Source organism: Pleurodeles waltl, chromosome 11 (assembly GCF_031143425.1).
Source record: "Pleurodeles waltl isolate 20211129_DDA chromosome 11, aPleWal1.hap1.20221129, whole genome shotgun sequence".
NCBI lineage: Eukaryota > Metazoa > Chordata > Amphibia > Caudata > Salamandridae > Pleurodeles > Pleurodeles waltl.
In genome coordinates this window covers 322,321,852-322,898,567 of record NC_090450.1, presented here as the reverse complement: position 1 = coordinate 322,898,567, position 576,716 = coordinate 322,321,852, and the positions used below count along the sequence as shown (strand labels likewise).

Below are 576,716 nucleotides of genomic sequence, written 5' to 3'. Positions count from 1 at the left end.
AGCGCAGTTACATCATATCCCCTTGACCCACCTTACAGGTCAGGCAGCCGCTGTTTCAGGGGGCCACATGGCATTAATTTTTACTGCGTCACACATATCTAGGCCTTGCATGAACACTAATGCAGGCATATATCGATTTACAAAAATTATGGAATAAAGTTGTGTTTACGTACCTCAGTGTTGGTTGACTCTCTGCTCGCTGTTCTCCTCCATAGAGCACATCCGCTGGGGCAGGTGAGGAGAAGGTGGCATCCTCCGGTGTGCATACCACTGGTGGACCTGTCGACAATGGAGGAGCGACATTGTAATTGTCACATACAGACTTGATCGTACCACAATCCTGGAACTGTGTACCCAGTTGGAGCCAGACCTGATGTCAGCTATCCGCCATCCCACAGGAATCCCCCCTCTAGTGCAGGTCCTGTCAGTACTCCATTTCCTGGCAGGTGGTTCCTTTCAAACAACCGTGGCCATTGCATCAGGGATGTCCCAGCCTATGTTCTCCAACGTGTTGTCCAGAGTGTTGTCTGCCCTGCTGAAACACATGCGCAGCTACATCGTGTTCCCTCAGGTGGAGGATTTGCCTACAGTGAAAGGTGACTTCTATGCCCTGGGACATATCCCCAACATCATAGGTGCCATTGATGGGACACATGTGGCATTGGTCCCCCCGCAGGAGTGAACAGGTGTACAGAAACCGGAAGAGTTACCATTCTATGAATGTGCAGATGGCGTGTTTGGCCGACTAGTACATCTCCCATGTGAACGCCAAGTTTCCTGGCTCAGTGCATGACGCTTACATTCTGCGGAATAGCAGCATCCCTTTTGTGATGGGGCAACTCCAGAGGCACCGTGTGTGGCTATTAGGTGAGGACATGGACCCAATACAGTGTGACTAGGTGTCTGGGCCTGGGGATGTCCCTAAGAGTTAGTGTGTGTCTAACAGTTGTCCCTCGACATTTGCAGGTGACTCTGGCTACCCCAACCTGTCATGGCTACTGACCCCAGTGAGGAATCCCAGGACAAGGGCAGAGGAACGCTACAATGAGGCCCATGGGCAAACTCGGAGGATTATAGAAAGGACCTTCGGCCTCCTGAAGGCCAGGTTCAGGTGCCTCCATATGACAGGTGGTTCCCTATTCTACTCACCAAAGAAGGTGTGCCAGATCATCGTGGCCTGCTTTATGCTTCACAACTTGGCTTTGCGATGACAGGTGCCTTTTCTGCAGGAGGATGGTCCAGATGGAGGTGTTGTGGCAGCTGTGGAGCCTGTGGACAGTGAAGAGGAGGAAGCAGAAAAAGAGGACATAGACAACAGGAACATGGTGATTCATCAATACTTCCAGTGAGACACTGGTAAGAAGACAACACTGCCTGCTACATCTTATTTAATTCTTCTACCTCTCATCTGTCTGTCACTTTCACCCAGTGTATGGACCCTGATTTGTCACTTTCCCTTTCAGTTTCACAGATGTGGGTCCCACTGTGTGACATTTGCTTTTTTTCCACATGGACCAGAGATGTGTGACATAGGTATGTTGACAATACATTGGATATGGCATTTTTCCACAGTTATTGCAAATACACATTTTCAAAAGCACAGACTGACTCCAGATTGTTTTGTGATTTAAGGGTGTTTATTTAAGGGCAAAATAGTGGAGGGGGTTGTAAATTGGTGAGGGGTGATGGTGGAGGAATGTCCATGGCAGAGTCCAGTTTATTAGTCTCACAGGTGCATTGTCCAAAGGGGCATAGGAAGTGGAGCTAGGGTAGTTTGAGTATGGACAGGGTGACAAAGTGGGACAGAAGGATGACATTCAGGGTGGTCTCATTTCTTGGCGGGGGTCTTGGCATTGTTCTCTGTCTTTGTCCTGGATCTCAGGAACCGTTTGCGGGGTGGTTCTCCATCTGCAGGGGGTGAGGTGCTGGTGTCGTAGTCCTGTGGCGGTGCCTCCTGTCCACTAGCGCCGGCGGAGGTGGTGGGCAGTTCATCGTCCAGGCTAGTGTCAGGGGCCCCTTGTTGTGCCACAGTGTCCCTCCAGGTGTTGACGAGTTCCTTCAGCACCCCTACAATGGTGCCCAGGGCGGTGTTGATGGATTTTAGTTCCTCCTTGAACCCCAAATACTATTCCTCCTGCAGCCGCTGGGTCTTGTGAAACTTGGCCAGTACCGTTGCCATTGTCTACCACCATGTTGGAGAGGGCCTTGTGGAGAGTGTGTTCCCTGGGCCTGTCCTCCCCCTGTCGCACAGCACCCTTCCCCTGTGTTCCTGGGCCTCTGTCCCCTGAACTGTGTGCCCACTACCACTGCCCCCAGGTCCCTGGTGTTGTTGGGGTGATGGGTTAGCCTAGGTTCCCTGTAGTGGTGGACACACTGCTGCTTGATGTGTCCTGGGGACAGAGGTATGGGCCCGCTGGGTGGGTGCTGTGCTGGTGTTTCCAGAGGGGGGAAGCTCTGTAGTGGCCTGTGCCAGTGTGAGGGGAACCGACTGTCCCCAGGTCCCAGATGGGCCGGGCAGGTCATCTAGATCCAGTTGGACAGAGCTGCTGTCATCACTGTGGCCCTCTTCTGTGGGTGGAGTGGACATTTCTGGACCCTCCTGTCCAGTGACGTTGGGTAGGGGTCCTGCAGGGGTGTAAAGGCATGATTATTGCATCTGTATGTGCCATGGGGTGCAATGGGTGGGTGACCCTGTACCCCAGTGCTTGCATTCTTGTGTGGGACCTTGTGTGATAATGGTTTAGAGGGGTGTATGGGTATGTGCAGTGACCATGCCTTGGTGATGGCTGTCCATGCTTTGGTGTTGCATGCAGGGCTTGGGTTTGGGATGTGTGGTATGTGATAGTGAGACATGTGTGAGGAGTTGGGGTGATGGGGGTGAGGGCGAGGGTGGGGGTATGTGATAGCATGCAGGTAGGGTGGGGGATGAAGTAGTTAAGATTTGTCTTACCAGAGTCCATTCCTCCAGCTACTTCTGCAAGGCCCTCAGGATGCAGTATAGCGAAGACTTGCTCCTCCCATGTTGTTAGTTCTGCGGGAGGAGGTGGGGGTCCGCCGCCAGTCCTCTAAACTGCAATCTGGTGTCTTGAGACCACGGAACGCACCTTCCCCTGTAGGTCGCTCCACCTCTTCCTGATGTCATCTCATGTTCTTGGGTGCTGTCCCACTGCGTTGACCCTGTCCATGATTCTGCGCCATAGCTCCATCTTCCTAGCTATGGTGGTGTGCTGCAACTGTGGCTCTACCCAGATGATTTCCTCCACCATGACCCTAAGCTCCTCCTCAGAAAACCTGGGTTGTCTTTGCAGTGCCATGGGGTGGTGTGGGTGATGTGTGGGGTGGTGTGTGTTGTGATGTGTGGGGTGATATTTAGGGGTGTGTTGTGTGAGGTGCGTGGATGTTGTGTGAGTGATGGTGTTGAGTGCCTGTGGATGCTAGTTTTGTTTCTGGTGGTGTCTCTCTCTGGCCTTCTTTCTCAATTTTTGTCATAGGGGTTTGTGGGTGATGTGGGTGTGTGTTTTATATTGTATTGAGTGTGTGGGAGTGGTGTGTCTATGTGTACCAGGTGTGTGTATTTCGATTTGTCCAATGTGGATGTGTTTTGTAAGAGTGTGTGTACTTTGAGCGTGGCGGTGTGTACCGCCAATGGAATACCACGGTTGAAAGACCACCGGGTGGATTCGTGGGTAGTGATAGTGTGGGCGTATTCCTGTTGGCGTGACGGTGGAGGTTTTGTTATCGCCAGTTTATCACTGACCTTTGGTGTGGCGGACTTGTGTGGGTGTTTAAATTTTGGCGGATTCCGAGCTGTGGGTCATAATAGCTGTGGCGGAATTCCGCGGCCACGGCGGTGTGTTGGCAGTCTTCTGAATGGCGGTAAGCGGCATTTACTGCCAATGTTGTAATGACCCCCTTAATCTCTACAAGTAGGACTCCTTGTGCGACGAAAATCGATGCACAGTGTGCCAGAAACGACGCACAGCCTGCACTGCGGTGAAAAAAGTCACTGCATGCCGAACCGGAATGACACAGCTCGACTTTGCAACAAGAAGATCAACGGAGCGCCAGCGTAACTACCGGAAATTTAACGCACGGCCCACTGGATCGACATACAGCCAAGCCGGAATGACGCAGCCTGACTTCCAGAGAGGAATCGATGTAATGCCTGCCGGGCGGTGGTAATTTCCATGCAACGCCCACCAAATCGAAGCAGACCCTGTGACTTTTGTCCTGTCCGTGCCAGAAATCCACGCATCATCTGTGGGCCATCTGAAAACTCCGCAACCCAAAGAGGATCCACGACCGAGCGCCGGAAATCGATACAAAGCCGTCTCTGCTTGAAAACTAAATGACGAATCGCCGTGTGCGGACCGAGAAATCGACGCACACCTCCTTGTTTTCCACGCATCTCCTCCTCTGCGGTTCTTTGCAGAGATTTTGAACGCAAACCAGGTACTTTGTGCTTGAAAGAGAAATGCAATGCTTTTAAAAGACTAAAGACACTTTATATCAGTTTTACAGTGATATTTCAACATATACTTATTGCATCTTAATCATTTTGACCTGCATTTTATCAGATAAATATTATTTATTTTTCTAAACACTGTGTGGTGTATTTTTTGTGGTGCTATACTGTGTTATTGCATGATTTATTGCACAAATACTTTACACATTGCCTTCTAAGTTAAGCCTGACTACTCAGTGCCAAGTTACCAGAGGGAGGGCACAGGATAATTTGGATTGTGTGTGACTTACCCTGACTAGTGTGAGGGTCCTTGCTTGGACAAGGGGTAACCTGACTGCCAACCAAAGACCCTATTTCTAACACATATCATCTCTAACATTTAAAATTGCAGTCATAGGCACAGATGGAAGTTTCATGGCTCTGCCCAGAAGAATTTCATGTTGGCCCAGTCCTGTCCTACAATCTGAGATACATCTCAGACTCAGCAGCCCCAGTGGAAGAGCATCTGGCGGTTTCAGGAATGGGACCTATATACTGTAACAAGACGGGATTTCAGCATCCTTTTTATCAGTTCCACAATGCCTGAAGCCTTAGTTCTGTAACTACAGAGGAACCTCTGATCTACCTGCAGATCTGCACCTAAATGTTTCCTCACCTCATCGTTGAAGTGACTGCCATGATCTGATTAAAAAGAAACCAAGATCACAAAACGGGGGATCAACTCTCTTTGTAACTTTATGGCTAAAGTAAGAGTGCCATTTGTCCTCGTGGGGTATGCCTCCACCATTGGGAAAAGTGACATACCACTACTAAAGTGTATCGGAGCCCATTACAAACAAGCATCTCAACAGAGTTGAGTTTTATGCAGTTAATGGCACTCCCTTATCTCTCGATGTGGCTAGTAAGGAATGGAGGTATCCTTCCCACATTGACTGTTGGCATGTGGCACATCAGTGACATATGTCAGCTGCAACTACAAAGAACCTAGGGTTAAAACAATATTTGCACAAGTGATAAACCATAGAATCTTGGTCTGCACAAATAGCACCATAAAAATATTGTGCTAGTGGGGGCCACATTGACTCAGGCATTACAGGAAGACCATATATAGTGACCTAAACTTCCTCCTTGTTCTAAGTACACCCTGTCTTGACCCTGCTCACATTCTGGCACCTCTTCCTGTAATCTCTTCATCTCTTTCCTCTATCAGCAAGAATCAGCAAAGGTCTCATAGACGTGTAACGCTCAGGTTTATTAGAACATTCTCCATTGAATGTGCAGGACCCAAGAGTGCAATCGCTTGCAAATGGATCAGCATATCTATTGCCATCTGTCACAAAATTGTTTTCACCCTAGGCTCCAGGTCTTTTCTCACTCTTTGTGACCAACCTGCTGCCTTAGCCAGGAGGGCCTTCCTCTCTCTCATTATTTCCCACACAGGGGGGCTGATATACCGAACTGAATTAGACAGCTTCGAGAGACACAGAAAGAGAGTAAGCATAGGACAAGATATTATATTGTCACCATGTGCTTTCCCGTCCTAGCTTTAAGTGGTAACCAGGATCTCTTCGCCTTAGTGACCCCCCTTGCCGTGTCCATTCTAAGTGCAAATACCGATTGGTCCAGCCACTCTATATAAGAAGGAGGTACATTGCCTACCCATTTCCTACAAATTTCTTACCTAGCCAACAATATGTTATAAAACAACAATTTCTGTGAGTCGCTTTTAAGATTTCCTGCATGCTCCAATCTACCAAAGATAACTAAAAGAAGGCTAATTTTAATATCAACTCCCAGAGCATTTAAAATCATTATCTTCACTGCCTCCCAAAAAGGTTATATTTCCAGGTATTCCATAAACATATGAACATCTGTAGCCTTTTCCATTCTGCACTTTCCACATTTTTCCACCCCTCCCTTCCCCATTTTTGACAGTTTACAGGGTGACACATATGCCCTATGCATTGAATACAGATGGTTTCTTCAAATTGGCCGGTTTGACCAGAGTACAAGGTACACATAGATGCCTGCCACACATCCTGCAACTGTACTCCCAGGAAGAAATGTCCCCACAGATCATTGGCTAACTTAAATTCACCATCCACCACATCAATCATCTCCTAATACCAAATGGCCACATCTTTTTTGGGGGGGAGAGTCTCCCATTATCTTTTCGTCTAACTGATGCTTCATACCAAAACTCTTACACCCCTTCTGTGCTGAACATTTCAGTTGGAGGTACTTTAATCTTGACAAATCCCCACCTGTCTCTACCCAAATTTCCTCCCATGGGAGTAAGCTGCCTTCCTTGACTAAATCACCCCAGTTTTTAAACCCTGCATTCTTGATTGGGGTAGCCAAAATGTCCTTGAGGCACTCTGGCACGCCTGGTGAATCCCAAATAGGTGCCCAGTAACTATAGTATGCTACCTTGCACATGCACCTTACACTATACCATTACCACTATGTGCTGCATCTTTCAACACTTTTAGTTTCATTTTTTGAAAAATTTGCGTTCCCCGAATTTAAACAAGAAATGGTTTGGACTCCCTTTCAATTCCCCTACCATAGCCTTAAACGTGCATCCTACATCTGTCGTATCAGGGCAGAAAAGAGCATCCTTACAATTTTAATTTGGAAGGCCCAACCGTACAGGTGCAAATCTGGAAAAGCTCGTCCTCCTTTCTCCCTTCTTATTTGTAGCTTCTTCCATGAAATTCTTACTCCCTTCTGTGCCCATATAAATGAGTTAGGGCCAGATGTATCAAAGCTTTTTGCATTCGCAAACGGTGCGAATGCCCGTTTGCGAATGCAAAAAGCTATTTCAGAATGTATCAAAGGCATTCTGAATGCAATTTTAAGGAATAGCAAAAATAGTGATTCCTTAAAATTGCGACCCTGTTTAGAGAGTCGCAAATCCTTATTTGCGATTTATAAAGCACATGTATGAAGCAATTCCTTAATGCAAATTGGGCATTAAGGAATCGCTATTACCACCAAGTTGAACTTGGTGGTAACCATGTGCAAATTTAAAAAATGCGTTTAAAATGCATTTTTAAAATTCACATGTAAAGCGCACATGCCCTTTTTGCATGTGTGCACCTTACATGTTGTTAGAAAATGTTTTGGGGTGCAGCAGAGGGGGCCTTAGGCCCCCAGCACCCTGGACTTTGCATTTCCCAAAATTGCGAATTCCAGTTAGGGATTCGCAATTTGGGACATGCAAAATATTCGCAAATATGGGCCGACAGGCCCATAGATGCGAATGGGGGCTGTATCGCAATTTGCGATTCGGTAATAGCATTTGCGATTTTTAAGAAATCGCTATTACCGAATCGCAAATATGATACATTGCATTTTGCGAATCAGAAATAGCGATTTCTTAAAAATCGCTCTTTCCGATTCGCAAAGGGCCTTTTTCATACATTTGGCTCTTGATGTCCTGTTGGATCTTAGCTACCAGCTTCTTATCAAATTGCAACAGGATTGAATTAAATACAAAAACTGACCTTAGGTAGAATTACCATCTTTATCAAATTCACTCTTGGAGGACCTACTACAGATGAGGTTAAAAAAAACAGATGGGATGCCAGCAAATTAGCCCATTTAGAATATGGGGAAATTGTTAGCATGGAGAGCTAAGATAGAAATGACCAAAAATAATATGAGAGAGATTTCCGACCGAACGGGAGTGAGATGGACAAATAGTAATGATATAAGGAAGGCCTTCCAGCGGTTCTTCTCAGAGTTATATATGGAAGATATAGGGGTAACGAGGGAAGGGGGTAAGAAGTTCCCAAAATTACAGCCAAAGAGAAGGACTCTATGAATAATAAAGTACTCTGGGAGAGATCAGGGCTGCTCTCAGTCTAGCCCAGATGGTATCCCAGTAGAACTGTATAAAGAATTGGGGGAAGCAATGGTGCCAGTTATGTCAGCTCTGTTAGAAGAGATTTATGATAAAGGGGGGAGACATCCTGAATCTTGGAATGATGCAACAAAAACTTTTGAGGCCAGGCAAAAACCAGTCTAGATGTGAGTCATATAGACCAATTTTGCTGTTGAATGCAGATTATAAGATCTTTGCTAGGGTGCTGGTGGAGAGGTTGAATAGTGTGGTAGGTGGTCTTCATAAGGATCAGAAGGGCTTCACAAAGGGCAGGCATCTTCATGAGTTAACATCCAGCTTAATAGGGGCTATCGATTTGGCAACCACGTTTATTCTCCCTTTAGCAGTTGTTACATTGGATGCCTCGAAAGCTTTTGATAGAGTGAATTGGATCTATTTAGCTAGTATCTTATAGGAGTATGGATTTGGGGATAAATTCTGTTGGATGATTGGCTAAATCTTCTTGAACCACTCAGCTAGGGTGCTGGTAAACAGGAGTTTGACTTCCTCTTTTAAAATAACCAGCGGTACGAGACAGGGCTGTCCACTCTCTCCGATACTGTTTAACTTGTATATTGAACATTTGGCCAGAAGAATAAGGCAGGACCAAAGGATTTTACCTTTCTTATACAGTACAGTGGATGGGAGAAAAAAGTCTCTCTAAATGCCAATGATCTGCTTCTGTGTACACCAGTCCTACGTACAGTTTTGCCAGCAGTTTTTGATATAGTTGAGGAGTTTGGAAAAGTGTCTGGTTATCATGTTAATAAGGAGAAGACAGAAATAATGGTGTGGAAAAAAGTGTGTATAGAATGTTGCAACTTGATGAAAGGATGGATGTATTTACCTCTGTCAATTTTGGGTAAAATTGTTCCTACTCTTGTGTGCTGCACACTTTACAACAACCACTTCAGCCAGTACTTGCAATATATCAAGAAGATCCATAACATAGGGGCCATTCCTGATAGGAGAGCCAGACGAGGTCACAAACCTCCTCATGGATACAACTGTCCAAAATCGTGGACCATGCCAAGCCCATACTGGCTATCAGTATAGCTGGTGACTCTTCAATTGTCAGAGATACAGCCGGCTCTAGTAAGAGTAATCAGCTCAGTAATCTGTGCACAGGTTACATTACACAAACAGAAGACTCACTACACCTTCTGAGGTGCAAATGGCATATGCTGCTTTCAAAATCCCTTGTTCATCTCTTAAAAAAGAGCCATACACAAACAACATATAATCAGGCACCAGAGGGACCTATCGAATAATGAGTCTTGGCCTGGTACACATTTTGGTCACATCAAGGCAGTCATAGTCCACCACATCATCATTCCCATCATTAACAGGTAATGACATCTCAGTAGCAGAGTTAAGGCGAGGATATGTCTTCAATCTAAAGTTTTCAACAGCAAGAATAGCATGGTCATACTTTGTAAGTGGACTCTCGGTCATGTGTTAAGTCCAAATGCGGGTAAGATCTCTACTGAATGGGGAACCAAGACTGTGAGAGGATTGCCCATGGCTATTCCCTGGGATTGCTGTGTGGTGACACCAACTGCAGCCATCACCTTTAGGCAACCTGGTAACACTGCAGCTACTGGGTCAAGTGTGGCTGAAACATAGGAAAAATATGTTTTGGAGTTTCCATGGGTTTGAGTTAGCATTGATACGGAGCACCCTTGCCTCTCAGAGCAGTACAGAATGAAAGGGTTTGTATAGTCTGGTATTCCTAGAGCTGAGGTGCAGCAGAAACGTTCTTGCAGCTCAAGGAATCGTTGTCCCATGGTAGAGGATCTGCTTAATCTTTGTGTAGGAGCCTCTGTAGAGTCTTGGCCACTAGGGACCAATTGGGAGTCCACTGATGACAGTTACCCACCATTCCCAGGCACATTCTGACTTCTCTCTTTGTTTTGGGGGGTTCATCTGCAATATGCCAGCGATTCTCTCTTGAGACACTGCCCCTGCTCCTTTCTCAATGTGATGCCCTAGGTACAGAATGTATACAGAACTTCTTTCTGACAGTACTGCAATTTGACTCGGGACACTTTGGCCCTCATTACAACCCTGGCGGTAAAAGCCGCCTACCACCATGCTGATGGCCACCAACATACCGTGACCGCTGCAGTATTCCGCTACGGGTATTATGACCCACACATAGAATACCACCACTATACAGACACCCACACAAGTCCGCCACACCAAAGGTCCTTGATAAACTGGCGATAGCAAAACCCACACCGTCACACCAACAGGAATACGCCCACAGTATTACTACCCACGAATCAACAGAGTGGTCTTTCAACCGTGGTAAACCATTGGCGGTACACACCGCCACACTCAAAACACACACACATTTACAAAACACCACCACATTGGACAATTCAAACTACACATACACACACCACACACATACCACTATAAAACACACACCCACAATACCCACAAACCCTTACAACGAAAAAAAAGATAGCTAACTGAGAGAGACAAGGCAGGAGCACCCACACAATCAGAGGCACAGAACACCATCACCCATACACCATTCACGCACATTACAGCATACACAACAACACATCACCCCACACATCACCCCACACATCCTCACACATATCACTCACACCACATCCATGGCACCCCAAAGACACCCCAGGTTTTCAGAGGAGGAGCTAAGGGTAATGGTGGAGGAAGTCATCCGTGTAGAGCCACAGTTATTCTGATCACAGGTGCAGCAGACGTCCATTGCAAGGAAGATGGAGCTATGGCGAAGGATCGTGGACAGGGCCAATACCGTGGGACAGCACCCAAGAATCAGGGATGACATCTGGAAGAGGTGAAACGAACTTCGGGGGAAGGTGCGTTCCATGGTATCAAGATACCAGATTGCTGTACAGAGGACTGGCGGTGGACCCCCACCTCCTCCCCCACAACTAACAACATGGGAGGAGCAAGTCTTGTTGATCATGCATCCTGAGGGCCTAGCAGGAGTAGCAGGAGGACTGGACTCTGGTAAGTAAAATCTTAACTACATTATCCCCCTACCCTACCTGCATGCCTTCACAAACTCATACCCCTACCCTCACCCCATCACTCCAACACCTCACATATACCTCACTAGCACAACCCACCCATCCCAATACCAAGAACTGCATGCATCAACAATGCATGGATATCACTCACAGACCTGCATGAACAGCCATCACCCCAGCATGCCCAATAGAGAGACTCACCCAGTCCACAAAATCACCACTCACACAAGGCCAAGCCGACAGGGAAATCACAATCATCCTGGACAGTCAGTTACCCTGCCACAGTCCCAACCCACCACAGAGCCTCCCCCCTTCAGAAACATCAGCATAGCACCCACCCAGCGAGCCCATGCCACTGTCCCCAGGACACGCCAATCAGCAGTGTGTCCACCACTACAGGGACCCCAGGCTCGGGCTCCATGGCGTTCTGGTTCTTCGTTTCTTGTCGAGAGATGAGTGGATTCCCTTCAAAGTCCTGTTTCCGCTGAGCTTTTAATGTTGTTGGTACCAACCCAGAAAATCTGGTGGATTGGCGGGTTGTGATAGGGTGGGCGGCACATTGTCTTCATCTGTCTGTTGGCGGTGGCCGCCGCGGTTTTTGTTGCTACCCCTGTGGCGGTCGGAGTGTTAAAGTGGCTGTCTATGTTGGCGGGTTCCGCCATGGTCGTGATTCCATTTTTTTTACCGCCAGCCTGTTGGCGGTAGTACCGCTGCTTTAACACTGACCGCCAGGGTTGTAATGAGGGCCTTTATGTACTTTTTCAGCTAAATGAGTTAACAGGTCTAAGGTGTCTTGCCTGCATGACTCTTGTGCTATTAACTTTACCACTAGGTCATTGTTATATTGAATCAAAACTGAGTTCTCTTGCAGCTTTAGGATCCCAAGATTTGGTTGAAGCATTCTCTGTAGACCCTTGAGGAACATGGCACCTAACCAGAACTTTATTTTAGAACTGGAACCCAAAGAGAAACTGGCTGTCTTCATACAATGCGATAGAAAAGAACTCATCACACAGGTCGATGACTGTGAACCACTCTGAGTCACAAGGAATCTGGAACAGTATCACAGCTGGATTTGGTACCACAAGACAACATGGGACAAGAATATTATTAATCTTTTGTAGGTCTTGTATGGCTTGCCACTTTTTGTTTTTTCCTTTATCCCCATAATTGGAGAACTACAGGCATTTCCTAGAATCTCCTTTAAAATGCCTTGCTCTAACATGGATTTAATCACAGGGGTAATTCCAGCCACCACCTCTGGTGAGAACTTATATAATATTGTGGCGTTTGGGAAAATTCAGAGTCTTGTTTCATTGTGATTATTACAGGCTTAACACCTTTGATCAGACCAATCTCATTATCAGAGTAATCAATTAGTTCCTCATTTACAAAGCCCTGTAAGTCAAGTGGTAAGTCTTCTTTGATCAAAACAGTGAATAGCCCGACAACGGGTTTCTTAATATAAACTTGGCATCCTCATCATGTGTTTGAAGCTCGACACTGTCCGGTGTACAATCAATTATACGGTTAAGTTTGCCTAAAAGATCTCTTCCTCTCAGACTTACTGGACTAGAATCACATATCACAAACTGATGTCCCTTTTCAAAGGAAACTGTTTTCACTGGACTTTAACAGAAACAGGATCCACTGTCTGTTTCTTTGCAATACGAACAATTTCAACTTATTTTCTGCGGTTTGTAAGTTTGGAACTTACACTGTCCTTACAGTAGAATGGTTAGCACTGGTGATGATTAAAAAGGACTCAACTGGTGTTGATTAAAAAAAAAGCCACTTCTAGTTATGGGCCACCATGGTCTATATCCACGACTGTGCTAAGCACGCAATCTTTCTCTCCTCCTAGGCACTATCATTGTGATTGGGCAGACTCTTGATCTCCAATAGTGTTGAAAACTGGGAACCGTTGGAACGTTTCTGAGCTCTGGAAAAGGTACTTGCATTGAACCTCAAAGTGTTCAGATTATGATGCATTAAGAAGGACTGGGGCATGTTGGGATTAGAAGGGTAACATTCACGTTAGGCCCTCAGCTATCAAACTGCATTCAATTTGGATTCAAATGGCACTCGCACATCCAGTGGCCCAACTTATTAGGATAATGACACAGCGTTGTTTTTTCAACCTCCATTCCCAAATTCAGGTCAATAGGCATTCCTCATCATCTACCAAATGGGATACCATTCCTGCCTTTCATCATCTGACCGCCACCTTCATATCCAACTCCCTGCACTACATTATCACAGTTAGAAGTATAGCCAGAATTCACCGGGTATGGACTACTCTGAAATCCATTCTGGGCAAACTTCATCTCAGCAAACATGAATTTCTTCATAATTCTCTTTTGTCTGGCTTCCAAATCATCAATGCAATACTTTGCATATCTCAAGATTTCATCTAAAGGCTGGGACTGCCAGCAAATCGTGTTCTGCTGGTTGAGTGAGCTGATCTCTGGATGTAACCCAAGAAGAAACTGTGCCTCAACATTACTGATATCTGTCTTGGGATTTCTGAGGCCACTATACTGATGAACGACCTGTGTTAGTCTCACATTAAACATGCACTGAATCTTTAGACACTTACGTGGGCCTTGAGATCTGCAACTAATCAACCTCTGTATGGGGAAAATTAGTTTTCCAAAAGCTAACCACCTGATGATACTTCTCCATGACCACAACAAATGGTAAATTAGTCAGGACATCCTTTAGTGGCTCTGCAGTTGGCCATTGTACAGTCACTTTACACTTACACTTAGCCCACAAATCATTGAGAACAAAGTCAAAGAAAGTGTTCAGATCTTCCCATTTTTACAAATCTGTCAACTTGAGTATACTACTGTTTAAGGCATTCTCTCAACTTTGGATATTATTTTTTAAATGTGAAAAGATCACCATGACTCCAAGGCACAGGCACATAAGCTCTTCCATGCACTTTCCTTAGTGGCAAACCTTTGACCTCGGAGTCACTCCTACTCTCAGCCCCTTCTGTCTCCCTTTTGTCATTTCTTTTTCTTCTGAGCCCACCTACTCTAAATTTCTGGGTATTGCTGCACAACTGAAAATCATTGATTAGTTTCGTTAGTTGCATTTTTAATCCAGGAGTTTTTGTGTTCTTGAGTGCGTCTTCAATCATGAACATTGTAAAATTTTCCTGTAATGTCATACTTTTGGAAAGATCAATCCCAAATTCTGGGTCTATCCCTCAAAAGCCTCATGTGTCACACGAGCACTCTTTGCAAAGATACAGAGGCTCCTTCTTTCATCCATCTATGAATCCCAACTCAGGAGTTCCCTTAATGATTTATTCAATTCTACCTTTGCCTTTGACACATCTACCATTCATAAAAGGGTGTCAGTCTCTGGTGACCTCGACTCGAGTGTATGAATTTCTGTAGTAGGCAAACTCATAACAGGAGTTGCTCCTATTTGGGATCTTGCTCCAATCAATGCAAACAGATCAATCCCAGACACAGCAGTGATAGTGGTAATTATAGGTGTGACAAGTCTAACAACAACAGTAACATTATCCTGGGATATTGTCGGTGGAGGTGATAAAGAAATCAGTGGGATGACCTGGGAATCTGGAAGTGGAATCAGGGGTATTTTCTGTGGAGCTGGAAGAGAATAGGCACTAATTTGGGAGTAGATCAGGTGTCAGTTGTGGAGGTGAAAGGGTTCCAGACTGTCTCCATTTGAGGAGGCTCTGTTCGACAGGCACACCCGCACATGTATGTGTCAGGAGTCCCATAGATAGAAGTCCCCAGCTTATTGGACCATGTTGTAGAGGGGCTGGAAGGAAAGACAATAAATCATTCAAAAAGTCATAATTGGAATCACTACACTCCCTTCGTGATTCTTTATTTCTGTCTCACCCTGCTCTCGTACTTTCTTTCTTCCAGTCTTTCCATTATTTAAGACATCCTAATTCCCTCAATCATTACTTCCCTCCAGGCCTACTGTCGTGCATCCCACTTCCCTTCTATCCAACCCTTATCTGTCTTTTTGACATCATGCTATTGTACCTTCTCTCTCACATGTGCCACACACTTCCATGCATTAAAGGCTTAATTTTGGGCTGCATATGTGGGTCTTCATTTCATATAGCACTGTCCTCAAATTCTAATTATTCTCAAGTTAAAATTACCATGGGGACGGAACTACAAGGATCTTTCATCCATTGTGATCTTATTCCACTGTTTAAACCAAATACACATGTGCAAACTGATATTAGTTGTCATGTAATGAGATGGCGTGCCCTCAGGAGGGGCCTCCTCACTTTCATAGACAGGTATTTTCACATCCTCACTAAAGAGCTTAATTTAAAAAAAGTCATATTTTCTCTATTGATAACACAGTATAAATTCAAATAATGAAAATCAAAATATTCAGCAGCTTTCAGCAAATCAAAAATCTACATGCAACAACAATGAATTATAATCTCAATGTGACACCACAAAAAAATTCAATCACAGCGCAGCACTCTCTGACGTAATGACCAATCCCAGTGCAGCACACACACACCGACCGACTAATACCAGTGCTGCACCCTATTATGCAACCCGCAGGCCCACACAACAGTTTTTACTCAACAGTGATCAGCTTTGCAATATCAGTTATTAAACAAAATAAAAATCCTTGCCTGTTTCACTAAAGAAAATTTAGAGTACACAATCACTCTACAGGAATAAGTCCAGGATGTGTTATCAGACAAACAAAGTTAAATCTCGTCCTGTGAGCAATCACCCTGACTAGTGCGCTCTACTCTTCTGAGCAAAAGGATTAACCTAACACCAACCTCGATTAGTACACTCTCACAAAACAAATTTGATAAGTCCCTATTTTAATGTTCAGCTGATAATGCTTAATGATCGGACACCAATAACCTTAACAGACAACTTACAACATAATATACTCATTATCTATCCTCTGATCTTAAACTTCAACAAGCCCTATAACAAAAACTTCAACTTTTTATGGCAAGTGCATTGATCTTCATTAGCACAAGTGAAATACATGAGGAAATAGTACAGATCTCACAACACTGCGTATCCCAAGTAAACTCAAAATGGACACCACACTGCGCAGACGCAGCACATTAACTCGTCAAAACCTACAATTACAGCAAAGCTTGACAACACAATCAAAGACGCAAAACCCTACTATACTCACACTCCTAAGACACTGCAACCACTCAGGAACACCAGAAAGCTGCCAATTCTCCAAACTCCACCATCAGAACCTCAGGGATGTGAATGAGTCTAGGCAGATTTTGACAGATTATGGGGCACATTCTATCTACCTATCCCTATGTTAGAACTGTCTGTGGCTAACATCTTGATAGAGGGATAGATAAGGATGATAGTCACACTGTGAAAACTTGGAGCAAACTTAGAACTGTGCTATGTCCAGTAGGATGGACCGTTATCTTGACCTAAGGATGAAATCACAAATTCAATATTATATCAATGACAGTGAAGCAGATTTTAGCCCATTTCGAAAGAAAGGAGTCAGTTTGCAAACCATGAAGATTCATCAACAAATTAGTAAAGTTGCATTGTGAAACTGAATCAATTAAGTATAAACCAATAGTCACCTAAATCCAGTTTATATTAATATAATTCAGGCAATTCAATAGAGCAAATGCAAGTACGTTATTGAAGAGAGCATACACTAAATAAAGTAAAATTCCTTTCTCATCAAGGGAAACTCCCTAATGCTAAGCTAAGATTGTGGGTAAGTTGGAAATATTTCCTAAGCAGCAGATAGCAGCAAATATAGCGTAGAAGGAGAACCAAATGAAGGTTCCAATTAGAATAAGAAGAAATGTGTTTGCTATTGATAATAACTCTGAGAGCAGAAAACTAAGGAGCATTAGATGGGAGGGGTAGACTGCCTGCCAAGGTGGACAGAGGCAAATCCTACCTAACTAATCAGCTTCACAAAGTTAAAACACACTATTTCATCCAAGTGATAGATTCTACTGGTTCTTACTGAGCAGGAACGAGCAAAAACACAGTGTTCCCACTTTACTTGGTATTGGCCTCCTTCTCACGAATAATACAATACCACTTTCTTACATCATCTTGGCCTTCATATTATCACACAAAGAAGTATTCACGTCTTCTCTCTCTCATCCTCTGCAGGTGTTGAGAAACATTGTCCAGTTAATCAGTTGTAGCAAATATGGCTGTGACAGTGAGCTAACGAAAAACAATTTTAAATGAGAGAACAGTGAGTTACGTACAGAAATCGCAAATGCAACATTTATTTTCCAAGATGAATTTGAGCACCTAGGACCACTCATGTCATGTTAAAATTCATATACCCTATCTACAGATAACAAACCTGTGCATCAGCTTTTTCACAAAAATCTAAGTGTAAAATGGCGTGTGCACATGCAAGTAATGGTTATGCACGCTATATGTTACATTTCGCTAAGCACAAATATATAATGGTTGTTAGAAATGGGGTCTTTGGTTGACAGTCAGGTTACCCCCTGTTCAAGCAAGGACCCTCACTCTAGTCAGGGTAATAGAGAATCACCCTCAGCTAACCCCTGCTTACCCCCTTGGTAGCTTGGCAGAGCAGTAGGCTTAACTTCAGAGCACTAGGTGTAAAGTATTTGTACCAACACACACAGTAACTTAATGAAAACACTACAAAATGACACAACACCGGTTTATAAAAATAGGAAATATTTATCTACCCAAAACAAGACCAAAACGACAAAAATCCGACATACGCAAGTCAAGTTATGAATTTTTAAAGATTAAACTCAAAAATAGCGCTTAGAAACAAAAATGCTTCGATGAGATGTTAACACGGCGTCGTGACAGAGTCGTTCCCAACAAGCCGACACCAGCGGCGCCGGACACGGAGTCGTGTAGACCCCCAAGTACAGTACCTTTGGTGAAGAGTGCAACCAAGCCGATGCGCGAAGTCGGGAGTCGCAGCGTCTGTGCGAAATGTTGAATCCGTGCACTTTGAGCGGCGTCGGTCACGACGTGGTGCGGCGACTTCCACGGAGTCGCAGACTTCAGCGGGGCTGCTGCGGCATCGGGCCTGCGTAGAGCATCGCGTTCCAGCGAAGGTCACGGCGTCAGGTGCAGGCGGCGTTACCGGATTCAGCAGCGGCGGCGGTCCGGAGTCGTCCGAAGTCGATTTCTTTGGATTTCCACCAGCTTTCCTTTCAAGGGCCCAGGGACTGGATAGGGCACCACTTGTCGGGGTAGGAGTCTCTCCAGAGACTCCAGGTGCTGGCAGAGAGAAGTCTTTGCTGTCCCTGAGACTTCAAACAACAGGAGGCAAGCTCTAACTCAAGCCCTTGGAGATTTCTTCACAAGATGGAAGGCACACAAAGTCCAGTCTTTGCCCTCTTACTCTGGCAGAAGCAGCACTGCAGGAAAACTCCACAAAGCACAGTCATAGGCAGGGCAGCACTTCTTCCTCAGCTATCAGCTCTTCTCCAGGCAGAGGTTCCTCTTGGTTCCAGAAGTGTTTCTAAAGTCTGTAGATTTGGGTGCCCTTCTTATGCCCATTTTAGTCTTTGAAGTCACCTTTCTTCAAAGGGGACTCACACCTACTTGTGAAATCCTGCCTTGCCCAGGCAAGGCCTCAGACACACACCAGGGGGTTGGAGCCGGCATTGTCAGAGGCAGGCACAGTCCTTTCAGATGAGAGTGACCACTCCACCCCTCCCTCCTAGCAGAGATGGCTAATCAGGAAATGCAGGTTACACCCCAGCCCCCTTTGTGTCACTGTCTAGTGCGAGGTGAAAAACAACCCAACTGTCAAACTGATCCAGACAGGGAATCCATAAACAAAGCAGAGTCACAGAATGGTTTAAGCAAGAAAATGCTCACTTTCTAAAAGTGGCATTTTCAAACGCACAATCTTAAAATCAACTTTACTAAAAGATGTATTTTTTAATTGTGAGTTCAGGGACCCCAAACTCCACATGTCCATCTACTCTCTAGGGGAATCTACACTTTAATCATATTTAAAGGTAGCCCCCATATTATCCTATGAGAGAGACAGGCCTTGCGACAGTGAAAAACGAAATTGGCAGTATTTCACTGTCAGGACATATAAACCACATTACTATATGTCCTACCTTATCCATACACTGCACCCTGCCCTTGGGGCTACCTAGGGCCTACCTTAGGGGTGCCTTACATGTAAGAAAAGGGAAGGTTTAGGCCTGGCAAGTGGGTACACTTGCCAAGTCGAATTTACAGTGTAAAAATACACTTACAGACACTGCAGTGGCAGGTCTGAGACATGATTACAGGGTTACTTGTGTGGGTGGCACAACCAGTGCTGCAGGCCCACTAGTAACATTTGATTTACAGGCCCTGGGCACCTCTAGTGCACTTTACTAGGGACTTAACAGTAAAACAAATATGCCAATCATGGAGAACCAATTAGGTACACATTTTAAACAGGAGCACTTGCACTTTAGCACTGGTTAGCAGTGGTAAAGTGCCCAGAGTAACAAAAACAGTAAAATCAGAGTCCAGCACACATCAACAACCTGGGGAACAGAGGCAAAAAGTTAAGGGAGACCATGCCAAGGATGAAAAGTCTAACACGTGTCCCCCCCAGCTAAAAGTGGGGAGCAACTACCCAACCTCATGGGAGTTCTCATCACTAAGGCGGAAGAACCTGGTCAGACCATCAGCATTGGCGTGCTCTGTACCAGGACGATGTTCCACAGTAAAGTCCATCCCCTGTAGGGAAATGGACCACCTCAACAGTTTTGGATTCTCACTCCTCATCTGCATTAACCATCTGAGGGGCCTGTGGTCGGTCTGAACTCGGAAGTGAGTCCCAAACAAGTAGGGTCTTAGCTTCTTCAGTGCCCAGACCACAGCAAACGCTTCGTGTTCTATGGCACTCCACCTACGTTCCCTGGGTAGTAACCTCCTGCAAATGAAGGCTATGGGTTGATCTAGGCCCTCTTCATTAAGCTGTGAGAGTACTGCTCCAATACCATGCTCTGAGGCGTCTGTTTGCACAACAAACTCCTTGGAGTAGTCAAGTGCCTGCAGCACAGGTGCTGTGCACATGGCAGCCTTCAGGGCATTAAAAGCGTTCTGGCAAGCCTCTGTCCAGATCACTTTCTTGGGTTGCTTCTTAGAAGTCAACTCAGATAAGGGGGTAACAATGGTACCATATCCTTTAACAAACCTCTGGTAATATCCTGTGAGACCTAAAAAGGCTCTCACTTCAGTCTGGGTTTTGGGAGGCTCCCAAGCCAGAATCGTGTCAATCTTAGGCTGTAGGGGTGCCACCTGGCCACTCCCCACCTGGTGTCCTAAGTACACCACAGAACCCTGCCCTATTTGGCACTTGCTCGCCTTAATAGTGAGGCCTGCCTTCTGCAGCGCCTCTAACACTCTCCAGAGGTGTTGCAGGTGTTCCTCCCAGGTGGAACTAAACACAGCAATGTCATCCAGGTAGGCGGCACTGAACTCATCCAGTCCTGCCAACACCTGGTTGACCAACCTCTGAAAGGTGGCAGGGGCATTCTTCATCCCAAAGGGCATCACATTGAAGTGGAAGTGCCCATCTGGGGTAGAGAATGCTGACCTCTCCTTTGCCCCCTCAGTTAGGGCAATCTGCCAGTACCCAGATGTTAAATCAAACGTACTGAGGTACTTGGCAGCTCCTAACCGATCAATGAGCTCATCAGCTTGGGGGATGGGGTGTGCGTCAGTCTTGCTGACCGCATTGAGACCCCGGTAGTCCACACAGAACCTAAGTTCTGGAGTGGCACCAGGAGCAGCAGCCTTTGGGACCAAGACCACTGGGCTGGCCCAAGGACTGCTGGAGTGCTCAATAACCCCTAGGGTTAACATTTTGGAGACTTCCTCCTTAATGCAAGCCCTGACCCTGTCAGTCACCCTGTAAACCTTATGTTTAACAGGTGTACTGTCCCCAGTGTCCACATCATGTGTGCACAGGTGTGTGACTCCTGGGATCAGGGAAAACAGCGAGGCGAACTGTCCCAGCACGTGGCGACAGTCCCTCTGCTGTTCCTCAGTCAGGGAGGGGGAGAGGCTCACTCCCTCCACAGACCCATCTTTCTCTCCTGCAGACAGGAGGTCAGGAAGAGGCTCACTCTCTTCCTCCATCCCGTCATCTGTCGCTAGGAGCATGGATAGCTCAGTTCGCTCAAAGTGTGGTTTGAGGCGGTTGACATGTATGACCCTCAAAGGGTTCCTGGGGGATTGCAAGTCTACCAGATAGGTGACCTCGCTCTTTCTTTCCACCACCTCAAAAGGCCCAGTCCACTTATCTTGGAGAGCCCTATGCTCCACTGGTGCCATGACCCACACTTTTTGTCCAAGCTGAAACTCAACCAGAGTGGCATTCTGGTCGTACCACCGTTTCATATCCTCCTGGCTTGCTTCCAGGTTCTCCTGAGCGAGACTCCTGAAGCGGGCAGTTTGGTTTCTTAGTGCCAGCATGTAGCTAAATACATCCTGGGGTGGTTTACTAGGAGCTCTCTCCAAAGCCTCCTTCACCAGACTGAGCGGTCCCCTCACAGGGTGGCCATAGATGAGCTCAAAGGGGCTAAAGCCAAGTCCCTTTTGAGGCAACTCCCTGTAAGCGAACAGAAGGTATGGCAAGAGGACGTCCCACTTATGCCTCAAGGGCTCTGACAGGCCCTGAATCATGCCTTTCAAGGTGCGGTTGAATCTCTCAACCAGACCATTACTTTGGGGGTGGTAAGGGGTGGTGAACTTGTAGGTTACCCCACACACCTTCCACAGAGACTTCATATAAGTGGATATGAAGTTTGTACCTCTATCAGATACCACCTCCTTGGGGAACCCCCATGCGGGTAGAAACTCCCATCAAGGCACGTCCCACCACGGGGGCAGTGACCATCCTTAGAGGAATGGCTTCTGGGTATCGTGTGGCATGGTCCATCAAGACCAGGATGAACCTGTTGCCCATGGCTGTCTTTGGGTCCAGAGGCCCCACAATGTCAATTCCTACCCGTTCAAAGGGAGTACTGACTACAGGTAAATGTTGGAGGGGAGCTTTGCATTTCCCTCCATTCTTGCCACTTGCCTGACAAGTCTGACAAGACCTACAATAAGCAACTGACTGCTTGTGCATCAAGGGCCTTTAAAAGTGTGAGACAAGCCTCTTATAGGTCTTGTCCTGCCCTAGATGTCCTGCCAAAGGCACATCAGGAGCCAAACCCAGTAGGAAGGCCCTGAAGCACTGGGGTACCACCAGCATACGAGCTGACCCAGGCTCAGGAACCCTAGGCTCACTATACAGGAGGCCATCCTCCCAATAAATCAGGTGAGTACCTGGCGCCTCGCCATCCGCATGGGCTGCAGCCTGCTGCCGTAGCCCCTCAAGAATAGGGCACTGTACAGAATGCTTCCCTGGTGGGTCCCCCTTCCTGCTGCCACTGCGACAGCTCAGGGACCTCCCCCAGTTCAGCCACCTGTTCCCCTGTAGGCTCCGGGGCATCACCCCCAGGCTCTGCCTCCTCCCGGACCGTGGGAACTTCTGGGGCCGGTTTCCCGCGCCCCCTACCCTTCCTCTTCTTGGAGGTCCCCTGGGCCACTGTTTCAGGCTCCAGGGGCTCTTGACTACCCTGATTGGCTGCCATAGACCGGGTGGATACGCGTACCCACCCAGGCAGACCCAACATCTTCAAGTGAGACCTGTGTTCCACCTCCTTCCAAGGGGAATCCTGCAGGTCGTTACCTAGCAAACAATCAACAGGCAAGGTTGGACTCACAGCTACTTTCCAGGAACCTGAGACCCCCCCCATTCAAAGGGAACCTGCGCCACTCTGCAGAGGCGCTCAGAGTTGTCTACCGCAACTACCCGGGGATCAATCTGCTCTTCAGACACCAGGTGACTCCTCACTGTAGTCACACTGGCTCCTGTGTCTCTCTGAGACTCCCCCCTCTGTCCATTGATGGTCACCCATTGCCTGTATTTCTTAGTGTTATCAGGCACTAGGTTTCTCTGGACCATCTCACTGTCCCCTAGTGAGACAAGGGTAATTTCTGCTGGTTCCCACCCACCTGAAACCAACTCCTCCCCAAGCGCTACACTGGCCAAACCCTGGGACGCTGCACCAGTGGGTGCCGGTGTACTTTTGGGGCATTTGGGGTCCCCCCTCACATGACCCACCTGGTCACATGCATAGCACTTACGTCGGGGACCACCTGCCACTGGCTTCCCTTTGGACAACCATGGCTTCTTTTCACTGGGGGGTTGGGAATCCTTAGCCTGGGAATCAGTTTGGGGCCCTTTAGAGAACTCCCCCTGTTTGCCCTTACCCCCCCTTTCTTCTGAGAGGGACCCTGCCCACCCTTGGCGTGGTCTCCCCCATACCTCTTTTGGACCCTGGTGCTCTCCCAGCGGTCCGCTTCCTGCGCAAGCTTCCTGGGGTCAGTCAGCTTGCTGTCAATGAGGTGCTGGCGCAGCTCTGGAAAACATAAACTGTACAAGTGCTCCCAAGCAATTAAATTGTAAAGCCCCTCATACGTGTTTACCTTACTGCCCTTCACCCAACCATCCAGTGACCTGCAAAAAGAATCAACACATTCCAACCATGTTTGGGATTCCTTTCTCTTGTAGGATCTAAACTTCTCCTTGTACTGCTCAGGGGTGAGACCATATCTGGTGAGTAAGGCCTCCTTCATGACAGGGTAGGTGAGACTCTGAGCATCCCCTAAGGCCGTCAGTGTGTCCCTCCCCTCTGCCTCAAAATGCTTCCACAGGGCTGCCCCCCAATGAGCTTCAGGGACCAGGTTCATGTGGAGAGCTGACTCATAACCCTTGAACCACAAGTAGATATCATCCTCCCTCTTATAATCCCTCACAAGGTCTTTTGGGATGTGTACCCTTCTCTCCGGCTGCGCTGTAGGATTGCTGCCACCATCCCTACTGGACTGGCTCCTCTGATCTAACTCCTTTAAGTTAAGCTCATGAGCCACCTGCATCTTCCTTTCCTCAAGGACTGCTCTTCTCTCATCTCTTTCTTTCTCCAGATTGAGCTTCTGCAGCTCCAATTGGTATGCCCTCTCTGCCTGTCTGTCCTGCAACTCCTCAGGTGTCAGACCCTTGGATGAGACACTGCTACGTGCCCTGGAGACCTTCTCCCTGGACATAACAGGCCCACCCACAATACCATTGTGTACTGAACACTCTTCCTCATCCTCCTCATCTCCCTCATCCTCTGTGTGCCCTTCAGTGCTCTTGGCTGTCACCCAGGCCCTCAGCGCCTTTTGCAGCTCCTCCTTCCTGGATGAGCTCTTAATGGGACAGTCAAAACTTTTACAGAACTGCTTCAACTGAGCTTTGGTATAACTCTCCAATTTCTCAAGGTCAAAGTAAGCTCCAACTGATGCATCTCCAAGTAGAGACATGATGAAAGGTAAAAAGAGTGCAAAGTTCCAAATGCAGAAACAAGTTCCCAAATGAAGTTCAAAGTCAATCAAGGATCAGCGAAAAAAACAAAGTGGACGTAGGGAAAAATCCACAAAAAGAGAAAAAGCAAAAATCTCAAGACAAGCAGTATGTGGTCACGTAGTGGTCTGAACTCAAACAGTAGTGTACACTTAATTACTGTATGTCAAGTACAAATACAAGTCCAAATCCCAAACGCTGATCACCAATGTTAGAAATGGGGTCTTTGGTTGACAGTCAGGTTACCCCCTGTTCAATCAAGGACCCTCACTTTAGTCAGGGTAAAAGAGAATCACCCTCAGCTAACCCCTGCTTACTCCCTTGGTAGCTTGGCAGAGCAGTAGGCTTAACTTCAGAGCGCTAGGTGTAAAGTATTTGTACCAACACACACAGTAACTTAATGAAAACACTACAAAATGACACAACACCGGTTTAGAAAAATAGGAAATATTTATCTAAACAAAACAAGACCAAAACGACAAAAATCCGACATACACAAGTCAAGTTATGAATTTTTAAAGATTAAACTCAAAAATAGCGCTTAGAAACAAAAATGCTTCGATGAGATGTTAACACGGCGTCGTGACGGAGTCGTTCCCAACAAGCCGACACCAGCTGCGCCGGACACGGAGTCGTGTAGACCCCCAAGTACAGTACCTTTGGTGAAGAGTGAAACCAAGCTGATGCGCGAAGTTGGGAGTTGCAGCGTCTGTGCGAAACGTTGAATCCGTGCACTTCGAGCGGCGTCGGTCACGACGTGGTGCGGCGACTTCCATGGAGTCGCGGACTTCAGCGGGGATGCTGCGGCGTCGGGCCTGCGAAGAGCGTCGCGTTCCAGCGAAGGTCACGGCGTCAGGTGCAGGCGGCGTTACCAGATTCAGCAGCGGCATCGGTCCGGAGTCGTCCGAAGTCGATTTCTTTGGATTTCCACCAGCTTTCCTTTCAAGGGCCCAGGGACTGGATAGGGCACCACTTGTTGGGGTAGGAGTCTCTCCAGAGACTCCAGCTGTTGGCAGAGAGAAGTCTTTGCTGTCCCTGAGACTTCAAACAACAGGTGGCAAGCGCTAACTCAAGCCCTTGGAGATTTCTTCACAAGATGGAAGGCACACAAAGTCCAGTCTTTGCCCTCTTACTCTGGCAGAAGCAGCACTGCAGGAAAGCTCCACAAAGCACAGTCACAGGCAGGGCAGCACTTCTTCCTCAGCTATCAGCTCTTCTCCAGGCAGAGGTTCCTCTTGGTTCCAGAAGTGTTTCTAAAGTCTGTAGATTTGGGTGCCCTTCTTATACCCATTTTAGTCTTTGAAGTCACCTTTCTTCAAAGGGGACTCACACCTACTTGTGAAATCCTGCCTTGCCCAGGCAAGGCCTCAGACACACACCAGGGGGTTGGAGCCGGCATTGTCAGAGGCAGGCACAGTCCTTTCAGATGAGAGTGACCATTCCACCCCTCCCTCCTAGCAGAGATGGCTAATCAGGAAATTCAGGTTACACCCCAGCCCCCTTTGTGTCACTGTCTAGTGCGAGGTGAAAAACAACCCAACTGTCAAACTGACCCAGACAGGAAATCCTCAAACAAGGCAGAGTCACAGAATGGTTTAAGCAAGAAAATGCTCACTTTCTAAAAGTGGCATTTTCAAACGCACAATCTTAAAATCAACTTTACTAAAAGATGTATTTTTTAATTGTGAGTTCAGGGACCCCAAACTCCACATGTCCATCTACTCTCTAGGGGAATCTACACTTTAATTATATTTAAAGGTAGCCCCCATATTATCCTATAAGAGAGACAGGCCTTGCAACAGTGAAAAACGAAATTGGCAGTATTTCACTGTCAGGACATATAAACCACATTACTATATGTACTACCTTATCCATACACTGCACCCTGCCCTAGGGGCTACCTAGGGCCTACCTTAGGGGTGCCTTACATGTAAGAAAAGGGAAGGTTTAAGCCTGGCAAGTGGGTACACTTGCCAAGTCGAATTTACAGTGTAAAAATACACTTACAGACACTGCAGTGGCAGGTCTGAGACATGATTACAGGGTTACTTGTGTGGGTGGCACAACCAGTGCTGCAGGCCCACTAGTAACATTTGATTTTCAGGCCCTGGGCACCTCTAGTGCACTTTACTAGGGACTTAACAGTAAAACAAATATGCCAATCATGGAGAACCAATTACGTACACATTTTAAACAGGAGCACTTGCACTTTAGCACTGGTTAGCAGTGGTAAAGTGCCCAGAGTAACAAAAACAGTTAAATCAGAGTCCAGCACACATCAACAACCTGGGGAACAGAGGCAAAAAGTTAACGGAGACCACGCCAAGGATGAAAAGTCTAACAATGGTAATACTGCATCACCAGTAGCCAGATATAGCATGCGTGCTACTCCTCACAAAGTTCCTGCTGGAGTTTTCCCTAGCCTGCCATATCTTAATGTGTTACAGTTACAGTGCTCTACTGTAATGGTTCTACCCTGGTTCAAAACACTCATCGCCCCAGTGCATATATTTTCAGAGACACTGAAAATCAGCCATGCCATACTATACATGTAAGAAACCTGGGCCCTCATTTACAGGTATTTGGCGTAGGGCAGCGCAGCAAGTCACTGTGCTACTCTTTCCTATGCCAAAGTGAGAGGGCAGGAATGCACCATATTTATGCAGTATGATGCGTTTCTCTTCTTTCCCTTTGGGCTGGATCCATTTCTGCAGTCTAGCACCAACTCAGGCACCCTTGCACCATGGTGCAAGGATATCTGTGTTGTTGGCAGAATTGTTTTTGTGCAGGATGGGGCACCTTCCTGCACAAAAAAAGAATCCTGAGATGCTTTTTTCTCATCCCATTAGTACTGCAGAATGTAGCACATATAAAAGAGAAAAAAACGAGGCAAGATAAAGTTATTTCTCCTCGGTATGCCTCTCCTCCTCAGGAGGCATGAGGTTTGGAGCATATTCCCAGGTTTACATGGTTTTGTAAATCTGTGGAACCATCAAAAAACCTGCGTGTTTCATGGGAACACCCATGTAATGCACAGGAATGCCTCCTGAGCGCAGTGTAAGGCAGTACACTGATTTGCCCTGCTTTGCCTTACTCCAAATCTATGAGGCCTTTCCAAGCCATGCAAAGTTGTTTCCGTAGCCTCATAGATATGATTTTGTAGGATGTGCTACCAGAGCTCCGGCAGTGCAAGCGGCTCATAAATATGCTCTCTGATGTTTTCTTCCACAGCAAGCCCAGGAATGCAGAGTTGAACTGTCCTCATAAAAAGTGAACATTTTCAATGTAATTCTTTACCAAGCTGCAGCGCTTTTATGAAGACCTGATCGTGTCATTCTGCCATTTCCTTTCCCTCACCTCTCATGAATAGTATGACACCAACCTTATGCTTCTTACCAGAAATGGAATGCCAACGACAATTATGTAAAGGTAGATTGATCCTTTGTAAAGTAATGATTACTGCACAAACTTTTATTACCCCGGGCCCATCTGATACATCACATTGGGCACACACAAAGTGGCCAGACTGTGGACACATACAACGAGATGGATGAGGACTAAACAGCAGAAGAAGCTTGTTCTCTTTCTGTCCCACCCATTCCATTTTCTCCACTCATATTTTTTGCTTGTCCCCCTTTTAGTGATAGTAGCAAGTGAGTGAGAGAGTGCTGGATCAAAGTCACTCCTTTAGCACCAATGACAGCATCATATGGCTTAATCCTGTAATCCTTGGACACTGCTGATTTCTGTATTACCAGTTTGTCTGATCTTGCAATCCTACAGGAAAAAGCATCTGAGAGCAGGGAAGTATTTCTGAGAAAGCATGGGTATCTCCTGCATCAGCCAAAACTGTGGAGGTGATAGGGTGGTAAAATATTGCCTCCCTGAGCGCTATTGCTTGATCTTGCTTTTTGTATCATGTCTTGAACATTATGGGCCACATGTACGTACCATTTTGCACATTGCAAATGGCGAATCGGGCTGTCACAAAAAACAAAACGGCGTTATTTAAAAGCAGTCACAGACATGGTGGTCTGCTGTCTCCTGCAGGACACCATCCCTGTGAGGGCAGTCATTCCCAAGGGGGTCGCAAATTGCGACCTACCTCATGAATAGTCATGAGGTAGGCATTTGCGACCCCCTTGCGAGTCGCAAATAGTGTCATTGACACTATAAAACATGCGGTTTTGCAGCTTGCAATTTGCGAGTCGCAAAACCAAAGGTTGATACATGTAGCCCTTAATCATGTATTGAGCATTTATGCAAAAACAGAATGATAATTGCTGCTAACGCTCATTGATTTGTTCCTCATTTGCCTACTATGTCTCAATAGTACTTGCACACTGTCAAGTATAAAATGTGGGTAAAGGAGTCAAAACTTCCATAGCAGCCCAACCTGCATCAGGGCTCATTTTGTGCTACTTCAAATGGGCTTCATTCAGTTGCTCTAATGGTGCTCCTGAGAGAGCGTAGCTTATATAATCTATATTAATATGAAATGTTTATGAACTAATGAGTAATAATGCCGCATAGAAAATGTATTAACATGTTTTGCTAAAACGTGCACTTGAAATGTGCCCACGGGGAGTGGCCGCCAATGTATACGGGGACTAATGAAACTGACTAATAATGGTGAAATGTTTTATTAAAATGTGATTTTGCACTAATGTTGAAAGGTTAAATGTTAGACTTCTGCTAATAAATCAATAGGCCTTAGTTAGCATGATTCGAGGCCTAGCTGCCTGACTCTCATATTAAATGTATTTTCCTAACGTGCAGTGTGCTGACTTGCTAAAGGACATGAACTCTTGTTTTTTCCAAAAGTTAGAAGCTGAATGTAACTGTAGTAGATCCGTTCTCATTAAGTTCATCCTGCTTGTAGAAATATTTTAGCTAAATGCAACAGTATAGATTAATGTTAGGTACAAGGTCGCCTAAACCGGTACGGACAATGGAGCCACTGACCGAAGATGCGCAAAGGACCACAAGACGATGAAATCGTACCTGACATTCCACCCGCTGAAGACGTCAATCATAAGGACCAATAAAATGCATGAGAACTGTTTTGGGGTGACAAATTCGATCAGGTAATTTGATGTTAATTGGTTAAAGATAGTGGGGTGCAACCCCTTGTCCAATTGGGTTCTAGGGGAATGTGCAACGAAAATGGGATAAAAACCCTTGACACCAGGAAGTAGTTTAGAATTGAGAATAGGAGAGATAGGAGTTAGTTAGGCAGATGCTGATGTGACTTGCTATGATCCAGAGACTTTGTCACTTTGATTAGTGACTTGCTAATTTTAGTTAGAATCATCCTTGTCCTTAGATTGCCCATTTACACTTTACCTCCTTATGAGGGAAGTGCCCCTTTTGCCCTTCCTGCCTTAGCTGAGTTCCTAGCTGATGGCGAATCAACTGATGTCCTGAAGACGAAGACAGAACCTGAGTGCTGACCAAACTTGGAGGGTAACTATATGACAATGAAATTGTGATTGTCTGTTTGCTTTTCCTTTCTAGGCACCAACTGCTTCTCTTTTGACAGAGACCATAGTTAGATGTTTTTCCAAATTGGTGTTACCAAATTGTTTTGCATGAAGCCCAACATGCCAATGCTAATTCGAGGTTAGGTGAGGGGATCACTAAAACTGACGCAAATAGACAAATGACTGAATCTATGCTTTGTTGAATGATGCGCTAATGTTACTCTGCTGGGAATAACCTATGTTTATGCCGTGTTATGTTCTAATATTCGTGATTCTTGCTTTGATGAAATCTTATCAGAGTTATCATATTGTGACTATGCTAATAAGCCTCTTGGTTTTGAGATTAAGAAACCTGCTAGTAGAATTGTAATCAATAGGGAATAAATATCACTAAATTCATACTAAACTGGTGTGGTTATTCATGACTGCAAGGTCATGGTGGTTTCAGAGTTTATTATATGTCATTGACTAAAGTAAAGTGCATTGTTATAATAAATATTGATGACGTTATTGACATATTGATTGACATGTTGATTAGCTATCTCGTCCTAAGGTGTCTTCAATCAGGGTCAAAAGATTCATTGGCCTAAAATGAGTCCCAAAGTGAGTAAATTAATTATAAAGGGACGCGTTAGCACTCCTATAAATATGCGTAGGTCATAGTTTGCATATTTTTAGGAATGTTGAGCTGTGTGGGAATGAAAAAGTCACATTGCATATTCCTTATTTTAAGGACTTTGCAAGGCCTGCTGTACCTAATACCATTTCCACTTTGCTTACTACCCCAAATCCTCAGGCATGGTTGAGCATAATGGCACCTAACTATTGTATCACATCTGTGTGCAGAAACTGGACTGAGGTGACCTGACAGCTTGCCCTGAGCCCTAACGTCAATGAGCGGCATCCTTAATCAAAGTGCTATGGGCCATATTTAGAGTTTGGAAGACAGGGTAGTCCATCGCAATGGAGTACCCTGCCCGTCAAACCCTCAAACTGCCCATTTCTTTTAGAGACATATGGACCGAATAGGGGCAGTCAGAGGAAGGTAACTAGAACACTCATCTTATTTAGGGTGGACAGCATCATGTCATATTTCTGGTTGTAACAGCCGGTAAGAACCTGGTGGCAAGGGAGAGAAAAAATATTATTGACCCCCACACACTGCAAGAGAGCTCCTTGAGAGTGAGGGGTTCAATATTTTTTGTCTTTCAAAAACAAACTCCTATTTTAAGAGTTTGTTTTTGAAAAAAAAGAATTGAAAAAGTTTGATGAATGGCTGTCAACAATTAACGACAGCTGTCCACCAAACTTTTTTTTACATTGAAAGGATATCGGTGCCTTTTAATGCACCAATATGACTGTGGGGGATCATCATCTCTACCTTAAAAAAAAGCAAAAGGAAACAGTGACTTTATTAACATCATTAATTGATGGGATTCACTACTGTCAGATCCAGGGGAGAGAGGGCCGGGTTCACTGAGAGGCTCTGGACCTGGATCTAACTGTACTTTATAAAAATGAAAAAGTCTGTGAAATCAATACATACTTCTGGCCTTGATACACACAAGTAAAGCACTTACAGTATATATTGCTTCTGAAACTTGGAAACTCCATTTCAGGAATACATAATCAAATGTCGTGCGAAATTGAGACTTTGCAAAACAAATTTTGAGGAAAATATACGTTTTGCTTTCCTTGGAACTAAGATGTACTTATGAAAGGGAATAAGCCTTGAGAAAGTCCTGGAATGGGACGAAACACGTGTCGGCTGAAGTCTACACTTATTGGCTGAGAATTCACAAAGGTTGAATACCTAAGATCTGCAACTATTGAAACTCTATGTGAACTGTAATTTGTTTCCCTTATTGTTTAAAATTTTGTACATGTATGAGATCTTATGAATTATGAATGTGAATATTTATAAGTACTTTTTGTAAATGGAATTAGTAAAGATAACAAGAATTGAAACGATATACACCCACATTTCTATGTATTGATTTTTATCCTTTGGTAATCCCTTTATTTATTCTGTGTACTTAATGCAAGTATTTATGTGGCTACAACAAATACGATTCTAACAGCTTGATGCCAATATTAGCCAACGCTCTGGCAAATGGAGGACTGTCTGTTAATTCAAAATTTGCGTGTTACTGACTAACCATGAACAGTTAATAACAAGGGCCGCCATTCTTCCCTCCACTCCTCCAGTGTCTTCAGGTTTGCTAAATATACACCAGTCTGACGATGTTTTGAGAAAATATTGTTAGAAACTGATCTGATGTGTCTACAGCTTCGGTCTTCAGGTTGAAGAAGCTCTGCCAACAACTCCAAAAGAAGCCTGCCATGGTATGCAGTCTACAGCCTAGCTACTTGTTAAAGTTCATCAGTGCAAGTCATTGCTTCAGTATAGGTTACAGGGTCCCTTTCAAGTCCTGCTCGTCACTAGCACCTAAGGAGAAACACACTGACCTTGCTACAAATCCACAATGAAGTGAAAATGTTGCTTCCTCTCTTCTTGCCAATTAATACAACCTGTTAACCTGGTAGAAGGTGACACCTTGCCTATTTGTTTCCTCAGTGAGTCTATGCGGTTCTCTTTGAAGCAGGTTTGATTGACTGTTTCATCATATAAATATACTCTAAAGGTTTGGCTTATAGTTGTCGTGGGGATTACAAAGAGCGATGCTAGCCACCCTCTCCCCCCTCTCCAGAGGTATATAGTCGGTCTCTCTAGAAAACGTGTTCCTGCAGGTCTTGATCTATACAAAAGAGACCTTATCTAACCACCTGCTGGCTTAGTTCTCATGTTCGCATGAATTGGAACGGAAACGTGCTGATGTTTCTGATTCCATTTGATTGCCCGTTTTATCACAGAATGTGAAAAGAACACATCTTGTAGCAATCTGAGAGATCTGGAATTGCTAATTCTAGGATGACATAGTGCTCCAACATTCATCTAACTGCTATTGTCCAAGGGCTGGTTTTGTAGAAAAACATGTGAGTATGTGCGTTCACCTGGCTGTAACCACACAGTTAGCTAGTGCAATGCCCTTCCTGATTTATTCCCAAGTAAACTTTCGAAGGACTACCATAGTAGTAGGAAGGGATACCTTTAATCACCATATTAAAAGTGACAGTTGTCCCGCCCCGGAAATGACGTCATATCCGGTGGCTGGGACTTCCGGTGTCCCAGAAAGCCCTCCCCGGAAGTGACGTGCATGGGGGTGTCACGTGGTTTGTGAACACGTGGTGTCACGTGTTAGCCCTGTGTCTGGGTCCTAGCCCCTGGGTTTTGGCCTATGAGCTGTGTAAAAAAGTATGACTTAGTGTTGTGCAAGTGGTTTCAGAGCCTGAGAGGGACAGGTCTGGACATGTCAGACATTCATGCCCAAGTGCCAGTTAGGGGGCCTCTGCACAGGGCTGCAAAGTGGGCGGTCTGGTCAAACCTCCACACTGTTGGCTAATCCAAAAAATAAATAAAGTGGGAATGGTCAAATGCTGCTTATGTTAGAGCCAGCCTATCAATGTAGAGAGGTAAATCTAAAACAGAGGTGGGCCTGCATTCTTTCATGGGTTCCCAGATGGTTTAAATTAGAAACTGACCCTGTAATTAAAAGTTTGAAACACCCCAGAGGTTGTTGTGGCATGGCTAATCTAAAACAGAGATGTGCCTGCATTCTTTCAGGGGGTCACAGATGGTTTAAATTAGAAAACTGACCATGTAATTAAAAGTTTGAAACACCCCAGAGTTTGTTGTGACATGGCTAATCTAAAACAGATATGTGCCTGCATTCTTTCAGGGGGTCCCAGAACTGACCCTGTAATTAAAAGTTTGAAACACCACAGAGGTTGTTGTGGCATGGCTAATCTAAAACAGAGATGTGCCTGCATTCTTTCCAGGGGTGACAGAGGTGGGGTTAAATTAGAAACTGACACGGTAATTAAAAGTTTGAAACACAACAGAGGTTGAGGGGCATGGCTGATCTAAAACAGAGATGGGCCTACATTCTTTCCAGGGGTGACAGAGGTGGGGTTAAATTAGAAACTGACCCTGTAATTAAAAGTTTGAAACACAACAGAGGTTGTTGTGGCATGGCTAATCTAAAACAGAGATGGGCTTACATTCTTTCCAGGGGTGACAGAGGTGGGGTTAAATTATAAAACAGACCCAGTAATTAAAAGTTGAAACACAACAAAGGACAAGTATTGCTAACCTATAACAGATGCCTATTTTCAAGTCCCACCAATCACAGAGCCCAGGCATAATTACCACTGTGATCCTAGTATAAGAACCCCCCAACTTCACAGGCCTCTTTTTTTCTGAACTACATACTGACATTTGTGGCAAGCAGGGACGCATCAGGACATCATGGATGGAAATATGAAGGGCAGAGTTCAGACTGGTGATGCTGAACATCTTCTACTTAAGGTCTGTAACAGTGTGGTGTGTGTATGTGTTTTACTAAAGTTTAACAATGACATTAGCACCAACCTGTTTAACTATACATAGAGATGTAAAATGCCTGCTTTTAAAAAATAAATAAAAAATAAAAATGTAAAAGCTATTAGTGTATTTTTGAGATACTGTAATTACTTTGTGGGGTGATTTTGTTTAAATGGTACTAGTAGGGTCTTGTGCTATGTATTTGTCTGTATTTTTATGGGGGCGCAATTATTTTGGGGATTGTATTGGTACTGCTTGATTTGTACCTGCTGGTTCTGGGGTTGTGTATCTGTAGGTATTTTTTAAAGTCTGCACTTGTTTTGTGGGATGGTGTTCTTTTAATGTGTACTTGTGGGGGTTATGTGCTATGCATAGGCATGTATTTCAGCGCGAGCGCACTTGCAGTGTGGGGTGTATTGGGACTGCTTAATATGTACATGGTGGTTCTGGGGCTATGTATGGACATGTATTTTTGAGGGTATGCACTTATTTTGGGGGCTGATGGCCATGCTTAATTTGTACTTATGGGTTCTGGGGTTATGCATTTGTATGTAGTTTTGAAGGGCTGCACTTGTTTTGTGGAGTGGTGCCATGGTTTAAATTGTACTTGAAGTTTCAGGGGCTGTGTATCTGTAGGTATTTTTTAAAGTCTGCACTTGTTTTGTGGGGCGGGGTTGTTTAAGTGGTACTTGGGGGGTAATGTGCCATGTATAGGCATGTATTTCAGCGCGAGCGCACTTACGCTATGGGGTGTATTGGGCATGCTTAATTTGTACATGTTGGTTCTGGGACTATGTAGGGACATGTATTTTTTAAAGTCTGCACTTATTATGTGTGATGGTCTTGTTTAAGTGTTTACTTGTGGGGTCATGTGCTATGTATATGGTGGGACTGTGTTTAATTTGTAAAGGTCTGCTGTGGGGAGTAGTATGTATATTTTTTTCCTTAAGTGCATTTTATTTTAAGGCCATAGTAATATGGGGCCACACATTTAATTCTGGCAGGCGTTTGTTTAAATGGCCTGCTCTAGGGTGCCCTGATATTAATTTTAGAGCGCCGCTCACCATGATGTGGAGAGCGGCGTTCTAAAATTAATAAATGGGCACCCCAGAGCTCGGGAATGCTCTGGGGAGCCCCATTATTAACATTTCAGCACGGTTTTCAGAGCCCCCGGGGGACTCTGAAAACCGCTCTGAAATGCTGATAATAGGTCTAACCAGAGCGCGGGAATGTTCTGGGGAGACCTATTATCAACTTTACAGCGTGGTTTTCAGAGTCCCCCGGGGGGCTCTGAAAACCGCGCTGCGATGCTAATAATAGGTCTCCCCAGAGCTCGGGAATGCTCTGGGGAGACCTATTATCAACTTTACAGCGCGGTTTTCAGAGCCCCGCAGGGGCTCTGAAAACCGCTCTGAAATGCTGAAAATAGGTCTCCCCAGAGCGCGGGAATGCTCTGGGGAGCCCCGCGATCAACTTTTCAGCGCGGTTTTCAGAGTCCCTCAGGGGCTCTGAAAACCGATCTGAAAAGTCGATAGTAGGGCTCCGGACGGCTGTAGCCGCCCGGTGCCCGCGTGTTTTGGGAGTTTTTGAGGCGGTTCTCAGAAGTCGCTGGGGAATACCCCAGCGGCTTGTGAGAATCGCCTTGAAGGTTTAATTACTGAGAATGCCGCATGTGTTTCAGCGGCATTCTCTTTAATTAAACCTTCTTCCGACCGGCTCACCGAGGCCACGGGGAGCTCCCGTGGCCTTGTTGAGTCGGTGCTAGCCGCCGTAGTGCGGCGTTTGTTTTTTAAAAAAAAATAATAAAAACAAAAGGAGTAATGGCGCGTGGCCAGGGCTTGTGGGGCCCTGACCTCGCGCGCTAGGGCCCTAGGGCCCATACACATATAAAAAATAAATAGCGTTTTGGGGGCCTTGGGATTGGGGCCCCCAAGGCCCCATAGGGCAGCATTTTAAAAAAAAACAAATACAAATACAAATATGAGGGCCCTGAGCACAGGGCTCAGAGACCCCCAGGCCGCCATGTGGCAGCCTTTTAAAAAAAAAAAATATATATATATATATATATATATATATATTTATTTATTTATATATATATATATATATATATATATATATATATATATATGTGTGTGTTTGTGTGGCACGTGTGGACAGGGGTTTAGGGTCCTACAAGGTCGTTTTTTTTAAAAGCATATAAATAAAAAAAAAATATTGAAATAAATTAAAATAATAATGATTAAAAAATAACTATCCCTGCTAAAAGCTTTTCAGACCCCTCAAGTACCCCAGCCCACTCACCTTAGTTCAGGATGGCATTGGATCTGATTTTGTTGCCTTGAAAAAACCCAGGACCTCACACATGTTGCATCCACATCCGGCCATTTTCTTTTTCTTTTAAAACAAAGACTGTGTGGTGTTGGAATTGGCTCAGCTAGGAGTTTAGACTGAGCTCCGCCCCCACACATGGTTCACAGCCTTGTTCAGCTAAGGTGAAAACCAGGCCTGGATCCTAGGATCCACTTTCCAGTCTATGTCTTATAGAGACAGTCCTAGAGGTAGTATTATGCAAGAGCGCCACCATGTGGAATTTGTTTATTAAACCGTGTATAGTTTTTGAGAAAAGTTTTACAGTTGTCAATATGTATTTATACTTACAGAACATAGGGATTCAACAATTTGAATCTTGACATATATATATTTTTAATTTTTTTTTTTTTTTTTAAATTTATTTGTTTTAATTATTATTATTTTTTTTTTTAGTCCAACCCATGTTGTGCTTTTATGAAGGGTTCGGACGTAGAAGATGAATTGTGGTATGTTTAAAGGCAAATCTGTCTCTCTTGTACACAGGACTGTCAAGAGTCTGGGGAACCCCCTGTGCAGATGGAGACCGTGTGAGAATCACTTCGCCGTGACGGTTAAAGTTCTATACCATGCCGGTTCTTGGAAGTACTTCACTACCAATGAAAGTGTGAAAAACAAGACCGTGTATGTGCTACACCATGAAAACCACTTTTACGGTGTCTTGAACCTGAAGGGTTTTCTAGGGGCCAAGTATGTGTGTGAGCATTGCGATCACATATACAACAACCGGACCAAACACCAGTGTGAATTACACTGTAAAATGTGTCAGAGGGACGGTTGTGTCAATGACAATGCTCTGAAAGTGAACTGTCCAACGTGCAAGCTGTTTTGTCGGTCGCAAGACTGCTTAAACACGCACATAGGCCTCGCCCAATGTGTTCTTAAAGCCGACTGTGGGACTTGCGGCCGTTATAAACCTGTCGATCACAAATGTGAAGGTATGCAGTGCCCTAGGTGTACAGCTCCTTTTATAGCCGGAACAACCCATGAGTGTTACATGCTCAGAAGTCACTACCAGAAAAAAACAGAAGACTATATCGTATTTGACATAGAGTGTACGCAAGAGACGGGGGTGCACCAACCAAACTATATTTACGCCCACCATCTAACCGGTGATGGGAGCTGGGAGTTTGAAGGTCGGGCTTGCGTGAATGATTTCCTCCTCACATTTATGCAACCCCGATACCAGGATTATACATTTCTGGCTCACAACTCCAAAGCATATGATTCTTTTTTCATTATCAGGGACCTGATACATGAAAAGCTTCCCGTTAGTCTCATAACCCAAGGTTCCAAACTAATGCTGCTTAAGGTTGTGCCTTTTGACATTAGGTTCATAGACACCTTGAATTTTCTGCCCATGAAGTTGAGCAAACTGCCAAAAGCCTTTGGGTTTGAAGGCTGTAAAGGTTATTTCCCACACTTTTTTAACACATGGGCTAATCAGAATTACTTCGGGCCTATGCCTCCGCCCGACAGTTATGGTTGCGATTATATGATGCCCTCTGAAAAAGAGAGTTTTCTACAGTGGTACGATGAAAACCGTGAAAAACGGTTTCATTTCCAAACTGAATTGAGAGCATACTGTCAGGCGGACGTTATGATATTGCGAAAAGCATGCAACCTATTCAGAGATGTTGTGGTGGCGATGACGAAGCGGGTCGTGTTTATTGAAACAGATCCGTGCGAGCGTGAAAAAAAAATAACTGTATACCTGGACCCATTTCAAAACATTACTCTGGCTTCAATGTGCATGTCTATTTATAAACACATGTTTTTAATGTCTGAAACTATCGCCTTAATACCACCTGACCTCTATAACGGCAAGCAGAAACGTTACTCCACACCTTCTATTCAGTGGCTCATGTACGTCTCTGCGAATGAGAGCATCTTCATTCAGCACGCTTTGCAGGGCGGCGAATACCGTCTAGGCCGCTACTATCTAGACGGGTATGCATTAATTAACGGTGTTCCAACGGCCTTTGAGTTCAACGGGTGTTTTTACCATGGTTGCCCTCAGTGTTACAAACCCCATGAATTTAATAGACTGCAGGGCACCACGTTTGAACATCTGTACCGCCGGACTCTGGCAAAGGCGCAGTATATTGAGAGTTGTGGGTTTGTTCTGAGAACTCTCTGGGAACATGATTGGGTAACTGAGCTATCGAAAGATGGCGCACTGAGCACTTTTATTAAGAGCCAGCAGCTACCTTCACCGCTGGAGCCCCGTGACGCCTTATTCGGCGGCCGTACAAACGCCATTCAATTGTACCGTGTAGCTGGCCCTGGTGAGAAAATACATTACTACGACTTCACTAGTCTGTATCCATTTGTGAACAAGGTGAAGTTGTACCCTGTGGGTCACCCTACAATTGTATACAGGAACTTTAAACCTCTCAAAGAGTACTTTGGAATCATTAAGTGTCAGATTCACCCTCCGCGGAAACTTTACTTTCCGGTGCTCCCTTATAGAGTCGACGGTAAGCTAATGTTCCCCCTATGCCGTACCTGCGCTGAAAGTAAACAGCTTAGCGAATGTCGGCATAGTGATGAGCAGAGGCTGCTGGAAGGGACTTGGTGTACCATTGAGGTGCAGACGGCCCTAGAGAAAGGGTATCGTCTTGGTAAAATCCTGGAAGTCTGGCACTTTCCAAATACAACAACACAGCTCTTTTCTGAGTACATAAACTTGTTTCTCAGAGACAAGCAGGAGGCCTCGGGGTATCCAGAATGGTGTGTCGATGAGCCCTCAAAGAAAAAGTATATCGCTGATTACAAAGCTCGCGAGGGTATTAAACTGAGACCTGCGTTCATTAAGGTTAACCCCGCCCGCCGGCAGTTAGCTAAGCTCTGTCTCAACTCCTTGTGGGGAAAGTTCGCACAGCGGACCAATTTGTCAAACACATCCATCGTCACAGATCCGGAAGAGCTTTTTAAGTATATATTCACACCTGTTTATGACGTATCCAGTTGTGAATTTATTGACGACGAGACGGCCGTTCTATGCTGGAAATACGCCAAAGAGTACCCCACAGCGTGTAACAATATAAACATCTTTATAGCATGCTTCACAACCGCTCACGCCAGGTTAGAGCTTTACAGGTTGTTGGACCAGCTTCAGGAACGGTGTTTGTACCATGACACTGACTCTGTTATCTTTGTGAGTAAAGAGGGTGATGAAGATCCTCCGCTGGGTGATTATCTAGGGGATTTGACCAGCGAGCTCGAAAAGGGGGAGTATATACAGGAATTTACCTCATCAGGCCCTAAGACGTACAGTTATAAGACCTCAAGCAACAAGGTTTGCATGAAAGTCAAAGGTATCACTTTAAACGTCAACAATACGATTAAAATAAACTTTGACAGTCTGAAGGGACTGGTGCACGAATACTCTGCATCGAGCGATCACAAAAATAGCAAAGCCATTGTTGTAAACCATCCGAGCATAGTCAGGTCCAAGAAAAAATGGGAAATTACAACACAGCCTATGTTTAAAACCTTAAGAGTAGTGTTTGACAAACGGGTCCTCACAAAGGACTACAAAACACTGCCTTACGGTTACTAAAAGCCATTAGAGGTTTGAACATCACCCAGATATGGACACCAGACTGCAGCACCCATTCTCCTGCGTTTTAGCGGGGCCCTCCAATAGCGGTAAAAGTTTTTTTATAAAGAAACTGTTAGAAAACGCTCCCGGTGTTTTATCTCAGACCCCTAACAACATCGTGTGGCTTTATTCATGCTGGCAGGATCTTTACACTGAGCTCACCCTAAAATTTCCCCACATTCGATTTATAGAGGGTATCCCCGATAATCTCAACGACGATGACTTGCTACCAAAACACCTTGTAAACATTGTCGTGGTGGATGACCTCATGCGTGAAGGAGGGGACCACCCCGAGCTTGAGCGGGCTTTTACGCAATATTCACACCACCGCAATCTGAGCATATGCTATATAGTGCAGAACCTGTTTTACAAGGGCAAGAGCAGCCGGTCCATAACTCTCAACGCCTCATACCTGGTCTTATTTAAAAACCCTAGAGACAAACTTCAAATCTCAATTATAGCTAAACAAATGTACCCCGGCAACACCCAGTTTTTCATGGATGCCTTTAACGATGCTACAGCAAAACCCCACGGCTACTTACTGGTGGATTTGAAACCCAACACTTTTGAAGACTACAGACTACGAGCCGGCATAATACCCCCGGACTTCCCAGTCGCCTACACGCCTAAAACAGTGTCCAAAAACTATAAAAAGAACAAGTAAAAAGCTGCTTATAACATTTACACTCTAAACCTTGTAATATAAGGTCCCCACAATGTCTGCGCGGTTACGACGCAATTTAGGACTTCTAAAAATGTTGATCACGGCCAGCCCCGCGAGAAGAAAAGCCATCCTCTGCGCTGCCACGGATGATTTAGTGGCCGCCATTTCAGAAATAGCCCTAAACACCCTTAAAGGTAATGTCCCTATATCAACGCGCCAGTTCCGGGTTCTGAAGAAGAAACGCCACATTATTAAGAAGCTCAGCAATAAGAGGGCTTCACTCCTTTCCAAAAGAAAACTGTTCAAACAGTCAGGAGGCTTTATAGGGTCGTTGTTAGGTATAGCTATACCCCTAATCACAGGGCTACTGTCGCGATCCTGATGGAGCACGCCCACAAAATGTACCTCGTGCCCCGGCAACAGGTGGAACATCTGGCCCCTTCTAACACGGATGTCTGGGACATACGCAAAAACGAAACACATCGTCTCGATGCGGAAATCAAAGCCATTTTGAACCGGACTGATTTAAAACCCCACGACAAGGCAGGGCTTTACTCAGGAGCCCTTCAAAACTTTCTACAATACTACAAGCAACTCACCTCTGAAAAAACCAAACTGACGCTGTACACCCCAGATGCTGAACAGCCGCCTGGACCCTCTACGCAGGCTCATGACATAGGTCCCACACCCACAACTGATGCCTTTGTCTTAGACCTTTTAAAAAATATCAGTCAGAAATATAGAGGGGCTGCGCAAATGTTACTCAGTAAAATGAGTACTACTAAAGATTTGACCACTTGGAACTCCCGGGGTGAATTCGTTTACAAAGGGCAGCCGGTTGTTGGTTCCCATATGTATGATCTGGTCCGGGGTCTCACACACGGTAAAACCCTAACAACACGAGAAGCTCCTAGAGGCTGGGAACAGTTCCTAAATGCAGCTGCGGAACTCAACATTCCCTCCACGATCATCGGAAATGCCGAGAATCGCCGTAAGCTTGAAAGTTTAAAAGACCCGGCCCCCGCTATTTTTACAAGGAGCCCCGCTATATCGACATCGCCTTTCTTTCCACAACTAACACCCGCTCGGGACCGTGCTGATCTTCCTATGGGGCCTAAAAAGAGACTATTCAAAATGAACACATGGCTACCGATCTAATTTTGCACACATGTACAGTTTTTTTTGTTAAAAGTTTTTACGGTTCGAAAAAATGTGCTTCATTTTATATGTTTAACCATGTAAATGTTCGTGTTGAAACATGCTTGTAATAAACACTTTTAAATTTTCAGCCGGAGTATGCCATCTTTTTATTTATGAATGGTTTGAAAATGTACACAGTACGGATTAAAAAAAAAAAATGCCTAGGATGAAAGCTTGTTTAAGATGTTTTTTATTTTAGACACTCACAAGTACAAATAACAGCTTTACAAGACCTTACACTTTTGACAGAGACCAGAGTCTGTTTTAACAACGTGTGACATTGTCCTGTAGTTTTCATTCACATATTTCATAACAACACCGTCGTTGTTTACTAAATCATCTGAGTATAGATTTAAAAAATTTCTAAACGTTATACCTTCAGACATTTTACTAATAAAGTATATACAGTGTTCCCCACATGTGATGGCAAAAGGATCCTGTACCCGTAGTTTATTATACACAACCGTGGGTGATGCTTTTTTTACATATTTGAATATCGGCTTTGTATAAATACTATGCTTAGGGAATTCAGCTAAACTATCAAACACTATAACCTTGTCCACATCCAGAAACAGTGCCGCCCAATGTGCCCCACCCTTGTAATGGGGATCGGTGTTAAAGACGAGGGTACGTGGCCTTTCCGGACCTATCTTTTCAGGTAGTCCATCGCTAGGGTATACCCCTAGAAAGTATTTCTTAGCATATTTATGTCTACTTAAGAAGTCACGTATCTCAGTAGTGTCCATTTTATATATTTTTTTTAAAAAATAAAAAAAAAAAATTTTTTAATTTTTATTTTACACTTTTTCAATGGTAGTCAAACATAAGCTGACGGGCGTGGTTGATCTGAATAACACTGTCGAATACAGAGAACACAACCATGTTCACATTGGCCGCCAGTGCCTGTGTAAAACGTATTTCCGCTTTTAGATTTCCGTTTTTGATCAGGTTGTAATGGTCGCCATCTTCCATGTCCGGCGTCAGGTCGAACGCAAACAGCGTGTAGCCTGCAGCATACCCTTCCCTTGAAACAACTACTCCTGAGTCCCGCAGCTGTTTCCCCGTTATCGAGACCAGTCCTAGATATTCCCGGACAAAATTTGATGTTCCAAAATTCGGCGTGAAAGGTTTTGCGGGGATCACAGCACCCTCGTGAACCAGAGCGGCATAGTTGATATCATAGTGTTTGAAGTTGAAAGGGTTTGAGTTGTAGGCGCCACTAAAAGCGGTATTGTCCACAAACCCTATGATGATGAGTTTCGGTAACTGCCCCAGAAATAGATTCTGCTGCTGCGTTAATCGGGTTCCGGCGGGGATGCTGAATATCTTCAGAGCAACTCTTTCAATGGCATACTTGGCGTTCGATAATTGTAAAGCTTCAGCATGGGCCAGTCTGACACTTGGGGACACTTTCACTCTCTTTACAAACAGGCTCGCTGACAATATAACCAGTTTATACTGCTCTGCATCACCGCTGATGAGACAGAAAGAGTCCTTGTTACGATTGAGTTTGATCTTAAGATCAATACCGTTGACTAACAGTTTGTCTTGGAAGAAAAGGTCTGAATGTACGCGCCCCAGGAGGTCAAACTGCCTACTGCCGGCGACGAAGCTGGCTCTTTTTTTAAAACCCTTGTTGTCTCCGTCCAAAGCTGTGTTCTCCAAATGCGCTTCGGTATCTCGGTAGAAGAGCCCCGCTGAAAGATGTGTGTCCAGCGCATCACGACTATAATTTAGAATACTCTCTATGTAGGCCCTGTAGGCATACATGTTATCACTCTGTGTGACGAGGCGATCGCCTAGGTTAATGTCCACTTGATTAAACATTGTTGCGATGGGATAGGCTATAGGGGCCACTCTAGCATCATCCTCGATGTTGTCACCGTTCGCTTTGGTTATTTTACAGACGAAGTGCAGGAGAGTGTTGTTGAGATCAAGGTACATATCCGTGGACCCCGACACATAAAACTCTATCGGTGCAAGGGGTGTCAGAGCGGCCATCGGCGACACTTCCATGAAAAAACTGTTTTCAATGCTAGTCTGTGTGGGTTTGAGAGAAAACAGATCTAACTCAGATTTGGCGCATTCACCCGATGCACAGTGTACGAAGGCCATGATCGATGTTTTAAAAAATATTCGCACTAGAACGAGTTCTCTTCTTCTTGGTTGATCTCTTCCGTCTTATGACTCTTCTTTTGTGAGGGCCTTTTGAAGTAGTCCGGCGCTTCTTATAGGGCCTTGGCGGCCCCCTACGCAGCGATGCCCTTCGCTTCCTTTTAACAAAACCATGCGCTTTATACAGCAACCCCGCTCCTTCTTGGGGCTGTCTATTCATGCGCTCTGCTACCGCAGACGTTACACTGCCCACAACGTCCTGGGCTATGTTTGTAGCTGCCGCTTTAACATGAGGTTTTGCAATTTCGAACCCTCTTCTCAAAAAGGGCATGGCACGCCTAAACATGCTCCGGAAGAAACCCCCCAATCCCGCCCCATACATAACCGGAGCCCCTTGAAAGTAGGGTTGGGGGCCTCCATACCCTGCCTGAACTCTATAATAGTCCCTGTACATCGAGGGATCCCCGTAGGTTTTCATGGTGACCATTGCAGCTGTCTAATAGTCACCTTCGCGCCGTGGCCTTAAATGAAGCTTAACAATAACTTTCCCGTATTTAAAGGCGACCGGCTCCGACTGATCGTTGTACACCATGATGGTTATAGTGTCAAAATGGTTTTTAGAAATTGCAACATAGTCGAGTTTGTGATGTTGTATATTAACCATTGCGTTATTTTCACCCTGCACCGGGACCCACCTCAACAAAGGGGAATAACTATCCCCGACCCTCTGCGGCTCTACAATGTCGCTATAAACGTAGAGTGTATAAAAACCGCCGTTAATATCGGGGCATGTAGGGTCTGGATCCATCTGCCTTTGGTGATGCTGTACGGTCCCTAAAACCCTTTGTAATTTACCACTACATTTAAACACTGTACTGAACTCTGGGGCTTTAAGAACCACCTTTCTTCTAACGTGATCCAATACCAGATATATATTCGCATACGCTTCAGTGCTGGCTATAGACTTGTTGATGGCATCGACCACCGTTGCGACGGTAGGGTAATAGCCGTGCGGGAAAGACAAGTTATAGGTCAGTGCATCCTGAGGTCGCTTTATATGAAATTTAACATCGGCCTTTGTAAAGGTATTCCAAGTTCTAGGGTACTGTATTTCCGTTAGTGCCACCTCCCACGGGCCTTTCAAATCCACTGGCTTTGCAAGTTTCACTGTATAACTCGAAATCTGATTGTCTGGGAACATGTCCTTCGAAGCGTTGGATGGCAGCGTGATATAAAAAGGGGAGTTCTCCATCATAGCGTTTACAGCTATACCTCACACACCGTACAACGAGCTGGCCAGAACCCAACTGTTAAATTTCTCGGGCCACCCGCGCCATTTGACCAACGCCTGTCGCCGGGCTCCGCTCCCTTTTCTTTTCAGAACCTTTTCAACCCTGTACACCCTGTTCGGGTCGTAGGGCACCTCTTGTAACTCTTCTGTATAAAAGACACCCGATACCTCTTCCCCAGCGTAGTCCTTTAACCTGTAAATATATACCCCTTCTTTAAACTGCACACTTTCCACTATGAATATCTCATCGCTGAATGTTTGCTGGTAGCCTTTGGTGAAGACACCCTTCAACTTTGAAACCCTGACATGAGCCCCTTCTTTTAAATCCGGTTTCTTGACCTTCTGTGTGAGACGCCCACCGTACACCGTTCTCCACACCGTTAACGAATTATCCCTTGTAACCTTAACAGGGGCCATTTTGATTGTCCGATGGTAGGTGGCGTTATAAACATCTATAAAAGCCTTTAGAACATCCACGTATCTGTAGGTGTTGTTGGCGGTGAAGTATCGCCACATCTTCGACTTTAAAGTACGGTTAAAACGCTCTACAACAGCGGCCTTTACCTCGGTGTGCGTTACAAAATGTTGAACAGCGTTCTGGTCTAATAATTTTTGGAAATGTTTGTTTAAAAATTCCTTTCCGGCGTCTGTTTGTAGTTTCTGGGGCACGCGCCCGCTAGCGAAGATGTCTTTAAAAGCAGCTGTAACGCTGGTACCACTTTTATCGTTTAACGCCGCTGCATATGCGTACTTGGACAAGACGTCTATGACGGTTAATATATACATGGCACCATCGTTATGTTGTGCCAGATCTTGAAGACTGATTATGTCGGCCTGCCACTGATAATCGAGCTGTGCGTTAACAACTGTGGACCGCCTCTTAAAGCGTCTCCTGACAGGTTTGTGTAGCGAATAAGCCTCTTCCCCAGCTAACCATGTCTTCACACTGGCACGTTTTACAGATTCATTTTCAGCTCGAGCCCTTCTAAATAGAGCTTCGGAGCCTCCGAAACTTCCAACCCCCTGTTTATCGTAATAAAGCTTCCTTAAATCAGCATCCGTCATGCTGTCTCACATCAACACCCCGAAATGAAAGACACCTGGTTTGTGTAAGGTCATTTTATTAAACATAAAAAACATACATGTGCGGCTGGGGTATACAACCAGCGTGTATTTGACATTTTGTGCTACATAGCTTATAAATGTCAAAACACGGATCCAATGTGGCCTTTTTTACAAACGTATACATAGTACAACATCCACTACACATGTTACTCAGAGCATGTTCCTTTACAAACCCTAAGCGACACAAACATTGATATTTTTATAGCTATACTCTCAATAGCTCTAGACATGACTTCCCGTTCCCCACGTCTATAACTCTGAACGCTCAGGATACTGATATAATTCAACAGTTCATACATTTCTAGATAGGACAATGCAGAACCTTTATTTGTGAGATAATCTACAGTCATGTTCTCCAAAGCCTCATGCACCCCTGTCTCAGGTGAAAGTCTTAACTTGCGCTTGTGGTCTTTGTCCAAGGCCCAGCATTTAACAGATGCGTTTAGCCGGCCATTGATACACCACTTGGCGATACACTCATGGCAGTTACATTGCAACAAGGCCGAAGGTTCCGAAATGTTCAGACATCGCAGAGTCACAGGCTGTATTTCAGCTATTCTTTCTTTAACCAGCACAAAAATCAATCTCCCGATACAGATGTAGCCCGGTTGTAACTCATAGACATCTTGCACCTCGATACCCGGAATCCCCTCCTAAAAGTGAGTAAGTATGGAGCGTTAAGTAACATATTTATGGTCTACTTTTTTTTTATTTATTTTTTTTTATTTTTTTATTTATTTCTTTATTTATTTCTTTAAAACAGTTTTCGAGGGGCTAAAGACAACATTCTTCTGTTTTTATAATAAATGTCACACATTCGTCTTTCTATAACCCGTTCTACCATACGTTTGTCAAAGGGGGGACACATCCCGTGCATGCGGTCGAGTTTTGAGCATGGCTCTGCAGCGTATCGGATCTCAAGGACAGCCGCAGCCAAGACCTTCATCATGTCACAGTGGACACTTTTCTTCACAGCAGACAGCCCATACACAACCCTTAACAGCTTATATACCCGATAAGTGTCTATCCGGTTACAAACGTGACGAATTGTTCTTGCAGTGTATGCATCGTATAGACATTCGTGAGCCTCCTGTTGAGGGTCATTAATTTTATGCCCGTAGCAAAGGTCATAATAATCCCTTTTAACACATGCGTTCACAACGGCAGCTGCAAAGCCTTTAACCGGCCATATGGTGTCACAGGGTACGCCCGGAGCTTCCTTTTCAAGATCGTGGCTAGTGTAGGTGCAAACACATTTCTTACGAGGCTCTTTGTTCTGGCTTGTAATACTTTCAGACTGTCTGGAACAGCATAAGCAGAAAAAATTTACGGTGTTAACCTTTGGAGCTGACCCTTCTAGAGGCTCTCTTTCTTCTGTTATGTTCTAGGGTTCAAACAGAAAGCACAAGACACATTATTAGTTAAAAGTATGACATTAGAGTATACAGGCATAAAAAAATAAAATAAAAAATGTCTTTACTAACCTCAGCATTCGCTTCACACTCAGAGGCTCCTCTGAAATCTTGGGAGTCGCAGAGGTCCATTGGGGCAGAAACAGCGCCTGAACTTACACCTGATGGTTGTAAAATAACGGCCTCTGCCTCGGGGTCCTCCTGGAAGCCCATGTCTTCATAGATGGGCGAATTCGGGGGTGGTACACATTCTTCAACTTCAATGTCTACGACGTTAGATGCCCCGCTTAATCCATCTTTCGAGACATCGCTGTCACTGCCGGCCCCCTTAATAGGGGATATCAAGGGCGACACATCCTTGAGGTCAAGCTTTTCAAGCCGATGGCAAAGTTCCTCTTGAAAACCTGTAACATCGGTATCCCGGGTGTCTGGGACACCCTGTTGTGCATTCTCATCCATCGTACGAGGGGCGAGGGTCCGGTAATATCTACCAATAGTGTTCAGGGCCCCTGAGGAGACGGCTTTTCTGGCGATCGGATTGTATCTCTTCATAGCGCCTTGGCAAACTGATTCAGCCCTGGTTTGCGGTTTGACAGCCGGTTCTAACCAGCTCCTTATATGCAGCATTTCAAAAAAAAAAAAAAAAAAAAAAAAAAGGGTGGCTCTACCAGCCAACAACACGTGTTCACAAACCACGTGACACCCCCATGCACGTCACTTCCGGGGCGGGCTTTCTGGGACACCGGAAGTCCCAGCCACCGGATATGACGTCATTTCCAGGGCGGGACAACTGTCACTTTTAATATGGTGATTAAAGGTATCCCTTCCTACTACTTACCATTCCTAAAATGTTGTTTCCCTTTACAACGAACTACTATCATATCTAGAAGTCACTTTATCTGCAGAAAGGAAGCATAAGCACCGTTGTCTAATGAATTGCCTGGTTTGTGCTGTCCTGGCTATGTCATACCTTCAGATAGGACCTTTGTGTCTTTTCCCAGTAAATTTCAAGAGACAGGTAAAAGCCAAAGAGAGATGTCATGAATTGCCGAGTTATTTGTAATACTGCTTCCCAACTTTGGGATTTGCCTCTAAATACCAAAATGAGGGGTGGATAACATTCTACTGGTAGCCCTAAACTTTATACAAGCAGCAAAGATGTTGTCTGTTCTAATGTTGGAACTGAAAGCTGTTTGGATATCATGACAGTCCTTAAGCTATTCATCAGCAAGTTGAAAGTGTTCGTAACCAGGTGTCAAGAAGTGGGTTTAGAGGCACTGCTTGCCACTTGTTACTGGATCAGCATGCTGGAAAGAAAATCCAAACTCTACTTTCGCTGCGTTTCTTTCAGAAAAGGAAACACTACCAGTCTTTACTGAGTGTCGGTACAGTCTTGATTGAGGTGATGAGCACATATAATACACGCTCCACTGCAACATTCCAACTATGAACTACAATTCACAGTAGGCCATGAACTATTCTGGAAAAACAAAGGTCCTCTTTGATATCTGGATACCACATTCCTCATGGTCAACAGCGTCTTTGCTGGGCAACCGTGATACAATGTTGCTGCATTTAAGACATTGATGCACGAATCTCGGATTTCCTTGCCAAGATAAATTGCTTTCTAAGGATTTGTATTGCAAAACATTGTAAAATAGAGAAGGATTAGGAAAGTGGTGTTGTTTATGAAAATGAACTTTGAATCATTCTTTAAATATTTATATAAACTCTTCTAAATCTGGGCGTTATAACAGTTAATGAGGGTTATTGTGTGACAGAGCATGAAGAATTGTTAGACTACACTATGTTCCAATTAATTATGAATGTCAAGGACAATGTATTAGAGATCTAGCACGTACCTACAAATGGCCAAAATAAGGGATCAACAGAATAGTAACATTGTTGATTACCTTGTAGGAATCAAGTAGAAACTAAAGCACATCATCCAAAGAGAATGCATAGTGATGAAGCTTGAGGTGGTTATCAAGTCATAGTGAACATATGTGCGAGGAACTCATTCTCTGTTTGTTTAGTTTTTATTAAATTACAAATTCCATCAAAGAGTAGAGATTTGGTTACACAGAAACACGCTGCTGCGCCAGCTTCCTTCATGGCCACCAAACGCTTTCTATCCACCGTTCTGGATGAGGTTGAACATGGGCGAGTTGGATGCAGAGATCCTTTTGCACAGCATGAGGAGATGTGGAGCAGCATCAGCGAAGTACAGCTTGGCAGAATGTCACTTACTGGGAAGCCTGACAGCCCGAAGATGCAGTCTTCTTTCCATAGCCTTCTCTTCCCTGGATGGTCTCTCCCCAGCCAGGCTTCCTGCGTCACAGGTCTGGTCAGCCTTCTCCTTCCCAGACTTCCACAGGAATTGCATCTGGGAAGGAGTTATTAATCCCAGGTCAAGATGATTGCACTCTCAAAACTTCCCAAGGGATGTTCCCTATCCAGGATGGTGGGTTAAGAATTCTGGGATTATTTCCTGTTATTCTCACATATAAAAGGAGGAGCCTTTAAATCCTTCCCTTTTTCACAAACATTTCTGGAAGTTATGCCATTGTGCCCTTTACTCCTGGCAGCTTCTTCTAGTTACAGTCTATTTCCTGGCCTCCTACTCCTTTGCCTGATTCATTCAGGTGCTTCTATCTCCATCTACTTCCTGGTCTTCATCTTTTCTTCAAGACTCTTGGCTCAGTTTGACTCTATCTTCTTCGGGCCTTGAAGTCAACTATCTGGAGATTTTTTTCCCGATTAGCATTTTTCTCCTTGGGGCTCCTTCCATAAGGTGCTCCATGCTAGGCACTACCCTGTGTCAATGGCACCTTGGCCACTAAAAGGAGTCGACTTTACTTCAGGTAGATCAAGTCTCAAAAGTTGAGACCAGATACATGTCATATCCTGGAAATATTCATTCACATTTACAGTTAAACTCAGAGCCTTTTCTGGCAAGTTACTGGAGACGTCTCTTTGTCTGTAGATATTGACTACATCCTGCAGTTATCCGTCATTGATGGATCAGGGAGGAGTAGGAGTAATTGAGTCTAGTGTCTCTGTTTTCCCTATTATCCCATTACCATTCCACTTTCCACTCCAGTTGGCTTTCAAGCACAGAGTCTAGTGCACCGTGTCACCAGGTTAAAGAACTACATACCACTGTTGATAATTCAGTATGATGCAACCTTTGGTCTGATTTAGCAAATTTCTTTGATAATTGGGGAGGGATGTTATTGAAACTTAATTTAATGATTCTTGTTATGCACCGTTTCCTTTGATTCTTTACCAGGTTGTATGGCTCTTGATAAAAGGTGTTATCCCTAAAAGAGACCAGTGTGCTCCCTCGTTATAAATTTTGTACTCTTCAAAGGATGAAGCCATGAATTTATGCACTTATTTAAATGAAGCAGAACAAGGTGAAAAACAATTGTTATTGATATGATGAATATTGAACATATGAATTGTTAAGGGTGGAGTACAGTATAAAAGGGGTGGAATGTTGACATTATTTTGTTGCTAACACTTAGCCATGTAAAGGTCTGGTCATCTGTCAATTAGATACTATTGTTGCATTAACTGGAACCTCTAAACTTGCAGGGAATTAGAGTTTGCACCCGGAACTAGAAGCATGATCATAAAAATTTGGCCATGTATGTAAAATTAAGAGGCACCAAACTCTGGGTTTAGATACTAGTAAAAGACATTGACTCTCTTTTGGGCTTCTTATTAAAAGGTCTTTTGTTAGCTTCAGACTTCTTTTTAATTGGGGTTGCTTGCTTTGGATTTCAAACCTGGCAAAACATCAGCAGTCGAAAAGCAGAACCAAACAGGGAATGCAGACAGATAGGTGGTATCTGGGTCCCAGAAGTAGGGACATATTCAGTAGGCAATTACGGTAAAATAACATCTGCTGAAACAAGCATGTGATAGGGAGGGCGTAAATGGAGACATATTCCATCTACTCTGAGTAAACACATCAAACAAAGAAAGGTAATTTGGTAACATCGCCACACGGCTAGACCTCTATGAAGTCTTGCTCCAGTAACCAGAGTCAAGTAGGAGTATTTCAAATTTGTAGAATGTACTTAGCTCTTCCCAGTTTTATAAATTTATGTTATTTATATGTTTCAGTGTACTAACATGGTTATGTCAAAAGTTATGTTGGAGGATTACTTTTATGGTTTTAATTAACTAATAAAATAAACATTCATTCAGTAGGCAATTGGTGCTTGGGGCACAGTGGTTTGGGGTAATTCACAAGAGTAGTTTATTCGGCTGCCTGTGAGTAAACACACTTTTTCATACATGGGTTTCAGGAATCCATGCTTATTGGACCCAGGTCACGAGTGCCCTCTTCAGCCACACTGACATTTTAGTCACCTGTTCAATGTATCTTGGGAATTTTGAACATGCTAAGCTCCTGTCCTTGACTGTCCTTGACAGTGCTGCTTCAGCAAAAGAAATCAGGAAGCATGCTTGGAGGCTATACCTGAATAAAGTAATTGTGAAGGGAGTTGGGGAATAAAGGAGCAGGACCAGTAGGAGGATGATGTTAATGACTAGGAGAATAAGGGCCTGGAGTTGGACCACCAGGAGGGCTAGGATGACCAGAGCCACATGGACCAGGACAAGAAGAACCTGGCTCAGGGAGACCTAATCTATGAGGAGTGGGGTGTGGTCTAGCATCATGAATGACTGCATGTCTTGAGCTTGGCTTGGGCGATCTCCTTACCGTTATCTGGCATAATGCTGTGTAAATTAGACTGGTAGGTCCAATACTGCTCTGTACCTGAAACGCAGCCACTGCTGAGCACCAATCTGTGATGGAAATATTGGGGTAACTGCTAGAATCGTTGATAGTTGTGTCCCAGGGCCAGCATTGGGCACATGGGCAAGATGGCGGCCCTATTTCCTACTTCAGAGACAGGGTGCCATTGCCCCTAAGCATTCACCCTAGACCGCTGCAAGCCCCTGGACAAGGCCCTATATTGCTATGAATGGGGTGGAGTGCAAAGCTGAGCTTGGCTCCCTCCCACCTCTGGAAGAATACCATGACTGTGGGGCCAGAGCTGCAGCATATGGTGTGGCCTGCTCAGACTGCCTGGGCCTGATGAAGTTAGAGAATAGCCTTGTGGGGCATGCAGCCAGTACATACCGGAAAGGCTTTCGGTAAAATAGAGGTGACAAAGCGTGGAGGGGTATGTTTGTGGCCTTACTGCCTGGTGGCTGGAGAAGCTGTCAGATAACACTAGGATGGCGTCCGAGGTGGGGAGGGTAGTGCTGTGAGAGCATATTGTGGCTCACTGAACCGGCCTTCTGACTAGCTCTAAAATTGCAGGAAGTGAGCAAGTATGGAGGGTCTGTAGTTACATTGTGGTCTTGGCAACCTACCCAGCAGTGGCCCATTTTGAAGGAGGAGAGTGCTACTTCCTATTGTTGCACATGGTGGTGAGCGTAAGCAGCATCTGAGAGTTAAAGCGGGTGAAGTGGTTAGCTGCAGACTAAGGTGGATTGCCGGCTATGGGGCTCACTACAACCCCGGCGGTAAAAAACACATACCGCCGCAGCGACGGCCACCAAAAGACTGTCGCCGCTGCTACCAACCGTCAGCCGGATTTTGACCAAAGCTGGATTTCCACCAGAAGGATGGCGGAAATCCAGCTGTGGCCATGCCGGCGGGTGGTGGTAAGGTGGCGCTGCTGCCAGCAGTAGCGCCATGCCAGTAGACCGCTGCAGACCGTATCATGACCCTTGATACGGCCTGGCGGTGTTCTGGTGGCAGATGCTGCTGCTGGCAGCAGCCCCGTCTCCTGCCGGAGGACACCCTGACATCAAGTAAGTTTGGTGCTCCAACAGTGGAGAGGGGTGGGGGGTGCTTTGTGTGTGTGTGTGTATGTCTGTGCATGCGTGTATGCAGGTGTGTGATGCATGTTGTATGTGTGTGCATGTTTGGATGTGTGAGTGCGTGTATGTTGTGTGAATGCGTGTGTGCTTGTATTTATGCCAGTGTGTGGATGTGTGTGTGTGAATGGATGCATGTATGTGTGGATGCATGTATGTGTGGATGAATGTGGGTATGAGTGTGTATGCGTTTGTTTGTGTGTGAATGAAGGTGCGTGTATGTAGTGGGGGTTCTGGGAAGAAGGGGGGGAGGGAATCTGAGGAGGGCAAGGTGGCCGGGGTCATAATGACCCCCTATGTCTACCAGGTATCCCCTAGCTGAGGAGCTGGGGTTGCTAGCATACTGTTCCCTGATGACTGGACTGGCAACTGTTTAGAGGTGGAGGCCTACGCTCTTGGTGTACTCTTCTTTTCACTTGGCAGGTCTTATTCTGGATCCTGTGTTTCTCTAATCCGCCCTCTCTGCTAGTAGATACCTCAGTTCCCTTACATTGGATTTATCGTTCTGTAGTACTGGCACACTTTTGATTAGGGTTGTACAGTTGTGTATCGTGAACTCTGTGATGCCCTATAGATCATGGGCTAAAATGGACCTTGGACCCTTCTGCTGTTATCTACAGGAAGAGGGCCCTGAAACTCTGTGTACTCTGGAGGAGGACGCTAAGTTAATGATTTCATAGATCTGTTCTTCTCTAGGTAGAGCTTCGTCTCTTGAATCTGGCTTTAGAAAACTGCATATTGGCTCCTTTGTGTAATGGTGCACTGCTGCTGCTCAAGAAAACGTGCAAGCAGTTAGAACAAACTTGGCATAAGCAGTATTGTCAAAAGGCTAAAACACATTTAAAAAAGATTCTAAGAAATACTCCAGAGGATGTTGTGTGGTGCGGGCCACCCACTATCCAGATAAAATCACAAGTACAAATAATTTATCTAAATAGCATTTTAAGATTGATAAGCCCCTTTTTTTTAGACCGGCAAGCATCTCCACCTTTTAGACCTGACACCCTTAGGGTGGTCACCCTCAACTTTTTGCCTGCCTCCCTCCACTTTTTGACAATGTTTTTTCTGGTTTTATGACTGCACACTTTACCACTGCTAGCCAGTGCTAAAGTGCATATGCTCTCTCCCTTAAAACATGGCTACATTGGCTCATACCCAGTTGGCTTATTTAATTTACTTATAAGTCCCTAGTAAAGTACACTACATGTGCCAGGGCCTGTAGATTAAATGATACTAGTGGGCCTGCAGCAGTGATTGTGCCACCCACATCAGTAGTCCGTTAACCATGCCTGAGCCTGCCATTGCTTTGGCATTTAAAAGTACTTGCCAAGCCTTAAACTCCCCTTTTTCTACATATAAGTCACCCCTAAGGTAGGCCCTAGGTAACCCATAGGGTAGGTTGCTGTGTAAGTAAGAGGCAGGACATGAACGTATGTGTTCTTTGTGTCCTGGTAGTGTAAAATTCCTAAATTTGTTTTACACTGCTGTGAGGCCTGCTCCTTTCATAGGCTAGCACAAAGGCTACCCTCATAAACTGTTAGAGTGTTATATTCGGATTAGAGAGTGGTAAACAGGTCATATTTAGTATGGCCAGAATGGTAATACAAAATCCTGCTGACTGGTGAAGTTGGATTTTATATTACTATTTTAGAAATGCCACTTTTAGAAAGTGAGCATTTCCCTGCACTTAAAACCTTCTGTGCCTTACAATCCATGTCTGGGCTGGGCTGGTTGACAGCCCCCTTGTGCATTTCACCCAGACAGCCACAAACACAGGATGCTCAGTCACACCTGAACAGATCTGCATACTGTATGGGTCTTCCTGAGCTGGAAGGGTGGAGTGCCTGGCCCTTACATTTCAAAGGTCAGAGGCCTGTCCTCACACAATGGACTGCCAAACCCCCTACTGGTACCCTGTCAGACAGGATTGTACTGAAAGGGGACCTTGTGCATTTCTAAGCCACTCCTTGAAGCCTCCCCCACTTCAAAGTCACATTTGGGTATTTAAACTGGGTCCCTGACCTTCCCAACTCAGACACTTCTTGACAAGATACCTCCTGGGAAAGAAACTCTGAACCAGAACCTGCAACCTACCAAGAGAAGCTGTCTGGCTGCTCAAAGGACTCACCTGGACTGCTTTGCTGTGAAGGACTGCTGCCTTGCTGTTGCCCTGCTGCCTTGCTGCCCTCTGGCTGTGCTGAGAAGTGCTCTCCAAGGGATTGGATTGAGCTTGCCTCCTGTTTACTGAAATCTCAGGGCCAAAAAGACTTTATCTCTGCAAAGAACTCCTTGTGTGATGAAAATTGACGCAGAGCCTGCCAGAATCGACGCACAGCCTTCCCTGCGGTGAGGAAATCACTGCATCGCTGAACCAGAACGATGCACCCCGGCTCCCCGAGTGAAAATAGACGCAGCACCAGAGTTGCAAACGGAACTTCGATGCACAGCCCACCGGATTGACGCATCGCTGAACCGGAACAACTCAGCCTGACTTCCTGCAAGAGGAATCAACGCAGCGCCTGCCTTGCATCAGAGTATTCCCCGCATCGCCCACTGGATCGACGCTCTAGTGACTTCATCCTGCACGCCGAGGATTTCTCTGCATCGTCCCTGGGGCGTCTCAATACCCCACAACCTGAAGAGGATCCAAGTCTATGTGCAGGAAATCGACGCAAAGCCCTTGCTGCATGGAGAAGCATCAACACATCGTCTGTGTGCACCTGGAGAAACCGGCGCACACTTCCCCGATTTCCACGCATCTCCTCCTCTGCGGTCTCGTGCAGATAATTTAGACACAAACCAGGTACATTGCGCTTGCAAGAGACACTTGTTGCTTTTTAAGAACTTAAACCTCATCTTATCATTACCAAAGTGAGATCTCAACTTGTACTTATCAAATCTTGATCGTTTTGACCTTAATCTACTCAGATAAATATTCTATATTTTTCTAAACCTGTGTGGTGTATTTTTGAGGTGCTTATTCTGCGTTAGGGCATGATTTATTGCACAAATACTTAACACATTGCCTTCTAAGTTAAGCCTGACTGCTCAGTGCCAAGCTAACAGAGGATGGGCACAGGATAATTTGGATTGTGTGTGACTTACCCTGACTAGAATGAGGGTACTTGCTTGGACAGGGGGTAACCTGACTGCCAACCAAAGACCCCATTTCTAACACCACCTATTTCCCTTTCACAGCAAAACTGTAATGATATAGTTAGCTTATTTTATAATAAGATTGCTGACATTTACACCTCTCTTGCCACCCAGAGAATACCAAATACTTTAGTGGAATTTTGTCTATTTGAATCTATCAAGCCTGGCTCTCCTTGCAATCCTGTACTGCCTGATATGATGAGTAAGATTAAGCCGGTGTTGTTTCTTCACCTCTGTAATCTGTTTAACTCCTCACTGTTGGAAGGGTGAGTCCCCACGGTCTAGAAGCGTGCTATGGTGGTTCTACAGCTCAAGAACTCTACTCTGGATGCTACTTTCTGGCCCAACTACAGACTTGTTTCTCTATTGCAGATCTGTGCTAAGATCATGGAAAATCATGTACATTGTCAGCTTTGCATATTTGTAGTATCACAGCTTATTACAGTTTTCTCAGTTATGTTTTTATCTTTGGTTTTCTCACAGAAACAGCTCTTCTTGGTGCGGTTGAACATCTTAGAAGGCAGCTGGATAGCGGTGGTACTGCTGCGCTTATTTTATTAGATCTCTGTGCAGCATTTGACACTGTATCCCTCTCCTTTCTGTGTCAAAGATTAGCAGTAATCAGCAATCAGGACTCAGCCTTGTCCTGGTTTGCCTCCTTTTTATAAGATCAGATATTCCAGGTTTTTTTAAAGCCTCATAGGTCTTTGGTTTGACATCTTTTGTGTGGAGGGCCTCAGGGGGTCCTCCTTGAGCCCTACTTTGTTTAACATTTATGTTCTGCCTTTGGCCGACTCAGTATCGGCTCATGGTCTGTCCCTATTCATATATGCTGATACTCAGATTGCTGTGTCGCTGAGTCATCAAGATAATTTGAGATCATCTAACTTTAGCATCTGACTCACTGAGGTGGTGGGGTGGATGAGGAAAAACTAACTCAAACTGAATGGTGAGAAGACCAAGGTGCCAGTGGTGGGTGATCAATCACAGCTCTGGGGCCCTCAATCATAGCCAGTTGATCTCAATCCACTATCCACTCCAAGTAAGGTGGTTAAGAACTTGGGGGTCAGGATGGATACTGGGCTCTGTATTGATCATCAAATAAATATGATTGAGGCCTGCTGCTTTGGGATACTGAAAAGGAAACTTTTTTCACTTCCTCTCTCCACACAATGAAGTGTTGTATAGTCTTTGAGTATCTCCAGACTAGACAACGGAAATGTGTCATATTTAGGTGACCCAACAAAACGTTTGAAGAGACTTCAGACTGTACAAAATTCTGCTGCACATCTCCTCTTTCTCGTACCAAGGTCTTCATCTGTTTCCTCTCATCTACGTTCTCTTTATTAGTTACCAGTTGAGAAACATATTGATTTTAAATGTTTGTACTACATGCACAAGCATAGGGTCCTACTTATCTCATTGCATTTGTTTACTTTTACTTTCCAAAACATAAACTTTGTTCTAGAAGCCAAAGTCTTGTCAAAATACCTTGGTTTAAATTGTCAAGGCTTAAATTGGTAAGTCTTTTGCTAGTCTGGGCCCCACCCTGTGGAATTTCCTTCCTCAAAAAATCTGTGTCTGCACTTCTGATTGGGAATTTTGTAAGCTGTTAAACACATGGCTATTTTAGGGTGATTTTTCTTCAACTATCTCTATAAATCCCTAGATAGATAGATAGATAGATAGATAGATAGATAGATAGATAGATAGATAGATAGATAGATAGATAGATAGATAGATAGATAGATAGATAGATAGATACATAGATACATTAGCAATTAAAAAGTATCCCTGTGTGCTGTGATCTCTGGCCTACCCTATCTAGATGCCCAGTACTCATCTATAACCACTTTGGCATCTAGTACTTTCGAGGATGTGACATTCACTGCAAGGAGCTCCTGAGTTCTGACCTGGGTATCCTGGCCACAACAATGGAGTCATTCATCTGCTCTCCAAACCAGTTGAAGCAAGGGCCATTCCTTGCCAGGAGACATGGGAAGGGATAAGCATCATTCTCCCACACAGCAGACCCACATTGATCAATACACTGGGGGCACCAGGTTCAAAATAATGAGAACTGCTGCAGAGGGTGGCTTGGGACACCGGAACTTACAGCAGCACAGATCCTGGTGGATATAGAGAAATCTAAACACAAGCTGGAAATTAAATTGATATGATTGCACTGGAGATTGATCTGGTGAGAGCTGACCTGGGCAAAGTCAATGACCGCTTGCTGGAAATAGAAAATGAGATGCAGTGCCTGACAGCCAAAGTTGCTGACCAAATGCCGATGGCTCACTCCACCGGGAACTGTGTCCTTCACCTTGAAACAAGCCTGAACACATGCATGGCCGATAGGGGCCCTCTGTCTTTATTCGATTTCCAGAACGAGCAGAGGTAACTGCCCCCAATTTTTTTTTGGAATGATGGATACAGGATGTATTATTGCCAGGTGAACTATCCCCTGTGTTTGTGATTGAGCAAGCTCTCAGGGCCCCGGCCTTGATTCCACCTCCGACACTCCCCTACAGGCCTTGATTGCTAAAACTTTGAACTACAGGGAGATGGTCACATGAACGGTTCACATCAAAGGTGATCCCCGTTAGAAAGACAACATTATACAAATCTGACTATACATAGAAGGTGTAAAGCAAAAATGTAAATCTTAGAACTTAAAGTATATGTTGCAGGAGCACCCCCACGAAAACCCTGGCGTAAAGACTACCGGTGACAGGAAATGTATTTCCTGTCATCGGCAGACAGTTCCCCCAACACCCCATGCAATCCTAATACCTCCTCTCCCCTTCCAGTCCAACCCCCCACCCTCTCTTCCATACTACTACCATACACCCCCCTCTCCGCATAGACACACATGCACACACACCCACATGCAACCCACATACACTCATTCACCAACACATACATTCACTCGCACGCATCCATGCACACACACATTCACTCACAATGATCCATGCACGCATTCACTCACACGCATCCATACATGCATTCACGCACACGCATCTGTACACGCATTCACAGAAACATTCCAACACGCACTCACTTCAACAATCATGCATGCATTCAAACACCCATCCACACACGCATACAGATACACATTTAAACATGCAAACACCCATACACGCATGCATACACACTTACATTCACACACACAGACAACACCCACTCACACACGCACACACAACACCCCCTGTCCTCCCACCCCCTCCCCTGTCGGACGATCGACTTACCTTGTCTGGAGAGGAGGTTGTCAGGCAGGGAGGGGGAACAGGTGCTTCCTCCGCCCGCAACTCCCCACCATCAGGACAATGCCAGGCCATATAACAAGTCGTAAAACAGCTGGTGGAGTCCTTTTGGTGGGAAGGGGCTGGGGGTGGAACTGCCCCTGTGCCTCTGACCGCCAGTACGACTACTGGAGGATTTCCACCCAAATTGTAGCTGAAATCCTTAGTACTCGTAATATGGTGGTCAGAAGACCGCCAGCACTTGCGGTCTTCTGGTGCCCGTTGCTTCGGCGGTCTTCTGAAAAGACCACCGAAGTCATAATGAGGGCCACAGTCATAATAAATATATAATTTACTTTCTTGTAAGCTTTACTCTGTCACCCCATCACCCTATGTCTCAATAAATCTACCCTCCATCCCCACTCTGACTCATCCCAAGCTCATTCTACTACGTTGATCTAAATTAACCCTGCCTAAGCTCTTCTCTTCTCTACCACATCTAGCTCACCCCAAAACTCAGTTTACTACTATAATCTCCCAAACAACCCCACTAAATTCTACCTCATTTATCTCACCTTTGACTCACCCAAAATCCCTTCTGCTACTATGATCTCCCTAACCCTTTTCCACAGACTCTTCCCTCCTCCATCTCTACTTTACTCATCCCAAGCCTCATCCTATTACTATAAACTCCCAATTAACACTTCTGAATTCTTCCTTTCACTCTCCCTCTATTACTCTAGTCAATCCAACTAACAAACTCACATATCCTACGCTCAGATTAACTCATACTAACACTGTACTCATATTTTCTATACTAATCCACCACTAATTCTTCTGGGGTTCCGGAGTAGCGTGCTACTTGCCTAAAAGTGCTTCAACGCCTCATCAGGGGTAGTAAGCACTATATATAAATAAGAATGCAATTACAATAATGTAGTGCAAAGGGTTACAAAGCGGCACAATGCATGCATTGCGCCACTTTGTAAATTAGTGCGGTGATTTTGGCCTCGTTGTGCCACATTAGCGTAAAAAAATGACGATAACATGGAACAAGGAGGCGCAAGAGGCTCTTAAATCAGCCCCTTAATTTTTTTACATCACCAGAGGTGGTTTGGGAATGGAGCTGGACAGCTGAACAGGGGTTGAGACGGCAGCAGGATGAGCGTGACAATACCGTGGAAGTGGGTATCGTGGATGCTGAGGATGATGCAGAGATTCCTCCTGTTTGCCTTCCCTCCACTTAAATGGCATAAGCAGGGAATGAGGCTCCTAGTGTATAGGGTTCCCAGAGGAACCCGTCTGTTGTAGACAACCGCACAGAGCAGCTAATGTGAGGCTGCAACTAAGGAGTGAACTTATTACCCAGTATGTATTGCAGGCTAAAAATGCCTGAGTGAATTGGCGGGAAATAGATGTGTGCGGTGGTGGGGTCAAAGTGAACGGACAAAGTAATGTTGGATGTGCTTAACTATCCAATGTCACTTTCTGTGCTGTCACTTTTGGTTAGCTGCCAAGTAGAAGGAAGGACATGCCCCTGAAGAGTTTCCTATTTCTGAGTAGAAAGATAACAGGAACTTGTAGTATGCTTGTGGGGTACCCTTGCCGTATGATCACACAGGAAATTTTAAAGCCCTAGTCTGTGGACGAGTGGCTGGGTTATATTGACCTTTGTGCCGCTGGGGTAATCAAGTCCTTCCATACAGTACACTACACTGAGCTCATCTTAGGAGTGATGTTAGACCTGTCAGCCTTAGGATGGTCTTCCCCCAACTTTTGCCTTCCTCCTCCATTTTTCTGATTTAGTTTTTGATGGCATTAGAATTCTGCGCCCTCTACCACTGCTAACGCCAACTAGTACTAAAGTGCATGTACTCGCTCAATAAGCATGGTAATATTGTTTTATCCCCAACTGGCATATTTAATTTACATATAAGTTCCTGGTAAAGTGGTACTACATGTTCCCAGGGCCTGTAAATTAATGGCTACTAGTGGCCCTGCAGCACAGATTGTGCCACCCACATAAGTAGTCCTTAGAACATGCCTCAGGTCTGCTGTTGCAGAGTCTGTGTGTGAAGTTTTAAACTGCCATTTCGATTTGGCAAAAATCTTTTGCTGGGCCCAAACCTTCCCTTCTATTACATATGAGTCACAACTAGAGTAGGCCCTACACATCCCAGAGGGCAGTAGAACATGTGCCTTTAGGTTTTGTAGTGAAAAACTCTTACATTTGTTTTTCCCTACTGCAAAGCCTATCTCCCCAATAGGATAACATTGGAGTTGCTGTATTACATTTTATAAGTGTGACATCCAAATGGGAAGAGATGACCAGCTCATGTTTGGTGTATCTGGCATCACAATGTGAAATCCTAACTTATGGTGAAGCTGAATTGTAAATTGCAACTCTGAAAGTACCACTGTTAGAAATTTGGTATTCCCTTGCCTTACCCATTTAGTGCCTGTAGCTTGTCCCTGGTCACATAACTAGGTGTAGCTGGCAGTTGAGCTTTGTATATTCCTCCTAGACAGTAACACACAATAGAGAGCTTGGGTGTGCCTGGATGGGGCATCGCTGGCAGAATGGGAGGGCACAGCCTCACTTGCACCAGAATTTTTCTGTGTCCTACTTCCATGCAAAGGGCTGCATACCTCCTGTACTAGAACCAGGACAGGGAAGGCCAGATGCCTGGGGACCACAAAGGGAAATCTCTAGAACATCCCCCACTTCAAAGGCACAACATGTCTAAATACTGGACTCTTCAGTACACTTCTGAACCTGTCGATACTCTGCCAGGAAGAAGGACTGCTGTGCTGCTACAAGGACTGCTACTATGCTTGACTGCTGCTCTACATGATCTGCTGCCTTCCTGTACTGAATTGCTGCCTGCTGCCCTCTTGCCCGGCAAAGAAGAACTGCACCTGCAACTTCATCTAGAAGCCAGGACCCCAGAGTGACTCCAAGGGCTAGTCCGCTGGCATCCTGATCTGAGCTTCAGGGACACAAAAGGCTGCACAGCCAGCTTCTAGCCCCAGCTGCAGCAAATTCCTGACCCCCCAAGTGGTGCCTCGGAGGTCCTGGACCCTTGGTGTGGCTCATCGGCTCATAAATCAAGCTTTTTAGCTCCTCGCAACTGCAAATGGGCCTGTTTGCACCAACACTGTGACACTTGCATGAAATCCAGGGTGAGCAACCACCAGCCCATCTTTTCGCATAGTGACATTTCAAATCAACAGGGGACCGCCAACTTGAAACTCCAGTCTGTACGTCCACAAGTCCTGGCCACCTCTCTGTGCCATGCTGACAACCACCCACAACACTCTTCTTGTTCCCCCAACCTTCTTTAACGCAAAGGAACAGTTGGCAGAAAACTTGAAAAGGTAAAACATCAGCAGGCCTAATCTGGGACTGTATATGACCCACCCTTCAGTGAGATCAGCCTGAACTTTTGACATTGACTCGGTGGAGCGCAACCATATAGACGAAGTACACACTATATACTTTTAGGTGCTATTTTTCAGTTTAGTCTTTAAAAAATCCTAACTCCAGTTCTACTAATTGGAGTTTTGTAATTTTGGTCTTTTTTATTTTTTAACTCGTGCTCTATTTTTCTAATTTGGTGTGGGATTTTTTTTGTGGTGTTGTCACTGTTTTACTATTTAAGTGTTGCTCAAATACTTTAACCGTTTCCTCTAGTTAAGCTTGACTGCTTTGTGCGAAGATACCCGGGACTTTAACACAGGTTATTTTGGAGTTTGCTTGTGCCTTATTCTGACAAGGACTGTGGTTGCTGTTTGACCAGGGCTTACACCCAAGTTCACAAACAACCCAGTTTCTTACAAGGTAGTTAACACCAGTTAGCATTTTTCAGTACTACACAACCATAGATTAACTCAATTGGTTGGTAGGGTGTTTACCCAGGGGATGGGTAGAAATATTACTTAGTTTACATGTTCACTGGATACCATAAGGTCATCAAATAGGCTCTAGTCAGGTTGCATTGCACAATACCACATATAGTTGACCATCGCACACACCATGGCACTTGGGTAGCGACTGTGTCTATGCCTGAGATGTATAACCTGATTTGTAAATGTCTGTAACTGGTAAAACATTGCAGATAGCCACATGGAATCTTTGCAGGCTAAATGCTTACACAAAATGATACCATACACAAATACAACACAGGGGACATGGCACGGGGATTGACATGCTTCAGGAAACACATCTGATGGATGGGGGGGGGTAAAATGAAAAAGAAATGACAAGGGCAAATGTTCTCCTCCACGTGCTTATCGTGTATGACAGGCATCACAATATGGGTTGCACAGGGATGCCCCTTCAGCCCAGACACTCATGAGCTGATGTAGATGGCCTATATCTGCTATAATGTGGACTATTAGATGGGGTTGAGGTCTGTATGTTGAACACATATGCCCTCAATACAGATGATAGGGCTTTATTTGAGACACTGTATCGATTTGTTATCTGGTAAATAGATATGCCAATAAACCAAGGGTGACTGCTACATTCACTGAGGTCATGGGAAAACTAGGTTGCACTGATATTTTTAGTCATGCACAGTATGAGCAGACAGCACTCATGTCATTCGCTGACACACAACGCTCATAGGAAACTTGATCGCATCTTGTTGTCAAGGAAGTTAAGCCCCCAGGTGCGAGAAGTTCAGTACTTAAACAGGTTTCTATCTGACCACAGCCAATTGATGTTAAACTATGACAGGAAGGGATGCCTGGGATGAGCACTAAACTGGCAACTGAATCCATACGCCCTCACTGGCACAGTGTGCCGATTGGAGATCAGGGCTTTCTTAGAAGGGTACCTGGAGACCAATTTAGAATATACTGATGCCCGTGCAATGGAATGGCAGGCTCAGAAAATGGCGCTCAGGGGCGTGGGCATGTTGAAAACATCTAGTATCAAGCAGCACCCACAGCACACTCTAACACAGCAGGAGACCAGGTTGACATGCTTCAGATGCTTGAAATCACTGATTCCAGCAAGGCGCAATCCAGACTGGAACTCAGCTGTGATATACTGGATACATGGAAAAAACTGGATAAACATACCCTTAGGGATTATAGGCAAATGCTACACTGGGAAGGCGACACATCAGGAAGACAGCTCCTGTGGCTTCTAAAAGGAGAATCCCCTACCGCGCTGATACTGACATTAAATAAGCCTGATGGGACTACAGCAGTGACCCAGACTTGCATTAACAAACCCTTATCAGCATGTCTAGCCCACTTCTGTGAAAGCCCAGGACTGCCGAATCCGAGGTGACTCAAGACATTTCTCAAACCCTCTTAGATTCCCAAAGTTGCCCAAGGAGGATGCAAAAGCCCTGTACCTAAAAATTATTATTGAGGACGTGATCACTGCTGTCCATGCTCTCTACACAGATAAGGTACCTGGACAGGATGGATTCCCCTCCGTGCTCTATTGAGCAGATGCTAACCTTGTGGCAGAAAAGCTACTTGAAGTGTACCTAAAGGTGAACCAGAGAAAATGATTACCAGATATCATGAGAGAGGCTTTGTTTTTGATGGTACCCAAGCCTGACAAAAACCCAGCGGAGTTTAGCTCATACCGACTTTTATCTAGGTTGAATGTAGATATGAAAATTCTCTATAAGATATTAGCTAATAGGTTACTTCCTAGGGTGGTGGCCCTGGTCTATGAGGACATATGTGGTGTTATCCCAAGCTGCAGCACACTCATAAACATTAGACTCCTTAATCATGTTATGGCCCTAAGATAGGCGTGCCAATTAGAATACAATATAATGGTGTTAAATAGTTAAAAGGCGTTTGGCTGCCTCAGCTGACGGTATATGTTTGAGGTCCTTTGTGAGATGGGATTTTGAGGGAAATTTCTGAAGTGAGTGGAGCGCCTATATAAGCATCCAGTCCAGAGTTAGATCGGTTGTAAGACACTGAGTTGGAGGGTGGAGAAGAGGACCAGACAGGGGTGTCCACTACCATCTCTATTACTGACAATAGCAATAGAACCACTGGCAATTAGGCTATGACAGGAAATGCAGCTACGGGAAGTGCTGGTGGGAAAGCTGGTGCATGTGTTGCCATATGCACAGATGACACCTTGTGGTACTTGGCCCGGCCCAAGAGTCTGTCCATATTGTTCTGCAGGGGTTGGATGAGTTTGCAGCACTCTCAAGGTTATAAATTTAACTAATAAAAGACACTGATATACCCCTTAGCATGTGTTGGAGAAACATTACAACCAAAATTGCCTGACCTAGGATTGCGATGGGAACGGACAATGTTCTGACAACTGGGAATATGGGTGACTTGCAGTGCTGTCTTTTATCATGCATATAATCTGGGAAGGGTCTCGATGGGGTACAGAGACATTATACATTTTTGGAAATCTCTTATGCTCTCCATCTTGGGCAAAGGAACCACTAGGAAAAATAGTACTGCTTATATCTGGTGCAAAATACCATGTACCCTGTCTTGAAGCTTGTTTTTCGATTAATGGCTAGTCTGTTTGTCCCCCAGGCATAGGCAAGGAAAAAGAAACAGGATGTGTTGGGTCGTCTTGAAAATGGACAAAGCACGTTGAGGAAGGGCCTCCCGCACCTGAAACTCCACTATGTCACTGCACAACTACAGAATGCAGTGAAGTGGTGCACTGAGGGACTGAACTGTGTAGCCAGAATCCTGTGGGGGGGGGGCAGTTTTTGAGGGGACACAGCCAGTTTGCTCCATGAGGGGAGCACACCAATTCCCAGAAACCCCACAGGTGGTCCGTCATGTGACCACTTCCTGGGAAATAGAGGTGAAACGAGTACTTAGGCAATCACCATTAAACAGATCTGTCGATTAAGTGGCTACAGCCATTCTCCTGTATACAAGAGACAATGTCGCTAGCCGCATGAAGAGAAGGCGAGTGCGTCAATGTGGTTGACATAAACACAGGGGGACACGTTCATGATGTTTGAGGAGGCCCAAGAGACCTTTGGACTTGGATCTGGGCAATTTCTCCACTTCGCCACATGGCTCACTCAACTATGGAGTCCTGGACCTTCAGTCACAATGAAAGCCAGACAGGCCTGGGATGGTGACCTACCGACTGCTTTGACAGATGAAGACTGGGCAAAAGCTTGCAGGAAATTGCAAGTAATATGCAATTCAAGTTGACACACTTCAATTGCCTTCAATGCACTTATTTTACACCATTAAACCATTCAGAATATACCCCAACCATGCCTCACTGTGTCCAAAATGTGATGAGACATGTGCCAAGTTCCTGCCTATGAAATGCGTATGTAGGATATTGTTGGAGTACTGGGGAGAGGTAGTGTCACAAGTTCAACCAGTGGTGCATCTTAGGCTTGAAGTAGCAATACATTACTGCCTGTTGACATACCAATACCCCATCAAGGTAAAATGTGAAAAAAATTGCAACCAATGCCTGCCTCAATCTAAGCATTGCGTAGAAATCCACTGCCTATCCAGCAGTGGCCCCAAAGTCCCGAAGTAGAGCAAATACATGGCAGAATGGGCTGTAGTGGACGAGGTACAACTGAAAAGAATTAGAATAAATGAGAGGGCAGAGATGAATCTGAGAGAGTGGGATGAAATGATATGGGATCTACTGTACCAGCAGGAGAGGGTGGATGAATGAGGTTTGTCTTGCTGAGGACTGTGCCTAGATGCTAAGAGAAGCTGGGGCAGGTGATACCAGGCGCTCATCCCACAGTACACACAATTGTGAAATGGCAGAGAAGTACGGACTATTAATGACTGCACTAAGAGCCGTGGAGAACACTATATGAATAGGGGAGGAGGTGTGAACCTGAAATGTGGGTATGCACAAAGTCGAAGCAGGGGTGTAGTTCTAGGGGCGTGCTAAGGGAGTGACACCCCCCTAATAAATGGATTCTGGTGTGTGTATTTGGGTTCAGGGGCCTCCAGCCGAGCTAGCTGTGTCTGTAGTCAGGTACTCATTTGAATTAGGAGCCCTCATAGCACAGACACACATCTCTATGAAACTTTGCAGATCTTATATACACCCACCCCTCTTCTTCCCTCTAACACAAAACAAGACTGGATGGACGGAGAGAAGCCTTTTCAATTTAATGCAACATTCATCCATTTTGATATTTCAATGGCACTGATGGTTGGGAAATCTGTGTTCCACCCTCCAAATCTAACTGACTAAGCTAACACCCCTGAATCCAAGCACAGCTCTATGTTAATGCCAATGGTTCTGAAAATTATTTATTTGTAGGAATATGAGCATATATTTTTAATTATGTTGCTGTCCTGTTTTATGGCAGAAAATCTAAATAAAGGTGCTAAGGAATCCACCAGGACCAAGGTTACTCATACCAGAGGGGACCAGGAACAAATAGACACTGACGAGCAGAACAAGTAAAAACATTAGTAGAGGTACCAGAACCAGGGTGAGAAGGACAAGGATAGCCAGAAGGAAGTAAAAACAGGGTAGTATGAACCCAGTAGAAAAGGGCCGAAGGAATAAAAGGACCAGGGGTAGAAGGAACAAAATAATGACAAGGTTTGCTAGGAGACCCTGAGTGCACTGACCACAACCAGAGGGAAGAGGAGGACCAGGTCCAAGAGTGGCAGACTCAGGTAGAGAGCCCAAACAGGACGAGTACCAGGAGACCAATGGAAAGAATGACCAGAGCTAGGAGGACCAAGATGTGAGAAGCTGGCCTGGTCTGTAGTGGGTACCAGAGGTATTTACACCTTATACCAGGTCCAGTGATCCACCTTAGTAAAATGTAGGCAGTGTCTAGCAGCTTAGGCTGTCTAAGGGTAGCTTTAGCAGAGCAACCAAGGCTGAACTAGGAGATATGCAAAGCTCTTGCTATACCACTATAGTCACACAGTACTGATACACAAGAAAAACAAGACTCAGTGTTACCAAAAATAAAAGTACTTTATTTTAGTGACACAAGGCCAAAAATATCTTAGAAGCAATACTCCTACTGGAGGTAAGTATTATGTACAATATATACACTAGTAACCAAAATCAGGTAAGTAAACAGTCAAAGAATAGTGCAAACAGAGAAAAACACAATAGGTTGCAATGGGCCTAAAATAGTGGAATGTGAATGTCAGTTTCCCCCCTAGGCAAGTCAGTATTTCCCCCTCCTATGCCTGTAAAACCTATTTATAGTGGGAGAGATTGTAACACCCCTCTCCTAATGAAAACACATTGTTCTGCCTTCCTGGGATTGAGCTGCTCAATCCCCAGGAGGGCAGAAACCTGCCTGTGAGGTGGCAACAGCTGGGGCTGCAGTGGAAACCTCAGAGAGCTGGTTTGGCAGTACTGGGGTCCATGGTGGAGTCCTCATGGTGCATGGAAATTGCACCCCATACCAGAATTGGGTTGTGGGTTAAATTTCTCAATCTTAGACACCTCACATGGCCATATTCGGAGTTACCATTGTGAAGCTACATATATGTATATATATATATATATATATATATATATATATATATTTAGTGCACGCTTATAATGGTGTCCCTGCACTAACGAAGTCTAGGAAATCGGTCCTGGACAACATGGGAGCACCTTTTCCTAGTGCAAGGGTGCCCTCACACACAGCAACTTTGCACCTAGCCTTCAGTAACTGTAGGTTAGACATATGGGTGATATACAAGTTACCTGGTGCACTGAAAAAAGGCTGTGAAATAGTGTGTGCACTATTTCACTCAGGCTGCAGTGGCAGTCCTGAAGAAGTGTTTGTATGAGCTCCTAATGGGTGGCAAAATTAATGCAGCCCATAAGGATCTCCTGGAACCCCAGTGCCCTGGGTACATAGGTACCATATACTAGGGACTTATAAGGGGGGTCAAGTGTGCCAATCTGAATTGGAATATGGAGTCACTACACTAAGTGACAGGTTTGTTAACAGAGAGAGCATAAGCACTGGAGTTCTGGTTAGCAGAACTCCAGTAACTCAGTCAAGCATGACAACACATATAGGCCACAAAGTACGAGCACTGGAGTCCTGACTAGCAGGATCCTAGTGAGACAGTAAAAACACACTGATCAACAGGTAGAAATTGGGGGTAACATGCCAAGAAGGTTGGTTCTTTCCTACACAACCCACCCAAACGAGGGACAATAAGGCTGACCTTGCCCAGATGAGTCTTCATTGTCTATCTGGAAATATCTGGAGAGTCCATCTGCATTGGAGTGGTTACTCCCAGTTCTATGTTCCACTGTAAAGTCTGAACTATTAAGTGAGTCCAATATAAGTATATACTCAATGTCTTCTGGACCCAGACCACAGCAAAGGCCTCCCTCTCTATATCTGATCAACGCTTTTCTCTAGGGGTCAACCTCCTATAATTTGATCTGCCAATACCCTGCAGTCAAATCAAAGGTGCTTAAATACTTGGCAGATACCAGTGTATCTATTAGCTCATCTGCCCTGTGTATAGGGTGAGCATCCTTTTTTTTGTAAATGTATTGAGCCCTCTATAGTCTACACAAAACCTAATTTCCCTTTTTCCATTTTGACTATGAGATTTGGGGACAAGCACCACAGGGCTGGCCCAGGGGCTGTCTGAGTGCTCAATAACTCCTAGGTCCAACGTCTTCTGAACCTCAGATTTAATACAGTCTCTGACATGGCCAGGCTGTCTCTAAATCTTACTTTTGACAGGCAAACTGTCTCCAGTATCGATAGTATGTTCACACCAAGCAGTCTGACCAGGTGTGAGTGAAAAGAGTTCAGATAATTGGCCTAGGAGGTTCTTGCAGTTCTTTTTTGGTCTGCAGTAAGGCATTCTGCAAAGACAACCCCCTCCACTGAGTCATCAGCTGCAGTGTTGGAGAAGAAGTCAGGGAGAGGGTCACTCTCTTCCTCCTGGCCCTTATCTGTGGCCATGAGTAGGGTCAAATCTTCCCTATCATAGTAGGGTTTAAGGCGGTTGACATGAAGTACCCTGAAGGGACTTGTGAGAGTGCCAAGGTATACCAAATAGGTGACCTCACCATTCGTTTCCACAATTAGATGTGGTCCACTCCATTTGTCTTTGAGTGCACTTGGGGCCATATTTATACTTTTTGACGCAAAACTACTCCTGCCCAGTTTTGCGTCAAAAATATATACTGCCGGCTAACGCCATTTTGGTGCGCCGTGCGGGCGTCAAATTTATACTTTGAAGCACGGCGGCGCAAACCACAGGTGGGAGTCATTATTTTTTACGCACACCGCAGAGTCAAGTCGTAAAGCAAAACAACGTTAACGCAGCAGAAATGAAAATGACTGTGGGTTGATTTACGACCCCGCAAACCGGATATGCGCCGTTTTTTGACGCAATAGCGTAAAAAAAAACAGCAAACACTACCATTTCACCAGAGGAGAGCGAAAATGGATCCCAGATGCCACTACAAACCCCAGGAAGATGACATCAGACCAGGAACCAGCCAGGATGACCCACACAAGAACCAGGACACTTTTAAGAAGAAAAGAAAGTGTTGCTTCAGTGCAGAGGAGCAGGAAATTTTGGTTAAAGAGGTGACGGAACACCAGCACCAACTGTTTGTCACCTCAAAGTTGCCAATCAGTAGGAGAGAGGCTATATGGCAACAAATTGTCAACAAGATTAACAGTGTGGCTGAAGTACGCAGAACAGTCATCGAGTGCAAGAAACGCTGGCCTGACTGCAAGCACAGGACCAAGGAAAAGATGGCCAGGGACAGGAAGGCAGCACTGCAGACTGGAGGTGGGAGACCAGCACACCAGGAGGCCCTGGACCACATGGAGGACATGGTCGCAGCCGTCATCCCTAAGGAGATCGTCACAGGGATTCAAGGACAGGTCAGCGCAGACTACCAGGAGTCAACACACATGCAGGGTAAGTCGCATGGGGAATTATAATGCAATCATGTCAACTGGAAGCAGGGGGGATACCGACCACAAAATGCATGGAAGTCATCTTATACATGGAGTGGCATGGGTAAAGGGGCACAGCAGGGGGGCATGGCCTGGGGCACACCATTACACAACACCAACAACAGTCCCATGGGGGCATGCTGTTATGCAAAAGATGGAGCAAAGGGAAAGCCACGCCTGGAGGGAAGGCCACAACGTCAAACTGACATCCCAGCACATGTCAGCCACCATACCCCCTACATTAACTAGGGCCCTATTAACAACCTCTAGCCATACCGACAACTTGTCACTACCACCTCCGCTCTGTGTGCAGCTCAAGTAGCCAATGGCAGTCACATCCCCATGGATCATACACACCTAAATTAGGGGGTGAGGATGACTACTTCAACAATCCCCAGAAACAAGACAAAGGCCCCAGTACTGTCAAATGTCAATGCCCATAGTTGTCGCAAACATCAGCCAATGTAAACAACAATAGGAGCTACACAGCACTAAGGACACACCCATGGCTGCATATGTCAGGGTCCATCCTGTGCCTGGGTAACAATGCAACATCCCAAATGTCGTACTGCTCAGACAACAGCATTGAGGGCGGGACACATGTAACTGGTCACTGAAATACACCTGCACAGTCAGAGGAGGAAATAGGACACTGATACGATTATCAGGGCAATCCAATGTAACACACATTCCCTAACATCAGCAGTACACATTACCAATGTCAACATCCATATCGGATCATAACATTGCTATGAATAGGATATGCCACATGTCAAATACATTTAAGTGGATGTGAAAGATCAGAGATTGGGGCAGGTCCAGATTGTTAAGTGTGCTGCCAGGGCCATCAGAAACCCACAGCCAGTGAAAGGTCTCACCATGAGAATGGATGTAGAAGGAGGCTTGAGTAGGACAAGAAGGTGGCAAATCTCTATTTGGCCTAAACCAACACCTAGAGGCGATGATGCTGACAAGTCTAATAACTCAATAACATACATGTGACATGCAGGTGGGCCATAGGCCTGGAAGAATGCCCATCTGAAGGACTGGAGCAATTAACACGAAACAAGATCACAAATTGAATTAATCAAAAGGCAGGCACGTCACATCAAAATTGCCACAACACAGACACACTAATTGTACCCTGTTTCTTTGCAGAGGAAGATGGATCTCCTGTGGATATGCCTGTCCCAGATTACCCTGATGACATGGATGATGAGCCGATACACATTCCCCAGGAGACTATCCAAAAGGTCCTTGAAACCCTCCAGACCCCACCTTCAGTCACAAGGATGAGCACAGAACAAGCAGCCATCACAGAGGATCCACCCATCACCCCAATTGTAAGACCTGCCAGCTCCAATACAGCTGAGGACTCTGACGACACTGGCACCAGCTTTGAGAGAACTGTAGTTGGAGTACAGCGGGAGCTGGCCAAGGAGGTGCGGGTGGGGATGCAAAATATGGCAGCCAGCCTTGAGGGGATGCGTTCGTGCATGATGTCATCTGCAGATCAGGCAGCAGCTATGCAAGCCCTAACATCTAACTTGCAGGAACTGCAGAAAACCCAGAAGGAAATCAGCACAGCTGTAATAAAGTTGACCCAACACCTAGAACAGCAATCCTGTCACCGCGTGCACAAATGCAACATTGAACCCCTCAGGGCCGACCTGTCTGCCTACCATCGTGATGTGGCTGCTATTCTCAAGAACCAGCAGATACTCCTTGCTGCAGTACTGCCCTTAAGACCTTCACAGGGAGCAGCGACCGGGATGTCTGACTCCACGTCTTCTAACACTGAGGTGTGTGTTGCCCCTTCACAACCAACAACAACAAGGACAGAGGAGGCAACACACACATCAGAAGAAGAAGACATGGAACAGATCACATTCACAAGTAAGGAAAATGACCTGGAAGCATTAGTCCCTGCCACATGGGCAACAATTACCAAGGTCCTGTGCTTTGTAACTTGCCAGTCTTGCAACAACTGTACTCAAGCACTGTTCTGCAAACCACTGTATATCTTGTCACCCAGCCCAGTGATTGTCTCTCTCCTACTCATTGGCAAATTATGTACCTCTGCACTGTCTGAAACAGCAACCCCAGCATGTCAAAAGCATTTTGGTAAACCCTTGTGTTGGATCACAATGTAAGATGTCACTATAATGGACTCACAATCATGGACAATGTAAAGATAGTACTACAGCACTTTTCAATAAATAGCACTTACACAACAAATCTGTCTCTGGGTAATGTGACATATCAACTGTGCAGTAGATAACTGAAATGTGCCTACTGTCAAATTACGTAGCTTGTCAATACAACTGTCCTGATATTACTTAGTCAGAGAAATCTGCACAGTGCCCATTATTGCATCATACTCTGCCCATCCTGAGGGACATATCTGATGAAGTGAGAAACCATACACCATCATGCTGTGTTGGACAGAAGAATGCTTCCTCAGGGGATATCTAAGTCATCAAATAGTGGCCGCAAAATGTTGTCTACATGAAAAAATAAGACATATAACAGTGCACACTAATACTAAGCAAACACTACAAAAACTGCATAAATGAAGGTGTCTGAGTTTACATACAAATAGGTAATCATGCTGAACTGTGTCACAAATGATGTATGAGAGTCATGAAGACAAGAATACAAGAGTGCCAATGAGAACTCATCTTATAAGGGTGTCCTTGATCATCACACTGCAGTCAGACCTAAAACTGTTTCCCCAATACCAAGTCAGGAAGCACTGTTTGTGACTTTGAAAACACACTTATCAACAGAAACACATTGTCGTCCATATTAACTGTGATTTGTGGTTGCAACGAAGGGTCGACACTTTGCAAGGTAGCTCTGGGCTAGCTGCCAATCGTACAGCTCAATTGGGATTTGTTTGAAGCAAAAGACACAAATGTAATGGTACAGAATTTATGTACACTGAATCCAAACCCACGATCAAGTACCATTCAACACATACTATTAAGGGTTAACCAAATATTTATTAAATGCTAATCACAGAAGAGGAAACTGAGGGAAAAATCTTACCTACCCTAATCTACCCTGACTACTCATTACCCACAACTGTCCCTAACTAACCTAAGCTACACTTACTTATCACATGTAATGAAATGTTCTAAACATCTCCCCCCCACCCCCCTTATGAGACGGGACACGTGGAGGACAACACATACTAACCTAAACATATACTATCCTAAACAAATATATATATATATATATATATATATATATATATATATATATATATATATATATATATATATATATATATATATATGTATATATATATTTTTTTTAAAACACACAAGTATGTATATATATATTTTTTTTAAAACACACAAGAACCCCAACATAGCCCCCCACCCACCCACCCACACACTTAATAAGTAAAAATATAAAGAATCTGGACCCCCCACGCACTAACACTAACTAAACTAACAGCCTATACTAACCTAACACTAAGCCCCCTAAGCCCACTAAGCCCACTAACTATAAGAACAAGGAAAGAGGAGGGAGGGGAGGGAATCATGTCCATCAAAAAATGTCTAGAGATTGGCCCTCCGGAGGGTCCTCTTGATAGACTTAACACGCCGGTTAATGTGGCGCACATCCCGGCTCAGGTGGCTCAACTTGCGCAGCACACGGTCCATCTTACGTTCCATGTTGTGGAAGACTGCAGGGTCAACAGATGGAGCTGTGGCAGTCTGGGTACCGGTGGAAGAGGTCTGTGTGTGTGTGTGGTGCCAGGCCCAGTGGGCTGTCCTGCACCGGTAGCAATGCTGGGGCCTGGAAGTCCAGCAGATGTAGGACCAACAGTCCCAGCTGTGGGTGGGGCCACCTGGCTTGAATTGGTGGTTGTGCTGGTGGTGGCTGTGGTGGGCAAAGTAGGGCCACCCTGTGGGAAGGCTCTCCATTCCCCGGAGGCCCATTCATGGCGATATCGCCGGGCCATCCTCCTGAACCCCGACTCCACCAGCAGGATGTGCTGGTATCTCATGGCTCAGCGCTGGAATTCACGGACCTGGTCTGGAGTCATGTTTGCAGCTGTGAAGACAAATGCCGATATTCTACATTAGTAACTGCATTGTGTGAAATGGCACAAGAAGTTAATCAGACAATACATCTACTGTAATTGTAACAGCTCATATCACAATACAGATCATTGAATGTCCCTGAGGAACTACATGGCAGGCCAGCCTACAAAGGTCACATCACGCATAGCACATCCATAACCTACAAGATGGGTAACAACTGGCTTTGACTTGCAATATGAGTTCTGCCAGTTATCAGCTAAGAATCATGCTGCATATACTCCGCCAAGACCTGGGCTACAAATGTCAGTGTACGGAAAGCAAAACTAAAGCCACATGGTCTGCAAGTTGTAACTGGACTTGCCAGTATAGTACCAAGTGCCAAACCTGAGTGTGTATACTAGGTTCCAACCAAACAGTCACTTATTCACATGTATGTGTAACATACTGGTAGCATCAGTACTAGGTACCCCATTCACAAACCCATGCCTGTGTTTGAGGGTGGGGGGTGGATAAACAACTATCAATTTCCAACAACATGTACACCGAGGAGTGTATAGAAAACTCCACAAGTGTTTGGCTCTACACACGCACCACAGGTAAGGTCTATCAACAATTAGGAGTCAGCAAATCCTAGAGCAATCATAGGGCCACACATGTCAGGAAATGCAGAACTTGGTACACAACATATACTTCCAGTAAGGCCTGACTTACATCAGACACATAGTTGCAAGAACACCCATGATCATGAATTGCATGCACACCTAGGCCATTGCACTCAAGTTCCACATACTTGTAGCACTACATGTGGAAGTACATGCTGCTAGGAGGTTCTACCTACTGTTTCATAATTACGTTGGTAAATAGGGAAGCAGATGTCTATTGGAAAGCAATTTGTTGTACCAATCTTGGAGAATGTGGGTCTGACAGGCTGACTAAATCGGAGCTGACTTCCAGTGCAACTCTTATTGATACAAGTGTCATCTACATGACTAACCCCTGTACTCACAGTGGGGCCTACAGGAATGGCCTACAATCCCTACATAATACCATTGGATACTCATTGGCCAACTCAAAACATGTGAGAAACTGAATTCCCACTCATGGAACAAGAGAAATGATTGTCCAACGCATCACACCTTGCTATGCGTTCAACACACACGAGTCCATAACCAGCAAACACAACACATAACAGACATATCAACACTTACTGGAGTGGTCGAGGTCCTCAAATGTCGCTACCTCTCCCACAGTGTAGGGTGCCGGTCCACCTGTAAGGTATGGAAGGAAGAAATGTGCTCAAAATCTGTGCACAGCGCAACAGTTTCATAAACATATACAATGTGAAGGCTGAATAAGGAAATGGCAGCCATTCAGACATGATGGTACTGCATCTGATATATCACGGCCAACTTGTATATAGCATGGGTCTCCTGTGACAGTTACACACATATCTGCACACATACATTGGCCCTAACTATCATGTGGTTGCAAACATGCCCCGTAATTGGTGAGCAGAAAAAGATATGGAGTGTAATCGTCTCATCATGTGCATCCAAGAGAGACATCCAAAGCCTGGTTACTTGAGGACTGCATTACCAGTCAAACATGCCTTGTGGCCATGACACATTAATGACACATAGGTACAATATACAGAGGGAGGGGCAGGTACTTTTGTAAGCCCCCCTGTTGTTACATTTGATTCAATTGATGTGGCCCAGCTATGGTGATTTGCACCAACCATGGAGATGTGAAGCCATGTGCATACACTTGGACTGCCATCCATATTTGGAATGTGGCACAACTAACTCCAACAAACATTCTAAGATGTTAGCTGAGGGCACCTTACAACTTTTCACGATGTTTTCAAATCCAGATCTGACATGTATCCAAAAAGATCAAGGAACACAATAATCCCAAACATTCATAGTACTTCCGTGAACGCTTTCCTTCCACACTCACTAGACTCACATGAGACATATGCCTGAGCCACTTTGCTATTATCAATTGACGTGAAGGCAGCACTCATTTTCAGCATCATGTAGTGATTCTAAAGTCAGTCTAGCTATTGCTTCAACAAAGTTAGCCAATATGTTGGTACATCTTTAATTCTCTGTCAATAGTACCCTATAGAGACGTGAATGGCTCCTATTTTGTTTGGTTGTCTTACAAAAAGGCCGCACCAATTTACTTCCTGGAAAAGTATCCTGTACGTTTGCTGAGCACGTGCTACCTGACAGCTAGCAATTGTGATCCTGGCCATAGTGCATCAATTATCCCTGTATGTTTCCCCAGCATTACAAACAGTCAGCAATTTAACTGGCAGACATAGTACAAATCCTCTTATGTCACCACAGAGCATTTAATCGTGCACATTTACATGATTAGTACTCACCAACAGTGCCACCAATCACAATTCCCAGGTGGTCCAAGAGATCCTGCTCCCTGGTATTGAGGTCAGCCCACCGGTGCTTCAGCTGGTGGTCACTCCTCTGGCTGGCATACACACGCTGCAGGTGATGCAGCACCTTTCCCCACCGGATTCTGCGCACCTCTGTTGGATACCCCTGTATCACCCTGCCCCCTGCCTGGATCATGAGTGGCAAGAAATGGCACACAAGCCATATGAACCCCCCCAAACTCCTCTTCATCCATCCTGCCAAGACGTGGCCTACCAGACATACTGGAAAAGTGAAAGGGAATAGGGGTAAAAGAAATAGAGAGGGGAAAAGGGGGAAAGTAGGGGTACAAATACAGATGAAAAGCAAACTTAACCACTAAAAGAGCCCAACTATCCCCAAACTAACACTACCCACAACAGACTCCCACAAACAACAAAAACACAAGATAAATGGACAAATGTAGACAAAACACAGTAGTACAGTATACACCAACAATATTTATTTCAGAAATGGACTTTACAGATAGCACACAGGACAAAAAAGCACAAAATCTCAGGACACCACTCTCTATACAGCCACACAGTCTAGAAGGATCATAGACTGCAAAGTGAAAGCGAAAGTACACCCACTGTACATGATCTGTAAACGGGATGTCCTATTAGATCACTTCCTGTATGAAATGTCCCACCTTTTTCGCGTTGTGCGTTATTTTTTGTCTACCAAAACTGTATTTGCGTCATTTTATTTTGACGCACAGGAGTGAAAATTAGCCCGCATCCACATAATAGTACATGGCCTGTACAAATATCTGGATGCGGGCTAATTTTCACTCCTGTGTGTCAAAAAAATGACACAAATACAGTTTTGGTAGACAAAAAATGACGCATGACGCTAGGAACGTCAAAATTTCAGTGCATTAACTGGTTTTGGGCAATTTTCCTGTTTTTTTGTTATGTTACATTTGGGACACATCAGAGAAAGGCTGATTGAAGACACTATGGTGTTGATGGTGTATGTTCACATGTATGACATCATACTGCAGCGGACCATGATCCGCTACTCCCTTCACAGTATTTTTATGGTTGGCTGACGCAATAGTTGGTTATAAGTGTGGCCTACATATATGTGTTGCACAAATTGTGCATGTTTGGCATAAGGAGAGGATAGCAATGTGTTGCACATATGTACAATACCTAAATGCCTTTGGCTCAAAGTGTGTGATTTGGCAACTAATGTATTTGTTGACCAAGTGCGTGTGTATCACATGAAGCATAATTGCACATATGCTTGCATGAATGTGACGTCCATGTGTCCAATCCTTAGATGCAAGTGATCACCGGGGCTCCAGCATGGACCCTGGGTTCTGCCAAACCAGCTCTCTGGGGTTTTCACTGCAGCTACCGCTGCTACCAACCGACAGACAGGCTTCTGCCCTCCCGGGGTCTGGCCAGCCCAGTCCCAGGAAGGCAGAACAAAGGATTCCCTCTGAGAGAGGGTGCTACACCCTCTCCCTTTGAAAATATGTGTTAAGGGCTGGGGAGCAGTAGCCTCCCCCAGCGTCTCGAAATGCTTTGAAGGGCACAGATGGGGTCCTCCTTGCCTAAGCCAGTCTACACTGGTTCAGGGATCCCCCAGCCTTCTTTTTCTTGAACCCGTGTTCAAGCACTTCTGCGGGTGCTGTCTTCTTCTGCGTGGGATCTCTGTGTTGTTGAGCATCCCCTCTATCTCCTCTTCCAAGGGGCAACCTCCTGGTCCTTCCTGGGCCCGGGCAGCACCCATTTTCTTCAACTGTGACCTGTGCAGCTAACAAGGCTTGTTTGCGGTCTTTATGCGTGGAACTAACTCTGCATCCTCTAGCACGCTGTGGGACATCTTCTGTGCAAAGGAGAAGTTCCTGGCATCTTCTGTTGTTGCAGAATCTTCAGCTTCTTCCACCAGAGGCAGCCATTTTGCGTCTTCATCTGGGGTTCTTCATCTGGGGTTTAGAGGGCTCCTGCTGCCCCCCCCGCCCCCGGACACTTTTGTGACTCTTGGACTTGGTCCCCTTCCTTTTCAGGTCCTCAGATCCAGGAATCTGTCTTCAGTGCTTTGCAGTCAGTTGTGGTCTTTGCAGAATCTCCTATCACGACTTTAGTGTGTTTCTGGTGAAGTGGGGTCACTTTACTCCTACTTCTCAGGGTCTTGGGGTGGGGTATCTTGGACACCCTAAGTGTTTTCTTACACTCCCAGCAACCCTCTACACACTACCCTAGGCCTGGGGTCCCTAAGTGGTTCGCATTCCACTTTCTTAGTATATGGTTTGTGTTGCCCCTAGGCCTATTGCATCCTATTGTATTCTACAGTGTTTACACTACCTTTCTAACTGTTTACTTACCTGATTTTGGTTTGTGTGTATATTTTGTGTATTTTACTTACCTCCTAAGGGAGTATATCCTCTGAGGTATGTTTGGCACATTGTCGCTAAAATAAAGTACCTTTATTTTTAGTAACTCTGAGCATTGTGATTCTTATGATATAGTGCTGTATGATATAAGTGGTACAGTAGGAGCTTTGCATGTCTCCTAGTTCAGCCTAAGCTGCTCTGCTATAGCTACCTCTATCAGCCTAAGCTGCTAGAACACTACTAATCTACTAATAAGGGATAACTGGACTTGGCACAAGGTGTAAGTACCATCAGGTACCCACTATAAGCTAGACCAGCCTCCTACACCTATCCCTCTTTGACAAGTGCAAGTGGACCCCTAACAGGGTGACCAAATAGGAGTTCAAAGGGGCTGTAGCCCACTCCTTTCTAAGGTACGTCACTGTAGGCAAAAATGAGGCATGGCAGGTGGACATCCCATCTCCTTCTGAGTTTTTCAGCGAGTCCCTTGATCATGCCTTTGAGAGTTTTGTTAAATCTCTCAACCAGTCTATTTCTTCGTGGTTGATAGGGTGTATTTAATTTATAGGTTACACCACAGTCCTTCCACATTGCTTTTAAGTATGCAGACATGAAGTTACTACCTCTGTCTGATACTACCTCTTTAGGAAAGCCCCCCCGCTGGAAAATATTCACAGGAGGTACTTTCCCACTCCAGGAGCTGTAGTAGTCCTTAAGGGGATTGCTTCTGGGTACCTTGTGGCATGATCCACTACCACTAAGATGAATCTGTTTCCAGAAGCATTTGGAGGGTCAAGGGGGCCAACAATATCAATGCCTACCCTTTTTAAAGGGCACCCCAACCGCAGGCAGAGGGTTTGAGGGGTCCTTTGGGGTGCCACCAGTTTTGCCACTGGTCTGGCAAGTGACACAAGAGTGACAGAACTCTTTTGCATCTTCTGACATGTGAGGCCAGTGAAAGTGAGGGACAAGTCTGTCCCCGGCCTTACTTTGCCCCAGATGTCCAGCCAAGGGAATATCATGTGCAAGAGTTAGGAGGAATTCCCTATACTGCAAGGGAATGACCAGTCTCCTGATAGCACCAGGTTTTGGTCCCTTGCCTCAGTGTAAAGGAAATTGTTCTCTCAATAAACTCTATGTGAGTCACTGATATCTCCAGATTGCTGCTTGACAGCTTGCTGTCTTAGACCGTCTAGTGTGGGACAGGTCTGCTGTGCTACACTCATTTCCTTCCTGGCAGGCCCCCCTGTATCCAAGAGTTCAGCTGTGTCAGCCTGAAGCCCCTCTGGTGTAGGTTATGCACAAGGAGTTGATTCCTTCTCATCTAAAGGAGAATCTTCTGGAGAGGGAGGGGTAATGGACAAGGGTTTGCCCATTCTACCCCTGGTTTTTGTGAGCACTGGGTCCATTGTTCCAGGAATCAAGATTCTCTGTCCTCTTTGCTTTTTGGCCTGAGCCCTGGTAAGAGCAAAGATGTGCCCTGGAATGCCCAGCATGGCTGCATGGGTCTCCAACTCCACTTGAGCCCAAGCTGAAGTTTCCAAATCATTGCCCAATAGACACTCTACAGGTAAATCAGTGGATACCACAACCTTTTTAGGACCAGTAAACCCCCACCCCAGTTGAGATTCAAAACAGCCATGGGGTGGCTAACAATATTGTTATGGGCGTAGCAACTTGGTAGTGATGATCAAGTATGTGTTGCCCAGGGGCAACAAGTTTCTCCATCACCATAGTGACACTGGAACCTGTGTCCCTGTAGGCCTCAACCTGAACACCATTTATTAGGGGTAGTTGCGTGTACTTATCCATATTAAGGGGACAATCAACTAAGATGGCAAGGTCAATGACACCATCAGTGAGTAAAACAGCATCAGTGGTCTCCCTAACTAGACCAACCCCCACTACGTTACCTGAAGTGAGTCCAGCTACACCATTTGTTTGGCTATTTGTAGAGCTTTTACCACCACCACTGCTTTACTAGGAGCACTAGTGGAAGCAGTGGGGTTGTGTTGGTGGGAGGTTTGGTGTTTCTTTTAGGACAAGTGAGATCACTTGCCCAATGTCCTTTGATTTTAAACAAATAACACCAAGGCTTTTTTCTGATGGTTAGAAGGGGATTTGGGCCCACCACCCCCAGAGGATTTTTGTGGGCCTGATGAAGACTCTGACTTTTTATCTTTGTCCCCACCCTTGTCATGTTACTTACCATCCATCTTCTTGTTGTCTTGTCACCCTGTGTATCAGGTTTTCCGCTCACCCTTGTTCTGACCCGTATGCCTGCCTTGTTTCCCAATTCTTGGCGAAAGGTCAGATCTGAGTCCACAAGATACTGGTGTAACAAATCAGACACACAATTGTTAAGAATATGGTATCTCATTATTGGATTATATAAACTTTCATAATCCGACACCTGTCTGCCATGCAACAAACCTTCTAAGGCCTTCACTGAACAGTCCACAAAGTCTATCCAATCTTGTGAAGACTCTTTTCTGGTTTCTCCTTCACTTAATCCTATATTGTTCAGTGGTTAAGCCAAATCCACCCAAGAGTGAGCCTCAGAACATTGTAATTATCTGAATCATCTTCCCTAACCGTGAGTAGTCTATCTCTCCCCTTGCCAGAGAAGGACAACCAGGTAATAGCAGCCCACAGTACTTGAGGGACGCTCTGAACTTTGCAGGCCCTCTCGAGTGCAGCAAACCACTTTTGGATGTCATCCCCCTCCTTGTAAGGAGGAACAATCATATGCAGGTTTCTAGAATCTAATGTATGTTCTTTGAAACTTCTAAAACTGCTGTTGCTGCTGCCACCATGGGGAACTAACCCCAACGCCTGTCTTTCCCTTTCCACAGCTAGGGTTTCCCTATCTAAGGCCAACTGTAGCTTCTGTAGCCTCAGTCTGTCCTCCTCCAACCTCAGCTTTCTGAGTTCCCTATCTAGGGACTGGTCCTCAGGGTTGGATGTTTGGGACACTTCTGACACAGAAGTGATATGGGAATCAATCAATCAATCAATCAATCATATTTATACAGCGCGCTACTCACCCATGAGGGTCTCAAGGCGCTAGGGGGGGGGGTCACTGCTGCTCGAAGAGCCAGGTCTTGAGACGCCTCCGGAAGGCGAGGTGGTCCTGGGTGGTCCTGAGGTGGGCGGGGAGGGAATTCCACGTCTTGGCTGCCAGGTATGAGAAGGATTTCCCTCCTGCAGTGGTTCGGCGGGTGCGAGGGACGGCGGCGAGAGTGAGGCTGGTGGAGCGAAGTTGACGGGTGGGCGTGTAGAAGGTGAGGCGACGGTTGAGGTATTCGGGGCCCTTGTTGTGGAGGGCTTTGTGTGCATGGGTGAGGAGCCTGAAGGTGATCCTTTTGTTGACGGGTAGCCAGTGCAGGTGTCTCAGGTGGGCGGAGACGTGGCTGTGGCAGGGTACGTCGAGGATGAGGCGTGCAGAGGCGTTTTGTATGCGCTGAAGACGTTTCTGAAGTTTTGCGGTGGTTCCTGCGTATAGGGTGTTTCCGTAGTCCAGGCGGCTTGTGACGAGGGCGTGGGTCACAGTTTTTCTGGTGTCGGCAGGGATCCAGCGGAAGATCTTTCGGAGCATGCGAAGTGTGAGGAAGCAAGAAGACGAGACGGCGTTGACTTGCTTGGTCATGGTGAGAAGGGGGTCCAGGATGAATCCGAGGTTGCGTGCATGGTCTGAGGGAGTCGGTGCGGTGCCCAGGGCCGTGGGCCAACAGGAGTCATCCGAGGCGGACGGGGAGTTTCCGAGGATGAGGGCTTCCGTTTTGTCTGAGTTCAGCTTCGGACGGCTGAGTTTCATCCATTCTGCGACGTCTTTCATTCCATCCTGCAGGTTGGTTTTGGCGGTGGTTGGGTCTTTGGTGAGGGAGAGTATCAGCTGGGTGTCGTCGGCGTAGGAGATGATGTTGATGTTGTGTTTGCGTGCGATGTCGGCGAGGGGGCTCTTGTAGACATTGAAGAGAGTAGGGCTGAGCGAGGAGCCCTGTGGGACGCCTCAGATGATCTTGGTGGGATCCGAGAGGAAAGGCGGGAGGTAGACTCTTTGGGAGCGGTCAGAGAGAAAAGAGACGATCCAGTCCAGGGCCTGTCGTTGGATACCGGTGGAGCGGAGGCGGGTTATTAGGGTGTGGTGGCAGACGGTGTCGAAGGCAGCCGAGAGGTCAAGGAGGATGAGGGCGGCTGTTTCTCCGTTGTCCAGCAGGGTTCGGCTGTCGTCTGTGACTGCGATGAGGGCGGTTTCCGTGCTGTGGTTGGCCCGAAATCCGGACTGGGAGGGGTCGCGCAGGTTGTTGTCTTCGAGGAAGTTGGTCAGTTGCTTTTTTTTTATTTATTTATTTATTTTTATTAAAGGTAAAAACAGTACAAATATATATAGTGAATATTTTCACAATTTTTCCTTTTTCACATTAAATATTTCTGTAATGGGTACATACACGAATGCAATCTAACGACAATTTCTAGCCCAGTAGATGTGACATCATATGCACATTCGGGATGGTAGTCTTGCAGCAAAGGAGCGATGAATAGGGGTGTCTTATGGTTTAAGAGTGGTGGAAGATAAAGAGAAAAGGGGGAGAAAGGGGGGGATTAGGAGGGTTAGGGGAGGGAGAGGGGTTGCTGAGTGTGAGGACTATTAGATGTATAGGGGAGGGTGGTTTATTGTCCCCGTGTCAGCCGTTATTCTCCGTCTGTCGTGATTTCTCCCTCGAGGACGATCGGTTTTAAGGTTTGAGCCCCCTTTTTTTGATATGGGATGACATGAGGGTGAGGGTTCCTGCCTCTATTGGGGATTGGTGTTGAGAAGAGACTGCATAGGAGAGGGGGTGGTGAGGCCGTCCGTAGCGGGTTGTTTATTATTACAAAGTCTTATTTTAAGTTGTACGTTCTTCTTGCGTATTTTGGTATCCTGGGATAGGTTATATGGGGGGACCGGGAGAAGATGTTTGCTTGCTCAATCCTGAGTCTAATGTAGTTATCTAAATGGGACAACTGGGAAGTGAAAAAAAAGAGAGGAGAGAGAGTGGGGTGAACAGTCATATAGGAGAGGGGAAGAATAGAGGAGGGAGGTGTGAGGAAGTAAACGATATGGGTTATAAGTGGGATCATTATTTCTCTCAAACCTTTAGTCATTGGTCCTCCGCCAGCTGTTTTATGACTTTGTCAAAAATGGATGCCAGACTTCCTCAAATTGTTCTGTTTGGTCCTGTAAGTTATAGATCACTCGTTCATGGGTGGCTGTTTGATACATGGCAGTCATCCATTCTGTCGGCGTGGGGGCAGTGCTAGCCCTCCAGTGCCGGAGTACACATATTTTGGCCGTGGCAAATGCAGTGTGCAGTAACCTTTTTTGGGCTCGTGTTAGAGAGGGGAATAGGCGTATGTCATGTAGGAGAATAAGTGATGGAGGAGTCGGGTTTGGGATCTGGATAATATCCAGCAGGGTATGACGTACTGCATCCCATAAGGGCTGAATCGTCAGACAGTGACATAGGATGTGGAGTAAGTCGCAATGGGGTTCTATACATCTCCAGCACTTTGCATGTGTTAGCAATCCAGCCCTAAAAAGTTTGACGGGGTCCAGTACCAATCTTGTAGAACTTTAAATAGGCAGAATTTGAGTCGGGCTTCGCGTACTCCCCTATCGAGGGCTTCTAGTATCTCTGACCAGTCTTCTTCTGTGTAGGTTAACCCAAGTCTATCCTGCCATTTTAACCGTAAACGTTCAAGGAGGGGTTGCGAGTAGAGATGATTTGTTAGTTCGGCGTAAAGGCCCGCCATAACGCCTTTGTGTCGGCCCCATTTCTGAAGGTAAGTAACAATGGGTGAGGTTTTACACGTCCATGGGGGAGCCCCTAGTGAGCTGAGCATACAATGTTTAAGCTGCAGGTATCTCCAGTCTTGATTACTATGGATGCCGAACTCTTCCTGGAGAGAGGCGAAAGTTCGTAAGTTACTTCCGTCTATTATATGTGATATGTTATGGATTCCTGCCTCAGTCCATTGGGGCCACGAGAGGGGTCTCCCTCCTATTTTTATGTTTTTATTCCCCGCTATAGGGGCCTGGGCGTGTAGAGAGGGATGTATGTCCAGCAGGCGATGGGCTCTGCGCCATGCTGTGTCGGTTGCTTTGAGGATGGGGTTAGGCGGGGAGGGATGGTCCCTCCCATCGTATGCTGCCCTCTTAGGAGTCTCTCTGTGACCACCCATTGTGGTGGATCCGGTGTATCCGGGAGAGTGTATGCTAGCTGTGACAGTTGTAAAGCTAGTGAGTATTGTTCTATTGAGGGTAGGCCTAAACCTCCATAGGGACGTCGGGCCAGGATAATTGCCGGCTTCAGTCTCGGGCGGAGGGAGCCCCACGCAAAGGCCCTCATAGATGCGTCAATCGAAAGAAGAATCGGCAGGGGTACCTGTAGGGGGAGCATGCCCAAGACGTATGTAAAGCGTGGTAATGTAGTCATTCTAACTGCTTGAGTCCTTCCCCACATCGACAGACCCAGTAGTGACCATTTAGCAAAATCCAGTTTCATTTTTGATATAAGGGGATCTAGGTTATCTCTAACTATGGCGGTCATTCTGACCGCGGCGGGCGGCGGTCGCCGCCCGCCATGCGGTTACCGCGAATGACCACCCCGCGGTCAAAAGACCGCGGCGGCCATTCCAACTTTCCCGCTGGGCCGGCCGGCGACCGCCAAAAGGCAGCCCGCCGGCCCAGCGGGAAAGCCCCTGCAACGAGGAAGCCGGCTCCGAATGGAGCCGGCGAAGTTGCAGGGGTGCGACGGGTGCAGTGGCACCCGTCGCGATTTTCACTGTCTGCAAGGCAGACAGTGAAAATCTGTATGGGGCCCTGTGAGGGGGCCCCTGCACTGCCCATGCCAGTGGCATGGGCAGTGCAGGGGCTGCCAGGGGCCCCACGACACCCGTTCGCGCCATCCTGGTTCTGGCGGTGAAAACCGCCAGAAACAGGCTGGCTGGAAGGGGGTCAGAATCCCCATGGCGGCGCTGCAAGCAACGTCGCCATGGAGGATTCCCTGGGCCAGGGGAAAACCGGCGGGAAACCGCCGGTTCCCCTTTTCTGACCGCGGCTTTACCGCCGCGGTCAGAATAGCCCAGGAAGCACCGCCAGCCTGTTGGCGGTGCTTCCGTGGTCCCCGGCCCTGGCGGTCATGGACCGCCAGGGTCGGAATTACCCTCTATATGTTCCAGGCCTCGGTTGATATACGTTCCTAGATATTTAAGGCGAGTCGGCGTCCATTGGAATGGCAGACCATGCACTGCTGCTCTCGTTGTCATGCGGGATAGAGGCAGTGCTTCACTTTTGTCCCAGTTTACCCAGTATCCAGATATAGGCGCAAATTCCTCTATGGTGGAAAGCAGTGTAGGTAAGGATGTGTCTAGCTCTGTCAGGGTTAGTAGGATGTCGTCTGCGTAGAGATAGATTTTAGATAAGCCCCCGGTTTTTTGAATACCTTTTATCTGTTGAGAGTTCTGTATAGTAGCTGCCAAGGGTTCCATGGCTAGTAGGAATAGGAGTGGTGTCAGGGGGCAGCCCTGACGAGTGCCTCTTCCAATGGGGTAGGTGTCTGATAAGAAACCTCCACAATTAACCTATGCTGAAGGGTGGTCATATAATAAGCGGACTTTGGAGATGAATTGTTCTCCTAGGCCAAAGTGTTTCATGGTGGCGAATAAATAGGGCCATTCGATGCAGTCGAATGCTTTCTCTGCGTCTAGGGATAATGCAAGGGCTTCATGGGCATATTTAGAGCTTCCAGTAGTGTATGATAGAGAGTGCGCATGTGGTTTCTGGAGGAGCGGCCAGGTACAAACCCCACTTGGGTGTTATGGATCAAAGATGGTATCACTTTACGCAGGCGTGCTGCTAGAATGCTAGCTAGGAGTTTGACGTCTCCATTCAAGAGGGAGATGGGGCGATAGCTGCCACAGAGAAGGGGGTCTTTCCCTGGTTTAGGTAGAACGACAATTGTGGCCCTGTTGGATAAGGCTCCTAGGGAGCCTTCCTGGCATGCTTCGGTTAGTGCTCCATGGACTGCGTTGATTGCCTCTTCTCCGGCCCACTTATAGAATTCCGCAGGGAATCGTCCTCTCCTGGAGATTTATGATAGGGGAGGTTTGTTACAACTTGTGTTATCTCCTCTCTGCTTATATCACCGTCTAAGAGGGTTCTGCCTGCTTCCGACAAGCGGGGTAGATTGGCCGTCCTAAGAAATGTCTCTATCTGTGTCTGATCGGACGACGTTTCCGGCGTGTAAAGGTGCCGGTAGTATTTAGCAAATTCGTTCACGATATCTTGTGGGCGAGTTAGCACTGCCCCCGATGGGGATGTTATGGCCGAAATGGCGGAGGCTGCCTCTCTTTGTCGGAGCTGGGCTGCTAGGAGGCGTCCTGCTTTCTCTCCTTGTTCGTAATGACTGTCTCGCAGTTTTTGTAGTGCGAATTCTGCCTGGGACGTGAAGAGTTCATTGTGTGCTATTCTGGCTTGTTCTAAGGAGCGGCATAGTCTAGGGGACGGTTGGGTAGTGTACTGTTTAGTGAGATTCTGGATTGTGGACTCTAAGATGTTTTGACAGGCAATTCTGTCTTTGTTGGCCAATGCTGCGTCTCGCATCATATTGCCTCTCAGTGTCGCCTTTGCAGCTGCCCATAAGATCCTTTTGGAGGTCACTGTATCTTTGTTCTCTGTCATATATGTAGATACGTGTGCTCTTAATTGTTCATTCCCTTGGGGGGAGCGATATCTGCGCACGGCCAGGCGCCATGGTTTTCGGCCCGGAGGGGACAAGCCTATCTGAATCAGAGTTAGTACTGGGGAGTGGTCTGAAAGGCCACTGTCTAAAATACTGGAATCCAGCACTCTGGGGAATTACAGTGTGTGACACCAGAAAATAGTCCAGGCGTGATTGGGTGCCGTGGACGGCCGATAAAAAAGTGTATTCTTTGTCTTTCGGGTGTTGTATTCTCCAACAGTCCACTAAGCTGACGTCCGTCGTTATGTCTGTCAGGAGAGCTCTATCATGGTTGTTGCCTATATCAATGGGACCTGTCCTGTCCAGTATTGTGTCTTGGGCTAGGTTCCAGTCTCCCCCGATTATATACCGGGCTGTCCCGATTTCTGTGAAGATGCGATTTAGTTGTAGGAAGAATGTGCGTTTTGAACCGGTTGGTGCATAGACGGAGCCCACGCACAAGAAAGTGTTCCCTATTTTTAGTTGAACGAATGAGTATCTTCCTTCTGTATCACTCCATGTTTTAATGATTGTAATTGGGAGAGATTTTCGTATTAATATCGCCACCCCGCACTTGCGAGGTGTACTGCTCCTAGGTTCTTGGTTCGCCTGGCAGCAGCTATGAACGACCCTCCCTACCCAGTCCCATCTAAGCTTGTCGGATTCTAAAGTATCAAGGTGGGTCTCCTGTATTAGGGCAATGTCTGCTTTTTTGGATTGAAGGTAAGATAATATTTTTTTCCGTTTAACATAGCTCGTCATGCCATGTACATTCCATGAGAGGATACGTAGTGGCCGTATCCCTTGGACAGTTCTTCTCGACATCTTTGAACAGGTGTACCGGGTCACGCTTGTTTCAGTGTCAACCCTAGCTGGGGAGGTGGGGGAAGTGTCACTTAGATCTTTTGTTCAAATAAGAGTTGTGTTTGTTATGATACAATGGGTTATGGAAGGAGGGGGTGTAGCTGGCGGGGGTCGGAAATGCACTCTATGGAAGAGAAAATGAGAGAAAAGGTAGAGGTTGGAGAGGGGGGGAAGAGGCGAAATATGTAGGAGTAGAGGGAAATAGAAAGAAAGGGAAGAGAGAAGAAATGAAAAGAGAAAAGAAAGGGAGGAAAGGCTGGAGGACCTGCCTCCTTAGCTAGTTCTGTAGACGGCGGGTCCGGTTCCTCTCGGGGCTCACGCGTCAACGGGATGGTCCCTGTCGGGGGTGGGGGGGAGCGCTGGGAGGGGAAGGGCAGTTGACAGTCGGTTATCCGCATGTTAATGACAATGAGGTGCGAAGGGATCTTAGCTGTGTATTGAGGGTCAGGAGGCAAGTCTAACGCATGTTGCCGTTGGGTTGTAATGGTTGTCATGTTATGTTTGATCATTAATATGGCTAGGATATGTGGTAATGGGGGCAGGGAGGGTGGAAGGGTAGTAAGTTATCTTGTGGCTAGGTAGTATAGCCGTAGGTTACGGTTATCTGTTTGTGAGAGGTGGTAGCCGACTGGAGGATTTCTGGTGTTTCTGGAAATAGGGGGAGGTGAGGGTGTATATGAATGGTGTAATGGGGGGGAGGGGTCCTGCGGTGGTATTGTCAGACGAGGATAGGGTTTACAGAGAGGAGAGGGTATTCAATTGGGAAGATTGGGGCGGGGAGGGAGTGGGAGCAGCAAGGGGGGGGCGGGCGGAGTTATATAGCGTTAGTACCTTTGTGGATAGAGGTGCATAGAGTTTCAGGTACACAGTATACCCCGGGTCCCTCTCCCTCGCCCCGACATCACATTTTTATCTGCTTCAACATTTTTATAACCTATTGATTCTTATTAACATTACACACACCCTTGTGGCTGTTATTACTTTGTTATGTTATGAGCTGTGGATCTGGGTATCGGTCTATGTGTCGTGCGGTGGGCAGTGAATGCAGCATAGTTCCGTGGCGTGCGAGAGCATTGTGTGGCCTGCCTTCTTGCTGATGTCCTATCAGGTATTATTACTTCATAATACTGTTATGGGGTGTATGATAAACGGGTGCCGACCGTTTAGTAGTGTGGTGCTTATCACCCTTATAGTCGTTCTTTCTAGAAGGAGTTTGCAGGCGTTCGTGGTGAATGATCTGTGAGAGATTGAGTACATCCCGGATGGGGGGTATGTACCTTATATGTGTTGCGATACCTTGATGCATAGGGTCCAGTGTAGTTGTACTATGCTATTTTGCATCTTTTTGTTGTGTGGGTTTGGTGTGTGGTGCTAACAGGTCTATTGATATTCTATGGGTCGTATTATGTTATATGTGTCTCGAGGACTAAATTAGAATATCCTTTTATATCCCAGTCGCGGTCCTGTAGGTCCTGGTCTAGGCTCTTATGGAGTCCGAGAGAAGGGGAGGGAGTCTAGTCCTTATGTAGGTATGTGTGTTCTGTCATACATCCAGGGCGGGTAACAGTTTTTTCACATTGTAAGACCTTATACCGGGTTACAGTGTATGTGTGCTTTTGGAATGTAGAGAGTAGACGACTATATTAACAATCGTAAGCAATTATAAACAATTATAAAGAAGGCACGTATTTGTATGAACTAATTGGGTACTCATCCGTCTCCAAGTTCAAGAGCTTCTACGATTGTCTTGGTTTAGGCAAATGTCTTTGTGTGTGGGATCATGTCTTCTTCTCAGAGGGACATAGTCGTTGGTTTAAATGGAGAGCGAGATTTGTCCCTTTCCGACAGCTGGGTGTGAGTTACCACTGCGTGCAATACTTGGCCCCTGTCATCATGAGATCTGACCATTCCCTCTATGTCTCTGCCTCTTTGTCCGACTCCAGTGTCACATTGGGCTGTGTCCGTCTTTTCCTGTCCTGGGGGTAGGTTTCCTTCATTGTCGCCTCCGTTGTCATGTGAGCCGCTTATGCTGGTAGAGTCCATTGATTGGGGTTGGAAGGAGTCTAGGAATAGTTGCAGTTCTTCGGGGTTGTAGAAATCCTTAGACACTCTGGTGGTCATTCTGACCTCGGCGGTAAAAGGCGCCTACCGCCGGTCAGAAATCCTCCATAATCCCGCCGCGGTCGCGGAAACCCGCCACGGTCATTCTGACCCGCAGAAGGCAAACCTCCGAAAATCCGACCGCCACAACAGACCGCCAGACCAGCGGTCGGCGGAAAGGTGGAAGTGACAAAACCTCCACCGTCACGCCAACAGAAATACGCCCATGCCATTACGACCCACGAATCCACGCGGCGGTCATTCAAACGCGGTATTCCATTGGCGGGACACACCGCCGCGGTCAGAATACACACAAACGAACAAAACTCAGCCACATTGGACGATTTGAATCCCACACACCTGATACACATACACACACCACTCCCACACACACAATACAATATAAAACACCCACCCACATCACCCACAAACCCCTACGCTAAAAAATTCGTAAAGAAGGCAAGAGCGAGACACCAGCATCCAAAAAATAACAGCCACAGCCACTCAACACCATCACCCACACACTATCCACACACAAAACAACACACACCACCACACTCAACTCACTTAAATACACATACTCCACCCCACACATCATACACACCACCCCATGGCACCCCAAAGACAACCCCGCTTCACAGACGAAGAACTCAGGGTCATGGTGGAGGAAATCGTTCGGGTAGAGCCCCAGCTGTTCGGCACACAGATACAATACACCAGCATTGCCCGGAGGACGGAGCTATGGCAGAGGATTGTCGACAGGGTGAACGCAGTGAGACAGCACCCCAGAAATCGGGAAGACATCAGGAAGCGATGGAACGACCTACGGGGGAAGGTGCGTTCCATGGTATCCAGGCACAACATCGCCGTGCAGAAGACTGGCGGAGGACCCCCACCTCAACCCCCACAATTCACATCATGGGAGGAGGAAGTCTTGAACATCCTGCATCCTGACGGCCTCGCAGGAGTCGGCGGAGGAATGGATACTGGTAAGTTGAAGCTTCAATACTGCTTCCTCCCCACCTGCATGCCAAATCAGACCCCAACCCTCACCCCCATCCTCGAACCCCACCCTCACCCCCACCCCCATCCTCACCCCCACCCTCACCCCCACCACCATCCTCACCCCCACCACCATCCTCACCCCCACCACCATCCTCACCCCCACCCCCAGCACACCTATTCCCCGCCAATGTCTCACCATCACAACCCACACATCCCAAAACCTAGGCCTGCATGCGTCCACTAAGCATGGACACCCATCACCAAAGCATGCCCAATGCATATACACATCCCCCCCACAAGCCACCCTCACCAAAGCCCCCACACACGAATGCCAGCACTTGGGGACACGAGAACCCACAGATACACCCATATGCCACACATTGAAACTATAACCATACCTCTATACCCCTGCAGGACCCGACCGTCAACACACCGCGGCGGAGGGGCCAGAATTCTCCACACCCCCCACCCAAGAGGCCGTCAGCGATGACAGCAGCTCTGTCGACCTGGACACCGATTACCAGCCCGGACCATCGGGGACCTCTGGACAGTCGGTTCCCCTCACACAGGCCCAGGCCACTACAGACCCAAACCCCTCTGGGAACACCAGCACAGCTCCCACCCAGCGGGCCCATGCCTCTGTCTCCAGGGCGCGTCAATCTGCGGTGTGTCTACCACTACAGGGCACCCAGGATAACCCACCACCCCAACAACAACAGGGACCTGGGGGCAGTGGTAGTGGGCACACCGGCCAGGGGGCAGAGGCCCAGGGAAACAGGGGAACTCGGAGGGCAGCTGTGCGACAGGGGGGGGAGGAGAGGCCCAGGGAACCCACTCTCCACGAGGTCCTCACCACCATCATGGGAGCATACAACCGCTCCCAGGAGACGATGGCGACGGTACTGGCCCGGTTCCAGGAGATCCAGGTACTGCAGGAGGAACACTATCGGGGGTACAGGGAGGACATCAGAGCCATCAACACCACCCTGGTTACTATGGTAGGGCTGCTGCAGGACCTCGTCAACAACAGGGCGGACACTCAACAACACCCAAGGGCCCCTGCCACTAGCCTGGACCAAGAACAGCCAACCACCTCCGCCGGCGCTAGTGGACAGGAGGCCCCCGCACAGCAGCAGCCCACCAGACCCCCACCTCCTGCAGGAGAAGAACCACCCCGCAAGAGGGCCCTGAGATCTCGCAAGAAGACAGAGTAGGATGTCAAGACCCCCGCCAGCAATGGATACCACCTGATGTCATCCCACTGTCCCACATTGTCACCCTGTCCATCCTTGAACTGCCCATGCTCCATCTCTCCACAGGCCTCTGGACAATGCACCTGTGTGACTGTTACTCTGGACTCTGCCATGGACATTCCTTCACCATAGCCCCCACCCACTTGAAACCACCCATCCCATTTTGAGCACTTCAATAAACACCTATTTTGCACCAAAATATCTGGAGTCTGGCTGTGATTTCAATAGATTGTAATTGACATGACAGTGCAAATATGTCCTTGTACATGGTGAAGTCAACAAACAGCTGCCACAAAGCTGTAGTCCATGGGGAAACGAAGCACAGGACTCGTAGTGGGGACCCCAGATCTGAAATAGGGAGGGAAAAGCCAAAACTCAGTCATCATACACTGGGGCAAATAGACAGGCAGCAGAGATGCAGGAGAGTAGTTAACATTTACTAAATTATCTTTGAAATGTTACCTGTGTCCTATTGGAAGTACTGTGCAATGATTCTGTCCCTGTTGTCTGTTTCAGCCCCGTCGTCTTCCTCCTCGTCACTCTCCTCAGGTTCCACCGCTGCCACAACACCACCGTCTCGACCATCCTCCTGCAGGAAAGGCACCTGGCGATGCAAAGCCAGGTTGTGAAGCATGCAGCAGGCCACGATGATGTGACACACCTTCTTAGGTGAGTACATTAGGGATCCACCTGTCATATGCAGGCACCGAAACCTGGCCTTTAGGAGGCCAAAGGTGCGTTCGATCACCCTCCTAGTACGCCCATGGGCCTCATTGTACCGTTCCTCTGCCCTGGTCCGGGGATTCCTTACTGGGGTCAGTAGCCACGACAGGTTGGGGTACCCAGAGTCCCCCACTAGCCATACACGGTGTCTCTGTAGCTGTTCCATCACGTAAGGGATGCTGCTATTCCTGAGGATGTAGGCGTCATGCACTGACCCTGGGAATTTGGCATTTACATGCGAGATGTACTGGTCAGCCAAACACACCACCTGGATGTTCATTGAATGGTAATTTTTTCTGTTCCTGTACACCTGCTCCCTGTCTCTTGGGGGAACCAAAGCCACATGGGTCCCATCAATGGCACCAATTACGTTGGGAATATGTCCAAGGGCGTAGAAATCACCCTTCACTGTAGCCAATTCGCCCACCTCAGGGAAAATGATGTAGCTCCTCACGGATTTCATCAGGGCAGACAACACTCTGGATAACACCTTCGAAAACATGGGCTGAGACATCCCAGAAGCAATTCCCACGGTTGTCTGAAATGACCCACTTGCCAAGAAATGGAGTACTGACATGACCTGCACCAGAGGGGGAATCCCTGTGGGTTGGCGGATGGGGGACATCAGGTCGGGCTCCAGCTGGGCACACAGTTCATGGATAGTGGCACGGTTAAGACGGTAGGTCAGGATAATGTGGCGTTCTTCCATTGTCGACAGGTCCACCAGCGGTCGGTACACGGGAGGATTCATCCGTCTCCTCGCCCAACCCAGCGGACGGTGCCTAGGAAGGACAACATGGAGCACACAGTCAAGCAACCCACAGGTATGTACTCACAGCTAGCACAGTAAACTATTCTCTATGCAGTGAATGGCGTGTCTGAGTGGCTATGCAAGGCCTAGGCCTGTGTGACGCAGTTGAAATTGAGCCATGTGGGCCCTGGAAATGGCGGCTGCCTGACCTGTGAAGTGTAACAATGGGATGTGAGGTCAATGCGCTGGCGTGGCACACCGCGGCGGGCGGCGGGCCAAGACCGCGGCGCCAAGCCGCATTGGTTAACATTGAAGCCTATGGGTTTCAGGAGCCAATGGCGAAGGGCGCCGGCGGTGGCGGGACGCACCGCCGCGGTACGCACCGCCGCGGACGTGACCGCCATTTTCTATCTACTTATCCACTTGCGACTTGAACTTTCACAGGAGAGGACCTATACTGCAAGTGTTGCTGTGACCTCGGTCTGGAAGGGACAATGGCTGCTGCACCTGGGGAAAGGGCCCCTGCCTTCACTGGAGAGGAGTTGGAGAAACTTGTGGATGGGGTCCTCCCCCAGTATGCGCTACTCTACGGTCCTCCAGACCAACAAGTGAGTTTAATTCTATCTGGATTTGGGGCCACTGGCTGGCTTGGGGGCATGGCGGGGGGCCTGGCGGGGATGGGGGGCATGTTGGGCCTGGCGGGGGGCATGGCGGGGGGCCTGGCGGGGGGCCTGGCGGGGATGGGGGGCATGTTGGGCCTGGCGGGGGGCATGGCGGGGGGCCTGGCGGGGATGGGGGGCATGTTGGGCCTGGCGGGGGGCATGGCGGGGGGCCTGGCGGGGATGGGGGGCATGTTGGGCCTGGCGGGGGGCATGGCGGGGGGCCTGGCGGGGATGGGGGGCATGTTGGGCCTGGCAGGGGGCATGGCGGGGGGCCTGGCGGGGATGGGGGGCATGTTGGGCCTGGCGGGGGGCCTGGCGGGGATGGGGGGCATGTTGGGCCACTGGCAAGGAAAATGCTGACAAACTTGAACGTGGTATTTCTCCCTCCCTGTACGTGTCACATAGGTCCGCGCCCATGAGAAGATCGGGATTTGGCGTGCCATCGCCAAGGAAGTCCGGACCCTGGGGGTCCACCATCGACGGGGCACCCACTGCCGCAAGAGGTGGGAGGACATCCGCCGCGGGACCAAGAAGACCGCCGAGTCTCTGCTGGGGATGGCCTCCCAACGTAGGCGGGGTGCCTGCCGTCAACTGAGCCCCCTGATGTTCCGGATCCTGGCGGTGGCCTACCCTGATTTGGATGGGCGCGTGAGGGCAGCACAGCAGACACAAGGGGGTGAGTACAAGCATTATCTACTCTGTTGTCGCGCAGTGGAGGTGTCTGGTTGGGGGAGGATGGCTGGGGGTCCCCCTAGGCCAGGGCGATATCTGTAGGCTGGGCACCCCCGTAAGCCCCTGTGTCCCCAGCCACCACCCTCAGTAGTTTGTCAGTACAGCCATCCCTGGGCCGTGTCATCCATGGGTGCAGTTGTCAACTCTAGGCGTGTAGGGCATGTTCCACGGAATGCGTAGCGGACCCCAAGTGCGCAACTTAGTGCAGGGGGCATCTGTGTCTGTCATGTCCGCTAACTGTACCGGAGATCCATGTACTCAATATCCCTTTATTTCTCTCTCCCCCCCCTTTTTGTTTGTCTTTCTGTGCTTGTGTGCATCAGCATCATCAGGCGGAGGAGAAGTGGCATCGGGGCAGGAGGGAGCTGCATCTCACATGCACCGCTGAACAGGGCCATGCCACAGAGTCAGACTGGACCAGTGAGACGGAGGGCGAGGGGAGCTCCACGACGGGGACGACTGGAGCCTGCAGCGACACGGACACGTCCTCGGAAGGGGGCTCCCTTGCGGGGGTGGCACCATCCGTGCCCCCGCCATTACAGGTACAGCCACCACCCAGCGCACCATCTCCGCCCTCCCAGCAGCCCCTCAGCGTTCGCCCCGTGCCCGCTCTGCCAGGAAGCCGGGCATCTCCTTCGCCCCAGGCACCTCAGGCCCTGCCCCTGTTACCCCCGCTGCCCTCAGTGAGGAGGTCATTGACCTCCTCCGAACGCTCATTGTTGGGCAGACTACCCTTTTGAATGCCATCCAGGGGGTGGAGAGGGAGGTTCATCGCAGCAATGCGTACCTGGAGGGCATTCATTCGGGTCAGGCTGCCCATCAGCGATCGTTCCAGGCTCTGGCCTCAGCACTGACGGCAGCCATTGTCCCTGTCTCCTGCCTGCCTCTACTAACTCCCTCCTCCCAGTCTCCTGTTCCTCTGCCTGTCCCACCCACACCATCAGACCAGCCTGCACACACCTCAACACCCAAGAGAAGCTCATCCAAACATAAGCACCACAGATCACGCAGACATTCACACACGCAACATTCCGATGCAGACATGCCAACAGTCACTACCACCTCTGTGACCCCCACCTCCTCGTCTCCCTCCTCCCTCCCTGTGACGTCTACACTCACACCTCCATTCACCTCACCATCAGCCAGTGTTTCCATCACCAGCACACCCTCCACTCCAGTCCGCACACGTGCAGTCACCACCCCCACTGCCATTTACACGTCCCCTGTGTCCTCTCCCACTGTGTCTGTCACCCCCTCTTCCACACCACACAAACGCAGCCACCCACCCACCCAACAGCCATCCACCTCACGACAGCCTATCCCTCCTGCACCTGCACCCAAAGACAGCAAACGTGACTCACCTACAACCACATCCTCTCCCTCCACTCCCATTCCCACTGTACCTACCACTCTCCATTGTCCCAAGAAGCTCTTCCTCGCCACTACTAACTTCTTTCCTGACCCTGAGCCCCCCCCTCCTTCTCGTCGGGGTAAGAAGAGCACCTCAGCCACCACCAGCCCTGCAGCCCCCTTGACAAGGGTGCAGGGGTATTGGAGCCCGCCAGCCCGCATGTCTGGATCTTCGCCCAGCAGCAAGGGGACAGCCAGCCCACCCCCTGGGAAGAGGAGCAGAAGGCGGAAGGGGCGCCGCAGGAGCCCGCCTTCTACATCCCCCCCGGACACCACCCAGAGACAGTCACCAGCCACAGCTCCAAAGGGAGGCAAGGGCCACAGGCCCACGACTAAGGAGGGCAAGGGCAGCAAGTCGGAGAGGTCAGGCAGCAGGCCTGCTGCCCAGGAGGAGCCCACAACCCCCATAGCCGCTGTCCCGGGAGGAACCGGCACAGCTGCCCCGGGAGAGCCCACCACCCCCATAGCCGCTGCCCAGGGAGGACCCAGCCCAGCTGGCCAGGAGGGCCCCACCACCCACAGCCCAGGTGGGCAGTGAAGGAGCACCATCCCCGCTGCCCAGGAGGGCACCACCAGGCAATTAGCAGTTGGCCATAGACCGTCCGCCGTCTCAAGAACCGCTGAACTGGGCCCCGCCGTCTCAAGCACCGCTCCGCTGGGCCCCGCCGTCTCAAGCACCGCTGAACTGGGCCCTTCAAGGCAAGGAGCGCTGAACTGGGCCCCGCCGTCTCAAGAACCGCTGAACTGGGCCCCGCCGTCTCAAGAACCGCTGAACTGGGCCCTTCAGGGCAAGGACCGCTGAACTGGGCCCCGCCGTCTCAAGCACCGCTGAACTGGGCCCTTCAAGGCAAGGAGCGCTGAACTGGGCCCCGCCGTCTCAAGAACCGCTGAACTGGGCCCCGCCGTCTCAAGCACCGCTGAACTGGGCCCTTCAAGGCAAGGAGCGCTGAACTGGGCCCCGCCGTCTCAAGCACCGCTCCGCTGGGCCCCGCCGTCTCAAGCACCGCTGAACTGGGCCCTTCAAGGCAAGGAGCGCTGAACTGGGCCCCGCCGTCTCAAGAACCGCTGAACTGGGCCCCGCCGTCTCAAGAACCGCTGAACTGGGCCCTTCAAGGCAAGGAGCGCTGAACTGGGCCCCGCCGTCTCAAGAACCGCTGAACTGGGCCCCGCCGTCTCAAGAACCGCTGAACTGGGCCCTTCAGGGCAAGGACCGCTGAACTGGGCCCCGCCGTCTCAAGCACCGCTGAACTGGGCCCTTCAAGGCAAGGAGCGCTGAACTGGGCCCCGCCGTCTCAAGAACCGCTGAACTGGGCCCCGCCATCTCAAGCACCGCTGAACTGGGCCCTTCAAGGCAAGGAGCGCTGAACTGGGCCCCGCCGTCTCAAGCACCGCTCCGCTGGGCCCCGCCGTCTCAAGCACCGCTGAACTGGGCCCTTCAAGGCAAGGAGCGCTGAACTGGGCCCCGCCGTCTCAAGAACCGCTGAACTGGGCCCCGCCGTCTCAAGCACCGCTGAACTGGGCCCTTCAAGGCAAGGAGCGCTGAACTGGGCCCCGCCGTCTCAAGAACCGCTGAACTGGGCCCCGCCGTCTCAAGCACCGCTGAACTGGGCCCTTCAAGGCAAGGAGCGCTGAACTGGGCCCCGCCGTCTCAAGCACCGCTCCGCTGGGCCCCGCCGTCTCAAGCACCGCTGAACTGGGCCCTTCAAGGCAAGGAGCGCTGAACTGGGCCCTTCAAGGCAAGGAGCGCTGAACTGGGCCCCGCCGTCTCAAGAACCGCTGAACTGGGCCCCGCCGTCTCAAGCACCGCTGAACTGGGCCCTTCAAGGCAAGGAGCGCTGAACTGGGCCCCGCCGTCTCAAGCACCGCTCCGCTGGGCCCCGCCGTCTCAAGCACCGCTGAACTGGGCCCTTCAAGGCAAGGAGCGCTGAACTGGGCCCCGCCGTCTCAAGAACCGCTGAACTGGGCCCCGCCGTCTCAAGCACCGCTGAACTGGGCCCTTCAAGGCAAGGAGCGCTGAACTGGGCCCCGCCGTCTCAAGAACCGCTGAACTGGGCCCCGCCGTCTCAAGCACCGCTCCGCTGGGCCCCGCCGTCTCAAGAACCGCTGAACTGGGCCCTTCAGGGCAAGGACCGCTGGCCCTTTGGCAGACGTGGCAGGGCAGGATCTATCTCGGGCAGGGCTGCAGGATGTCCTCTGGCCAACTTGCCTCCTCCAGTGGCAGTGGGGTCTGTTATGGACTGTTTGGACTGTGGCTTTGCTCTCCCCAGGATGGCCCAGTGGGCAGGCCACCCACTGTATGGACTGTATGGACTGTGGCTTTGCTCTCCCCAGGATGGCCCAGTGGGCAGGCCACCCACTGTATGGACTGTATGGACTGTATGGACTGTGGCTTTGCTCTCCCCAGGATGGCCCAGTGGGCAGGCCACCCACTGTATGGACTGTTTGGACTGTGGCTTTCCTCTCCCCAGGATGGGCCAGTGGGCAGGCCACCCACTGTATGGACTGTTTGGACTGTGGCTTTGCTCTCCCCAGGATGGGCCAGTGGGCAGGCCACCCACTGTATGGACTGTATGGACTGTGGCTTTGCTCTCCCCAGGATGGCCCAGTGGGCAGGTCACCCACTGTATGGACTGTATGGACTGTGGCTTTGCTCTCCCCAGGATGGCCCAGTGGGCAGGCCACCCACTGTATGGACTGTTTGGACTGTGGCTTTGCTCTCCCCAGGATGGGCCAGTGGGCAGGCCACCCACTGTATGGACTGTTTGGACTGTGGCTTTGCTCTCCCCAGGATGGGCCAGTGGGCAGGCCACCCACTGTATGGACTGTATGGACTGTGGCTTTGCTCTCCCCAGGATGGCCCAGTGGGCAGGCCACCCACTGTATGGACTGTATGGACTGTGGCTTTGCTCTCCCCAGGATGGCCCAGTGGGCAGGCCACCCACTGTATGGACTGTATGGACTGTATGGACTGTATGGACTGTGGCTTTGCTCTCCCCAGGATGGCCCAGTGGGCAGGCCACCCACTGTATGGACTGTTTGGACTGTGGCTTTGCTCTCCCCAGGATGGGCCAGTGGGCAGGCCACCCACTGTATGGACTGTATGGACTGTGGCTTTGCTCTCCCCAGGATGGCCCAGTGGGCAGGCCACCCACTGTATGGACTGTATGGACTGTGGCTTTGCTCTCCCCAGGATGGCCCAGTGGGCAGGCCACCCACTGTATGGACTGTTTGGACTGTGGCTTTGCTCTCCCCAGGATGGGCCAGTGGGCAGGCCACCCACTGTATGGACTGTTTGGACTGTGGCTTTGCTCTCCCCAGGATGGGCCAGTGGGCAGGCCACCCACTGTATGGACTGTTTGGACTGTGGCTTTGCTCTCCCCAGGATGGGCCAGTGGTCATGGAGTCCCCTCGTGGATCTGGCGTCGTGTACTCAAGTGGCTGAGGTGCCCCCCCTCCCTTCCCCCTGAGGTGCCTGTCCTATTTTCTTTCTGATGCCCCTGCAGTGTTCTCTCCGTGGAGTTCTTGTCGTGGGACTGGGCCTTGCCCCTTTGCACAGGACCCCTGTGATCCACGGACAGTGGTTGGACTACATTTAGTAGCTGTATATATTTTGTACATAGTTTATTTATTTATTGGGATTACTGGTGTCCATATTTCAATATATCTGGCCGTTTATGATCTCTTCTTTTGGTCTTTGCATTATTTCGGAGGGGGGTGGTTTGTGGGTTGTGACAGTGATCTGTGGGAATGCATTGATGTGTGTGTTGTAGTGGGTGTGGGTGGGTGGGTGTGTGCCGGTAATCTTTTCCCTCCCCTGTGTCGTAGGTGCAGTACTCACCAATGTCTTCCGCGCCACCGGGCGTGCTCCTGGTATATGAGCAGGAATAGGAGTGCGGGGATGACCTGCAACTCTGGTTCCATACTGCCGGAATCTCGCGTGGAGTGCGTAGAGGTGAGCGTTTTCCCGTTCGTAGTCTGTTTCCGCCGTGTTCTTATCGGCGGTGCTCCCGCCCCGGAAAAGGTGGCAGATTGGTGGGTCGTAATAGGGTGGGCGGTACATTGTCTGCCGCCTGGCTGTTGGCGGGAACCGCCGCGCTGTTTGTTTGTACCGCTGTGGCGGTCGGAGTGTTAAGTTGGCGGGCTGTGTTGGCTGTTCCCGCCAGGGTCAGAATTGCATATTTTAGACCGCCGGCCTGTTGGCGGCTTGGCCGCCGCTTTATCACCGACCGCCAGGGTCAGAATGAGGGCCTCTGTTTTTTGTGACCCACATTCTTGCGGGATCGAAGAGGCCGTATTTTATCTCCAATTGGCGCAGTCGGGTCGTAGAGCTAGGAAGGCCTTTCTGCGGTCATTTGTTTCCTTAGAGTAGTCGGCGGTTATGCGGATGTCATACTGATCCATTTGGAAGGGTCCGTGTTTGCGTGCCGCTTGAAGTATTTGACGAGTCTGGTTGTGCCATAGTAAGCACGCAATGATTGGTCGAGGTCTTGAGGAGTTGCCGGGGTGCTTTGGTCCTACTCAGTGCGCCCGTTGGAATTCTATCGGTGGGTCAAAGTCCAGTGAGGTCAGTTTTGGAAGGATAGATCTCAGGAAGAATTGCACGTCTACGCCTTCCTCATTTTCAGGTATCCCATGTAGACGTATGTTATCTCTCCGGCTCCTATCTTCCATGTCCGTTAGCTTACTCCTCAGATAGAGGAGGTCTTGGTCTCGGTCCCGAGACATGGTAGTCTGTGCCTCTACCAATCCCATGCGTTGTTCCAGTCCAGTCACTCTGGATTGGAAGCCTGCAATTTCAGCTTGCATGGATTTAGTCCCTAGCATTAGTGAAGTTATAGAGGCGTCCATCCCCTCTATGCGGCGACTGACAGTGGTGATTTCCTGTAATATCCTATCCATTGTTGTGGAGTGGCTCTTTTCTGCCATTGTGGTTGATTCAGTTGGAGGTGATGATGTTTGGGGGTTGGTTTTGGTAGAGGCTAAACGTTTGTGTTGGAGTGCTTCCGAGAATAATAACTGTTGTGCGGGTTTGCTGGTGGGTTTTTGCTTCAGTTTGTTACCGGGCATCGCCTCGATAGTATGCCCGAGTCTTCTGCTTAGTGTACTGTTCTCCCTCCTCTAAGTCCAGTTGGGGCATGGGCTTTTCTTTGGCTGTTGATTCTTACTTCTATTCTATCCCTTCCTTTTTTTTTCCCCTTTTTTCCCCCCGTCTCCTTGCCCTCCTCTGAGCGGTTTCTTTATTCGTGGTTCTTCGTTTTCTTCCGTTGCCTTTTTCCCCTTTAACTGCTATGCCAAAGTTCAGCGACCTCACTGTTTTCGGTTACATCCTTGTCGGTTCCGCTATGGTAAAGTAGAACTGGTGTGGGGATTGTCACAGCCCAGAGTATTTATGGGGGTTTGGTCGCTTTCCCCTGTACCTGACTCTTTTGTGGTTGTTGTTACGTGCAGGGAGCGATGGGGGAGTGTGGCCTCCTCTGAGCCCTTCGCCTGTCATCTGGGCTGGTCGAAGTTGCACGTGGCTGCGTTCCTGTGGGGAGAGGGTTGAATGCGGTATATTTGCTTGTCGTCGCCTCTCTGCTCCTCGTCTGTTTCTCTGCCCCTTTTTTTCTCCACTTTACACTTTCATTTCGTTTCCACCGTGCCCCCTCTTTTTGTCTCTCCACCTCATCCTGTTCGTCCCCATTTATTCCCCTCTTCCCCTCTAGTGTCTCCTCTGTCCTCTCTCATTCCTTCAATGGTTATGGGGGGGAAGAGGAGAGGTGATTGCGCTTGATATCTCCGTGGGGGGGTGGGTGTTCCGATCTTCCGATGGTTTTCGGTTTATGGAGAGCGGGGGGGAAGGGTGACGATGGAGGTGGTAGAGAGATCGTACCTCCGTCTCCGCTGGTTTGCGCTTTTTCGGTCGTCCCGGCTCTTCTGCTGGACCGTCGTGTAGAATGCGGGTCTTCGACGCCTCGGCGGTTCTCCTCGGGAGATCTAAGTATCTCGTGTAGACTACTCCTCACAGTCCTGTGGCTCGTCAGTCTGTTCCACGGCCGCACCGTGTGCTGCTCTCCTTTTACGCGGCTCCGCCCCTCCAGCCAGGCCCTCTCAGTCGGGAAGGAAGGGGCTTGGGCAGGTCGCGAGGTCTTGGCTCCCCGGTCGCCCTCACGGTGTCTCCAGGCATCGGGCCGGGGCACAATGGTTGTCGGAGCAGGTGTCGCCGTGCACAGTATGTTTTCTTGCCATCTCAGTGCCCCTGCCGCCCCCCGTGTTCGCGCGACGCGGAGCTCTCATATTAGGCGGCCATCTTTCTTCGTGGCCCGGCCACGACCCCGGTCAGTTGCTTGTTGACGGCCTTCTTGATGACTTTGGCCGGGAAGGGGAGGAGCGAGATGGGGCGTAAGTTCTTCAGGTCGCTGGGGTCCGCCATAGGTTTCTTCAGGAGAGCGTTTCCAGCTCTCGGGGAAGGTGGCAGATGCAAGTGAGCTGTTAATGATGGTCTGGAGATAGGGGGCGATGCTGGCGTCGGCTTTGTTGAAGATGTAATGTGGGCAAGGGTACGAGGGGGCACCGGAGTGGATGGTGTTCATGGTAGTTTTGGTCTCTTCGGCGCTGATGGGTGTCCAGGCGTTGAGGGTGACGGCTGGGGCTGTGGGTTCCGTGGTGGTCGGCGGGATCTGTGGACCGAAGCTGTTGTGTAGGTCGGTGATCTTTCGATGGAAGAAGGTAGTGAGGGAGTTGCAGAGTTCTTTGCTGTTGTGGGTGTTCTTGTCCAGTCTCTCTTTGAAGGATGCTCTTTTGGTGGCGCGGATCAGCTGGTGGTGTTTGCGGGTGTCGATTTTGAGGGCTGACATGTTTTCTGCGGTGTGTTCTTTGCGCCAGGTTTTCTCAAGGGTACAGCAGGTTTTCTTGGATTCTTTGAGGGCGTCTGTGAACCATTGAGGTTTCCTGGTGTTGGTCTGTCTTGGGAGGCGTCTGAGGGGGGCGAGGTTGTCAGCACAGTTGGTGATCCACTGTGTGAGGCTGAGGGATGCGTTGTTGGTGTCGGAGGTGATGGTAGGTTGGTTGTGATTGAGAGTGGCGAGTAGCTGTTCTGTGGAGATTTTGTTCCAAGGTCTGCGGGTGATAGGTTGTGTGCGAAGGTGGAGAGTCTTGCGTCTGAAGGAGAAGTGTACACATCTGTGGTCGGTCCAGTGTATTTTGGAGGAGTGGCTGAAGGATACGTGGTTGCTGGCGGAGAAGATGGGGTCGAGCGTGTGTCCAGCGATGTGGGTGGGGGTGTTCACCAGTTGCTTGAGGTCGAGGTTGGTGAGGTTGTCAAGCAAGGTGGTGGTGTTGGTGTTGTTGTTCTGCTCCAGGTGGAAGTTCAGGTCTCCGAGGAGGATGTAGTCTGGCGAGGCTAGGGCGTGTGGGGAGATGAAGTCTGTGATGGATTCGCTGAATTGGGCGCGTGGTCCAGGGGGCCTGTAGACGAGAGTTCCTCTGAGGGTGTTCCTGGGGTCGGTGTGGATCTGGAAGTGCATGTGTTCGGTGGCGAGGAGGGTGTCTTCGGTGGAGGTAGTGACGTTGATGGAGCTCTTGTATATGATGGCGATTCCTCCTCCGACTTGGTTGGTGCGGTCTTTCCTGGCGATCTTGTAGCCGTCGGGGATGACTATGGCGATGTCGGGGGCCGATGAAGCGTTCATCCAGGTCTCAGTGATGAAGGCGCCGTCCGGTGCGGTAGAGTCCAGGAGGTCCCATAGTTCAATAGCGTGCTTGTGGACGGAGCGTGCGTTGATGAGGATGCACTTGAGGTGGTTGTTGGCGCATGGGCTGGTGGACGGGATGTAGTCGCGGTGGAAGGTATGCTTGCAGGTTTGACAGGCGAAGGGTCCATGAGTGCGTTTCGGGCTGGCTAGGTGGTAGTACGTCCCGGGTAGAGTGCGTGGAGGGAGGCGGCGTCGTAGCAGTGCTGGGGGTTTTGGCAGTGCTGGGGGCCAGGGGTTCTGGCGCTGGGCGCGGTCCAGTCGCGGGTCGGCGCAGACGGGCTTGCCTTTGGTGTGCCAGTGGCGCGCCCGCGCAGCGGCCGCCATAAGAGGGAGGGGGGGAGGAGGGGTCAGCTGGGGGCGGGAGGCAGGGGGGTGACGAATGAGAGCGGGGGGGCGGGGCCGCACGGGTGGCAGCGGCGGGAACACAGAGAGCGGGAGGCGGGAGGCCGAAAAAGAGAAAAAGTGGGACGAAAGGGGAAAATCACAGGATAAGGGCGAAGATGGCAGGAAAAATCCAAAAGTAGAAAGAGTCAGGGGGGTACAGAAAGCGCAGGAATGGACAAAGCGAGAGTACAGAGGAGAGGAGAAAAGACGAGGAGAGGAGAAAAGACGAGGAGAGGAGAAAAGACGAGCTGGACAAAGCGAGAGCACAGAGGAGAGGAGAAAAGACGAGGAGAGGAGAAAAGACGAGCTGGACAAAGCGAGAGCACAGAGGAGAGGAGAAAAACGGGAAACTGGACAGGGGAGAGCCAAGAGAAGAGGAAAAGAGCGAAGAGCTGAACAGGAGAGCGCGCAAAGGAGCACTTACGGTTTGCTGGAGGTGGCAGGGGCCTGGGCAGGAGGAGCTGCAGCGGCGGGGGAAGCGACCTACCCTAGGGTTGATGTTTCCCTAACTTGTGTAACCCTAGTGACCTGGCCTCTAGTTGTGAAGGATGCCCTACTTGTGTGTGACCCTTTCCCACTACCAGCCACACTAGGTGTTTTTTAAGAGAAAGATCTGTGGAAGGACCCTCTCCTGCATCTTCAGGACCCTCTCCTGAATCTGCCTGGTCAGGTTCCTCCTCTATCTCCCCCTCTGGCTGTACATGACCTACAGGATGCTCCTGGTCATCTTGCAAGAGGAGATTCAATAGGAAATCCTTATTGGGGTTCTTCCCAATCCCTAAGCTTCTTTCTAAACAGAGCCCCCTCATACTTTTGAAATTAAGATTCTCATTGGTTGTTTTGACAACCCTGGGGGTAGCCTCAATGGAGACATAGGGCCTCATTACAACCCTGGCAGTCAAAGACCGCCAGGGCTGTTCTGGAGTTTGTACCGCCAACAGGATGGCGGTACAAACTTGGGAATCCGCCGCGTCGCACCGCCGGGACCGGCGGTTTCCCACCACATTGGTCCCGGCGGTTGTAATGCCCAGGGGATTACGAGTCCCCCTCCCGCCAGCCTTTTCATGGTGGTAGGAACCGCCATGAAAAGGCTGGCGGAAAGAGGAGTCACGGGGCCCCTGGGCATGGGCAGGGCAGTGCAGGGGCCCCCTGCCACGGCCCCATGGAACTTATTACTGTCTGCATAGCAGACAGAGAGAAGCGCAATGGTAGCAACTGTACCCGTTGCACCGCCACAACACCGCCGGCTCCATTTGGAGCTGGCTCCCGTGTTGCGGCTGACATCCGCGCTGGGCCGGCGGGGATGTTGAAATGGCCACTGCGGGAGTGCGGCCACATTGGGTGCCGCACGGCGGATACAACTTGTACTGAGGGCCATAGTGATAGAAAATTTAGGAAAAAGAGTAATAAGTAAGCCCAACTATTTCACCTAACTTTTTAGAGAGGAAAATTGTTTAAAAAAAAAAAAAAAATCTTCAGAGTGAGATTGAGACTGCTAGGTACAATTGTATGTAACTCTAAGTATTAGAGTATACTTTTTTTGTGAAAAGCACCAGTGACAAAGTGATAAGGCAATTGCAAGTACTTATCCCACCGCTTCCACCAATGTGAGAAGCTGGCCTGGTTTGTAGTGGGTAACAGAGGTAGTTACACCTTATAACAGGTCCAGTGATCCACCTAAGTGAAATGTAGGCAGTGTCTAGCAACTTAGGCTGTCTAGGGGTAGCTGTAGCAGAGTAGCCAAGGCTGAACTAGGAGACATGCAAAGCTCTTGCAATACCACTATAGTCAAAAAGTACATATACACAAGAAAGACAATACTCAGTGTTACCAAAAGTAAAGGTACTTTATTTTAGTGACACAAGGCCAGAAATATCTTAGAGGCAGTACTCCTACTGAAGGTAAGTATTATACACAATATTTACACTAGTAACCAAAATCAGGTAAGTAAACAGTCACAGAATAGTGCAAACAGGGAAAAACACAATAGGTTGCAATGGGCCTAGGTGCAACAAAACCATATACCAAAATAGTGGAATGCGAATGTCAGTTTCTTCCATAAGCAAATACAGTGTGTAGAGGGGTGCTGGGAGTGTAAGAAAACACCAAAGGTAAGTAAATTACCCCACCTCAGAGCCCAGGAAAACAGGAGTAAAGTACAGCAAGTTTCCTCAGAACACACTAGGAGTCATGGTAAAGGTTTACGGGAAAACCAAGCAATACTGCAAGACACCAATGATGGATTCCTGGACCTGAAGACCTGTGAAGAGAGGAGACCAAGTCCAGAAGTCGATGAAGAGTCCAAGAAGAACAGGAGCCCCTGATAACCCGGATGAAGTTACAAAAGTGGATTCTCTGGTTAGAAGAAAAGAGCAGAAATGCACCAAAGAAGACAGCTGCGGGTTCCTGCTTGATGGAAGAGATGTCCCACGTCGAGTCATTGGACGCAGGCTGATTTCCGTCGTTGGATTCCGCCAACAAACCTTGGCTCATGCAAATGTCGTGATTGGCGGTAGAAGGCGCTACCTGGGTCCAGGAGGGACCTGGGTACCTCAACTCAGACTGAGGAGGCATAGGGGGCTCTCAGCACTTTAGAGAGCCCTCAGAAGACCAGTCAGTACCCACAGGAGTCCCAGAACATGGGGACAAAGGAGTTGCAGAATGCAGTCATCGCAGAACTACAAAAAGGGATCCCATGCCACTGGAGAACAACTCAGGGAGCTGAGCATTGCAGGATAGAGTACTGGGGACCTGGGCTATGCTGTGTACAAAGAACATTTGGAAGAAGTACACAGAAACCCAAGGAACCGCAGAAGACACAGCACACAGGCATACGGTCTAGCACAGGGAGGCAAGCCCTTACCTCCACCAAATTTGGACAGCTGGACCTTTGGACAGTCAGGATCACTTCGGTCCACCACCTGTATTCCAGCAATCATGCTCATTGACAGGAGAGGAGTCCCAGAGCACCGGTTGTCATTGCAGAGAGGTGCCTGCTGAAGCAGGGAATTGACTCCATCACTCCACTGGAGATTCCTTCGGTCCTTCTGGTGCACAATGAAGACAAGCAGTCCTCAGAGCGTGCACAACCTATAAACTGTTGCAGTTGCTGGCTGGAGCTGAGGTTGCAGGGTCACAGTATCCTTGGATACTTTGTTTCAGTTACCGCGGTCCTGAAGCAGTCTGAACCTGATCCGATGGTCAGAAGCTGAAGCAGAGGATGCAGAGGAGTCATGGTGGAGTCTTGCAAACGGAATCTGAGGAAACACCCAGAGGAGAGACCCTAAATAGCCCTGTGAGGGCAATTGGCTACCTAACCAGGTATGCATCTATCAGGAGGGGTCTCTGACGTCACCTGCTGGCACTGGCCACTCAGATGCTGCCAGAGGGTCCCCACACCTTGGAATCCAAGATGGCTGATGCCAGGGACACTCTGGAGGAGCTCTGGGCACCACCCCTGGGGTGGAGATGGACAGGGGAGTGGTCAGCCCCCTTTCCATTGTCCAGTTTCGCCAGAGCAGGGACTGGGGGTCCCTGAACCGGTGTAGACTGGATTATGCAAGGAGGGCACCATTTGTGACAAACAGGTAGAAATTGGGGGTAACATGCCAAGAAGGATGGTACTTTCCTACGCAAGACCACAGAGATCAGATCAAGGAGGACCAAGTTGCCATAAACAAATGGATGAGGACTGGGAAGACCACAACTATAAAGTACCAGGGCTAGTAGGACCTAGAGTCCCTAGATTACAATGACCATGGGAATATAAAGCACCAGAAAGTCTAGGCCTAGTTGGGCCAGGATCAGAAGGACCATGAGGTTCAAACTTAAGAGGATTCTAAACCAGGGTGACAAGAACTATATGAACCCGGGAGATCATCAACATAGGGTCCTCCTGACCAGACCCAGGAGCACCATTACTAGGAGGACCATGATAGAGGGGACCAAGGTCAGATGGACAAGAACCAGTAAACCAGGAGGACTAGTGGAACTAGGATGGGGTAGGAGGACTGGGGACTAGGAGAGCTAGGGAAACCAAGGGCAGTGGGGCTAGCACCAGAAAATCCAATACATGAGTTCCAGACAAAGGAGTACCAGAAGTAAGCCCATGACTAGAGGGACCAGGAGAACCAGGAGCAAAAAGGATTAGGAATAGGCAAATCAGGTATAGAAAAACCCAGCAAACAAAACCAGGAGGACTAATGGGTGAAAATTAGAGTGAGGGGGATAAAAAGGTCCAGGATCGGGAGCCTATGAAACAGGAGACCTAGGATACAGAGGACCAAGTGCAGGAATTCATGACAATGACACCCATGCACACCAGAAAGTACATGGCCAGAAAATTATATGGTTGCCATGAACCAAGGAACTTCAGAACTAGGGAAGGTTTGGATGATCTATGGTGGACCGGGACAAGTTATTGCAGAACCATGAGGGCAAGAAGACTAGAGCTAGAGGATCATGTCCAGATTGAAGATGACTACAAATACCAGGGCCTGATGGGCAATGTCCAGTAGTACCAGAACCAGCAGGACGGGGACTAAGATAACCAAGGGGACCAGTACCAAGGGCAGACAGAAGACGAGATAGGGAGGACTAGGTGAACTAAAATGATCATGAATATCAGGACCAGGGTGATCAGGGAAAAGAGGATCAGGACCCTGAGTTCCAGGACTGTAAGGAAAAGGTGAGGACCAGAAGGACAAGGTGAGGAGGAAAAGAGGAATCAGAGTAATCAGGACTCGGATGACCACACCCTGGAGGTCCAGGCCACAGGGTTTGGAACGAGATGGCCAATTAGACAAGGAAGAGGATTACCAGGTTGAGGATGACCGCAGCAAGGAGGACCATGATCAGTTGGTGTAGATGCATGTGGACAAGGAGAAGGAGGATCAGTGCCAAATGCAGGAAGACTAGGAAAATTGGAAGCATGAGAATATTGCCAATAGTACCAGGGGACCACAATAAGCAATAATTATGAGTGGTCCTGTACTAGGGTACCAGTAGAGTAAGAGCCAGGTGGACCAGAGCAAGGACGATTAGAAGGATCAGCCCTAAGAGGGCCAATACTAGGCATAGGTGTGCCAGGGGAGTATGACCAGAGGATCGGGGCCCAAACTACCACACAGAGAAAAAAGATCAGGACCTGGGATAGAAGGACCAGGGTGAGGAAGATCAGGGGGAACCAGAACAGTTAGAGCAAGGAAGAATAAGGGGACTGGTACTCGATGTCCAGGAGGACTAGGATCAAAATGATGAGTCTTAGAAGAACTCAGACAAAGAGAACAATGACCAAGAGGTCCCAGGCAATAGGTTCAGTGCAAAAATTACCAGTAGGGCAAGGTACAGGGCTAGGAGGACCAAGTTGATCTAAACCAGAAAGTCAAGGGCTAAGACAGCAAGGCTTATAGGACCAGGCCACAAGAAGGACCATTAGGACAAGGCACAGGGCCGGGAGGACCAGCATGATCCCAGCCAGAAAGTTAAGGGGTAAGAGAGCAAGGCTTATAGGACCAGGACACAAGATGCCAGGTGGACCAAGAGGACCAGGAACTGATGTACTTGGAATTGGATGAGCAGGGTCAGAAGGACCAGAATGAACAGTTCAAGGGGCCTAGGTTTAACAGGATCAGGAAGGAAGAGGAAGATCTAGGAGAGGGGTGATGGAAGGGCCAAGATACTCAGGAGATCCAGAACCAAGAGGATGAGGTGTATAGGTTTACAAAGACCCAAAGCAGGGAGGAACAGAAACACAACAATCAAGTCTAGTGGGCATAACACCAGGAATAGAACACAAACTGTGAGAACCAGGAATAGGAAGACCTGTGCTAGGCAAAACAGACTGAAAGTGAGAAAGACTAGGAGAGCAGGACCTGAAGAATCGGGAAACCAGTATTAAGGTGACCGGAACTAATTGGACCAGGGCCAGAATGAGAATCGGGAAGATAAAAACAACCCAGAAAAGAAGCACTTAGATTAGGACCAGGAGGAAGACCAACACTAAAAGAAACAGAAAGACCTAAAGGAAAACAGAAAAGACCAAGAGCAGGAGGACACCAATGTGATTTTATACCACATGTTTTAGGATATCCCTTTTGTTAGACCTGTCATCCTGAGTGTAGTCTTCCCCCACACGTTTTGCCATCAGACCTCCTGTTTTCTGAATTTTATGTTTGTTGTCATTAGGTCTCTGTGCACTTTACCACTGCTAACCAATGCTAAAATGCTTGGGCTCACTCCCTAAACATGGCGCATTTGGCTTACATCTGAATGGCATATTTAATTTACTTATACGTCTCTAATATTGGGTCCTACCTGTACCCATGGCTTGTAAATTAAATGATACTAGAGGGTCTGGAGCACTCATTGTGCCACCCACCTGTCACTGCAGCCCACATTGCCGTTTTAAAAACCCTAAAGTAGGCCCTAAACATCCCATATGCAAAAATAACAGATGGATGGAATGCAGAGCAAATCAAACATTCACCCCCAGTCACAGATCTGGGTGTAATCCATCAGTTTGTTTTTTTGTTGTTTGTTTTTTGCTTGCCCATAGGCAGGGTGCATTGTATTTAAAAGGTAGGACATGTGTTTTTAAGTTTTACACGTCCAGGTAGTGAAAAACCCCTAAATCTGTTTTTTGCTACTGTAATTACATGTCCTGGTAGTGAAAAACTCCTAAACCTGTACGGTAAGGCCTCTCGCTCCCATTATATAATATTGGGTTACATTTTTAAGTGCTAACATTTAATTGGAAACAGATAGGGATTGTTTGGACTCACCTTAATTGTATCTTAAAATAATCTTTAACTGTAAAGTCAGATTTTAAGTTAAAATTCTGAAAATGCCACTTTTGGAAAGTTGGCATTTTCTTGTCCTAATCATTTAGTGCCTGCTGTCTGGGTCTTAGATCACATGACTGCGAATAGCTTGGCAGTTGACCTTTGTGTGTTCTTCCCAGACGGAAGGCAAAGGGTGACTAGTAGGGTTTGGCAGGATGGGTGATCCTGCTAAGATGGGTGGGGCAAAGCTGTTCCCTGCCCCACTTAAAATTCAAAGGGCTGCCTCCAGCACATACACAAAAGAACCTGTTATCAGTCTTGTATCACCCCAGACTATGTGGAGCATTGGAAGGGGAAAGGAAGAGCTTTCCAGAACCAGATGTGGGTATAGACAGGCTTTCACCCTCACTTCAAAGGCTGGCACCAGGTATAAATATTGGACCTCCACAACCACCTCTTCAGTATGCTACTGGACCTATAGACTTCAGAAGGACTGCCTTGTTCCCCAGGGGAGTACCCTGCTGCTTAAGGCCTTTCTTGACCTCCAGAGGATTGCACTGCTGCTTGAAGTTTGTCGTGCTCTCTGAGAAGGATGACTGGACCTGCTCCATTGATCCATGGTTACCAGAGTGCCGCCAAAGGTCAATTGGCTGACCTCTCATTCTGAGCTATAGGGACACAACAAGCTCCAGAAGCCTCCCTGAAACTACTAAGTTGACGCTGCAACTGGACCTGCCTGGAACTGCAACTGGACCTGCCCTAGCTCCACTGGGTTCCCTGATCCCCAAGAGGTGCCTCACCAGGCCCTGGACCCTTGACTGGCATCAGAATGCACCACTCTGAGAAGAAAGTAGAAATTTTGTAGTTTCGGTCTCTTTGAAACCGCAAACAGGCCAGTTTAAGCCAAGACTCTGCCTTCAGCACGACTGTCACCACGAAACTCTGGTAAACCAGACTCTTCGTGCTACAGTAAGTGCCAGCGGTGACCCGCAAGGTGAAATCTGCACTTTGTGCAACATCAACAAGAGACCATGGTGACCGTCAGTGCACAGCTCTCGCAACAACCGTCTGCGTTACCTGACCAGATCTTCACACTCCAGCAATGACCATCCTCTATGCCATGCCTGCCTTTCACTGTAACTTTTTAAGCTGTATTAACCTGGATTCTAAATCCAGCCCGGGCTCCATCACAGCTGGCCTGAACTTGTGACTTTTCCCTGGTCTAGTGCAACTACATGACTGTGAGTGACACTGCTTTTCGGCGCTTGAGTGACACTGTGCTTTTCGGCGCTATCTTTTTCTGAAACTTTGAAATTGCATCTCTCAAATTCTACTGATTGGAGTTTTGTTGGTCTGGTATCTTTTATGAAAATGTACCCTATTTTGGTAATTGGTTTGGGATTTTTCTTGTGTTGTGTTTTCCTGTTTTCCTGTTTGTGGCCTGTTACACTCTGAGTAATAGCAAATGCTGTTTGATGCTGGTACAGTAGTCTGAAGGTTGATCTGGTGGCAGAGGGACTGAAATTTGCCAGAGGGGTTTAGCTCTAATGACTAGATGAAAAGTAGTGGAAATATATATGTGGCTGAAGTGTTTGGAAGAGCACCAAAGAGGCAATGAGTGTCAAGACCGGTTAGTAGTCTGTGTGATGCTTAGACCTTTGAGTTGACATTCCATATGCGTATGTGTGGTGAATATGTCACAAGACTGCATTTGTGGTGAAAGTCTATGTGCATGCACCAGTGGGATTCATTTGCATGACATGATGGGGAGTAGAACAACTTCCCTAGACAAAGGAAGTGCATTGGCTGCATCTTTGCGCCTGTAGGGTGGAGACCCAGACTTTGAAGTTAGGCGGGATGAATGAAAAGCCCTCCACAGAAATGCTGTGAGGTCCTTGTTAGAGAATGGCTGCTGATTAGTTCTTCTTGAATAACAATATAGTGTAGATGTTAGAAGTAGGCTTCATTGTGTCCTTATTCTGGATACTCTTGCATGGTGCTAGCATTATTGCTACTTCTGCGGAAGCCATCACCTTTCACAAAGGCTGTGTTTCAGCGACAGGCAGAAAAAGTCATTTAAAATGAAACCATCCAAAAGCAGTATGCAAACTTTAACAGTGGATCCACATCCCCTTTCTGTATAGGTTTGAAAAGCAGTCATAGGATGGTGTTTTTGTTGTCCCTTATAGGTCACCATCCCTGTGATTACAACCATTCACAAAGAGTCGCAAATGGGCACCTGCCTAATGAATGTTAATAAAGCAGCCATATCACAATAGGTATGGTACACAAAAACTTTACAGACCATTGCCCAGAATGGGTTAACAGACCAAAGACCCAAGTTGTGATATAACAGAAATAGTGGTCTTGAACACAAGGGAAGCTTTTCCTCATGCAAGAGGAAGCTTCACACACTTATTTGTGTCATCCTTCATCATCCGCGACCCCTCCCCACCCAGATAGGACAGTGCCACAGGGGCGGACTCAACCACCTGATGAAGTCAGACAGGCGTAAGTTCTTAGATAAAAGCTATTGGGCAGAAAGTAGATCCAGTTACACAAAAATACCTTGAGGACTACCAGTGTATTTAACTTTAATGATGGTGTCCACAGGTATGACTAAAAACAGAGTGTGATGGTACTGCTGAGAATAATATAATAACTCAGCCCATCTCAAATAGACGACATGATTCTGCTCCAACAAACAGCCTATCCAGGTCTAGGGCATTCCTAAGGGCTTAGGATCCCCATCTGGAATGGCATACTATTGCCAAAATCTAATTTATCAACTATTGAACCACTCAAGTCCTACCTAAGTGATGATGCTGGTGCAGTAACCTATTTATAAAGACAAAATTGAAAATTAAATTGTTACTTAACCCATATACTGTATTATTTCCCTCTTTTTTCCAGTGTTCCTAGATCACACACAAACGTGAATATGTAGATGAAAAAATCACTGCAACTCACTGCAAACCAAGTGAAACGTGTCTGCTTGTGCCAGAGACATGCATTATTGTCTATAAAGATTCATATTGCTGCGGTACTACATTATTTAGGTGAAGGTGTAACATTTACAACACCCCATCAGTGCATTTAATATCTCTATTAGGTAAGTGGTGCAGAAACAAGTAAAGCAACGAATAAGACTAGTACTTACTCTAGATTATAGTTAGATTATATTATAGATCATTTGTTAATTGAGCATGTCATTCTGTAACCCCCTGCGATTAAGGGCCAGATGTAGCAAAGTTTTGCGAGTCGCAAATGGCCCGAATCGCTATTTGCGACTGTGCAAAATCAGAAATGGGATGCAAAAACCCCATTTCCGACTCACAAAAAGCGATGCGAGCCGTTACCGACTCGCAAAATGTGCGACCCCATTTTGCGACCCGCAAGTAGCAAGTCGCAATTTGCGAGTCGCAAACCATATGCAATAGCAACTCGCAAATTGCGACTAGTCGCAAAAAGCCCAGTTTGCATGTCCCATTTACCACTAACTCAGAGCAGGTGGTAACCATTACCAAAGTATAAAAGGAGACCCAGAACATCTGGGTTACTCAAGATGGCGGAGATATACCTGATAGCAGTGAGGAGGAGAGTCCACACAGCCCAGCAGAGGAGGAGGAGGAGCCAGAGACAGGAGAAGATTTATAGAACAAGGCAGACTCTGTTCCAGCAAACTGAGGAAGAGATATACGATAAATACCGCCTTAGCAGCGCAGCCATACTAGAATTAATTGAATTACTAAAACCACAGCTAGAACACCAGACTCTGCGCGGCTGTGCCATCCCTACGCATGTGCAAGTGCTATGCTCACTGCACCTCTTGGCCTCAGGGAGATATCAGGGGGTCATTGCTGTGGCAGGTGGGGTATCTCAAAGTGCAGTGTCAAGGTTCCTCAGGGCCTTCCTAGATGCCATACTCACACACATGTCTCACTTCATATACCTACCCAGGAATGAGGCAGAAATTAACAGCACCAAGCTGGACTTTTACCGGATTGCCAACTTTCCCCATGTCATAGGATGTGTATATGGAACACATATTCAAATATGCCCCCCTGCAAACCTGGAACATCTGTTCCGCAACAGAAAGTGTACCCACTCACTCAATTTTCAGGGTGTTTGTGACACCCATTATGTCATCACTGACATTGTTGCAAAATTTCCAGGCAGTACCCATAACTCCTACTCCTACGCCTGGAACGTGGGGAGTTTGGAGACGGATACCTCCTAGGTAGAGCTGCATGCACCTTGTGGACGTACACACAGATCAATGTGCACACCAACCAGGACTTTCTAACAGTGTACTGTTTGTGCCCAACAGGTGACACTGCATATGCTCTACGGCCATGGATAATGACTCCGTTCTTAACACCCAGCAATGAATGTGAGAGGCGATACAACAGTGCACATAAGAGGACCAGAAACCTTATTGAACGCACCTTTGGATTACTGAAAGCAAGATTCAGATGCCTCCACCGCAGTGGAGGTGCCCTCCAGTATACCCCCATTACAGCATTCAAAATTGTTGTCGCATGCACCATCCTGCACAATATTGCCACCCGACGTGGGCTACCTCTCACCCCTGCAGACCCAGATCCTGAGGATGAAGAGCAAGAGCAACCACATCGCCATCATGGGGATCGGAGTATAGCTAATCAAGGCAGACTGAGACGGGAACACATCGCAAACCAATACTTTGGAAGGTACGTGTCAACTCCAACCATACTCACCTACTGACCAAAAACTCCATATGTTAAGTGGAACAAAAAAACTATTTAACATGTGCAGAAATACAACTATTTACAATTACTAACTGTTCATGGTCATCTAAATGCAAACCATGCATGGGGCACATTGCTGTCATGTGCCATATCATTAGGGACAGGGTTATGTCTATGTCCTACGGCTGCCCCTGCCAGCCTGGCTGGTCCCTGGTGGTTCTGCAGTGCTCTGCCTGGTACTCCCACTCCGGAGCACCCTAGTGTCACTGGCAGAGACACTGCTCACTGTAGAGCCCTCCTCGCTGTCCTGGGGTGTGTCCCCTGTGCCCCTGGACAGATGCCGTGCCTCCATTAAGTCAATCACATGTGTGATCCGGCCCAGGCCCCTAGCCACATCTCCTGCAAAATGGCCCATTTCGACTTGGAGGCCAACTGTCCTTCTCGACAGGCCAGTGGTGTTCACAGCCAGTCTGCCAATTGATGTGGCCATCCTGTCAAGCATCTGTAGCAGCTGACGGTCCCTGCGCCGCCCACCCTCGCCCAGTGCCAGTAGTCCTGCCACCAGATCCCTCATGGACAGGGCTAGGTCCCCAGTGTTTGTGGCAATAACGTCTATTCAGGAATTTAGCTGCTGCATGCTGGCCTCGTTGTTTCTGACAAAGCGGTGTAGCACACCACTAATCCGCCCTAATATATTGTTTTGCAGGCGCTGACCACGGAGCAGCTGTGCCTCACTGTTGGTGGTAGATGGACGGCCGAACGCAGCCTGCAGCCCTGCTCTCCTGTACCTGCGTCGCCTGTGCAGCGGTGGCTGACCTGTGTGCTCTACTGTGCCACTCCTGCCTGTTGCTGGCGCAGCCTCCTGAAACACAGTTGCAGCAGTTGTGGACATCACAGGGATGGTGTTGGTCGTGCAGGTAGGAGTGGTGGCAGCTCCTGTGCTGTCCTCATGGGGCTGGCTGCTGTGGGTTGTGGTGGTGTCTTGTGGGAGACCTGTGGGACATGGGGAACAGACTGTCAGTGTCTACTATCTGTTGCACACTTCCTAATAAACAATTGCCTATGAACTGCCTACTTGACTACATTTCCCATAATGCATCATTCTGGTGTTTGCTACCCTGAAATGGAGCTATCTTGGTTGAGCATGCCCTTGTGTACATGGTGGGTGGGGGTATGGCATTGATAGGGGTACAGGCATATCACATGGTACTCACCGGTTGATGTAGTGGGCTCAGAGGTGTCTAGATCTCCAAATCCTGACACTGCCTACTGCTCCAGGGTCTCCTCCACACTTTCTTCCAGGGGTGTGGGTGGTGGTACAGATGATGGTCCCCCTCCTGTGCCTCTCATCTCCCGGAGCCTTTCAGCCACCCTCTCCTTGGTCCTGGGAGCGGAGGTCATACCACCGTTTTTTTTATCTCTTCCACACTCTTGTGGCTCACCCCCAGGGAGTTAATTTTTTCTTGGATCTCCTGCCAGAGTTGTTTTTTGGTGGCTTCTGGCACATTGAGGGCTGCCTTTCCGAATAGTTCATCATAGTGCTGACAGCATTCGTCTGTCAGCACCTCCAGCTCCTTCTCTGAGAATTTTAGTTTTCTTTTTCTAGGAGTTTCTTCCATTGTAGCTGCTGTTCCTCCTGTTTGCAGTTCAGCAGTTTAAAATGGGTATGGTCCTCCCTCCTTCCAGGTGTATTTGTAAACTTCCTGGCTGTGATGTCATCATCATGTGCCAGGAAGTGTTTCCAGAGTGTTCTGGGGTGGTTTCTGGAGTGTTCTGCAGCACCTGCAATCAATTTACATGGTACTCGCAATTAGCGACACCCACTCGCAAATTGCGAGTTTGTTTTTTGCGCGGTCGCAAAAAGCGACGTCACAATCAGCGGACTCGCTATATGCGTTGCGACTCCGGGTGCGAGTCGCAAATTGTACACTGACATTGTACCTGCATTTCTATTAGTGACACGCAATTTGCGAGTCGCACATACTCGCAAATTGCGAGTCGCTAATTTTTTTGTACCTACATCTGGCCCAAAATTTCGCCAGTGAAATCCATCATCCATTTTAATCCCAGGAGTGTATTAGTTAAAAGGGCACACCATCCCACTCTGCATTGGGTACAGCCTCATTTGGAAACATGAAATTGCACTTTCACTTAGAAGAGACCAGCATTAATAACATCAGTAACATTTCAGAAACAGACAGTCTGTCTTTAAATGCAGAGTTCCTGACAAGACTTGAATGGAGGGGCAGGGCTCTCCCATAGACGGGAGTCCCAAGCACTCCGATCCCCCTCTGTTCTGTATGATGCCCACACAGAACGCACAGTATGCTATTTTCAATGTGGCTTATAGTCAGTGCATTTTGTGACAGCCTATTTGCCATATAACATGTGCACATAAGTTTCCTCATTTGCATGGGGTCACATTTCCATGCACATTTGCATGGGGCTGTGTCCCTGTACAAACAAATAGCAGCTCCTTGGGACTCATGCATTTACAAAATGAATACCAGCCAATGGTTGAAGTGGGGGATTGAAGGGGCACAACACCCCATACTTTTTTTTATTTATGAAGAGCCATTCCCCTACTTTCTATGAAAAGGCAACCGTCCCAGGACGGTAAATTTCGATAGTACGAATGCATCAGCAGATGATTCATTTACGGAGTCTCCTGTGCTGTGAAACTGAGGGAGTGACAGGCAGCTTAACAATAAACAGGCTCTCAGCAACTCAGAGAGCCCTCAGAAGACCAGACAATGCGCACAGGAGTCCCGCAGCCCGGGTACCAAATGAGGTGCAAATGGGGGCCCATGCAGCACAACACAATGGATTCCCACGCCGCCGGAGTACCACTCAAGAAGCTGTGAGTCACAGGATGGAGTGCTAGGGGCCTAAGCTGTGCTGTGCACAAAGAACATCTTGGAAGATCGCACATAAGCCTTGGCAACTGCAAGACATGCCAGGCACGGGGGTACTGTCTTGGATGGGGAGGCAAGCTCTTACCTCCACCAAAGTTGTACAGCTGGGCATTGGGACTGTCGGAGTCACTTTAGTCCACCACCTGTGTTGCTGTATCAATGCCTTTTGTCTGGAGAGGAGACTCAAGCCACTGGTTGTCACTGCAGAGAGGTGCCTGCTGAAGCAGGGACGTGATGCCGTCACTCCACAGAAGATTCCTTCGGTTCTTCTGGTGCAGGCTGAAGACAGGCAGTCCTCAGAGGATGCATGACCTGGAAATTGTTGCAGTTGCTGGTAGGAGCTGAAGATACAATGTTGCAGAAGTCGTCTTAGCTTCTTTCTTGCAGTTTTGTTGAGTTCCTGGAGCAGTCAGCGGTTGATCCGTTGGTAGAAGATGAAGTAAAGGATGGAGAGGATTCCTGCTGGAGTCTTGAAAGCCAAATCTGAAGAAACACTCAGAGGAGGACCCTAAATAGCTCTGAGAGAGGGATTGGTCACCTACCCAGATAAGCACCGATCAGGAGGGGTCTTTGACATCACCTGCTGCACTGGCCATTCAGATGCTCCCAGAGTGCCCCACCACCTTGGAATCCAAGATGGCAAACCCAGGGACACTCTGGAGGAGCTCTGGGCACTACCTTTGGGGTGGTGATGGACAGCGGAGTGATCACTCCCCTTTCCTTTGTCCAGTTTCACGCCAGAGCAGGGACTGGGGGTCCCTGAACTGGTGTAGACTGGATTATGCAAGAAGGGCACCATCTGTGCCCTTCAAAGCATTTCCAGAGGCTCTGGGAGGATACCCTTTCCATGCCTGTAACACCTATTTCCAAGGGGATAGGGTGTAACACCCTTCTCCCAAAGGAAATGCTTTGTTCTGCCTTCCTGGAATTGAGCTGCTCAAGCTCCAGGAGGGCAGACGCCTGTCTGTGAGGTGGCAGCAGCTGGGGCTGCTTGGAAAACCTCAGAAGACTTATATGGCAATACTGGTAGTCGACTGTGGAGCCCCCAGAGTGCATGGGATTGTGCAACCAATTTGGGTAAAATACCCAGTTGTTAGACACCTTACTTGGCCATATTCAGAGATACCATTGTGAAGATGTACATGGGTATTTACCTATGTCCAGTGCACTCTTAAAATGGCGTCTCCGCACTCACTCATTCCGGGGGAATGGTCCTGGATGACATTGGGGCACCTCTGCTAGTGCAGGGGTGCTCACACACACAGGTACTTTGCACCCAGCCTTCAGGTTTGGAAGACCTGATATCTAGGTGACTTATAAGTGACCTGGTGCAGTGCAAATGGCTTTGAAATAGTGCATGCACTATTTCACACAGGCTGCAATGGCAGTCGTGTAGATCCCTTTGCATGGGCCCTCTATGGGTGGCAAAAGGAATGCTGCAGCCCATAGGGATCCCCTGGATCTCCAATGCCCTGGGTACCTAGGTAGCATATTCCAGGGGCTAATAAGGAGGGGGGCCAGTATGCCAATTTGGAGTGAAATACTGAGTTACCAGTATGCAATGACAAATTTAGAAACAGAGATAGCATGAGTACTGGGGTCCTGATTAGGAGGGTTCATGTGACAATTTAGAAAACAGTGAAACAGCAGGCCATAAACCATAAGCACTGAAGTCCTGACTAGCAGGACCCCAGTGACACAGTCAAAAACACACTGACATCAGGAAGAAATTGGGGGTAACATGCCAAAAATAGGGTACGTTCCTACAATAGTGCAGGTGAGTTACCAGCTGAGGTGTGAAGTGTTAGCTTTTCAAGACAGTTATATCAAAGTAAATTATGTGCAGTCTGGGTATTACTAAAATCTATAGTTGGAAGCACCATTCTATCTGAAACCTTTTTGCACATTTAGTAACAGTATATCTTATACTGTGTGTAATGTAAGTTTAACATAATAACTTACATGTTCTCAGTGCTTTCTGTCACAGACTGGGAGCCCTTAGCACTAACAATACCCAAGCCAATATTCTCCACCACACCAACCAAGATTTTATTCTGTGGCTTTCCGGACACACTCAGACTTCTGCAGTGCATTAATTGAGGTTTCATAATGTACAATAGTGCACTTGTCACTGATTAACAACTTTTTCAACATTTTAAAAATTATTTTTCATTTGAGTTGTGAGTTATTTTAAATATTGCTACCTGAATGTGAAAGACCAAAAAATCTTACAGAATATATATTTTTTTCGCTACACCGTTGACGCCGCCCCTGCGTTTATTGACCCTGCCCCTATTGCATGCAGCATCACAGTTCCCATACTTTTTTAATGTACTTCGACCACTGATGCCTGCGCAGTATGTTTCAGAGAAGTATTTTGTAACATGGAAATGCTCAGGGAGCAAGTTGTGACCTCAATGTCTGATCTTTCTTGTTGGCAAACACATAGTCCAAAAGCAATAAAAACATTTACAACTTTTATTCAAAAACAGTTTATATTTCAGTAAAACCTTTAAAAATGCGTATACTTCAAAACTGTATCCTTAGCGTTTACATATAATGGTGAATATCTGCTTCGTGAATGCCCTGACGTTCTACAGAATAAGGAAAGGCGGGAGTGTCTTGAGTGGTGAATAGGAAAAGGGAGATCAGAAGCAGGAACAAGAAGCAGTAAGGGAGATATGACATTATTCAGGTAAGAAAAAGGAGAGGAACCAATAAATAAAGAGAGAAAGTAAGGGTGGGGCTGAGAAGGAAACGGGAAATCGTGAAGAAAAGGAGTTTAAGGACAGGACTTTGGAGAAATAAAAGGTTAAACCTTTTCCAAATCTACTTCAGGGTCCAGTTCTCACTGAAATGAAAACTGCCAACTGTGCACAATGCTCAGCAATGACCCTGTCACATCTGACATCAAAAACTGACTTCCTCAATTCTGTAGAGTAGCGTTCACGTTGAGACCAGAGCTAAGCTGGCCAGAGGTAGAGAAGACATCCTCGGTGCTTTACACTAACATGGGTACTTTCATAACAGCTTGTTGAAAATTAACATCGGATACATTTATAATGGAACGGGGTGTATGGCTTTTTAGTGATCTTACAGGAAGCAGAAAATGTGTATTTTGTTAGCAATGTTGATACCACTTGACCCAATTCTCCGTCTGCGATTTGCTACCTTCAACATGGCTCACATGCGCAGTCCATCTACTTTAGCATCCATCTTAAATATAATAAGGTATATTTTAGATATTTGTGTAAAACATATATAATATATATAATATATATGTAACATTGTTTCACTTTGAAAATTCCCCCAAACTCACTTGTTTTATTTTCCCAACAGTTTCAACGATGTGTATGCACTTCGATAGTTTGATTCCCTTCACTAGTGTTTAACATCAGACCATTTTAATACATATGTCTCTCTCTCATTCTCTCCTTGTCTCTGTTCATTCTTTAAATGCATTCACATATTTCTATCTATCTAAATAATCTTGCTCTGAGAATCCATCCATCATCCATCCATCCATGTCTGTTAGTCTGTCGATTTGTTTGCTATGCTTCTTCCCTTCTCTTGTCCACTCTTTTTCTCTCACTTTCTCTCTGTCCCTCTCAATTTATTTCTCTTGTTCTCTCTATCTTGTTCTGTTCAGATGTGCCTTATCAGGTTTATATCACTGTCACTACCTGCCAGATCCTCTACCCGTGCAACCACAACACACTAGGGATGCCTGTTTTACAGTGCAATATTATTCTATTTACTATTTTTTGCTGCCAATATGTGCATGAAGCCCATGCAAGCAGGTTAAGTCTCCTTTCACAAAACTTCTTTTTTTAGCCTGAAATGCCATTCCCTACTAATAAAGTAGAAGTTATCTGAGATTATATTCTAGAAGGGAAGGAGGATACCACTCTATGTAAACTAGAAAGAGCAAGGGTTTCTGAGGTCTAAGAAAATTACTGAGCTTGCATAAAGGGGTGTTTGTCTGCCAATGCTTCTTACATTAGGAAAGATCATCATTTTTAAAAACTCATATGGGATATTGTGACATTTTATATGGGTTGGAATGGCTTTTGGAATGTCACTGTACTTTGCCAGTATTTGCTAAGAGTCACAAGTTTTTCAGTAGATAAGCAGTCTTCAATTGTGAGCAGATAACACTGTGATGGCTGGTCGTCCTTCCTCCTCAATGCAGTCTTATAGAGCAGTCAAAACTCAATGCCTTGTGTCATCAATATACCGAGAGAGTCCATGAAATAACGACAGAACAAGGATGCGGGCCTCATCAACACGTATTAAATCCATGGACGTCAATTCCCCGAAATTCTAGGGTTAGCGTAAGTGACATCACACGCCCTTTCACCTTCACTTTCACTCACACACACACATACATACACACAAATGCACACTTACTTACATACACACTGTCTCAAATAAACACACACAACATACATTTTAAAGCATTTTTTACTTACCTTAGCTGCCATGGAAGGGCATTTTCCAGCTAAGTGTACTCTATTTTTATTATACTATTAATGAATAATACATTATTATTCACAATTGGTGTAATAATTGGGCAGAAAAAAGAGAGTGAAGCCCCATCTGACGTCCATAAGGAACACCTGCCACTGTGTTCCTGGCACTGAATTCGCTATCCCTGAGGCCAGATGTCACAAAGGCAGTGCCAGGGGTCGCAAAGAACAAGGCAGGGGTCACTATGTGTATACAGGAATATAGGAATATAGGAATGATATGAAGATGAACAGGTTGGTGGTGAATAGGAGAATGAGGGTAAGAAAAGATGATTGGCAGGTGGATATGACGACTGGGAATTGGATGACTGAAGATTTGAGGGGTGTGTATTGCGTCTACTTGTGACAGGAGACTTTAATGAGCGGGCTTCAATAAAAGACAGTGTTATTTGGTAGATTCATAATTGGGTGGCGGTGTCAAATGATTTTTATTCTCACAGGATTTTTGTTTCTTTTCCAATAGTGGATAAATGGGTGCCTGGGGTGGGGCCACTAATGGGTGACTAACTGAATGAATGAATACAATGATTATACAGAGCAATCAACAGACCAATCCGGCTTGTGGAGGTGGGGAACGGAGGATAGACTTACAAATGCATGAACAATAGGATACATTGATGGAATGGCACATGAACGAATGATTGGACTGAATAGCTCTTTCCCCTCAAATCAGAGGCTGTTCTACATCCACGCAATTCTAACTCAGATTACATTGACCAACTCATTCCATGTCAGTACTGACAGTCTTTCCAGTCCTAGGCTGTTCACTTTCAAATAATTGTAACCTTTAAATAATTGTAAACAGGTGTGTTAGTCTAATTAGGTCAATGGATACAAACTAGACTATATTATCTACTATGTATTTGATTTTCATTTAAAGGTCCAGTACAGAAACAGCGTCCCTAATGACATGGAGTGTGGTGGTCACCCTAATGCAAATCTTAAATTTAAAGTCCCTGCTGAACATTAAATCCCTCTGAAATGACCAATGACTCAAAGACATGCGGTCCCATTTGGTGACCTGGCTTCTGTGCTTCTTTACAAAGAGCCGAAAAGATGCTGCGTCTGCTCAAAAGAACAGGCACAATAGAATAAACATAACTGAGACTTATTTTATCTCGCGCCAAGAAACAGATGGACGTAAGTCTCTACAAATTATTATACATATAATTGTGTGCTTGGGTTTGTTTGTACAACACTGGTTAGCTAGACTTGAGGTAACATGCTCCTTAGCTATGTGCAGGCTACAGACCATTAACGTATCTCATGCCGTCCTCTGTCCATTGTCGGTGTCCGCCTCTTAAAGGGCAACAAGGAAATGGATTTAAATAAGTTGTATTTGAGATTGTCAAAAAAGGTGGATAAAGCCATACACGAGAAGGGCTGGAAGGCCGAATCTTCAGATATATATTAAAGCTTGGAAGAGGCAGCAGGCCGTCACATAACAAGGCGGTGTGAAAGTCTGGATCACGTGGCAGAGAAGGACTAATCAGATGAGTCCTGCCACTTTCTGCTGCACATTGTACTCTTTGCTCTGCTTCACCTTCCAGCCAATAAGAACCAGTAGAAACATTCCTAAAACTTTGTAGCCAATCTGAAGACCCAGGTACCTGGCAAGATAAGAGACAAAGGGACAAAGTAGGAAGAGTTATACATTAGCAAACGTTTTAATGTCGAAAGAGAGACACAACGACAATCACTAACAGGTGACAGCTACAACAAAATAATTTGTTAATTTACATCCGACAAAAATAGATAACCTCTGGACATTTATGTCCTATCACCAAATATCCCTCAGTTCGAACTGCACTCACTTGAGACTCATTCATGGTAAACAATACATTTAAAACAATTTATTTCAGGTTATTTCAACCAATAAAGTGCATTTTCAGATACAGTTACAAGCAGAGAAGGTGAGAAAAAAGTGCAGCATATTACTGTGTCCGAAAATTAATCATCTATTAAGAATTTAAGAGGAAGTTAAAGGAACATGTTTATTCCAAAAAAATCAACTCCTTTCCATCCAAATAAATTCTCTGTAAAATGCTATGAATCGAACCCTCCTGATTCCAACTAAACTGGAATGGTTGTTGACCCTCTTTCATTCAGCTCATTGATCTCCTTTTCACTAGCACTTTTGTAACTCCGGGTTACAACCCCAAAAGCCAGATGATTGCAGACTCCTGTTTTTAAAAGACAGAACTATCCATGCAATTCTATGAGCACGGTAAGCAGGGCAAAATAATACGAGATTAATTTCAGATTTTGTAGTTCCATCACAGTAAAAAAATTATTTGATCGCATCTACCTGTGACTATTTGTAGGACAATGTGGTTAGAGGTAATATCCCTAATCTGAACATGAGATATATAAATTTCACTACTTGGGTCTCTATGTTATCTAGTGATTTTTAAAGTGCATAGAGCAAGATGAAGAAAGCCTCCATCCGACCATTCTGTAGGGTTTCAATCCTCCACTTATGATTAGCATAGTTGCAGTAGCCTGGTTTTAGGAGTTGTTTACAGCCTGGCGAAATAACTGCAGGATTATTCCCAAAAAGTGTTAAACCCAATAATTCCAATGTAGCCCATTTGTGATAAAACCAAAGCAGATTTTGTGAGTTCTTCATTCAAAGGATTATAGTTTTCTTATTGGGACCTGAGGCATCATTAGTCCAAAACAGAACCCAAATTTGAAGTGGTCTAACGGAATGGTTCTCAATCTTTTGTCTTCTATGGACCCCCATTTTATCATTAGTGGAATCCAGGAACCCCCACTGAATAATTATAGGAATTTGGAGACCCCCCACTGAGTCATAACTAAAAGCTGGGGACCTACTCTGTTAATATTGTTTAAATTTCTAAGCAGTTGCGGAACCCCTGAGGAGGCTTTGTGGACCCCCAGGGGTCCCCTGACCACAGGTTGGAAACCAATGGCCTAACAGACATTGAAAATGCGGGGGCAGATTTACTACGTTTTTATGTCAGGGTTGCTTTACTTTTATGGTGAAGGCCCAGCGCAAAATCCTTTTTGGCATTTACTAAGCCACGCAAAGCCACTTGTGTGTCTTTGCATGGTTCGGTAAATACAAAATAAAGCAAAACAGTGCGTAGTGTTGCCTTGCGTTACTTTGCATCAGGGAGGCATTCCATGGGTGGAGCATGGGCGCTCCCATGCACCCACCCATGGTTTTTGCCACATTTCCAGATTTATAAAGATTTGTAAACCTGTGAATGTGTCAAAAAGCTATGCCTCCCTGAAGCAGGCAGAACGAGGAAAAATATTTGTATTTCTCCTTGTTATTTCCTTTTTCTGTGTGTGCTGCATTTTGCAGGATGCATAAAAAGAGAAAAATACCTTGAAGGATTGTTTTTGTGCACAAGAGCAATCCTGCCTGTAATGTAGGCACCCTTTCATTATAGTGCAAGGGTGCCTGCATTGGCGCTAGGCAGCCACAAATCCACCTGTGCAGGGGGAGACCATAAGAGTGCCATATCTTAATAGATATGGAGATTTTCAGCTCTCTACCATTAACGCAACACAATTCAGCTACTGGTCTTGCTACACTGTATTGACTGAATTGTAAATCTGCCCCCAATGTTCTTGGCTGCTAACTCTAGGCTCAAATGGATGGATGGTGGTATTTCACAAACATTTCAGTGACTGCCAAATTTGTCATATTAGAATATCCCCAAATCTGTGACCCATACAGAGCAGCAGTTAGAGCCAGAGCTTGATACAACTATAAGATACATGAGGTTGTACATAGGCCTAGTCTTTCAGCAAAGCTTACAGTAACATTGACTCTATGAACAACATGTAAATTACTCAATCTATGAAGACCAAGGTAAATTGGCCACCAATCTAATCCCCAAATAGACAAATAAAATTATCCTTTTGAAGGGAACTCCCTCAAATTTGTTACCTCAATTATAGCTGAGGGTTTGAAACCCTTGTTCTTTGTCTTTCATGCAATAATGACAAGGCTCTGTTCACGACAAAAGGTGTAAACCTAAAGTGAATTGATTTTCAGAAGAGACTTGCTTCATTATGTGTATGTGATTTTTACAAGACACTTACTGTGATGTGTTCAGATAGTGCGCAGTTGTTTACAGAAACCTCAGCTAATATCCTTCAACTCTCACTTGCTAAGCTGGATAATTGTATCCACTGAGCCCTGAAGAAGTGCCACAGTGTTTTAGTAAATTGGGTAGCTGTAGTCGAAAATTAGATAACTAAAAGAAATGAATTCAACTGAAAAAGTAGTTCCAGGAATATTTGGGCAGCATCATTAATAAACACCTTAGATGTATCACATGAATTTTTAAAATAACCAAAGATTTAGTGGACACCGAAGACACTCATACACACAAGGAAATGGAATAGGCGTATAATTGAATAAGGAGAATTTCAGAACTTTTAGTACTATAGAGATTTACTGCTTGCTAACTTGCTTGGCACCAAAATGGACTAATGGATTATTATACTTTAGAAAGTAGGGCTATATAATGTGTTATACTAAAAATATTAACAAATTAAAATTAGTGAAAAAATACATAAAACAGCAGATTAATAGTGTTTTGCTCTACGCAAAGTAGGCATTTCTCTGATGAATGTTATATATTTGAAAACATCTTTTTGTATTGTTGGGACATAATTCACATTGATATTGTTAATCTCTCTTACGTTTTCTTTTCCCTAATCCTTATAGTAACAGTTTAACTATTTAGAAGCAGCTGCAGCCCCATTGAAGTTTTAGATCTCATAAGAGTAGCTTCTGAAAAAATCAAGGCACATAGATTTCTCCAACTAGATTTAGAGCAACATTCATACAACTAGTAAGATTTTCTATTGCACCATTGATATAGAGGGTGAAAACTGTGGCCACCAAAACCCACCCAAGGAGCACATCTTGATCAGCAGTATTCCCAATGAGTCCTGATCAAACCTTGGCATAGTTGTTACAGTAGATGGTAAAAATTACCAGGTACATCCATGCCTGAATGTTTTCCACAATAGGGGCCGAGGGCCTGTATCAAAGAAAATTTTCAAGTAGAAGTATAGTATTTACTCCTCAGCACCACCATTTTCCTCATCAAAAGTTCGATACTAAATACTTGTGAACATATTTAGCCCTTGGCAGGCTGTTCTTTGTTAGGAAAGGGCAGTGGAGGGATGTACTTTCCTGCCCCGGTGGACTACAGTCCCTGTCCCTTCAGAGGGCCACTGCCACATTGGCTGATCTAAAGGCAATTAAGCTTAGAAATGTGGGTATCATGTTTAGGGTACACACAAAGCAAGTTTTTTTTTGTTTTTAAAAGCACAGGGGGTAATTTATGTTTGGCGGGCTGTACTCTGTTCCATCAGGGCAGCGGTGGCATGTACTCTTGGTGGTCCCAAAAAGGCAAAAAAGTTAGGGAAAGAGGTCTAAGGTACTTAAATTGACAACCTCATGGGGCTGTTAATCTGTGATTTTTGCTAGTAGAGCCAGCCAGAGCTCCTGTGGCGGATATATGGTGGTTTGCCAGATTCTAAATAAAGCGGGCAAACCATCATTTTGGCAATCTGTGTATCTGCAAAGTTTGTGGCAAAGTACTCTGTCAGCCAAACTCTAAATAAGGCCTTTGATCAATAGTACTGACTTTTGTTTTACAACTCTCTTATAAGTGAGAGAAGTGTTTTCATATTTTATCAATGAGACTTATTGAACAATAGTTGCCTAGGTCACAGGGTGCACCTTTTTTATGGGGACCGGGATAATTCACACACTTAGCCAGGTGTTAGGGATAAGGATTCCTTTTGCTATAGAATTGGAAATCATTTGTAGATATGGGTCCTATACACTTGGCTCACACCTAAATAGGTTGGAAGGTATTTTATCTAAGTCATGTGCTTTGCTGGCTTTCTGATTAGTATGTGTTGGACCTGGCCCTTTTACAGGGTCATGCCCCACACTTTTTGCTTTTTGCCTCCTTATTGTTTTGAACTTTGTTGGCTGACGTTTTGACTCTGAGCACTTTTTCACTGCTAACCAGTGCTAAACTGCATGTGCTCTCTCTTACAAATTTGGTATGATTGGATTATACCTGATTGGCATATTTAATTTACCTATAAGTCCCTTGTAAAGTGGTATCCCTATACCCAGGGCCTGTAAATTAAATGCTACTAGTGGGCCTGCAGTGCTGCTTGCGCCACCCACTGAAGTAGCCTGTCAAACCTATCTAAGGCCTGCTAGTGCAGAGCCTGTGTGCGCAGTTTTCTGCCACAAGGACCTGGCATCGAAATTTACTTTCCAGGCCCAGAAATCCCCTTTTACTACATGTAAGTCACCCCAAAGGTACGCCCTAGCTAGCCCTTTGGGCAGGGTGCCATGTATGTAAAAGGCAGGACATGTGCCATTTTCTGTGGCCTGTCCTGGAAGTGACAAACAGCCTAACTTGGTGTCTCACTGCTGTGAGTGCTGCCTCCTCATAGGATTGCATTGGAAATGCCCTGCCTTATGTGTAAGGGGTATTGTCTGATTTTTGAGGGGTAGTGTAGGCATGTTTGGTATGGTTGTGATAGTGGTGAGAAATGCTGCTTACTGGTGTAGGTGTATTTTTTATTACTATCACAGAAATGCCGCTTCTAGAAAGTGTGCATTTATCTGTGCCTATGACTTTGGGATTTTGTAGCATGTCTCCAATCCACGTCTGGGCAGACTGGTAGTTGGGGCTTTGTGCATACTTCTCAGACAGCCTGAACACAGGGAGGGTGGAGGTGACACAGAGGTGCATCTACATATTGTAAAGCCTTCCTGGGCAGAGAGAAGGGAGAGGCGGGGCACACCTGCATTTGTAAAGACAGTGCCCTGGCCTCACACAATAGGATCGTTAACCCCCCACTGATGTTTGGAGCCTGTGCTGAAAGCAGAGAGGGGGCACTACCAGAACCAGTTGTAACTGGCTGGAACCTCCTCTCCCTGCCATTGTAAGACACACTGTAACCCTAGTATAAGTACAGGGGAATTTTCCCCACAATTTGAACTCTCTTGGAACTTGAAACTGGACACAGAATGCTGATGAATGGACTCACCAGGAAACCACCTTGGATTGCTGCTGCTGTGCTGACCTGTGACCTGCCTGGTCACTAGGAGGAACTGCCGCCATCTGCATCCCTAGTGCTGGCCTGTAGCTGGGTCCACCAGCCCTGTACCTTTTCTTGCTTTATCGTTCCCAGGGGCAGGGTGCTGTGGCCCCTGACCCCTGCCACGATCTCCACAGCTGGGTCTGTAGCGCTTGGGAACAGCGCTCTTTCTGGACCTACGGCAGAAAAGATCACCGCCGCAGCCCAGGCTTTAACTTTGCCCTAGCGCTCTGAAAAGCGCTCCCCTGCTGCCAAGTTTCACCGCCGCAGCCGGGTTTTCGAATTCTTTCAGAGCGAGAGGATCGCGCTCATCTCAGTGTCTCCGGGTCACACAAACAAAGGAACCGGAGCACGCGTGCTCCTCTCGGCGCCCCCGAGGCACGTCACGCTTCTGGGAGCGCCCCCCGGGCACCAGCCACCTCCAGTTCTTCAAACAGCCTCCCGGCGGCCCGGGAGCATCTTCTCACACTTGCGCACCACATCGGGTGCGGGCGAGTGTTTCCTCGGGCCCCTGGAGGGGTCCGAGTTTCCTCCCACATCGAGGCAGGACTCGAGGAAGACGCAGGGAGCGCCCCCCTTCCCCGGTCGCTGCGCTAGGAGCAGGACGCTCCTGTTCTTTTTCCTCCGCCGGAATCGGGAAGGGAGACCTCGACGGAGGTCCCTTCCTGCCTTTACCCCATAATTGTTGTTGGGCCACGCCTGGCCCCCACCCCATGGACAGGGTGTGAGGAGGCCGAGGCAGGCCCCCAGCCAGAACGCAGGCCCCCAGAGGGGCCCGTTCACAAGGAGAGGGTGCCGACCGCCCGTCTTTCCCCCCAAAACACTGCGTGGCCCCCGTTTTGCATTCAGGAGTGCCAGGGCCCCCCCCCTATGCTCATCTTTAGGCACTGGGAGTGCCTCTTCAACTGGAAACAGGTACATTTTAGGGAATCTGGGCTCTAGGAGCCCACTACAGATGTTTGGATGTTTTAGATTTCCTACCTGTTTACTGTTCCTACATATATGTGCTAATGTTCCTTTTTATGGGCATGTCTAGCTGATATGTATTTATATGACTTGGGAGATATTCTCTAATGTTCCTTTTATGGGTATTTTGGAATAGTTCATGAAAAGTGCATATATCTTTTACTGTAATTCCTGACTACTGCTTGTGTTGCAGAATCCTGAGTACTTATGTGTTCTAATGTGACAACTGCATATTCTTGCAGAGTATTAGTAACTTGTGTAACATTCTGACAATTGCTAAGGTAGCAAGGTATTACTTACGTGTAATGTTGGTCTAATTATGTTTTGTGCAATACAGATTATTTTTACATAGCTCAGCGTTGTGTTTACTTTGTGGTGTACATTTTGCGTCACATGTGTTGTGTGTGTTGTGCAAACGCTTTACACATTGCCTCTGGGATAGGCCTGACTGCTCGTGCCAAGGTACCAAGGGGGTGAGCAGGGGTTATCTTGGACGTGTAACTCCCTAGCCCTGACTAGAGTGGGTAGGTTCTGCCTGGCTGGGGTGCATACCCTAGCCAACCAGAAACCCCATTTCTAACAGTATGGAAATGTGCCAGTCAGCTAAAGAGAATTAATCAAACCACTGTTGTTATTCCCGTGACCCCTTTCTTAATTTCACAATGTGTTCATAAGATTTCCGTGCAACTCATATTTCTGTTTTTTTATTTCTAAGTGCAGATAGAATATTTCGGTAGGCTTGTTTATACACTGGATTTTGTTTGATGGCTATGCCACCTTTGCTTTTCACTCGATCGTAAATCACAGAGCAGTGGAGTGAAACAGGTCTGTGGATCGTTAATAAGACATGACAGTCACTGATTACAAGTGAAGCGGTTTCAAGATAAGGTACAAATGTAGATACAAGATAAAACTTCTAGAGTCGATTATCAAGACCCATTTCCCCTACCTACGATTGTTTGCTGAGGAAATTGGTAGTATGGTGTGTCACAAACCTGAGATTGATTTAGATGTTGGGCCCCTTTGCTGTTGATATAAAGGATTCTCGGTTGCTCTCTGGGCTTTCTGGAATGTCTATATATTGTATGTTGTAAATTGTGCACTTGGAGCAATATGTTATCAATGTTACTGGTCCAATATCCCTTGTTATATGTAGGGTGTCCATGTGCATTGGTACCCACTCATTCACACATACTAGACACACCTCGCCTATAACTTGCATCTAAAACATTTGGAGACGTTTAATCATCACTGTAAAGCATCTCTCACTCTCAGTTGAACTCACTTATACTGTACACACCCACTGAGCACTCTAATACTCTTTCACAGTTATGAGGAACCCCTCATCTCCTGTGCCATTTACTCTTTCTCACATATCTCCACCTGTGCCTTGCCAACAGGTATAACCACCTAAAGCTTTAAATGCCTCTCATTTTCAGTTATGCTCATTCATTCATCTTCACCAAGTGCCCTACATCTGCTGTGGAATGTGCTTATTGAGTCTTACATCGAGTTGCTCAGGTTCTGGGACATCCACTAAAATATTTGAGTCAACCCGTCTTCTAGATAGTTACACAATCAAGCACAACCACCAAAGCCCTCATTACGAGTCATCCAGTAATGAGTCTTGTAAATCTCGCCACCAGAGGTACAGTTACTGGATAGAAAGGTATTTCTTGGGTTGAAAAACTGCACCTTATAAGTTGGACACTGAGGATGGTAAGAGGAATAACCAGGGTATTCTGATACCTCATCATATTCCACTGGTTATTCTGCCTTTGTACCCATATTTCCAACCAGAGACTTCGCTTGCTTTGAGTTGCCAGAGTCCCTGGGGAAAAATGTCCAGGCCTGAGGTTGTTCCACACTACTTGCATTCCTGATGGGCCTCATAATTCTCTTTACCGGATCCATTTGAGATTATGGGTTGCTCATAATGAAGACCCAAGTCTACCACATCTACCATGACACTACTTCATCCATAATATGTATCTTGAAGAGCCATTTCCCAGGTACTGAGCCACATACCTGTTTCGTAACAAATCGTTGTCATAGTACCAACAGGCTCCTTTCTTCTCAGTGCAAGTTGGTTTCCACCAGAGGCACGTGGAGTCGATGACAAAGCCAAATAGTGCTGGGGCTGGCAGCCAAGCTGTATGCGTGTAGAGGAGTCCAGGTGAGGCAGATGAAAAGTAAAGAAGAAATATCAGGAAGGGCTGGGGAAGATGTTTCAAAATGTGATGCAAGAAAAATAATCGTAATCATGAAATTGAAAATGAGTATACACCAAAGGTTGAGACTCCTGCTGCATGTTGCCTGTAAACTTGTGGGTTCCACATCCTCCACCAAGCTACAGCTCTCAGACTTTTCATCTATTTATGGATTAAAACCCTTACTTGCATTTGAGCCCACCCATCTAGCACTGTCTCTGAGTCTTCCCATTTGGCCAGTGCTTTGCGTCCCATCTCCAATGCATCCCTTGTGGATATGTTTATGAGGTCTCGTTAGTACTTAATTTTGAGCCGGTGATTTACGGTGCAGGGCACCAGCACTTATTTGTGAGGGACGGTACTTATTTTTCTGCCTCAAGCATTTTCTGTGAACAAAAGACACATATGAGAAAGACGGAGGAAGAGAAAAACAAAAAATCGTCACAAAGGGAGAAAGCAGAAAACCGCAGGAGTGAGCTGATGGGCCAGGGAGTTCTGTAAATGGACTAAAGGGGCCCGAGATGGCTTCAGGATAACGCTCCTTCAGTATTCTGTGCTTGCACATTTAACTGTAGCAGCCACGTGTTTCAGAGGAGAGCTTTGGGCACTGGCACATTTTTATTTACAAATTAACCACTGGGTCTCATGCAGCACTGGCTGCAGAGGCCACACTTTTATTTACCAGATTTGATCAATATATAATTGAAATATCACATGTGTGCAATCCTGGTAGCAAAATATTCACTTTATGTTATGCATTGTGGGACTGGCCTCTGCAATAGTAACTCACATGCACACATTTGGTTCCTTCAAATAGATCATAGAATGCCTTAGCCAGATATACCACAGCAAACGCCTAATATAAGAAAGGCACCGCATAACATCTCGTAACTTATCTTAGCAGCACCAGACAACCTTAATCTAGTGAATATTTTTTATAAATATTTTTGTGACACTATAGCTGCCTGTGTTTCTGTAACAATCTTCTAGAGGCATGCATTGCAACATGTTGCATTATGGCATGGAATAATACTGACCTTCATCACTCAAGCGTCAGGATTGTGAGCCAGGACAGAAGAACAAGTTACCTTTCGTAACACACTTTCTGGTGCATATTCCATCAAACTTATGATGTATTTTCTTAAAGGTTTGACACAGGTTTCGTCTCAAACCATTTGTGATGCCACAGTGGGATCTCAATTTGGTCCTGACATGTCTCATGTGTATTGCTTTCGAGCCAATGCACAGCTGTTCATTGGGTCTTCTGACCCTAGAGGCTGTCTGTTTCATCACAATTACTTCAGCTCAAAAGAGTGAGCTCCAGGCTCTCTCTGTGCAATCGCCCTCCACCACCTTTTTTCTAGACATACTTGTGATGAGTAATAGGGAGGCCTTTTTGCCAGAAGTCTAGATTTGTTTTCATACTGAGCTATCCATCTCCCTCCAAATGTTCTGTGCCCTACTTCACCCCCTCAACAGAAGAGGAGAGACTGCATCGGGTGAACACCAAAAGAGCTTTAAGCTTTTACATCGATCACACCTAGGACCATCAGGTGTACAATCAGCTTTTTATGAGGTTCCCTGAGCAAACAAGCTGAGTCAGTGCAGAAAAAGACTCTGTTAAAGTTGAAAGTCCTTTGCAATATCTGCTATGCATAGGCCAAAAATCACCCTCTGAAAGAACTTAGGTTAATTTCCACTAGGGACAAAACTGCCACTACTATGTTAACAATTGGAGTGCTGTCCTTGATGTCTGTCAGATTGCGACATGGGCACCAGTGTATACGTTCATGATATCCAGATCAAACGGAAAGGTATTTCATCCATTCAGTGGTGCAGGACTTTTTGGTTTAAGTCCACTCTACAGACCCTCCACCTTGGGAGGTACTGTTTTGGTATTGATTCTAAAGGTGAGGAATCTGTGGTTAGAAGTATCCATCAGAAATAAAGTTACTTAACTTCCATAATGCTCTTTCTGGGGATAACCTGTCTAACAGCAGATTTCTCCCTTTTAAGGCTTCAAACCATAGACTAGAGAGAGAGTGTGTGTGTGTATTTTTGTAAGTGTGAGCATGTAAAACTCCCAGGTGCAATCCGACAGACACTTCACCATAGCAGACTGAAAGAACTTGTACCCAACTATTTACAACAGAATATTTTTTTAGCCAGGGTGTAACACCCCAAACACATCCCAAAGCTACACCCTTCCCCTCACCTATCCTTTACTAGTGCACATACGACCCCACCCAGTCCATCACCAGCCTCTGTTGCCTGGGTACCAGAAAAGGTGCTCCTTAGCCACATGCCTGGGTTTGTAGACATTGTCCTGCTGAACAGACATCCAGCATACAGCTGACAACCACGGTCACCCAGCTCATAATGACTGAAGAAGCCTTGTGTGGTCCTGGTGTGTTTCTCCTGTGCCTCTAGATCCAGACTCTGGCTCCCACTAAGGTTTGGACCCCTCAAAGTCCCCAGTCAGAACCCAGATCAATCCTCCCTGCATATGAAGGCATTGCATTGAGCTGGTATCACTAACATTTTTTGGTCATGAGATATCCAAATGTCAAGGGCAGGTACTAACAAAACCTTACTCTAAACAAGGAGAAAAAATAGGTTGTGTTGATCCTTCAACTATCGTAATCACTGAGACACTTATTTTTACCATGCCAGAATCGTGTTTCATTTACCCACGCGTTCACAGTGTGTTCTCTCTAATGTTCCTAATGCTCAGATCAACAGTGTTTTAAGAGATACTATTTAGATAAGAATACTGTGATCAGTGCTGAAGTTGTAAAAAACATAAAAGGCCAAAGCCCCACGATTCTCTTAATAAGTGGTCCTCAGGGCTTCTGATTACTTGCGTTATCATTGCTATCACTGTCTCCACCCCTATCGCTCTTTCCTTTTCCCAAAGTTCCTGTGGCAATCCTAATGCAATTTTCAGGTCTGGAATCGTGGAGCGAGAACAATTATTTTTAAAACAGATGTTATAAGGATAGTCATCCTTAAGTCCTCTCAGATCTGAAAAGTCGGAGAGAAACTTGGACGAAATAAAAAAATTAAAAAAACAATAACATGGAAACGTAAAGGCCCCAACCAACAAGGAATATCTGTATATATGGGCATGAGGTAACGGATTAGGACTTGAGGCTGTAGTAAAGTAGTCATGAGGCAGTTTGTTTTAATATTGTGGAGCACTGGTATTTTGTTTTTTTACAAAAACCTTTTTCTATTAAGCCTTTAGTATAACATACTTAATCAGATAAAATGATTTCAGACTCAGTGTTGTTTTTTAGTCAAATTTTTTGTTGTCATAACTCATTAAAACTCATTAATCTAATGCAGGATGACTACACAGGCCAGACACGAGGATGGCTCATTTAAACAAAATGGCTGTGATATGGAAGGTTATAATTTTCCCACTGAAAAATATAATTTTACACCATACTTACCTAAAACCCTCATTAGTAAGAATTGCACTCCAATGGCAAACGACTTCTCATCTTGACTCACCACCCTGTCAAGTAAAATGTGAGAAACAATAGCTAGATTAGAATAAAATGGTCCTAAAAATGCAGGTATTCTCGAACCGTCTGGGTCAATGCTTGGCCCAGGTCGCCTTGAGCAGTGGAACTAAGCAGTGAGAGGCAGGCCTGGATTAAGGATCATAGGGGCAGATTTAAGAAAAGTGGTGCTGCACCCAGTGCAGCGCCACTTTCCTTGCGCCCCCCTACCGCCACCATGTGTGCGTCATATTTAAAATACGGCACACCCTGGCGCAGGGTAGGGGCGCAATAGCGTTGTTTTTTTTTACACTATTGATGTACTCTGCAGGAGTAGCTCCAAAATATTGCCGCTACTCCTGCAGAGAACATAGGAGCCCATTCTAAATAACAGTATGCCCCCTTTTAACGCCTTCTTTGAGCAGGCGTTAAAAGTGCTGAAATATATGGTGCAAGGAAATCTCTTAGATTTCGTGCGCCATTTTTTGACCCCCCCCCTAATGGGGGAATGCCCCTCTTGCATAGATGATGTCTGGTGCAGGCATAATGTGGCGCAAGGGTTTACAAAGTGGTGCAATGCATGCATTGCGCCACTTTGTGAATATGGCTTGGGGATAATGGCACTTTAGCGCCTCGTTAGCATTAAAAAAAAAAATGACACTATGGTGGAGCTAAGGTGGCACTAGGGGCTCCTAAATATGCCCGTAGTCTTTTACAATTAACCTCATTTAGAATCAGTTATCTGCACGTGTCTTTGTCATATTCAAGCACCTGCGTGTGACCTGAATTGAATGAGGGTTAATACATACAGGGCTGAACGCACTGTGTAACCAAGGACTAGCAGTGTACCTTAACCACCCCTATGTAACCAAGTCTTGGGTATGTTACACAACCAAACACCAGATTTGAAATCTTGCTCAGGTTAGACTCAAGATGCCTAAAAAGTTCAAAAGTGTAGGTCAGTCATAGGAGTCAGACACTAACATCTTCATGTATTTGCGCGAACTCCAAAATGCCCACGATAGTGCTTTAGTACACATAAATAATCCCAAATCGCTAATGCTCGACGCTAGTGCTCGGTTGTATTTTCACAAGAGTCACAGAATTAAGAAAAGCTGTCCTGAAAGTCTTTTGGAAGTCGGATATACCAGGTTGCTGGATTGGAACTGACCTACCCTTCACAACCAAAGCCCAGACACAGAGATCTGTTTTGACAGATATCAAGGAGGCATGTATAGATCTCCGCCATCAGCAGGTATCCTAGCACTGAACATAAACTCCGTTAGGATCAAGGCAAAAGATTCTTCCCATCACATGACTACGTGTTTAAAAATGGATATGTGAGGATAGTGTAATGCTATATTTGGACCAACCGTTTTTTTCTTTACTTTATTTCTCCCAGGGCCTGTTTAAGCACTGGTGGTGCCCAGTGCAACAAATCTATTTGGCGCCCCCCAATGACCTCTTTCTCAACAGATTCCCTCACTACCACCCTCCAACAGTTCCCGTCATCTCTCCAAAGCACCCAATTCACAGGTATTTCATTTGTTTTAAAGGGCTATTCATACCAGTGAAAGGCGTCACAACAAATGACAGAAGGTCCGTCCACAGGATAATAATGAATCCCTTTATTACCTAAACGGGCAGAGAAAATGGCATACCGGGAGACACAGAGCAGGTGAAAGAAGGAAGCATAAGGAGATACATAAAACAATACATATGTAAGAGAGGGAGAAAAGAGGTTGGGAAGATAACAAGATCAAATGAGACAGGAAGAGATAGGGAGAAATAAGTTACAAGTGGAAAAAGAACAGATTTAAACGAGACTGTCAGAGAAATATGTAAATGTGTAACTGTAGGAACGGTGGAGTAAGGAAGAAGGCGCTGGTAAGAAGGAAAGAAAGGGGAAAGGAAGGTGAAAGTGATAGAGAAACAATACCAGGCAATGTTGCTGGAAACGTAGCAAGAAATCTATGGGGGCTAGACAGGGTCTGCCTTATGTTCATCATGTGACTGCCTAAGACCTCCCGGCATCTTCCAAACCCCAGTCTGTGAGAATCCTTCTGGTTTCCCACTTGGGTACTCGGCTTCTGAATGGAAAGGATGCCGCATGGGCATCATTGGTTGACTCTTGAGACCCTTGGTACTTTCTTTGTAAACCCTGGACTTAGTGGTGCAAAGGCAATGCCAAGGACAGAGGGTACACAGTCCTCTAATGAGCACTTGTTCCTTTCTGCAGCTCCCACTGCGACCAGGGACGTGAAACTTAGGGTCATATGTACGAACACATTTTCCCATAGACACAAAATGGGTAAAACCCTTTGCTACATCTGACCCTTAGTTATGTAAAGCACATACATTCAGCAACGCAATGCAAACCTTCTGAATAAGTTAAAACATGAAATAAATAAGGGAAAACGTATTTATAAAAATATTGCTTATTTCCATTATTGTGAAACCTCGGAAAAGTATGTGTTTGAATAAAAACGTCACATCTGTACTTTGCATGTGCCTGCCTTACAGGTAACCATTATCAAAATGTGTTAACAGTAATAATAATAGGAATACGTTAAGTTAGTAACAGTGTTCACAGTCAATATAAGAGCTGCGCGATATAGTACAAGTGGACAAAACCTCTATTTTTATAAAAATATATATTTTCTGTGCATATCCCTGAAATTTACCAGTGCATTTTATTATTTGGATTTACACTAGTGCACCCATGAAAGCATCAGAGTTTGGTGTATAAAGAATTTAGGTTCTTGGTTTCCTCAGTGTTTGCAGCACTGTATTCTCCTCTTCAAACAGACAGATAATTTGTCAAACAGTAAAAACACAAAAGTGCAAAGTTCCTATCATGTCAGCATCCTATTTAAAATCTAGCTGAATATACAATAGACACTTATCTGTGTTAGTAACTGTTGTGTTCTCACATATTTGTACGCTTAAGGGGCTGCCAAATTGTGCAACATCAATTATTTTGATGCCATCGGGATCAAGGTCATGTGACACCACTTTCTGTTAGGATTCAGTGTCAACATTCATATAATGTCACAACCTGTGGTCTCATTGGGTACAAGAATGGGTATGTGATGTTACTAGCTCTAGCCCAGGCATTTTGGTGATTGACGTCCATGGGATGCAGTAGAGAAAGGAGGATGAGGTGAAGAAATGATTGAATGTTGTGGAAGAAGATTATGGGTTCAAAGAAGGTAGAGAATTTAAGGGAGAGAAGAGTGAGGGAAAAGCTGGGTGGTAGACGGAGATAAGGGCTATTGTTTTCTGCACAGTGCACCTGTCTCACCGTAGGACCATCATGTACAACGGGTTATGAGAAAGGCAGGCAATCATTCCAGCAAAGGAAATGAGGAACATCACAGGCAGGAGGTAGTGGGAGCAGCTGACAAGGCAAGATCCTGTCCTAGCGGTGTTCTGATCCGATCCGATACAGAAGCAATTTGTATAGATCTGTGAGCAAAAGACAGTGAAAGCAGCAGAATTAGCAATATGAAACACAACAAATGACATACAGGAAAATATCGAACTGAACGTGGGCAAAGGATTTTCTGCAACAGGAATAGTGCATTGTGAGTAACCGGCCTGACTGGCAACGGCCCACCGTCCAGTCCTCAAAGATAAACAGCTTATATGAGAATTATGGTTGCTTAATTTTGGCAACTGTGACATCGCAAACCTCAGAAAAGGGTATGTGGGTAATGTAAAAAACAAACCAACAATTCATCACCACTTTGGAAATAAAAAATGATAAAGTCTAACAATTGTTAAATATAATAGAAAAACATAAGAAGAACATAGGTTCTAACAGTGGCCGATTTGCTTGCATTATTTTTATTCCAACTATCTTAAAGGGGTCAGGTTTAAGCTCATTCAAGTTCAAGCACCTCGCAGAACGTGGCCCGTTTAGTATAACCTCTTCAGTGTTTTACCTGTTATTAGAACATTGGAACGTTGGCAGCTCCATTGAAAACAATGGAGTGCTGCGGCTTTTACTGGCCGGTAAAAGCCCGCAGCGCCAACATTCCAATGTTCGCTTTGTTCACAGCAAGAGCTGAGACCAAAGCCTCACAGAGCCCGAGGGGATTTTAATACCCTCAGGCTTCGTGAGGAATTTGTTTTATCTAATAGAACATTCTGCCGTGAGTGGCAGAATGTTCTAATAGCCTTAGAACCCGCTGTAGCGGGCTCTACCGGCTATTAAAGGCCCTCTCCCTTGTTAAATGCCCTCGCCTTCGGCTCGGGCATTTAACGTGGGAGCGGGCCTTTAATAGCCGGTAGAGCCCGCTACGGCGGGTTCTAAGGCTATATTAGAACATCGGAATGGTGAGAGCTCCATTGAAGACAATGGGGTAACTCCGGGCTTATAAAGGCTGGTATAAGCCCGGAGCTCCATCATTCCAATGTTTGTTTTCATGTTTCTCCCTTTTTAATTTTGGAACATTCTACTCCTAGTGGGTGGAATTTCTAATAGCCTTATAGCCCTTATGCCTCAGACTATACCAGTTGCTAAAGGCCCTCTCTATCATTATAGGCCCGAGCCGCTCCGGTTCAGAACCTTCAGCAACCGGTATAACCCTGGGCAGCAGCCAATAAGACTATATGCACTTCATTGTGGGGAAATCCTTTTTTGCTGAGGTTTTCAGTGATGTCTCTCCCTCATCTAGGTACAGCAAAGATTAACATTTATTTGTACGGTTGGCATAATCTGCACAATTTCAGATTTCCAGCAACTATATGCACTCCTCAAGCACAGTTTTTATAAATAACCGCAAATAAGGGATCACTTTAATAAAATCAGAATATATAACATCCCTCTGAAGAGAGAAGAAAAGAATAGCACTTTTGGATATACTACATACTCAGTCAGTTTCAGCTTTATTCGATTTTCATAAAAACTGTAAAAGCGCACAATACAAATAAAAAGTGCACATCCAAATACATAATTACAATAAAATCAGTGAAATAATTAAAAGCACTCAAAGACATATAATTACTGAACAGCCACTGTTTTCCTTATATGTATTACAGAGCATAGAAAACTGCACATCCTTCAACAGATCGCAGCAGAAGACAGTTCTTGTAAAAACAGTAGGGCATGGAGACATTAATTAAAATTTAGGGGCATATTTATACTCTGTTTGCACCGAATTAGTGTCATTTTTTTTTACTCTAATTCAGTGCAAAACTAACTCCATATTTATACTTTGGTGCTAGACCCCTCTAGCACCAAATTTATGGAGGTAAAGTCATTTTTTGAAAGTGGAGACCTACTTTGCCTTAATGAGATGCAAGGTAGGCGTTCCCGTGCAAAAAATGACTCTATGGCCTTAACGCCATATTTAGGGGCATATTTATACTCTGCGGCATATTTATACTCTGTTTGCACCGAATTAGTGTCATTTTTTTTTACTCTAATTCGGTGCAAAACTAACTCCATATTTATACTTTGGTGCTAGACCCATCTAGCACCAAGTCCCTGATTTGAACTTTTTTTGCACCGCATTAACGTCATTTTATGACACAAAAGTGGTGCAAACTTACAAAATATTGGCCCTTATTGATACTTTTTGCTGCAAAACTCCACTAACACAGTTTTGCACCAAAAAGTTTAGCACCGGCTTGCACCATTTCTGTGCACCAGCCGGGCACCATATTTATGGAATGGTGCAAGCCGGTGCAAAGGGTAGGCTAGAGTTTCAAAAAATGACTTTAGTCGGGTGGGGCTGGCAGTATGGAAGAAGAGGGTTTAGCACCAAAAAATGGCTCTAACCAGATTAGCGTCATTTTATGGTGCTAAACCTACCATGCCACATGACTCCTGCATTAGAAAAGGCAGGAGTCATGCCCACCACCCCAGTGGCCAGCACAGAGGACAGGGTTCCCCTGGGCATGGCCATTGCACCCGGTGCCATGTATGGGGGCCCATTTCAGGGCCCCCTATGGCACTTTAAAAAATAAAATGCACTTACCTGTACTTACCTGGGATGGGGTCCCCCATCCTCGCAGTCCCTCTAGTGTGGGTGGGGGTGCCCCTTGGGCCTAGGGAGGGCACCTCTGGGCTTATTCCATGGTGTTCCACCATGGAAATAGGGCCACAGGTCCCCTAACACCTGCCCTGACCCAGGTCTTAAAAAATGGGGCAAAGCAAGCTTTGCCCCATTTTTTGACCCCTCCTCCCTCCCTTGCACCACTTTTACATGGGAGTATAAATATGGTGTTAAGGCCATAGAGTCATTTTTTTGCACGGGAACGCCTACCTTGCATCTCATTAAGGCAAGGTAGGTTTCCACTTCCAAAAAATGACTTTAACTCCATAAATTTGGTGCTAGACAGGTCTAGCACCAAAGTATAAATATGGAGTTAGTTTTGCACTGAATTAGAGTAAAAAAAAATGACGCTAATTCAGTGCAAACAGAGTATAAATATGCCCCTTAGCGTCAAAAAATGATGTTAATCTGGTCAGAATCATTTATTTTGACTCAAAACTGCCTAACGTCATTTTTTTTAAGCTAGCCTACCCTTTGCACCGGCTTGCACCATTCCATAAATATGGTGCCCAGCTGGTGCTAAAAAATGGTGCAAGCCGGTGCAAAACTTTTTGGGGCAAAACTGCCTTAGTGCAGTTTTGCACCAAAAAGTATAAATAAGGCCCTTAGTTCACAAAGGATAGGCTATCTAAAATGTGTCCGAAGGGCGTCATTAAATTTACAGAAGAAAATGATGTGCAAAGTGTGTTGACTAGATATATTATCACAGGGGCAATTAATCAAAACATCTGGCCAGTCATTAATTGCCAGAATGCTAACTAGACAATGGAAGATGTCTAATCTAAAACGGGTTAGGACAGACCTGTGCTGGCAGTTCTGCACAAGGATAAGATAAGGTTGCACACCATTAGTTACAAGAAGCAACTGGTTTTTGATAACACTGGGTTTCATCATTTTCTTTAAATAAGAGTAAAAAAAAATTCTTTAGGTAATTTCTACTGACATTGTGTAATACTTCGAAGCGGCAAAATCTCTACATGGCCAATGTCTGATAAAAACTGCTTAACAAATTTAAACCAGGGTATAAAATGCTAATCGGTCAGCTTACACCAGTCGTTAATAAGCGATTGATTTGAAACAATGGACTCGGAAATCCATACCTTGTGTCACAGTAGAACTGGCTGAATTTTGATCAGATAAAAACGTAGCCCCCAGTTCAGAATGCCGTATAAATGTGGAACAGCTTTCAGGAGCAGACAAGAAGTTTCTTGAAAAAAGGCTCTCTCAGCCGTCTGAAGATGAGTAATATTAGAATAGCCCCAAATGCCGGCCCCTATAGAGCAACAAAAACGCATTCTGCTTTACATATTGTAAGTGCCTTTCTCACGGTGGTTTGTTGCCTAGTTTGATAGCAAAGTTTAAAATAGCGGTCTCAGATTTGTTACCGATGTGTTGAAATGCAGTTTCCTGTTATTCACAGCTCAGGACCATGTACTGTGTTCATCGAATAAAATACTCAAACAGGTGACTGTGGGGGTAAAACCTACCTTTGTGTCACCGACCATAAAATTCTGTCTCTTCCTAGTTTTTCTCCCATATTTCATGGCAAAGGTCTTACTTTTGTTAACAATCAAACCAAGCTGAAACATGTCAACAAAACAGGTGAGTAACCTCTGTAAGCCCAGGGGTATCCCTGACATAAGGACAGCACCAACAGTGTAAAGTAGAGAAGGGATGGTTCTATGGCCGTTTTGAGGGAGATCTTTACAATTTTTGCTTAATATAGAGTCTAAGCTGTTAAAGTACTAGCTAAACAAACAACCATTTGCAAGGCAATAGGTCTCGCATTTGCTTGAGTTAGAGCTATTGGTGTTGTAAATTCATAACTGGACTTTTCTTGCCGCATAAATTGGTCTATCCTGCCTCATAATTTTGTCTTTTCCTGACACGTAATTCTAGGGGCCCTGCATATAATTAAAGCACTTTCATTTATCTTATTCCTCTATCTGAAGCCAAAAATTCAAATGTTGCCATTTAGCATCCTAATTTAAATCTGCCATGCTAATTGCAAAAGAATACCGCTTTCACCAACCCACCATCAGAGTTGCTGGCTGTTCCCCCAAAAAAAGACACCAGACAGCCACGGAGGAGTAACAAGAGAAATAAACTACAAGGGTCACCCAAACACATCAAGAACAGTTGACACAAGCGAGCCAATTCAAAGCGTCACGGCCGCTGTGAGCGTGAAGGAGAGACACAAAAGAAAAAGAAGTTTGCTCGCAGTCAAATGTTTCGGCAAATGTGCAATTATCTATTTGATAGGGTCGATGTCCAAGGCCGTAACATAATCATTCCAAGGAGGATTTTTAAAAGGCAAGTCCATGAATGAGTGATAGTGATGGGTGTGCGGTGGGAGTGGTTAAAAGCCCACCAATAGATTACAAGACGTCAGAGCACTTTTGAGCTCGACATAAAAATGACAATGAAATAATACCATCACAAAATGTGCTGCATTATGCCGCATAATTTGAATTTTCCTGCCACTTAATTTCGTCAGACCTGCTGCATAATCTATCCCTCTCCTGTTACATAATTCCAGTGGCGCTGATACAAACACACACACAGATGCTCAACTGTAATATTCTATTTATTAACATTGTTGAGAGTGAGAGGGGCCATGACTCATGAAAGGAAGAGCCTTGAGTGAGTCATGAAGCCCCCCCACTTCCTCAAGAATGCTATTAAAGAGCCCTCTGCGTAGCTGCAAGTTTGGTTTATGCCATGCTGTTTTGTTAGTGTGCAGCAGTTATAAACAATGACATGCAACCTTATCCACAAGAGGGTAAATTCATGCAGAGACTTAAAATCACAATAAATAATGAAGCTTTGTTTGTAAGTCCCCAGCTGTTTTCTGTTGTAGTTGATTATAGATCGTAATCTGTGAGACAATCACCATTGTTTTCTTAAATGAGTCATACCGTACTCTGACAAGAATGAGAAATGAACGAATGAACGAATGAACTAATGAATGAATGAATGAGATTGAGAGGCCAACAGTGTCCCGGGGCTGTAGAAGACAAATGGAAACCAGTACTAAAACCTAAAATGAACAAGTGGAAAAGAAACAATTTTTTTCTGAATTTTTTAGAAAGCACTTGATCGTGTGTGGTGCGTAAACTCAACTGGAGAAGGTTCAATGCTTTGGCTGCCAGAATTGAGAAGTGGCGTCCTCCTTTCCTGGAGTGTCTACACCTTAGAATGCAAACCAGTAGTTATCAGAACAGCTTAATTTACTGACTGTCAGGTAATGAAGGAAATGTTCTAGAGTAGGATCTCCCATGTGACTTTTGCACTTTATTGATAACTGAGTGAGGTGTGTGTATTAGTACACTTGTTCCAAATAACATGTTTTATTTGGACACATTTATTTTCACTGGCATGGAATGTATACATATAAATAGATCTAACATCCATAATTATTTTCAGTGCAACCTCTTACCTAACCATGCAATTATTTTGGCTTTGTTTGCTTTTTTGTTACGTTAAAATGTATATTGCCATTTTCATGAAAGGTTATTGAAGCGATAACAAGCTGTGTAATGTGGTCTACAAATGTGGCCTTTTACAGTGCATTGACTTGAATGTTCATCATTCTGAAGCCCTATGATTTAGCCAATATAACTAATGTAAATAAGTATACATTTAGCAAAATGTTTTATAATACGCTATAACCCCCAAACTCTAGTTCTCAGTAGCAACAGGTTAGATAAACATATGAAGACCAGGTATCGCTGCCAAAGATCTAGCAACGTCACATCCTGGTACATCACTGATGTCTAAGGGTAAGTGATGAAACTTCTGATTTAACTATTGTTTTAATAAAATAATTGAATTGCCTTAGTTACTTGAGGAGGAACACAGAGGAGGGGCTGAAATGGGAAGGCACCACAATAAAACAGAGTTAATGTGGGTTACTCAGAGTGACAATTCTGTGTGGACCTGTTTATCTTAAAAAAGGTATTTTTATCATGATGGTGTATTCTATTCTAAAATAAATGCCTAATATTTCCAGGAACGCTATAATTGCTGACTGCAGCTGCTTCTGAAGAAACAAAAACCTCGCACGTGGTTCACAGATAAACGGTTCCGTCTACAGTAGCAAACTGATTGATGTCCTGTGGGAAAAAAAGTTAGTTAATTTTATATGTTTTCTCCTAAGAATTTTCAGTGTAACCTCGAAGGTTTGAAAGAAGAACTATAGTAAAATCTAAAGCATGTGTTAATTGAATGGGAATATGGACCCGAACTATAAATAAGTCTTTCAGAATTAGAAACAAGGCTGTAAAATGTTTGACTATGGCCTCGAGACTTGCATGTGATTTATGAGGAAGTATTTATGTCATGAAAAAAATACCAACTTTACCCCGAAATAGCTCTTCGAACAGACAGCTTTATAGGTATGCATCGTGCCTGCAGGGCATCGAAGGGAACAACCCTTGAAATCATATTGTTGCCTACTTTAAACAAGTAAATCGTCGCTTAATCGGGCAGAGTTCGCGCTACTTAAAATTACAGAACAAAAATAACCTCAATCGCAGAGAGAGGGGCGGAGGGAGACTAATTAAATTAATCTATACTTGGGTGATGCTCCACACAGTAACCAGGAAGTGACGGCATGCCACGGACTGCCGAAAGACAGCAGCAAACAGGATTAGTAATGGTGCTAGCAAATTGTAAGTGATGGGCGGGCTAAAAGCCCCTTTTTGTAGAGTTTTTTTTTCTAAGATACAATAGATTGTCGCAATAGTGACAGCGCATGCGCGCTGCCTGCAGGCTCGACCTAAAAAGGCACTAAAACGTAGCCCTGTCTGACCCCTCTTTCAAGATTAAAAGCACCAGTTTAGTCACCCCTATGGCCAAAGCGCACCTTAAGCTTTCCCTTGGAGTAAATTTCTCTAGTAAGGGCAATTATCTGTAAGTCCACCCCAAACTCAGATAAAATTGCCCACAGCTGGCAGTGAATGACACAGCCAAAAACACTCGACAAGTCGACAAAAATGAGATATAGCTGACCCATATTAGTATGTTTTTATCAATATTCAAATTGAGATTAAGCAACAGTTATTTCCAGCCCTCTACGAAAACCATACTGCATGTCTGAAAGAATATTGGTGGCTTTCTCCCATTCTCCAAGTTGGTTCAATACAATTTTCTCTATAACTTTTAGCAGTGAGTCAAGTAAGGATATAGGGCGGTAACAAACAGGGTTAGAGCGATCCCCTTTTTTGAAGATGGGAATGATAACAGACTAGGAATTCAGTATGCCAGAACAACAGCGGGCCCCTAAGACCCTGGACAAAACTGAACCCCACAAGGATAAGTTGGCCTCAACCAGGTTAATAGGAATACCATCTGGGCCTGGGGCTTTACTCACCTTACTGCCCATTAATGCAGAGGTGATTTCATCAAGGGTAAACGATAAATTGCTAAAGCCAACATGTATCACTAAGTTTTAGCCCTAGATATGTGTGCTAGGAATAGAGTAAATCTCAGAGAAATGGGAGATGCCGTCAGACTCATTAATGGCCAACTCTAATTTGGCGGCGCTGCCATCTTTTACTAAGGGGCCATTGATTACATGCCAGAAAGTTACCTTATCCTTAGCCAGACTGCCTTGAACCAAGGATTCCCATGCCAAACATTTTAACTCCTTCTTACTCATCATCATCTCTAACCTATTCTCATGCCTGCGCCTACTCACGTAGGGAAGTGCAGTGCCTTATGGAGGGCTTTCAGTAGGAGCTTTTGGGCTAGCATTTGTTTACTATTAAACCATAGAGGAGTTATGCAGGAGCAGGATTTTAGGATTTTAGTTAAATATTGTTTAATTCCGCCAGAAATGTTGAGAAAAGTCATCTTAACCTCCTCATCATTGGTAGAGTCATCTAAACAGATGTCAAAGGCACCCACGTAAGTAGTGATAACTTTTTCAAGGACCGTATCTGGATTAACCCCTGACCAGCATAACAAAGTGCCATTTTGGGTGTTAACAAAGAGTTATAAAGAGAGCATAGCACATGATTATTTTTTCAATGCTATGCCTGGTTAACATTTAGGCTTTGAGGAAAGTGGTCACTTATATCAATAGAATGTGTAGTAACATCACATAATAGTTTTTCAAGGTTATGTGAGTCAAGAATGCAGTCAATAACAGTTGTCACAGCTGCTGAATTTTGGGTTAAAGGGACTAGAGGGGTACACAATTTGTTGGAAAAAGGGAGGTCAAACTTGATCAATAGGTCAGTGAGTTTTGTTCAATGTACGCTCTGACTAAAGTGAATTTAGTTGTTATCGTTAATGTCCACCATGCCACAAACCCTTTTTTAGGGGGAAAGTGGCACAAGCTGTGTTAAAATCACCTCCTCAGTAAAAATCATTCCTTCCCTTCAATACAACTCAAATTATCCAAATCATGTTCAAGTTGAACTAGCAGAGTGTTGAAATCAGATGACAGTGCATTACGGTATAAGTTAACAATTGTTAAGCTAAGGTTTTTCAGGATTTTCCAAACAATAGTCAAATAGTAGGTGAGTTAGACTCTGTTTTAAATGCAGGATGAGGCAATGTGTTTGAAACAAAGATAGCCAACCCACCCTTGCCTCTACAAACATTAGCTAGAACAGCAGGTTGATGGAATGTCTTGACTCAGTTGATTTGGATAGGTTCTATGGCCCAGGTCTCCTGAACCAAAGAAAATAAATTCCTGTATAAACTCAGTCCAGGGGGTGAGGAACAGCTTGGAACATAGGCCTGCCATGTTCCAGAATAAAAACTTGCAGAGAGGGAAGGGTACCTGGTTTTCAGGCAAAGGGCCTGGTTGGGCATGACAAGCCACACTTGGAAAGAAAGAGGCTAAAAAAGAAGAATCAGGCACAGCTAGGGAATCCATCAATGTGAAGAAGGGTGGCTCAGGAATCATGGGCATAAAATCAACTAGGGACAGAATCTTCATCCTACTGGTTGACTGTCAATGTTGTTCAGCTCCGCCAAGGGGGAGAAACGATTATAAATGACAAGCGGTGGGTGAAGGGCAGAGGACGAGACAGGGCCAGCATTGATGACTGAACCTGGTGCCTCCATTAGGTCCAAAGGATGGTAGAAGTAACCCAAAAAAGAAAATCGCTTGATGGATGGGATTAGATGGTAACCTGGAACTGGTTCTGTGCAAGACTAACTCAAACAAGTATGGTGATTTTAAGGACATAATTACACAGTCACCTGGAAATGATTTAGTTCCCTTCCCTTCCCAATCCAACCAACCCTACTTACCATTTTTAGTCCTCAGTCGGCTTTGGTTAAGCCAGTTTTACTACCCACCCAATGAATGATTTTGTTCTTTAGAGTTTCCAGGAAACAGATGCAGAGTGGGAAATAACAACGTATGGTGTAGTATCAGATGGAAGGTCCAGGACTGGGGGCAGGCCTCCTGTGGTAGGTGCAGTGGAAATTGTTGTGGGGTTAATAGGTTGCACAATTGATGAGGGAGTTTGAAGGGACAGGCCTCCTGTGTTAGGTGCAATGGAAAGTGTTGTGTAGTTATTAGGTTGCATAATTGAAGAGGGAGTTGGCAGAGCTAGATCAGTGACTGGGACAGTAGCTGAGACAGTAACTGTTCCAGACTCAGGCAACAAAGGGCTGGACTGATTGTTAGTGGGCAATGTATGAATATGAGGAGGAGCAACAGAAGAACAAACTATATTTATAATTGGAGCAGAATGTGGGGTAGATTTAACATTAGATTGCAGGATTTCTAAACAACCAGCCAAAGTGTTTTCAACAACTGTTAGTCTGGAATACTGTTAGAAATGGGGTCTCCAGTTGGCAGAGGTAGTCACGTTGTCCAAATTGGGATCACAATCCTAGTCAGGGTAAATCACACACAGTCCAAATAATCGTGTGCCCACGCTCTGGTAGCTTGGCACTGAGCAGTCAGGCTTAACTTACAAGGCAATGTGTAAAGTATTTGTGCAATAAAGCATGTAATAACACAGTAAAAAACACCACAAAAATACACCACACAGGTTTAGAAAAATATAAGATAGTTATCTGATTAAATGAAGGTCAAAACGATCAAGATTCAATTAGCACAAGTTGAGATATCACTTTAGCAAATTTAACAAGAGTCTTAGATCCTAAAAATTAACAGTTGCTTTTTCCGGCGCGCAGTCTTGGATCCTCGTTGGGTTTTTTTGCCGCCCAGGGATGGTGCAGGGAAAAATCCTTGCCGTGTGGGAAGAAGTTACAGGCGTTGCATCGATCTTCGCTCGGGAACTCGGGCTGCGTTGTTCCAGTTCGGCGAGCCAGAAATGTTCTCGTTGCAGGGCAAGCTGTGCGTTGTTTCCGGCAGGCTGTGCGTCGATTTTTGGTGCACAAGGAGTTTCCTTGAAGAGATGAAGTCTTTTTGGCCCGCAGACTTCAGAAAGCAGAAGGCACACTCGATCCAAGCACTTGGAGAGCACTTCTCGGCAAAGCCAGAGGCCAGCAGGGCAGCAGGGAAACAACAGAGAAACAACAGAGCAGCAGGCCTCCAGGTGAGTCTTTTGGGCAGCCAGGCAGTTCCTCTTGATAGGTTGCAAGATCTGGTCCACAAGTGTCTGATTTGGTGGGGTCAGGGACCCAGTTTATATACCCCAAAAATGCCTTTGAAGTGGGGAGACTTCAAAGAGTGGTTTTGAAGTACACAAGGTCCCCTTTCACTACAGGTCTATCTGCCAGGGTCCCACTAGGAGGCTTGGCAGTCGGTGTGTGAGGGCAGGCCACTAGCCTTTGAAATGCAAGTTTCAGGCCCCTCCACCCTTCCAGCCCAGCAATACCCATTCAGTATACAGGTGAGTGCAGGTGTGACTGAGTACCCTGTGCTTGTGGTTTTCTGGGTAAAATGCACAAGGGAGCAGTCAACTAGCCAGACCTGGATTGGAGACAGGCTGTAAGTCACAGATGGATTTTAAGTGCAGAGCAATGCTCAGTTTCTAAAAGTGGCATTTCTAAAATAGTAATATAAAATCCAACCTCACCAATAAGCAGGATTTTCTATTACAATTCTTGCCATACTAAACATAACCTGTTTGCCCCTTTCTGATCAGAATCTACCACTCAAACAGTATATGAGGGTAGCCCTAATGTTAGCCTATGAAAGGAGCAGGCCTCACCGTAGTGGAAAATGAATTTAGATGTTTTCCATTACCAAGACATATAAAACACACAGGCATGTGTTCTGCCTTTAACCTACATAGCACCCTGCCCTGTGGGTTACCTAGGGCCTACCTTAGGGGTGACTTATATGTAGAAAAAAGGGAGTTTAAGGCTTGGCAGGTACTTTTAAATGCCAAGCCGAAGTTGCAGTGAAATTGCACACACAGGTCTTTGGAATGCCAGGCCTGAGACATGGTTAAGGAGCTACATGCAGTGCACTTTACTAGGGACCTACAAGTAAATCAAATATGCCATTTGGGAATGAACCAGCGTTACCATGTTTAAGGGAGAGAGCATACTCACTCTAGAACTGATTAGCAGTCGTAAAGTGTGCAGAGTCCTAAAACCAGCAGAAACAGTGTCAGAAAAGTGGAGGTAGGCAGGCAGACAAAAAGTTGGGGGATGATCACCCTAAGGCTGTCAGGTCTAACAAAGACAAATAGTCTAGAGGTGGTTTCATTAGATCTCCCATAGATTTTACAGATGTAAATATACGATTAATGTCCTCGGAGTTTGCTGTGGAGGAAAGTATGCCCTTTTTATTAGAGGGCTTACTAGGCTTCACAGCAAACCTTGTTTCAACCTGAGCATTGTTAAACAGTGCTTCCGTAGAGGAGGCTGGCAATTTATTGCACTTCACAGGAGGGTGAGAAAATTAATGGGGGAGGGCGTCAGAAATAATCTCAATCTCATTGGTTGCCATGCCCTTCGTCGTACCCTTAGAGCTCCCTTCACTTTTTATCAAAGCAGGCGGAGGTAAAACACTTACAATGACCACTGACAGGAGGTTCATTATTGTTGTAGTAAGTAGGCTTGCCCTGGGTCTTGGGAGTGGGAAAGTTTCTTGTAACCATGATAAAACAATGCTAAAATTAAAAGACGAGACAGTGGGCCCAGCTCAGCCTTGTCCATGCTTGGATGGATGCAGACAGACTCGCTCATGGCCTGGTCTTCTCCCAGACATGTGCCAGGGCGCATCCAATGCGCGACCTGCACTGTGGGGAAAGTCAAGGTACTTTTAAGCACTGCAGCGTTGTTTGTGGATGGCCCCTCCTCCTCATCACCAAAGTGAGGAGGGCTGGGGGACGTAGTCCCACCCCAGCTGAGAGGAATGTGGTGCAAAAACAAGCAGAGGGTCCCACGCCGCGGAAAAGTCAAGGTCTTTTTTTTAGAGCTGCGCCATTGTTTGCGGGTGACCTCTCCTCCTCACCACCGAAGCAAAGAGGGCTGGGGCATGTAGTCCCACCCCAGCTGAGAGGAAAGTGGTGCAAAACAAGCAGCAGGTCAAAATGATAGCTCTATGATAAAATCTCCCTGTTGCTTATTTATGAACTTCGAGGTTAACAACTATTACCTCAAAATGGTCAGATGAGTTGGGTAGGAATGTAAGCATACAAGGCTATGTTCAAGACAAATAAAACGTGACAGGTATTCAAATGTGACAACTTGAAGCTACAACATTGCCAGGTGTTTAGCTGGTTGTATTACATCCACTTAAATTGTTCAAATGTACATATTTAACACATTCTAAGCGCCCCCGATGTTGCTATGCACCTGTCAATGATAGACATATGTTCACGGACTGCCACACCAAGATATATTATAATCGCAAATTAATAGAAGGGTTTATGCATTTCTTCAAAATCAATTATTACTAACTACCCGTTGTAATATGTCAGGTACAGATGCAAATATACCATGGAATTTTGTAATATTTGTGTTTGTATCTAAAATTGTTGCTTGATTTTACAAAGCTCAGAATTAGATCGAAAGAAAGCTTCCTGAATTTGACACTTGGTGGGGTCAACTGTGGCATTTTTATGAATTGGAAGCTGCTATTTTTCGAGCTAAAGGACTTTTTTGGTTTTCCAGACATATAACTCCTGTGACCCTGCATATAACAAAAGCACTTCAATTTACCTTTTTCCTCTGGCTGCATAAAAAAATGAAAATGTTGCCATTTAGCATCCTAATTTGAATCTGCCATGCTAATACCAATAGAATACCACTTTCACCACCCCACCACCAGCGTTACAGGCTGGCAAACACAATTCCCAAAAAAAGACACAAGACAGCCACGGAGGAGTAACAAGAGAAATAAACTGGAAGGGTCACCCAATCATATCAAGAGTATGCAAACAGTCATAGTGTAATAAGGATGTTAAATTGGTCTGAATTATGGTCATAATTATAATAAGAAGAGATTACTAAAACATATACAATTATCATTTAAACCTTTATCAGAAAGAAAAGTTTGGCATTAAACTGTAATGCTCAAAACAGCCCATAGAGAGCACCATAACAAAAATATAATTTGTATAAATCATGGTAATGTAACCATATTGTTAGCCCCTAGAGGGCGTGACCTCATGAAAAAAATGAGAAAATAATGCAGCATTACCATATACTTACCCCTAGAGGATGCCTTAGGGCTAGCAGGCCTATTGCAATGATATTACAAACAAGGCCTTTAAAACAAAACTTCTCCTAGATATAAAACATAAAGTCTAGTCTAGGAGGGGTTATTATTTTGGAGTCCCCACTAACATTGTCTGGGGACCAAGAGATGAGGTATACAGAAAGAGCACGTCGTGGTCAGTGTTTTGAAGGTGGTCCCATTGGCCTAGGACCACCACAGGCTGAGTTATGAGCAAAGATTTTTGTAAACGTAATGCCCTGCAAAGCGAAAAGGGGCAAGTTTCCATGCTACACATATTTTAATATGTTGAAATGACTGTAATGCTTATAACAGCCCCTAGAGAATACCACAATGAAAATAGCATTTGTAAGAAACACGGTCATGTCACTATATAGTTAGCCCCTAGAGGGCATAACCAATAAATTACGTATTTTCAGGGGTAACAAGCCTATAGCAATTACATTACAAACAAGGCCCTTAAAACACAAACTATTCCCAAGAAAACAAAAGTCCCAGCAATGAAAATGATCAAAAACAGACTGAATGGTGGGATGGGTTATTATTTTGGGGTCCCCACTAACATGGAGTGGGGGGACCCAAAGAATGCTTGCAAAGCATTATGGGTCGAGTTTTCCCGAATGCAGTGAGTATTGTAGTATCAGCTCTCCCGCTGTGTCGATAAAACTGCTTTTACTTTGAGGATTTCTGTTTTACTGTAAAGCATTTACCAATTTCAAGTATTTTAAGGGGAGAGCCACAAGAAATGACTCTGATTATGTATCTTTGAACATTGTGACCAGCTCTCCAATACCGCTGATCGAGTTCACGCTGTTGTGCCTGTTCGCGCCATGAGCACCATGACTGCCATGCAGCACGAAAGGGAGAGACAAAAGAAAAAAATAGTTTACCCAAGCTGAAGTATATCGACAATCGTGCAATAATCCATGTAACAGGGGCAGTCTGCAAGGCGGGACAAATGTAAAAGAATTATGAATGGTATCAAGTGATTTTTGAAAGGCAAGCTCATGAACAAGTGAAAGTGATGGGCGTGAGGTGGGAGTGGTTAAAAGCCCACAATACTTACAACAGGTCAAATTGCTTGCACGCTCGATGTAAAATTGAATCAAAAAACTTAATTAGTTAAAAAATTAGGTAAAAAATAAAACTGTTTATAAAAATAGACCACCAGAAAATAGTTAATCAGCGGGACATAGTTGTCCAGTTCCTGCACTCTCAGTGCCTGGTGGTGCCATTATTCCTGCTGCACCGGTGCGGGAAGGAGCCGTGCCCCTAGCACTTATAGTGCCATCACAAGCCCCGCTACATGGGACACAGTTGTTTTTGGTGAGGGGGCTACCTGTCCCAGCACTTTCTGCCCCTGGAAGAGCTGTCATTCCTGCTACACCTGTGAGGGGAGGAACTTGCCCCTAGCACTTATAGTGCCATCACCAGTCACACTGTGCAGGGCACAGTTGTTTTTGGTTAAGGGGGCTACCTGTCCCATCACTGTCAGCGCCTGGAGGTGCTGTCATTCTTGCTGCACGTGTGAGGGGAAGAGGTTTGCCACTAGTGCTTATAGCACCATCACCAGCCCTGCTGCACAGGGCACATTTGTTTTTGGTGAATGGGGGCTGCCAGTCCTAGCACACTCAGTGCCTCGAGGTGCCGTCATTCCTGCTGCACCTGTGAGGTGAGGAGTTTTGCCCCTAGCACTTATAGCACCATCACCAGCCCGGGCCAAGCCCAAAGCCTGGGCATAGGATGGGCCCGTCCTGCATTCTTCAGAATCAAGAAGAGGCAGAGCCACCTCCTTGGCTCTGTTCATGACATTGGTTGGTCTTTTGCCCGGAAGGCTCTATCTCCCCACACAAGATTTGCCTTTACTTTCCATGGCCTTGGTTTACCTGACTGTCTGATTGTCTGTTTGACGTTGTGTGACTTGACTTTGCCATTGTTTAGTATCTGTGCTCTTTCCAAGTGCCATGGGCAAACGTAAAGCGTCCAATAATCCTTTGAGTACTGGGAAGGAGCCCAAATCTGCTAGGTGCCACGCAGCAGATAACTGTGCTCCTCAAGTAATATATGAACTAATTGTTAAACTCGAGGACATGCTTAGTGGTGGGAGACCCATCCCTGCCATGCCTGAACCCTGGAGATTGAAAACTGAGATCACTCAGTTCTATAAGTTGAAGGACAATGCCTCGGGTGGTTGCCCATGTGACAAAGTCTCTTCTGAAACTGCCATTAACCTGGAAAAAGAGCCCGTTCCTTCGGGCACTGTCACTGTGCCTATTTCCTCTTCACCTACCATCGCCATTGGTGCTTTGTCAGACATAGCAGTGTCTCCTAGGCTACATCACTACCCCCACTCTCTCATACATCTGTCCCCACTGACCCAGCCAGTCCTAGAGCCCAGTAGAATGCTGGATCGGACCCTGTTATTGTTGATACGGATTGTCCAGATCATAATGAGAGTCTGGTTGTAAATCATAGAGCTGAAACTAAGATTGTAAAAGTTGTCATCCTTTCCTTAAACACAAGGGTGTTGGATCTTATTGGAATTAATGTTTTTTGGCAAAGCTTAGGGAAAGGGAGCCTTGTTTTAACCACCCGTATGCTAATGAACCACTCTTCCACAACTGGCTCTTATGTGCTGGGGCCTTAGTGTTGGATGTCCATGCCAATGGGGACCAGCTGCTCCCTCCCACTAATGTGGCTCTAATATCCACACAGGTGGCTGCCACAGGTCTTGCCCCCGCACCTATGCCCATAAGACAAGGGGGTCCCCAACTAGGCAGGAACATCAACTCCAATAAAACATACTTGGGCAGTTCTAATGCCTCATCTCATCTCACCCTGTGACATTTAGACATGCCACCACTAGGGACACCTAATTTAGGGCTCATGCTGGGGCTCACTCCATACCCCCATGGAGAGCAGTCCTGAGGGCTTTCCCCATGGGGCAACATTCTAATTCTTCTGCCGGATTGCAGTCCCTCTGTGGTTGCCCAGTGGATGTGCCCCCAATTAAATCAAACACTTACAAGGGGTTTTCACAGCTCAAGTATTAGGTGTACCACTGGCTGTCAATGATAAGGATGTATGCTAGCATCCACACAAAAATAAATATGGTGCCTAGAGTGAGGTGGGTTGGCCGAGAATCAATTTTGTTAAAATGTGATTACACTGGTGAATTTTAGTAACAGTTGAGCTGCCACCACAATTATGGCTTCCTCCCAGGGTAAAAAGGGATCAGGAATTGGGCTGCACTAGCTGGGGTTTTCTATAGCCAGGGAATGGTTCTGAGTTGATTGGCCTCCACCACTCCTGGGTGCCTCAACCCCTTGAGCTACACATAGTAAGTCTACTTGGGAGCAGTCTCTCTGTTTTGCTTCCCCTGGCCCAGGGGTGAGGAGTCTCCATCATTCTGGGGCACCCAAGGACCTCTAGTGTCTTACTGTGACCTCTCAGGGAGAACCTTGCCCCTTTCACCTCTTGTAGATTTGATATCCTCAGTTCTCTTGAGGGTGTAGATTGACTACCTAGTATCGAGTCTGAGGTTGAGATGAGACCATCAGAAGAAGAGGCGGGGGAACGGTCCCTTAGCGCATTGCACTAGTGGTTAGCTGGGGTTCCTTTCCTGTAACATAACTATGTTAGAAGCTAAGCTCAGCGATTCAAACTGGTTAGATTCTATTACATCTTTTCACGTTGTAGCATTTCAAGAAACATGGTACCTTAAAACCACCCCTTTTTTAGACAATTTTTCCCAATTTTTCCAGCCAGCAATATCTTCCCCCTCTGGGTGTGCCAAGACTGGGTTGTGTGCTTTAACCTTGTTAACATTAAATTGTGCAGCGACTGAGGTGGAGACAAACTGTCCATATGTAGGGGTGGTTCTATTCACTTTTTCAGACAACTCCTTGATGTTATTTAGGAATATTTACAAGCATAATGGTCACTCTTCCCACTCTGATGCCATTCTTAAGATAGGCTCTGTGTTAGAGAAATTTAAGAACTCCTTAGTCTTCCAGGGTGGTGATCCAGCTGAGAAAATCTTGATGGTGGTCATGGGTGATTTTAACATCCACCCCCGCTCAGGACCCTGTGTTGTTTTTCAGGATCACCTGGTTGAGGATGAGTCCCCACTTGCCCATTTTGAACACACTACCCAAAGGGAACAGTTGAACTTCCGGATTCATACACAGAATATGGTTATACCCAGTGCCCAGGTAGCTCCCACTTATGTAGGTAGAGGGGCAGAATCAATTTCTGATTTATATGTCACTCTCCAGTTACATGGTTGATTATCAGACTAAATGGGCAAGGTGGAGTGATCATAACCCTTTGTTGTTAGTTTTCAAATATCAGTGCCAGCATCTTCCATCATCGATCTCTTCACTGCAATATTTGAGTTCCTCAGATCAGGGTAGACGTTTGAGGTAGTCCAAAATTACCCCAGAGTAATTTTGTGGAACTCTATTTAGGCAGTTAAGCCCTGAGGTAAAACATTGTCTCATCCCTCACTATGGGGGTCATTACAACCCTGGCGGACGGTGTTAAAGGTGCGGTAATACCGCAAACAGGCTGGCGGACAAAAAAAGGGAATCATGACCGTGACAGAAACCGCCAACCTAGACAGCCACTTTAACACTCCGCCTGCCAGGGCGGTACAGACAAGCAGCGCGGCGGTCACCGCCGACAGACAGGCGGCAGACAATGTACCGCCCACAGTATCACAACCCGCCAATCCGCCCCCTTTTCCGGGGCGGATTCACCGTGGATAAAAACACAGCGGAAACAGCTTTTGCAATGGGAAAACGCTCACCTTCTACACATCCCACGAGGAAGGGGGACACCATGGAGCAGGAATTACAAATCCTACCTGCCCTTGTCTTCCTGCTCATTTACGAACACCAGCAAAGTAGGCGCTGAAGACAACGGTGAGTACTGCACCTACGACATAGGGAAGGGGGGAAGCAAAAGTCAGGGGGACAAAACGAAACACCCCCACTACCACCCTCACCCTCGCACATAATAACACACACACCAATGCATGTCAAAACATCATAGTAACAACCCACAACTCCCCTGGAAGAATGCAAAGACCAAAGGAAATCAGTCCAAAAATTGTAATGTATCAAAATACAGTTACCAAATATATACAGATATATATATACACATTCAAAAGTATATACATTACGAGAAGCAGTGCAGGTATGTACATATCAATGTCCGTGCACCACTGGTCCAAAAATGCATGGGCGAGGCCCACAATAGAATACTGTCCACTAACGGAGAGAACACTGCTGGGTCATCAGATCGAAATACACAGGCACTTCAGGGGGAAGGGAATGGGGGGGCACCTCAGCCGGATTACAGCACCACGCCAGATCCACGAGGGGGCTCCATGCCCATTGATGTATCCTGGGGAGTGCAAAGCCACAGTCTCACAAGTCTCTACAGTGGGTGGTTTGCACACTGTTCCATCCTGGGGAGTGCAAAGCCACAGTCTCTCAAGTCTCTACAGTGGGAGGTTTGCCCACTGTGCCATCCTGGGGAGTGCAAAGCCACAGTCTCTCAAGTCTCTACAGTGGGTGGTTTGCCCACTGTGCCATCCTGTGGAGAGCAAAGCCACAGTCTCTCAAGTTTCTACAGTGGGTGGTTTGCCCACTGTGCCATCCTGGGGAGTGCAAAGCCACAGTCTCTCAAGTCTCTACAGTGGGTGGTTTGCCCACTGTGCCATCCTGGGGAGTGCAAAGCCACAGTCTCTCAAGTCTCTACAGTGGGTGGTTTGCCCACTGTGCCATCCTGGGGAGTGCAAAGCCACAGTCTCTCAAGTGGATAACAGTCTCCACTGGTTCTGGAGGGGGAATGGTGCCCATACTGCATTAGGCTCCCCGTGACGGTTCGTGTTCCGTCACAGTCCCAGCTGTACATGGGATAACGATGCTTGATGTGGTGGTGTTCCCTTGTTCAGCGGTGCTTTGCCATGGCGGTCTCTGATCTGTTCAGCGGTTCTCTGCCCTGTTCAGCGGTGCTTTTCCCTGTTCAGCGGTCTTCACCATGGCGGTGATTCCCTTGTTGAGCGGTTCTATGCCCTGTTCAGCGGTGCTTTGCCCTGTTCAGCGGTCTTCACCATGGCGGTGATTCCCTTGTTGAGCGGTTCTATGCCCTGTTTAGCGGTGCTTTGCCCTGTTCAGCGGTCTTCACCATGGCAGTGATTCCCTTGTTCAGTGGTGCTTTGCCATGGCGGTCTCTGACCTGTGCATTGGTGTGTAACATGACGGTCCCTCATTGCCCAGGGGGGTGGGGCAGCCGGGGCCCTCCTGGGCACTGACTCCGGCGGTGGTCTCCTGACCAGTGACAATACTCCTGCCCTCCTGGGCAATGACTCCGGCGGTGGTCTCCTGACCAGAGACGAAAATCCTGCCCTCCTGGCGACCTTCTCCGCCGTGCTGCTCTCACCAGACTGTGCAGACTTCTCCTGGCCCTTCACCACCTTTGGAGGAGTCACAGCTGACTCTGCAATCCCCCTGGGACCCTTGTGAGCAGTTTTGCCGCCAAGAGTCTTCACCCTGTCCCGTCGGCCACTTTCCAACTTGAGATGCTTTACAGGGGGTTGACTGGCAGTACATTGGCTCCGTGTCACACTGCCTGCCCTGTTGGCCAGTGCACTCCACACACCTGTAACACGCACCACTGGTACTGAAGTCTTTTTGGCTGAGGCGCTACCACAGGACTTATGAATTGGAGGGGTGGGGATGGGGGCAAAGAGGTCAACGTTGCTGAGGGAGAGTTTATGACGAACACTGGGATGGGTAGCTGGAGGGGGTCTGGGAGTGGAGGAAGAGGAGGTGGTTATAGGAGGTGTCACTTTAGGTGTTTTGGGTGCAGGTGCAGGTACTGGAGGCTGTCATGAGGTGGATGGATGTTGAGTGTGTGGGTGCCCGCGTTTGTGTACTTTGGGATGGGGCGTCACAGACACACTGGGAGAGGACACAGGGGACGTGTAAATGGAAGGGGGGCGGTGAGTGCAGGTGAGCGGGGTGTGGTGCTGGGTGTTCTGGTGCGAGTCCTATTGCCTGTAGATGTAGTGCATGCAGGTGAGAGTGTAGACGACACTGGGAGGGAGGAGGGAGATGATGAGGAGGGGGACACAGTGGAGGCAGTGGATGTTGCTGTGTCTGTATGTGGGTGATGCTTGTGTGAGTGCCTGTGGGATGTGTGGTGTCTATGTTTGCCTGAGCTACTTTTGTGTGTTGAGGTGTGTGCATGCTTGTCTGATGGTGTGCTTGGGATGGGTTGGGGTACAGGGGATTGGGTCTGGGTGGAGGAAGTTGGAGGGGGGAGGCTAGAGACAGGGACAATGGCTGCCATCAGTGCTGAGGCCAAAGATTGCAGGGTTCGATGAAGGGCAGCCTGACCAGAATGAATGCCCTCCAGGAATGCATTACCGTGTTGCAACTCCCTTTCTACACTCTGGATGGCATTCACAATGGTAGACTGCCCAACAGTGAGTGACCTGAGGAGATCAATGGCCTCCTCACTGAGGGCAGCAGGGGAGACAGTGGCAGGGGCTGAGGTGCCTGGGGCGAAGGTGATGCCCACCCTCCTGGGTGAGCGGGCACGGGGCGAAGGCTGAGGGGCTGCTGGGAGGGCGCTGCTGGTAGGGGAGGTGGCGGCTGTACCTGTAGAAGTGTGGGGCACAGATGGTGCCGCCACCACAAGGGAGCTCCCATCGGCGGACAAGTCCGTGTCGCTGGTTGGTGATCCGGTGCCCGACGTGAAGCTCCCGTCGCCCTCCGTCCCACTGGTGCATTCTGAGTCTGTGGTGTGGCCCTCCATGGCCAAGTGGGATGCAGCTCCCTCGTGCTCTGGTGCCACTGTACCTCACCTGATGATGCTGATGCACAAAAGAACAGGGAGAGCAGAGAAAGGGGGGGGGGACGACAGAAGAAAGACAGGTTGAGTGCATGGCTTACAGCTACCGTTGGCGGACAATACAGACACAGCAGCCCCCTGCACTGCGCTGTGCTCCTGGCCTCTACAGATGCAATTCCTGGGATATGGCCTACATCGCTATGGTGGACATCTGCACACATGGATGCCACAGGGGCATGTATACCTGTACTTGGCACTCTACTGCGGTGGGGTGGAGTGCCACATGGCCTGCATTACGGCGGGGCCTAGCCTATGGAAGTCGCCCTGGCCTAGGGAAACCCACAGCCCTCCTCCCACACCCAGACCCCTCAACTGTGCGCAAAGTCCCCAGAATGAGGGTGTACTCACCCCCTTGTGTCTGCTGTGATGCCCTCAAGCGCCCATCCAACTCAGGGTAGGCCACCGCCAGGATCCGGAACATCAGGGGGGTCATGGGGCGACGGTCACCCCTCCCACGTTGGGAGGCCATCCCCAGCTGAGCCTCCGCAGTCTTCTTGCTCCAGCGGTGAATGTCCTCCCATCTTTTACAGCAGTGGGTGCCCCTTCTCTGGTGGACCCCCAGGGTCCAGACGTCCTTGGCGATGGCACGCCAAATGTCCTTCTTCTGGTGGGCGCTGACCTACATGACATGCACAGGGGAAGAAGAGAAGTCATTAGCAAGAGCACCATCGAAGTGAGTGGCCCACATCCCTGCCCTTGCCATGTGGCACATGTATTCACAGTCCTTCATGTTCACTACACTCTGCCCCCTTCCCTCTTACAGCCAGCCCTCTCTACCCAGGCATAGCCCATACAACGTGCTCCCTGTGTACTTACCTGTTGGTCTGGAGGACCGTAGAGTAGCGTGTACTGGGGGAGGACCCCATCCACGAGCTTCTCCAACTCCTGAGCAGTGAAGGCAGGGGCCCTTTCCCCAGGCGCAGCAGCCATTGTCTCTTCCAGACCAAGGTCACAGCATCACTTGCAGTGTAGGTCCTCTCCTGTCGAAGATCAGGTATCAAGTGATTGAACAGAGAGAAAATGGCGGTCATGTCCACGGCGGTGACGTCCGCGGCGGTGCGTATCATCACCGCCGGTGCACTTCATCATTGACTCCTGGCACCCATAGGGTCCAATGTTAACCAATGTAGCTTTGCGCCGCGATCTTCGACCGCCTACCGCGACGGTGTACAACGCCAGCGCAGTTACCTCACATCCCATTGTCCCACTTTAGAGGTCAGGCAGCCGCCATGTCAGGGGCCCACATGGCTTAATTTGCAACTGCGTCACACATACCTAGGCCTACACTCGACACACATACAGGAAGATTTTTGTCTTTTCTGTCGTGTTCTGTGTATCTGTGGGTACATACCTGGGATTTTGTTGACTCTGTGGTTGCTGTTGTCCTTCCTAGGCACCGTCAGCTTGGACATTTGAGAAGATGGCGGAATCCTCCGGTGTACTGTTGACAATGGAGGAGCGACATTTACTCATCACCTACAGGTTTGACCGTGCCACTATCCAGGAACTATGTACCCAGTTGGAGCCTGCCCTGATGTCACCAATCCGCCATCCCACAGGAATCCCCATTCAAGTGCAGGTGCTGTCAGTGCTCCATTTTCTTGCAAGTGGATTGTTTCAGACAACAGTGGCCATGGCATCAGGGATGTCAAAGCCTATGTTTTCCAATGTGTTGTCCAGAGTGTTGTCTGCCCTGCTGAAACACGTAAGGAGCTACATCGTTTTCCCTCAGGTGGAGGATTTGGCTACAGTGAAAGGTGACTTCTATGCCCTTGGACATATCCCCAACATCATAGGTGCTATTGATGGGACCCATGTAGCTCTGGTCCCCCCCCACAGGAGTGAACAGGTGTACAGGAACCAGAAGAGTTATCATTCCATGAATGTACAGATGGTATGTTTGGCAGACCAGTACATCTCCCAGGTAAATGCTATGTTCCCTGGCTCAGTGCATGACGCCTACATCCTGCGCAATAGCAGCATCCCTTATATGATGGGTCAACTCCAGAGGCACCGGGTGTGGTTATTGGGGGACTCTGGTTACCCCAACCTGTCCTGGCTATTGACCCCAGTGAGGAATCCCAGGACCAGGGCAGAGGAACGCTACAATGAGGCCCCTGGGCGGACTAGGAGGGTGATCTAACGCACCTTCGGCCTCCTACAGGCCAGGTTCAGGTGTCTGCATATGACAGGTGGTTCCCTATTGTGCTCACCGAAGAAGGTGTGCCAGATCATCATCGCCTGCTCGATGCGTCACAATCTTGCTTTGGATGCCAGGTGCCTTTTCTGCAGGAGGATGGTCCAGATGGCGGTGTTGTGGCAGCTATGGAGCCTGTGGAGCCTGTGGACAGTGATGAGGAGGACGCTGAGGAAGAAGACATAGACAACAGGGAGTCAGTCATACAGCAATATTTCCAGTGACACACAGGTGAGAGCAGTTTTCTTTTTACCATTACATTCACTTTCACACTTCTACCTCTATCCTGTCTGTCAGTTCATAGCAGTATTTGGTCACGGAGTTGTATCTTTCCATTACGGTTTCACAGGTGTGGTTAGCAACGTGTGTCATCTGCTTGCATCCTTCAAGGACTTGTGATGTGTGACATAGGTATGTTGGCTTTACAATTGGAAACGCATGTTGACACTGTCATTGATTATACATATTTACCAAATCACAGACTGACTCCAGATTGTTTTGTGGTTCAAGGGTGTTTATTTCAGTGCTCAAAAACTGAGGGGGTAGTGATATGGTGATGGGGGACGGTGGAGGAATGTCCATGGCAGAGTCCAGTCCATTAGTCACACAGGTGCAATGCCCATATGGGCATAGGATATGGAGATGGGGCAGTTCCAATCGGGACAGGGTAACAAAGTGAGACAGTGGGAGGACAATCAGGGTGGTCTCATTTCCTGGTGGGGGTCTTGCCATCTTGCTCTGTCCTGTTCCTGGATCTCAGGGACCGCTTGCTGGGTGGTTGTCCATCTGCAGGGGGTGGGGTGCTGGTGTGGTGGTCCTGTGGCGGGGCGTCCTGTCCACTAGTGCCGGCGGTGGTGGTGGGCAGTTCATCGTCCATTCTAGTGTCAGGAGCCCCTTGGAGTGCCACGGTGGCCCTCATGGTCTTTTGTATGTCCTTCAGCACCCCTACGATGGTGCCCAGGGCGGAGCTGATGATTCTGAGCTCCTCCCTGAACCCCAAATGCAGTTCGTCCTGCAGGCGCTGGGTCTCCTGAAACTTTGCCAGGACCGTCACCATTGTCTCCTGGGAGTGGTGGTATGCTCCCATGATAGAGGAGAGGGCCTCGTGGAGGGTGGGTTCCCTTGGTCTATCCGCCCCCTGTTGCACAGCAGCCCTCCCAGTTCCCCTATGTTCCTGTGCCTCCGTCCCCTGGACCGTGTGCCCACTACCACTGCCCCAGATCCCTGTTGTTGTTGGGGTGGTGGGTTATCCTGGGTTCCCTGTAGTGGTGGACACACCGCTGATTGACGTGTCCTGGGTACGGAGGTATGGGCCCGCTGGGTGGGTGCTGTGCTGGTGTTACCAGAGGGTGGAAGGTCAGTGTTGGGCTGTGCTTGTGCAAGGGGAACCGACTGTCCCAAGGCCCACGATGGTCCGGGCTGGTCATCAGGATCCAGTAGGGCAGAGCTGCTGTCGTCACTGTGGGCCTCTTCTGTGGGTTGAGTGGAGTTGTCTGGACCCTCCTGTGTGGTGACGTTCCGTAGTGGTCCTGCAGGGATATAAGAGCATGATTATTGCATGTGTGTGTGTGTAATGGTGTGCAATGGGTGGGTGTTTGTGTACCCCAGTGCAAGCATTCCTGTGTGTGGGTTTGTGTGATGATGGTTAGGGGGTTGTAATGGGTATGTGCAGTGAGCATGCTTTGGTGAGGAGTGACCATGCTTTGTTTTTGCATGCAGGGCTTGGTGTTGGGATGGGTGGTTTGTGTTATGAGTACATTAGTGAGGAGTTGTAGTGATAGGGGAGGGGGTGAGGGTGGGGGTGTGTGATGGCATGCAGGTAGGGTGGGGGATATGAGAGTTGAGATTTAACTTACCAGTGTCCATTCCTCCACCAACTCCTCCGAGGCCCTCTGGATGCATGATGGTCAAGACTTGCTCCTCCCATTTTGTTAGTTGTGGGGGAGGAGGTGGGGGTCCGACGCCAGTTCATTGTACCGCGATATTGTGCCTGGAGACCACAGAACGCACCTTCCCCCGTAGGTCGTTCCACCTCTTCCTGATGTCCTCCCGATTTCTTGGATGCTGTCCCACAGCGTTGACCCAGTCCACGATTCTTTGCCATAGCTCCATCTTCCTGGCTATGGATGTGTGCTGCACCTGTGAGCCAAATAGCTGTGGCTCTACCCGTAGGATTTCCTCCACCATGACCCTGAGCTCCTCCTCGGAAAACCGGGGGTGTCTTTGGCGTGACATGAGGTGGTGTGGGTGATGTGTGGGGTGGTGTAAGTGTTGATGTGTGTGGTGATGTGTAGTGGTGTGTGGTGTTTTGTGCGTGTAATGTTGTATGGGTGATGGTGTTGTGTGCCTCTGTGTGGTGGGGTTCTCAGTTGCTGTGCTCTCTGTCTATCTGGCCTTCGTTCGTGAATTATGGTCGTAGGGGTTTGTGGGTGATGTGGGTGTGTGTTTTATATTGTGTTGGGTGTGTGGGAGTGGTGTTTGTATGTGTATCAGGTGTGTGTATTTTGAATTGTCCAATGTGGCGGTGTTTTGGAGAAGTGTGTGTATTTTGAGCGCGGCGGTGTGTACCGCCAATGGAATAACGCGGTCGAAAGACCGCCGCGTGGATTCATGGGTCGTGATAGCATGGGCGTGTTTCTGTTGGCGTGACGGTGGAGGTTTTGTTTTCGCCAGTTTATCACTGACCTTTGGTGTGGCGGTCTTGTGTGCGTGTCTGAATTTCGGCGGATTCCGAGATGTGTGTCATAATAGCTGTGGCGAAATTCCGCGACCGCGGCTGTGTTTTGGCGGTCTTCTGCACGGCGGTAAGCGCCTTTTACCGCCAATGTTGTAATGAGGGCCTATGTCCTCAGGATGTTCTATACGCTTTCTCAGTACTTTGTGCGGGAGGTGAGACGTGCCCTTACTGCCCCTAGTTGAGGTTCTTCTGTTTCTAGTAGACCTCGTTGGTTTAATGAGGTATGTTCTAAAGCCCACTGAGCCATTAAAATTGCTCTTAAAATGTTGTCCTGGAAATAGGGAGGAGGACAGAGCCTAAAAACCCATTATAGGAAGTGCTGAAGGAGAGGAAAGAATTCCTTAAGGATGATGTCTGGGATCAGCTAGTTCATACTGGTGAATCTAATGATTGTGCAACATCCTGGAGAGTATTAAATCACCTTTTCTTCGGTGAGGATACCATATCCAATCTGGCCACTGTAATACAGGAAGATAATTGGTATGACCATTTTCCCAAATGTATTCCTTCAAAGATAGGAGGGTGTTAGCTACCTTAAACACTTGTATGAAGGCCATTAGGTCTTCTTTTCTTTCCTTTTCTATCTTGGAATTTACTTCCGTTATAAGACGCCTGGCCTCTAATAAGTCCCCCGGGCCAGATGTTGTGCTGAATTACCTTTTAAAGAGTGAAGTAGTCATATGGGCACCCTCGCTGACAAATATTTTAAACGCTATCGTGTCAACTGGCCTCTTAAGATTCTGGTCTCAATCCATCATAGTTCCAGTATTTAAAAAGGGTGACCAGATGGATTCAAAATGCTATTGGCCAATTTCGCTCCTCGGTCAAGATTCTGCGTCAGGTGGTCCTAAAAAGGCGGTCTAGCTGGGCCGAAGAGAACATCATTGTTGACGCTCTGAATGGGTTTAGGCCTGGTTTAGGTACCATTGATCAATGTTTGATCCTACACCTCCTGATTCAGAAATATACGATGGCCAAAAGGGACACTCTTTTTAGGATTCATGGATCTCTCTTTGGCCTTTGAATTGGTGAATCACTCAAAGTTGTGGTCACTGTTGCTGTCTTTATGTGTTGATCAAGCCCTGATTTCCTAGCAATCATCCATATGGATATGTCCACTTCTGTTAGATTCAGGGAGGATGACACCTGCACCAAAATATTTCCCATCACTAGAGGAATTACTCAGGTGTGCATTCTGGCCCCTTCCTATTAACCATCTATATCAATGGCCTAGTGGCTGCATTGTTGGATGCACAAGGTGAAACCCCCCAGTGGCTTCTTGGTCATTTCCAGTCCTCCTACATGCAGATGATGCCATCCTTATGCCAAGGTCAGCACTAGACCTTCAAAGGATTCTTGATTCTTACGTGCAGTTTATGGAGGGCCTTGACATCTCCTTGATCACTTCGACATCCTTTGTGATGACTGCAGGGTTAAGACCGCCAAAACTAAAAGCCATTTCTGCCTCAACACTATGATCACTCAAGCCTGTTCCTTCACCTATCTGGGTATTCTGGTTGATGGCAAGACCTCTTCGCCCCACCCTCACCTTTCCAATCAAAAAAGCTCACTCTAGTCAGATTATGGAGCATGGTTTTGGACTTTAGTTTAGGGGTGGGTAGGAAACCCATAAACGCACTAATTCATTTTTATTAAGCCAAGTGTGTCTCTGCAACCTGCTACAGTTGTGATGTTTGGGTGTACCTTGATTGTGTCCCCTTCAGTTACAAGAAAATGAGTCTATTAAGTGGGGTGCCATGGGTGCCCCAAAGTTCACCAACATTTGCTGTGAACGAGGCACTTGGTGGCATATTTATACTCTGCACCGAATGAGTGTCACTTGTTTTTACTCTAATTCAGTGCAAAACTAACTCCATATTTATACTTTGGTGCTGGACCCGTCTAGCGCCAAATTTATGGAGTTAAAGTCATTTTTTGGAAGTGGAAACCTACTTTGCCTTAATGAGATGCAAGGTAGGCGTTCCCGTGCAAAAAATGACTCTATGGCCTTAACACCATATTTATACTCCCATGCAAAAATGGTGCACGGGAGGGGCCAAAAAATGGTGCAAAGCTAACTTTGCCCCGTTTTTTAACTCCTGGGTTAGGGCAGGCGTTGGGGGACCTGTGGGCCTATTTCCATGGTGGGACACCATGGAATAGGCCACAGGTGCCCTCCCCAGGCCCCAGGGGTATCCCACCCACACCAGAGGAACTGCAGAGGATGGGGGATCCCATCCCAGGTAAGTACAGATAAGTACATGTAAGTATTGCATTTTATTTTTTTAAGTGCCATAGGGGGCCCTGAAATGGGCCCCCATACATGGCACAGGGTGCAATGACCATGCCCAGGGGAACCTTGTCCCCTGTGCTTGTCATTGGGGTGGTGGGCATGACTCCTGCCTTTTTTACGGCAGGAGTCATGTGACATTGTAGGTTTAGCACCATAAAATGATGCTAATCTAGTTAGAGTCATTTGTTTTTACTCTAACCTACCTAAACTCATTTTTTGGTGCTAAACCCCCTTCTTCTTTACCTCCAGCCCCACCCGACTAAAGTCATTTTTTTAACTCTAGCCTACCCTTTGCACCGGCTTGCACCATTCCATAAATATGGTGCCCGGCTGGTGCACAGAAATGGTGCAAGACGGTGCTAAACCTTTTGGTGCAAAACTGAGTTAGTGCAGTTTTGCACCAAAAAGTATAAATGAGGGCCTTGGTCTTAGATACATTTCAGACGTTGTTAAACTTTTTTTTTTTTCTATAGGCGGATTTATTTTCTTCCCTGTCTTCCTGTAGGCTTGATTGTTTACAGGCCTCGTTAAAAAAGACCTCTCATTTATGGGGTTGTTGTAAGTAGGACTGGACTTACTTTAGGCTTTGGTTCTTTCCTCATCTTTCTTTTCCCTAATAATGGCCCACCATACATTTTTCATGTTTAGCTTGTTGCTCTGCTCAAATGTATTGTTTTTCTCTTAATGATGACCCTGGACTAGCTGGGGTCAAAGCGCCGTCAACGCATCTGGCATTCGTGAAGGGATTTAGACCCTTGGTTCTAATTGGATTTGGACTTATTGACTGTTTCAAAATACTATCCAAATGCCTTTGTTTGCTTGTTTTTAACACACTATGGCCCACATTTATACCTTTTTGGGCCACATTTGCGTCATTTTTTTACGAAAATCGGCGCATATTTACAAAATACAATTATATTCTGTAAATTTGCGCTGCTTTTGCATCAAAAAATTATGCAAATGTGGCCAAAAAAAGGATATATATGGGCCTTTATTTTATTCAATTTGTCTTTGTTATGAAACAATTTGAGTGCTAAGTATGCGAGTATTCCTACTTTAAAGTCTGTTTTTATCTCTGATTGTTTGCACTAATAATTTACTATGCTTTCTTACACTATTGTATGGGCACTTCATTATTTTATTTACATCTTGTTGATTTTCGTGCACTTTTCAGTGGTTGATTTAATAATTGGTTTTCCCTATCTGGAACCACTGTTGTTCACACAACCTTTATTGCCCCAGGTTCTAGGTTCTTTGGACCACCGCTGTTGTGGTTATTCTGTTTAATCAGAAAGCCAATTTTGTCACCCAACTCCTCCCAAGCGTGCCGAGAAATTGTTAAAATGCGTCTTTGTCCCTGAGGATGATCGATGCATCTTCGCGCTACTGGCCTTAGCCCTTAACCTACCCTGCTTTAGCTTCTAATGTAGAGATGTCTTAATCAGTTTGTCTGTCTGTTACGGCACGTGTGTAGAGTCCAGCTGGACTCGTTCTAGTGTTTCTGCCAGCCACTCTGCTGAGGGCTGGTCATAAGATGTAACCCACACCCACCCAACACAGGCGTCACCAGTCAGGTGACCCTGCCAATAAAAGAGGCCAGGCGCACGTGCCTGAGGCCAGTTCAGTACCACCCTACCACCGTGTCTGCGTCCCTTCCTTTACTAGCATGAGGGCCTAGGGCCCCACATTACAACGTGCAATCAGCAGTCATATACACTTGTTCTTATTCCGTACTTTTACTTTCACATGTAACGTGAAACAGCTTTAAGCCAACATAAATGAAATAAACAAATTCATGGATCCTTCTCAAGCAGAACAGTTGTTCAGGCCAGAATTCATCAGAGCCCCGGGTTCATCTCAACTGCGCCACCTCATTAAGACAGATATCAATTTACATGGAACTATACTGCCCACTAGTGAACAGGATGCGAAACTACATTTCTGTCGCATCACACGTTGTCCTTACGATGCGTCTGGGCCACAAATGAGCCAAAGCACCCGCACACTATGGAAAAAATACTTTAAAGACCTGTGCAGTCTTTATAGCATTTCACACCGTATAAATTGATAAAAAAAATACACAAACACTGTCATCATAGTTAATCTTTTTTTCATTTTACACATGAAAAACCTTAAAGGTACACAATAAAAACAGCACAGCTAATTTATTATCAGCACATTTAAAACAGAGAACATAATAAAAACAGCACAGATGATTCTTTAACAATACATTAAAAACAGAATCACATGTCTCAGTAGCCTCTCCCAACGGCTAAACACAAAAGTTTGAAAGTAGCAGCCCAGGCAGTCTAGACCTAAAAACAAAAACTTACCTAATGGTCCACCGTGTTAATGGTTATGATGACCTGGTACTACCCTTACATATAACTAATTCCAGAACATATCAATGGTACAATGAGAGGAAATACATGCAAAAGCTGCCAATTCTGTATAGATCTAGCAAGAAAGACCAAAATGATTCGTGCTCTTTCCCCACCAAGGACACGCTCGCAAGTGCGTGTCATAGAACCACAGTGGCAAATGGGGACGGATGTGCTAATGAGGATTTTGGGCCTGATTTAGATCTTGACGGTATCACCGCCTTCCTGCTGCAGTGGCGGGCCCAAGTACTCCATCAAGTAGATGGAGTTCTGACCGCTGTATTTATATGAATTGTGGCTGAGGCGCCAGCCACCTCGCCAGAGTGCTCTCTGGCCCATCAGGCTGAGGGGTTCCTGTCTACCACAGATGTTACAATTCTACAGGCATTGTACTGGTGGTGGATTTCTGACGGCGGGAGCCAATGTACATTGTACTATGGCAGTGTACATGGAAAATATGCATGTAACACACACCCTGCAATTTATCCACCTGCATAATACACTACACAACACAACACACTACTTGCACACTGTGATCCTTTGCCATTACACCATACACAACATGTACATGAATAAAATTTGCAATGCCACACATCCCATACACAATATACACACACTATTAATACCACATTCACATACAACACAACCACAACAACCAACACAACAAGACACTTATCTACACAATCACACTGACGCAAAAGCACAACTACACACATTACAACAATGATCACAGCAAAACAACACTCACCTGAATATTGCACACAGCAACACAAGACATCCAAACATACACAACAATCATCAGACCCACATGTAAGTGGCACACATACAAACAGAACCATATCACACACTCCAGCTCCCTGTACCTCACCCAGCCGATCTACTAACAACCATCCCAAATAAAAGCCTCGAGGTGCATGATATGTGCTAACAATTCATTGTATCATTGGAATGGAATTGTTCCAGTGACATACATGTACTGACTCACATATCCAATTGGAAGCACTATGTTACTCTTACAGGTCCCATTGCAAAGGACACACATGGACATAGTTTACAATTGTAATGTTATTTTTATTTTGGTTCAAGTATTCATTTGGTAATGAGTCCTTACGTCAAAGTAAAAATTGTGTATGTCATTGATTTGTGGAATATACAGGTCTGTCCAGATTAATGTCTGACACAGATGTTTTACAGCCATATGCATGTCACAAGATTTTTTTTAGATATTACTGTGACATGTATGTGTTGGAAAATGGGTTATTGGTAAGGGCAGGTAAGTACCTACACTTAGCAATAGGCCACTAACCTCCACTTAGGTCCAGTCAGGTCTCAGTAAATTAAACCTAGCTCAACTCTTGGTAGCTTGGCAATGAGCAGCAAGGCTTAACTTAGGAGACAAAGTGTAAAGCATTCAAATATCACAAAACAGTAATTAAATAAAACACAGGAAACAGTTTAAAAATCTACAATCAATTTATAAAAATAGATTATATTTTTATCTTTAAAATGACACCAAAACGAATAAAATCGAATAAGGTGAACCAGAGATATGAATTTTTAAAGAATTAATGCTTTCTAGTGCATAGAAGCAACTAGCGCTCAAAGGGTTAAAAAAGGTCACACTGGAAAGGAACAAAGTCCAGAGTTCAGGCCGCCCACGAGGTAACACTGTCACACTTTATTATAACAATTAATTTGTTACCAAACTCTTGGTATCTGTTACTTTAGGGGACTTTTAAAATAAAGTCTCCCCGTTCTAGCCTATGGAGGCCATTCACTACAATGAGGGAAAAATTAATTTGGCTGTTTTACCTCACCAGGGCTTACAAAACTATTTTTATAGTTAGATGGCACCCAGCCCTAGGGGCACATAGAGCACAACTTAAGGGTGACTTATATGTAAAAATAAGGTCATTTAAGACTTTGGAACTACTTTTAATTCCAAAGTCAGATTTGCATATAACTTTAATTTAAAAGCAGCCAGCAAGACAGGCCTGCCTTTAAAATGGCACTGGGCACCTCAGCAGTGCACCTATGGGTGCACTACCTAGCTGGGGTCCCTAAACCTACATGCCCTACCATATACTAGGGACTTATAGGTAGGTTGACTTAGCCAATTATAATGAGCCTAATTTGCATACTGATTTTACACAGAGCACAGGCCCTGGGACTGGTTAGCAGTACCCAGGGCACCATCAGAGTCAGGAAAACACCAGCAAAAAGTGGAAAATGGGGGCAAAAAGTTAGGGGGCCTCTGCAATCAGCCCTGTTCTCTCACAGTATGTTACTGCAGTGTTCCCCGAGCTCATGTGAAGTGACCAAACAACGTGCACAGAAATCTGGATTGCTTACCTTCAAGTCCGGCAACAACAGGGTTGTGTGTCCGCTGTGGTCCAGTGGCAGCAGCAACGGCAGGTCTTGTCCAGTTAGGTGCAATTGAAAACAAAAGTGGAAATGGGTGAAAAGGTGAGTTTTCACCTCTTTTCCCTTCCAATCCACAAACTCAGACGAGGGTGTAACACCGCCACAGTTGGCTTGGCAGTAAGGCACATCATGATTGGCTTGGCGGGAACAGTGGCTAGAGTCCAGCTGCCAGACGTTATTTCCAGTGACGCCGTCGACATGGGTGTAGATTCCTGGTGGAATCTGAGGGACTCAGGCAGTCTTTTGCCTATGGTCCCGCCAATATCCAAATAGAGTGGGCTGACTGCCAAAGGGGTGGACGGGTTTTTAGATGGGACCATTATCGCCAAGATCTAAATCAGGCCCTCAGGGGGTGATTCTGACCCCGGCGGTCTTAGACCGCCGGGGCCAGGGTCGGCGGGAGCACCGCCGACAGGCCGGCGGTGCCCCGCAGGGCATTCTGACCGCGGTGCTTTGGCCGCGGTCAGTGCAGGAAAACCGGCGGTCACCCGCCGGTTTTCCGCTGCCCCTAAGAATCCTCCAAGGCGGCGCAGCTCGCTGCGCCGCCGAGGGGATTCTGACCCCCCCTACCGCCATCCTGTTCATGGCGGGAAAGCCGCCATGAACAGGATGGCGGTAGGGGGGGTCGCGGGGCCCCTGGGGGCCCCGCAAAGTATTTCAGTGTCTGCCTTGCAGACACTGAAATACGCGACGGGTGCCACTGCACCCGTCGCACCTTCCCACTCCGCCGGCTCTCTTTTGGAGACCGCCCGCCAGCCCAGGGAAAAACTCATAATACCCTCCGCGGTCTTCTGACCGCGGAGCGGTATAACGGAGGGCGGAATTCTGGCGGGCGGCGGAGGCCGCCCGCCAGAATCAGAATCACCCCCTTAATCTTTTTTAAAGATAAGAAGGGTGGCATGAACATTGGACGTTAGCAGCTTTGGAGAGTGTTCATGTCACATCCACTGTATTGTGGCCTGCTCCCTCAATATGAGGATTGCCTTCAATAGGTCAACGCTACAACACACCAAATTTTGACAGGTTCTTACAAACATTGTATTACGACCTACAGACTCAGAGGTGCTCCATGCTGGATTCTCCATAAAACAAAGTACTTGATTTTACCTGGAAATACAGCACCATCACGACTATTTCTAGGCAATCAGAAACCATCAGTCATTCATTCAAGGAAGGACAACCAAAGGAAAATGTCCCTTCTTGGACCAAAACACTGGTACTGCTTTCGTTACTTCTCTTCTTACGTGAAGTAGGAAGAGTTCCTTCTTTTTTTGACCGTGACCTTGATAAGGGTGAAAGTGAAAGGCGGCTTTGTGAGATAAGCCGCTTCGCTTGAATCATGTCTCCAGCTTGAATGCGGGGCGGGTACCTTGTCTTCAATTGCACAGCCCTTCACACGTTTCTTTTGCCGACCGTTGTTTTCCTTCATAACATTTTGTTGTTACTGAGATGTGCAGAAAGTGATAGTCCAGTCTGAATAACCTAAGCAGAAATATGGTCGGAAAGGTCTGTATTAGTAATGATGTGGGGAACATTTCAGCAGAATTTTAACAGTCGTGAAAGTATGACAGAGAGTTTGTGAAAGTGAATTCTTCGGAATCTGAGCTATCTGAATCGCCCAAGCGTTCATTATCCCCATTGGCTTGTGGCCAAAGGACCGTGATCGTTGGATGCCTGAACTTTTAATCCGCTGAAGATATCTTCCTCCAAAGAGCTGTCCATTGTTAAACTTTACAGTTTTGGAATCCATGATTTAAAAATATTTTGCCTAGAGCAGGACTCATGCCATGTGGTGGATGTTATACGCATATCCGGCTACTGTTGCTACTGGTCACCCACTATCAGTAATTGTTATCCTGATTCTAAGAGTCCAAGGAAAATAATGACAAGTTCCGCTCATCCGTTGATTGGCAGAAACGACATCAGTCGTAGCTCAGATTGTCCAGTTTTACAGACGGTTTAAAATAAATGATGTCACCGCGTGCCAAGTTAAGGAAAACACTGCTACTGCAACATGTTCTCGTCTGTTATCACATCCCTATGACTTTTGTCTGTGACATCAACACACTCCAAATTATTCCATTCACACTCAGGCATAATGCAGGCAGCAATTCTTTGAAGGTTTTTAGTTCAGGTGTTTCAGTGTTCTTCGCATCAAGAATGGCACTGGAAAGGTGTCGCCTGCTGGATCGTAACTAGTAGGGCCCTGAGAGTGTGGTCTTACAGAGTGACAGTGAAAATGGCATTCAGATCCACATGTTTATATTAGTACTTTTAGGTATGTGAAGGAAACGTCTTCAATGGTTCATGCAATGTTTAGCGCAGCAGAGGTGGAAGATATCCTGTAAGGTTGTCACTCCTTCCAGGTCTGTGAATGTCCTCGAATCGAAGACCCTACTTCACAATCCCAAAAGGCAATTTGGCCAGGGTCACGAGGGTCAGATACAACGATATAATAGCTCAGACGACTGGATGTCTCCATTTCTTGGATTTAGAGTGTACTTTTGCTGTGTCAGTGAGATTGCGACTTACACAGGTGATGATCTGATTTTTCTTGATGCATCGCACCCCAGCGCATGTTGAGCAAGCACTGCACTAAGGGCCAGATTTACAAGGCCCTAGTGCCTCTTAATGGCACACGAGAGTCATTTTATTTTTACACTAATGTACCATATTTGCAAAGTGGCTCAATGCTTGCAATGTATGCTAGGGGGGGCATTCCCCTGTTTAGGAGGCCCATAAAAATGGCCCAGTGAAATTTACTACATTTAACTGTGGCATTTTTAGTGCCATTTTTAATGCCTGCTCTGGCCATTACTTTCAAAGGGTCTCTCTTTACTTTTCAGGATTAGCGCCACAATTTATGGCACTAATCCTGCAAAGTACCACAATAGCATCATCAATTCTGACACTATTGTCCTAACGTGCGCCACGGTGCACTCATGGTAGGGGGGGAGCTAGAAAAGCTGATGCACCACTTCCTTATAAATCTGGACCTAAGACTCACTGGGATGGTATTAATGTCAGCTTACTATGCAACAAAAGGGCATGTTTACAAGCCCCTAGCGCCACCTTAGCATCATTTTGTTTTACACTAAGGTGGCACTAACCAGCCCCCCACCCTACGACATATTTACAAAGTGGCGCACTGCAAGCATTGCACCTCTTTGCAACCCCTTGCACCACATTATACCTGCGCTAGGTATATTGTATGCAAGGGGGGTGCTCCTCCACAGGGAGGCCCAAAAAAATAGTGCAGTGAAATCTACAAGATTTCACTGCTCGATTCTAGCATCATTTTTTATTGCCTGCCCAGGACAGGCATTAAAGTGACACTAGTGCATTCGCCTATAGGGCTCCCTGGGCTTTTCTAGACTAGTGCCGATTTTTTTTGGGCGCTGGTCCAGCAAAACAGCACAATAGCATCAAAAACCTTTTAACGCTATTGTCTTAACATGCACCATGGTGCACTGTATTATAAATACAGCACCTCACACTGGTTCACCACTGTTCTTTTTAAAGTTGCCACTGCATATTTGCTCAACTGATGTTTAGTGCTTAATTTGAAAAAGAATAAGTGCTGGGGCTCAAACCTCAAAATTTGATCAGAAGCCCGCAGCCGGTGCTGTAGAAGACCAGTATGCTGATTACCAAGGATGTGACTCTTTAATCCACCAGCAGACATCTCTCTATCTTGCCGTTGAAGGTTTCTGCTTTCTTCCTTTGTCACAATTGTTTCTTTTTTTCTCTACCTCTCACTTCCCCATAGTGTGTTTTTGTCTCTCTTGCTCTGGATCAAAGTCTGCGAGGAAAAATAAGTGCTGGTCCACAATGATGAGTGCAAGTAGTTCCCATCTGCAATTGGCTCACATTAAGCAATGTCGATTTTGAAGCCACAGAGGCTCAGTTGGCAGAATGTTTACCATAGCAGAAGCTATAAATATGGTGGTTCTGTTGCTGGAGGTGCAGACAGGGTTCCACTGTTTTTGATGGAATTGTCTCTAGAGTCCTCCTCTAAATCAGCCTGTAATTATAGCTGCTCATATGCACAAGTGTGACAAAAGTGATGATGCCCTTAAAGAACTAGCATTGGCTAATCCAATAGGTCTGGTGTTTTCCGCTAGAATGTTGGTTTTGACAATTCTTGTTTCTTTCAACATTGCTTTGTACAACTTGCCTGTTCCTGGAGGTGCTTGTCCCTCACCAAGGTAAAACAAGAATGCTCATGCTTGTTTTGGTCTCAAAAACGCACACATTTCCATAATGCCTTCTGGCATTATGAGAATTACTTTGCTTGTTAAAGAGCAGAATGCTGTTACTCACAGTGAAGTTGGGCAATGGATGAAGTTGGTTGACCAACTGTCCCATCTTCTATCCCGTATTTGGTGGAAAAAAAATGTAAATGACACAACAAATCAAGCAATGAAGAAAGCAGGCTGAAATCCCATTTATGTAACTGTATTAATGTAAAATTCAGTGAAATCAAAAGGACTTGGATAATACTAAATTTAAGACAGAGAAACTGCAGGTTATTTAAAATGCTACAAAAAAGTTTGGTGATAATTCTTCAATTGGATACATTACTCTGGTTCTTATGAAACTTCACTGTCTTTCAGTCCAAACTAAAATTCAGTCTAATGCTGTCACATGGATTCATTTTTTTATGGGGTGTCCCCTGAAAATCCAAGAATATGCTTTTGCTGTTTCCACGACAAGAGCCGCCTGGCTATTCCTTGGGTACAACGATTACTCATGGAAGGCTATCCAGTGCTATGGGTCCTTCTACCTAGGGAAATGATATTGCACTGTATATCTTGGTTCTGTTATCTCCCTCTTAGGCTCAGCTGAGGAAAAATATACAGAGTTTTCTATTTTAGGTCCTTTCCTCCTTATTGTTTCAATGATAAGCTTTTGTCTTTTAGCGCATGAATACCAATTTGGGGTTTGTATGCACTTTACAAACCTCTGCTAATGATGATGATGATGCTATCCGATCTCAGTATGAATGGATGTGAGGGTGCCTCAGCATGCACAATGATTGATGCACCCTTTGACAATAAACACATGAAGAGGTACCTGTCAACCGCTCTGATAGAAGATGCTCAAATTAGGACCCTATTTTGGGGATGCTGGCTGATCTGCTATTTCTACAATCTTTATATTATTTTATGGGATGTGGCCTCAAGGTGTTCATTTTTGGAAAGTATGACCTCTAGTATCTTCTTAATTATCAGAATTTTCTGCAGTAGCATCATCCTCAGCTTGGAGAACTGTCTCTGTGCCCTGACCAGCCTTTCATGCATATGGCTCATGTATGAGGTCAAGGTGTCTATGACTTTCAAACTTTTCTTCATGTTCAACAGCAGCTCTTTTATATCCATTTCCATTGTGAGTTTAGCCTGGGGTGGGGGTTCACAGCACTAACTGGAGTCTTGCTCTGCTTCCCTTGCCAAGGAAGATAGTCACAGCTTGGAAAATGGGGAAATGCTGAGTGTCACGCGGGCAATGGAAACCTATAATACGGAAACTGCCTCAAAATATGAATAGACAGAAAAATACCTTAAAGAGAATACAGCTAACACTTCCCTACAAGTGACTCAGCTACCCTAAGAATTGACAACACTAATCTTCTATCAGTTAATACTTTTAATAACTTCTCGGTAAAACAATTTTACAACATTTTCACTGTAACAGACTGTCAGGATCAGCTTCAGATCCAGGACCGCTAATAGTCTTCAAAAATATAATTCTCACAAACTTGCAGGTGGGGTAGCTAGAAGTTTACTCAACAAGTCAGTGGAACAATGTTTTTGACTATATCTGTTAAATACCATCTACATTAGTTCACTCCTCAAGAAAAAAGTTCTTGACTGATCTAATCCACCAAGCTTTATGCGGGTAAAATATTTAAGACTGCAGCTTTTTGTTCACGTTTCCTGATTTATTGAAAAAAATCACTTGATCACAACACACAAAAAGATTGATGAATCAGTACTAGTTTCTACCTTCTAAAACCATCTCACATCTTTTCAATATAATGTCCTCAAACACTTACAGTTCCATGCTTCATCATTAGTCATACCACGACACCTAACACATTAGTAAGTGTGATGGTGTCTCATAGAGACTTAAGATATATACACCTGGGATATCAGAAACTGGTTAAAACTGCCTAGAAAAGATACCCAACCTGATACATTTATTTGTGGGTTCCCTCTTTTAGGATTAAAATTACAAGGATGTAGATGTTCTTCAAGCACCTATCACCCTAGTATCATAATGTCAACACGTTTTGGCCTCCAATTTAATGCCCTATTGGGTTGACAGTCTTCTTCAGGACAACAATCCCTATCCTGTCACTGTTTTGGTGTCAGTTGTCACAATCTTCACAAGTTGTGAACCACACAAAATAAGAAATTATTTTGTATACTTGGAGTATATGCAATCCTAGAGTTTTTTTTCTCTTGTGAAATTGTAGGCATAAAGTATAGTAGAAGGTTCTTGGAAACCCTACATACAACACTAGATGAATAAAACTAAATTTCATGTTAGTCACAGGAATGAAAACAAGGGTGCAGCACACGTGAAACACAGCACAAAACTGGAGAAAGTAAAATGTGCAATGGTGGTGAGTCTTAGCCAGATTGCAACTAAAAGGTAAATTGTCACAAATGTTGCTCTTACCCAGTTATAAGGTTAAGAGTTCTTAACCCGAGGTAGGCATGGGAGCATCACTCCATGGTCTCTCACTATGTGGAAAATAAGCACAATGGGTTAGCATCCTGAGAGTCATTAGAGGTATAGTTTAAATATTACTGCTCTCACTATTACTTAGTTAGGAGCACCTCCGCATGTTTGGCATATGTGGTTCTTGGATAGAGATACTATCCTGTGCCCTGGAAATTCAATGTAACACCCTTCTGCCATACAGAAATAAAGAATGGCCTCTGGTACGATGCCACAGAAAACATAGTATCTCTCCCGTTGACCCCGTTGAGCAATGTCTGTCCTCAAATAGTAATTAGTCGGGACAATTTTAGAGGTGCATTCCCTGGAGTGGTCAGTGCATAACTTTGAATCTGACATTGTGTGTACAGAATGGTATTTCCAACTGTATACAAGGCACATCTCTACTGTCAGACAAACAGGCAGAGGCACAGAGTCAGTCCTTGTAGCAATATGGGATTACCTAAAACTCACTGTGGAAAAGAACAGAGTGGCCACCCTACTGCTTCTGGACCTAACTGCAGCATTTGTCACTGTCCATCATTGAACAATACTACAAAGACTCCATCATCTCAGAATAAGTTAACAAAATGCTCTGAAAAGGATTGAATCATACATCAAATACAGACAAAAATAACTGTAGCTACCACCTTTCACATTAGCACCTCGCACTCAACAAAATATGCGTTTCTTAAGTGTCCATCATATCTCCTCTCATATTTAACATCAACCTAACCTGTTTAGATAATTCAACCTCATCTTTTACATCAGTGCAGATGATATTCAAATGATTCTATAAATGGATGGCCTTGAAGGCCACTACAAGTCAATAATTGACTACTGCCACCATAACTTAAGTGAATGGCTTATGAGTAATACAAAAATCTCAAAACTGCAAGGACGGAAATCATGACCTGTGGCAATGGCACAAAAAACAGCCTACCCCCATATGGCCCAAGGAATTGAATGTCCCAGCAACTACATCAAGAGAGGTAAGAAACATAGGGATAATAATGGAGTCAGACCTATCCTTGATACCAAATGTCTTCAAAGTAACAAAGAGCAAAGAGAAAGGAGACATTCCGTTATACAAGTGAAAAATGATTTTGTGACCCTCTCTACTTTGTAACATTTAAACTATAAGCCCTATCTGTGTCAAATGTGGCAACATGCTAGATACCATCCTAATTATGTTTCTTTAAGTTTGGCACAGAATGATCCGTATGTTTGTCTCTAGCACACTGCGAAGTTTCCTACAGGATTTAAAATAGGAAGCACTCCTTTTTTGTCCTCCACACATTGGTCCTTTCTCTCACAATGAATCTGCATGAAACTTTACATGCTCAAACTAAGAAAATTGGTAACAAAGCCACAAGCAAAGCCAAATATAATAAAACAAAAAAAAAAACACTTTCAATGGAAGCTCAGTCCTAACTATATTTAGATTCGCTATGGTTTTCTTAATAACATTTTATTTTGTAAACCATGGGGAAAGAAAGAGGAAGTTTTAGGTAAAAATGTTACTTCAAACCTAATGATTTAAACTAACAAATCTACTGAAATTCACCAGTTATTGTTATCTCAAGTACCTACCCTATAGTAATTATGATTCACACCCCGCCATGCAGAGTGTTATCAAGGATGTCATTTCAGATGTCATTAGGCATGTTGTTAATGCAGTCATTGAACATGTGATAAGTGATGTAACATATGAAGGTTCAAGCAGTGAATGGCGAGGGCACGAATGCAGGAGGTTCCAAGGATCGTCCTTAGTGGATCTGCAGAGTGAAGTATACATAAAAACTACTGAACAGGGTTACACCAAATTAAGATTGAGGTTTCTGCCAAAGTTGGTGCAATTCCATTTTGGCTGTAGCTGTGTCTAATTTTCATATGGAAAACTGCGTGGGAAAAACACGTTTTGATACCTGACACCCCACCTTTCTCTCATCCCCCAGTTGACAGATTAACCCAAAACATTTGAGGAGAAGCAGAGTGTAGGAAGTTGGCTCTGTATATACTATCTCAAAGTAAGAGATAGTGTTCACAGAGTCCAAGGGTTCCCCTTAGAGGCAAGATAGTGCCAAAATTAGTTAATTCTAATGCTCTATTTTGTGGCAGTGTGGTCAAGCAGTAGGCTTATCAGGGTAGTGTTAAGCATTTGTTGTACACACACAGGCAATAAATGAGGAACACACACTCAACGACTTACTCCAGGCCAATAGGTTTTTATATAGAAAAATGTATTTTCTTAGTTTATTTTAAGAACCACAGGTCAGGTTCAAGATTTGAGTAAACACATAAAATGCAAGGTACTTCACACAGGTAATTTAGGAACTTTGAATAAAAGCAATATCATATACAGTCTTTGTTAAAATGGCAATAAGCTATTTTCAAAGTGGACACAGTGCAACAATCAACAGTTTATGGGGGAGGTATGTAAAGATTAGTTTGTGAGGTAAGTAAGACACTTACAAGTCTCAGTTCCTTGGCATAGGCAGCCCACCGTTTGGGGTTCAACGCAACCCCAAAGTTACCACACCAGCAGGTTAGGGCCGGTCAGGTGCAGAGGTCAAAGAGGTGCCCAAAACACATAGGCGCCTATTGAGAACAGGGGTGCTCCAGTTCCAGTCTGCCAGCTGGTAAGTACCCACGTCCTTGGAGGGCAGACCAGGGGGGGGTTTGTAGAGCACTGGGGGGGACACAAGTAGGCACACAAAACACACCCTCAGTGGCACAGGGGCGGCCGGGTGCAGTGTGCAAAGCAGGCGTCGGGTTTCAGATAGGAAACAATGGAGGGACCCGGGGGTCACTCTAGCGGTGCAGGCAGGCACAGGGTGGGCTTCTCAGGACAGCCACCACCTGGGCTAGGCAGAGGGTAGCCTGGGGGTCACTCCTGCACTGAGGTTCGGTTCCTTCAGGTCCTGGGGGTTGCTGTTGCAGTGGTGGTTCCAGGCATCAGGACCCTTGTTACAGGCAGTCGTGGTCACGGGTAGCCTCTGGATTCTCTCTGCAGGCTTCGCTGTGGGGGTTCAGGGGGGGTCGTCTCTGGCTACTCACGGGCTCGCAGTCGCCAGGGAATCCTCCCTGTGGTGTTTGTTCTCTGGATCTCGAGCTGGGGGCGTCGGGTACAGAGTGTGAAGTCTCACGCTTCTGGCGGGAAACGTGCAGTCTTTAAAAATTGCTTCTTTGTTGCAAAGAAGTTGCTGGTTTTGAGCAGAGCTGCTGCTCGTGGGAGTTTCTTGGTCCTTTAGTTCAGGGCAGTCCTCTGAGGCTTCAGAGGTCACTGGTCCCTGTCGGATGCGTCGCTGGTTGCAGGTTTTCGAAGTTGGAGACAGGCCGGTAGGGCTGGGGCCAAAGCAGTTGTCGTCATACGTCTTCTCTGCAGGCTTGTATGTCAGCAGTCCTTCTTGTTTCTTCAGGTTGCAGGAATCTGTTTTCCTGGGATCTGGGGTGCCCCTAAATACTAAATTTAGGGCTGTGTTTAGGTCTGGAAGGGCAGTAGCCAATGGATACTGTCCTTGAGGGTGGCTACACCTTCTTTGTACCTCCTCCCTGTGGGGAGAGGGGCACATCCATAATCCTATTGGGGGAATCCTCCAAAACTAGGATGGAGAATTTCTAAAGGCAGGGGTCTCCTCAGCTCAGGACACCTTAGGGGCTTTCCTGACTGGTGGGTGACTACTCCTTGTTTTTCTCATTATCTCCTCCAGCCTTGCCACCAAAAGTGGGGGCAGAGGCCGGAGGGGCGGGCATCTCCACTAGCTTTGAGGCTGCCTTTGAAGCTCACCGCCAGGTGTTACAGTTCCTGCAGGGGGAGGTGTGAAGCACCTCCACCCTGTACAGGCTTTGTTCCTGGCCACAGAGTGACAAAGGCACTCTCCCTATGTGGCCAGCAACATGTCTGGTGTGTGGCAGGCCCGCAGAAACTGGTCAGCCTACATTAGAAGTCGGATTGGTATTCAGGGGGCATCTCTAAGGTGCCTTCTGGGTGTATGTTACCATAAATTGCACACTGGCATCAGTGTGCATTTATTGTGCTGAGAAGCTTGATACCAAACTTCCCAGTTTTCAGTGTGGCCATTATGGAACTGTGGAGTTCGTGTTTGACAAAATCCCAGACCATATACTCTTATGGCTACCCTGCACTTACAATGTCTAAGGTTTTGCTTAGACACTGTAGGGGCATAGTGCTCTTGCACATATGCCCTCACCTGTGGTATAGTGCACCCTCCCTTAGGGCTGTAAGGTCTGCTAGAGGGGTGACTTACCTATGCCACAGACTGTGTGAGGTTGGCATGGCACTCTGAGGGAAGTGCCATGTCGACTTAGTCTTTTTCTCCCCACCAGCACACACAAGCTGAGAGGCAGTGTGCATGTGCTGAGTGAGGGGTTCCCAGGGTGGCATAAGACATGCTGCAGCCTTAGAGACCTTCCCTGGAATCGGGGCCCTTGGTACCAGGGGTACCAGTTACAAGGGACTTACTGAGTGCCAGGGATGTGCCAATTGTGGAAACAAAGGTACAGTTTAGGGAAAGAACACTGGTGTTGGGGCATGGTTAGCAGGGTCCCAGCACACTTTCATTCAAAACTTAGCATCAGCAAAGGCAAAAAGTTAGGGGGTAACCATGCCAAGGAGGCATTTCTTTACACAGAGGTAGATGAGGCTTTCTTTTTGGAAAGATTAGTAAGAATTCGTGAAATGGCACAAAAGTTATCAGCAAACCAAAAAAATCAATTTCCTATTGGTTCCTTTATATAACCTACTGGCGATCGCCAGTAGGTAGTTATAGTTAGGACCATGTTTCCATAGAAAAAGTATTTTTTGACTTGACTTTATCTTTAGCACCATTTAACAAATCTTCCAGACATTTTCCTAAAACAAGTGTTGCAGTGATTCTTGTTGCGCACAGAAGATTTTGGGGTGATCCGTGAAGTGGGGGCTGAGAAAAAGGGGGGGGGGGGGGTTGTCTTTCCCATGTTAATTCCCATAGAACCTTTAGACACGTCTACAGCCCGAACCACTGGACTCAATTACACCAAATTTGGCAGAAGCTGGCTTTCGGTATGCAGATTGATCTATTGCTTATTTGGTGTAAATCAGTTCAGTAGTTTAGGAGATATTTAAGGGCATATAAATTTGTATATCTCTGGCTCTGAATAATTCCCAAAATGTGCAAATTTTCACAAATACACATGCAAAAAAGAAGCGTCATGATTAGCTGACCGCAACCTGACTAGAAAGTTGCGACTGCCATTTTATTTCACGGGACAAGGTCCCCGGGGGTGAAAATTCAAGTTGAAAGTGACATAAGGGATCAGGGTGAAGGTACCCTGCCCCCAGTGGTGTGATATAGGTCGATTTTAAGGGCAAATTATAGGTTTAATATAATTTTGCATCACAGAGTGCAATTTTTCATGAATTTCCGCAAGTTATTCACAAAATATTAACAATTATGGAAAACCACAGAATCATTCATACACTATTTCAATCACTCATGCATGCACTCAGAGTCTCAGGCAGCCATTCACACACCCACTCAGACATTCATGCACCCACTCAGACCCACTCATAGACTCACACACCCACTTATTTTCAGACCCACTTAGACACTCACGCACCCACTCACACAACCACTGACAGTGACAGGCCCTGTGGCCAACCTGCGCTGTGCACGGCCAAAGGCCATGCGTGGTGGGGGTTGGGTGGTTATAAGGGTTTGGCCCCAAACCTGTCTGCAAGGCCAGTAACGTACAGTAATTAAAATTACTTTATGTAAAAAAAAAAACATAGATATTCACTGAAAAACAAAAGATTACATGAACGTTATAGTTAGGTTCTAAATTTACTTGTACAAAACCATGGAAATTCAGCAGTTATAGTTAGAGTTCTTTCAACTAACTATAACTCGTGCGCTAAGGTAACCACAACTCGTGCCTTGGTCATGCACAGCTAATTACTCCACATATTATGTCATTGATGAGATCTTGCATGCCATTTTTGATATCACCGCAACGTTTGCAATAACAATACTGATAAGAATACTGTGCAGGACTAGGGCACGAGTTATAGTCACCTTAGTGCGTGAGGTATAGTTGCTTGAAAGAACTCTAACTGCTGAATTTCTATGGTTTTGTATCAGTAAATTCAGAACCTAACTATAACTTCCCTGTAACCTTTGTTTTTTTCAGTAAATATATATATATATATATATATATATATATATATATATATGTCCAAGAAAGTACTGACTTAGGCAGATGGACTCACCAAAGAGCAAAAATATATTTCCACTATAACGTTTCAGCTTCCACCTTTCTCAGGTAGTACAGGATGGCTGCACAGCTATGTATATGTGCATGTGTGTGTATTTGGAGAAAACACTCCACTCTGCTCCCACATGAAACAAGAGTTTAAGACTGCAGGCCTAACACTGGTGTAGATAGTGCTTTTATTTCAATCTTCTTGAAAAGGACATCACGTTTTCACTTGTTTCCCTGAGTGTTGTTCACAGATGGGTGCCATTTTCAAACGACAGCATTTAATGAGAATGTGCTTCAGTGTTGAGTGTTGACATAGAAGACATATATACATTTTACAAAGTCTTTCTTCTCACATGCCATATTTAATTGTACCACATCAATTCCAGAATCACTTCTATGGAATTTACAATGTAATTACATTTTTATCTTATTATCATGACAAATTCATTATCCACTCAATCTTACTATTTCCATCATTTACACATATGTTATCTTGAATGGAAATTAAATGGCTCCTAAATGGAACAATATATTGATTTTCCTTTCACGCTATCTATACAGCGATATACAGTGTTCAAAAGTGAAGATGCATGACTCATAAATCTTCAGCCAATAGATGAGGGAGTTTTCTCTTTGAAATGAAATAGGAACTGAAGGTTTTTAGCTAACTTTTTAATGAGAGCCTCTTTTCTTTTTTGTCTAGCTTCTCACATGATTGTTGTCTTTTCTGGAATAGGTAAAGAATGTTATTATGTTATATATGTTTGATGCAATAGTTTGCTTTTTATCTTAGTATGAACATTTGCCCGCTGGGGCATACTATATAGTAGGAGCCCAACTGTTAATTACTATAATTCTGGAAAGAGACATGATTTTATCCTAAAGAAATGATATGCATCTTGTGTAGCACTGCAAACATGTATGCCCACATTAAGGTGTCAAGCACCATTGTGTCGTTTAATGACATTGCCAGTGCTATATCACAGACGCTCCACATAAATCTCAAGCAACCATACAATCCTCCGAAGATGTTGTTTTTTCACTTTTTTCCTGATTTTAACTCTTTAAAGGTTGTAGTTATGTCCTCAGCATCTGTATTGGCTTCCAGGGTAGGGGCCTGATTTTGAGTTTGGTGAAGGGGTTACTCAGTCACAACAGTGACGGATATCCAGTCCGCTGAAATATAAATCCAATTATATCCTATGGAATTAATATGTCGGCTGATGGAATATCTGTCACAGGTGTGACTGAGTAACCCCTCCGCCATATTCTAAATCAGGCCCTAAGTCAGGCCTCATTCGAAGGAGCTGAATGTCTGTAAAAAATCTGTAATGTCCTTTTGCATCATTTGAATAGTAGATGTACAGATCTGTCAGTAATAACTGGCCATAAAATGCAATTCAATTCAATATGTATATATAGAGGTCTGTCCTCAACATGTTTCTTATGTTTGCTGTCCCTTTATATAGAAGTTACCAGTGTTTACTGTTGTCTTTTGGAACTGGTGGGGCAGAAAACTTCTTTCCAGTGCTCACATTGTGACCGATCAGAGTGAGTCCAACAGCCACAAGGACCCAAGGTCGGAATTGTGGAGAAAACAACTTCCCAAAGTAGACCAAAGTGAGTGATTGTAGGAAGTTGGCTCTGTATATACTATTTCAAAGTAAGAAATAGTGTGCACAGAGTCCAAGGGTTCCCCTTAGAGGTAAGATAGTGGCAAAAAGAGATAATTCTAATGCTCTATATTGTGGTAGTGTGGTCGAGCAGTAGACTTATCAGAGGGTTGTGTTAAGCATTTGTTGTACACACACAGGCAATAAAGGAGGAACACACACTCAAAGACTGATTCCAGGCCAATAGGTTTTTATATAGAAAAATATATTTTCTTAGTTTATTTTAAGAACCACAGGTTCAAGATTTACAAGTAATACTTCAAATGAAAGGTATTTCACTCAGGTAATCTAGGAACTTTGAATAGTCACAATACCTTGTACAGTTTTGACAAAAATGGCAATAAGCTATTTTAAAAGTGGACACAGTGTAAAAATCAACAGTTCCTGGGGGAGGTAAGTAATTATTTAGTTCACAGGTAAGTAAAACACTTACAGGGTTCAAAGTTGGGTCCAGGGTAGCCCACCGTTGGGGGTTCAAGGCAACCCCAAAGTTACCACACCAGCAGCTCAGGGCCGGTCAGGTGCAGAGGTCAAAGTGGTGCCCAAAACACATAGGCTTCAAAGGAAATAGGGGTGCCCCGGTTCCAGTCTGCCAGCAGGTAAGTACCAGTGTCCTCGGAGGGCAGACCAGGGGGATTTTGTAGGGCACCGGGGGGGACACAAGCAGGCACAGAAAGTACACCCTCAGCGGCACAGGGGCGGCTGGGTGCAGAGTGCAAGCAGGCGTCGGGTTTCAGATAGGAATCAATGGGGAGACCCGGGGGTCTCTTCAACGATGCAGGCAGGCACAGGGGGGGCTCCTCGGGGTAACCACCACCTGGGCTAGGCAGAGGGTCACCTGGGGGTCGCTCCTGCACTGGAGTTTGGTTCCTTCAGGTCCTGGGGGCTGCGGGTGCAGTGCTGGTTCCAGGCGTCGGGTTCCTTGTTACAGGCAGTCGCGGTCAGGGGGAGCCTCTGGATTTCCTCTGCAGGCGTCGCTGTGGGGGTTCAGGGAGGTCAACTCTGGCTACTCACGGGCTCGCAGTCACTGGGGAGTCCTCCCTGTAGTGTTAGTTTTCCGCAGGTCATGCCGGGGGCTTCGGTGCAGAGAGGAAAGTCTCACACTTCCGGCGGGAAACGTGTGGTCTTTAAATGTTGCTTCTTTGTTGCAGAAAGTTGCAATTTCTTGAACAGGGCCGCTGTCCTCGGGAGCTTCTTGGTCCTTCAGATGCAGGGTAGTCCTCTGAGGCTCCAGAGGTCGCTGGACCCTGTTGGATGCGTCGCTGTTGCAGTTTTCTTCGAAGTAGGGAGACAGGCTGGAGGGGCTGGGGCCAAATCAGTTGTCGTCTCCGTCTTCACTGCAGGGCTTCAGGTCAGCAGTCCTTCTTCTTCTTTAGGTTGCAGGAATCATCTTCCTCGGTTCTGGGAGCCCCTAAATACTGAATTTAGGGGTGTGTATAGGTCTGGGAGGGCAGTAGCCAATAGCTACTGTCCTTGAGGGTGGCTACACCCTCTTTGTGCCTCCTCCCTGTGGGGAGGGGGGCACATCCCTAATCCTATTGGGGGAATCTTCCTTCTACAAGATGGAGGATTTCTAAAAGTAAGAGTCACCTCAGCTCAGGACACCTTAGGGGCTGTCCTGACTGGGGGGTGACTCCTCCTTGTTTTCCTCATTATCTCCTCCAGCCTTGCCGCCAAAAGTGGGGGCAGTGGCCGGAAGGGCGGGCATCTCCACTAGCTGGGATGCCCTATGGCGCTGTAACAAAGGAGGTGAGCCTTTGAGGCTCACCGCCAGGTGTTACAGTTCCTGCAGGGGGAGGTGTGAAGCAACTCCACCCAGAACAGGCTTTGTTCCTGGCCACAGAGTGACAAAGGCACTCTCCCCATGTGGCCAGCAACATGTCTGGTGTGTGGCAGGCTGGCAAAAACTAGTCAGCCCACACTGGAAGGCTGGTATGTTTTCAGGGGGCATCTCTTAGATGCCCTCTGGGTGTATTTTACAATAAAGTGCACACTGGCATCAGTGTGCATTTATTGTGCTGAGAAGTTTGATACCAAACTTCCCAGTTTGTTTTCAGTGTAGCCATTATGGTGCTGTGGAGTTCGTGTTTGACAGACTCCCAGACCATATACTCTTATGGCCACCCTGCACTTACAATGTCTAAGGTTTTGCTTAGACACTATAGGGCATAGTGCTCATGAACATATGCCCTCACCTGTGGTATAGTGCACCCTGCCTTAGGGCTGTAAGTCCTGCTAGAGGGGTGACTTACCTATGCCACAGGCAGTGTGAGGTTGGCATGGCACTTTGAGGGGAGTGCCATGTCGACTTAGTCATTTTCTCCCCACCAGCACACACAAGCTGGCAAGCAGTGTGTATGTGCTGAGTGAGGGGTCCCTAGGGTGGCATAAGACATGCTGCAGCCCTTAGAGACCTTCCCTGGCATCAGGGCCCTTGGTACCAGGAGTAGACATTACAAGGGTCTTACCTGAGTGCCAGGGTTGTGCCAATTGTGGAGACAAAGGTACAGTTTAGGGAAAGAACACTGGTGCTGGGGCCTGGTTAGCAGGGTCCCTGCACACTTTCAAATCATAACTTAGCATCAGCAAAGGCAAAAAGTCAGGGGATAACCATGCCAAGGAGGCATTTCCTTACAGTGATCCTAGGCAAATATTTGGTTCACCAAGTCTCGTTTTTCTTCATTATCACATATTATAAAACCTTGAAATACAGGAATTCAGGATGTGCACTTAAAAACACTTCTTGGATTTGATTCAATCCAATCTACAATTTCTTCATTTTTAATATAAACCTAGGCCGCATATACAGTGGATATGACAACTGACTTACCTCTTCACAAATGACATTGTTGCCACGGTTGGGGCAGGAACATTAACTCTTCCACAAGTTACAAAAAAAAAAATTCTGAATTTTTAAGAGACTTTAACATATTTTAATATTGTGTCTGCAGCATGTCTTACACACGAAACATTTTCATTCAGCAGATTGTGCAGCAGTTCTTAGAGCCAAGAAGGACCATTAGCTAAGGTCTCCCAGTTAATTTGTTGGTTAACTTGCTATTACTAGGGCCGTTTCTCTACAGTACCTCCTGTCAAACACAAGTACTTTGTCACACACATGTCAGACACAGTCATGCCCATCTGCGCCACACACAAGTGCAAGGTTAGAGGCGACACTGTTCTGTTAACCATTTCAAGTAACAGAGGAGTGTCACCTCTGCCATTGCACCCCATGTAGCAGTCAGTTAGAGGGAAGAGGGCATGCCTTAAAATAGCTTGTTCAAAGTCACCTTATTCAAAGTGTTCCGTGAACCCTATACCAAAGGTTGAAAAAAAGAGCAGACACCTCACAAAAAAACAAAACACTCAGCAGCAGCACATGAGCATCCGCCAGTCAAACGCTTAATTTATCTCACCACACATGCACCACAGCAATTCCAGAAGGAGAGAGCTGCAAGGAGTCTTCCCAAACCCACTGAAGATACAACCGGTCAAATACACAGTGATGGGAGGCTTCACCAAATGCCTGACCCAATTATCTATACTCTCAAGTGCTCTGCATGAATATGTACTGAGGACTGTAGGAGCCAGCGCCTGATGGCACACAAAATAAGTAACACTGAAAAATAGACCACACCCTGCACCTGTCATAATTGCCCTGACTTGGGTATCCAGGGTGTGGGGACCTCTCACCCATGCATGTGAGTTACACCAACTCCAAGTAAAAGTCTGGAGCAAATATGCTGACTATCCAGCCTTTTCCTGGGCATCTCCTATGTTTCCACCCTTCTTCTTCTCCTCTCTTCCCACTACAGACTGAGCTTCTGCTTCCAGCATCCAGAGGTCTAATTAACATCACTGGAGGCATTTAGAACAGAGCTGAAGAGGAAGACCTCGCCTCCAGTATATTAACGTATGATGATAAAGCACCTCCAAACAGATGCAGAACATTTGCCTGTGTCACTTAGGGAACTCAATTTATTAAAATGCCATGTAAGGTTGTGTGCTACTTTGGGATTGGACTCTTCATTTTTTGTCGAACCATCAAGACCTGTTGTATACAGTCTGTGGGCTTAAATCTTGCCCATTGCCTTTTATTTGCTCCTTGGATTGTCCATCCAAAATGCTTGCTTTTAAGTGGTGAATCATTCCTCTTTGTCCCTCCTTTTTGTCTGTTATTTCCTCCCGCAGAGCACGGCCCTAGTACTGTATGTTTACGCTTTGGTTCTTTATGTGTTTGTTATGTTGAGTCTATTTTTTCCTTTGTTTTCTTGGGACTACTTTTTCCTTTGTTTCCTGTTCATGTTTCGGTGGGTGTGCCCATAGCTGCTTGCATTTTATTGCAGCATTCATCCTTTTCACCTCCACCCATGTCACTGACATTTTTTGCACTGATCCCACTACTGTCCTTGTCTCCCTGTGACTCCTCAAACAGCTGCTTTCCTATTGAACCCTAACAAAAAGCAGCTCTCAGTCTAAGCTTGGAAAGGAGGGAAATTGCATTACGTGTTGTGGCTTTAACTCTGCCCTCTTTAATTTCTTTGTCAGCCATAGCTGGAAAAGACCAACTGTTGTGCTCTACTCAAAGTTGCTGCAACATGGCGGCTGTGCTGCTCGGTGAATGCAGACATGTTCTCTCGTCGATCCCACTCTGGAAAGAGTAGGGGCCATGGGAACCCAGGGGAGTTTGGCTGCACAAACACTGTGTGAGCAGCAACAAGGCTGGAGCATAGCAGTGCTGACACACAGGGCTCAAACTGGGAGGCTGCGGCCTCAACATTAGTTGAATACAATTGGAGAGAGGTAGGCATATTCTAGCATTGAAAGCATATTGTAGATTTCAGGCTTGTTATGGCAAATACTATAGCAGATTGTTATGGATGCCTTAATGTACTTTACAAACTGTCACATGGGGTCTGTGCACATTTTGGCACAGAAGTACACCCTTTGTCTAGCTAGCCTTTCAGCAGTAATCACTTATATCTTTTCTCATGACAACTTTTGTTTGTGTCTAATTGTATTTTCTTTCTCCTGCAAAATATTTCACACTTCCCTGGCAAATGGTGTGTACATCACATCTCCAATTTTACCTTGCTGAAGCTCTCCCACATTAGTCGTATAACTTTTTTTATTTGGCGCTCAACTGTAGATGTAGCACATGAGCACTGACTTGAATTTGTTTTTCCTTTGGACAATCTGCTCACATACTGCACTAAGGCAGCAACACTTGGGCGATTAAAATGCTGCCTTTAATCAAATGCTTCAGCTGAAGCATAATGCAGTGAGTTTCATGTGCTGTGAAACCGAAGCTGGGTAGACAACTAAATAATCCTTTCTGCCAGGATATTCACTGCCTGAAAGAAATGCTAATGTGCGTAACAAGTTAATCTGCAAATGTTTAGGGTGATATGAATATATAAAGGGCGAGCCAGTGCAAGCTTTAATTGGTCGAATCACTCAAAGCTTTGTGATTTCAAAGATTTAATCTCTTTCAGTCGTAGCACAAAGAGTTGACAAGTGAGCTGTGAAGTGTGTGCTTTCAATTGAAATTGTATTTATATAGCGCTTACTATCCGTGACTAGGTGATGAAGGGACATTATGTAAAAAAATGCATTATGTACAGTCCGGGTATTACTCAAATCTATGTTTTAGAAGCACCATTTTATCTTAAACATTTTGTGCATTTTGTAGCAGCCTATTTTATACTGTGTGTAATACAAGGGTTAAATAATACCTTACAGATTCACACAGGCTCTGCCTTGTAGCACGTAAAATACACAACTCACTATTGTCCACTGTACCATCCAAGGTTTAATTATTTTTCCTGAGGCAAGCATGTATTCTTGAATCAGACTGCATGACTCAGTGTGTAGTCATTGCATAGCTCTTCAATCCCTGAAGGCACAGCTCCCAGGGTAATATGCTTCATGGCTAAACACTTATAAGGTCTCTTAAGGTGAGTCCTATTGGCTATGCCAATGGTTGTTGCAGTGTTGGGCTGATTAATATTTGATTGGTCCTACCTTGTTATGGAAAAATCTAGTTAAAACCAAGCACCATGAAAAGCAATATAATAAATATTTTTATACAGGCAAGCTTCTGTGTGTATAGTATGCAGATTTGTTTTATGTATAGTTATGGAGAGGAAGTTTGACTGTCACTGTAAGTTGTAGATGTGCTGCAATGTGGTGATAGTAATGTAAGGTTCATTGGAAGGGTAGTGTTAGGGGTCCCAGTTTTGTGGTGGGGCTTGATAAACTGGGGATGTTGGCTGCTAGTGCAGTGTTATGGGGTTAGCACTGAAATGGTTTGAGGTTGACATAGGGCAATGCACCTGTATATATATTGATGAGATACTGTTGGGAAGGAACGACGCTTTGGTGTAGTAGTGCACTGCATTGCTTGTGGGTGATAATAAGGTTCTGGGGTGGTATTGCAGTGCTGAAGGGTGGTAGTGTAGTGGTGATGGGTATAGTGTGGCTCTTGAAAGGGCTGTTGTGGGTTGATGTATGATATACTGTAGATTGTATTGCAGTGCTAGTGTTACACTATGAAGCTAGTAGAACTGTATTGGTAAGTTGTAGCTGGAGCTGATGGTGTTGTACAATGGTGCTGAGAGTAGTAGTGCTAAGCAGTGAAAGATAGTGCTGTGTAGTGCTATGCCAGATGGCAGTAGTGTGATGGTGGAGTCCGGGTGTGTGGTTCTGGATGTGATGGTACATTTTTTGGGGTGGATGTGCGCTGTGAAGTGACAATACAGTCCTAACTTGTGGCAGTGTAGTAGACGAGGATGGAGTGTACTGGTGGAAGCGAGTGGTGTGGTACCCTGGGATGAAGTTTAATTGTAGAATTAGTAGAAGGTGGTAGAGACAAAATATTCTAACAGAAAAGGTAAAGTGGAAAACAAGAATGAACAGCTGGGTGCCTGCAGTCTGCTAGCAATATCTGAATGAGAGGGACATGTTGTTGAAGATAGTATGAAACTTTTTAGTGAAAGTGGGATGGTCGACAATGTGTTTGATCCAGATAACACTAGACCTATAGATTCAGTCCCTTAACTCCTTTAGCATTGGGCAAACACTTCCATTTTCAAGTGGGTGAATTTAGACGTTTTCATGTTTGGGGTGACAAGAAGATATTCTGGTGTTAGACAGAAGCTATTGCTGACAGGAGATAGTGATGCCTGTCCATTTTACCTGTGATGTTGGTGTCTTACATATGTACTAACTAAAAATGTCTGCTGTATTGCATCCCTGTACCAGGCCAAAATACCTAACAAAAGACAGGGCAAACCAGTATACTCTCGGAAAACCTGGAAACACAGTTCATAAAAAAAACATCTTCTCCATTGAGACATTTGCTGTTTACTCAGTTGTGAAGTATTACCTATTATTTCTTACTGATCAGTGATGTTATGAAATATCATTGCTTTGGCTACAACATTTTGGGGGTCATTCCAACCCTGGTGGTCGGTGTTAAAGCGGCGGCCAACCCGCCAACAGGCAGGCGGTAAAAAAAATGGAATTCTGACCCTGGCGGGAACCGCCAACAGAGACCGCCACTTTAACACTCCGACCGCCACGGCAGGACAAACAAACAGCGCGGCGGTCACCGCCAACAGACAGGCGGGAGACAATGTACCGCCCACCCTATCACAACTCACCAATCCGCCACCTTTTCCGGGGCGGGAGCGCTGCCGATAAAAACACGGCGGAAACAGACATTACGAACGGAAAACACTCACCTCTACACACTCCACGAGGAATCTGGACAGCATGGAACCAGAACTACACATCCTACCAGCTATTGTCTTCCTGCTCCTCTACCAGGAGCACGAACGCCGGCGCAGAAGACAACGGTGAGTACTGCACCTACGACACAGGGGAGGGGGGAGGCAAAAAATTACGGGCACACACATACGCCACACACCCACCCTCACCCTCACCCACAACTACATACATGTCAATGCAGAGCAACAACTCAGAGTGACACCCCCAAACCCCCCGGAAGAATGCAAAGACAAAAGGAAATGATTATGAAATTCAAATATATTGTACGGCTAAGTAAAAAATTAATTCGAACATCTATAACTATATATATATGTAAATTGTCCTGTCCAAATTGGGTTTCAGCCATTGTACGTGGGCCAATGGGCCTAAACACATGGGCAAAGCCCACACAGGAGACCCGAATCCATTGGAGAGAACACTGCAGGGGCATCAGATAGCAAAACTACAGGCACCTCAGGGGGAAGGAAAGGGGGGGCACCTCAGCCACATGAGTCCACGACGCCAGATCCACGAGGGGCCTCCATGCCCACTGTCCCATCCTGGGGAGTGCAAAGCCACAGTCTCTCAAGTCTCTACAGTGGGTGGGTTGCCCACTGTGCCATCCTGGGGAGTGCAAAGCCACAGTCTCTCAAGTCTATACAGTGGGTGGGTTGCCCACTGTCCCATCCTGGGGAGTGCAAAGCCACAGTCTCTCAAGTCTCTACAGTGGGTGGGTTGCCCACTGTGCCATCCTGGGGAGTGCAAAGCCACAGTCTCTCAAGTCTATACAGTGGGTGGGTTGCCCACTGTGCCATCCTGGGGAGTGCAAAGCCACAGTCTCTCAAGTGGGTGGGTTGCCCACTGGACCATCCTGGGGAGTGCAAAGCCACAGTCTCTCAAGTCTCACAAGTGGGTGGGTTGCCCACTGGACCATCCTGGGGAGTGCAAAGCCACAGTCTCTCAAGTGGATTACAGACTCCACTGGTACTGGAGGAGGCATGGTGCCCAGAGTGCATCGTGCAGCCCTGGCGGACGCAGATCCGGGCCTGCCCCTTCTGCCAATGGGCCAGCGGTGCTTGAGATGATGGGCCCAGCGGAGCGGTGCTTGAGATGAAGGGCCCAGCGGAGCGGTGCTTGGGATGAAGGGCCCAGCAGAGCGGTGCTTGAGATGAAGGGCCCAGCGGAGCGGTGCTTGAGATGAAGGGCCCAGCAGAGCGGTGCAGAGACGGCGGTGCCCAGCGGAGCGGTGCTTGAGATGAAGGGCCCAGCGGAGCGGTGCTTGACTTGAAGGGCCCTGTTCAGCGGTGCTTGACTTGAAGGGCCCTGTTCAGCGGTGCTTGACTAGAAGGGTCCTGTTCAGCGGTTCTTGAGACGGCGGTGCCCTGTTCAGCGGTGCTGGACTTGAAGGGCCCTGTTCAGCGGTTCTTGAGACGGCGGTGCCCTGTTCAGCGGTTCTTGAGACGGCGGTGCCCTGTTCAGCGGTGCTTGACTTGAAGGGCCCTGTTCAGAGGTTCTTGAGACGGCGGTGCCCTGTTCAGCGGTTCCTGAGACGGCGGTGCCCTGTTCAGCGGTGCTTGACTTGAAGGGCCCTGTTCAGCGGTTCTTGAGACGGCGGTGCCCTGTTCAGCGGTTCTTGAGACGGCGGTGCCCTGTTCAGCGGTGCTTGACTTGAAGGGCCCTGTTCAGCGGTTCTTGAGACGGCGGTGCCCTGTTCAGCGGTTCTTGAGACGGCGATGCCCTGTTCAGCGGTGCTTGACTTGAAGGGCCCTGTTCAGCGGTTCTTGAGACGGCGGTGCCCTGTTCAGCGGTTCTTGAGATGGCGGTGCCCTGTTCAGCGGTGCTTGACTTGAAGGGCCCTGTTCAGCGGTTCTTGAGACGGCGGTGCCCTGTTCAGCGGTGCTTGACTTGAAGGGCCCTGTTCAGCGGTGCTTGACTTGAAGGGCCCTGTTCAGCGGTTCTTGAGACGGCGGTGCCCTGTTCAGCGGTGCTTGACTTGAAGGGCCCTGTTCAGCGGTTCTTGAGACGGCGGTGCCCTGTTCAGCGGTGCTTGACTTGAAGGGCCCTGTTCAGCGGTTCTTGAGATGGCGGTGCCCTGTTCAGCGGTTCTTGAGACGGCGGTGCCCTGTTCAGCGGTGCTTGACTTGAAGGGCCCTGTTCAGCGGTTCTTGAGACGGCAGTGCCCTGTTCAGCGGTTCTTGAGACGGCGGTGCCCTGTTCAGCGTGCTTGACTTGAAGGGCCCTGTTCAGCTGTTCTTGAGACGGCAGTGCCCTGTTCAGCGGTTCTTGAGACGGCGGTGCCCTGTTCAGCAGTGCTTGACTTGAAGGGCCCTGTTCAGCGGTTCTTGAGACGGCGGTGCCCTGTTCAGCGGTTCTTGAGAGGGCGGTGCCCTGTTCAGCGGTTCTTGAGACAGCGGTGCCCTGTTCAGTGGTGCTTGACTTGAAGGGCCCTGTTCAGCGGTGCTTGACTTGAAGGGCCCTGTTCAGCGGTTCTTGACATGTGACTCCAGGGCACCATATCCGGCCATTATATGGAGTTCACTTGCCACCCGACATGTGGCTGCCGGGCCCTTCGTGCACATCTGTCTTCTCGCTTGCGGGGCCCTCCTGTGCTGATGTCCTTCACCCCTGGAATGGGGCTGGTGGGGCCCTCCTGGGCAGCTCGCCTGCTGCCGGACTTGTCGGGCGTGCTGCCCTTGCCATCCTTCCCTGCTCCTCTGTGGCCCTTGCCTCCCTTTGTCGATGTGCCAGGTGGCACCCCACTTCCTGACGGTGCCAGGGTAGTGCCTTTGGAGGTTGCCGTCTCTGGCCTCTCGCGCCGGGCCTTGCCTTTCTTTGATTTTTTCCCAGGGGGTGGGCTGGCTGTCCCTTTACAGCTAGCAGAAGTAGCTGCCCTTGAAGGTGGTGGACTCCAATATCCTTGGACTATGGTCCTTGTAGGTCCAGGGGTTGTGGTGGCTGAGGTGCTGATTGGACTCTTACGAGATGGAGGGGGTGGGTCAGGTGATGGAAAGAGGTTAATTTTGGACAGGAAAAACTTTTTAGGAGCAGTGGGAAGGGTAGGTGTAGTGGGTATGGGAGTGGAGGAAGAGGATGTGGTTGTAGGAGAGTCAAGTCTGGTGTCTTTGGATGCAGGTGCTTGGAGGCTGTCGTGAGGTGGATGGCTGTTGGGTGGGTGGCTGCCTGCGTTTGTGTGGTTTGGAAGAGGGGGTGACAGACACACTGGGAGAGGACACAGGGGACGTGTAAATGGCAGTGGGGGTGGTGACTGCACGTGTGCGGAGTGTTCTGGTGGGTGTGCTGGTGATGGACGTAGTGGCTGAAGATGTTGTGCATGCAAGTGTGAGTGGAGACGTCACAGGGAGGGAGGAGGGAGATGAGGAGGTGGGGGACACAGAGGTGGTAGTAACTGTTGGCATGTCTGCATCTGGATGTTGCCTGGGTGAATGCTTGTGGGATCTGTGGTGCTTATGTCTGGATGAGCTGCTCTTGGGTGTTGAGGTGTGTGCAGGCTAGTCTGTAGGTGTATCTGGGATAGGCAGAGAAACAGGGGAGTGGGACTGGGTTGAGGAAGTTGGAGGAGGGAGGCAGGAGACAGGGACAATGGCTGCCGTCAGTGCTGAGGCCAGAGCGTTGAACGATCGTTGATGGGCAGCCTGACCCGAATGAATGCCCTCCAGGTATGCATTGCTCCGGTGCACCTCCCTTTCTACACCCTGAATGGCATTCAAAAGGGTAGACTGCCCAACAATGAGTGTCCTGAGGAGGTCAATGACCTCCTCACTGAGGGCAGCAGGGGTAATTGGGGCAGGGCCTGAGGTGCCTGGGGCGAAGGAGACGCCCACCTGCCTGTGTGAGCGGGCACGGGGTGAACGCTGAGGGGCTGCTGGGAGGGCGGAGCTGGTGCGCTGGGTGGCAGCTGTACCTGTTGTTGGGTGGGCACGAATGTTGCTGCCACCACAAGGGAGCTCCCTTCCGAGGACGTGTCTGTGTCGCTGGTGTCTCCACGTGTCCCCGTTGTGGAGCTCCCCTCGCCCTCCGTCTCACTGGTGAACTCCGAGTCGGTTGCATGGCCCTCCAGGGCCATGTGAGATGCAGCTCCCTCGTGCTCCGATGCCACTTCTTCTCCGCCTGATGATGCTAATGCACACATGAACAGGAAGACCAACAAAAAAGGGGGGGGTGGAAAATAAAGACATGTTGAGTGCATGCATTGGCGACACAGTTGGTGGAGAGGACAGACACAGAAGCCCCCTGCACTACGCTGCGCACTTGGGGTACACTACTCAATCAGTGGGACATGGCCTACAAGCCTATGGACGACAACTGCACACGTAGGTGACACAGGCCCATGAATAGCTGTCCTTGGCACCCTACTGCGGTGGGGGGTGGGGGCACAGGGCCATGCCTTACGGAGGGGACTAGCCTACAGAAATCGCCCTGGCCTAGGGATGCCAACAGCCCTCCTCCCCCACCCAGACACCTCCACTGCGCGCTAAGATAGCTGAATGTGCTTGTACTCACCCCCTTGTGTCTGCTGTATTGTCCTCACGCGCCCATCCAAATCGGGGAAGGCCACCGCCAGGATCCGGGACATCAGGGGGGTCAATTGACGAGTGGCACCCCTCCTACGTTGGGAGGCCATCCCCAGCAGAGCCTCCGCGGTCTTCCTGCTCCCGCGGCGGATGTCCTCCCACCTCTTGCGGCAGTGGGTGCCCCGTCTGTTGTGGACCCCCAGGGTCCGGACGTCCTTGGCGATGGCACGCCAAATGTCGATTTTCTGATGGGCGCTGACCTATGTGACATGTACAGGGGGAGAAAATAGGATAACATAATTTTCTGCATGCTCGATGTGAGTGGCCCCCCATCCCCACCCTTGCCATGTGGCACATGCTCTCATCTGTCGTTTGATGCATGCCTCATTCGCTCCCCTCCCCACCATCGTTCATTCACCCCACTCAACCCAGGCATTGGCCACAAAGCATGGTCCCAGTGTACTTACCTGTTGGTCTGGAGGACCGTAGAGTAGCGCATACTGGGGGAGGACCCCATCCACGAGTTTCTCCAATTCTTCAGAAGTGAAGGCAGGGGCCCTTTCCCCAGTCGCAGCAGCCAGTGTCTCTTCCAGACCGAGGTCACAGCAGCACTTGCAGTATAGGTCCTCTCCTGTGGATGATCAGGTCTCAAGTGATTAAGCAGATAGAAAATGGCAGTCACGCCCGCAGCGGTGCGTACCGCGGCGGTGCGTACCGCGACCGCCGGCGCACATCGTCATTGGCTCCTAAAACCCATAGGGTTCAATGTTAACCAATGCGGCTTTGCACCACGGTCTTCGACCGCCTACCGCCATGGTGTGCCACGCCAGCGCATTGACCTCACATCCCATTGTCGCACTTCACAGGTCAGGCAGCCGCCATTTCAAGGGCCCACATGGCTTAATTTCTACTGCGTCACACATGCCTAGGCTTTGCATCGACACTCATACAAGCCATTCACTGCATAGAGAATCGTATACTGTGTAAGCTGTGGGAACGTACCTGTGGGTTGATTGACTCTGTACTCGCTGTTGTCCTTCCTAGGCACCGTCCGCTGGGACTTGCGAGGAGATGGAGGAATCTTCCTGTGTACAGACCGCTGGTGGACCTGTCGACAATGGAAGAAAGACATGTCATATTGACATACAGGCTTGACCGAGCCACTATACAGGAACTGTGTGCCCAGCTGAAGCCAGACCTGATGTCACCCATCCGCCAACCCACAGGGATTCCCCCTCTAGTGCAGGTTCTGTCAGTACTCCATTTTTTGGCAAGTGGGTCATTTCAATCAACAGTGGCCATGTCATCAGGGATGTCTCAGCCTATGTTTTCAAAGGTGTTGTCCAGAGTGTTGTCTGCCCTGATGAAATACATGCAGAGCTACATTGTTTTCCCTGAGGTGGGCGATTTGGCTACAGTGAAGGGTGATTTCTATGCCCTTGGACATATTCCCAACATCATTGGTGCCATTGATGGGACACATGTGGCTTTGGTACCCCCCAGCAGGAGTGAACAGGTGTACAGGAACAGAAAAAGTTATCATTCAATGAATGTCCAGGTGGTCTGTTTGGCTGACCAGTACATCTCCCATGTAAATGCCAAGTTCCCTGGGTCAGTGCATGACGCGTACATCATGCGAAATAGCAGCATCCCTTATGTGATGGAACAACTACAGAGACACCGTGTGTGGCTAATTGGTGACTCTGGTTACCCCAACCTGTCATGGCTACTGACCCCAGTGAGGAATCCCAGGACAAGGGCAGAGGAACGCTACAATGAGGCCCATGGGCGGACTAGGAGGGTGATCGAATGCACCTTCGGCCTCCTGAAGGCCAGGTTTAGGTGCCTGCATATGGCAGGTGGGTCCCTAATGTACTCACCAAAGAAGGTGTGCCAGATCATCGTGGCCTGCTGTATGCTTCACAACCTGGCTTTGCGACGCCAGGTGCCTTTCCTGCAGGAGGATGGTCCAGATGGTGGTGTTGTGGCAGCTGTGGAGCCTGTGGAGAGTGAAGAGGAGGAAGACGACGAGGACGACACAGACAACAGGGACACAGTGATACAGCAGTATTTTCAATGACACACAGGTAAGAATCAACACCGGCATTTTACATTTACTTACAGTCTCCTGCCTCTCTACTGTCTGAGTTTCCCCCCAGTGTATGTTAACTGAGTTGTGACTTTCCCTTCCAATTTCAGAGATGTGGGCCCCACTCCGTGACCTCTGCTTTGTTTGCCCATGGACTACAGCTGTGTGACAGTGGTATGTTGTCATCACAATGTAACTAGACATTTTGGCACGTTTATGTCTAATACATTTGTTCAAAATACAGGCAGACTCCAGATTATTTTTGTGCAATAAGTGTTTTTATTAAAGTGCTCAATTTAGGGACATGGTTGAAAATCGGGGATGGGTGATGGTGGAGGAATGTCCATGGCAGAGTCCAGAATTTCAGTCTCACAGGTGCATTGTCCATATGCCTGTGGAAGGATGGAGCAGGGGCAATTTAAGGTTGGACAGGGTGACAATGTGGGACAGTGGGATGACTGTGGCCTGTGGCTGTGTGAGGGGAACCGACTGTCCCGAGGTCCCCGATGGGCCGGGCTGGTCATCTGGGTCCAGGGAGACAGAGCTGCTGTCATCACTGTGGGTCTCTTCTGGGGGTGGGATGGACATATCTGGACCCTCCTGGGCAGTGTGGTGGCGTTCGGGTCCTGCAGGGGTATAAGAGTATGATTATTGCTTCTGTGTGTGCCATATCGTGCAATGGTTGGGTGCCCGTGTACCCCAGTGCTGGCATTCCCTTTTGGGGGCTGTTGTGACAGTGGCTTGTGGGGAAGATGGGTATGTGCAGTGGGCATGCTTTGGTGATGGGTGTCCATGCTTTGTGGACGCATGCAGGGCTAGGTGTTGGGATGGGTGGGTTGTGATGGTGAGACATTTGCAAGGAGTAGGTGTGATGGGGGTGGGGGTGAGGGTGGGGGTATGAGTTGGCATGCAGGTGGGGTGGGGGGGATGAAGTAGTGAAGATGGAACTTACCAGAGTCCATTCCTCCAGCTACTCCTGCAAGGCCCTCAGGATGCAGGATGTTCAAGACTTGCTCCTCCCATGGTGTAAATTCTGGGGGAGTAGGTGGGGGTCCGCCGCCAGTCTTCTGCACCGCGATGTTATGCCTTGATACCATGGAACGCACCTTACCCCGTAGGTCGTTCCACTGCTTCCTGATGTCGTCCCGATTTCGTGGATGCTGTCCCACAGCGTTGACCCTGTCCACTATTCTTTGCCATAGCTCCATCTTCCTGGCAATGCTGGTGTGCTGCACCTGTGTCCCGAAGAGCTGGGGCTCTACCCGAACTATTTCCTCAACCATGACCCTGAGTTCGGGGTCTGAAAACCTGGGGTGTCTTTGGGGTGCCATGGGGTGGTGTGAATGAGGTGTGGGGTGGTGTATGTGTTGATGAGTGTGGTGAGTGTGGTGGTGTGTGGTGTTTTGTGTGTGGATATTGTGTGGGGGATGGTGTAGTGTGCCTCTGTGTGATGGTGTTCTCTATCCTGTGCTGTCTCTCTCTGGGCTTCGTCTATGATTTGTGGTCGTAGGGGTTTGTGGGTGATGTGGGTGTGTGTTTTATAGTGTATTGGGTGTGTGGGAGTGTTGTGTGTATGTGTCTCAGGTGTGTGTATTTCAAATTGTCCAATGTGGTTGTGTTTTGTAAAGGTGTGTGTATTTTGAGCGCGGCGGTGTGTACCACCAATGGAATACCGTTGTTGAAAGACCGCCGCGTTGATTCGTGGGTCGGAATGGCATGGGCGTATTTCTGTTGGCGTGACGGTGGAGGTTTGGTTATCGACAGTTTTTCGCTGGCCGTTGGTGTGGCGGACGTTTGTGGATGTCGGGTTTTTGGCGTTTGCCAGTTGCGGGTCAGAATGACCGTGGCGGTTTACCGCGATCGCAGCGGTGTTAAGGCGGTCTTCTGACCGGCGGTAAGCGCCTTTTACCGCCGAGGTTGGAATGACCCCCTTTGTATTGTAACACCTATATACTTTTAATGTATGTTTATAGTGAGAAGACCATGTTGTGTTTTTGACTAAAAGTTTGAAACATCAAGACTCAATAATAACAAGAAATAAAGATGAAAGTAAAATATTTGTATGCAGTTATGCTTAGTTAACTCACTCTAGGAGCATAGCACATGCTATGAGGTCAATACGCAGTGCACCATTTGCATTATCTTGGCACCAATTTTATCGCCCTCATGGATGTGCAACTCTTTGAAGTAAGTTGACTTGTACACACCAAATGTACTCCTGACACCCTCTACAGCTTCCAGCTCATCTACACAATGGCTCTTACTACCTATTAGTGATGTTCTTTCACAGTAAAAAATATTAAGCCAAAATGCTTGGTACCAATGACATGGCCTTTTAAGGCTAATGTAGATCGACAAGTAGCAAGAGTGAAATAAAGTTCACTTGAGCTAGACCCAATGATGATATACTGCTCAGAGGACAAGATATGGTTTAATTAAGAAATGAATACTTAATCACTCCCACCAGCCTTTCGATATTTACTCTAAAATGCCTGTGCGTCTCAAACAGCCTAGTGCTAAATAGCAACACCATCAAGATTATGCGTTTCTCTCCCTCTTTCTAGTAATCTCCATCACCACTTACCTCAGGTCTTCTCCCATCAGCTGTTGTGTTAAAGCTTGTACAACCCGCGCTGCAAGGTGAGATGTATTCTGTGCCATCTGCACCGCATACCGGGTGAAAGGCTGACACTGGACAGGCACAATCGTTTCTGCACTGCTCACTTTTTCCAGAGCTTTAAGCATTATAAAAGAAAATGATAAAAGAAGACAAATTATAAAAGAAAACCAATAATAATACATCTTGCAGTTTCTTTATTGGTCTTTCTCCCCATCAAAGTGTGTGTCTGTCCTCATTGAACAACGTTTAGTAATCATATTTTGAACAGCACTCAATACTGAATTGTGCATTCAGAAGAAAGCATTACTCAAAGTACAGTATTCAAATCCTGGAGCTATCCAAGATCTTGAGTTGGCATTGCAAATTGCAAGACTGGACCACATCATGAGAAACTCTGAGAATGTACCACTAACAATGGCCACATCAGATTAGGGGACTGTTTCTACAATACGATTCCATATGTCTGTTTTTTCCTGTTTTGATATTTTCATACCAACACACCTGTGATGTCAGATTCCTGGTTCCAACAATGTGTGCAGTTTCTATATCTAATCTCAAGATATGTGGTGCTAACTCTGTGTGGAAATATTCAGGATCAACTCGTAATATCAGACGTTTGTGTATGTTCTACATATTAAGATAGTAAAACTTCCAGGGACTGATCCAGTGAGACCTAGGGTGTTTTTTGCAGGCAACAAGGGAAATCTGCAGGGTGTGGGCCTGAAAATTGTTAGATCTTGAGAACCAGGCATGCAAGTCTCAATTATATTGGGTGATGTAGAGGAGGGGAGTAATGGGACAGTCTCCCCCATAAGTGGCAGGCGTTCTAGTTTCCCTCTTTGTAGTTCCTCACTTCTTTTAAAGGTGGAAGAACGAAACTGTTTCTGACAGGGAAGCCTCAGATGGTTCTGCCATCAAAAACATCTTGTCAATGGGCCAGCTGCTGCATGTTTGCTATCTATATGAGTTCCAGATGGTTTGCCAGATTAGGACAGGGCTTCTGATGCGGTTGTTTCTTTTCCAGTACTGCCATACATAGTTCCCCAATCACTGACAGAAAACCTACGGAGCATCCAACACTGATTTTTTGTGGTCCAAAAACAAGCACTGCTTTACGATCTTGTCTTTGGAAAAAAGCTGACCAGTCTGGGATGTCACCATGGAATTGTAGGATGACTGACATTGTGAATTATTCCTGGAAAAGATCATGGCGTGTTGTCGGTATCCCTTTTTGTGAAAAAGCCAACCACAATAGTGGCAAACTCTAGATTTGGCAGAAACGCTGTAGCTGGCACACCAGAGGTGGTGCCCTGACATCCCAATGTTTGGGCAGTACACCTGCCAGACCCTAAATACCCCAACTATCTCTTCTGCCAACTGCTTTCTCCTAACTATGATATCTGAAAAGTTGTACCCCCTCTCAGTCTTTGTACTCAATAATTGGGCCCCTCGATCCTCACTCTCTCCCTTGACAGGATTTCTGGTTCAAACCACGAGACACTTTTCAAGATCCCCAAACATCTTACCTGTTCACCCCTGCCACGGGCTGTGTTGGACATCCCATGAAAAAAAGTGGTAGGCAGCAGAGGACAGAGACCAAGAGCACTGACAGAGCAAAGCGTGGGGTGGCACGGAGCGAGAAGCAGTAGCGCTTCATAACAATGCCTCCCAGGAGCATGCCCAAGGCAGCTGCTGGCAAATTTACTGCTCCTGTTAGGGGAGAAAGGAAAGAAAGAATATTAAAAACATAAAAGTTAGTTCAAAAACACAATAGCACTATTTCCAAGGGCTCTTTAGTTTAGCTTCAATGTCCTCTATACTGAGTGTTCAGTAAACGTGACCGAGGGACATGGCGAAATGCTTTGTTCCAGAACCCACTTAGCAGACATCCTTGCCAGGTAACTAAATCTTGTTGTGTGGTTACTTTTACCCTCTTGGATCTTCCAAGGGTGGTTAATCTCAGGCTTTGTTGGCCATGCTCCAAGGAAAGCTAGAGGAAGCATAACGTAAGGCTGGCTCATCTATAAGGAAATCTGGAGATTTCTAAGAACCATGTGTAGGTGACAAATTGTAGTCATGGTGCAAAGTTAGTTACAAGTCATACCAAAGTAAAACTTGATTTTAAATGAGTGAGCATATATTCAGCAGATTGGAGTGAGTTCAACATCTGAACCCTGCACAGATGTAGATAGATCAGCTTTATACACTTTACTCATTTACCCCTGACCCCGCGATTGGATACTTCAGTAAATATATTGGTAAGTGTGTGACACCATGAATGTGGGCATGAAGGATTAAGTAATTTTTGGAATTACTTGATAATAGAATGCACCAGTTTAGGAGTCAAGGTGTCATGTGCATATGCGCAATGGCTAGCCACAACTTTGAGGAGCCTGTCACTCTTTTCTGTTCTCCGTGTGCAAGATATGTTGTTCAAAAGGATGAGGCTTTCAGATTGAATTCCTTGGAAGGATACTAGAAAGAAAGGGTCTCAAACCAGGGTCCCTTTTTTTCACTTTCGCATCTCTGAATAAGTTCCAAAGTGTCCAGTGTAGTCTCAGCTTGTGCCTTGGGTATTTTCAGATGATGTCTTGACTGGGTATTTTGTGGCAAGTCCCTGTGTACCCTACACAAGTTATCTGAATATTCTGATTTGGTCCGTTGGGCTTTTTAATCATGTTGTCTGAGCATTAGCATGTAGTCCCTGTATATTTTCAGCTCGGTCCCCGTAGGTTCTCTTTTGAGTCTCTGGGTATTTTTGCTTTGGGCCAGATGTATAAAACAATTATGCGATCGTCCGCTTGCGATCACAAAAATGCATTTTGGTATGTATCAAATCCAATTTGCGATTCGGTAACTTGTTACTGAATCGCAAATTGGATTTGCGACTACATACCGATTTGGTATTAGGAAGGGACGCCCTTGACACGCCCCTTCCTAATACCAAATCGGTATGTAGTCGCAAATCCATAACGCAGAAGTATGTATGATTGTTTTGTGACCGTGAATACGGTTGCACAACAATCGCAGTTATCACCAATTTCAAATTGGTGGTAACCCATTGGCAAAGGGGAATGGGTCCCAAAGGGACCCCTTTTCCTTTGTGAATGCATGCAAAAACATTTTCTAAGAGCAGGTAGTGGTCCCACGGACCACTGACTACTCTTAAAAAATTTAAAGAAAACTTTTCATTCTTCTTTTTTAAATTCATCCCGTTTTCTTTTAAGGAAAACAGTCTGGATTTTTTTAAATAAAATTGCTTTATTTAAAATCAATCACAGACATGGGCCAGCGGTCCACCTTGTCCTGTGATTGTAGCCATTCGTAAGGGGTCGCAAATTGAAACCTACCTCATGAATATTAATGAGGTAGGTCCATTTGCGAGCCCTTGCTAATCGCTATATGAATCTCCTGGACTTTCATACATTCCAATAGTGATTACCTAATTGTGATTTGCAAAAAATCCCAATTTGGTAATCGCTATTGGTAATAAAGATACATCTGGGCCTGTGTCCCTAGCTATTCCCAGTAGTTCTTTAAATATATTCTTAGCTGATTCTTTATGCATTCTCAGAGGGGCTGTGACTGTTCTCATCTGATTTACTGGATAATGTTAGCAGTTTCCTTTGGTGTATTCTGATAGGTCGTTACCTATTCTCATCTGATTTCCATCATTTACTGATTAGGTCTAAACAGCCTCAGGTGGACCTCTGTTTAATATCTGGCGTTTTTGTAGATTCTCGTATCTGACTTCCTGGATATTCTAAGCTGGTTAGTATGGCTGTCAAAGAGTGCAAGAGCTCTTTTGTTTATGGTTAGTTTTTCTAAAATTATTTATTCTCTGCGCATCCAAAAATACAATGGGACAGAATAATAAATATTTTGATGTGATTCACTCGAGGAGTGTTCCTGTTGAATATGGGAAAGGCGGATTAACAGGACGTCTGAGCATTATATAAATGCCCCTGGTTGCAGTTAATCTGAGTTAGTTCTGTCGTGCATTTTACTGTCTTTTCTGGTTTCACCTGCAGTTCCTCGTTCATTTAAATTAAATAGGATTTTATTCTATGAGATTCATACATGGTCTGCCAATTAAAAAATTATGGGAGTCCCTTTATTTGACTAAGAAATTGATTTCTTGACGTGTTCAATTGCCTTTTACAGAATGCCGCAGTAATTTGCCTAGCCAGTATCCGTCTTACACTTTTTAATGGGTTATAAGGCTTTTTTGGTGAACATTTGAAAGTCACCATATGTATAGGAAATGTATTCGTATTCTCTATTTTCTCAAGCGTTCGTGGTTCTTTTGCAGTTTATCTGTGTTTCTGTTTTCAGTCTATCTTAGTGCAGGTGACTGGGTAGTCCATGTGTACAATGTGTCAGTAACATTACTCCACTGGCAATTCTCAGATGATTTCCTTCCTTCCTGTAGTGATCAGGTCAGAGTACTCTCAGACTGATCCCTGCCTAGCAGCAGCTGTTTTGTTGTCACTGATTTCTGGCTTCCTGGATATTGTAAACTGCTTTGTCCGGCTGCCCCACAGTGCAAGAGCTTTTGCATTAATGGTGAGTGTTTCTCAAATTATTCTGGAATTATTTATTCTCTTGACAGCCAAAGAACAAAATGGGCTCGATTCACAAAGATCTAGGTGTGCCTTATTCTTTCTGGTATTCCAGGCACACACCATAAATTTAGGAGTAAGTCAAGAGTACTCCAAGAACAATTCACACCACTCACAGCAAAATCTGTATTACTCAAGCCTGATGAGTTACTCGCCCTTTAAATTGGCAACTACACTTTGCTGTTTCAGCCACTGTTTCCAGTCCTGGGCGTTTCACGTGAAAATAATTGCTGTTAGGTTTTATTAGTGTGATTAGGTTCATAGGCACAAACCAAAACAACAATAATCATGATTTCTTAGGGTGTCCCACAAAAGGCCAGAACTAGATACAGAGTTGGTAATGCCACTACCTATACCCTTTCAACAAAGGGTTTTCCCACACATCGTTATGCATAACAGTCTATTTTTCTATAGTTCTGTTTGAAAACGTTCTAGAAGCCATGCAGTAGTTCTACATGAAAAAGATCTACAAATCAGGAATATTTTTGGACTAATAAATGGTGCTTCATAATTGTTTTGGCTAAGTAACACAGAGGGTCATATCAGATATTGTATAGAAAATAGCTACACTTTCCCAACAATCGATTATATAGTTCTGTCAATTTTCTTTTGTTTAAGAAGTGTAGTGAAACAAATATGCTGAAACAGAATGCTAAAAAAACATTTCTCAATCAACCAACCAAACAGTTACAAAATGTGTTTTGCCCGTTTCACTCGGTGCATAGTGAGTGACATTTAAACAATAGCCTTGTTGGCAACATGGTCAATTATAACACAATTAAGGAAGTTGACAAAATCCTCCTAGTCAATCACGCTCTTTCCGATCAGTCGCCTGTTACAGGAGGTGTCACCCAAGGTTCCAGTCTCTTTCTGACTCTGTTCAACCTGTACATGGAGCCCCTGACTGAAATCCTTAAACTCTTCCACATCTCTAAACACATGTATGCAGATGATACTCATCTGTACATGAAAATTACCTCACCTGGGCCCATATGTACCAACGCATTTTCCCATAGCCACAGAATGGGTAAAACCCTTTGATACATCTGGTCCCTGATGACATCAGCACCCTTAAATACACCTTGACAAAAATGCATCATTGGCTGACTTGTAACCACCTCAAACTCAATGCCCTCAAAACAGAATTCCTTTTGATCTCACCACCCACCATAGCCCCTATTTCAAAGACTGGCTTCCACATCTTACTGCCTTGGACTGTACCACCTACATCATTGACTCAGCTAAATCCTGAGAATAATCTTGGGCAATAATCTGTTGATGTAAACACACTTCAGTACCACCACCAGAGGAGCTAACCATCAATTATATGTACTAAGGAAACAAAAACCTTTCCTTCCCATGGCAGATCTCAAAACAGTGGTCTAAACACATGTGATATGGAAATTTGAACATGCAGTGCTAACCTTGTCGGCTTCCTGAAAAGAAAAATCACTCCATTGACCCATAAAGTGTTGCATCACAACTCCCCTTCATACCTGTTCCAGACGTTGACCCTATCTTGTAGAAACAGAACCTCTAAAAGAACAAATTCGTTACTACTTAAGCTACAAAAATAATGAAGAAGAATACCTACAATCAATCCTTTTCCAGAATGTTCCCTAAAATTTTGAACTCTCTTCCTCCGGAGACCAGCTGCAACCCCTCCTTCTCCATCTTCAAGAAAGTAAAGTAAAACTCCTACTAGCCAACAGATTTCTCTCACATTGAAGCCATTCCTACCTCTCCTCAAGTGCGACACTTACTTGGAGGTAATTGAGGCTGCATTTATCATGCCCGACCAAATCCCCAAGATCCACACAGTTTGTCCGGTGCCCACCAACTACACACTGTCTCAACACCTATCGGACTCTGCCCATGCCAGCATTTCGAATGACTATGGGCCTGATTACGACCCTGGGGGTAAAAACCGCCAGGGCCGTGGTCCGCGGGAGCACCGCCAACAGGCTGGCGGTGCTCCTTTGGGCATTCTGACCGCGGCGGTACAGCCGCGGCCAGACACGGAATGTCGGCGGTGTACCGCCGGCTTTCCGCTGCCCAGGGGAACTGCGCCGCCATGGGGATTCCGACCCCCATACCGCCATCCTGTTCCTGGCGGTTTCGGACGCCAGGATCAGGATGGCGGTATGGGGTGTCGTGGGGCCCCTGGGGGCCCCAATGGCATGGGCACTGCAGGGTCCCCCGTAAGAGGGCCCCACTTAGAATTTCAGTGTCTGCTTAGCAGACACTGAAATTCGCGACGGGTGCTACTGCACCCGTCGCACCCCTTCCACTCCGCCGGCTCCATTCGGAGCCGGCTTCCTCGTGGAAGGGTGTTTCCCGCTGGGCTGGCGGGCGGCCTTTTGGCGGTCGCCCGCCAGCCCAGTGGGAAACCCAGAATGACCGCCGGTCTTCTGGCGGTTCCCGCTTGGCGGGCGGCTCCCGCCACCCGCCAAGCTTGGAATCACCCCCTATGTGTGCCACATTTGTTGTTCTTATTATTCTGACTTTATTATTTGCTTATGTAACTTATTTTTTTGCAGCATGACCTACTCCACTTATTTGTACATAGCATTTCGTTTGATTCATAACTTCCTTTCATTATTTCTGACACCCGAAAGGGCTTTGTTTGCACTTTATAAAACTCTTTAATTAAAAATAAAATAAAACTCAGCAATATTTGTGTTTGGATTACAAACATTTTTAAAAGGCAGGGAATTAGAGGTTTAGGGCCACATATACATAGCTTTTTTTTTGGTTTCAAATGGCCATACTCGCAGAATCGCATGTTAAGGTTGTCGCTTCCGAGTAGCAACTCGCAATCCTATATACAAATGTTTTGTGGCTGGAATGTGGTCGCAAAACATTCACTTTTTATCACCAATTTCAACTTGGTGCAAACACATTCGCAAACAGGAAGGGTCTCCAAAAGGCACCCTCGCCTTTGTGAATGCATGCAAAAACATTTTTTAAGTGCAGGCAGTGGTCTCATGAACCACTTCCTACTCTTAAAAAATGAAACTGAAATGTTTCCTTTTTTTCTTATTAAACGCATCCCATTTTCCTTTGCATTTAAAAGCAACCACAGACATGGTGGTCTGATGACCCTAGCAGGTCACCATCCCTGTGATTTTTGCGATTCCTAGTGGGTCGAAATTGTGACCTACTTCATTAATATTAATGAGGTAGGCCTATTTGCGACCCACTGGGAATCACAAAAAAAACTCAATAGAGTTACGTATATTTGAATTGCACTTTCCTAATTGTGATTCATATGGAATCTCAGTTAGGAAATTGCAATTCCTAAAATACGTACATGTGGTCAATAGCTTGTATTGAGCAATGGTGTGAGCTGAAAATTCAGTCAGCTTTTGAGGAACTACGACAGCTATTTGTCAAGAAATGAGTATGGGTAGTAGGTGAGAAGCATGGAATAAGTTAGACTTCAAGACTCATGCAATTTATGGTATTTATTCATGGGATTTATATGACCCTAACCATTAATGCGAATGATTTATGTATGGTATTTCTGAATGCTTTTTGGAATCCAATAAGAAACAAAATCGTAATGATTTTGTATTATATTGGTGATTGATATTTGGAATCCCAAAAAAATGAAAATAGATTTTAGTTTATCTATTAGTGATCAGATTGTGTGAGATGTGGGAGCAGAGACTGTGCTAAACTGCATAATTTCCCTCTCTGCCGGCTCTGTAATGCATGCCATGCATATATTTTCACTTCCGCTCAACTTGTACTACTACTCAAACCTACAGCATTTATCTAGTTTAATTGGAGTGTGCCCCCACCAATCTGTGATTGACAGAAGCAGAGCTGCAGCAGATTGGTCAATCCTCATTTGGCTTTTTGTAAATTGCAAGTTGATTAGCGAGTGTGCTGCAGTTACGTTTCTCTCAAGGACTTAAATCACTTGCAACATAAAGCATAATTTGCTGCATAATTTGCAGATTCGAACAAAATAACATTTCTAAATGTATTTAAAAGTTATTAAATACACTGCATATATGGGATGCATATAAGGTGCGACACCTGTGAGATACTTTGCTAAAGTTAACTCTCCATGTTTTGCCAAGGCGGCGGTAGCATCCTCCACGGGTGGACTAAAGCACGCCTTGTGTCTGCAGCACTAATGAAAACGCCAAATGTGTTTCATAAAGAGTCGAAAGAATGATTCCTACTTTGTCTTGAAAACTTTTTGCTCAGTGTCCAGGCACATTAGTTTACTTGGTAAACAATTATCAAAACAGCTGCTATTTTAAACATTTATCTTTCTATATAAGTCACATGATGTAGTGTGATGTAATGTTGTAGTGTAACTTTTATAATCAATATTAACATGAAAAGCTTGCAAAATAATGTATAATGGAGCTGCATAGAAAATGTATTAATACAGTACTAATGCACGTGTTTAAAATGTGCCCACGGGGAGTGGCCACCACTGTACAGTATACGTTGATTAATGAAACTGACTAATGATGAATTAAAAATGTACTAATGTGTGACTTTATATTAGCTATATGAGTTATGTATTACGGTTTTGCTAAATTAATCACTAGGCCTTAGTTAGCAAGGGTCTGGGCCTACCTGCCTGGTCTCATATTTAATGTGTTTTTCTAACGTGCAATGTGCTGCTTTCCTGAAGGACACGACGCTGCACTTTCCCAGAAGCTAGAGATATGTGTGTAACCGTAGTAAATTCTTTCTCATGGGACCCGACTTGCTCAAGGAGACATTCTTGCCAAATGCAACAGTGTAATTCGCAACAGGTGCAAGGTCACCTAGACTAAGAGAAGACAATGGAACTACTAATTGGAGCGACAAGTGTAACTTTTCTTACCTGACATTCTACCCGTTGAAGACGTCAATCACAGGAACCAATAAACTAAGTGAGAACTGTTTTAGGTGAAAATTCGAGTAAGGTGTGTGATGGATCATTGGACAGAGATAATGATGCACCAAATATTGCCCAATTGGAAATTAGAGACTTGTTCAACAGATTTGATATAACACCGTGACACAAGGAGAAATCAGCCATAACGTGCCTTTACCCTGCCAATCTTGAATCCATTATTCTTCCTTGCCAACCCTAGCTACTCTGAGAGACTTTGGGGGTCATTCCGACCCCGACGGGCGGCGGGCGCCACCGGGCGGAAACCTCCAAAAGACCGCTCCGCGGTCAAATGACCGCGGGGGTCATTACAACTTTCCCGCTGGGCCGGCGGGCGATCTCCAAAAGATCGCCCGCCGACCCAGCGGGAAAGCCCCTGCAAAGAGGAAGCCGGCTCCGAATGGAGCCGGCGGATTTGCAGGGGTGCGACGGGTGCAGTGGCACCCGTCGCGATTTTCAGTGTCTGCAAAGAAGACACTGAAAATCTTTGTGGGGCCCTGTTAGGGGGCCCCTGCACTGCCCATGCCAGTGGCATGGGCAGTGCAGGGGCCCCCAGGGGCCCCATGACACCCGTTCCCGCCAGCCACACCGCCAGGAACAGGCTGGCGGGAAGGGGGTCGGAATCCCATGGAGGATTCCCTGGGCCAGGGGAAAACCGGCGGGAAACCGCCGGATCCCCTTTTCTGACCGAGGCTTTACCGCCGCGGTCAGAATGGCACGGAAAGCACCGCCAGCCTGTTGGCGGTGCTTCCTCTGCCCTCCACCCTGGCGGTTTGAAACCGCCAGGGTCGGAATGAGGGCCTTTGTCTTTAGCTGTTTGATACTTTAAAACCATCCTCACCTTCTTCCTTGCCCGATACTTACTTCTCCTCCTTATGAGGGAAGAGCCCTATTCTTGCTAGTAAGGTAAATTATCAAAGTTGGGACGCGTTATCAGTTCTGGTAGCAGAGGATGGTTTAGGCCCTTTGGGGCTGTAGGACGAGGGACCATTGTTTTAGAATTGTTTTTGAGATAATGCAAATTAGAGAGATGATGTGTCCCTAAGCCCCAAATGACTTTCCCGGAATCTCTGAGCTTGCCTCAGTGAGTTGGGTATGTTCTCGGCGTTCTAGTGATAGTATGAGTGACGTAGGGTTTGCGCTTGCACAGCTTATGCATACCGCAGGTGAATTGTGAGATTTGTGAGAATTTTTAGGCCAGGTGATGTTTTAGTAGGAGTGTGCGTACACCGCAGTATGAGAGTAGGGAAGTCCGCGAACTTCATGTGAGTGTGGCACTTTGTGCTAAAAAAAATGTCCATGTGGTTGTTGATGATATACGGACCCTGCATGGTCTTAGACTCTGGAGTATATTGATAAGTGTATGAGACACTTGGTTTATGTTGTAATTTGCGTGGTTTAATAGGTCAATCGGGCGTGGTTGATGAGTCGAGTTTGAGTCAATGTGAGTGAATGAAAACTTCTATGGAGATTTGGTGGGTTCTAAAGTGCACTAATACAAACCATTGACAAGTCGAGAGTAGAAGTTGCGGGTCAAATTTTGCTAGCGAGTGCGGGATCTGAGAAGGAGAGAGTAGCGGCCGAGGCTTAAAGTGAAATCTCTGTAAAGTTCTGAAGCGATTGTGTTAGCCTCCCTGTAGTAAACCGGCAAATTTGAGTTTTTGTTGTGCTCCCAATATATTGCATTAGTTTTGTGTGAATAGAGAGTGAGGAAGACAAGCCGTAAGACTTTGTTAGCCGCAGTGTGTGTGAGTGTGACATCATTGGAGCCGCGCTGGGATAGGTCGGTTAGTGAGAAGGGTCGCTCACGGATTGGCAGCCGTCCGTGAGAGGCAATTGGTTGAGAAGGTGGGTGAAGAGAGTTCTGCGAATTAAAGTCACCTCCTGATTCGATCACAATAAAATAAATGACATAAAGATTAAGTTTTTCAAGGCTTTAAGGAGCGCTTTGAGAGGAGATGTGTACATTACCGCGAGTGTGGGGGAGCCTACACCGCCTGAGGATACACAGGCTTATGCCGTAATGGAGGAGACGGGAGTCGCGCCATGTCTTTGGCTAAAGCAGTGGTGCAAAATGACAGAGAAAGATGGGTGTTTAGCTTTTCCGGAGCACGGATCGTTCAATATAATGATTTTAGAGAATTTGCGGAAGGCATTAAATGAACAAAAGCCACCTCCGGGGCCAGCACAGTTTGAGGTTTTAGCAATTTGGGAACTGATGGCCATACAACAATGGAAACAAAAGTTTGAGAGGAGAATGAGGAAAGCAGAAAAGACGCTAGCGGAGGCTAGGTGGGATAGTGAGCACAGGATGTGGAGAAGGGAAATAATAGATGGAGTTAGAATGTTTCCAGCAATAACTCAAGAAGGTGAAGCACAAGGGGGGAAAGCCACTTGTTAGACAGATAAGGGCTCTAGAAAAGCAAAGTAGACAAAGAAGTCCTGGGCAGATGGAGATGACTCGGATGATGATGAGTTCCTTAATCAGTTGTTACATGATCGACCACCACCATATGCCATAGATGACAATAGACCAAGTACTAGTGCAGGTCCTGTAAATTTTATGCAAAACCAGGGAACAACAAACCAGGTACAGGTAAACACTGTTGCGACACCAGCTCTGTTACAGAATAGTGTCAGTGTGTCTACCGCTCCAGAAATACAGACACAGTTGCAGCCACCACCAGTTCAGAGGCTCTACCCTGATGTCCCAATTTTAGAGACAACTACAAGCTTGATGGTGCCGTCTGATCTGGCATATACGAGACCAAAGCTGATACAAATTGAGCCAACTCCACTTTTACTGCCTCAGGCACAGCAACAATTGTTACCGAATTGCACTTCAGTCACAGGACCGCAGTCAGCCACAGCACCCGTAATGAATCAGAATATGGGAGTTAATGCTCTACAGGGTTTGGGAACCGGCAGGCAGGCGCCAGCCGCCATATCCTTACCTATTACAGTTGGTCCACCAGTACCATTGTGTGCACATGCAAAGCCTAGTGTATGTGATCAGGGAATAATGACCCAAGAGATGACAAGAGGAGGGTTCGTAGGAAGCTCTCAAGGTATGACTCCAGTGGAACAAACCGTAGAGAGATCTAGGTCCCTGTTAGACTTCAGTCCGATTGGGGTTCCTCTAGATACCATGAGACAAGCAAGTTTGGGACTGCTGACTCCATAGATTCCAAGTGCGAATGTGCCACAAACACCAATGATGTAGGCTGGAAATATCTTGTTGCAAGGGTTGACTGCACAACAATTGAATGAATGGCTAGATAAGTTAAACTCATCACAGACTACTCCTGCGACAGCAGAGCGGTCAGAAAGAGAAGAGTACCTGAATTTTGTGAGATTGGGTATGGAGGCAGCTGAGCTAGTTGAAGGGAGCATGGGAGTGAACAGGCTAGAATCATATACTTGAGGTATCTGTGCCCGAAGATAACCAAAGAGGTGAGCAAGGTGCACCAGAGGTTAGTGAACCTGGCAGATAAATACGACATAGACTTAGACAACACAAAACATCTGAAGAGGAATTACAGGTTAGACTTTGAGCCTAAGGATTTTGATCACATGAGGTCTACTGGGATGAAGGCACACCTTAAAGAAATACTGCAGAGTGCACAAGTTTGGGGAACACTAGAAAAGTGGGAAGACAATTGGGCAAAGAAAAGAGATAAAAGGAAAAGTGACTGCTCAGAACAGCAGCAGGTGAAAGCCGTGCCAGATATGGGTACAATAAAGATGTTACCAATGAGAGAGACAGCTGGAGGGGTTCTTGTCCATGTGCCATGGTCTAGAGGTGACATTTTGTCTTTCACAAATGACTTTCCCAGGCTGAGGGAGAAGCCGATGGAGTGGTATCTGCAAACAGACAGGTTTGTGAAGCTTGCGAAGTGTCTTTGGGAAGACTTGAATACGTTGTTTGAGATTATAGTCTCAGCTGATTTGTTGCTCGAGTGCAAGAGGAGAGTGGACTGGCCTACAGTAGAACCGGCAAGGGACAGAGCCACAGGAGCACCGTCTCCTGAGGTGATGAGGTATTACTATAAGGTGATTGAGTTTTTGAAGCAGAAAGGTTCGCCGCAAAATACTGATTGGCAAAAGATTGAGGCCAAAGAGTCGATACATGCCTACTATGAGAGGCTGTTGAAGGCGTTCAAGCATTACAGTGGTACAGAGGTTATAGAGCCGAAGGACATGAATCACCTAGTGTTCAGGTTTGTTGATGGGCTGAGACCTGAGATTAGTCAGATGATTAAGAATCATTTGATCTGTTGGCAAGCGAAGCCAATTGATGAGGTGTTGCAGTATGCAAAATACTGTAGGGACGAGATTGAGTTGAAGCAGAAAAAGTTAAAGGAGAAAGTGATGGTGATGCAAATTAAGGCAGCACAAGCAGGGATGCATGGAAATGGTTTACAGCAGATGGTGCAACAGCCGCAAGGAAATGGAATGCTGCAGGCGCAAGTGAGAGGCAGGTGTCGAGGAGGTTTTGTGAACCGTGGTCCAGATTTGAATACTGTAGTTGTTCAAAATGATGTGCAGGGGATGAAGAAGGTGTTACCCTGTCATGCTTGCGGGGGCGTTGGACACTGGAAGCGGGAATGTCCGATGATGGTGCAGGAGGGTGTTGTTCAACAAAGCAATGACATTAATGCATTCCATAATGTTAAAGGACCAAGAATGAGGGGTCCAAATACGAACTTCCAAAAATAACATGGTTCAGATGCAGGGTCTTCAACCCATGCAACAAGTGCAGATGCCACGTTTACAACCAGTACAGATGAAGCAAGTGCAACAGAAGATTCCAGTGGTACCTAGACAGCAAATGCAGTTGCCCTTAGCACCAATGGGACAGCAACAGGTGATGCTTCCTCAACAGGTCACAGGTCAAGGAATGAGTCAAAATAATGCAGTGCAACAGTTCCCATTGCATGGTGAAAATGGAATTAACGATGAATAGTCTGATGAGAGCTCAGATAGCGAGGAGTGCAGGCTTGTAGCGTCCTTAGAAGTAGATCAGAGAGGATCCTACGTGCAAGGGAAAGTGATTGGTCACAAGGTCTCATTCTTGGTTGACACAGGAGCTACACGCTCTACAGTCAGAAGTGCAGAGGTTCCGAAGTTGCCTCTTTCGGGGCGTACAATAAAGATAGTAGGAGTGGCAAACCAGCTCCTGACTAACCCAATCACAGATCCGGTCCAGGTTGAGATTGGTTCCTTCCAAGGATTGCACAGATTTGTAGACTGTGATTCAAGTCCTGTGTCCCTACTTGGAAGAGACTTACTGTGCAAGACGAGGTGTTCAATCACCTGTTCCAATGATGGAATTGAGGTACAGGCAAACAGTGACGATGAAGGGGAAGATGAACAGATCTCAGAGCCTGAGACAGAGACAGCAGATGAGGAGTACCCCCTGATAAACTTCTTCCCAATGTTCACAGTGACTGATCTGCCAGCAGATTTGCAGGGCACAGTAAAGGAGAAAGTGTGGGACTTGACAGGAAAGGAAGTGGGCCTGATAAAAGTAGTAGATCCAGTCAAAGTCAGTGTGAAGCCTAATGCTGTCTTTCCCCAAGTACCGCAGTACCATATGACACTAGATGTCCTTATACAGGTAACGCAGATAATTGGAAACTTTGAGAAGCAAGGGGTCCTGAAAGAAGTGATGAGCAGTCCATGTAATTCACCTATAACGGGACTGAGAAAGCCTTGTGGGAAGGTTTGAATTGTCCAAGACTTGAGAAAGATTAATGACATAGTGGTGAAATGTTGCCCAGTGGTGCCAAATCCAGCTGTAATATTGTTCCAGGTCCTATGTGACGCAGAATGGTTCACAGTTGTGGATTTGTCTCAAGCATCCTTTTCTGTACCTCTTCATGAGGACAGCCAATTTCTCTTCAGTTTCCAATTTTTTGGACAAAGTTAACAGTTGGTGTTGAATTCCTCAAGGGTTTTCGGAATCACCTTCTATCTTCAATCAGATATTAAAGACAGATTTGGAGTCATTGGAATTGCCTTTTAATTCGACTCTAGTGCAGTACATTGATGATTTGTTGATTGCATCCAAAATGAGAGATGACTGCAAATATGATACGATTGCCTTACTGAACCACTTGGGAAAGAATGGGCATAAAGTGTCCCCAAAGAAGCTGCAATACTGTCAGAAAGAGGTGAAATACCTAGGTCATCTAATTGAGAAGGGGTCGAGGAAAATATCCAAGGAAAGAGTGACTGTCATATTGCAGAAGAATCTCCCGACATCTCGGAGAGACGTTAGGATGTTTCTAGGAATGGTGGGCTACTGTCGTCAGTGGATCCCGAATTTCTCAGTTATCTCCAAGCCATTAGTGAGACTGACTGTTAAGGAGGTTAAAGATGGGCCAGATGGCATAACCTTGTTCAAGAAAGAAATGAAGGCATCTATTGAGTTGAGAGAGTGTATGTGCAGGGCTCCAGCTTTAGATATGCCTGATTACACAAAGCCTTTTGTCCTGTTTTGTCATGAACGTGATGCTTGTTCCTTGTCTGTCCTGACACAGGTCCATGAAGGTGCAAACTGACCTGTAGCATATTTTTCAGCTACTTTGGACCCTGTTGCAGCAGCCTTACCGGGTTGTCTGCATGCAGTAGCAGCAGTTGGTCCAAGCCTCACACAGTGGGAAGGCATAGTGTTGGGACATCCTTTGACAGTAATGGTCCCACACTCAGTTGAGATTTTGTTAACCTGTACCAAGACTCAGCACATGACAAATGCAAGACTGATGAAATATGAAACTATTATATTGGGGTCACCAAATGTAACTTTGAAAAGATGTACAGTGCTGAACCCGGCAACTTTGCTTCCAAATGAGAATACAGAAGCTGAGGATGCTGAGGAGGTAGAACATGACTGTCTTGAGGTAACAGAAATGTGCACCAAACTGAGACCTGGTATTAAAGATACCCAATTGGAAGAAAATGATTACATTATCTTTGTTGATGGCTCATGTTTGAGAGACTCAGTAGGAGTACTGAGAGCCGGATACGTTGTGTGTTCAATCACTGGTATCCTAGAAGCACCTTGGCTTGAAAGAATATACTCTGCTCAAGTGGCTGAATTGGTTGCTCTTACCAGGGCATGTCATGCCGCTGACAAACTGAAGGTTAACTATCTATACTGACAGCAGGTACGGATTTGGAATTGTCCATGATTTTGGCCAGCTATGGTCCCAGAGGGGTTTCCTGACCTCTTTCGGTTCTCCAGTGAAAAATGGTGAAAGAATTAAGGAGTTGTTGCACGCGATTCAGTTACCTCATGAAATTGCCGTGGTAAAATGCAGTGCTCATGTGAAATCACAAGACTTTGTTTTAATGGGAAATGGATTTGTGGATCAAGTCGCAAAGTTTTGCGCATTAAACTGTATATCGTTTTAAGCACAGTGGGAATTGTTACCAGAAACAGAAAATGAGACTTGCACAGGTTACGCATTAAGGGTGGTTGACACGTTGGAAGAACTGAAATTGATGCAGGGACGTGCCAGCAAAGATGAGAAATGCTCTTGGCTTAAGATGCAATGTGTACAAAGACCAGATGATTTGTGGGTGTCAGACGAGGGGGAAATGGTTTTGCTGAACAGTCTTCTGTCACAGTTTGTAAGGTTTTACCATGGGCAAGCACATATTGGGAGAGATGCCATGATCAGGTTGTTCAAAATTGACTGGTTTAACCCGAAATTCAGGCAAGCTGCAGAAGTGATTTGTCACAGGTGCATCGTCTGTCAGCAGATGAATGCGGGGAAAGGGACAGTGGTAAATTTGAGCCACATTGGGAGAGCAGGAGGTCCATTGAGCAGAATGCAATTGGATTTTATCAAGATGCCTGTGTGTGGAGGTTTGAGATACGTGTGGGTGATTGTGTGTATCTTTAGTCACTGGATTGAAGCTTACCCTACACGTAGAAATGACAGCCTCACAGTAGCGAAGCTGCTGCTTAGGGAATTGATACCACGTTTCGGGTTTCCGATCTCTTTAGAATCAGATAGAGGAAGTCACTTCAACAATGAGGTGGTTAAGCTATTGTGCGCAGCCTTAAACATTGAACAGAAGCTGCATTGTAGTTACCGCCCTGAAGCCTTAGGATTAGTGGAGCAGATGAATGGTACTCTGAAGTTGAGAATGGCAAAAATGTGTGCTGCTACAAATTTGAAATGGTGTGATGCATTGCCCTTAGTGCTAATGTCAATGAGAAATACACCCAACAAGAAAACAGGACTGTCTCCTCATGAAATTCTCATGGGTCGACCCATGAGACTGCCCGCAGTGACTGTAAATGTTCTTGTGAGTATCACGGATGATATGGTGTTAGACCACTTCAAGGGTCTGGCTGACGTAGTCCGCTTTTTCTCTCACCAGGTGGAAGCAACCACACTGCCACCGATAAATGATCCAGGTCACAACCTGAAAGCTGGTGACTGGGTTGTTGTCAAGAAACATGTGAGGAAGTCGTGTTTGGAGCCACGTTGGAAGGGGCCATATCAAGTAATATTGACGACTACTACTGCTGTGAAGTGTGCGGGAATTCCAAAATGGATCCATGCCAGTCACACAAAGAAGATGAAGTGTCCAACTGATGAGGAAATTGAGTTGTCGAAAGTAACAACAACAGAAAAGGAAGTCTCAGGGCCGGAGAGTAATCAAAGGGGAACTGAGACAGAAGGAGTACCCGTTGAGGACGGCTTGGTCACTTAAACAACAAACGAGACCCAGAGGGGTGACGGTGAGCTTATCTAAACTGAGGTGCCAGGAGGTCCTACCCAGAGAGAGGTCTTCCCAGAAGCAGACAGGTGTGGTATTGAAGTTGAGCCCCTGACAGACCCAGAAGGTGAAGGAGTTGAGACAGAAGAGAGTCAGAGTGTCCGGACTCCTCCTGAGCCAATTGCAGGTCCATCAAGAGAAAACACCATAGAGACAGAGGAGGGCAACGAGTTGCCACAAGGAAGGCCAAAGTCTAGAGAAACACTGAAAGGAGATAAGTGGCCAGAATCGCAAGTGACAAAAGGAAAGGTGGTTGTTTACAATACAATAGAGGAAGACGTTGATACCACAAGGAAAGAAGACCTGAGCGAAGGGGAATTGCAAGGTGACCGCAAGTTGAAAAGAAAGAGAGTAGCAAACAGAAGATACGCAGGTCCTGAATGGGCATATGCAACTTCAGCTGAGTGACAACAAGAGTTTTTGGCGTTCTGTTTTGATCGAGAAGTCCCAGGTCAGTACTTTGGCACTTGAGTCTGGCCAGGGGAAAAGACTGTACAGATAAGAAAATTTGTAGTCAAAGAAACTTGAGAAATGAGGCTGATAAATTACCGGATGTGACACTGGTTAACCTGAATTGACTTTTGAGAACCGATTTTGACAAGCTGCTAACCTGAATTAACAAGGATCCTGGGAGTGAATGAGAAAACTGTAAATAGTTGCTAAAGAAAGACTGCTTAGCTTTGCTGAAAAGAAACATCATAATAAGTTCTAACCATCCTCTGTTAGTTGTTGTTTGGACTAATAATACTTCACTTTCTGATTCTTTACAGATCATGGCTAACACTAGAGATGATAATAGGGGAAGTAGGCGTTGTAAATGTTTGGGTGTTGTTTTAGGTATTGTATGTGTGATATTCATCATAGTTGTGATTGTGGGAATGCCATTGGTGGATAAGAGTGAGACTAACAATGCTACAATTCCTGAGACCGCTGCTACACTAACAGCTTGGGAGAGGTTTGAGCAAGATACAAAATATTTGCATGAGGGAACTAACACAAAAGGGGAACTATCTACTAATGTTTTCTCTCGCTTGCTGAGTGAGTATTTTGATACTATGGATGCGAAAGCTTGTTATGTGTGTACACAGATTCCTGTTTCGGTACAAGAGGGAGTTACCTATCATAGTTTGCCTCTAACCTATGGGATAAGCTGTAGTCTGTTACTAACACATTTCTATAACCAGGAAGAGATTCAATACTTTTATTCTAATCACGACCGTGTGTTTTCTTATGTGTCTATCACAGAGGATTTGAATAGTGTAGCTAAATACTATAGCATAAAACTAGTTAAGGGGTTCTTTGAAGCAACACTGACAATTAGTACATCATATGCACACCGCAATAGCTTAACATGTTTGCTTACACCTGTAGAGAAAAACTTTCTAGATCACATGGAAGACAGAAGAAGGGCTTTGAAGGGGAAATTGGAAAAGGGCTTGCAGCAGCGTTCGTTTATTAGTAGTGGGAGTTATAGTGCAGTTAGGGAGCAGGGGAAATTAGCTTTAGATGCACTACACATAGGTAAGCTTTGCATAACGCGACCAAAGTCATATTATGACAATGTGTTTGTGGGAACGAGTGAATGTAAGCATGTGTTTTCATTTCAGAGTAAGTGGACGTTCATGTTAAATGGACAGGATCCAGCGATCCCTGGGATCTATTATATTTGTGGACTTAATGCTTATTACCGTCTTCCGAAAGGATTGTATGGGACATGTTATTTGGGGATAGTTTTCCCAAAGATATATCAGTTAGAGGACTTGAAGAAGTTTCCGAAATTGTCTGAATTACATCGTACTAGACAAAGGAAAGAGACTGCTGCTGGTTTAGTAGGAGACATATTTGGGGCGATAATTTCTTCAGTGGGAGTTATCTTGAATTCGATAAAGATTCAAAAGTTGTCTACTATTGTGGATAACATGCTGACAAACTTCACAGGGGCTATACTCCTGATGAATACTGAACTTGCTGCGGAGAGGGCTATGACTCTTCAAAACAGGCTTGCTTCAGACATTCTTTTAGCGAAAAATGGCAGAGTTTGTAAGCTGCTTAATGAGCGACATTGTTGCGCTTACATATCTGACAATAGTAATGAGATTAGAAGTATGCTTACTAACCTAAAAAGAGATAGTACAGATTTGAAGGAACTGAAAGAACCAGGTGTTTGGGAAAAGGTTGGAAAGGGACTTGCTAAAGTGGGAAGCTGGTTTAGTAATATTTGGCATGGGACATTGACAAAAATAATACAGGGAATATTGATTGTCCTAGCTTGCTTATTTGGGTTATGGTTATCATGTAAAATTAATAAAATAATTAAATTGAAAAGGGGTAAAAATAATCAGAGGAGGGAAGAAAAGAAAAGGGAGAAATTGTTCAGAGAAAAATTAGACGCAACAAAAATGGGGGAAGAAATCGAGATGAGGGAATTCAGAAGATGAATAAATTGTGAAGGAAAGATTTGTGTGATGACAAGAGTCATCAGAGGAGGGATTGTTGGAGTGTAACTTTTAGAATCAATATTAACATGAAAAGCTTGCAAAATAATGTATAATGGAGCCGCATAGAAAATGTATTAATACAGTACTAATGCACACATTTGAAATGTGCCCACGAGGAGTGGCCACCACTGTATACGTTGATTAATGAAACTGACTAATGATGAATTAAAAATGTACTAATGTGTGACTTTATATTAGCAATATGAGTTATATATTACGGTTTTGCTAAATTAATCACTAGGCCTTAGTTAGCAAGGGTCTGGGCCTAGCTGCCTGGTCTCATATTTAATGTGTTTTTCTAACGTGCAATGTGCTGCTTTCCTGAAGGACACGAAGCTGTACTTTTCCAGAAGCTAGAAATATGTGTGTAACCGTAGTAAATTCTTTCTCATGGGACCCGACTTGCTCAAGGAGACATTCTTGCCAAATGCAACAGTGCAATTCGCAACAGGTGCAAGGTCGTCTAGACTAGGAGAAGACAATGGAACTACTGATTGGAGCGACAAGTATAGCTTTTCTTACCTGACATTCTACCCGTTGAAGACATCAATCACAGGAACCAATAAACTACGTGAGAACTGTCTTAGGTGAAAATTCTAGTAAGGTATGTGATGAATCATTGGACAGAGATAACGATGCACCAAATATTGCCCAATTGGAAATTAGAGACTTGTTCGACAGATTTGATATAACACTGTGACACAAGGAGAAATCAGCCATTACGCGCCTTTACCCTGCCACTCTTGAATCTATTATTCTTCCTTGCCACCCCTAGCTACTCTGAGAGACTTTGGCCCTCATTCTGACCCTGGCGGTCGGCGGAGAGACGGCGGTCGGACCGCGAACAGACCGGCGGTATTAAAAATGGCATTCTGACCGCGGCGGTCCCCGCCGCGACCGACCGCTACTTCTCCACTCCGACCGCCACGGCGGTCATGACCGCGGGGCTGGAGTTTGCGCACTCCGGCCCGGCGGTCGTCCCAAGACCGCCAAGGGTATTATGACCCTGCCTACCGCCGCGGTTTCTTGCGGGCGGGAACCGCCGTGCGAACCATGGCGGTAAGCACTATCGGGGCCAGGGAATTCCTTCCCTGGCACTGATAGGGGTCTCCCCCACCCCCCACTACCCACCCGAGTCCTCCCCCCACACCCTCCACCCCCCTGCTACCCCCCAGAGGTGGTACGAACCCCCTCCCCACCCCCACCCCGACATGCACATACATGTACCCCGACATGCACACACCCCCAACATGCACATATACACACCCCCTACACACACATACACAACGGGGACACATACCCGCACACATACATGCCGACATGCGCACCTGCCGAACAGCACACATTACCCATAGACACAGCAGCACCCCCCGCCCGCATACACGCACTCACACACCCCCTCTACACACTCACACGCACACCCCCATGCACGCCCACATCACACAACACCCCCCCACCCCCTCCCCTCACGGACGATCAACTTACCTTGTGCGTTGGTCCTCCGGGAGGCGACGGGAGCCATAGGGACGTGACCGCCAACAGAAGACCGCCAACAGAAGACCGCCACACAGAAATGTGGGTCGTAATTCTGTGGGCGGTGTTCTGCTGGCGTGGCGGTGGAGGTTGACCAGTCTCCACTTTCCCGCCGACCGCCAGTGTGGCTGCTGGCGGTTTTCCGGCGGAACGCTCCCAGCGGTCAGAATGCGCACAGCGGCACACCGCCGCGGTCGGCGGTCTTCACCGCGGCGGTAACTCAGCGGTCTTGCGAAAAGACCGCCAAGGTCAGAATGAGGGCCTTTGTCTTTAGCTGTTTGATACTTTAAAACCATCCTCACCTTCTTCCTTGCCCGATACTTACTTCTCCTCCTTATGAGGGAAGAGCCCTATTCTAGCTATACCTTGCTGAGACTTAGCTGTTCTATCCTGGCTGATGGCGAATCGACTGATGTCCTGAGGACGAAGACTGACGCTGTATGCTGACCCATTCGGAGGGGTAACTTTATGATGATATATTGTAATTGTCTGTTTGCCTTTTCTTTCTAGGTACCAACTGCTCTTTTGATAGAGGCCATAGTTAGATGTTTTTTCTAAATTTATTTTGCTAAATTGTTTTGCATGAAGCCCAACATGCGGATGCTAATTTGAGGTTAGCTGAGGAGTCTACTAAAATCAGATGCAAATAGACAAATGACTGAATTCTTGATCTGTTGAATAACTTGTTGATGATACTCTGCTAAAGTTGATTCATGCTAACGTCGTGCTTTGTGTTAATGTTCATGATCTATGCTCTGCTAAAATCTTATTCAAGTTGCCATATTGTGATGGTTTTGATGTGCTTACTGATATTGAGACTAATAAATATGCTAGTAGATTGCAATTAATAGGGAATAATTACCTTAACTCTTACTAGATTGGTGTGGTTATTCATGGCTGAAAGGTCATGGTGTGTTTTATTCTTATTAAATGTTATTGATTAGTTTGATTGATTAGTTAGTGTGAATACTGATGAAGTTATTGATCTATAAATTGAGATGTTAGATATCTCATTCTGAGGAGTCTCCAATCAGGGTCAAAAGGTTGATTGGCCTAAAACGAATCCCTGAGTAAGTTAAATTATCAAAGTTGGGACGCGTTATCATTTCTGCAGAATATTATTTTGCTGAGCTGTTTCTCGATACAAAAGTGTGCTTCCATAGAGACACTATAGTGTGGATATAAGGAAATCTCACGTTTTAAAGATAACTGAGATGAATAAATAAGAGGGACACATTTGATTACAGTAAGTTGTACAAGGGGAACTTTATCTGCTTAGTGCAATACTCTGCATTCCTTATAAAAATATTTTAGTCTCCGAGGTAGAAATGACATCAGTCAAAATCCCCAAAAGCTTTCCTTGCTGCGGTACTTTTAATCACATAACATGCTGCACAATGTGTATTTCCTTGACACAAATTTTTACTTTCGTTTGCTGCACAATTTCGTCAAATCTGTAGAATCCCATTGTTCCTTACTGCTGCATAATCTAGACCCCGTCTATTTTGTATATATTGTATATGTATTGCTATTTATTTTTGTACCACTAAACAACAAATAAAAAATAAAAAAGACCAATGTCTTTGGCGTTGTCAATATCTTTTTTCATTGTTTGTTTTTGAAGAAGCAGAGGCAGGAGAACACGGGGCTCTTGAAAATATTGTGTTCTATGTATATTTTATTTAAATCTCAAAGGAGAGCTTGCTGACATAATCAACCCTTTGTTCTCTAAATATTCCTAGCTTGTTTGCCTTACTGTTCCTAGGTGGATCCCTGGTTATTCACAGTTGGTTGGATGGTTAGGTTTATTGGATGGTTATTTTTATTGGGTGTTTGGGTTTCTTGTGGTTTCTCAGATGATTCCTGGACATTCCCAGTTTCTTCCTAAAGTTTTCACTCACATACTAATTGAGATACTGACCGATAAGTAAGTTGGCGTAGGAGGCTGTTGTGCCGTACTGCTTCTCCAAGTACTTGTTGAGGAATGTGGAGAGGGCAGCAATGACGGAAGAGAAGCTGCACTGTGAAAGGACCACCAGGATGAAAAGTGGGTTCAGGAGTAGATGTATAAAGATTCTGGGAAATTCTGAAAGAAAACAGATGAGAACTGATTGAGCCACAACCTCTAAGTGTTAAAAAGTCCAGCGTGGAAGAAAGAAGCAAATGGTTACAAGTCACTAATGCACCTCAATTCCCAGTTGCAGAAGTACTGCCATTCAAGCATTGAGCCTCATCACATCATTGCATGTCACCTGAGAAATACACTCATCTTGGCTTTGGGGTACTCTAACTCCCACTGTTATCCCTACCATGACAGTTACAGTGACTTTTACATTCACTCAAATCTTAATACCATAACTAACACACTGTTAAGAAAGAACATTTAATCCCTGGCCTTTACCCCTCTGTTTTGAAACTACGATCAACAAAACAATTTCCTATTGGACAGCAGTACAGATTAGTGGTTCCAACTGATAGGACTAACAACACTGTTTTTGTGACTTTTACACAGCCCTTGCAGTCTTATCTTTTTATCTTCAATCTAAAGCAGTGTTGTCCAACCTTTTTATCGCCGCGGACCGGTAAATGTTTGATCATTTTTCCGTGGCCTGCTTGTCCCATTGTGTGACAAGCGGGCCACGGAAAAATTATCAAACATTTACCGCCCGCCACAGTGGGGCGGCCCGGTGCCGATTGATCCACGGACCGGCACCGGTCCGCGGCCCGGGGGTTGGGGAACACTGATCTAAAGGACATGTGCTTTGCCATAACAATAATGTCCCTATCTGTGTGTTCTATTCAGCAAGATCCAAGCATTGCCATCAATGCATCATATGGCAATTTACATCATAGACACTTGCTAGCTAGTAAGAATACAACTAAGCTCTAAGGACACTGACAGGAATCATTGACATTGCACTAGTGACTCGTATGATAATGCCTTGCTACTTCCCTAAAAAGATCTATTGGAATTGTTAGTCTGGATGAATGAACTTGGAAAAGTGAATGGGTCTGAAATTTGCTAACATTTTTACCGTGTGAGTGTACTTTAATAGATCAAGTTGTAAACATCAACTGTACATATGAACTGTAAGAGAGTTTCTATCTTCATACTTTTCAGCATTCCCCTGCTCTGTATATACTATTTTTTGCTTTATTCAAGAAGTTTGCATTTCCTAATCAAATTAAAATGTGTCTGCTGATGCATATTAATTGAACAATGGTGTTGACATAAGAACCAGATTTATGAAAAGTTTGCATTGCCGTTGTGTCACAAAGGGCGACGCAAGGCAATACAAGTCCTTAAGTCAGATTGACTATTCCATGCAGAGCCACCTAGCACAGCACTGCATGGCATAGTAAATTTAGGGTAAGTTGTTGCTCTGTGTTACTCTGCATTGGAAAGGTGTTCCATGAATGGGGTGTAGGTGTCCCCATGCATCCACTTATGGCTTTTGTTGCATACCCAGATTTACTAAGATTAGTAAACCTAGGAATGCATCAAAATGCTGCGCCTTTGAAGGTGAGGTGTAAACTGGAGAAATATCTTTATTTTACCTCTTTATTTCGCCTTTCTACATGTCCTGCATTATACAGCACACTTAGGAAGAGGAAAATGCCTCTTAATATTGTTTTTTGTGCAGGAAGGTGTCCATTTCTGCACAAAAACAATCCTGCCTGTATTGCACCATAGCACAAGGGTGCCTGTGTTGGCTCTTGGCAGCCACAAATGTGCCAGTGCATAGCAAGAGCAGAAATGTGCCATACGTTAGTAATTATGTCACATTCCTGCTCTCCATTTGATGCAGTGCAGCAAGTTATCTTGGTCTGCTGGGCTTCGTCAAATCTTAGTAAATTTGGACCTAGTTGTCCACTAGGTCTTTGTATGATAGATTTTGTTCTTCAAGTTTCCCTTAAAAGTGCTACATGACAGTACTACTAGCAGCAGTGCACTGTACAAAAGACAATAATAACAACAATACAGCTAACTATTCTGACGGCATAGCAAGTGAGGCAGTCAAGAATTAAAGTTCTTACTCTTTGTGAAGTCTATCAAGGAGAGCTCTGTGGCCTTGTCGTTGCCCAAATTCTGCTTAATATCGACTTCGGTTATTGTTTCCTGTAGAGAGAGTGAGGACAAAGAGAGAGAAATAGAGTGGAAAGAGAGACAGAGGGAGACAGAGAGAGAGAGAGACAGAAAGATAGAGAGATAGAGAGAGAGAGAGAGAGAGAGAGAGAGAGAGAGAGAGAGAGAGAGAGAGAGAGAGAGAGAGAGAGAGAGAGAGAGAGAGAGAGAGCTTGATGAGTATAGAACCTAGTGTAGGACGGGTGACCAACTTGGAGCTTAGGTAAAGAATGCACAACGCACATACAGGTGTAAGCCTTGTAATTGAAAACACCAGGACCAGTTGTCAAGAGTGTGGAAAAGGACTCACTTAGAATTTTTACCTGGCACTGATTTGGAAAGTAATTTTATTCTAGACATTAATGCCCCAATTATAAATTTAGGATTATGGGCCACTTGTGCGCATTTTAGAAACTGCAATTTCCTAATTGCGACTCCATGTGAATCCCGGTTAGGAAATTGCAATTTCAAATGTACGAAACTCCATTGAATTTCTTTTGCGATTTTCAGTGGGTCGCAAATGTGGTCTGCTGGGGTCATTCAGCAGACCGCCATATTTGTGATTGCTTTTAAATAAAGCAATCTTTTGTTTTTATAGACGCAGCCCATTTCCCGAAAGGTTGCAAATAGCCCTACCTCAAGAATATTAATAAGGTATGTCGCAATTTGTGACCCATTGGGAATCGCAAAAATCACTAGGATGGTGGCCTGCTGGGGTCAGCAGACCGCCATGTCTGTGATTGCTTTTGAATAAAGGAATTTTTATTTTTAAACGCAGCCCTTTTTCCTTAAAGGAAAATGGGATGTGTTTAAATAGAAGAAAAATGAAACATTTAAGTCTGTGGGACCATTTCCTGCCTTTAAAAAATATTTACCCAACCATTCAAAAAGGGGAAGGAGTCCCAGGGGACCTCTTCCCATTTGTAAATGGGTTACCAATAACTTTTCATTGGAGGTAAACTGCAAATGTTTTGCGACTGCATTTCGGTCACAAAGCATTCGTACATAACTTTCCTGTTCAGTATTAGGAGGGTCACCCTGAGCACGTCCCTTTCTAATACCGAATCCCAAACCTAAATTTGGTATCAAGTTACTGAATAGCACTTTGAACTTAGTACATCTCAAATTGCATTTTTCCAGTCACAACCCAGCCAATTCTGCTAATTGGCCCCTTTGCGACTGAAAAAAAGCTTCATACATGTGACCCTATATTTTGATACCTGCACAAACAGCCGCTCTACGGGGATCAAAACCGATATTTTATGATAATTAATGTACCCAGCTATTTTACCCAGACAGATTAAGCAGGTGAAACCTGCCGAAATTAGTCTGCTGCAAAGACACATAAACACTCCTTCTATATGTTAAGCATCATTTTAAAGTGAAAATCTTTGTACCCCTAAATACCTCACCGGGGTAATGGTATTTATTGAGTGATGTAAATGCCTCACCCTATTTTGACCCACTCGGAATCGAAGCCCAAGAGGTGAATGGGGTTCCAGGCATGGTAAAGGACAAACAATGTCAGACACTGGAAGGAAATCCACAGAGGTTTGCAAGCACTGGAACAGAAGCAAGGGAATATAAGGCATTAGAAGAGGCAGGCACAAGAGATGTGGAAAAACAAACTGTGTAAAAGGTTGCAGTTCTGTCTGAGGGCAGGAGCGGTGGGTTGTAGAGCTGTTAGAAGCACATTCGTTGAGTGACATTGTTGGTCAACTGTCCAGAGTAATTGTAATTTTGGAAAAACATGAGACAGGCAAAATTGATCAAAACTTCGTTGCATGCAATGATTAATATGCAGGGGATTTGAGATCCCTGACCCAAGGTTTTTGTGTAAGATTTGCCCAATAACATTGGTTAAAACTTAGTTCCACTTGCATGCTACTTTACGGTTTGGAGGGGGTGGCGCGGTGGCTAATTGCTTACAGCACGCCATTGTAGTTTTTAAAATGTTCCCAATGGCATGCTCCAGAGCCCAGATCCTCGGCCACTAAATATACGTTTTAAGTGTTGAAGGAAGGGACACTTTACGAGTTACGTCAGCAAATAAAACTACTCTATGTGTAATGCTTATTCAGGTGCAGCAAGTAGCAATGTACATGCATTTTGGAAGAACAGACATGAAAAGGTCCTAGAAGGCAACATCAGTGATTTACAGCTCTTAAAGAAACAGATGCGGGATTTGAGGCATCTAAAATGACTGGTACAAATCCTGGGCGATGAAACAGACAGACAGAGGGATGTTTGTGTCCAAAGATTCAAAAGGGAACATTGAATATTTAAGGTTTCACATAAAATCATGGAAGATTGGAGACATTGACGGTTGACGGTGGCACACGTCTTTTTCCCTTCAAAACTGACAAACATATAAGAGATTAAAGGAAGCAGGTGCTGAATTGAAGGACATTTAACAAGACTGGCAAATCATTTAAGGCGAGGAAAGAGACAGATAAAGGATTTATGTCACAGAAAGAAATAGACACAGGGTTTAAAGTATTGAGTACCATTGTTACAGTATTCACAACTAATTGGACAGTTAGGATATAGGACCTCTAATGTGACTGAAAAAGAATCTAAGGCACTGACAAAGACAAAAGAATAGTATTTAAATGCTGAACTAGACTGAGAAACACTTTAAATATTGAAAAGAATATGCTCTAGTTTTAAGAAATCAACTATATCCCCATCGTGCACAAAAACACCTACACGACACATATGTTCTAAACATTTGCTACTTCAGTAGCACAACCATCTCCTCTGAGCAGTCAACACTGAACCACCCATAATAAGCCTATTTAACTATACCACATCCTCATGCACAAAACCTTGCATTAAAGCCACTTGGTCAACAAAGATGTCTAAAACCAGCCATCCTAAGCTGAGCAGAACGATACTAATGCCAGAGGTCATCAACACACATCCAACCAGATCCATAACTGCATTGAGCTGGCCACCACTAAAAGTACATTATTTAATTCTAATCTTGCTGACCCCATCAAATAAGTCTTAACTTTTAACAATAAGATACACAAGTAAATATAATGTCAACAAACCACTTTGATTCTGTTCAAAGTGTACTACAGAGTGGTAACCCATTCTTGAAAGCTTTGTGAGATTGCTCAAATAGTGGAAACAGAATATACAGATGCATTTAACATAACTGAAGAGAAGGTCATTAGATCTAAGAGCTGAAAGACATAAATATTTCTGATAATGACAGAAGCAGATACAGGATTTGAGAAAATGAAAGAGAAAGTACATTTTGTAAGGCACTGAAACTGAATGAAAGATCACATATTTATATTTAAAGCAATTTAAGAGACAGGCACAGGATTTAGGCTACTGACAGATACAGACATGAGATTTATTGATTCAAAGAGACAGACATCATGTTAGCTGTAAAAAGGAGATAGGTACTTAAATTGTCACTCTTGGGAAGCAGGTACAGAAATTAAGATGCTGAAGACACGGGCATAGGGTGTTGGATCAATAGCAGGAGAAAAAGAGTAACCGTTTCTCTCTAATTGGTGTCTTTCATAGATCCAAGCATGTGAATCTATAAAACATTCAGTGCTGGAGAAACATTATTGACCTATTGAAAATACCAACACACATGGGTAACATATGCATTTTGAGAGAAATTGGATTTAAGGCACAAAAACATAAGATTTAAGATCTCAGAATAGGCAGATACAAACTCTATGAAATTGAAAGAGAGACACTTTTAAGACCCTCAAAGAGACAGACAGATGCCTTAAGGCACTGAAAGCCACAGGGAAAGCATTTAAGGCACTCAAATGACAGAGTCACATGACTTAAGATGGAGATATAAAAACAGCATTTACACATTACAAGAGAGAGATACAGGTGATTTTGCAGAATCAAAATAGCCAGGCAGGTGAACTATGAAATGAACAGACAGATACAACCTAAATGCTCAGAATTAGAAAGACACAGTTCAGTCCACATAAAGTATGGATACACATTCCTGAAAGTGAAAGGAACAGAACCTCATTTTAGAAAGTGAATGGATCACATACATTAGCCCAGGAAGGGCGAGAAACAGTCACATCAATATGAGCCTTAAGACGGAAGATTAACTATACCTTACAGGGGTTGGAGATCTTTTTCCTATTTTTTTTAATAAATACTTTTGCGACCAATGTGAAGATATCTGACCTTGCAGAATATCCTACGAAGATCCATGTCCTTTCTCTAAGTTTCTCATGGACAATAAACACTTTCAGGCAGAAATGTATGAGAACCCTCCATGTAACCATTTCATACAGGGGATGTCTCCTTACCTCTCTTTTTGACATGTGGCGAGGGAAGAAGAAATAGGGAAGTGAGGTGAGTGTCAAGCATCCGGAGGAGATGAGCAGCCCCAGCCACCAAGCTCCAATCCAGCGTGGGTCACCTGGCTTTATGTCCATGTTCTCTAGAAATGCAAGTTGGGAAATATAATTTTGTCATCAGAGGCCAGGCATATGTTAAAACAGGTGCAAAACACCTCTACTGTCCTCTCCTATACTGCCTCATGGTGTAGAAGTGCCATTCATAAAACATCTCAAAAACGTTCGCTAGGTATTGTTGAGAGGGAAGGCATGGAAAAGTAAAACACACTAGTAAAAATCAATTGAGAGACAATTCTAGACTCTCTGGTGCCTAGATTTAAAAACAGATAATACAGCTCACACAGGGAGTCACAAAACTCATTACAACACTCTAAGAAAAATATCAAAGACAATACAAGAAAACTGTGCAATACAAAGAGAGAGAAACAGCCACCCACTTGGAGTCATACAAATGAAAAAATCATCAACTGGGAGTCAGTGAAATAAAATACACACACTTGGAGTAAAGATTAACAAACTCCATCCAACGAGGATAAAACAAAGACAATAGCGCATGAAATAGGAGACCATTTAGCACATCCATTGGAAGTCCCACTCTGAGCAACACTACAGGCAGAACTCCTAGGTTGTGAACGAAAGTGCTGACAACACCCACTGAGAGAAAGAAGAATCACCAGACTGTGTTCAAGTATACAGAAGTAAATATTATAAACACTATGGCATAAATGTATTATCCTTCATGCAATGAATATTTACAGCAAGCATTTGCAATGCAATAGGTATCACATTTTCTTGAGTTAGAACTATTAGCATTGTAAATTCATACCTGGACTTTTCTTGCCACATAAATTGGTCAACCCTGCTTCATAATTTAATTTTTACCTGCAATATAATTCCAGTGGCCCAGCTTTTAACTAAAGCACTTCCTCTATCCTTCTTCCTCTATCTTAAAACATATACAATTATCATATAAACCTTTATCAGAAATACACTTTTGGCATTAGAGTGTAATGCTCAAAACACCATAACAAAAATATAATTAGTAACTGACTGGAGGGTGAAACGAAAGAAGGAATCAGGAGTAAAGATGGAGAGGATAAGTAACGTAGTAACGGTGTCATGGGTCCTGGAGTAAGAAAGGAAAATGGTTGAGTGGAATTTCAGTAGGAAAATACAGCAATAATTAGAGTTGAGTGAGGCCCGTAGGTCTCTGGTCCCTGGTGCCACTGCACCTATTGCTCCATTGATAACTAGGCCTCAGGAGAGAAAGCAGATGGGGCAGAAAAAGAGAAGTGAAAGGAGTACAACAGACAAAAGGAAGAAAGAGAAGGGTACACAAAGAAATAAAAGAAAGAAGGGAAAGAAAGAACAAGAAAATGAAAACACAACTAAGAGTGGAAAGAGAGCAAATGTGTGAGACAAAAGAAAAAAGGGAAGGAAGCTAGCGAACAAAAGATAAAGAGGTAAAGAGGAAACAATTATGAAAGAAGTGTGAAAGAGAAAAATGAACATTAGAGAAAAAAGAGAGATGGTGATAGAAACAAGCAGCAAAAGAGCCAAGGCATGTATGTACTGAAACATTTCCCACATATATAGAATGGGAAAACCACTTTGACACTTCAGGTCCTGACAAGTAACTTGTGGCTTCCACATACAGATGGGAAAAAGAGTGATTTATAGGAAAATGTGAATTGACAGATAAAGATAAACAAAAAAACAGAGGATGGAAGACCGATCTAACAAAAGTGAAAAGACGCTTACCGAGTCAAAGGAAAGAGCAAATTAAAAAGACAAAGAAATAATGAAGGGAAGAGAAACAAATAGTGAAAGGGCAAATGCCTGCTGAAGAAAAAAGAGAGGAATGAAACAAGGATAGAAATAACCACGTTTTTGCAAGGTTGAAAGAGGAGGTAGCAAGAGGAAGAGGGAAATGAAAAAAGGAGAGGAGTAGAAATAAATAGTTGATAGAAAGAGCAAAACTATTAACGTATGGATTTTAAGAGCTGGAAAGAGAAATGTGGGACGTAAAGATAGGTGAAACAGACCCTCCCAAACAAAGATGCCAGCTCAGAATAGATTTAATTGGCTCTCCCATATCCTGAAACAGAAGTCAGCATGTGGAACAGCAGGGGGCACTGCAGAACAGCAGGAGGTGCATCAGCAGAGTTGTATGTGAACCCAAGTACAGCAATATTGGGGTGCTTCAAATCAGGATTGGGGTTACAGACAGAGCTGTCTTCTGGCCCAGTGCTAGAATAGCAGAAAGGCAGCGGGTGAGGACTGAGAAACAGAATGCCGTGTAATTCCTAGTATTCGAATAATGGGGGCTGCAGGTTAAGGTTGAGGTGCACTGACAGAGTTGTATTTGGGATGCAGTACTGGAATAGTAACAGGCACACAAAGTCAGAAGTGAGGTATGTTAATGGAGCTATGTGTGGATCCTAGTATAGGCGTGCCAGTGTTGCTGAGTGCTAGCCTGGAGGCGCCCTGGTGAAGCGGTGAGTGGGGCCCAGCATGGAAGTGACATTGCCTCTGAACCACAGAAACAAGGAGTCCTAAAGGGCGTTTGTGTAAGCCTTAGTACTGAGAAGAAATGTGCACTGAATGTTAGTATTGATGGATGCTGGCAAAGCGGTGGTGGTTTCCATCAATAGTGCTGTTGGATGTTAGAATTGAGGTGCACTGGCTTAGATGTGTTTTGCTCTTTTGAGTCCAGTATTGGCTTGGCAGTGGGACTGAATATTAGAATTGAACTGCTGTAATGGAACTGTATGTGAGTGGGTTACCAGTATAGGAAAGAAAGTGACTTCACCGGGGTAGAGCTGGGGTGTACTGATGGAGCTCTGCCAGAGATCCCAGTACTGGAACAGCATAGTACTGGCTGCAAAAACGTGCGTGGGGTTCCTGGCACAGCTGAGGGCTTGAAGTGTGCGAACTGAGGTGTACTGATGGCGCTGCACCCGAGGTCCCAGTGCTGGAGCAGCAGAGTGTACTGACTCCAAGAACTTAGGTGTTCTGGTAGACAGCGCGCGTGGGTTTCCTGGAACTGGCACGGCTGAGGGCTTGAAGCGTTTGACACGAGGTGCACTGATGGAGTTGCGCCTGAGGTCCCAGTATTGGAGCATCAGAGTGTACTGACTGCAAGAAATGAGGTGCTCTGGCAGTCAGCATGCATGGGGTTCCTGGCACTAGAAAGCCTGAGGGCTTGGAGCATGTGAACAGAGGTGTACTGATAGAGATGTGCCCAAGGTCCCAGTACTGGAGCAGCAGAGTGTACTGAGTGCAAGAACTGAGGTGCTCTGGCAGACAGTATGCATGGGGTTCCTGGCACTGGCACGGCTGAGGGCTTGGATTGTGTGAACTGAGGTGCACTGCTTGAGCTGCGCCTGAGGTCCCAGTACTGGAGTAGCAGAGTGTACCGACTGCAAGAACTGAGGTGCTCTTGCAGACACCGTGACTGGGGTTCCTGGAACTAGCACAGGAGAGGGTTTGGAGCATGTGGACTGAGGTGCACTGATGGAGCTGAGTCCGAGGTCCCAGTACTGGAGCAGCAGAGTGTACTGAATGCAAGAACTGAGGTGCTCTGGCAGACAGGTTGTGTGGGGTTCTAGCACTGGCACATATAAGGGCTTGGAGTGTGTCAACTGATGTGCACTGATGGAGCTGGGAGTGGGAATCCCAGTATTAAGCAGAAGTGGGCACTCTCTCCAAGGATTGTGGAGCGCTGGTAGAGCTGGGTGCCCAGGCTATAAGCAATTACAAGTGAACCATCCAGGCAGGCACAGTTGGTAAAACAAATCCAAGCCAAGGAAGGGTGGGAAACAGCCAGCTGAGAGAAGGTGCAGAGAGCCCATAAAGACCAAATGTGACCAAGATAACAGCCTGATTTATAGCCATGTTTACAGCTAAGCTCAGAGCAAGAATGCTCTGCGGATGAAAAGGGAAGCTTCCCTGGACAGGATCAGGAAACAAAGTGAAAAAAAGTCCCTACAGACCAGATAAAGAGGACAAAGCGTAATTATAGAGTAGTTGGTCCCTGCTCCCACACAGAAGAAGCAGGGACAAAGAGGCATTACTTGACCACTAACAAGCAATGATTTTGAAATGACACTGAATCTAACAAATGAAATAGCTGGAAGCCCCAGAAGAAGTATACTTAAAAGTATACAAGAGGTCGTAAGCTTACGCTTGACCTAAAAAAATGGCCTAGTGCCGTGTCTGAAAAGCAAGACTGCACTGTCTTGCACTGGCCTTCTACCAAAGGTAAAGCTCCCACTGCAAATTTCTTACATATAAAGACTGTTAAAGGGTCAAACGTGTGGGAAGTGTGCGTTGTGGCCAGCAGACATGCTGCATGTTACATAAATGACATGTAAGATCGCTCGTTGACAATTTGCGATGGTTTTAAGTGGCGTTAGATTTTGATGCACAGCCAGCTCAGGCTATTTTAATCTTACAGTCTGGCTTTGTGGGAAAACCTAAGGATGTGTGCACTGCTCTTTCCCATAAGCATCCCTTTTGTATTTATTACAGTAGTCTGGCCCTTCGTGGCGCAATGCAGTTTTTGCTACACGAAGACCACAAAAATCCTTCAGCTAGAAAGTTGACTGAGGCTGCTTTTGCACTGATTTGTGATGCTTTGCCTTGTACGAGTGCCCATACCAATATTTAATAAATTAGGGCCTGGAATTACAAGATGTCCAAGAAGGGTAATCCACCAACTCTTGAAAGTCAAAGGTACACATTTATTTATTTAACTACTGGGTACAGCGAAAGAACAACACCATGGGGGTCATTCTGACCCTGGCGGTCGGTGATAAAGCGGCGGCCAACCCGCAAACAGGGCGGCGGTCAAAAAAATGGAATTCTAAGCCTGGCGGGAACCGCCATCACAGGCCGCCACTTTAACACTCCGACCGCCACGGCGGGACCGACTAACAGCGCGGCGGTCACCGCCAACAGGCAGGCGGCAGACAATGTACCGCCCACCCTATCACGACTCACCAATCCGCCACCTTTTCCAGGGCGGGAGCCCCGCCGATAAAAACACGGCGGAAACAGACTACGAACGGGAAAACGCTCACCTATACACACTCCACGAGGAAGGAAGACAGCATGGAGCCCGAATTACATATCCTACCAGCTATTGTCTACCTGCTCATCTACCAGGAGTACGAACGCTGGCGCAGACGACAACGGTGAGTACTGCACCTACGACACAGGCGAGGGGGGAGGAGGAAAGCTTACGGGCACACACATGCGCCATACACCCACCCCCCCACCACAAATACCTACACCCCAATGCCGAGCAACAGGTCAGAGTGACACCACACAAACCCCCCGGAATAATGCAAAGACACAATTTAAATGATCTATAAAATATATGTATAAATAGCTCCATTTAAGGAATGGCAAATATGCCATATAAAAGATACAAAAATAGGGAATGAACATAGTCCACAATATATCCATAGGCAAAAAGTCCTGCACATTCCGTCAAAGTTCCATAGTCCGTGGGCCAATGTGCACAAACACATGGGCAAAGCCCACACAGGAGACCAGATACCATTGGAGAGAACACTGCAGGGGCATCAGATGATAAAACTACAGGCACCTCAGGGGGAAGGGAAGGGGGGGCACCTCAGCCACATGAGTCCACAATGCCAGATCCACGAGGGGCCTCCATGCCCACTGTCCCATCCTTGGGAGTGCAAAGCCACAGTCTCACAAGTCCCTACAGTGGGTGGCTTGTCCACTGTCCCATCCTGGGGAGTGCAAAGCCACAGTCTCACAAGTCCCTACAGTGGGTGGCTTGCCCACTGTCCCATCCTGGGGAGTGCAAAGCCACAGTCTCTCAAGTCTCTACAGTGGGTGGCTTGCCCACTGGACCATCCTGGGAAGTGCCAAGCCACAGTCCATCAGAAGGATTACCGACTCCACTGTTATTGGAGGAGGCATGGTGCCCAGAGTGCTTCCAGAAGCCCTGCTCGACACAGAACCGGCACTGACAATGGGCCAGCGGTGCTTGAGATGAAGGGCCCAGCGTAGCGGTGCTTGAGATGAAGGGCCCAGCGGAGTGGTGCTTGAGACGGCGGGGCCCAGCGGAGCGGTGCTTGAGACGGCGGTGCCCAGCGGAGCGGTGCTTGAGATGAAGGGCCCAGCGTAGCGGTGCTTGAGATGAAGGGCCCAGCGGAGTGGTGCTTGAGACGGCGGGGCCCAGCGGAGCGGTGCTTGAGACGGCGGTGCCCAGCGGAGCGGTGCTTGAGATGAAGGGCCCAGCGGAGCGGTGCTTGACAGGAAGGGCCCAGTGGAGCGGTGCTTGAGACGGCGGGGCCCAGCGGAGCGGTGCTTGAGATGAAGGGCCCAGCGGAGCGGTGCTTGAGATGAAGGGCCCAGCGGAGCGGTGCTTGACAGGAAGGGCCCAGAGGAGTGGTGCTTGAGATGAAGGGCCCAGCGGAGCGGTGCTTGAGATGAAGGGCCCGGCGGAGCGGTGCTTGAGATGAAGGGCCCAGCGGAGAGGTGCTTGAGATGAAGGGCCCAGCGGAGCGGTGCTTGAGACGGCGGTGCCCAGCGGAGCGGTGCTTGAGATGAAGGGCCCAGCGGAGCGGTGCTTGACAGGAAGGGCCCAGCGGAGCAGTGCTTGAGACGGCAGGGCCCAGCGGAGCGGTGCTTGAGATGAAGGGCCCAGCGGAGCGGTGCTTGACAGGAAGGGCCCAGCGGAGCGGTGCTTGAGATGAAGGGCCCAGCGGAGCGGTGCTTGACAGGAAGGGCCCAGCGGAGCGGTGCTTGAGATGAAGGGCCCAGCGGAGCGGTGCTTGAGACGGCGGGGCCCAGCGGAGCGGTGCTTGAGATGAAGGGCCCAGCGGTGCGGTTCTTGTCCAGGCGGGGCCCGTTCAGCGGTTCTTGTCCCGGCGGGGCCCTGTTCAGCGGTGCTCCTCCCGGCGGAGCCCTGTTCAGCGGTGCTCCTCCCGGCGGAGCCCGTTCAGCGGTTCTTGTCCCGGCGGGGCCCTGTTCAGCGGTGCTCCTCCCGGCGGGGCCCTGTTCAGCGGTGCTCCTCCTGGCGGGGCCCGTTCAGCAGTTCTTGTCCCAGAGGGGCCCTGTTCAGCGGTGCTCCTCCCGGCGGGGCCCTGTTCAGCAGTTCTTGTCCCGGCAGGGCCCTGTTCAGCGGTGCTCCTCCCGGCGGGGCCCTGTTCAGCGGTGCTCCTCCCGGCGGGGCCCTGTTCAGCGGTGCTCCTCCCGGCGGGGCCCTGTTCAGCGGTGCTTGTCCTGTGTGTCTAGGGAGCCAGACCTGGGCAAGACTTCCCGCTCATTCACCATCCGAACTTGCGGTCGCGGCGCCCTCCTGTGATGGAGTCCTGGGCCCGTGGGTGTCGTCCGGCACACCCGGAATGGGGCTGGTGGGGCCCTCCTGGGCAGCTCGCCTGCTGCCTGACTTCTCCGCCCTGCTGCCCTTGCCCTCCTTCGCTGGAGCTCTGTGGCCCTTGCCTCCCTTGGATGATGTGGCAGGTGACGGGGCAAGGCTACTGTCCTTGGTGCAGCCGTGTCAGGCTTGTCACGCCGGGCCTTTTTCTTTTTTGTCCTCTTCCCAGGGGGGGGGGCTGGCTGTCCCCTTGCTGCTGGCCGATGTTCCTGCCCTAGGATCTGGTGGACTCCAATAGCCCTGCACTATGGTCACAGAAGATGCAGGGCTGGTGGTGCTGAGGTGCTTTTTTTTGTCTTACCAGATGGAGGGGGTGGGTCAGTGATTGGAACGAGCTCAAGGTTGGAAAGGAAAAGGACTTTGGAAGGACAGGGACGGGTAGGTGTAGTGGGTTTGGGAGTGGAGGAAGAGGATGTGGTTGTAGGAGAGTCAAGTGTGCTGTCTTTGGGTGCAGGTGCTTGTGACGGAGGCTGTTGTGAGGTGGATGGCTGTTGGGTGGGTGGCTGCCTGCGTTTGTGTGCTTTGGAAGAGGGGGTGACAGACACACTGGGAGAGGACACAGGGGACGTGTAAATGGCAGTGGGGGTGGTGACTGCACGTGTGCGGACTGTAATGGAGGGTGTGCTGGTGATGAAAGTACTGGCTGATGGTGGTGTGCATGCAGGTGTGAGTGGAGACGTCACAGGGAGGGAGGAGGGAGATGAGGAGGTGGGGGACACAGAGGTGGTAGTGACTGTTGGCATGTCTGCATCTGGATGTTGCTTGGGTGAATGCTTGTGGGATCTGTGGTGCTTATGTCTGGATGAGCTGCCCTTGGGTGTAGAGGTGTGTGCAGGCTGGTCTGATGGTGTGGATGGGATAGACAGAGGAACAGGAGACTGGGACTGGGTGGAGGGAGTCAGAAGAGGGAGGCTGGAGACAGGGACAATGGCTGCCGTCAGTGCTGAGGCCAGAGCGTTGAACGATCGCTGATGGGCAGCCTGACCCGAATGAATGCCCTCCAGGTATGCATTGCTCCGATGCACCTCCCTTTCTACACCCTGGATGGCATTCAAAAGGGTAGACTGCCCAACAATGAGTGTCCTGAGGAGGTCAATGACCTCCTCACTGAGGGCAGCAGGGGTAACTGGGACAGGGCCTGAGGTGCCTGGGGCGAAGGAGATGCCCACCTTCCTGGGTGAGCGGGCACGGAGCGAAGGCTGAGGGGCTGCTGGGAGGGCGGGGCTGGTGCGCTGGGTGGCTAGGGAGCTCCCTTCCGAGGATGTGTCGGTGTCGCTGACGTCTCCACGGGTCCCCGTTGTGGAGCTCCACTCGCCCTCCGTCTCACTGGTGTACTCGGAGTCTGTTGTATGGCCCTCCGGGGCCATGTGAGATGCAGCTCCCTCGTGTGCCGATGCCACTTCTCCTCCGCCTGATGATGCTAATGCACACATGAACAGGAAGACAAAGAAAATGGGGGGGGGAGAAATGAAGACAGGTTTAGTGCATGCATTGGCAACACCATTGTCGGAGAGGACAGACACAGAAGCCCCCTGAACTAGGCCGTGCAATGGGGGTACACTACTCAGTTATTGTGACTAGGCCTACGGGTCTATGGACGACAAATGCACACATGGGTGAGGCCGTACCATGGATAGCTGTACTTGGCACCCTACAGAGGTGGGGGGCGGGGGCACAGGGCCGTGTCTAACGGAGGGGCCTAGCCTACAGAATGCGCCCTGGCCTGGAGATAGCCACAGCCCTCCTCCCTCACCCAGACACCTTCACTGCGCGCAAAGATAGCAGAATGTGCTGATACTCACCCCCTTGTGTCTGCTGTGATGTCCTCACGCGCCCATCAAAATCGGGGTAGGCCACCACAAGGATCCGGGACATCAGGGGGGTCAATTGGCGGCTGGCACCCCTCCTACGTTGGGAGGCCATCCCCAGCAGAGACTCGGCGGTCTTTCTGGTCCCGCAGCGTTTGTCCTCCCACCTCTTTCGGCAGTGGGTGCCCCATCTGTTGTGGACCCCCAGGGCCCGGACGTCCTTGGCGATGGCACGCCAAATGTCGATCTTCTGATGGGCGCTGACCTATGTGACATGTACAGGGTGGTAAAGGACATTGCATCAGTTTCCTGCCTGGTCAATGTGAGTGCCCCCCCCCCTCCCCAACCTTGCCATGTGGCACATGCTCTCATCTTTCGTGCATTGCACTCCTCATTCGCTCCCCTCCCCACCATCTTACATACACCCCACTCAACACAGGCATAGCCCATTCAACGTGCACACTGTGTACTAACCTGTTGGTCTGGAGGACCGTAGAGTAGCGCATACTGGGGGAGGACCCCATCAACAAGTTTCTCCAATTCTTCAGCAGTGAAGGCAGGGGCCCTTTCCCCAGTCGCAGCAGCCATTGTATCTCCCAGACCGAGGTCACAGCAGCACTTGCAGTATAGGTCCTCTCCTGTGGATGATCAGGTCTCGAGTGATTAATCAGATAGAAAATGGCGGTCACGCCCGCGGCGGTGCGTACCGCGACCGCCGGCGCACATCGTCATTGGCTCCTGAGACCCATAGGGTTCAATGTTAACCAATGCTGCTTTGCGCCGCGGTCTTCGACCACCTACCGCCACGGTGTGCCACGCCAGCGCAGTGACCTCACATCCCACTGTCACACTGCACAGGTCAGGCAGCCGCCATTTCAAGGGCCCACATGGCATGATTTCTACTGCGTCACACAGGCCTAGGCCTTGCATTGCCACTCATACAAGCCTTTCAATGCATAGCAGTTCGTGTACTGTGCAAGCGGTGTGAACTAACCTGTGGGTTGCTTGACTCTGTGCTCCATGTTGTCCTTCCTAGGCACCGTCCGCTGGGACTTGCGAGGAGAAGGATGAATCCTCCCGCGTACCGACCGCTGGTGGACCTGTCGACAATGGAAGAACGACATATCATACTTACATACCGGCTTGACAGAGCAACTATACATGAACTATGTGCCCAGCTGGAGCCAGACCTGATGTCCCCCATCCGCCAACCCACGGGGATTCCCCCTCTGGTGCAGGTTCTGTCAGTACTCCATTTTTTGGCAAGTGGGTCTTTTCAGACAACAGTGGCCTTATCATCTGGGATGTCTCAGCCTATGTTTTCTAAGGTTTTGTCCAGAGTGTTGTCTGCCCTGATGAAATACATGCGGAGCTACATTATTTTCCCTGAGGTGGGCGAATTGGCTACAGTGAAGGGTGATTTCTATGCTCTTGGACATATCCCCAACATCATTGGTGCCATTGATGGGACCCATGTGGCTTTGGTTCCCCCCAAAGAAAGTGAGCAGGTGTACAGAAACAGAAAAAGTTATAATTCGATGAATGTACAGGTGGTCTGTTTGGCTGACCAGTATATCTCCCATGTAAATGCCAAGTTCCCTGGGTCAGTGCATGACGCGTATGTCATGCGAAATAGCAGCATCCCTTATGTGATGGAACAGCTACAGAGACACCATGTGTGGCTAATTGGTGACTCTGGTTACCCCAACCTGTCGTGGCTACTGACACCAGTGAGGAATCCCCGGACCAGGGCAGAGGAACGGTACAATGAGGCCCATGGGCGATCTAGGAGGATCATAGAAAGGACCTTTGGGGTCCTGAAGGCCAGGTTTAGGTGCCTGCATATGACTGGGGGATCCCTCATGTACTCACCAAAGAAGGTGTGCCAGATCATCGTGGCCTGCTGTATGCTTCACAATCTTGCATTGCGACGCCAGGTGCCTTTTCTGCAGGAGGATGGTCCAGATGGTGGTGTTGTTGCAGCTGTGGAGCCTGTGTTGAGTGAAGAGGAGGAAGACGACGGGGACGACACGGACAACAGGGATACAGTCATACAACAATACTTTCAGTAGCACACAGGTAAGAAACAGCCACCCCAATTTACATTTACTTGAGGCCTCATGCGTCTCCACTGTCTGTGTTTCCCCCCAGTTCCTGTTAACTGATTTGTGACTTTCCCTTCCCTTTTCAGAGCTGTATGACCCACTGCCTGACTTTAGCTTTGTTTGCCCATGGACTAAAGCTTATTGAAATTGGTATGTTGTCATCACAAAGTAACTGGACATTATTGCACCGTTATGTGTAATACATTTGTTAAGAATGCAAGCAGACTCCTGTTTTTTTATGTGGAATAAGTGATTTATTTTAAGTGCTACATATAGGTAAATGATTGGGAAGCGGGGATGGGTGGGGTTGGAGTAATGTCCATGGCAGAGTCCAGTTCTCAGTCGCACAGGTGCATTGTCCATATGCCTGTGGAAGGATGGAGCAAGGGCAGTTCAAGGTTGGACAGGGTGACAATGTGGGACAGTGGGATGACATCAGGGGGTATCTTAGGCTGGCGGGGGTCTTGCAATCCTACTCTGTCTTCTTGTGAGATCTCAGGTTCCGCTTGCGGGGTGGTTCTTCTTCTGCAGGAGGTGGGGTTCTGGTGGCCTGTCGTTGTGTGGGGGCCTCCTGTCCAGTAGCGCCGGCGGAGGTGGTAGGCTGTTCCTGGCCTGGGCTAGTGACAGGGGCCCTTTGGGGTGCCACATGGTCCCGCAATGTGGTGACGATCTGGGTAAGGGCCAGGACAATGGTCCCCATTGCGGAACCAATGTTCCTCAGTTCCTCCCTGAACCCCATGTACTGTTCCTCCTGCAGTTCCTGGATCTCCTGGAACCGGGCCAGTACCGTCGCCATCGTCTCCTGGGAGCGGTGGTATGCTCCCATGATGGAGGAGAGGGCCTCTTGGAGAGTCGGTTCCCCGGGCCTGCCCCCCCCGTCGCACAGCAGCCCTCCCAGTTCCCCTGTGTTCCTGGGCCTCTGTCCCCTGGACGGTGTGCCCACTACCACTGCCCCCAGGTCCCTGTTGTTGTTGGGGTGGTGGGTCAACCTGGGTGCCCTGTAGTGGTGGACACACCGCTGATTGACGTGTCCTGGAGACAGAGGCATGGGCCCGCTGGGTGGGAGCTGTGCTGGTGTTCCCAGAGGGGGTTGGGTCTGGTGTAGCCTGTGGCTGTCTATGGGGAACCGACTGTCCAGAGGTCCCCGATGGGCCGGGCTGGTCGTCTGGCTCCAGGGAGACAGAGCTGCTGTCATCGCTGGGGGCCTCTTCTGGGGGTGGGATGGACATCTCTGGACCCTCCGTGGCGGTGTGGTGGCGTTCGGGTCCTGCAGGGGTATAAAGGTATGGTTATTGCTTCTGTGTGTGGCATTTCGTGTGATGGGTGGGTGTCCGTGTACCCATGTACAGGCATTTCCTTGTGGGGGCTTTTGTGAGGGTGGCTTGTGGGGGTGATGTGTCTGTGCAGTGGGCATGCTTTGGTGATGGGTGTCCATGCTTTGGGGTCGCATGCAGGGCTTGGTGTTGGGATGGGTGGGTTGTGATGGTGAGCCTTTTGCTAGGGGTTGGTGTGATGGGGGAGGGGGTGAGGGTGGGGGGAAGATTTGGCATGCAGGTGGGGTGGGGGTGGGAAGCAGTAGTGAAGATTTGCCTTACCAGAGTCCATTCCTCCGCCTACTCCTGCGAGGCCCTCAGGATGCAGGATGTGCAAGACTTGCTCCTCCCACGTGGTAAATTCTGGGGGATTAGGTGGGGATCCACCGCCAGTCTTCTGCACCGCAATGTTGTGCCTTGATACCATGGAACGCACCTTCCCCCGTAGGTCGTTCCATCTCTTCCTGATGTCCTCCCGATTGCGTGGATGCTGTCCCACCGCGTTAACCCTGTCCACTATCCTTTGCCATAGCTCCATCTTCCTGGCAAATGTGGTGTGCTGCACCTGTGCCCCGAAGAGCTGGGGCTCTACACGGACTATTTCCTCCACCATGACCCCGAGTTCGGCGTCACTGAACCTGGGGTGTCTTTGGGGACCGCCGCGTGGATTTGTGGGTCGGAATGGTATGGGCGTATTTCTGTTGGCGTGACGGTGGAGGTTTGGTCAGTGCCATTTTTTCGCTGACCTTTGGTGTGGTTTCTGTTGTGACCTACCCTGTACATAGCTGTCAGTGTGTTACTACTTTGCAGACCAATGTGCATTTCTCTAAGGACTGACATAGGTGAGTGGCAAACCTAAAGGTACCTGACATGTAATTGAAAGGATCCAGGACTGGGGACATCAGTAATGTTCTCTGTCTGTATCATGGGGTATGATTATTAGGAAGCTGAGAAATGAGTATGCGATACAGCTTTACCTCGTGTTACAAAGGTACAATCTTATGCCTCCTGGCTTGAGGGAAGACTGACGTGCCCCTAACCTCAATATCCTGTGGTCAAGAAGTGTATGACACCTAAGCTGACATTCTAAAGTCTCCAGCAGCACTACTGTATCTGTTAATTGCAAATCTACAAATCAATGTGTAGAGATGTACAATACAGCTGTTTTGACTTATGTCCATGTTACAATCCCAATGTAATGGGTCTCCTGGTGATACTGTACACGTGTGATGTTCATTACAAAGGTTGTACAATATGGAGGGACATATTGGTACAAGAGTCGTCATACATGACAGTTGTACATGGTTGATACATGACACTTACACAGAACCTTTGCTTAAGTGGAATTTTTTAGGGAGTGCTATGCAATATGTGTGAATTGAAACATAAATTACAGAAAGTAAACAGTGGCTGGTTCAGCCATGGTGGTTGAAATCATCAAGATAGCTACTGCACCATTTGGGAACACAAGCCCAGTGTCCTTGCAGCATAGGAAAATGGAGTTGGGTTCCAGAACAGTCAACAGGGTATATCTTTGGCACACAAGGGGCAACAATAAGGAGAGGTTCACTTCCTAGCAGTGGGTTTGGTCTTGGCATCTGCTCCTTCTGGATGTCTGGGTGGACTCCCACATTTGAAGAGGGGGTGTTCCTCTGCTACAGAGGGTGGGGTGTCTGAGGCATGTCCTTCCCCCCAGTGCTTAATTTGTAAATATAAACGTGCCGGTGCCGAAAGCCCTCCTCTTAAAAACGCGTCTGCTGCATTTAAATGTGCGAGCACGGAATACTGAGGCAACGTAATCCTGAAGCTATCTCGGGCTTCTTCAATCCATTAACAGCCGCTCCCTGTCCCTTCAACTCACTCTAATAGCTTTTTGGTTTCTACCTTCGTGACGCTTTTTCGTTTTTCTCTTCCTCCGTCTTTCCCTTATGTGTCTTTTGCTCGCAGCAAATGCTTGAGGCAGAAGAATAAGCGCCGGCCCTCAAAAATAAGTTTCTACCTTTGTGACGCTTTTTCGTTTTTTTCTTCCTCCGTCTTTCCCTTATGTGTCTTTTGCTCGCAGCAAATGCTTGAGGCAGAAGAATAAGCACCGGCCCTCAAAAATAAGTTCCGGTGCTCCGCACCAGAAACAATAAGCACAAATTAAGCACTGCTTCCCCCGCAGGGCCTCCATTTCACTAGTAGCTGCAGATGCTAGAGGGCCTGACAACTCATTACCAGTGGAAGAGGCCTGATGTTGTGTAGCAGACCTACTCAGGGTAGTGTTGATGTCCCTGAGCATCCCAGCAGTGGACGCCAGGATGGCATTTTGTGCCTGCCACTGTTGCATGGCTTCCTGGTGGTTGTCCCTCTGCAGCTGTTGTATTTTCCCCATCATGGTAAGTACCTGCTCCATCATACCTTGGGACTTTTGGTAGGCTCCCAAGACTTGGTAGATGGTTTCCTGGTCAGTATTCTCCCTTTGAGCCCCCATCCTCTGGCACACACCATTCATACCAACACATACACTACCCTCACATGCATGTGCCCCCTGGCACAGTGTGGCCACTCCCAGTGGTGGCAGGTCCATCATTGTCAGGGGTGACAAGAGGAGACTCAGGTACTTATACTGGACGGCACACAATGGATGACTCAGTCCTTGGGACACAGGTTTGGGGGAGAATGATTGCATGTGATGTAGATGCTACAGGGCTGAGAGGAGTCAATGGCTGAGAGTTGTTGACTAACCAGGTGTCCCTGATGGGCCAGCTTGGTCATCAGTGTCCAAACATCCAGGGGTGTTGTCCTCACTGTGTGAGAAGTGGAATATACATTTGCTGAAAGTAATATAACAAGTTATGTTTAGGTTTCACAATTAGTGATGTTGTGTGAGATGCACACACTGCCTTTATATGATCCCCAGAAATGACAATGACAGCTGCTATCAATTCTTACTTCATACAACATGAGACTCTGATATTTCAATTCCATACATCATACTCAAAGATGTTAGGCTATGTTAGTTGTTATTTGAAAGCTGATACCCTCTTATGTTGTCTGACTATTGACATGGGTGATAACCTTTTTACGCCTAGTGAAGTGTATGGCATGATCCATGGCACAAAAAGCTGAACAATTCTCAATAGTGTCAGAGCAGGGACACAGCATGGTAGTAGGCAATTGACATTGACCTTTATCTGGATTTACTGCATGTGCATCCACATGGGCATCTAGATTCCCCCTGCCAGGTGAGTCAATTTCCATTTTAGGAATCTTTTTTCCAAGGGCAGTGTGATTGGGCATTTAGCTGTAGCTGTGCTTTGCTTGTAATGGTAGTGGGAGTGGGTCATTGCCATGTTTCACAGTGGAACATTCATGATGGGTTACATTAGTTGTTATTTTCACATGCATCACATCTCACATTTGGTCACTGTTCTGTTTTTGTATGGTGGAATATTGGCTTCTGGTAATTGTAGTGCTATCAGTTCCCAGGACCTAACATCCCATTCCCAAGGGCTGTGGACCCAGATGAGTTTAGTGGACATGCAGCATGCCAGAGGGGGGAATTTGTACACTTGGCACAGAGGGGTGGTGGGTGATTTGGTAATTGAGGTGTGGTAAGGTGGTGAGGGAGCATTCAAGACAAAACATTTTGGTGACAGGTATGTTGTGGGGACTTACCAGACTCTACTCCTCCAGGTATTCCATTCAGGCCCTCAGGATGCAGTATGTCCAAGACCTTCTCCTCCCATGATGTGAAAGTAGAGGGAGTATGTGGGGGCCCACAGCCAGTTGTGAGGACTGCCACCTGGTGCCTGGACGCCATGGAATGTACCTTTCCCCTGAGGTCGGTCCACCTCTTCCTGATGTCCTCCCTTGTGCGTGGATAGCAGCCTAAAGAATTTACACTGTTGACTATTCTTTGCCACAACTCTATTTTCCTGGTTATTGATGTTTGTTCAACCTGTGCTCCAAATAGGTGTGGCTCTACCCTGATAATGTCATCCACTATAACCCTCAACTCATCATCTGTGAAACATGTTCTTTTTTGTGGAGACATGGTAGTGGTGGCATAAAAGGTGAGGTAGTGTTAAAAAAAGTTTGGAAAAACATTACTGATGAGGCCTGGGTGCTATGATATGAGCAGGTGCTGTTTTTTCTGTATTGTGTGTGATTGTAAATTGTGTGTTGTGTACGTTTTGCAGGTATGGGATGTATACATGGTGAAATGTGTATGTGTGCCTAAAGTATTTATCGAAAAATCTGTGATAGTTATTCCTCCTCTGTGGCTGTGAGTGGCATTCTGCTTGCAAAGGATTGTGGGTTTGTAGGGGTGTGTTAAATAGTGGAGTGTGTAGGCGTGTCAAGTGTGTGGATTTGTGTCAGGTGTGGCATATTCAAAGAATCCAATGTGGTGTGGTGTAATGTGTGATGTGAGTTCAGACCGCTGTGGTTAGCACCGCCAATGGTTTTCCTCCATGGAAGAACTGCTGTTGTGATTTGTTGATCGCAATCTGATGGGAGGAGTTTTGTCGGGCTGGCGGTGCTGGTGGTGGGACCGCCTCTTTTCTGTCCTCCATTGTCCTGGTGGTTTGGGGATTTTCGCTGTTTTTTGGCGGACTTCACAGTGTGATTCCTAATATGGCGGTCGGATTACCGCCAACACGGTGGTTGGATTACAGCCAACATGGAGGTCTTTTGGTGGGCGCCACCAAGGCAGTCTTGCCAAAAGACAGACAAACTCGTAATGTCCCCCTAAGTATTGTACACCATGTAGAGCCTACTTTTTATAGATCTTGACATCTTTTTGTTGCTCTAATCAGGGATAGTGAATATTGAATTGCAATGGTAGTTTAGTTCAATTCACAATGGGAATAATTCCCCTCCTTTTTTTGGGACAAAGAAAATAGGTACTTCTGGCATGGACATATAGGGGGTCATTACAACCCTGGCGGATGGCGGAGAACCGGTGGTAAGGCCACCAACAGGCTAGCGGTCTTACCTTGGTGAATTATGACCATGGTGGTTACCGCCATGGTCATCCGCCGGTACTCCGTCCCGCCAGCCAGGGCGGAGACGACCGCCGGGCTGGAGACCTGGGTCTCCAGCCCAGTGGCCGTCAGTATACCGCCAGCAGTATTTGGACCCGGCTTACCGCCGTGGATTTCCAGCGGTTTCAACCGCCTTGAAATCCATGGCGGTAAGCACTATCAGTCCCAGGGAATTCCTTCCCTGGCACTGATAGGGGTCTCCCCCACCCCCCACCTCGACTCCCTCCCCTACACCCCCCACCACCCCTGTCACCCCCCAAAGGTGGCAGGGCCCCCCTTCCCACCCCGACCCCCAACATAACATTACTCACACACACCCGACACGCATGATTCGCTGGGCGGTGTTCTGTTGGCGTGGTGGTGGAGGTGGAGCAACCTCCACTTCCCCGCCGCCCGCAAGTATGGCTGTTGGCGGCTCTCCATCGGAATAACGACAGAGACAGCCAACAGTCATAATATGCCGAGCGGCAAACCGCCTGCACAGACGGTCTTCCGCACGGCGGTTCCTCGGCGGTCTTACAAACAGACCGCTGAGGTCGTAGTGACCCCCAAAGTCTCTTATAAACTCCTTTGTTAGATTATCCTCCAGATATTCTTTAAACAGCTGATCTACTTTAGGACATAGAGGGTAAATCCATCTATGCTGTATGTTGGCAGCAGGAACCAGATCTATGAATCAATCACAGGGTCAGTGTTGTGGTAATGTATTTCTTAATAAATACATCCAGATAATCCTGATAAGCAGCAGGATTATATATTTTTTCCTCTGTATGCTGTCTCATTATGTCGTGTTTTATCTCATGATTAGCATGGGGTAAGCAGTTATTTGTGTAGCAGGGAAGTATAAATAGCAGGGAAGTATAAATTGAAGGGAGTTCTTGTTCCCAATCAATCTGTGATTTATGTCTATGTAACTATGTAGTTCCCAATACACTAGTGAAATTAGGCTTCAGATCTAGACAAAAAAAATTGAAAGTAAGAAAGCAATTGTGCTCCTCAAAACACAGCATCTATAATTCAAACATGAATATGGATGGGCTCATGTGCACAAAGTGGTCTCCTTATTAGAGATTTCACAGATTATTTTGAGACAATTCCTAACATACAAGGAAAAACTCAATTGATTTGAGAGCCTACAGCGACTGTAGTGATACGTCCAGTCAACTCATGCCATCCCAATATGTCAGAGAGTCGTGCTGTAATGATGACACCCTTGTGGTAGACCCCCTGAAATTGCAAAAAGATTCACAAACTATTACATCCATCTCTTTTACCGACTGCCTGCCCAGTCTGAAACTAACTCACTTTCTAGACAGTATACCACCACCCTCACTAGCGAAAGAAGAGTCTGAATGTCTTGAACAACTGATTTCAGGGGATGATGTAGGAAAGGCAATTTCCCAATTTTCCTGTGGGAAAATGCCATGACCAATTAGCCTACCCACAGAATTATTCAAGAGCGTGCCTTCCACAGTGTCCTCTCAACTGGAGAACATCATAGCACTAGTAGCAGATCATACCACCAGATCTATGAGAAGTTCTCTAATCTGTCAAACGAGTGGAATACTGTGAATCTTATAGACTTGCCAAAATCCATACAAACAGGATACCACCCTGTGTCTAATCTCTGACTTACACCAAATCAGCCACACCAGCATAACATTTGATGTCTTTTTAATGTTTATCCTTTATTCACTCACATGAAGGAACCTCTAGCTTTACTATTGGCTGATTTCAAAAATAGCCTCTCTCTCAGAAACTGGACTTTGGCCCACAATTCAGGACTTATGTCCATCTGCTGTATGCTAAACCCACAGCTTAAATGTGGGCCAATAGATCTTGTCCTTCTTGTTCCTTGGGATACTAGATGGGGTGTCCTTGTTTCTCTTTACTCTTCTTGTGAAAACACTGGTTCATGCCACTAGAGCAGATGGTATTTTAAGGGGGGGGGGGGGCAAGTGAACAGGAAGGTTTTGAAATCAGATCTCTGTCTATGAAGATGACTTGCTTTCATATTTATGGCGCCAAATGATATTGGACCTGAGCGATTAGGCTTTTGTAGCTCACTCAAAGAACTTTGGGCTTTTTGGTCTACAAGCAAAATCTGTTCTCTACCCAATACAAGGCACAGTTGTGCTTTGGGACCAGATACTCAAGTTGTAGGTGACTGGCTTATGTACCTAGGGATTCAGGGAGCTGACTTGATTCACAGAGCTGATTCTGGAATGTTGACCCCCTCCTGCATTCACTACTGCAAGACCTGGAGTGATTGTTTTTATTTCCCATTAATCCAGTCATGGTGATAACAACCCACATTGCACTCCTTTTTATAAACTCTTAAAGCCCTGATGAGGGGGTTCTTGTGAGTGTAAGCCATTCCCAGTTCCTTCATCGCTGATGGTTTCATGTTCCTGTGGCACGTTGGACTGGGATTGGTTGACATCGACTTGCCCTACCATGCCTCACATCTCCAAGTAATTCATGAATGATCCTTTGGATCCCCATCCAAACTTGTTTATCAAAGTTAAATGTGGCACTGCATGTCTTCATTAAGTATATGGGGGCAAATGGCCTGTGGACCTCCCTGTGTCACCAAAGATGATGTTGATTCATAGAGGACCTTGTTGCATGCAATTGGATGCAGAGAAAAGCTGGTCAGGGAGGAACATTTATGGGTGATTACTGCCCAGCATCAAGGGGCTTCGCTGTCGGGTTTCTCTGGCTGGGACTTGATTGGCATCTTGCTGCTGGAGATGTACTTCCCCAGTCAGTCTTTAATTGTTTCACAGACCTTGAGGGGAGTTTGTAATCCATAAATTGTGGTATTTTCTATATCTCCAGCTGTTCCATGCCATTATGCCATATCTGAGGGATGGTAGCTGCATTGCAGATTTTACTCGCTATGGAATCCAGGCTAACAATAGAAGCATTGGGGGATTGAACAATATCCTGTATAAATCCTTGGTCAATAATTACCCTTATTCATTCCCCATACTTTGGGGGGCATGGTAGAGAGATGTTGGCCCTCAACGGAATAAGATTGGGAGATGCATTTATGGCACCTTGTTCAGTGGCTATTTCTACCAGATAAAGATTAATTCAATATAAATATCTCCACAAAGTGAATTATACAGAGGCTTGAACTTTTAAAATGGACATGACTCATCGTCTGCATGTCTCAGGTGAATATCTTCGCACCCTACTTCCCCTCTGTATGGGAATGTTGTGTCAGGAAAGTCATACAGGCACTGATGTGGTTTTGTGCTTGGCAACACCATCCACCTCAAAACTAACTGTGTTGGATATTTTCTGAAGAAGTAGAAGCCTGCAAAGGCACTTTTATACTCATCAGAGTTATACTCATCAGTGTGGCTTGTCATCAGTGATGTTATCAATTATGTCATAGAAATTGTTATCAGTGATGTTATTTGTGAGGTCATAAGCAGTGCTTGGTAAGGGTGAAAGGTCATAGGTACTTGAATTAACTATTAATGGTGAATTTCAGTTTTTTTTAAGTTTAAAGTTTTTTATTTTAAAGAAATGTTCACCTAAGTGTTACATCTCTTTCACCTTTTTGTCAGTGAATTTCTAGGGTTTTATCATTGTGAAATAAAGTTTAATTACTATACCTACCCATAATGTCACTTCAACCTTTGTTTTTTTCAATTAATTTCTAGGTTTTCTTTAACATAAAGTAAGATTTTATTACTATACCTAACTTTGCCAACCCCCAGATGAGCGCAGCCTTTGGCCATGCATGGAGAGAGGTTGGCCGCAAAGACTGACCTTCTGCCAGGTCCTGTGACCACAATCCCATGAGATTGTCATCTGTGGACGTGCCCAGCATGAGGTTAGCCGCAAGTCCTGGCCTGCAGCCTGGTCCCATGTATTGCCCTTGTGGGAGGTTGACCTACCACAGCGCTTGGCCTTTCACTGTGTGCAGAGTTGAATTGGCATCAAGGCTTATCCTACCCCAAGAGACACCAACCCTAATTTTGTTTCAAATTGTTTTTCAAACCTCCTAGACTCTTGTGACAGTAAAGGGGTCATGTGTATTCTGCAAGAATCAAATAGATTGCGTAAACCCCAAAACAATCCTCCCAGAAGGTCCAGGGGGTCAGGATACCCTTATCCTTCCTCTAATGTTTAAAAAATATATATTTTCAACATCAAAGTGTTGGAAATGGCCCTTCTGCAGGGTTATCCCCAGACTTTTTGCCTTCCTCCTTCTCTTTTTCTGACCTCATTTTTGCTGGTTTCTAGACTCTGCGCACTTTACCACTGCTAACCAGTGCTAAAGTGCATATGCTCTCTCCCTTTAAACATGGTAACATTGGATCATACCCAATTGGACTATGTACTTTACCTATAAGTCCCTAGTAATGTACACTGTGTGTGCCTAGGGCCTGTAGATTAAATGCTACTAGTGGGCCTGCAGCACTGGTTGTGCCATCCACTTAAGTAGCCCCATAACCTGGTCTAAGGCCTGCCATTGCAAGGCCTGTGTGTGCAGTTTCACTGTCACCCCGACTTGGCAGTTAAAAGTACTTGCCAAGCATAAACCTCTTCTTTCTCCACATATAAGTCACCTCTAATGTGTGCCCTAGGTAACCCCTAGAGAAGGGTGCTGTGTGGGTGAAAGGCAGGACATGTACCTGTGTAGTTTACATGTCCTAGTAGTGTACTGTGAGGCCTGCTCCCTTCATAGGCTAACATTGGGGCTTCCCTCATACAGTATTGAAGTGGTAGCTGCTGATCTGAAAGGAGTAGGAAGGTCATATTTAGCATGGCCAGAATGGTAATACCAAATCCTGCTGACTGGTGAAGTTGGACTTGATATTACTATTCTAGAAATGCCACTTTTAGAAAGTGAGCATTTCTTTGCACTTAAATCTTTCTGTGCCTTACAATCCACGTCTGGCTGGGCTTAGTTGACAGCTCCTTGTGCATTCACTCAGACACACCCCAAACACAGGGTACTCAGCCTCACTTGCATACATCTGCATTTTGAATGGGTCTTCCTGGGCTGGAAGGGTGGAGGGCCTGCTCTCACACAAAGGACTGCCACACCCCCTACTGGGACCCTGGCAGACAGGATTGAACTGAAAGGGGACCTGGTGCACTTCTTAGCCACTCTTTGAAGTCTCCCCCACTTCAAAGGCACATTTGGGTATAAAACAGGGCCTCTGCCCTACCTCATCAGACACTTGCTGGAGAAGAAACCTGAACCAGAGCCTACATCCTGCCAAGAAGAACTGCCTGGCTGCTCAAAGGACTCACCTGTCTGCTTTCTCCAAAGGACTGCTGCCTTGCTGTTGGCCTGCTGCCTTGCTGAACTCTTGTCTGGCTGTAAAAGTGCTCTCCAAGGGCTTGGATAGAGCTTGCCTCCTGTTCCCTGAAGTCTCAGGACCCAAAAGACTTCTCTTTTTCATTTGGACTCCTCGTGCGGCGAAAATTTCGACGCACAGCTTGTTCCGCAGTGCGAAAATCGCTGCACGCAAATCCAGAAAGACGCCGCTCGACGCGACGTCTGCGGTGCTACCGGAACTTTGACGCACGGCCTCGTCTGGACAACGCCGCCCGACTCGAGAAAGGAAATCTATGCAACGCCTGCCGTGAGGGAGAAGATTCCATGCACAGCCCACCAGTACGACGTGCAGCCGGAAAACAAGCCTAGGATTCCACGCACAGACCCCGGGACATCTGGTAATCCTGCGAACCACAGAAGGAGACTTCTGCGTGCCGGAAAACGACGCACGACTTCCCCGCGTAAAAAAGAACGACGCAAGATGTTCTTTATTCCTTATAAAACAGGATCACACCTTAACCGTCCACTTAAATCCTTGGTGTGGTACTCCTTCATATGAAAGAGATAGGATAGGATAGAGACAGGATGTTTGTTAACATGAAGGACAAAAAGGTAGTAAGACATTTGTTTAAAAAAGATAATAAAGCCAGAGCCTAGCTTATAATGTGTAAAAACATGCACAGAGAGCTTACCTTTCTATAAAGGCTAAAAGGTGGAACAAATAAACATGTGGCTTTAAATATGTCCTTTTTGTTTATCATTCTACGCCTAGAAAAACAGAGCACAAGAAGGAAAAGTCGCATTTTGTTTTCCTTTATTAAAGCCCAGCTTTAATTATATCCAGTGTCCTGCCTTTCTCCCTGGCTGCTGGTTATGCCAGCAAGTGATGTGACGTCAGAACTCAACTGTAGTAAGTTATTTCATTGACTTACCTGCAATTTAGTGGTTCTCGGTGTAATTGTATTGAAAGTTTACATGCAGTGTAGAGGCTCCTTGTGTATCCTAGGCAGTCGGGGCTCACTGCTTGACTTGCACTCTGTTGCTTACTTTATTGTCACTGTATACTGTATCAGCTTCAGCTAGTCCTTATTCTCCTGCCTCTTAGGCTGTCTAGCAGAAAGTACTTCCAACCCAGTCCTGGTCTTCTCTTGACCCTTCCATCGAGGTTTTAATGTTTCTCCTCCTGCTGCTCCCTCTTGGAGCCATGGCCACTTTCTTGATTTTGTGCACTGTGGACTAAGACCAGGCACTGCGGCCTTTTGCACTAGTTGTTATGTCGTAAGGATTGCCCAATTCCTTCTTTGTTGTTCCTGAGAGAGTTCAATTAAAGAGAGACTACATACAATATCTGACCTATTGTCATTATGTCTATGTTATGTGTATTGCTTTAAATAGTTGAACCATGTCAGTGGCTGCTTTTGATTCCAGAATGCTAGGAAGTTCTGGGATCAGCATTTGCTGCAGGAAATAAACAGCGTTAGATGAAAGTCTGTGCACTGGCGTTTAAACTGGAATACATTTGAGTATTTCTCTACAAGGACTGTGTATTATCATTACAAAATGGTGACAAAGCCGTCTCAAACACAAGGAGAACCATGCAGTGCGCCAACATTTTAACAACGTCTAATCAGTGGCGGCTGGTGGGATTTTAAAATGGAGGGGCGACTCTTGTATGCTTTTAACATGCGCTAGTGTTTCACTTAAGTGCATCCATTGTTATCACTATACTGAGAGGCATTTATTAACAGTTGTAATACATGCCTCACAATATAGTAATACAAACTACTGGGGTACTAAAGTGAAACACTCCAGGTGTTAAAAGCATACACAAGCTTTTAAGTATTATAGTTCAGGATGCACACATCCAGGACTAGCATATTTAAAAGTGCTCTTGTGTTTGCTATTAACATGCGGGTGTGTTTAACTTTAGTACATTTGTTCATATCTCTGTACTGACAGGTATTTCCTAAGTGTTTTAATAAATGTCTCTCAGTATATTGATCTAAACTGATGTACTGAAAAAACGACCCGCATGTTGAAAGTATATTGGAGGCTTTTAACACATTGAGAACTGGCATATTTAAACCTGCTCCCTTTGTGTGCTTTTGACATGCAGGAGTATTTCGCTTTAGTACATCCGTTAATATCACGATACTAAGAGGCAGTTATTAAAACTGTTAATAAATACCTCTAAGTATAGTGATATGAACGGATGTACTAAATAAAGTGAAACACTCCCGCAAGTTAAAAGCACAGAAAGGGAGCACTTTGGAGACCAAAACTTACATGCTCTAAACAGATACTTTGTGCATGCTAACGTATGTACAGTGTATCTGCTTACAGCATACCTGTGGTTCGAGGTCACAGTCTCATGACTCTGTGACCTCGAGTCACATGCCCTCAGTCCTTCACAGACTGCAAGCAATATCCTTTCCCAGCACGCCATGGGTGACGAGTTTTGGAAGGGTGTTGCATGCAGCCTGTGAAATGATTGACAGGCAGTGCCGGGAATGCAGGGCTTGTGCCCTAGACGACAGGGAGTGTTCAAATATGACGCTGATGGCGTCATGAATGGGAGGTCTCTTTAGACCCCCGAAAATTGCAGGCCAGGGCTACCACTAAGTCAGCCCTTAAGCTGTGTTGCACATGCTCACTAGAGCATGTGTCCCTCACAGTAATGCCTGGCTGCCTGACTCCCGTCTCAGCAATAACGAGAGGCAGCCAGACACCGAGGGCAGCACATGTCATGGGCTTAAAGGCCTGTTTTTTTAAATTACAAAACTACTTATGCACATAACTAGGACATTGACGTGGGCAGCGCCCTTGCATCCTCTGAGTTTAATGTTATAGTGGAAGGAGTCTCAGGACAGACAGTGAATGTCGAATAAGGCAAATGTGACAGGAGTTAAGTGTGCCCATGCAGATGAGTAAACGGGAAGCAGATTGGGAGCATACCATGTAATTCCGTATTTGCAAGACACTTACGGTGACTTCAAAGCGGCTGCCTGACAGCATTGTAAAACATTCATGCGGTGTTAGACATTCGGCTCATGACTGCACAAAAGGCATTTGTGGTGTGCGCATTGATTTATGGGAACGTAGAAGTGACATGAGGTGTAACGTAAATGCCATGTGCGCCGCTATCTTGGAATAATTTAAAATTTGAAAAAAGACTGATAAGCATTAGGACCATGGACCATTGGCATTTAAGCGGAACTGAATTAAAGGGCAACGGTGCAGTAGAGAGGTCAAGGGAGGGGCCGTGATTGCTGCAGAGTGCTGCTGTGAGTGCTGCAGCATGTAGGTGGTTGGGGCCGAGGTGCTGTGCTGGATAGTGCGGTGCCGCTTGAGAGCCACTTGGGAGCCTGTGAAAGAGACGCGCCTACGTATAACAATGCATGAGTCACCAGGGAAAGGGCACACAAAGCCAAATTCCCTTCAGAAAGAAGCGTGGAGCTCATAAGACACACGTTAGAAGGAAGGCCATTAGGGGTGGGCAAACAAGATGAAGGCACACATGTTGAGCAGGAAACAATCATTTTAGTGTCTGATGATGAACGAGACCAACAAACAGCCTCATAAGGTGGGATTCAGGCATTCAGATGAATGAAATGCCCCTAATTACGCAAGAGAGCAGAACGCTGCAAATTATTCCAAGAATGGTGAGTTCCATGATGCATAAAGTGCAGAAATAGGACATAAATAATCAGATGCTTTTTCAAGCATATTAACTTAAATGAAGAAGATGGTTTAGGCACGAGAGGTATGTTGTATGAGGAGTCTGATTGAGGGGCAAGGCAGGTATGGCACAGGTCAGATTATATTTTTGGCAGCCAGGGTCAGTTGTTTCTCAGGCTGGGTGTGACAGTTTTTCTACACTGGCCTTGTGGCGTGGGCAGTCAGCAGAGAAACAAAGGATGCCGGTGGGGGTTCAGGCACCCTCAGTATATCGACCTGAAGTGATTGTGAGACCTGAGTGACTTGCTTAACATTGAGGGAATCAATTGGAACAGAAGTTCAAGCGCCAAAACAGAAGTTTATAACGGAAGAGCCATCTACCAGCCAGAGCACTGAAAGTTTTAAACAAAGTTATGGTTTTGAGGATGAGGTTTTGGATTATGATGGAGGGGGTGAAGTGGAAGAGGGCCAAATTGTGCAAGAGAGGGACTGAAGGGAGAAGAGGGGGACAGGATGGCTTTAAATGGGGGCAAGAGTATTGGTGTCTTTTAGAAAAAGACGGCGAGGACGGTCCTACGCAATCGTAGAGGTGGACGAGAAGAGATGACAATCACTACGGCACACATACCTAGAAGTGAGAAGAGAGGAGATTTGTTTGAACGGAGGGAGGTTACTTAATGTGTTTCTAATTGGGTTGGCAATAGCCCAGTGGTGAAAAGAAAATTGGGTTTGAAATCTTGGGGAAAGGACAGGGGTATTTAGGCTGATGTTGAAGGTGATGGAAATGTTGGAAGTGACGTCACAAAGTCGGATGTGGAGGACACGGCTAAAGGTTCAGGTAAGTCGGTCTCTGAACCAACTAGTCAGACTCAGGTTAAAGCGGGTAAGTCGGTAAGCAAGTTAACTGGGGAAGCTTAAAGAACACAAAATTACGATACATGGGAGTGTTGATGCATTTGGGGGTGCATCTCAGTCAGAATATGAAAGAAAAGATTTGTAAGGGCAAATTTGTGGACATATTTAAACTACTTCACAGGGGTTCAGGCCAAGGAAGATTCAAGAGAGGAAGAGCGGGAATTTGCGCATAGCCTAAAGTACCTACCACTATAGAAAATTGGACTTCAGCTTTTCTGATACACGTGAGCGTTTATTGTGAACATTATCCAGAGAAGTGTGGTGATGTTTAAATACATGGACACTGTTCTTTGAGCTCAAATGCAATACAAGCCCTTTCAGGGCCGCCCCACCCAATATGGGGTGAGGAATGTTCCAAAAGGACAATTGCCTCAGAATGGAGCATTCTGGTCATTTAACAACGGATCGTGTACAAGGTAGCAATGCAAGTTCAGGTATGACTGTTCAAGTTGTGGAGGAAGGCATCCTGTTTTCCAGTGTTTTGGGAGATGCAGTGGGGATGGCAAGGCAACACAGGCAGAGGTGGAGATAGGAGCAGGGGCCACAAGCACCAAGTGGCGGGAAATGGGCCCTACACCTATTAAAGTGGAGATTCTGAAATATCAGCCTCAGGAGTCTGATGCTAAATGTTTGTTCTGGGGTTTTTCTGAAGGTTTTTGTTTGTGTTATCAGGGACCTAGAGTTCATAGATGGGCAAGAAATTTAAAGTCTGCTATGGAGCAACCAGAAGTGGTTCGAGCTAAGCTCAAAAAAAGAGCTCGAGTTGGGGAGAATTGTGTGTCCGTTTGATTATTGGCCGATTCCAAACTTGACCATTTCACCATTGGGTGTGGTGCCCAAAAAGCAACAGGGCGATTTTAGGTTAATACACCACTTTTCTTGGCCTTTAGGGGTGTCCATTAATGATTTCATTTCCCAGGAAGATTCACTAGTCCATTATGCGTCAGTTGATGAGGCAATTGCAATGATAAGAATTTGTGGTGTTGGTGAGGAAATGGCAAAGTCTGACATCCAGTCAGCTTTTAGACTTCTTCCGGTTCACCCAGAAGATTTACCTTTGTTGGGGTTATAGTTTGAGGATGCCATTTATGTTGATGGGATGTTGCCTATGGGTTGCTCAGTTTCATGTCCACTGTTTGAAACAATTCGGTCATTTTTGCAGTGGTTTTATCAATCACGGTGTTGTTGTAAGTATGTGGCACATTACTTGGATGATTTCTTTTTGGTTGGTCACGCCGGATCATGGGAATGCCAAGGAGCTTTGAAGTCTTTTCAGCATGCCATAGTTTGTCTTGGTGTTCTGTTAGCTCAGGAAAAAATGGAACGGCCTACAACTTGTATACATTTTTTGGGCATCGAGTTAGACTCTAACAAGATGGAGGTGCGTTTGCCAAGGAAGAAAGTGAGGACGCTCATTGCATTGTTGGAAGAATCAGTGAAGAAACCTAAATAGAATTGGGACAGGTGCAGGTTTTGCTTGGTCATTTGAACTTTGCCTGCAGGGTGGTGAGAGTAGGAAGGGCCTTTTGTAGAAGATTAGGTTTTGCACACAGTGGGGCAGTATTACCTCACCATCGTGTGAAGCTACGTGCCAGTGTGAAGGCAGATTTGAAAATGTGGCTTTCTTTTTGCAAGATTTCAAAGGGGTGACTTTGTTTTGTGACGATGATGACTGGTTCTGGCAGGCTCAATGTTTTTCTGATGCTTCAGATGCACATGGCTTTGATTTATTCTGGGAAGGTCATTGGGCTGCTGAAAACTGGCCAGATTCTTGGAAAGTAGCCTGGCATAGCATTGCCTTTTTGGAATTTTTTCCTTTGGTGGTGGCTTTTTCGTTATGGGGAGCAGACACTGGCTAACAGGAAGGTTGTATTCAATGTGGATAACCAGACAGTTGTCAATTTGGTGAATTTCCAGAAGGCAAAGGATGAGAAGGTGCTGAGGTTGTTGTGGGTGTTTTTTACTGAACTGTTTGAAGTGTAATATATTGTTTAAAACTAGGTATGTTCTGGGAGTAAATAATGATATCACTGATGAGCTATCTCATTCACAGTGCCAGAGATTCCATGGGATCGCACTGGGAGCAGATGTGCAGAAGACAGCAGGCCCCTGGGACTTGTGGGAGCTAGGAATGTGAGGATTTTAGAGTTAATTCAGCAGTCCATGGCTCTGTCTACCCGCAAAAGTTATGATCAGGCTTGGTCAGAATTTATACACTCAGGTGCAGTCAGACGGGTGTTTTTGGCCAAGGGTTTACATAGAAAGGAGGGAGGATGCTGTTCGCTGCATTATGAAGCAGATTGAGTCAGGATTTTAGGCAGTAACCATATGGGTAAGATGTCAGGTATTTCTTTTTTCATGAGTATTTTTAGGGATATGATCCAATGGAAGGTAAGATTTGCAGAAAAATTGTTCCAGGCTGGGCTGGGGAAGGGGGAGCAAGGATTGATCGGATGCACCCGGTAACTGTCCAGTTGCTGCAGGATATCATTTTAGTTCTAAAGGAAATCTGTTTTTCACCATGGAAGGTGGTTTTAATGTCACTGTGCATGTGATGGTTGTACCATCGGGCTTTTAGATTTTCTGAGCTTTTAGGAGTACAAGGTTAAGGCAGGTCTTCTAAGCTCTAATGTGCGTATGAGATCGGTTGTTACTTATATGTGGTTGGAAACATTAAAAAATGATCAGTTGGGGTGTGGCATGATGTTATTATGAAATAATCGTATCCCCCTGCTTGTCCAATATATTGTTGTGTTTCTTTTAGGAGAATTTTGCTGAAGGATTCCAGGTTTGTATTTATTCACCAGGACAGTTCATTCTAAAAGCCTTTCCAGTTAGTTTTGGTTTTGAAAAAAACAATTGTTATATGGGGATGACACCACAATCTTATGGAACTCATTCTTTTCGAACTGGGGATGCTACAGAAGCTAAAAGATTGGGGAAATCTGACGGTGCAATCATGAAACTGGGCCGCTGGAGGTCACATTGTTTTAGGCGTTACGTTAGGTCAAGCCCTACTAAACGTTGTTAGATTGCAGGTTGGTATAATTTTCTCATGGGCTAATTGTGTGTTTTAACTTTCTAGGTTGTGTTGCTGGCCCAGACAGATCAGGTTTTTCAGTTTGGATAGTGGGGCATTCCTTCGTTCGTTGGGCAGAGAAGCATGCTGCATCGAGACATTTTGGTCGTCAATTGGGATTGGATGGGGCCAGAATAAAGATTTGCTGGGTGGGGAAAAGTGGTATGAGATGGGGTGAATTGTTAAGTGTTTTCTCTAAAGGGTTGGAGCAAAGGGTTTTGTCCGGCTTTGTTGGTATTACACTTAGGGGAGAATGATTTAATGGCTTTATCATGTGTTGGTCTTTTGAAGGCCATGAAGTTAGATTTATTGAGGATAAAAGAGAAGTGGGCAGGGACACATTGTATGGATGGAGTTTAGTGCCAAGGCGGGTTTGGAGAGGTGCGAGGACTTTCATGGGGATTGAAAAGCAACATAAGAAGATAAATAGGGAGTTGAGGGGCTTTTGTCATGTTCAAGGGATTTCTGTTTTGAAGCATGAGGAGACTGTTCATGTGGATGTAGCTTTGTTTAGGCAGTACAGGGTTCATTTATCCTTTAAGGGTAATGAACATTACTTGTTAGAACTCCGGATTCAGATTGCAGATCTTTTAGGAGAAAATTTGTGGGATCGTGATTGAAACGACCTTTTGTGTGGGGCAGGAAAACGCCGTAGGGTTTTCCCGGGGGGTGGGTTTTAGAGGCATTCTCTGGGGGGGAAGGGGTACGGATGTACAAATATGTGAGGTCAGGGATTTTTGAGAAGGAACAAATGAGAGGGAACGGTAAATACATAAGGTGGACTGCAGGACAGATGGGTACTGGATTGGTCGGGTCAAGATAGGGATGTGACTGGGGCATTGATGAGAGGTACGTTTATTAGAGGGTGGGGGTGAGTTGGGTTAGTTTTGTAAGGCTTAATGCCAAGGTTACTGTTTTTTGTCAGACCTGTTACATTAAAGCAGCCTTTTATCCCTATATTTTGGTGAGCTGTGGTTTTGTACGCCATTTCGCCCAAATGGTCTGAATGGAAACCACACTTTCTCAACTATATTTATATGATAGATGAAGAAGGGAAGATGTCAGCAGAGGAGAAGAAGAGGATATGTTTACATTCTGTTGGTCCAGAGGGATTGAAAGTGTATGAACATATGATTAAAGATATGGGTGGGGAGGTGATGGGAATGGTTTTGATAAGGCTATAAGTGATTTTGATCATTATTTTGCACGTGATATGTGTATGGGTATAATGAGACACAATTTTTCTCAGAGGAAAAGGAACCTAACAAACCAATTGATGAGTACAGAACGGCTACCTGAATATTGCACTAGATTGCAAGTTTGGAGTGATACAAGAAGAATGAGTAGGAGAGCAAGTAGTAATGAATGGTAGAGATCCAGCAGTCCAGGAGATATTATTGGTAAATAGGGATGCAGATTTTAGCCATAGTTAGAAAGGCAGAATTGTCGAGTAGAAGAGCGTAGGCCCTCAAATCCAGTGTTAATGAAAAACAGGTGGAGACGGTTAGCAAATTTGAGAACAGGATAGTCAAAAAGGTACCAAAGTTCATAAGAGTGAATCTAAAAGTGAATCTAGGACTGAATCTAGAACACTAGGCAAAAACGGAGAAGGTGTTAAAAGTGTGACAGTAGTATGTATTTAGTGTACAGTAAAACATGTACAGCGTTGAACCAAAAGTGCACCACATGTGGAATATTTGGGCACTTCTCGAAAGTATGTAAAAGAAAAAATAACAAGGTGAAGTATGTAGAGGATAAAAGTTAATGCGAAGAGGAAACAGTGCAGATAATAATGTCAAAGATGATTTTGGGTCTTTCATCTTGAATATTGTTGACCAAAATTAACTCTACATTAGAAAAACCAGACATAAGACCACAAGCATATTCGGGTGAAACAATAGATTTACTGGGATATAGATCCCTGATTTTTAGGTTCAAAAACAAGAAACCACAGAGAGTTATTTATGGCAAAAAAGAGCCCTCATTTTTAGGGGGGTATGATCAAGGAAATATACACATAACACTTAAGCCTAACAGCTCAGAACCTTTAATTGTTATTGATGAGCAAGAGATTGTTGTAAAAAGCATATTGGAGACATTTCCTGATATATTCAATGAAAAGATTTGAAGGGTAGGAGGCCCCAGGCTGGTTACACGGTGCATACCCATGTGAGGGCTGCGCCAGGAGGGTTCTCGGCATCCGTAGCCCGAGAACTGCGCTTAGGGAGCCTGGTGCAGAAGGAACTATGCAGATTGGGTATTGACCTGGAGTAGGCCTCATGGGATGGGTGTACACAGCTGAGAGATAGTCAGTGTGCTTACTGTCTTTTTTTACTGTAGGGACACTCCAGTACGTCAACATCGGTGTGCTTACTGTCTTTTCACTCTAGGGACACTCCATTAAATTTAAATGGGAAAGAGTGGCCTAGGGCATAACTCAGGTCCCCTAGGGCTCACTGAGACCAGAGTCACAAAAATGTACACTGTAACCTGTATGAAAAATAATGATGCAGTAGGTTATAAAAGCATAGTTGTACAACTTATGGGCATCTTTCTCTGACTCAGCTCAGGACTAGGGTCAATTACTGCTCGATGCAGCTGCCTGAGTAGGACCTTGCATCAATCAGCCAGTTGTCAGCCCCAGCCAAGAAAAGGGCGGAGAAGCCCTGAAAGGAATTTTTGGAAGGAGGGGCTGAGTTTCAGAGCACATGTGGCTCTAGCTCCTTGACAACGCCATTTTGAGCTATCCCAGAACACTGTGCAGGAAGGAGCAGACAGGGGCAAGGAAGTGATGTGGCACATCTGGATTGGCCAGAGGTGCAGGCTTGCTGGACACTTCCACCCCCCCATTAAAAGGTCCTGCACAGGGGAGAGCTCTCTCTCTTGGCTGTGCTTCACTGCTGAACACTGAGACTGCAGTTAGGCGTCATGGACATCTGGAAAGAAGAACCCCCTGAATGCCCCCTGGGGCAGGGACTCTGCCCCTGAAGGACTTCAGGCCCCCTTACTCCCCCTGAGGACTAGTTGGAGGAAAGGCTGGGCAAGCGCAAGGGGAGTTCATTGCCCAGATGAAAAGGAGGACCCACAGAAGGAAGGCTGGTGCAGGGAGTTAGTGGGACAGGATCCCTATGACTCGGGATGCTTGTAGGCCAGGAGGCCTAACGAAAGGGCTCCTGGTGTCATGGGCCCATCACCAGGAGCAAAACAACACCAGAACTATCAAAATTGGCCCTCGGGCCCGAGATATCCCAAGGAGAAGGACTGTGACCTTTGAACTCTTTCAGAGCAAGCAGCAAAGCACGTGGGACTCCGCTGCTGCTCCGGTCGATGCCCCCAGGGTGGGCTAGGGCCCAGGGGCTGCCCTCAAAATGAAGTAAAGCTGGGGGCTGCCATAGCGACCCCGGTGAAGAGGAGATAGGAGGGCCCCACAGGGAAGAAAGGTGGGGAGCTCCATGGCACTCCTCATGACAATGGCCGAAGGGGGCCCCAGACCCCATCAAGGGGCCCCACCAAGAAGAATAGTCAGGGGATGCTGTCACGTCCCCTGTGATGATGGCTGCTGGCTGAGGGAGTGCCGGCGGCCGAAGACCAATGGAAAATGGAGCTGGTGACCCGGACCCCATCCCAGGGCCCCACGAGGAAGAGAAAGTCGGGGTGCCATCCCACACTTGTGATAAGTAGCCAAAGGGGCCCCGGACCCCAACCCAGAGCCCCACAAAGAGGCTGAAGGTGGGGAGCGCCATTGTGCTACCCGTAATTATGAGGAGGGGCCTTGGACCCCCTCCCAGGGCCTTGAGGTAGCAGGAGAGGAGGGGGAGTGCCGTCTCATTCCCATAGGTGGTCTCGACGGCCACCGCAGCAGCACTTGCTGCCTGCAGGAGCATGCAGACACCCAGAGAAGGGCCGGCATCCTAAGCAGCCCCTGGAGGTTTTGGCAGTGCATGGAGCTGGCGAAAGCAGCCAGGGGAGGGCTCCCCGAACCGCTCACCAACATTACTCAACTGACTGGGGTGTCCAGGTGGGACCGGCACCCCCCAATCATGAGGGCAACCACGGGTGGGCTCCCCGCTCTGCCCTACACCAAAAGAGGCAGGATGACGGGTGTGTCGGGGTGGGACCGGATGCCCCCTCAACCATGAAGGCAGCCAAGGGTGGGTTCCCCGCGCTGCCCTCCACCAAAGACACCAGGAAATGCGGCACCAGGCCGCAAGAAGAGAAACACAACAAAAGAAACTCGAAGCAGCTCTCCCCGGCACAACGGGAGAGCCGTCATTCGGTATGTATAAGTTCCATAAGGCCTCGCGAGGCCCAAGTCTTTCTGAGCTGTGTGCTCAGCTTTTGGTGGCCCCAGGAAGATGGGCCCATTGCAAGAGGAAGCTGCAGGATCAACGCAGCGTCCCCCCAAGGCAACCGTTGTGTCCCCACCCTAGGCTGGGGGGGACAAAGGACTCATAACCCCTCAAGGGTTTCAATGTATTGTAAAGCACAAGCATCTCAGAACTTTTGTTCTTTGCTTTTGAGACTGCACCCTCTAGGGGGTGTAAAATGGTATTACACCAGGTTAATCAAGGGTTTGGCGTTACACCAGGTTTATTAAGAATAACCAAGAAGTAATCAAACTAATCTAAAAGTAGTCCAAAAGCAATCTTAACCTTTGAAGTATGTAAACATGCCTCTATATGTTCCTTCTTAAAGCTGATTTGTGTAATGAGATTGATAACCACTTTCTCACACAGTAGGTGTACTTATTTGCCAGATTTTGGTGCTGTCACTCTACAGTCAAATGTTGCATTGGGATACCAGGGATTGTTTTGCCTTGTGGGTTGTTGGATTATATTTCCCCTCAGGGGAGACATGAGAGATTACACAATGGCATCCAAGAGTAATTCCATCAATTTGTATATATTTGTAAATAGTTGCATAGTATTGAGTAGTGTGTGTGCAGTAAATGTACTTTTACTTTATCAAAAGAAAAAGCACAGACTGGACAATCATTTATTGAGTGTCATGCTTGTGTGCTCGTGAATGGGGATTACTAGCCCACACCACCTCCCTTAAGTAAGCCTTGGACTGCTATGCAACATTACACTGTGATAATCAAGCGCTACAATGGGGTGTTTGGTTCCCAGTGGTGGTCATGTGGGGTACCCATTACTTGTGCAGGCCACCCAACTAATGACCCACCTTCCAACCCTTGTCCTAAGGGACATAAAGCAAGAAATATTTTAATTGTCATCAGGGAGGAGGTTGAAAGAGAATTGCAAAGGTTGGTGGAGGCAGAGATAATAGAGTCGGTAGAGTCATCAGATTGTATTGCTCCTATTGTGGTAGCATGGCGTAGCAATTGAAAAATCTGTTTATGTGTGGACTTATGCCATCTCAACAAAATTATCTTCCCTGCCAGATTTTCATTACCAAAAATAACATAGATATTTGCTCTGGTAAAAGATGCCACTTGATTTTTGACCATTGACCTACAAGCCACATTCCATCAGGTGTTGTTGCATGAGGATAGTAAGGCAGTCACAGAATTCATTACACCTATGAGTTGCTACAGTATAGGAGAATGCCATTTCGCTTGATCTCGGCAGCAGATGTTTTTCAGCGTTTGGTGCACCATTTGTTTGGAAATTTGTCGAACATAAAATGCTTCCAAGATGATATCTTGATTTATGGTAAAGACAAGAAAAAGCATAATGAAGTGCTAGGAAAAGTGTTAACAGTTTTGAGTGAGAAAGGTTTGACAGTTGAATATTAAAAATGCAGATTTGCTATTGAATCTGTAACATACTGGGGTCACGTGTTGAGCTGAAAATGTGTAAATCCCAAACCTGAGTTGGTTGAGGCTATTCAGGAAGCCCCTGCACCAACTAACTAGGAAGAGGTGAGATCATTTTTAGATTCAGTGGAATATTATTCAAAGTATGTGGAAAATTGTGCAGTTAAAGTGGTCAATATTAGACAGCTTTTAAATACGTTATGTACATTTGAATGCAATGAGGAGTGTCAAAGAGAATTTGATGGTATTAAGAGAAATATAGTGACTGCTCCTGTCTTAAGTAACTTTAAATTAAACCTAAATTATTGAGTGTGGTCACCAGGGACCTAAGCTCCATGGGGATGGGTGCAATACTATCCCAAGAGATGGTAGAGGGCAAGGAAATAATAATTGCATATGCCTCCAGGGCATTTTCTCCTACTGAGGAAAAATTCTCAGTGATAGAGAGCCTCTTGCATGTGTCTGGACTTTAGAACGGTTCAGATCCTTTGTATCGGAAAGTTGTGTATACTCAAAGTGATCATTACCCATTGTAAAATTGCTTACTGCAGAGGTAATGTACAGGGCATCTGCATGTATTGCCTGGATGTCAATGCGCTTGCAATATTTTGTATTCAAGATAATGTATGTGTCAGGAAAGAAAAATGTGACAGCCCATTTTCTGTCAAAAATGCCTCTACAGATCAGGGAAGATTTGAATGATGAACAGAAACATTTCCATTCTGCCTTTATTCATGAGGAAGGTATCCCTGTTATTGGGAAAAAGACGTGGAAGGAAGAGTATGAGAAGGATGGTATTTTGCAGGAGGTTATGCAGTTGATAATAAATGGATGGCCAAAGAAAATAACTTTTAATTTTGAGTTTAAGAATTTCTGGGAAATAAGAAATCAATCTTCTTTAACGTAACAAAGACTTATGAAGGGGTAGAGTTATTCCTCCAGTTTTTTTTAAAGACAATCTGTTACCAAACAATGTCATGAGGGTTATGGAGGCATAGTCAGGACAAAGTACCATCTAAAGAAATTTTACTGGTGGCCTGGAGTGGACGTATTTGTTGATTTTCAAATGGCCAGTGGTAAAAATTGTGGGTAGAGATGATACTGAGGAGGTATTGGAATTTATGGATAATGTGAAGGGTTACTTGTGTATGTAATAACAGATAATGGTTTGCATTTTATTTCCAACAAGGCTAAGATTTATTTTGATAGAGTGGATATCAAACATTGCACTACATCATTGTATAATTCCAGTGAGGATGGCATGATTGAGAGGTTCAACAGAGTTCTCAAGGGGGCAATCCAGCAGGCATTGAGAAACAATGAAGATTGGGTTCTACATAATCATAAGACTATATGGACATATAGAACCGCAGTTAATGAAATGACTGGTTGTCCTCCTTTTGTGATCATGAGGGGTAGAGAACCAAGGACAAAAACAAACCCGGAATTGTTGGTTGATTCACATTTTAGCAAGATTGTTATTGAGGAATTGCAGAAAAGAATTTGAGATACCCATAGTACGTATGAGGAAATGTATTATTGTGAGAGGAGCTCTGTAAAGGAACTGCAAGTAAAAACTGGAATGCTTCTTAAAGATAAGAAATATTGGAAGTTAAGAAAAGGTGAAGGTCAATTTTCAGAACTGTTTGCAAGTGGTTAAAGTTTTGAGAAATGCAATGTTGCTAAATAATGGTAAGGTTTGGAATTTGAAGAGAATTGCTGTTCTAAAGGGAGAAAGGAGGTTGTATATTACTGACTTGTCAAGAGGTGAGGATGAAGAATCAAGACAAGGTGCATTTCATGGTGGTAATGAGGAGAATTTAGGTGAGAAGGAAACGGAAGAGTTAAGTGGCAAGGAGGGTTCTGAAAAAAGGGACAGATTGGCATTAGAAAGGGAGAAACGTAATGATAGTGGAAAGACTAGCTGTGGAGCCGGTGATGTTGGTTCAAACAATAACAATCACAATGTTGATGATAATGATCTGGATCTAGGCACTAGAGGTTCATAAATGAACGGAAATGGGAAAAGGAGGAGAAAACCTAAATGGATGTCACATTTTGTGTGTGAAGAAGAGGATGATGTAAGAGATGAGTAGGTAAAGTGTATAAAGGAGAGGGTGGTGATGTAATTTATTTATTTTACAGATATAGCTATAAGTTTTTACCTTTGTAATTAGTTTATTTTACAGGTATAGCTTTCAGTTTTTAACTTTGTTAAGTTTTACATTTTTTGTTTTATGATTGAATTTATTTTTTGATTAGCAGGGGAAGCTGTGTTATGTAAATTGCTTTAAATAGTAGAAACTAGTAAGCGGGTGCTTCTGATTCCAGAATGCTAAGAGGTTCTGGGATCAACAGCTGCTGCTAGGAAATGACAAGTTTTGAATGAAGGTCTGCGCACTGGGGTTTAAACTTGAATAAACTTGAGTATTTAACTACAAAGGTGGCGCATTATCAATACAGTCTCAGAATTCTATACTTGCTTGGGAAATCCCTATTTTGCAATAAGCATTTCAAATTATAGGCCTTGTTTTGGAGATTGTATTTTGATACTGTATTTTAGATTAAAACTCATCTTCTCATCACACATCATTTTTGGGGATAGAGTAATCTCTTTTCCCATACTACAGTTCATCTCTCCATTCTTCATACTCGCATATATTTGTTGTCCATTTCCAGAAGTTCTTGTACGGTTTAGTTAGTGATACAAGGTTTTTACAGTTTTTTCCAGCTTTTCGTTCTCTACATTTTTTAAACAAGCATTTCATTGTTATGTTCTTATGGCATCTGAATGTGACTAATAACTGTCAATCTCTCACAGTACTGTAAGAAAGATGACAATCGTTGCACTGTGTCTTGCCTGTACACAACGGAGAGTATATGCACTCACACTTATGGGTAAAGTACATAAATAGGCTCACCAATATCAACTCTTCCAATATCCACGAATATTCGCAGAACCGCTGACCCCATGAGGTAACCAACTGCTGGTCCAAAAACAGAAACAGAGAAAAGGATTGCTGCAAAGAAAGAGAAAAAGTGAATACTGGGGAGAACGAAAAGTGTGAGGTGTATGAGTGAAAGCGAAAGAGAGGTTATTTCAAAAAGTGGGATTTTTTTATTACTATTTGATATATCCTGAAATGTTACTGGATTGTAGAGAAGTGGAGAAGAGCTTATGGTTTAGTTCTTTCCTGGAGTGCAGGAGCTAAGAGAATGTTGACAGCACGTAGGTGTTTTTTTCCAGAAAAAGGGAACTATGAGGGCCCGATCCAGGATTGCACTAGTGTGAGGCTAGTAGATGGAAGTGCAAGTGACTGAAAGGGTGTGAAAGAGAGGGTTAGAGAAAGAGGAGATGGGATTGGTATGAAAGAGGTGAATATTGAGAGAAAGAAGATAGAAGGACATTGAGAGTGATTGTGAAAAAGGTACATTGAAAGAGACTGTGGAAAAGGCAATTAGTGGGGAAGTCAGTGGCAACACTCTTCCTCTCAGGTACTTACCTATGTAGAGAGGTGAGTTGTTGGGTTCAGCAAAGTCATCCACATAGGAGATTCCAAAGGGCTGGATGGGCACTGTTCCAATGCCAGCTAACAATTGGGCAATGACCATAAGTGCCCACATTGTTGTGGACTCCAGCTGGGGTTTCTGGGCAGAGAGGGTGCCAAACCCACAGTACGTTGATCTGTTCATCGAGAGGCAGAGCTCTGCACCAGCCAGACTGCTGTTACCTGCCAATGAAGTGTCAGAAAATCAACCAAAGAACAAGAGCGACAAACAGAGTCCCGCCGGAACTTGCCAAACACTCAGATTTCTACCAACTCTATGCTTGAATAGAAAACTTTTAAATTCCTCATTATATAAATGATAAATTGAAGTCACAAATCTCTTTAGCGGCAGTGAATCCTCAGAAGAGGTTTTAGGCCTCCTTTGTTTCAACATTCTTTACAATGTGTTCTGCAACCCGCATAGATCAATTGAAAGAAGGTATGGAGAAAATTACAAAAATCCATTAGGTGGAATCATTATTCTAAATGGTCTCCATGCAGTGCCATTTCCAGAGGATCATTGTTTATAAAGATCTGTTTATCTTCTAGGGGATCCCGCAAACCCTAATCTCTCATCCTTCTGAGAGGATGGTAATGGATAATCCATCTTTATGGTAAGCATCCATATTTTTCCTCTGTTGGGGTAAGTGAGCTGGCTTTTTATCAAGCACACACTATGATTTAACATGACTTTTAAAGATCTTTAACTGACAACCAAGGGCCAAACGTTTGCATAAAAAGGGGAGCAGGATAGTGATTTATTTTCTTAGGATTTCATGCAGGCCTATTCGTGAACTGCATTTTTTAGCATGTTTAGTAGTACTACATTAGTACTAGCTTAAGCACTACTAAATGGTATTCACTAACCTAGATATGTCATATTTCTAAATGTGGGAGGGTTGGAAAATTAGGAATATTTATATTTACAGATAAATGAGAGGGATTACAAAGCAGTGAGGAGTGGTTAACGAAGAAGTAGTGAAGGGGTAGTGAGCTGTTTAGGAAAGGAAATGCATCCACCCACAAAAAAGTAAGTCTTTTGCTGTTCAGAAACTGCACATCTATAGTTACTACAATCAAAAAAGACCCAAAACAGCTGTAGATATACTTCAGCTCAGAGCTGTAGTGAATCCAGCACCACACATGGCCAACCACTGGTAGTGTAATATCCTCTCATAAGAAACAATGACAAAGGGACTTAAAATAGAACCCCATAGGGAATTTTAAAATAAACTATAAATGCATTGAACTTAATGTTAACAAATTATATATAACTAATATTTAAATACTAATTTAGTACAAAATATCCTAATAACCTCCTTTAAATTTAAACACTAGTGTACGTTTTTTTAGAAAAATAATTAAATTAAGTCAAACAACTGATTACATAACTTTTAATGAATAATTATAATTTGTATACATTAGGTGAGATGTATTTTTTAACATCTTAAGAAAATAACTTTAATGTAATTAAATAAACTACAGATAATTAAACATTTATTTAATTTGGTAACTTTTTTGTTTTGTTGTACATTTAATATAAATATTAATATTTTAAATATCTTCACTTTTTTATTTTAAGATTAATAAACATTTAAACTTGTCCCTGTACTTTACCATAGGGAGAGCTCCACCTCGATGGCGGAGATCTCTGCCAATGTGGAAAAGTGAAAGAACTAGAAGTTCCATTCAACTGTTTTATTACATTTTATCAAGTTATATGAGCAGTGACTTGATTAAGTTAACTGTTAGGTGGTTGGATACATCTAGAGAGAAAATGGATCTACAGGAGATTATGTAAGCATTTAATGAATCTTACGCACACTGTAAAACTTCATGTATGCTGTGTTATACATTGGAGAAGATGTTTAAATGGTGGAATGGGAAAGGGAGCCCTTGCTGCTGTCTTTTAAGTCTTGACATAATACATATGTATGTCAAGTGCCCTCTGCTTAAAATTTTTTGTTAAAATGTACGAGCTGGCTATTAGATAAATCCCAGTTTGATTTTGAACTCATTGCAGTTAATCCTATGTTGGGAACTAAAATTGTCAGGTTTTGTAATCCTCGTGACGGAAGCTACGGAAGCGGAAGGAGCTGAAGGGGCGGAGCATGCAGCAGAGCTGAGCTAGCAGCCCGGGGGCACGGGTGCACGGACACCTAAACGACTGCCGACTGCTGTGAATCAAGGCTCAAGGATTGCTGAAGCCTTGAATTGGCCCCCTACTCCCATCCACTCCGGGGGTGGAGGTGGAGTAGTCCTAGGGGTGACCCGGACCTGGAGGATCTGGAGGTGACTCGGCCCCACTGAGACCTGATGGCATACTTGCGTCCGGCCCGTTTTCCCTGCACAGTTGCTTCACACTTCACTCCTCTTACCTACACCTCTCGCCTAAGCCCATACCAGTGGAGATGCTGGAGAGGACTTTGGCGGGGTATTTTGTGGATGCTGTGACACTACCAGGAGGTTAGAAGGGGCTGATAAGAAAAAACAGCGGTGAAAGCATGAAGCAAAAAGGCAAATAAAGTCATTGGGAGTGGCGGGTTGGTGACCTGAGGAGCAAGATGACGGAACAGTACTGTAGTACTTCTGTAGAAATATTGGAGAGTGGAGAGTGGAGAGGCGGGAGTTTAGGATTATTCTCACTAAATAATAACTTTCAGCAACCTAGCCCCCATGCTACCGCCTTATTGACAATTTTTGTCTGACGCTCCATGTGTCTTACATGTCCTTTAGATCATACTGTTTTAGCCTGGAGCTCCTTACTCTGGCATACAAAATTTAGCAAATTGAGAAGTAAGGTGCTGAACAAGAGCTAATAAAGCTGATAAAGAGTCTGAGAGAACTGAAAACAGGGGTTGAGAAGGAAAAAGCTCAGAGTTGTGGACCCCTGAGGTGGAGCGAAGCGGCTAGCATTAGGCCAGTGCGGCCTGTTCTTCCTGGATGGGGCCACCCTTCTCAGTTTCGGAATGTTTGTTCTTCCGGAAAAGATTAAAACCTGTATTGTTCTTCTCATTATATATCTATTTGTTGGCTAATTCCTTATGAGAGTCTATCTCCTGGATATGATGGCCAAACTTATTTGAATGGGTCGATCTTTCCTTAACTGGGCATTAAAAAAAACAAAGTTGAATCCCCTAAGAAATAAGGGCATTTCACACTTGAATAAAAAAACTCATGCACCATTCTTCCTTTTGTTCAAAAGGAGCTACTTGATGAGCCAGCATCAAAGGAGGAAGCTAATTCAAATTCTAATGTTCTTGATACCTTTGGAAAGTTGGCCTCAACTTCTCTGATCAGTAAGCCGCTCTCCATTGGGGGGGATTCGGAGAACATTAACTTTCCCTATACCAATGTGGGACCCACTCCTGATGTAGGGGAATTTACCCTGTCGGACATTGAGGTGAATGGAGCGCAAGATGTAAAGAGCCTGTCCTCCCATTGTGTGACCCTGCCCTTCAATGGAAGAGATTACTCTCCCGGCCTAAGGCTTAGTAGCAGTACACCTCCAGATACTACTTTGTCTCCAGTATTTTGTTCATTTACCGCCGATTTGATACTTCCTGGGAACTCCCCAAGTGTACCTTCGGATCAACACATGGTAATCTCAGAGTCCATTAAATCCTTGGAGAGAATATTATCATCTATTTTAGCACTTTTAGAAGAATCAATATATTGATCATACACAAGACACTATCTTGGTTATATTGAAAACTTTGACGGGTCAAAAGAAGGTTGGACCAATTCTGGATGAGAACGTTTTGACGCCCACAAAAGAAGCTCTCAATACCTTGGGGCGACGTGGTCCTAGTACACCGGTGTGTGCCTTAGTTGCAAGTTTAAATGTGAACTTAATCAAATACCCAGGTCACAAAAAAAAGGGAACCCAGGCAGGCAAACCACAAGTGTTCCTTATACCTTTGAATTGCATCGAAAAGTTTCAACCAGAAAGTGTTGACTATTTTTTGGAAAATCTAGTTTCAACTTCACTTCCACAGTCAAATATTTTGGTTTCAGTAAACCTGGAGGAAAAGTCGACTTCCCCAGTGGTCCCTTTCCCTATTTTTCAACCACAGTCTAAGTTACGCCCTAATGCCTCCATTGTTGAGAACAATGGGAATGTATCTATTATGCAAGTAGACAACAAAAGGAATATGGGAAAGTCAACAAAAGGAAAAAAGTTGGGAAGAAAGGTGAAACGGCGAATTTCCCCTAAAAAACAACAAAAGTAAATTTCGATGACCAGGTACCTGCAGGAACTCCCTTTCCCAAGGAAGATCATGAAAAGATCCCAAGTAAGGATATGCGTAAAGACACAGAAGACGTAGGATCTTCCCCGCGTAGGGAAGAACTCGATCTAGCACCCCTATGGGGTCCTCCCATGGATAATCTGGATGACCTACCTATTGTAAAGCGGGTTTCATCCTCCCTAAATCCATGTGCCAATCCGTTTTGCAACGTGAACTCAGACCCAGTGTCTTCGAACTTAAGCTCTGACTCCTTAAGTGGTGGGGATGTCAATTGTGAGTTGGAGAACATCTCCCAGCTATCTGAGACGACGTTATGTCTTAGGTTTTCTGTTTTATTTTATTTTAATTTAATTCTGAACTGTTCTCTTTTAAATTCTTGCTTTAGAGATATACCTGAGTTAAAATTAATTGAAAGTAGTGATATCTCCCATGTGTTCCTAGTGCAAGGTCTCGGATCAGCAAAGACACAAGCCTGGTTTTATTCTAAAACGATTGTAAATTTGATTTAAGTCAATTGTGAACAATTGCAGCGTAGAGGTATAGATGTGGTTCCAGTTAGGGGAAAGGACGTCCATTTGTTTAGACTGCAGTCCCCCACTGTTCCATGTGTGAACAGAAGTAACCTCTTTCATGGGCGAGAGCCTTCCGCTTTCTCCCTGGAAAACGTTAAGGTCTCTTTTCCACGGAGAAAGAGTGGTGAAGCTCGTTGAAGATGTCCCTTTTTCACACTGGGGTCCTAAGCAGGATAATTGGAGTTGGTTGGTAAGGGCCTTAAACAGTATTCGGGCGAAGGGTAAATCGCTACAACCTGGCATTTAACCATAAACTTCATGTGGTCTCTTGAAATGCTGCGGGAATGGAGAATCATATGGGAACATTAGATTACATCTTCTCCCTTCAGGCGGATCTAACCTGTATCCAAGATACCTGGAGTGTAACTGATCTCTCTTGCCTGGGGTATACGGTGCTTTGTCAAAAGGCACAGCCATCCAGGAAGGGGTATGCAAAAGGGGGTACCGCTATGCTTTAAGTGATGAGTATAAATGTGAGTATGAAAATATTTCCGTCCCATAGAAATCCTATCAGATAATTAGAGTTAATCCAACAATCGAGGATGGTAGGAGAATTCCTTTGCTAATAGTAAATGCTTATATTCCCCCAGATAAGGAGCATGATACGATGTTAAAGCATATGCTTAGTTATATTTCCTGTTTTTGTTTAAATTCACATGAAATTGTATATGAAGTATTGATATCGGGGAACTTAAATTGCAAAATTTCTAATCTGTCTCTTTCCATTTTCTGTGATATAGAGAGGGAATCTGTGCTCAATATTCCTCCTATTCTATTTCCCCCAAGAATTAGGACGGATAAAAGGGTGTATATTCTATTAAAAGGTCTGAGGAAACGTAGTTGTATCATTTTAAATGGTCGATTTCACTCGGACTCTCCAGCAGCCTTTACCCATAAATCTTGTTTGAGTAGTTCCATCATTGACTATTTTTTGGCCTCTTACTCCCTAGCTGAATTAGTGGAGGACATGACAATCGTCGATACTCTGGTTAGTGACAATAAGATTCTGAGCCTTACGCTAAGATTCCAAGAGTCCTCAATAGAGACATGGAATTGTAAGGGCCAGAATATTAACTTTAATGGGAAAACAGGTAGAATCCATTGTTCACCTTTGAAAACTTTATTTGTGAAAGAAATGCTTGAAATGACCATGTGAAATATTGATGACTGAAATGAAGATGCGCTAAACTGCTTTTCTGTCTTTATGGGAAACATAATTCAGAGAGGTCAGTTGAAACGTATTAAACCTCCACAAAAGAAATTAAGGCTTTCTCTTCTTCTGTTGAAAAGGGAAATTAATAGATTGGTTAGGTTACAGTACGGGTGGGAATCTGAGGAGAGGAGTAGAAGAATGTCCCTACTTAAGTGGAGAAGAGTGCGGATGAAGACTAGAATAAGGAAGGAGGAGGCCGATCAGAGATGGATAGCCTTGAGGGAAGTGGCCATAGCTAAAAATACTCTGAAATTTTGTCACTCATTTCCGAAGGCTGTGGGTCACGTAAATCTCCCTCAGCCCCTCCGATAGAAGAGGTAGAATGGAGGGATTATATCCTCTCCCTGTATGCGGAAAACTGGGAAATCGAGTCTGGTGAAATGGACTTTAAGATTGGTAGTTGGGTGGAGCCTGATGTTTTTGGTGCCCCCTCAGTGGCCGAGATTGAGGGGTTTATAAGGTCGATGGAGCCCTCTGGAGCAATGGGCCCAGACGAGCTTCCCATGGCAGTAATCAAACAAGAGCCCTCACTCTGGGCAAGGATTCTTAACCCGGTATTTTACCTCTGTTACTCAAAAGGCATAATTCCGGCGTCTTGGACTGGGAGTGTTATAGCCCCTTGTATAAAAAGGGTGATAGATCCTCACTCATAAAGAATCGGCAAATAGTATTGTTGGATGCTGTAGGTAAGATCTTTGCTAAAAGCATACTTGAGCATCTAACATCTTGGGTTGAGGAAAATTCGATCCTTCCTTTGGAACAGGCAGGCTTTAGGAAGGAGCATAATACTTTAGATAACATCTTATTAATGCAAACCATAAATGAAAAGTATGCTCTGGTTAGGGTTGGGATGGTATGTGCCGCTTTTATAGACTTTTCAACAGCTTTTGATAGGGTGGATCGTAATACTCTGCAGAAGAAATTATTTAAATATAGTGTTCCTGTAGATTTGTTACACTTTGTTATAGCCCTGCACTTTTCTACATGATGTTAAGTGCTCTTAAGTGGAGAGCAGGGTCTGTCTGCTGAACTTGTTACAAAAAATGGTTTAAAACAGGGCTCCCTGTTGTTTCCCCTTCTTTTTTCCTTATATATCCATGATCTGCCTTCCCCATTAGGGAATACTCAAGGCTTTGCGCCTACAATTGGAGAATGTTTGATTCCTTGCCTCCTTTATGCTGATGACAGAGTGGTGCTTGATCTTACCCCGAAAGGTCTAAATAGGCGTCTGGCTGCCCTAAATGATTATACCAAGCAGCATCATTTAAAAATCAATGCGTTAAAGTTTCAAGTGGTATGCTTTTTAGGGAATAAATCTTGTAAAAAAAATAATTTCTCCTGGTCCCTGGGTCAGCAGAAGTTGAGTGGGTGAAATCCTACTGCTTCCTTGGAAAAACCTTATCTTGTTCACTTAGTGATCGAGACCATATACGTAATAATGTTAGCAAGGCTCTGTCTCAGGCACATGGTTTATTGGCCTTTTACAATGCAGTTGGCTGGCGGTATTTCTCTCAACTATTATTGGTTTATCAAGCAAAGATTCCGTCCACCCTTCTGTATGTCATAGAGGGAATTGAAATTTATAAATGTGAGTTTTTAAATAAGATAGAAGGACAGATATTAAGAAGTTTGGTTTCTTGCAATAATTCGGTATCTGTGGCGGCCTTAAGGCTTGAATTTGGCATTAAGAGTGTTTATACACAGGGCCTAGCTGCGGTAATCCGAAGGGCCTTCTGCTTACCTCATAGTGCAGAATCCACCATAAGACATTTAGCATACAAATAAATATTTGATACGCTAAGAGAAAAATCACAGTTTTTTTAGAAATGATAACCTTGCTGTGCAATTGCTTGACTTAGATGTTGATCTTATCTTATCTCAACCGCCCTTGTCATTTAAAAAGAGTCAAAAAGAGGCTATAAGTGGTAAATGTTTCCTGTTGGATATTGAGTCTTGTCGCCAAAAGAGGAGGCTTAGGCCGTTAACCAATTCGGTGATTTTTAAATATCCTCAACCATATTTATTTTGGAATTTACCAGATGGAGTACAGTGCTTTTTCATCTTGTTGAGATTAGATAGATTACCTCTTAAAGATTGAGCCTTCAAGTAGGATGGATTCTCGAACATTTGTGATCTCTGTCAGGAGGGGGTACAGAATGTTAAGCATGTGCTATTCGTTTGTCCCTCCTTAGTTAAATTAAGGAAAAAATGGGTGAAACCACTTTTTTTAGATTTTAATATGCGTTCAGCAGGAGAGGTTTTGAAATGTATGTACAAACCTCTGAATTAAATATTTTGTTTTAGGACTTTTACGTTTTTTAAGTCCTTTTAAAATCTTTATTGATTTTATTATCTATTGGTGGACGTAATGGAATGTACTTTCCTGATGAATTATTTTTAAGCATATTTTACCTTATAGGCAGGGACGTGATGTGCAGGCCCCTTCCAGAAGCTATTATCTTAGGATCAGTGCACTTTATTCACTATTGTTATTTTGTATAATGCTGCTGGGCTATAACCTATCTTTTATATATCATAACGCTTTGCATTGGATCATATTTTAAAATTGGCTAGAGGGGTTGAGAACTAAAGTGATCATACAGAGGTTTTCTTTGCGACTGTTGTTCTATATACGTAAATATCAAATGGTATTTAAGACATAAGTGATGGGTAGAGACCTGATTGTATTGTATTTTAAAGATAACCTTGTTTTATATCCTTTATTGATTCTATTCTTAGTTTATGTATTGTTTTGATAATTTGTGTACATGTGGACGTCTTTGGAGTTCCAAATCGTGAAATAAAATAAATTTGAAGTTGAAACTAAAATTGAACCAGGGAAATTTGAACGTATATATTTCCAAACTTATTTGTAGACTTTGAATAGCTCAAGAGCGGAAGAGCCAACTCGCACATTTATTGAACAATTGAGAGAAATTAATGTACCAGTTATCTGTAAAGCCAAAGAAAAATGGGCAGTAGGTAACTATTAGAAACTTGTGGACGATTGTTCATGGTTTATGTTAAATGCTAAGTAATTCCTTTTTTGGGTGTTTTGATTCTCCTTGATATTTGATCAGAAACATACATTCGGCCTGATTAACAAAGGTAAGTTAAACTTCTATGTAAATTTACACTTTGTAGCAAAATTACTACTTTTGGTAGTCACAAACTCCAAGTGTAAGGTTACTACAAAAGTGTAAGTTATATGTCTCCACCCCCAGAGTTATGCAATTGCCGAGTGTTAGACCTGACATGCCTTAGGGTGGTCACCCCTAACTTTTTGCCTACCTCCCTCCACTTTTTGGACTCTGTTTTTGCTGGCTTTTAGACTCCGCGCACTTTCCAATGCTAACCAGTGCTAAAGTGCATATGCTCTCTCCCTTTAAACATGGTAACTTTGGATCATACCCAATTGGAATATTTAATATACTTATAAGTCACTAGTAATGTGCACTGTATGTGCCTAGGACCTGTAGATTAAATGCTACTAGTGGGCCTGCAGCACTGGTTGTGCCACCCACTCAAGTAGCCCCTTTACCTTGTCCCGGGCCTAACATTGCAAGGCCTGTGTGTGCAGTTTCACTGCCACTCCGACTTGGCATTTAAAAGTACTTGCCAAGCCTAAAGCTCCCCTTTTTCTACACATAAGTCACCTCTAATGCGTGCCCTAGGTAACCCCTAGAACAGAGTGCTGTGTGGGTAAAAGGCAGGACATGTACCTGTGTAGTTTACATGTCCTGGTAGTGTAAAACTCCTAAATTCATTTTTACACTACTGTGAGGCCTGCTCCCTTCTTAGGCTAACATTAGGGCTGCCCTCATACATTGTTGAAGTGACAGCTGCTTATCCGAAGGCAGTAGGAAGGTCATATTTAGTATGGCCAGAATGGTAATACAAAATCCTGCTGACTGGTGAAGTTGGATTTAATATTACTATTTTAGAAATGCCACTTTTAGAAAGTGAGCATTTCTCTGCACTTAAATCCTTCGGTGCCTTACAATCCACGTCTGGCTAGGTTTAGTTGACAGCTCCTTGTGCATTCACTCCGACACACCCCAAACACAGGGTACTCAGTCTCACTTGCATACATCTGCATTTTGAATGGGTCTTCGTGGGCTGGGAGGGTGGAGGGCCTGCTCTGACACAAAGGACTGCAACACCCCCTACTGGGACCCTGGCAGACAGGATTGAACTGAAAGGGGACCTGGTGCCCTTCTAAGCCACTCTTTGAAGTCTCCCCCACTTCAAAGGCACATTTGGGTATAAAACAGGGCCTCTGCCCTACCACCTCGGACACTTGCTGGAGAAGAAACCTGAACCAGAACCTACATCCTGCCAAGAAGAACTGCCTGGTTGCTCAAATGACTCATCTGTCTGCTTTCTACAAAGGACTGCTGCCTTGCTATTGGCCTGCTGCCTTGCTGGACTCTTGTCTGGCTGTAAAAGTGCTCTCCAAGGGCTTGGATAGAGCTTGCCTCCTGTTTCCTGAAGTCTCAGGACCAAAAAGACTTATTTCTTTCAACTGGACACCGTGTGCGCTGAACAATTTGACGCACAGCTTCTTCCGCAGTGAGAAATTTACTGCACGCTGATCTGGAAAGACACCGCTCGATGCGACGCCTACGGTGCGACCGGAACTTCGACGCACGGCCTCGCCGCCCACCTTCCAGAAAGGAAATCGACGCAACGCCTGCCGTGAGGAAGAAAATTCCACGCTCAGCCCCCCCGGAACAACACGCAGCCGGTTAACAAGCCTAGGATTCCACGCACAGACCCTGGGACATCTGGTAATCCCGCAACCCACAGAAGGAGTCGGCCTGCGTGCCGGAAAACGACGCACGTCTTCCCTGAGTGAAAAATAACGACGCAAGTCCGTGTGTGAAGGGGCGAAACCGACGCACACACCATTTTTCCTCCCGCAGAACGACGCACGTCCCCCGCGTGAAAAATAACAACGCAAGTCCGTGTGTGAAGGGGCGAAACCGACGCACACACAATTTTTCCACGCATCTCCTCCTCTGCAGCCCTCTTCAGAGATTTTCCACTCCAAACCAGGTACTTTGTGCTTGAAAGAGACTTTGTTTGATTTTTAAAGACTTAAGACACTTTATATCACCTTTCAGTGATATTTCTACAAATTCTTATTGCATCTTTTATTGTGTTGATCTACAAATATCCAGATAAATATTCTATATTTTTCTAAACACTTTGTGGTGTATTTTTGTGGTGCTATATTGTGTTATTGTATGATTTATTGCACAAATACTTCACACATTGCCTGCTAAGTTAAGCCTGACTGCTCGTGCCAAGCTACCCGAGGGTGGGCACAGGATAATTTGAATTGTGTATGACTTACCCTGACTAGAGTGAGGGTTCTTGCTTGGACAGAGGGTAACCTGACTGCCAACCAAAAACCCCATTTCTAACATTGGTGATCAGCGGTGAGGATAGGACTTTTATTTGTGCAGTGACATACAGTAGCTAAGTATTTCACTACCTGCCCACAGTTGAAGGTCAACTTGAATTTTATCTCTTTTTGCAAATTTGTTTTCCCTGCCAATTTTCAAAAACTAAATCCTCACTCAACATGTCTCTGGCTGGGTCTGAAGTAGGAGATTTGGACCTAGCCCTGTTGGAGACATATACTGTCAAACAGCTAAAAGGGTTCTGCAGGGTGATGAGAGTACCCACCCAAGGGGCCTCCAAAAAGCAGGACTTTCAAGTGGCGCTGAGGGCCTGGGCAGAAGCCCATTTAGAGGAGGATGATGAGGAAATGGCCTCTCAGAGGATTTATTGCCATCAGTGGGTAATGTTACCACTGCAATGGTGCCCCCTTCCAGACCAGGGAGGAGTGTCTCTGAGCAAAGCCTGACCGCAGAGGAAAGGAGAGAAGAAAGGGAGTTCCAATTGCAAGTGGCAAAACTGAAAATTGAGGCCCAACAGGAGGAAAGGAGGGCAGAGAGAGAAGCCAAACAAGCTGAGGCTGAAAGAGCAGCCAAACAGGTGACAGCTGAGAGAGCTTTGGCTGAAAAGAAACTATTGTTGGCTCATGAACTTAGTCTCAAGGAGCTGGAGATCAAGGCGAGACAGTCGGAATCCAGCAGTAATGGTGGTAGCATACAGACAGGACCGGCTGGAGAAAAGAAGGTTTGTATACCCAAAAATGTGGTGCCCAGTTTTGTGGTGGGAGATGACATAGATAAATGGTTAGCTGCTTATGAAGTTACACTAAGGGCTCATGAGGTTCCTGAGGGGCAATGGGGTACAGCTATGTGGGGTTATGTGCCGCCATTGGGGAGGGACACACTTCTCACATTGGATCAACCTGATCAAAACACATACCCACTTCAGAAAGCCACTTTACTTGCCAAGTTTGTACTGACCCCTGAGGGATACCGTCAGAGGTTCAGGGACAGCACCAAACAATCCACACAAACATGGGTAGATTTCTTTGACTTTTCCAGTAAGGCACTGAATGGATGGGTGCGGGGCAACGAAGTAGATGATTATAAAGGGTTATATGACTTGATTCTGAGAAAGCATATGCTCAATACTACTTTTACAGAGTTGCGCCAGCACTTGGTAGTTAGTAAACTGACTGACCCCAGGAAGCTTGCTGAGGAGGTGGACCTCTGGGTTAGAACCAGAGTGTCCAAAAAGGTACCTGGGGGGGGCACCCACAAAGGTGGTCAGGGCTCCCAACAGAAGAAAGAGGGGGGAGATAAACTTACAAATAAGGAACTCTCAAAAGGCCCCCAAAAGAATTCCCAACCATTCCTCTTCCAGATTTGGGAAAAAGCCAGGGACTTATGATAAATCAGGGAAATCCCACCCCAAATGCATAGAGTGCTACCAGTATGGTCACTATAAAGGCGACTCCCAGTGCTCCAAGAGGGCACCGTCCACTACCGGACAGACACCTGGGTTGACTAGTGTAGCGCTCGGGGGGATGGACCCAGATAGCTTTGGGGAGCAGGCAGAGGTTTCCCTAGTGTCCTTGGGAGAAAGAGAAATGGTGCCCAAAGCCCACATGCCCCAAAATACTTCCAAGTACAGGCAGTGGGTCACCATTGATGGGCAAAAGGTGGAGGCTCTGCGTGACACAGGAGCCAGTATGACTACTGTCAAGAGTCAGCTGGTGTCAACAGAGCAGATAGTCCCTAATACATTCCACCAGGTCATAGTCGCTGACAATCGTGAGAGTCACCTACCGGTGGCTCTGGTTCCCTTTGAGTGGGGGGCGTCTCTGGTACTCTGAAGGTAGCTGTGAGTCCTGCCATGCCTGTAGATTGTCTGTTGGGCAATGATCTTGAACATACTGCTTGGAAAGAAGTAGAGCTCAGATCCCACCTGGAGATGTTAGGGTTACCTGAGTGGGTCTGCATGACCACACGGTCCATGGCTGCCCGGGAAGGGAGTCAAGGGCATCTGGAGCCTGGAAAAATGGCCCAGACAGCTGCAAAGAGGAAGGGCAAGAGGCACGGGAAACCCGCCTCAAATGTTCCCACGGTGGTGGACGAGGCCCCTGAGGAGGAGGTGGCCTCTGAGCCAACTGGGGAGAACACAGCTGACCTGGGTAACCTACCTGAACATGCTGGCTGGCAAGTAGAGGGGGGCAACCAGGGCAGCATTCTGCAAGGCGCAGAAGGAATGCCCCGCCCTTGAGGGTCTGAGGCAACAGGCCACAGCCCAAGCAGCAGGTGACGCCTCTGGCACTCACCATATTTACTGGGAGAATGATCTCCTTTACAGTGAGCGTAAGGTTCCAGGTCCTGAGGCAGCCCGTGTGCTGGTGGTCCCCCAGTGTTACCGGAACTTCCTACTGGGTCTGGCTCACGACATCTCCCTGGCAGGACACCTGGGCCAAGACAAGACCTTTAACAGGCTTGACACCCACTTCCATTGGCCCAGAATGAGGACAGCCTCAGATAACTTCTGCAGAGCTTGCCCCACCTGCCAGGCTAGTGGGAAGACAGGGAAACGGCTTAAAGGTCCCCTGCTCCCACTCCCAGTCGTTGGCACCCCCTTTGAAAGGGTGGGCATCGACACTGTTGGTCTCTTGGACCCCAAAACTGCCTTGAGCAACAGGTTTATCCTGGTTTTGGTGGACCATGCCACCCGCTATCCAGAGGCAATCCCTCTGAGAACCGTGACTGCACCGGTGGTGACCAGAGCCCTGTTGGGAATATTTACCCGTGTGGGATTCCCTAAGGAGGTTGTGTCTGACAGGGGCACAAACTTCATGTCTGCATACATGAAGTCCATGTGGGATGAGTGTGGGGTGACCTACCGGTTTACCACCCCTTATCCTCAATCCAATGGGCTTGTTGAGAGATTCAACCAGACCCTGAAAGGCATGATTGGTGGCCTGACTGAAGACATAAGGCGTAAGTGGGACGTCCTCTTACCCTGCCTGTTGTTTGCTTACAGAGAGGTGCCCCAGAAAGGGGTGGGGTTCAGCCCCTTTGAGCTTCTCTATGGTCACCCTGTCAGGGGACCCCTAAGCATTGTGAAGGAGGACTGGGAGAAAGCTCCCAAGTCACCTCCCCAGGATGTGGCCAGCTACATGCTGGCCCTCCGCAACCAAACCCAACGCTTCTGGAAGCAGGCCCAGAGTAACCTCGAGGCCAGTCAAGAGGTGATGAAGGAGTGGTATGACCAGAAGACCACTCTGGTTGAGTTCTCACCTGGAGACAAAGTTTGGGTGATGGAGCCAGAAGAGCCCAGGGCTCTCCAGGACCGCTGGACTGGCCCCTTTGAGATCAAGGAGCGTAAAGGGGAAGCCACTTACCTAGTGGACCTCAAGACCCCTAGGCACCCCCTAAGGGTCCTCCATCACAACAGGCTCAAACCTCACTTTGAGAGGTCTGAGGTCAGTATGCTCCTGGTCACAGATGAGGGCATGGAAGAGGAAAGTGAACCTCTCCCCGACCTCCTCTCTGTCAAAGAAGGGGATGGGTCAGTGGGGGGTGTCATTCTCTCTGACTCCCTCACTCGAACCCAGAGAGGAGACTGCTATGAGCTGTTAGAGCAGTTTTCCCCCCTTTTCTCCCTTACTCCTAGACTGACCCACCTCTGTGTTCATGACATTGACACAGGTGACAGTCCCCCTGTGAAGAACAAAATTTACAGGTTGTCGGATAAGGTGAAGACCAGCATCAAGGAGGAGGTCTCCAAGATGTTGACTTTAGGGGTTATTGAGAAATCCAGTAGTCCCTGGGCCATCCCGGTGGTATTGGTTCCTAAGGCTACTTCCCCAGGTGTGAAGCCAGAACTCCTGTTCTGTGTGGACTACCGGGGGTCTCAACTCAGTCACCCGGACTGATGCTCACCCCATCGCCCGAACTGATTAGCTCGTTGACAGACTCGGTGCTGCCAAGTTCCTAAGTACGTTCGATCTTACTTCAGGGTACTGGCAGATCGGCCTGACTGAGGGGGCTTAAGAAAGATCAGCATTTTCCACCCCTGATGGCCATTACCAATTCGGGATGATGCCATTTGGGCTGAAAAATGCCCCCGCTACCTTCCAACGGTTGGTTAACGGGGTCCTAGCTGGTAAAGATGCCTGCTGTGCAGCTTACCTGGACGACATAGCTGTCTACAGTTCCAGCTGGGAGGAACACCTGCTCCGCCTCAAGGAGGTGCTTCAGGCTCTGCAAAAGGCAGGCCTGACTATCAAGGCTAGTAAGTGCCAGATTGGGCAGGGTTCCGTGGTGTACTTGGGACACCTAGTAGGTGGTGGCAGGGGGCAGCCACTCCAGGCCAAGATTGAAACTATCAAGGCCTGGCAACCACCTAGAACACAGACTGAGATGAGAGCCTTTTTGGGCCTCACTGGATACTACCGTAGATTCGTCAAGGGCTATGGTACCATTGTGTCCCCCTTGACAGAACTCACTTCCAAGAAACAACCTAGGTTGGTGAATTGGACAGAGGCTTGTCAAAAAGCCTTTGATTCTCTGAAGAAAGCCATGTGCACGGCCCCCATGCTCAAGGCCCCTGACTACTCCTAGGAATTTATTGTGCAGACAGACGCTTCAGAGCATGGCATAGGGGCTGTTCTAGCACGGCTAAATAAGGAGGGCTCAGACCAACCAGTAGTCTTTTTTAGCAGAAGACTATTACCACGGGAACAAAGGTGGAGTGCTATTGAGAGAGAAGCATTTGCTGTGTTCTGGGCACTGAAGAAGCTAAGACCCTAAAAGCACACAAGAAAGTACGGGGTTCTATAGAGAAGACGTTACAGGCACAATCGTTGCCCTTGGTTGTACGTGTTCCTATTTGGATAGGTAAAGTCAGTGAGAGGTCAGTAAGTAGCTGCGAAGTGTGTGGGCGGGGGGAGAAAACGGGGGGAATTCCTTTTACGGACTAGGTGGTCTCACACACTATATAGTGTCATGCTTCATCATTTGACCACCTAGCCCCACCCAGGTAGGACAGTGCCACCTGGGTGGACTCAACCTCACTGTTAAAGGAACAGGAGGGAGTGCGTAAATAAACTTTTGTTCTGGAAAGATCGGGATCCAGCTAATCTAGTGAAAAGTTAAAAACACCTAAGCAGGCACCTGTGAGAAGTGACAATTTTAATGATGGTGTCTGATTGGTGTGGTTAAAACGTGGGTTGGGACACCTCTGTGAGAACAAGGACTCACAGGGTCACCTAACTATCAAACAGTAGCCAACATGTTTCTGCCCTCAGGAGTGAGCCAAAGAAGGTCTCAGGGCATTCATCAGGGCCTAGGATCCCTAAGCCTCACGTTGGAGGAGACAAACTCTACTTAAATATAAAGAAGTGTAATGTAAAAGGTCTACCTTACCCAAGGAATTACCTTGAGGCGGCCTGTAGAGGATAAACAGATAATTAGAACAATCGTGACACACGACACTGCAAAATCAAACCAACCACACACGTGTCAGGGGGATGCATTCATGCACAAAATACATATTCTCATAGTGGGCAATATTCGTGCATAGAGTAAAAAAGTGGGTAAATCTAACTAGGCAGGTAGGCAGTCCTACCACTGCAGGGAATTACATAGTCTTACCCTTTCCTAGAGGCTACTGGCCTCTGGTATCCAGGAGGGGGAGTGTCCCCTTATAGTCAAACACTAAGGAAAAACACGGAGGAAACAGACAGGGAGAAAAGGGGAGGAATGTCATATATGGGGGGGGGTACAAGTTTAACCCAAGGGTAGGGTAGATTAAAAGAGATAAATAGACAGTAGGAGAGGTCCCCACTAGGAACCCACCATCAATAATAGATAAATAAAGAGATACTGTATTGTGAGGAAGGTAGTCACAAGAGATGGCTACAATTAGTTGTAAAAACGGATAATAAGTAAAAGGGAAAAGGGGAGGTGGAGAAGAAGAATCTTATCTGTGCTGCCTGTGGTCCCTTCAGTCACTCACTACATCAAAGGGGTGCTCGCCGTGCGCGTATGCCGTCCTCTCCTTGGACCGCTTGGTACAAGTGGTCGAGGGGAGACAGTCTTTTTATGGCAGCTCGGCGTGTGAGGTGTGCCCAATTAGCGCGGTAATTAGAAATTGCCGTGTCTCAGGTGGAGAGAATCAAGTGGAGAGAATCACCGCTGCAGGCCCGCGGTGCGTTTCTAGCCTCGGTATGGTTGCCGGGGACATGTGTGCCCCAGCTGGGAGAAAGCGCCGGCACAAAGGCAGGCGCGTGCTCGGGGAAGCCGGGGCTGGAAGCCTCCAGCCGAAGTCTTGCGCCTGGAAGCCTCGCGTGCTGCACGGGGCTGCTGGAAAATGGAGTTCCAAGCGGTCCGTCGCGCGATGCGGTGGAGAAAAGAAAAATGAAAGGAGAAGAAGCAAGGCAGAGAGAGGGGGGGACAAAAAGAGAAAAGGGGGTGTGGAGGAGGGTGAGGTGGGGGGTTTAAGAAAGAGGGGAAGGGGAGCGGAGGGGGGGAGAAAGGGAACAAAAGGGGAACAAAAGAAAAGAAGAAAGAAAAAGGGGTGGCGGGGGAAAGAAACGAGGGGGAAGTAACCAAAGGGGGAGACGAGCAGGGGAACAGGGATCAGAGAAAATGAAGAAATGGAGACAGAGAACAGAGAGAAGAGAAAATGGAGAAATGGGGATCAGCAGAGGGAAGCAGGGAGAGAGAGAAGAAGTGGAGAACAGAAAGGAAGGTAGATAAAAACTAGACAAACTACTAACTGAAAAACTGAGAGGGACAAAAAAAAGGGGAGGCAGTTGTGCGGGGGGGAAGGAAAGAGAGAGAGGAGGGGAAGTAGCAAGGAGACAAGGAGGAGGACAGTGGAGAACACAAAAAAGGGGACATAAGGGGCAGCCAAGAGAAGGGTAACAGAAATACCAAAGACACAAGACAAGGTACGTGGGGGGGAGGGAAGCGGAAGGAGGGGGGGGGAAAGAGATCGAAGGAGGGGAGGAGGATGGGGAAGGAAGAAAAGGAGGGGGGGGGGAAGAAAACCAGAGGGGGGAAGGACGAGAGAGGGGGGAAGGAAGAAATGGTGGAAGCTAAGACCCTACCTGTTTGGGACTCACTTCTGGGTTCAGACAGACCACAGGCCCCTCAGATGGCTCATGCAGATGAGGGGTGAGAATCCAAAACTCTTGAGGTGGTCCATTTCCCTACAGGGGATGGACTTTACGGTGGAGCATCGCCCAGGGGTTGACCTCGCCAATGCTGATGGTCTCTCCAGATACTTCCGCCTTAGCGATGAGAGCTCACAGGAGGTCGGGTAGCTCTCCCCACTTGGGGGGGACACATGTTAGAACTGACATGCCTTAGGGGGGTCACCCCTAACTTTTTTCCTACCTCCCTCCACTTTTTGGACTCCAATTTTGCTGGCTTTTAGACTCTGCGCACTTTCCACTGCTAACCAGTGCTAAAGTGCATATGCTCTCTCCCTTTAGACATGGTAACTTTGGATCATACCCAATGGGACTATTTAATATACTTATAAGTCCCTAGTAATGTGCACTGTATGTGCCTAGGGCCTGTAGATTAAATGCTACTAGTGGGCCTGCAGCACTGGTTGTGCCACCCACTCAAGTAGCCCCTTTACCTTGTCCCAGGCCTGCCATTGCAAAGCCTGTGTGCAGTTTCACTGCCACTTCGACTTGGCATTCAAAAGTACTTGCCAAGCCTAAAGCTCCCCTTTTTCTACATATAAGACACCTCTAATGTGTGCCCTATGTAACCCCTAGAGCAGGGTGCTGTGTGGGTAAAAGGCAGGACATGTACCTGTGTAGTTTACATGTCCTGGTAGTGTAAAACTCCTAAATTCGTTTTTACACTACTGTGAGGCCTGCTCCCTTCATAGGCTAACATTGGGGCTGCCCTCATACATTGTTGAAGTGACAGCTGCTGATCCGAAGGGAGTAGGAAAGTCATATTTAGTATGGCCAGAATGGTAATACAAAATCCTGCTGACTGGTGAAGTTGGATTTAATATTACTATTTTAGAAATGCCACTTTTAGAAAGTGAGCATTTCTCTGCACTTAAATCCTTCTATACCTTACAATCCACGTCTGGCTAGGTTTAGTTGACAGCTCCTTGTGCATTCACTCAGACACACTCCAAACACAGGGTACTCAGCCTCACTTGCATACATCTGCATTTTGAATGGGTCTTCCTGGGCTGGGAGGGTGGAGGGCCTGCTCTGACACAAAGGACTACCACACCCCCTACTGGGACCCTGGCAGACAGGATTGAACTGAAAGGGGATCTGGTGCACTTCTAAGCCACTCTTTGAAGTCTCCCCCACTTCAAAGGCATATTTGGGTATAAAACAGGGCCTCTGCCCTACCACCTCAGACACTTGCTGGAGAAGAAACCTGAACCAGAACCTACATCCTGCCAAGAGCACTGCCTGGCTGCTCAAAGGACTCATCTGTCTGCCTTCTACAAAGGACTGCTGCCTTGCTGTTGGCCTGCTGCCTTGCTGAACTCTTGTCTGGCTGTAAAAGTGCTCTCCAAGGGCTTGGATAGAGCTTGCCTCCTGTTTCCTGAAGTCTCAGGAACAAAAAGACTTATTTCTTTCAACTGGACGCCGTGTGCGCCGAAAAATTTGACGCACAGTTTGTTCCGCGGTGAGAAATTCACTGTACGCCGATCCAGAAAGACGCTGCTCGACACGACGCCTACGGTGCGACCGGAACTGCGATGCACGGCCTCGTCTGGACAACGCCGCCCGCCTTCCAGAAAGGAAATCGACGCGACGCCTGCCGTGAGGAAGAAAATTCCACGCACAGCCCCCCGGAACGATGCGCAGCCGGTTAACAAGCCTAGGATTCCATGCACAGACTCTGGGACATCTGGTAATCCCGTGACCCACAGAAGGAGTCGGCTCGCGTGCCGGAAAACGACGCACGTCTTCCCCGAGTGAAAAATAACTACGCAAGTCCGTGTGTGAAGGGGCAAAACCGACGCACACACCATTTTTCCTCCCGCAGAACAACGCACGTCTCCCGCGTGAAAAATAACTACGCAAGTCTGTGTGTGAAGGGACGAAACCGACGCACCCACATTTTTCCACGCATCTCCTCCTCTGCGGCCCTCTGCGGAGATTCTCCACTCCAAACCAGGTACTTTGTGCTTGAAAGAGACTTTGTTTGCTTTTTAAAGACTTAAGACACTTTATATCACCTTTCAGTGATATTTCTACAAATTCTTATTGCATCTTTTATTGTGTTGATCTACAAATATCCAGATAAATATTCTATATTTTTCTAAACCCTGTGTGGTGTATTTTTGTGGTGCTATATTGTGTTATTGTATGATTTATTGCACAAATACTTACACATTGCCTTCTAAGTTAAGCCTGACTGCTCGTGCCAAGCTACCAGAGGGTGGGCACAGGATAATTTGGATTGTGTGTGACTTACCCTGACTAGAGTGAGGGTTCTTGCTTGGACAGAGGGTAACCTGAATGCCAACCAAAAACCCAATTTCTAACACCGAGCCATTATGTGGGTTGGTGACGCCCCTCCCTAAACCCCTTCCTGACCCTTACTATACCTGCCTACTTGTTCCCTAATCCCTTGCCCTTTAGTAGCAAGTCTGCCCTTTGTAACCCCCTTTCCTGTGTCCTTCCCACATTTATGACTAAAATCTATACTTATATGTGCTGATACTCCGCAGTTGGGGTGGAGCACTCCACACATATATGCAAAGAAAAATTTACACTTTGCATTACTTTTTGTAGTATGTTGCGCAGTACTACAAAATGTACTACAGATTGCAGTTTGTGAATCAGCCCCATTGTATGAATGTATTAACTGATGCTCATCGCTCAATAAAAAAAGAAAAATTACAAGTTGTAAATTTACTATCATAAATTGACAATATGTAAATCTACAATTCAGAGTAATGAATAGCCAAAGTAGTAAAGCCATTCATAAGTGTGAGAGTAAATTTAGGCATGCAGATTTACTCACATGTAAGCTTATCTCTGTGAATACCCTACAGTCTATACTCTTTTTAAGGATATATTTAAGTATGCATCTCTTTAGCTGATCCAGAGTCTCTCTACCCTTTGGGCAATTCGTTTTTCATCCTCTGTCTATGGGAGTAATCTCTCTTTGTTATTTTCTAACTGATTGGATGTACTTAGGATGTGTCATACAAAAGAATGAGTAAGAAAGCAAATATGCTGATTATGGGCCTCATTTTAACCCTGGCGGCCGGCGGTAAGCTGGCGGTAATACTGCCAAAAGGCTGGCGGTGTTCCCCCAACAATTATGACTGTGGCGCTATAGCCACGGCCATACCGCCGGCCTCTCCACAATACCGCCAGGCAAAATTTCCCAGGGCAGTGGTGCCAGCATCGGTGCCCTGGGGATTATGAGTCCCCGACCCGCAGCCTGGCCATGGCGGTAAACACCGCCATGGAAAGGCTGGTGGAAAGAGGGACTTGAGGGGCCCCCTGACACAGCCCCGTCACGCATTTCACTGCCTGAATTTCAGGGAGTGAAATGCACGACGGGTGCTACTGCACACGCTGCACATCAGCATTGCCGCCGGCTGTATTACGAGCCGGCAGCAATGTTTATGTGACTTTTCCGCAGGGCCAGCGGACGGTAACACTCTTTTGAAAAGACCGCAGAGGTTGTAATGAGGGCCTATATGTTGAAATATTCACAGCAGAAACTGTGCTACCAGGATATTGTGCAAATAATATTAAGAACCAAAATACCATGAAGGTGAGTTTATATAGGTTATTATAGATGTACTATTCTTAACTAAATATCTATGTACCTTGAAGATCTATGTATGTTTAAAGTACATAGATGTTTAGTTAAGCAAAGTAAAGCTATACTTATCTATCCAATCTTACCTTCACAATACTTTGGTCCTCTATATTCTATGCATGATATTCTGGTAGGATGATATTCTGGGATTGATATTAATGTGAAATACCAATATACTAACAATCACACACATTCATTATTTTCATTATTACAGCAATAGTAATGTGTTTCCATACATAATCGTACCCCAATAGTTCTCCAATACGCTTGCATCTATAAAAAGAACCTGAAACAAAACGCTGTGGTATTTGTCAGAATGAATAAATAAGTATCTTTGATAGGACCAGTCTTATGGGATTAGTTAATCCCTAGAGGCTTTGCTGAGAATATATTTAACGTCAAAAACCTAGTTATCATTGACTGATGAATGGGCATCATCTCTTTAAAAAGACAAGGAGAGGTATTTAACTTGAGAGATACCAGAGACTGGAGCACTGAGGTTTCTCAAAAATGACTTTTGATGAAGTGTAGAGTGACAATTTGTGATACTGTAGATGATATAAAATGGGTAGAAGAAACATTTTATGTCATGGTTCATGGGAAGTGATGGGTGAGTCAACTGCCTCAAGCTATGTAACTGGATTAGGGTACATCAACTTTTTTAAAGTAGATTAAGATCTATTGATTCATGGTTGGTAATTTAAGTCAACAGCTGCAGGGCAAGTCAAAGCTGTTAGTTAAGTGAACTCATTCATGATATGTCAATTTCTGTAAAATTGTGTTAAATGATGTGTGGTAGCGGCTCATTTTTCTAGCTCATAACAGCAATGTAGGTTTTTAGCACTTTGTCTTTCTGATTTACTTAGCACTTGCTAACTTTCATGTAGATCCACCTGTGTTCGAATCAGATTATGCTCATGTCACTTGGCACTGAATGCACATGTGCTGTGTACTTGGAGACGTTGTTTGACAAATGCTCATACTTCTGGGGTCAACACTGTTACCTGGTAGTGCCCAAATAATACTTCTCACAATGGTCATCATTCATAATCCCACCATATGCTAGTATAAGCAAGTTAGTTTAGAAGATCAGTGAGGTTCAATGACCAAACACTGTGAATGGAGTCTATCAAAAGCACACACAGTAAAAGCTTTACATTAACAACCACCAACTGTCCCTCTGTCTCTTGACTAGGACAGGGCAAATGAAGATTACACTAGGGTGCCCATTTACATTGTTGAGACTTTTCTCTTGCAGTGGCTTTCCTTGACACACAGATCTCATGATAGGAAAACACCCATTGATAAAGGGAACCATTGATCTAATGCCATGTCAAATTCTACAGACATACTCCACTTTGTTTTGGAGTGAGTCATAAGCACAGTGCTCAGTTTCATCTCACAAACTGAAGGCGGGAAATACAAACAAACAACTCCAGCCCACAACACAGATAACACAGTTGCCCCATTACTACCACTCAGGCTACACTGTGATTGTTGAGACGTAGCACTCTACTGCACCCACAGTTCATAAGAATGGTGGTGACAATTGCTCCAGCCCTAACTCAAGCAGGATAAATTGTGAGGGTTCTTTCATTGTTCTAAACCTATATCACAAGGGCAGAAGGATCAGACATGGATCGACTCCAACCCAGACTACAGGATGAGATTAGCTGTCACCTAGTGTCTTTGAACAATCTTCAAGTGAGCGAGAACCACCTGGGACTATTTTCAGAGATTGAGGAATCCTTTTTAGGTTACAGCCTGTCTGGTTTGCTAAAAGACATCTTGGGGACTTTCAGAAAGTTGACCTGGGAATGCATTCCACCCGTTGACCAGCTTTAGCTTTGTAACTCTCATTTTCTGGCTTTCTATGCTTTAGGCTCTCCAGGTTCGGTTTGTCCCTCCCATTGCCTAATTACCTAAACCGTGTTTACTGTATCCTTCAATTCCCTTTCTGTAAGCAGGCCTTTAAATCTTCTTCTTATTTTGTCAAATTTGCTGCGCATTCAACAGCAGAGGTCACATGTCAGGCTCTGTCTTCTGAGGGAGCTTTTTTACTTTTCTTTCTCTGACTTCAAAGTGACAGGATTTATGTGACGATCTCTCTTACTACTGGGGGTAGTAAAGCATTTGTTTTAGCATACAATAACATTTAAATGAACTGCGTAAGTATTTCAGAATTTATCAGAATTAATAACACAAATGAAGCACATTTGTTGTTATTTCTGAAATGTGTTGAAAACAAACATTTTATTTATATGATCAAAACAAATCATTACGCTAGGTGATGCAATGTCCGCACATTTCTGTATGTGCACTGTAAAGTTGTATTAGTAAAACTGTATGTCTGTGGAAATGTAATGGTCACTTCAATTGAAAATGTGTTTGCCTCTAATGGCAGTGTTCAACCATACTATGCATACTCCGCTCTACGCTACTACACTCTACTCTGTACCACTCCACACCACTGCACTCCACTCTGCACCATTCCACTTTACACCACTCCACACCACTGCATTCTGAATCACTCCACTCTATGTCACTTCACGCTACACCTCTCTACACTACCCTGTACTACTCTACTCTATGCTAACGCACTGCTTGCCACTCTACTCTTCACCACTACACTCTTTGTTACTGCATTGTTACTGCATTGTACACCACTCCAGTCTAGGCCACAATATTCTACTCTGCATAACTCAGCTCTGTGCCACTGTACTCTATGCCACTCTGCAACACGGCACTGTACGCCACTACACTTTATGACAATGCACTTTACTTTGTAAAATCAACTCTAAGCCCCTTCACTCTACGCCAACCCACTGTATGCAACTCTAATCTACTCTGTACCATTGCACTCTATGACACTGCACTCTACATCATTTTACTCTATGCCATTACAGTCTATGCCACTCTTCACAACTGTACTCTACTCTGCACTGCTCCACTCCGTGCCACTTCACTCTACTCTGAAACAATCTACTCTACTCCACTGCAGTCTACTCCACTCTACTCCACTCTGTGCCATTCCGCTCTGTGCCACTGCTCTCTACATCACTCTACTCTTAACCACTGCATTCTACACCAATGCACTCTATACAACTGCACTACACTCTTATCACTGTACTCTATGCATGCCAGTGCTCTCTATGTCATTCTACTCCACTGCACTCTGACACTCTACTCTGCAAAACCGCATTGTCCACACCTGGACTCTGCGGTACTCCACTATGCACCACTACATCCTAAGCCACTGCACTCTACAACATTATATTCTGCACCATTCTATGCTACTCTGCACCACTCTACGCACCTGCACTCTATGCCACTCAACACTACTCTGCACTCTACACCACTGCACACTATGCCACTCGACTCTACTCTGTCACTCCCCTCTTTATCACTTAACTCTATGCCACTGCATTCTATGCCAATGCACTCTGCGCCACTCTACTCTGTGCCACTCCACTCTGCCACTGCACTCTACTGTGCACCACTCTAATCTACCACACTACATTCTACTTTGCTGCATTGCATGCCGCTGAGTTCAATGCCACTGCACTCAATGTCACTGCACGCTGTACCACTATAGTATGTGCTATTTTACGCTACTCCACACTATGCCTCTCCAGTACATGACACTCTCTGCCTGTCCACTCTACAACACTACTCCACTCTTCAGCATTCCACTCTACGACACTCCACAAGACTCTGCTCCATGCCACTAAACTTTAGCAATGTTGGACAGCAGCCACCCTGTGTACAGCATGGCTAAAACACATTGGCCAAGCCAATAGCTCTTCCATGGGCGAGACCTGTTAGTGTTGCCGATGTTTTTTTGGGAAAATCTAGCAAAAGCTTGTGTGCATGCCAGCCTCCCGGAACAAGCTTTGATCTTGGCTGGCGCTGCACTCAGTAGTGTAATAAAAGATGTGCCCTAAGAAAATTGATCTTCGGGTCAACAGTGTAGTGAACGCAATAGAATCAATGCAACTTCTTGTGAATGTTTCAGGCAATTTGTTGTTCTTTACACCGTGTGTGCCTGAACTGTAAAAGCAGGGCAACACTACTTACATCCGCCATATAATCAAAGTACATTGATGCCCAGTAGATGGCGCAGTTGACTAATGACCACACGAACACTTGCACACTGAATCAAAGCAATCTCCTTCAAACCGGTTAGACATTCTTCTCGGGGCTGTTTCCAAGACTCTTGCAGCGTTCCATGCACAGATCCAAAATAACCACAAAGTTGTTCTAGATGCCACCCAGTCTTGGCTTCCGTTAACAATGATGAAGCCTGCATACTCAAACTTAACTGAAGCCTTTTTTAACCCCACAAGGAACCAACACTACAGTCAGTGCAATGATGATCAGCATTACAACTACTCCCTGTGATAAAATTGCCCTCTGCCCATATACATGCGATCTTTCTTACAAATAATAATTGAGCTTAACCATTCAGTTCGAGCTGACGTTTTTTGCCATTTCTACATAGTGTAAATAACGGGCTTTTCTACTAACCAACTTAAAGGGGTTACACCTATATCAGCTGCTGTAAGTCACATCTACTGCTTAGAGGTCGGTTAACCTGTTTAGGACACACGAATTGCTGCAGGTCTGGGGTGAGCGTGGACTACTGCAGAGTAAGTCAAGTAATGGCGGGGGGGAGTACAGCAGTGCGTGGTACCCACCATGGGTAGGAGAACCCAAACACTGTGCCGGGCCGGACAGCTATTGTAAGGCACAAAATATGAAATAGATGCAGGCTAGTTACAGGGGACCACACTGCTATACTCGATATTAGAAAGCTCTTGGAACCCAAGCGGCATAAAATTGCAGAGCTGCTGTGTAGGAGGCTGGACTGGCTTGTAGTGAGTACCAAGGGGTACTTGCACCTTGCACCTTGCACCAGGCCCAGTTATCCCTTATTAGTGTATAGGGTGCCTAGCAGCATAGGCTGATAGATAATGGTAGCTTAGCAGAGCAGCTTAGGCTGAACTAGGAGACAAGTGAAGCTCCTACAGTACCACTTAGTGTCATATGCACAATATCATAAGAAAACACAATACACAGATATACTAAAAATAAAGGTACTTTATTTTTATGACAATATGCCAAAAGTATCTCAGTGAGTACCCTCAGTATGAGGATAGCAAATATACACAAGATATATGTACACAATACCAAAATATGCAGTAATAGTATTAGAAAACAGTGCAAACAATGTATAGTTACAATAGGATGCAATGGGGACACATAGGGATAGGGGCAACACAAACCATATACTCCAAAAGTGGAATGCGAACCACGAATAGACCCCAAACCTATGTGACCTTGTAGAGGGTCGCTGGGACTATTAGAAAATAGTAAGGGTTAGAAAAATAGCCCACCCCAAGACCCTGAAAAGTGAGTGCAAAGTGCACTAAAGTTCCCCAAAGGACATAGAAGTCGTGATAGGGGAATTCTGCAGGAAAGACACAAACCAACACTGCAACAACGATGGATTTCCAGTCGAGGGTACCTGTGGAACAAGGGGACCAAGTCCAAAAGTCACAAGCAAGTCGGAGATGGGCAGATGCCCAGGAAATGCCAGCTGTGGGTGCAAAGATGCTGCTACTGGACAGTAGAAGCGTCGGTTTTTGCAAGAACGACAAGGGCTAGAGACTTCCCCTTTGGAGGACGAATCCCACACGCCGTGGAGAGTTGTGCAGAAGTGTTTTCCCGCCGAAAGACCGCCAACAAGCCTTGCTAGCTGCAAATCGTGCGGTAAGGGTTTTTGGATGCTGCTGTGGCCCAGGAGGGACCAGGATGTCGCCAATTGCGTCAGGGGACAGAGGGGGCGTCGAGCAAGACAAGGAGCCCTCTCAGCAGCAGGCAGCACCCGCAGAAGTGCCAGAAACAGGCACTACGAGGATGCGTGAAACGGTGCTCACCCGAAGTCGCACAAAGGAGTCCCACGTCGCCGGAGAACAACTTAGGAGGTCGTGCAATGCAGGTTAGAGTGCTGTGGACCCAGGCTGGACTGTGCACAAAGGATTTCCGCCGGAAGTGCACGGAGGCCGGAGTAGCTGCAAAAGTCGCGGTTTCCAGCAATGCAGTCTGGCGTGGGGAGGCAAGGACTTACCTCCACCAAACTTGGACTGAAGAGTCACTGGACTGTGGGAGTCACTTGGACTGAGTTGCTGGATTCAAGGGACCTCGCTCGTTGTGCTGAGAGGAGACCCAAGGTACCGGTGATGCAGTTCTTTGGTGCCTGTGGTTGCAGGGGGACGATTCCGTCGACCCACGGGAGATTTCTTCGGAGCTTCTAGTGCAGAGAGGAGGCAGACTATCCCCACAGCATGCACCACCAGGAAAACAGTCGAGAAGGCGGCAGGATCAGCGTTACAGAGTTGCAGTAGTCGTCTTTGCTACTATGTTGCAGTTTTGCAGGCTTCCAGCGCGGTCAGCAGTCGATTCCTTGGCAGAAGGTGAAGAGAGAGATGCAGAGGAACTCGGATGAGCTCTTGCATTCGTTATCTAAGGAATCCCCAGAGACAGAGACCCTAAATAGCCAGAAAAGAGGGTTTGGCTACCTAGGAGAGAGGATAGGCTAGCAACACCTGAAGGAGCCTATCAGAAGGAGTCTCTGACGTCACCTGATGGCACTGGCCACTCAGAGCAGTCCAGTGTGCCAGCAGCACCTCTGTTTCCAAGATGGCAGAGGTCTGGAGCACACTGGAGGAGCTCTGGGCACCTCCCAGGGGAGGTACAGGTCAGGGGAGTGGTCACTCCCCTTCCCTTTGTCCAGTTTCGCGCCAGAGCAGGGCTAAGGGGTCCCTGAACCGGTGTAGACTGGCTTATGCAGAAATGGGCACCATGTGTGCCCAAGAAAGCATTTCCAGAGGCTGGGGGAGGCTACTCCTCCCCTGCCTTCACACCATTTTCCAAAGGGAGAGGGTGTAACACCCTCTCTCAGAGGAAGTCCTTTGTTCTGCCATCCTGGGCCAGGCCTGGCTGGACCCCAGGAGGGCAGATGCCTGTCTGAGGGGTTGGCAGCAGCAGCAGCAGTGAAACCCCGGGAAAGGCAGTTTGGCAGTACCAGGGTCTGTGCTACAGACCACTGGGATCATGGGATTGTGCCAACTATGCCAGGATGGCATAGAGGGGGCAATTCCATGATCATAGACATATTACATGGCCATATTCGGAGTTACCATTGTCAAGCTACATATAGGTAGTGACCTATATGTAGTGCACGCATGTAATGGTGTCCCCGCACTCACAAAGTCCCGGGAATTGGCCCTCAACAATGTGGGGGCACCTTGGCTAGTGCCAGGGTGCCCTCACACTAAGTAACTTAGCACCCAACCTTTACCAGGTAAAGGTTAGACATGTAGGTGACTTATAAGTTACTTAAGTGCAGTGTAAAATGGCTGTGAAATAACGTGGACGTTATTTCACTCAGGCTGCAGTGGCAGGCCTGTGTAAGAATTGTCAGAGCTCCCTATGGGTGGCAAAAGAAATGCTGCAGCCCATAGGGATCTCCTGGAACCCCAATACCCTGGGTACCTCAGTACCATATACTAGGGAATTATAAGGGTGTTCCAGTAAGCCAATGTAAATTGGTAAAATTGATCACTAGCCTGTTAGTGACAATTTGAAAGAAATGAGAGAGCATAACCACTGAGGTTCTGATTAGCAGAGCCTCAGTGAGACAGTTAGTCATAACACAGGTAACACATTCAGGCACACTTATGAGCACTGGGGCCCTGACTAGCAGGGTCCCAGTGACACATACAACTAAAACAACATATATACAGTGAAAAATGGGGGTAACATGCCAGGAAAGATGGTACTTTCCTACACAACCCCCCCCCCCAAACGAAGGACAATAAGACTAGCCATGACCTGATGAGTCTTCATTGTCTAAGTGGAAATATCTGGAGAGTCCATCTGCATTGGAGTGGCTACTCCCAGGTCTATGTTCCACTGTATAGTCCATTCCCTGTAGGGATATGGACCACCTCAACAATTTAGGATTTTCACCTTTCATTTGTTTTAGCCAAAGTAGAGGTTTGTGGTCTGTCTGAACAATGAAGTGAGTGCCAAACAAGTATGGCCTCAACTTCTTCAGTGCCCAGACCACAGCAAAGGCCTCCCTCTCAATGGCAGACCAACGCTTTTCTCTAGGGGTCAACCTCCTACTAATAAAAGCAACAGGTTGATCCTGGCCCTCAGAATTAAGTTGTGATAGGACTGCCCCTACTCCTAATTCAGATGCATCAGTTTGGACATAGAATTTTTTAGAGTAACAAGGGCTTTTCAGGACAGGTGCAGAGCACATGGCCTGCTTCAGCTCCTCAAAAGCTTTCTGACAGTTAGCTGTCCACAATACCTTTTTAGGCATCTTTTTGGATGTGAGGTCATTAAGAGGGGCTGCAATGGAGCCATAGTTCTTAATGAACCTCCTGTAATACCCAGTGAGGCCTAGGAAGGCTCTCACCTGAGTCTGAGTAGTAGGGGGAACCCAATCTATAATAGTTTGGATTTTCCCCTGAAGTGGTGCAATCTGTTCCCCACCAACAAGGTGTCCCAGATAAACCACCTTCCCCTGCCCTATCTGGCACTTTGAAGCCTTGATAGTGAGGCCTGCCTTTTGCAGGGCCTCTAAAACTTTCCATAGGTGGACCAGGTGATCATCCCAACTGGAGCTAAAGACAGCTATATCGTCCAAATATGCTGCACTAAAAGCTTCCAGCCCTTGCAGGACTGTGTTCACCAACCTCTGAAAAGTGGCAGTTGCATTTTTCAATCAAAAAGGCATTACTGTGAATTGGTAATGGCCTCCAATGGTTGAAAATGCAGTTTTAGGTTTAGCATTTTCTGATAATTTGATCTGCCAATACCCTGCAGTCAAATCAAAAGTGCTTAGATACTTGGCAGATGCCAGTGTATCTATGAGCTCATCTGCCCTGGGTATAGGGTGAGCATCAGTTTTGGTTACCTGGTTGAGACCTCTATAATCTACACAAAACCGCATTTCCTTCTTTCCATCCTTGGAATGAGGTTTTGGTACAAGTACCACAGGAGAGGCCCATGGACTTTCAGAGTGCTCAACCACTCCCAGTTCTAACATTTTCTGCACCTCTTGCTTTATGCAGTCTCTGACATGGTCAGGCTGCCTATAGATCTTACTTTTGACAGGCAAGCTGTCTCCAGTATCTATAGTGTGCTCACACCAAGAAGTGGTACCTGGCACAGTAGAGAAGAGTTCAGAAAACTGACCCAGGAGATTTATGCAATGGTCTTTCTGCTCGGCAGTAAGACAATCAGCCAAAACTACACCTTCCACTAGAGCATCTTGTTCTGTGGAAGAGAAGAGATCAGGTAGAGGATCACTGTCTTCTTCCTGTCCCTCATCAGTTGCCATGAGCAGGGTGAGATCAGCCCTGTCATAGTAGGGTTTTAGGCGATTGACATGGAGCACCCTAAGGGGACTCCTGGCAGTGCCTAAGTCAACTAAGTAGGTGACTTCACCCTTTTTTCAACAATTATGTGGGGTCCACTCCATTTATCTTGGAGTGCTCTTGGGGCCACAGGCTCCAAGACCCACACTTTCTGCCCTGGTTGGTACTGAACCAAAACAGCCTTCTGATCATGCCATTGCTTCTGGAGCTCTTGGCTGCCCTGAAGGTTTTTACTGGCATTTTTCATATACTCAGCCATCCTTGATCTGAGGCCAAGTACATAATCCACAATATCTTGCTTTGGAGCTTTTAAAGGTTGTTCCCAACCCTCCTTGACAAGTGTTAGTGGACCCCTAACAGGGTGTCCAAAGAGGAGTTCAAAGGGGCTGAAGCCCACTCCTTTCTGGGGTACCTCCCTGTAGGCAAAAAGGAGGCATGGTAAAAGGATATCCCATCTCCTGCGGAGTTTTTCTGGGAGTCCCATAATCATGCCTTTGAGAGTTTTGTTAAATCTCTCCACCAGTCCATTTGTTTGTGGATGATAGGGTGTAGTGAACTTGTAAGTCACACCACACTCCTTCCACATGGCCTTTAAGTAAGCAGACATGAAATTGCTTCCCCTGTCTGATACTACTTCCTTTGGGAAGCCCACCCTAGAAAATATTCCCAGGAGGGCCTTTGCCACTGCAGGTGCTGTAGTGGTCCTTAAAGGAATTGCTTCAGGATATCTTGTGGCATGGTCCACTACCACCAAGATAAACCTATTGCCTGAAGCAGTAGGAGGGTCAAGGGGGCCAACTATGTCAACCCCTACCCTTTCAAAGGGAACCCCAACCACAGGCAGTGGAATAAGGGGTGCCTTTGGGGTGCCACCTGTCTTGCCACTGGCTTGACAGGTTTCACAGGACTTACAAAATTATTTTGTGTCCTCAGACATTCTAGGCCAATGAAACAAGGGAACAAGCCTGCCCCAAGTTTTCATTTGTCCTAGATGCCCAGCTAGGGGAATGTCGTGGGCTAGAGTTAGGAGGAACTTTCTGTACTCCTGAGGAATCACTAACCTCCTGGCAGTTCCAGGTTTAGGATCCCTTGCTTCAGTGTACAAGAGGTTGTCCTCCCAGTAAACTCTGTGAGAGTCACTGACATCCCCATTAGCCTGTTTGACAGCTTGCTGTCTTAGACCCTCTAGTGTGGGACAGGTATGCTGTGCCACACTCAGCTCCTCCCTGGCAGGCCCCCCTTCACCCAAAAGCTCAGCAGTGTCTGCTTCCAGCTCCTCTGGTGTAGGTTCTGCACAGGGTGGAAATTCTTCTTCCTCAGAAGTAGAATCCACTGTAGAGGGAGGGATAGTAGGAAGTGCTTTACTTCTACTAGCCCTAGCTTTAGGGAGCACTTGGTCCATTGTTCCAGGATCCAAGTCACCCTGTCCTTTTTGCTTTTTGGCCTGAGCCCTGGTTAAAGCAAAAATATGCCCTGGGATGCCCAGCATTGCTGCATGGGCCTCCAACTCCACATCTGACCAAGCTGATGTCTCCAAATCATTCCCTAATAGACAGTCTACAGGTAAATCTGAAGCTATCACAACTTTCTTTGGACCAGTAACCCCCCCCCCCAGTTGAGATTTACAACAGCCATGGGGTGGCTAAGTGTGTTGTTGTGAGCATCGGTTACTTGGTACTGGTGACCAAGTAGGTGTTGTTCAGGGTGGACCAGTTTCTCTATGACCATAGTCACACTGGCTCCAGTGTCCCTGTAGGCCTGAACCTCAACACCATTTATTAGGGGTAGTTGCTTGTACTTATCCATGTTAAGGGGACAAGCAACCAAGGTGGCTAAATCAATAGCCCCCTCAGAGACTAACACAGCCTCTGTGGTCTCCCTAATCAGACCAACCCCAACTAAGTTACCAAAAGTGAGCCCAGCTACTCCCTTGGATTGGCTATTAGTAGGTTTGCTCCCACCACCACTGCTATTAGTAGGGACACTAGGTGTAGCAGTAGGGGTTGTAGTGGTAGGAGGCTTGGTGCTTTTCTTTGGACAACTGGGATCTGTTGTCCAATGGCCTTTTATTTTACATAAATAGCACCATGGTTTCTTTTCTTTGTTTTGATTTGAAGAGGATTTGGGCCCACCACCCCCACCAGAGTGTTTTTGTGGGCCTGATGAAGACTCATTTTTAGATTTGTCCCCACCCTTGTCAGAAGACTTACCATCCTTCTTCTTGTTGCCATCTTTGTCACCCCCTGTATGAACTTTTCTGTTCACCCTTGTTCTGACCCATTTGTCTGCCTTCTTTCCCAATTCTTGGGGAGATGTCAGATCCGAGTCCACCAAGTACTGGTGCAACAAATCAGACACACAATTATTAAGAATATGCTCTCTCAGGATCAAGTTATACATGCTGTCATAATCAGTAACTTTACTGCCATGTAACCACCCCTCCAAGGCCTTCACTGAATGGTCAATTAAATCAACCCAGTCTTGTGAAGACTCCTTTTTGGTCTCTCTGAACTTTATCCTGTATTGTTCAGTGGTTAAGCCATAACCATCCAGGAGTGCATTCTTAAGAACTGTAAAATTATTGGCATCACTTTCGTTCACAGTAAGGAGCCTATCCCTGCCCTTTCCACTAAATGATAGCCATAGGATAGCAGCCCACTGCCTTTGAGGGACATCCTGTACAACACAGGCCCTCTCAAGTGTAGCAAACCACTTGTTAATGTCATCCCCCTCCTTATAAGGGGGAACTATCTTGTGCAGATTTCTAGAATCATGCTCTTTTGCAGGATGACTATTGGGAATACTGCTGCTGCCACCATGGGTCTCTAAACCCAGTTTCTGTCTCTCCTTCTCTACTTCTAAGGACTGTCTATCCAAATCCAGCTGTTGCTTCTTGAGCTTCAGTCTGGTTTGTTCCACTCTCAATCTATTGAGCTCCCTTTCTAACAATCTGTCATCAGGGTGGGTGGGAGGGACATGTCTTGAAACAGAAGTATGGTGAGAATGGACAGAAGGACACCTGTCCCTTACAGAAGGCATCCTAACAGCTTGGTTAACAGAAACATCAGTTCTACTGTGGTGAGAATGAATGCTCTTGCTATGATGTGAGACAACACTATCTGTATGGTGTGACTCAACATCAGTACCAACTATGCTAGACTGTCTAGTAATGGGCAGGCTAGGAAGTTTCTTTCCTGAATCTTTTTCTAGGGGAGTCCCTGGATCAGATTGGGAACCATTAGCTACTTTTTCAACAGATGGGGCCCTTGTGGCCTTATCTTGTTCTCTAAGCATGTTAAGCAATAATTCCAAGGAAGGATTCTTCCCTACACTCAAACCTCTTTCTACACAGAGACTCCTTGCTCCTTTCCAGCTAAGGTGGTCATATGCAAGTTTGGACTGATCAACATTTTGGCCTGTGCCAGACATTTTAGAAAGAGTTTAAGTGACAGAAAAAGTGATAAAAAAGTGTTTAGAGCTTTTAGAAAGACAGGAAAAAAAAACTTTTTAAACTTTTAAGAACTTTCGAAAGTTTAGAAGTACTTTTCAGCACTTTAGAAAAGAGTGAAAAGAGGAAATGCAAAACTTTTTAATTATGTGTACATACACTGAACTTGTTTTGTATATTTTTCTCTTATGAAAAGTACAATGACAAGAGTGGTAAGTAGTCTCAAAGCACTTATCCCACCGCTGCACAACCAATGTAGGAGGCTGGACTGGCTTGTAGTGAGTACCTAGGGGTACTTGCACCTTGCACCAGGCACCAGGCCCACTTATCCCTTATTAGTGTATAGGGTGTCTAGCAGCATAGACTGATAGATAATGGTAGCTTAGCAGAGCAGCTTAGGCTGAACTAGGAGACGAGTGAAGCTCCTACAGTACCACTTAGTGTCATATGCACAATATCATAAGAAAACACAATACACAGATATACTAAAAATAAAGGTACTTTATTTTTATGACAATATGCCAAAAGTATCTCAGTGAGTACCCTCAGTATGAGGATAGCAAATATAAACAAGATATATGTACACAATACCAAAATATGCAGTAATAGTATTAGAAAACAGTGCAAACAATGTATAGTTACAATAGGATGCAATGGGGACACATAGGGATAGGGGCAACACAAACCATATACTCCAAAAGTGGAATGCGAACCACAAATGGACCCCAAACCTATGTGATCTTGTAGAGGGTCATTGGGACTATTAGAAAATAGTAAGGGTTAGAAAAATAGCCCACCCCAAGACCCTGAAAAGTGAGTGCAAAGTGCACTAAAGTTCCCCAAAGGACATAGAAGTCGTGATAGCGGAATTCTGCAGGAAAGACACAAACCAACACTGCAACAATGAGGGTACCTGTGGAACAAGGGGACCAAGTCCAAAAGTCACAAGCAAGTCGGAGATGGGCAGATGCCCAGGAAATGCCAGCTGTGGGTGCAAAGATGCTGCTACTGGACAGTAGAAGCATCAGTTTCTGCAAGAACGACAAGGGCTAGAGACTTCTCCTTTGGAGGACGGATCCCTCACGCCATGGAGAGTCGTGCAAAAGTGTTTTCCCGCCGAAAGACCGCCAACAAGCCTTGCTAGCTGCAAATCGTGCGGTAAGGGTTTTTGGATGCTGCTGTGGCCCAGGAGGGACCAGGATGTCGCCAATTGCGTCAGGGGACAGAGGGGGCGTCGAGCAAGACAAGGAGCCCTCTCAGCAGCAGGCAGCACCCGCAGAAGTGCCAGAAACAGGCACTACAAGGATGCGTGAAACGGTGCTCACCTGAAGTCGCACAAAGGAGTCCCACGTCGCCGGAGAACAACTTAGGAGGTCGTGCAATGCAGGTTAGAGTGCCGTGGACCCAGGCTGGACTGTGCACAAAGGATTTCCGCCGGAAGTGCACGGAGGCCGGAGTAGCTGCAAAAGTCGCGGTTTCCAGCAATGCAGTCTGGCGTGGGGAGGCAAGGACTTACCTCCACCAAACTTGGACTGAAGAGTCACTGGACTGTGGGAGTCACTTGGACAGAGTTGCTGGATTCAAGGGACCTCGCTCGTTGTGCTGAGAGGAGACCCAAGGTACCGGTGATGCAGTTCTTTGGTGCCTGCGGTTGCAGGGGGACGATTCCGTCGACCCACGGGAGATTTCTTCGGAGCTTCTAGTGCAGAGAGGAGGCAGACTACCCCCACAGCATGCACCACCAGGAAACCAGTCGAGAAGGCGGCAGGATCAGCGTTACAGAGTTGCAGTAGTCGTCTTTGCTACTATGTTGCAGTTTTGCAGGCTTCCAGCGCGGTCAGCAGTCGATTCCTTGGCAGAAGGTGAAGAGAGAGATGCAGAGGAACTCGGATGAGCTCTTGCATTCGTTATCTAAGGAATCCACAGAGACCCTAAATAGCCAGAAAAGAGGGTTTGGCTACCTAGGAGAGAGGATAGGCTAGCAACACCTGAAGGAGCCTATCAGAAGGAGTCTCTGACGTCACCTGATGGCACTGGCCACTCAGAGCAGTCCAGTGTGCCAGCAGCACCTCTGTTTCCAAGATGGCAGAGGTCTGGAGCACACTGGAGGAGCTCTGGGCACCTCCCAGGGGAGGTACAGGTCAGGGGAGTGGTCACTCCCCTTCCCTTTGTCCAGTTTCGCGCCAGAGCAGGGCTAAGGGGTCCCTGAACCGGTGTAGACTGGCTTATGCAGAAATGGGCACCATGTGTGCCCATGAAAGCATTTCCAGAGGCTGGGGGAGGCTACTCCTCCCCTGCCTTCACACCATTTTCCAAAGGGAGAGGGTGTAACACCCTCTCTCAGAGGAAGTCCTTTGTTCTGCCATCCTGGGCCAGGCCTGGCTGGACCCCAGGAGGGCAGATGCCTGTCTGAGGGGTTGGCAGCAGCAGCAGCAGCAGTGAAACCCCGGGAAAGGCAGTTTGGCAGTACCAGGGTCTGTGCTACAGACCACTGGGATCATGGGATTGTGCCAACTATGCCAGGATGGCATAGAAGGGGAAATTCCATGATCATAGACATATTACATTGCCATATTCGGAGTTACCATTGTGAAGCTACATATAGGTAGTGACCTATATGTAGTGCACGCGTGTAATGGTGTCCCCGCACTCACAAAGTCCGGGGAATTGGCCCTCAACAATGTGGGGGCACCTTGGCTAGTGCCAGGGTGCCCTCACACTAAGTAACTTAGCACCCAACCTTTACCAGGTAAAGGTTAGACATATAGGTGACTTATAAGTTACTTAAGTGCAGTGTAAAATGGCTGTGAAATAACGTGGACGTTATTTCACTCAGGCTGCAGTGGCAGGCCTGTGTAAGAATTGTCAGAGCTCCCTATGGGTGGCAAAAGAAATGCTGCAGCCCATAGGGATCTCCTGGAACCCCAATACCCTGGGTACCTCAGTACCATACACTAGGGAATTATAAGGGTGTTCCAGTAAGCCGATGTAAATTGGTAAAATTGGTCACTAGCCTGTTAGTGACAATTTGAAAGAAATGAGAGAGCATAACCACTGAGGTTCTGATTAGCAGAGCCTCAGTGAGACAGTTAGTCATAACACAGGTAACACATTCAGGCACACTTATGAGCACTGGGGCCCTGACTAGCAGGGTCCCAGTGACACATACAACTAAAACAACATATATACAGTGAAAAATGGGGGTAACATGCCAGGCAAGATGGTACTTTCCTACATGCTGGACTTAAGCAAGCTGAAAACACCAGGAAGGCAAATAAACTGCGTCAGTGCAGGTTTTAAAATGAGAACGCATTTTCTAAAAACAATTGTCTTAATAGCAGCAATAATGTCCTCCGCTGGGGGTCTCTATTCAGCAGGACCAATAGAGTATATAGGTCTTCCAATTTCTCTTCAGTTTGAATTCTTACTAGATCAGTACAGACTGGTCGCTTCTTCCGTGAAGCATGGAGATCAGATGATCAAATAGTAAACAATGAAGTAACTAGGCAAGTAGGTGACAACCATTAGGAAACACGTGTGCACTACAACTAACTTTCATGACGTTTTAGCATTACCAGTGAAGGAGTATTATCTTTTGCTAGGCATCACCGAGAAGGCGGCACTTACCACTGGCCACAGAGCTGACCTGATACGGTTCAGAAATGAAGTGCGGCAGCGTCAGAAGAAAGGCCCCCAGGGCCAGTAGCAGCCCACCCAGGCCAATCATGCGTGGACGATGCACCCGGCTTCCAAAGTAGCTGACGAAGATGATGAGGACAGCGTTGCTGATCTGCATGGAAAAAGAGAAAACTGTTCACCGGTGACTTCACAGTTTCCCAGCTACCTGCTATTTGAGCACCACCTCTTTGCCTCTATCGCTTTAGCAAGTCTTTTATTCGACCCTTGTAAATATTGAATCCATAATTTCGACTGCCACGAACGTCAATGTAAGGTTATAGGTAAGTATAGAAGTACTCTTCTTAAATCCATATCGATACACCTTGACGCAGTATGTGAAGTTTGTCAAAGAATGTAGCTGTGGTGTAATGTGGAGTAAATTTATAACTACCTACATACACTTGCCTATATATACTTTCCTTGACTATATAGGTGTGGCGGTGTGGTTGATATTTTGATTTGATATTTCGTAGGTTTTAATGAAAAAATAGATATTTTGACTTACAGTCCCATTGGCACTTTTGGTCTGGACTAAAGTATTAAAAATATGGCTGCACTATTTTAAAAATTTGTACACCTGAATTTCAACAAAGGCATGCATAGAAACCACCTTTTAAATAGTGAGTTTGCATAAGTCTCCTGCCACACTTGCAAGTGTATTTGATGCGTTTTAAACGTAAATCAATGAAACTTCTATCACTGTTTTTCTCTGTTAAAGTACAGTCTGGTAAATATTCACAGGCAAAAAAGGCATGTTTTTTCCCCTAGCTTTTTGCCTTCAGACCTCCAGTTTGCTGACTTCGTTTTTGCTGCATTTAGGACTCTGCACACTTTACTACTGCTATCCAGTGCTAAAGTGCTTTCTCCATGAAACATGGTAGAATTAGCTTATACCTAACTGCCATATTTAATTTATCTGAAAGTCCCTATTAAAGGGGCACTACCTGTGCGCTGGGCCTTTAAATTAAATGCTACTCAGGGCCTGCAGCACTGATTATTGTGCTACCCACTTAAGTAGCACTTTAACCATGTCTCGTGCTTGCCATTGCAGCCTGTGTGTGCAGTTTTAAACTGCCATTTCAACATGACAAAATAAAGGCCCATATTTATACTTTTTGACGCAAAACTGCGCCAACGCAGTTTTGTGTCAAAAAAATTAGTGCCGGCTAACGCCATTCTGAAGCGCCATGCGGGCGCCGTATTTATTGAATGACGTTAGCCGGCGTTAGCCGCCGGCGCCGTATGGTGTGCGTTAAAAAAAACTACGTACACCAGGCAGCGCCGGCGTAGGGGGATATGGAGCTTGGGCGTCAAGAAATGGGGCAAGTCAGGTTGAGGCAATTTTTTCACCTCAACCCGATTTGCGCCCTTTTTTTTCGACTCCCAACCCCCATAGAAATGACTCCTGTCTTAGCAAAGACAGGAGTCATGCCCCCTTGCCCAATGGCCATGCCCAGGGGACTTCTGTCCCCTGGGCATGGTCATTGGGCATAGTGGCATGTAGGGGGGCACAAATCAGGCCCCCCTATGCCACAAAAAAAAAAAAAAAAACACTTACCTGAACTTACCTTAATGTCCCTGGGATGGGTCCCTCCAGCCTTGGGTGTCCTCCTGGGGTGGGCATGGGTGACAGGGGGTGTCCCTGGGGGTATGGGGGGGCACCTCTGGGCTCCTTCAGAGCCCACAGGTCCCTTAACGCCTGCCTTTTGCAGGCACTAAAAAACGGCGCAAAAGCGGCCGTACGTCATTTTTTTTGACCCGCCCACTCCCGGGCGTGATTTTTGCCCGGGAGTATAAATCCCACGCACATGCCTCGGAGTCGATTTTTTAGACGGGAACACCTACCTTGCATATAATTAACGCAAAGTAGGTGTCCACGCTAAAAAATGACGCTAACTCCATGGACTTTGGCGCTAGATGCGTCTAACGCCAAAGTATAAATATGGAGTTAGTTTTGCGTCGAAATTGCGTTAAAAAAAACGACGCAATTTCGGCGCAAACGGAGTATAAATATGCCCCAAACTGTTTTCTATGCCCAAACTGTCCTTTTTAATACATATGTCACCCAGGGTAGGCCTTGGGCAGCCCAGAGTGCAGGATGCAGTGTATTTGAAACATTGAAGATGTACTTTTTAGTCTTACATGACCTGGTAGTGAAAAACTTCTAAAGTCGTTTTTTACTACTGCAAGACCTATCGCTCCCATAGGATGACATTTGATTTACATTATTATATTTTATAAGTGTAATTTCCAAATGGAAACTGGTGACCAGATATGCTTGGTGTCTTTGGAACTGTAATGAAAAATCCTAAATTATGGTGAAGTTGGATTTTAAATTACAATTTTGAAAATGCCACTTTTAGAAAGTTGGTATTTTCCTCCGTAGCCATTTGGTGCCTACAGCCTGTCTCTGGGTCACATGACTGGGTGTAGGTGACAGTTGGGCTTTGGGTATTCCTCCTAGACATCCACACACAATGGGGAGCTTAGGTGTGACTGGATGGGCCATCACTGGCTGGATGCGAGGGCAGAGCTGGACCCAGCCCTGCTTACAGTTGAATAGGTGGGGCCTTCCTCCATACAAAGGCTGCATACCCCCTGTAGTTAGTCTGAAGACATGGCAGGAAAGGCTGGGCATCTGTGCACTTCAAAGACTTGCCTTTAAAAGCTTCTCTCCACCTCAAAGGCAGACCTGGGTATGCGTTCTGGACCTCCGACCCCACCACTTATGTACATTTCTTGACCTTTGGGGTCTCTGCTAGGAAGAAGGACTGCTGGGTTGCTGAAAGGACTGCCACTCTGCTGGATTATGGATCTGAAGGACAGCTGCCTTGCTGGGCTGGCCTGCTGCCTGCTGCCTGCTGCCCTCTTGCTTGGACCTTGACCTGGACCTGCGTCTCTTGAACCCAGAACTCATAGTGACTCCAAGATCTAGTTGACTGGCCTCTCAATATGAAGACTCAGGGCCACAACAGGCTTCCAACAACATTGCAGCAGCACCTGGACTCTGCCATCTGTGAATCTAGCCTGCCAAGCTATACCATCCAGTCCCAGTCACTTAGAAGTAGGCTTAAAATACTCTGCTAGCCTCTGTGGATCTAGCAGAACTGATGTATCTCTTCTGCTGCGTGGCGCAAACCCAAGCAAAACCAACACATTTCCACTGCTGATTGGGTAGAACCCATAGCAAAGACCTGCATCACTGCCGCAGCCCAATAGGAACTACCACCACATGAGGAATCCTCATTGAAGGCCTTGGAATCCCTCATCAACAGGTTCCTCGACTGAGATACAAGCCCTCACATAGCAGCCTTGTCGCATCTCAGAACCATGACACATCTTTGCCGCATATGCTTGCAATCTTCCATAAACCAGGATTTAAGGTACTGTGCTCAGTGGACCTAACTGGGTCCTGTAGCCGATCTGCTCTTCTTCGCGGTCGGCCTGAACTTGTGACTTTGTTCCGGTCTGGGGTGATCTGATATTCACAGATGGTGCTTTGTGCTTTTTGGCACTATTTTCACTGAAACCTTTAAAATTGCATATCTCTAGGTCTACTGAGTGGACCTTTGTTGTTTTTGTCATATTTATTCAAATGAGTTCTATTTTTCTAACTTGGTATGGGATCCTTTTTGTATGGTGTTTTCACTTTAATATTGTTTCACATTTTGCACAAGTACTTTACACATAGCCTCTAAGTTGTGTCTGACTACTCTGTGCCAAGCTACTAGGCAGTTGAGCAGAATAATTTACAATGGCTTTGCCTCATCTTGACAAGGATTGGGGTTACTGCTTGACCAGGTCTCACATCCTGGTCAACCAACAAACCAATTTCTTATAATAAGCCTCTTAGAATCATATAATCACTCTTGGAGCCTGATGCTTCAGTGGATGGGTGTGAAAATATAGCATGCATGGATTTTGCTCACACAACATTCTGCAGATGTAATGAAATCATCAATACATTAACTGATGAGTTAAAGTAAAATCATTTTATCAAGGCCGATTGCACGAAGGTCTGTGGGCTTAATATTCATACATTAATATTTTGATCATAAACAGTTTTGTTTTTATTTCCAGGCAGTGGGAGTCCTTATGCTCTTTTTGATGAAATAATATAGTTAGATGTGGGTCTCTGTCAATCAAAGAAGGTCGAGAATCCATGTTGCAGTAACTTGGCACTGCTGCAAAAGGTATAGACGCACATTTCTTTTGTAGCACGGCGTAAGAGAAACCGAATTTTGCCATAGTCCATATTACAGAAGAATTCGTGCACCAGGGCAAATAGGTGGGGGAGTCAAATTGTACGGATATAATACTGAGAAAGTAGTTTATATATGTGACGGGGTTTCATACAAAATACCACCTAATCATCCATAAAATTGAGCAAACTGTTCTTTCAATGTTTGTCTTGTCCACGGTCCGAACTTTCACAATTTGCAAGTGGAGAAAATGTGTTTCCTGTTTCTCATGAAGTAAACCGTGCAAACATAGTTGAAAATCACTGGTCAATTTTCTCCTGATGTACAAACTGTTTGCACCATGCCTGTTACAGAAGAAGCAAAAACGAAAAAAATATATTCCCGTTTTTTTCTTTTGCACCATACCAAATAGAAGGCCCTATAAATTGTAGTTCATACCTTAAAAGTCTGTCTGTCAAAAGCGTATTTATTTTCTGATTGGCTGTTGTATTATAGGATTTCTAAGAGACCAATTTAAGCACCTCTGTGGAGCTCATGAGGGTACTTGTCACTTGAAACCTGAACACTACACCAATGCCACCAAGCATGTTTACGAGAGTCCACGACATGGTGGGGCTTTACGTCTATTTTTCGAGTGTGTAGCAATCCAATGTATTTACAAAAGGATACAACTCACACTTCCAGATCATCCCGACAACCTGAGGAGACCTTAAATATTCATAAATGTCTTATGTGTTTACATTTGGTGGTAAGTGGATCATGCTGACAAAGTGGTGACAGGAGCAGTGGGTGGTGCCGGTGTCATTTTGCCATAACAGGTTCTTGGAATGAAGGGAAAATCTGCCAGCATGGCCGCTTGTCAGGTACTTGGCCTAAGCAAGCAAGGTGGTAGTGGAGATGACAGTAGATTGTGGGCATGTTTTCGAGTTGAAGATCCTCTCATTTCTGACGGAAACGCTGAATCTGGAGCAGAATCCACTCATTGAATTTCTTCTATCACAGAGACAGCATGATGGAAAACATTCCACTAGACAGTTCTCCTTAGGGATCACATTTTGGCCAGAAATCAGGTGACTTTAGGTAATCGTACAACAAGCCTTATGCCGTTTATGTGCTCCTCAACAGTGCAGTTGATACTTCCCTTTATTGTTTCTGAGTACAGATGCTTACAAACAGAACCATCATAAGGGGATAGCAGCCAGGGCTCTGGGCCACATGCCCTGCATTTACTCGGGGCACTGTGCTCTTGTTGCAACAGGTATGCCATAATTAAAAGCAAGTGTAATCTGCTCCTACACGATGAAGCTAACACTGCAACAACACTGGGCGGTGCCAAATTATGTGCTTCAGGTAGGATGGGTACCGCAAAACACTTCTGGCCCTCAGCAACACCAAAGCTTCTGACATTCCCACTTACAGAAAGCACACAACAAACTTGACATCCAAGCTCTTACTTCCTTTATTTCAGGTAGATGGGCTCCTCATGCGAAGTGATGCCTTTTTGCCTTAGGGCTATGTATGAGCTATTCAATACTATGGGTGGGCAGTAACCTCTGCTCAACTGGTGGAGTTAACAGAGTTTTGCGCACTCCGCGTGCTGCTTGAAGCACAGAGTTTGGCAAAAACTCCACTGACCGATGTGTGGAGGAGTTTACCACCCAATAGAGTCTCAGAGACAATTTCTCTGTGGTGCTTCTTATTCACCATAACCCTAGGGTTTCTCAGCCCGCAGATATCAAAAGAGTTGATGCTCACTGCTTGGGTCTGTGCTGTCTAATCCCATTGATTTGTGGGTTTGACTTGTTTGGGGCTTTTCTGAACACAACATGTTGTGCACTTGTCTTTTGGAGGCATAGACCTTTGCTTGCTTCCTACGCCTGTCTGGTTACACTTCTCTCTTCCTCACGCCGGAGTTTGCCCTGCTCCCTCTGCCCCTCCGTGTGTAATCAAATCGCAGCCAACCGTGCTGAACAAGCATCTGCCTGGCACCGCTGCAACATGGCCTATGGCCACAGCCGCCTCTATTTCTCCCTTGCTTGTATCCCTCACCATGCTTTAAAAATGCCACCAAAAAGAGAAGATGATTTTTAAAATTCCTGACCGGTTTTTTTCCACACGTATGTAATGGTGATGCAGTAGTCTTAGCATCGCGGGGAGGGCGCATGAATCTTGCTGCGCCAAGAGAATGCAGTTGTAAGGTGCTGCAGGCTCGATGGCTTGCACTGCTTGTTACTGCTGAAGCTCCGACATAGCTGGTGCTGCATCAGACATCTGCACTGGCAGTGCACAATCCTGACCTCGCTGTGTGAGGGGATGGCCTTGGGCGGTTTAGTTAGGCAGAAAATGCTGCAGCTGCATAGTTCCAGTGGTCCTGTCTAGTATATTTCAGGATTTCTACAAATTGGTCTGTACATGTGCATGCTATTGCTGCCACTTTTAAACAGTGTGTCTTCATCACAAGTAGGACAGTAGGCCTCAGTATCTGCACGATTGGGAGTTAAATGCTTTGCACTGTACTGCTCTGTGGATCAAATCATAAAGAGTAAGAAGGTGTTCTACAATGCATTGTTACTCCTCACTGAAGACGGCGTGTTGAAACTATACCAGATGAATGTGCACAAGCTTGTATGGCGAAACTCCATGGAACTCCGATGAGTTTTCAGCTAACTTGGTGGAGTTCCACGACGATAAACACCACAAGTTCCGCCCACCCCTATTCAATACTTTTAAAGCTTCATGCAAATGTCTATTTGCTTTTTAGGTGCAGCCCTTACAGTTCGTGGTCAAGCAAGCATAAGTGCCTGGTGATAGCTCTGTATGCTTTTTGTGTTATGTTTTTACTAGGGTTTTCATAATAAGCATGCATTGTGAACATTCCTCTGGCTTGTTTCTTTGGCTACATCAGAGCTTAGATATTTTTCACAGCCGACTGTAAGAAACTTTAAAAATTCAGCATTACAGCTGCCATTTTTTACTTCTTCGTGTAGCCCTTCTATCCCTCTTACTCTCTTACACCAATTTTAAGATGATGTTAGTGCATCCATTTTTGTCAGAGCTTAATATGTAAAAAAAAATAAAAAAGAAACAAGTATTCCTTAGGAGATACCAATGTTTTCTTTGATTCTACATCACTTCAGTTTCTTCCACCACCTTACTCTCCCTGCTTCTTTATCTCACTCTTGCAAGTTTTTGGGTGTCACATGACAGCACAGCCATCTGCAAAATCTATTGTTACCGCTGTTTTAAAATATACACAGGGCTGGAGTGGGGTCCATCTAGAGGAGGAGTCCTCTCTCCCCTCATGCTTACCTCAGACTGCTGGCTGTTTACTGTATTATTCGGCCACCTTTGGAGTGGGTGTTTTACAATGGAAAGTAGATTGTAGTGTCTCACGACATAGAGCTCTCCCTGGGTGGACTCAGTGAAAGAATTACGTATTCACTTGAGAGGTGTTAAGGTGTGGCTCTTAGTGGTTATAAACTAATGATAAGTTCCAGCTTGAATGTTGTACACTGATGAATAAAGTCATTGACTACGAGCTCAGCATGTGGCGTGTTCTTGCGCATGTTCCTGGCTGGGGAGGACACAGCACAGGCTATATTACATTGCAGAAGAAAAATGAATTAGAGCACATTACATAATTTTTATTACAGATGCATTTTGTTAGGACTCAAATGCAGGGCAAACCTATTGGCTTTACCAATACTTGTTTATCATTCCTGCTGTCTCCTATGGTCACTCCTTTCCTATATTTCTCTTCCTTCTCCTTTCCCCCTTTGGTGCCTGTCTCTCTGTTGCTTCAGGGCAAAGTCTGATGATGAAAAATAAGGCATAGTCTTTAAAATGAGTGCCAGTTTCCACCAGGAACAAACATTTGGACAAATTAAGCACTGATTTTCAGGATGCAGTTTAAATATTCATTGACTCTAATCCTTCTGTATTCTTGTATTCTATAAACTGTTTTTACTGTGGTTTTCCAATGGTGTCAGGGTTTTTTATAATGCTAAGCCATGGCAAGTGGTTTTGAAAAGAAATCTTTCTCTGACTGGGAGCCAATGTCAGCATGTCAGTATTAAGCTTTTTCAAACAGGATACTAGTCTGATGGTAGAGAACAATTGGAAGCATTTGACAAACGCTGGCTGGAATGACAGCACACATCTTACTACAATGGTCCAATTGAGAAAAAGCAGCCGTATCCATAGAAATGAAAGTAGGAATATATTCAAAAGTATTCTCATTTCAATTTAATAATAAGTTTGTTTGATTAAAAAAAAAGTATTTACTTTTCATTTGCATTCATCAGATAAATTATCGCTTATTCTGTAGTCTAAAAACTGTAAACTATAAAATCGTATTTTTGAAGAAAAATGTAAACTTTGCACTTGTATAGCGCACTACTCACCCATTTGGGTCTCAAGGTGCTGTACTCATACTGCTATGGAACCCATCCTGGCTTTTCCCTGTGAGGCACCCACTCCTGGGCACCCCCAGGGTGAAGCCAGGCATCCAAGCACTGTTGGGGACGTTGTGGAGATTAAGCAAGCTATTGCCCAGAGTGGGACCCATTAATTAGATTAGGCACCGGAGGCGAGAATTATCTGGTCCAAGGGAATTGAGCCCAAGACCTGCCGAAGCAGGACTTGAACCATGGTCTTGAACCAGATCTCTGCTTCAGGGTCTGCCGCTCTAACCATTGTGCCACACTTCTCCACAAGATAAAGAAGATATGTGAAGATTGTGAGTATTGTAGTTGAGTGTGTGATCGAAAACAGAAGCTTACCTTAGTGCTTGGGTGCTAACGCTGAGTCTTTCTAAGCACTTTTGATCTGCAGCCATCTTGTGGACCTGCTGTTGCATGGTCCCACTGACCTTGCTTACCTCATGTAGACTGGAGATGAGGCCAGAAGAGAAGCTGGAAAGGCCGAAACGTTTCTCAATGGTGGTCAAGCTGCTCTTGAAGTATGCACTGTAGAGGAGCTGAGACAGCTGCAGGAGTCCGTGGCACAGTACAAAAACCTGCGAGGAGTACAGCAAGAGAAAGAATGGCAATTTAGATGAAAGCAATTGCAAAACTAAAGAAAGCACACTATGCCAATCAACATTTTGTCAGGATTGCATAGCACATCCCTTACAGGACATATTAAGGATTAAGGGGCCCTGGGTCAATGGCAGCTCTTTCAAGCCCTCTTTGGCCAAGTCACTGTCAGAGCACAAGCACACTGGCCCACATTCTAAATGTGTTTCCATCTAATATTCAGGAATAGTGATGTGTTTTCATCATTGTAGCAGATCAGCAGCTCATTGAAATTACTGCAAATAATCTCTGTGATACATTCTCATTTCTCATATGTGAGGTCCAGTTTTGATCTAAATGAAACCTTTCTATGGATGTTGCATGAAACATAAACACACAGAATGTCTGTAATAGACTCTACGACATCACCCTAAATAAGAATAAATTAAAGGAAAACGGCATTTAAAACAATCTTTTTAAGAGTTACTCAAGGTCGTCAGGGTAAGGCTCTCTGCAGAACAGAGCTGGCTCTATCAAAGGGCCCTCTGAAAGGCTGGGGCCCTCGGCCAGAGCCCACTGTGCCCATGCCTTAAAACGTCTCTGCCTCCCTTCTGTCTGCTACCGTACTGCCAATGGATGTTAGGCTTCACATGTGTTGGTAAAGTGCCTGTTTGTGTAACCTCCGACCACCAATTATTTTGATCTCTTGTCCTTTTTAGCAATGACTGCCTTCGGTGTATATTTATTTGTGTTATTCGTTTATTCTAATGTAATTCAGGTTTCCCTTTCTCAAAACTAAGGTTCAGTTATCTCTCTTATTAAGGACTGGTGATAATTCAAAACAAGTGGCCGAGTTTTTACATTGGCTCGAGTATCTGTTACATAATGCATTAGGAATTAATTGTGCTGATTGTGCATATGTTATGAATTATTACATAAGCAAGTTATTAACAAGAAATAGTGGGGTTAGGGCCCAGTATTGCAAAGGAAGATAAGCTGTAGATGATGACTGAGACAAACAGGAAGACCTCATCTTATTTGTAGATGTTTTTGTGGTTTTGTTTAGCAAACGTTCTGCACCAAAATTGTACAGCAGTAATTCCTCCGAACTGTGTTGGGTCTTTGCCATTGTGTCATCGGCAGTTATCTCCATAGTGACTTCCTTCTTGGATGTACCACCTCCATCCTTAGGGCAGGCCCTGTCAGTCCCCCGCCCATTCCTACCCAAAGCAAACAGTCTTGCCATAAGCTTTTGTGGGACAAAATTACTTGTTGGGCCCCATCCCAATTAGCGTCCAATTAAATTTCGAAAAATGTGTGGCAAATCGTGCATTTTGAATCAACATGTCCAGAGAGAGTTTAAATACTATTTAAGGTGGGGCATATTTTCATTAATTTAGGAGACAAAAAAGTTGTATCGGGTACAAGTGATCTTTAAATTATTTTCATTAATATAGAACTCTCAAAGTGCCCTAAGCCAGGTCTGGTTTTCACTTCGCATTCTGGTACTGATAATTAGGAAAAGCTACAAGTACCAGGATAAAAAGAAAACGAAAACACGAGAACTAAGTGATCTGTGCACAGCTGCAATGGGGCAACCAGGCAACTGTGTTATTCAACTTCACTTGGGGCAATACAGGAGGATTCCTCGCCATCACAAAAATGGACATTGATCTATCTTCTCCTTGCTACAAATAGTTTAATTTTCATAAGGCAGGATTTCTAAGAGATAATGTCTGCCTTGGATGGCAATACTCACACTCAAATAGAAAATGTGCAGGGCGCATATCAGATATTTGAAAATTGTTTCCAGATTTTGATATTCTATAACATTTCTGTTCTGTTGGATTGCAAGAGCAAGAGTACTATGCCTCGACTTCAAAAGCTTACTTGTGGTGGAGGAAAGTCCTGCTGTGTGAAAAGCGCCCTGGTTTTGCCGCTCCCCCACCAAAACATTTCAATCATTGGCATAGCATAACCCCTATAGCCTCCTGTTTGTACACCGTTTGTAAGAAGAGAGGACAGCACCATACCTTAGTAGGCATGGCTCTCCCTTGCTCTCTCCCTCCCATGCAACGCGCTGCATCTTTGTAAATCCATCCCATTGCCTCTTTCTGTCTCTAGACGCAAGCTCTCACCCACATTCCCTCACACTGTTATGCACTCTCTCGTTCTGCCATTAGTGGACCTCTTCAAAGAGGTAAAAAGAGAGTAAAGCTAAAGGAAACAGGTAAAAGTTAATTCTCGCTCTTGAAGCTGCCTGAAGTAGATCTGAATTGGTGTCTTTGGTTCCAACTGGATGGAACTGATTGAAACAAATAGTTGCCAACGAGCCAAGGTGTTTGAGGCCGATTAGAGCCAGTGTGTCAAATCAGGCTTTCCGATACTTGATGCCAATCCTCCAATGATTCAACCTACCAGTCACAGGAGTCACTCGAAATATTTCAAACCATAATTTTAATGATTCGAAACTTGGTTAAATTCAAGCACTTCACGGTCCGCCTGGCCATTTGCTACACCATCACCCCATTTAAGAATCTACAGAGGGTGTCACCATCTTCAACACCTTTCATCTACCAGATGATGGCCTACAGGTATGACATAAAAACACTGTGCATTGGAGAATTGTAGCATGAAGACCTTAACTATTACAGCTGGTGTAGATTTTGGATTGATAACAGTTAAGTACAATATGCTCTGCTTATGGTTAGTACCGTACTATTCAAGCATGTTAACGAATGATTAAATAAAACATGTTATGGCCTTTCCTCCTTCTGAGGTCAAGAAATTGAGACCATTCAACATGGTAGCGGTAGCACTTTATTTAAAAAAAGAAGAACTTACTGTGGGTAGTAACTTTATTAGAAAAAAAGTGAAAAAATTGACACAGTTAAAAAATAGGGAGACACTGCAAACATGGAACTGCGCCACTGCATGGCAAAACAAAACGAAAGTTGATCGAGCATGTATCTATTTTTGTCTCCTCACAAATATTTTTTAGGTACATCACTGGTACTTCCCTATCCCATGAACATTATTAACACAGCAAATGTCAAGGGGATTTAAACTCGAACATTTATGACAGCACAACATTGTTCCCTTTCTGTTGATGCCACCGTCCAATAGATTTAGAAAGGGAAGTTTTGACTCCATCATTTTTTTGTCAAGAACTCGTCTGTGGTCTGAACACACTATATAATTTTGTCGAGATAAAGGAGTGACACACCCGTCTGTTTTAACTGTCTGGCAATACCTGTCAAGTCATTTTCTTTTCACACGATTTACCCATTGCTACTAATGCATATGAACGCTGAGGAATTCTGGGGCAGAATTTTGGAAAGTGGCGCTGCACCAAGTGCAGTGCCACTTTCCCTGCACCCCTTAGCACCCCCCTACCGCCACGATGTGTGCGCCGTATTTAAAATATGGCGCACCATGGCACAGGATAGGGAGCAATAGTGTATTTTTTTATGACTCTATTGATGTACTATGCAGGAGTAGCGCCAATATATTGGCGCTACTCCTGCCGAGTACATAGGGGCCCATTCCCAAGAATGGAAGACCCCTTTTAACACCTGCTCTTGAGCAGGCGTTAAAAGTGCGTAATAAATGGCACAAGGAAATCTCATAGATTTCCTTGCACCATTTTACCGGCTCCCCTAACGGGGAAACACCTCCTTCACATACATTATGCCTGGTGCAGTGATAATGTAGCACAAAGGGTTACAGAGTGGCGCACTGCATGCATTGCGCCACTCTGTAATTAGGGCGCAGGGATTTTGGCCTCGTTGGGCCACATTAACGTCAAAATAAATGACGTTAATGTGGTGCAAGGTGGCGCTAGGGGCCTATAAATATGCCCCATAGTTTTGTTGTGTGAACCCCATTCTGGGACATGCTGTGGTATTTCAATGTTTTAAGATAAGGCCATCTGTTCAAGAAAAGACAAGGAGGCAGATTTAACAGCCCCTAGAGTGTCACTTTTTGTGACATTCCGGTGGCACTAACCACTGCTCCATATTTACAAGGAGGTGTAACACCACTTTTTTGTGGCGTTACGCCTCCTTGTAAAAATGGGCCCCTCCGACACAGTTTTCTGCGTCAGAGGGGCGTGCAATGGGTGTTGCTGTGAGCGCTCACCGCAACACCCATTGCTGTTGACACTGCCTCAGATTTACAAGTTATCGTAAACCTGAGGCAGCGCCAAAAACTAACGCCACCCCAAGAGTGGCATTAGCATGGCACAACGAGGAGGAATTATTTTATTCCTCCCCATTTTTTGCTTTTTCTATGTGTGATGCATTCTACAGCACACATAGAAGAAGCAAAACGCCATGGATGATTGTTTATAAGCAGGAAGATGTTCCTTCCTGCACATAAACAATCATTTCGAAATGACTCTTTGGTACCTCTTTGTGCTCTGCATTTTGCAGCACACATAGAAGTGCCAAATCAACATAATAGATTGTTTATGTGCAGGAAGGGACACCTTTCTCACATAAACAATCTATCCGCTCAACGCAGACACCCTTCCATTATGGTGCAAGGATGCCTACGTTGGTACAGGAGGAAACGCAGGGCTGCACTGTATTCCTGTAAATATGGCGCATACCTGCGTTTCAAAAGTGCCACAGCATGACACTGCTATTCTTAGCGCAGCACCGCGCTGCACCACTTTAGCTTAAATCAGGGCCAAGGTGTGAGCAGGTAATCATTCTGTATTTTTTGGGTTTCAACACTACCATCAAGCATATTTTCAGTAAGTTGGGTGACGTTTAAAAAGTTTTTAAGTAATCACAGGCTGATTGCTACTGTTCAGGAATAATATATTTCAAAGTAAACACAAGGAAGTTACACCTCTAACAGTTTTTATGAAAGAAAGATCCATAAAATAGCAGAATAATACAAATGTCGAATGTGCCTCTGTTGGACCTGGCTTTTTGACAGGGTCATCCCCAAACTTTTTGCCTCCTTCCTCCTATTTTTTCTGACCTGTTGTTGTTGGCTTTTGACCTCTGGGCACTTTACCACTGCTAACCAGTGCTAAAGTGCATATGCTCTCTGTGTAAATGGTACTATTGATTGGTTTATCCATGATTGGCTATTTAATTTACTTATAAGTCCCTAGTAGAGTGCACTATATGTGCCTAGGGCCTGTAGATTAAATGCTGCTAGTGGGCCTGCAGCACTGGTTGTGCCACCCACTTCAGTAGCCCCTTAACCCTGTCTCAGGCCTGCCATTGCAAGGCCTGTGTGTGCAGTTTCACTGCCACTTCGACTTGGCATTTAAAAGTACTTGCCAAGCCTAGAACTCCCCTTTTTCTACATATAAGTCATCCCTAATGTGTGCCCTAGGTAACCCCTAGAGCAGGGTGCTGTGTAGGTAAAAGGCAGGACATGTACCTGTGTAGTTATATGTCCTGGTAGTGTAAAACTCCTAAATTCGTTTTTACACTACTGTGAGGCCTGCTCCTTTCATAGGCTAACATTGGGGCTGCCCTCATACACTGTTGAAGTGGCAGCTGCTGATCTGAAAGGAGCAGGAAGGTCATATTTAGTATGGCCAGAATGGTAATACAAAATCCTGCTGACTGGTGAAGTCGGATTTAATATTACTATTCTAGAAATGCCACTTTTAGAAAGTGAGCATTTTTTTGCACTAAAATCTTGTTGTGCCCTTCAATCCACGTCTGGCTAGGTTTAGTTGACAGCTCCTTGTGCATTCACTCAGACACACCCCAAACACAGGGTACTCAGCCTCACTTGCATACATCTGCATTTTGAATGGGTTTTCCTGGGCTGGGAGGGTGGAGGGCCTGCCCTCACACAAAGGACTGCCACACCCCCTACTGGGACTCTGGCAGACAGGATTGAACTGAAAGGGGGCTTGGTGCATTTCTTAGACACTCTTTGAAGTCACCCCCACTTCAAAGGCACAACTTAGTATAAAACAGGGCCTCTGCCCTACCTCAAGAGACACTTGCTGGAGAAGAAACCTGAACCAGAAACTACATCCTGCCAAGAAGAACTGCCTGGCTGCTCAAAGGACTCACCTGTCTGCTTTTCCACAAAGGACTGCTGCCTTGCTGTTGGCCTGCTGCCTTGCTGAACTGCCTGGCTGCTCAAAGGACTCACCTGTCTGCTTTTCTACAAAAGACTGCTGCCTTGCTGTTGGCCTGCTGCCTTGCTGAACTCTTGTCTGGCTGTAAAAGTGCTCTCCAAGGGCTTGGATAGAGCTTGCCTCCTGTTCCCTGAAATCTCAGGACCAAAAAGACTTCTCTCTTCCTCTTGGACGCTCCGTGCGCCGAAATTTTCGACGCACAGCTTGTTCCGCGGCAAGAAAAACGCCGCACACCGACGCTGATCGACGCGACGCCTTCGGGACGACCGAAACTTTGATGCACGGCCTCGCAAGGACAACGCCACCCGACTTCCCGGGAGAAATCGACGCGACGCCTGCCGTGAGATCGAAACTTTGACGCACGGTCTCGCAAGGACAACGCCGCCCGACTTCCCAGGAGAAATCGACGCAAAGCCTGCCGTGAGATCAAAACTTTGACGCACGGCCTCGCAAGGACAACGCCGCCCGACTCCCCAGGAGAAATCGACCCAACGCCTGCCGTGAGATCGAAACTTCAACGCGCAGCCCCGCAGAACGACGCGCAGCCGGAAAACAAGCAGGAAAATCCACGCACAGACCCGGGACATCTGGTACTCCCCGCGAACCACAGAAAGAGACTGTCCGCGTGCCGGAAAACGACGCACGACTCCCCGCGTGGAAAATAACGACGCAAGTCCGTGTGTGCTGAGGAGAAATCGACGCACACACCAGTTTTCCACGTACCTCTTCTCCTGTGGCCCTCTGAGGAGATTTTCCACCAGAAACCAGGTACTTTGTGTTTGAAAGAGACTTTGTTTACTTTCTAAAGACTTAAGACACTTTATATCACTTTTCAGTGATATCTTTACAAATTCATATTGCAACTTTGATCGTTTTGACCTGAAGATACCCAGATAAATATTATATATTTTTCTAAACACTGTGTGGTGTATTTTTGTGGTGTTATGCTATGGTGTTGTATGATTTATTGCACAAATGCTTTACACATTGCCTTCTAAGTTAAGCCTGACTGCTCGTGCCAAGCTACCGGAGGGTGAGCACAGGCTGATTTTGGATTGTGTGTGACTTACCCTGACTAGAGTGAGGGTTCTTGCTTGGACAGAGGGCAACCTCACTGCCAACCAAAAACCCCATTTCTACCAGCCTCTTAAGGATTTTGGGTAAAATGAGAGTCTACGGCATCTGATATTATCAAGGCAGACACTCAAAAATATCTATCTGTGGGTGATACTAATTTATTTCTCTAGGGTGTGAGTCCTAAACTTTTATGACAGGTCTGAGGCCATATACTGCTATCAGTGCAGGAGGTCTCTCCTAATGTCTTCCACTAATGTCATCACAGCTGGGAAACTTGCCTGTACCAGACCCTACTGGAGTGGGAAAAGGTGAAGTCACCTCCGAAACTATACCTCAGTCTGCCAAGCCCAAATCATATAGGTTCCAGCAGCCTCCTAAAAGCTATTGAACTCTGTTTATGTCTTTTCTGTTAGGTTTGAAAAAAAGGAATAACATTCAAAAAAAGAGCTGGAAATCTTTGAATAAAAAAACCATCAGAACCCATCCCTAATGTGTCACTAATGCAGGAATTTCAACGTACCTGCTACTTATTTATGATGGTATTCTTCTCCATAGAATGGCTATTACTGGAGTATCAAAACCATATTCATGTAACAGAACATGACAGGCTATGGTAGATGGTCTGGTGGGGATCAAGAAAGATCTACTGTGCCTTCTTACCGGTCTGCCTGGATCATAAGAGCCACAAACTTGAGGTGACATTCAGTAAATCATTCAGGTCCCCTTATTTCTTACTGGTTTGTTTTTGGATTGAAAAGAATTGTGGTAATACTTCACCCCTTTGCTTCGATTGAAGGCAAAAATGTAAGACTGAACAAATTCCCAACCCCCCACCCTATCCCCTCATCTTTGCTCCTGGCTAGGTGTTCTACTCAAATGATACAATGTATTGTCTTTGTTTTGAACCTTCTTTATTCAGTGCATTGTAAGCAAAGGTACTACTTAGGATCTTAGGATCAGTATGTCAGGAGTTAGCAAATAAATTAGAGGATTGGTGAGCCTTGCAGTGGTCGTCCACAAACACTTTTCCCTTTCTGGTTTCACCTGGAAGGAGAAGCCAGAGCATGCTCCAGGGGATCTCTCGCTTTAGTCTAGTTTGGTGGCTCACTAATCAGTCACTATCTAAATATTGATTAGCAGTGTGTGTGTAGGTCTGTACTTCAGCATACCTGTGCACAAGTCTGTGTTCATCTGTGTCTGTTTATGTCTATGAAAAGCACAGAATTAATCAAATACCCTCACGTCAGAGAACTGCTCCATGTGTGAGGTAATTTGTTGTGACATAGTGTACTGGCTGAAGACGGGTTGGGATCTGAGTTTGGAGTAGTGAAACAGATGTGTGTCAGACCACGTATGGGGAGCTACATCTCGTAGGTGCTACACCCACCTTGCTCTGTCTGTCCTCCTCCCAGGCTCGATCCTGATTGTAAGTTCCCTCTTTCTTATCAGGAGTAGCGTGAATTAGGCTCAGATGCAACTCAGTTAGCCACAGAATATCCCAAATCTTACCCTTCTTGGTATGGAAAGTTCTCGGGTCTTTTCTATTCCACTTTACACTTTGGCAGCACTCTCCTGCATTCGCAAGAGCTGCAGCTCACCAGCAGTCTCTGTTGTTTAGTTTCTTAGCATGGGTGCAGGGCTGCATTTGGCAGCACATCCGGGAAGACTGTTGTTCGTGGTACAACTGCTTGTATGGAGTGGGCCCACTATGATGGGTGCAATTGCTTGTCTGACAATCAGCAGTCCTGAACAAGGTGCAGTCCCAAACAGACCATAGGTGGGAGTAGTCTGAGGTGGTACCTTCATAATTGTCAGTAGTATCTCACTCTTGAGTTGACTGAATAGCTGCTGCAGCCCCAACTGGCCTTTAACACTTCAGTAGATGTAGCCCCCATGGGCCTTAGGCACATTTGCAGATCCAGCCCAGCTCGGGCCTTCAGCAATTTAGCAGTTGCATCACTGCACAGGCCTTGAACCATTCGGCAGATGTAGCCCTGCATGGGCATCTAACAGTTTTGCAGATGTAGCCCTGCATTGGCATTTAACTGTTTGGCAGATGGAGCACGCAAGGGCCACAAGCTATTTAGTAGATGCATTGTCGCAAGGCCTCTGATGCTTGCAATTAGACCACTAACAAAGCCTTCAGTAATGACACAAGCAAGGGGTCGTGATTCTTGCCCAGACCCAAAGGGAGAGGGCCTCAGGCACAAGGTTTTCATCAAGACACTTTCATTTAGGCTGCTTCTTCTAGGCATCACACAGACAACAGAGACACCCTAGACCATGCTCTTTCTTAGCAGTATCTCCTCCTGCAGGGCCAGGATGTTTCCTTCCCTCTCTCAGCAGGCAGGAAGGCTTATAAGTGTCTCAGGACAGAGGTACATCTCATCGAGCAGGGGTTCCAGACCAGGGGGGGTTGTCTGTGAGGTAGACACCTGTGCCGGGTGCACTGCAGCCCTTTGAGTACTCATGGAGTGCTCACTTCCTAGATCCTAGAGGACTTGAACAAGGAATAAAGTTGGGTAATTTGGGTCTCACCTTTGTACACAACTTTCAGACAGGAGATGTGGATTCACTGTTTAAACTGTTAAAGCAGCTTGGGTGGGTCTTCCTTCAAGCCCCCTTTGCAGGTTGTCCTGCAGAGACAGCCTTTTTATAGAGTGCTGCTTCTCACAGCATCGTTGTCTCCATTCCATTCTAGAGCACCAAAACAGAGGAGCAAAGAGATGTGAGATTTCTGCACCTGGCTGCCATCAGCCAAGTTGGAGTAATTAGGGAAAGACAAATGGGCAGGCATCACCTAAAGGCTTCTTCACGTTTAACAAAAGAGTCTATTTTCCTTCCTCCCATTCCTCTCATCTACCAAATGGCAGTGTTCAAAAAGATTAATCATCAGCTCCTGTGGTTCTAAAAATTCTGGACCCATGTAATTTACTTTGCCACAACAGTACGATTTTAGTATCAAAAGACCGATAATGACTAGTACACTAAGCATGAGCATTTTCGCTCAATTCCAGCAGCATTTTCACCTCGAAATCGCCATTTTTGTCCTGCACTCGTGGCTCCCATTTTATACACGACAGCCATTTTAAAAGTTGCCCTCACATAGGCTTATAATACAGTCGGATTTGATTCCAAGGACACGTACACCTTGATTGACTTTTCTCTGACCTGGGCAAGCTGGAACCATTGCCTCAGGCCAAACCTGTTTGGTCAGTCCCTCTCCCAGTGGCCGAATCAGATAGCATCCAGGCACACCATGCCATAAAACCCTTATTATCGCTCACACACCCTGCCTAATCTTACTCACACCTGCACCTGCTCTTTTCTTCTTCTTACTTTACGAGGGGGAGGTGCCCGTTTTTATTGGGGGTCCACACTTATCTGATGTGAAATTCTAGGCCTTGCCGGGTAATTTATTATGGGTTGGATGACATGAAATATGAGGTTTCATCATGTCACTGTTTTTTCCTTTGTAGTGTAGACATGTGAATGACCAACCAAAATGTCAAGAATGTTTGCCTGAAGCTTAAAAAAATTTATATAAGGAAACCTGATTTTGCATTGACACACAGTCTCCTGAGAACATACAAGTCGTGCTGTTGTACTTCTAGGACGCTTGTCAATTGGTTGCAGCCAATAAATTCGATCTTTTACTTCACCTAGAAGACTCTGAGTTTCTGTAGTCTGAATCAGGAAAGTACCCGAGGTCTTTGGGTGTACCCTGGCACCGCTGGGTTACCGGATCAGTACCGGTTCTGAAAAACCCAGTACCTCACTCCTTGCTAACCAAAAGGTCTTAAAAAATATCTAAAGGTTCAAAGCCTCTCTCACCTCAAGTCCCCTTGTTTCAGCTGCAGGATTTTAAGAAATGAACTTCCTCTCTCTGAGAGTACAGTCCTCACTGTCAATCATGTGCAAGGGTAGACGTGGGGTATCTAAAATGGATCACACTTGTCTTTACAACTCTGGCTCACTCACACAACATGCATGTGCTACACTGAGCACAGGCACAACATGCTTATACATGCATCCATGATGTTAGCAAAAGAAACTGGGCTAGGGCATGCAAATGTAGCTTTACACAGTTGGGTTGTTAGGCTCAATTCCAGTGACCGACATTAAGGGGCCTAGTCAGACTATTCCATTTTGAAACTCTGTACAATGCCAAGATTGTGTTGGATTTTTTTGGGCTGTTAACTTGTTTCTTGTCTGATTGACTATGTTTCCAGTGCATGGTTATCTGAACATGCAACCTTTGGAAAGGATAAGGTCTCCAAGGCTCACATGGCTGAACAAACATAGAGAATGGACTTTGATGCATGACTGCCTTCAGAGATTTTCTCAGTAAAAAGTGCTGGAAGTTGTTAGCTTTAGGGAATATGGAAAGTATTCTTCTGTTGTTTGTCAAGATAGAAATGTCTAGTAAGGACAGGTGTTGGGGTGCTGAGCATGTGGGGGTTGCTTTGCACTGCAAATGCTACACCCATCTTTCTACTTGTAACCCGTGCACAGAGACATGATGCACAATGATGCGGAGTCTCCAAGGTTGGGAGAGGGTCCACTATAATTGTAGTGATATACAAAAGTCTTTGCCTGAGAGGTAGTTTTCACAGGTTAACTCCCCTTTACACTGCTGGAGTTGCTTGGACTTGTGCAATATCCTTGTCCCTAGAAAGTTATTTAGGTTGCCATACATTTAACAAGCTGGCCTAGTGATCTTTTAAAAAGACGATTTCTAGATTTGGTACCTGGGTTTTCATGCAGAATATCATTAAAAACATATACGGACCAATAACAAGTTGCACTGTACCAAAATTACCAGGTGCAGAGTCACTAATTACAGTCTTTAGTTACATCACCTCTCCACCAGGTTTGAGCTTTTGGGGCATTTTTAAAGCCTCACATCATAGATGATGCTCCACTTTTCGTGCTCCCCCGTACCAGCACCTAACAACACCATGGTTGCGCTGTCTTTACAATACGGCGCACCATGGTGGTTGTTAGCACAATAGCGTCAACATTTTTTAAGCTATTGTGGCGCATTCCTACACAAGTGTCAAAAATGTTGAAGCTAGTGCAGCAAAGCACATGGAGGCCCATTGAACATAATTAATTTTAACACCTTCTCTAAGCAAATTTGACTGGGCCATTTTTTCAGGCCTCCCAGCACCAGAACGCCCCCCCCCCCCTTGCATACATTATGCCTGGCACAGGCATAATCTGCTGCAAGTGGTTACACAGTGGCGCAATGCAAGCATTACGCCACTTTGTAAATATGGCACGTCGGAAAGGGATACCAATTGCCACATTAGTGCGAAAGAAATGATGCTAATTTGGCGTAAGGCGGCCCAAAGGGCTTGTAAATATGCCCCTTTGTTTCCTGAATAGGGATTGATCATTCAGACAGATCTGGAATTACAGAGTCCATTTCAGCATGACTATCCCCAATTTCAATGACGTCAGCTTCCGCTTACTACCTGCAATGAGGAGGTGGTAAATACGAGTGGGAGTCATTTGCAGATTGTGGATTGAGGGTCAGGCGGTGGGAAGCTTCTCAAGAGCAGGGCAGCCCGTGTGCTTACTAGGGGAAGCTTTGTACCACTCCCTGTTCTGGAAGAGTGAGTTGTGAAGATGTAGGACTGAGCTGGCCCTTCAGACACTGTCTGGAGTGTATGCAGTTTTACTTGATGCATTGCTTCACCCAATAAAATTCGGTCAAGTGTTTCCACACCCAGTAATCCTAGGTGCAGTACCACTATGCCAGTTGTGATCGGGCAGAGTGGGGACATCCCTCACCGATTTGCAGTCAGCTCCATAATAGCTTCTAGTCATAGTCACAAACCCATCCATGCCTCCTCAGGTAAAAAAACACAGACCAGTCTCAGCAGCATTCTACCGAGGCTTCTGCTGAACCCTAATACTGAAAATTGTGAGCAGTGTTAATACTTTTGTTATGGAGCCACACTTAGCATCCAGGGTCAAATATGAGTGCCCGAAGTGAGGGGCAAACACAAGGGCTGTTTAATGAGACAAGAATACCTTACTTAGAAAGGGTGATGTGGGGGAACGTAGGGCAATGGAGAAATGGGTTTGGAATTATGATGCTCTAGTCTAGACAGAACAAAAGCACAAATCGAGCTACAGTGGAAACCTGAACGTGGGGTACCCAGCAGGCTGATCCAATAGGGTCTTCTAATAACTACAGCGAGTCCTACATCCCTTCTCCCTCTAGTAAGGTGGAAGCCTTGCTCGTGAGCGCAGACCTTCTGGCACCCCAAGGGTCATAGATAAGGATGTCATGAGCATCGCCGGACCGCTCTTTGGTTCCATCAGGCACTTCTCAGCGGGCAGGAGCCATTGAGCCACGTTTCTGAAGGCAGAGAGTCTGCTTCTGGCACCTCTGGTACTCACTCCTGCACCCCTGGTAATTAAAGCTCGCACGCACGTGCCTTGGGAGAGACAGGGGAAAGAAAGAGAGAGAAAGACACATAAAGAGAGAGAGAGAGAGAGAGAGAGAGATGAAGAGAGTAGGGCTAGTTCGAAAAGTTTCGCCAATGCTGCTTTTGGTTCCAAGTCCAGCCCTGGTATTAAACACAGAAACAAATGACTTTTTGATTTCTATCTATAACCTGTTATTTATGTATTTTTAGTCCATTGAAGAGTGAGCAGGCCTCAAAACAACTGTGGAGAGGAGGGCGGAATAGGTAAAAGGTCTCTCTTTGTGGAAGTTGAAAGGAAGGGAAGTTATTGCCCGGCTCAGGAAGTCAGCGACCGCCTGCAGAGTTCTGAACTTCAGCGGTTCGGGAGATCAAAGGAAGAGTTTGCTGCTGCCTTTTCTAGGGCCGAAACGTGTGCAGTATTTTACAGACATGTAATGCGAGAAAGCGAAGTCTGTGCATTGAAACACCCTGCACATGGCGGATTAGCTCCAATGATTCTCTTGCCGGCGTTGTAGGCAGAGGCTGTACAGCACTGAGTGATGGAGTGGCAAGAGAGAATCCAGAAATGTAAAATAACCACCCCACGGGTTTAACAGTACCTCTAAAAGCACCGGGGGGCAAAGCGAGCGACATGGACCTAGGTCCCAAGAAGAGATCCGCCGTCCGTGCATCACTCCATTCTTTTACCTTCCAATCCAGTTCTTCGTCATATCATCTTTTTTAATTTATCCTCTCAGCCTTGTCATACATCATTTAACTTCTGCTTTTCACCTTCCTTGCAGCATTGCTCCACTTCTTCCCTTTTTCACCACTTTCTATCTGCTCTTCTTGTTCCTCTTGTGTGTCTCTTTCCTTCTTTCACATTGTACATTTCTCGGTCACTATACATGGCACGTGTGGCTTTCCTTTCTCCTCACCCTTTATTTGTTACAAGATATTCTCGAGCTGTTGTCTGCAGATATGAAGATAAAATACACCCTTAAAAAAACCTGAAGTTTTAGTTACACAGTGGCAGCCCCGCTGTAGCTGCTAAAGCAGGGTGTCTACGACGCCACTGTGGAATTGTGTATACCAGTCTCATGGAATAGAAAATTCCTGTTCATCTTCAAACTCGGCTGTTCCTTCCTCCAGCGCTTGCCTTGTAATAAAAGTTAAGTGCATGGGTTTAAAGATTTTCTTAGTAACGCAGTGCCAAAATTGCAGAGTATTCGCTGCCTAGTATTGACTCGGCTTCACGCCTCTCTCTTCCACTGCCTTACACCTCCTGTCTCTTTATTGCACTCTTGCAGGATCTTTTCCACCCCCTCTGCCTCACACTATCTCAGTTTCCCTGTCTTTCTATTTCTCCTCCAATCATGGTATTCTGCCTTCTTTCACTTGCTTGCTCTGGGACGCAGATTTTATTTGATTGTAAAACTTTAAAAAAAATTGTATTAAAAAAAATGGGAAATATAATTTTCCCATTAGTTTACATTGATGTGGATAAAATTGTAATCAAAGGAAAGTTAACATAAAAACATTTTTAGTATACAAAATTTGGAGTATCCTGCTTAAATTGGGAGTGCTGGCATGTACAAGAGATTTTAGAATCACAAGCTGTCAGCACTTTTTACATCAAAAGGACGGACTGATTGATGCATCAGGCTACGTATGAGTCTTTTGAGTCTTTAAAGACAAGAGTCCTAAACGTAAATCATAGAAAACCAGATAAATCACATAGAAAAAATCATACAGGAGGATCCACACAAGAAAAGGTTCAAAGTACAAACTATGAAGGTGTATATTCAGATTTAAAAAATCGACACAGAAGGTAAAAGGCAGTGGTTATCCAACCAATTAAGAACAATGCAATGGTTAGTCAATTACTTCACAATATTTACAATACAAAGACATGTACAATATCATTGGCATAGGAAACTAAACCCTAATTTAATCAATAGCCAGAACAGGTTATTGTCTAGCACAAGGCAAGTGAGAGCAAAATGCCATACGGACTGCTCAGTAAAGCATGAGATAAGAACATGAGAATAAGAACATGAGAATATAATCTAAGTGCAGATTGATAAACAGGCTAACATGAAGTCTTCTCTCTAAGAGAGCCAGAGGAAGATCTGGCTTGTATCCCAAATTAAGAGTTTTTATACACTTTTAAACAGAGAAACTGTACAGTCACTGTGGTACTATAAAGAAAGTTACATTGAGCTATCCAATTGCAAAACAGAAAACACAGCACATGGTAAAATGGCTTTTACTCTACTCAGTGCTTAATTTGTAAGTGCCGGTGCCCACAGCCCTCCTCTTAAACATGCGGCTGCTGTAATTAAACGTGTGAACATGCAATACTGAGGTGGCGTAATCCTCAAGCCTTCTGGAGCCTCTTCAATCCATATAAAGCCAGTCGCTGCCCTTTCAGCTCATTCTAGCAGCTTTTTACTTTCTCCCTTTGTGACGCTTTTTTGTTTTCCCCTTCTTCCGTCTTTTATATATGTGTCTTTTGCTCGCAGCAAACGCTTGAGGCAGAAGAATAAGCCCCGGCCCTCAAAAATAAGTACTGGTGCTCCGCATCGGAAACAACGAGTACAAATTAAGCACTGACTCTACTTCTATTCAATAATCATATATTATGCCCTATTATATCCTCGGGTAGGTCACTTCCCCGCCACTGCAGCTCCGCCTGCCCAGGCCCCTGCCACGTCTTTTTAAGGTTTTTTTCAGGTATTTCTCTTGGCATCTTCCACTGATTTTCCATTTTCCTTTTTCTTTCTCCCTGCGCTTTCCTGTTTCTCCCGCCGCTGCCATCCGTGCGGCCCCGCCCCCCTCTCCCATTCGCTGACCTCCCTCCCGCCTCCCAGCTGACCCCTCCTCCCCCCTTCCCTCTTATGGCGGCCGCTGCGCGGCAGAGACAGCGACCCTTGACCCTCGGGTAGGTCGCTTCCCCGCCACTGCAGTTCCGCCGGCCCAGGCCCCTGCCACGTCTTTTAAAGTTTTTTTTCAGGTATTTATCTTGGCATCTTCCACTGATTTTCCATTTTCCTTTTTCTTTCTCCCTGCGCTTTCCCCGCCGCTGCCACCCGTGCGGCCCGCCCCCCCTGCTCCCATTCGCTGACCTTCCTCCCGCCTCCCTCCTCCCCCCTCCCAGCTGACCCCTCCTCCCCCCTTCCCTCTTATGGTGGCCGCTGGCGTGCCAAAGGCAAGCCCGTCTGCGCCCGTCCGCGCCTGGACCGCGCCCAGCGCCAGAACCCCTGGCCCCCACCGCACTCAAAACACCCGACTAAGATACAACGCCGTCTCCCTCAACGCCCTCAACCCCAGACGAACAGCCACCTGCTACCAAGCCAACCCTAAACAAACTCATGGACCCTTCACCTGTCAAGCCTGCAAGCACACATTCCACCGAACCTGCAGACCACCCACCGGCCCTCGCAACAACAACCACCTCAAGTGCATCCTCCTCAACACACGCTCCGCCCACAAGCACGCCATCGAACTATGGGACCTCCTGGACACAACACCAGACGTCACCTTCATCACAGAAACCTGGATGAACGCCTCCTGGGCTCCTGACATCGCCATAGCCATCTCCGACGGCTACAAGATCGCCCGGAAGGACCGCATCAACGAAACCGGAGGAGGAATCGCCATCATCTACAGGAACACCATCAACATCACGACCACCACCGAAGACACCCCCCTCGCCGCCGAACACGTACACTTCCAGATCAACACCGACACCAGAACCACCCTCAGAGGAACACTTGTCTACAGACCCCCGGGCCCACGCGCCCAATTCAGCGAACGCCCTAGCCTCACCAGACGACATCCTCCTCGGGGACCTGAACTTCCACCTGGAGAAAAACAACGACAACAACACCGCCACCCTGCTCGACAACCTCGGACTCAAGCAACTGGTGAACACCCCAACCCACACCGCTGGCCACACGCTCGACCCCATCTTCTCCACCAGCAACCACATCTCCTTCAGCCACTCCTCCGATCTACACTGGACTGACCACAGATGCGTCCACTTCAACTTCAAACGGGAGACTCACCACCATCGCACACAACTAATCCCCCGCAGACGCTGGAGCAAAATCTCCACAGAGCAGCTCCTCTCAACACTGAACCAAAACACACCAGCCATCACCACTGACGCCAACAACGCAGCCCTCAGCCTCTCACAGTGGATCACCAACTGTGCCGAAAACTTTGCACCTCTTAAAAGCCACCCAAGTGGGACCAGTATCAGGAAACCCCTGTGGTTCACGGACGCCCTCAAAGAATCCAAGAAATCCTGCTGTACCCTTGAAAACACCTAGCGCAGGGAACGCACCACAGAAAACATGACAGCCCTCAAGATCGCTACCCCTGAACACCACCAGCTGATTCGCTCCACCAAAAGGACGTCATTCAAACAGCGATTAGACAACAACACCCACAACAGCAAAGAACTCTTCAACATCGTCAAAGAGCTCTCCAGCCCCAGCGCCAGCTCCAATGTCATCACACCCTCACAAGAACTATGCAACTCCCTCGCTACGTTCTTCCACCAAAAGATCGCAGACCTACACAACAGCTTCGGACCCCAGACCACGCCCCCCACCACCGAACCAACAACCCCCACCACTACACTCAACGCCTGGACCCCGATCAGCTCTGAAGAGAACAGAAGCACCATGAACACCATCCACTCCGGCTCCTCCTCGGACCTGTGCCCCCATCACATCTTCAACAAAGCCGACTCCGTCATCGCCCCCTATCTCCGGAACATCATCAACAGCTCGTTCTCATCAGCCACCTACTCCGAGAGCTGGAAACACGCGGAAGTCAACGCCCTCCTGAAAAAACCCACGGCTGACCCCAATGACCTGAAGAACTTCTGCCCCATCTCTCTTCTCCCCTTCCCGGCCAAGGTCATCGAGAAGACCATCAACAAGCAGCTGACCGCTTTTCTTGAAGCTAACAACTCGCTCGACCCTTCCCAATCAGGATTTCGGGCCAACCACAGCACAGAAACCGCCCTCATCAAAGTCACCAACGACATCAGAACTCTGATGGACAACGGAGAAACAACCGCCCTCATCCTCCTGGACCTCTCGGCTGCCTTCGACACCGTCTGCCATCGCACCCTAATAACCCGCCTCCGCACCACTGGTATCCTAGGACAGGCCCTAGACTGGATCATCTCGTTCCTCTCCGACAGAACCCAGAGAGTCCACCTCCCTCCCTTCCGCTCAGAACCCACCGAGATCATCTGCGGCGTACCCCAAGGATCCTCGCTCAGCCCAACCCTCTTCAATATCTACATGAGCCCCCTCGCCACCATCGCACACAAACACAACATCAACATCATCTCCTACGCCGACGACACCCAGCTGATACTCTCCCTCACCAAAGACCCAACCACCGCCAAAACCAACCTACAGGAAGGAATGAAAGACGTCACGGAATGGATGAAGCTCAGCCGCCTAAAACTGAACTCAGACAAGACGGAGGTCCTCATCCTCAGACAATCCCCTTCCGCCTGGGATGACTCCTGGTGGCCCACGGCTCTGGGCACCGCACCAACCCCCTCGGATCACGCACGCAACCTCGGATTCATCCTGGACTCCCTCCTCACTATGACCAAGCAAGTCAACGCCGTCTCGTCATCATGCTTCAACACCCTACGCATGCTCCGAAAAATCTTCCGATGGATCCCCGCCGAAACCAGAAAGTCAGTCACCCATGCCCACGTCACAAGCCGACTGGACTACGGAAACACCCTATACGCAGGTACCACCGCAAAGCTTCAGAAACATCTACAATGCATACAGAATGCCTCCGCACGCCTCATCCTCGACATCCCTCGCCACAGCCACATATCCGCCCACCTGAAACACCTACACTGGCTCCCCGTCAACAAGAGGATCACCTTCAGGCTCCTCACCTACGCACACAAAGCACTCCACAACATGGGCCCTGAATACCTCAACAGCCGCCTCTCGTTCTACAAGCCCACAAGTCAGCTCCGCTCAACAGCCTCGCCCTCGCCACCGTCCCGCGCATCCACAGAACCACCGCCGGAGGAAGATCTTTCACCTACCTGGCAGCCAAAGCATGGAACTCCCTACCTGCACACCTAAAAACTACCCAGTACCATCTCGCCTTCAGGAAGCGCCTCAAGACATGGCTTTTCGAGCAGCAGTAACCCCCCCCCAGCGCCTGGAGACCCTCTCGGGTGAGTAGCACGCTCTATAAATGCACTAATTGATTGATTGATACTACAGAAAACAAAAGCACATAAAAAAATAAACAACACCTCTGTTCGGACTAAGTGGCCATCAATTGGATACAGTTGTAAATCTGTCCTCTCCAGGAACATTACAAACAGAAAATAATACATTTTAACAATGTTACTTTGTGAGTAAGATCATTAGTAGACTACATTTCATACGATTAATCAAGTAATGGGGTCATATTCAGACTTCTCGATGCACAGGGACTGAGAAAACAAAGTAGCTTGTTCACATGCATAAAAAGGTTGTAGGTTTGTGGTAGAAAATAGGTTCAGGTAATTAGCAGAATACACAAGCACCAGCAGCATCTGATCTGCTCATCCCACTGTCTCTAACTCAGAACCAAGCCACACAATGCTACTGCAAAATTCTGTTACCTTGGCAGAGTAGACCATGGAGGACATGATGTAGACAACACTTAAAATCGTGTTTCCATGACACACTAGTAAGACATGTGTTATTCATTTCATGCTTGTCACTGTAACATATTTTAATTCGCATTAAATGATGAACGTAGAAATTGTTTTTCCATGTAACACAGAGTCTAGTCCAGGGATCTCCAACCTTGCCACTAATGAGAGCTACTTTTGTTCGCCAAAAAGCTTACTGAGCTACCAAAATTATTAATGTTGTACATTTCAGGCAAGAGTATATTTGTGGCACTCTATGCAAGTTTACCACTTGTGATCACCTCAGTGCAAGATTGCCAGCAGTAATGTAAAAAATGAGTAGTCAGTTTGGAATACCTCTACAAGGGTAATCCATAACATCCACAGCTGCAGTGCCCCCTAGCACAAAGGAAATACTATTAGTAATAAGTCTCCTAATGAAGCATGATCAGCAAATATCAGCATTAAATATATTTTTTAAATTGTGGGTTTTGAAAATACACACATTTTCGCCTCAGAGACACACTTTTCAATTTTGTTGCACACATATTAATTCAACCAAGCAAATGTTTCTAATTTAGTATGCTGTGCTACACAGATGAACGACTTAGAGGCAGTTGGAGAGTTACCTGTAGCTCACAAGCTACTCGTTGAAGAAAGCTGGTCTAGTCAGTAAAAATCTGTGCTGCAGAGCACAATGTCGATGGAATTCCATGGTGAGTGTGCACCACCAGGCACGTGTTCCTGCGCACAGGTTGTGTACATCTGGGCATAACAAACAGAAATTACAAATAGCGCCTGCTGGCCGACACAGGTGATCCTCTGGCACCTTAGCTAAAGTCTCAGACCTTTCGTGTAGTAAGCCCACACACTAGCTCCCTTGTTCTAGCACCGCCTCTGGTTTCTTTAACTCAGCTGCACCAGTTCAAGTAAATCACAAACACCCACGCGTTGCCATGTGGGAGAGATCCAAATCTGAATGTAACTTTTCTGTTTACGAGTTATTCTCAAAGCCCGTTTTTGGCTCAAACACCTCCGAGGAAGTGCTGCCAGGGACCTATTAGTTTAATAGGAGCACCCTTAAAACTGCTGGCAGAGATACTGTAGGAAAAGAAATGTTACAATCACAGAAAAAAGTCAGGAGGGCTATATTTTCGTCTTACAACCACGCACGAGCTGAACTTAAACAGAAAACACAACAAGAGGGCATCCACAAAGTAAAATGGCAATTTCTATAACGTGTTATACAACTTCATATCCCATAGCTATTACCTTACTTCCCTGGTATGTTCAAGGTCACTCAGTTTCAGTTTTTATTTTTTTTGTTTACCATCAAGCCTTGGTAAGGAAAAAGATTAAAAGTGCATTTTTTTCACTGGCTTTATGATAGAATTGCCTCGTTGGGTGTGGTGTTGATTTATTGCTCTTCATAATTCGGTTTCGTGCACCGAGGCAATATTACGTCATATTATGGGTGTCTGGTTCAGTGTTTTCAAACATCATACGATTCTACCATGTAGCCACGCATGATGTAAACAAAAAACCCCAGCTCTTTCCCCAATCGAATAATAAATACACCATTGCGCAACATTACTATGGGATTGAGCAGAAACTTGTGCGATGCGAAGTGGCACTTCAACGCACAACGGGCAGAGATGACCAACTTTTCAGAGCTACAGCCGTTGTAAGGCTGGAAGTTAACACTTGCACAGCTCCAAATTGCTTTGCTCCATGAAGGGCCAACGCTTTGCGAATGCACTGCATAGAGTGTCTGAGACGGACCTACGCAAACTCCCCATTGGCTTTGATCAGTGCTTGAAATGAAATGGAATGAAATGAATTGTCCAAATCAATTTTTTATTTTGCTTTTCTAAAAACTAAAGGAACTCCTATCTAGTAACGGTTTATCTTAAAAATGTTAAGTCGAGATCCGGCTGCCTTTCAAACAACACATCTTACCGCATTTTTTGAGCAGCACAATTGTACTCTTTGTTGAGTGCATCCTGGAAGTCTTTCTTTCGTGTCTCCTTTTACCTACACACTCGCTCCCTTCAATAGGCTTGTTTTAATATGGTCACCTGATCTCACCCACTATATGAAGGAGGGTGAAACTCAGCACTGCTAACTATGATCCCCCTCAACCTTGGTAACCGCTAATAACACAAAAACCAGCAATAGGTACTGTCTAGATTCCACGTTACATGGAAGAATCAACGCCGGCCCCAATGGCTTCTGTCATCTCTACACCTGATTCTTTCTATGACTTTTTTCCAGACAGTAATTACTTAAACTGTTGGCAATCGCCAAAACCTTCCATTTCAGGTTTGTTTTATTTTGGAAACTCACTGATGGCTCTTGTTAATTTATATTGTTATGTAAGGGTATATTTATTTTCAACTGTCCTCTGACTTGAAGATACCTCCTGCTAAACCATATTTTCAGTGGGACATTCTGGGATATAATTAGTTTAGGTGTCTACCCTGATGTCTATCTTTAGCACGGTACAGCACACTACATTCTGGGACCTGACTTTCACTTTCAAAAACGTCTAAATAAGTAAATAATTATATGCATTTTAATTTGCTTCAAATTTTGGTAATCTCTGTGTAATACTGTGATGTGGGTTACTGAATAAATATTTACACACTAAATTTGTCAACTACTGCCAGAGACAAATAAAGGGTTGGCCCACTAGCATTTTGTAGTTATTGATGAAATTCAAACCAGGTGCTGCCCGTCTTAGCCTCAAGATGTTATTCTCTTTAAGTGTTCTACCTGAATCCACTGGATTGAAATGTTACGCCTTGAGGAAGGTTCTTCACAGGTGATTGAAAAGCCAGTCAGATACAGGAGGGTGTTTCTTTATTAGGTGCAGGGCTGGGTACCGACCTCTCATAAAGGTTTCAGTGTTCCACCAACTATAACTATCTACCAGCTTCCACTCCCCATACACACATCAGCATTCAACTACATCATTCGTTATTCTCAGCATTCCAGACACCAACTCAGACATACAGGGAATAAGGACACGAAGGATGTCACACATCAGTTCAGACACAAATGAACATAGACAAACACCACCCCGCAGGCCAGCTCAGACATCCAGGGAATAGGAACAGACAGGGTAAAACACACCAGTTCAGACACACATGAAACATGGACAAACAGCACGCTAATCACCAGCTCAGGCATAGAGTGAAAGGGCATACAAAGGTTGCTACACACCAGCTCAGACACACAGGGCACATGGACAAAGAGACACTACCACACCAGCTCAAACCCACAGAGAATGGGGAGACACAGAATGCTAAACATTGATTACCAAGGTTGGGTATATAATGAAGAAGGACAGTCTAAAATAGCACCATTCTCTTCAGCAACTGTGCAAAGCTTCTAGAATTATCAATTGAATGAATCAACAGGACCATGATCGTAACTAAGCCATATTCACTTTTTACTCAGACGGAACTACTCACTTAAAGCACATGGAGTGCCCATTGTAAGTTCATGATGAACAGAGCTATGCCAGTTGTTCGGAATATCTTTGGAGTAGTAACATATTTTCCAATTCATTATATGTTAATTTATCCCACAAGTAGCCAAACAATTCTGACAGGTATGTGGCATTTGTAAACCCACTGTAGAGAAAATGAGAACTATTTATTTCTTAATGACTCCTCAAAATCCACAGGCCCAGATGTATGCTCTTTTGACCTAGTTTGCACATTAGTGTGAATAAACAAATATAATCCAAAGTAGGTAGGCAGGGAGAAATGAGATCTTCCTTTGAGACAAGTCCATTCTCTCAGCTCTCTCCAGGCTGTGTGGGGTGTTGCTGTTGATCCTCACATACAATCCTCTACACAACCAGGGACCAGCATACATCAACCAACTCCTCAGGTTTCACCAACCTTCCAGACAGCTATGCTCCTCATCCCTCTCCATCGCACACACCCTCTGCATCTACCATAGCAGAAGTGGAGGACACACACCCGATCTCATGGCCAAGATATGGACCCCCGCAGCTACTGACCCCATCTTTTCTTTTGGAATTTCAGAGGGCACTGAAAACCTGGCTGTTGGACTGAGCTCCTCGAGCCCCAGGGCCTGGATATCACCCCACTCCCCCCCACCCCGTGATTAGCTGCGCTATATAAATTCACTGATTGATTCATTGATTGAAACAGTAGCATCAAAAGCTAATTAAGGAAGGACAATGAAGAAATAGCTTGACTTACATGAAACCAAATACATAAACATTATGAATTTTTAAGATGCCTTCTCTTTAAAGCATGTTGTAGACAACAGTGTGTCATTTTATGTTCTGCATTTATTGGGAGCCTTCAAATACAACCTACTCTACCACATAGTCAGACACACCAGTATATGACGACATTGGCAAATGAAGAAGTTTTTTGGCACACAATTGTGGTTTTGCAGCACTTTGTTGACCTATAACTGGTTGTCCTGGCCTCCAGAAACAGTGAAGATCCAATGAATCCACGTCTAACCCAGCACTTCCCATTTAGAAATGCAGCAGGATCAGAAAAGTGAACTTGAAAACAGTTTCAGGGACAACGTGTACAGAGGAGGCCAGGAGGAAAGTGGTGATGTTGGAGACACTAGCACTTTAGCCAGCCAGTCATTGTCAACCCTGCCACCCCATTTTAAATTGGAAGCAGTGGCAAGCTATCATAAGTACAGTTGGTGCAGTGGCACCGAGGCACAGAAGAGGGAGGAAGACATTGCAGCATGATTATTACTGATATTTAATAGCCATCCAGGGTCTAAGGCTCTGTTTTCCTAGCTCGCTTTAGTGTGCATTGGATCCTTGCTGTGCCACTAACTGAGAACAGAACTGGCAAAGAAAGACACAGGCGCCAGATCCTGTCACACCTTTATCATTTTTCCACTTTCATGGCACACTTACCCACTTTTCACCAACTCTATTTCTTGTTGCCATGTGCCACTCAACCCTGCATGCTTCACTATACTTTTAGGTGTATGTCACTGTAACACTTCCTGTACCTCAAAAACATAAAAGGTGATGGGTGGAATACTTGCAAGGAGTCTTACCGCTGGCAATCGCTTGAAGGTGACATTCCTACCCATCCATCTATTGCCCACCATGCCACATCAGTTTGGACCCAGCCATGTGCAAATTAACTTCATCCTGCTCCAATAGGAGACGTCCTGCCCTGACTGTAATGCCATGTCCTCCCCAAATGGGGACACAAGCAACCCAAGATCAGTTTTCCCCTTATTGGGGCATGTGAGTCAATTGTAGCTTGACAGTGGCACAGTGAAAACAGGATCCTCATCTGGGCACATCCTTGCCGCTTAGAGCATCAGTACATTAAACGCACACACGTTGATGGGAGGAATGCAATAAGTCTAACTACTGACAAAGGAAGAACACAGGGATGAAAAAGAACATTCAAGGTTAAGATAAAGAGACAGGAATTGTGGGTGGTGAAAGAACGAGATGATGTGGAGTCACCTTTAGGATTCCTTGGTATTTGATCCCTAGCATTTGCTTCAAAGGAGTGAAATGCACACTAAACAAAAACACACACTTCGCTATTTAAACACGTAAAGAGAATTTTGGATGTGAACATGCCCATAAGAGTTATACTTTTATAAATGATCTAATTGTGAGTGCTTGTCTGAATGTCTGATAAAGCTTACGTTTTATCAGTGCTGCATGTCCTGATGGGTCAACAAGCCATGCTCTGCAGATAAATTATATTTAAAGAGTCACAGCAGGCGTGGGCACTATCTCCTCAATGCGATTCCCAAAGTATGAAGGGGGCGTAGAAGAAGCCATCTCTATTTTACTAAAAGCATACCTTGGATGTTTAGCTCTACCCATCCTCGACTCAAAGGGCGGGAAGTGGCCGAATGCTGCAGCCAAATTGATAAAAGAAGGCTCATTCCTGTGCCTGCACCAAGCCATCGCTGAAGACACTCAGAGGCACGTACTGACGTGTACATTATCAGAGACAATGGCAAGGCGTCAGTTTTGAAAAAGACAGAAGCACTGTAAGAATGGTAACAAAATAAATAGAGTGAAGAGAAATTGTGGGCCATTTCTATTTTTTTTAAATGTTACTGTAAATACATGGCCATGGCAGGACTTCAAAAATGTTATGGAAATTTTATGAATGAAGCAATCGAGATATGCTGGAGGGTCTGAATAGCCTAAAATGATTATACAGACAACAGCCACCAAAGTCAATTAATCAGTATAATTCATAAGTAAAAATTATTTTCACTAATTTTCGAGTTTGTGTATCTAATAGTGTGGGTGGGTAAGTGTGTGAAGATGATAGACGAAGTGTCTTTGATATCATGCATGCCAGGGCCTCTGTGATCCTGGGTGGACTCTAGGCAGGAATTAAATAATGGGATGGGAGTTGTTAAGGTGTGGTTATAAAGCTTATGACAGTGCAAGCAGAGAGCAATAGTATGTTAAAGAATAAAAATGTCTGTTACAGAGCTCCATGTGCAGCGTGTTCATTTACGTGCTTCCAGGGCGCTACAACTGGTGATGAAGGTAGGATAAATTCCCCAAAGAAACAAAGCTGCTCTTCCTGAGAGTTTGCAAAAGTACAGCAAACTGCTTGTCCGTGCCACGCAGGCCCCAAAATCAATGCAAAATAGTCTGCCATTGGCACATGTGGCATTAAGCCCCATTCCAGCCAACAAACGGCCATCAAAGAAGTTGAAGGCCCTGCAGAAGAGCCCATTTGAAAACCCCACCAAAACCTGTTGCTACAGCTAAAAGAAGAAATACTGCACTGCATCCTAACACAGTGCCACCATCAATATGAAGCAAATGCTAAAGGCAGCAAGAACCAGGTAGGGAAAACAGAAACTCACTCACCAGCACAAGTCAGTACAGCACTGCACAACCTAAATTAGATGTGATGACCCGGGCTCAGGCTACAGGCCAATGCATGCAGCAGTTGCAGGTTATATCTTGTGCAATGAACGGTGCCTGAACAGCCACATCCTCAATGGCAGTAGGAGGGAGCGCAAAATATACCACAGATACATTCCTGAAGCCACCAGCTTTGTTTGACACCATGAAGAAGCAGAACATTGGTCCCAGGTGGACTACATGGATCTAAACGTTCAATGACTTCACAGATGCACTAGGAGAAGAAGATGATAAGAAAATCACTAAATATTTTTAAAAAACTTGCTGGTGATTGAGTGCAAGAAGTGCTAAAGAAAGGCAGAAAAATGGACATACCACCAAACTGCTGAGATGGAATCAGAGTTGATTGTGAAAAGCAAGCAAAAGCACAAAACAAATGCATCTAAGTCGATGTCTCTGAAGAAGAAAAAGTTATGCTTCCGATGTGGGCTTTCATTTCCCCATGAAGGTAAATGTCCCCATATTGGTAATTGTGCCAGCCAAAAGGCAACATCAGTTATGACAAGTAGAAACCAAGTGCAGTCGAACATCATAAAGTGCATCGTAAAAAGGCTCTATAACGTAATTAGCAAGCACCAGTGAAGAAGATCAATGAGTGCTAATGATATCTAATAAGGAACAACATGCACAAGTAGAGTTAACTGCCTGTAAAGAAGGTCAAAAGTCAAAAGAAAGCCACAGAGTAAAGCAACAAAATTAATTTGGACATTGTCCTAAAATTGCACTAAAAGCAAAGCTGCCCTGCAACCTTCATCATAGACAGTGGTGAGTCGATTACAATTATACCGGTTGAAAAGTTCAACAGCTTGTCTCCTGTGCCGTACCTCAGTCGATCAAATACGAAGGTGTACATGTGGGATGCTTTACAACCATTACAGGTTCAAGGGTCATTTACCACAATTTTGTGCCACAAAACAACATCAGTGCAAGCATCAATCCATGTCCTCCAAGGTACTTCATCTTGTGCATGCTTGCTTAGCTTTGGTACTGCTGCTGACATGGGACTGATATCTCTCAACTACAACATCCATGCTGAGACTGAAACTGTGAGTCAGTTCCTGTCACTGTTTCATGGCCTAGGAAGACTCAAGCAGATGAAAGTTCAACTTCAAATAAATGAGGACATTTGACCTGTTGCCCAAATACACTGCAGAGCCGCTTTTCACCTACAAACAGCTGTTAAGAAAGAACTAGAAACACTGTTCAAACATGACATAATTGAAAGCTCCACCGGTCCTATGCTGTGGGTTTCACTCATTGTCATGGTAGTCCAGAGAAGCAACTGAGAGAGAAAGACATCCTGGTCCCCACTTAGCAGACATGATCATGCAGCTGAATGGAGCTAAAATCATTTCCCGTCTTCACTTCAGCAAAAGATATCATCAACTCAAACTGCAAGAGAACTGTAGGTACATTACTACTTTTTTGACTCTTATTGGTTTGTTCAGATACAAAAGACTGAGTTTTGAGCTATATTCCACTCCATAGATATTTCAGGATGGTATTTGCAGAATTATTCAACCTGCTATGAATTCTTTCAATTACAGTGATGACATACTGGTATTTGGAGCAACACAAAAGGAGCATGATGATGCTCTGACGCAAGTGTGCCAATTACTTGCTGATACTGATCTCACCTTGAATGCATCAAAGTGTGACTCTCTCAAAACCAAACTTAAATTCTTTGGGCACATATTCTCTGATGGGGGAATGACTCCTGACCCGGATAATTTGCAAGCACTGTCATCTACTTGCCCATCTCAGGATGTAACCATTCTAAGATCCTTCTTACGCACTGCCAGATACTGCTCAAGATAGATACGTGACTTTGCTACAGTGAGTGCCCCATTGAGGGACTTAACAAAACAGAGTGTCCCACTTCGGTGGTCTCCTGAATGTGATTGCAGTTTCAATTATATAAAACAAGCGATTCAGAATTCAACTGAAATGGTCTATTTTGACCCAAAATGACAGACTGAGATCTCAGTAGATGCAAGCCCAGGAGGGTTCACAGCAATCCTTGCTCAGCACAATGGCCATCCGAATGCCCACAGACACATTGTGGCCTATGCCAGTAGAAGCCTACCTCAAACAGAATATGCCTAGTCACAGCTAGTGAAGGAAAGTCTGTCTGCAGTGTGGGCCTGCAAACATTTTCATGTGTTTCAGTATGGGAATGTTTAATTATCATCACCAACCATTAGGCATTGTTCATTATCTTTGGAAACCCAAAAGCTAGGATGCCCCCTCGCATTGAGAAGTGGGGGTTGTGACAGCAAGAGTATCACTACGTGATTTTACACAAGCTGGGGAAAGACAAGGACCCCACAGACTACTTTTCACGAATGCCGTTACATCGCCACATTTCGGCATCCAAAGCGGCTGAACAGAATCTCAAATTCATTGTGAGATCCAGCACACCAGCAGATCTATCCATCAAATTATTGCTTTTATCAAAGCATATAAAGACCAACTCTCTCTGAAAGTCCTCACAATCTTGGAAGACACATGTCTGACCTTTTGCTATGAAGGGTATCATATTGAAGGGCTTGAGAATCGTCATACCTAAGAGCATGGGGCAGAAGAAGACAAAAACAGGGAAACCATCACAAAGGGAGAAAGCAGGAACATGCAAAAGTGAGATAAATTTGCAGGAAGGGTCTGGTGGTGGATTAAAGAGGCATGAGATGGCTTCTAGACTATGCAAACTTGGTACTTGGTGCACCAACGCTTAATTGCCCCAGCCACAGGCTTCTGAGCAGGAGCTTTGGGCACCAGATCTCTTTCCTTTAAAAATTGAGCACAGTCTCAGACACATTTAGAGGTGGGGAAACCACTGGCTTTTCATTGGCAGAGTATCAACCGTCCCTGCTTATGGAAATCATTGACCTGGTGGTAAGTGCACTACTGTGCTGGCAGGTTATAGTGACAGTTGTGTAGAGTGGATGTAAGAAATTGGAGTATTACCCATCACAAATAATAATCACAAACCTTGTCATGGTGAACCCTCAAAGTCACGAAATTAACCTACCATGACCCCCTTGTAAGTATGATACAGAGCAGACAGGCAATATGTAAAGTATTTATGAAGTGTAAAAACAGTAATAAAGTTAAAATTCAAATAATAAAAGCCCAAACTGAATTAAAACAAAAATGTAAAATGTAAGAAAAAAAATGACAGCTAAATGACAGAAAATCAATAAGGGAACTGGAGATGTGAATTTGGAAAGTTTTACACAGAAATTGTTTCTCAAAGTACAAAGTGCCACTACTGGTCAATCGTCGTGGTTTGATTAGGACCTAGGCACAATTTGAGGCTGACCATGATGGAAAATGGCTCGAACGCACAAACCAGGGTCATCCTGATCAAAGATTATACCTTCTGACTCAGGGCCTGATTTAGAGTTTGGCGGACGGGTTACTCCGTCACAAATGTCCAGTATATTCCGATCTCCATAAGCTATAATGGGATTGTAATATGGAGGACGGAATATCTGTCACATTTGGGATGGAGTAACACCCTCCTCCAAACTCTAAATCAGGCCCTTAATCCGTTAAGTCTCAGTCCACCACAGAAGTGCATTTTTAAATCACCCTCAGAGGCACTTAGGAGGTGTCGGGCAGAGGCCAACAGCATGGTCCAGTCTAGGTCCAGTTACCACTGGTCAGCCAGGTACCTCTAGGAAAAGTTCTCTTGTAGCTTGTTATAGTCCTGTAGCTTGAACAAAACGTTCACTTGATGACCCTTGGAATCCACTTCTTTGTCTTGGGTACAGGAAAGAATTGGTCCTGCTCCTCAGGGCCCCTCCCAGGTCTTCCGTAGGTCCAGAAAAGGTTCTGAAGTGGGTACCTAGAGGTGCCAAAATTATGCTAGACACCAGCTAGTTTGTGGGAATGATGACCTGGACATGCCCTAATCAATGGGGTAAACTTTCCTCAGCCAATACTACCACTTTCAGGATTTTCAAGATGTGGAATGTCTCTGGCCACTCTAAACTCGAGCTTGGAGGGGTGGAGGTCTGTGTGGGAGTTTTCTATATTGATCCTAGTGTCTGCCTACATATAATTCTGAAATTCATTTTGAGGGAGCCACTGTATCCACAATAACCCAGAGACAAAAGTCTGTTTAGATATAAGTAAGGTTCTTAGGCAAGCCAGACAGTGGATAAACAAGAATTGTCTTGGCATCCTGTTCCCTTCCCAAGTGTTATATGTAAAACCCAAAGACAGAAATGAAGTAAAACAAAAGCAGGGTCCTTCAGAGAACAGACACAGGATGCCCAGGAAATGTCTTGGTATTCTGTTTTCTTTCTTTCAAGTTTTACATGTGGCTCTGCGGACCTCTCAAGCAGGACTTGACAATGTGCTGTCAAAAAGAGGCCTACAGCCCCACACTGCCCATTCAGGCTAGCCTATTGTTTGCTCATGGGAGATATTTCACACCTATTCACGGCTAATTACTTGTTGAAAGCTGGCAGAGGATTATACGAATTACCCTTTGACAGTTTAGGCAGGTAAAGGGTAACTTTCTAATAGTTATTTTTCCTTAATATTTATAAAAAATCTTTCTTCACCATTGAATTGGATTTTAAAAGCTATTGAAAATTGTTGGGTAAGCATTTTTCTAGCTAGTCCCATTCTAGAGATACAGTATTATGATTTCAATCTCTACTATGGTTTTCTACATAGGGCTGCTATGCCTGGCAGAATGAAAATAGCTTTTGGCTACTAATCACTGTAAGAACATATTATTATTACATTTCTACACGCCCTACTTTTAATTACCATGCACTCAGTCTTATGGGTGAAGTATTAATATTTAAAAGAGAGGTTTTGAGCTGTAAAAAAAAATTAGTTTGAAAGGCTGAATTGCAGCCTTTACACTGCTACAGTCAGGCTACATTGGTATGTTTGCAGCCATGTTTGCACTGCCAATGTAGTGGACAGCAAAATAGTTGCTGCAGTCTCCTAGTGATATTTGACTTCCAGGCCCAGGGTATATTTTGTACCACATACTAGAGACTTATAGACAAGTTTGATATACCAATTAAGACTATGCCAATTCACCCATGTCAAAGAGGAGATCACAAGCACTTTGCTACCAATTACAGGGGTAAAGAGTACAACGTTCTAAAGCCAGCAAAAACATATGGCAGAACATTTGGGGGAACACCAAGCAAAAGATAGTCATTTCTTCCAGTCAACCATCATTAGATTTTCCCGCCTCAGACTGCCACACAAGACATAACCTTCCCAGACTAGGGACTTATGCAATGGCCTGCACAGGATGGGGAAAAATACACAACAAACATACCGTATGAAAGTTCACAGCCATTACTGTCATGCCTGCATATGTCATTGCAATTAAGGACTTAGGCAGCATGGCGACACGCTAGGTTCTAAATGAACCCAACAGAGCTTTTATAACAGTAATTAAAGTGTTCCAAACCCTTATAATGAGAATAATCAAAGTGATAGATGTGAGTGTGGACATTTATAAGCAGACCTGGACATCCACATACCCAAAACTCCCTGCATGAAATTTGTGTACCCAGAGTCCTCATACCCAGTGATTAATACTCCTGTATTATTTGTATTTGAATCTAAAAATACTTTACCCATACCTGACCCGTAAAAACTCTGTACTAGTCCTTTATACTACCTATTCCTGGACCCTAAAAACTCCTTATTACCCCTATACACTACTCACCCCTAAACACTAAAAACACCTTACTACTCCTATACGCTATACATCTCTGAACGCTAAAACGCTTTAGTACCCCATACCACGGGTATCCAACCTTGTCACTAATAAGGGCTACTTTTGTTCAACAAAAATCATACTGAGCTACTAAATTATGAATGTTGAACACTTCAGACAAGAGTAAATTCGTGGCCACTCTCTGCAAGATCACCACTTGTGATCACCTCCGTGCAGGATTTCCAGCAGTAATGTAAAAAAGGCTTAGTCAGTATGGAATACCTCTACAAACTAAATACATAACAGCCATAGCTGCTGTGCCCCCTAGCACAACGGGATTAATGTTAGTAAAAAGTCTCCCAATGCTGATTGATTTAATATTGAAATATCAGCACTGAATATATTTTTTAATTATGAGTTTCGAAAATACATACATTTTCATTTCAAATACACACTTCTCTATTTTGTTATACACATATTAATTCAACCAAATAAATGTTTCGAAATTATAATGCTGGGCTGCACACGGAACAGCTAATCACAGGCAGATGGAGAGCTACCAGTAACTCAAAAGCTATTCGTTGGAGAAGTCTGCCCTATACACTACTCATCACTGAACCCTAAAACCTCCTTCCTACCACTGTACACTACCCATCCCTAAACTGTAAACACTCCTTACTACACCTACACACTACTCATCTCTGATATCTAAAAAATACTTTCTACATGCAACATGTTAAAATGAATGGGTGGTCTAATTAACATGTGCAATTGCATTACTGGACATTATATTGTATTAGAGCATTGGAATGTTGGGAGCTCAATTGCAGACAATGGAGTGCTCCAGGCTTTTACTGGCTGGTAAAGGCCTGGAGGACAACATTCCAATGTTCTATTAGTTCACAGCAACAGCTGTGATTAAAGGCCTCATGGAGCCCGAGGGGAATGTAATCCTCTCGGGCTCCATGAGGACTTTGTTTTATTTATTAGAACATTCTGCCCTCTAGTGGCAGAATGTTCCAATAGCCTTAGAGCCCATTCCCTTGTTATAGGCCCTTGCCTTCGGCTCAGGCCTTTAACGCTGGAGCGGGCCTTTAATGGCTGGTAGAGCCCGCTACTGCGGGCTCTAAGACTATAATAGAGTTCGGCACAAACCATCAATTGCCAATGACCTTGATAGGAATGGTTCTACTTTGAATTCTATGACAATATGTTCTTCAATATATTAACATAGGGAGCATTTGTTTTCTTACTCAGAGAGGAAAGTTTACACATCTCATGTACTGGTTGTATATTTTCCAAAGGTGACATAATCAAAGCACTTTTTCATTTGTCCCTGGATAAATGTATATATGTGAATTAAATAGAACACTAAACTAGGTACTAAGCTGCACAGCGCTGTAAAAAATTGGGCTACAATAATTATAATACTAAAAACAATGGAGAGAGTTTGCGGGTGTCAGAGAGGAATGTGTAGAATGATCATCTGTCTGCTACAGGGTGAGAGGGAAAAAGTGGAAAACATTCAGATTTTCTTCATGAGTGCTAGTCATTTTAATAGAAATAAATGTATTAAAATAATAACCTGTATGAGTGATTTGTAGGCCTAAATAACACTGCATATTAAATGTGAATTTTACTTTCTAAAAGCCTACTGGCAAATTCCAAACTGCCATAGCTCAGCTGAAATGCTTCTTAAATTTCTATCATGACTACTAGCATAACTTTTTATGAATTAAACTTCTTACACTAGCAAAGGACTATTTTTTTCTTTTCTTTTTAACTTCTTGACTTGCTCTAGAATTGCTATTTTTCTTAACTAATCTTAATACTTGGTTCTTTATGAGTAGGCTTCTAGTGTAAAGACGTTGAAATGACACTATTGTCCTCATTACGACCATGGTAGAGGTCGGACCGCCGCCAAAGCATTCACATTACGACCATGGCAGAGCCACCACGGTCGGACTGCCGACACCGCCAGGTTGCCAACAGCATGGCAGTCTCGGTGGTTTGTAATCTGTCAGGGTGGCTCTGCATGCAGTACCACCCTGGGGATTATTGCGCCCTAATCCGCCAGCCTTTTCATGGTGGTTGGACCGCCATGGAAAGGCTGGCAGAATGGGGGTATTGGGGGCCCCCTGGGGGCCCCTGCACTGACCATGCACTTGGCATGGGCAGTGCAGGAGCCCCCATAGACAGCCTCATTGCGGTTTCCACTGCCCGAATTACGGGCAGTGGAAAGCGTGACAGGTGCTGCTGCACCCACGGCACCGCCACATTGCCACCGGCTTGATTACGAGCTGGCGTCAATGTCGAGCCTTGTTTCCCACTAGGCTGGTGGGCGGAAACGCTGTTTCCACCCCCGGCCCAATGGGAAACTTGTATTAGGGCCGGCCGCCCACCCACCAAACTCGTAATGTGGGCCTATGTTTTTGTGCATAAAACATAAGTGAATGTTGCGTTTTATAAAAACCAATGCAGATGAGAACTTTAGTTGGTGTTTCAAAGGTGTTAAGAGTTAAGTTAAATGTATAATGTATTTAGAAGGCTCATTGTTAGAGGTTGCCATCTCGACTGAAACTAACTCCAATATCTAAATATTGACTACAAGATCTAGAAGTATATGCAAGCAAAATAAATTAACTATTTTTAATGTGCAGCTTTTTCCCTTCTCACTTATCACAAAGATTAATTGCCATTTGACCTAAGAGTTGCGTAGATTATTAGTTGAGAAATTATACGTTACTCCATGCTCCCAGATAAGAACCAATAACTGAGTGGTTGTACATGGATATGTTATTATTCTTAGAACGTAACACTTTCTGGAGGTGAAGGAGGGATGGAGCTAGTTATATTCGGATATTAATGTAAGTCTAGATCCATGAAGTATAGCAGACAAGATCAGTCATCTTTTCTGTTCCTTCCTATACTTTCTTATCTCAAGGTTGATGATGCTAATTTTACATGACCCCCTGAGCTCTTGGCTCTTCTTTCCACATTCCCAGCAGGAAGAGTGGGAGTGAGGGGTGGGTATTGCATGTGTTTACTACTTTGTATTTGGGGCAGACTTTGAAGCAAATGCAGATCAGAGGAGATCTCTGAGAGCAGGAGGGATCTTGTATTTCCTAAGATCTTTAACCAAACATGCTTCTTTATTGAGGATGCTCATTAGGAGATATTTTGGTTGCTGAGTTACTTGCCAGTATGTTGTATGCTTTTTTTTAGATGAGACGGTACAATAGCTTGGATGACAGATAGACGCCTTATTATAGAAGAAAGGCCTTTGCTTTGCAGAGTTTAGCAAATTGTTTAGCAAATTGTTACCAGGTTCTGAAGGTGTTTTTTGGTATCAATGTAGAAACACAATGATTTTTGCTGTTGAAGAGATGTGGGTTACAGCTTTCAAGTTTCGTAGCTAAGAGATAATTTGAACTTGATGCTTGTTGTATCTATAGGGCAGTTCCAATTCCATCTTCAGATGGCTAAGTCTGAGATATGCCTTTGACAACAAGGTTTAAATTGTTGTCAGGCAGATGATTAATGCCATGTTCAGAAAGTACCTTCCAACAGAGATGCCTATTGTCTGCAAACTGACATATCTTCACATTCCTGTTGGCTAACATAGCCTCCATAGTAAAAGTTGCATTCAAAATCTCAGTGCCTGTCCCTCACATTCTCACACTGCATCTCCCTTGTGCACATGCATGCTCTCTCTCTCTCCCTCTCTCTGTCTCTCTCGCTCTCTCCCCCATCTCTTAATCAGCTTATGTCCCTTCTCACCATTCTCACTGACACTGCCTTGTTTCTTTTTTCTCCTCCCAAAATAGTCAGGACTTAGTTTATTTTGTGAACTCCCCTTAACGGCCTCTTTCTGTCTCGTCCATCCTATCCAACTGACTACTTATAAAACTTTACATTCTATTAATCCAATGGCGTTCTAGTCAGGAATGCCCCCCAATGAAAACTCCCTGTAACACCCTCTCTAATTCTGTATGTTTCTTCTGACCCTCTTTCTTCTGCCACTTTATTCCACCTGCATGTGTCATCCTAATCTGTGCATCCAAGTCCAATTCCCTGACTTTTGTTTAGTTGTACTATTTTCTCTGTATTTCCAGTCTCTCTAATCACATTGACAGAACGATCGTGCCCTGGACCAGATGCTGTTTATGTTGGGCATCCTCCCCTGACGGTGTTCCAAACCACACTGTATTACCATCGGCCAACATATGGAAAGTGTTGGTTCAGTCCTCCTCTCCAAAGGTATTCTGTGTAGAAGCACGCACACCACACAGAGAAACAATCATGGTCACTCGGAGAACCAGTCTGCCTGACACATACAAAAACACGATACACAACTTCACTCAGCAGGAAACTAACACAACACCTGTTGATATTGTACACACAAATGTAAAACCAATAAGCAAATATTACCAGTGAGAGACTCGCATACACTAGTGTGAAAATTAAAGATAAACCTGTTGACGCATTTCCATGTATACACACGCAGACTAGCTTTCTGACAAAACGTGTATGCATTTACACAGTGAAAACAACTCAAATAAAAGTTCGTTATGCTTTGTATGTGACCAGGGATGCAATTGCAGCAAGTATAGTGAATTGTTATAAAGGGGGTGTATTTTTGTTTTCTAAGATGCTTCAATCCATTGCAATGTTTGTGAACTTTGCTGTAAGATCCTGCTGTTAAGAGTTTTTCATGAATCAAATGTATTTAGGCGTTTGCTAAAAGTGTTGCATGTGTTTGACAATATTGTTAACCTATACATTTTTGAGACTATGGGCCAGATGTAGGAAACGTTTTGCATGGCGCAAACTGCAAAAATCGCAGTTTGCGCCATGCAAAACGCACATCGCAATGCACATTCCCATTTTGCGAGTCGGTACCGACTCCCAAGATGGGAATGCGACTCGCAAATAAGAAGGGGTGTTCCCCTTCATATTTGTGATTCGCACCACGATGCAGAATTGCTTTGTGACCGCAAACGCGGTCGCAAAGCAATTTGCAGTCAGCACCCATGTGAAGTGGGTGCTAACTCATTCGCAAAAGAGAATGGGTCCCTATGGGACCCCTTCCCCTTTGTGAATGGCTCTCAAAATATTTTTTCAGAGCAGGCAGTGGTCCTTTGGACCACTGCCTGCTCTGAAAAAATGAAAGCAAATGGTTTCATTTTCCCGAGTGTATTGCAACTCGTTTTCCTTTAAGGAAAACGGGGTGCAATACAAAAAAACTGCTTTATTAAAAAAGCAGTCACAGACATGGTGGTCTGCTGTCTCCAGCAGGTCACCATCCCTGTGAGTGCAGGGAATCGCAAGGGGGTCGCAAATTGTGACCCACCTCATTAATATTAAAGAGGTGGGTCTTTGCGACCCCCTTGCGATTCGCAGATGGTGTCAGGGACACCATCCTGCATATGGGATCGAGTTGCAATCCCGTACTTACCTACATCTGGCCCTATATTAATTCTGTGGCACAAGTATTCGTTTAGAAAAAGGTTAACATTAATATAAAACGATAATATTTTTTCTGTTTTTCGTATTAATTATTTCTTCTACACCACCAGTTGGCCCAAAAAAACTTCGACAATGAGAATGCGGGTTGGGCGTTTGCCCAGGAATTGGTGCAGAGCATTATAAGAGTGCAAATACGGCACAAAAATGTTCTTACTGGCCTGCTCTGTCTCCGCATATGTAGATAAAAGATCGTAAATAACAACATATAAGAGTAACATGGAAAAGCTGACTTCTTGGGGACCACGGCTTCCAAGTCTATTGATAGAATAGAGATTAAGAAGCAATGCAAAGGGGAAAAAGGCAGAGACAGAGAAGCAAGTAGAGAGATCAGTAAAGGGAAATGAGACTTCATAACCCTAGCCCTGGAACCTACTCATGTTTCCCGACTTATTTCTCCTCCCACTCCCTTCACTTTTGGCCTGCCACAACATTCTATGCCAGTTAATGCTAACCCTTTGAAGTGACAACGCGCTTTAGTAAGCTTTCAATAAATCTAGATTCTTCCACTTGTTGTGATCATAAACTGCGCTGATAGTGTAGCGCAGAGCAAAACGCCTTGGATTCCAGGTGGCTTTTAGTTTTAGAAGCATTTAATTTTAAAATAGAATACTTGACTGGGCATAAGAAAGTGGAAGATGACTGTCTTTCTAGTTTGCCCTTGGACAGTCAAGAAGACTAGGAGAAAGGATGTGAGAAAGCCATAATCACAGTGTTACAAGAGTGGGGTGCCCGAGTATTTGTGTTATTTCAAAATTTCTAAAGTGACGGAAAAGTAGTAAAACTGGAAAATGGTCAGATGGGGAAAATATATACAATTTGTCTTTACAAAGAGGGAGAATGTTAGTCGTCACTGCGTCTACGCTGGAAACGACTCGGAAGCAGTGACTATGTATGAACAGTATTCTCGTATGTTTATAGACCCTATTTTTGTCGTAACAGCATACGTTTGCCAGACATTAGGGATTGTTGTACTGGAACATTTACCTACGTATATAAGCTTGTGTGATTGATCTGATTCCTGTTTATTTCCCATGTTAGCTGGTGCTAGTTGCTTCAGGCGACAGTCCACATTGATATGCTGTCTATAAGTCTGAAATCTAGGATTCGATCTCCTTTCACTTACATCAAAAGGCAAGACAAAAGAAAGGAGGGGAGAAAGAGAAAGACTGGGAGAAAGAAAAAGGGAACACTGAGGAATGAAAGGCCAAAGGAAAAGAGGATGAGAAATTAATGGTGACAGAAAGGAAGGATCAATTACGGAAGGAATGGTGGAAGGAACGACTTGTAAAAGGGTGGGCAAAAAGAAGAATGCAAGGAGAAAAGGCGAACAGAAAGGATGGTAAAATGGAAGGACAAACTGAGGATAAATGGTTGAATGGTGAATGACGGATGGAAGGATGAAAGAATGATTTCTGAATGAGCGAAGGGATTGATATTTGGAAAGATGGAAGGATGAAATGAACTCTTGCAGGGAAGTTAAGGATTCGCTTGCATGATTAGTCATACTTGAAAGTGTATTTTTTAAAATCGTCTGGTTACTTCTTTTCCTATCTGCATGTAGGTGAAAAGGAATAATGCAACTATACCCAAGTGACGGAATCAACAAACAAGCATTGGCAAAGCCAGTCAATGTTTTTTAAAGATGTTGCACAGCAGCACGGGCTGCTGTGCAACATGGCTCAAAGTAAAAAAAAACAATGCCCTATGGTGCGGTCAGTGTTGACTGCATCATAGCACATTTTAAATTTACTTTCAGCCATGTTGCAGAGCAGCCGAAAACGCACCATTGGGTGGTGGCGTTTAACATGGCACAGTGCTTTGTTTTATAGCCATGTTGCACCGGAGCCCAGTCTGCAGTGCAATGTGTTAAAATAGTGCGTGCTGGTTGGGGTGACGAGCAACAAGAGGGAAGAGGGTGGGACTCAAAGAATGTGTAGCTGGAGCTGGTGAGTTGAATTAAAGAGATCGACGCTAGGTGTATTTTTTTAAAAAGGATGGACAGCAGGAGGAGGGCATGTTAAAAAGATCAGATGGAGGGAAGAGGACAGGGGGCAGATTAACATGACAGAGACTTGGGGGAGGTTGGGAGGGAAGGTTAATAGCATGGAGAGCGGGAGGAGGGCAGGGGTGAAAAGAGGGAATGCAGAGGCATGGACTCTCTAAAAGTACATGCCGAAAAGTAAAAAAAGAGTGCCTGCAGCCAGTAAAATGACACTGGACACAGGAAGTTCTACTTGGTCCATGCCCCACGGCCCGGATGAAGACTGAAGTCCAGGAGGAAGCCGGAGGCGTGGGAGCGAACTAGTGATAAGTAAAGGCAAATAATGGGAGGGCTCTAAGCCGCCAGAATTATTTTTCTTTACAACAGATTTCTTAAGCACTGTGCTGTGCAGGTGAACCTTAAAATGTTGTAAAAAAAAACAGGATTGTTTTGTGATGCTCTGTAGAGTCCTGGATTCTCTGAGATATCTTAATATTAACTTCATTTTGTGTGGTTGATATTTCGAATATTTATAAAATCTATGAAAAACACTTCATAAGTGACATTGTCCTGGTATCTCCTTTCATTTTCTTTTATCTCTAGGTGGAGATTTATAATAAATCACACAGTTCATCTGCTTTTACTATGTGATATTAACCAACTTCAATCTTTTTTGTCGCAAGCGTTCCCTCACACAGAGACTGCGAGGTGTCTACAAACCCCAGGCCCTCCAAGCGTCAACGTCTCTTCTCAATGTCTAAGACTGTGAGTCTTCTTGCAATTGCAGCCTGCTGATCAGCAGTCCGACAGCCGTTCACACCTAATTGTCTGGCTGGAGGCTGCACTGCCCTTGATTTGGTACAGAGGGGAGGTTTGTTTGTAACGGAATCACATGTAACTCTATCTTTTGTGACTTTAGAGCGAGCTGAATTTCAAATAATTGACCTGATTCTACTGCCATTTAAATATCACAACCAGATGTTTGCTTACAACTGTTGGTAAGCTGAAATAATTAGCCTGAATATCATCAGAGGATTACCCCACACGCATCTGCATAATGTGAAAAAGATGTACTTCATTGAACTTGGAGGACTGCTCCACAGTTATTTTCTGTGCAGAAAGGTCATCCTCATCCACAAGCATGTATGATAAGACTTCAAACCGCCTCACCAGGACCTGGATTTTATATCCTGCCTTTACTGGCTTCACAGAAACTTCTCCTGGCACAGAACGTTGGCCACTCTTGTTTGGCAGTACAGCATTCTGATTCATTGCTCGGCCCCAAGGCAGACATGGAGGGCAAATGTAAAATCAAAGAGGCTTCAAACAGTAGAGGAGAATGTTCCTTTAAGTTGGGTTCAGACTAGCTTTGAGGGGTTTGCATGGTCTGCCTCCACTCCTGGTAGACCACAAGAACAACAGGTCAATGCCAGCAAATCAACGAAAGGCATTGGCTTGCTCGTATTTTTCCAGAATCAATCAACCTAATCACTTATTGTGGTGTACCAGCAAAGTGACTGTTGTAGATTTCTGCCTATCTGCCGCTTCCCCTTTCAGAGATAACAACCTCTTCTACGTTAAACGCACCCTGGGTAATTTGGTATTACAGAACCGGCCACAGATGCCTGCGTGCCCCATCTTTAATGCTAATTGTCAATTCTAAAAGGGTCGGTCTCTCGTTAGCATGTGGATGTGCCACCATGCTAATGAAGGAAACACTTTGCCTCTTGTGGTATCCTCATTTTTATGCCATGCATTTTCTCTCTAGTTTTATGTCCCCTGCTGTTCAGCCAATGTGACTGTGAGGTAACAGAATTCTGCTGTGTGCATGGTTTGAGTGAGTGTCATTTGGAATGCGTGGGCTGAGCAGCAAGGATACTGCTCTTGGTGGGGCCTTTCTGCTACCTTCACAACATCTTCTACCTGTAACCTGAGACTCCTACCCTGTGAATAAACTTATTCTGTTTCATCTATATTACTGTTTACTCTGCATCATCATTTACCACAATGGCGGCGAGCTGAAATAAGACCTACCTCGAAGACTACAGTGCTACTGTAGGAACATATGAGGAGAGAAGATTAAAACTGAAGATTACCTGAAACTATACAAATCAAATCAAATCAACAACATTTATAGAGCGCGCTACTCACCTGTGAGGGTCTCAAGGCGGGAGGGGGATTACTGCTCCTAGAAGAGCCAGGTCTTGAGTTGCCTCCGGAATGCGAGGTGGTCCTGGGTGGTCCTGAGGTTGGTGGGGAGGGAATTCCATGTCTTTGCTGCCAGGTAGGAGAAGGATTTCCCACCTGCCGTGGTGCGGCGGATGCGAGGGACGGCAGTGAGTGCGAGGTTGGCGGAGTGAAGTTGGCGGGTGGGCGTGTAGAAACTGAGGCGACGGTTGATGTAATTGGGTCCCTTGTTGTGGAGGGCTTTGTGTGCGTGGGTGAGGAGCCGGAAGGTGATCCTTTTGTTGACGGGAAGCCAGTGCAGGTGTCTCAGGTGGGCGGAGATGTGGCTGTTGCGGGGTATGTCGAGGACGAGGCGGGCGGAGGCATTTTGTATTCGCTGCAGACGTTTCTGGAGTTTAGCGGTGGTTCCAGCGTATAGGGTGTTGCCATAGTCCAGGCGGCTCGTGACGAGGGTGTGGGTCACAGTCTTTCTGGTGTTGGCGGGGATCCAACGGAAGATCTTTTGGAGCATGCGGAGTGTGAGGAAGCAAGAAGACGAGACAGCGTTGACTTGCTTGGTCATGGTGAGAAGTGGGTCCAGGATGAATCAGAGGTTTCGTGCGTGGTCTGAGGGGGTTGGTGTGGTGCCAAGGGCCGTGGGCCACCAGGAGTTGTCCCAGGCGGATGGGGTGTTTCCGAGAATGAGGACTTCCGTTTTGTCTGAGTTCAGTTTCAGACGGCTGAGTTTCATCCATTCTGCAACGTCTTTCATTCCATCTTGCAGGTTGGTCTTGGCGCTGGTGGGGTCCTTGGTGAGGGAAAGTATCAGCTGAGTGTCGTCGACGTAGGAGGTGATGTTGATGTTGTGTTTGCGTACGATGTCGGCGAGGGGGCTCATGTAGACATTGAAGAGAGTCGGGCTGAGCGAGGAGCCTTGTGGGACGCCACAGATGATCTTGGTGGGGTCTGAGCGGAACGGTGGGAGGTAGACTCTTTGGGAGTGGTTGGAGAGGAAGGAGGTGATCCAGTCCAGGGCCTGTCCTTGGACAAGAGACCTAATACTAAAAATTAACTTATACAAGTGCAACCTGAAGGAGTTGAAATGCCCTAAAGGCCCCACTGGTGTCTTTAACAGCTGACAACCTGCAGTTTGGGGCGTTCATGATTCTTTTCATTAATTTAATCCAGAGCCTTCTGACCTCTTTATCAAAGCAGGAGATGGACAGCCCTTCTGACAGCCTGCAGTCCACTTAATTTAGAACTGTGTGCTTGCTTGCCTGATTGTACCCATTTCTACTGTATGCTGTATTTACACATAAGGGTTGGCAAATCACCAAAGAATTGGCCTGCTGAACATTATTTGAACACAGTTCACACCTGAAGCTATCTGCAGCACTGCTGATGAATCTCCCGGTTTATCTGTTTTACTCATGCCTTTCCTCACTGTTCAGCCTCCTAATTCTTCGTTCACTTCATCTCTTGCTGTGCTACGCTCATCAACAATAATAAAGGACTTCAGTACCTCCACAACATAAAACTGAAAGTGAAGTAAGACTATTTTCTCCAGCACTCTCAACATCAACAAAGGACTATCATCTTCTATAGTACATAGGGATCTTTATTATTCCTGTTGTTCTGTGATTCTGTGAGGTGTCTCCAGGGATCTTACACTTAAACAATTTCAGGTGAGAGATCGCTCATCAAGAACCTTTATTATTGCTAGATATGGTTCTTTATTTTCTACCTACTAGTTTATACTGTGCTTAATTTTCTGTCCTTCTGTATGGACAATCCTGGTATGCTTTTACTGTGTACTGCATTTACTGACTTTGTGTCTGGTAATGTTATTTACCTGTGGTCTACGTTTACCATTTTTACTTGGCAACTCTGTGCTCCAAGGAGTAAACCCCTGTGTGCTGCTTGTGTGTTAAGCAGTATACTGTGTGAGAGTTGCACCTTATGCCAGTGTTAGTTATAGTAGGGATTATGTTTTTTGGCCATATGTTTCTTACTTTTATTTGATCTTACTGTTTTTGGTGATGAAGCAGTGATCCTGAAACCCAAGTCGTACTTACATTCATGTTGCTGGTGATGGGCATTTGCATTGAGCCGAAACCATACTTGCTTTTACTTGCACTGGGTTACACCAGAAATTACTTACTGTTACTGGTGATGAAGCACATGTGTTGCACCCAAACCATACTAATTGTTACATGTCTTGGGGCATACTAAATGCACCCAGACATTGCTTACTGTTGCTGGTGATGGGCCATGTGCATTGCACCCATATCATATTTTCTGTTGCGTGTGTTGGGGCATAGTGTTTGCACGCAGACGTTGCTTTGTGATGGGCTTGTTAGTTGTAAACCCAAATAATACTTACATTTCTACTACTTACTATTGCTGGTGATGGGGACATTTTCTTTGTGCTCAAACCTTTTCTTTGGGGAATGTGTTTTGCACCCACAGGGGCATATGTTTTTGTACTTTATTGTATCTAGTTATATAGTTGGTTCATGGGGCTGGTGTATTGCATCTTGTACCCGTTGGGGTACATGTATTGCACTCATGTGCTATATTATAGTGTCTTTATCTCTAGTTTGGGGTGGCACTAATTTTGCACCCCAATATTTTATATTCTGCTGAGGATGGAGCGTGTGGGTGATTCTCCCATGTAATTTGTTCCCCTGTCCTTAGTATTTCTGCTTAGGACTGATAGTCTACGTGATTGTTATTTATGATCTTGCGCTATCATTATTTCCTTATCTGGTCCATTTATTTTATGTATCTTGCGATTGAAATTGTACTTCCATCATCTATCTTCTTTTTATGAGGTTTTGTATTCCTCCTTATCTGCATTGTTATTTATATTGTTTCTGTAAAGAAGGAAGGTGTGTGGTATCCTAATTTCTATGCCATGCATTTTCTCCCTATTGTGACTGTGACATAATAGAATGCTGCTGTGTGCATGGTTTGAGTGTCAGTTGGAATATGTGGACTGAGTAGCAAGGATACTGCTGTCATTGGGACCTTTCTGCTACCTTCATAACATTGTCTACCTGTAACCTGAGACTCCTACCTTGTGAATAAATCGTATTCTGTTTCATCTATACTACTGTTTACCCTGCATCATCATTTACTACACCTCTCTAATCATGTTGTGTTACAGTTGCAAGAACAGGACCACAAAGAGGTCAGTGCACCACCCAAGGGTGTCTCCTGCTTGCTGGAAAGAGGGCATACGAATCCCCAGAAATCCCCCTGTAAGCAGGTGCAATCACTCACAGCGTTCACCTGCAGGGTTATCTCTGTACCCCTTTCAAAAGCAGGCTGGGTTCAAACAGCAATGTGATATAGAGATTAGCTGTTTCAAGCAGCTGCTCTGCCTGGCACAAATGCACTGCACCTAGGTAGGTGAAAGTTTGTGACTGTCCTCAGGGACCAAAGCACCTAGCATGACATTTTGGATGTATTCAAATGTTCTGGGTGGGAGCCTTGAGTGAAGTTTCCAGAATAGTCAAATGTAAAATTCTAAATTCTATCATGGCTTCACTGGGGAATGTGGCTGATCTGGAATAAGCTTGTGCACGACAGCTGGCAGTGCTTAGGGTTTTTGCTAAAAGATATGTGATGATGCACTAGATTGTGGGGTCCAGCACAACAATGACAAAATGGTTAAACAGTGTGACTTAGCATAACATAAATGTAGAGGTTTGCTTTACCATCAGCTACATCCAGACTCAGGAATACCTGGGCTTCATCTTGCAAATACCTGACTTTGTTGACTGATTCAGTGGTAGCATTGTCAGTGCATCTGTGTTGGGGAGGGTCTGTCAGTATGTAAGATCAGTCATACTTTGCTAAAAGTACCTTTTTAGTTTAAGAACACTTGGGCCCTCAAGATCTGACCGCCGCGTGGCCGCCAAGGCGGCCGCACTCCCACCGCGGTCATTTTGAGATCCCCGCTGGGCCAGTGGGTTGAAACCTGGTTTCTGCACACCGGCCCAGCGGGGATCTCAGCCGCAAAACAGGAGCCGGCTCCAAATGGAGCCGGCTGTGTTGCTGCCATGCGACGGGTGTAGTTGCACCCGTCGCGCTTTTCACTGTCTGCTATACAGACAGTGAAAAGCTGCATAGGGCCCTGTCACGGGGCCCCCGCAACTCCCCGTACCGCCAGCCTTTTCCTGGCGGTTCAAACTGCCAGGAAAAGGCTGGTGGTCGGGGACTCGTAATCCCCTGGGCCTGGCGGATTATCACCGCCGGGGCAAATGTGGCGGGAAACCGCCGGCCCCCGGTGGTATGACCGCGGCACAACCGCTGCAGTCTCAATGAGCTTGGAAGCACCGCCAGCCTGTTGGCGATGTTTCCGTCAAAACAGCCCTGGCGGTCTTGGACCGCCAGGGTTGTAAGGACCGCCTTGGTGTTTATGTATTTCTCCCTTCCCTTTTTTCATTGTGTGAATTGTCTTCTTTCATTCATATATGCAGCTCTTTTGCACTGTCTGCATATTTATATGTTGAAATAATTAAAAAAGTAGAGTAAAAGAGTAGTGAAAGTATGGCTCTGGGGTGAGAATTCATGATCTGGGAGTGAAGTAAATATCTTTGCAGCAAATAGCTCAGGGGACTAATGCATTTACTGTAGAGATGTGTGTGTGCAAGTGTACCCGCTACAGGTGACAAGTTCAAAACCCAGAATGGCACCTCAGCATCACATCATTTTAAGGTGGTTAAAATGAGGACAAATGAACTGGATATAATTACCATCAGTGCCTGATGTTGAATTAATCTCTACATTTTATTTTTTACATGTAATGAAAGTTGGTAGTTAAAAGAGACAGTCCAGCCAGCGTTGGGTACAATATGTTAGGCCTGAATAGATCCCTGTTCTCTGAAGACTTACCCACACCAGCCTTATGGTGGACCAATGCATCTCAAAACTGATCAGCAAAGATCTCGCTCTGGTGGAGAAGATCTCCAGGGCCAACATGTTTCAAAACTTGACAAGTGAGCAGTTCAGATCACCCAAACGGACGCTATGTTTTTGCATCAAGAGATTTATCTCTAGTTGGAGCCTTGCCAGCCTGCTTCATCTTCAAAACTGGCTGCATCATTTACAGAGCTATCACAACCAACATGCCCTGCTTAACTAGCAGATAAGCTCACCATCTCTGGTGGAACTCAGCACACCCAGTGCCAGGATACCATAAGAGTGCAGAGTAAGAAGAGTAAAACAAATTTAAAAAAACAAGACAGAAAGTCTCTCACTCCTTGCTCCCAGGATCTTGAAAATCATCCCTGCATTTCATCAGGATCGCACCAATGCTTCTCCAATTTAGGAAAGAGTTGAAGATTCACCTATTTAATGAGCGCTAAACCACAATGCATTGACGATCCCCAACCCAGCTTCCTCTCCTCTTACCTGAGCTTCCTATCACTGAACTCCTTGACTTTATACCTGTTACTGACCATCTGCTGCCCTTCATGCAGGCATACACACATACAAGCAAATAGATACATACATGCATACATAAATACGTACATACAATTCCAAATACACTTCATGAACTTAGTCAAGATGCTTTGACTCAAAGACATACTCATTTTTCTAAGAAAGCAATTGACAATAGAAGGCCCAAACTTTTAAAGGCATCATTTCACAATCCTTGTTATTTAGAAACCTTTACGTAATATAGAAAGAGAATTATTCTTTCAAACTATTGACTTCTTCTTGGTCCCCAGATTCAACGGTTGCAAAATAATCTAGATACCTACCTTTATGGTATGACAAAAAACATACCTTGTTCTCCGACTGCCACTCTAACCGCAACAAAATAAAGTTCAGGGAACCATGTGCTAAATAAGAATGACATCCATAAAACAGAACCCCTTTTTAAGCTTGATGACTTCTTCTTAAACATGTTCACATTTTCACCTTTGGCAGTTGCTCAATGAAATGAAAAAACAAACATTATGATGCAGCCGGAGTTGAGCACGTCATTGTGCTTTCAATTTCTTTACTTTCAGCCATGTGCAGAGCGGCTGCACTGCTGTGCAACATAGCTAAAAAGACATTGGCAGGCCCAATAGTTCCCATGCAGGTGAAACCTGATGGCTTTGCCTATGCTTGTTATTTAATGCACATCTTCATCCACATCTAATATACATAAACTGGATTCTTAGATCTTGGCACAGCTTCTATATTACTAATTCCATACTACAGTCATATTCCATAAAATGGTCTTGGTGTACTCGGGAACAAAAGGTTTCAGCTGTCAGCAAGCCTGACATCATCAACCATTCATATTTGCAAAAACACTTTTCATAGTCTACTTGGTTGGAAATTAAATCATCACGCTTGATAAAATCGTATCCACTGCTTATGCTTTTCTATCCCACTCCCTTTATTTCATCCCTAATCAAAACAATACTAAACACATAGGGCCAGATGTAGCAAGATATGCTTTTGTGATTCTGAAATTGCGAGTCGGTGCGACTCGCAATTTCAGACTCGCAAAAGCATATGCAGAATGGTGTCTCAGACACCTTCTGCGACTCGCTATGGGGGCGCAAAGACCCACCTCATCAATATTCATGAGGTGGGTCGCATTTTGCGACCCCATAGCGAGTCCCTACACTCACAGGGATGATGGCCTGCTGAAGTCAGCAGACCTCCATGTCTGTGACTGCTTTTTAAATAAAGCAGTTTTTTTTTTAATTTTGCAGCCCGTTTTCCTTAAAGGAAAACGAGTTGCAAAATAAAAAAAATACCGAAACCATTTAGTTTCGTTTTTTCAGAGTTTTTTCAGAGTCTGAACATTTTTTTTTGTTGACATTCACAAAGGGGAAGGGGTCCCATGGGGACCCCTTCCCTTTTGCGAATGAGTTACCACCAGTGTGACACTGGTGGTAACTGCGAGTTGCTTCGCGACCGCATTTTCGGTCACAAAGCTAGTCTGAATTGCGATGCGTGTCGCAAATAGGAAGGGAACACCCCTTCCTATTTGCGAGTCGCATTCCCAAATTGCGAGTCGGTAATTTGGGAATGAGCATCGCGGGAGGCCGTTTGCATGGCACAAACTGCGTTTTTCGCAGTTTGCGACATGCAAACGGCTTGCTACATCTGGCCCATAAGGAGGAGAACAAATCACATATTATTCATAATCTATTATTGAAATCCAATCATGGGTTTCGGAGTAGTGTGCCACTCATCCTAAAGAACTTCCACTCCTAGTCAGAAGCAGTACCTGCTATATAAATGCAATTTACAATTACAATTTACTATATTTAGATAGCTAACTTTGTTACCAAGAATGATCACCACCTTGCAAGGCTATAATCCAGTTCAAATAGATATAAATGAATTTACTAAGCTGTTTGGTTGAAGTATCATTTTAAGAGATTTTCTATTCTTAATACTTTGTCCAAGTGTTAAGTTCAATATTTAATTTCAGAAATCTACTGGCAGCGCAAGTAATTTTATCCTCGTGATCGGGGCAGGAACTTGGGTGGAAGATATAACAGGTTGGTAGAGCATGCTCATTCTTCGGTAAAGTCTACTAGCCTTGAACACCAGCATTACTAAACTATTTTTTAACTTTACTACTCTCTGGAAAATATTGAAAGCGTATTTCTGCTTTAATGCCGTAGCAAAACTTTTCCTGTTTCTTAGGCAAGGGATAGGGAGCATCGATATGAACAGATGAGGGTGTTATGCTCACACCAGTATGCACTGTAATGATGTGCACTCTAATGCATTCACTCTTGTTGCTATCGATCGAAGTTGTTAGAAATGGAGTTTTTGGTTGGCAGTCAGGTTACCCTCTGTCCAAGCAAGAACCCTCACTCTAGTCAGGGTAAGTCACACACAATCCAAATTATCCTGTGCCCACCCTCTGGTAGCTTGGCACGAGCAGTCAGGCTTAACTTAGAAGGCAATGTGTAAAATATTTGTGCAATAAATCATACAATAACACCATATAGCACCACAAAAATACACCACACAGTGTTTAGAAAAATATAGAATATTTATCTGGATATTTGTAGATCAACACAATAAAAGATGCAATAAGAATTTGTAGAAGTATCTCTGAAAAGTGATATAAAGTGTCTTAAGTCTTTAAAAAGCAAACAAAGTCTCTTTCAAGCACAAAGTACCGGGTTTGGAGTGGCTGCACCTTGCCACCACCTACTAGGTGTCCCAAGTACACCACGGAACCCTGCCCAATCTGGCACTTACTAGCCTTGATAGTCAGGCCTGCCTGTTGCAGAGCCTGAAGCGCATCCTTGAGGTGGAGCAGGTGTTCCTCCCACCTGGAACTGTAGACAGCTATGTCGTCCAGGTAAGCTGCACAGTATGCATCTTTACCAGCTAGGACCCCGTTAACCAACCATTGGAAGGTAGCGGGGGCATTTTTCAGTCCAAATGGCATCAGCGGGAATTGGTAATGGCCATCAGCGGTGGAAAATGCTGATTTTTCTTTAGCCCCCTCAGTCAGGCCGATCTGCCAGTACCCTGAAGTAAGATCGAACGTACTCAGGAACTTGGCAGCTCAGAGTCTGTCAACGAGCTCATCAGCTCGGGGGATGGGGTGAGCATCAGTCCGGGTGACTGAGTTGAGACCCCAGTAGTCCACACAGAACCGTAGTTCTGGCTTTGCACCTGGGGCAGTAGCCTTGGGGACCAATACCATCAGGCTGGCCCAGGGACTACTGGATTTCTCAATAGCCCCCAAAGTCAACATCTTGGAGACCTCTTCCTTGATGCTGGCCTTCACCTTATCCGACAACCTGGAAATTTTGTTCTTCACAGGGGGACTGTCACCTGTGTCAATGTCATGAACACAGAGGTGGGTCAGTCCAGGAGTAAGGGAGAACAGGGGGGAGAACTGCTCTAACAGCTCATAGCAGTCTCCTCTCTGGGTTAGAGTCAGGGAGTCAGAGAGAATGACACCCCCCACAGACCCATCCCCTTCTTTGACAGAGAGGAGGTCGGGGAGAGGTTCACTCTCCTCTTCCATGCCCTTATCTGTGACCAGGAGCATGCTGACCTCAGACCTCTCAAAGTGAGGTTTGAGCCGGTTGTGATGGAGGACCCTTAGGGGTGCCAAGGGGTCTTGAGGTCCACTAGGTAAGTGGCCTCCCCTTTACGCTCCTTGATCTTAAAGGGGCCAGTCCAGCGGTCCCGGAGAGCCCTGGGCTCTACTGGCTCCATCTCCCAAACTTTGTCTCCAGGTGAGAACTCAACCAGAGTGGTCTTCTGGTCATACCACTCCTTCATCACCTCTTGACTGGCCTTGAGGTTACTCTGGGCCTGCTTCCAGAAGCGTTGGGTTTGGTTGCGGAGAGCCAGCATGTAGCTGACCACATCCTGGGAGGTGACTTGGGAGCTTTCTCCCAGCCCTCCTTCACAATGCTTAGGGGTCCCCTGACAGGGTGACCATAGAGAAGCTCAAAGGGGATGAATCCCACCCCTTTCTGGGGCACCTCTCTGTAAGCAAACAACAGGCAGGGTAAGAGGACGTCCCACTTACGCCTCATGGCCTCAGTCAGGCCACTAATCATGCCTTTCAGGGTCTTGTTGAATCTTTCTACAAGCCCATTGGATTGAGGATGGTAAGGAGTGGTAAACCAGTAGGTCACCCCAACCTCATCCCACATGGACTTCATGTATGCAGACATGAAGTTTGTGCCCCTGTCAGACACAACCTCCTTAGGGAATCCCACACAGGTAAATATTCCCAGCAGGGCTCTGGCCACCACCGGTGCAGTCACTGTTCTCAGAGGGATTACCTCTGGATAGCGGGTGGCATGGTCCACCAAAACCAGGATAAACCTGTTGCCCAAGGCAGTTTTGGGGTCCAAGGGACCAACAATTACGATGCCCACCCTTTCAAAGGGGCTGCCAACAACTGGGAGTGGGAGCAGGGGAGCTTTAAGCCATTTCCCTGTCTTCCCACTAGCCTGGCAGGTGGGGCAAGCTCTGCAGAAGTTATCTGAGGCTGTCCTCATTCTGGGCCAATGGAAGTGAGTGTCAAGCCTGTTAAAGGTCTTGTCTTGGCCCAGATGTCCTGCCAGGGGGATATCGTGAGCCAGACCCAGTAGGAAGTTCCGGTAACACTGGGGGACCACCAGCACACGGGCTGCCCCAGGACCTGGAACCTTACGCTCACTGTAAAGGAGATCATTCTCCCAGTAAATATGGTGAGTGCCAGAGGCGTCACCTGCTGCTTGGGCTGTGGCCTGTTGCCTCAGACCCTCAAGGGCGGGGCATTCCTTCTGCGCCTTGCAGAATTCCGCTCTGGTTGCCCCCCCCTCTACTTGCCAGCCAGCAAGTTCAGGTAGGTTACCCAGGTAAGCTATGTCCTCCCCAATGGGCTCAGGGGCCTCGTCCACCACTGTGGGAACATTTGAGGCGGGTTTCCCATGCCTCTTGCCCTTCCTCTTTGCAGCTGTCTGGGCCATTTTTACAGGCTCCAGACGCCCTTGACTCCCTTCCCGGGCAGCCATGGACCGTGTGGTCATGCAGACCCACTCAGGTAACCCTAACATCTCCAGGTGGGATCTGAGCTCTACTTCTTTCCAAGCAGTATCCTCAAGATCATTGCCTAACAGACAATCTACAGGCATGGCAGGACTCACAGCTACTTTCAGACTACCAGAGACCCCCCCACTCAAAGGGAACCAGAGCCACCGGTAGGTGACTCTCACGATTGTCAGCGACTATGACCTTGTGGAATGTATTAGGGACTATCTGCTCTGTTGACACCAGCTGACTCTTGATAGTAGTCATACTGGCTCATGTGTCACGCAGAGCCTCCACCTTTTGCCCATCAATGGTGACCCACTGCCTGTACTTGGAAGTATTTTGGGGCATGTGGGCTTTGGGCACCATTTCTCTTTCTCCCAGGGACACTAGGGAAATCTCTACCTGCTCACAAAGCTATCTGGGTCCATCTCTCACCCGAGCGCTACACTAGTCAACCCAGGGGTCTGTCCAGTAGTGGACGGTGCCCTCTTGGAGCACTAGGGTCGCCTTTATAGTGACCATACTGGTAGCACTCTAAGCATTTGGGGTTGGATCTCCCTGATTTATCATAAGTCCCTGGCTTTTTCCCAAATCTGGAAAAGGAATGGTTGCCACCACCTCCCTGGGAATTCTTTTGGGGGCCCTTTGAGAGTTCCTTATCTGTAAGTTTATCTCCCCCCTCTTTCTTCTATTGGGAACCCTGACCACCTTTGTGGGTGTCCCCCCCAGGTACCTTTTTGGACACTCTGGTGCTAACCGAGAGGTCCGCCTCCTCAGCAAGCTTCCTGGGATCAGCCAGCTTACTATCTACTAAGTGCTGGCGCAACTCTGTAAAAGCAGTATTGAGCATATGCTCTCTCAGAATTAAGTCATATAACCCTTTATAATCATCTACTTTGTTGCCCCGCACCCATCCATTCAGTGCCTTACTGGAAAAGTCAAAGAAATCTACCCATGTTTGTGTGGTTTGTTTGGTGCTGTCCCTGAACCTCTGACGGTATCCCTCAGGGGTCAGCCCAAACTTGGCAAGTAAAGTGGCTTTCTGAAGTGGGTATGTGTTTTGAGCAGGTTGATCCAATGTGAGAAGTGTGTCCCTCCCCAATGGTGGCACATAACCCCACATAGCTGTACCCCATTTCCCTTCAGGAACCTCATTAGCCCTTAGTGCAACTTCATAAGCAGTTAACCATTTATCTATGTCATCTCCCACCACAAAACTGGGCACCACATTTTTGGGTATACAAACCTTCTTTTCTCCAGCAGGTCCTGTCTGTATGCTGCCACCATTACTGCTAGATTCAGACTGTCTCGCCTTGATCTCCAGCGCTTTGAGACTCAGTTCATGAGCCAACAATAGTTTATTTTCAGCCAAAGCTCTCTCAGCTGCAGCTTCAGCTCTTTCAGCTTCCATCTGTTTGGCTGCTCTTTCAGCTTCCACCTGTTTGGCTGCTCTTTCAACCTCAGCTTGTCTGGCTTCTCTCTCTGCCCTCCTTTCCTCCTGTTGGGCCTCAATTTTCAGTTTTGCCATTTGCAATTGGAACTCCCTTTCTTCTCTCCTTTCTCTGCGGTCAGGCTTTGCTCAGAGACACTGCTCCCTGGTCTGGAAGGGGGCACAATTGCAGTGGTAACATTACCCACTGATGGTAATAAATCCTCTGAGAGGCCATTTTCCGGCTCCTCTTCCTCATCACTTTCCTCCAAATGGGCTTCTGCCCAGGCCCTCAGCGCCACTTGAAATCCTACTTTTTGGAGGCCCTTTGGGTGGGTACTCTCATCACCCTGCAGAACCCTTTTAGCTGTTTGACAGTATATGTCTCCAACAGGGCTAGGTCCAAATCTCCTGCTTGAGACCCAGCCAGAGATATGTTGAGTGAGGATTTAGTTTTTGAAAATTGTCAGGAAAAACGAATTTGCAAAAAAGAGATAAAAATCAAGTTGACCTTCAACTGTGGGTAGGTAGTGAAATACTTAGCTACTGTATGTCACTGCACAAATACAAGTCCTATCCTCACCGCTGATCACCAATGTTAGAAATTGAGTTTTTGGTTGGCAGTCAGGTTACCCTCTGTCCAAGCAAGAACCCTCACTCTAGTCAGGGTAAGTCACACACAATCCAAATTATCCTTTGTCCACCATCTGGTAGCTTGGCACGAGCAGTCAGGCTTAACTTAGAAGGCAATGTGTAAAGTATTTGTGCAATAAATCTTACAATAACACCATATAGCACCAGAAAAATACACCACACAGTGTTTAGAAAAATATAGAATAGTTATCTGTATATTTGTAGATCAACACGATAAAAGATGCAATAAGAATCTGTAGAAGTATCACTGAAAAGTGACATAAAGTTTCTTAAGTCATTAAAAAGCAAACAAAGGGGGTCATTCCGACCGGGATGCGGGAGCACCGCCAACAGGCTGGCGGTGCCCCGCCGGGCATTCTGACCGCGGCGGTTTGGCCGCGGTCAGACAAGGAAAACCGGCGGTCTCCCGCCGGTTTTCCGCTGCCCTTGGAATCCCCCATGGCGGCGCAGCTTGCTGCGCCGCCATGGGGGATTCTGACACCCCCTACCACCATCCTGTTCCTGGCGGTTCGCCCGCCAGGAACAGGATGGCGGTAGGGGGTGCCGCGGGGCCCCCGTAAGAGGGCCCCACTGGGTATTTCAGTGTCTGCAATGCAGACACTGAAATACGTGACGGGTGCAAACTGCACCCGTCGCACATACCCACTCCGCCGGCTCCATTCGGAGCCGGCTTCCTCGTGGGGAGGGGTTTCCCGCTGGGCTGGCGGGCGGCCTCCTGGCGGTCGCCCGCCAGCCCAGCGGGAAAGCCTGAATGGCCTCCGCGGTCTTTCGACCGCGGAGCGGCCATTTGGCGGTTCCCGCGGGGCAGGCGGCTACCGCCACCCGCCCCAGTCGGAATCACCCCCAAAGTCTCTTTCAAGCACAAAGTACCTGGTTTGGAGTGGAAAATCTCCGCATAGGGCCTCAGAGGAGGAGATGCGTGGAAAAATGGTGTGTGCGTTGGTTTCGCCCCTTCACACATGGACTTGCGTCGTTATTTTTCATGCGGGGAGACGTGCGTCGTTCTGCGGGAAGAAAAATGGTGTGTGCGCCGGTTTCACCCCTTCACACACGGACTTGCGTCATTATTTTTCACTCGGGGATGACGTGCGTCATTTTCCGGCATGCGGGCCGACTCCTTCTATGGTTCACAGGATTACCAGATGTCCCAGGGTCTGTGTGTGGATTCCTCGGCTTGTTATCCGGCTGCGCGTCATTCCGGGAGGCTGTGCGTGGAATTTTTTTTCTCACGGCAGCATCGCGTCGATTTCCTCTCTTGCAGTCGGGCGGCGTTGTCCATGCGAGGCCGTGCATCGAAGTTCCGGTCGCTCTGTAGGTATCGTGTCGGGCCGCGTCGGCGTGCAGCGATTTTCTCACTGCGGAGCAAGCTGTGAGTCAAAATTTTGGGCACACGAGGAGTCCAAATTAAAAAGAGAAGTCTTTTTGGACCTAAAACTTCAGGGACCAGGAGGCACACTCTATCCAAGCCCTTGGAGAGCACTTTTGCAGTCAGACAAGAGTTCAGCAAGGCAGCAGGCCAACAGCAAGGCAGCAGTCCTTTGTAGAAAGCGGACAGGTGAGTCCTTTGAGCAGCCAGGCAGTTCTTCTTGGCAGGATGCAGGTTCTGGTTCAGGTTTCTTCCCCAGCAGGTGTCTGAGGTGGTAGGGCAGAGGCCCTGTTTTTTTTTACCCAAATGTGCCTTTGAAGTGGGGGAGACTTCAAAGAGTGGCTTAGAAGTGCACCAGGTCCCCTTTCAGCTCAATCCTGTCTGCCAGGGTCCCAGTAGGGGGTGTGGCAGTTCTTTTTGTCAGAGCAGGCCCTCCACCCTCCCAGCCCAGGAAGACCCATTCAAAATACAGATGTATGCAAGTGAGGCTGAGTACCCTGTGTTTGGGATGTGTCTGAGTGAATGCACAAGGAGCTGTCAACTAAACCTAGCCAGACGTGGATTGTAAGGCACAGAAAGATTTAAGTGCAGAGAAATGCTCACTTTCTAAAAGTGGCATTTCTAAAATAGTAATACCAATACCAAATCCAACTTCACCAGTCAGCAGGATTTTGTATTACCATTCTGGCCATACTAAATAGGACCTGCCTACTCCCTTCAGATCAGCAGCTGCCACCTCAACAATGTATGAGGGCAGCCCCAATGTTAGCCTATGAAGGGAGCAGGCCTCCCAGTAGTGTAAAAACGAATTTAGGAGTTTTACACTACCAGGACATGTAAACTAGACAGGTACATGTACTGCCTTTTACCCACACAGCACCCTGCTCTAGGGGTTACCTAGGGCACACATTAGAGGTGTCTTCTGTGTAGAAAAAGGGGAGCTTTAGGCTTGGCAAGTATTTTTAAATGCCAAGTCGAAGTGGCAGTGAAACTGCACACAAGCCTTGCCATGGCAGGCCTGGGACAAGGTAAAGGGGCTACTTGAGTGGGTGGCACAACCAGTGCTGCAGGCCCACTAGTAGCATTTAATCTACAGGCCCTAGGCACATACAGTGCACATTCCTAAGGACTTATAAGTATATTAAATATTCCAATTGGGTATGATCCAAAGTTACCATGTTTAAAGGGAGAGAGCATATGCACTTTAGCACTGGTTAGCAGTGGTAAAGTGCGCAGAGTCTAAAAGCCAGCAAAACAGGTCCAAAAAGGGTTCCGGGTGGCTCACGGCAGGACAGACTGCGGTGCGAGCGGGGCGCGGGCAAGGACTGGAGCCCGAGTGCGGCACATAGGCAGAAGATTCGGAGATTTGGGCCGCAAAGTTTTTGAAAGTGGCGGAAGGTCGACTGGGTTGGATGGCGCTGCAACACTAACGGTAGCAGCGGGGTCTAGATTGACGTGACAAGCTCTGCCGTGGAGGAGACGGCAGGGTTTTTCCCCGCACTGCTGCTGACCGAGGGCTCCCCGGGGAGCTCACGTTTTCCAGCCCGGGACGAGGAGCGCCTGCCAGTGCCCGCACGCCCCGCTGCCGCTCTGGTACGACCCCGGGGGATTGCTACGGGTACTCTGCCTTAACGAGCCACTCCCCACCCCCCCCGAGGCCTCTCCCGCTCATCTCCCTGACGGGGAGCAGAAGGGGGAAGGGAGCGAGCACGGCTGCCCAGCGCTGCCGGGGTGTCATGCCCCCCCCAAACTGGAAGCACTTTTTACTGAACTTTCGCTGAACCCTCTGTGAGGTGGCTGTCAGGGGGCTCATTCAGCGCAGCTGCCGAGTGTAACTGCATGCACATAGCGTCTTCAGTCAGCTTAGAAGCGAGGCGCTACACTTCTGAGCTCCGTTCTGTGGGACCACGGACCGCCCCCGGCTTGCTGCTCGAAGGTCTTGGGGCTACCGCCTTCACCCGGGGGCCACGCCTACCTCCGGAGCGGCTGTCAACAAACCTGCTTGTTTGACCACAACACGTATCAAGGAATCTGAATTTCCTCTTTAGAGTGGCCACCTTGACCAGAGTGTCGGAGCGGTTGGAGGCAGCGGCGGAGGCGGCGGCCTGCGACGAAGGTCCCTCGGTAGGAAGCCGGGGCTGCAGCTGTAAGAGGGGCCGGCAGCAGCTAACACGGAGACGCTTTGGTTTTCGGCCCTTTCGTAAAGTTTTACATTATTTATATTTTATCTGCGCCCGATTTCCGTCAGAATTTTCCCTCCGAGGGGGTGCAGCTCAGGGTCAGAAGGTAACGCAGCCCCTCATCTGCACCCGTCTGGTTGATGAACCATTGCGGTGGATTCAAACGGGTAATAAGTCGAGATAACCGGTTGACGTGTATTGTTGTGGGGCACCTTGATAAATAGGCAACCAGTCAATTCATTGAGGAATATTTCCACTAGATAATTGACGACTCTGCTGTTCCCATCATGTCCAAACTGAGGTCCTCTAAATTGGCTACAAATAATGACTCAAAGACCTTGGATAACTATCTTTTTAAAGTAGTTAGTAAAATTAACAAAGATAGGAGATCTTCATTAAGTAGGGTTAGTCCAGAAACATCTCCCATAAGGCAGTGCCTACCCCTTACATCAATGTCTCAGAGTGTCTCGACTATTTCCAACAATGAGAACAATTTAAATATTGATGTTTCTGTGGTAGAGCAGGTTTGTTGTTCCGAACCTATTCAAGTACAGGATTGGACATTACCATCAAGGTCTCCTCTTATTCAATCTCCCACTAGGAGAGCGGTACGTGCCTGTAGGAAGGGGCCTGTTAAGAAAGCAGGTTGTCGGAAGCCAAAAAAAGCTGGCCCAACAGCTACCAATAGGGGAAATGTCCCTGAGCCCACCAATATTATTGAGGGGACTAGTCTGCACTCAAGTCAAATTGATCTTCTGTTTACAATTTTTGAATCTAAATTGGAAGTACTGATCAGTCCCCTGGTGGCCAAGGTAGAATTAGTGCTTCTTAGGGTTACTAGACTGGAGGGCCTTGTAGAATCTTGTCTGACTCGGACCACTGTTCCCCTGAGTACCCACTTAGATTCAATAGGCTCTATGGATAACCGTAACCGTCCAGTGGGTTCAGTTACACACTCTATAGTCAGTAATAGGGTGGAGGGCTTGGGGGTTACTGTTCAGGCCCCATCGACTGTAAGTGTGCCGACTGCTTCATCCTCGTCTACGTCGCCAGTAGGGTCGGCTAGTGTACAAAATACATTTAGTCAACCACGATCAATACAAAGGAGTACTCAGGACTTTATACGAGGGACAGTCATTGATAGAAGAAGTATAACTAGGCGACATAATTCTATTAATTCTATTAATCTCCCGCCAGAATGTGCACCATATACTGTGGTTCTAACAAATGTCCCAGAGGTTGACATGTGCTTGAATGGTTCTGGGGTAGAAACGTATCCTGCTCTTAAAAATAAGACGCTTGCTTGGTTGAATAAGAACTGTGGATTTCCTTGCGCCCTTGCAAATGACATTTTATTTACCCGCAGAGTAAGCTGGATTGGCAATGGCCCTAAAAATAGATGTGGAGACTGTATTATTATATATTTTAAATACCCACAACACGTGGCAACAGTGCTTCTGAGAGCTGCAATTTTGCCAACTCTAGAAAATGCGGTTCTTGCTAGACCTCTTGGCTTCTTCTATAATCATGGGGCCAATACTCAATGTCGTTCGTTGTATGTGCAAGGGCAATGTTCAAATGAGAACGGAAGAGGTATGGATGCCTGTACCCCGAATGTATTTGTGAATATGTCCCGGTCTCAAATTAGGGGGGAGCCAAGTTGTCATCAGCTGACTTACAGGCAGACCGTTAACACTTTACCTCTTCACAATCGGTTTTCTGCCTTATCTTCTATGGAGGAAAACGATTGACTGCCAAATATCTTGGGAAATTCTTCCCAGTCTTCAGCATCGTCCATCAAGATTGCTACATGGAACATTGCTGGTTTAAAGAGCAAGTCTGGGATAGCCGAATGGGAAAGGACACTAAAATCTTTTGACGTCATTGCTTTACAAGAGACCTGGGATCAAACGAATAGCTTTTCCTTAGATGGCTTTTGTCATTTTTGCATTCCAGCTACAAACAGTGTGGCAGGAAGACCTAAGGGGGGATTATTAAGCCTTTTCAAACTGGATATGAAAGGTACCTTAACTCAATGCCCCTCGGGCTCAGTAAATTGTTTAATTGTTGAGCTTTCCACCCAGGATAAGGGTAAGATCCTTTTTATAAATTTTTATAATTCGCATGCTAACGATTGTACCAGTCAAAATCTGGATGATCTGGATAATTTTTTGTCAGTCTATAGTATAAATGTTAATACTTTTGAGTTAATTCTATTAGGGGACTTTAACATACATCCATGTACCCTACCATGTATTAGGAGGGATGAGGAAGGCCCTCCCTTTTCCTCAACTGCTCATCCAGAACATACTAGGCAGGGGGATTATCTTGAGCTTTTCCTCGCTAAATGGAATTTATATGAGTCTGGTTGTGGAGACGGGAATAGTAGGTCCCCTACGTTTAAGGGCAAAGAAAATGGTACTATTATAGATTATATTTATCTGTCTTCCTTTTTGTTAAATAGTGTTTTAAATTATTGTACTGAGGTGTCAGTTTTTAGTGATCATAATCCTGTTGTACTTGTTTTTAAGAACACTGAACTGATTTCTCTCAAATTAGTCGCAGAGTGTGGGGGCTTGAACCTTAAAGTTAAAGACCAGAATCGTAGGTTGAAGTGGACAAAAATAGTCCCTGAAACTTTTTTTCAGGAGGTCTTAATTAAAGTGGAGGATGAAATCTCTATATGTCTAGCGGAAAATCCAGATCCTAAGGAGGTTATAGTAGCATTTGATCAGATTTGCTTAGAAATTAATCGTAGTCTCCAGGTTAAATCTAGCCAGAAGGCGCTAGAGGGCAATAGATGGTTTTACAAGGAATGCTCTAAAGCACATGGTGTACTACTAAAGGCATTAAAAACCATTCCTAAAGATCGATCAAAAATAGTAAATGCTAGGAAAGTGTATAAAAAAACTATTCTAGAGAGGAAAAGGACCCTGAAAGATAACGCCTTGGCTCAACTCTTGGACCCAGATACCCTAAAAAACAGTGGTTTATTCTGGAAAATAATAAATCAGCCCTTTTTTTCTGATGAAACTAATACTCCTTTAGAGGCAAATATTCCAGATGAGGGATGGATAAAACACTTTAGTCAGATATACTCTAATATTGGTCCTCCTGGTGGAATTTTAGCAGATGAAGCTGGGGAAACTTCCCCTGACAAGGATGCAGTTATTTTTACAGGCGCAGATGTTGAAAGGGCTATAGACCTAACCACAAAAAATAAAGCCCCGGGCCCAGATGGGGTACCTGGGGACGTTTTTAAAAGTTTTCCAAAATTTTGGTCTAAGGTATTATGCAAGGTTTTTAATAATCTTGCATTTGATAAAATCCAGTTTTCCTGGAAGAAATCTATAATTATACCAGTGTTTAAAAAGGGTAATAGGCAAGACCCATCTTGTTACAGGCCGATTTCACTGATTGATTCCTCAGTGAAAATTTTAGGTCGAGTTATTTTAAATAAATTGAACGATTGGTTAACAGAGAAAGGGGTGCTAGCAGATGTGCAGTATGGTTTTAGACCTAAAAGGAGTACTATAGATCAAGGCTTGAATTTGTATTTATTAATAGAGAAATACACGAAGGCGAAGGAGGGTTCCATGTATCTGGGGTTCATGGACCTCTCGTCAGCCTTTGATCTTGTAAATCGATCTAAATTATGGAAAATCTTACTTGACATGGGACTGGACAAGGCTCTTGTTAACCTCTTAGTAGATTTACATACTGACCTAACAGCTTCTGTTAGAGTTACTACTGCGGGGCGATGCACTAGTCACTTTAATTCAGAAAGGGGAGTTAGGCAGGGGTGCATTTTGGCTCCCCTCCTTTTTACTATTTATATAAATGCCTTGGAATCCACACTAAAAGATGCTACCCAGGACACCCCACGTATAGGAGAACTTGGTATTCCGGTTCTCCTATACGCGGACGATGCTGTCCTGCTTTCTCGTACCGGTGTTGGTCTTCAACGATTATTGGACGCCTTTGAGGTTTTTATGACTTCCCTGGATTTAAAGATTTATGTTAAAAAGTCCCAGATTATGATCTTGGGTAAGGGTAATAAAAATAAACTCCCCAAAACTTTTACTTGTGGGAGGCAAGAATTGTGTAGAGTAGCAATATTTCCATACTTAGGGATCACTTTAGATGAGAAAGGCTCCTGGGGCCCCCAGATAAAAAATAGAAATGTTGCCCTTGCAAAGTCGTCTTCTGCTCTCCGGGGTTTTATGAATAAACTCGGGGCGAGGCCAATTGTTAGTTTGCTAAAAATTTATGAGGCAAAATGCCTTGCAATAGCAACGTATGGAAGTGCGATATGGGGCTATTGCTCTATGGAAAGTATACAGATCACGGAAAATAAATTTCTAAGATCGGTTCTCTCTCTTCCCCAGTCTACTTCCACACATATTGTCCATACTGAATTGGGTGTGGGCTACATTTCAGACTTTATCAAACTGGCCCCCGTTCTAGCCTGGCTAAAGATCTGGCTGAATCAAGAAATTCCGCTCAATCACTCCATTTTAAAAGATTGCCTGCAGCTGGATAAAGTAAATAAAATAGCGTGGCTAGTTTATATCAAAAATTGTTTTGTTAGATTAGGGAGACCGGATCTTTTTTATTCCCCGGAATCAATAACTGTTAAAGATATTGGATTGATTAAAAGCATGATGAAAGATCTGTTATGTTTAGAAAGAGAACAAGTTGAATATGAGAAACCATCGGTGCGGGCCAGTATTATTTTGAGTACTTATGCGGGCCCTGAATTATATTTGTCTATTGTAAATCAACCTTTTCACCGGTTTCTACTCACACGCTTTCGGTTTAACCTGATCCATCTAACGCTTGGCCATTTTCAAACCTGGTCTCCTCCGGAAAAAGGAACGCCGTGTAATTGTGATAATTTTTCGATCCAGAATACAATGCATTTTCTGTTATTCTGTGACCATTACGCGGCCTTAAGAAAGAAATTTTTGTTCCCAATTTTAAAGGAGGAGGGCTTTATACAGGTTAAACCTGCCCTCTTGTTCTTACAGTTATTGCAGACCCCTAGGATTATGTTCCATGTTGCTAGTTTTTTAGTGGGAGCTGTTAGGGTCAAGAAAAAGAAGTTCGCCATCAATCCAATTATTTTATTGTAATGAATTAAGTGATTAATTAACTTTTTAGAGGAAATGTAATTTCTGCGAATCTGGGAGAATATTAATGTTTTACGTTAAATGATGTTTTTAGGATGTTTTACTTTACTGACCCCCCTTTTTAAACATAGAAGATAATATGAATTGTTGATTGCCTGTAATTTTTGATTACATCGTTTTTATGCCTTTTTATGATATTTATTTATCGAAATAAAGTACTTTGACTGACTGACTGAGGTCCAAAAAGTGGAGGGAGGCAGGCAAAAAGTTAGGGGTGACCACCCTAAGGCATGTCAGGTCTAACAGAAGTGCATTAAAAAACAGTATTGGAAATGTGATGCTGCATGCAGTGTGGATGGGGTCAATGAGTGTGGGGGCGGGGTCAAATGCGTGGCTAACAAAAGATTCACCTTCAGGTAGCTTCATATAGAAATAACACACAGTTTAAATGAAAAATAAATGTAAAAATGTTAGGTTGCAAGTGCACTGTTGTACATTATGAAACCTCTATTAGTTAACGCACTGGGAGGTCTGTGTGTAACCAGAAAGACACTGAATAAAATCTTGGTTGATGCAGTGGGGAATAATGGCTTGTGTATTGTTAGTGCTACTAGGGCCCAGCCTGTGGCAGAAAGCACTGAGAATGTGTAGGTCATTTTGTAAAACTTGCATTACAGGCAGTATAAGACAAACTGCAAAAAGGTTTTAGTTAAAATGGTGCTTCTAAAATGTAGGTTTTAGTAATACCAAGACTGTACCTAATGATTAATTTTATTTAACTGTCCTGAAAAGCACCCACTGCACAGCTTAGCTTGTAACTTCCTTGCACTACCACTCAAAAAGAATAAATCGTTCTCATCACAAAAGTTTACGTGATTCAATCAATTAAACCAGTACCCGCTCCCAAGGCCTCTTTACATTTGCAGATTAACCAGTTGTGCGCATTTGCATTTATTTCAGGCAAGCAAGTACCCAGGCAAGAAAGCCTGTTTATTGTTAAGCTCCTTGCCCCTCCCTCGGTCTCACAGCGCAGGAGACTCCCTGAACGAAACTTAAGCTGAAGCATTTGCAGGATTGCAGTGTACCATCCCGGGACTTTTGCCTTTTCATAACAAGCATTGGCAAAGCCAGTAGCTTTCACCTTTGTCTTTTTTATATCTAGCTGGCTTAAAAAATATTTTAAAAATGTTATAATAATGTTTATTTTATATTTTGTAAAACAAACATTATTAAAACATTTTTCTAACATTTGTAAGCCAGTTAGATAGAAATACAGACATAGGCGAAACCTACTGTCATGTGGCTTCAAAGAAAGAACACAGAAAACAAAAGTCGGCAAGTGGGACAGAAGACAGAAGATGGGAGCAAAGACAGAAGACTGGAGAGAAGACAGAAGACAGCAGTGACGACGGAAGATGGCATGTGGTAAAGAAGAATGAAGACAGTGAAGAAAGAAGACAGAAGATGGCATGGGGTAAAGAAGAAAGAAGACAGCAAAGACAGAAGATGACATGCAGGAATGAAGCAAGAAGACAGCAAAGAAAGAAGACAGAAGATGGGACAGAAGACAGAAGACAATAGTGAAGACAGAAGACGGCATGCAGTGAAGAAGAAAGAAGACGGTGAAGACAGAAGACTAAGGCCCTCATTACAACCCTGGCGGACAGTGGTAAAATGGAGAAAAGTACTGCCAACACGCTGGCGGTACTTTTCTCCATAGTATGACATTGGAGGTTTGGTACAAGCCAAACCGCCAATGTACCACACTGTCCACCACGGCGGCAACGACCTCCAGGCTGGAAACTTCATTCTCCAGACAGGCAGCTGTCACTAGCCCGCCCACGGGATTAGGACCCCGCCTACCGCCATGATTTTCGGGCTTCCTTACTGCCACGAAAACCATGCCGGTAGGTACTGTAAGTGACAGGGAATCCCTTCCCTGTCACTGATAGGTGTCTTCCTCACTCCCACCCCCCCGCCCCCGGGTTTCGCCCCCACCCCCCTCTCAAGACCCCCCTATGACATACACACACTTCACTCACAAACAAACACACAAATACACACACTCATACCCACATTCATCCACACATGCATGCATCTATTCACACACACACATCCACACACACTGACATACACACGCATGCACACAACACAACATACATGCACTCACACATCCATACACGAACACTCAGACAACCAGAATCACAAACCCACATTCACGCACGCACAGACATACACACACATCCCACACACACACACACAACACCCCCACCCCCTCCCCTGTCGGAGCACCCGACTTATCTGTTGTGAGGGTCCTCCGGCAGGAGACGGGACGGGGCGTTGCTCCCAGCAGCAGCGCCTGCCAGCAGAACACCGCCAGGCCGTATCATGGGTCATCATAGGGTCTGCGGCGGTCTACTGGCGTGGCGCTGCTGCTGACAGCAGCGCCACCTTACTGCCATCTGCCAGCATGGCCGCAACCAGATTTCCGCCACAATTCTGGCAGAAATCTGGCTGCGGCCCTAATACGGCTGACGGCTGGTAGCCGCGGCGACGGTCTTTTGGCGCCCGTCGCCGCGGCAGTAGGCGATATATGCCACCAATCTTATAATGAGGGCCTATATGCAGAAAGAAAAAAGAAGACAGACGGCAGTAAAGAAAGAAGACAGAGAAGAAGGCATTGAAGAAAAAAGACGTCAGCGAAGTAAGAAGATGGCATGCAGCAAGAAAAAAGAAGACAACAATGAAGATAGAAAACAGAGAAAATGGCAGCGAAGCAAGATGACGTCAGTGAAGGAAGAATACACATGCAGGAAGAAAAAAGGCATATCCTCAGCTTTGCAGCCAGAGGAAGGACACTGGCCAGTGTCCAATGGGAAGTGACTGGAAGTAGTCCTTGGCTAATCCAAAGCTCGTAAATCAGAGCAACATTGGAGTAAGCCAATGGTAAGTTCAGGTAATTAAAGGGAAGGGTCTAAGTCCCTTTTGAGTTTTTTTAATAACAGAATAATTTGCAAGCATGCGCACAAGCATGCATGCAGTTGAAACCTAAAAAGTAGGGGAAAGTTTTTTCATAAATTAACAAAGTAGAGACACGCAGTACCCCTTCGATCCCACCCACTTTGACCCCTACGTGCTGTCCAATAACCAACTTCAGTAGTACCTGTGCAGTGGATATCTCTAGTGTTGCTAAAGTGCCACAATGTCAAAAGTAATAAAGGAACAGTTGGCCATTAATTTCTATCCCTAATGGTTACACTATTTGGAAAAGGATGGCCATCATTACAAGTTGCTCAGAGCGGGATCCCTAAAGGAGATACTGTGCCAGACATTTTAAAGTTTTTGATGCCTCTATACCTGTAATCGAGGCAGAGAGACACCAAATCCAGAGCCTTGTCACTGGAGGGGAGCAGACAAAGCTTTCCCTGCTGAAGTATAAGAAACTCACCCCAACTCAATTTGGCTGGTCCAAGTAAAAAAGCCTCCACAACATTTCCGACCTGCTCTAAGAAGGTAGCAAATGTGTACAGATGGGGGGCATTTGTTTCCCCAGAAAGGGAGAAAAACACGTGGCAGTTGACCCGGTAGGCTTGGCTCTGCATGCTGTTCCCCATTTTGTAGGGGAAAAAAACTTGCTTTCTCACAAGGAGATACCGGTTGATATTGAAAATTCTAGCCAAATATATCTCAGTGGAGATAATAGGGACTAAGAAAGAGGGCCAATGTGTTAATGAATTAAAAGTGACTCAACTTTTCTTTACTGCATTAAATCATCACTAAAAAGGATATGCAGAACATACAAATGCATGCAAAATATTTTCCATAACTTTTTCCTGTGTTTTTTTTATGTTGCATTCTTTCTTGTTTATTTGGGTAGCTTAAAGTTGTAAAACTGTTTCATGGAGGCCGTGTCAAAGAAAGGTTAGGCACTTAGGCCCATATTTATGGGAAAATTACAGAGAGTGACGCTGCGCCAAAATTGCCAGTTCCGCGCTCCATCATTTTCACAACACAGGGATGCGCCGTATTTAATTGAATAAGGTGCACCCCTGTGTTGTCCCCTGCGCTGGTGATAAATTTAGCTGAAAGAGCCAACACAGGCATCCTTGCATCATTGTGTAAGGATGTCTGTGTTGAGGGTTTTGACTGTTTATGTGCAGGAAGGGGTGCCTTCCTGCACATAAAAAATCATTAATGGCACTTTGGCACTTCTGTGTGTGCTACAGAATATGGCACACAAAGAAGTGCCAAAGCGTAATTTCCAAATTATTGTTTATGTGAAGGAAGGGACACCTTCCCGCACATAAACAGTCATTTCTGGCATTTTGCTCTTTCTATGCATGCTGCAGAATTCTGCACATAGAAAAAAAAGTAAAGAACAAGGAAGAATAGAAGTATTCCTCCTCGTTGTGTCTTGCTAATGCCACCCCTGGGGTGGCGTTAGATTTTGGCGCTGCATCAGGTTTACGAAATCTTGTAAATCTGAGGCAGCGTCAACATTCAATGGGTGTTACTGTGGCACGCCCACAGCAACATCCATTGCACGCCCCTCTGATGCAGAAAATGTGTAGATGTTTTGATACCTCCTTGATGTGTATGCCTGTATTTATTGTAAATGAAAAATTAAATTCGAAAAACGATTCTCATGGACGTAACGTATAGCAGTGGTACTTTTTGTCACTAGTCCATATAAGCCATCATGATGAAATAAAATCTTGATCAATATAATATTACAAGAAATATATGGTACTTATTAATTTCATCAACACCAAATGTGGCACTGCACATTGATTATGCTGTGCTCATTACAATCTTTAGTTGATGAAAAACTAGTCAATGTATTGTAAAGAGAAAGTGCGAAACTTACTTTGTTTGGGGACTTCCCAACTCACACAGTCCCACCGTGTGTCACACATTATCAGCTCCTGTTCGAGAGCCATGATCAAAGGGTGAAACACAAATTGAGCTAGGAATCCCGTTAAGTGATTCTCCTGCACATGTTCCGAGGCTCTGCATAGCCAATGCGCATTCTAGTGTGTGGAATCTTCCCAGGGCATCTGCAACAGACTGAGAAGCTTTATATCGCACCCTCTTCATACAGGGAAAAGTTATCAAAAGTTGTCAGGTTTTTAAAGTTCTTATGATGAGATCATGTAAGTATGGCTTGTGTAACAGATGCCAATAGCCATTATTAATCATCACGTACTAAATCAAGTAAAGAGCACTACAGAAAAAAGGGTTGAAGTCTGCTTGAAACCAAACCATCTAGTTGATGAGCTTGCCAATTCTCTTGGCAATTTGTTAGCTCTGACTCATAAATAGAATTTACGTCCCTACGCAAGGAAATTTCACTCTACTCCACAGCACAGGCTCTCTCTACCCGAATAGCCAGAATTAATTTCTACCAAAACTTCAGACATCTCTGCTCTTACAGCCTCTCACTAGTACACACCCGTGCATACCAAAGCAGAGCAGGTGGTCGAGCCTTCTCATACCTGTCTCCCAAAGCCTAAAATGATCTCCCACAGCACAACAGAGCGTCCTTCTCTCTTTTGACTTCTGCGAGAAGCTAAAGATCTGACTCTTCAAAAAATCCTTTAATTACAAATTGACTTCTTCTTTGATGTCAGACTAGAATGGATTACTTATCTTCAAAGATGAACTCTGCCTACCTTGCACTCAGGCAACCGTCTACTTTGAGGCTTCATATTCGTAATGGAGGTAAGAATGGCACTGCACCAACATGACTAAAACACCTTAATAATGAGGCAGAATACCTACAAGTTAAATAGTTAATCGTTCCAACAATCCGTGTAAGGGATGAATAACAACAACTTCCATACCTTTCAGTAGTCTCTCAGAGTGAGTGGTAAGTTAGGCATGTCAAGCGGAAGACATTCTAATAGTACTGCAATCCTGAATACTCTATGCCACTCAACGGTCTGATTTTAGCGAAGTGATGAAAACTAGTTTTATTCATAGTGCAAGTCACAATAGAAATAGGCACATATTAGTAGGCACACTTATTGTTGTAGTTATAATATTAATTATTATGTTTGTAGGATTATCCTCACCTACTTCTTCCACAGTAGTTAAACCACTGCTTAGTGATACCCTTTAGCCTCGAATCCTGTAGGTGATAGATTATACACACTAGAGGAGAAAAAATTACAGGTAGATGCTTCCACTGACCATCAGTTTCTGCTTTGTATCATTTGTATTGTTTCAACTAAGATTTTTTATGACTTATGCTATTGAAATTTGATCTCATCCGACAATTTGGTTCACCTTTAGTGATTCTGTACTTATATAGCATTTTCTTGAGATTCGTCCAAATGAGTGTGGCTCTTAACCTGTAATAAAATGTTTTTAACTTTATTTACTGTTTCTTGTTCCTTAATGTGTGACGAATTGAGTTACACTGTTAATTGAACTGTGGATTACACTAACTCCCCTTTACCCTTCAGGCATACTAAAAAGATCAATTGCATGAGGAATGGTAAGACCAGGGGACTAGTGCATCATCAGTGCAAATCTTTGTATTGGGAGTAACTCAGTTTACAGGTGACAAATGACGACATGAGTGCAGTATGTTCCATACAAGTTTGTTGGTACTGCAAAGGCTACAGGTGTAATGACATTTAGCATCTTCAGATCTTGGTTATTGCAAGTGAAAAGTATCTCTTTGGACAAGTTTTGTATATAGCGTACATTGTTCCCAGTAAATACTTTTTAATATTCTGTGGTGTATTTCTCATGAAAGTTTCCCTGCCTGGAAACAGTATAACAGTAGAGTAAACTGTCTCCATAGCATAAACACTATTTACAGTAACCACATTTCTACTGATATCCACTTCATTTCTCACTGGAGTTTTTGTGAGTGTTAGGGATTTAATACAGGTAAAGAATGTCTGTACTAGGGCATTAGTTATGTAACAGGGCTTGAGTATTTAGAGGAACTTGGATTCCTCTGAACAGTTGTATACAGACTGAACACTGTGTGCAGTAGAGGTTACCCTTTTATCTGCGGTTGCTAGCCAACATGAACTTTGCTACCCATGAAGTGCATGGTATAGAGTTAATGTTGCACATAACAGAAGCTTGTTTCAGGTATCAGTATTGTATGCATGAGAGGATTAATGATGAGTTATATTATTGTTAGCTATTATGCACTCACTTTCTTAACTCTAATGGCATACCTGTTTATAGATCAGCATATACAAACAAAGCTTGAAGTATGTCATCAGTGATGTAATAAATTATGTCATTTGAGATGTCATAAATGATGGCATAGAAGATGTCATGAGTGATGTAAAATGTGATGTCAAAAACGGAGCATGGCAGGGCATGGGTTATAGTTAGCTCTGCTAAGTCTAACTGGTTGATTTCCTTGTTTGTTTTTTTAGTTCAAAACGTTAATGTTGTCACTGACATATTCACCTAATTATAACTTTTGTTTTTTTCAGGGACTTTCTAAGGTTTCTTTTAAGAAAAACAGATCTTTTTTCACACCTTATTTTAGCATTACTTTAACCTTTGTTTTTCTCAGTGAATATATATAGACAAACACACACACACATATATATTTGATATAGCTATATGTGACTGTGTGTCTGTGAAGAAAGCATGTACTGCTGCCTCACCTTCCACTGTACCTGTCCTATTTGTGAGGGAAGCTTGTTTTGCTACAACCTACATTGCTATTTGTGGCAAAATGAATTATGAGTGGAAAATAAAATCCATCAGGGTTTGCCCTTGTAGAAAGCTGCGAGGACAGCTTTAGGTCTGGATTTATAGTGCAGCTGTCACTAGATCTTATGTGAGCAAAAGGAAAGATTTCTTTAGAAGCACTACTAAGAGAGGGGCTTTGGTTCCACCCACATTTGATATTCTTCTCATCAGGGTTTGATCAGGCAGAACTTGTGTATTTTTGCTGAAAAACAGTGCTTGTTCCGCACATAGTGTGCTTAATACAGTAGGCCTGAGTTAGTTATGCTACAAACAGAAAGATCAAGATGATTGGCTTGATCTTTCTGTTTTTATGTTTCATTGGGAAAAGTTATGTCAGATGCCATAGACTTGATCTGTTTATTATTAAAAGTTATGGAAAAGGCAGGAGGACTAAATTGATTATTGTCAAAAGCATTTGTTAAAGCAATTAGACCTTTATACATAGATTGCCAAGACTGTGGACCACTATTTTGTAACATGGATTCCTAACGGTTACCGTAGAAGGAAAAGGAATGTTTTATACCCCTATGACACACCCTGGTGTCTTGGAATTTCATTAGTTTTCAGACATGTCTGCCAGGGCTTATGTGATCACCAGGAAAAGAACTGTAAGATGCATTACTAACAGAGCACCTACAAAACCAATTGTTGATTTTCTCTACAAGCATTTGATATAAAAAATTGTTGTGTTAGTCAACATAGTTTATTCTTCATAACTAATGGGGACTTTGTTACACAGACTGCAGATCTATTGCACTTGGAAAGGTACTTGCATGGGTTAACCCTGTGACTAATAAAAGGATGAATGGATTTCACATTGTGAAATCTGACACACAGCATATCCTATGGATGTTGTTTTACATTGAATTGCTAGCCAAAACCTATGAAGTGGCTTTACATTGTGAACTCTAGCAAATACAACAGGAATAAGTTTTACGTTTTAACCTTCTTGCCAAACACTACAGGTAAGAGATTTACATTGTGAATCCATGCAAAAGGAAGGGGTTTACGTTGTGAACTGCCTGACAAATACAGTAGGAAGGGGTCTTACATTACAAATGCCATGAAAACTCCATAGGAACAGGCTTTACATTTTGAATTATTTGCATATTCAATCGGGATAGGATTTACATGTGAACTATCTGACAAATGAAATAGGGAGGGGTTTGAAACATACATTCTTTTATGGAACTGTTCACAGTAAATACTTGTCACTGTACATTTTTTGTCTGCCTAAATTGTTTGATTGGTCTCTAGTCAGACATAACGTAGTCATATATATGTTTGAGTTAAAGCCAACCCAACAGGCTTGCTTTATTGATTACTAAATGTGGGACAAAGGAAGCAGGCCTCTTATTTCATATTGTGAATGACTTGACAAATCCTGTAAATTTAATCTTTTAGATTTTAAAAAGTCTCATGTTTTTCAATAGGCTTATATCAGGTTGTTACTGTTTTTCATGATTACAGCCTGGTGTTGTGAATATTTTCATATGGTACCTTACGGATAACAAGGTGGGCTATATTTACTGGGTTAGTTGCCCACTGTGATATTTCTTGATCTGTAAGGTCCATATAAGAGGAGTGCTAATTTCTAATTCTACCTGAATTCCTGTAAATATTTTATTGTGGTATTTAGCTGTGTGCATTAAATTATATTTTATTTTTGAAGAAAACACACTGGCTGGACATTGAGTTATTGTGTATTAATGGTGTACATTGTTGTGTTATGAGTGTCTAGTCCACAGCACATCCGGGAGATTGCCTTAGAGTCCTCCACCTAGTTACCATTAGAGATAAGTGCTAAAAGGTGCACTTTGTCCCCATTTTGATGCTCTGGGTTACAGGGTTCCCCAGTATCCCAGAGTTAAAAATCCCCTTTGACACATTTGTGACTAGTACCATCCTCCTACCCTGTGACCTTCTCAACCAAGCGTCTCACATATAATAGGAAGGGCTTTACATTCTGACCCCTGTGACAAAAATGAGTTTTACATTAGGAATGCCATGATAAGCACAGTAGGAAGGGGCTTTACATTTTTAACTTGACAAATAAAAATAGGAAGTGGTTTTACATTGTAAACTCATATGCAAATATAAAAAGAAGGAGTTTAGTACATATGTTCCTTTTTAGCTCTGTCCACAGTAAATACTCAATGTCATCAAAGAAAGACTTAGGCCCCTCATTACGAGTTTGCCTGTCCTAGAACCACCAGACTCACTGTGGCAGTCGGACCGCCACCAATTACGAGCCCCCGTCAATGTTTTGGGCTGTTTCCCACTGGGCCAGCAGGAAACTCGTAATAGGGGCTGCGGGAGGGGTGCCGCATGGGCGGTACCAGGACCACAGGAGTCTGGCATGCAGGTTCTTCCGCCCACCAAACTAAACAGGGACTTAATGTTCACCTCAATATATATTTTGGATCTCCTTAAAATGTTTTTTTTCAGTTTTGATGGCAGCGACCTCATAGTCATGTTTATGTTCATACTAAAGCTAATGCGTTTATGTTGGACCTGCCCTTTTTCCAGGGTCATTCCCAAAACCTTTGCCTTTTTCTCCTTATTTTTCTGACCCTTGTTGGCTGACGTTCTGACTCTGGGCACTTTACCATTGCTAATCAGTGCTAAAGTGCATTTGCTCTCTGTTGTAAACTTGGTATGATTGGCTTATATCTAATTGGCATATATAATTTACCTGTAAGTCCATTGTAAAGTGGTATCTCTATACCCAGGGCCTGTAAATTAAACGCTACTAGTGGGCCTGCAGCACTGCTTGCGCCACCCACTGGAGTAGCCTTTCAAACCTGTCTCAGGCCTGCTAGCGCAGGGCCTGTGTGCACAGTTTTCTGCCACAGGGACCTGGCATCGAAATTTACTTGCCAGGCCCAGAAGTCCCCTTTTACTAAATGTAAGTCACCACGAAGGTAGGCCCTAGCTAGCACTATAGGCAGGGTGCTATGTATGTAGAAGGCAGGACATGTGCCTATACCATGGCCTGTCCTGGTAATGACAAACAGCCTGTTTGGTTTCTCACTGCTGTGAGTGCTACCTTCTCATAGGATTGCCTTGGAAATGCCCTGCCTTCTGTGTAGAGGGTATTTTCTGATTTATGAGGGTTAGCGTAGGCATGTTTGGTATGGTTGTAATGGTAATGAGAAATGCTGCTTACTGGTGTAGGTGGATTTTTTATTATCATTACAGAAATGCCACTTCTAGAAAGTGAGCATTTCTCTATGCTTATGACTCTGTTGTTTTGCAGCTTGACTCCAATCCACATCTGGGCAGAGTGACAGTTGGGCTTTGTGCATACTTTTCAGACAGCCTGTACACAGGGAGGATGGAGGTGTCACAGTGGTGCATCTACATACTGAATAGTCTTCCTGGGCTGAGAGAAGGGAGAGGCGGAGCACACCTGCATTCGTAAAGGCTGAGCCCTGTCCTCACACAATAGGGTCATTTACCCGCAACTGATGTTTGGAGCCTGTGCTGGAGGAGAGAGGTGGCACTCCCAGAACCAGTTGGAACTGGTTAGAACCTCTTCTCCCCTTCCTTTGTGACCACACTGTAAACTTGAGTATAAGTACAGGGGAGTTTTCCCCACATTTTGGAGACATCTTGGAACTAGAAACAGAATGCCGGAAGGACTCACCAGGAACCGCCATAGACTGTTGCTGCTGTGCTGACCTGTGACCTGCTTGGTCACTGTAAAGAACTGCCTGTATTCCCCCCTTGCGCTGGCATGCTGCTGGGCACTGCCACCTGTGCTCCTCTTCCTTCACTTTGTCCCCCAGGGGAAGGGAGCTGTGGTACCTGACCCCTGCAACAGTCTGAAGCGCATGAGGAGCGATTTTCCATCTTTTCCCTAGCGCCTGGAGGGCTCTCTGCTTCCTTCTATAGCAAGCGTTTGGAAAGCACTTTGCTTTATTGCTCCCCAGTGCTCGAAGCACTTTCCTGCTGCAAAATTCACCACTACAGCCCAGGCGGGCTGCTTCTGTGAAGCGCAAGTGACGCGCGGCACCCAATTGAGTAAGAGAAGCGAGCGTGTTCCTACCGTGTCCCTGGTGAGAAGCGCGCTCTGAGGAGCACCCCAGGGGCACAAACAGGCACCTATTTTGGTGCCTGCACACCCCTGAGGCCTGGGCAGGCCGGCATTGAAGAAGAAGACATCAGGCGGGGAAGGCATTGGAGGCTCCCCCTTCCCTGAGGAGCCCTTGTTGTGTTTGCTGAGAACACGGGCAGGGTGGAAGCCTCGCCGGAGGCCCCCCGCCCCACAGGTCTCCATCGGTGGCCCCACTTGGTGTTTTGGGGCATTGTTTTGCCCCCCCTTTGTTGGAGGGCCAGTGGAGGCCGGGAGGGGCCCAGAAATCGCAGGCCCCAGGAGGGGCCCATTATTAAATCGGAGAAGGGGGTGCGTGTCGCCCACTCCTCCCCACATATTGATCTTCTTGGCACTAGGAAGGACCTCTACATCATAAAACAGGTACTTAAAAATGACTTACATATTTTGTATGCTCCTAGTATGGGCATTATGTTAACCTGCCTAGTTTTATGATGTTACATATATGTTTGCTAATGTTCCTTTTATGGGCATAACGGGCTAAAATGATTTTATGACTTGCAATATGTTCTCTAATGTTCCTTTTATGGATATTTATGATGTTTTTATGACAAGTGCATTTCTTTCTTTAATGTGATTCCTGAGTACTGCTCGTGTTGCAGAATTCTGAGTACTTATGTGTTCTAGTGTGACTACTGCTTATTCTTGCAGAGTATTATTAACCTGTGTACGGTTATGACAACTGCTAAGGTAGCAGGGTATTACTGACATGTAATGTTTGGTCTAATTATGTTTTGTGCAATACTGTTTATTTATACATAGCTCAGTGCTGTGTTTACTTTGTGGTGTATATATATTGTGTCACGTGGGTTGTGTGTGTGGTGCAAACGCTTTACACATTGCCTCCAGGTTAGGCCTGACTGCTCGTGCCAAGCTACCAAAGGGGTGAGCAGGGGTAAATTTGGATGTGTAACTCCCTTACCCTGATTAAAGTGGGTGGGTTCTGCCTGTCTTAGGTGCATACCCTAGCCAACCAGAAACCCCATTTCTAACAGTTTACTTAAATGATTTTTAATAATTTAATATGGGAACAAAGGCAGAAGATCTCTGATTATATATTGTGAATAAGTTGAGAAAGCCTGTAGCCAAAACCTTGCTGATCATGACAAACATTTTGTGATGCAATAGACCATAACTATTGCCATTTTTAGGACTCCAGTCTGTTTGTGCACAAAAAGTCGCCTGTTATCACACAGATAATGAGAACAGACTAGTTTATTACCTCAAATGCCTCTATGATATTTCTGTTGGGTTACAATTTGCACCCTGCGATTTTGCAAAGCCCTTTTTGTGGTGGTTGCATTTGGTGACTCCACATATGAATGTGTACATATTTCTAATTTTGTGTGTACTAGTTAGCTGTGTGTTCATTACAGAACTTTTCTCTTTTTAAAGGAGATTGAGTGGACATTAATTTATTACTATTTTTGTGTGTTGTTCAGATTTGATTTTGTACCCTACATCACTTCTGAGTTAGCTTTCACCTGCTGTGCCTCATTACTTTGAGATTCAAGTGCTAAAAAAAGTACTCCGCCTACAGTTTGAGGGACCGAGGTATGGAGGCTTCAGGTTACCAAGGCTGAAATACCCTCACTGGCACAACTAAGGTCCAATAACTTCTAACTTCCCCAGGACATCCCAAATCAGATTTATTTAGCTCAGTAAGAAGGGGTAGTGGTTTTACAATGTGAACCCTGTGCCAAACACTATAGAAAGGTGTTTTATAATTATAACTGTTAGACAAGAAGGGGGTTGCCAGTTTTGTCAAAGATAATAGGAAGGGGCCTCACATAGTGTAGGAGGCTGGCCCGGCTTGTAGTGGGTACCTTGGGTACTTACACCTTGAACCAGGTCCAGTTATCCCTTATTAGTAAAATGTAGTAGTGTTTTAGCAGCTTAGGCTGATAGAGGTAGCTATAGCAGAGCAGCTTAGGCTAAACTAGGAGACATGAAATACCACTTATAGTTGCACACTATTTATACACAAGTAAAGACAAAACTCAGTGTTACCAAAAATAAAGGTATTTATTTGGGTGGCACAGTACCAAAAATATCTTAGAGACAATACTCCTTCTTGAGGTAAGTATTATACACAATATACACACTAGACACCAAAATTAGACAAGTAAATGGTCATAGAACAATGCAAACATTGGGAAATGCTATAGAATGAAATGGGAGAAAATCGATTGAGGGGCAACACAAACCATATACTAAGAAAGTGGAATGCGAATCACGAATTCTCCCTAGACAAGTGTGGTGTGTGCAGAATTGCTAGGAGAGTAAGAATACAGTAAAGGTAAGTAAATTACCCCTCCCAGAGCCCAAAAAAGCAGGAGTAAATTACTGCAAGTTTCCTTAGGACACACCACACCTCGTGATTGGGATTTTGCAGCAGCCAACCAAGTCTGCAAAGAACAACTGCTGGATTCCTGGACCTGAAGACGTGCAAAGGAAGGGGACTAAGTCCAGAAGTCGAAAGACGTTCCAGGGAGGACAGGAGCCCCTGCCAACCCAGAAGAGGGTGCAAAAGAAGAGTCCACAGTTATTCGAAGACTGCAGGAATGCACCCTAGGAAGATGCCAGTGGGGTCCTGCATGATGCAAAAGATGTCCCACGACGTGAAGATCGTTGCAGATGAGATTTCGTGTTGGAAGTCACCAACAAGCCTTGGCTATGACAAAAATGCATTTTGCATCAAAATGGTGCTGGATGGACCCAGGAGGGACCGGGGGGCTTCAACTCTGTGTGAGTAGGAAGAGGGGGCTCTCAGCACTTTAGCGAGCCCTCAAGATGCCAGCCAGCACCCCCAGAGGTGGCAGGATCCTGGGACAAAGGAGGTGCAAAATGCGGTTGATGCAGCACAACAAAAGCAGGTCCACGCCACCAGAGAACAACTCAGCAAGTTGAGCGTCACAGGATGGAGTGCTGGGGACCAGGGCCAGGCTGTGCATGAAGGAATTTTGCAAAGAGAGCACAGAGGCCTCAGGAGGTGAAGAAGACGCAGTACACAGGGGTACAGTCGCTCTCGGGGAAGGCAAGGTCTTACCTCCTCCAAATTGCTTCAGCAGGACCTCAGGACAGCCTATGTTGATGATGTCCACCCTCTGTGTCCTTAGGAGCATGCTCGTCGCTGTGAGAGGAGTCCAAGGGTACCGGTCGTCATCTTGGAAGGGGCCTGCTTGGAGCAGGGGAGTGACTCCGTCACTCCACAGGAGATTTCTTCGGCCCTTCTGGTGCAGGATGAAGACAGGGGGTCCCCAGAGCGTGCACACCATGGAAACTGTTGCAGTTGCTGACTTGGAACTGAGGTTGCGGAAGAAAAGTATCTCTTTTAAGTACTTTGTTGCAGTTACAGCGTTTCTTGGAGCAGGCTGCGGTTGATCCGAGGTCAGAAGATGCTGAAGTTGTTGCAGAGGATTCCTTAAGGAAACTTGCAAGCAGAGTCTGTAGAGAACCCACAGGAGAGACCCTAAATAGCCCTGAGGAGGGGATTGGCTACCTTATCAGGTATGGACCCATCAGGAGGGGTCTCTGACGTCACCTGCTGGCACTGGCCACTCAGAGCCCTTCAGAGTGCCCCCACACCTTGCAAAGCAAGATGGCTGAAGTCTGGGACACACTGGAGGAGCTCTGGGCACCACCCCTAGGGTGGTGATGGACAGGAGAGTGGTCACTCCCCTTTCCTTTGTCCAGTTTCGTACCAGAGCAGGGGACAAGGGGCCCCTTAAATGCTGCAGCCCATATGGATCTCCTGGAACCCCAAAGCCCTGGGTCCCTAGGTATCATATACTAGGGACTTATAAGGGGGGCTCCAGTGTGCCAGTTGAAATTGGTAAATGAAGTCACTGGCCTACAGTGACAAATTTAAAAGCAGAGAGAGCATAAGCATTGGGGTTCTGATTAGCAGAGCCTCAGTGACACAGTTGGGCACTACACAGGCATACACATTAGGCCATAAACTATGAGCCCTGAGTTCCTGATCAGCAGATTCCCAGTGAGACAGACAAAAACGCACTGACATACAGGTAAAAATGGGGGTAACATGCCAAGGAAGATGGTATTTTTCTACACATAACAAACTCTGAGATAGCTTGAATAGGAAGGGATTTAACACTGTTAACTTTGACAAACACACCAGGACCTCACTGACAAATACAATAGGAATGATTATTGAATTATGAACTTTACCAAATGCAACTGAAATTGGTTTTATATGATGAATATTCTGACAACTATAATATGAGGGGGTAAGGTTACTTTGTGAACTCCATGACAAACTTATTTGGAAGGGACTTTACAATTTTAACTATCTGACAATAAAATAGAAATGGATTTCCATTGTCAACTCTCTGGCAAATGCAATAGGAATAGTTTAATGATATGTTTTCATTTTCTTGGCCTGACATCAGAAAATGCACGACATCTCCAGAAAGAGATTTAGGGTTCATGCTAACGTATACATTGAGCATTCCTAAACTGTTGAATGCCCCTGACCTACCAGCACTTTGTGAGGGCAGAAACATGTTGGTCATACGTATTTTCTTTTAGACTCTAAGAGACATTATCCTCGAATGAGACTCCTCCCCTGTTCTTAACCTTACCAACATGCACCCCCATTAAAACTAACTAGGAGTAACCGGTGACATGTATGGTAATTTTATCTCCACCCCATCTGGATCGCTGTAATTATCCAGTCAGTTTAATTTCAGCACTCCCTCTGGTTCTTTTAACCAAGAGGTTGAGTCCGCCCAAGTAGTACCATCTTACTTGGGTGGGGCTAGGTGGTCAAATGATGAAGCAAGACACTATTATGTGTGTGAGACCACCTAGTCCGTAAGGGAACTCTCCCCTCCCCCTGTAGGACAACACAGCGCCCCACCACTGGGACACTCTTCACCCATTCTTTCCCCATTTCACAGCATAAGGCGACCTAACTGACACCGCCGACCGAGGGAACACTGACTCAGTTCTACCCTCAACTTCTACTACCCCACACCCTTAGTGATTATATAGATTTATATTGGGAGGTGGTGTGGGATAGTGATACTCCCAGTACTCTCTTTTTGTGTTTTATAAGCGCAGGCCTTAATGTCATTTTTTGGACGGGAACGCCTACCTTGCATGTCATTAACGCAAGGTGGTTTCCCACATCCAGAAACTGACGCACACGGAGGAATTTTGACGTTCGCGGGATTGGGCGTCATTGTATAAATATGGGGCAAGGTTTGAGCTGAATGTGTGTAAATATTTGTGACGCACATTTGGTGCAGACAGAGTATAAATATGGCCCTCAATTCGCAGTTAATTACTCTTATGATATTTCTTTAGGTTTGCACCCTGATTTTAATCTGTGCTCCAATTCAGAATTCCACCTGAACTCATGTAAATATTTGTGATTTTGAGTATACGTTTAGGTGTGTGTGCATTAAAGTACTTATCTTTTTAAAGTAAAAAAACACTGGTTTGACATTAAATTATTGTGTGTTAATTTTGTGTGCATTTCAATTCCAACTTTCTATACTACAACACCTCCATCGGTCAGCCTTAGACTGCTCACCCTCATTAACCTGAGAGTCACGCTTTACATTATGAACTCCTTTACAGATGCAATAGGAAGGGGGCTTTTATTATTAGCTATGCTATACTTGTTTTGTGTGTGTGTGTATGTGCATGCATGCGTGTGTTTGTGCTATTCCAAAATAGTAGCCAGTGCTTCATGACACAAATACATGCACGATTGCAATGGTGTGTGCTTTCAGAAACCATCAGTCAAAGGTTAGTGCCAATGTCTGTGCATGTACTGTGTTGTCACAACTTGTTTTGGTGCGCGCATCACATCGATCACTTACGATAAATTCCAATTTGAACATTCCCCTATGCAAATGAAACAAGCATTGGTAAAGCCAGTAGCTCTCCACTTGTTTTCCCAAAGGCAAGGCCGGTTAGCTTTGCTAATGCTTGCTTTGTTATTGCATACTCAGTTCCTCTAAGGGAAAGGGGCAGCAATAAGGAGAATTTGATAGTGCGAAGACAGGGCTAAAATACAAATTTGGCTTGCAGTCTTCCATATCTGCATTCGAAGTCACTCAAGAAAACGTCCCTTATTAATTTAAATGGAGCATGATTTATATATAAATCTTTCTTTGAACTGTGTAGGTGGAGGCATAATAGGCGCCAGAGGCAATTCAGTTCTTTGTATGTGATCCATTAATCCCATAATGAACACTACACCACTTAACTACATCTGTCTTCGGCGAAGAGAGAAATTCGTAAGACAAAACATTTTTGGAAATCTTAAAGATAAGTGGATAGAAACCTCAAAGGCTCTGGTGTTTGAGAAGTAGGCTCGTGTTCCTCGTCATATCTCCCATCTTGGGCTTGAAACTGGAAGTAAATAGCTTTTCCAGTAACGCGTGCCACGCCTGGGCAGCTCCCTTGCGCGAACGGAAACTAGACGGCCCAAAACAAATGCAAAAAGCAGGTGTAATCTTTTAGTCACGAACAGGAAAACTCTGTGCAGTTGGGTGTTGCTTACTGTGATAATAGGTATAATTTCAGGAAAGTGATGTCAGCCACCTATGCCGACACCAGCTTTGACTTTCAGTCACAAGTGAGGTTACACTGCCACATGGCTGAGTGAGTTGAATGCTCTTTGCTGACAAATGCCCTGGTCCGAAGTCACAAGTTTGAATCACGGAAAGGCGGACTAAGGCTTTCATCCTTTGGAGGTTGGTAAACTAAAAATAAATATTACAAATAAATAACTATTAAAATTCGTAAATACTGAATTCTGCTGGTCAAAAGACTTAGAGACAGCGTTAGTGAGTGAAGAAGCACTATATGATACACATGTTATTATTATTACTTTGTATGTGTGCTGTACAGTGCAGCACGGATGCAAAGCCGGAAAGAAAAGAGAACAAAAACATTTCTCCTTTTAATGCCTGCTTTCCAACAGCATTGTGTTTGGCGCGAAACCCTGTCTATGGATGTTAGTAAATAAAAGTTTGCATCAAAAAGCATGGGTGGTTGCATGGGAATGCCCATGTACCACTGATGTATAATGCAAAGCAGTGCTTCAGGCTGGTTTGCTTTACTGTGTCTTACAAATCAATTCAAATACTAATTTCCGCTGGCTTGTAAATTCCCAAAAAGGTTTTGCATCAGGTTAGCATTAAAAAAGTAATGCAAAACCTTTGTAAATCTTGGCCTAAGAGTTTTGCCCAATCACTTACTCATTTATCACATATTATTCCCCATTTTGCTGGGAAGGCCCGGGATCACCCAGAGAAATACAATGATCATGTGATAACTGTATTTCCCAGTGCTCAACAGATATTAGGTTGTACTCTGAAACATAATATACCCCAGATCATAACTGGAAATTTGCTGTGCAGCACAGAATGCTCAATACCTACTGCTTATATTTCTACTTTGCCACACACTACTTGGGTAACACAACTGAGGAACCCACAGGCACATTGACTTGGTTGGATAAAGGCTGCTTTAATACTGAGGCAAGGTGGGCTCACAGATGATAACACCAAGCTGTTGCCTTACACATTAAATGAACCACACCTAATACATATCTTTATTTTCATATTGCCATGCCCCCAACTACAATCAGCCCACCCACTTGTTCTAACTTCCCCTCTCCAACCCATGACCATTTCCTAACATTCTACCATATACCCTTCACCTTCTATAAAGCTACTTCTTTATCTTCTATGAACCTACCGACCACCTAACTATATCACAGTTTAGGCTTGCTAACCATGGCCACTGTCTGTATAGTTAAATCTGTTTTCTCCACAAATATGTTACCCAAAAGTATTTGCTCTACTATTCTGATGTGCTAAAAGGATTTGAGAAGTGCTTGAGGAAGCCGCAAAAGTAGGAACTGGGACGACTTTTACCGCAGAAAGATGTGTGAACTTAATTGAACCTCCAAAAAAACTTTAACAATCTTTTTGTCATCTGGTGATTCTTTTTCTGTAGTATTTACAGACACCCTAACACATGTGTTAAAACTACACCATCCTGTCACTAGCTGTAGTGATGATAACTCTCAGCTTGTATAGAAAGCTGTGCCAACCATTCCCTTTTCAACCCTGTCTTCTTTTTAACAGTAATGTTTATTCATGTCAAAAGTACAACCAATATTCAATAAAGATCAAAGTCAACACTTTGAGAAGAAAAAATCGTGTACATTTGATAGAAAGATAATCATAGAGTAACTTTAAGAAATGTATCTTCTAGTACAAGGAACAAAAGTATATGGCCCTCATTCGGACCTTGGCGGGCGGCGGAGGCCGCCCGCCAAAGTCCCGCCGTCAGGTTACCGTTCCGCGGTCGAAAGACCGCGGCGGTAATTCTGACTTTCCCGCTGGGCTGGCGGGCGGCCGCCTTCAGGCCGCCCGCCAGCCCAGCGGGAAAGAGGCTTCCACGATGAAGCCGGCTCAGAATCGAGCCGGCGGAGTGGAAGCTGTGCGACGGGTGCAGTTGCACCCGTCGCGTATTTCACTGTCTGCGCAGCAGACAGTGAAATACATTTAGGGGCCCTCTTACGGGGGCCCCTGCAGTGCCCATGCCAGTGGCATGGGCACTGCAGGGGCCCCCAGGGGCCCCGCGACCCCCCCTACCGCCATCCGGTTCCCGGCGGGAGAACCGCCGGGAACTGGATGGCGGTAGGGGGGGTCGGAATCCCCTCGGCGGCGCAGCTAGCTGCGCCGCCTTGGAGGATTCCAATGGGCGGCGGTACACTGGCGGGAGCCCGCCAGTGTTGCCGGTCCGACCGCGGCTTTACCGCCGCGGTCGGAATGCCCATTGGAGCACCGCCGGCCTGTCGGCGGTGCTCCCGCGGTCCTCCAACCCGGCGGTCATGGACCGCCAGGGTTGGAATGACCACCTATATCTGTATATTGAATAACCAAGAATGTAAAACAAAGGTTCTGTGGTAACACAGACTTAGTCCATCATCTTGCATATAAATCATTAAGGGCAGACGATATCTTTCAGGGTTGATCTTAAAATGTCAAACTACTTTAGTAAATTTGCCTATTATTGAAAGAATAGATGTCACTAATAGCCAGCCCTCCACTGACGGGACTACATGGGATTTGTGTATCCTGCCTTGTTGTTTTCATCAGTTAACTCAACAGTTTTGAGTCCACAGAGGTGTTCCACAGAGTAGAACTCTTCTTTGATGTATCCAGTGGAATGCCCGATCCATTACATTATTACATAAATTAGTGACCATTTTCCATTTAATCTCCCCACACTACACTTGACTGTCATAATAGGGATTTGAATCAATCGAAAAGACATAGCAACAACAGTAATTCTTCTCATCAAAGTCAACACTTTCTCCAATACATCATACATCAATCATATGGACAAAGTAATTTACCTTATCCTCAACAAGACACATGTGACTGCTTAAATCACAAAAGTAACCTCTCTTTCATTATTTGATTACCATGTCACCACTATTGTTGCCCCACCCAAAATCCACATAGTCGCCATCTATCGCCCAATGGGAAACACTGGCTCATTCTTCAACAGCTTGTTCTTGAATCTCTGTCACTCTGAATATTACACTGAAGTTTTGGTAATCCTGGTCTCAATCAAAACAATGATCAATGCTGGATCCTGTGCAACAAATTTCGTTCTGACCACTTTCTATAAACACTACCTTCTCTCCGGCATGCTCATATGGCCATTCACTGTACAATTTCTGATTACTACAACACTCACTTACTCTTCACTCACCACCTTGATGCTATCTGCATCCTTTTCCTCTTATCCCACACCCTCCGTTATCACGTCTCCAATCACCAAATGTCATCCTTTGCCAAAAGCCCTGCCACCATTCTTAAATTAAATGTACAACAATCTTACCTTCAAACTCATCTCCACCTCTTAGAAGACTGTGCACCATAAAACCTTACATGGTTGGAAATGGTGCTAAAATCACAATTATAGCCTCTGGTAAAAACAATACTGTCAAGCTGTCAATCTGATCCGGCCCCATGTCAACCTATTTGCAACGTATGTTACACTTCTGTAAACCTATTTTTTCAGTTTTAAATGAGAGAATTGCAGAGTTCGGACTGCAGAGCATATGTGCATGATATGGCTCATTTGTCTCACATGCCAAAACTTCGCACTTCAAATCTCCAAGGGTCCGCTTTGAGTCACAAATCAGAAGATAGCGTGTTCTTATGAAAACCCGCAGCCTCGAACGCCTTCTTATCCCAAGGCCGGTCAGGGGCACAAGGAGCGCCTAGGCTGTGGAACCAGATGGTGAATGGAGCAGTGTAGGCAGAGCCAGTGGAATCAATCGACTGTGTGACACTAAATTGTGTGGCAGGGTTGACTAAATTCTGCTGTAAGAAAAAGCGAATTCTTCTGCGAAATTCGCCCAGTTTGTGACAACAGTAATGCATTATATTTTGCACATTAATACTGTCTGAGAAAAGGCTCCACCTCATAAGTAACAGTTAAACACTCAAATACAGCAATAGGCCATTGAAATGTGACAGGTCAAAGCATTTTGATCAGTTTGAGCTGGAAACAAGTGCTTTTGCTAAAGTATGCAAATTATGCAAAAGATAATGGATTGTGTGGCATATGCGTAAATCTATACTTATGCTTAAAACGCCGCAACAGCCAACCTACATAATTACAGAAGACCCTGTGTGTAGGTAACCCGTTCTTAGGTATTCTGTCCAAATAGCAATCACACAGTTACCCCAATCCTCATCCCAGAAAAAAGAAACTACAAATCCCGGATTGGCAACAGGCCTTCTTATCTTAATGCTGCCGACTCTTTGCAGATGTGTATTTCTTCATCCGGCGGCCTTCCTGATAAGAGTGAACACTTGTAACAACTGTAGTGAAAGTGTAGTCCCTTCCCATAAATGAGGCCGTTTCTTCTCAGCCAGAAGCACGGGAAAGGAGGGGACGTTGGAGGATACCCAATGAGCTACATAGTTACCCAACCGCTGGAAGCCTGAGGTCAGTTCTTGAGCAAAAGCAAATGCAACCAGAACCTTGACTGTCTATTAAACCTCAACCACAAGACAACAGCCGAACCAAACTTTTAAGTTCAGACAGTAAACAACATAACGTTCGATGCTTTTTAGTTAAAAATAATCTCAATGTTATTTTTTCATCAATGGTAATAGCCTTTGAGTGAAAACATTGGAAGATTGTTTCCTTCCAAACCATTATTTCTAAATGCAGATTTAAAACGCCTTCGAATGACCTCCACCTCGTGCAGCAGGGGCGTTCATAAACATGCTGTAGGAAAGCTGGTTCCAGAAGTACTTTACCAGAACTGCAGTTAAGAGCCATACCTACATATACATTACCCTCTCCAAAGGGGTGCAGCCGGTGCAGTGGCACCGTGGCCCACAGGTGGAAGGGACTCCAGCATAATCCGCACCACGTGCACTTATTTAGCGATTGCCCGCTCAGAGGTTTCTTTTAATCACAGAGACCGAATAGGTCCTGGCTGTGTCTTTACTTTTCAGAGAGGGTGGGTGTTGTGCAGTGGGACTAGAGGACAAGCATTTGCAATGCAGTGGGTCTTGCGGTTGCTCGAGTTAGAGCTATTAGCGTTTTAAATTCTTAACCAGACTTTGCTTGCCACATAAATTGAAAATGAAAAGTAAAACAGTTGAGATAAGCAAGTCACTTCAAAGAGCCACGGCTGCCATAAGCAATAGCGAGAAGGAGAGACACAAAAGGAAAAAGAAGTTCGCTCACAGACAAACATATTGGCAAAAGTGCAATTATCCATGTAACGGGGTTGGTATCCATGGTGGTAACCGCCCCAAGGATGGACAAAGGTAAAGCATTTACCAATGTCATCAAAGGATTTTTGAAAGGCAAGCCCACAAACGAGTGAAAGTGATGGGTTTGAGGTGGGTGTGGTTAAAAGCCCAGAGAGACACCAACACGTTGGAAAAGCAGCGCTTGCACGCTGCTATGCTCAACCTAAAATGGACAAATGGCATACAGAGAGGAAATTCTGAAAGAAAGGTGTGAACAATAGAAAGGAGAGAAAACATGACAGAATAGACGAAAGGGATGAACGGAAGTGAAAGGTGAACAATAAAATCGAGAGAAAAAATGATAGAATAGGAGCAGGAAATAACATTGAAAGACAAAGAGAAAAGAGGTAAGAATAAGCAAAGTGGGTGAGGGAAGAGAAAGAGGAAAGAAATTAGGATGCCAGAGAGAGAAAGAGGGGAGGAACATGATGCTAATGAGTAAGGGAAGGAAGAGGGGAAGAGACAGATAGAAGACGGGGGTAGAAAGGAGAGAATGAAGGAGAATAGAAGAGACAAAAGGGATAGCAATAGCAGAGCATGAAAGAAAGGTAGAACATGAGCATTGGTAACCAGAGGAGGAGTTATTTATGCAGCAGGAGTTGTGACTCTAGTGTCTGGCAGACGGTATACTGTGCCTCAAATGTGACAGTCCCATTATACCTTATGTTACTTATAATGTGGCGGATGGGATATCTGCCATATTCAGACAAGGTAAAACACCAAACTCTAAATAAGGCCCTATGTTCTTGCCCACACTACCTGGATAATCCCTAATATTATAAGATGTCAACAAATTCACTCTAAGAACGTGCTGTCGCTAGTCCTTTAATTTGGATACTTTAAATTCCAGCCTCAAATCTATGGCATGGTATTTAAGGTGACACACTTTTATGGTAGGTTGTCTATGCTCTAGTGTCCCTTGTCAGGCATGTAGCTTACAATTTTAAAAGTTCCAAGAATTCCTGTAGCTCTGCGTTTGTTACATATCGTTTCTGCAAATTTCACAAAAAATTCTATGTAACAACTAATGCATATGCGTATCCATACTGAGATTGAATCTTGTATGTCATCAAGTGAATATATTTATGTTTCTACTATTTCATAGAGTGCAAACCTGACCTAAGGGCATTAGAGTGCCTTAGATGAGAACCATTTTTTTTAAATGAGAACCAGACATTCACATTTGTAGGCACTGGGAGATAAAGAGATTTGCTCAAAGCCACAGGATGTTGACCTGAAATCTGGATTCGAATCCTGATCCCCAGTTCCAAAGTCGGCATCTCTAGCCACTAGGGCTGATGCCACCAATATTGAAGATATTAGTTAGTTGACTTTATTAACCTTTGGTTAATGTAAAATAAAGCACACCAAATACATAGCTATTTAAGAAAGTCACAGGCTGTGGCCTTAGCCTCAGAGGGCAGTGCAGTGTTTTCCCTTATATTTATTTACAAAGAATAGAAATGATTACCCCTTAGGACTATTGTAACTTGTTGCAATTTCCTGAATTTGATCTACTCCCACAGTCTGGTGAAAATTTCCCTCACTGTCGAGAGATGAAAACTCAAGTATAGGCTTCACCAGTATCTCGACTTGACTACTCACAATTAATTAGCAGCGTTGACATGTTTTACTACTACAGTGTTTTTTCTTTTCCGATGGTGAAAGCCGGTGCAAGGATGTAGAGTTTGGACCACATCTGCCTAATCATAAAGACTCTGCCTGGCACTCTGTGATACCATGCATCAAACTTAAGATTCGATTCCTTAACTAACCGATAACTAGTTGTTTAAGCTTAATCTGACAAAACGTTTTGGTTAACCATTAGCCAAGGAACTTTGGTGGTGGGGGATCTATTCTTATAAGGTGAGACGCATGTTTTGTGTAGATCTTGCCACTTCGGAGATCCTCCATTTGGAAATCTCCCCCAAGAAAATGAGATTTGAGTCACACAGAAAGAAGTTCACAAAAGCTCTCTGCGTGTTCTGCATGCATGCCTGTTCCTGCTTACCTTTGGAACCTAAACACAGGGAATCCTCATCGCCACTACTAAACTGCTTCCTCTGCTTCCCCACTCCTCCCCATCATAGCTATAAAACATCATCAGAGTGGTGCAAGCACCTAACTTACCATTATAAATAGATGTCATGAAGAAAACCTGCAATTACACTCTCGAATGAATTCTGAAACATCATCTTAATCGGTATAATGAACTTCTCTCCAAGAACAAACCTAGGGAGCACTCTAATCTCATCCCCACCCAAACCTGGCGAGCATCCATTTGGCATCTGATGAAGATCTACTCTGGCAGCGCCCTCGTCCTATCTTAGAAAAACAGGCATTCCCAGAAAAGACTAGCATCAAACCACAATTATACTTTTTAGGGATGCATTAGTAGATCTTATATCCGAGTGAGATGTTGAATGATAGCTTGGACAAGTACACACTTCTAAGATGCCAAGCACTAAATGCGTTGTAGAAACAGATATAGATGTTGGTTGTTTGTTTGTAAAGTATCAATTAACCTTCTCTGGCCACCTCAGAGCATTATAGCATACTGAGTATTTAGTAATGTAAAGAATGTATAATTGTCCGCAACGAAATGTGCCATAACTCAGTATGAAGGGAAGGTCTCAGTGCAAGCATTGACAGGAGCACCAACGCCACTGCTATTATTTGGCAGAGGCATATTTATATAAATCTATGCAGAATAAAAAATTATCATTACTTCATACGTATATGTTCTGTGGGAGGTAGAAGTCAAATTGATCACTGTTTTGACCCCAAAAATAATTTAGTGGTTGTTTTCATCAGGGCTGGTGATTATAAAATAAGCCAATCAATGGTTGTCCCCGATGGGAGTCTCAGAAAATATAGTATCCATCGGTTATTGTGGGCCATTAATGTCATATTGATTGCTGCTCTAATCTCAATGTGGAGTATACCTTTAAATCTGGATTTCCGAGATAAACGACATCATTGTGCAATATGCTCGTTCATTAGTGTGTTGTATAGATCAACAGGAAGTTTGAGAACCAAAGAAGCAGGCACTGCAAATCAGCTTGTAGTCATGTAACCACCAGATACCAAATAAATGATATATATGTAACCTTGGCTTTATGATTAGAAGCGACTTTGGGCAGTATGTATCAAGTTCCAAGGTGAAAGGAGCTTCCTCAAATCAAAGGTTTAAGCTACTCCTCAACATGGATATTTGTAGCAGAAAGCTACCTGGAATGCCTATTAGAGGTTGAACACATCATATGAATGGCACAAAATGTATACAAAGCAACTCACTGTCATTTACATGACGTAAAGTTCGGGGCGAAAGCAGTTGTAACACCGCTGTATGCAGCCACAGCTAGCCTTTACTGCTTCAGGGAAGATCTTTAAAAAATGTTCTGATCTTCAGGTCATGATATGTATACCAGAAAGACAAGCTGAGCCTTCCATCCTTCTGAGGTCTGAAAATTACCATAATGTTGAGTAATACCAACATTTCTCACTTTAGATGCTTAGAAACGCAACATGAAGTGCTAGATAACAACCAAATTATTATTTATTAATGGTGAGGAAATTACCGTTCATCGAGCTTGGCAAGATGTTAGATCGTTAGCGATGCCTATTATGCAATAAAATAATTAGGCCGGTTGGTCTCTGTGTTGAGTTTTGAAGACCTGTTGCTTCTAGTAGAAAGTGAGAATTCTTACTGATAACCACCCCTAATGTGAGCTTCACAGACGCAATGAGGGCTCCATCATGTCATTTTTGGTGTATTTGGCATCCCAACAAGCCTATACGTGGAGTGTGTTAGATCTGTGGTATCACATTCTAGAGCCCTGACAGCTGTGTCTCTAGGGTCGTCCTACCCATGGGTAATACATTGAAAACACACTAGTACTAAAAGTACACAACTGTCTGTAACAGGTACATTTGAAGTATGAAGCTGGTTTGTGGAGGATGCCAGTGCCCTACTTCACTCAGTTTGTCTCTAATTTTGATAAAGTACTCACTGTTTGTCCTCACAAGAAATGCACTGGCAACATGAAGCAGTCCCTTGATGACATGCGCTGCACAAGCCTGCTTGTGGCTAATAAATGACTGTGGTTATTCGCTCTTTTATTGTGTTTATAATAAGCATGCCAAGTATTTTTAGATTAACGTTCTTGGAATAAGGTGGTCACATAAATTAACATTTTATGTCCTAAGGGAGTGGTTTTGTATAATAGAGAGTGCTTAGTTAATTTCTTACATCTGCTTGTTGATTTAGTGTAAATCCTGGTCAACTGCAGATGTATTCCTACTGCACACGTTTTTGTACAAGCATAAGAGGGAATCAAGGCACCCTGGATATCCCCACAGGATATGCCCTTGATTGCCCTAGCCCTCCTCCCCATTCTTGTGTCCTTGGTCAGCCTTTCTGCCCTTTCTTCACTGTCTGCTTCAGATGTATTTTTCGAACTTTGACAAGTCACTTTGTACTTTCTGAGGGCTTGGTGGCCATTCAGCCTTTGTCCTTGCGGATAGTGCATACAGTCAGCATTTTCGACTGGTATCTCAGTCGACCTACCGGGAACCTCCCAGCCTTCTCACTGTGTTTATAAATGCTGATTGGAAAGAAAGCTCTTTCAGTTTTGGAAGTCATTCTTTTTTTTTGGAATGTCTAACTACTTTCATGCAGAAAACATTAAGATTAAATAACCTCTACAGTAAATAGTGGAAATCATTAGCAAGATAAATCTGGTGGTCGGAATACTTAGAATGTAGTTTTTCCATTCTAAGAGCAAAACGAAAAGCAGGGCGACAGATGGGATTTGCAAAAGTTCCAAGAAAGGTACGGGGCGGTGGAGGAGGGGGAGAGGTGGAGTTGGCGGAGTAGGGGGGCGAGATGTTGAAGGACAAAGAGTTTAAGGATATTTCTGGGTTCTTGTCTGAAGTAATTCTTTAGGCACGCTACACTTGTGACTCCTATTTTGGTGTTGAATTGCACTCAGCAATATAACATGTTTACCATTTTGCAATTTTCCTCCCACTTTACCTGCTCTAGCCACTCTGTTGCCCCTCTCCTCTCATGTCCTTCATTGACTTTTGTCCTGCATTTCCTATCCATGCTGTGCTCTCCTTCGTTATCTGCTCCGTCGTTTTAAAAATGGGCAAGGTATGATCTCACTCTTTTGAGTCTTGTGAAGGAGGTATCTCTTCTCACAACAAATCCGGGATCTGCCCCTCCCTCAAAGTTTGTGGTCTACGCGGAACCACTCATCATCTTACTTCGGACCTATTTAGATTTTGGGAGATGGGATACCCTGTCCAAACTTAGCAGATATCCTGTCCTCTGTATTACAAGTGCAGCATTGGTAACTCTGTCTAAAGACCTTCATCTGCTTAAGGACCAGTTCTCATTCTTCTATTTATACTTTCCTTTCTCTTGGTCTCTTTCATATCTGGTCTGCTTCCTGCAGCCAACCCCAATGGTTCTGTTTACATTTGGCAAAAGGAAAACTAACAGTTAGAAACCTAGAATGTTGAAAGGTTGTCATGGTATTGGAAATCTAGAAATTTCCATGGATTCACATTTGTGGGCAAACGGCTTCCATGTCAAAAATAAAACGGAAGCCAATAGTTTGGCGAGGTGTCTCACGGCAACCTCAAAATGTAAGTTATTTTAAGTTGATAGCAAAATGGAAGCTAGGGTAGCCAGTGGTATTTGTAATAATGACCCATATGGGATTCTGTATCACGGGAATACAACTGAACGTCAACCAGTGAAGACTACTACCAAGACTCCCAAGCCAAAACCCCCATGTTAAATCAAGGAACAAGATGACTGGCTTGTTTGTGGAGTGCCTTTCATCCATGCGGCTGTCTCTTGGCCTTGTTGAAAACTGATGGTCATTGTTAATTAACTCAATGGTGCCTATTTTCATTAGCTCTGAGGGATAAAAGGCTGAGCATAACCATGGAGGTTTAGACATGTGACTCCTGTGTCAAACGGAGACCCCTATCATAGATGCTGTAACCCTATGAGATTCTTGAACCGGAACTCTATGTGCGTGACTTTCTGGCTCTTCCTGTTATAAGTCTGATGGCTTTTTGGAGTTACAAAGTCTCTGCACTGAGCTCACTTTATAATTTTCAACCCCTTCTTTTGATTAGAGCCTAAATCTATAGACATCCAAGCATTTAGATCTCTCTAATACCACATCATTTTAATTTGCTTGTTGATAACTAGAAAGAAAACATCTGTGATTCTGTGATTTCCCTTTTGCTCCCTATGCCAAGCTTCCGTCTTTTCACTCACAATCCCTCAGTCCTTGTCTCTTTTACTGAACTATTTATTTTCCCATACTAAAAAGTACTACACATATATAGATCTAGCTATAGAGATATATATATATATATATATACATATCTATATATAGATAGATCTATCTATATAGATAGATATATCTACATAGATATATCTATATATATAGATCTATATATGTATATATACATAGTGGCCCCTGGGAAACCATACAGTTGTTAAAAAAATATTGCTCATGGGTGACCTCCCGTCAATTTCATTGTTTTTTAAAATTATTATTATTTTATTTTATTTTTTTACACCCCTGGGGACCACGATCAAGTGGGTAGGTTAACTGACCTTTTTAAAAACAAAACAATTGCCGGGAGGGGGGGATTCGGCCCCCTCGGAAAGACCCAGGAAACCCGTTCAGGAAGGCCTCATTTGAAAGGGGAGAATCTCCCCTTTCAGACGAGGCCTCCACGAACGACGGCAAGGCCGCTTCCTGCGCCGGTGGAAAAAACAGATAGTGACGTCAGCATGCCTCACAGCGTGCTGACGTCACAAAGGGATGGGTGGGGTGTCGGGGGGAGAGACGAAAGATCTTCTGTGTCTCCCGGGCCCAGAGGCTGACACCCGCACTAAAGAGGTTAAATGCACTTGCACACCTATCTGTTAACATTCTTTTTAAAATAAATACATAATTTAAAAAAGGGGGGGTTTAAAAGTGAGGGACGGCCATAAATCCCCTTTGAAACTCACTGTCTGCTCTACTCAGCACTTACAGATATATCACAACACAGTGACCTTTTTTCGCACAGCAATACATTTTCAAGTAAGTCGTCTCTTATCTCCACCACAAGCTTTCATTTTCACGTTCCATCAATGACTCAGTTCTCAATTCCAGTCACTATAAAACTTTCTGATAATTATAATTCATGTAGTGTTGCTAACAGAATATGTTGTATTTGCAGATGAGTGATTTGTAGCCATTTGTCTCTACCTACCCCTACTGGCCTGTTGTGCCATGCACTGCTTGCACCATTTGTACCCCTCTCCACTCTCCATAAGGTCGCCGCATTGTAAATCAATCATGCTGCACAAATTAGAAATACTCCATATACAAATAATGCACTAGTTAGGGAACGGCTGTAGGAAAATGTCATTTTTGACAAAGCCAACCCCACTTTTTGCCAACCTGAGTTTTCTCGATTGAAGGTGCACTGGGTTCCTGCTAAGCAGGTCATCAGTGCTCTTTCCCTGAAGTCAGGAAAAGGTCTGATTGTGCACAATTGGCGCACCCTTTAGTACCTCTGTAAGGTCTAGTAAATTGTACCCCTAGTACCTAGGGTCAGGGTACTAAAGAACGTCCCGAAGGGCTGAAGCATGTATTGTGCCCCCAAAAGACCACTACACCAACTGTACACAGCCTGTCATTGCAGACTGCATGTTGTGGTGCAAGCCATGAGTGAAAACACAAAATGGCACACTTATTGTGTGCCATCCCCCAACTCACTGCATCTAATATATGTGAGTCACCCCTACAGCAGGCTTTAGAGCCCTAACACAGGTTGCATTATATTTAATGTGAGGACATATCTGCATGAGCAGTTATGCACCTGTCATGTCTTATTCGGTTTCTAGATGTTACAAGTAAGCATGGAAGCCATCTTAAGGTATGTACTGGGCAATGATCATTACAAGTTACCCAGGTACATAATGGCTTCACTGAAACCTATGGGTTATGACATCAAATACCTCATCTTAATAAATCTATACTTGTGCCTGTACTGGATCTATTATGACATGCACCCAAAGGGCACCTTAGAGGTGCCCCCTGAAGCCTACCAGACTCTTAGTGTGCTGGATGACTGATATCGACCAGCCTGCCACCATAAACAGGTTTCTAACCCCCTGGAGGTAAGAGCCCGGGCTCTCAGAGATTAGAAACAATGCCTGCTCTGGAGGAAGATGTTATCACCTCCTCCAGCAGCATGGCTAGTAAATCAACTTATCTGGGCTGAAGACTTCTAGGCCTCAGTTGCCATTTGATATGCCACCCTGGTTTCCCCCAGAACTGGAGAATGGCACCTCCACCCCTGAGGACCATTTGGCAACAGGGCAGGTGGGAAATTAGCTTTGCAAGGAGGCATGTTGCACTACCAGGCTAGTCACAGCCCTAAGCTTGGCAGCCTGATATGCTCCACAAAGCAATGGTTCCACCCTATTGTTTTTGGTGGAATTAGGAATTCTGGGACAGGGTTATGCCCACTCCCTACAGGAAGTGGCCATGTGTGGGTGTAGTCACCTCAGAGATTAGTGGCCCAGTGGCTATTACCCAACACACCCTTAAACACTCCTAAATTGAGTATTTCAGTGGCCCCCTGACACCAGGCGGCCATGACTGACTAAAGAAGAAGAAGGACAAAGAAGTGCTGACAAGGGCAAGAACTGAGGACGAGATGTTGACTTTTGGTGTCAAACCCTGCCTACTTGATGCTGTCCTGACAATCACACACATCTGACTTGACCTGCAGATGTGCATCTTTCAAAAGCTTTGGAGGACTGCTACCACTTTGCCAACCATTCAGCAGCTCCCTTGGAGTGGAGGAGCCACTTCCCTTCAACCTGCAGGCATCAACTGCAATGTCTGGTCTACCAATTTGCTGAGCAATGTGTCCACCAATGCCACGGTCACCCAGGAGGAGGTCATCATGTTCCAGAAGGACAGACCCAGCTCCCCACCAAGTTTGAAGATACCAACCCCTCCAGGAGTTGTCCTGCACCAATACCTGGGGTACCAGAGCAGTTGCAAGCAATATAGATTGTTTGTGTCTGGACCACACACCACTTCCATTAAAGCCGACCTGTTCACTGAGAGACAAGGGAACCAATGAGGCTGACCCAGAGAGTGGCCCGCTGTTTTTCTTCCCAATCTGCAAGTCTAACCAAGAATCGTCAGCGCCTTCGACACATAGGAATAGCTGACCAAAATTCTCTGCACCCAAACTCCCCAGCCCACGACCACAACTATAGACTGTGTCCCTTTTCTCCCAGGACACTACCAAACTTAGTCCCCTGTTGGGAGCTCCCAGACTTGTCCCCAAGTCCCCCTTTGCATCCTGTTTCTAAATGTCTTCGCTAACCGTGTAGTGCCCAAAGAACCTGACCTGTACAGCATCTCTGCTCTCAGACACCCCAGGGCAGGTAAACTTGAACTGCTGGTGGTTATTGTGACCTTGATCCCCTAGCATCCTAACTCCTAAAGGGGACCCCAGAAATATAATTGCAAGTACCTGTATCCAGTACGTTTCTTTCTCCATAGAAAAGCATTACTGCGTAAAAGTGCATTTGGGTGATATACTTACCACACTGTGGAAAGTGATATCTTGAACAGTACTTACCCAATTCTGAAGATTTTGGTGCCGAAAATAGTATAAAAATCATTGTTATTTTTCTAAATTGGTCTTCAATTTCTTCTTGATTGTGTGTCTCATTTATTGAATCTGTGTGTTCTACAAATGCATAGCCCTACCATATGATGAGTCTAAACTGCTTGCCCACACTACTACAAAAGAGAGCATTTAAGGTTATTGCTTTAATTTCTGTCAGCCGATAAGGGTCGCCTGTTCTAACTGAATAGTGTACCCCTACATTGGTACACAGCACTGATAGCCAGCTTCATACAACAACTAGTTCTCCCTGGGTCCGTAGGCCACCACACTGTATATATCAAGCACACTACACAGATTAGGTGTACTCCATATACCATAATGCACCAGTTACAGAGCATTTAGTTCTCCCAAGATCCATAGGCCCCTGTTTCTAATGCATACCTTGTAGACTCATGGGAAGGCTTCCCTTCTGAGTCTAACCTGGAGAGCTTACCCTTCCCTGAACTCTTGCAATGGTTCGGAAACAGAGGTCATTTTGGGCATGACTTACTCACTTAGAGAAGAGAAGAGTTCCTGTGAGCCATTCTCTGCTACCTCCTCCACGGCCGTTAAGCACCTCGTTGGATCTTCCTCGCTGTTCTCTGCCTGGAGCCCACTACAGACCTTTTAACCCGCTACAGACTTTTGCACCCACTAGAGACCCTTGAACCCGCTACAGACCTTTGGAGAAGCAAGGAAAGCAAAGCTAAAATGTATTTGTTGCCGTAAGCAGAATTATTGCAGCACTGCACCCCAAGACTAAATATTTCACTGCAAGTTCAGTGTGAACAGTTTACTGTTTTCCAAGGATGTTTGCATTCCTTCAGTGACTTTTTGAGTTGTGAGGAGAACAATTGGAACTGCACATAAAAATGCTTGCAGTTGGACTTTTACAACAGACTAAGAGGGATCCTTACATGCCCTTAGCACCACCGAAGCGTCACTTTTTGTGACACTCTGGTGGTGCTGTGCACTGCGCGATATTTACAAGGTGGCGCTAAGCCACTTTGTGTGGCTTAACACCGTCTTGTAAATATGGGCCCCCAGACGCAGTTTTCTGTGGCAGAGGGGCGTGCAATGGGTGTTCCACTGCAAAACCCATTGCTTTTGATGCTGCCCCAGATTTACAAGAATTCGTAAATATGTGACAGCACCAAAACTAACGCCACTCAACAGTGGCATTAGCATGGTGCAACGAGGAGAAATACTTTTATTTCTCCTCATTTTTGCTTTTTCCATGTGTGCTGCGTTCTGCAGCACACATAGAAAGAGCAAAACACCATAAATGATTGTTTATGTGCAGGAAGGTGTTCCTTCCTGCACATAAACAGTCATTCAATAATGCCGATTTGCTACTTCTGTGTGTGCTGCATTCTGCAGCACACATAGAAGTAACAAATTGCCATTGTAGATTATTTATGTGCAGGAAGGAACACCTTTCTGCACAAAAACAATCATTCTCTTCAACGCAGACACTCTTGCACGAAGGTGCAGGGATGCCTGTGTTGGCACTGACAGCTCAATTTAACGCCAGTTCAAGGGGAAACACAGGGGTGTGCCGTATTTATGTAAATACTGCGCATCCCTGTGTTTCAGGAGTGACGCAGTACAGCGCTGCCAATTTTGGGGTAGTCCTTGCTTCGTCACTTCTGTGTAGATCTGCATCCTTGTGCTCCATAGTGCCTGTGAAACCTTCTCTTGAGGCACTGATCAGGGGATTATTGACCGCACTGGCAGTAATATTATGGGGGTGTGTAACCCTTATGCTCACCAAGGCATAGTCAGTATAAAGTATGCATTACACACCTTGAGTAGAATGATATAATGTATACATAGAGAATTGCAGTACTCCGAAGGGTAACTGTGTATGTTTACGTCGTAAACACATGCCACACTAAGGGCCAGATGTATCAAAGGATTTTACCCATTCTATGTCTGTGGGAAAATGTCTTTGTACATATGGCCCTAAGAACCAAGGAGGTGACCCCTGGAGCAGAAAACTTAGCAGAAATCATTCATAGATTTGTCCAGCATGCTAACACGTGGTGCCAGGCTCACATCACAGGAATCATATCTCTTCTTTCCATCTTCTCATACTCCCTTCCCCTTGAGGCAGCATCCAGACCATGTTGTGTGCTACCAACGGGTGGACAGTGGCCGCAGGGGGCATAAGTGAATATTTTCTTGCTTCCGCAGAGATTTTAGACCGTAGGTAAGTATATTTGCATTCAACATGGTCTTTGAGGGTAAGTGAGTCTGTTGTGTGGCTGTGGAGGGGAGTGTGCAAGACTTGTGTGTTTTTTCAGTAGAACTGGCTTTGGGTTAATGACCTATGGACTGAGATGTGACACGGTTAATGTCAATTACTCATCAACAAGTTCAAATTCATTTTTGATAGTAGAAGCACAAAACATTAGTACATACACACATCATTTGAGACACTGATCACTAAAAAGAACAATCCATTCGAACTTTTCAAGATATTCCTTAAACCAAAAATGCTTTTCTCACTTCACTTAACTTTGATTTCCATTTAATCTTCCTGTTGCTTCCTTAAATATCACTCCGATTAATTGTCAGGCAGTTTTCACCTTCCTTTAAATGAGTTATGAAGGTAATATGCTTTTTGTATGGACTTTGATTCACCAAAATGTGGGGCAGTAGATTATCACACTTACTTTGACCCTACTGACACCACAGGAAGTGACATCATATGACCTTTGATCCTTAATCCCAAGCAGTGATGCTACATTACGTTGATGGTGATGATATAAGAGATAAACTACCCCCTGACATACATTATAATTCTATTGCAAATCACCAAGGAGTTACGTTATAAGGGGTTTAAAACTCTGAGGTGAAATGCAATATCCTTCATTTGTTCTCCAAGGTGTAGTTTATCCATTATAATACATGGCCACACCATTACCCTTCCCACAAACCACTTAAAATCTTGGTGCATAGCTCTTTCAAACTAAATAGTGAGCATGTTTGCAAACATGAAGAATAAAAATGAAACCCTTGGTGCAAAATGAAACACATTAAAAACCTGTTAGATATTTGTTGCAAACAGATATTAGAAACAGTTCAATACAAGCCAGATTTTTTTTAAAAGATAAAAAAAAGCTGCAGTAGCTGATAATGTGTAGTAATGCAGAAAGATTCTACGTTTTCTATATCTAAGGAGTACAAAACTTAACATGTTCTATCTGCTTGTCAGTGTAACCTGTTGAAATAGAGCAGAAGAAGCAGCTTTCCTTTCCTTTGCTTCAAAGAGCTGCTTCAGTTATGCCCGGTGACCTGAACTGCCTTTCACCTTGGCTGCTGTCACAGAAGACATTCTGATGTCAGAACTTGACTGCAATAAATTGATAGTCGACTTCTGATCTATTTTCTTTATTAAAGGCAACTGGATGTGTCAGGAGTCATAAAGAAATGTGCGTTAATAGAGAGATTACAGAGTTCCGTGAATTATATCACAGTAACTGTTGTCACTGAAGCCTAGTGTATAGCCCAAAGAAATAATGTGTTGATACATCACAAGGAGATTCACAAAAAATAGATTTTAAAAAACAGTAGTGTTTATCCCCACCAACAACCACATATAGCCATGTATAAATAAGAATAATGTTATTGGCATTATTTACTCCTTGCAATTGTGTACACGTTTTGATTTTTGATCTCAAGTAAGGAAATATCATATTGCGAAGCATAGAGGTGACTGTTTTGGCCATGACTTGACTTGGGCTAGAAACAGCTTTAGCTTTTGCCCACCCTCATGCAATGTTAAAAGACAGTTAGAAACACAAATATATACATAGACTGTGGGGCTTTAGTTCTGTTCTCTTTATCCATTGGTCTGTTTAACAGTTATTCACCTTTTACTTCCTCAAACTGCAGCCTGCGGTTTGGAGCAGTGGTATCGCCTGCTTCTCCCATTGGTTACATTGCGATTTGAGTGGCAGCATTTTTTCCTGATTACAAGGATGGTGGCCAATACTTTACATTTCCAGTGGTTTGTCTTATCGTTTTATCCTTTTTCATTTTTCAGTCATACTTGTTTGTTTAAATCACGCCTTCAAATTACAGAACTCATTTTACCTTTTTTTGCACTAATAGGTATAATTTCTGTCTGTGGGATGCATTAAAAATGAAAAGGGTTTCTGTACCAGTTCTAGGGCACTCGCCTGCTAGCAAGGACCCGACCTCTTCTATTAAAACCGTATGCACTTGTTATTTTTTAAAAATTTAAATAGTTATTGCAAGCATAAACACAATATTTGGGTGGTATGTTGGTTTTTTCATTCTATGTTTGTGCCATATGTTTGTAATAAGTAAAAAAATAAACATTGCCTCAGTTTTCTAAGCCCAGACCTATCGACTTTGCAAATACTTCTTTTACATTTATTCACAATAATGAAACATGGCAACAACCTTTTGAAAAAGTTTTTTCTTATTTGCTTCATGTTATCACGTCTTCTAAAGAGTGCGCACTGCTGAAGACACATATTTTATAAAAGAGTAAATGGAAAGTCCCAGTGGGAGCTGCAAAAAAGAAAACAGTGCTTAAGAGGGCACGCTACCTTCTGTTCCTAACACTTCTTTGGCCACCTCTGAGGCCTAGAGCAGTAAGGCAAGTGTTCGGGGTGCCAAGGGACAAGACTGAAGTCACAGCTATGACCCCTGGTAACCCCTAAATAGCTGCCCATGGCGCTGTGGGTTACTTTGGCTTTTGGTGGTAACTGTGAAGTGCTAAACCCAGTACCCCCCTGTTGTGTCAATTGATTTTTAAATTAACACGACTGATGTACTTGGACCATACAGCAGCAAGCACAGCAAATCCATCAACCCGGGCACTATTTATTGGATGACAACTAACTATTCAGTCGTTTGGATGCATTTTAGCTGGAAGCTCAGATCTAAAAATACTCAGTGCAAAGAGCAACATAGTTTTTATTATTTTTCGGCTCCCCGCTCATGATAAGGAAAGTTGAGGTTACTTATCAGCAGTCTCTGAGCTTCCTGGTCACAGTCCTTACATTATAAGAGTGAATCACCAGGAAACAGATAGCCGCACTAACCTTTTTCTCTAATCTACATTTTAGCATGTTCCCTTTCCATGAGTACATAAATACCTGAGGTTTTTGCCAGTCGTCTTGTTTGTAGTGCTCAAGGCGAAGAAAGTAGTTCTCCAGACACTAGTACATTGCCACACTTCTTGTCAGACATGCCTTAAATTCTGAGGATTTACTATGCAATGATAAGACTTCAACTGACATCCAATTGCCGAGACCCACAATATGCAGTAACCATGCCATTAACACACCAACACCTCCTTAGAAAAGAAGGCAGCTGCTGGATCATACACTGGACCAGCTTTAGCGCTTTTGGCATCCCATGCAACAATCATTTTTGGCGACCCCCCATGACCTTCTCCATAAATTCCCTCACTACCACTCAACATTGCGCCTCATGTCTCCATAGCCTCTCTCTGACATGCATTTCATTTTTTATAGCGCTATTCCTAGTTCACTCACAGTCGGTTCTGTGATCTGCATGGTACACGTTCTTTGCAGCACACACATTAACCCTCTGCGCTACTTTATGTTGAGTCAAAACTGCCACTAGACAAAATTCCGATCTCTCATCAGTAGGAATTTTAATCACCAGGGTTATCCTGATATTTGTATTGTTGCCTGAAAATTGCTGGCCGTGCAAGGAAGTTCACGTGCTTTTAAACCAAAAGTTATTTTTAGATAAAGCACACCCCCAACAAAGTCAGGTGCGGCTGCACTAGTCCCACCGCCCTAAAGCCTGGCCTGATAACTGATCATAAACGTGGGGCTGTGGAATCAGCCTAATAAAAGGAGGATAGATTTGCTGAGCAATGGGTGTGCCACATTTAAATCCTTGCTGATAACGTCAACGGAGAGAATTTGAACTTAGTTAACCCTGGCATGGAGAGAATAAGAGTGAGGAACAGTAAGTAATGGCTCTGCTAGCAATATCTTAGCAGAAAAGTATTGAAACAACCACCCATGATACCACATTACTTTACCACCAGTGAATCTAAAAAATAATAAGGAAGGGGGAAACAGTAACTGTGTGTATAGCAAGTGAAAGTTAAACGACCTATTGGCTGTCACAAAAGAAAAAACAGAAACTCTTGTGTCAAATCTTTAACATCTTAAAGAAAAGGTTTCTAAAAACCTCAGCCACTTCTGGCCTCCAGGTTGTCCCTTAAGAGCGTGTGACATTATCCTCTATACAGCTGAATAAAAACTGACCATTGCATACAGACAGACAAACAATATTATAATAACATCTAGAGAACTTTGCACAACAGTTTGGCTCAAAGTGTGATTTAATTAGGACTAAGCTAGGTCCGCTAATGCCACAGCATCCTAACTAGGGGTGGGCGGGGAACTTCGCTCCGCTTGGGGAGTTTGCAGACTTTTTCCACTCTGTGCTTCGTAGATCGCAGAGTTCCGAAAAACTCTGTGTAGTGAAGCGGAGCAGAGATTTTTCCCTGCTCGCGCTCGTCAACGGTGAGTTGGCGAGCACGAGCAAGGAAAATCTCACTCAAGACCACCTACTGGTGAGATTTCTCACAGTCCTTGAAGTGGGATTATTCTGTAATGCAACAGGTTTACCCCGAGGACCAAGCACGGCCACGCTGCTGCAGGTTGATGAAGAGGTAAATCAGTCCACTATGATGATCGGCACAGATGTGCCCTCACTCAGTCTTATTTTTCACTCCTTAAAGCAGCTCCAGGAAGACCCATGGAATGACAGCCCAAGGACCAGGTTGGCTACAAAAAGCTGCAAGGGGCAATTAGAAAGGTTAATAAGACCTGCGCTGAGATAGGAGAGACTGTATCGTCTCAGTTAAAGATCAAGCTGCATCCCTGGAGGTAGATGTTGGGGCAATAAATGGGGGTACATGGGGCATGTTAGCTCGGGTTGGGTGGGGGGAAGAGTAAGGAGGGGATGTTGGGGGAGGAGAATACAATGGTGTTAAGTGCTGGCTGGTGTGAGCAAACTTTGGGGGTGTCGGTAAGATGCAATAGCAATGGCAAGGGAAGAAGGCCAACCCTTGATGCAATACTTCTGTTAAAACATGGAGCTCCGTACGATACATATTGCTATGGTAAATATTTGTGGGCTGAATGATAATGACAAAAGGTGGAAGTTGGCACATAATCTTAAATTATTAAGGGTAGACACTCTTTGTCTCCAGGAGACGCACATAGAGGCAACCAGGAAAAAATTCCTGCAGTCCTTGTCTTTTCCTTGGTAGCTTGCGCATCCCAGGGCACTAAGATTCGGGGTGGAAATATTGGTGTGGTGCAACACATTTAGGTTTACTCGCTCTCTTGTTGATAAATTTGAGAGGTGGGTGATAAAGGAATGTCAATATTCCTGGAGGGTTTTCACTCATCATAGATTTTTGGGATACTGAATAAGCACTTTGGCCAACCCTTATTATTGTCCGTGGCAATTTTAACATTAATATGGAAAAGGGGCTGGTTGATGTCTGATATAAAACTAAACAGCCGGATCCATGTTTTACATATTTTTCAGCCCCTCACAGAATTCATGTTTGGTTGGATTACTTCTTTATATCCTAAAGTCTACTTCAAAGGTCTCAAACTGAGAAATTCCCCTGGGTCATGTAGGATCATAATCCACTCATCCTGGAGATTTTAGCATCTGGTGAGGGTAGGATCTTGCAGAACTGGTCATTTGACAGGGCGTTACTGTTAGATAAATCATATATAGATTATTTGAATCACTGTATGCCGGAGTTTATCAAATTCAACCGAGGGAGTGCTCCAGTCAGCATAGATTGAGATGCATTTAAGACAGTTGTGAGGGGAGAGATGCTTAGCTTTAGAGTAAACTGGCAAAAGAGACATGATCAACAAGTTAGGGATTTATATAGGGCACTCGGTGAAGCAGAATTCCAATTAATTCAGGTGGCCATAGTAAGGGAGGCCTGGAAAGAGCACAGACTTAAGTTGCCTTGGTTAAGGCTGTTATTAATGATATCTCGTCTAAAAAGGCAGTGGATAAATATCTGGCTTGGAGACAAGATTGCTATGAGTTTAATTAGTAAAAGAGTGAGGCGCCAACTTGCAATCTGCAGTAGGTAAAAAATGTAGCGGGTGAGATAACAGAAGTGAGGAATGCCAGAGGTGTCCTTGTTACAGACCCTGAGGATATTCAGGATGTGTTTTGGGTGTATTATGAAAGACTGATTTGGAGCAGAAGAGAGGCAGAATGACATCGATGCTCTACAGTATCTGAATTCAACTGCAGAAGGTAGGCTTTGTGCTGAAGGTCTCAATCTTTTGGATGCTCACATGTCCACAGATGAAATCTTGATGGATCCCACTAGTTTGCTCTCAGGGAAAGCAGTTGGGACAGACAAGAGTCAGTTGAGTTTTTACAACGTGTTTTCTCCTTCTATGTCCTCTGCTGACTGAGCTGTTTCTAGTGAACCAAAAGTAATGGCCTTCCCCCAAAATGTGGGCTTCAGGGAATATAGCAGTATTTTTAAAGAAAGGGAAACTCCAGCAAGAACTAGGGTCGTTTAGACCAATCACCCTAATTAACAGTGACTCTGGGATCGACTCGAAGGTATTGGTGGGCGGTTGAGTCAAGTCATTACGAAACTAGCTTCGCCCAGACAACATGGCTTTGCTCAGGGTAAAAGGACAACAGATCACACCAGACGGGTTATTACACTTTTTGATGTATCTGCCGCCTCTGGGGCCCCAATGGCCCTGGTTCTTTAGGATACTGAAAAAACATTCAACAGGGTCTCCTGGAGGTATCCATGCTGGCTATGAGCTGGTTTGGTATTGAGCCCGGTTACATCACTGCTATCACTGCATTATACCAGCAACCCCCTACCAAGCTCCAGCTAATAGGTGGGAGGGGGGGGCAAATTGGGCAAATTAGAATCCAGAGGGGCACAAAGCAGGACTGTCTCTGCTGTCCCTGCTCTTCGCCCTCTTTATAAAATCCCTGATTTGGAAACTTGACTCTAATGTTTCAATAAGGCCCATAAAAACTCAGGGATGGGATACCAAAGTCTTACCCTACACCAGTGGTTCCCAAACTGTGCGCCGCGGCACCCCGGTGCGCCATTGGAAGCTGCCAGGGGCGCCACGTGCATTTTGGAAACATGATAGGAACAATTGAAAAGATTTGTGCACAGTTTATAAATTACCTCTTACGATGAGGTAAAAAGTATTTTGCGGCGAGTAACTCATTTGGCATTTCATGTGGGGGAGTTACATAGGCCCCACCTGTCAACATCTTGCCTCTGGAGCATGGTTTCACCCAGCGTGATTACGTTATCAGAGCCTTCGCTTCTTAGGCACGCAGCAGTTCAAAAGACAGCAGTGTTTGGCAGACCATGCTCATTAAAGTGCGCACATCTGATGGCGCGCACATCCGACGTGTTAGCCTGAAGTTCCTTTTCGAATTTAGGAAAATCAGGCAAGTATTATTATAATTAGGAGAATTAAGGGATACTCGCACATGTGTGTAGACAGCCACCCACCACCCAGTACCGTTTTATCCGAGATTGTTTTGTGTGTAAATGAAAAAATGAAATATAACAATTACATTCTCATCTAATCGGAAAAAACACGCACCAAGTAAAAATTTGGAAGAACATTACATAAGATGTGACAGTTGAATTGATGACATTTCGGAAGGCCTGCGCTGTAACATTTGTTTATTTCCATTGAACAAATAATTCTTAAATCCAAGACTTGTGTGCGACGCCTTGTACAGAACAGAACGCAGAGGCTGCAGGCAGCTGATTATCTCAGGGGTGTGAGTGTTAATTCATTCACTCTTGATGCTGTCAATCGGAGATTGTGCAAATGGTCATTTGAATACATTCTACTCAGTAACAAATCAGGGTCCATTTCCAAAAGAATTATCCCGTACTGATGTTTTACCGAACACATAATTTGTTTTGTCAGCTATGGCCAAAGATTATCCCCCAGAGTGGCTTTGCTTGGGGGTACTTTAATCAGCGTTTCACCAAACTAAACTGTGATTTAGATGGAAATAAGTTAAATCTCTGCTAATAATATTTTGGCTGTTGCAGTTTATTTTCCATGGAGCTTGGTTTTCAGTGAATTGTAGTGCCGCAGCTGACGTTAATTTGATAATTATGAAAAATTGAATCATACGTTCTTCACAGAAGTTCCAGAGTAGTGCTTTTCTAGAACATGGCATTTTTACTGGTATATTCGCTCCATAGTCATAGTTATGTGTTTCATATGATTCACATACTTACAAGCTCATACACTCTGCTGTTTACACTGCATCGCTGGCATCCTTGGCAGGGAATAGATGGTGTTAGCGCTGTTCATACACAAGAAAGCACCACCATGCCATGGAGCACCTACCCCAAAAAAAAGTGACATAATGGGGAGCCGCGGGCAATGGCCAATATAGGTGAAGGGAGCCGCGGGTCGAAAATGTTTGGGAACCACTGCCCTACACCGATGATGTGACTGTGGTGATACCCGATCCTGAGGGTGTGCTGGTCGAGATCAAAAAGGAGGCACTGGCCATTGGGAAATTCTCAGAGTACTCTCTAGATTAGAGTAAAACTCAGAATGTTATTGATAACTGCACACAATTCTGCGGTATCTTGTCCCACTAGTGGGGGAAGCTAAGAGTGACTTTTCAAAGATGAACAACCAGTATCTCTCTACAATAGGCTGCAATAATGTAGTAAGTTGTTGCCCCTCCCCAAATTGCTATATGTTTTTCGGGCCATAACCCTCGAATTTAGGAACCTCTGGTGATGACATAGTCTCCACTTTCATTTGGTCTTACTCTAAAATTAGGAGGGCCCTTGAATATCTGAGGTTCCCTCTGGCAAAAAGGGAGTTGTGCGGTGGCAAGTTTCAAGGCTGGTCTCCAATATATGTGCATGTTGTTTAAGGACATAGGAGAAGGGTGCAGTGCTGGTAGGCGGCTACCCCTTGCGTATGAGTTATTACTGGGTGCAGAGGCAAAGGACTGTTTTCTAAAACAGATGGAACACAGTCATTACAAGAAAGTACATTTTAAGATCCTCCTTGGTGTCTTTAAGATCCGGACTGCAATGAGGAGAAAGCCGGGGCTCGGGAAATATAACTACTACACTCCTTTTTAGGGAAATCAGGCCCTCCGTGAGATCTTTCATGATGTGTGTGCGTGTGTGTGTGTGGCGGGGAAGCTCGGGAATAAAGAAATTGGGGGAATTTTTTTTTACTTCTAATGGATTACCTTCATTTGAAGAGCTACAGGTGGAGTTTGCGCTCCCCCAGAAGGATTTCTTTAACTATTTGCAAATCCGGGACTTTCTGTCCAGAAAAGGTAGAGGACCGAGTGGCTTTCCAAAGTGCGATTGATGGATATCTTAGTGATGGGTTTGGGCCTACAATTAGCCTTGTTTACGAATCCCTGCACTCTCTCATACCAGATGACTAGAAATGGCAAACGGAGAAATGGTATAAGAAGCTGGGGCTATCAGATTGTTCTTTTTTTATCTTTAAAGCTAAATCGAACTCTGCTAGCCTGCAGGCACATTTTAAAACTAAATCTGATCTTTATTATACACCAGGTACAATTTTTAAATGGGATGCTCAGTAGGAACTTGCTGCTCTCGGAGCCAACTACTCACGCCAGATTTAACGCACGTTTTTTTTAGCTATCCAGCTCTTGAGGGACTTATAAAAGACATTACAAATGTATTTGTAAACATGCTAAAATTGGAATTCACTGCAACCGCTCAACTTGTTCTCTAGGGGTGCATAGGGAAGTGGCCCTGGGGCCCTGCCATCTGTTTTGTTTGTCCCTATGGCAGTTTTGAGCTTACGCTTCTTGTCTGCTCGGCTGGATCAATAGTCACCGACATTTAGGCATTGGCTAACGTGCTTGCTTGCTAGTCACAGGCTGGAATCCTCTTTGTACTCTTGCAAAAGTACAAAGGCTTGCAGAAAGGGGAGACGGGTCTGGGCTCCTTTGCAAAGTTGGGCCTCTGCCTAAAATGATTTATAATAACAAAGAAGTCGAAAGTTAAGGTATCCTGTAACTACAGAGGATCTGGAGGGTCTCTCTATTTGATTAACTTGGTCAGTATGCCGTTATTCATTTGTTCCAGCTTTCCTAGGTAAATGGCCCAGGGCTGCTGCAATAATAACCCTGATGTACTTTTACTAACTTAGCAGTAACCCTGCCATTGTTCCATCTACCATTGTTATGGGTTCATTTAGTGGTGTTGGGAGTGGGATGTCAATACGATATGCACTTTACTATGATTTGAGTCCTTCCTCATTGTATGAATGTTTGCCCAAATGCACTTTATCCCGCTTTTTACCTTCCTCTCTCCCATTATTTTAAAAATCCCTGTAATAACCATGATTTCTCGGCCTTTTGTAAGCTTTTTATGTCTTGTACTTAAGGTTTTTCTCATGCTTTATATGCTCCTCTTGTGTTCTCACTTTTGGATTTTTTTAGATTGCAATAAAATTATTTAAATGAAAAAAGAAAATACATTTTGAAGGATTACCTAAATCTAATTGTTATAGTTCGCCCCACTGGGAATGTAAGTCAAGCCAAAATAGCCTGTCACCAACATTGACCTCCTCTGAACTCAACTCAATTCCTTATACATGATAAAAATATCAATGGTAAGCCATCTTCACTTTTAGAATGTCTGCTTCCAAAAATACCATCACCAAACATTCAAATCCACACTAGTGCCTATGAACATTACATAACAATAGGATTACAGATAAAAACATACAATACAAACTTTCTTCAATTTGCACCTTTCTTTATGAGAAAAGAAACAAGACTGTTATGTTTCCTCCTGGATATATTTGTTATGTTATGATTTGAATATTTGCAGAGCGCATCTCATACCCAAAGGTGTCTACGCGCTAGACTTCATTTTATTGCTGAGACGGCCTACGGGCGAGATAAATCCAGTGTTTCTCTGAACAACCAGATTTTCATGGCCTTCTTGAAAGGTCGTAGGGAGGGAGCAGATTTCAAAGTCGTGCGCAGAGCGTTCCATGTCTTGGATGCTCCGCGAAAGAAACTTCTGCCTCCGAGGTTGAGCCGTTTGTAGTTAGGTATTAAAGAGAACATGCGAGATGCAGACCTGAGTGATCCGCCTGGTTTATATCAGCTAATGTTGTCCCTAAAAAAAGTAGGGCCTCGATTGTTCAGCGCTTTATATGCGCCTTAAAGACAATTCACTGCCTTACAGTAGGCCATTGCAGTTTTCTGACTTGATAAGAGACTGGGAGGTATTTGGGAATATTCAGAAGTAGACGGGCTGTGTCATTTTGCAGAGATTGTAATTTGTTTGAGACTGATTTTTGCAAGTAATAGACCATTGCAACAGTCTATCTTGAACATTACCGAGGAGGTAATAGCTAATTTCTGTAGGAGACCTGAAATAAATAGAATGATCTTTTTTTAGGATCCTGAGCATTAAGAAGGCTGATGTGGTTACTGATTTAACATGATCAGCGAAAGACAGTTTATTGTCGAGCAGGACTCTCAGATTATGGGGGTCATTATCACCCCAGTGGTGAGTGGTAATGTGGCGGCAGTACGGCCAACAGGCTGGCAGTACAGACAACCACTTTAATGGACTGGCGGGTTGGCTGCATGTAGGAAAGTACCATCTTGCCTGGCATGTTACCCCCATTTTTACTTGCGTGTCAGTTTGTTTTTGCCTGTCTCACTGGGATCCTGCTAGCCAGGACCCCAGTGCTCATACTTTGTGGCCTGAATGTGTTCCCTGTGTGGTGCCTAACTGTGTCACTGAGGCTCTCCTAATCAGAACCTCAGTGCTTATACTCTCTCTGTCTTTAAAATTGTCACTACAGGCTAGTGACCATTTTCACCAATTCTGATTGGCACACTGGAACACCCTTATAATTCCCTAGTATATGGTACCTAGGTACCCAGGGTATTGGGGCTCCAGGAGATCCCTATGGGCTGCAGCATTTCTTTTGCCACCCATAGGGAGCTCAGACCAATATTACACAGGACTGCCACGCAGCTTTAATGAAATAACGTCCACATTATTTCACAGCCATTTTACACTGCACCTAAGTAGCTTATAAGTCACCTATATGTCTAACCCTCACTTGGTGAAGGTTAGGTGCAAAGTTACTAAGTGTGAGCACTAGCCAAGGTGCCCCCACATAGTTCAGGTCAATTTCCCCGGACTTTGTGAGTACGGGACACCATTACACGCGTGCACTACATATAGGTCAATACCTATATGTAGCTTCACAACGGTAACTCCGATTATGGGCATGTAACATGTCTAAGATCATGGAATTGTCCCCCCATGCCAAATCTGGTATTGGGGTGCCAATCCCATGCATCCCCGGGGCTCCAGCATGGACCCCGGGTACTGCCAAACCAGCTCTCTGTGGTTTTCACTGCAGCTACCGCTGCTGCCAACCCACAGACAGGCTTCTGCCCTCCTGGGGTCTGGGCAGCCCAGTCCCAGGAAGGCAGAACAAAGGATTTCCTCTGAAAGAGGATATTACACAGTCTCCCTTTGGAAATAGGTGTTAAGGGCCTGAGAGGAGTAGCCTCACCTGGCCTCTGGAAATGCTTTGAAGGGCACAAATGGTGACCTACTTGCATAAACCAGTCTACACCAGTTCACGGATCGCCCAGCCCCTGCTCTGGCACGAAACTGGACAAAGGAAAGGGGAGTGACCACTCCCCTGTCCATCACCACCCCATGGGTGGTGCCCAGAGCTCCTCCAGTGTGTCCCAGACCTCTGCCAACCTGAATGCAGAGGTGTGAGGTCACAATGGAGGCCTCTGAGCGGCCAGTGCCAGCAGGTGATGTCAGAGACCCCTCCTGATAGCTGCTTACCTGACTAGGTGGCCAATCCTCCTCTGAGGGCTATTTAGGGTCTCTCCTGTGGGCTTCTCTTCAGATAACGAATACAAGAGCTCACCAGAGTTCCTCTGCATCTCCCTCTTTGACTTCTGCCAAGGATCGACCGCTGACTGCTCCAGGACGCCTGCAAAACTGCAACAAAGTAGCAAGAAGACTACCAGCGACATTGTAGCGCCTAATCCTGCCGGCTTTCTCAACTGTTTCCTGGTGGTGCATGCTCTGGGTGCTGTCTGCCTTCACCCTGAACTGGAAGCCAAGAAGAACTCTCCAGTGGGTCGAAGGAATCTTCCTCCTGCTAACGCAGGCACCAAACTTTTGTTTCAGCGGTCCTCTGGGTCCCCTCTCATCGTGATGAGCGTGGTCCCTGGAACACAGGAGCTGGATCCAAGTGACCCCGACAGTCCAGTGGTCCATCTGTCCAAATTTGGTGGAGGTAAGTCCTTGCATCCTCACGCCAGACAGTAATCCTGTGTACTGCATGAACTGCAGCTGCTAGGGCTTCTGTGCACTTTTGCAAGGACTCCTTCATGCACAGCACAGCTCAGGTCCCCAGCACTCCGTCCTGCATTCCTCAACTCACTGAGTTGACCACCGGCTTCGTGGGACCCTCCTTTGTAGTGTTGAGACAACCGCCGTGCTCAGTTTTCTTGAACCTGTGTTCAAGTGCTTCTGCGGGTGCTGCCTGCTTTTGCGTGGGCTCTCTGTGTTGCTGAGCATCCCCTCTGTCTCCTCCTCCAAGGGGCGACCTCCTGGTCCGTCCTGGGCCCGGGCAATACCCATTTTCTTCAACCGTGACCTTTGCAGCTAGCAAGGCTTTTTTGCAGTCTTTCTGTATAGAAACAACTCTGCATACTCCAGCACACAGTGGGACATCTTCTGTGAAAAGGAGAAGTTCCTGGCATCTTCCGTTGTTGCAGAATCTTCAGCTTCTTCCACCCGAGGCAGCCCTTTTGCACCTTCATCTGGGGTTTAGTGGGCTCCTGCGCCCCCCTAGACACTTTAGTGACTCTTGGACTTGGTCCCTTTCCTTTACAGGTCCTGAGGTCCAGGAATCCGTCTTCAGTGCTTTGCAGTCAGTTGTGGTCTTTGCAGAATCTCCTATCACGACTTTAGTGTGTTTCTGGGGAAGTAGGGCAACTTTACTCCTACTTTTCAGGGTCTTGGGGTGGGGTATCTTGACACACTTAGGGGGTTATTCTAACTTTGGAGGAGTGTTAATCCGTCCCAAAAGTGACGGTAAAGTGACGGATATACCACCAGCCGTATTACGAGTTCCATAGGATATAATGGACTCGTAATACGGCTGGTGGTAAATCCGTCACTTTTCCGTCACTTTTGGGACGGATTAACACCTCCTCCAAAGTTAGAATAACCCCCTTAGTGTTTTCTTACACTCCCAGTGACCCTCTATACACTACACTAGGCCTGGGGTCCCTAAGTGTTTTGCATTCCACTTTCTTAGTATATGGTTTGTGTTGCCCCTAGGCCTATTGCATCCCATTGTATTCTACAGTGTTTGCACTACTTTTCTAACTGTTTACTTACCTGATTTTGGTTTGTGTGTATATTTTGTGTATTTTACTTACCTCTTAAGGGAGTATATCCTCTGAGATAGTTTCTGACATATTGTCACTAAAATAAAGTACCTTTATTTTTAGTAACTATGAGTATTGTGATTCTTATGATATAGTACTATATGATATAAGTGGTATAGTAGGAGCTTTGCATGTCTCCTAGTTCAGCCTAAGCTGCCGTGCTATAGGTACCTCTATCAGCCTAAGCTGTTAGAACACTACTAATCTACTAATAAGGGATAACTGGACCTGGCACAAGGTGTAAGTACCATCAGGTACCCACTATAAGCCAGGCCAGCCTCCTACACTGGTGGTGCAGCGGTGGGATCCGTACTTGTAACTGCTTTACCACTTTGTCATTGGTGCTTTTCATAAGAAAAACATATACCAAAGACTTAAAATATATACAGTTAACCTAAACAGTTTAACTTTCTTTCTACAAACTTTCTAAAAAGTTTCTAAGAAGTTTTCAAAAGTTTTGAAAAGTTTGAAACTTTTTCCTCTTTTCTTTAAAAGTTTCTAAAACTTTTTTTTTCTCTCTGTCCTAAACCCTTTCTAACAACTATGTCTGCAGTAGAACTTACTCCCACAGTTGTCCAGGCAACTTATGGTAGTTTAAACTTTAAAAGTTTGAGGGGTCTCTGCATATAAAGAGGCTTAAGCATTGGTAAGAACCCTACCAAAGATCTTCTCCTTAGCCTTCTCCTAGAAAGTGACCAGAACCAGTCTGGACCATTCCAGGATCAGGAGTAGGGGAGGGGAGTACCCAGCAAGAATCAGGGGAGGGCCCTGAGGACTCTGGGGAGGGTTCATCCAAAGACCTGCCAGCTAACAGGCCACCTAGTGACACTGGTAGTGGGAGGGGGTCACACACTAGTAGGGCACCTTTCACTCCAAAAGGCCAGGTAACTAGAGTCCAGCCAGTTAGAGACAGGTTCACTTCTGCCAATTCCCACATTTCCTCTGTGTCTCAGAATTCCCAAGCCTCCTACCCTGAGTATAACACCCTAGAGAGGGAACTCAGAAAGCTGAGGTTGGAAGAGGCCAGACTGAAGCTAAGACAGCAGCAGTTGGCCTTAGACAGGGAATCTCTAGATGTAGAGAGGGAAAGGCAGAGGTTGGGGTTAATTCCCCACGGTGGCAGCAGCAGTGTCTTTGATAGTAATCCTGTAAGAGAACAAGATTCTAAGAACCTGCATAAGATAGTCTCCCCTTACAAGGAGGGGGGTGACATTAACAAGTGGTTTGCTGCACTTGAGAGGGCCTGTATGGTACAGTTCGTCCCTCAAAGGCAGTGGACTGCTATCTTGTGGCTATCTTTCACTGGTAAGGGTAGGGACAGGCTCCTTACTGTCAGAGAAAGTGATGCTAATAATTACAAAGTTTTGAAGGATGCACTCTTAGATGGGTTTGGCTTAACCACTGAACATTACAGGATAAAGTTCAGAGTTACCAGAAAAGAGTCCTCCCAAGACTGGACAGACTTTGTAGACTGTTCAGTGAAGGCCTGGGAGGGATGGTTACATGGCTGTAAGGTGAATGTATAATCTAATCCTGATAGAGCATATTTTGAATAATTGTGTGTCTGACTTGTTGCATCAGTACGTGGTAGACTCAGATCTGACCTCTCCCCAAGAATTGTGAAAGAAGGCAGACAAATGGGTCAGAACAAGAGTGAACAGAAACGTTCATAAAGGGTGGCAAGAAGAAGGATGGTAAGTCTTCTGACAAGGGTGGGGACAAAGATAAAGAACATTCTGAGTCTTCATCAGGCACACAAAAACCCTCTGGGGGTGGTGATGTCCAAATCCTCTTCCAACAATCAAAAGAAGCCATGGTGTTATTTATGTAAAAGTAAAGGCCATTGGGCAAGTGATTCCACCTGCCCAAAGAAAAACACAAAGGCTCCCACTATCACAACCCCAACTGCGTCCTCTAGTGCCCCTAGTAATAGCAGTGGTGGTGGGAAGTCTACTACAAATAGCCAGTCAAAGGGTGTAGCTGGGCTCACCATTGGTATTGTAGTTGGGGTTGGTCTTGTTAGGGAGACCACAGAGGCTGTTTTAGTCTCTGATGGTGGTACTGACTTTGCCACCTTGGTTGCTTGTCCCCTTAATGTGGGTAAGTACAAGCAACTTCCCCTAATAAATGGTGTTGAGGTTGAGACCTACAGGGACACAGGAGCCAGTGTCACTATGGTGATTGAGAAACTGGTTCACCCTGATCAACACCTACTTGGTCAGCAGTAACAAGTGACTGATGCTCATAACAACACTCTTAGCCACCCCATTGCTGTTGTGAATCTCAACTGGGGGGGAGGGGGTTACTGGTCCAAAGAAAGTTGTGGTAGCCACTGATTTACCTGTAGACTGCTTACTAGGCAATGATTTGGAGACCTCAGCTTGGGCTGAAGTGGAGTTGGAGGCTCATGCAGCAATGCTGGGCATTTCAGGGCATATCTTTGCTTTGACAAGGGCTCAGGCCAAGAAGCAAAGAGGACAGGGAAGCTTGGACCCTGGAACAATGGACCTAGTGCTCCCAAAGCTAGGGGTAGAAAGAGTAAATCCTTGCCCACTATCCCTCCCTCTCCAGAAGATTCCCCTTACTGATAGCCATAAGGTCTATTGGGAAGAGAACCTCCTTCATACAGAGTCAAGGGACCCTAAAACTGGAGCTGCCAGGAGATTGGTTATCCCTTTGCAGATTAGGGAGTTTCTTCTGACCTTGGCACATGACATTCCTTTGGCTGGGCATTTGGGCCAGAGCAAAACTTGGGACAGACTTGTTCCATTGTTTCACTGGCCTCACATGTCAGAGGACACTAAGGAGTTTTGTCGCTCCTGTGTGACCTGCCAAGCCAGTGGCAAGACTGGTGGCACACCTAAGGCCCCATTAATTCCACTCCCAGTGGTTGGGGCGCCATTTGAAAGGGTAGGGTTTGACATAGTTGGTCCCCTTGACCCTCCAACAGCTTCAGGCAATAGGTTTATCCGTGTGGTAGTGGACCATGTAACTAGTTACCCTGAAGCAATTCCCTTAAGGACCACTACAGCTCCTGCAGTGGCAAAGGCCCTCCTGGGAATCTTTTCCAGAATGGGCTTCCCTAAGGATGTGGTGTCAGACAGAGGTAGTAACTTCATGTCTGCATACCTCAAAGCTATGTGGAAGGAGTGTGGTGTAACTTATAAGTTCACTCCTCCTTATCATCCACAGACAAATGGTCTGGTTGAGGCGTTTAATAAAACTCTCAAAGGTATGATTATGGGAGTCCCTGAAAAACTCAGAAGGAGTTGGGATGTCTTGTTGCCATGCCTCCTTTTTGCTTACAGGGAGGTACCCCAAAAAGGAGTGGGCTTTAGCCCCTTTGAACTCCTCTTTGGGCACCCTGTAGGAGGTCCCCTTACACTTGTGAAGGAGGGTTGGGAACAACCTTTAAAAGCTCCAAAGCAAGACATTGTGGACTATGTACTTGGCCTGAGATCCAGAATGACTGAGTAAATGAAAAAGGCCAGTAAAAACCTTCAGGCCAGCCAAGAGCTCCAAAAGCAATGGCATGACCAGAAGGCTGTCCTGACCCAGTACCACCCAGGACAGAAGGTGTGGGTATTGGAGCCTGTGGCCCCAAGAGCACTCCAAGACAAATGGAGTGGACCCCATCTTATTGTTGAAAAGAAAGGTGAGGTTTCCTATTTGGTAGACCTGGGCACTGCCAGGAGTCCCCTTATGGTGCTCCATGTCAATCGCCTAAAACCCTAGTATGACAGGGCTAACTTAACCCTACTCATGGCAACTGATGGGGGGCAGGAAGAAAAGAGTGAAGCTGATGGCTTAGTGGAGGGAGTGGTGCTGTCACGGGGTCCTTTCCTCGGGATCTGCACGTCGCTGGACAAAAGGCCCACCTCCCGGCGTCACCAACTCAGAAAGCTATTATAGCACAGAGTTATGGTGAAGCCAGTTGGGGGGAAGGGAATTAGGGAAGGGAACAGCAGGGAGAGAGATCTGAAAAGGGAAGGTTAGAACAATATGCATTTACTCATTCATAGAAACGTAAATAATTTATGGACTCCTGACTAAATGTGTCTCCAAGATATCAGGTGGAGACCTCTTCTAAAAAGAGGATGAAGCCCCTTGTAAAACACGACCTCAGATTCAAGAGATGACAAGAACGTTGAACTATGATTATACACAGAATATCAATCTTGTAACATTTAAGTATTCACAACATAAACCTTTGATCTTGACTTAGAAAATCTCAAAGACTTGAATATGCTTTTCATATCGTAAGTTATTCAAAGAACAATGAAAACTTTGATTTTGTTTATCTCCAACAATACTTTCACATTAATAATAATAAATGCCAAAAGGTTTCACTCACTTAACCTAAAGTGTCTTACTTAATAACACCAGGAAGCGCTTTTACACAAGTAGTCTAAATCACTTAAATTATTATTGTGCCAAGGACCATTTTCTCCTGTGAATTGAAGCGCTTTATATCTGGGAACTGAAGCGCCTGAATTATCATGCCAAGAGCGCTTTACATCTAAGAACTGGAGCGCCTGAATTATCATGCCAAGAGCGCCTTACATCTAGAAACTGAAGCGCCTGAATTATGAAGCCAAGAGCGCTTTACATCTGAGAACTGAAGAGCCTGAATTATCATGCCAAGAGCACTTTACATCTGAGAACTGAAGCGCTTTGAATTACTGTGCCAAAAGAGTGCTTTACATTTGTGAACGGAAACAGCTTGAATTACTTGACAACAAAAGCGCGTTACCTCTGTGAACTGAAACACTTTTAATTACTGTGCCCAAAGAGCACGTTACATCTGTGAACGGAAAACACCTTGAATTACTGTGCACAAAAGCGTGTTACATCTGTGAACTGAAAAGCTTTGAATTACTGTGTCAAAAGAGCGCTTTATCTCTGTGAACGAAAACACCTTAAATCACTGTGCACAAAAGCGCGTTACCTCTGTGAACTGAAACGCTTTGAATTACTGAGCCAAAAGAGCTTCTACATCTGTGAACGGAAACACCTTGAATTACTTGTGCACAAAGCGCGTTATCTCTGTGAACTGAAACACCTTGAATTACTGAGCCAAAAGAGCACTTTACATCTGTGAACGGAAACACCTTGAATTACTTGTGCATTATCTCTGTGAACTGAAATGCTTTGAATTACTGATCCAAAAGAGCACTTTACATCTGTGAACGGAAATACCTCGAATTACTGTGCATAAAAGCGCGTTACCTTTTGGAAGTAATAACTTCCTTCAAACTTGGATTCAGCAAGGCCTTACCGCTCCGAGTACGACCTACTCATTGTTAGAGTGCACCATGGACTTTGGTTAGACAATACTCTGCCATTCAGAAACTCTGGACTTTTCCAGAGAAACCTCCACGAGGTCTGGCTGCATCGAAGTCTTCAATATAGTGAGCAACGTGCTTGGGTGTGGCTGGGCTTTATAGGCCTGCCACGCACCAAGATGGCCGCTGCCTCTAAAAACATGGGAAATGTCGTCCCTTCATAGGATAGCACTGATAAGTGCATCTTGTCCACCAATGCCCTGAACCTGCAGCTACGTGAGCTTTACCACCGGGCAGACAATACTGATGGCCATTCTTGGAACAAGCGGGGATGACCAGTGGTGTGCATAAAGCGCCGCAGAGTTGCGCAGCTGAATTTCGGGCGAGACCTGGACCGTGCCTGGCCTTATTCCTGACATTACACCCCTCTCCCAAGCGAGGTCCAGGACCTGGTTTATTAGGATGGAGGAGATGAAATCGTCGCACCAAACGTGGTGCATGGACATGTCTTGCAGGTTCCCAAGAGTCATTTTCCGGTCCGTATCCTTTCCAGGACACCTAAGAACCAAAGGGGAAACCCCTAAATTTAGAGTCTAGAATAGATCGCTCCTCATACTCCTAATGACCCTGATCTAATAGAGGAGCAGGTTGTGTGACGCTTGAGGGCGAAGCTGGTTTAAGAAGCAAAGTGTGAAACACTGGATGAATTTTCAAAGACAACAGTAATTTTAGCTTATACGTTACTGGGTTTGCTTGTCATATTACTTCTTAGGGCCCTATGAATTTTGGATGAATCATATTTTTGTTTATGAATACAAAGTTTTTTGCGGACAACCAAGCTCTATCTTTGGTTGTATACTGAGGACCAGGCTGGTGTTTTTTGTCATATTGCATTTTATATTTTTTCTTTGCTTGACAAAGACTTTCTTGTAGTTGGGCATGCATCTTTTGCATGTGTGTTAGCATGCCCTTGACTGCTAGAGTGGTTTGAGTAGATGTAGGTAATGTAACTGGCAAAATATGCGGATGACATCCATATAAACCATAGAAAGGAGTTGAGTTTATTGAAGAGTGGTGAGAGTTATTATAAGCCAGTTCTGCAAGCCATAAAAGATCCAGCCAGGTTGTCGGAGATTTTGATGCATAACATTGTAAATATTGTTTCAGAGTTTGGTTTAGTCTCTCTGTTTGACCATCCGTTTGTGGATGATAACTAGAAGATAAAGTTGAATCAATTTGTAGAGCCTTGCACCATTGTTGCCAAAAACGTGCAGAAATTTGTGTTCCTCTATCAGAGAGGATAATTCTTGGAAGTCCGTGAAGCTGAACTATATTTTTTAAGATGATAGTCGCTAAGGTGTCGGAAGTTGGGAGTCCTTTACAGGCAATGAAATGTGCACATTTGGTAAGACTGTCTTACCTCCTAGGATCCCGGACCCCAACACAGCCGCCACCAACCTGCATCAATGGTTGGACGACTGCGCCACCCAAACAACCCTCAGACATCCACCACACAACCAAGGCGAGATGGTTCACCTCCGATCTACAGGGCTCCAAACGGGAATGCAGAAGAATTGAGAAAATCTGGCGCCAAGAACCTACCGAATCCAACCACATCGCCCTCAAGACTGCCATCCGCAAACATCACCAGCTGATCCGCACCACCAAAAGAACCTACTACAAAAGCTGCATAGACACCAACGCTCACAACAGCAAAGAGTTCTTCGGCATCATCAAAGAGCTCTCCAACCCAAGGCCCTGCTCCAAAGAACCCCCGCCATCACAGGAGCTCTGCAACTCCCTCGCCACCTACTTCCATCAAAAGATCGAAAACATCCACAACAGCTTCAACCCCCAGACCCACCTGCCAACCACAGACACCCATGACCCCAACGCACCAAGAGACACCAACCTCCTTTGCGCCTGGACCCATGTCAACAATGAAGACACCGTCAACACCGTGGCCTCCATCCACTCCGGCTCCCCCTCGGACCCCTGCCCACACCATATCTTCAATAAAGCCAGCAATTTCATTGCCCCCCACCTCTGCGACATCATCAACAGCTCCTTCGAGAGAGCCACCTTCCCGAACAGCTGGAAACACGCCAATGTCAACGCCCTGTTGAAGAAACCCAAAGCGGACCCAGATGACCCCAAGAACTACCGGCCCATCTCCCTCCTCCCCTTCCAAGCAAAGGTCATCGAGAAAATCGTGAACGGCCAATTATCTTGCTTCCTAGAAAACAACATGGCGCTCAACACCTCCCAATCTGGATTCCGCAAGAACCACAGCACTGAGACCGTGCTCATCGCTGCTACAGATGACATCAGGACCATGCTCGATGAAGGCGAAACCGCAGAACTCATCCTCCTGGACCTCTCTGCAGCCTTCAACACCGTTTGTCACCATACCCTTCGCACACGCCTCCACAACACCGGGATCCGTGGCAAGGCTCTCGACTGGATCTCTTCATTCCTCTCCGCCTTCCGCCTTTCTTGTCCGAAGCCTCCAAGATCATCTGTGGCATCCCCCAAGGATCCTCCCTCAGCCCAACACTCTTCAACGTCTATATGGCCCCACTCGCCAACATTGCAAGAACCCACCACATCAATATAGTATCCTACGGAGACGACACCCAGCTGAACCTCTCCCTCACGAAAGACCCTGCAACAGCAAAAAACAACCTCCACAATGGACTTCACACCATCGCCAACCATTTGGAATCAAGCCGCCTCAAATTAAACACTGACAAAACAGAGATCCTCATCTTCGGCACCACCCTTTCAGCTTGGAACGACTCCTGGTGGCCTACCTCCCTAGGAGCCGCACCCACATCCACCACTCAAGCACGCAACCTAGGATTCATCCTGGACTCAGCACTCAGCATGACTCAGCAGGTCAATGCAGTCTCCTCTTCCTGCTACAACGCTCTCCGCATGCTCCGCATGCACCACAAGATCTTCAAATGGATCCCCGTCGAAACCAGGAAAACAGTCTCCCACGCTCTTATCAGCAGCCGATTAGACTACGGAAACGCACTCTATGCTGGAACCACGGCCAAACTCCTAACAAAAATGCAACGAATCCAAAATGCATCCGCCCGCCTCATCTTCGACGTCCCACGCCGCGACCACATCTCATCCCGCCTCAGAGAACTACACTGGCTACCCGTAACAAAGAGGATCACCTTCAAACTCCTCCCCCACGCACACAAAGCCCTCCACAACACTTGTCCGTCCTACCTCAAAGACAGACTCACCTTCCACACTCCCACCCGCCATCTCCGCTCCACCAGCCTCGCCCTCAACTCCAACCCCCGCATCCGCTGCACCACTGCCGGAGGAAGATCCTTCTCTCACATCACCGCCAAGACCTGGAACTCCCTGCCGCTCCACCTCCGCCAGAACCAGGACCTCCTGACATTCAGGAAACGCCTCAAAACATGGCTATTCGATCAGTAGCTTCCCCCCCCACTAGCACCTTGAGACCCTGATGGGTGAGTAGCGCACTTTATAAATTACCTGATTGATTGATTGATTACTACTAGAATGTTTTATTTGCGGAAGATCAGTGATAAAATTCATAGAGATATGTTTCCATGGATGATTGGGAATGGGTAGAGGTATCAATAGACCTTTGGGCTTGCTATGTTCGCTTTTGCATCTTGCACATACTTCACATGATTGTAGCATTTGCTTAAGGTCGTGAACGAATGTAGGCCACCAAAAATACCTTTTCATGAGTATTATTGTTTTTTGAGGAGCTGGGTGACCTGCCAGAGGATGCTTGTGTAACCAATGAAAAGCTGTCCCTCTTAACTCTTCAGTAGGCAGAAATACTCAAAATTCATGTAGAGGTAAGCCTTGTTGAATAGACCTCTTGGTGTCTTGTTGTAACCATTTTTGCCACTTAGTGATGTGAAAATGATTATGAATGAGATCGAAAAATTTCTCTGCAGCTACTAAACACAACACCTTTGAAGGTGTTATAATAGACATGGGTTTTTGTTCAGTAGGTGTGATTAAAGAATCTTGTCTAGATAATGCATCAGCCTCACGATTATCTATTCCTGGTCTAAAAGTCACTATGAAATCAAATTCTGCAAAGAAGAGCATCCATCTTAGTTGTCTTGGAGTTAGTAGCCTGGCAGAACTCCTAAATTGTACATTTCTATGATCAGAATATACAGTTATGGTGTGTTTCGCTCCCAACAGATAATGTCTCCATTCTTTAAAAGCATTACGCATTGCTAATAATTCTTTTTCTGCTATGGTGTAATTCTGTTCCGTTTCATTCAATTTTCCTGATGCATATGCTATGAGGCGCTATTGTCCAGTTTCTCAATGACATTGAGACAGGTTGGCCCCAACGGCAACAGTAGATGCATCAGCTTCCACGATGAATGGTTCTTCCACATTTAGGTGAGTTAGAATGGGAGCGGTAGTAAAAGCCTTTTTTTAAATCTTGAAACGTTTTTTCTGTCTCTTGGGACCAGTTGAAGATGGCCTTTTTTCTTAACAACTTGGTGATTGGGGCCACTTTTTGAGAGAAGTGATGGATGAAACATCGATAAAAAATTAGCAAAACCCAAAAAACATTGAATATCACGCACTGATTTTGGTGTGGGCCATTCGGATACAGCTTGAAGTTTTCTTTCAGTCATCTGCATGCCGTCAGGTGTTAGAATGACTCCTAGAAATTCAACTTCTTTGGTATGGAATTCACATTTACTTAAATTTACAAACAAATTAGGATTTGGTAGAGTTTTTAACACTTTTTTAACATGTTCTTCATGTATATCTTCAGAGTTTGAATAAATCAGAATATCATCAATGTAAGCGATGACAAAGATGTCTAGATATCCTCTCAGAATATCATTTAAGAAATATTGAAAGGCTGCTGGGGCATTACACAGACCAAACATCCTCACTATTTACTCAAAAAGGCCATATCGAGTCTTAAAAGCCGTTTTCCACTCATCTCCCTCTCAAATTCGAACTAGGTGATAAGCATCTCGTAAGTCAAGTTTAGTATAGATGACAGCAGATTTTACCTGGTCTAACAAGACTGGTATGAGAGGTAGTGGATATGTATTCTTAACTGTTATCTTATTGATTGCTCTAAAGTCAATACAAGGTCTCAAATCGCCATTTGCCTTAGGTACGAAAAATAGTAGAGAATCTGCTGGAGATCGTAATGGCCGGATTAGCTTGTTGGCTAAACATTGATCAAGGTATTCTCATAGGACTTTATTTTCTCTCTCTGATAGTGCAAAGATCCTACAATTTGGTATACTGGCACCAGGTACAAGATTATTCTGACAATCGTACGGCTTGTGAGGTGGTTAATGAGCTTGCTTTCTTTTCACTGAAAACATCGGTATATTCAGCATACTGTGATCGTAAATCAATTTCCTTCTCAACTGCAGTAGCTATGGAGTGTTGAAGATTTCCTTCTTTGTTTCGTTTTGATTGAAAACATTTCTTTGCACAAGAAGAAGAAAAATGCAAAACCTGGTTGCGCCAGTCTATGCATGGATTATGTAACATTAACCACAGCATTCATAGGATAAAACCATATTGAGGTGCTTGAATTATATCAAAACGAATTATCTCTTAGTGGCTCTGATTCTTCTCATCTTTACAAATCATTTGTATTTGTGAGGTTTGGTTAGTAACGGGGCCTCCTGCCAACTCACTTCCATCAACTGCATACACGACTTCTGGAATCTTTTTCTTGACACTGGGTCTAGTGCAGTTTGTTGGTCCACAAAATTTCCTGTTGCCCCTGAATCAATTAGAACTTGAACATTGTGGGGGTTATTACAACTTTGGAGGAGGTGTTAATCCGTCCCAAAAGTGATGGTAAAGTGACGGATATACCACCAGCCGTATTACGAGTCCATTATATCCTATGGAACTCGTAATACGGCTGGTGGTATATCCATCACTTTACCGTCACCTTTGGGACGGATTAACACCTCCTCCAAAGTTGTAATAACCCCCTATGTCTTTTTCCACGCACAGTCATTTGTACTAAGATTCAGAAATGTTTGACATAACGATTTGTGCAAGAGCACACTGAAGGGATTGTCAATTTGCCCAAGAGGTCCCCTTCATTTTTTCTTGGGCACTTTAGTTTTCCTGTGAATTTTCTAAAGCAACTGCTATCTTTTTCTTTGTCACAACTGTTGGATCAATCTTGCCGTTGGGTCTCTTTTGGCACTCTCTTATAAAATTACCCTTTTTCCCACAATAGAAACACTGACCATTTTTTCGTTGCATGTCTTTCTCCTCTTTGGTCAGTGGTGGGCAAACAGTTCCGATACCCATCAGTTCTATCATAGAATCTGAAGACAATTGAAAGTGTCTGGATCTTTCCATTCGCCAATTTGTTTTTTTCAATTTTTTTCTTGCTCCTTTTCTTTGAGAAAGTCTGTGATCTATCCGTAGGGTTAGATTAATTAAATCAGTACAAGTTTCTGGTTGTGGTTCAACTTGGGCCAATACATCTTTTAGTTCGTCTTTTAGTCCCTGATAAAATACTGCTGACCTTTTTTCCTCAGGCCAAGCAGTTTCCACCGCTAACCAGTTGAAGTGGGACAAATACGTTATCAGGTCTTTATTTCCTTTACGTAATTCTAATAACTCTTTGTCTGCAGTCATAGTGATTGCGCATCTGTCAAAGACCTTTACGAATTCTTCTACAAAGCGATGCCAGTTGTATAAAAGAGGACTGTCTAATCGGACTGTCGGTACTGCCCAAGTAGCTGCATCACCATTCAGGTATGATATAAGGAACGCAATTCTAGATTGTGCACCTGGAAATTCCACCTGTGTCAAAAAAAATTGAACCTTATTGGGGTCCACAGAAAACCTCTCTGGTGCAGCTAAAGGAATCTGTGTCGGCACATTCACAGCTATTTTAGTAGATGCAGGAGGCGTAGGACAAGACTCAGACTCATAACCATCTACTTTACACTGTAACTGAGTTACTTTATTCACTAAATCAGCTGTAACATTTTTAGGGCCTGTCAAATCCCTTTGCATCTGAGTTGCTACTTGCATAAGGGTATCTAGGGTGGCCATTTTGCACAGCTCCCGTACAGACCAAGAGGAAAGTATAAAACTCGTGGGCTCACTATTCTGTCACAGGGTCCTTTCCTTGGGATCAACAACTCAGAAAGCTATTACAGCACAGAGTTATGGCGAAGCCAGTCGGAGGAAGGGAATTAGGGAAGGGAACAGCAGGGACAGAGATCTGAAAAGGAAAGGTTAGAACAATATGCATTTCCTCATTCATAGAAACGTAAATCATTTATGGACTCCTGACTAAATGTGTCTCCGAGATATCAGGTGAATTGAAGCGCTTTGTATCTGGGAACTGAAGCGCCTGAATTATCATGCTAAGAGCGCTTTACATCTAAGAACTGGAGCGCCTGAATTATCATGCCAAGAGCGCTTTACATCTAGGAACTGAAGCGCCTGAATTATCAAGCCAAGAGCGCTTTACATCTGAGAACTGAAGAGCCTGAATTATCATGCCAAGAGCACTTTACATCTGAGAACTGAAGCGCTTTGAATTACTGTGCCAAAAGAGCGATTTACATTTGTGAACGGAAACACCTTGAATTACTTGACAACAAAAGCACGTTACCTCTGTGAACTGAAACGCTTTGAATTACTGTGCCCGAAGAGCGCTTTATATCTGTGAACTGAAAACTCCTTGAATTACTGTGCACAAAAGCGTGTTACCTTTTTGGTAAGAACTTCCTTCAAACTTGGATTCAGCAAGGCCTTACCGCTACGAGTACGACCTACTCGTTTTTAGAATGCACCATGGACTTTGGTTATACAATACTCTGCCATTCAGAAACTCTGGACTTCTCCAGAGAAACCTCCACGAGATCTGGCTGCATCGAAGTCTTCAAAATAGTGAGCAATGTGCTTGGGTGAGGCTGGGCTTTATAGGCCTGCCACACCCCAAGATGGCCGCCGCCTCTAAAAACATGGGAAATGTAGTCCCTTCATAGGATATCACTGATAAGTGCATCTTGTCCACCAATGCCCTCAACCTGCAGCTATGTGAGCTTTACCACAGGGCAGACGATGCTGATGGCCATTCTTGGAACAAGCGGGATGACCAGTGGTGTGCATAAAGCGCTGCGGAGATGCGCAGCAGAATTTTGTGTGAGACCTGGACCGCGCCTGGCCTTATTCCTGACAGGTACTTGCAGATTGCCTTACTGCTGAGCAGAAGGACAACTGTATAAATCTCCTAGGCCAATTTTCTGACCTCTTCTCACTGATACCAGGTACCACTACCTGGTGTGAGCACACAATCAACACTGGAGACAGTTTACCTGTCAAAAGTAAGATTTATAGGCAGCCTGACCATGTCAGAGATTGCATAAAACAGGAGGTACAGAAAATGCTGGACTTGGGAGTGATTGAGCCTTCAGAAAGCCCATGGGCTAGCCCAGTGGTGCTTGTCACAAAACCTCACAGTGAAGATGGTAAAAGAGACATGAGGGTTTGTTTTGACTACAGAGGTCTCAATCAAGTAACCAAAACTGATGCTCACCCTATACCCAGGGCAGATTAGGTAATAGATACACTGGCTTCTGCCAAGTATCTAAGCACTTTTGATTTAACTGCAGGTTAAATTATCAGAAGATGCTAAACCTAAAACTGCATTTTCCACCATGGAAGGCACTATCAGTTCAGTGTGATGCCCTTTGGTTTGAAGAATGCACCTGCCACTTTTCAGAGGTTGGTGAGCACAGTACTGCAAGGCTTGGAAGCTTTTAGTGCAGCAAATCTAGATGATATAGCTGTCTTTAGCTCCACCTAGGATGAGCACTGCAGCCAACCCGCCACTTTTCCATTTGGACCGCCATGGCAGTAGCAGCCGCAGGGCTGGAGATCTCAATCTCCAGCCCGGAGGCTGCTACAGTACCGCCGGCGGCATTTTGAGCCAGCCTAGCACCATGGGTTTCGCGGTGTTAGTAATGCAAACCATGGTAGTAGGGGCCAGATATACAAAGCGTTTTGCATGGTGCAAACTGCGAAATTCTCAGTTTGCGCCATGCAAAACGCGCATCGCAATGCACATTTCCCATTCGGTACCGACTCTCAAAATGGGAATGCCACTCGCAAATAGGAAGGGGTGTTCCCCTTCCTATTTGCGACTCGCACCGCAATGCAGAATTGCTTTCTGACCGCGAACGCGGTCGCAAAGCAATTCACAGTTAGCACCCATGTGAAGTGGGTGCTAACTCATTTGGAAAAGGGAAGGGGACCCCTTCCCCTTTGTGAATGGCGCCAAAAATATTTTTTCAGAGCAGGCAGTGGTCCTCTGGACCACTGCCTACTCTAAAAAATGATCCCAAATCGTTTCATTTTCCAGAGTGTATTGCAATTCGTTTTCCTTTAAGGAAAACGGGCTGCAATACAAAAAAATAACTGCTTTATTAAAACAGCAGTCACAGACATGGTGGTCTGCTGTCTCTAGCAGGCCACCACCACTGCGAGTACAAGGAATCGCAATATTTTAATATTAATGAGGTGGGTCTTTGCGACCCCATTGCAATTCGCGGTTGGTGTCAGGGACACCATTCTGCATATGGTTTTGCGACTCGCAATTTGCGAGTTTCAAAACCATTTCTACCTACATCTGGCCCTTGGCCCTACCAGTGACAGGAAGGGCCAGATGTAGCAATCTACAATTTTGAGACTTGCAAATTGTGAGTCAGACCGACTCGCAATTTGCAACTCGCAAAATTGTATGCAGAAAGGTGTCTCAGACACCTTCTGCGACTTGCTATTGGGTCGCAAAGACCCACCTCATGAATATTAATGAGGTGGGTCGCATTTTGCGACCCCATAGCGAGTCCATGCACTCACAGGGATGGTGGCCTGCTGAAGACAGCAGACCTCCATGACTGTGACTGCTTTTTTAATAAAGCCGTTTTTTTTTTCTATTTGCAGCCCGTTTTCCTTAAAGGAAAACGAGTTGCAAAAAGAAAAACTTCCGAAACCATTTGGTTTCGTTTTTTTCAGAGTAGGCAGTGGTCCATAGGACCACTGCCTGCTCTGAAAAATCATTTTTTTCTGCATTCGCAAAGGGGAAGGGGTACCTTGGGGACCCCTTCCCTTTTGCGAATGAGTTACCACCCACTTCAAGTGGGTGGTAACTGCGAGTTGGTTTGCGACCGCATTCGCGGTCACAAAGCTACTCAGCATGGCGATGCGGTCGCAAATAGGAAGGGAACACCCCTTCCTATTTGTGAGTCGCATCCTCAAATTGCGAGTCGGTCCCGTTTTTCGCAGTTTGCGACATGCAAAAGGCTTCCTACATCTGGCCCGAAATTCCTTCCCTGTCACTGGTAGGAGGCTCACCCACCTCCCCAAACACACCCCAGACACCCCCCATCCACGCTTCCCCCTTTCTATCCCCCACTCCCCATACACGCACACACCCTCAGACACACACCACGCATACACCCACTCACTCACACTGGCATACACACATTCATACACGCATACATCGAGTCATGCTTGCACACATCCGTACAAACATTCACACTGACGTGTAGACACGCTTTCACATTTCCATTCTTACACGCACATGCATACACCCATGCAAACAAAACTACACACACAGACGCATTCACGCACACACTCACTCATTCATGCACACAACCCACACACACAAAAAAACACCCCCCACCCCTCCCCTGTCGGAAGCCCAATTTACCTTCATCCAGGTGGTCTGCTGACAGAGAATGGGAAGGGGTGCTGCTACCGCCAGCAGAACACCACCAGGCTGTATCACAGGTCATGATTCGGCTCGCGGAGGTCTACTTGTGTGGCGTGGTGGTGCTGGTGGTAGCAGCGCCAATTTACCACCATCCGCAAATATGGCCACTGCCGGATTATCACCTTTCTTGTGGTGGAAGTCCAGCTGTGGTCATAATCTGGCGGACTGATGGTAGCCGCGGTGACGGTCTTTTGGTAGCTGTCACCTCAGCGGTAGGCGTTTTTTACCACCAATGTCATAATGTGGACCTATGTGTTTTAGAGACTGGGACTGGTAAGGGGGCTAGTTACTGTGGCCAACATGAGTCTGTCCAAAAGGTCAGATTAGTGTCAAAAAAGAGGATTTCTGTTTTGTTGGAAGTTAATCTCAAGCAATTTTTTGACATTCATTTGCCGGTGGTGCGCATGCAATTGCAGAATCTGGTCCCAGTGGTAGGATCATTGCTTGTGCAAGGGATGACAATTTGTATATCATCAGCATAGGAAGTAAGTGAGAAGCCATATGATCTAATTAAACAAGCCAAGGATTAACATAAATATTCAAAAGAGTAGGACTCACGTAAGAACCGCAGGGGATGAAGAATGATGGAGAAACACATTTTCTGAGACACACCTCTTGAGGGCGACTTGAGAGGAAGGACTGAAACAGGTAATTCCAAAGTCAACAAGGCATTCCAACAACAGTCCATGGTTGACAGTGTCGAAATCTGCTGACAAATCAAGCAGGATAAGGGCAGCCTTTCTTCTACCATCAAAAGACCTTCTGATTTCCTCTGTGGCCTTGATGAGGGATATCTCTGTGCTGTGATTAGTTTGAAACCCCAAACTGAGTTTCATCAAGAATGTTATTGTTGTTAATATACTCCGTCAGCTGCCTATTTATGATCTGTTCAACATTTTTTTCTGGAAATGAGAGGCTGTAAATTGGATGGTAGTTAGATGGATCGTTTGGGCCCACATTGGGTTTCTTTATCAAAGGCTTTTTTCCAAGAGTCCAGAAAGGAGCCAAGTTTGAACGTGGTTTGGTATATGTTAAGAAGGGTGGGGGCAATAATCTCAGCAGATAACTTTGCCACTTTAGGGGGGTAAGGGTCGAGTGGCGATCCAGAATTCATGGAAAGAATAAGGTTTCTCATTTCCTCTTGTGTATAGTGTTCAAAACCCACAAGACAAGGTTTTTTTGTTTGGGAAGGGAATGTATTCGGTAAGTTTATGGTGATTATTGTATATATCTTCCACTTTTTTTAGAAGTTAGCTAATCTGTCACTCGAAGATTGGCTGGGGCTCATTCGCACGTCAGTAGGAACTTTAGTCAGTTCAGTGATCATATTGAATAGTGCCTTGGTCGAATTAGCAGAAGCTTCGATTTTCTTGGTATACTATGCTGCCTTTTTGTGGCAATCAAGGCTTTATATTGAGCCAAACACTTTTTATAATTTGTCTTTTCTGTCTCACTATAATCCAGTCTCTATCTCCTCTCCTGGTGCCTGCAGCTCTGTTTCATGGTGCAGAGTTTTTTAGAAAGGCTCGGTTGTCAATAATTTGGTCAGGGCTTTGATAGTAGGTTTAGGGGGGTCAATGCACAGGTCAAAAAGAATAGCTTGGTAATTTGACCATATTATAGGGAGGTGATCAATGAGGCCAATCGCTGAGCTGTTTGTAAAAATTCCATCTAGTGTATGTCCGGCTGTGTGTGTGGGGCCAGTTAGGATTTGTGAAATTCCTAAACTAGACATGGTTTAAAGTAGTTGGTCTGAGTCATTTTCTTGTACAACATCAAGGTGTAAATTAAAATCACTTAAAATGGTGAAGTAAGAGTGTAAAATATTAGCTTATAGCAGATTACTAATCTCTTGTGGGAAAGCAGCTCTGGGGTCCAGTGACCATACCGCTGAAGGTTTGATTGTGCAAGACAGTTATGGAAAAGACAAAAGCCTCACAACTTGAAGATGGCACTGGATTGCATCAAGTTGGAATTTCTGTATTATATATTATAGTTAATCCACCACCTCACTTTCCCAGTCTACCTAGGCGAAAAATGTCCAAGCCATCAGGTATGGCTGCTTGGATGGCGGGCCAAAGGAAGGTCAGCCCATGTTTCAGTGACAAAAACAAAACAAAGACTGTATCTTTCTATCATTAGATGTTGCTCTATAGTGTGTTTGACTAATGAGCGAGCGTTGATGAGGAGTCCATTTAACCTTTCTTTGGGTTTGTTAGGCTGGGATGTCTGACTGGTCATGTTAAACATGGTGTTAATATTTATTTTTTGAGCGTGGGAGAAGTGCGGCTATAAGTGGCAGTCATATTGCGAGCAGAAGAATGTGCTAGATGAGTTGGTAGACACTACGAGGAAGACACTAGGAGGTCACAGCCATTTGTTTGACCTGTATTCAGGGCTAACACCCTCTCCCGTGAGTACATTATTGGGAGGTCATGATTGGGGGCTGTTTGACCAGAGGTTCTGGCGTTTGGCACGATTCTGGCATGGATGGGTGCAGACAGGCTTGCCTCCAGTGCACCTTTGGCTGTGAGGATGTGCCATTCTGCCCAAGATATTGACTACCAGGAGTGGAGTGTGTGGCAGGGGGCGGGCACAGACTGCTCAGCAGTGCATTTTCTATACAAGCAGTTGGCGAAATAAAACACCGAACCGGGGTCCAGTAACCCCAGAAACCTGACAAAGGTTCCCCTGTGAGAGGTTAAGTACCGGTAACTATACATGTAATTAAAATAAAAGTCAACAAAATGTAAAACATAAACTTAGTAAAATGAGGGCAGGCACCCTTGTAAGATGGCTGCCGAGTTAGCAGGGAGCCAGGCACCTCTCCGTAAATGGCAGCAAGGCATATACTGGCAATAATTTATCTTTCATATTCAGACCTAGTTTTTGTTTCTACATCAATAAAGTAGATTGATTATATTCTTCTGAGAAAGAGCACACACTCATCTCCTCAATGTCCTCTAGATGTTATCAATACTGAAGCACTCAAGCAGTCCCCTCTTCCCTCCATGTTTCTCTTAAAAACCTCTGTCAACTGGACAGTGCTTGTCAGTGTCTTTGATAGCTGCTATGTGTTCCAGAATATGTGTCCTGACAGGGTGAATTATACTGTGCAATCACAGAGACATACCAGCACATATACATGCTACGTGTGATGACTGTCCTTACCTTTTTCACTTTGTTGGTGTGTAATCTGCAACATTGTCCTTCCACATCTGGCAGTCATGACATTTGTAAAAACAATAAGGTCAATACTGTCTTTCATTGTATAAGTCGTAACACTACTCTTGACCTAGGTATATCTAATGGCTCTGCTACTCCTTTAGGACATCTTAAGAGCATTGCTAATCAATTTTCCTGTGATTTAATGAGACTTGAACATATCCCAATGTTTACCACCTATCCCTTAAAAAAGACTCCCACCTATTAGAAATGGTCTCTACTTTTCTTTTGAGAGGGTATACCTAAATATGATGCGGTTTTGGTATGATGAAAAATCTTATAATGTAAAATTAGTTACGTCAACTATTAGACCTGTCATCCTTAGGGTGATCTTCCCCAAATCATTTTGCCTGCGTGCCTCCATTTTCTCTGGATTTTTGCTCTGTTGGCCTTAGGACTCTGTGCACTTTACCACTGCTAAACAGTGCTAACATGCATGTACTCACTTCCCTAAACATGGTTTGATTGGCATTTACCTGATTGGCATATTTAATTTACATGCAACTCCCTTGTAGAGTGGTATACCACATACCTAGTGCCTGTAAATTAAATGCTACCAGTGGGCCTGCAGCATTTATATTGCTATGCATTAAACTCCCCTTTTATTACATATGTTACCCCTAAGGTAGGCTCTAAGTAGCACATAGGGCAGGGTGCTGTATAATTAAAAGGTAGGACATGTACTTTTTAGTTTTACATGTCCTAGTTGTGAAAAACTCCCAAATTTGTTTTCTCACTACTGAGAGGCCTAACCCTTCCATAAGGTAACACTGGGGATTCTTTATTAAAATTAATAAGTTGTCATTCCTAAACCAAAGGAGGTAGATATGTCATGCTTGGTACTTATGAGCTTGTAATGATAAACCCTCTGTGCCTGTAACCTCTCTCAGGTCACATGACTGGGTGTAACTGACAGTTGGGACTTTGTGAATTCCCCCCATACAGTCACACAATTGGGGGATTCACAGAGCCTGAACTGGGCATTAACTGACTTGATAGTAAGGCGGAGCTAAGCACAACTCCACTTGCAACTGAATAGGCTGGGCTCTGCCACAACACAATAGGCTTAACAACCCTGTATTGTCAGTGCAGCCAGTTAGAAGCCAGGGCAAGGGAGGCAGGGAATTCCTAGACCTTCAGAGAACCCTTTTGGAAATTTCTCCCAACTTCTAGGAGCAGGGCAACCGGGTATAAAAAGAGCTCTCTCAGACCTGCTCCTCAGTTCACTACTGGACCTGGTGAAGGACTCTCAGAGGACTGCCTGCTGCTGTGACCGGTTGTGCACTCTGCCAGACTTCTGCTGTACCTGGAAGGATTGCTTTGCTGCCTCGAGCCTGCTTGGGATCTTCATAGACCAGCCCTGCTGCAGAGCCCTGCATCACCACCTACACCCAGGACTCCAGAAGTGACTCCAAGAGCTAGTTCAGCTGGTCTCCTGTTTCAAGCCACAGGGACATAACAGGTCCCCACCATCTTACACCTGCACCTGAACCCAGCTTGACTGAATCTTGCCCCCTAAGAGGTCTCTCTCCACTCCTGGGTCCCTGGTTGTGGTGCCAAAGGTCCCCAGATGGCCATTTTGTAAAACTGAGGACTTGCTATTTTGAACCTCAAATTTTAAAAATTCAGAACTCTGGTTCTACTAATTGGATTTTCATGGTTTTGGTGTCAAATGATGTATTGCAATGTTCTCTATGTTTCTAAATTGGTTTGGGATTTTATTGTGTTGTGTTTTCACGGTGTTGCTGTTTGTGTACTGCATTAACACTTAACAAATTACCTCAAAAGCCTGATTGCTTTTTGTGCATAGCTACCCAGGGTTAAGCACGGGTTAATTTAGTGACTTTTTGTGATTCACCCTGGAAGGGATTGTGTCTGTTGCTTGACCAGGGTTCACACCCATTTTCTCACATCAACTTTCTAAACATGTTTTTCAAATTGCATTGGTGACCCAGTCCCCGGCACACCTGTACTATAGTTATACATTGAAATGACTAGCAAAGATGGGGGAGGTTCCTTGCATTACACAATGTATACGGTTGATATGTTCAGCCTAGTATATGTTTCAGGATCTCTATTCCTGTTTAAAACACCCACATTGGAAACAAAGTTAAGATACCTTTTCTTTGACAAAATGAGGGTTTGGATCCCCAGCCCGGAAGCATGTGTCAGCTATGAAGCTTGAAAAGTCACATCAGGTAGGGGATGACCTTCAGGAAACTGAAATTGAACACAGGTGGGATAAACTTGGAGTTAGCACCCACTGAAGATGTTAACTAATGAAGTTGACAGCCCTGACATCTTTTGGATGTTTTAATGCTCAAAGACACACATGAATTTGCATATGGCTCCAGTGTCTAGTACAAGGGGGCGTATAATTGGCAATTTTAGAGTTACCAGGCTTCTGATATTGTCCTTTGGAAGCAGTTCATCTGTTCCTCCTTGAAGTGGTGGTATGACGTTTAGAGATGGATAAGTACCATCCACAATCATCTTCATCAGTGGAGTTTAATCTCAATTCTGTTTCTATCTGTATTCTTAACTCAAGCATGGCACTGCAATTACTGTTTGGTCTCTTGTTTGCTGCTTTTGTGGGCATTGAGGACTGCTCAGATGCCTTGCCCACGTTGAAGATGTAGTAGTGCTGGTGGCACAAATAAGAGGTTTGACAGATAAATGGTCCTGTATTGGAAGAGAACAGCACATGCATGCAGTAGGTCTTTTTAGGCTTGCACAACCCCTATGTATCATGTTTGTTTGCTTGGTTTATGCTAGACACACTTGGTAAGCCTGTATTATAGTTTTACATACTTGCTTTCATGTTGGCAGTGCGGGGTTTGGTTCTGGCTTTTGTTGATGCCAACACTGATATATTTGTGACTGATATCACATTTTTTAGCAGTTTCTTTCTCTACTGGGCAAAGTAACAACCTCAATAATTCTGAGGCACATAACTTCTTCATTCCTGAATTGATTACATTTAGCAGTGTGCAACCAGCTTTTTCAATCATGTGACAAAATAAACTATTTATTAATGTCGCATTTGACACTGGTCAAAAGTATATTGTTCATAATCTGTGTTTCTGTCAACATCAGGACAGTGTGCGCTCTACGGGTGACAAAAATGCAAAAACCCAGTCTTTATGCAAGAGCATAATTCATGCATTGTGTTTATATGCAGTGTGTTAACCTTTTGCATTGCAGAGTTTAACCTTGAAAAACACTATTAATGATGTTTGCAATAACTGTTCATTTGCAAGGTATTGCTGCAGGCTTACTGAGTTGTTAGGGTGTGGTCCCTTTCTAGGACCTTTTAGAAGCTTTCCCTGCAGCATGACTGGGAGTGGTTTGTGGGCTGGGCTTGAATCTATATAAGGGACCCAGCCCAGCTCCACGTGCTCACTATTCAGAGGTCCCGGTGCAGAGCAGCAGCAACTTCCTGAGCTCCTGTTCTGAAGGCCTGCCTTGATATTCCAGGCCTGCCCTCATTATATTGGTGATCCTTGAGCAGGGTGGTAAGGCAGAGGTCGGGCTGGGCCCCGACCCCAGATTCTCAAAGACATTTGAGTTTTGGGCCTAGTTGTGAAACTCTCTGTGTGCGTGAGTGTGCTTTCATGGCATTTGCATATTCTTGTTCGAATCGGCAGAGTGCGCAATTCATTTCTAACAGGTAAACCTTGGCATTCAGATCGGCAACAGTGTGCGCGATCATTTCATGGCGTTTGCATATTCTTGTTCTAATCGGCAGAGTGCGCGATTCATTTCTAACATGTAACCCTTGGCATTCAGATCGTCAACAGTGTGCGCGGTCATTTCATGGCATTTGCATATTCTTGTTCGAATCGGCAACAGTGTGCATGATTCAACCATGACATAAAACTCTTGGTTTTTGGATCGCCAGTGTGCGCGATCATTTCCTGACATTCGCATTGTGTATTTCGAATCAGCAACAGTGTGCGCAATTCAACCCTGGCATAAAACGCTTGGCTTTTAGATCGGCAGTGTGCGCGATCATTTCATGACATTGAAAACTTTGGTGTGCCCTGTTTGTTGAGGTGCACACATTTATCCTGAGCTTTTTGGATTTCTTTGAAACGCTTAATTCAAAGTGCAACATTCTTTGTGCATATTAAGTTCCTAATACAGTTCCTGTTGTTTCCAGGGAATGTTCAGATAGCTTTTGTCCTCATGTAAAAATGCAACGTTTATTCTGAAACATTATTGAAGAAGGTTCTTGTATTCTAGACAGTATGTGATATTTCCTGAAAAGCTCATATGAAACATTGTATTAACCCATTCTTGCTTTTTCCAGGTACCTAGATTTCTTGAGGTCTAGTTATAGTCATTTCTTAGGTTATCCATGATTACAGTATAAGAATTCTTAGAACCATAGTCTACTGAAAGTCAATGTGGTTATATCTTGACATTGTGTTGTTTAACCCCTTGCTTCCGACAGGTCTCCTTCCGAGCTGTTCCCTACCTAATCCCCTTTTCCCCCACTTGGACTCTCTCAGGCTCTGTGGTATATCTATCAGAGCTTTGGAGCTGTCTGGACATGTTGGGAACGTGCGCAGGCCCCGAGGATCTGGTTTCCCTGACAGTTTCTGTGAACATACCACCACCTCATTAGTGCACTTCAGTAGTACTTAGTAGGTGACAGTCATCAGGCATGTAATGTAGCTAGGAGAGCCTTAACATTATATACTACTTGAAGAACAGATCTCTGGTTTGTTCCTCTTTGTGACTAACCTCGCATGAGGCTCACATGTAGTTTCGAAATTCCCTTGTTGCAAAATTGCCTCATCCCCTTTTCCAACTCTGACCCACTGTATGGGAGTCCACAATTTTTGCCCACAGTCATTGTCAGACATGGTCATCACAGGTTTCAGAGGCACACTTTGATGGGTGCACGGCCACTAGTTATAAGATCAAAGCTTGTACTAACCAGGAGCAGAGCTTTGTACCTTGTGATATAGGTTTATCACGAAAAGGCTTATTCATAACAGAACTGATCCCTAGCTAGGTATGTGTCTTTGTGAATAGTCATATAGGAAGTGACCTCTCTACTCAACATTGCTTCCCTTCTCCACAGCCATTGGGCACTGGAGGAGGAAGCAAAAGAACTGGAAGGGAAATAAAAAAAAACATCTAGGGCAAGAACAGAGTTTAGAATGTGTGCTGTAGGATGCTGTGCCCAATTATCAGTCCATCAGTAAATATGTTACGAATGAGTCCTGAATCCCTACACACTATTCATGAAACACTGACGCATAAAATACTTATTTCGTGCGATTGGATATGGTAGATTTTTGTAGAATCTGTGATCTGCGAACGTTCAAAAATGCCACTTTCATCGTTTGTGTGCGGGATGCCTCACACATGTGATCGTAATCCCTCTACCTATCTCTCCAATTTGAAGTCAGCAATCTGCACATATGGAATTGGTATGTGTGTAGTTACCTTTGTGTCTCCTTTTCTACTTTTTTTAATAAACCCCATCTAAGCATTCGTCAAAAATCTGCAATTCGCAACTCACTATCATGTTAATGTAACCACATTTATGTCTCTCAATGCCCCCCATAAGCATTACACGTCCATACCTTTTGAACTTTTGGGAGATGTGGACGAAACCACTGTGAGTCCCGTGGTGCTGCGAGTAAGTAGGATAGGGCAACATCACCACATATGGCTTGTAGTGTTCTTTATAGTGCTGCACGAACATATGTGAAAAATAAGTATGGGGGGGATGTGTGCCTCTAGCTTTCCTAAAGTGTGAAAAGGAAGCGAAAGAAAGGTGAACCTGCATCCAACTATTAATCCATGCCCATCCAGTATGGACTGATAGATCTTTATTAAAAAACAGAAAGCGCAACAAATATCAAAATGACTGTTCCCGCAACACCTATCAGCCAACTGAGGCTCATAAGTCTGTCTGAATTTGTAATTAAAAGTGTGAAGTGTAACTATGGTGCACGGTGGGTGGAAGTGAAAGTAAGGCATTTTGTGACGTTTAGCTTTATGGTTGTTATGTGTCTTTTGGCCCAATATTTGTATGTGCGTCTTATTGTATTCCCCTTTTTAATTAGCATATTATACCATCAGAGAATGAAATGTTACAATAGCATTATTGCCCTTCAACCTTGGTCTATACAATCATTACATGCCTTCTGTCCCTTTTAATGAGCCCTCCAATCCGGCCGGGATGTAACTCAGGTTAACGGCTTTTAATAACTGTATACCCTTCAGCAAGTGATATATGTCAACATTAGCATATCTGTCTGCTGTTTAAAAAGTATATAGAAGTTGCGTATGTCGTACATATTGCTGCAGAGAATGTATTTGTGCCATGCTCTGTAAGACTTTGTAAGACACAAGAATGTGGGTGCAATGCTAAGGGCATTAAGGGGTTTTCTAGCATTACAGATCCTATTAGTGATGGCATAGCCTTAGTTTAGCGAGCTGTTCGTTTTCACACATTCACTATTGGAACAGTGCTTCATTCATTTGAAGTCCAAGGCTGACTCTGCGGATGGCAGTAACAATCTAAACAATCTAAACAATCGAAACAGTATATTTTGACGTATGGCTGAAAGATCACTGGGTCGAAGAAATACATAGATTCCACTAAATAGGTTCACACATATACCATTTTAAATGTACACCACCACTGAATTTCACAAGTTAGAGATATCACAAGTAACTATAACTACCCACCCTGCAGCGTTGTCATCAATGCTGTCATTTGAGATGTTGCAGTGATGTTATCAATGGTGCATTGAACATGTCATGAGTGATGTAATATAGGAAGTAATTAGTAGTGCATGACAAGGGTGTGATTGATAACTGACATTTTCACCAAACTATAATGCCCCGCTAACCTTTGATTTTTCAGTGAATTAAAAAAAAAAAAAAAATGGATAGTAAGATACTGTTATAATTCTTATCTCTATGGTCTCTTTAACCTTTGTTTTTTTCAGTGAATTTCTATGTTTTTTAACTTAAAGTAAGATGTTCATTGCTCTGTGCGTCATGCGGCCCGGTCCTGCACCCAAACCCCTGCCCCCTGCAGGCATACATAGTTATATCATTTAGCAATATAAACTGTGTCACTTTAAGTAGAGCACACACACAGGTGTTTTCAACAGGTCAAAACACCAGTATATAAAAATTGGGAGCCTGTTGCCTCATCAAGGAGTCTGTGTGCCAATCAACATATATAGAGCAGACTTATTGCAATGTTTCATGATAGTGATTGTCACAACATGCTTTCAACAAAACATCTTAAACATGTCTTTGAGCTTTTTTTAAACAACTCTGAGGCCAAACCATTATCATTTAACATATTTTTCTAAGAGGTCTGATTGAGGTGAACCAGGACTATTAATCCCAAAATTCACTGGGTAGGTAATGTTTTCCCCAGAACTGAAGCATGATGTTTCTGATGATTTTTCTTATTTTGGTAAAACAACAACTAGGTGACACAGCACTTTACATGGAACAACTTGAAACAAAGCACACAAAGAAAAGTAGCGCTTTTAAGTGATCATTGCCATGAGTTACCAGGCGTGGCCCGTCCTTTAGGGCGGAGGGACCACACCCCCCACCTTTTGTCCCTCATGAACAAAGGTCAGCCTGACAGACACTCTTCATGTTCAGGTCAGGAAGCCAGGAGCAGACATGTGCGACTTGTGCAGACTCCTGGCTGCCTGAGCTGAACTTTGGTGGGCTGAGGAGGTCAAAGCTCCTATGGGCGTGACCTCCTCAGCTCAGCAAAGGTGCCTCGAGGCCCTCCCCTGGGTGACGAGGAAAGCGTAACCCATTGATTTAGACCTGGGCGCTTCAGGGTTAAGCCCTGAAGCGCCCAGGGCGAGTGTCAATCAGTGACACTTCGTCACAGAGTGGGGTGGGGTCAGCAGTCTCACTGACCCCATCCCACTCTGTGACAAGGCTGGGACTGCTGCGTTCCCTCATTGGCTGGAGGGAAGGCAGCAGTCCCAACCATCCTGGGACCTACGAGGCTGAAGGTAAGTGTGTGTGTATGTGTGTGTGAACTTTTCAAATGAATGTTTGGTGCGTGCGTGCATGTTTGAATTTTATGAGTGTTGTAAATGGATGTGTGTTTGTGCGCACATTTGTGTGTGAAAGAATGAGTGTGTGTGTGTGTGTGTGATCTTTTAAAATTATTGTTTGGTGCGTGCGTGCGTGCATGTTTGAATGTTATGAGTGTTGTTAATGGATGTGCAGGCGTCTGTGTGTGTGTGAAAGAATGAGTGTGTGTGTGTGCTTCCCGCCCACCCACCTCCCTCCTAAAGCTGCCAGCCGCCACTGTGAGTTACCACTTAAAAAATAAATAAATAAATTGAATCAAAGCACGCAATCCTTTTGGGGGATTTAAGAATAAGTATCTTGGAAGTACTGCGTGGAAGGGCAGTCTTTGCACCTTGTGGAGCGAGGGAAGAAAGCAAGTATCATGCTCCAGAATTTAACTTTCTGATCATATTAATGTAGCATCTAATTTTTCTTTGGTAGGAGATAAGCGTTTTCAGTAGTCGATTGCTTACCTTATAAGTATCCGTGCACTAAAGTGACAGATGTTAACGAGAATCCCTTGCATCCAATTGCAAAGATTTTTTTACAATCAATCCATTGTCTGATGCAAAACAAATATATCGTATGGAAAATGTTAGCCGAGCAGAGTGAATGATGGGCAAGATTTCTCCTACTTTGTTCGAAAATTCCAAATCACTGCTATTCCCTTGAAAGCAGTAGAAGACAAACTGTCAACATTTTAAGACCAAACAGATGTTTTTACATCATTCCGTCTGTATGTATGATTGGCATGGCCATTGTTATTAAGGCGCTAAATATGAGTAGGCTGCAGTGGCATAACGGAATGTGAGGGGGGCCCCTGCGAAGTTCCTGGAGGGGGACCCCTCCCCCCATGGACCCAGTAAGGGGCCCTGCTGAGTGTGCACAGTGTACTATGCTGAGGGCGCCCTCTGGAGTTCGCCCCTCAGCACCGCGGGGACTGCGGGGACCTTGGTTACACCATTGGTAGTTAGATATATTGAATAACAGATTGGCAATGGAGAGTAATGGAACGTTATTCACTGAGGGGTGTGACATTAAATAGACAACTCTTTACCCAGTAATAGTTTTCTGTTATGCATGACCCACAAAATCCTCTGACACTCGCTTCAGAAGCTCCACAGAGCCTGAAAAGTAATGGGGAGCATTTGCATAAAATGGCCTCTCCTCCTTTTTCTCAAATATGAAAAAATATCTGTCCTCGTATGACCTCCAAACCGTCCAGAAGTTGTGCTCTATATTGGAGCAGAGAGCCAGCGATGCTTTGACAGGCTCTCTGAAAGTCCTGTCAGAGCAGCTTAGAATGTCTTATTGATGTAGCAGTGGGAAACTAGATTTCAAATCTTATATTCGCACAGCGTTACCACAAATATCAAATATCGCGTGTGGACCTCTTTCAAGGTTATCAGAAGCATAAAGACGCATCTGTTAAAAATCTACATCATTATTTGCCACATGCTTTTACGTATTTCTGTCGTAAACACGATATTTATCACATTCAATTGTCTGCTTGTGAAAACTAAAAAGATATCTTACGATTTTCCCATGCTAAAATCAGCAGAAAGTAGCCGGGAAGTTTACCACCAGCATAAGGCAATTGGCAAATAATCCAAAATATGTGAATATGTAAAGTAATACCCATATCACAACAGAAATGTTTAGAACTAAACATAAAAATAGAAATCTAAACACCTCACACATGCGTCTATAAATTAAGATTCCACAATACCAACTGCAACCACCTGGGAACATGCCCACCTTCTCCAACACAGGAGGTAGCAATTAGCTGACTACAAAAGCCACTACACAGTGGAATTTATCACACACCACCACCTTGGATGCACCACTACTGGGAAACTTCATGATGCTGCAATACATACTCATGCTGCAGATGCACAGTATGCAGCAGTGAGGTCAGTGACTGAGCGACGAAGGAACAAAACACAGGAGAGAAACCGCAAGTGAGAGGCTTGTCCCATGCACAGTACAACACCTGTGAGATGAGCTTGAGGTCAACACTGGCATATGTACTGTCATTCTTCCCCTACTGTAATTGTTGGCAGTCACGAAACAATAGGCTGCACATGTCACAGCCAACTTTTTTCCAAAATAATGACCCACGTGATGGCAGCATTGATCAACATTATCGCTAGCACATTGTGTTGCGTCCCCAGTCATGTACAGCTAACACCGTCAAAACGAAGTTTTATGACTTATCAAGATTTGCTAATGTGGGAGATGCTGTTGATTGTATGTACATTGCAATGGTTGTCCCACATAGCTATGAAGAGTTGTACCCCAATCAGAAAATGAAGCAGGCAAATGGCGTGCGGATGTATGCATCACATTCTGCTGTTTCAGGTGCCCTGACTCAGCTCACGATGATCATTTTTGGTAGATGCATTCCAGTCCCACGGAAACACAGCATCCCAGTCACACCTGGCTCTGTGGCAAGTGTCTAAAATAATATTTTTTTTCATAATTCAGATGTCAGTCCGCGAACGTGTATGCCCATTCCATACATTATCATTTACCACCTACTGTAAATACAGACACGTGTAGTAAAAGTCTTACTCCAGACATACCCAACGATTAGATGCATCATAGTCAAAACTGTTAACTACATATACACCATGGAGAACTATGTAAGTATGTGAGTGGCAGCCTCTATTCAACTACAAGTATCAAGGTTGTTCATATTCATCATTCACAAATATGTGTGCTCGCCCAATGGTGAACCCAAGCAGCCCGTGTACATCTGTAATTATTGTATGTGCTACACTGAAAGATGGCTGAAGGATACCCTCTAGCGCCGTGGCTAATGACACCTGTTCGAGACCCCATTATAGCTGACGAACAGTAGGCAATCATGCACATGTCCATTGTAGGAGCAGGCTTGAACATGGATCAGTTTGTTGAAAGCACAACATTATTATTCCTACTAAGCAACACAATATGTCTATAAGAAGACACGCCCCCTTGCCTAACGACATAACCGAATTTTCAAATTTCAAATAACATTGAATGTAATGATGATTCAAAAGTTGAACATCAGCACCAACAACATGATGGTTGTGCTCTTGCCATTAGGCATAACTTTATCATTAACTATTTTGGATTAAAATGTCTTATTTTTTAACATTTTGTACGAAACAGTACACAATCTCATTATTTGCATGATTTGTTATCATAAGTAAAGAGATATCAGTCACAATAAATATTGTGTTATATACTTTTATATACGTAGTGAGTTAATTACACATCATTATCCATATTCAAAGGACAATTTGAATAACTTTTGAACCTCGAATCCGAAATCACAATAGGTTAAATAAGCAACGTTATTTCAAAGATTAAGTTACAAACACTTATTGAGAAATGGCATTGGCCTGAAATCTCACCACCATTTTTCTTCGTTGACGGCTCAGTTGAAAAAGCAGCACGCTAGGCCATACGTGGGTGTAAATCTACCTATCTGAGGGGAAATGTTCATTGATGTTGGGGTGCATTTTGTTGATGGAGTTGTGCTCCCCCTGGCAACAAACCGTGTCATCTGAAACATTTCCATCTGCTGCCTCTCCGGCAACTTTCAAAGTGAAAAAGTATTTGGTGCTCCCCTGGCCTTCTACCCTTTCTCAGCTTCAGGTCATTTTGGATGCCGTTAGGTGATTGAGGGCAAGCATCTGTAACCATGATTGCCACTTTTGTTTTTCTCTGCCCATCCCTGTATATTCCTCTAGTCTGCATAAAATGTTTCCAATTTTAGGTAGGACAAACTTTCTGACAGTTCGAATAATTCACTATTAAATGAGGTTGTCCTTTCACAAGGTGTATGTTCCCCACAGTCAGGTTGAGATCAGAATGGGATTTGCACAGCACTATCCCATTCCTATCGTGCACAAGTACAACTTGTATCATGTTCGTTTGTCATATGTGGTGGGCTCCATTCTTCTTGTGACCCAAACAAACCTACTGGGTCATTGTTTGTCAGTGGGGGCTACCTGTGCACACTCAACAGGCAATAGAAACGTTCTCATGGCTGGTATGAGACTTTACCTCAGATGTGATTTCTAGAGGAACATCTGAAGTTAATGGGAAAGGCAGCATTGTTTTGTTTGTTAGCGTGGACAAGGTTGACGTAATTGTTTTTAGGGCTATGACATCATTGTTCTTTGATATCCCATGCATGGCTCCTTTTTAACATCTCATTATTGGTTTTATTTTTCACAGAAAATACTTATCAGGTACAATCACATTGGTCCCTAATCTCTCTGGGACAAAGAGGAAAGGAAAGAAAAAGAAAAAGTGAAGGTATTTCTTAAGCATATGACCATACAAAAGTAGCACACATCGCCCCATCCGTTCCCTTGTGGTTTGACAGACCTGTGCACATGTCCACCCGGCCTTCCACCTTCCCGCCAACAGCGTGCAGACGATTCTGCATTCTGATGGATTCTCTGCTTCGTTCGATCAGAAAGAGTACATCAGTTGTGTACATTTTCAGTGACAAAGGTAAGGTCTCATCATCAAGGCACTGTACTGCTGTCTTCAGCGATCAGTTGCCCTTTAGTACACGCTGTGACATTCTATAACCTTTCACAGACGTTTTCGTCCTGACATTCGTGCAAGGCGTTGAGGCATGCGTGTGCTGGGGTATACATGGTTCCTATAGGTCATCCCGTACCTGAGTGAGAGAACAGAGGGTGGGTGATTGTAACTGTGATGGGGACACCCCTTCCTCTGTGTAGTGTTTCATTTCGCATTACATTACAATCCGCACCCCGCTAACTCTACCCCATACCCCCGCCTTCTGGGTCCGACATATCTTCCCTTTGTGCAAAGGAGATCCATGGCAAAGCGTATTGCCTGGTCTAAGGAAAGGAATATATCAGCCGCTACTCTTCCATGATGTGGATAAAAGGACCTCAGATTAATTTTAATTGTTGGAGTCCGTCGTGTGTCTTGTATATGCTTCATTCAAAGGTCAGTGACTCATTCTGGGTGTGTGGGTAGGGTCAGAGAGCGCCAATGATGTAACATTCATATCTTTGTCATCTGCAGCTTTGTTGCCATCTACTGTCTCCAGGGGGAAGTGGCATCCTCATTGTCTGTGGTGTCATGTAATAGAGCCAGATTTGTTAATGTTGTGAAGGGGTAGAGACTTATATTGTGTAACATACACCAAATCGTCATACAGTACACCTAGAGTAGGGAGCAAGACCAAAGAATATGATAGAGATTACATCCTGGTTGCCCACACCACCAGCAGTGATTGATAGGCGGGAGTCTGGCTTTAAGATAGTCTGGCTTCTCAGAGCACCCGGTAAAGAGAAGCCAATAACTCGGCCCAGTCTTCTTCTATGTATTGGATACTTAATGGTCGCCTTCCTGGTGGCTGTGGAGTGCAATATGGTACAGGTCTGAGACTTCAAGCTTAGAGTGTCCCTGGGTAACTAAGTATATCCTAATTGGAGATTCCTGAAGAAGGCACACAAGAAGACCTACTGCGTGCTTTAAGCCATGTCTCTGTTGCCTATAGCTACAGGATTGTGAGTCAGGTAGGGTGGTTGCTTCTTGTGGAGTTTAGAAGGAGTGGAAATCACACACCTCATATAAGTTGTAATTATAAATCATTGGAAATCGCCTCTCTGCAGGGTCACCCCCAAACTTTTTGCCTTCCTCCTCTTCTTTTTCTGACCACATTTTTGCTGGCTTTAGGACTCTGAACACTTTACCTCTACTAACCATTGCTAAAGTACATGTGCTCTCTCCCAAAAAACATGGTAACATTGGTTCATACCCTATTGTCATATTTAATTTACTTGTAAGTCCCTAGTAAAGTGCACTACATGTGCCTAGGGCCTGTAAATTAAACTTTACTGGTGGGCCTGCAGCACTGATTGTGCCACCCACATAAGTAGCCCCTTAACCATGTCTCAGGTCTGCCACTGCAAGGCCTGTGTGTGCAGTTTCACTGCCACTTCGACTTGGCATTCAAAAGTACTTGCAAAGCCTTAAACTTCCCTTTTTCTACATGTAAGATAAGCCCTAGGTAACCCATAGGGCAGGGTGCTATGTAGGTAAAGGCAGGACATGGACATGTGCGGTTTATATGTCCTGGTATTGGAAAACTCCTAAATTTGCTTTTCCCTACTGTGAAGCCTGCTCCTTTCATTGGCTAGCATTAGGGTTACCCACATATACTGGTTCAGTGGTAGATTCTGATCAGAAAGGAGTAGCCAGGTCATATTTAGTATGGCCAGAATGGTAATATGAAATCCAACTTATTGGTGAAGCTGGATTCTATATTACCATTTTAGATATGCCACTTTTAGAAAGTGAGCATTTCTCTGCACTTAAAATCCATCTGTGCCTTACGGCCTGTCTCCAATCCATGTCTGGGCTGTTTGACCTCTACCCTGGAGCATTACACCCAGACAACCACACACACAGGGTACTCAGTCACACTTGCACTCATCTGCATACTGAATGGGTCTTCCTGGGCTGAAAGGGTGGAGGGGCCCGACACTCACATTTCAAAGGCTAGGGGCCTGCCCTCACACAATGGACTGCCAAACCCCCTACTGGGACACCGGCAGACAGACCTGTACTGAAAGGGGAACTTCTGCACTTTAAAACCGCTCTTTGAAGTCTTCCCCACTTCAAAGTCATCTTTGGGTATATAAACTGGATCTCTGACCCCACCAAATCAGACACTTCTGGACCAGATCCTGCAACCTATCAAGAGGAACGTCCTGGCTGCACAAAGGACTCACCTGGACTGCTTTGCTGTGAAAGACTGCTGCCTTGCTTTTGCCCTGCTGCCTTGCTGGCCTCTGACTTTGCTGAGAAGTGCTCTCCAAGAGCTTGGATTGAGCTTGCCTCCTGTTTTGTGAAGTCTCTGGGCCAAAAAGACTTCATCTCTTCAAGGAAACTCCTTATGCACTGAAAATCGATGCACAGCCTGCTCGAAAAGATGCACAGCTTGCCCTGCGATAGGAAAATCGCCACACAGCTGAATCGGAACGACGCAGCCCGACTTCCAGAGCGAAGATCAACGTAGCACCTACATTGCAACCGGAAATTCGACCCACGGCCCTACCAGATGGACGCACAGCCGAACCAGAATGATGCAACTGACTTCCTGAATGAAGAATCGATGCAGTGCCTACTGGGTGACAGAAAATTTGACGCATCGCCTACCAGGTTGGCACAACGCCTGTGACTTCTTCCCACACGCCCAGGATTTTTCCCAGCATCGTCCTTGGGCACCAAAAGAACACCCATCACAGTGAGGATCTATGACTGCATGCCGGAAATCAATGCAAAGCCCTTGCAGCATGGAAAGAAACAACGCATCTGTGCAGCGTTGGAAAATCTGACACACACCTCATTTTTTTCCACGCATCTCCTCCTCTGCGGTCTCTGTGCGTGGTAATTTCAATGCAAACCCAGTACTTTGTGCAAACAAGAGGCAACTGTTGCTTCATAATATCTAAGACTCTTTTTAACTTGCAAAAGTGATATCTCAACTTGTGCTTATTGAATCTTGATTGTTATTACCATAATTTAACCCAATACATCTTTTATATTTTTCTAAACCTGTGTGGTGTTTTCACTGTGTTATTGCAGGATTTATTGCACAAATACTTTATATATTGCCTTCTAAGTCAAGCCTGACTGCTTAGTGCCAAGCTCCCAAGGGTGACCACAGGATAGTTTGGATTGTGTGTGATTTACCCTGACCAGGATTGTGGTCCCTGTTTGGACAAGGGTGTATACCTCTGCCAACTAGAGACCCCATTTCTAACATATATGTATTTATATGGCGCTTACTACCCCTGAAAAGGCATCAAAGCAATTTTCAGTGAGTAGCATGCTACTCCGGAACTAAAAAGTATAAGTGGTTGATTAGGATAGTTGTCTACTGTTCGTATGGGGCAACTCTCCCTGAGTACCCAATGAAGTGTTGCAACTCTGGTTTTTATTCCCCATTTGGATGACTGTGGGACCCAGTGGTGCAATAGACTCCAACATTATATGGGACTCCCTCCAGATCGCCCACATTGCCCTGAATATGGGTGTGCAAGTGTTCACAGCAGTGGCCTCTTTCATGTATACTATGACCAACCAGGTGTGCACTTGCACCATGGTGCATTCCATGGAGACCCATTCTGGCTGCTGCTCTATGTCTCCTAGAAGATGGACCAGTTGTGACAGTTATTGGTCTATGTAGTATAGTTGTATGTCTGGCAGTCTTAGTCCCCACAAGTTCATATTGGCATGTAGTTTGGAGGGCTTGAGATGGGGTTGCCATCCCGTCCACACATATGCCATTATCTTTTGTCAAATGCATGAAGAATCCCTTTAGGGACCTGAAACAGGATTATACCAAAGACATAGTAGAAGCGGGACGGCTGTTACATTTTTAACCACCCATATCCTGCAATACAGGTTAGGTGTATGGAAGACCACTGTACAAAGTTGTTCTCAATTTGTATAGTAGGGGTAAACTGTTGTCACTCACCATGTTTGTCTGGCCTCTATTGACTAAAATCTCCGAGTACTTAGGGTTTGCGGTCTTCCAAGTAACACCAAAGGCATCATCTACCCATCTCTCTGTATAGTCTGAGATGGGGAGGGCTTCACATTTCCCCCAATTGATCCCGTGAAATCAGATATAAGTGACATGAGGATCATGACAGACATCAACGGATCAGTCAGTTTTTGGAGAATGTAATTTGCATAAAGCAGTGGCTTATCGAGCCCTGTAGGGATAGCTATGCCTTTCACTCCTTTATGCAACTTGACTGCCACTGTCAGAAGTTCCAGTGCTCTGTGGAAGAGGAGCGAGGACAGAGGGCAGGCCCAGCTTGTTCCCTGCAATCAGTCTAGGTAGTGGGATTGGACTATAACCAGTGGACCTTGGCAATAAACCTCAGGATAATGCCAACTCTCTCAAGCATGCAGAATAAGTAACCTGATTCAACATGGTCAAACGCCTTCTCAGAGTCGACAATAAGAGGATTTATTCATCTGAGTCCTCACGTACCTGTCATAGCAGATTCACCAGAGTCACATATGGTCCCTAGAAGTTCACCCCGGTACAAAGCGGACCTGCAAATGGTGCACCAGTCTTGGTAATACCTTCTTGAGCATGGTCGCCAATATTTTAGCCTGTATTTTCACATTCTAGTTGAGAAGCAAGACCTGGCGCTAACTGACTTGTCTTTTCCGGGTTTTAGGATAAGTCTGATGAGGGCTTTGTTACATTAAATCAAAGACCACCCCTCTACTCAGCATCCTTGAACATCTTGTGTAGAAGAGAGGTGAATCATCAGTTGTTTGTTTTGTTTATAAAATTTTGGAGGGAACTCAACATCCCCTGCTGCTTTGTTGTAGAGCATTTCTCATATTGCAGTTGCTATCTCCTCCCCGGTTACTTGCCCTACGAGTAGCAGTCGCAGGCCTCTGAGAGAGTGGGTAGGTAAATGTGTTCCAGGAACTCAGTTTTCCTGGAAAGGTCATCAGTTGCTTCTGCACTTTAAAGGGCACTGACAAAGTACACTTAGGTGTCTGCTATGTGCACTAGGTGTGTGTTCAGTGTGCCAGAGATATCACGCACTGCTGGGATGGTGAGATGCGCTTCACGCCATCGCAACTGCAGCACCAGCAGCCTATCTATTTGGTCTCCTTCCTCATCATGTCAATTTTCAAATGAGGTAAGGCATATTCTGCCTTGAAGGTAAATAACACGCTGTGGTTGAACTTCACTCCATCCAGTTTACACAGGAGGGGAAGGGTTGGGTGCTCCGTGTACCGTTTTGTCAGGGTGTGCACCTGTGCAGCCCACAATTGGGTTGAGGGCAAGGTTCCAGTCTTCCCCTTCCACTACCCGGGATTGCCCAAATTCCACCACAAGCCGGGACAGAGAGGAAAGGAAGGTGACTCTGTCAGTGTTGGGTCCATAAACCGAGGCCAGGATCAATGTCCCACCCCATGCTGATTTTAGAGAAAGCATAGCACCCCCAACATCCACCCTGGTCTTGTATACAGTAGACTGGAGCATCTTCATAATGAGTATGGCCACCACTAGTACTTTGAAAGAAAAAGGCTTGAAAATACTGGTGGTAGGAACACCATAACTGTATAAATGAGAGTAATTGTTTCTTATTTGAGCCTTTTATCTCCTTCTAGATTTTTGGAAGTTCAGTATGATGACCACCGTCTCTCCCTTTTTGGCCTTTTACTCTTTGAGCTTGTTAGCACCCTGAAGAAGGAGTGTCCGCAGTTTGGTATCTCACCGAAACGCACATAGGCTCTCTCACAATTTCTATACGAACCAGAAAGACAAATAATATTGTGATGATAGTTATATATTTATGTACGGTATTGAATAATTTACTAGTAAGTTGTGACATTACACAGTTAAGCATCATTGCAAAGCATCATTGCTTATTGTATGGAAACATAGATGTGTAAATATTATTTGCATCTTTAGATGCCGCCCTGTTCTACATGTTTTACGCTTTTTTCAAATATATTTCATTAGTTTGTACAGAACAAATAAACAACATGCTAAATAACATACCCCTCCACACCCACAGTACATTGTCTTTTAGTTGCACAGTATATGTCAGGTTCAATTGAGTTTGCCATCTCAGGTCCAGCACTTGAGTAGCCTTCCCCGGCTGCAGGCGCTCCACCTGAGGACACATGCATTCCACTGTAAGTGCCCATACTACCCCATCTCTGCGTCGTAGCCACCTCAAAGCTTCTCCTATTTTTGTTCACAGCCTCTTCTCCGATATGTTTTACGTTTTTAATGTGCTGTGAGTTTGCACGTGTTGTATGAATGGGGGATGATTGGTATATGTATGAATGTTCCACTGTTGTTTGCGTGGACTGTTGGGTGGTCTGTGGAAAATGATCTATTTGGTCTATATGGTTAATGAAAAATGTATGATATATATTAATAAAGAAAATGAATGGAAATAATTAAAGAGTTATTGTACATCTCTGATGTTCAAGTATTGTTGCTTTAACATTCTAAGTTATTTTAAGATTATTCTGTTGACTAGGCAGCTTTGTTTGTCTTTGTAGTTTTTTTCCCCTGGTTCTGCCTCTCTTTACTATATTTCTCACAGTTTGTTTTGTTTAGCAGGCAAAATGTCGGGCCTATCTCCTTCAAAAGGCTCAAAGGGAGAGACAGGCCGCACCTGAGCCGCATAGGACAATCAAGAAAAGGGCAATACAGTGAAATATGGACAAGAAAATGGTTCACCAAGTTCACCAAGCAAAGAGTTCCACTGACAGAATTGTGCCGTACAGATGGCTGTCCGCAATTAACTTTGTGCAGGGAGTTTTAGCCCCGGTCCCCAACGCTGCTCCCCGGTGCTTATTATCAGAAAACGCAGTATGGGGTCGCCTGCTCCTGAGACCTCCTAATCACACGCTCAACAATTTAGCACTGCCTCTCCCCAGCCATGCTGCAACAATGTCTCCAATGTAAGGGTAGATTTTACCCACTCCGTGGCTACTTAGTCATGAGCCCAGGATTGTTGCTCTTCACCCCTGAATGAGAGTGCCAAACAAAGTCCACATTCCCCTCACAGTTGCAAAGTCGAGAGGGTTTGTCCCTGCCTCTGTCTCCAACTGAAGCAGCAGATTTGGAGGGGCCTGGGCTGTCCCAGTCTGCCCACTTCTTCATTACCACCTCGGTTGACACCTTTCTGCTGCCAGATCCGTGGGGATCTGAGTGGGCGGTCAGTTGTGGCTCACCAGTGCTCGGTGGAGGCTGATTGTCAGAAGTGGAAATGTCCATGTCTCCTGTCTCTAGTGTCGTGGGGACACCGTCCAAGTCCTCTGGCTCCTTGAGTTCCTTGTGGGTTCCATTAGCAATGATCAACATGGGTTCCAGTGGTCCACAAGGGATATTCAGTGCTTGAAGTTCTGGGCAAAGGGCAAGATTTTTTTTTCCAGCGTATTATCGTGTCATGTGACAAATCCACTTTTGTATAGAATTTGGAATTCTCATATAGGAAGGAGCCATTGTTCTTTTTGGCCACCATGATGAGTGGTCGGGCTTGATGATGGCACGGAAGGCAGGCTGTAATTTGCCAAAGGGCTTCTCTAGTTGTGGCAGTGTGAGAACAGATCCCATGGACTCCTTAGAACTTCAACAGCAGTGAGAGCACCAACCCCATTAGTTCAGGAAGAAAGGAGGCAAGGAAGCCCTCAGTGTCATCTGCCTTGACACCCTAAAGCACGGCAATAAAGAGGACATTGTTCTGCTTGCTATAGTCCAGATCGTCCATCAGTTTCCGCTGTAGGAGCTAAAGGTCATGCCCCACCTCAGGTTCTCTGTTGAGAGCACTCACGCGATCCTCTAGAGTCACTACTCCTCAGTCCATCATAGACAGTTATGCCTGGATGGTGGTAAGATCTGCTCTTATTGACCTGGGTTTGCTAGCTGTTTCAAGCGTAGCGTCTGACATGTTGGCACAGCGGGCTGATTTCTGACAGCCCACCGCCTCAGAGAAAAGGAGTTGTTGCATAATTGTATCTTTGGGCTTGGGCATTCGTGCATCAGTATGGGTGAGTGGGGGAGTGGGAAAAGTGTAGATTGAAGCAGAGGGGGGTTGGATGCTGTTACACTGCATGCAGCAGTGATATCACTCTGATATTTGCCCCTGTGGTAAAATGACATAGTAGACATTCCAAGCCAGAGACTCTCAAATTGCTACAGACTGGCTCTGCTGTCACTGTGTCACTATGTAGGAGACCTCGTGCTGGTATGCACTAGAGTAACCTGATAGACTTGGTTCCAGGCAATGCCCCCATTCACTGCAATAGCTCATGGATAGGTAGTAGAGTCCTCCCCATGGTTAGATCCATTAAGGCTTCATATTCGCCTGTCCCTGGGCTTGGGGTAGTAGTTGAACCTAAGATGTCAATCAATATCAATGCGGCATCCCTCAAGGCTGCCGGGCAGGGCAATTAACATATCCAGCCTCAAAGGCCTTACTTTGACAGCAATGAGGACTTTGATTACCTCTGTGGTGTCGCCTATGGAGTCCTCAGAGAGAGAGGAGAGTAGAGAGCTTAGAACACACTTCCACTTGTAGCCTGTCGATATTCCCCTTGAAAGGCATGGGCCAGCCATGTTGCAGCAGATCCAGAGGTCGCCGGAGCCATTGGCAGTTAGGGTAGGGTAGACTTGCCCCTCAATCATGTTGATCCTGGAGAGGAGAGGCTCTTGAGTGTCCTACAGTGGGACCACACGCCGCTTCACAGTCACAGCCGAGTTTAGGCTCCAGCGAGTCCGCCTCCTGAACCTACATGAAGAGAATGCGCCAGGGCCTGGGCACCACAGTGGTTTTTGGTGTAGGTGGACTGCAGCACCAGTAGCCCAGCCTTGGCAGATCTAAAGAGGCTTCTCGCATAGTTGCCACTCTCTTGGGGGAGTATTCCCTCACTGGGAGCTCTGGAGTCTCTGGGTGCAGGTGCGTTTTATCGCAGAGAGCTGGTTTCGGATAAGCCACTTACAGGAACCCAACCATCTTGCTTGCAGCGAGACTGTGCCCCATGCGTAACTCTTGTTGTTGCATGATCATATTTACTGGCTGCAATCTGTGATGGCACATGGATAGTAAGATTGCTACCTGTTAACGCTGCTTTCTTAGGATTGTTAAATGTACGTGTTTTGCCTGAACTTTGTCCCTTTCATGGCATAGAAGTATGCATTGTCACAGACTTGTGGGTCTTATATGGCTTGTTGGAAACGGACTTGCTGGTATGCTGGTACATAATGCAGGTTCCTCTGAGATGGCTTCACCATATTACATTGTGGCTTTGGTGACCTTTGAACTGGGGTTTATTATTTTCTGGTCGATCAGAGGCTACTGCAAATTTGTTAGATGTGAAAAACATGTAGGTTCATGCACATGTCTAGTCATTTTTAGATTCAGATGTCGTGATTAACGATGCACTGATTATGCCAATTTGTTATCTGGATTTGCATAGCCAGTGTACATTTTAAAGTTAAGACATATTTTCCCAAAACATGTGGGAACTTTATATTGATGCTTACATTAAGTTTAAATTATGATACCGCCAAGATAAACTCAATGTACCACACTAATCATTAATGTGACACTGGTTTGCACCTGATTTGGTGCAACAGATGAGTGCAAGTGTGCCTTTTGTCCCTAACCTGCACCATGGTGCACCGTATATTAAACACTACACACACATGGTGGCGTTAGGGGAGCGCAATGGGCTGCAAGAAAAGTGGCACTGCATCACATAGGGCACCACTTTTCTTAAATCTGGGCCAAAGTGCAGTAAATATTGATCATCATTTTTTATCATACCCATTAAAATATGAACATGCAACATTTTTTAAGGTAATAATTTTCACATATTAAGATTTAACGCATTTGGTAAATAGCAAGTGTGTCATGTATTTTGACCTGAGGAATCTGTAAATCCTGCAGGTGATAAATATCACCCTCTTAATGCTAAATTCATAACGATCACTTAAGTGTAGTTTTGCTTTCACCATAACAAGTATAAAAATACAGGCATGCAATTTTTTTTTAACCAAAATCCCAAGACTTGTTAAAAGTTGGGAAAAGCAGTACTATCTTAATTACCCCTGGATATTTTATAGCCGATGGGTCTTCATCAATCCTGGGGTTGGATTATCATTCGGGCACCTGACCCCAGTTTTCCGCTGGTGCACACCCTCCTTGGCTCACCTGTAAAGTAGGGGTGGTCAGTGAACTCCACTCTACTTGCGGAGTTTGCAGAGTTTTTCCCACTCCACACTCCAGTTAGAGCGCAAGTAACAAAAAACATCATGTAGCGGAGTTTTTTCCTCTCGCGCTCACCAAGTTTGATTTGGCAACCGCGAGCAAGGAAAATCTTACTCAAGACCACCTCCGGGCTAGATTTCTCAACATGGGCCGTTACGGGTTAATGCGACCACTCGCGTTGAGGAAACTGCTGATCGAGTAGAAAATCTACTTGAGCGGCAGAAAAGAAGCAGCGCCCTTTTGCACTGCACAGGGAGCCGTTTGCACTGATTTTTAACAAGAAACCACTGGCTCAAATTAAGCACTGAACACTTGTTTGCTCTACTGCCTGTTTGGAGCATTTGGGCATATTGGGAGCATATTGAAGCCCTGAGTTCCACAAGCGCTTCCTCTTCTCATCGCTTCACTGTGACAGGTGTGTTTCAAACACCGGCACCCTGCTTTAGAGTGACCCCCAAATAGGGAGTGGTGCATTTGGCTTTCTTGGCACCATACCAACGGTCACCATCAGCGGAAGGACCTTGTGCCAGCTCTAGAGAAGTACACAATTTGCACGTCTTCCTTTTGCTTTTTCACCCATTTACTAGTGCTAGTGATACTGCACTGCCACCAGGGCAAAGATGTTCAGTCATTTACAAGGGTCACACCCCCAATAAAATAAGAGCACACAATCTTGGCAATGTATGAGTGGAAAACGTGCACCCAGCAACGTGTGTGCACGCAAGGACTGCACAAGCCTCCGCAGACCCCTTCTTTAATACCGAAATCTACGGGAGAGTGAAAAGTGGCAGAAAGCGTGCTTCTATAACATTTCCCCGAGTCCCCTGTATACTCTTCCAGCAATTTCTCAGTAAATTTAGCGAGTAAAATATGACACTGGGCAGACAAATAGGATGATTTAATTTCAGCGGACATGGTATATACTACCAAGACAAGAAGCATAACTTTTACAACAGGCCTGGAAAAAGGATGGCCTCTGGCTATAATCTCAGCAGTAGTTTTTCTGAACTCTGACAGATTTGCTGACATTTTTAAACACTCGAGGGTTCACCTCCACCTCAAGATGCTGCAGGTGGAGGCCTACAAGGGGCAGATGTATTTGACGTATAGCAGACTATACTGCGAGATAATTTCGCAACTGGTTAAGGTGGTTTTTTTCAACAAAATGTTAAAGGGTTACATTTCCATGTTCCATATTGCCTAAATCAAGTGTTGCACCAGTTGTGTCTGTGTTGAGCTCTCCTACAGCAGAGAAGTCGAACGCTGGTCTTTGAGGGTAAACCCCAATAACCCTATTCCATATTTTCAGAATAAAAACAATGTAAAGTATCTCAGTTTAAATTACTTTTATGTAATTGAGTCTTATGTGGATGTCTTGAAAAATCTTCCTTGGCATTCGTGGAATGTTTGTATGTATATCCGGCTAGTAGACAGGAATTGTGCACAGCATCCAAGGCAAAAGGTAATTTTGCACGGAATGCTTAATTTGTTAAAAAATAAATACATAATAATATTTTCCAGGGCCCTTGTCATGAGGCCACTGAAGCCTGCACCTCCCATTACCCCTGCCATTGTTGCCAATGATTGTACCAACACAACTACTAACCATCATACTCTCACAAGTGTGACAATTAAGACTATTCTGGGCCTCCAAAGCTATAGGATTGGCTTGGGCAGCTGGTTTTAGTCATTTTTAATGTACATTGTATTAGTAAACATCTGCTGTTGTGCTCATCTCTAAATTAGACAAACAGCGTCACCAAGTGTCAGACTGTCATAAGTGAAGTGTTAGCAATTAAGTGCCAGTGACAAACACTGGAAACCACCGGCTCAAATTTAGCACTGTTTGCGCCTCTTGTCTCCCATTTGAGAAATGGCTGTGTTTGTGGCTCCCAGCTCCAAACTAACTTCTCCTGTTGTGCCCATTAGGGCCAGAATGATAAGAATGATAAGTAAGAGCAGCCTTCACAAAAAAATGTGTAATCCAGTCCTGCTCTCTTACTGTTTCTTTCTATCCTTTTTCTTTCCACCCTTTCTCTCCTCACTCTCCCTTTGCCTACTGGGCCTCTTGACATAAACCCAAGAGCTGGTGACACAGGTAGAAGTGTCCACCATCAATAGCCTGCTTTCACTGGTGCCAGCACCCTGCCCTTTCCCCATAAATGGAACAAATGGCCAGTCCAGCTCTGCTCCTCTTTTCCCACTGGCTACTATTAGTTTGTAAACTTGTTTTCTTAGCTCTAAGAGTTCTGACAGGGGTACACCTTGCAGAGACTCAGGCCCTCATTACGAGTCTGGCAATCCTTGGACTGCCAGACTCACGGTGGCGGTCTTACCACTGCGGTGCCGGCGGTAAGGACATATTACAACTTTGGTGGTTTGGCCGAAGCCAAACTGCCAAAACGCCGCCTGTACCGCCAGGGCGGTCGGACCGCCAGGGCTGGAGGTGAGCACCTCCAGCCTGGCAGTAGCAGTCATACCCCTATTGGTATTATGACTCGGCAGACCGCCAGCATTTACGTGGTAGTCTCACTGCCACGAAAATGCTTGGCGGTCATGCACCTAGCAACAGGAATCTCCATTCCTGTCCATGGCAGACACCCCCCCACACACCCACATTCACTCATCCCCACTCACCCATGCATTTGCTTACATACATCCCCACACACTCACACCCAAACACGCACCCAGATACACCCATTCACTCACACACACATGCACACAAACACACCCATTCACGTGCACACACGCACTCAAACAGACACATACACTCACATGCATGCACTCAAACTAGCACCCCCTTCCCTCCTTCCACATTCACAAAAACATACACACAGTCACACACACACACACACACAGAACAACCTCCTCCGTCCTTGGCATACACACACTCACAAATGAACACACAGACACCCCCATGCCCCCGCATTCATACACACATGCAGACACCATACACATTCACACAACCCTCCTCCCCCTTTCGGACGATCAACTTACCTGCTACAGCGAGGTGGCCGTCCTGGATGGGATGGGTCGTGGTGCTTTCCACTGCCAGCACCGTACCGCCTTGTAGGAAACCTCTGCGCTGTATTATGAAACGTAATACATCCGGTGGCATCCTGTTTCCATGGTGGCGTCGGCGGGGGAAACCACCTCTATTACGACGTGAGCCAGGCCGACAGAGTTGGATTTCTGCTTGAAATCGGGAAGAAATCAGCATGACGTCGCAATAGGGTGGTCTCCGGACTACCAGCACTGGTGGTCTTTTGGTGCCTGTGTCTTTGGCGGTCTTTCGAAAAGACCACCAAAGTAGTAATGAGCACCTCACTGACAGTTTCAGGATTTGTAGTGCCCTAGACAAGTTGTATTTTGCGGCATCCTGCTTGGCACAACTTTGAATTTATCACCCGTTTTTCTGCTCATTCAAACCCTCAAGATGCTAAACAATATTAAAGTAGGTTCCTGCTGCCCATCAGCCCAATAGTATCAAAAGAAAGCTTGAAAACGCGTTGATAAAGTTATTTCTTTTTGAGTTTTGAACATTTCAAATGAGCTCAGTGTCTAAGGTCTTTGTTACTTCCATTTGAGGAAACAGATGGTAAAGATGACTTGTTAGATGGTTAACAGACTACTGTATAATTTTAAAGTAAGACATATGCACACAGCACTTGAAATTGAAGGTTTAGTTGTCAAATATTGGTATTTACAAACATATACCCTCCTGCACTACCAGTGTTCTTCTTCTAATAGTTAAAACAAAGCACTGAGATGGACAGCAACATAAAACAATCAGTATAATGAGATATGAATTGGAAGGAGACGGGGTAGTGATAGAGATGATGTAGGATGATATATGATGTAGTGAGAGAAATTAAGTAAATAAAGGTGAGGTAGCTCAAAGGAAAGATAAGGAGAAATATATAGAGATAGATGTCAGTGAAGAGAGGCCAAACAATAAGTAAGGTTGTTGAGTGGTAGATAGCGATAGGGAGAAGGATAAGTTGAGGGAGGCAGGTGTGAGGTATGAGGTAGAGAGAGAGAGGTAACAAAGAAAAAGAGGTGAATTAGAGAGAGCAAAAGGCAGTGAGAAGTAGACATATACATAGGGACTGAGGAAATACAAAGAGATGATTGGCAGAGAGAATAACATGAGAATCGGTATAGAAAACAGTTCAAGTAAACAGAGTAGGGGTGAAGAAAGAAAGGTAGAGAGAGGTGTGAAGGGTAGAACGAGATATATAGAAAGAATACAACAAATTGAGACACATAGAAGAAATAGAGAAAGAGATGACATTTATGTAGAGGTAGGGAGTTGTGAGATCAAAAAAGAGGCAGAGATGGCGTTAGCATGAGCAATACAGAAAGAGGTTGAGAGTTAGTTGAGGTGGAGGGCTCGGTTGAAATGGAGCAGGAGGTCCAGAGAGAGACGTATGTGTGTGAGAGGGAGACAGAGAGAGAGGGTGGGGCAAAGGAGGTGATGAGAAAACAATATAAATAAATAGAGGTAGCGAGCAAGAAACATGATATTTAGAGAGGTGATGGAAAGGAAAAAGAAGTAGAACAAGAGAAAGAGGAGGCATATAGGTGATGCAGTGAACTAACGGTGAGGTAAACTGAAAGGCTACCTATTGGAACAGCGGTGGGGATGAAAAGGTGAAGTAATGAGAGAGATGTGAGTTAGAGAGAGAAATGAAATAGATCGTGAGGCGTGGTAAAGTACAGAAAGGGATGAAGGAGTGATAGAGAGAGATAAGGTAGTAGAGACGTGAAGAGAGAGATAGAGAGGTGAGTTAAAGATAGTGATGAGGTTCTGTATACAATTAAGTAGATGAAGGAGAGATACAGGAAGGTTATATGGAGAAAGGGCAGTGAGGTACAGAAAAATGTATGAGGTAGGGAAAAACTTGAGGTAGAGAGAGCGGATCAAGAGTGTTAGATATAGATATTGGCACAGAAAGTGAAAGAGTGACAAGGTCATGAGAGAAACAGGCAAGGTAGACAAAGGTGAGGTAGAGAGAACTGACACTGCGAAAGAGAGAGAGAGAGCGAGAAAGAGGATAACAGTAAACAGAGAAGTAGAAATGGAGAGAAAGCTTCAGAAAATAGGCTAAGGGAGGAAAGGTGAGATGAAGGAGAGAGAAATTACACAGAATGATAATTTTTTTATGTATTTGCCACCAACTGAGAACGCAGGAAAGCAACCAAAGTTTCTGCACTGTGTTGCGCAAAGGGGGAAAGCAGCGCAGAGACATATATATTTTAAAAAGGGCATGCTGGTACCCTCTACCCCTGTGCTGCTTGAAAACATCTGCAGTATGTATGGTGCAGAGATGTGTTCGGGGAGTCTAGCGTATCATTTGTACTCCAAGCATACACTTCCGAGACAAAATCCTATGCCTAGAGAAATTATTACATTTTTCATACATTGTTAATGTGTTGTACAGTGTGGCGCACATGCAAAGTGTGGAATATGCACAGAAATGAAATCATTTCTTCATCTTACCGCCTAATTCAAGGAGGCATTTTTTGTCAAAAACTGTGGGTGCCTGTTATACACATTATGATTTATTTCAAGATATATTAATAGCTCACAGTCACAGTGGTATCCAAGTGCAGTTATAGCACGAGATGCAGTGCCATAACTGACTCAGTTTACTCCTTTTATTGACCCCTGAAAGATGAAAGATTGAGTCGCCACCGGCGGAATTCCTTCAGTCTGTGATTGGCAGTTTGCAAATTCCCAGCAGGCGAATAACCCGTAAAGCTACTAGTGACACATTAGCCCGTGTGAATTCAGACTCCGCGAGTACCCACCACTGCTGAGGGCGACAGGCAAAGGCCCTGCCGGACCCCCGAGGGTTCGGCAAAGATTTCATCGCCTGGTTTTATGAAAGCAGACGCTATCGAACTTCCAGGAAATGGGCTGAAAATTTTAAAGAGGAAGTTCCCGGCTGTGCCAAGGGCGCTCTCTCGGCTTGCAGAAACAGACACTTCCCTTGCCGCACCGTGCTCTTCCCTCCTCCTTGTTGATAGTTGTTATGCAGTGGGATCCTAGCAGATACAGTTCGAAGACAAATTTGCAGCTGTTTCAAATCCCACTCACTCCAAACACGCATGAACAGCTCTATTCAGAGCAGAGCGTGCACAAAAGAGCTTCATTTGATAATTCACAAGGTTTGCTTATCTCGCATGGCGTGAAGCTAAGGATTTGACAAACAAATTAGTGTTGCAGTCAACCCTCAGCTAAATGCAAGTTCATCATCCTCAGTGTTGCAGTCCCTCAAACCTGCGTTTTCAGGCTCATTCCTATGTTTGTAATCAGCCCATCGCCTGTTGAGTCAGCCTCGCTGTTTGTGACATCAATCCTGTGGCACTTAGTCGTAATCCTAAAGTTCTGCCTCACTGTGTGCAGCATTAAGTACCTAGATTGTGGTTTGGCAGACAAGACTTAAGCGGCTGGAGTAGCGGAGGAAGCACTTCTTCTGGTGCACATTCTTCCCACCAAATCAAGAGTTTGCCACTGGATAAGTACCCAGCATGGTGAGAGCAGTTTCCACAAGCACAAACAAGCATTTGTAATGCAATGGGCCTCGCATTTGCTCGAGTTAGAGCTAGTAGCGTTGTAAACTCCTAACCGGACTTTTCTTTCCACATAACTTGAAAATCAAAATTAAAACAGTTTCACATTAGTGAGCCGATTCACAGTGCCACAGCCACCATGAGCATCAGCGATAAGGAGAGACATGAAAGGAAAACGAAGTTCACTCGCAGTCAAACCTATCGGCAAAAATGCTAATAGCCATGTAACAGGGGCAATAGCCAAGGTGGTAACAAAACCTCCCCAAGGAGGGACAAACGTAAACCATTTACCAATGTCATCAAAGAATTTTTGAAGGGCAAGCCCACAAACGAGTGATAGTGATGGGCGTGAGGTGTGCGTTGTTAAAAGCCCAGATACATACCAGCACATCAGAAAAGGTCGAGCTATGCTCGACCTAAAAACAACTATCAGACACTGATTCTATGGCAGCATGGGGTGGGGGGTCATCATTTTTTGCTTTCGAACACAAACTCCCAGAGTGGTCTCACCCCCTGATCGCTAGGGAGTTTATTGCTGCCATTTTAGGGTCGAGCATGCAAGAGCTCCGGCCCCTGTTGTAATCTCTGTGTGGGTTTTTAACCACACCCATGTCACGCCCATCAGTTTGGTTGGCTTGTTAGCTTGCCTTTTAAAATTCACTTGATTTCATTAGTGAAAGGCATGGATACATCATACCTTTTCCCGTGTTTAGCCCTCCTCGAGGGCACCAGTAAACTACTGAAAGCATATGAGGCTCTGTGTTTTCCACATGGCTTCTGGACTACTTTTTCTTTTAATTTCCTGTGCAGCACAATATTGCTGGGCAGTAGTCAAGCGCTTTGCATGACATTGACCCTTTTACATGGATAATTGCACTTTTGCCTATACTTTTGACTGCAAGCGAACTTCTGTTTCCTTTTGTGTGTCTTCTTCACGCTCATGGCAGCCGTCGGCTCGCTTATGTGAAACTGTTTTACTTTTAATTTTCAGTTTGTGTCGCAAGGAAAGTCCAGTTAGGAGTTTACAACGCTAATATCTCTAACTTGAGCAAATACAAGACCCATTGCATTGCACATGCTTATTATTTATTTCAGTGCAGGCATGCTTTTGGATGCCATGTCAGTGGGCAGACAAGTGCTGATGATTGTGCTTCTGAGGGTGGAACACATCACATAGCTCAGCCATCGCAAACTTAAGGGAAGAAGGAATAACTAGGTTACACTCTCCACTGTAATTAAACAGCAAAGAACGCCCTAATTAAAAAGGCCCTTTGGCAATGTAATTAAAAATAGCAGGCATTTGTTTTAAAGGATGAGTGACCTCACCCCCTCAGAGGTGGCATGCTTCATCATTGAGCTTCTCATCACAAAGGTGGAAATTCCACCAGTGAGGGCTCTATGCAGTAGAATTCAGGGCAGCGTTTGAGGATGAGGCAAGGAAAAAGTAGTGCTCAGTGATCTGGCATGGGCTTGTTTTTCAGTATTAATTGGTAGAGGTTTCACCTTTGTGAGGAAGAGCAGAGGATCCCAGTGATGAAGTTTTACACTGGTGGAAGAGGGTTCTCATCTTCTTTTTTTAAACATACCTTTTTATTTTAATAGTAGATTACAGGTGACGCTTGACATAATACAAAAGTTTTCTGTAGCAGAATACATTTACACTTCTTCATTGGTATGTACATAGATAATGGTGAAAATGGCAAATTATTAGTCAACAGAACATAAACAAGCATTGGCAAAGCCAGTAGGTCTCATCTATGCAGGAGCTATTGGCTACGCTTATGTCATTTTAGCCATGTTGTACAGCAGGGTGGCTGTGCTGCATGACTAAAAGTTAGAAAAAAAGTGGTATGGCATGGCCAGCACTGGCTCCACGTCATAACATTTTGTTCTGGCAGGACGGATAAGCAAAGACAGGAAAATGGTTGGGAGAACAGGCAAGCAACGACGGCGAGGGGTGGAGGAACGGGGGCAGCAACTTGGAAAAGTGGTGGGTGGGAGCCACAAGGAGTAACATGGAGAAAGAGTTATGGGAGGGGAAGGAAACACCTCAGATAATTAGGAGTAGGAGGGAAGCAAAAAACAGTATCTCAATCACACCATTAGCAGTGGACTGGCACTAATCAAGAGGAAAGAATCTGTGCTTGGTCCATGCTCCACAGAAAGAAAAGGTTGTGGTACCCGGCTTGCGCTGAGCGATTAGGAGGCAGCACAGAAGAGTGACTATAATTTAAACAAATATTAAGATGGCAGGCTCCAAGCCCTTTACTGTAAACAATACCCTTAGCTGCAACTGCACAATCGACCGGCGAGAATGGGTCGTTCTCTTTGTGAACTATCACTTATCAAGTCTTTTTTGTTGTCCCATTATAATGTCTTTAATTTATATCACACAGCCCTATATATTCGTGTCCGATAACATCCCTCAGTTGTCTTCCCACCCCTGGGCATATAATAGAAAATTAACTAACTGTTAACATAACAACCACATGTGGGGTTCAGCACCAGTACATCAAATCTGAGCATTTTGTACATGAAGCTGATATTATGCTTGTTTCAAGAAGGGGTATGCTTGGGTAGCAGCTTACCTCTCCCAACACAGTGTTCCAAAAGGCTAGCTAATCAGCACATACTGTAGGGTGTTGTCTCTGGAGGATTTAATCAAAGCTCCATTATCAAATTAATGTATTTTCATCAGATGGCACTTCCCCTAGTTGTACGTCTTCTATTAAAGAGTTCCATGCTCTAGCAAATTCCATTTTCCCTGTACATCTTTTAGCCTCTCCTATTAAAACTATACTCTCATATTCTACCCATTTTATGAAGTTCTGTTTAAAATAATCCAAAGTCAGGCTATTGGCGATTTCTACTTTAGTGTTACCTGTCTCTTGCCAAGGATCAAGGCCAAATCCCCAATAAATTCCCCAATTTTACTATCCCCTTTTGTGTCCATGTTTGTAACCCACTCCAGCTTCCCGCTTAGGGTACTGCAGTGAGGCCTTGGAGTGGCATTTTAGGTGAATGTGGGCAATTGTTCTCAATTTTTGTTGGCTCCATACCCAGCAGTGTCACTTCAATCAGTAATCCCAGCAATCCTCAATTTTCTGCTAAGTGTTCAACAGCAATTTAGTTTACAGCTGTAAGCGAGGTCCCCTATATTATTCCTCAGACCCTTCACCTAATTCCAGAGCCACACACCCAACAATCCACTGAATTTGGGCCACCCGGGATTATGTCTTGATATCGGGTGCAGCTAGTCCACTGTTGTGCATAAGGCACTGTAGCATAGTGTGCACCACTCTATGTCTACCCTGCCTCCAAATATACCATTGAGTAAGATATCTATTTCCTGAAACCTTTCTCTTGGGATCACCACTGGGAGCATGGCAAAGAAATACAAAAGTCTAGGTAGAGCTATCATTTTTGCAATTGCCATCCTCCCAACTACAGATATTTGAGGGAGTATTTCAAATGATTAGCCCTGTTCTTAATGTGAATACAGCAGCCCCTATGCTCTCTTCTTGTAAGTTAACTTTTTCCCTCTACACAAGGACCACCAAATCAATGTTGGTTTTCATGCCAACCTATTAAATTGCTGCTCCTGAGTTTGTAATAGTCCACCCAATGGGGGTATAGTTTGAAACAAACTAGTCTTCTGCTAGTTTATTTGTAGGCCTGGATTATGATTTATTGTATTTAGTAATTATATTACCTTTTCAGAGTCATATACCACGCTGGTTGTTTAATGTAGGTCCACACTGCACGGCTCGCTGGGTCGGGGATAGAGGCATAGAGGTGTCATTCATAATGGTGCAGTAATGTTGATTACTTGTGGATTGGTGGACCTGGCATTATTATGTGGACCAAGTACTTATTTGCAACTGGAATCGAATTGATGAATTATGAAATCGACCAAGAAATTCTCCATAACATTTGATGCTGTACTTACAGGAGGTGAACAAAATGCGTTGGCTGTCTCGTTTTGTGGTGTCATCAAAGGAAAAAGATATTGAGTTGAGATACATATCATCTGGATTTTACCTTTGTTCTAAGGGATCGTGGTTTTATGGTGCGCTGCCATTTATAAAGACTGTATTAGTCGAACTTTCCAGGGAAAATTCGACTGTCATTCAGGAAGAGCACCACATCAATAACATATAATGATAGAAAATGGGTTGTACCCCGTATTTGTATTCCAGTATAGCTGGGTCCTAGGCATGCTCTGCATACCAGGGTTTCGACTGACAAAGCAAAAAAGGAGGGGCAACAATGGGCACCCCTTTCTTGTGCCTCGTTCTTTCTTATAGCTGTGACATATTACACTACCCACCCTGTCCCTTGCAGAGGTTTCATTATATAGCACCTCAGCCTACCTGCAAAAAGCTTGACTTAGTCCCATTGTATTCATGAAACTTTCTAAGTATTTCCATTCTAAGTTATCGAAAGCTTTTTCTACTTTCTACTGTTATCACTAGGGCTTCATCTAAACATTAGGGGTCTCTATAAATACACCTCTATGTCTTTGTGTAGTCATTGCAATATTCCAGCATGGGATCAACCCAGTTTGGCCCGGGTGCTTCAGTCACCACATGTAGGATAATAGCCTCATAGCCTATACTCTGCTTGATATTGTAAAATCAATGCATAACATTGATAGCGGTCGGTAGGCTGTCTTGTCATCCTGTGACTTTTCAGGATTGAGCAAGGGACCACTAGTCCTTCCCTCCTTGTTTTTGGAGGGCGCATTCCAAACAACCCCCTTGATATCATCCTGCAAGCTTTGGAGCTAGTTTGTCCATGTACATAGCATACAACTCGACTGGCTATACATCTGTTTCCGGAACTTTTCCCATTACCATACCTTCAACTGCCACTTTTATCTCTTCCTCTGTTTTTTCCTGCCCTGGTCATCTGCCTTATTCTGCGCTAGTCTTGCCATAGGTAGCCACTCTAGAAACCTCGTCATGTTCTCCTTGGCATCTTTCATCTGGTGATATCAGTTTAGTAATGTTAGAAAAACGCATTTCATCTTTTGTTGTGTGTGAACAGAGAAGCTCTGGCATTTTACAATACCTAATGTTTGTGAGCCTCACTTTTACAGGTTTGCCAACAAAATCAACAATGTCTCTTCCTCCCTGAGCCCCCACCATATATTCGTTGGAGTCAAAACTGGATAGTCTTTCCACCTTCGCCGCCAGTCTTTCTTTTGTTTTCGTCAACATGGTTTTGAGGTCCTGATTCCCAGGTGTACATTTTTGCTAGTTTCTTGAGTGCCCCCTCCTGTTTCTAAACCTTGTGCACCAATGTCTTCCGGATTGCCGCTGTTTCAGCTATGAATTAGCCTCCTTCTCACAAACCTAAAAAACCCACACTCTTGCAAGGCTCACAACGTTGTTCCCTCACACCTTCCAAAGTAATTCTGAATGCTCTGCCCTATACATTGTTTAAAGGCCTAATCCTCTAGATTTTAGACCCATAACCTCCAACTCAGAAACAGTGTACAAAATCTTACACATGTCAGTGTAATTGGAGCAGAGTTAGTATCGAACTAGGTTCTAGTCAGATACTCACTAAGCACCACCTCCTCATGCATGTCTGCTGTGCAGAGCAATGTGTCCAATCGGATGTACACAGCTGAGAAGAATAGTTGCACATTGTTGTGAGAGTAACTATCCATGAATTGACCCCTCCCTACTGCGCCTGCCTACTATGATATTTTTATGATGGCCGTGTGGCAAATGATCTGTGGATGGGAGGATGTGATCTATATACGGTGGCGTCAGCCATAAATAAAAATTCCCCCAATCATTACCTAGTGTGGAATGTAGCACACTGTTACTTCTGACATCTTATCCAAAAATCCCACATGATTTTAGTTGGAGGCTTATATATTCATTAACGTTATAGCCTGACCAATAAGTTAACTTCTTAATACCACATATGGACCTTCTTTATCTCTCCTTTTAGGCAATGCATGAAAGGGCTCTCGTCCTTTAAAACAAGTTCTTCATTTATTTTTAGTTACATTGCCGAAGGTCGGCTACACAGCACTTCCTTTAATTTTGGGGTGAGGGAACCAAGAGGATGGCAGATGGAAATTCACCAGTTCTTTTGTTAATAGTCCATTACCTTCAACTTATAAATGAGGCCTTATGTTCAAGTCTCTATGTTCTACTTTACTGCATGTGATAATATTTTGTAAGTATTCACGTATTTTTACTTCATTGTGTGCAGCATTCAGTCCTAAATATCAGGTTCTACCTCATTGAGACATTTACCTCCAGATCAAAGATGTAACTCCTTGTACATGACGTTTAGTCCAAGGTCACCAAATTCTGCCTCACTGTTTCTGCCGTGTCCATGTCATACCTCAATGAATGTGGCACTTACCCTAAATTTCTAGGATGCACCTCAATCTCTACAACACTCTGTTCAGTTCAACCGAATTCATCCTCTTTCTATGCAACGTTGTGCCCTAAGAGTCCATGTTATTCTTCATTATATTTGGCATTCAGTACTTAGCCTCCATGTTGTATCTCGATGGGTGTGACATGCATTCTTAAGTCTCAAGATTGCACAACTTTCATTTCAAAGTGCCCAAGATAGCTCTCGTTATGTGCTATATTTAGTCCTACGTATTCAGGTTGTAACCTACTGCTTGGTGCAGGTGTAGGAGGCTGGCCTGGTTTGTAGTGGTACCAAGGAGTACTTACACTCTGCACCAGGTCCAGTTATCCCTTATTAGTGTAGAAGAGGTGTCTAGCAGCTTAGGCTGATAGAAAAGGTAGCTTAGCAGAGCAGCTTAGGCTGAACTAGGAGACATGTAAAGCTCCTACTATACCACTGGTGTCATATGCACCATATCACAATACACAGATATACTAAAAATAAAGGTACTTTATTTTTATGACAATATTCCAAAAGTATCTCAGTGAGTACCCTCAGTATGAGGATAGCAAATATACACAAGATATATGTACACAATACCAAAATTATGCAGTAATAGCAATTGAAAGCAATGCAAGTAATGTACAGTCACAATAGATTGCAATGAGAGCACATAGGTATAGGGGCAACACAAACCATATACTCTAGAATTGGAATGCGAACCACGAATGGACCCCAAACCTATGTGAGCTTGTAGAGGGTAGCTGGGACTGTAAGAAAACAGTGAGGGTTGGAAAAATAGCCCACCCCAAGACCCTGAAAAGTAGGTGTAAATTGCACCTAAGTTCCCCAGAGAGCACAGAAGTCGTGATAGGGGAATTCTGCAAGGAAGACCAACACCAGCAATGCAACAACAATGGATTTCCGGGGGAGGGTACCTGTGGAACAAGGGGACCAAGTCCAAGATTCACACTCAAGTCGGGAGTGGGCAGATGCCCAAGAAATGCCAGCTGAGGTTGCAAAGAAGCTGCCACCGGATGGTAGAAGCTGTGGTTTCTGCAAGAACGAAGAGGACTAGGAACTTCCCCTTTGGAGGATGGATGTCCCACGCTGTGAAGAAGCTTGCAGAGGTGTTCCCACGCAGAAAGACCGCAAACAAGCCTTGTTAGCTGCAATGGTCACAGTTAAGGTTTTTGGATGCTGCTGTGGCCCAGGAGGGACCAGGATGTTGCCAATTGTGTGAGGAGACAGGGGGGGCGTCCAGCAAGACAAGGAGCCCACTCAGAAGCAAGCAGCACCCACAGAAGTGCCAGAACAGGCACTACGAAGAAGAGTGAACCAGAGCTCACCCGAAGTCACAAAAGAAGGTCCCACGACACCGGAGGACAACTCAGGAGGTCGTGCACTGCAGGTTAGAGTGTCGGGGACCCAGGCTTGGCTGTGCACACAGGAAATCCTGGAAGAGTGCACAGGAGCTGGAGCAGCTGCAAATCACACGGTACCCAGCAATGCAGTCTAGCGTGGGGAGGCAAGGACTTACCTCCACCAAACTTGGACTGAAGAGTCACTGGACTGTGGGAGTCACTTGGACAGAGTTGCTGAGTTCCAGGGCCCATGCTCGTCGTGCTGAGAGGGGACCCAGAGGACCGGTGATGCAGTCTTTTGGTGCCTGCTGTTGCAGGGGGAGGATTCCGTCGTCCCATGGGAGATTTCTTCTGAGCTTCTAGTGCAGAGAGGAGGCAGACTACCCCCACAGCATGCACCACCAGGAAAACAGTAGAGAAGGCGGCCGGATCAGCGATACAAGGTTGCAGTAGTCGTCTTTGCTACTTTGTTGCGGTTTTGCAGGCGTCCAAAGCAGTCAGCGGTCGATTCCTTGGCAGAAGGTGAAGAGAGAGATGCAGAGGAACTCTGATGAGCTCTTGCATTCGTTCTCAAAGAATTCCCCAAAGCAGACATCCTAAATAGCCAGAAAAGGAGGTTTGGCTACTTAGGAAGGAGGATAGGCTAGCAACACAGGTAAGAGCCTATCAGAAGGAGTCTTTGACGTCACCTGCTGGCACTGGCCACTCAGAGCAGTCCAGTGTGCCAGCAGCACCTCTGTTTCCAAGATGGCAGAGGTCTAGAGCACACTGGAAGAGCTCTGGGCACCTCCCCTGGGAGGTGCAGGTCAGGGGAGTGGTCACTCCCCTTTCCTTTGTCCTGTTTCGCACCAGAGCAGGGCTGGGGGATCCCTGAACTGATGTAGACTGGCTTATGCAGAGATGGGCACCATCTGTGCCCATCAAAGCATTTCCAGAGGCTGGGGGAGGCTACTCCTCCCCAGCCCTGACACCTTTTTCCAAAGGGAGAGTGTGTAACACCCTCTCTCTGAGGAAGTCCTTTGTTCTGCCTTCCTGGGCCAAGCCTAGCTGGACCCCAGGAGGGCAGAAACCTGTCTGAGGGGTTGGCAGCTGCAGCAGCTGCAGTGAAACCCCGGGAAATGCAGTTTGGTAGTACCCGGATCTGTGCTAGAGACTCGGGGGATCATGGAATTGTATACCCAATGCTAGAATGGCATTGGGGTGACAATTCCATGATCTTAGACATGTTACATGGCCATGTTCGGAGTTACCATTGTGACGCTGTACATAGGTAGTGACCTATGTACAGTGCACGCGTGTAATGGTGTCCCCGCACTCACAAAGTCCTGGAAATTTGCCCTGAACGATGTGGGGGCACCTTGGCTAGTGCCAGGGTGCCCACACACTAAGTAACTTAGCACCCAACCTTTACCAGGTAAAGGTTAGACATATAGGTGACTTATAAGTTACTTAAGTGCAGTGGTAAATGGCTGTGAAATAACGTGGACGTTATTTCTCTCAGGCTGCAATGGCAGGCCTGTGTAAGAATTGTCAGAGCTCCTTATGGGTGGCAAAAGAAATGCTGCAGCCCATAGGGATCTCCTGGAACCCCAATACCCTGGGTACCTCAGTACCATATACTAGGGAATTATAAGGGTGTTCCAGTATGCCAATGTGAATTGGTGAAATTGGTCACTAGCCTGTTAGTGACAATTTGTACAGAGAGAGCATACCACCGAGGTTCTGGTTAGCAGAGCCTCAGTGAGACAGTTAGGCATCACACAGGGAACACATACATATAAGTCACAAACTTATGAGCACTGGGGTCCTGGCTAGCAGGGTCCCAGTGACACATAACAAACATACTGAAAACATAGGGTTTTCACTATGAGCACTGGGCCCTGGCTGTCAGGATCCCAGTCAGACAGTGAAGACACCCTGACATACACTCACAAACAGGCCAAAAGTGGGGGTAACAAGGCTAGAAAGAGGCAACTTTCTCACAGCAGGGAGTCTTTTTTCCATTTTCCTCAGTTTTTTATGCAACATTGAGTCCTAGATTTTCACATTATCGTGCACAGTGCGAAATATTACTACATTATCTAAAATATTCATTCCTAAGTCTCTATTGCCTGAAACAGTGCAACGTACACATTATAGACTAAGTTCACTTTTGACAGTGGAGGCCTCTGGTAGATTTTTCTACCTACATTCCCCATCCAGTGACAGGAAAAAGAACATTTTCCGCACTTGGCAAAGTGCGAGTTATTTTCCTATTGTGTGTGCTTATTTATAGTTTCTCATAGGTAAGCGATGTGTCCACATTCTGCACATTGAACGGGGTACCTTTTTGCCGCGTTTTGAGTTTAGAGGAAATTCTCCAGTTCCTGTATAAAGCTATAAATACGGAGTAGAATCCTCCAGAAGAAAATCCTCTTGAATAATGATAATATTCTGCCAGTAGATTGTACTCAATATGTAGAGTTGTCCCAAGAAATCAGAGGATTTTCATTTTCCTCCAAAGTGGATATTAGGCCATATGTCACACTCGGAGCCAGTGATATATCCTAAGCGATATAATCTTGGTGTTTCTCTGAACTGTCATCCAGCCTGCACTATGTTTCACCCAATAGCCACTCTTTGGTGTTAATAATACAGAGCACTGTTAGACTTGTTGTCATACCTTAATACTTCACCCAATAACACACAGGATAGCCAATAACACACCGACAGCCAACAAAGATCTCCATGACTGGCCAAAACGTTTGTGGTGCTTAACCCCACATTCAAATTCCTCCTCATCCAATGCTCAGTGCTTAATATGTAGAATGTAATATGTAGACTCCAACCAAACACTTTGTCCAGGGCCACACCAACAGCCAAGTCCCAAAACTAAAGTTTCTATCACATAGTGCCAAACCCCCACAGGAGAGAAGGAGGTGTAATCTTGATTATATCATCCTTTTGTCTAAACAGTCAACACACCAGATACTTGAAAATCTAATTTCTGATCCCTTATATCTTTTCACAGTTAAGAAAAAGTTGGATAAGGTCATACAAAGATATTAGAGAGGTCACCTCACCCACAATTTATCATGGCATGCTTCATCCTCGGTGACCTCTCACACTGGGGTAGGAACAATGCCACCCTGACGGGCTTGACCAGGGCCTAGGGAATGAATAAGGAGTCCTGAGAGTGCAATAAAATGGAGTGGGAGTTGGTCACCCACCTGAAGCATATGATTGGCATGGAAGACGCAGAAGATGAAAATAGACTGCAGGAAAGATAAGGAGGGAGGCGGTATAAATCAAGGATGTGGGAGCACACAGAATGATAAATTGGGTGCTTACATGATTGCTAGCCTGTTAGAGAGATGCCAGGGCAAGACAGGGAGAGTTATGTGCTCATATCCACAAACCAACACACAGAAGCTGACACACACAGGCATAGTCCCACACAGAGGGCATATAGGGGGTCATTCTGACTCCCGCCGGCCGCGGTAACCGTCCGGCCGGCGGGAGCCGCCAGAATACCGCTACGCGGTCAGAAGACCGCCGCGGTAATTCTGAGTTTCCCGCTGGGCTGGCGGGCGACCGCCAGAAGGCCGCCCGCCAGCCCAGCGGGAAACCCCCTTCCATGAGGATGCCGGCTCCGAATGGAGCCGGCGTAGTGGAAGGGGTGCGACGGGTGCAGTTGCACCCATCGCGATTTTCAGTGTCTGCTTGGCAGACACTGAAAATCTTGGTGGGGCCCTGTTAGGGGGCCCCTGCAGTGCCCATGCCAGTAGCATGGGCACTGCAGGGGCCCCCAGGGGCCCCACTACACCCGTTACCGCCAGCCAGGTTCTGGCGGTCAAAACCGCCAGAACCAGGCTGGCGGTAAGGGGGTCGGAATCCCCATGGCGGCGCTGCTTGCAGCGCCGCCATGGAGGATTCCCCTGGGCAGCGGGAAACTGGCGGGACACCGCCGGTTTCCCGTATCTGTCAGAATGCCCATGGGAGCACCGCCAGCCTGTTGGCGGTGCTCCCGCGGTCGTTGGCCCTGGCGGTAGTCTACCGCCAGGGTCAGAATGACCCCCATAGTGAGACAGCACACAAACAGGAACATATAGAAGGAAGGGGGGAAGGGTCAGAAATAGGGATGGCTTGATGTTTGATACAGGCTTCATGTCCACTTGATCTTTAGTCCCTATTCTGATTAAATCATATTTGAGATAGATGCAAAAGCCATGCCCGCTTCTTAGACCGATCACTTCCACCGGGGATGGAATAGTAGCCATGCCCGTGCAATTATTGCAGTCTTTCGAAAGATCGCCTGACGGTAACAACGCAGTGCTCTCTGAATGTCAATTCCCTCCTTGACCTATTTGTTGTAATCATATACAGGTAGCACTGCAATTCATAAGCTTTATTTATTTACTAATAACGTATGACATACTCAGGTTTGTCGGATCACTCAGTCTACGCCCTGTTATGTGTATCCAGCCTTCGACTTTCTGCAAATCCTTGTTTCCAAATGCACCGTTCAATTGAAGCATTAAAGACTGCCAGAATGCATTGATTTGTTAAATAAATTTCCAAGGCCAGCAACATGGTGCCCTCCCACGCCTGGAGTGAGCTACCTAAATATTTCTTTCCGTTTTCCGACTTTCTACTAAATAAAATACGTGTTTTCATTTCATAAGATGAAACGATAAAATAAAATATACACATTCATTTGCGTGTGTTTACCTGCAAACCAGTATTTATTGTTTATGGTGTCTCATTTCTTGTTCTGCTTTCACACAAATTAAATATTTTTACAATTTGACACATGAGGTGTGCTTTTTAATTATCTTATTATGCTTAGCTATCTGCAACTGTATACATTGTTTGCTGACAATTACTACATTCAAAATATTACTGTAATACAAGAACGGCTGTAATACACTGATACTTTTTTTTTAAATGACTGTTACCAAATGATTTCAGGTATTCTTTTGCGTCGCACAGTAGTAAAAAAAATACATGATTAGAAGAGATCTTTATATAACTACAATTTAGGTTAGGTAATCATAAATTTAAAGGGAAAAATGCATCAGTGCATGACTAAAGCAAACTCCATTAATGAGTTGTTAGAAATGAGGTCTCTAGTTGGCAGAGCTATACACCCTTGTCCAAGTAGGGATCACAATCAGGGTAAGTATCACTTTTAAAAGGCTTAAAGAGTCTTAATCCTTAGAAATAAACAGTTGTCTCTTTGTTACACATTGTACCTGGTATGCGGGAGACCGCAGAGGAGGAGATGCGTGGAAAAACAAGGTGACGTGTCATGGCACAAACCATGCGTCATTTCTTTCCACGCTGCAAGAGGTTTCATAGTTTTTTGGCATACAATCTTGGTTTCTTACTGCAATGCAGGGTATTTTGACGCCCAGGGACGATGGGGGGCAAAATCCTCGATGCGCTGGAAGAAGGCACAGGTGCTGCGTTGATCCGGTAGTCGATGCGTCAAATTTTCCATCACGAGGCAAGCGCTGCATTGAATTTCCACTCAAGAAATCAGGCTGCATTGTTCTGGTTGGCTGTGAGGCGATACCTCAGTCGCAATTAAGGTTTCGCAATGATTTTGGCAGGCGGTGCGTCGATTTTCGACGCACAAGGAGTTTCCTGAAAAGATAAAGGGGGTCATTACGACCCTGGCGGTCGGAGACTGCCAGGGGTAATGTGCCGTCCGTACCGCCAACATGCTGGCGGTACGGAGACCCTTATTACGACCCCGGCGGTAGCGCCGTGGTCGCAACGCCCGGGGCCGGCGGTTTCCTGCGGTTTTAGCCCCGGCGGTGATAATCCGCCAGGGCAGCGCTGCAAGCAGCGCTGCCCTGGGGATTATGACTCCCCTACCGCCAGCCTGTTTCTGGTGGTTTGCACCGCCAGGAAGAGGCTGGCGGTAAGGGGTGTCCTGGGGCCCCCTGCCAGCTTTTCACTGTCTGCATTAGGAGCCGGCTCCTATGTTGCAGCCTCATCCCCGCTGGGTCGGCGGGCGGAAACTAGGTTTGAGCCCGCCGGCCCAGCTGGGATGTCGTAATAGGGTCCTCGGGAGTGCGGCCGCATTGGCGGCCGCACGGCGGTTACCGCTTGGCGGGCGGCTATCTCGTAATGACCCCCAAAGTCTTTTTGGCCCTGAGACTTGAGAAAATAGGAGGCAGGCTCAATCCAAGCCCTTTGAAGCACTTTTGGGGAAGGCAAAGTCCTTCTCAGCAAAGTCACAGGCCAGCAGGGCAGCAGGGCAACAGCAGGGCAGCAGTCCCTCTCAGCAAAGCAGTCCAGATCAGTCCTTTGGGCAGCCAGGCAGTTCCTCTTGACACGTTGCAGGTGTCGGTCCAGAAGTGTATGAGTTGATGGGGTCAGAGACCCAGTTTATAAACCCAAAAATACCTTTGAAGTGGGGGAGACTTCAAAGAGTTGTTTTGAAGTGCACATGTTCCCCTTTCAGGTCCAGTTCTCTGTACCATGGACCTAAAGAGGGGTTAATTAGTCTATTGTGTGAGGGCAGGCCACTGACCTTTGAAATGTAAGTGTCAGGCCCGCCACCCTTATAGTCCAGGAAGAGCCATTCAATATGCAGATGACTGCAGATGAGACTGAGGCCCTAAATATGAGTTTGGCAGGTGGAAAAGGCGGTATTCCAAACTCCCATGGTCAGGTTACCGCCTATGCGTCAGCCCTTCTGTGGCACCTATTATGAGTTGTCCTCTGGGTCAGCAGGTGGAAAAACAGTTTCTGCCCGCTGGGCCAGCAGGAAACGCACAACAATATTGATTTCAGCTCATAATAGAGCCAGCAGTAATGCTGTTGTGCATCGGATGCAACAGTCACGCAAATCACTATCTGCAAAGCAGACAGTGATTTGCGTGACATGGCTGGCCAGAGGGGCCCAGCACTGCCGATGCCAAGTGCATGCACCCTGTCTCCGTCAGCCTTTACATTGCAGTGAAACCGCCATGTAAATGCTGGTGGAGAGAATGGCCATAATCCCCAAGGCAGTGATGTTTGCAGAGCTGCCCTGGCAGTTAGGGACTGCCGGCACTGCCAGGCCGTTGGGCAGCCGGTAAGTGGCAGCGCCAGCCTTCCGACCGTGGTGGTAACATCACAGTCATAATGTTGGGGTCGAACCGCTGCTTTGATGGCGGTACAACCGTGAGGCTAGTGGTCTGAGACCACCAGCTTCGTAATGAGGGCCTGAGTGTCCTGTGGTTGTCTGGGTGAAATGCACAAGGGAGCTGTCAAGCAGCACAGATCAGACATTGATTGGAGACAGGTTGAAAGGCACAGATGGTTTTGAGTGCAGAGAAATGCTCACTTTGTAAAAGTGCATTTTCTAAAATGGTGATATAAAACCCAAACTCACCAATAAGCAGGATTTTCTATTACCATTCTGGCCGTACTAAATATGACCTGGTTATCCCTTTCAAATCAAATTCTACCGCTCAAAAAGTATATGAGGGCAGTCCTAGTGCTAGTCTATGAAAGGGGCAGGCCTCACAGTAGTGGAAAGTGAATTTAGGAGTTTTCCACTACCAGGACACATAAAACACATATGTACATGTCCTGTCTTTTACCTACATAGCACCCTGCCCTATGGGCTATCTAAGACATAGCTTAGAGGTGACTTATATATAAAAAAAGGGGAATTTGAGGCTTAGCAAGTACTTTTAAATGCCAAGTTGAAGTGGCAGTGAAACTTCACCCACAGGCCTTGCAATGGAAGGCCTGAGACACGGTTAGTACTAGTACTATTTAATTTACAGGCCCTGGGCACATGTAGTGCACTTTAATGGGTACTTACATGTAAATTAAATATGCCAGTTGGGTATGAGCCAATGTTACCATGTTTTAGGGAGAGAGCACATGCACTTTAGCACTGGTTAGCAGTGATAAAGTGTCCAGAGTCCTAAAGCCAGCAAAAGTGAGGTTAGAAAAAGAAGAGGAGAAAGGCAAAGAGTTTTGAGGTGACCTTTCAGAGAGACCATTTCCAACATATCCCCATTACAGCCTAAAGCCAGGGTCGACTAATCAATACTTTGATGGAATCCCCTGCTTAGGGCGATGGAACATGGACAGTGACCCACTACTGCAGGGCACTTGCTGGTTCTATGCTTATCTCTACTCAGTTTGGTTCCTCTGTCTATTCTCTCTGGAGGCCACTGAAGTGACCCACGGGGAACCCTTTTCCACAGATGTGGACTCCACCTGTGAAGCTCCTAACCTTAATTTGCTCACAGATGCATCCCAGTGGGCAGACAGTACCACCGTGGCCAACAAAGTAATGTGGCCCATTCCACTCCTTGGGTCTGACTTCTGTCCCCAAGCCAGACAGCAACCAACAGAGGCCACTGACAGCTGTCAATGTCAAGGGCCAGGCCCAAGGCTATCCACTTTTAAGTGAATGCCCTGAGTGGTGCCATTGGGTAGGTTTCAGCCCCAGCCTTGGGGCTGGCAGGGAGTTCCATATGGGATTGTGAGGTTTCCCTGACCTCTGAGGCATCTCAGAATGGGGGGCCGTAGCCCCAGGGGTCTTGTACCCCGTCTCCACTCTACCTCCCACCAGTTCGGGGGGTGGTGTCCTGACACTGGTCCATCAACCCAGGGTCTGTACCCTGAGGCTGAACAGGGGAAAGTGGTGAGTCCTCCCTCACCTTGCCTCTACATTTGAGCTCCCGCACCTTCCTCTGCGGAGTGGTGCTGCCAGACGACTGAACTGTCAGGGTGCCCTTAGTGGTCGCCCCTCTCAGTTCTCCTGCCACCAGGGGTATCTCATTTCCCAGAATACAGTCAATGGGCATCTGGGGACTAACTATGATGCTTCTCTGGGTCACCTCCCCAACCCACTCCAGAGATACCAGGACCATAAGGCGGAATAAATCCTCCCCATGGGCTGGAGTCACTCTACACACCTGGACGGTGTACTGCTCTGGGGGAACTAGTCTCTCCATCAACAATGTATGACTAGCCCCGGTGTCCTTCAGAGCAGTGACTGGGACCCCAATCACTCCCACCTGGTGGAGTTGATGACTTCCACCCCCGGGGATCACTAGCTCACCCTCTGAGTCTATCTCCCAACTGAGGGAGATTGGGGCATTGTCTATGACCTGCCCCACAGGACTACTTTCCCCTAAGGCCCTTTCAGATCAGAATCTACCACTCAAAAAGTATATGAGAGGAGTCCTAATGCTAGCCTATGGATGGCGCAGGCCTCCCAGTAGTAGAGAACAATTTTAGGAGTTTTTCCCACTACCATGACCTATAAACCACACATGTACATGTCCTCCTGCCTTTACCTACATAGCACCCTGCACTATGGGCTACCTAGGGCCTGCCTTAGGGGTGACTTACATTTAGAAAAGGGGGAGTTTAAGGATTGGCAGGCTACTTATGTGGGTGGCACAATCAGTGCTGCAGGCCCAATAGTAGCATGTATTTTACAGTCCCTGGGCACATGTAGTGCACTTTACTAGGAACTTACAAAATAAGCCAATTGGTATGAGCCAATGTCACCATGTTTTAAGGGAGAGAGCACCTGCACTTTAGCACTGGTTTGCAGTGATAAAGTGCCCAGAGTCCTAAGCCAGCAAAAACGAAGAGGAGGAAGGCAAACTGTTTTGGGGTGACCCTTCAGAAAGGCCATTTCCAACATGAGTCAAGATACATGCTCACCTATCTCTTTCAGCAACTTATGGAGAAATTTTACTTCCAAATCCCATGTCACTTCTTGTAGGTTATATTTAGTATTTGCTAGGAATACCACAAGTTCTATTAGGTCAGACCTAAAGAGGTGGCTGGGGACAGCACGAAACTCATTAACACTGATGTGTCATGAGGTGTGAATTCAGTTAGATAACCTATTCATGCATGTTTAGTTTCACAGATTTAGCTTATATTTTCAGGTATGGTTACCCATTGGGTAAGGAACATAACTGTTCCAGGAGAGAGGAGAGAGAGCATTACTTGTTGCAGGTGTTGTAGTATGTTTCTCCGATCATGTGTTATACACATTTATATATATATACACACACACACACACACACAATATATATATATATATATATATATATATATATATATATATATATATATATATATAACCCAACACCCTGAAGACAGCTGGCCCCCGCACAACCTTTAGCCATACGCGTTGGCCACTGCCAGGCCCTGTACCCAACCCCGAGGACAGCCAATACCCACCGCACAGGGCCTTTGCATGTGCCCATTGGCCAATCCCACTCAGGTGGCCACCCACAATGATCAACGGCCATTGTGGCAGTGCGCAGCATGGGATTGCAGCAGGGCCAATGGTCTGTATTCTCTCAGGGACGCTCCTTTTTATTTATGATCTGCAAGACTGTTGCCTTTATGCCAAATTTGCTGTTATTCTGTTCAGCCTTTTCCGCGGTATCTCTGTTCAAATTCAAATTGCATGGGGAAATTGCATTTTTGGACTCTTCCTCCTTTTTTCTTGGTCCCCACTTGATGGGTCACCTCACAACTTTCCAGGTAGAAGCTGTGGTAGATGAATCTTTAAAAATAAAAGTTTAGTGAAGAACCATTAACCAGCACCAAAGTTGTCAGCAAACCTACAGTAACTAAGTTCCAACTATTACTGCCGCTGTGAATGCATATATATGGCAAGGGCGCGAGTTAAAGTTACCTTAGGGTGAGAGTTATAGTTACTTAAATTCACTCTAACTACAACTGCTGAAGTTCTATGGTTTTGTACGAGCAAATTCAGAATCTAACTATAAATTCATTGCTACCATACTCTCTCTTTGGCTTGTTTGGCAGCAGAGGTGAGCTTACTTTGCAGATGCTTCACTCTTTAGTATGATGTGATAATGTGTGCCAGAGTATACTGTCAGTAAGTTTGCCAATTGTGGGAGGGGAAAGATTACTTACCCCTTCCCATCTCCATATACCAGTTTCGAGTTAATATAGTCTCATTGATATTCTCTGACAAACCCTTGATTTCCGGTTGAGTCATTTCCCTCTAGTGCCTGGGTGTTGACTCTGAAATATTGCAGAGCCTGTTTACCAAGCCTGTTTTAATCAATGGCCCTTATTGTCTACAATAGAGGTGTTGGCCAAGATCTTGGTGGAAAGTGGAAGCACAGGAATTGTGTTTTTCAAGTAAGCCATGTTTATGGTTCACTATATTATATCATAATTTATACGCATTTTCTGCTGATACATAACTAATATTTATGGGATCAGAGGAGCTGCAAAGATTTAACTGCAGATTTGGACCCAGGGTCTGTTCTGCAGTATTGAGTTTATTGTTAAAGTGCCTCTGGGTTATCTGACACGGATCCACCACTAGCCTGAACTATCCATACAGGACACTGGTACATCACCAGTGGTGGGTGAACAGTAGGTTCAATTCAGTGTTAGATGGTCTGAAGGATCCACTCCAGAAAGCGGTCCAGAAGCGACAGTTCATATTTGATTAATGTGCACTTACATGATGTATTGCTGTGTAGAGAAATTATGATCCAGGGTACAGTTACACAATACTTTATTAATTTACCTTTAAAACTGCATATGCCACCTATGTCTTTTTTGATGGTATATTTAGAAAACTGTACTTTAAAACACATCTTGTAACTCATTTTTCTAAAAGAATCTTTGTGGGGTAACCCAACAAATCTTGTTGGATGGAATTGTCTGTGCTCTGTTCCTCAGTGATGGGTTAACATTTTTCCAGCGTTGTTCTTAGCTCCCACTCCAGCCTTGGCATAACCTCAGCCATGAAACGTATGTGCTCCGCACCCCTTTCTCAAAGTTGCTTCCTAGGCTCGCAGGGAAAAGGATGTTGGCATTTGGTGCATCTCTCAAGCTTGCACATTATTACTTTGTTTTGTGTTGACTGGGTCCTCGCAATGGGCAGCAGAGGGGGTCATGAGCCCCAGGTCGCACGCTTTTAAGGACTCCACTCTTCTTAGGCAACATTTATTTAGAGTATAGATTTCAGAGGTAGAATTGCAAGCGAGCTTGGTGTCTCCATTAACTGTTTAAGTGAGAGGATGAGCCGTTCACATCCACTGCACTACTTCACAGAGCAGTGGATGTGAATTGTTCATCCACCACAATGAAAAGCAAAATCATTCTGGTGTTTGTACCAGAAGAATTTTGTTTTCAAAAAGTATTTCAGAAGCGAGAGATGAGCTTCTATTGCATCCTGAATTATTTTTTTCACTCTGTCGATCAGTAGACCAATTGTCACTGTAAGAAACTAAAAGTAATTGCCCCTATTAGGTGCAGACTGCTTTCACTTTCACTAGTACCTGGGGAGCCATACTATGCCCCTGTGTATCGACCAGTGCAGGAGATGTATTTTTTTCTTGCCAGTTGTACCTCTCCCTGGTGTATCTCTCTTTAGGGATCACTTTCAAATATGGGGTGATCCCATACTTGCCGCATGTTGGCCACCTATCTGGTTTCCCATAGCCAAGCAACTGAACTGTTTAAAATAGACTGTAGGCTGAAGTACTGAAAGACTAGGGGTGTTTCCTGAATTACAGGTAGCCCCACTTAAACCTTCAGATAGTCTTTTTTATATATAAAAAGTGCATCAGTATACAAAATATTGCCTCTCTTAGTCCAGGATGACAGTGTTTTTCAGAAAGATATGCTTATAACTGTCTTGTGGCATCAAATCCATAAACTGCGTTCCATGTTCTAAAAATGAAGGTACACAAGAGAGAGACTTCTATCCTGTAAAAACCAAGCCAGCCAGATCATGACCTTCTGAGTTTAAGCTCACAATCCACCTGTAAGCATTCTAGGCAAACAATGTTGTGACACAACATGTGTCAGTGATGTCTGTTAAACTTCCGTTCGTTCAGTGAACCCAACTGTAACAAGTCCTTGCTTTTGGTGGATGTATCATCAATTATTAAACTGTAAATAAAATACTGTGAATATTTGGTGAATCAGGCTGGAACACTGATTTTCAAATTATACATTGGGATTTTAGAATTACTATTCAGATTCATAATTAAAAAAGTGAGTCTTGGCAAACCGAATTGTCTGGGTTTCTTATGTTAACCCATGAAGCGCTAGCATATTATAGAGAGGGAGAGAAGGGAGCCGACAGGAGAGGTTAGAGATCGATACAACCGTAAAGTAGTCCTTCTTGCAGTCAGTGCAAACACTGGTGTCAAGGTAGAGTGATACAGTCAAGCAACCAATAGCACTAAGGGCCTTATTTACACTTTTTGGTGCAAAACTGCACCAACGCAGTTTTGCACCAAAATGTTTTGCACCGGCTTGCACCATTTTTTAGCACCAGCTGGGCACCATATTTATGGAATGGTGCAAGGTGGTGCAAAGGGTAGGCTAGCGTAAAAAAAAATGACGTTAGGCAGGTTAGAGTAAAAATAAATGACTCTAACCAGATTAGCATCATTTTTTCACGCTAAGGGGCACATTTATACTCTGTTTGCACTCAATTAGTGTAATTTAGTTTTACTCTAATTCAGTGCAAAACTAACTCCATATTTATACTTTGGTGCTAGACCCGTCTAGTGCCAAATTTATGGACTTAAAGTCATTTTTTGGAAGTGGAAACCTACCTTGCCTTAATGAGAGGCAAGGTAGGCGTTCCTGTGCAAAAAATGACTCTATGGCCTTAACACCATATTTATACTCCCATGCAAAAATGGTGCAAGGTAGGGAGGAGGGTTCAAAAAATGGAGCAAAGCTTGCTTTGCCACATTTTTTAAAGCCTGGGTCAGGGCAGGCGTTAGCGGACCTGTGGGCCTATTTCCATGGTGGAACACCATGGAGTAAGCCTACAGGTGCCCTCCCCAGGCCCCAGGGGCACCCCCACCCACACCAGAGGGACTGCGGTAGGGGGGCCTGAAATGGGCCCCCATACATGGCACAGGGTGCAATGGCCATGCCCATGGGACCCTTCTCCTCTGTGCTGGACATTGGTGTGGTGGGCGTGACTCCTGCCTTTTCTAGGGCAGGAGTCATGTGGCATGGTAGGTTTAGCACCATAAAATGACGCTAATCAGGTTAGAGTTATTTTTTTTTACTCTAATCTGCCTGAAGTCATTTTTTGGTGCTAAACCCTCCTCTTCTATACTGCCAGCCCCACCCGACTAAAATCTTTTTTTTTTACTCTATCCTACCCTTTGCACCATTCTATAAATATGGCGCCCGTCTGTTGCGCAGAAATGGTGCAAGCCGGTGCTAAACTTTTTGGTGCAAAACTGAGTTACTGCAGTTTTGCAGCAGAAAGTATAAATAAGGGTCAATATTTTGTAAGTTTGTGCCACTTTTGCGTCAAAAAATTACGTTAATGCAGCACAAAAAAATATATAAATCAGGGCCTTGGTGCTAGACTTGTCATGCACCAAACTCTAAATATGGAGTTAGTTTTGCACCGAATTAGAGTAAAAAAATGACACTAATGCCCCTAGGTGAGAGATTTTTGTTCCACTGTGCTGAGCCACAGCGTGATTGGCAGTCTAAAGTCACCAGCTGAAAGAGGCTGGTAAAAGAAAGCCAATGGTTGAAAAGGGCAGACTCGAGGCCCACTCCGTGAAAACACAGAAGGGCACAATTATTTGATTGTATTAATACTGAACACTGCGTCTGAACTTCCTCTCTCCTACATATTACTAAAAGGACTTTCATATTTTATGAGTAATTTTGCATGATACCCAGGCACCCGGTGTTTCAGATATATTAGATAATTCATTCCAAAGATACTGATAGCAACAGCGGCTTCCTAGCAACTGCATAATTAATACAGTGAAATGAAGGTAAGGGTGTCATCGCAGGATAGCAGTGCCGGAAGATGCTCGTTATTTTGTATGGCGATAGACTGAGGAAGGAATAAGGGGCAATGCCTGGGGCGATCTTTGTTCTATGAAGTGATGCTGTGCTATGGGACGGATTATGACTGGTCGTCTTCATTCTATATGAAAATGCAGTGGGATAGAAGGACAACAATGTAGATCTTCTCTCTTTTCTATACTTCCCCTGATGTTTTTCAATTTATGCAATGATGCAGTCATATAGGACTGCAGTGCCTGGGAGTTATATAACCTATGCAGCCGGATAAGACAGCAGTGCCCGGAGTGTTCTTCAACCTATGCAGTAAAGAGTCAGATGAAACAACAATGCCGTGGGTGTTCTTCAATTTCTACAGTGATACGTTCAGATAAGATGGTAATGCCTGGGGTGTCCTTCCACCCTTGCAGTGATGCAGTGAGATAAAACAGGAACGCCTGGGGAGTTCTTCCAACTGTGCAGTGATGCAGCCAGAGAACAGTAATATTGTGAGTGCTCTTCAACTTATGCAGCAGTGCAGCCAGAGAAGATAGCAATGCCTGCAGCGCTCCTAAACCTATGCAGCAAAACAGTCAAGAAGACCAACGAAAGCCACGCGTGTTCATCAACCTATGCAGCAATGCTGTCAGGCACCATAGCAATGTCGGGGCCATTCTTCCACCTACGAAGTGATGTCATCAGATAAGTTAGCAACGCCTATGAAGTTCTTCCACCTATGCAGTGATGTGGTCAAATAAGGTAGCAGCGCCTAGGGAGTTCTTCCAACTGTGCAGTGATGTAGTCCGAGAAAACAAAAATACTCTGGGTGCTTCTCAACTTATGCAGCAATACAGCCAGACAGCATAGCAACGTCGGTGTACTCTTAAACCTACGCAGCAGGTAAACCAGAAAAGTCAGGCGTGTTCTTCAACCTATGCAGCAGTGCTGTCAGGTAAGACAGCAATGTCGGGGCACTCTTTAACCTACTTGGTGATGTAGTTAGGCAATACACAATGCTGGGTGTGCCCTTCAATCTGTGCAGTGATACGCCCGCATAAGACAGCAATTACAGAGATGGTCTTCAAATTATGCAGTCAGAAATGGCAGCAATGCTAGAGGAGCTCTTCAACTTCTGTAGCAATGCAGTCAGCTAAGAGAGCAATGCCGGGGGTGCTCCTCAGCCTGGGCAGTAATGAAGTCTGGTGGGAGACAGCACCACATGCCTGGGTTTTCTTTCACGTATGCAAAAATGCAGGGAAATAATACAGTAACGCCTCATTGGTATTTATTCTAGGCAGTGATGCAGTGAAATAGCGCAGTAGTGCCTGAGGTGTTCTTCATTCAAAGCAGTGATATTTTGCTGTCCTTCTTCACTTATCACTGCATAGGTTAAAGAACACCCAATCATTGCTTCTGTATCCCGCTGAGCACAAAAGGTTAAACAAGCATTTGCAATGCAATGGGTCTTGCATTTGCTCGAGTTCGAGCTATTAGAGTTGTAAATTCCTAACTAGACTTTTCATGCCACTTAAATTGAAAATAAAAAGTAAAACAGTTGACATGAGTGAGTTGATTCAAAGCGTCATGGCTGCCATGAGCATGAGCACGTAGGAGGGACACAAAAAGAAAAAGAAGTTTGCTTGTAGTCAAACGTATCGGCAATCAAGCAATTATTCATGTAACAGGGCAGTCTGCAAGGTGATAACAAAACCTCCCCAGGGCGGGACAAGCGTAAAGCATTTATCAATCATAACAAAGGAGTTTTGAAAGGCAACATAGCTATCACTGTCCTGTGCCGCTGCACAAAGTAAACAGTCCAGCACTGCCGTATAACTCTCTCACAGCATACAATGACTACCAAAAGCAACACTGTAGTTTTATCTCAGTGCTTAGAACAGAAAACTGCTGTCCTCTCTCATTCAGTGGTCAGTGAGCTATGACAGCAATACTTGGGGTGGTGTTTAACGTAGTCAGTGAGACGTGGCAGCAATACTTGGTGTGGTCTTTAACCTATTTAGTTTTCAGTGAACCCTGACAGCAATACTTGGGGTGGTCTTTAACCTATTCAGTGGTTAGTGAGACGTGACAGCAATACTTGGTGTGGTCTTTCACCTCTTCAGCGGTCAGTGAGACATGACAGCAATACTTGAGGTGGTTTTTATCCTATACAGTGGTCAGTGAGAAGTGAGACATGACAGCAATACATTCAGTGGTCAGTATGACTTGACAGCAATACTTGGGGAGGTCTTTAACCTACTCAGTGGTCAATCAGCCAGGACACAATACTCAGGGTGGTCTTTAACCTATTCAGTGGTTGGTGAGACATGACAGCAATAGTCGGGGTGGTCTTTAACCTACTCAGTGGTCAGTGAGTGGTGACAGCAATACTCGGGGTGGTCTTTAACCTATTCAGTGGTCAGTGAGACATGACAGCAATACTTGGGTGGTCTTCAACTCACTCAGTGGTCAGTGAGACGCCACTGCAATACTTGGGCGTTCTTTAAACTATTCAGTTGTCAGTGAGATATGACCGAAATGCTTTGAATGCTCTGTAACATATGCAGTGATCAGTTAGCGGAACAGCGATGCTAGGGTTGTTCTTTAAACTGTACAATGATCAATCAAATAGGAGAGCAATGCTTGCAGTATTCTTTGTTCTATGCATTGATCAGTGAGACAGGGCAGCAATGCTTGGGATGTTTTTTACTTATACAGTGATCAGTGTGACAGTACAGCAATCCTTGGGGTGTTTTTTACTTATGCAGTGATCAGCAAGGATGAGAGAAGTGCTTGGAATTTTCTCTAACCCATGCTGTGATCAGAGAGATGGGATAGCAAGGCTTGTGGTGTTCTTTTTTCTATGCAGTGATCAGTAAGATAGGACAGCAATGCTTGGGGTGTTTTTTACTTATGCAGTGACCAGTGAGATAGGAGAGAAATGCTTGGAATGTTCTCTAACCCATGCAGTGATCAGAGAGATGGGACAACAGTGCTTGTGGCGTTTTTTGTTTGATGCAATGATCAGTGACATAGGACGGTAATACAGTACATGTGGTGATATTTCATCTATGCAGTGATGGAGTGCTGGGCAAAACTCCTCCAATCATTCATCCAATGGACCTTTTTTTTATCGACTAGAAGGATAAAGGCAGTTAACATTTTGTAAACAATTTAATTAAGTGTTAACTATTTGGCTATACAATCAGGACTTAGAATCGGAAATAAAGTTAAGAATCTTATTACAAGTCAACAGTCAGGCTAATATAAACCGTTCTCAAAATCACACTGTAGAGATACATGATAACAACAGCATAACCAAATCTCTTGAAGAAATGTAGGCAAATCAGCATAGGGCAAACCAGATGTTCAGTTACAGCAATACAGAAAATTTGCAATAAAATCTGGTGCTTACAGAAAAGCCTTCATTCTTATCTCCTAAACATGAGCACTGTCTAAAGTTATCTATCTAAATTAAGTAAATGTGCATGCAGATAAAGAAGGTGTCAGCATTTCAGAAGCTCAGTCAAGAGTCTTCATTAGAGAGAAATGAATGTCACCCTATGGCACATTCTGCATAGGGAAAAAAGCATGGACAAAGGAAAGCTTGGAGGTCTGCACCTTTCAAAGACCAAAGGGTTAGTAGTCAGCTCAAACCTGTAAGAACACTAGCTAATACCAAATTGATCTTCTAAGTAATACCCCTCATTCACTCCATCAGAAGTTCTACTGTTTTCTACATTCCCGTGCTGTAAGCTGCAACATTTGCAGAATCACTCAGACCAGTCCTGAGAACGATGTTAGCCTCGGACACCTGTGACTCTTCGATACATTACTGAATAAGGACTGTAAGTTAATGTTCTGTCTAGCCATGTTCCTAATCAAGGTCCTTTTTTCAGCCTCTCTATCCTTAATAGTGTTACATATATTATCTAACTAACAATTCAAGTGAATGCACATGCAAAGAAAAAGACATGCAAGCAAAAATGGAAAAATACTATTTCATTCTGAATGAAAATACAGTCCTAGTCATGTCAAATTAAAACGTATAATTCAATGGTGCACATTTAATGTGCTTCATTTGTGCACATATAACTACAAATAAATGAATGTCAGTACATAAGTTCAAGTTAAATTCATGTTATAGTTCAAGTAAATGCAATGCAACTTTGAGTACACAAGTATAAATGTGACTGAGAACTACATTTTAAATTCAAATGTGAAAACAGTAGTGCACACGTTTACATGCATCTTTCTCTTTTCTTAAGTAAATGTATTTCAACAATGTGAGGATGGTTTCTAACTCATTTCAAAGATGTCATTTAATGCAATAGGTTAAGGCACACAGAATATATGAGACAGGACAGCAATGCCTTTGCTCTATGCAGTGATGTCAAAGAACAGCATTGTCTTTGATGCTCATTAAATGCAGTCAGAGCAAAGGACAAGAATGCTTGGTAGGTTACATATCCAATGCAGCAAGGCAGCCATGTTTGCTGTTCATCCTTTGCAGTGAGATAAAACAGTAATTCCCCGAATGTTCTTCCTCTGTGTCTGGAAATAGGCAGGTTTGTATATGTGTCTAAAGGTCAAATAGAAGTAATTGTGAATGTCTGACGCACAGCACTTGTGTCCTCGTGTCACTCTCTGATTTAAATGGAACAACTCATGCAGTAAAAACCTACTTTTAATCGGATGTGTCTGGGGGATGCCAGGCTTGGAAATACGGGGCATAACGCAAGAAATCAGGGGCATAATGCAGGCCCCTGCAGCCCCAGTGGTGCAGGGTGGCCTTACCCCTGTAGGGGGCCCCAAACCTTCAAGAGGGGCCCATTCAGCCCAAAGTCAATAAATAGCTGTATGCGAGACTCAGGGGCATCCACCACTTTCTGCAGGGGGGTATCATTTTGTGTTACGCCACTGTTGGAAATACCACTTTTTATTAGCTGTGCAACCTTATTTATTATAAATTATCACTTCCATTCAAATAACAGTTTAGTGCTTCTATATGTTATTGATTATGAAAATATTAATTTAATCCTATTGCAAAATATATGGTATCAGGACGTTCAGCGTTATTTGTGCCATACTGTGTTTACTGGGAGTGTGCAGATGACGATGAAGTTAAAAACAAAAATCTAAAGCATCTGTAGTACAGAGCTCACCATAAACTTTGAACTGCAGCACCAAATGTTATCGCCCATCTCTATGCAATAAGGAAATGATTTACAGGATGTTTGTTTTACAGATTATTCCATTACTGGTGTTATGTTACGAAGGTGCGATTGTAGTTTAAGTCAGGGCCACTGAAGTATGTGCTTCTGTGATTGGAGTAAATTCCACCTAATTATGGATTGGACGCTTTAACCGCATAATACGACATCTGCTGCATAATCAGCAGCTCTTCTAAATAAAACAATGTTTGCAGCTCAAACGATTCAAACGTTGCTAGGAATGCTGCATAGTAAAATATATTAGAGCTCCTGATGCTTTGCCAAAGTTAACAAGCAAGCTTTCACCAATTGTGTCCTGTTATCTGGCAATAAAGAGGTGAAAATGTGTGCAGTACTCTATCTTTCGATGCATTGGCTGAAGCAATTAAGGGCTAGATTTAGTATTTGGCAGACAGGGTAATCGGTTACAAATGTGGCAGAGAACATGTCTGCTAAAGTGACAGTCCACTAGCCCTACTTAGGGCCATATTTATACTTTTTGACACAAAACTGCGCTAACGCAGTTTTGCGCCAAAAAAATTAGCGCCAGCTAACGCCATTCTGAAGCGCCATGCGGGCGCCGTATTTATTGAATGGCGTTAGCCGGCGTTAGCCGACCGGCGCTGCCAGGTGTGCGTGAAAAAAAACGACGTACACCAGGCAGCGCCGGCGTAGGGAAAAATGACGTTTGGGTGTCCCAAAATGGGGCAAGTCAGGCTGAGGCAAAAAAATCGTTTTAACCCGATTTGCGCCATTTTTTTTGGGTGCCCAGACGCCATTAACATGACTCCTGTCTTAGCAAAGACAGGAGTCATGCCCCCTTGCCCAATGGCCATGCCCAGGTGACTTATGTCCCCTGGGCATGGTCATTGGGCATAGTGGCATGTAGGGGGGCACAAATCAGGCCCCCCTATGCCACTATTTTTTTAAAAAAAAATACTTACCACAACTTACCTTTTCTTCCCTGGGATGGGTCCCTCCATCCTTGGGTGTCCTCCTGGGGTGGGCAAGGGTGGCAGGGGGTGTCCCTGGGGCAGGGGAGGGCACCTCTGGGCTCATTCTGAGCCCACAGGTCCCTTAACGCCTGCCCTGACCCAGGCGTTAAAAAGAGGCGCAAATGCGGGTTTTTTTGCCCCGCCCACTCCCGGGCGTCATTTTTGCCCGGGAGTATAAATACCACGCTCATGCCTGGGAGTCATTTTTTAAGAGGGGAACGCCTACCTTGCATCTCATTAACGCAAGGAAGGTGTTCACGCCAAAAAATGACGCTAACTCCATGAACTTTGGCGCTAGACGCGTCTAACGCCAAAGTATAAATATGGAGTTAGTTTTGCGTCTAATTTGCGTCGAAAAAAACGACGCAAATTCGGTGCAAACGGAGTATAAATATGCCCCTTAGAGTCAGGCAGACCGTCATGTTTCCAACAACAGTAGCGCCACTGGCTTTGCTTAGAGGTGGGCGAGCCACTGAAATCTCAATCAGGCTCAAGCCTGAAGTCTGGCTCTGGCTCAGCTCAAGGTCCAGTTGGTACCTCAAGCCCATAACGAGCAGAGCTTTCAAGGGGATTTGACTGCCCCCATCCTGGTACACCGGATTTGGTCTTACGGCCAGAGCTGTCAACTTTTGTACAAGGAACCAGGTTTGAGTCTTGGCGTCAGGTCCCTTGATTTTGGGCCAATCTCGTAATCTCCCCGTGCCTGCAAACAATAAACAGTGACCTTTTGTAATGTAAAGGGTGCTTCACGTTGAGTCTGTGTTATACAAAACCTGCAAAAAACAGGTAAACACAATGTCTTAACATCAGGCAAGACAAATAGATAACCACTTAGTGGCTGATTTGTACAAAGTGAAGACAGAAAAACCTGAGTAAAAAGCAGGGGCTTCTCCTCCATTAGGGTGGAGGAACATTGCAGCAGCTGCAAAAACCTTTTGAAGAAAACAATAATAAACTGTGTTTATTATCTTTTTCTTGAAAAGGGGCGGGCATTGGAGGTGATGTGCACTTGAAGGGAGTGCACACAGCATTCCCCTCAGAGCGCATGTGTTGTTGGCCGGTCGTCTTGGGCCGGCCAAACACACATGTGCAGTAGCCTCTCTCCAGCCCAGCAACACATTTGCCCTGGCTGGGCGCTCCTGATGCTGCTTTGAGCAGCGTCAGGATTGGCCACAGGGCTTTCTGGGAGCCTGTGCTTGCAGCGAGGAGATGGAGGAGCAGAGTGGTGAGCGGCCGAGGAGGTAAGTGTTTTATTTTTATTTTTTGTATTTAATTGTTATTTAACCACCCTGCACGCCTCCCCGTCTCTTCTGGTTTTTGCAAGCTGCAACGGGTAAATGGTGCCATCCCTGCACTTTAACTATGTGACCTTAGGAAAATATTTTCTTTCATTAAAACTCTTGTCTTGACTAGCACATACTTTCTTCCTAATTTGAAGAGACTTTATGATATTCTATGAGATGTTGCTATATGATTTACATAGGAAATGTTTTCAGGGCTTGGCTCATGCACAGGCTCTAAGATCCAAGCCAGACCCTTTGCACAGCTCTGGCTCGGCTCTCCCTGTTAATTTGCTGGCTTGCCCACCTTTAGCTTTGCTTTTAAAACCCTACCATGTCAGCCCAATGGAATTGGGGACATCAGTGTAGGTACGTCAGACAATCTGCCCTACTCTGTGCTGGTGGCCTAATGTACTTTTTTTCTGTTTAGGACACCAGAACTGAAAAAAATTACTCCTACATCCAAAGAAAAAACTCTGATGGTGCAAGTCTTAATTTATTTTTTGTTTTTTAAAAGAGACTCCTGGTTTGGGAGTTAGATTCTGAAAAAAAACATTTGGTGAGTTTGAAACATGGCAGAAGTTCACCAAACTTTCATGGGAAATCTGCAGGGCAGGTTGAGATCTCAAAGTCTGACCAGGCATTTAGCCAGGGTGGCAGAGGAAAGACCCCCACCACCCTCACACCTGCTGGACCACCCCACCCTCCAAAGTACAAATCAGGCCTCAAGACTTGTGTTGTGAGCAGGAAATTTCAAACAAATTGCATATTTAATCATATCACGAGCAGTGTGGGAAGAATGATTCAACATTTGTCACTTTTCACTCTCTATGATAATTTCTCTTTCTAATGCAGTGTTTTCAAACCGGCAGTTAATTCAGGAGAGCACTGAGTTTAGAAGATGATCAATCATTTTGTATTTCATATTAATATACAGCCTAATGTCTTTACTCAATGTGCCTTCTGGCAGGAGGTTCATCTATTAGCCTATGTACACCATTCATTCTTTACAGGGCTTGCTAGTGATGAAAGAGGGCATTGGAGGGAGCCTTTGAATGGGAACACAAGGTAAACCCATCACTAAAGCACTAAATGTGTATTCTGTGTGCAATTTCGATCTTGAGAAATGTATTGGTATGCTTCTATGCAAGTGTGGGAAGAAAATTAAATTAAATCTTTATTGCCAGTTAATACAAATCATCGCAATGTAAATAAGTCTTTATAGAGTTGTTATTAAAATAAAGTACAATATATGTATTAAAACCCAAAACAGTGGGTAGCAGCAAGACAATAAGATTAATTAATTATGTGTAAATTAGACACAAAATACTCATTTCAAATGCTCATAGTATCTCGAGGCTGGAACCGGCTAAAGCGATTTTCGGTTTTGGAATGAAGGAGCCGGTGTTTGCTGTGTGAGCAGCCTTGCTAGGTGAGTCAAAAACCTAGTAACCTTGCAGGATAGCTGTATACGGTGGCAATTCAAAAGGTAGCATGACCTGATCTGAAGGGTTTTTAAAGCTGCTTGCAGTAGTTTCCCTCTAAAGGTAAGGACGGCGGGACACATGCTCAGAAGATGAAGAAAGCTTTCTTGAAAATAGCCACACAAGAGGCATTGGCTGTCTGACCAGCACTGCTTCCAAGCAGGAACTAAGGACCACATGTACAAAAATCAGAGCCAGAGCGACTCTCAATTTGCGAGTCGCAAAACCGAATGTACAACAGTGTACTTTACACCGTTTGCAATTCCCAATGGGGTCGCAAATGACCTACCTCATAAATATTCATGGGGTAGGTCGCAATTTGCGACCCCATTGAGAATGGCCGCCCTCACAGGGATGATGGCCTGTTGGAGACAGCAGACCACCATGTCTGTGACTGCTTTTAAATAAAGCCGTTTTTTTTTTTAATGCAGCCCGATTTCCTTAAAGGAAAACGAGACGCAATTCAAAATCAAAAATGAAAAGTTTTCTTTTAATTTTTTCATAGCAGGCAGTGGTTCGCTAGACCACTGCCTGCTCTGAAAAAATATTATCGCTGCCATTTACAAAGGGGAAGGGGTCCCATGGGGCCCAGCACCAGTTTGAAACTGGTGCTAACTGAGATTGTTTTGCGACGCATTCGCGGTTACAAAACAGTCATACATACCACTTGGATTCGGTGTTAGGAAGGGAAGCCTTTGTCACGCCCCTTCCTAATACCGAATCGCTAAACCCAAACTGAGATTCGGTAACAAGTTACTGAATCGCAGTTTGGGCTTTGTACATCCCAAATAGCATTTTTCAAGTCGCTAATGGGACGATTCGCTGTTTGCGACTTGAAAACTGCTTCGTACATCTGGCCCTAAGTCCTCTGAAGGGAAAGCACACAATCAGAATAATAATGAATGTTGTGTAGATGCTGCAATGTGGGTTGTCACATATGGTTGTGGTCTCCAGGAAGTTTAAGAGTGCAAAACTGCCTAAGCAAGCTGTTTCTGCACCAGCTGTGCCTTATCAATGATCAGCGACTGAATATTTGCCGCCTTATTGATTATGTTTTTTTAAATAGAGGGAAATCCAGATTTGAGGTTCAATACCTTATGGCCAGCTGGAGGTCCGATCGCCAGAAATCTGTATGGTTAGGCTGCCTCCTCATTTCCAACCAAAACATAGCGGCCTGTGAGGCTTGTGGGGCTGCCCTAAGCTTCCAGCAAAGTTTTGTGAGGGCAGCAATCCTGACTGGGCTTTGATGGAGCAGGCCAAATTCAAATCTGACCTGTGACTGAGATATATGTAGCAGTAACCTGGAAGAATGCCTCAATATTTGTCACATTTGACTGCCTAAATGAGTCTATATTAGAAGTTGTTTCGTTGCAGAATGTGCATAATTCTCTACCCTAAGAAATGTATGTTTTGTCTAAAGCTTCGGGATTCATGTTGGTGCCAATGCATGTTAAAATGGGAGAACTAGGTAATAATATCACAGACTTAACTTGCATTTGATTCACATAATATGCCGCGTAATTTACCTTTTCAATGTCACAATGATTCCCTACTGCATTGCGGCATAATGCCAGTGGCCTTGGATAAGATACATAGCGCTGCATGCTTTCTAATGCCTCTTCAGCTTGAGTGGCCCACCTATCAAAGCGGGAGACATGGCACATGCCAGCGACCATGTGGCATGCATCCTGGTGTTCACTGCTAAGAAGGAAGCTGCACATTTAATGAACATTTGTCGGCGGGCAACCGAGAGGACAGGTTACAAAAGGATACAAAACAATCCGGTGTAGCAAAATGGCCACTTCAGTAACGCCGCCTGGACAATGAAGGGTTTCTTGGCGCTAATATGACGTCTCACTATCATTAGATTGAATGTGGAACTAGGTCTTCTGGAGAAGTCTGGAATCACGCCGAAGAAATACAAATATTAATTTGTTTGTGTCCCCTACCGACCTGTGTTCCCGTGGGAGCCCTGAGACGACAAAGTAAACGAGCGAGTGTTATCAAGCGATGGGTATGAGAGAGCCCTTCCGAGAAACAAAATGCGCACTCTGTGCTGCGCTGTGGAAGTCAGAAGGCTTCTGAAATCGGAGTCACATGACAAGATACGCGCAAACGTACATACCAAGGCGAGTAGCATTGATTAGCAATAGATGTGGTAAAATGCGTTAAGTTACATGAATGCATTTCTCTCTATGTGATTTAATGCTGACAACCAGCGTTCTCTTCCAAATGAAAACAGAGAAATCTAACATGCCATGGCAGGCAAGGCCACTGGAATTATGCGACCGGGGAGTACCGAATTATGCGGCAGGATTGTCGAATTTTTGCGGCAAGAAAAGACAACTTATGCGACGTAACGCAGCACTTTGTGGCAGTATTACTTCCACAAGATTTTCTGTTTTTACACCGATTAATTAGCAGAGGCTCCGCCTAGTAAGTAACAGTTGTACATTCAAATAAGGCAATGGGAACTTGAAAGGTGAACAGTCATTTTTTGCAAATTGCTTTCCACTGTGCTGCAACATGTGTCGTCCCTTTTTAGTAACTTTTGATCCGCTTAAAATAGAATATTTTTTGTAAAATTTGCAAAACATGCAGTATTTCATGGATTATGTTGCCAGAGTGGCAAATCCATAATTATGTTGAAAACACTGGGACCGCATAATCACATAATTACAGAAGCCCTGGTGTTCTGCTGTACATTGTTAAATGCTATGTTATATTTTGTTGTGTTATGTTATGCTATCAGGGCCAGACTGAGACCCGAAAGCAGTCCTTGCAAATTGACAAACCAGCCTGCCTCTTTTCTCCCAACTCTCTTTCGCTCTCACCATCTGTTCAGTGTTTGTCCCATCGCTCTTTGTGTCTTCTTTCCCGCTAATATCTCTCCATTCATCACCTATCACTTCTATTCTCTTTCAAACACATTTTGCTCCCTTTTTCCTCCTCTTTTACTCTCTGTCTTTTGATCTCTGCTGATAGCCTCGTGTGTGTTTAGATGAACCCCGAGAAGCTGGATAGAATGAGACGTGCCAGAAACAGCCCTGGCACTTTAAAAATTAGGCTCCATTTCCTCCAGACATTTCCCTCACTCCTAAAATCACCGATGAGATAAATGGCCAAAGGTACTTTATGTTTTCGTCATTTTATATAATGTAGTATTATCTTATGCTACATATGTTACAATGTAGTCAAGGCCATCTCGTGATACATGCCATGCTAATTTATTATGTACTGCTATATTTTCTATGTCATCTATGTTATGCTGTGTAATGTCATTTTAGGTTTTGTCACTGTGTCATTGCTGTTTTGCTATTTTATAGATTCGAAGTTGTTATGTTTCGCTACATATGTTGTCTTATACGTTATGTCACGCTGTGTCACATTATCTATCACGTTATGGACCATGGTGTCCTATGCTAAATTTCCAAATGGTACTCTTACAATATGTTATAGTTGTGTTGTGATTATATCTGGTCACAGCACACACACTCAGCTTTAGTACCGCTGTGTAGCGTGTCACGCAGGTGCTCCTTGTTTGGTGTCAGTTCTGAATCTTTCTACTGGTGTTTTTTCCGTTTGTATGCAGTGGTTTAATACAGTGTGTGTTGTCTTGAAGTATGGCATGTGAAGTATGGCATGGCGCGTGATCCACAGCCCTGTAATAATCCCCGTTGGCCTTGGGCAGATCGTTCTGTACCTCGCACAGGATACCATATATAACATGGACACTGGGGTAATGCCGGTGCCCTGTGTGCCCAGGATCCAGGGATCCTTTACGGTCTGAATCACCAAGCACCTGGATGGTCCGGTACCCAGCACCAGGTGCCGGAAGGGACGAGGGCACTGATCTGGTCCAGGCAGCCTGTTCCTCATGGGCTTTGTCTGGACAACACTGTGACCGCTATCTTCAGCAGACTCAAAGTCAAAATACAGCCTTTGAGTGAAAGATGCCATTTAGGAAACAGCTTTCAGCACACTGACTCTTGGCAGAATAAAACTGCCTATTAAGTGTCTATTAAAGATCAGCAATATTTCACGTAGTGCTTTGTGCCGTCGCTCGGGGGCTTGCAGTGTTTTAAGTGGAATCAGTGCCCGAGTCAATGGTACTCATTTTGTTAACCTTTGAAGAATGAAAAGCTGAGCCAGCCGTGTTATATCTTATCGTAACAACGTTAAGTTTCACGCACACTTTAACGGTAAGTTCCTTAACCCACTCGGCTATCTTACCAGTGGTAGCAGTAATGACAGAACTACTCTAAGTGTTACTGTTGCTACTACTGCCATGCATACTCCTATAAGAACTACTACTGCTTCAACCATTACCACTACTCCTGTTTCAAGCGCTGCTGCTACCACCACTAGTAACAATAGTCGCACCATATTAAGTGCCAATATAAGTAGTACTGCTACTACGGCTAGCAGCAATCTGGTGTTAGTTGTACCACTCCACCACTACCGCTATTACTAACTCCAAACAAGAAGTATAATAACATTTCTTGATTAGCTGTGACTGCGTTATAGATCTGCATGTACCTTACATTTCACTCGTTCTATTAAAAATGTTTTCTACGTACAGTGACAACGTCCATGTAAGACAAGGTATTTTACTAGTAGTAGCGGGAGTGCTAGTCGCATACAGGTAGCGGTATTTAGTTTACGATCGTGACCCGAAGCTGGACTGCCTCACCTTAATGTTGTTGAAAATGCTCCCGGGGCAGCAGCGGCGGCCGCCGCGCTGCTCCTTGCCGCTTTCCGCCTGCACCCCCATATTCTTCTCAGATGCCCGTGCTCAGTTCCGGACCGGATTCCTCTCTGGGGTGCGATGTGGTGGCAGTTGCGTGAGAAGCACTCTTGGGGGCGGCACAGCGCACCCGGATCCGCCGAGATCCCCGAGGAGCCGCGTGCCACCTCCGGGTCCTGCCAGGTGCCAAGGCGGGGGCGCTAGGACTGGCCGGTGAAGGCGGCAGGCAGGCAGGTGTGAGCCCGGCCGGGTCACTCCAAGCAGGTAGGGCGGGAGCTGTGCGCCACGGCGTGGCGTGTGACTGTGTGTGAGAGGGAGTGAGGAAGCCAGGCAGCGCAGAAGTTTTTATAACTTGAGCCGATGATGAAATGCGTAGCCCTCCTCCCTGGCTCGCCGTGGGTATGTTTGTGTAAAGAAGGAGTGAGAGTGAGTATACTCAACCTCCTCGCCCCTCACCCCGCCTTTCTCTCCACGGCAGGTGTGAGTAGCCACTGTTTATATCTCAATTACTTGTTTAAATGTTTCTTTTCCGATGTATATGCTCTTCCAGAAGGAGTTAAAGGGACTACCAGGCTTGCCAATAAAACATGCACTGGCAAACCCAACATGTCTAATGTTGGCTGTCCTCCTCTTGGCTTTGTCAATGGTATCTTTGTTGTGTCGTGATTTTTACACACGTGGACTGTGGTGGTACCAGCCGAGCCCTCATCAATCTGATAAAAAGCGTTTTGACTAAAAGCAAAAATATTTTTTGGGTGTAATAGAGCACGCATTACCACAAAAGTCCATGGATCCTAAGGAAACTACTTTGTGTACGAATGAGCTCCTTGCAAAAGGGTAATAGTGTCATTCAAAGTGGTTAGTCAATGACTGAAGTTTACTGATCCATTGTCTTGTGCTATGGTGGGCGGAATTAAAATGTTATTCACATAAAAGACAAGCGGTTGAAGAGGGCTAGAAAGTATACTATACATATAACTTTAATACAATTAAAGATATTGGCTAATGCTGGACATAAAAAGAGTGCCCTTCAACTCTCTTGTGTGGGTTACAGGTGGAATTTCCTTTATTTATATAGTGCTTAAGACCGGTGTTCTGCCGTTTTTTAAGTGCTCCCTGAGTTTGCAAGTACTGGAAGAACAAAGAAGTTCCACGGTGTTGTAAACTCAGGAAGGCTCGTTTAATCAATCAATCAATCAAAAAATGTATTAAGTGGGCTACTCACCCCATAGAGTCTCAAGGTGCTGTTGTGGGGGAGGGGAGGGGGAGCTGCTGTATTACTGCTCAAAAAGCCATGTCTTTAGGTGCTTTCTGAAAGTCAGGAGGTCATGGGTCTTGCGTAGGTTGGTGGGGAGGGAGTTCCAGGTCTTGGAGGCTAGGTAGGAGAAGGATCTACCTCCGGAGGTGGTGCGTTGGATGTGGGTGACTGTGGCGAGGTCGAGGTCAGCAGAGTGGAGGAGTCGAGTGGGTGCGTGGAAGTTCACTCGTTTGTTAAGGTAGGCTGGTCCAGTGTTGTGGAGGGATTTGTGAGTGTGGATGAGGACTTTAAAGATGATCTTCTTGCTGATTGGCAGCCAGTGAAGGGATCTGAGGTGAGCGGAGATGTGTTTGTGGCGTGGGAGGTTGAGGATGAGACGTGCGGCTGCGTTCTGGATACGCTGGAGTTTCTGCTGAAACTTGGCTGTGGTACCAATGTAGAGGGTGTTTCCGTGGTGTAATCTGCTGCTGATGAGTGCATGGGTGACGGTTTTTCTGGTTTCTATGGGAATCCATTTGAAGGTCTTCCGTAGCATTCAAAGGGTGTTGAAACAGGAGGATGATATGGTGTTGATTTGCTGGACCATGGAGAGAGATGAGTCTAGGATGATACTGAGGTTGCGAGTGTGGGTGGAGGGTGTTGGGGGGTGGTCCGAGGGCGGTGGGCCACCATGAGTCATCCCATACTGTCTTGTAGGGGCCGAAGATGATGATTTCTGTTTTGTTGGAGTTGAGTTTGAGGTGGCTTGCTGTCATCCATTTGGCGGTGTCAAGGAGTCCGGCGTGGAGGTTTGTCTTGGTGGTGGAGGGGTTCCTGGGGAGGGAGACGATGAGCTGGGTGTCGTCTGCGTATGAGATGATGGTGATTCCGTGGGGGCGGAGGATGTTGTCGGGCGGGGCCATGTAAATGTTGAAGAGGGTAGGACTGAGGGAGGACCCTTGGGGGACCCCGCAGATGATCTTGGTTGCTGGGGACTGGAAGGGAGGGAGGAAGACTTTCTGGGTTTTTTCGGTGAGGCAGTCTAGGGCCTTGTGCTGGATTCCTGAGTCGAAAAGGCATGCACGGAGGATTTGGTGGCAAACAGTGTTGAAGGCTGCAGAGAGGTCCAGGAGGATGATTGCGCCAGTCTCGCCCTTGTCGACTCCGGTTCTGATGTCGTCAGTGCAGGCGATGAGGGCGATATCAGTGCTGTGGTTCTTGCGAAATCCAGACTGGGAGGCGTCGAGTGCGTTGTTTTCCTCTAGGAAGTGAGACAGTTGGGCATTCACTATCTTCTCAGCGACCTTCACGGGGAAGGGGAGAAGAGAGATGGGGCGGTAGTTGGTGAGGTCTTCCGGGTCTGCTTTGGGTTTTTTGAGGAGTGCAGTGACTTCGGCGTGCTTCCAGGTGTCTGGGAAGGTTGTGGCATCGAAGGAGCTGTTGATTACGGCGCAGAGCTGGGGAGCGATGATTGGGCTGGCCTTGTTGAAGATGTGGTTGGGGCATGGGTCTGTGGGGGAGCCTGAGTGGATGGAGTTCATGCTTTTTTCCGTATCTTCGTCGTTGGTGGGGGTCCAGTTGTGGAGTTGGTTAGGGTGGGGGGGTGCTGTATTGTTGGTCATGTCAGTGGTGTCGGTGGTGGATGCGGGTGGTGTGAAGCTGTTGTGTATGTCTAAGATTTTGAGGTGGAAGTAGTTGGAGAGGGAGTTGTAAAGGGTTTGTGTGTGAGGGGGGTCAATGGTGCAGGATTTGGGTTTGGGTTTGGTGAGCTCTTTGATGATGGTAAAGAGTTCCTTGCTGTTATGTGAGTTACTATCTATGCGTTCTTTGTAATAGGCCCTTTTGGTGGTCCGGATGAGTTGGTGGTGTTTGCGTATAGTAGTTTTAAGGCTGGAGAAGTTGTTCGTGGAGGGCTCTTGGCACCATGCTTTCTCAGTTTTGCAGCATTCACGCTTGGAGGCTTGGAGTTCAGTGGTGAACGAGGGGGCAGTCTTGATGTTGCGGGTGTTGTTGTTACTTTTCAGTGGGGCGAGGGAGTCTGCGCAGGTTGTTAGCCAGTGCGTGAGGTTCTGAGCAGCAATGTTGGGGTCAGTGGTGAAGGGGAGGTGGAGTTTGTGTGAGCTTGGCGTTCAGATGTTCTATGGGGATCTTGTCCCACATTCGGTAGGGTGTGGTGTGTTGTCGGTAGTGGGTGGGGGGTTTCGTGGAGGAGAAGTGGACGCAGTGGTGGTCGGTCCAGTGGAGTTCAGTGGTGTGTGTGAATGTGATGTGGTTGCTGGAGGTGAAGATTGCATCACGCGTTTGTCCTGCTGAGTGAATGGGTGAGGTGACCAGTTGTTTGAGTCCTAAGTTCGTGAGATTGTCTAGCAGGGTTGTGGAGTTGTGGTAGTGGGTATTTTCCAGGTGAAAGTTGGTCACCAAGGAGAATATAGTCTGTGGAGGTGAGGGTGTGGGATCTGATGGTATCAGCGATGGCGTCACAGAAAGGGGGGCGGGGTCCTGGTGGTCTGTAAACGAGGGTTCCTCTGAGGGTGGTGTTGGCAGTTATGTGAATTAAGAAGTGTAGGTGTTCTGCGCTGTCTAGGGTGTCAAGGGTGTTGGTGGTGATCTTGATGGTGCTTTTCTGGATGATGGTGATGCCTCCTCCTGGTTTGTTTGTGAGGTCTCTGCGAGAGATTTTGTAGCCTACTGGGACGGCTATGGCTATGTCGGGTTCTGATGAGGGGTTCATCCATGTTTCTGTGAGGAAGGTAATGTCAGGGGAGTGTGTAGTGATCAAGTCCCAGAGCTCAATGGCGTGCCTGTGGACGAAGCGGATGTTTAGGAGTATGCAGTTAAGGTGATTGCGGGGGCTGTTGTGGTGCATGTTGGTATAGTTGTGGTGCGTGTTAGTGTTGTTGATGTTTGTGGGAGTGCAGGAGAAGCAGTATGCGTGACATGTGAACGGTCCTTGTGTGTGCTTGGGGTGGCCTGAGTGCACGTGGGGTGTTGTCCTGGTTTGAGGGCTTGAAGTATGGTGGAGGAGTAATGCTGCCTCGGGGGGTTTGGCCAGCGAGGGCCAGGGGGACCGGCGCTGGGTGTGGTCCAGGCGCGGATGGGCGCAGATGGGCATGCCTTTGGGGCACCTCCGGTGTGCCTCTGGTGCGCCAGTGGCACGACCACTGCGCGCAGCCGTGCAGCGGCCGCCATTAAGAAGGGAAGGTGGGAGGGAGGAGCAGCTAGGAGGCGGGAGCGAATGGGGGCGCGAGGGGGCCACAGGGATGCAGCAGCAGGAAAGAACGGCTCGAGGGAGCTGTGAAACAGGCGGGAGAGGAGCGCACAACAGGGCAGGCACAAAAAGTGCTAAGAAGCACTAAAACAGTACAGGGCACAAAAAGGGAACAATTTAAAAACGAAATACAATACAAGTACAGGAGACACAGTTACAGACCTTACGGTGAGTAGCAGCGAGGGCGGGGGCAGCCCAAGGGCAGGGTGGGAGGCACAGTCTGGAGGGGCTGCGCGGCGTGGGGGGCGAGCCCTGGACCCAAAGGCAAGGTCAGGGTCACTCACTGCACCGTGCAGCGGCCGCCATTAAGAAGGGGAGGTGGGAGGGAGGAGCAGCTGGAAGGCGGAGGCGAGAGCGAATGGGGGCATGAGGGGGGCAGGGCTGCAGGGACACAGCGGCAGGGAAGAACGGCTCAGTGGACCCGCGAAACGGGCAGGAGGGGAGCACACAACAGGGCAGGCACAAAAAGTGCTAAGAAGCACTAAAACAGTACAGGGCACAAAAAAACGCAAAATTTAAAATTGAAATACAATGTAAGTACAGGAGACACAGTTACAGACCTTACGGTGAGCAGTAGCAAAGGGGGGGGCAGCCCGAGGGCAGGGTGCAAGGCAAGGGCACAGTCTGGAGGGGCTGCGCAGCATGAGGGGCGAGCCCAGGACCTAAAGGCAAGGTCAGGGGTCACTCCTTTAGAACTCATTGCCTTCTTGTTTTCTTTCTCTTCTCAATCCAACAACATAAGGTCTCCCTCAAGGGGTACACTTTTGAATTACATGAATAAGATAAATTACAATCCATTCCAAAATGACTGAACCCCTTGAACCCACCTCCTGTCCAGCCTCTATAAAGATCCTTTCTATGGGTCTCCTAGGTTTCTCTGCTTTGTAGCTACTCTTAGATTCTCTTGTTAATCTTTTTCTCACAGTTTCCCTTCTCCTTTTTTTAGGTCGAATGTAAGCGCACAGCCTCTTGTATAATTTTAAGTATACTTCTTCTGTGGGCCTCCAGCTATTTCATTTGTTAGTTTCATTGTCATTTAAAAATCCTTGCTTGCTAGTGGTCAATCATGCCTCTTTGTCCCTCTTTCTTCTGTGTAGGAGCAGGGACCAACAACTGTATAATCAGGCTTTGTCCTGTTTATCTGGTCTGTAGGAGACTTTTTTGTACTTTGTTTCCTGCTCCTGTCCAGGGAAGCTTCCCTTTTCATTTGCAGAGCATTCTTGCTCTGGGCTTAGCTGGAAACAAGGCTATAAAACAGGCTATCTTGATCACATTTGGACTTTGTGGGCTCTCTGAACCCTCTCACAGCTGTCTGGCTCCAGCCCTTTCTTAGCGTGGATTTTCTTTACCAAGTGTGCCTGCATGTGGGGTGCTGAGAGCAGGGGCAGAGGATTGCTTATAACTGCTTAGAGCCTAGGCACACAGCTCTACCAGGGCTCCACAATCCTTAGAGACAGTCTCCACTTCTGCTCCATAGGGGGATCTCACTTGCAGCTCCATCAGTGCACTTACTTTCACACACTCCAAGCCCTCAGCTCTGCCAGTGCCAGGAACCCCACACACGCTGTCTGTCAGAGCACCTTAGTTCTTGCAGTCAGTACACTCCGCTGCTCCTGTACTGGGACGTGGGGACAGCTCCATCAGTGCACCTCAGTTCACACAATCCAAGCCCTCAGCTGTGCCAGTGCAAGGAACCCCACATTTGCTGTCTTCCAAAGCACCACAGTTCCTGCAGCTCCAGTACTGGGACCTCGAGCTCAGCTCTATCAGTGCCCCTCAGTTCACACACTCCAAGCCCTGAGTTGTGTCAGTGCCATGAACCCTACATACGCTGTTTGCCACAGCACCTCAGTTCTTGCAGTCAGCACACAGCTTCTGCTCTAGTACTGGGAACTTGGGCACTGCTCCATCAGCGCACCTCAGTTCAGACCTTCCAAGCCCTCATCGGTGCCAGAGCTAGGAGCCCTACATGCGCTGTTTGCCAGAACACCTCAGTTCTTGCAGTCAGTCCACTCTGCTGCTCCAGTACTGGGACCTCAGACGCCGCTCCATCAATGTACCTCAGTTCACACCCTTCAAGCCCTTAGCCTTGCCGTTGCCAGGAACCCCACACACGCTGTCTGCCAGAGCACCTCAGCTTTTACAGTCAGTACACTCTGCTGTTCCAATACTAGAGGAGTTTGTTTGTGCCTGGCAGATGCAATGGCAAAATGAAGGCTGTAAGACTCTAGAAGATCGTGAGAGAATGGGGGACTGCAGGACATCTTGGAGTCTGTGGAAGACTGCATAGCATTGTGTGAGTGGGAAATGTGGGGTTGTTGACAGGAAACTGGGAACCTAGAGACTGCAGGAAGATGTAGGTAGCTTTGGGGAGGAGAGGAATGCAGTATACTAGGGGAGAAAATGTGCAGAGACTGTTAGAAACTGGTGGACACGGTGGAAAACTAGAAGATAGTACAGAAAATTGCTGAAATGTGTAGCAAATTATGGAAGACCCATACTCCAGAAAACTATGAGAGTTTGAGACTGTAGAAATCTGCCAGGGAGGTGGAAGGATGGCGTTTTTAAAAAAGGTGACTTCTTTAGCTTTATCAGCTCTTTAGTAAGAGTTATTTCATCCTAGTCAACTCTGACTCTATGAATCCTGTATGTGGTGCTAGCGCTTTATGAGTGCAAATTCAATGGTGTCTAAAAAGGGAAGGAGACAGACCAAGTACATAGGAAAATGAAAGAGATGGGACAATGAGATCCATAGAATACACCACTGCTGACAGAATTTTACAGTAACATTTTGACTAAATGTTCCCTAAAAAATTAAATATTTGCAATGGTTAATAGGTGGACATTTCTTTTGCACTTCTATGTGGTGCACCTATATTTTTGCAGTCCAGTACAAAATGACTGCTGCCTTGGGCCCATCTCCTATCCAGCCTCTATAAAGATCCTTTCTATGGCTCTCCTAGGTTTCTCTGCTTTGTAGCTACTCTTAGCTTCTCTTGCTAATCTTATTCTCTCCGTTTCCCTTTTCCTTTTTTTAGGTCGAGCGTAAGCGAACAGCCTCTTGTATAATTTGAAGTATACTTCAGTAGGCTTCCAGCTATTTAATTTGTTAGTTTCAGTGTCATTTAAAAATCCTTGCTTGCTAGTGGTCAATCATGCCTCTTTGTCCCTCTTTCTTCTGTGTGGGAGCAGGGACCAACTGCAGTATAATCACGCTTTGTCCTGTTTATCTGGTCTGTAGGGGACTTTTTTGTACTTTGTTTCCTTCTCCTGTCCAGGGAAGCTACCCTTTTCATATGCAGAGCATTCTTGCTCTGTGCTTAGCTGGAAACAAGGCTATAAATCCGGCTGTTATTTTGTTCTCATTTGGTCTTTGTGGGCTCTCTGAACCCTCTCTCAGCTGCATGGCTCCAGCCCTTCCTTCGCTTGGATTTTCTTTACCAAGTGTGCATGCATGTGGGGTGCTGAGAGCAAGGGCGGAGGATCGCTTGTAATTTCTTAGAGCCTAGGAACCCAGCTCTACCAAGGCTCCACAATCCTTAGAGACAGTGCCCACTTCTGCTCCATACTGGGATCCCACTCGCAGTGCACTCCAAGCCCTCAGCCGTGCCAGTGCCAGGAACCCCACATGCTCTGTCTGCCAGAGCAACTTAGTTCTTGCAGTCAGTACACTCTGCTGCTCCTGTACTGGGACGTGGGGCGCAGCTCAATCAGTGCACCTCAGTTCACACAATCCAAGCCCCCAGCCGTGCCAGGAACCCCACACATGCTGTTTGCTACAACACCTCAGTTCTTGCAGTCAGTACACACTGCTGCTCCAGTACAGGGACATTGGGCACTGCTCCATCAGTGCACCTCAGTTCACACATTCCAAGCCCTCAGCCGTGCCAGTGCCAGGAACCCCACATGCACTGTTTGCCAGAACACCTCAGTTCTTGCAGTCAGTTCACTCTGCTGCTCCAGTACTGGGACCTCAGACGCCGCTCCATCAATGCACCTCAGTTCTCACACTTCAAGCCCTTGGCCTTATCATTGCCAGGAACCCCACACACACTGTCTGCCAGAGCACCTCAGCTTTTACAGTCAGTACACTCTGCTGTTCCAGTACTGGGGGAGTTTGTTTGTGGCTGAGAGATGCAATGGCAAAATGAAGGTTGTAAGACTCTAGAAGATCGTGAGAGAATGGGGGACTGTAGGACATCGTGGAGTCTGTGGAAGACTGCATAGCATTGTGTGAGTGGGAAATGTGTGGTTGGTGACAGGAAACTGGGAACCAAGAGACTGCAGGAAGGTGTAGGTGGCTTTGGGAACAAGGGGAATGCGGTAGACTATGGGGGAAAATGTGCAGAGACTGTTAGAAACTGGTGGACACATTGGAAAACTAGAAGAAAGTGCAGACAATTGCTGAAATGTGTAGCAAATTATAGAAGACCCAAATTCCAGAACACTATGAGAGTTTCAGACTGTAGAAATCTGCCAGGGAGGTGGAAGGATGGCTTCGTCAAGAAAGGTGACTTCTTTAGCTTTACCAGCCCTTTAGTAAGCGTTATTTCACCCTAGCAACTCCAGCTCTTGGAATCCCGTGTGTGGGGCTAGCGCTTTAAGGATGAAAATTCAATAGTGTCTAAAAAGGAAAGAAAACAAAACAAGGAAACAGGCAAATGGAAGAGATGGGGCAGTGAGTTCCATAGAAAACACCACTGCTGGTAGAAGTTTATAGTAACATTTTGACTAAATTGTCCATGCAAAGTTAAATATTTCCAGTGGTTAATAGGTGGGCATATTGTTGACAGTATGACAGTGGCATCCTCCCCCATGGCTTTGTCGGTCCACTTTTAGGACCGCCAAAGTGGTAATGACGCCCAAAGCATTGCAAGTAAGTATAATATATGCAAGGATTTAAGTGTATCACTGTTCCTTTGTGTTTCATTTACTGGAATTTTTGAGTTATGTATGTAATTGTGTTAGATAAGTGAAGTGTTCTACTATTTTACTAGTGGTAGTTGATTTTGGTGTGGTTTTTGTTTTGTAGGTAATAAACATTACATAATTTTTATTGCATATTTTATTAATGCATTTTTAAATATTTGCTGTGTACACCTTTTTCATACTATCTAGTGCATATTTATTAGAGCATGAACATGTTGAAACTTTTTTAGTTTTGTGTACATGTATATACATTTTATTTTACAATATATATAAACATATATAAACATTTTGTAGTGTAATTTTTGTCACATACATTTTTCTTTTATGTTCTACACATTACACATTTGTTTCCTCATATATGCATTTTCTTCACAAATACACAGCTTGTATACCTTTTTATAACAGTATTTACATATATTTTTATAAATATACAGGCCACTGGAATTATACGATTCTGCGGTTGCAGCATTTTTCCTCATTATTATAGATTTGCCGCATTTGCCACATAATCCATCATCTTGCATAAGTTGCCTTTTCTTGCCACATAATATACTCATTCCTGCCGCATATATTTTTTAGTACTATTGTTTTGTAATTAGTTTTTTAAATATATTGTTGTGGAATATATATATATATATATATATATATATATATATATATATATATTATTACATACATATACACTGGTGTTTGTTACTTTTTTACATTTGAAATTTATTAACACACACAAATACATATATAGTGCTACTTTTTGACTAGTTTGCGCATGGAAAGTTTCAGGATGAACTGTGAAGAGTGGACTGAGAAAAAAGGGAGAACCTAAAATGGATTTTCACCATTCCTTTTTCCAAAGGAACTCTAGACAGAGCTACTGCCCAAACTACTGAACAGTTTTACACCAAATTGCCAGCACACTGGATCTTTGTCAAGAAAGAGTGCTTTTTGCGATTTGGTGTAAATCCGTTCAGTAGCTTTCGAGCAAATAATGCTGAAAAACTTTGCATATGTCACAGTGCGGATGATTGCAGAGCCAACAGTTCTTCTCCTGAGATCTGAGTGGCTGCTCCCACATAAACCAGGAAGTGGTGGCAACCATCTTAGAACTCAGGGCTAAGCCCTGAGAATGAAAGCAAAAATAAAAAATACATTGAGGGAAGGGTACAGATACACTAACACGCTAGGCCTGCTGGTGGTGAGGTCAAAGACCCAGGACCTACGACAAGCATCCCTCCAGTACACGGCTGAAAGCAAATGTTACTCTATATATATATATATATATATATATATATATATATATATATATATATATATATATATAATAATTATATAAATATATATATGTATATATACACATCTTTGGCTTGTTTGGCACCAGAGGTGAGCCTACATTGCAGATGCTTCACTCTATAGTAGGATGTGGTGATGTGTGCCAGAGTATACTGTCAGTCAGTCACTTCCTCATTCGACGATGTCAGTCCGCACCTAAACGTCAAATAATATATAACAATGACTACAATGATAATGAATAATCTAAATACCTCTGAGGTGTAATAAGTAGGCTTCCTTTACACATATGGGGGTTCTGTATTGTATATTATAGGTGGTTTCATTTTCATTGTTATATAGTAATATGGGTCAAATTACGAAGGAGTAAGCATATAACAAACTATAGAACCACAGAGTTGATCAAGTAATGTCTTTGAATGTGTACAGATATGTATATATTGTGCGATGAACTGTGATTCAGGAGTACCAAGATTTGTGTAACCAATGACAATCATTATGTTTAGATTTTGGCCAAATTACAAAGGTGTAACTAATGATATTCTATGGAGCCATAAAAAAGTTTTGTTGATATGTGAAACTGAGGTATAGATGGTAATCCACTCTGCATAGCTCTTGTATTGAAATGGAGGATTTTAACACATTTAAAAAAGTTGAGCTCACACAATGGTGGAGTAGTTACATGGTGGGTATATAAGGCAAAACAAAATGGCGGTTTATAGGTTGAGAAAGCAGTATCTGCCGAAATGTGTTCTGTTTACATTTTGTGCCTGTTTTCGTTATACGCGAGGAGGAAAGTGGAATATATATGTATATATGTGGTATATGTGTGTATCTATGACACTCGTCGATGCATTTGCCAAATGCAGATTTAATATTTTTTTGTTACAGGTTGTTGAGTCACAGTGCAAGATTTTTCCTATTTTGAATGTGTTTGAGTGGGCATGTTCTTTTTTTGTTATAGGTTGTTCAGTCGCAGAGCAAGATGTGTCCTATTTTAAATGTTTTTTTTTTTTAATTAGGACTTTTTGGGTTATTTTTCAGCCAACACTATTTGTAAATTTCCTTCCATTTTTTTTTTTTTGTGGTACCCTAGGATTGTGTACTATTTCTTCGGATGTATTTTTAAACCTTAGATTTTCAAATTTGTTTGGTTTAATTTTGCCACTTTTTGTAGATTTGTTTTTTAGAAACTCATGTTGGATCATGAACATCATCTAAAAAAGGGTAAGTGTATTTTTAATATATTTTGGGTGGGTAATGTTATTTTTAATCATCAATACAGGAGGTGTCAGGGTGTGGTCCTAATGGTTATGGGATGAGTTAGGTACATGTTGTACACTGAAGACTAAAGAAGGTAATTCAGTCTGCTAGTTAGTGAGATCTCTGTCACTGGCTTAGGTAGAGTCCTATCGAATAGGACATTTGAGAGCTCTCTCCTCGCTGATGGAGATTATGAATTTAGCACACAATAGAGGGTTTGCCTCAGTCAGAGAAATCTGGGATGCCTTTAAGGCTCCTGTTAGAGGTGAAATGCTCAGCTTTAGCTGGCATCGCTCAAAGAGATAGCACCAGCAGTTTTTGGATCTGTACAGAGCTCTTGAGGCAAAGGCTCAGTTAAGTGCTTTGGTTTCTGAAGGTTGAGATCTGGAAAGGGCTCAGTATAAGCTGGCTTTGGCAAAAAACGCAATTACTGACATCTCAGTGAAAAGGGCAGTAGATAAGTATTTCGCTTGGAGATGAGACTGTTACAAGTACAGTGAGCACGCCGGACACCTTTTGTCTGTCTGTACCAGGCAAAAGGAGTCTCAAGGGGAGATTGCTGAGGTCAAGGGTGTTTGGGGCGAATCTGTCACAGACCCAACTGGGATCTGGGAAGTGTTTTGAGGATATTATGATGGGCTTTATCAGGAGGAAATGGGCCAAGAGGCAGAGAATACTTTGCATTATCTTGGTTTAGTATCAGCAGCCAGGAGTGGTTATGAAGATCAGGACTTTGTAGATGCTCCTGTGGTGCTAGAAGAAATCCAGGAGGCTCTCAAAGATTTGCCGCCTGGGAAAGCAGTAGTGGATAACAAGATCCCACTAGAATTTTATAAAGTGTTCTTTTCCCCCCTAGGACCAGACTTGGATGAGCTGTTTCTGCTGGCACAAAATTGGCAAAAGGTACCGGACTTGTGGTCTTCAGCCAATATTGTGGTCTTTCTGAAAAAGGAAAAAACCACCACAAGATCCTGGGTCCTTCAGGTTGATCACTTTAATTAACAGCGACAACAAGCATTATTCCAAAGTGCTTGCCATGCAGCTAAGTGAGGTCATCTGTATGGTGGTCTCTCTCAGCACAGTTTTATCCCAAGGAAAGGGGCCACACATCACATCAGCTGCATCATAATGCTTTTCCATGCTGCTGCTGTCTTTGGGGATCCCATGGCATTGATTCTGTTAGATGCAGAAAAAAACATTTGATAGGGCATCCTGAAATTATCTTTGGGCAATGGTGCCCTGGTTTGGAATTGGGCCTAGGTACATCAAAGAGGTTCAGGCAGTGTATCATGGACCCACAGCCAGACTTCAGATAATGGGAGACAACTGGGTCAAATACATATTAGGAGAGTCACTAGACAGGGATGCCCCCGCTACCCATTGCTCTTTGCCTTTTACCTAGACCCTTTGATTCGGAAGCTCGAGTCCAATGTATTGATAGCACCTATGCATAACACGGTCTGGCTATCAATGTTGTTGCTTACGCTGATGATATTACAGTGATGATGCCTACCCCTGGTGCTGCATAGAAGCCTTGGCCTTTGGGAAGAAATTCTCCGGTTATTCTCTGAACAGGCATAAAACTCAGCTGATGATTAATAAACATATTCAGCTAGCTAACATTCGTGTTGTTGAGAATGCTCTGGGTTAATATTGTAGCATGCATTGACCATATAGAGGACTTTAAGTTAGCCCTGATTATTGTTAAAGCAAAAAAGGATCTTTGGAGGATGGACAACTTGCAGTTTTCTATTGTAGGGCACTGTAATGTTATTAAAATGCTATTTTTACCAAAGGTTCTTTATTTGTTCTGGGCAATTGCCCTATAGTTTGAGAACCGATGGCTCAAAATAATGGATGATCTGACTTGCATATTTTAACCCGGAGGGCTTTAAAATATATGACACTCCCCAGGGATAAAAGGGGCTGATGCATCCCGAATTCTAAACTGTACCAGTGGGCAGCTGCGCTACAATATATATGCTGTTTCATAGGGGAGTACAAGAAAGACTGCTGGGCTGATGGTAGAGTTCCCCCACATATGAGTTACTGCTCGGGATGTGGCTAGGGGATGTTTTTTGCAACTCATCCAGCCCGGCTACTACCAGAGGTCCGGTTTAAGACCCTCCTGGCCACGTTCAAGAAATGGGGCTTGGCAGGTTTCACTTTTATTCCATCCTGTAAAGAAATCCAGCAGCCCCTGAAGTCGTCCATGACTCTTGTGCGCTTGGCTGGAAGGGTTTGGTGCTAATGAGATTGAGTGACTTCGTGATGGGGGAAGGAATCACTCATTTGATGACTTGCGGACCAAATTTGGGATCAGCCAGAAATATTTTTTTAAATACCTATAAGTCCGCGATTTCCTCTTAAGGAAAGGAGGGTGGCCAAGGGGCTTTTACAAAGTTGCTGTTGGATTTGGTAGAGAGTGTCTCAGGCTACGCAATCAGCCAAATTTATAGCACTCTGTACTCCCTCTCACAAGACGATCTTGAGAGTCAAACGGCTAAATAGCAGCACCGCCTGGGCTCGGTAGATTGTCGCTTCTTGGAGTCTCTCGAATTAGACCGAACCTTGATGTGCTTTGCTGGGTTGTAGGGCAGCATTATAACATGATCTGCTGGCATTTTCTGCCAACATTGTTGAAATCTAGTGGCGGACCTGATCCGTATATTTAGCACCTGCCCTGCTCTAGGCAAATTTAAATAGGAAATCCCAAAGTTTCAGGTAACTATGTTAAAACTTGATGTTAGTCTAAACCCCAGCCTATGCTATTGGGTGTACATTGGGACGTGTTTGCCAGCTCTGGACAGTTGTTTATTGCATATGTGTCACGCCAGCCTAGCTAGACCCACACCCCTGGCATTACATCAGTGGCTCAGGTAGTTGTTTGCGATGTACAGCCGTGAAAACTCACTGTATGCCCATAAAGGCAGGAAATCCTGAAAGAGAGGGGAATGGATCTGGGCAACATTCTAGGTTTGGACCAAAACATGGTACCCGATTAATGGCTTCGAAGGCACAGCCTTTTATAGACGTAGGTTACAAGAATGGTAGACTCGTCCCCCGTTACTACCTCCTTTCTGTTTGGCATCTTAGTATGGGTAGTTGCAGGGGCAGTAATACTGTAAGCACGCTGCACTTTATTGTTCAAACTGCACCTTGTCCATGCTGTATTGTGTTGGGGGCATACGTTATACTCTAAGATGTGATTTGCACTTCTTCTCCACCCCTTGTCACTGTGGTTAATTCTAAAGGCCATTCAGTAGACTCAGCTGTTAATTAATCTGCCAGCCCCTGCATTCTACTGTTTGAAGAGCACTTTATTTAGCACCTCCAAACCTAGGGGGTCATTCAGACCTTGGCGGACGGCGGAGGCCGTCCGCCAAGGTACCGCCGACAAATGACCGCACCGCGGTCAAAAGACCGCGGCGGCCATTCAAACATTTCCGCTGGGCCGGCGGGCGCTCTCCAAAAGAGCGCCCGCCGGCCCAGCGGAAATGCCCCTGCAACGAGGACGCCGGCTCAGAATTGAGCCGGCGTAGTTGCAGGGGTGCGACGGGTGCAGTTGCACCCGTCGCGTATTTCAGTGTCTGCAAAGCAGACACTGAAATACTTTGTGGGGCCCTCTTACGGGGGCCCCTGCAGTGCCCATGCCATTGGCATGGGCACTGCAGGGGCCCCCAGGGGCCCCGCGGCACCCCCTACCGCCATCCTGTTCATGGCGGGTTTCCCGCCATGAACAGGATGGCGGTAGGGGGTGTCTGAATCCCCATGGCGGCGGTTTACCCTTTCTGACCGCGGCTGAACCGCCGCGGTCAGAATGCCCTTGGGAGCACCGCCAGCCTGTTGGCGGTGCTCCCGTGGTCGGTGACCCTGGCGGTCACCGGCCGCCAGGGTCAGAATGACCCCCCATGTCTTTTTAACCCTGGACATTGCTACTAGAAAATAAGTTGCACATCTTGAGTTCCTCACAGGAAAGTAAGGTTTCAGAATCTGGTTTCAGTAACGAGGACCTTTGTTTCTCATGACCCTATAACAAAAACACATGTAATGAAGAAGTATTCTTAGTAACTTATAGTCTGTTTTTGTGGGTCTCTTATCTTCTTTTTTGTATTGTAGAATGCCTACCCAGCTTCTCCTGTTGTAATTGGCATCTTACCTGTTTTTTGTATCTTTATTTATTTTACTGTCTCTATCTTGGTAACACTTTGGACCTGAATTTAGATGTTGGTGGTAATGGGTCAGCCGGCTTGGCGATCCACCCACCCAATTTAGATGTTGGCAGTCCCATAGACTTTAACCTGCCTGAGTCCCACCCGCTGCAATGGCACTATAAGCAATAGTGGCTGACGGCAGGACTTCAGCCACACTCACCACCGTGCAGGTTTGGGTGTACCTTACCACAAGCAAAATGTGGCAGCCCGATCTCCGTTTCTAAGTTGGTTGATTTGAAGGGGGGAAAACTCACCTTATTCCCAAGCCAAATCCCGTTTCCGACTGGACACAACTTGACAAAACCCTCAGTAGCTGCTGCCACTAGACGATGGAGAAAACACAACTTCCCCATCACTGGACAGAAAGATAGGGAACCTGCAATGGCTGTGTACATTGGAGGGGTCACTGAACATGAGCTTGGAACCACTGCAGACATATACATGTCGCAGTAATTTGTTTTCAATTACTGTGACATGCATATGTCGGGCACACAAGTGGGTCAGACACAGATGGGGACACACTGATACAAAACACATACACAACTGTCATTTTGGTGACAGTATTCATTGCTAAATGAATGCTGGCACCACAATGATGGCACAATCACACTTGTCAACTGTGTCCATGTGTGCACATTGCCAGAAGACCTGTACCTGTAATGTTGTGCTTTGAGTTGTGTGTGTGAGTCAATATGAGTATGTGTGTGTGTGCGATGGGATTGACTGGGTGAGGTGGAGGGAGCTGGAGTGGGTAATGTGGTTGTGTCAATATGTGTGCCACTTGCATATGGCTTTGATGTTGTTGTACATGTTGTGTTGTGTGTTGTGTTGCATGCAACATTCAGGTGAGTGTTGTTCTGTGGCAGTCGTTGTCATGATGTGTGCTCTTGTGATGTTGTGTGAATGGGTTTGTGTAGCATGTGTGGTTGTGTTGGTTGTTGTAGTTGTGTTGTTTGTGGCTACAGCATTAGTAGTGTGTGTATGTTGTGTTATGGATCTACAGCAATGTGTGTTTGAGGCATGCACGTGTTGTGTTGTGGTGGAATGGCAATGAATAATGGTGTGTATTTAGTGTGTTTTGTCATGTTTGATGCAGGGTTACACATATGGCCAAAGTACAGTGTGTATGCGTGTGTGGCTTACCTCTATTCCACAGCTACTGCCATTGTACGATGTCCATTGTGTCCTGCAATGTCCTCCCTCTGTCAGCAGACTGCCGCCATTAAACCGCCTGCAGGATTGTAATCTAAATATGGCAGGTGGAACACCATCAACTTGACGGTCTTCTCGGGCCTGCTGCCATGACAGTTTGGCAGTAACAGCACCAAAATCTAAATCAGGTCTCTGTTTTGTTGTCAGTCTTGCAGTGTTTTAATGAAAAATGTACAATAAAAATATATATTTTTTAAAAGTAAGGCAAAATTGACCAAGATGGGTGAGGGGAAGTGAGTTCAACTGGACTGTATAGTGACATAGGAGGAGGCCTTCTATCCAAATTCGTGGATGGTGCACACATAAGCGTGTTCCAGTTTACTGATCTAATGAACTGAACTTTGCAAAAGGCTATGCTTTCGGCCCCCTATTTTGAAACTGCCTCCTTTAGGATCAGCACAGCCACAATGAGGATACCCAGGCTGCCATGGGTGGGAATACTGAAAGTAGGCTGGTGGGAGTCAAACCTATACAAGGGTTATACTAGACAAAATATACTGTGATGCCAAGTGGGCTGAAGGTGAGAAACATACTGCATGGATTTGCAGGGTTGGAAGAAAGAGACAGGAAAGGACTATGGATCAGCAATCTCTCTTACATCGCAAAGACTCAGCGATGGGCTGCCTAGATGTAGCAGTTCAAATTGAACAACACCATCATTGAATGGTATGGTGCACTGGGGATGAGATGAAAGCAACCCCTCCTGACTGATAAGAGAATGCTTAAAAAGCACACAAATATTATGGTAGCACAATGTTTATATGGTCACTATTTCCACATAGAATTGTCTAGAAAATGTGAGAAATTATAGGAGACTGCAGGAGACATTTGGAGACTCTGGGAGACAGTAGGAGATCATCTCATCAGGGATGGTCAGAAATGGTATGAGACCATGGGAAGTTTAATGGAATTGTGGGAGATTGGGATACTTAAGTATATAGTTGGAATACGTAAGAAACTGTTGAAAACTACAGGGGACCGTGTGAGAATGAAGCATACTTTGAAAGACTTTAGGAGATTGTGGAAGACTGCAGGAGACTGTGTGTGGGGTATCATGAGAGACCATGGAAGACTGAGGGGCTCTTTACCAGTTTGGCGGTCGAATGAGCTGGTGGCCAAACTCGTGGGTATGAGGCGTCCCTCAACCCGGTTGCCTCACCCCTCATCATATTACGATATTCCTATCGGGCTGATAGGCAGGAACATCGTATTACTACATTCCAGCCAGTCAGCCCAGCGGGAATCGTGCTACGTTATTGGTCTCAGCTCCCTTAATGGAGCTGAGGCCAATACCGTAGCAGTACATCACCCTCGGAATGCACACGGTCTGCAAAGCAGACAATGCGCATTCCAAGGGTCCTGGTCACGGGGTCCCTGCTCTGTTCACGATATGGTCATGGGTAGCACAGGGGCACCCCTGTGGCCCCATGCACTGTGTTTCTGCCAGCCTTTTCCATACTGGGATCCCACTCGCAGTGCACTCCAAGCCCTCAGCCGTGCCAGTGCCAGGAACCCCACATGCTCTGTCTGCCAGAGCAACTTAGTTCTTGCAGTCAGTACACTCTGCTGCTCCTGTACTGGGACGTGGGGCGCAGCTCAATCAGTGCACCTCAGTTCACACAATCCAAGCCCCCAGCCGTGCCAGGAACCCCACACATGCTGTTTGCTACAACACCTCAGTTCTTGCAGTCAGTACACACTGCTGCTCCAGTACAGGGACATTGGGCACTGCTCCATCAGTGCACCTCAGTTCACACATTCCAAGCCCTCAGCCGTGCCAGTGCCAGGAACCCCACATGCACTGTTTGCCAGAACACCTCAGTTCTTGCAGTCAGTTCACTCTGCTGCTCCAGTACTGGGACCTCAGACGCCGCTCCATCAATGCACCTCAGTTCTCACACTTCAAGCCCTTGGCCTTATCATTGCCAGGAACCCCACACACACTGTCTGCCAGAGCACCTCAGCTTTTACAGTCAGTACACTCTGCTGTTCCAGTACTGGGGGAGTTTGTTTGTGGCTGAGAGATGCAATGGCAAAATGAAGGTTGTAAGACTCTAGAAGATCGTGAGAGAATGGGGGACTGTAGGACATCGTGGAGTCTGTGGAAGACTGCATAGCATTGTGTGAGTGGGAAATGTGTGGTTGGTGACAGGAAACTGGGAACCAAGAGACTGCAGGAAGGTGTAGGTGGCTTTGGGAACAAGGGGAATGCGGTAGACTATGGGGGAAAATGTGCAGAGACTGTTAGAAACTGGTGGACACATTGGAAAACTAGAAGAAAGTGCAGACAATTGCTGAAATGTGTAGCAAATTATAGAAGACCCAAATTCCAGAACACTATGAGAGTTTCAGACTGTAGAAATCTGCCAGGGAGGTGGAAGGATGGCTTCGTCAAGAAAGGTGACTTCTTTAGCTTTACCAGCCCTTTAGTAAGCGTTATTTCACCCTAGCAACTCCAGCTCTTGGAATCCCGTGTGTGGGGCTAGCGCTTTAAGGATGAAAATTCAATAGTGTCTAAAAAGGAAAGAAAACAAAACAAGGAAACAGGCAAATGGAAGAGATGGGGCAGTGAGTTCCATAGAAAACACCACTGCTGGTAGAAGTTTATAGTAACATTTTGACTAAATTGTCCATGCAAAGTTAAATATTTCCAGTGGTTAATAGGTGGGCATATTGTTGACAGTATGACAGTGGCATCCTCCCCCATGGCTTTGTCGGTCCACTTTTAGGACCGCCAAAGTGGTAATGACGCCCAAAGCATTGCAAGTAAGTATAATATATGCAAGGATTTAAGTGTATCACTGTTCCTTTGTGTTTCATTTACTGGAATTTTTGAGTTATGTATGTAATTGTGTTAGATAAGTGAAGTGTTCTACTATTTTACTAGTGGTAGTTGATTTTGGTGTGGTTTTTGTTTTGTAGGTAATAAACATTACATAATTTTTATTGCATATTTTATTAATGCATTTTTAAATATTTGCTGTGTACACCTTTTTCATACTATCTAGTGCATATTTATTAGAGCATGAACATGTTGAAACTTTTTTAGTTTTGTGTACATGTATATACATTTTATTTTACAATATATATAAACATATATAAACATTTTGTAGTGTAATTTTTGTCACATACATTTTTCTTTTATGTTCTACACATTACACATTTGTTTCCTCATATATGCATTTTCTTCACAAATACACAGCTTGTATACCTTTTTATAACAGTATTTACATATATTTTTATAAATATACAGGCCACTGGAATTATACGATTCTGCGGTTGCAGCATTTTTCCTCATTATTATAGATTTGCCGCATTTGCCACATAATCCATCATCTTGCATAAGTTGCCTTTTCTTGCCACATAATATACTCATTCCTGCCGCATATATTTTTTAGTACTATTGTTTTGTAATTAGTTTTTTAAATATATTGTTGTGGAATATATATATATATATATATATATATATATATATATATTATTACATACATATACACTGGTGTTTGTTACTTTTTTACATTTGAAATTTATTAACACACACAAATACATATATAGTGCTACTTTTTGACTAGTTTGCGCATGGAAAGTTTCAGGATGAACTGTGAAGAGTGGACTGAGAAAAAAGGGAGAACCTAAAATGGATTTTCACCATTCCTTTTTCCAAAGGAACTCTAGACAGAGCTACTGCCCAAACTACTGAACAGTTTTACACCAAATTGCCAGCACACTGGATCTTTGTCAAGAAAGAGTGCTTTTTGCGATTTGGTGTAAATCCGTTCAGTAGCTTTCGAGCAAATAATGCTGAAAAACTTTGCATATGTCACAGTGCGGATGATTGCAGAGCCAACAGTTCTTCTCCTGAGATCTGAGTGGCTGCTCCCACATAAACCAGGAAGTGGTGGCAACCATCTTAGAACTCAGGGCTAAGCCCTGAGAATGAAAGCAAAAATAAAAAATACATTGAGGGAAGGGTACAGATACACTAACACGCTAGGCCTGCTGGTGGTGTGGTCAAAGACCCAGGACCTACGACAAGCATCCCTCCAGTACACGGCTGAAAGCAAATGTTACTCTATATATATATATATATATATATATATATATATATATATATATATATAATAATTATATAAATATATATATGTATATATACACATCTTTGGCTTGTTTGGCACCAGAGGTGAGCCTACATTGCAGATGCTTCACTCTATAGTAGGATGTGGTGATGTGTGCCAGAGTATACTGTCAGTCAGTCACTTCCTCATTCGACGATGTCAGTCCGCACCTAAACGTCAAATAATATATAACAATGACTACAATGATAATGAATAATCTAAATACCTCTGAGGTGTAATAAGTAGGCTTCCTTTACACATATGGGGGTTCTGTATTGTATATTATAGGTGGTTTCATTTTCATTGTTATATAGTAATATGGGTCAAATTACGAAGGAGTAAGCATATAACAAACTATAGAACCACAGAGTTGATCAAGTAATGTCTTTGAATGTGTACAGATATGTATATATTGTGCGATGAACTGTGATTCAGGAGTACCAAGATTTGTGTAACCAATGACAATCATTATGTTTAGATTTTGGCCAAATTACAAAGGTGTAACTAATGATATTCTATGGAGCCATAAAAAAGTTTTGTTGATATGTGAAACTGAGGTATAGATGGTAATCCACTCTGCATAGCTCTTGTATTGAAATGGAGGATTTTAACACATTTAAAAAAGTTGAGCTCACACAATGGTGGAGTAGTTACATGGTGGGTATATAAGGCAAAACAAAATGGCGGTTTATAGGTTGAGAAAGCAGTATCTGCCGAAATGTGTTCTGTTTACATTTTGTGCCTGTTTTCGTTATACGCGAGGAGGAAAGTGGAATATATATGTATATATGTGGTATATGTGTGTATCTATGACACTCGTCGATGCATTTGCCAAATGCAGATTTAATATCTTTTTGTTACAGGTTGTTGAGTCACAGTGCAAGATTTTTCCTATTTTGAATGTGTTTGAGTGGGCATGTTCTTTTTTTGTTATAGGTTGTTCAGTCGCAGAGCAAGATGTGTCCTATTTTAAATGTTTTTTTTTTTTAATTAGGACTTTTTGGGTTATTTTTCAGCCAACACTATTTGTAAATTTCCTTCCATTTTTTTTTTTTTGTGGTACCCTAGGATTGTGTACTATTTCTTCAGATGTATTTTTAAACCTTAGATTTTCAAATTTGTTTGGTTTAATTTTGCCACTTTTTGTAGATTTGTTTTTTAGAAACTCATGTTGGATCATGAACATCATCTAAAAAAGGGTAAGTGTATTTTTAATATATTTTGGGTGGGTAATGTTATTTTTAATCATCAATACAGGAGGTGTCAGGGTGTGGTCCTAATGGTTATGGGATGAGTTAGGTACATGTTGTACACTGAAGACTAAAGAAGGTAATTCAGTCTGCTAGTTAGTGAGATCTCTGTCACTGGCTTAGGTAGAGTCCTATCGAATAGGACATTTGAGAGCTCTCTCCTCGCTGATGGAGATTATGAATTTAGCACACAATAGAGGGTTTGCCTCAGTCAGAGAAATCTGGGATGCCTTTAAGGCTCCTGTTAGAGGTGAAATGCTCAGCTTTAGCTGGCATCGCTCAAAGAGATAGCACCAGCAGTTTTTGGATCTGTACAGAGCTCTTGAGGCAAAGGCTCAGTTAAGTGCTTTGGTTTCTGAAGGTTGAGATCTGGAAAGGGCTCAGTATAAGCTGGCTTTGGCAAAAAACGCAATTACTGACATCTCAGTGAAAAGGGCAGTAGATAAGTATTTCGCTTGGAGATGAGACTGTTACAAGTACAGTGAGCACGCCGGACACCTTTTGTCTGTCTGTACCAGGCAAAAGGAGTCTCAAGGGGAGATTGCTGAGGTCAAGGGTGTTTGGGGCGAATCTGTCACAGACCCAACTGGGATCTGGGAAGTGTTTTGAGGATATTATGATGGGCTTTATCAGGAGGAAATGGGCCAAGAGGCAGAGAATACTTTGCATTATCTTGGTTTAGTATCAGCAGCCAGGAGTGGTTATGAAGATCAGGACTTTGTAGATGCTCCTGTGGTGCTAGAAGAAATCCAGGAGGCTCTCAAAGATTTGCCGCCTGGGAAAGCAGTAGTGGATAACAAGATCCCACTAGAATTTTATAAAGTGTTCTTTTCCCCCCTAGGACCAGACTTGGATGAGCTGTTTCTGCTGGCACAAAATTGGCAAAAGGTACCGGACTTGTGGTCTTCAGCCAATATTGTGGTCTTTCTGAAAAAGGAAAAAACCACCACAAGATCCTGGGTCCTTCAGGTTGATCACTTTAATTAACAGCGACAACAAGCATTATTCCAAAGTGCTTGCCATGCAGCTAAGTGAGGTCATCTGTATGGTGGTCTCTCTCAGCACAGTTTTATCCCAAGGAAAGGGGCCACACATCACATCAGCTGCATCATAATGCTTTTCCATGCTGCTGCTGTCTTTGGGGATCCCATGGCATTGATTCTGTTAGATGCAGAAAAAAACATTTGATAGGGCATCCTGAAATTATCTTTGGGCAATGGTGCCCTGGTTTGGAATTGGGCCTAGGTACATCAAAGAGGTTCAGGCAGTGTATCATGGACCCACAGCCAGACTTCAGATAATGGGAGACAACTGGGTCAAATACATATTAGGAGAGTCACTAGACAGGGATGACCCCGCTACCCATTGCTCTTTGCCTTTTACATAGACCCTTTGATTCGGAAGCTCGAGTCCAATGTATTGATAGCACCTATGCATAACACGGTCTGGCTATCAATGTTGTTGCTTACGCTGATGATATTACAGTGATGATGCCTACCCCTGGTGCTGCATAGAAGCCTTGGCCTTTGGGAAGAAATTCTCCGGTTATTCTCTGAACAGGCATAAAACTCAGCTGATGATTAATAAACATATTCAGCTAGCTAACATTCGTGTTGTTGAGAATGCTCTGGGTTAATATTGTAGCATGCATTGACCATATAGAGGACTTTAAGTTAGCCCTGATTATTGTTAAAGCAAAAAAGGATCTTTGGAGGATGGACAACTTGCAGTTTTCTATTGTAGGGCACTGTAATGTTATTAAAATGCTATTTTTACCAAAGGTTCTTTATTTGTTCTGGGCAATTGCCCTATAGTTTGAGAACCGATGGCTCAAAATAATGGATGATCTGACTTGCATATTTTAACCCGGAGGGCTTTAAAATATATGACACTCCCCAGGGATAAAAGGGGCTGATGCATCCCGAATTCTAAACTGTACCAGTGGGCAGCTGCGCTACAATATATATGCTGTTTCATAGGGGAGTACAAGAAAGACTGCTGGGCTGATGGTAGAGTTCCCCCACATATGAGTTACTGCTCGGGATGTGGCTAGGGGATGTTTTTTGCAACTCATCCAGCCCGGCTACTACCAGAGGTCCGGTTTAAGACCCTCCTGGCCACGTTCAAGAAATGGGGCTTGGCAGGTTTCACTTTTATTCCATCCTGTAAAGAAATCCAGCAGCCCCTGAAGTCGTCCATGACTCTTGTGCGCTTGGCTGGAAGGGTTTGGTGCTAATGAGATTGAGTGACTTCGTGATGGGGGAAGGAATCACTCATTTGATGACTTGCGGACCAAATTTGGGATCAGCCAGAAATATTTTTTTAAATACCTATAAGTCCGCGATTTCCTCTTAAGGAAAGGAGGGTGGCCAAGGGGCTTTTACAAAGTTGCTGTTGGATTTGGTAGAGAGTGTCTCAGGCTACGCAATCAGCCAAATTTATAGCACTCTGTACTCCCTCTCACAAGACGATCTTGAGAGTCAAACGGCTAAATAGCAGCACCGCCTGGGCTCGGTAGATTGTCGCTTCTTGGAGTCTCTCGAATTAGACCGAACCTTGATGTGCTTTGCTGGGTTGAAGGGCAGCATTATAACATGATCTGCTGGCATTTTCTGCCAACATTGTTGAAATCTAGTGGCGGACCTGATCCGTATATTTAGCACCTGCCCTGCTCTAGACAAATTTAAATAGGAAATCACAAAGTTTCAGGTAACTATGTTAAAACTTGATGTTAGTCTAAACCCCAGCCTATGCTATTGGGTGTACATTGGGACGTGTTTGCCAGCTCTGGACAGTTGTTTATTGCATATGTGTCACGCCAGCCTAGCTAGACCCACACCCCTGGCATTACATCAGTGGCTCAGGTAGTTGTTTGCGATGTACAGCCGTGAAAACTCACTGTATGCCCATAAAGGCAGGAAATCCTGAAAGAGAGGGGAATGGATCTGGGCAACATTCTAGGTTTGGACCAAAACATGGTACCCGATTAATGGCTTCGAAGGCACAGCCTTTTATAGACGTAGGTTACAAGAATGGTAGACTCGTCCCCCGTTACTACCTCCTTTCTGTTTGGCATCTTAGTATGGGTAGTTGCAGGGGCAGTAATACTGTAAGCACGCTGCACTTTATTGTTCAAACTGCACCTTGTCCATGCTGTATTGTGTTGGGGGCATACGTTATACTCTAAGATGTGATTTGCACTTCTTCTCCACCCCTTGTCACTGTGGTTAATTCTAAAGGCCATTCAGTAGACTCAGCTGTTAATTAATCTGCCAGCCCCTGCATTCTACTGTTTGAAGAGCACTTTATTTAGCACCTCCAAACCTAGGGGGTCATTCAGACCTTGGCGGACGGCGGAGGCCGTCCGCCAAGGTACCGCCGACAAATGACCGCACCGCGGTCAAAAGACCGCGGCGGCCATTCAAACATTTCCGCTGGGCCGGCGGGCGCTCTCCAAAAGAGCGCCCGCCGGCCCAGCGGAAATGCCCCTGCAACGAGGACGCCGGCTCAGAATTGAGCCGGCGTAGTTGCCGGGGTGCGACGGGTGCAGTTGCACCCGTCGCGTTTTTCAGTGTCTGCAAAGCAGACACTGAAATACTTTGTGGGGCCCTCTTACGGGGGCCCCTGCAGTGCCCATGCCATTGGCATGGACACTGCAGGGGCCCCCAGGGGCCCCGCGGCACCCCCTACCGCCATCCTGTTCATTGCGGGAGGATGGCGGTAGGGGGTGTCTGAATCCCCATGGCGGCGGTTTACCCTTTCTGACCGCGGCTGAACCGCCGCGGTCAGAATGCCCTTGGGAGCACCGCCAGCCTGTTGGCGGTGCTCCCGTGGTCGGTGACCCTGGCGGTCACCGGCCGCCAGGGTCAGAATGACCCCCCATGTCTTTTTAACCCTGGACATTGCTACTAGAAAATAAGTTGCACATCTTGAGTTCCTCACAGGAAAGTAAGGTTTCAGAATCTGGTTTCAGTAACGAGGACCTTTGTTTCTCATGACCCTATAACAAAAACACATGTAATGAAGAAGTATTCTTAGTAACTTATAGTCTGTTTTTGTGGGTCTCTTATCTTCTTTTTTGTATTGTAGAATGCCTACCCAGCTTCTCCTGTTGTAATTGGCATCTTACCTGTTTTTTGTATCTTTATTTATTTTACTGTCTCTATCTTGGTAACACTTTGGATCTGAATTTAGATGTTGGTGGTAATGGGTCAGCCGGCTTGGCGATCCACCCACCCAATTTAGATGTTGGCAGTCCCATAGACTTTAACCTGCCTGAGTCCCACCCGCTGCAATGGCACTATAAGCAATAGTGGCTGACGGCAGGACTTCAGCCACACTCACCACCGTGCAGGTTTGGGTGTACCTTACCACAAGCAAAATGTGGCAGCCCGATCTCCGTTTCTAAGTTGGTTGATTTGAAGGGGGGAAAACTCACCTTATTCCCAAGCCAAATCCCGTTTCCGACTGGACACAACTTGACAAAACCCTCAGTAGCTGCTGCCACTAGACGATGGAGAAAACACAACTTCCCCATCACTGGACAGAAAGATAGGGAACCTGCAATGGCTGTGTACATTGGAGGGGTCACTGAACATGAGCTTGGAACCACTGCAGACATATACATGTCACAGTAATTTTTTTTCAATTACTGTGACATGCATATGTCGGGCACACAAGTGGGTCAGACACAGATGGGGACACACTGATACAAAACACATACACAACTGTCATTTTGGTGACAGTATTCATTGCTAAATGAATGCTGGCACCACAATGATGGCACAATCACACTTGTCAACTGTGTCCATGTGTGCACATTGCCAGAAGACCTGTACCTGTAATGTTGTGCTTTGAGTTGTGTGTGTGAGTCAATATGAGTATGTGTGTGTGTGCGATGGGATTGACTGGGTGAGGTGGAGGGAGCTGGAGTGGGTAATGTGGTTGTGTCAATATGTGTGCCACTTGCATATGGCTTTGATGTTGTTGTACATGTTGTGTTGTGTGTTGTGTTGCATGCAACATTCAGGTGAGTGTTGTTCTGTGGCAGTCGTTGTCATGATGTGTGCTCTTGTGATGTTGTGTGAATGGGTTTGTGTAGCATGTGTGGTTGTGTTGGTTGTTGTAGTTGTGTTGTTTGTGGCTACAGCATTAGTAGTGTGTGTATGTTGTGTTATGGATCTACAGCAATGTGTGTTTGAGGCATGCACGTGTTGTGTTGTGGTGGAATGGCAATGAATAATGGTGTGTATTTAGTGTGTTTTGTCATGTTTGATGCAGGGTTACACATATGGCTAAAGTACAGTGTGTATGCGTGTGTGGCTTACCTCTATTCCACAGCTACTGCCATTGTACGATGTCCATTGTGTCCTGCAATGTCCTCCCTCTGTCAGCAGACTGCCGCCATTAAACCGCCTGCAGGATTGTAATCTAAATATGGCAGGTGGAACACCATCAACTTGACGGTCTTCTCGGGCCTGCTGCCATGACAGTTTGGCAGTAACAGCACCAAAATCTAAATCAGGTCTCTGTTTTGTTGTCAGTCTTGCAGTGTTTTAATGAAAAATGTACAATAAAAATATATATTTTTTAAAAGTAAGGCAAAATTGACCAAGATGGGTGAGGGGAAGTGAGTTCAACTGGACTGTATAGTGACATAGGAGGAGGCCTTATTACTTTCATCCCATAGATACACAACAAAAATATCAATAACAAAAATACTGCTCTAAAATAAGTAATATCTGCAACAAACATATTGATAAACAAAATATCATTAACTCATTAAGCACAAATAAAATAAGAAAACATTGAAACCCAAAATGTTGTGAACAATGATTTTACCTAAGAATATATATAATGCTATAAAAATTATTTTTATAACCCATTAAACAAGATAACATTGCTAAAAACGCATAATATTAAAATAAAATGTAGAAACCTATATTGTTGAAAAAAATATAATTACTGTAGGCAAGTCATTTTTTGATCACCCCCATTTTCTGACTGATAAGGCTGGTTACTGACTCTGACAGTGCCCTGGACTCTGCTAACCAGGCCAAGGGCCAGTGCTCTACATTAAACATATATGTTGTGGGGGCATGGTCTGGCCATGGACTATGATGGCAGCCTGACTCTGGAGCTGCACATGATGACAGGCCCGGGACAGGGGTGGGGACACTTGGGGAGCTGAGAGGACCATCTTATGTGAAGCGAAGGACTCTACAAATGATGTCTCCTAGCTGAGGGGCTAGAGAAGAGCCCCCCGTGGTGAGCACTTGTCCCAGGCGGCTTTTGCACGGTAGAGGCATAGACGGCAGAGGAAGGCAGTGGCCCAATGAGCAGATCGGACGTGATTGGAGGAAGGCGGGGGAGACATGGAGTCAGAGGCCCCCCCATCAACACCACCAGAACCTCAGCCAAAGACAAAGTGGGGGCCCCCCCTTCTTCTTGGATATCTGCCCCCCCAAACAGCACCGACTGGCCTCTCATTGCGGGAGCCCACTCTGACCTGTGACAGCACAGAGGAAGCCCAGTCGGCCGAGTGGGGCAGGGCCCTTGTTACGGGGAGACAGCCCCCCACTAGCACCGCAGCAGGCCTCCCTCTGCTGCTCCCCCCCTTAACTGGTCAGCCCCCCCACATGCAGCACTGACGGGCCCCTCATCGCAGGCACCAGCTCTGACCTGCAAACACCTGAAGGGGGCTTAGATGGTCGGGCGTGGCCCTTGTTAGTCAACCAGGCACATCAGGAAGAGAGCAGGTGACACATCAAGGACCTGGCGCTCCACTAGCACCACAACATCAGACGCAATGGGGACCCTTTATTTGGACGTCCCCCTCTCATACAACACCGAAGATCGCAATGGGCAGGGCTACTAGCCACTAGGGGGAAGTATTGACTGAAATGGAGACCCTGCACTTGAAACTTTGAGGTATGGCAGGACGCGAATGACCCTGCACAGAAAAGGGGACTTGATTGCCCTCCACATCTCACCATCACACCTGCATCCTTCAGCACCCTCCCCCTGCCTGCCCCTCCAGGGGATCAACGCTATCTTGTAGCCCACTGCAGACTTGCAGAGGAACAGCCATCTACCTTGACCATTGCCTCAAATGGGAGGATCTGGGCCCAGGCTACTAGAGGTGGTACACAGCCTAGAAGTGGGAGTACTCCAAGAGACGAACACCCACCCGCTCGAAAACCTAAAAACCTTAACTGCACTCCATGCAGTGTTGCAAGTGGGACCCAACAAAGGGACAGGGGCCTCCTGGTGGAGTGAGACGGTGCCAGATAGTACCAGAGCTCATAGGTGTGGACTCCATTAGACCCAGAGATGCGGGAAAGCCAGTGCTACCCTCCATCTTCCATCAACCCTGAACAGTAGAAGTGAGAAGGAGGTGGCCAGGGTAGCCTCATAGGTCCCTGGCATAAAGTAGCAGTAGAGCCTCTGCCCCCACCATTGCCGAAGATCTTTTCCCCCCATCTAGGTTGAAGTTCTAACTAGGACTGGCTGGATTGTGAACTACGTCTGTGTATACACTGGGCAGTCTCCCACAACCGCGGAGCCTTGGGGAACGGCTCTCTCCTCCTCCTTCTCCTTCTGCTATACTGTAACCTGTACATTAGCCAGGGGGGTAGCCCCCAGACCTCAGACCTGCGGTCCCCACACTGAGAGCCAGGCCTAGAGATGCCCAACAGAAAACCTGCTGGTAAACCCTCTGGTAAACCTGAGAGACAACTTCTCTTCTCCGAAGCTCTACAATGCTCACGTTCAATGACCGCTACCATGGGATCACAGCTGGGAGACTTGCTCCACACCACAGACGCAGAAACAACTATGGAATGCATACTTCAGGAAGTTACAGCTGTAGGTTGCAGACTGGAAGGAATGGACTCCACTACATCTTCGTTGGCGACTGAGACAAAATCCATGTGTTTGGACGTGGCAGGTTCTCAGTCCAGAGTTTCAGAGCATCACGGCAGTGGAGGACCACCTTAATACCATTCCGGACAGAGACCAAGAACTCCCATACCTACACAGTAAGCTCATTGATCTGGAGGACAGAAGTCGCAGAGACAATGTCAATTTTTTTGGAATCCCGGAACAAACGGAAGGGTAAGACATCCAAGCCTTTCTACGTAATACCCTCTCCACAATTACAGGCTTAACCTTCGACTCTCCACTGGGATTCCAAAGAGCACACAGTCTAGGTCCAAAGAGGCAGAATGATGCATCCTGACCCCGCACGATTATTGCCCGTCTCCTGCGACATGGTCAGGCCCACCAACTTCTCCTAGTGACCCGCTCCCATGGTCCATTCAGGACCAAGGGTTATGAGACCAACAACCTTTGCAAGGCAGTCCTGTCACTTCGACCCCGACTTCACCAACTGGAGGTGAAATATGGTTTGGTGGACCCAGTGTTGACATGGATCACTAAAAATGGCTTTAAAAAAAATTCTAGCTCACGTGTCCTCAGACTTTGGACTGGTGGACCACTGGAGGCTAAGCACCCGTCAGATAGGGAATACACATTTTTGTCGCCAGTACATGGAACTCAGTGATCCAGGGACTACTTTCTTGTGACACACAACACAGTGGCCCAGATCTGAGACTGTTATATATTGGAGTGTGTTCTCTCGGACCACTACCATATCCTACTATCAGTCAACACAGGCCTTGTCTCCCCGGACCTCAATCCCTGGCGCTTTGCCATGCACCATTACCGCACTCCCCAGGGCAAAAAACAACCACGGGCCCATGTCTCCACTTACATGCAGGACAATAGAGGCACAGCCCCCTCCCAAAGGGTCCTGTGGGCAGCTGCAAGGGTGACTCTTCACGGGCAAATGATGCATGACGCTGCATAGGCCAACAAACAAAGGATAGCATGCCAGGCAGAACTGGAGAGCAACATTACGTATCTCACACAACAGTACACAGCAAAACCCTCTCTACCAGCTTGTCAGTCCCTAGAACAGGCACGTATGGCCCTCAATTACCTCTACACGTCCCAGACCGAATATGCGCTGCGACGCCTGCAAGGATGCTACTACGAACAGGGGGAAAAAGCTAGTCAGCTCCTAGCGGCTCAGCTTTAACAGAGAGAAGCTACTCAAGGCCATTCCTGCTATCACGTCTCCCAACGGGGAGCTCCTTACCCAACCGCAGGATTTTGTCAATGAGTTTGCGGCTTTTCATCAACGTCTGTATACCCCGGAAGCGGTGGCTAGCCCCTCTCAAGTGGAGACCTTCTTGAAGGGTACTCGCCTCCTTGCCTATCAGTCAAGGGGAAAGCCCTGCTAGACGGGGAAGTTAGCAAGACTGAAATAACACAGGCCATTTCTAACCTCCCATATCATAAATCACTGGGGGAGGACGATTTTCCCGTGAATGTTATAAATGGGTCGGGGAGGATGAGGTCGATTCCATATACGAGGCCTTCCGGGAGGCCTGCCAAGAGGGCTCACTAGGCGCAATCTCCAATAGGGCAGTGATTTTGGTTATACCTAAACCTGGGAGAGACCCCCTTCTCTGCAGCAACTATCGTCCCATCTCTCTTCTAAATGGAGACATCAAAATCCTAGCCAGCGTCTTAGTGGCCGAATTACACGAAGTTCTCCCGTCCTTAATACACCATACACACGGGGGGTTTGTCCCAGGACGCACGTCTAGAAACCACATCCACACTCTCTCTCATGCCCTGTGGGAAGCCAGAAACATACTGGATGAAGAATTAGCCTTATCCCTAGATGCTGAAAAAGTGTTCAACCGTATTGAATGGGACGACTTGTTTGCAACTTTGCGAAAATTTGGTTTGGGACGACCAATTCATTGCTAAAGTATGCCTACTGTACGATTGCCCCATGGCACAGGTCAATAGTTGCGGCTTCCTATCAGACCCTTTGCCAATATGCAGAGGGACGAGACAAAACTGCCCCCTCTTGCCACTTCTATTTCTGCTAGCCATGGAACCGCTGGCGTCCACCATTTGACAATCCCCTCTACTTACTGGGATACCTCTACTGGGAGGGGTCTCCAAACTCTATTTATATGCAGATGACATACTTCTACTTACCCTGGCAGACTTGGGTCATTCCCTTTCGGCCTTATTGGAGATCATTGACAGCTTTGTAACCCTATCTGGGTATCGGGTGAACTGGGACAAATGGGAAGCGTTGCCTCTCTCCCTCATCACCACGAGGGCAGAGATACACAGCTTCCCATTCCGCTGGATGCCGCTCTGCCCTAAATATCTAGGGATCCTCATTAACCAAGGATTAGTGCATATGTTGGCAGATAATCTGGACCCACTAATGCCCGCATGAAGATGGACTTTAAGAAATGGACCCAACTTGGAGTTTCCATGTGGGGCAAGGTGCAGGCGGTAAGAATTGTTACATTACTGTGCTTCACTTATGTATTAGGCATGCTACCCATCCAAGTGCCTCTATTGACTTTGAGACCGATTGATGCTACATTCAGAGCCTTTGTGTGGGGTTCCTCTCGCCCCGTTATCATCAGCAGAACTTATGGCACGTCATAGGCATGGAACTTCCGTAGGTAGAACACTACGCTCTTGCTCACCACTAATCCCAGTCAGTGTATATGCTCCCCGGAATCCGGAATGACTGATACTCTCCCATTGCGGCGGACTTAGCAGCCAGTCCCCAGCACTCACACCCGGTCACCCTGATGTTGAGGACAATGCACACAGCCTGGCACAGGGCTCATCCGCTCCTTGGCCTACATCCCTTTTTACACTCTAGGCCCCCCCTCTGGGGAAATGAAAGTCTACGTGTGGGAGGAGATACCCTCCATTGGGCACACTGGAGCATAGCCGGCATTGAAAGTCTGGACCAAATCATTGAGAATGGTGCACTTAAATCGTTTGAGTGCCTGAGAGAGGGATACAGCCTTCATCCTCAACAAGAGTGGCTGTATCTACAACTTATGCACTGTTTCCAGCGTAGGATGGGAGCCACTCCTGTACGATTCAGGTCTCCCCTATTGTGTCTTATCTTAAGTCTTGGGTTCACTATAAGGGTGTGATGGCCAGCGTAAATGATGTTCTTATACAACATTTTTATTCGCAGCCCCTCCTCAAGGTACTGCTTTCTAAGAGGCAGGCACGCCTTCAAACGGAATCCGACGTGGAGGACTGGACAGATATAATTGTGGTCCTAGACAGGGGTATCCGGGAAGCCCACCTGAAGTTCTGTCTTTTCAAAATAGTCCATGACTGGTACTGGACCCCTATGAAACTGCACAGAGTAGGTCTCCTACCACATGCAGAATGCTGGCGATGCCCAGAGACCTGGTGCAATCTGACCCATATCCTCTACAATTGCCCTTCAGTCTAGCCCCTCTATGTCACTGCGGATGCCGCTCTTCTCTTCTCTCATTCTCCTACATGACATGGAACGCCTTCCTGACTTGTCCCATCTGCATCGCTGACTGCTACATACGGCCTTAGTGACGGTCAAGATTTGTGTCCTCTGCCACTGGAGATCTCCTGCAACCCCCCACTCCGGAGGAGTGGATGGTGACAATGGTCCGGATCACAGCTAATGAAAGTGTCGTATATAATATGCTAGATCAAGCTGCCCTGTTTAAGCAGACATGGGTACCCTTTCTCGTTGATGACTCATAGAACGCTTACTACTTGCCCACCCCAACGCATACCATTACCACTAATACAATGACCCACACTCCCCATTCATCCTTACCCCCCACTGCAATCCTCCCCCTCCCTACCCATCTCCCTAGGCCGTGCTGGGCATTGGGGGCCCTTAGCTCTATACCTTCTCCCTTCTCCCTTACCCCTTATTCTTAATTCTCTAATATTAATTCTTTATTCTTCTTCTCCTCCTTTTAACCCGTCCCTTTCCATTTCTACATCTCCATATTTATTGCCTGCCACTCCCCCCCACTTCAACCTACTTAATCCACTTCTATGCTACTCTACTTTGCCTCACTTCTTCCTCCCACTCAATGCTGTGCTCTCCCATGTTCTACCTTAATCGATGCTACTCGAGTCAGCTGCATTCTGCACTTCTCCAACCCTCTTCACACTGTTATGCATGCCTGCCTGTCATCATCTCGTCTCTCAGCCCAGCAGATATCTTACGCAGGACCTCACCCTGGCTTTATCCACATCCCTCCCTTCTAGCCTGGTGTGACCGCCGAGCCCTGTACACACACCGAGATTGGCAGACAAGTGACACTGCTTGCCTTCCACTACTACTCTCTGTGCGCCTCTCAACCACGGCTTAGCTATTATGTGCTCACCTCTCGCTCTTCCTCCCATGGTTCCCATTGTCCAGCAGGGTAGATGGCCTGTTCAGTGTATCCTTAGATTATCAGCTCCTGTACATGCTTCATTGATGTAATAGTGTGGCTGCACTCTCCGGTACTCTGGAGACTAGGTGGTTACTCTTTAGACAGATTACATAGTTCTATTTACCCTGTGCCTTTATGTCCCTTTCAGGCGTCTTCACACCCTCTCCCACTGCCTATCTCTCACCCTTCTCCTCTTCCCTCTCTACCCTCCTACTTTTTCTTTGGTGAAGCAAATACAGACTTCAAATGTCTCTTACATTCTGTATTGTGGTACAATTTCCCCTGTATTTATGTACTGTTAGATTTCTTCAATAAAAAAAATTACAACACAAAAAACATATATGATGTTTGGTATAATTATAATTGGCCAAGACACCGTATTGTAATGCCCTAATATATAAAGGGCAGGGAGGTTTAGAGACCTCAGCAGCCCAAATGAACTTAAGTGTGCACTGCTGTGGTGTCTAGTGGCATTTTAGAGCGAGACGTGCCTTGCAGGCTGGTTTTAAAATAAAACTATGTCCAAATTCGACTTTGGGATTAAAAGTACCTCCAAAGTCCAAAACGACCTTTTTTATTACATGTAAGGGACCCCTAAGGTCTGCCATAGGTGCCCCAAGGGTAGGGTGCCTTTTTATAAAAAAAACAGGGACAATATAAAATGTGTTTTATAAGCCCTGGTTGGGAAAAACAGCCAAAGTCTTTTTTCCCCATTGTAGTGCTGCGAGACCCATAGACTGACTTCGGAAAGCTTAATTAATCTTGAATAACGTCTAACTTTTGACTTAATTTACCTATCAACTTGATTCAAAGTATTAAAATAATAGTTTTGATAAATCCAACAACTTGCCAAGGTGCAATTTATTATCACTTGCTTCATGGTTGGTTTCATTATAATTATTACATGAAAGTAGTTTTAGATCCTACTATCTTGAAATTACCTAAAGCAGCCTTGTAGCAGCTGCTTCTGATTGGTCAGCATTTTACAGCCTGAGTCAAGCTGGTCCTTGAGGAGGTGTGAAGAAGCCTGGGGCTGAAGCAATACAGCCATTTGGTGAGAGGAGGTCTGTGCCCTGGAGAATCCAGGACAGTAAGGGGCATGGGGAGATGAACTTGTACCCAGGCCAGCCCCTACTTCGTTGATTCCCAGCCAGATGGGATCCCCCTACTTAGATTAAGAACGTGCTGGAAGGGGATTTTAGGGAAAAGTTAGCCGCAGCTGTGGGTTGAATTATCCAGAACAGGAGAGAATTTCATCATTTAGATTTTTGGAGAACTGTGCAGTATTGGACCAAAATATGCCATATTTCCCAGGAAGTGGTCATAACGGTGGGTGGCAACTTGAACCCCGTTTTTTGGGGTCCCCATCCCCTTGTGCCAGCCCAGAATTTAGAAAAAAATTAGAAATCTGCAGGATCTTCCCAGATCCCTGCCTGAAACATCAGGAGAAGAAAGACTGCCTTGCTGGACTCTTAGATTGCACCACAGCAGGCTTGCACTGAGAAGGACTGAACCCGCTGCATTTGCAAGGCTCAACAGAAGAAAGGACTGTGCCTGTCTAAAAGGGTAAAGAGTGGACTCCCTGAGCAGCAACAGGTAGAACAATGCTGTAAGAAGCCACTTGCAACATCCACTGAAAGGACTACTCTAGATGACCAGCTTCACCTGAATTTTCCTAGACTGACCAGGTGCATTTTGGAAGATTGAGTCCCAGACCCCAATCGGCAAACTAGAGCTTCTGAACCCTTGGCTGGTGCTGCAGGCCACTTTCTGACCCACAAGGAACCATTCAGAGGAAGATCTGAAAGTTTGGAATTTTTTTGCAAAGTGTTGGTTAAAAGTTCTAGAAGAAGACCAGCGTTGATGACCAAAGTCAAGCCGCTGTCATCAAGAGTTGGCCTGACCGCACTGGTTTGTCACGCTGAAAGCTCCGGTGCTCCTCATCATTGACGCTGAGGACAAAAACCTCCAGGATTCAGTAAGGCATTACACTGCTGCAGGCTGCCATTGTCGATGCAAACTTCTGATTTGAGGACTCGTTCGCTCGATACCAAGAAGAAAAGCTCCAAAAAGGTGGTTAGTGAGAAGGTAAAATCTTGACCAGGACCTAGCGCTCACCCTATTTGACCTGCACTCTATTGCGATCAGCTTTGAACTTTGATTTTTACCAGGTCCAGAGCGATCAGATGGCGGCAAGTGGTGCTTTATACTTTTTGGAGCACATTTTTGTATTTAATCATTGAAAATTCATATATTCGGTTCCCTGCATTGGATTTTTGTTGTTTTGGTGTTATTTTAAAGATAGAAATATTCTCTATTTTTATGTATTGGTGTTGGATTTTGCCCGGCAGAAACGTTGTACTACAAAGTTTCCACCGGTCATCCCTCAGGGAGCCAAGGCCAATGCCATTGCACATAGCAACCTTGGAATGCATATTGTCTGCCATAGTAGACAGTGTTCATTCTGAGGGAGCTGGTGGGGGGCCCTACACTGCCCACAACATGGTCATGGACAGTGTAGGGGCCCCCTGCAGCCCCCAGCACTGTCATTCCATCAGCCTTTTCATGGCGGGGATCCAACTATGAAAAGGCTGTTGGAAAGCAAAGTTGCGATCAGCACCATGCAGTGCCAAACTTACCACCGCCGTGGCTGACCACGACTTTGACTGCCGCCAACCCAACAGAATCCATGATACCGGCAGAGGTGGCAGTCTCCTGGCGGTCCGACCTCCAGGATCGTAAGTGGTGGTAGGACGGCCAGGAGTGCAGCAGTCCGACTGTCACTGCTAGTTTGGCAGTGTGAGGACAGTCAAACACATTATTAGGCCCATTATTGAGACTTGACTGGACCTTATTAGTGATTTTTGTACTATTACCAGCTGAAGATAGATACCTCCACCAACTAATAACCACTTTCCTACAATTACCTATAATTCCTACAAAACAAACCACATAAACTCAAATACACCCTAAAAATAACTGACAACACAGTCAACAATTAAAAATATTTAAAAAGTATACCAAATACAAACACCTAAAAAACATAATAATTATTATAAGTACATTAAGGCCCTCATTATGACCCTGGTGGTCGGCGTTAATATGGAGGAAAGTACTGGCAACAGGCTGGCAGTACCTTTCTCCATATTATGACTACCGCCAATGTACCACACCGACCACTACAGCGGTAACGACCGCTGGGCTGGAGACTTCACTCTCCAGCCCGGTGGCTGTCACTTGCCTGCCTGCAGGATTATGACCCCGCTTCCGCCATGGTTTTTGTGGCATCCCTACCGCCACGAAAACCATGGCAGTAGACACCATCAGTGACAGGGAATCCCTTCCCTGTCACTGATGGGGTTCTTTCCCTCCCCCTCCGTCTTACCAGGCTCCCCCCCACACCCTCTTCCGCTCCAGACCACCCTTTATACACGCCCCTCCCTTCACACACGCACACACGCATACACACACCTATTCCAACATTCATCCACGCATGTACACATCCATTCACACACACATCCAGACACACATACATACACACACACACATGCATTTACACAACTCAACATACACACACTCACACATCCATACATACACACACACGCAACACAGACCCACATACACGCACTCACAGACATACATGCACCCCCCCACACACACACACACAACACCCTCCCACCTCCCTCCCCTGTCAGAGCACCCAACTTACCTGTACTCAGGGGGTCCTCCAGCAGGAGACTGGACGGGGCACTGCTGCCAGCAGTAGCATCCACCAGCAGAACACCGCCAGGCCATATTATTTGTCATAATACGGCCGGCGGTGGGCTACTGGCGTGGCGCTGCTGCTGGCTGCAATGCCACCTTACCGCCATCCTCCGGCATGGCCACAGCCGGATTTCCACCATCCTTCTTGCAGAAATCCGGCTGTGGTCATAATACGGTGGACAGTTGTATTTGCGGCACCTGTCTTTTGGCAGCCATCGCCACGGCAGAAGGCACTTATTACCGCCAATGTTATAATGAGGGCCTAAATATTATAAGCAACAAGCTTAGTAACATGCTCTTCATGAATTTTATTGCAGATTTTTCATTTTTATGCCTTCAGGAAACTTGGCTCGTAAATCCTGCCCATATAAATGGATATAAAACATACCATACACCAGCAGTACAGACTAGACATGGCAGGCCGAAAGGGGGTTTATGCACATTTATTTCCAATAAGCTTCCCCTAACAAATTAAAATATGCACATTTCGAGGGTACACTAGCAAATGATTGGGAGTGACCTGGATAAGAAGACCCAGCTAGTGATTATTAATTTTTACAACAACGCACCAGCAGGAGAGGTTCCCATTATTCTAACACAGATGCGAGAGAAAATATGTACAAAATCTAGACGGGAAACTCTCATTATATGGGGCGGTGACTTTAATGTTTTTCTCTGTAAAGAAACCTCAGAGAAGGTGTGTTGCTGGGATGAGGAAGACATTGGTCGGAGGCCTCATTTTTTACATAATACGCAAGGTGATGCGATAACTTTACTGGCGCAAAAATTCAACTTGGCTTTTGTAAATGAACTCTATTCTGATGATCCACAGTTCAAACCAAGTTTTAACGGAAGGGGTGCCGACACAGTGATTGACTATGTTTTAATGTCTACCCATTTCGCACACTACCTTACCAATTATACACTCCACGATATTGCGATAAGTGACCACTTCCCGCAGAGTTTAAAAGTTTAATTAACTTCCTCTATACTGGCATCGGAGGATAAAACTGTGCTGGTAAATGATATTGAATTATATTGAATTAGCCTTGCGTAATGGATATTCATTGCAATGGTCGCAGATAGAGCCAAAGTACCTACTGAAACAGTTAATCTGTGGTCACAACCAAGCCTTTGTAGATTGCCTTAGCGATGACATAGATCCACAAAAATGCCTAAACGCTTTTTCGGTGATAGCACAAGGGGTGAAAGAAGCCCTTACTAATAAAACAGGAAAGGCAGGACAGAGAAGAAAAATGGGCTGGTTTGATCAAGACTGTATAAAAGCACATAAGAGATTAAAAAAGGCCTTAAGTGCCCCAATAAGATGCTCGAATGAAATCCACTTTGAAAGAAAATATGTGGGAAACCTTACATAAAGCTAGCTCTACAAAGGACAATATCCTCTTTTGGAAAACAATAAACACCCCCGAGTTAGGGGATAGAGATGTCCCCAGAATGGAAATTGCATTATCAGAAGAGGATTGAATTGATTACTTCTCTAAGATATATAGTCAGGCTAGCAATATAGAATCAATAGATTCTCTAATGAGCCTTACCATCCAGGAAAATCCACGTATGACCATAACACCTCAGTTCAGCTTAGAGGAGGTAGTAGAAGCCATAAACTCAAGAAAAAGCGGGGAAAGCGCCGGGCCCTTATGGTGTGCTGGTAGACTTATATAAGGCAAATATACAAGTATGGGGCCCGCTACTGATGCAGGTACTGAGGGCTTGCAGTATGCAAGGACCACCACCATCATGGCTAGATTCTATCATTGTCCCTATATATAAAAAAGGCGACCGCCTCAACCCAGCTTGCTATAGACCTATCTCTTTACTTGACACATCAGCCAAAGTAGCTGGGAGAGTCATCTTGAATAGATTACAATCCTGGGCTGACGAAAATGATATCTTAACTGAATTACAGTACAGTTTCCGCACAGGAATAGGTACAGTGGAACAAGGACTGAATTTAAACATCATAATTGGGAAATATACAAAGATCAGGGAGGGTACTTTGCATTTGGCCTTTATAGAGCTATCTTCAGCATTTGACTGTGTAACACATGAGAAATTATGGGACATTTTAAGCAGTATAGAGGTAGAACTGACAATAATACAGTTCATACGGGACCTGTATTCAGGGTGTAGAGCAAGGGTGAGATACGGGATAAGAGGAGAATGTACTAGGCCTTTTGGTATATATAGAGGAGTACATCACTCCTGTTTTCAATATACATAAACAATTTAGAACGCAAATTAACAAGTAAGTGTAAAGATCTCCCGCAAATAGGTCATCGCCCAATCCCGGTCCTACTCTACGCAGACGATGCTGTACTCATGGCCCGGACTTCATTAGCCCTCCAAAAACTTTTAACAACTTGTATAACTTTCATGACAGACTTGGGCCTCACCGTTAACCGCTCTAAAACTTTCACAATGAACTGTGGAAGGAAATCGAGTAAGACCTATAATATCACCTTACAAGATGGGAAAATTGACCCAACCCGAACATTTTTATACCTGGGTATATTGGGGCATATTTATACTCTGTTTGCGCCGGATTTGCGTCGTTTTTTTTTACGCAAATCCGCCGCAAAACTAACTCCATATTTATACTTTGGCGTTAGACCCGTCTAGCGCCAAAGATCTTGGAGTTTGCGTAATTTTTTAGCGTGGACACCTTCCTTGCGTTAATGATATGCAAGGTAGGCGTTCCCGTCTAAAAAATTACTCCGAGGCATGTGCGCCGTATTTACACTCCCGGGCAAAAATGACGCCCGAGAGTGGGCGGGTCAAAAAAATGACATCCAGCAGCTTTAGCGTCATTTTTTAACGCCTGGTCAGGGCAGGCGTTAAGGGACCTGTGGGCTCGGAAGGAGCCCAGAGGTGCCCTCCCATGCCCCCAGGGACACCCCCTGCCACCCTTACCCACCCCAGGAGGACGCCCAAGGATGGAGGGACCCATCCCCGGGAACTTAAGGTAAGTTCAGGTAAGTATTTTTTTTTTTTTGGGGGGGGGGCCTGATTTGTGCCCCCCTACATGCCACTATGCCCAATGACCATGCCCAGGGGACATAAGTCCCCTGGGCATGGCCATTGGGCAAGGGGGCATGACTCCTGTCTTTGCTAAGACAGGAGTCATTTCAATGGGGGTTGGGAGTCTAAAAAAATGGCGCTAATCGGGTTGAGGCGAAAATTTTGCCTCAGCCTGACTTGCCCCATTTTTTGGCGCCCAAGCTCCATTTTCACCTACGCCGGCGCTGCCTGGGGTAAGTCCATTTTTTGACGCACACCAGGCAGCTCCGCCGGCTAACGTCATTCCATAAATAAGGCGCCCGCATGGCGCTTTGGAATGGCGTTAGCCGGCGTTAAATTTTTGGACGCACAACTGCGTTGGCGCAGTTGTGCGCCAAAAAGTATAAATGCGGCCCATTGTTTGATAAACAAGACTCCTGGGTACACTGTGTGAAAACTAAGAAAGTACAGATCATGAAAACAACGGCGGCCCTGAAGATCTTCTCAAAAAGGCTAGGGGTGATTACCCCACAGAATATGGAAAAAGTTTATAGAGCCAAATGCATCCCGGCCGCCATGTACGTATCAGGCATCTGGGGATATACCAACTGTAACGTGATCCAAATGGTGGAAAATGACTTTTTGAGATATTTGTTAATGGTACCAAATGGCACCTCGTAATTCATCAGCCATGCTGAATTAGGGGTTCCCTTCCTAGTCGACCTAATAAAGATACAGCCATTATTATTATGGCAGAAAGTTTGGACTTCAGAATACACTGGTCTAAACAAGGCAGTTTTACTCGATTGCATGGCATCAGCTTATTCTTTAAGAGTCCCATGGCGGAGGTATATTATGACCTTCTTTGGAAACATGGGCCATAAAGAATACTACACAAACCCAGAATTACTGGAGAGACTGACGAGGAAGGAATTGAGGGCTTTAACCTTGAAGTACCTAGAAGATCAGAGGTGGGAAGTAGAGTCAAAAAAATATAGGGGGGCATTACAACATTGGCGGTAAAAGCCATTTACCGCTGTGCAGAAGGCCGCCAACACACCGCCGCGGCCGCGGAAATCCGCCACAGCTATTATGACCCACAGCTCGGAATCCGCCAAAATTCAGACACCCACACAAGTCCGCCACACCAAAGGTCAGTGATAAACTGGCGAAAACCAAACCTCCACCATCACGCCAACAAAAATACGCCCACACTTTCACGACCCGCGAATCCATGCAGCGGTCTTTCAACCACGGGGTCCCATTGGCGGTACACACCGCCGCGCTCAAAATACACACACATATACAAAACACAGCCACATTGGACAATTCGAAATACACACACCTGATGAACATACACACACCACTCCCACACACCCAATCCAATATAAAACACACACCCACATCACCCACAAACCATTATGACCAGAATTGCGATAGAAAGCCAGAGAGAGACACCACAATCTATAACCAGGCATCCATAGGCACACAACACCATCACCCACATAACATCCACGCACCCCACACAACACACCACTAAATATCACCCCACATATCATAACACACACCACCACACACATCACCCACACCACCCCATGGCACGGCAAAGACACCCCAGGTTCTCTGAGGAGGAGCTCAGGGTCATGGTGGAGGAAATCATCCGGGTATAGCCACAGCTGTTCGGATCACAGGTGCAGCACACCTCCATAGCTAGGAAGATGGAGCTATGGCGAAGAATAGTGGACAGGGTCAACGCAGTGGAACAGCACCCAAAAAATAGGGATGACATCAGGAAGAAGTGGAACGACCTACGGGGAAGGTGCGTTCCGTGGTATCCAGACACCACATCGTGGTACAGAGGACTGGCGGCAGACCCCCACCTCCTCCCCCACAACTAACAACATGGGACCAGCAACTCTTGGTGATTCTGCATCCTGAGGGCCTCGAAGGAGTAGCTGGAGGAATGGACTCTGGTAAGTCAAACCTTAACTATTACAACTCCCGCGCTACATGCATGCCATCGCGTACCCCCAACCTCGCCCTCACCCACATCACTCTAACTCCTCACACATGTCCCAATATCACAAACCACACATCCCAACACCAAGCCCTGCATGCAACACCAAAGCATGGACACCCATCACCAATGCATGGCCATGGGACATACCCATACACCCCCCTAAACCATCATCAGACAAGGTCCCACACAGGAATGCAAGCACTGGGGTACACGGTCACACACAGATGCAATAATCATGCTTTTACACCCCTGCAGGACCTCTACCCACCGTCACCACACAGGAGGGTCCACACATGTCCACACCACCAACAGAAGAGGCCCACAGTGATGACAACAGCTCTGTCCAACTGGATCAAGACAACCAGCCCGGCCCATCTGGGACCTCGGGACAGTCGGTTCCCCTCACACAGTCACAGGCCAACACAGAGCTTCCCCCCTCTGGAAACACCAGCACAGCACCCACCCAGCGGGCCCATACCTCTGTCCCCAGGACACGTCAATCAGCAGTGTGTCCACCACTACAGGGAACACAGGCTAACCCACCACCCCAACAACAACAGGGACCTGGGGGCAGTGGCAGTGGGCACACCGTTCAGGTGACAGAGGCCCAGGAACATAGGGGAACTGGGAGGGCTGCTGTGCAACAGGGGGAGGACAGGCCCAGGGAACCCACTCTCCACGAGGCCCTCTCCAACATCATGGGAGCATACCATCATTCCCAGGAGACGATGGCAACGGTACTGGCCAAGTTTCAGGAGACCCAGCGGCTGCAGGAGGAACAGTATTTGGGCTTCAGGGAGGAACTCAGATCCATCAATCCACGCTGGGCACCATCGTAGGGGTGCTGAAGGAAGTCCTCAACACCAGGAGGGACACTGTGGCACAACAAGGGGCCCCTGACACTAGCCTGGACGATGAACTGCCCACCACCTCCCCCGGAGCTAGTGGACAGGAGGCACCACCACAGGACCACCACACCAGCACCCCACCCCCTGCAGATGGAGAGCCACCCCGCAAACGGTCCCTGAGATCCAGGACAAAGACAGAGAACGATGCCAAGACCCCCTCCAAGAAATGAGACTGCCCTGATGTCATCCGTTTGTCCCACCTTGTCACCCTGTCTATCCTCAAACTGCCCCAGCTCCACTTCCTATGCCCCTTTGGACAATGCACCTGTGAGACTCGACTCTGCCATGGACATTCCTCCACCATCACCCCTCCCCATTTTAGAGCACCCTCCAATATTGAGCACTTAAACACCTTTAAGGCACAAAACAATCTGGAGTCTGTCTGTGATTTTGAAATGGTGTATTAGCAATTATAGTGACAAAATGCTCTTACAATTGTAATGTCAACATACCTATGTCACACAGCTCTAGTCCATGAGGAAACAAAGCAGATGTCACATAGTGGGACCCACATCTGTGAAATCGTAAGGGAAAGTGAAAACTCATTGACCATACACTGGGGGGAAAGGACAGACAGTAGAGAGGTAGTAGTGTTACATTACATGTAGTAGGCAGGTTTGTTTTCTTACCTGTGTCTCACTGGAAGTATTGCAGGATAACCAAGTTCCTGTTGTCGATGTCCTCTTCTTCTGCTTCCTTGTCTTCACTGTCCACAGGCTCCACAGGCTCCACAGCTGCCACAACACCTCCATCTGGACCATCCTCCTGCAGAAAAGGCACCTGTCGTCGCAAAGCTAAGTTGTGAAGCATACAGCAGGCCACGATGATCTGGCACACCTTCTTGGTGAGTAGAATAGGGAACTACCTGTCATATGGAGGCACCTGAACCTGGCCTTCCGGAGGCCGAAGGTCAGCTCTATAATCCTCCTAGTTCGCCCATGGGCCTCATTGTAGCGTTCCTCTGCCCTTGTCCTGGGATTCCTCACTGGGGTCAGTAGCCATGACAGGTTGGGGTAACCAGAGTCACCTGAAAAAGGCAAGGGACAACTGTTAGACACACACTAACCTGTAGGGAGATCCCCAGACCCAAACAACTATTCCCACTGATTTGGTTCCAGGTGCTCACCTAATAGCCACACCCGGTGCCTCTGGAGTTGCCCCATTACATAAGGGATGCTGCTATTCCGCAGGATGTTAGCGTCATGCACTGAGCCAGGGAATTTGGCATTCACATGGGAGATGTACTGGTCGGCCAAACACACCATCTGCACATTCATCGAATGATAACTCTTCGGGTTTCTGTACACCTGGTCACTCCTGTGGGGGGGACAAAGGCCACATGTGTCCCATCAATGGCACCTATGATGGGGATATGTTCCAGGGCATAGAAGTCACCTTTCACTGTAGGCAAATCCTCCACCTGAGGGAAAACGATGTATCTACGCATGTGTTTCAGCAGGGCAGACAACACTCTGGACAACACGTTGGAAAACATAGGCTGGGACATCCTTGATGCTATGGACACTGTTGTTTGAAATGACCCACTTGCAAGGAAATGGAGTACTGACAGCACCTGCACTTGAGGGGGGATTCCTGTGGGATGGCGGATAGCTGACATCAGGTCTGGCTCCAACTGGGCACACAGTTCCAGGATTGTGGCACGATGTAGCCTGTATGTGATGATTACATGTCTTTCCTCGATTGTCGACAGGTCCACCACTGGTCTGTACACCGGAGGATGCCGCCATCTCCTCACATGTCCAAGCGGACGGTGCCTATGAAGGACAACAGCGAGCACAGAGTCAACCAACTCAGAGGTACGTACACACAGCTTACACAGAACATGATTCATAATCCTAAATTAGCATGTATGAGTGTTGAGACAAGGCCTAGTTATGTGTGACGCAGTTAAAAATAGAGCCATGTGGGCCCCTGAAATGGCGGCTGGCAGACCTGTAAAGTGGGACAATGGGATATGAGGTAACTGCGCTGGCGTTGTACACCGTCGCGGTAGGCGGTCGAAGACCGCTGCGCAATTCTGCATTGGTCAACATTGGACCATATGGGTCCCAGGAGCCAATGACGATGTATGCCGGCGGTGACAGTACGCACCGCCGCAGACGTGACCGCCATTTTCTATCTGTTCAATCACTCGATACCTGATCTTCGACAGGAGAGGACCTACACTGCAAGTGCTGCTGTGACCTCAGTCTGGAAGAGACAATGGCTCGTGCGTCTGGGGAAAGGGCCCCTGCCTTCACATCGGAGGAGTTGGAGAAACTTGTGGATGGGGTCCTCCCCAAGTACACGCTACTCTACGTTCCTCCAGACAAACAGGTAAGTACACTGGGAGCATGCTGTATGGGCTATGCCTGTGTGGAGTGGGGTGGATGAAAGATAGGGGGGGAGAATGAGGCCTGCATGAAATGACAGTGAGTGCATGTGCCACATGGCAAGGGTAGGGATGCGGACCAATGACTGTGATGGTGCAGTTGGAAATAACTTCTCTTTTTCCCCTGTACAATTCCTGTAGATCAGCGACCACCAGAAGAAGGATATTTGGCGTCCCATCGCCAAGGACGTCCGGACCCTGGTGGTCTATCACAGACGGAGCACCCACTGCCGTAAGAGATGGGAGGACATTCGCCGCTGGAGCAAGAAGACGGCGGAGGCCCAGCTGGGGATGGCCTCCCAACGTGGGAGGATCCTGGCGGTGGCATAACCGGAGTTGGATGGGCGCTTGAGGGCTTCACAGCAGCAACAAGTGGGTGAGTACACTCTCATTCTGCTGACTCAGCTCGCAGTGGAGGTGTCTGGGTGGGGGAGGTGGGCTGTGGGTTCCCCTAGGCCAGGGCGAGTGTGCTAGTTAGGTCTCCTTTTGCAGGCAGGCCCTGTGGCACCCCACCCCACCTGGGTACAGTACCAACTACACCTAGTCAGGCTCCTGTGACATCCATGTGTGCAGATGTTGGCCATAGCCTTGTAGGCCATGTTCCAGGGATTGAATAGTGTACCCCAATTGCGCGGCGTAGTGCAGGGGGCTTCTGTGTCTGTTGCGTCCGCCAACGGTAGCGGTAATACATGCACTCAACATGTCTTTCTTCTGTCGTCCCCCCCCTTTTTGTGGTCTCCCTGTTCTTGTGTGCATTACCATCATCAGGCGGAGGAGCAGTGGCACCGGAGCAGGAGGGAGCTGCATCCCACATGGCTCTGGAGGGCGACAATACAGAGTTGGATTTCACCAGTGGGACGGAGGGCGAGAGGAGCTCCACAGAGGGGACAGGAGCTGAGACCAGTGATACGGACTCGTCCTCTGATGGGAGCTCCCTTGTGGTGGCCGGCCCATCTGTGCCCCCCCCATCTACAGGTATAGCCGCCACCCCCTCTTCCAGCACCGCCCTCCCAGCAGCCCCTCAGCCTTTGCCCCGTGCCCGCTCACCCAGGAGGTTGGGCATCACCTTTGCCCCAGGCACCTCAGGCCCTGCCCCAGTCACCCCTGCTGCCCTCAGTGAGGAGGCCATTGACCTCCTCAGGTCCCTCACTGTTGGGCAGTCTACCATTTTGAATGCCATCCAGGGTGTAGAGAGGCAGTTGCAACAGACAAATGCATTCCTGGAGGGCATTCATTCTGGTCATGCAGCCCTTCAGCAAGCTTTTCAGACTCTGGCCTCAGCACTAATGGCAGCCATTGTCCCTGTCTCTAGCACCCCCCTCCAATTTCCTCTACCCAGACCCACACCCCTGTACCTCAGCCTACCCCAAGCACACCATCAGACCAGCATGCACACACCCCAACACACAAAGGAAGCTCAGGCAAACATAAGCACCACACATCCCACAGGCACTCACGCAAACATCACACACATGCAGACATAGCAACATCCACTGCCTCCACTGTGTCCCCCTCCTCCTCGTCTCCCTCCTACCTCCCAGTCT

At 45.5% G+C, this 576,716-nt stretch overlaps 1 protein-coding gene across 1 annotated transcript; it reads right to left on the bottom strand.

Moving 5' to 3' along the window:
- Positions 1-124,896: 124,896 nt before the first annotated feature.
- Positions 124,897-528,284, bottom strand: SLCO2A1 (solute carrier organic anion transporter family member 2A1). The gene is made up of 14 exons (XM_069213584.1): positions 527,900-528,284; positions 328,853-328,990; positions 319,721-319,883; positions 280,876-281,103; positions 280,294-280,392; positions 240,887-241,020; positions 236,492-236,573; positions 234,375-234,539; positions 211,622-211,805; positions 210,060-210,210; positions 144,074-144,237; positions 140,719-140,783; positions 137,082-137,205; positions 124,897-128,572 (listed from the first exon to the last, which is right to left on the bottom strand). Exons 1-14 carry the CDS (start codon positions 527,978-527,980, stop codon positions 128,452-128,454), a joined length of 1,899 nt encoding a protein of 632 aa, XP_069069685.1. The 5' UTR covers positions 527,981-528,284; the 3' UTR covers positions 124,897-128,451.
- Between the last annotated feature and the right edge of the window lie 48,432 nt (positions 528,285-576,716).

Excerpts from the sequence above, each read along its gene's own strand:
- SLCO2A1 (XM_069213584.1), bottom strand. The coding sequence starts at position 527,980 with ATGGGGGTGCAGGCGGAAAGCGGCAAGGAGCAGCGCGGCGGCCGCCGC. Across the intron at positions 280,393-280,875 it reads CAACTCACCTCTCTACATAG|CAATCCTTTTCTCTGTTTCT; the intron begins GTAAGTACCTGA and ends CTTTCTTTGCAG. Across the intron at positions 144,238-210,059 it reads CTGATGGGAGAAGACCTGAG|ATCTATACAAATTGCTTCTG; the intron begins GTAAGTGGTGAT and ends TTTTGCTCACAG.